The 497,305-nt window shown below is 43.7% G+C and overlaps 7 protein-coding genes across 12 annotated transcripts; 4 read left to right on the plus strand and 3 right to left on the minus strand.

Annotated features, from left to right (window-relative positions):
* Positions 1-99,734: 99,734 nt before the first annotated feature.
* On the minus strand, positions 99,735-207,301 carry SFMBT2 (Scm like with four mbt domains 2). Of its 4 annotated transcripts, none has more exons than XM_038153967.1 (21): positions 207,099-207,301; positions 193,778-193,938; positions 189,040-189,134; positions 186,100-186,340; positions 161,460-161,548; positions 158,056-158,302; positions 154,744-154,841; positions 141,914-142,015; positions 141,108-141,255; positions 135,393-135,475; positions 132,153-132,279; positions 127,880-127,993; positions 126,537-126,579; positions 125,862-125,932; positions 124,102-124,241; positions 119,639-119,748; positions 112,535-112,710; positions 110,930-111,102; positions 108,536-108,784; positions 107,918-108,046; positions 99,735-105,962 (listed from the first exon to the last, which is right to left on the minus strand). In XM_038153967.1, exons 2-21 carry the CDS (start codon positions 193,881-193,883, stop codon positions 105,822-105,824), a joined length of 2,682 nt encoding a protein of 893 aa, XP_038009895.1. In that variant the 5' UTR covers positions 193,884-193,938; positions 207,099-207,301; the 3' UTR covers positions 99,735-105,821. The 4 variants fall into 4 exon arrangements, with proteins under 4 accessions (XP_038009895.1, XP_038009894.1, XP_038009896.1 ...); XM_038153966.1 differs by lacking the exon at positions 207,099-207,301 and adding an exon at positions 206,301-206,470; XM_038153968.1 differs by lacking the exon at positions 207,099-207,301 and adding an exon at positions 196,693-201,313.
* A 23,596-nt stretch (positions 207,302-230,897) lies between these two features.
* Positions 230,898-262,122, plus strand: LOC119708155 (store-operated calcium entry regulator STIMATE-like). The gene is made up of 8 exons (XM_038154208.1): positions 230,898-231,100; positions 242,680-242,728; positions 242,942-243,037; positions 244,857-244,978; positions 252,846-252,958; positions 254,089-254,172; positions 255,159-255,275; positions 261,468-262,122. The coding sequence occupies exons 1-8, from the start codon at positions 230,992-230,994 to the stop codon at positions 261,579-261,581; spliced, it is 804 nt and encodes a 267-aa protein (XP_038010136.1). The 5' UTR covers positions 230,898-230,991; the 3' UTR covers positions 261,582-262,122.
* A 2,159-nt stretch (positions 262,123-264,281) lies between these two features.
* Positions 264,282-311,560, minus strand: ITIH5 (inter-alpha-trypsin inhibitor heavy chain 5). The gene is made up of 14 exons (XM_038154207.1): positions 311,345-311,560; positions 307,957-308,001; positions 302,493-302,656; positions 301,637-301,744; positions 300,726-300,976; positions 293,096-293,265; positions 292,422-292,538; positions 277,431-277,602; positions 274,615-274,924; positions 271,368-271,921; positions 270,947-270,997; positions 269,662-269,778; positions 267,995-268,372; positions 264,282-266,956 (listed from the first exon to the last, which is right to left on the minus strand). Exons 1-14 carry the CDS (start codon positions 311,462-311,464, stop codon positions 266,658-266,660), a joined length of 2,856 nt encoding a protein of 951 aa, XP_038010135.1. The 5' UTR covers positions 311,465-311,560; the 3' UTR covers positions 264,282-266,657.
* Positions 311,561-318,188: 6,628 nt separating this feature from the next.
* ITIH2 (inter-alpha-trypsin inhibitor heavy chain 2) lies at positions 318,189-343,317 on the plus strand. The gene is made up of 21 exons (XM_038154262.1): positions 318,189-318,414; positions 319,961-320,035; positions 325,142-325,177; positions 325,899-326,071; positions 327,525-327,629; positions 327,948-328,110; positions 328,627-328,734; positions 329,467-329,595; positions 330,263-330,379; positions 331,593-331,761; positions 333,399-333,524; positions 334,523-334,704; positions 335,932-336,117; positions 337,103-337,242; positions 337,471-337,643; positions 338,453-338,587; positions 339,768-339,881; positions 340,927-341,125; positions 341,555-341,727; positions 342,602-342,713; positions 342,966-343,317. The coding sequence occupies exons 1-21, from the start codon at positions 318,331-318,333 to the stop codon at positions 343,111-343,113; spliced, it is 2,847 nt and encodes a 948-aa protein (XP_038010190.1). The 5' UTR covers positions 318,189-318,330; the 3' UTR covers positions 343,114-343,317.
* Positions 343,318-343,719: 402 nt separating this feature from the next.
* On the minus strand, positions 343,720-355,135 carry KIN (Kin17 DNA and RNA binding protein). 2 transcript variants are annotated; one of them, XM_038154264.1, is made up of 13 exons: positions 354,974-355,135; positions 354,319-354,413; positions 353,433-353,476; positions 353,170-353,292; positions 351,953-352,134; positions 351,004-351,052; positions 350,640-350,697; positions 348,543-348,663; positions 347,995-348,045; positions 347,549-347,617; positions 346,989-347,088; positions 346,629-346,729; positions 343,720-345,797 (listed from the first exon to the last, which is right to left on the minus strand). In XM_038154264.1, the coding sequence occupies exons 1-13, from the start codon at positions 355,085-355,087 to the stop codon at positions 345,735-345,737; spliced, it is 1,170 nt and encodes a 389-aa protein (XP_038010192.1). In that variant the 5' UTR covers positions 355,088-355,135; the 3' UTR covers positions 343,720-345,734. The 2 variants fall into 2 exon arrangements, with proteins under 2 accessions (XP_038010192.1, XP_038010191.1); XM_038154263.1 differs by having other exon boundaries at positions 348,543-348,666.
* Positions 355,136-355,171: 36 nt separating this feature from the next.
* ATP5F1C (ATP synthase F1 subunit gamma) lies at positions 355,172-363,665 on the plus strand. Of its 2 annotated transcripts, XM_038154265.1 has the most exons (10): positions 355,172-355,297; positions 356,491-356,525; positions 357,438-357,569; positions 357,966-358,170; positions 358,605-358,748; positions 359,121-359,185; positions 359,790-359,945; positions 362,014-362,110; positions 362,927-362,964; positions 363,526-363,665. In XM_038154265.1, exons 1-9 carry the CDS (start codon positions 355,254-355,256, stop codon positions 362,931-362,933), a joined length of 885 nt encoding a protein of 294 aa, XP_038010193.1. In that variant the 5' UTR covers positions 355,172-355,253; the 3' UTR covers positions 362,934-362,964; positions 363,526-363,665. The 2 variants fall into 2 exon arrangements, with proteins under 2 accessions (XP_038010193.1, XP_038010194.1); XM_038154266.1 differs by lacking the exon at positions 362,927-362,964 and having other exon boundaries at positions 363,526-363,661.
* A 2,555-nt stretch (positions 363,666-366,220) lies between these two features.
* TAF3 (TATA-box binding protein associated factor 3) lies at positions 366,221-479,943 on the plus strand. Its single transcript, XM_038153325.1, has 7 exons — positions 366,221-366,499; positions 376,978-377,220; positions 453,433-455,249; positions 460,232-460,314; positions 474,263-474,518; positions 478,453-478,559; positions 479,307-479,943. The coding sequence occupies exons 1-7, from the start codon at positions 366,334-366,336 to the stop codon at positions 479,419-479,421; spliced, it is 2,787 nt and encodes a 928-aa protein (XP_038009253.1). The 5' UTR covers positions 366,221-366,333; the 3' UTR covers positions 479,422-479,943.
* Positions 479,944-497,305: the final 17,362 nt, after the last annotated feature.

Raw genomic sequence — 497,305 nt, forward strand, 5'->3', positions numbered from 1 at the left:
TAGTTAAAAAAAAAGTGTTTCAATCATTTTTTACAGACTCTGCCATTTAAGCTGTTCTAATAAACTAGTTATTTCAACTCCTCTTTAGGCATTTAGTAGCCTGCTATAAATGTCTTAGAAATGTGCCTTTAGATTGAATGTTGTTCTTGATGTCTTTTTTTCCTTTCTGAAAGCAAATTATAGACAACATGCAAATGCAATAATCAGAGAGGGTTTTTAAATAAAAGTGTGTGTACTGAGACAATTAAATTGTAATTGTCTGATAACAGAGGCTCTGGAATGCCAGCTGAATCCCGGGAAGTGCAATGAAGGGAGCAATACTGCCATTAATTATTCTGTGTGCTGGAGAGATGGGCCACAGCTTGCCAAGAGCTGCAGGTTGGTCTGATTAAAGTATGTAAAGGGGGTCAGATCCATGCTCTGTGGTGACATCACAACATCCAGGGGCTTGTTTTTAGGGAAAATAAGGCTAGTTTTGAGGAGGGCTAGTAGGTAGATAGGGTCCTAATTTGAGGAAAGAGTGAGAATGGAAGTAGGAGACAAAAAAAGTAGGAGCACAGCACGTGGTGGAGAGGGCTGATCTAAGAAGAGGTGGAAGTGGGAGTGGGTTTCTATCTCTAGATGAATTAAAGACTTCGGATATAATTTTTATTGGTGTTTTCCCCAGCTAATTTGGGTAAGACTGAGTGTACATGGGTATTTCTGGAGATACCAAACCCTTGCACTCCTGTCTTGCAGTGTGGCCAGCAGAGGTTTTCTGCCATTTGGAACCTGGATGTGCCATTCTTGGCTCAGCTGAGGTGCTGGTTTGACACCAATGCAAAGGATGAAGTGGTGTGTGTTTGCTTGCCACGAGCCAGACACTCAATAGCTCATTTTTCATTCATTCTGTCCCCAGAGCAAAGCAAAGCAAAGCTCTGTGTGTGTCTGCCAGACCTTCTTGCTTGGGTATCACTGATAAACGACACAAATGACAGCTTCAACACAGAAGCAATGAGGTCTTTGGTCATAGACAGAGCTACAGCAATGACACATCTCCCACAAATGTTGTTCTGGAGTCCACTCAAGGCAAAAAGAAAAGGACTCCAGGGTATTTTTGACTCAAGTGTGCAATTTTTTGAGTGTACATGCCCTGCTTATGACTGTGAAAGACCACAGCCCTGGACTGGAGGAGGATTCAACATCTGTGTGCAGATGAAATAAAACTGTAGCTTATCTAAAATCCAGAAAGTGAAGGTGAACTTTTTCACCAATTTCTGTGGCCTGACAATGAAATCTGTGGTTCTTTCTTGAGTTAAATGCCAACCAAAGCAGCCAAACATTCCCCAGTGTTTTCTTGCTGCCGAGTCAACAGCAGGCAGCAGGCACCTGGATGGCTGCAACCACCCAAAATACCCATCCCTTTCTCTTCATCCTGCAAATGGTCAGAGTGACACGGCAAAGAGAGAGGAACTGCATGTTCTGCATGGCCACCTCTACACACATCCTAGCAGAATTTGTCCAAAAAGTGAAGGCAAATGAAACAGCTTGTCTATTCCTTTGTTTACAATTTGGAATGCCAGTTCCTAAAATCTCTGAATTTGCTGAACTGTTACTGAGTGCTGGGCTCTGTGTAGCTGTGTGAGCTCACAGGAAAATCACTAAGGATGTAGTTTTAATCCTTTTGGCTCTGGTGGCTCAACCCTATTATCTCTAGTGGGTTTAGAATTTAACCTTGAGTTCAAAAGCCTGAAAGAGTCCTAACCAGATGGATAATGAAGAGGTAGACAGATAAGTGCCAATATGGATATAAGCTTTTCTTTAACTTCAAATTGGGGCTTTATGAGGAATGTACACCTTAGCAACCCTTTACTCCCAGAAAGGGAAGGGTTTGAATGCTGGCTTTTAATAATTCATGCAGCGATTCTTGCTGGATGCCATGTGGGTATGAATTTGCTTTTCTTCCTTGTAAAGCTTACATTCAATTGGGAGAAAAAGATCTAATATCTACATGTGTGAGGATTAACTGACGATGGTATTTCTGAGGTGAGAAATCTTATTGTTGCCACAGAAAGCATTTATCAAATGGGCTTGAGTTGAGGATTTGAAGCTCCCCACAGCTATGAGAACACTGCATTGCTCAGACAAATGCTTTTCTCTGCGACTGCAAAGTAGCTCTGATTCATATCTGAGTCCATAACTGTGCTTGGAATATGCTCTTTAAATGGGGCTTTCAAGTCCCTCTGCTCACCTTACAGAGATCCACATTTCAGTGTTGCTCTGACCCAGCTGTGGCAGTGACAAATCAGTTTCCACAGTCACTTAAGGGAAACTCTCAGTATTGGGCCACTGGCAGACAGAGTAGCTGTGATGCCTTTAATTCAGAAGTAATGGCTTTTGTCCACTGGAAACTGGATCAATGCACTAAACCCTTTTCACTAAAAATCAGAGGATTTCAGTTACTACCCAGCCAGGCAGGAGCTGCTGACTCTGATTTCACATCACTAAATACAGAGCCCAAAACTCTCCCCATAATTCTGTCTTCTACCCCACACATGAAGTCTGCCTTCAGAAAATGATAAATAAAATCATGAACAGAAAAGGACTTATCATAATAAAAGAACTCTAAAGTTTCCTTTTCATACTAAACAAAACTTTTGTTTTCTTCTCTCTTGATGTGTGAAGAAATATCAACAACTGCTTATATGAAAAGATGTAAAATGCAGAAACATGGACTTCCTCTTACGTGGGTTTTTCATGATTCAGTGTTTTTTTGACAGCTTTGGTAATTGAGGAATGGAAAAGTTTTGCGGAGACGTCCCACCAAAACAGTTAAAAATTGGGAAAACATTTAATTTCAAGACTCAAATTGCTGTTTCTGATAAGGCCTGGCTATATTGTTCTCAGTAAACCAGATCAATTATGTCACTCAGAGGCAAACAGGTTTTCTCCTCTACAAAGTAAAGACATTTGATAGGAAATCCTAAAAGCATTTTGGATATTCAGAGATGTGGCCTGTTTCAGGAACTACTTTGTGCCGTGATTCCTGTAATAATTCCCATTATTTTTCTGCCTGGCCACTCTCTGTTCACCAACACCTTTTTTTTCATGTCTGATCTTGGGTCTACATAAAATTTGGCCATTTAAAAATTATGAGCATGCCTTCCAATGTCTGAAGCTCCACTCAACAAAGACATCCAAGTCTTTGCTGACAAGACAGAAACATCCCTACATGCACTCCATGTTGTTTCTACAGGAGCTGGATGAGGAATATCTCTGTGGATGTGAGACTAAGTGAACTTCCCAGGGCACCCCAGTCAAGAAGGGATTTGAAAATGGCTATCTGGATGTCAAGCCATCATGGTAATCCTTGGATTTGCCTTCCCAGCTGCACCATCCATGGCAGAAATGGAACATCCTCAGTGCACTGGCTGGATTGGACTAACCTGCAAATGAACCCATTTGTACTTAAACCACTGACCTTTGTCTCTGAAAATGGAAGCTTACCTTGAAATTACAACAGTGATGTCTCAAGGTTTAGCTTTTATATTTTTAAGATTCTGTGCTGCTTTAGTGTGTGGGTCTGAGCTTCATATTAAGCATTGGTGAGTTCTCTTCACAGAGCAGGGAGACAAAACAGTTCCTTCTCTAGCCTGGCACCAAGGACAAATGAGCCAAATCTCAGGCCCAAGAGCACAAACAGCGTGGGCTGGAGAGAGACAAACAAGCAGGGTGGGAGTGCCTGGGCTAAAGCTGGAACGGGACAATGAACTGCAAGGTGCAAATGGAGCAGAGCTGAGCCAAGGGAGAGACCCCGGGAGCACTCGTGCATTTTGGGACCATTTTGGTTCCTCTTGACTGCAGCCCTGGCTGGGCTCTTGTGCTGCCCAAGGTGGATCCATGGAGGAGATCCTTGGAATAAATCCCTGCTTTATTCTTTAGTTCTGTCCAGCCTCATTTTGCAGTGGGGACCTTTTGAATCATTTCTCCCCACACATTTGTGAGGACCTTGAAGCATCTCCAGTCATTGGGTCAGATGGACACAATTACATGTGTGTTGTATATAAAGTGGCAGATGGAGCTTCTATGGCAGAGATCTTGTATCTTGTTAATGCATATGAACCCTCCCAGAAATAGCTCTTCCCAGCAAGTCCACCCATGTGGGAATTCTCAAAGCTTGAGCACTGATTTCCTACATGACCTCATGCAGGATCGTGTCTCTTGTCCCTAATCCTCTTGTGCTTTGTTATTTATCTGATGTGCACCTACAGAGCCAACATAAGAGACTGCTGTTAGCTGAGAGGTGTAGGTAATCATGGGACAACCCAAACTTAATTAGGATGTATCTGTGTAATCAATTGCTCATGTTCAGAAGTTTATGTGAGATCAAGGCTTAGTGTTGTACCCACGGCCTCTATATTCACTGCATGGGTAGTAAGAAAAAGACAATACTCTTTGTCCAAGCTGCAAGGTTTCTGCCAATATTTGCCATCTGGGACACATTCCCTATCTTTGCTCTTGCCTTTGTGTCTGAAGTAGCATCATCTAAATGGCACGACACGTTGCAGTCACACATGCTTAGTGTTTGCTGCTTGGCTGATGTTCAGACTCCATGGAGAAACACTCATAAAAGTTGTCCTGATCAAAGGACAACAGCAACAAAACTTTGCTGATGTGTTAAGGACATATCTGGGGCTGGGCAAAGAGTTAAAAGTCATTTGAAGGCAGTGACTTTAATGGATCCATTCTGTGTGGATGCTGGCTGGGATGAATCTGTTCCCATGAACACTTCAAAAGTTCAAATGATTCATTTTCTCTTGCTGGAGCACAGTGGGATTATGTCTATGCAGTTGTGTCAAACCTCTGTGGGGAGGTTCTTAGGTTGAACCTCCCAGTTTCACACTGTTACCTGTCCTGCAGGCCCTGACAATGCTCCTACAGCTTTACAGGGACCAGGAATTTACTCTGAGAACGCATGAAAAATACTGGGGTCTTCTTAGAGGCCAAAATTTATATATTTATTAAAATCAGGTGATTTTTTCCCCTTCCTTTGTTCCTTTCTAGCAAGGTCCTTCCTCTCTTGGAGCAGGAGCAGGTACAAAGGGACACACACCAAATCCCACTGCTCTTCCCAGCACTAAGGATGCATTGCTATGCTCCAAAAGTACCAAGAGAAGCACAAGACTATTGTCAAGAAGAATTAGGTTTATTGTCAAGAAGAATTAGGTTATTCTGGTCCAGGACATCAGCACTGCAGATGCCACTTAAACTTTGCACTGAACTCTCAGCGAAAGGGAGACTCTCAGTGAAAAGGATTGATGTGATTTGCAGACAACCTCTCCTGCATAAGTTTGCCACAGAAAATCACAGCTGGAGTAATATTAAAGTCAAATAATAAGAATTAATTTTTATAGCATTGCAATGTTTCATTCCACCTGCAATTCTTATGAAGTTTATAGCACAATTGTCCTAAAAGTACCTCTTTTAAGGAAATGTTACATAGAAAGTAAAGCAAAAAATCTTTTTGTAAAAGACCTCATTGGCTTCCTTTTCGGTTTAGATCATCCCCTGAAAACTGAAATTCCTCAGAAGCCTGGAGCTCTCTCTAGTTCATGTACATTCTGTTTCTAACAAGGCAAAGCCTCTAAAACCTTCCACCCAGTGAGGTGAAGTGTCCAGGTGGATGGATGGTCCATAGGGGAGCAGCAGTGCCCATGGGGAGTGCTCTGGTTTGGTGTGGCTGTTCCAGCTGGCAGTAAGGGTTACTGAGAGACAGGTCTGCTGTGTCTGCCTTCTAACCCTTCTAACCCCACTTAGCTTATGCTAAACACTCCTCTCCAGTTTCCAGATTCTTTCCTGACTACTGCATATGAATCCTACTGTCAGAAATTAAATGAAAACCACAATAAAGCCCTTAAAAGGCTCATTGCTTGAATTCAGGTGTTATTTTTGTGGGTGTAGAGATTGAGTGTGGGAAGAGCTGCTCCATTTCTATTTCTCCTTTTCTGTGGATATAAAAAAAAAAGACAGAAATAACATCTCCTGCCACCCAGTCCTCACCCATGCTAGATACACTCCATCTTTTCAAAAGCCGTCTCACAGCAACTGATGGTCCTCTTGCTGGCCTTGAGCAGCATTTCAGGATCAATTAAAATGCTTGGGGATGTGTCTGGGGGAGAAGAAATTCCTCTGGCCTCTCTTTAAATGAAGCTGCTATTCATTCACCAACATTTCTAATTACCAGCACAATAATTGAAATACTGGAGGAATCTATTTGAGGGAGGAGAGTGGGGGCCAGAGTGATTTTATTAAAGCAGGGGGTGGAAAACTTGGTGCCAATGACAGCTGAGCAAAGGGTTGGACTCAATGATCTTGAAGGTCTCTTCCAACCCAGGGAATCTGTGATTCTGTGAAAGGTAGCTCAGCTTGGAGGGATGCAGGCAAAGATGAAGAGGAGACAAAGCAATGGTGCAGGCACAGCCAGGAAGTGGATGGAGGTTTGAAACAATTCTCTTTATTCCACAGCAGACATTTGGGGCCATCTTAGCCTGTGAAGCCTCAGGGACGCTGGCTCCTTCACAGGGATATCTGTAACCCAGTTGGGCTTGGTGGAAGATGCCATTTCATCAGAATGAGAGATGGAAGAAGGGGCTCTGGATGCTCTCAGGTCTCATGATCCTGGTGGCAGTGAGGATTCAGGAGCTATGGGGCAGGGATAGCCCCTTCTTTCGTCTCTCCATTGTTCTGTTCCCCCCACCCTTCTTTACAGGCTGGTAACTCTAAGGCCAGTTCCCAAGGCTCTTCTCATGAGAGAAACAACAGCACAGACCATTGGTGGAGGTTTGGGTGTACTCCCTTCCTCCTCCTCCTCCCAGGTTAAGGCTCTTCACAGTCTTCTTCCATGGTCCTGATCATTCCAAGGCCCAGACATCTTGACACAAAACACACAGATGTGTGTTCTGTAGCAAACTGGGAAGAAGGAGATTGCTGGTGGGATGTTGGATGGTGGTTTCCACTTAATTTCTGGGTGTAGGATCCATAAAAAACAGTCAGAAATCACCCCTGCCCTGGAGAGACAGAGCAGAGGACCTGGGAGCAGGCAGCAGACATGACAACTGCATTGCTGTCACCCCAGTATTACCTTTATTCACACACTTTTTGCACTATTTGTCCTTTTTGGGGGTCTCTCTATGACTCCTGTTGAAACTGACATTCCCCATGGCAATTGCTGCCTCTTGCTGCTGCAAAGCCCTTGACTGGGTCAAATGAATGTCCTCCCACAGCAACAGCAATCAAGGATCTGCTGCAGAAGTTCAGGATGAGGTTGAGTTCATGAATTCAGACATCAAGCTTGAGAGGACATGAGTGTGGCAGAGTAAATGGCAGCCTGTGGTGAGTCTGGATGATCAGATGTGCTGAAGAACCAGCAAGATTAGAGTTTTTACCTTACCTGATTGTCTCACCAGTCACCCACTCCCACCAGCAGCACTTACACAAGTTCTCAGCTTTTATTCCCAGCAGGGAAGTCACTGCTGGTCCAGGCAAAAGGTTGTGTCAGTTCCCATGTCTGTATAAACTGGAGGATTCAGGACTTGTCACTCCATGAACAAGGTGCAAGGCACTGCCAATGATATCAAGTACATCTGCAGGGGCAACTTGAGATTTTACTGCCTGCCAAGATAAGGCCCAAATGCATTGCTGCACACAGACACTCTTCCTCTCTGCATATCTTACCTGGGTCTTAGCCTCGAGCAAACGTCAGTGTTCTCCACTCATTGGGGCTGAAACCCATGGCTGGAAAGATCTGAGTTCTGAGAAAGGCTTTGGGTGGGTGTTGCAAAAACAGACTGACATATGTATTCCCTTTCTCTAAAGGCTTAAAATCTTAATGGAAACACAGCAGAACAAGAAGCTACAGACAGAGACAAGAGTGCTGTGGATGTCAGGCCGATTGAAATGTCTCACAGGAATAGGTTTTGACAGCCGATCTTGCTCATCCTTCCCTTGAGATGTGTCAAGCTGGTGAGATGAGAGGTTCTCAGGTGGATAGTAGATGTGGCACAGTGAGACAGGAGTCACTTCACAGCAACATGCCCCGAGGCCATGCCCTGACTGTGCACACTGACAGCAGAGCTTCTCTGAGCAGCCAGAGACATTTTCCACGTCATCAGTAATACCAAGATAACCATTAACTGTGTCCAGGTCCTAACCTTGAGAGCAATCAGTGTGTCTGTGTCTGTTCCCATGGTTGAACTCCAGGCCTGGCATTGATATGGAATATAAGTATTTTGTTCCCCATCACATCTTTGACTGCATTGTTTTCCCCCTTTCCCTGTGTCAAATCAGCTATGCAGTTGTAACCCCTTTTGGGACAATCTCTCCTTTTTTTTTTTTGCAAATTATTAAACTCGTACTTGTGTTCAGCTCTAGAGTTTAATATTGCTTGAATGGTAAATGGCCATGAAAATAGCCAGGCCCCTTCTTTAGATAAGAGCCAGCTGTGAAGTCTGGATGTTGCTCCAAATATCCCCCTAGTTTGGGTCTGTGCCAAACTGGGGATGTGGTATGAGCTAATCACTCACAGAAATTAGAGGCTGCTCTGAAAGGCAAGTGGTTGTTGTGCTGCATGCACAATATTAAGATCTTATCTTGCTTTACAAGCAGACTAAACCCAGAATGAATCAATTATGAGATTAGAATTAATCCAATAATCCTCTGTTCTTCTGTGCCTGGAATCAGATGGTGCATCTGTAAAGATAGTGTTAGTTACGGCAAATGAGATCACCGCTTGTCCCATTTTATTAAAAGCCTTTCCCAGGCGTTAACAGCTCGGGTGAGAGGTTGAAATGAAATTAAATTGCAATCTCTTCTCTTTGACTGATTGCCATTGTGCACACATCCTTGGCCGCAGCTGCCCAGAGGGGATGGCCAGCACAGGAAACTGTGACTGTTGGAATGGGACGCAGAGGGGTTCTGCTGAGGGATTTCTACCCCTGGATGTGGCTGCCAGTGTAGCTGGGCTCATGGCAGGGAGGAAGCCTGAAAGAATTACTGACCTCCTTAATTTCATCCTGCAAACTCCTCTTCCAATGCTGCAGCTCGGGCTCAGGGCAAAAAGCTGAAACGTGCCTCCCTGCCCACCACTCGTGCCTCTCACCAGCCAGGCCTTGCAGGACTTGTCCTCTCTCCCCTTTTCTGCATGGGTTTTACATTCCCACTTGTGCTGGCCTAAATCTGGAGAGTTGCTCTCCTGACTTATGTTTTGCATCAGAGACCAAGCACAATTTTGCCATTTACCTGGTTTTGCTGTTCAACTTTTGTGTTTCAAAGCCAGACTTAAGCTTGAGTATTCCTCACACTTCCCTCTCCTTTATTTTAAGGAACCAAAATAAACCAAAAAGAAAAGGGGAGTCCAAAGTAAACCTGCTGCAGGCAGCTCTAACCATTTCTTATTTGGGCCATCTGGGCTTGAAACAGATTTTTTGATGCTCATATGGTTCTGCCACTGGATCCAAGACATTGGAATTGTTACGAATGACAATAAGGAGTCCCATGAAATGCACAACACTGAATATCATCAGGGGGAGAGATGTGACTTCAATGAGGGAAGAAGAAGATGACTCTTTTATCCATGGTCCTGTTTGTGTGATCTTCGGGAAGATGAGTTTTGTCCAGGCCGTGTGCACTGAAGATGATATTCAAAGTTTGGAGCCTTCTGCTAAGATAAGTGCTCTCCCTCTATCACCTTTCAAATCCAATTTCCAACAGAAGCACTTGGAAAAAATTAATAGCAGTGAATTTTCTTTCCATTCTGCTGAAGGGAATCTTGGTAAATTTGTTTAGACTTTTCAAAATAACTCTGTCTGAAGCAGAGATACCTGGATGATCCCAGCTTTCACAACTAATATTGTCAAATCTAGGTGCAACTGAAAACAGAAGTCGAAGAAAAGCACTTTTCCATGTCTTTAACACTAGGGCTCATTTGCTGGAATGCACAACTGAATAGCAAAAGCCAAATGGGAACAGGAAGGTCAGAATGAATTCTTCAATATAGACAGCTAAGTAAGCAAACTTATACCAACAGAGGATTTGGTCCACTGTAATCAACAGAAATTGAAGTGGAGATTTCCAGCTAGTGTGCATTTTAAGCTGTACCCTTGATCTAAATCCCTTCTCTAACACCCTATCTGGAAAAACAAATTGCAGTCCCCAACAGCAAGGTATAAGCAGCAGCCCCATGAATATGTAAAGATCATTCAGATGGTATTTTAAAACAGCATTCAGTAACCATTATCCACAGTTAACTGACTTCACCAGGCTTAAAAACAGGAGTCTTTAATTACAGTCGTTTATATTTCCAAAGATAGACTATAACATATTTATAAACAATCTGTGCACTTGGTGAGTAAATGACACACGGCATGAATCATTCCCTAACAGTTCTTATATAATATTCAAACTGGGCATGAATGTTTCATGAAGGCACTTCCACTGCTGAACTTCATAGGAAACTGAGCTTTCCTCCTTTCTAGGCTGTCTCTTCTCTTCCTTTTCCTTCTCTGAAAGCCCTGAGAGACTCAATTCCTGTCAGAAACCTTTGGATTTGCCCAACTGTTTCGAGTGCTTGGACCGATGCATTTGGAGCATCTGTGCCAGGAGTGTAGAGAGACACACTTTATCACAAAAACTTGCCTCCAAAATACCAAAACTCTTGTGTCTCATGATGTAGCACCAGTCCCTTACGTGTCCCAAGGAAATACTGACTTAAACATGTGAGATGTTTAACATGGCACTGCAGAGATGAGAAAATCAAAGGATGGGAGATGAATTTACAGCCACTCAAGGGGTCTAAAGGTTTAATAATGATTGGGAAACACTGAGGTTTTTGGTGCACTGAGATTTAGTAGTACCTTGAGTGGTAGAAAGGATCGGACCAGGCTCCATCAATGCTAGACATGGAGAAGCCTCCACATAAACCCCAGATCAGGGTTAACTGTGTGGGACAATTTTTGGGCAGTTCAACACCTCTCCAAAACTTCTGCAAAGAGGTAGCAGGCAGCTGCAACAGCTTTGTCACAGGCCTGAAGCAAAGGGAATTTTTACTCTGTCTGTTCTTGTCCAGCACAAAAGGACCCTGTCTGTAACTAGGGCCCCCAATGTGAGATGATGCTATGATAAATATGTAATAATACTTCTAGAAACTTTCTGCTTTGTCTGTTGCACTTCAAATCCCCATGACTATGGATGCTCACCTTACTGAACTTTCCAGACAGGTTGGATAATGATTCTTTGTGTGGACAGCAGGGAGCATTGGTGTGAACAATCCATTGCCAGGTGAGTGGCTTTATTGATACATGACAGCTTGGACAGCAGGGGTTACTGGAGTCATCCCGTTCTGTTTTTGCCATTTTAATTTCTCTGCAAGCCCCAAGGGCCAAATGAAAGCATGAATGAATAAGTAAGAAGATATCCATTTGCAATATGTCCACAATTGTTTTCCTCCGAGCATTTCCTATCCATAGAAAAGTGTCCCAAAATTATACTAGGCAAATTTCACCGACATCTATTCTTCCTTGACTTTCATTAAAACATGCTGTTCATGGCAGCAATAAAGCGTATGGCTTTTAAATGGACCTAGATTTGTATTTTATATAGGCTGCTCAGTTGTTGTTGTTGTTGTTGTAATAAATGACACGGAGACAATTTCAGATTGTTCTGACAAAAATCAGGACTCCTAAGGGGAGTCTGTCTCATGCACATGAAGTTGTAGCTCTGAGCAACCAGCCAGGAAGATGCAATTAATTTCCCCCTCGTGAGTAAAGCCATTATATAAAATACCACAGTTGCCTTGAGGGCCAAATTGAAGGCACTGAATTATGTATTATCAAAACTGACTTTACAATGATGTCTTCATGGGCACTGTGCTGCTTGTGAATGGAAAGGGAATGGCAGTCAGCTGCCAGGATCTTATTTCCCTCTCGGTTGCTGTAAACAATACTCTGCTCATGTGAGGACCTTGATGAGATACAGTGACATTGCTCTTTCCCTTGAGGGAGTGGCGTGGAAAGGAGAGGAAATCCTGAGAAGTCTGCTTAATTATATTGTGTACATGGTTCAGCCCAAGTCCTCTGGTCTTTGCTCAGGACTCAGAGATGCAGAGGTTTTCCAGCCCATTTTCTCCTGTTGGAGCAATGAGGAGCATTAAAGACCTAAGGTGAGCTGTCACTTCCAATCTACTGGAGCCACTTTTTGTCTGGGATGAAGGTCTGAAGCCTCAATATCTCAATTTTTGCTCAGGGAGTCTTAGAAAGCCCTGGGTTGGAAGAGACCTCAAAGCTCATCCAGTTGCACCCTCTGCCATGGGCAGGGACAACATCCACTATCACAGGCTGCTCAGAGCTCCATCCAACCTGGCCTTGAACACTTCCAAGGATGGGGCAGCCACAACTCCTCTGAGCAACCTTTTCCAGTGTCTCACCACCCTCACAATAAAGAATTTCCTCCTGATACCCAATCTAAACCTGCCCTCTTTCAGTTTAAAGCCATTTCCCCCATCCACACATGCTCCTGTAAATGCAGCATGAACAGAAAACACCTCCATTAAAAACTGTGTGGAATTTCATCTCCCCTTTGCAGCCACCACACTGGCAAGTAATGTGGAAGATTTCCTTGTATCCCATGAGGAAAGGAAGGCAGGAACAGGGGGATTAAGATGGTGCCAATGCATTTGCCAGCCAGAGCAGAGCGTGTGAGATGAGCCAGAGAGCAGGTGTAAAGTCCAGCGGGTCACACCTGATCAACAGGGGGTTATTAAGGAGCATTTTCAACTGGGCATTCACAAGATACATTTCTACACAGAAAAAACATCCTTAGCATTTCACAAAACCAACACCCTGCATGTTATATTTATCCTTAGAAGCAAACAAGGAACAAAAAATTGCAGTGCCTGCAGCGAGATTGGATGGTGGCTCAGTGATAAGGGGGAAGTGGTTTTCATTTTTCATGAGTGTTTTCCCCTCTCCCTGGCTTCTGATCTGAGTCATCACACTGCTGCTGTGAGGCAGGTATCCACATTAAAAGCAATAGCAACTTAATTAAACTTCAGGTACTCTGAACTGTTCCAGCACACATAAAAATGGGAAAACATACATATTTCTTTTGGTAAATGGTTGTCAAACATTCATTTGTGATAGAATACATCAGCAGCACAGTGAGACAGGACACATTTTGCTTATCTTACAAATGATGAAAAGCAAATCAAGATTGCTTCTTTCCCTTCAGTCTCACATTGTGCCAGACTAAAAGCATCCAGGAAAGGGAGTGAATGCCCACTGCAGTAAAGGGAGCATGGAAGCTTCTCTGGTCTGACTCTGAACAAGCATGAGACCTTTCCAAGCTGGAATTTGTCCTGAGATTTTCCCATAGAAAGCCTGTGACTGTTTAAAACATGTACAACTACCCAACAAAGGAAGCAATTATTCATAACAGAGGAAAAAATTATTAAAATATTTTCAACAAATAATTCCTGACTGGGGAGGTAGGGGATACTTAGGATCAACAAAAATCAGTTAATGGAAGCCCATTCCCTTCAACCTTGCCCCTCTTGCAGAGGGAACAGTGTGAATATAGGAAAAACCTGAATATTCAACTCTCTCTGAGGGATTCCCACTTTAGTTTCTAATTCAGATTGTCTGGGCCATTTGCCAACTTCCCTTTGTGCCGCAAAGGCAAAGCCAGAGCTTGCTGCCCTTTCTTCTGGTCCTGAGATGTTCCTGGGAGCTGAGGAAACCCCAGGTGGCAAAGCAACCTCTCAGGTAGAGGGATGAGTGCGTGTGTAGTGCCCTTGTGAGCTGGGGACAGATATGACCCAGTGGCACCTCCACACTGAGAGCAAGATTTTTCCTGTCTGGATTAGAAAGAAATGCTCCTGTTACCACCCCATTAATCAGGCTGGGAAAACATAGGCCCTTCCCAAAAATTTAAATTCACCTGAACAACAGATGAGCAATGCTGATCAACACTTCAAATGGCTTTGTCTGAGCCTTTTGGATATGTAATCTTGGCATTTTCTATCCAGGATCAAACCAATTTATTGGAGCCACAGGTATGGCTTTTCTTTCATATCCAGTAGCCAAAATGCCCTTTTGAACCGTGGGAAATAAGAGCACAATTTATATTAACCCCTAGGTCTCCTTTATGGATCTTGTTCCTAATGCAAGAACATGGTGGTTTGCAACACAGGACTGTCTTCTTCATTTTTTATTTTTTTAAATGAAAATACTGAGTAATTTAAAGCTTGAACAAACTTTTGAGGCATTTCTGTTATCTACACACTAGACAGAAAATTTTCATACCACGCAGGAAGTTTCACTGGGTTCACAGCATTTTTTAGCCCATCCACCTGCAGCAGAGCTTGATACTGCAGGATGTTGGGCATGACTGAGAGGATGGCTGGTACCCCATGGGCTTGGTTTAGTGTAGTAGGCTTGGCTTAGTGGTTTAGGGCAGTAGCTGAGACAGAATTTATGGAAAGATATCATACCCCAAGATTTACAACCCCTTTTTTTGACAAAAGCTTGCGGAAACCTTGCAGTCCTTCAACCCAGCTGTGCTGCTGTGTGAGCCAAAGATCTGGGGAACAAAACTCCCCATGGTTTTGTACTCTAGATGAGAACTTTACCTCATCTGATGCTGACTGCCTGAAAGCTCAGTTCCCACATGGCTCATGACTCCCTTTGTAGTCATCTGTAGGGTGGGACTCGTCTCATAGTAAACATATTTTTAGATAAATTGCATGAATCATGTTTATAGAAGTATTCTCCTGTTTCCACTGGCAATGTGGGTTAGACAACCAGCTCAGATAGGTCCGTCAACATTGTGACTGGAGGTATGGAAGACAAATCCCACTTTTCTGTTCCTTCCTTCAGCTCATGAAAGAGATGAAAGGGGGTCTGCAGGTAGAATTTAAATGATAAAAATAGCTTTGATTGACTTAAATTGAAATGAAATTGACTTTGATTGAAATGTCACCCTCTGAAACTTTACCCTTGCTAATTTGAAAGATGTGGATCAGTCATCTTAAACTGCTGGGCTCACCAAGAACTGGATTCACAGTTGTGATGTAAAAACATCAATAACTAAAGCAGCAGCAAAAATTAGCTTGATTAGCTGTTGAGCTTTCCTGTGTATTAATTATTCTTATTGTATTTCATGTTGGAAATACTCCAAACCACAGGGGGAAAAAAGGGAGCTGAGGATGCAAAAAGGTTGTTGACACATTTCTCACTGGATGACTGTTCATCTCTCTTAAACTTCTTGGATTTGCTTCAGTTCATCTTATCATAATTTCTCTAAAACAAAGTCTGTATTCTAAATTTCTTTTTCATCTTCCAAGCTCCCTTACTCCTCAACCACCCTGTTGGCTTTGGTCAGTTCACCCTAAGAGTGGTGTACTATGGGAAGGGAGGATGGAGGAAAGACTGCTCAGAGTGACTAATTTGGATTTTCAACTCCTTTCCTGAAGCTTCATTTTTATTTTTTCTCTTTATTCCATTATTCATGTCTCAGTCTGTAGCTACTCCAAAGACTGCATTGTAGTCCCTGACACAGAGATGTATTTTTTGAATGCAATGGGGTCCTTTCTGGGGGATGCTGAGCTGCCCTTTGGAGTTCTGCTTTCTTTGATGATTTGCTGAATCCAATCTCCTTTTGTTCTTCTTTTCTTCCAGTGTGTGCTCACTTCACAGCTGAGCATTTTTGGAACGTGGTGCCTTTCCTGCATAAATCTTGCTCCACAGATGTGGTGCCCTGGCATTTTCAGGGGTTGCTGTGGGCACTCAATCTTTTGTTCTGGTTAGAAATTCCTCACAGCTGACAACTTTGTACCACCACCAGCTCCTTAACTGATAACTAGTAGAATTCCTGAGATGTAAAATGAAGATCCTTTTCTCTTTAGCACTGAGGGCACCCTGCCCTCTCCATCCTCCATTTCCACAGTGTTCCCTTTTGAAGCAATGATATATTTATTTATTTACTCCAAACAAGAGGTTTTTTGGGGGTTTTTTTTTGGGGGGGGGTTTGGTGGTTCTTTTTTGTTGTTGCTTGTTTTGGGGGGTTTTTTTTGTTTGTTTGTTTGTTTTGTTTTTTTTGTTTTTTGTAGTGGTCCATGCTATGACCCAATTCTGGATGAAGTTCACCTACTTCCTTCCTGACACATGCCTGTCTACTCTATTTCGAGGAGTGATATGAGGAGTTAGAACAGGAAAAGGGAAAATATTACTTTGAAGGAGATGAAAAAGGATTTAAAAAACCTGCATCAGCCCCAGCCCAGTCCTTCTTTGGTTTGTCGATCAGTCAGTCCCCTCCAGAGTGCATCACTGTGCCTCTGCCTGATAGCAAGGTAGCAGGGTTGGGGTCTCATCACTTTGAACTCCTCTCCATGTCTTTTTCATCTCAGATTTCAAAACCCCTTGAGGCTGCACCACGGACTTTTTTGACAAGTCAGCAACTGTTAATGTCTTCAGAGAACAGCCTGAAAACCTGAAAACAGGCACTCCTGCCTCTGACAGCGGGGTGCAATCACAGCAACACCCTTACCTGAGCCTGCAGCCAAAGCAGGAACCCTCTGAAAGTCAGGAAACATGCAGCTCTCCCTAACTCTTGCCATCCTCTTCCTTCCCTCTGGGCTGGAGGCTCTTCCCTCCTCTATTTGTCTGACACATCTTTTGCACAGGGAGCAGGAGTTAGGGTTTAGTTACAGAACAGAGAAGCAATGATATTTTTAGCATGCCAAAAAAATTCCTGATTGAATAGTCCTCTATGTGGTATCACTTATATGGGACTGAAAGCCCTGAATCCAGGGAAGCTTTTTCCTCTTCCTATTCTTTCACAGTCCAGTGTGAGCAATTCCAAGTCCCAGGGTACGCTGTAAAATTGCACACCTCAGTGCTACGAATTTGGTAAGGTTTCCTGGCTGCACGGGGAGAAAGGATCTGGGTTTGCCAGCCAGGTGGCTTGCTGGAGACACACAGCAGTGGATGTTGTTGTGTGAAATTCTCTGACTTCCTAAAGAAAATCAAGGGGGCTTGCAGCGGTTGAAAGAGGCAGTAGAGTCTGGCAGCTGTTCATTTTTTGGGCCCAGAAGCCTCTGTCACACAGCATGGACATCTGAGCACCAGGGAGTGAGTGTGTTTTGACAAGATGTTAATGGGCTGTGACTCTTCTGTCTCTCTGGATTTGTCAGGTCCTTGTGGAAGGGGTTTAAATGTAAATGAATTCATTTTTACATACAGGATCCAGGGAGGTTTATCTTCACCCTGGGGTGTACATGCAATGTAGGGTACATGAGCAACACTAAATGTTGGTGAAGAAGAACTCAGCCTGTTCTTTAGCCCCAACTCCACCACTTAGACAACATAATAGGTGAATTTTAATGTGAAATAATACGAAAAATTGATGTGTTTTCATTAATCCCACTTTTCAAAATGTGAGAAAGCTTAACAGAGATTCCATGACTAAATGAACAGAGGAATAAATAAAATGCAGGATTTAAAAGAATGGTTTAGAGAAACTTCTGACAAGATGATAAATCTCAATATTTGCTGTTTCTGTTATGGCGAAGGGGTTGTGGATTTGGAAGAACCAATGAGTATAGCTTGGCTTCATAAAAATCCTCCTTTGATTATCACTTGAGGGAACATCCTCTTGACCACAGGAGAAAGTCAGTCTGTGGCTTTCTATCTTCATGTCCAACTCACTAAAACAACCTTCTTAATTTTCCTTTGAGCCTGATTTGATCTTGACCTCCTCGGATGGTCACCATTCTTCAAAAACATTGTATCCCTGAGACTTCCGGGGTTTTTTCCTCCATGTACAGTGTGAACCTCAGAGTGGTCTCAATCCTGGTCATATCTTTAGAGACAATGGCAAGCTTCAGCTGGAATGTTGGGAAATTCCATTAAAAATTGTCTGCAGTGAGCACATAAGCATGGAAATACCATTTTTACTTGTATGCCATCAGCTCTTCACCTTTTTTAAAGGGATTGGAATCATCAGATCACCTTGACAAGAGCTGGGAGAAGGGGCAATATTAGGGATTTAATACTTCTTGGAGGGCTCCTTCTCACATGAAGGATCATCCAAATATCCTTGGGGATATCCTGTCTCTTGTGATATAAAGAAAAGAACAGTGGTACTTTTTTGCTGGGCAAAGCACTCAAAATATTTTAAAAGCTTTCAGGTCTGCTATTGTTTTGTTATTTTATTCATAGAATCTTAACAAGATCAGGCGTCTCCATTTTTCAAAAGTAAGATATATTAACTGCAAAACTTCTGGCAACTTAAGAAAACAGTTTATGGTTTAGCAGATAGAATAACCTGGGAAGATGTCCAGATGCTGTAGAAGTTGTTGGTGCTGCTGCTACTTCTGTGGACAAGGGTCATTGATGAAAATATTTTGTAAAAATTTAATGGGCTGCAGATCATATAGCCTGTTCATAAATGCAGTGTAAATGCCATTGAGGCGTTAATTATATTGTTTTGATTTATCAAAACAGATCTTGCATGGGATGAAAATTTCACATAAACCCCCAGAATATTTGCCCTGGCTTTTCTTCTTTAAGCAGCAGCTTGAAGGAAATGGTATTTTAATGGTACTGAAAGTGGAGAGGACATTCCTGGGGGGATGCCAAGTCCTCCACTCTCCCCATGCTAACAGACCCTTCAGGCAGCTTCATCCACACATCTGACAATTTTAGAGTGTCCAAACAAATGCATCTTTTTGATATGTCAGCCTTGGTTCTCTCATAGAGTCAGGAACATGGAGACTCCTGGCATTTTAAAGCACTGGATTATGAGAGGGAGGATGAGGAATTCTTGCTGCATCTCTCAGAATGTAAACTCTTTGCTTAGGCAGCAGACTGTTATTTTACTTCTGTTTTGGCTATTAGCTTAAAAATTGCATATTTGTGAGACTATCTCTAAAAACAGTGGGCTGGGTCACAAAACAGATAGAGAATAATCACTAATTAATCAGCCGTCAGACTAATAATGGGCCTTCAGTTTTGCCAACAAACCTTGCTAACTAAATCGCACCCTCATTACCAATAACCACCAATTTAGAGTCTGTGTTACTGCACCAGTTTTATTAATGTCACATTCAGGAGGGTACTCTAGCAGTAAACTGGCATAAGGCTGTAAAAAGAGGGTTGTTGTACATATTAATAATGTATTTTACAGTGCACTTTAATATGCTGAATCCAAGCTGCCTGGCTTTATAATCAGAAGAGGAAAAAGGCAAGTCGATCAATCATCCCCACCTGATCTGCAGTGGCCACCTAACTCGTCACGGTGATATATATGGGCATAATATCTTGTTACAAAAATCTCATTATTAAGCAACACTATTAGTTCTGATTTGTTATAATGCCTTATAATAAGCTTAGTAATAAGTTTCTAAATGATTTACGGGGGTGTTTTTTTAAGCAGGAGGTGTCTGCAGTCTCTCTAGGAGATGGGTTTGGTGGGGGACGAGGAGCTGGGAGGGAAGTGGGGGTTTCTGAGGAAGAGAACTCTTTTAATGTGGACTTAGTCTAGGGCACAATCCTTCTTCCAGGTCTTCTCCATGTGGGAAAAATACCTAAAGCTAAAGCTTCAGAGGCCCATGTTGAACATCAGAGCAGCCAGAAAACTATTGCTGCATTTCCCATTTCTGCCATAGAAGACCCTTGCCTTCACCTTGGATGAGAGAGTTGAATTCCAGTTTGAAAATGTAGAAATCTGTGTGACCTAGGGGTTTAGGGAACTCACTGGTTTCAGGTCTTTGTAAACCAGGTATATTTTATAGCATTTCCCTCCAACACCAGAGTGGTAAAGGAAGTTGAATTCACAGTTGTAATATACTCAAATGATGAGAGAGCCCAAATAAACACTTAAAAGGAAGAGTCCTCACCTTTCCTCCATTATTCCATGGCCTTCCCTGCCTCCATACTGACCAGGACTGGTCTGAGCTTAGCTGCTACTAAATAGAGCTGACTTTGTGTCCTCTGGGAAGGAGGAATAAAGAGCTCATGGGAACATTCAATAATGAAGAGACTTGGACAGATGAGATGGCACAACAGCTTGCTCTGATCATCCCTGGAGCAGAACTTCTTGGGAGCTGGGGTAAGGCTGCCATGGAATTAAGCCACATCTCCTGACCCAGCATGGTCAGTCCAACAGCACAATGTAGCAGCAGCATCCCTTTGCTCCAAATTTGACACATTCTCATGGAGGGATCAGGTGGCTGAACCAGTCCTGACTATGCTCTTCACCTTCCAGTCTTCCTGGCTTGGAAAAGGAATCTCTCTGGTTCCACTGCCAGTCACAGCTGCAGCATCTGTTCCAATGTGAAGTGAATTGTAAGTCAGAGTGATCTGTTAGAGGACAACTGACCCAGCAGATGGACCACCCAAACCACCCAAACCACCCAAACAGTGAGGAAGAAAATGATCATCCTTGGGGGATGCACATGGCTCCCCTCACTGCTGTTGCTAAGCTTCAGCTGGGGGTCAGAGACACGAGGGTGGGAGGAGGTGGCACAACCAAGCTCGATGAAGGTAGAGTGTGGTTTTGCACTTAAAACCTTGACACCCAGCCAAGGGTTTCATTTTCCCCATCGTGGTATGACTGTTCCTGTCTGCCGTGGAACCGATGGGCTTTTAACTGTAGCTGCAGCCATTAATTTAACACAAAGAACAGCATTTCTGTTCATTTCCAGTGGAACCTGTCATTTGAGCCTAATGACTCTGATTATGGTCCCCACTAGCTGGTGATGGACAGGGCTCTTCCCCTTCCAGCAAGCTGAGGAGCAAAGCCAGGTGGCTTCCTGACCAAGATGAATAAATAACTCTGTTTTCGTTACTGTTGTGAAGGTTTCTAACCTGGACTAGGTTTACAAGTAAATTGGCTTCTAATTGTAACCTGGACTAGGTCTAATTTGTAACCTGGACTAGATCTTCGAGTAAATTGGTTTCTAATTGGAGAAGGGCAGGAGTAAAAGGTGCCTGGAGTCAAGTCTAGGGATGGAGTCTCACTTGGTGCAAAGTGATGTGGTGTAACTTCCATTTGATAGCATTTAAGGCTCTACCCTGGTTAAGGACTGCAGAATTCCATGTATGACTAAGATAAAGCAAAGCCCAACTAAGACAGGCCTTGCCAAGTTCCTTACTGACTTGGCACACTTAAATGTTTATGGAAAAATTACAGATGTCCCATTAAATAGAGTTAAAATTCTCTGCTTTAGAGTGGAAGTTTACTGTCCTGTTGCAATGGCACTGAGCAGAATCTGGAAGAAAAAACTGCAAAAACATTACCCTGAGGAAAGTACCGGATAATCACCCTGTTAAACATGTGCTTTGTATCACAGTTTAGCTACTTTACACATTAATTTCCCAAGTATTTCTTAACTGCATTGGATAAGTCATGAAAATACCACTCTGAGTGGCTGCAGAGATCGCTTCTGTCGGGTTTAACATAATATATCACCTTGCTGTTGAATAAAAATAACTCCCATTCAATTCACTTGTTTTAACTGAAATTTGTCTTTTCTATGTTCACATTTCACTGTGGCTCAGATTTCAGGAGGGACAATGGTAATGTGCATCAGAGCTGCTGAAGATCTTCTGTGTTTAGGTGTGGACTAATGTAGAAAAGGAATATGAACAGAAAGTCATTGCTTGTATGGAAATATTTCCTCTTACCAATTCTGTACAGGTAACTGTGCAGCTTCCCTGCCCACCTCCCATCACTTGCAGTTTGCTTGGGGCTGGTGACTTTGCAGCTGTGTTTGCTCCATGAGCTGCTAAATCAGGGCAGAGCTGAGTGCTGGGAGGTGTTTTTCCCGTGGGAGATAGGTTTGTTCCCACCGGGACAGATCCTGTCTCCTTCATGCTGCCAGAAGAAAGTGAACCAGGATCAAAATCTAATTTAAAAGGGGAAAAGAAGAAGGCTGTGCTTTTATTGAAGGCAAATCCCTGCAGATCCCTGGGAATATAGCTGTTGTCTAATGGAAACCACTAATAAACCAAAAAGAGCCATGCAAAGGGAAACAATCCATTATTTATATGACAGGTAAACCACATAAAGACTCCTTATCAAGTTAACATTCTGGGCCAGGTACCTGCTTTTGTAATCTTCAAAAAGTGGAATAGGTATCCAGCCAGGGGTGTGTTTTTATTCAGTGTTTTTGTTAGCTGAGTGAGCACCTGCCATTTCCCAAGGAGTTGCGCTCCGCATGATTTACGCTGCTGCTGGATTGTTTGGCAACATTCCTTCTCAAAGAGGCTACCAGCAATAAATTAGCTCTTTTCATGATTTAGACATTTTTAAGTGTTCCTAATCTTCCTCCCCCCACACCTTTTATTGTCAACAAATTCAATATTTGTTGCGCTGTCAGCGATCTGGTGCTTTTCTTTCTCTGTTGCTGTGCCTTCTGTATTTTACAGTTTTGTTTAGTTGCTCTGCATGTGACACGCTAATAATACCTTTTGGCTAGATGTGGCACACCTCTCAGGATCTCAGAATGTTTTGTAAACTTTCATTAACTCCCGAATTCCACGTACTATAATGTCAGTCTAGTCCTTAAGGTGTTTTTTCTAAGTGGTCTTGAGGCATCTGTGCTCAGATTGATAAATCTGTGTGGAAAAAAAAAATCCCCTACCAAGTTAAATGCTTGTGATCTCAGGATTTTGTATGCAAACATAACATAAAATTGAGATTTTTTTCAACTTGTTTTTAAGGGGTTTTCTTGAATTTGATCTATATTGGGGCAAGTTTGTATTTTTGGTTACTCACTCGCGGGGCTTTTACCTTGCAAGTTCCCCCCTTGGATCTCAAGAAGGTCATATCCTTCCCTCCACTGAGCAAAGGAGGACACCAGTGCACAGCACAATGGAAGAGGGTTGCAGGGGACCCCAGAGCAGATCCACAGCAGAAAGAGGGGCTGGAGAAAGTCCCTGTGGGTCACAGGCCCTGTTAGTGACCGATCCTCGTGTCCCCCTGGGATGGTGACAGCCCGTGGCAGTCACTGTGGTGACCCCTGCAGCACGTCTCAGGAGCAGATTATTTCTAATCCACGGCCCAGAAGTGCTGGCTGTCATTTCCTGAGCTGTTCTTGCAATTCTCAGGAGACAGAAGGTTGACTCTGGTGGTGATAGAAGGGTAATTTGGTCTGAGAGCTCAGCTCCCCTGGAGACAGCTGAGCATGTGAGAGACTTGGGCTACTTTTTATAATAGACAAGTTCATAGCTAGAAAGAAGAAGTGAAAGAGCAGGACCATTAGAATCAAAAATAAGAGGGTAAATAAAAACATAATAACACTTAAAATGGAAAAACATAGTAACTTTTAAGCTATTAATATAACTTAGGAGCTCTTAAGTTTTGAATACATTAAGAATAATAAATTCTTTTCTGTGATAGCAAAAATATTTTATCCCTGGCAAATACCCCTGGCTTAAAGTGCAGATTTATTTGTGGAGTGGTTTCATAGTAGGTCTAAACTGAAAGGTTTTTCTCCTTGAGCCTCTAAGCTCTGTGTGATTTAGTGCTGGGGGAAGAGATCACTGTTTAATTAATTTTTTAAACAAGCATATGTTAAATTTGGAGACACAAAAAATTCTTCATTCAAGCTCTTTAAGAATGAGCTGTCGTGTCAACTAAAACACTAAAACCAAAGCAGAGGTATAAGCTGTTTGGAGTTTAGGGGTACAGCTAATTTAATCCCCTGTGTTTAGTTCAGAGAAAAACAGCACTAACAGCCATATTTACATCTAATTCCTCCTGCTGTAATGCAGAAGAATTGCTTCCAACAGGGCAGCACTCAAGAACATGATGCCAACAATTAACCAGTCCACCCCATGCAAAGCACAGGACCTGAAATTGCCTCCAGCAAATGCACAGAACTTCAGGTGCTCTGAACTCTGTGGACCAAATAATTTTCTATTCCTCCTAGAAGCTGCAGGTCTCACCCCCTGATAGTTTCCAGGTCTGTTTTGTATTTTCCTGTGCAGCCAGGCTGGCTGTGCTTGTATTGCACCAGCTCTGCTGTGGTGATGAAAAATAAGAATGGAGACATCAGACTTCCATGCACAAACATGGAATAAAAAGGTCCATTTACAGACATCCAGTCCTCAGGTTGCAAACGTATCTATCACTACACAGAGCCATGTGGTGAAAACACAACATATGGCCATGTAAGCATGGCAGTAAATAAAAGCAATTCTCTGTGTCAGCAGCAGGAGAGGAGCCACCACGCATCATCCATTTTTGTCTCACACCAGAAAGGCCAAAGAAGACAAAGGCAGCTGCAATGGGAACTGATGGACTAAGAGGCTCCAGTGACAGATTTTCTTCTTCCATTTAAGACCCAGAAGAAGAATGGGCAGCCTTTTTTTTATCTTTTCTGTCTCAGACCAGAGTCTTTATGAGGTTGTGGAGAGGCACATCATGACATCTCTGTGGGAGACAAGGAGGATTTTTGGAGACGTGTGATGGAAATTGTCCCAAGTCCCACCACTCCACATGGGGTTGCACAAGAGCCCTTGAGCCCTGAGAAAAAAATATTATGGCACCTCTTCCATCAATCCATGATGCTCCATCCCTTCTTTTCAGAAGCTCCAAAGACCACACCTGGTGTTTCCTCAGTCACAGCACTCATCCTCCAGGCCACAGCCCATGGGATAGAGTTTGGTTTCACCTCAGAAGCACAAGGCTTTTCACCCTACAATTATTCTGCAGCTGAAAACCATTGGCCTCTTTGCTTCCAGCAGGCACAGGCTGGTTTTGTGTCATTTCTAGAAATGGGTGCCTGATACTAAACTCTTTAAACCCACTCTAACTGTACACATGACTGCTGATTTTTGAGAGAGAGAGATTGCTGGTAATTTTCACTGAGACTCTATCAACCTTGATTAATTATGAAGCTTTACAATGGGATTTTAGGAGTTTATATCCAGAAATCCAGTTCTGCTTCCAGGGAATTCCATGGACCATCATTTAAGCAGGACCCTCTTTGTGGTCTAAGTAAAATCCAGTCATGAAGGCCAGTAGATACCCACAGCAAATTGGAGCTGACAGATGTTTTCTCCAGGGCTGAATTTGCTCCAAAGGGTTTAGGTAGAAATTAATCACCTCACCCTAAGAGAAATGAGTTAAGTATGAAAGGATTAAAGTAACTCTGAAAACTCAGAGGAAATGTAAAGATGCTTTTCATAGACCTTCTTTTTTTTTGGAGAGTAAAACCTCTCTACTCATTAGAGAATGGCATAGGAGGGTTGGAACACCCCAAAGAAATTGTGATATTTTCTCTCTCTGTGCAGGGAGCTGAATTTAGGGCAATCTGCACTATTGTATCATCCCCAGCTCCATGGGATGGGATGGGATGGGATGGGATGGGATGGGATGGGATGGGATGGGATGGGATGGGATGGGATGGGATGGGATGGGATGGGATGGGATGGGATGGGATGGAAATTGAGAGGTCTACAACACTCTTCCTACCACAGAGATCCAACTACAGTCAGCATTTCAGGGATCACAAGGCCACATTAACTGGTCTTGCACAATAGTCATGACTACCTTCAAAAAAATGTTGACCAGAGTAGATCAGGGCAGAAGCTGACATCAGGTTACCATCTCAGGTTAACAAACAAGGTTTTAACAGGTTAAAAACTAGCGTTTTCAGGCCATGGTTTTTCAGATAAACTGTATCCTTCAAGACACAGTTCGGCTGGCAGTGAGGCAAGCAGCAGGCAATGGCAGGAAAGGCACAGAGGATAAGAGAAGAAAATAATATCACAGAAGAAGATAACCAGAAGCAGAGGTCCAGGATTGTTGGTGTTTGTGCAGCTCAGCACTGGTTTAGTGCTGGACCTGGCAGCATTAATGGCTGGACTCGATGATCTTAGAGGTCTTTCCCAACCTCAATTATTCTGTAATTCCACGATTCTTTGCCCTGAATCCTGTTCCCCGAGTGTCAACCCTTTTCCCTAGCCGTGCCAGCAAATCCTCATACCTATCTATAGATGGCAGCAACTTTCCAAATCTCCTGCAGATGCTGATGAGCCGAGATGGGCTCTGGCTTCCCACGGCCAGAAGCGTTTCCCTGCATGAAACGGGTAACAAACTGCACGTGGATTTAATGCTGTGCACAAAGGACTCCACTCACTCCTGAGGCGGGGTGGGGGGGAATTTTTATTTTTTTAATGTGCTTCTACAAAGGTTTGGATTGACAGCAGAGACACGCACGGGGGTGGAGGAGGCAGTTGGGAGAAGTGGGTGGATTTCTTTTCGCTGCTATGAACTGCCAGCTCAGAAATAGTAAAAAAAAAAATTTAAAAATTAAAAAAATAAGTACACCCTGACTGTGATTGTTGCTGGCTCTTAACATATGTCGGGCTCTTATCATTTCAGAGCAGCTGGCAAGTTCATGCAGAACCACCAGGCGGCCCAACGTGGCCAGTAATCAGTTAAGTACAGATGTCCAAATAGATGTAACTTCCATTAAACTTTAAATAAAGATAATTTATGCTGAGTAAACAGACGAGTGAGCACATTTGCCCAAATACAGATGGCACTACCTGATAGCAGTGCATTAGAGGGGTCATTAAACAGGGAGGTTCAATAACGTAGTGCTCAAAGATGGTCTTCTGCAAGGAAAAATAGCTGAGATCAGGGGTATAAAGTCTACCTCTGCATTTATTTTTTTTGCCTCTGTTTCTTTTTAAATAGCTTAGCAAGTTTGGAGTCTAAATGGGGCATAAAGAGAAACAAGTTTTCTCCTGGAGGGACATCCTTGCACCTGTCCAAGGGGAAAAAAATTAAAAAGGCTTTGTAATCTGTCTCAGTTGGAAATCAGGATGAGTGTGCTCAGTTGGAGGGAGGAGAAATTTCTGAGGATGAAGGCCTTAATCCAAGGCCTGATGACCTAAGGGAGGGACTTCCCCTGTGAGGGGCTTTGCATTTGCCCTGCATCCCCAGGGCAAGGGAGGCACTTTTGTCATGCCCACAGTGACACATTTTGCCCTGGAACGGGATTAGATGCACACTGAAAACACACAAATGTGCCTCCTTTCCTTTCTTTTCCTTTCCTTTCCTTTCCTTTCCTTTCCTTTCCTTTCCTTTCCTTTCCTTTCCTTTCCTTTCCTTTCCTTTCCTTTCCTTTCCTTTCCTTTCCTTTCCTTTCCTTTCCTTTCCTTTCCTTTCCTTTCCTTTCCTTTCCTTTCCTTTCCTTTCCTTTCCTTTCCTTTCCTTTCCTTTCCTTTCCTTTCCTTTCTCCATCTTAACCATGGAATTCAGCTGAGGACCCAGATGTTGGGGTTCAGGCTCCAGATGTGGGGGTTCTGGCCCTCCTAGGACATTGGGAAGCTTAAGGGAGGAATTAAAAGGTGGGCTCATCTTTAGTATGAGCAGAGCCATTGAAATCACCTTTCTGACTTTCACCTATTCTGTAATAACTCTCCATCTCCTGATCTGTGATCAACAATAATCACATTATTTCAGCTTTGGGCTGATCATGCAATGGAACAATGTCACCCACGACCTCTTCTGATCCCAGCAAGCAAGGATGGGACTTTCCTTGGCTGGTTCCTGCCTGTGAACAAGTGGGTTTCCATGCTAAGCTTGTTATCCAGGCTCCTTCTGCAGCTGGTGGAGCTTCCCAGGGCAATTCATGCTCTGTAAAGAGCTGTGATGGATCACCTCGAGAGCTGCTTCTCTCTACTGACTGTTGAGAGAGTCCAGATGTCTGCACTAAGTCAGATGCCTCATTTTCAGATGGCTAATGTTAGATAAACGAATTCCAGCTCAAAAGGCAGCATCAGCCTGTCTTTATTATTTTTATTTACTATGTTCTTCTCCCTGCTTGAACTTGGTCCTTGTGGAATAAGGATAAAGATACCTTAATGCTAATATGATGTCCTGCTTATCAAATCTCCTCTTATTTGTGCTAAAGGTGCCCCTGGGACACTTTCAGTGGGACAGCTGGGGAATGATCTTTAGTGTTTTCAGATGCATTTTCAGAAATTCAACTTAAAGCACCTGGGTTTAGAGTCTTGCACTTATAACCTTGTCTCGCTTTTATTTGTTGCAAAATAATTTATTTTCAGGTATCTGTAGGGTCAAAAATCCCCTCTCCCCACATTACAAGATATTGTCTTCTCTTTGACTGTCTCAGAGTCCTCCCTCCAGTGACTCTCATTTTAAACCAAGGCCCTTTTCTGAAAACTCTTGATCTGTTTTGATCCCATTCATGATAGTGACCGACACAAAACCTTTCACCTCCCCTCAGCTTTCCTCTCCCATCATTTTAAAACCATCGCTGTTAAAAATCAAATTTACACATCAAATTCTGTAACTCTTTAGGCTGATGGTGAGATTCTCTAGCAAGAACATTCATGCTGCTGCAGGCACTGTTGAAACATTTTTTGCCCTAAATTCTCTCAGTAATATTTAAATTAATGGCAAATGGATGGGAGGAGGCACTGAACAACAGAATCCAATGCTGCATTGAAGATTTCCAGCATCAAGTGTTATTCAAAGTAGTTCCTTCTTCAGTGTGATTACTTCATTTTACATTTCCTGGCCTCATGCTCATGTCACACCCCAGTTCCTGTGGCTGTCAGATTAAACACTGCTTTATCAGAAGAAATGCCACTGAATTATACAATTTCTTTGGCCATTTAACACCTTTATCTCCACCTTGCCTCTGCCAGGATTACTGACACAGATTTGCCCTGTCCTTGCTGTCCTAGAAAACTCCTCAAATATATGTAAGAGGACTTCCTGGGGAATATTTTTAATATTTTTATTCCTTTAGCATGAACACAAAAGCCATGTTTTTGTCAAGGAAAACTGCATGCAAAAATGAGCTTTTAACCTTTGAAATGCCATAATTTTTTTTTTTTAAATGGATAGGGCAAACTTTTTGAATTCTGCTGATTTCTTCCCGGTTAAACACAAGTGGAGTGAGACCCTCAAACCCACCTGAAAGCTGCCCCTTGGAGCTGATGCCTTCTTGCTGGAAGAAGCTCTAAAAGCACTAACCTTGATGGAGATGTCACCTGGGACCAGGTAAAAAGAATCCAAAGTCCATCTGAATGGTGCAGAGCCCTCAGAGCATCTCCCTGCCTCACCCAGGGTGGCTTTTGCTGTTCTCACATATCGAAACAGGACAACCCCTGTGGCAGGGAGAAATGATGAGGAGGACTCCATCTTATCAGAAGGCTAATTAATTACTTTATTAGACTATATTATTCTATATTGTATTACATTATATTACATTACATCTGAAGTGAATCTGCCAAGCACTCAACTCTGCACACAACTGCACTCAACTCGTGACTGCCCCCCGACAGTCCTGACACAAACACACACTTGGCCCTGACAGGCCAAGGAACCAAAACACCATCACTCTGGGTAAGCAATCTCCATGTTGCATTCCACTTTGGCACAAACACAGGCACAGCAAATGGTAAGAATTATTTTTCCTTTCTCTGAGGCTCAGAGAATGTGAAACCCAGAAATATTCTTGGGAAGAAATGTGCCTTGCTTTTCCCTGTGAAGAGAAATGTGGTGACACACACACATGCACAAAGTCACTCTCCGTGGCTGGAGGGACCTCAGCAATGCCATGGGGTCTCAGCACAGGGCCACCACTGCGTGTAGGGTCATTTCAGCCTTGGACAGCCCCTCCTGAGAGGGGTGACAGAAGGTGACAGGCTCTGCTGGGAGCAGGCTGTGCCACATCAGCTGCACAGCTTCTGGCCAGCTGAGAGCATGACCGCAGCAAATGAAATCTGCTTACAGAGCATCGTCCTGAGGCACAGACACTGGAGCAGCAGGGGCTGCCCTGACCTAGGCCTGGCTTTGCTGTTCCACAGCCTTAGGCAACAGCCTTAGCCTCCCCCAGCCATATGAAAAATCATAGAATCATGGCATAGTTTGGGTTGGAAGAGACCTTTCAACATCACTGTCCCGCTTTCAGCTCAGGTAGAGTTAATTTCTTGTCAGCAGCTGTTCCAGTGCCGTGTTTTGGACACAGGATGGGAATGGTGTGGATGACACACTGATGGTTCAGGTTTTTGCTTTTGTGTTTATCCTAAGTCAAGGAATTTTTTCCCCCTGTGTCACACTCTGCCAGGCTCACAAAAGAAATTGGGAGGGAGCATAGCTAGGGCAGGTGACCCGAACTGACCACAGGGGTATTCCACAGCAGTGGATGATGGGATTTCAAACCAGATTTCTTTCTGAGCACTTGTTCAAGCTGTGAATTCTGGATCTGGCTTTAGGCATTCCTCAGATACAGCAATTATTACCCCTGATAGGTACTCTGGTCTTTTTGTCTGTCATCAGCAGCAATTTTTTCCACCATGATGTCTCCTGAGGGCCAGCTTGTGCTAGAAATTGTCAAAATATTTACTTGCTTCTCAAAGAAATAAAAAAAAAAATAGGAGAGAAAATATCATGAGAGAGCTTAGCCAAGATGAGCTGTGTCCCTGTGCTGCAGCCAGCCCTTTCAGTCCCAGCCATTCCCACCAAGTGATCCACCTGCCAAATGGGATTCCTTCTCCTGGCTGCCGTGATCACTCTGCTTCCAAGAACAACTGCTGAACAGACAACTGAGTCACTGAAGGATACCAGGCACAGAGAGACACGTGGGAGAGAAAATCAGGGAGTTGTTCACAATCTGCTCCTCGTGTTTGAAAGCACAGCTAATTGCCCTGACTTGGCACAGCGGCCTCTGCCTCAGCTCCCTGAAGTACAGGAGAGTGACATGTGGAGAAGACCCTCAGGGACACATTAGTGAATTGTTCCATCCATTTGCTGCCTTTTAGATGTGATTGTTGTTCTGACACCTTAAATTTAAGCACCCAGGCCTGGCAATGTGACTGCTACCCTGAGCTCCTCTATGCAAAATGTGAGTCTGAGGTGACACTTTTAAATTACCTCACTTGAACTGGTGCAGGATGCTGATTTTGGTTTCAGTCAGGACATATTTTGTTATTCTTTCTGGTTTATATAAAGCAAGTCGTTTGGGTTCCATTAATTAAAATGGTTCATCCTTGTGGAAGAAAAGGCCAGGATTTGTCAGAAGGAGCCAAGAAGCACAAAGGCAGCTCCATCTCAAGGATGCAAATAAATGCCATGATTTGCTTTTCACTTTATATTATTAATGTCTTATTTGTTTTATTACTTTTTCAGGCCAGAAGCTTAGGAACTAAATAGCCCATGGCAAAGAAAATCCTCCTCTTGTTTTTAATAGGGGCAGAGAATCATAGAACAGTTAGGGTTGGAAGGCACCTTAAAGATCATTTAGCCCCAGTCTTGAGGTAAAACTCTTTAAGTTGTTCTGCCAGGATGAGAATCCTTCAATTCTGAGAGCAAAATATAATTTTGAGTGTGACCAGATGCCTCAAACCATCTGACTGATTTAAAATAGGAGGAACAGCTTTTCCAAGAAAAGTTATTAGGTCAAATCCTCCCCTCTCATCCCACTCTGCAGCACACTGATGTCACTGGTGCTGCTGGTAAGGAAATGCTGACTGACACAGCCTGTCAGGAAAAGAAAGGGTCTAAGAAATGGGTTGAATATTCCAGGCTGTGATTTAGCAACCATCTGAGTTAGCAGCAACTTGTATATTGATGGCAAGGAGCTCTGAGTGCTTGCAGAGCAGAGGGAAGGTGCTGATAGATCAGATGAGCCCAGCCACAAAGCACTCTTAAAAATGCACATATACATGGCAAGGTTATTCAGCTCCTGCCTTTGGGTGGAATAATTGCCGTGTGAAACATTAGTGAATCAGCATGAATGTTTCATAAGTTTGAATTTATAAAATATTTCTGATTTTCCTGTACACATGCCTTCCAAAGATAACTTTCAAGTGCTCGCTGTATTATGCATCTCACTTTTCAAGAGAACAGCATGATTTCCTTGAAGACATATCCGTTTAGAGAGTTGCCATGGCAATTTGTTCCCACCCCCCAAAAATGCTTAAAAACAGATTTTTCCATTGTCTTCTGATTTCTGCAGATTACAACATGCTTTGCTTTTCTCTCTTCCCTAGAGTGGCTCTAGGTGAGTGTACAGAAAAAAAAACAACAAAAAGAAAGTGAAATATATTTTTTTAATTTAAATTACCTTCTGATGGGAGCAGAAAGCTTTTTCTTCTAAAGTTTAGTCAAAACCAAGGCAAAATCATTTTACTATTTGAAACAATCATTTATTAGCATGGTTTGTTATTTTTTTTTTTATCCCAGGAGAATCCTGATAAAAAAATTGCCTGTGCAAACATAAAACCTCTTTTTACATATGCAAGGTAATTATTAATCCAATTAACCATCTGCATACCAGCATATTTAATTAGTTCTCAGAATTACTCTTTCCCTGCTGTAATTGAACTAACCACCTTGTTCAATCTGTAAGTCTGACCCAATAAGGTGTGTTTTGGCAAAAATTAGATTAATTGAAGAATTTTCCTTATTTCATCTTTATTTTTTGCTTTTTTGGGGGGGTTTTTTGGGGGGGTTTTTTGGGTTTTTTTTTTGTTTCTGCCCCCAAAGAAAGGCAATCAGTGATGAGGATTATATTTTCAAATGCTGAAAAATTATGGCTTTATTTCTGGAGGGGAACAAAGGCCATAAGAAATTAATATAGTGATATTTTTATCCCTATTAACTTTTTAATGACAATTACCCTCTTTGATCATTGTTAATTGCCTGGTCCCTGAGCATAATCAGACAGAGTATTTTGATTTTAGAACAGACTGCCTTGCTTGTAAACACTCCTTCTTTCCCTCTTTTATTGAAAAATAAAATGGAAGACTAATAGTGTTTGACAAGTCCATTCTTGGCACTGTTTCATATCAGAGGTTATGCTGTGTTTTTAAAATAATATTGCTCTTTCACAACTCTGCTTTTAATTGCTCTGCTGGGGCAGAAGGGTCAGCACAAAATTCGTGTCCTGATGGTTTTCCTTTGTGCAGGAAACTCTGAATAACTCCAGGAAGCCAAAACACGTGAGTGGGTTTGACCAGGTAGCTCTGAGAGACCTGAGCTTGTTCCACTGCTATGGGGAAAACAAAATGAGGAAGAAAAGGGATTAAAAAATTAAAAAAAGAGGCTCTTCTGATATCATTTGAGATATCTTGGAGGCACTGAAATATCCTGACAGGTCTGGTGTGGGGAGGACCTGTGGGAGACTGTGCTCTCCTGGGAAGCAGGCTGGACAAAACAATAAAGGGCTGTGGCTGGTTGTGTTGAGGAGATTGGGCCAAATTTTTGCCTCCTACAGACTATACTAAGGTTTCACTTCCAGCCCAGGGTCTCCTGGGTAGGGGTGTCATCATCCATTTGTGTCTTAGCAGTGAGCTGCAGATTTATTTCTTTTCCTGCCTCGTCCTGTGATAACTCTGCTCCATTCAAGTCCTGCAAGAAAAGGTATTTTGCCCATTCTGCCTGGCCTTCACACCCTGTCCTGGCTTGTCACAGTCCCTGCAGGAGTGACACAGTAAATATCTGTTCCCTGAAGCCAGTTCGCCAAGCCTTGGGTGTTCTTTCCCAAAAGGAATCCAAGAGATGACCCTGGCTGACCACTGTACACATGGAGGGACCTCTGATTTTAAAAGCAGCCCCAGAAAACTCAATTCAGACACCAGAAAATCAGTATTTGATGAATTTTGGTGCAGAATTTAAGAGCATCTAGACCAGATATTAAGAATTGTGGCTGATTCTCAGGTCCTGCTGACATAGCCAAGACATTACAGTAGCTCAACAAGTGTGGAAAACTCACAGAGAGAAAGATCTGGTGATTTCAGGGACTCTGCAGCCTTTAGGCTGTGACAATTATTTGCTGCTTTCCCTGCTCCTCCTGTTTGAACAACCTAAGCTATTACTGCCTCAGCATTCCCATTTGCCTCTGCTATTATGTGTTCTGGAACAATGAACACAATCACCCATTTCAGAGCAGGATTTTGACTGTGTGTTTGTAAATAGGCTTCCAAGCAGAAAGGCAGAGTGGGGAAATGAAGGAATTGCTATCTGCTTTCCATATCTATATGGAAATATACATAAATTTATATGCACATTTATATATATACATACATTTTTATATATATATAAATACACATAAATAATGAGAGCTTTTTGATGCTTTCCTTCTTCCTAGGATGGGTTACAAAAGGATAAACTGGAGTCAGTGGGATTTTCCCTTTTGCCTCTGAGATATATCTCTGGTTTAATTACTAATAATCTGCCTACAAAGTTGATCCAGCTGAACCAGACACAGTGTTCATTTTTGCAGTGTTCATTTTTGCAATGTGATGTGCATGAAAGTAGAGAGGAGCTCTGAATGCTGATTTCCTCTCTGCCTCATCCCCATTTGGAAAGAAAAAAAAGGCAAAAAAATGTTTGTAATTAAAGATCACCCAGCTGAAGTGAATGAAAAGCTGAGAAGTTGTTGAAATATTAAAGACAACTTTGTGTTGTGCTTAGTCTTGCCCTGAGCTAAATCCTTGCTCTGTCCTTACCTGGTCTCAAAGGGCTCTGAGCTGGGATGTGTCTGCCATGGATATCTCACCCTCACAGCTGCAGGGACTGGAACATGGGTGGGACAAGAGGAATAGGTGATAAGACAAGAAGAAATGGCTTCAAGTTGCACCAGAGGAAGTTTAGGTCGGATATTAAAACAATAACTACTTCACTGAAAGAGTTGTCAAGCATTGGAACAAGCTGCTCAGGGAAGTGGTAGAATCATTGCCTCTGGAAATGTTCCAAAAATGTGAGAATGTGGCACTTCAGGACATGATTTTGTGGACCTGGAAGAGTTGGGTCAATGGTTTGACTCAGTGGTCCTGGGGGTATTTTCCAACCAAACCAATTCCATGTTAACAGCAGATGGCTTTCTGTACACATACAGCACTGGATGAGCACTCAAGGAAGGTATTGGAATCAAAGGGTGCCAGATCCCAAACTTTGCTAGTGACTGTTGCCATGAACTTGGGAGAGTTGCATAAAACCCACAGGAATTCAAAATATCCATCAGTTCTAGAAGAACGAGGAGCTGTCAGCCAGCTTTCATTTGAAACAAAATCATGTTGTATGTCACGAGCTGGCCCATCTTCTTCCTCTGGTTTGTATCATGAGTGCAAGAAATGAGCACCCAGAACGTGGGAACAGCCTCACTCGTCTTCTGTTTGACATGAGGATGTCCCAGGAAAAAACAAAATCCTTCCAATTCTCTCTCTTTGTAACAAGAAACAGCAGCAAAAGCAAACCAGTTTCTACCTGTCTGTGGATCCTGCAGGGGATTTGGCTGAACTTCCCTGGAGCTCCCCAAAGTTGCTGCCACAGACCCTGTAACCCCCGCTGATAGCTCCCAGTCGTGATAACAAACCTCTGTGTGATTTCCTCTTTAAATTAATTTAATTTTCTCTTCTGATCCTTGAATATAACCAAGAGCTTATGCAGAACAGAGCCACCCTTCTAAAAATCAGCCAAATTATTGCAGTGCCAGACACCTTAGGCTGGTATGTGCTGATCCTCCATTCTTGGATTCCTCCAGCATTGTTTTTTGAGAGATGCTGCACCAGCCAAGCTGTCAGAGTAGCACAAAACTAATAACCAGGCTGAGCTACGTCCTGATGATGTGACAATGGTACTGATGGTGCTTATTCTCACAGACTACAAGGCAGCATTTCTTTGATTGCTTATGGGAACACTTTACAGCTGAAGTATAATTTCATTTATTAGAGGCAGACAGCTTATAAAAATGTGTGAAACACAACAGGTACCAAAAGGAAAGCTCGGGAAGACTAATGAGGCACAAGGCTCGTGCCTTTAAAGAAAACAAAGGTTTCTACAGACAAACAGCTGATGCGGTTTGTTTTTTATAGACATAAATCAATCAAAATATTCAAACCATGTTATACTGAAGGGTTACAGCAAATATATTTCATCTAAAATTATTGATGACCTTGCTTTTAAACGGAAGATAGGACCAAAAAGAAAACATGGAGGAAAAAAAATAAAATCTGTCACATTCAAAGAAATATAGCTGGAGTGAAAACCAATCTAGAGGGGAAAATGTGCACAAGTAAAATGTTAATAGTATTGTCACAAAGTGTCTCTTCCTCAGAACAGTCTCCCACCCTGCCTGAGCACTGAATTAAAAAAAATGAGATGCAAACATCTTCAGAACACATCTAGGAGTGAAAAGTGGTTCAAGAGTGACAGAATTGCCCCGAGCAGCTGTAGGAGGGTTTGCAGATTTGTGTCCCAGCTGCAGAGGGATGTCCCTGCTGAATGACAGACACGGAACAAAGATCAAAGGAGGCACCTCCAACCACATCAGGTTGTTCAGAGCCCTGTCCAGCCTGGCCTTCAACACTTCCAGGGATGGGGCGGCCACAGCTTCTCTGAGCAACCTGTGCCAGTGTTTCACCACCATCATTGTAAAAAAACTTCTTCCTTATTCCTACTTTAAATCAACTCTCCTTCAATGTAAAACCATTATCCCTTGTCCTGTCACACCATTCCCTGCTGAAAGGTCTGTCCCCATCTGTCTAAGGCCTCTGTGGGAACTGGAGATGCTCTAGGTCTTCCTGCAACCTTTTCTTCTCCAGCCTGAAGAACCCCAACTCTGTCCTCACAGAGTTCCATCACTCCAATCACCTTTGGGGCCTCCTCTGGCTCCACTCCTACCTACCATTACAAGAAACCTTTGGATTTCAATCCTAATTAAGGCATTAATGAGTAGAGCTTCACTAGTTCCTGTTAAAAAAACAACCGAAGCATGTTCTGTGAGAGATGAGAATCAGGAAGCAAAATGTTTGTTACCCTACCCTGTCTCTACCACCACCTCATTCCTCTGATGACATTCTTTGCAATCCATCACACAGACATTACTTCTCATCCAAATTATTTCACGTTTTGTTGAATTCAGGTAGGGGTCATGGATCCAGTTCAGTTCCCATGCTTTTGGCTGTGTGGCTGTGGATTTTGGCAAAACACAAAAGGAAAGGGTTGGGAGTCTGGCAGAGCCCTGTTTTCTTTCATGTGAAAGCCATTTAGCACTGTCAGGGAGGGGGCCTTCAGGGAGGAGTCAGCACCATGTACCTTGCTTTGAAGCCCTGACATGTTCTGAAGAATAAGAGACCTGTCTGTAATAGAGAATTAAGCTTATGGATGTGAATGGAATGGAATGGAATGGAATGGAATAGAATCATTAAGTTTGGAGAAGCTCTATAAGATCGTTGAGTTCAGCCATTAATAGTGCCAGATCCATCACATCTGTGCAAATTCTGAATACTTCCAGGGATGCTGTCTCCACTGCTTCCCTGGACAGCCTGCTCCAGTGCAGGCGAGTGCCTGAGCTTTACCTCCCACCTCTCTGCCATTGCACCTGGAGCTCCATCTCGTACTGGAATTGAGCACAGCACTTACAGGGATGCTGAGTAAGGGTGACCCTGAGCCATTCCCATGCCCTGACACACCCTGTATTTAATCCCTCTCACTGACTCCCTTATCCCAAACCTGGTGCTTTTCCATGGGATGCCAGACTCTTTCCATGCCCTCAGGATGCGCCGAGTGCCTTACCCCAGCTCTGCCCCGACCACCCACAGTCCTCCACAGTTCAGTTCTTCCTGAAAACAACGTGGTTGCTTTCATCATGAACCACATGAAGGCTGCACTGACAGACAAGTCTGAATCTGCTTTTCCCCTTTGGATACAACTTCTGCCCCAGAGAACAGAGCACATCCTTCGGAGAGCTGCCCCACTGCTCTGCTACATGAACTCCAGGCTCTCTCAGCTGATGCCAGCGGCTATGAAGGCTATGAAGACTGGGAAGGAAACTGCATAATCTCAAACTCTTCTGCAGTGTGAGGACAAGGGAAGGAAATGAGCTGACTTGGCTGCATCCTGGAGCAGGTCACATACAACCTCACACCCCTGTGCTGAGCTGTGCTCACAGGGAATGCTTTGTTACTTGTGCTCAGTGAAGTCATTGCAGCACAATAAAAGCAATGCCAAGATGACCCTGCTTTGCTTCTGCTTCCTTCCCTCCCATGCATGATGAAGAGAAGGTAAAGGGAAGGAAGAATATGCTTTGCTATTTTAGTTTGGCAGAGAGGGCTCACCTGAGCACCTGCCAGCCAGCCATGAAATCTCATCTGAGCTTCCCAGATAAAATCTCCTGTTTCAGGGACTGTGTTTACTCAGTGTGTTTAATGTGACAATGAAAACTCCACACACACCAGTCTTTTAAATTATAATAATAAACCCCTCAACAATGAAAAATCTCACAGGCAGCGTAATAAGTGGAAAGTTAATAAGTGTCAAAACCTGAAGATAAACTTCTAACCAGTGAAGCAGAAAGGGGGCATTCCTATTTCTTACAAATGAAGGAGAACCAAAAAAAAAAAAAATTGTTCTGCTGTTTTGCATCCACCTATAATGTTAAATATTGCCATTCAGGTTCTCCTTGCCCACCTTCCTTTGGGCAGAGTGCCTCCAGAGAGGGAAGCACTGCTCTGTGCATGCAGGATTTGGACCAATTTCAAGACATTTTGTTTCAAGAATGCCTTTGCACTCATGCAGGTGGCTGGCAGCTTTTTTCATTTAAGTGAGAAACTTTTGCTGAAGAGAAGGAGAGAAGGAAAAGAAGAGTAAAATGGGAGAGGGAAACAAAGGGACAGAGCTTGTTTTGGAGGTGTCTTCATGGGGTTTTCCAGGCAGATGGGAACCTGATGAGACATCGCTGAACTGAGCTGATGAGCTCCATGGAGGCTGGGAAAGGTTGCACTTGGTGCAATCATGTCACAGCTGCACAGCCTCAGATTTGGAGCTGAAGAAAAGGCAGAGTTGAGAGAACCTGTAAAAAACCCCAAGAGCTGAATGTGAGGCCCCATTATAAAATCCCAGAGACACAGAGGGGTTTGGACTGGAAGGGACCTTCAAGACCTTCCAGTTCCATCCCCACTGCCACAGACAGGGATGACACCCACTAGACCAGGTTTCTCATCCTGGACTTGAAGATCTCCAGGAATGGGGCATCCACAGCTTCTCTGGGCAACCTGTTCCCTCCCGCTAGAGAGTTTCTCTTCTCCTTAGCAATTCTCAGGATAATCCTTTACCATCAGCTCTGCCTTAAGTGTGGACAAGCCCAGAGACTCACTTTTCCTGCAAAAGCATTAAGAACAGGAATGAATATCCAAATAATTTGTTCAGAAATGCCAGGCTGATGAGGGACAGAGAACTTTGTGACTCCTGGGGTGAGTTATCCAGCAGCAGTCTGAGGAGACAAGGAAGTGACTCTGCTTGCCAGAAAAAATGCAAAATTAGAGTCAAAGTCATACTTTCCATGCACCCTGAATTACTGCTTGCAAGTCACAGTTCATGGTCCCTCTGGGAGTTCCCTATTAAAAGCAAAGCATTTGAGGCTGGCTAACAAACTGATCACAGGCTGCATTATTGATTGTGCTATTAAGGTCTTCGTTTGAACCATTAGCAGGGTTAATGAAATGGTCGAACGCTTCCCCCCAGCACAACCATCACTGTGTTTCCTTCCAGCTCCACTTTCAGCATCCAGGCCAGCTCACATTGAACCTAAGAGGGACCAAGCTGCTGCCTGTTGTAGAAATAGGCTGGCTGCACTGTGAAATGAGCCTATGGATGAGATATTGGCAGGGCATTAGCCATGGAAGAGTATAGGAAGGTTCCCATGTACCAGTTCATTATATAATAATTTACTAATGAGGTCAGGGACTGTAAATGTGTGTTTAATTCCACATCTTCCAGCCAGCTGAAGCAGCTGATTTGGGTTAGGGTTATATATTTTTCTCCCCTGCTACCAGCTTCAACAGATAAGAATACTTAGTCTCAGTTACACCAGGAAATCAAAGCTCACCTGGACCCCCACCCAAACAGCAAGATCAAACAGCAGGAACATCATCACCAGCTTTTTGGCCTTTTTTTTTTTGGTCAGCTTTGCAATAGTTTTAAATCCTTCTCCTTTGTACTGTAGGCAAACTGGATGATGAGGGCAAAATGAGTTGTACTGTCCTGGTCTGGAAGTGGGAATATTCCTCTTTTCCCACCTACTGGTCCTTTCACTGTGCCCACTCCCTGTGCTCAGGTCCCCTCTGTTACCCCACAAGCTGACACAAGTCCCACCAACAGGTAACTGCACCCCTGGGGTGTCACAGGCAGGGCTTTGGGTCCAATTCCAGCAGCCTCCTGAATCCAAGAGCTGGCTCTGACTCTCCTTCTCCATGGATATGACCGTGAGACAACATCAGAGTGAAAAATCAGCACACGCTGGTTTGTGCTTCACTGCCTTTTGATTTCTGGTATTTTTCTGTGAAGATCCTCAAGAACCACAATGTTTTTTACACGTAAGGAAGCTTTTTCCACATTGACTGGCACACCAATGGTTTAAAAGAAAACCTCTGCATCTTCCTCACGCCACCGTTACCTTCAGATTTTAAATGTTCCATCCTGAAGTCATTCTGTATCGTGTGTTTAAAACATCTCAAAAGTAATTGAATTCACAGTGCTTTGTAAAATTTCCACCCATTGCTCATTTATATATATAGCTTAGCCAACTGCAAATGCAATCTCCCAGACAGTCCTTTTCCCATTTGCTTCCTCTGCATCCCAGTAGCTTTTATTCCCCCTGATTTCCACTGCTGCCTGTGCCATCCTCATTCCCTTCTCCACATGTGTTAATTGCCCACAAGCTGACCCATTTCATAAACCATTTTATCTTCTGTGCACTCTGGGTATCTACCTCACTGGAGATTGTGGAAGCTGGGAGCCACCTTTATTAAAGCTAGGTACACATCCCTATTTCAGGAAAAAATGCCTGGTACAAGGGGTTCTGATGCTGGTTGTACATTTCTTGGTGGTTCCTGAGGATTTGGTGCATCATCCTCAAGACAGCCACTCAAGAGAACTGAGAGCCTCCATCACTCAACCAAATCCTACTTCACACAGCTGCCATGGTGAGAAAACTCATCCCTCACACTTTGTATCAGTTTTTTTCCCTTCAGGATTGAAAATCCTGGTGAAAATCCAGTTCCAGGTTTGGATGGCCCCAGTGATGGCCTAGGAGGCGATGGTGAATGGACACTGATGATGAGGGGAAGTTCACTTCTCTGCCACTGCAGTGCAGGGGCACAGACATTGCAAAGGGCCATGAGCAAATGAGAAAGGTGACGTGAGGGAAGCAAAATGTTTTAGAGGGGTTTTTGCCCCTCAGCAGAGTAAATGAAATATCAGGATTCACATGGCTTTGTGTGGAATGGGCATTGGGAAGAGGACATGTTGAATTAAGGGAGGATGGCACTTAGGTCAAGTAACTTTTTTTTTTTTTAAGAGGGAAATTGACACATTATCTTCTTGCTGACCAGTTCCTCATGCCTTCTGCCTTTTATTTCAATCCATTTAAATTGCAAATAGCTTACTCCCAGAGACTTTCTGCTGACAGTTCACCTGTTGGGAATCTGAGCTCCTGGGTTTCTCCAGGGTCTCCTCTCTGCTCTCCTCAGGGAAGGGGAAAGGCAGCTACATCCACTCATATCTCCATAATTTCATTATGCTTTGTAGCTTCTTTGGCTGCCATTCTAACTGCTCCAAGGTCACTTCTGCAGTGAACAGAGAAGCCTGGGGCAGGATCCAGAGTTTCACCTTGGGAGGAGTCAATCCAGTTGTCTGAGCACAGGGTAAAATTGGGGGGGTTCTACCCAGCCCCCAACTTCCAGGAACCCCTGTAGCTCCAAAGTGGCACTTCCCAAGCCTACAGGGGTTTCTCAAGCAGCATTTTGTCTTCAATAAGGCTCCTGTCTGCAGGCAAGTGGCTCAAATCTTTGTTGGATTATTATAATTACAGGAATCAGTGGCTGCTTAAAATAGTCTTTATTTGAGGAGGCCCATGGCAGTGGGTTCACTCAACACTGGACCATCTGGCACAGGATTGTGTCCTCCTGCTGGAACTGATGCAGGTAGATAAATCTGCACCCCTCGAGCTTTTAATCAGTCAATCAGCAGCGTTTCAAGAAACAAAATATTTATTGTCCCTACTCCTAAAACTACTTTTTTTTATTCCAACAGCTTTTCTTGATATATCTTCCCTTAGTCACTCAGAAATCCTGTTCACACAGGGGAGAAAGAATGGAATTTAATAATTTTGCCAGGATTTTTTGGACGTCTAGCAGGAGATTAACCAAAATTACCTCTGCACGTCCCAAAATGCCAAAGATTGATGTTGTCAGGACAGTGGCTGCAGTGCAAGTGACCTGTGTCCTGCAGATTTTGTGCAATGTAACAGATGACCTTGATCACCACTCCTGGAAAATGCAAACCAAGGCCATACAAGTGCATGCATTGTCCTTCTGGTCCAACTTGAGCTGAAAATTCAATTTTATTTTTTTTTTCTGAGAAAGAATTCTTTGAGGGAATAAAAAGGACTGTGAAATAAATTTAAGAGGTTGAATGGTTTCAGTTTTGGTTTTGAGAAGGTCAGAAACTCTTTACTTTAAGCAATCAAATGTTAAACTCAATTTTTTTTATTTATACCTGGGCAGTATCATCCCAGACAGGGATGTCACTGCCACAGATATTTTTTGTCGAGCATAAGATGTTAAAAGACAGGAGCAACTCAAACACTGTAAATCCTTCAAGGTAAAAGGATATGAAAATCAACCTCCTGTCCCAGTTTATTCTTGCACTGGAGCTTACTGGGATGTTTTGGGCCTTACTGGTCTGTACTGGTAGCATCCCTCCCTCCCTTGCAGGTAAAAATCTGAGTTACCTGCTCAGGACCACAATATTTGTGATTTATTAACTCTGTTTGGAAACAGCTCTTTCGCAGAGCACAAATTCTCCTGGATTTATCAGTCAAACCAGAGGCTTTGGAGAGCAATTATTTTCCAGGGAGAATAGGTATGGATGGATGTACAGTGACAAAAGGGGTAGAAGGCTTTGAAAAAGCCAATTTTAAGATGGAGTGTTTCTTTCTGTGGTTCAAAAGAGGAGGTGGATCCTAAAGGAGAAGGGATTATTCCTTAAGTGAGTATCTGAATTTTGCTATTCCAGCAAGATAGGAGTCAGTAGCTTAGCTCCAAGGAATTATATTAGCAGTCCAGCCTGTCTCTTTCTTTCCATCCTTTTCCTGTGTCTCTTTACAAAGTTCTAAGTACTTTTCAGTGAAGAAAGGAGAAACGTGATTTTAAGATGAGTTGGAGTTGAGCCTTGAGGCAGAAACAATGCTCAGAAACGACGTTTTAATGAATACAAAATATTACACCGTGAAAATCAGTGGCTGTTGCTGCTGCTTTTTCTTTGAAGGTATGTTAATTTTTGTTGCTCTTAAATACTCTTGTTGCTGGGAAACCGCCTCACACACTGTAATTGAAATTGGTTCTTCATATCCCTTTTTGTTCCTGGCAGGTTTGAAGTATTCTTAAAAGCTAAAAACTCTGCTGAGGAGAGGCAAGGTGCAGCTGATGGCAGATCCATTGGCATTTCTTTGGGCAAAAACACATCATGAAACACGTTCAGAAAAATTAAAGATTTGGGGCAGGGTACACATTGAAACTGGCAGGGGGCTGTGGTGAATATATTGTGAGTGAGAAGATTGGGAAGGGTGAGAAGAATATTTAATGGACTCTGGGAGTTAGAAGGTTTATTTCACACAAATCCACTTTGGTCTGAATCACTCTGGCACTCAGCATTTCCCCATTCAGGGATAATGACTTTTGCTCCCAAACTTTTCAAGACTCTGGTACACAGACACTCTGCAAAGCTCTGACTGTGTAATTAGTTGCATTCTTCCTTTGCAAATCAATTTGGTCTTACTTATGTTTTAAAAGATATGTCATTTTTCTATCTTTTTTTTTCCCCCAGTGACTTGTTTAGCACCTTCTGTTATCTTGCAGGATTTGTACAAGTAGCTGAGCAATGTGGCTTCAGAGTAAAGATCAGCACACAGCTTAACTCTATTTTAAGATGCTTAATATGCACTCTTGTACCAAATCATTGTGTCTCTGAGATGAAAATATACTCGCTGTTCCTCTGACATAAATCCCTCTTTTATCTGCTTTGTTTGGCTCCTCAACAGGGTGAAACTTGGCCAGATCTGAGAACTGGGTCCACAGGGAGAAAGTTAAACAAGAAACACTTCAATGTTATTAAAGACAAAGCTCTTGACTCTTCACCTCCTTGATTAATGCTGCTTATAACTGTGCCTTGTGTGAGGAAGAACAAGAAGCTCAGAGAAACAAAGGCTCTGCTGAAGTTTATGGACTGAATTGCAGCAACACACATCCCATTCCCTTTTTTATCGAGCTCTGCTCCAGCCTTTCCTCTCCCTCAGCCTGCAAACTCCTCTGTGCACAGCTCTGTTGTGCTCAAGTGCTAGTCACATCTTTCACCCCACATAAATAATAATACATCACAGCAATAAAGCAGCTGTTGTGAGTTAATTCCAACCAAACTACAGTCTACCCCCATGCAACAAGATGTCTGCACAATCACTCTGAGTAATAAGTCCTGGGAAATGCTGCACAATAATCTCAGTGCTTGATTAATTTTTATTTCATAACGAGCTGTTATTAATGGGCCAGATGCTGATAGGTTTGTTCATGGTGAGGACAGCGTGACTGCAAGAGATGTGGCATTAAAGAAAGGGAAGTAAGTGCAACTGAGCTAGCTCAAGGATATTTTAGTGCATCACTGCCTGAATAAAACAGCTAGTGAGTCAAACAAAACAAGATCAGCTTTTAGAAGCAAGTACAATGACTTGCTGCCTCGAAGAGATAATGTTCCTCTTTTAGTTTCTTGTGTCATGCAATAAAAGAACAGTGAAAAGTTCCCAGAATATCTGCGCAGGGAGTTAACATTTCCAGGAAAAAAAAACCCAACAAAAAACACAAAAAAAGCAGCCTTTACAAAAGAGGATTTCTTTCTTACAGGCTCTTCAGAGAAAGACTGTGTAAAAGAAAAGAGTGAGGAAAAAGTCCAGGCGAACCCAGAAGAAAAACATCAATTCTTTTCAGCAGGGAATGAAAGCACAAAGGCAAGTCCGTGGCAAATGTCAATATTTACATGAGTCACAACAGAACCACTGGCCAAGGGGTAGAGCAGGGAAAGGTGTTCAGAGAAGTGACCCTCTGGCCACTGTGCAGCAGCTTTCCTTTGGCACTGCAGGGTGTGGGGTCGGCCATCCCCAGTGAGCGAGACAAGAGCCACGGGCGGAGCGACAATTCTGCAGCACTGAACCAAAACACCCAGCGCTGAAAAGCCCCAGACTCTGGGGGAATTGATTTGCACAGCCAGCACCTCTCCTAAGAGGGCAAAGCAAGATGAATTGGGTGCAGGGTGGGAATACCAGAATGAGGGATAGGTGGGGTTGCAGGGGGATTGCAATTTTCGTCAGAATGAGGGAGCTGGGCAGCCATTGCTGCCTCGTACAAATAGGAATGGGATCCTGGGAGGAGGGAACTCAAACTGCCCATAATAACGAAACAAACCCATCCCACAATTAGCTAGTAAAGTGAAGCTGCCTGGAATTTACCCTGGAAAAGCCCAGGATCAGCTCAGGTCCTGCAGAACTGAGCAGATCCTGCATTGATCAAGACAGATGAAAGAGCCCCTCCTCAGTCATGCTTCACATGTAATCAGCCTGACAAACCCATTCCATAGTTTCTTCTGAAAATCATTAGTCATCATATTAAACCAGATTATGTTAACAAATTGCTTCCATCTTCATACTCTTCAAGCAAACAGGCAAGCAAGGAGCAGCTTTGATGGAGCAAATGGCTTGGCCAGAGCTGATAGCAAATTGTACACACTAATTGAAATTCTAAATTAACACCATGTTGCACAGTTTGGCTTAATTGCTTTAAAAAGAGTTTTCCAGGGTACAATCTTCTTGTTCCCAGTGTTACACTGCCAAAGCTATTCTGACTTGTGAAGGTGGAGGAACAGGTTTAGGGAAGGCTCAGGTGTTGCCTTTGCCCACATGGATTTTCCTCGGTGTTTATGATAATCTCTCTCAGCTGTTGCAGAGCTGCTGTGTGCTGAGTCCCAGGAGGGTGTTCTTCCCTGAACACAGATGCAGATCTAACAGGGCCTGCTAATAACTTCATGCTTTATAGATCCTGCCAGGATCAGGCCCTGAGTGAGAGCTGAGCACATCGGGAATGGCAGTGCTCTAATGAGCCCCACGCAGGCAAGAGGAACAAGTCACAGAAGGAACAGGGGAAAATCCCACTGCCCTTTTTGCAAAAAAAGTACAGCTAAAAAAAGAGCTACTCTTCCAGATAATTGTTGAATCCTAATTTAGCCACAAACCATGGATATGCAGTGACATTTGAAAAGTTTCTGGGAATCAGAGGTGCCCAAGTGAGACTGAGAGATGCAGCTGGGATTTAGGGGAGGTGCTCACCCTCAGAGTGTTGCTAGAGGCCAGGAGGATACCCCAGACCACCAAAACCATCATTAGACCCCATGCTCAGACAACTGGATGCCATCACACATTTGCACAGATTGTCTTGGGAATTTACAATCAGAGCTTGCACAGAAACACATCCATGGAGATTCTGAAATTCAGGTGTGCTACCCTGCAGTGTAAGGCCTCCACTGAAAGCTAAAGGAGACTAATCCCACCTCACTGAAACAAGCTCAACATCTCCAGGAACATGAGCAAGAAACACCATGAGCTGAGCTTGGCTTCAGTCTCCAGAGACTCATCTGCAAGTCTGTGCTGCTTAGAGCAAAAATGACAGGTTCCAGTTTGAACTTCACCTATGGAAGTTTGAGCATTAGATTATGGGAAAATAGAAAAGGTTAAGAACAAAGGGCAAATGATTATGGACATGTTTGTATTTCCACAGCTGAAACGGCTTTAAAACCTCTGCTTCTACCAGCTCTATTTCTGTAGGGGTGGTTCCAGGGATATCTGCTCTGGCCCAAACAACTTTAAAAAAAATCTTTAAATTCCATCTCAAAGAAAACATCCACATGGAAAAAGGGGCTGTTTCAAAGAACCACAGATGCAGATGTACCTGCCTTAGCAGGAAGATTGGATTAGATGATCTACTTCCAGCCCCAACCCTTCAGTGATACTGGGGGGTGACCTGTCTGTCCTTTTGGCTGAGCTATGCCTGCAGAGTTTGTGGGCACTTCTAATCAGCACCTGCACAAATTAAACCAAGTCAGAGTAAATCACAGCTCCAGGATGGCAACTTAACCTGCTGTGGCTCTCCCATGGGCACATCCTCCAGCAGGACACGAGCATCTCAAATAAATCCTGCCTCACACACAAACCAGTTGCTGAACCTGACTGGTTCCACATATGAGCAGACACCACAGGACAGGCAGGAAGCACTGAGGGCACATCCCACTCTGACCCTCTTCTCCATGGGGCTGCTGGGGCTCCTCCTTCTCTGTATAGGGCAGTCATTCTACCATCCAGCACTCTGCATCTTTATTAGCTCCAAAGACAACACCTACATCCCCCCACAGATGTTTTTCCAATTGGACTCCAAGTGCCTGGCTTGGAGATGCTGCAGTAGCATGAATTTACTTGGCACAAGGGCACAGGTGACGCTGTTACATGGAATGTGGTCTATTCTGAACTCAGCATGTTCTTAAGGTATATCATCAGTTTTTCACTATCTCAGAGAAACAGTCAGGATCTGCAAAAACCCCTCAAGAAGGGCTTTAAATGTTTTAAAAGTTACCCTGCATTATGCCAGGCCAGGAGAGGGACAGGAATAGAAGATTTCATTTAGATGACAGTTTCCCTAGAGAACAGGCTGCCTCTGACCATGTTTCTGTATGGTTCCTGACATAATACACTCTCTGAATGCACTTCCACAAAGCTACACACAGAGCAGAGAGTCCCAAGTGAAAGGACAAGAGCCTGACATGCTGTTTTTGGTGCTGTGTTGTGGGGTAGAAATGACCCCAGGAATGCTTTACGGGTCTCAATTACAGAAAACTACATCATGAAGTATTTTCCCAAGTCCACAGAGAGCAATGGACATTTCCCAAGCATGATTCATCTGCACTAGCTCAGAACAATTTCTCCCCAGAAAGCCTTATTTCTCTCTTCTGACTGTAAAGGTAGAAATGGAGAATTTTACCTCTTACGTGTCTATGTTTGGTCACAGCAATCCCATCAACTGTGGCAAAGGCACTGTGTTCAGAATGAAATTAAATTTCCCAGAGACAAAGAAGCCATTTGACATTTTCTTCCAAAACCCGTCACGGTTATTAGAGCAAGGGTGAACGTGTGTACAATGCCCAAGGTTCCCAGAGATGGTGGTGGACATTCTTTATGATTGATGTGAAGGATTGAAGGTGGCTGAAGATCTCCCAGATACTACAGATGGATATTCCATCCAGAAGTCTTATTTCCAACAAGCAGAGGAAGGCAAAAACCTCTGGAAATGAAAGACTTCTAGTTTTAAGTAGAGTGAGGCAGGCATTTGTCCTGCAAGAAGACAAAGCCACTGTGTTCCAACACTGCATCTTCACAGGAGAGTCTTCAAGGTGTCAGCCTGAATAGTCAGGAGAGTGTTAAACTGGGAAAGATGGAAGGCAGAGAGGGAGGAATGAATGAGCATTCATTTAGCTCGAAATTAAGATGTCAAGAACAAAATTAATCAAGGCACCAAGGGACGTGAAGAGAAGAAATTCTTTAATTGCCTATACTCTAATGCTGGGAGCCTGAGTAATAAACAAGAACTGGAATTGGAGGAGCTCATTTATGAGTATACATCAGACTTCGTTGGCATTATTGAAATCTTGGGGGAAGATTTGCATGATTGGAATATTAAAATCACTCATTATAATCTATTTAGGAAGGGTAAAGTGGGCAAATGCAGAAGGGGAGTGGCACTCAACCTCAAATGTGTTTCTGTGGGAATCAGGTGCCTGAGCACTTCTTGTGAAGCTTTTCAAGCATTTCTCTGTGTTTTACATCTGAAGACACAGGAAAGGACGGATGGCTGGGATTTGCAATGTGGGATCTTTTGGAACCTCAGTTGTTGGAAGGTGCTCAATGTTTGTCACTCTTGAAAGACTGTGTCTTCAAAAATCAGACTCCTACAGAACAGAAGAACATTCTGAGTAAATCGTTGCTTTTTTACTCTTCACAAAAACTCAGAGCACTGCTTGAATGGCTCTGAAATTTGCCATAAATAAAACGAGACATAATGAGCTCTGCTTAAATCCTACAGACATTTTGTGTACAAAACCACAGAGACTGAGCTGCTCGGAATGGGCTTTCATACCTAGGTGTGTTTGACCCTTCCTGGCATTACACACAGAAGAAATCTGGTCCTTTATATTTTTCAATGGCGTAAATTATTGCTGTGCTCTTGGAAGATGCAGCATTGGCAGGTCTGCAGAATGAGAGAGGCTCTAATCATCACTTATTCTTCTGCTGCTATTTCCCTGACATCACTTTAGAGTCTCACTCTCACTATACATCCACATGTTTTATTTCCTAGGTAATTTTCATGATTCTCTCTTACACATTTTCAGATGAATGAGCTATTCCCTAAGTACACAAGATTCTCTAAGCCATTATCTTTAAGGCTCACCTTTTCCCTTCCTCCTACCCTACTCAATCCCTATATCCATTCTGACTTTGGCAACAATTTAATTCATCCTAATTGAAAATCCTACGCAGTATCATTGGAGTTCATACTGCCAAGCTAATTTCATGCCCTCATTATTGTGATCTTTATTCTGCTTCACACTGCAGAAACCCCCCTCCACTCTGCACCATGCTATCAGAAAACATCTCAAAACCCAAATGCCAGAACAGCTCCAGTTTTTCTTCCCATATGTCAAGAATTATTTATTTTTACCCAGAAGTTCAGAGCTAAACAGTAATAACTTTGAATATGTCTTGATTACTCTGAAAAGTTCTTCATGAGAACTATGTGTGTGTGTTGGAAGGGGAGTAAAGCCAAGAAAAATCACAGAACCAGACTGTCCTGAGTTGGAAGGGACCTACAAGGATTATCAGTCCAACTCCTGGTTCTGCACAGAACACCCCAACAATCCCACCCTGTGCCTGAGAGCATTGTCCAAACATTCTCTGAACTCTGGCAAGTTTGGTGCTGTGATCACTTCCTCGTTCCAGTGCCCAGCCACCCTCTGGGTGAAAAATCTTTTCCTGATAGCCAACCTAAACCTCCTCTGGCACAGCTTCATGCAGGTGAAAGAGATGAGATGTGCTTGCCTGGAGGAGCAGCTCTGCACAAAGTGGATGGATCACTGTGCTCCCATCCTGGAGCAGTTTCTGGATGGGCTGGGACTCAGGTGTGTAGGTCAGACACAATCCTCTTGGCTGTGTGCAGATTTCTCCAAAAATGTGCTTTTCTGGTGTAAAGGGGAAAAAAAGCATGCTTGTGCTGCCTCTGTTTGAGTCAGTGGCTCATTCTGTCTTTCCACAACAAAGCAAACTGAAGTCACAGCAGAACATAGAAGAGAGATGTGATTCAGCCTTCACTCCTGATTTTATGCTTGAACAATATTCCTGAGTACAAAGTAACATCAGTCAGCCCCTTGCACATGTAATGCTGGGGTGAGTGAAGGCAAAATTGGGATTAACAAGGTCCATGACTTTGCAAAGTTTAATATTTTTTTTCCCTTAAAACTAGAGTCAGTTTATAAGCTGAATCCATCCAATACAATACAGAGTTCTTCAGCCAATTAACTAATTAGTGCATGGTTTCCCAGCTCCATCTGAAGCTCAGTTCATGCTGCAGCAGACACATTTCCCCTCAAGACAGTACGAGATGTCCATGGTTGTTACAGCACGGTGTGTGCCTGGATGAACGGGCATCTATTCGTACTGACACAGCTCCAGAGGCACTTCCCAGCACCTCCTGGGAAATCTTATCTGAAACAAAACTCACTGGAATTCATTCAGGGGGAGGCACTGTTCTGGCTGTGGGGCTGTAAACAAAAGGCAATGTTTGTCACCTAAGACTGGAGCTAAGAGGAGATATCCTGGAGGTGGAGAGCAGCACATCTGCTTTCTGCTCTGTTAATACTAAAGAAAAGAATACTAAACAGGTACTGCTCACAACCAAAGTGAGGAGCAGTGGTGAGGGCAGAGAAGTAACAAGAAGGGAAGGGAGGAGGTCAGGAATATCAGCTGGAAACAAAGGGTGAAAAAAAACAACGTGGGAAGGAAATCTGTGGCCACATCAGTGAGGTTTAACACTGGAAAGGGGCATATGAATGGGATGCATGGTATGCAGGGATATGCATGATATGAAAAGGAGAGGGTCCAAGAGGAGGAGAAATGGCCTGGAAACCAGTAGGGTTGGTGTGAAAAGAAAGACTTGGCAATTCATGTATTATTTTTCTCAGAAAAGGGGAGAATAGAAGAAGTACAAGAAGGGACAACCACAGCTTTACCAAAGGATTTGAACTGCAGGGCCCGAGTTTCACCCCCCAGCCTACAGGGCACTGCAGTTCTCACTCACACCCTCACAAAGGCCTTTTCAGAGTGCCAAGGGAAGAGCTGATAACAAAGCAAAACAGGTCTAAATTTCAGCAAACCTCTTACAGCAACACCAAGACCAAGAGAGAGAAGACATCAGCTGTTCATGGCCGTGGCTTCATTGGGCATGGCTACTTTGGACTCACAGCTGTCCCTCATGGAGTGAAATGTCCCTCCTCATCCCCTCTGGATTTCTGGCCCTGTGCACTGAGCTCTGCTGCTCTTCTGTACAGCACCTTCAGCCTCAGCAGCTGCATTAGTTTGTGAGGGCCACAGAGTGAGGATTTTAAGACTCAACTAGACAAGAGAAGTAGGAGCTGCAGCTGAGGGATAATTCAGTTTTAATGGAGAGATGCAATTACTGATCTCCTGTTTGGGCTTTTTCCCTGGCTTAGCACACCTATGTCATTTATATTAAGCCATTCATCACTGCAGTGGTACGTACCTGCTCTTAACTGATGGTCCTGCTTAACTGTAGTGTTCCATTTAATTTATTTCACAGAAGACAAGCAGTAACATTTGTCCTTTTCTGAACCCTCATGGAAAGCAGAATTCTTTAATATATACCCTTTTAATAAATTATGCACTACATTAGATAAAAAGTACAGTAATGTGTGTGTATATGAATGTACACGTATACTGTAGTTTCTGTTGAAAATAGGGAATATTTTTATGTTTAGGTGGACACATATCAATTGGGAATCCTCTCCTTGGTTTCCCAGCTGTTCCTCTTCAAGGTTTTAAAAAAATATAGACATCACTTAGAGCTATGGTTGTGTGCCAGGAGGCTGCTACTTGGAAGTCCTTCAAATTCAGAGTCATCATGCCCAAATTTGTGTGGGGATCTGAACTAAACTCGTTTTTTATCATTCCCAGGAGTCTGATCTCCATCACACTGACAGTGTGAACATCTGAATCCCAGCTGAACAGCTGAGCAGTGAAATAATAAAATAAAATTAGTGCTTTTTGATGAGGGCAAAGGAGAAGGGTTGTCCCACCAGTGACCATTGTTCCTTGTACATGCTTTCCTTCATGTGGAGAAGGAAATTCATTCAGTTTCCTTCATTCATGGAGAATCTTCCAAGAAGCCCCAGTGTGTGTTTTCAGTTAAGGCTGGAAGAAGCTTTTGTTTCCTGGGAGAAGCAAGCACAGCCTGGCTATTTAAACTCACTGCTGACCACTGCACAATGACATTTCTGCTGCACTCACATCAGAGACCCCTGAAGAGAGCACTTGCTGCAGCAGCTGAGAGGAGAAATAACATCAACATGAATAAACCACACCGTGCTTGTCAGGCTGAGCAGCCACATCTCTTCTTGTCCGGAGTGGACACTGGGAGAAGTGGGCACTAAAACAAGCAGGGTGGTGACAGGGTACCAATACCTGCTCAGAAGCAGACAAGGTTGGACTTGATGGTCTTGGAGGTCTTTTCCAGCCATGATGATTGCAGCAGCCCTGACTTTCTCTGCTTGTTAATCCTCCCTGATTTTACTTTTTATCCTCCTGATTCAAGTTCTGGATGTGCAGTGAGCATTTTGAGGATCCCAGAGTTGCTGCCATGCTCTACACAGGACTTTCATGACTTTATTTGCAAAAGGAATAGATACATTTGAATGGCAATGGAGTAACGTGGTAAAACTCTCCTGACAGGAAAACACAGCTGTGATGCACCTTTTGGCAACTCCCTGTAATTCCATAGGCTTTCCCAAAGCAGCATCTCTCTGGTCTCTGAATACCTCATTGATCTCAGGGGCTGGATACAAAAATCCTTCCTTTTAGGCTGGGAGGGACTCCAGTTTTGGGGCAGAACTCCGGTTTGGGGAAGGAAAAATAAAAAAGGAAATAAAAACTTGTGTATTTTGCATACCCTTGGCAGCAAGGACACGAACCAGTCATGACCAGTTGGCCTGAGGACCTCAGACTGGTCCTTGGCTCTTTTAAACGAGATATCAGCATCATCAAAGGGAACTCAAGAGTGGGTGTGTCCACACAAAGCTGGGTGCAAAGATCCCAAAGAATTTCATGGATTCATAGCTAGAGACAGTGCACCCATGTCAACCAGCACACAGAGTCACCTCAGGGTAAGATGGGGCTCAGCAACAAAGGAGGAGCATCATGGTGAAGTGAGGGCTGTAGGATGGCCCTGAGGTGGAGCCACTGAACCCCCAGTCCAGATCAGGTGCTGCTGGCCCACACAAAACTGCAAAGTGTCTGTCTGTCCTCATCTGCACAGCCCAGAGCTCCTCTCCAGCTGGTACCTGCCATGAGCAGGATATTCCTCTAGTGCCCTCATGAGAGATGGAGAAATCCCCAAGGATACCAGAGAGGAGCTGAAACCAATCCATCACGCAGGAAATAACTGCAGGGAGTGTGGCAAGGCTCCTTGCATTAACTAACCCACTACAAAACATGTTTCAGAAGTGATTTATCTTTTCCTCTTAACACTTTTAAGCCAGTTGCCATTTTAATTAGCTACAAGAGCAGCTCAAAAAACCCAAAAAAAGTTAGGGGGAAAAAAAAAAACAGAAAAAAAATCAAAGAAAAACAAAACCAAAAAACAAAACCAAAACAAAACCAACCCAGAAATTAAAAATGGGGTATCTATTCTTCACAATAGAGCAGCAATTATTTAGATTTAGACTGCTATGATATTACTGCATTCAGGTTCAGGGGTTTTTTTTTATTTTCTTTTTTTTTCCCCTCTTTCCCTTCAGTGTTTGTCTTCCTTTCATGGGAAATTGATTGTTTGAAGGAACCAAGATTGATGCACCTAATGTTTACAAATGGCTCAAACTTCTGGACACTCTATTTTCCAGTGTAAACTAATAAGGAATTGATTTGTTAGTTGCTGGGTCTTTGCCTTGTTCGATGCATTTTAAAATATTTATATATGTATATTAGTACTAATCAGCCTTGAAAATGATGAACTGGATTAGAATTCTAATAAACTGAAATTTTGATCATACAATATCAAGTAGAAATGATCAATCTAAAATTTTTGTGACATTTACACAAATATCTGGGAAATATTTCTTAGTTAAGGACTGCTTTTCTGGAATAAGCAAGAATTTTATCACTTTCTTCTGTGATCATCTGTTGTCAGTTCTGTATCCCTCAGGCTTTTGTGTTACTCTTGTTTTGATTTATCATTTGATCTTTTTCATTTTGTCATCTTTGAACACGACTGAAAACCAGCAATGAGGATCATATGAAAAGAAACACATTTTTGCACACATTAAAAACTGGAAGAATTTAATAAAATGCATTCCTCCCTGTATCTCAGAAGGGAGCATTCACCTGGTTTGTCTAGCTGTTCCTGTGGCCCACTGAAGTCTGGCTCATAACTGAGGCAATGGTGAAGACTGATAGGATTTGTAGTCCCAAAAGTGGAATAAACTTCTGGCAGGATCAGCCTGGGGGAAGATGAAGGGATGGCTACTGGATGGGGCAGCCACAGCTTCTCTGGGAAACCTGTGCCAGGGCTGCACCATCCTCAAAGACAAGAATTTCTTTCTAATATCCAATTTAACCCTGCCCTCTGTCAATTTGAAGCGATTCCCTGTGTCCTGTCCCTCCACCCCTTGTCCCAAGTCCCTCTCCAGCTCTCCTGGAGCCCCTTTAGTCACTGGAATGGCTCTAAATTCTCCCTGGGGCCTTCCCTTCTCCAGGCTGGACAGCCCCAGCTCTCTCACTCTGTCTTCACAGCAGAGATGTTCCCCCTCTGAGCATCTCCATGACCCTCACCTGGACTCACCCCAACAGGGCCATGGATCCAGATTTGGTCTGACAAATGCCAAGTAAAAAGAGATTATTCCCCATGAACCTCTGTCTATTTAAGCCACTGTGAACCAGTATCCCATTCACACTTTAGCCTGCTGAGGGGATCACCTACCCCAGGTTTTTTCAGATTGTCATAGGTTTTTTCCAGCAGAGTTTCTAAGGCTGAACGTGTGAATCCACAGATCCTGGATTATTTTTTTGTCCAGCATAATAAAAATATGACCCACCCTGCAAACACTAAAACCATCTGGAGAGAGCACAGCTTCTACCTAATGTCCCCAGCTCAGGCTGCACCTCCTTGTCCTCAGGACGGGTGGGTTCCTCAAGAAGCCTTGGGCTGCTGGAGTTTCCTGGGCTGGAGACTGCCTTACCTGAATCTGTCACTGCTGCTTTTGTTCCCACCCTGTTTCTGTGATCACAGCACTGCACAGAGCAGCTGCTCTCTCCTCAGCAGACTTCCTGACAGGTGATTACTTTACAATAAAGATTTAGGATAAAACAAATGTTGAGTTGCTGGTGACACCCTCCTTTTCTCCCTCCAGCACTTCAAGTCTGGGTTCATTATCACCTCTTTAATTGGGTAATTATAATAGAGCTGACAATCACTCGGTGCCATCCAACAGCATTTTTGATCTCACTTTTTTTTTTTTTTTTTTAATGTGTATATACAGTTATATATTAAGAGAAGAACCATTAAACTTCTTATCCTTTGTCACACCCTTTCCAGGAATACCAGGGCACCCAAAATCCCTGGATGCATGCAGGGCTAGGAATGACCCAGTCCTCAGCCAATGCTGAGCCCAAGCAGCACCACGGCCACTCAGGCCCAGATCATCAAAGAAAGGAAGATGAGGGGACTCAAGTTGAGCAATATTTAACAAATCAAGTGGAGGATGCTCAGCCCACCACCAAGACCAGCCCAGGATCAGCTACAGCTCCTTCCAGCTTGGCTGTGTTTAAAGGGATGTGGTGGATCACTTCACCAGCCTCACCATGGGAGAAGGAAAAGCAGCAAGATGAGGAAGCTCTTGCTAACAGACTCTTAGTCCCAGGAGTGAGTAATATTAATAGACTGCCTGCAATCTATTAGGAAAAGGAATTAATTAGTATCTTTAGATGAGTTTGTTGTGTGTTTGTTTAATTATGCACACAGGGAGAAAAAAAAATACCATCTGCCCTTCTGAAAAAGAATAAAAATGCAATCACACAGGAGCAGATGCCCAAAGAAGGCAAGTGGAACTGCAGCACACACAAAGCTGATGGCAACAGAATCCTTAAGCATCGCTCCATTTCCTGTAAACACATTTTAAATGGCCAAAACTTTCTTCTGCGTCCCCAGAGAGATAATTTTACTGAAGAGAACTTTTCCATAATGCAGGAAAAATCCATCAATGCTAGAAAAGGGTCTGTTCTGGTAAGAGTGTAGTCCATTTGGGATAAGCTCTGCAACCCTCATACTCACAGAACCATTGAGGCTGGAAAAGGACATCCACTCCAGCTGCCCTGTTCAGAGCAGAGTCAGCTACCACAGGTTTGCCCCACACCAGGTCCAGTAGTTCTTTGAGTACTTCCAAAGATGGATACTCAGCCTCTCTGGATAGCCTGTTTCAGTGTTTAATCACCCTGACAATTGAAAAACCATTTCTTACGTTCAAACAACTTCATGTTTTCCAGTTTGTGCTCCTTGTCTCTGTCCAGTCACTGGGCAACTCTGAGGAAAACTGAGCTCCAACCTCTTCATTCCCTCCTCACAGGTTTATACACACTGATGAGATCCCACTCAGATTTCTCTCCTCCAGGCTTATTTTTTTTGACAGGTGCTGCAAACTCTAATCATCTGCATCTCTTAATCATCTGCCTGGCCCTTCAGTGGCTCTGTGGCTGTTTCCTCCCACACACAGGACTCCACATTCACTTCTGTTGAATTTCACAGCTTGCCCCTGACCATTTTTCCAACCAATCAAGATACTTTGGAAAGCAACACAACCATCTTATGCATCAATCACTCATTGAAGTTTTGCATCACCTGCAAACTTGCTGAAAGAGGTCCCTGTCCTATCAGCCAGGTTATTGATAAGGATGTAACTTTGTTGGTTTCTGTACTGGCCTCTGCTGCTCGCCCCTTGTGCTGGGTTGCAAGATGTAGCTGGGGTGTGTATTCTATCCCATCTGTCAGAGCTAGGGCAGTTCTCTCTGTCCATGGGGCAGGTTTCTTTATCTCTCCCACAGCCAATCCTCCCTCCAGGAGATCTCTGCTGTCCATGGCCACTGAGTGTCCCTGCATGGCTGATCAAATTCCATCACCCATGGGGAGATGCTCTGCCCAGGGCAGGAGCCAAGCATTCCTGCCTGGATCCAATCTGAGCCTGGCAGCAGCACAGCAGCCTTTGCCCCCTGCATTCCCAGAGGAGCAGCTTTCTGCTGCCCTGCATTGCCAGAGGGAGAGCAGGCCCATCTCCAGCAGCCCTGGAGCTGCAGAGGAAAACTCCAGCCTTGTCCAGGATCCCTGCTCCAGCAGAACCACAGCTGGCCCTGCAGGAGGGCTGAGCCACCATGGAATGGCACTGCTGCCACCACCCTGAGCCACAGGGCTCAGCTCCTGCTCTCACTCTGGCAGTGTTGTTTTGTATTACTGCATTTTTTATTTTATTTTTATTTTCTTCCCTAATAAAGAACTGTTACTCCTGCTCCCATATCTTTGCATGAGAGCCCCTTAATTTCAAAATTATAACAATTTGGAGGGAGGGGGCTTACATTTTCCATTTCAGGGGAGGCTCCTGCCTTCCTTAGCAGACACCTGGCTTTTCAAACCAAGACACCCCTTGTGCCTGATCTCCAGCTGATTCTCACTCCATCAACTGAGACCCTCTGAGTCCAGCATTTCACTTAGTTTTCAATCCAACTCACTGTCCACTTGTCTAACCTGTATTTCACCAGCTTGAAAATTAAGATGTTGTGGCTAACAGTGTCAAAAGCCTTGTTAAATTATGGAAATAATCCCTGCTCTTCTCTCACCCATTGGCTAATTATTTCCTTTTAGAAAGCTTTGATCAGACACAGTTTCACCTTCATGAATCCATGCTGACTTCTCTCAAGTGTTTTATTTTCTTTAGACATTTGGAAAAGGCTTCTAGAAGGACTTAAAAGCAGGACATTTTCTCCCAGCCTTTACAGACCTCTCTGGAGAACACAAAGTATTGAAAATTCCCGTGTCAAAAGAAATCCAAGAAAAGAATGAGCTCATGCTTTTCCCCAAACCACTGGTGCTTCAACTGTTTCTTTCCCAGGATGGCTCAGATCTCTGTCCCTCCACGGGCACCTTTATGGTTCATAAACAAAGACTCAAACAGTCGTGTTCAACCTGAGAAGATGTAGGAATGGTGACACCCCAACCCTGGAACTGTTCCAGGCCAGGTTGGATGGGGCTTGGAGCAAGCTGGGTTAGTGGAAGGTGTCCCTGACCATGGAAGGGGTTGGAACTAAATAATCTTTAGGGTCCCTTGCAACCCCAATAATTTCATGTTTCTATGGCACTTGTCTTGTTTGAGTCTACAGCAGAAAACCACTGGGTGCTGAGATCCCCATTTAATGTCACTGCTATTTTAAATGGATTTTAGAATTATGATAAACACCACAGAAATGGTTGCTGTATATATTTAATGTGCATTATTTATAAAGAGACAATTCCTTAAGGCGATATGGAGACATACAGGGGCATGTATCAATATGTATGGGTTTAACAAAAAAAAGAGCTGGAAGGTCTGGACTCAAATAATCCATGCTCCAAAAATGTCTATTTTAAACAATGAAACAACAGTGGCAGCATTTGTCTTTGTTTTAGGATCATGCTGAGTGGCTTAACTGTGCCAGATGGTTTGTTCATGTCTTGAGAGTGAAAAGAAATGTCTGTGAGCTCACCCAAACTTGAATTTCCCTCGCTGAGACACTTCTGACATGAAAATAATGAAGATGCTGAGATGAAAGTAACTTACAGGACATTTATTCAATTTCATACGAGATATACAAAGAATGAACTAGACAGGGTGTCACTGGAGATAGCAGCAAGGAAGAGATAGAAAAGAAGGAATATCTGGAATCCATGCAGCTGCTACAGGAACATACAGGGTGGGAGCAGAGTTACTCACCTCTGCATCATGTGTCCAGAAAGGAATCACAGTCCCCCAGGATCACACTTGCTGCTTTATCCCCTGCTCTGTGCTGCAGAGCTCAGCTCAGTGCCAGTCCTCTGCAGGTATTGGAGAAAGGGATTTTTTATTTCAGCCTAAGCTTTCTTATGAGGAGTGAGTGAAACTGAAAAATGTCCCTTCATGGCAAATCCCCTAGATATTTCTGGTCTGTTTTTTCCCCCCACACCAGGACAAAAGAAATGTGTGGTTTTATTTTTTACAGAATGGACGAGGGAGCGACAAAGAAATTCAATTTGGAAAGGTCAAAACACAACAGATGTCAAATGCTCTTTTTGACATTTTCAGCTGAAGAGAAATGTTTCGACATGCCTGAAATCAAAACCTTTCCATTTGGGTTGCTGAAAGGTTTTGTTTTGAGTCATGTCAACATTCAACTTTGTTTTCTCACAGCAGCACGTGGTCTTGTGGGAACTGTAGTTAAAACAGAAACAGTCACATTTCCCCCACTCTCCTGGAGCAGGCTTCCTGCTCATAATAATTACATGCTAATTACTAGTTAATGTAATGTCCATGACAAACCACATTGCTTGGCTGGTGGGAAGTCAGCACAGCTCCTCAGTGGAACCACAATCCTCTGAGGAGATTATTTTATTGGTGAAAATGAGGCTAAAACTACCCGTCCCATCAGGCTGCTCAGCACCAGGAAAATGCAGTTTAATAATTTGCTAAGGTGTTTCCAAAAGAAGCACATAATGAGCAGCCCAAAAGGAAAATCCAAAATGTTTCCTACATTTCCTTAAAAATGTATGTACATATAGAAAAGTTTTTAGACTGGAAGGGTCTTGTTCATCTGTCATTAGAAATGCTGGGCCCCATCCCGGAGAGCCACAGCCCTCACAACTGAAATGTAGAATAAAGCTCAGGGTCTGCAGGAGAAAGAGTGTTTTAAGAGTGACAGAACACAAATAATAATAAGAAAAAATATAAAATTTTAACGTTGCCACATAATGGAATATATTATTTAACAGCCCTCCTACACAGAAAAACAGTATTACAAAAAAAACCCTAAACCATAAAGCACCACAGCTGATTCCAGACTGAATGACAATGATTATAATGTACATGTGTGAGGGGTCAGTCATCCTCAAAAACTCCCAGGTGCTTCCTGAGCCATAAATAAAGAGATCCTTCACCAGGTGTAGGGGTGAGAGGTAGCAGCCACTCTGCATCAGCAAAGATGCTCACTGGATTTTTTTGGGGATTATTTTATTTGCAAGTACAATTACTACTCTAGCAGCGGGGACACAATTCAGGAATGAAATCCTTTAGTCAGGAATTCTAATCTAGGAATCCACTAAACTAGGAATTATAACTAGGGTCTAGAGTCAGCCTCATCTTTGACACTGACCTACTCTGGAAACATTCTCTGAGCTGCAACAGGACCTCAAATCCCTCAAAATCCTGAGAACACTTAGCCCCATAACAGCACTCACATGCCCACAAATGCCCCCTGATTTCCATATACAACTTGTAGATAGTGGAATGATCCAGAACCTCATTTCTTGCCTTCTCCTAGGACATTAATTCCCTGCCTTAAGGTTTTCAGGGTGGAAGATGATGGATGGATAATAGGAAATACAATTAGCATCAGGATTTTAGGTCCCAAATTTATAAGCAATGGGAACACCACAGTTCTGGCTACTGTTTTGGCCCCAGCATGAGAGAAATGTTCCTTCCAGGAAATTTCAGGAAGGCAAATGAAAAGCTGGCAGTCAAAAGAGATTATGAAATCCCTTTTCCTTTTCCTTTTCCTTTTCCTTTTCCTTTTCCTTTCTCCTTTCCTTTCTCCTTTCCTTTCCTTTTTCCTTTCCTTTCCCCTCTCTTTAGGACACTGCATGAGTTAATGTGAGACACACATAAATAGAAAATAAATAAACAGGAATGTAAAATCACATCCAGAGCACAGCTGCTGCTCACGGAGAAAACAGACATCACTTTGTTTGTGTTGGTGCTCTCCAAAGAACAGATGAATATTTAGGTAGAGCATTGAAAAAGAAGCAGAAAAGGGAAAGAAATGTGTGAGAGTTGGGGGAAACACAAGGCATTGGACACATAAAGAGTTTATTTATGGATTTATTCACAGAATATGTAGAATAAATGGCTACAGGTAACAACAGAGGACAACTGAGTGGGTGAATGTGATGATGTAAGTACACACATCCTTGAAGGTTCACCTACTAATTTACAGTAAAATCCTTACAATGAGTAATTTTCTGCATTATGATTCTACAAATTACTCTTTTCTTGGAAAGAAAAGAACTGGAGTGAGGCAGACAAGAGAAGAAGCCCGCTGAAAAGATAAATACAAATAAATTCCCTTTTCCTGGCAGCTTTTCTTTCACATTGACAAGCAGAGGAACAAGGTGCTGAACAAATATCTGTAATTACATGACTATTACAGAGCATGTTCTGAGCCATGGAGTCTCACAAGCCTCACTAATGCACTTGGTTGTCCAGATCCTGTCATGGTGAGGAAACTCCTCTTGGATGTCTTGACCCTTGGGTGTTAGGGTTTGCTCTTCAAATATGTTGCCAGTGGTGTAAAATAAGGGAATTTTCACTAAACTACAGTAACTATGGTGATTTGCACCAAATTTGGGACAGGCTTATCTAAGCCAATTTTTATCCCCATGCTGTCTGTGGGCTGGAGCAATTCAGTGGCATATTTTCTTTTTAGGTTTTTGTCTGAGGTGATTATAGTGTGGCCTCAAATTCTCATATTCACTCAACACATTATTATAATGTTACTAGCATTAGCTTTGCTTTCAGATAGACTAAATGGGCTAATACACAAAATCCCCAGTATTTAATGTAGGCAAACACAACTTTTCCTCCTGTTCTTTCATTCTGTGGAGTTTTTCGTGCATTCAAATAAACTTGGATTTACTTACAAGAATAATATATCCATTCTAGCAGGGATTACCTGGCCCCAATTTGTCAGTCAGGTCTTTCCAGGTCAGCCATGATTTTCTAGAATCATAGACTAATTTGGGTTGGAAGGAGCCTTAAAAATCATCTCATTACAACCCTGTGCCATGGGCAGGAACACCTTCCACTATCCCAGGTTGCTCCAAGCCCCATCCAGCCTGGCCTTGGACACTTCCAGGGGTGGGGCAGACACAGTTTCTCTGGGCAATCTGTGCCAGGGCCTCATCATCCTCACAGTCAAGAATTTCTTTTGAATATCCAATATAAGCCTAGTCCCATGTCTCCATTTTGATACTCAGACAACTATTAATTATTGATTTGGGGTGCCTTGTCTTTCAGACAGCTTGAATTGTTCATGTGCTCTGAAAAACTGCTTAGAGCGTAAGGGGGTTGAAAATCTATATCTGAGAGCTAGAAACACCAAGGCTGGTGTAGGATAGAGGGAAGGAAAGAGAAATGATCTTATGGAGCACAGAAGCCTTTCTACTGGCTACATACCTCTAATTTTATAATAGACAAAGTCCAGACAAAAACTCATGTGTCCCAGACTGTTGTCCCCTCAGGATTTCCAGCCTTGGTATTTCTTCCCAAACATGGAGATCCCTGAAAAAATCATACCAATTTTTGGTGGAATCAGGTGGCCTTCTTGAATACTGAGCTAAATCAAGGTATTGCTGAAGCCAGGAGAAGATTTTTTCAAGGATTCTGAGAAAGGCTTCTAAATGTGACAAATTTTTCTAAGCAATTTTGTGCAGCAGCGGGAGCTGTCACCTTGTCATGCAGAAGGGTTGCAAGGACAAACCTGTTCAGAACAGCACAAGCATCTGCTGGAATGGTTTATGAGTGCACAGCCTTGAGCAGAGGTGAGGAAAAGTGATTTTATCCTTTCAGAGCTTTGGCTGTAACAATTTCAAGTGGACTCTTGCTTTTGTGAAACAAAAATACCCCTATTCCCTTCCACTGCTTTTTAAGATGATTCAGTCTTTCTTCATTCTATTTATTCTTTTAGGTATGAAAAGATGTAAACTTCCAGCTCTTGTGCTCAGGGTTTTGTTATGTTTTCTTGTTATACAGAAATTAATCTCCCCTTGATGTTTTTGCTTGCTTTCAAAAGCTTATTAAGAATAACAAGGAACAAATTGGGTGGAAAAATGAACAGTTGATGAATCATCCTTTTCTTTGTCAATCTGAGAAGATCGAACCAAACTAACCTTTTTAATTAAACTCGTTCAGGCTTTTGGACAGGATGGGCAGAGAAACTTTGTCTTGACTGCAGCTTGAGGGCATCTCCTTGCAAGGTATGCAGTTTAAACATCTTGAAGACTGGTCCTTTGGCAGGAAGGCATAATGAGTGTTTGGAAAGTTTGTGGACCTCCTAAAGAGAATGCAACTGCAGCTAAATGCAGCTTTACTGAAACCAGAGACACAACCTCAAATGGAAAATAATTCTACTGTTTTGCACACATGGTGATAACGCCTTGAGCTAAATATGATTTTAATGGGGTTCATCAAACCCTAGGCAAGATTATGTAGCCAAGTTATCACCATGACAGAACAAACACATCTCCAAAGGCATAATTAGACTGCTCGCAGATTTGGCCAACAAATGATAGAAAGCAGAGTCAGTAGAAATTCTTAGAAGGGAATACATCTTGAAGGAGATAATATGCCAGGGAGAGCAGTCTCCTTTGCCTCCATGACGTCCTTTCTCCTTTCTAGAAAATCCTACAGTAGATTTCCAACATGGGGTATTTTTTCCTGGACATTTTAAGCACTGAAGAAATTCCCATCAGATTTTTTTTTTCATGTTTTTGTGGATACTCCTCAGGATAATTTCCCAGACTCGCTGCATCCTTGTGCAGCTGAGGTCCAGCATTTTCCAAGTGCTTCATGTTATGTGGCCACTATCAGAGCAATGGAATGGGCTGAACATTTTCAAAACTGTGGAAGGAAACCTCTGCACATATTCAGTAATGAGCTAGAAGTTACTTAACTTCTTAAAGTTAAATAGTAATTTAAATAATTTAAAATAACAATTAACTAATTAGGCACCAAAGCTATGAGGAGGGTTTGACTTGGATTTCAGGGAAAGGCATAATTTGCCCAACAGTCAATTGGCTGTTCCATTATGTTCCTAATTCCAGCTGTTTCCTTTACATCACTATCTTTACATAACTTGCCTTTGTGATTATAAAGGAAATTACTGAGATGTTTGTATAACTTAGAACTCCCCTCAAAATTTAATGTATGCAAACATACCTTTAGGGGCAGGCAATAAAACAACTGAAAAAATTAAACCATCAGTCACACCATCATAGGCTGCAATACCTCTTCTTGCAGAGCCCATTTGTAGTAAGGAGGTAAAATCATGTAACAAGAACATGAAAATCCTAATCCAAACTCCATTGTGGTGGACTTCAAATGAGATTCAAAGGCTTTTTGTGGGACTTAATTATCATGTTCCTAGGAAAAGTTCAAGTCTGAAGTAATTGAAAACTCCAAAGAAAATAAATAGATTTTTTTGTGTTGTGTTTTGCATTTTGTTTTTAATTTATACCCCTACCTGACACTCTAGCCACCAGCTTCACCCAGCCCCCCCATCAATGAATAATTTCTTCCTAATATCTGATCTAAGTCTACCTTCCTTCACCTAAAAGCCATTAATTATGGTCTCAGGCTCTCCCTACTAAAGTCATCAGCCATATTTGGGTCTTCTTCCCCTCCAGCACCTGCCTGAGTAGGAGTAAGCTGGAGTTAACCCCTGGTTCACTAAGAATCAAGCCAGACTTATCTATAAATGACCCATCTCAGAAAAGAAGCGTCACATCCCCAGCCCTGCGCACACTCTGAGTTGTCCACATCATATCAAAATCTTGGCAATAGAACTACTCATCACAGATCCTGTGGGTTTTTGTCTGCTTCTTTTCCTCACAATTAGGCAAGTGTCATAATATGAGAGCACACAAGGAGAACAGAGTAATTTGGGAAGCGTTTGCTTTTTTGGGGCTTTACGCAACGTTCGCAAAACCGCTTCCAACGAGCTCCTGCTCTGCAAGCCTTGTACCCCTCTCCGTGAGCTGGCAGAGTGATGGAGAGCTCCCATTACCAGGTCCAGCATGGGGAGTGGATTGCTTTTCTCCATCCAGGCCCAGGAGCAGCTATTCCTTGTGATATATTTGTGGGAATGCCAACAAATGCAACACAGTCATCCTCCGACGGGGAGGAACGCCGCGCGTGCCGGGGCAAACGAGAATGGATGGGGCGAGTGTGCGTATTCAAACAATAAAATCTGTGTGAGTAAATCATCTCTTATTGCTCCATACATCTTCTCCAGGGCTGCTTCCTGTTTCTAAACCGGCAAAACCTCCCTGGTAATGCTGATTTTCTCTCTGCTGTTCCAGATGTGTTGATGTTATTTTATGCAGCTGGGGCTGAGACAAAAAAATGCAGAATGTTCCCCCCTCCCCATGACACCCCTTCATCTCCTCCCCCTGTTTATTTCTTGAGATACTTTCTCAAACTAAGAATAGGACTATGGGAAGGAGTGAGAAATGGACACTATCCATGAAATGGAAATTAGATAAAATGAATCTCAGCGGTTCCCAGCCAATGGAATTTTTCAGCAGTGGTCATTATTTTTGTTCTGGCGTGATGCTTCACAGTGGTGGAGGCTGTTTCTCTCCATCCATTTGGTCCATGGTGTCTTCCACCATGGGGGAGGTTGCTAGGTTTGGTGTCACACACATTTTGTCTCTCATAGGACTGGGAACATCAGGAAAACATTCTGTCCCCACCATCTACAGTTTGTGGTTTCATGCGCTGCATGGTTACTGCATTATTCATAACAATAATAATAACAAAAGTAATAATAATAACAATAACAATAATAATAATAATAGCTGCTATAGTTATAGCTCCTAGCACCATTCCAGGAGGTTTTGTGATCCTAATTTAATACATGATGAACCTAAATTAGTATATGATCTCTAATTTAATATATGAGATGATAAACCATGATTTCTTGGTTGTACCATGGAAAAGCTAAAATCCAGACCTTTGCAGACCGGTCCAATTTATAATCCACCGACTCCTATTGTGTCTCCTGGGGAAACAGCTCTAACTGGATGGTTTTGGTAGTGCCTTTCTGATATAAACATCCATTCTTTAGGAAAGCTGGTAAAGTTTAGGCCAAGGTATTGATCTATACTGGCTTAGGATATAAAAGACAAGTAAAAATGACCAAAAATGTGAATTTTCCTCTCCCTTGGACATAGTGTCCCATACATACAGGACAGTGTATTGTGGTAAGGCATGTGCACAACCTGCTTTGGAGAGCATCCATGCACTGCTCTTTGTACTGGCTGATCCTGTTCTAATCCATTCATTTGATCATTGCCCTCATCAAACTGGCAAAGAGGGTTGTTTGGAAAATTTCCCATTTAAAATTGTCTCCTTTCAGGTTTTCCAGATTGATTAAGTCTTGCTTGTTGTCAGTTACTCTATCTCACACTCCCCTGACAGCGTGAAACAGGATAATCATGTCCTGACATGCCTTACAGCCATAAGAAGTCTTTCTCTACTTGCAATTTTTTTTCATATTATTTACCTAAATATTAAGGTTCTTTGCCTGGGAGCTGACAGATGAAGAGCCTTATCTGTGTCCCATTTACTAAGGTGCTTACATTTGCTGCTTCAAGTATTTAAAGCTGCTTTAATAAATTCACCACAGTTTGTGATTAATGCAATGTAATCAGCAGAAATTAATAGGAAACTTGAATTTAGTGTCCCCCTTTGTCCAGGTAGCCAGAAATGGACTGAATGGTACCCAGAACCTCCTTTACTTGGAGTGCAGGGTGAAGTCAGAGGCTGCTTCAGGCTTCACTAAGATTTGGGCATGTAAAGCCACAGTATCTCAGACTGAAGCAGCTGTGGTTTGGGGAATCTTGCAGCTTAAAGCTCAGCACAAGCCACAGACTCTGGAGGTGCCTTTATTAATCTGGAAAGGTGTTCTTGAAGCTTTGGCCAACCTCTGTGTTTGCACATTGGTAGGGCAGACAAGAGGGGCTGTGGACTTCAGGGCTTCTGAGGAAAGAGCTCCCTATGACTTTGTTCCCACCCTAACACAGATCCCACTTTGCCTCCCCAGCTGGAGAACTACTTGGAAGTTCAACCACGCCAAAGTGGGATATTGGTGGGAGCAGACAAACATACTTTATTGGGGAGCACTGGGGAATGGACTGGGAGGAGGATGCTGAGGCAGGTGGGGATGAAGAATCAAGGAGCAGACAAGGCTGGAGCCCACAAATGCAATGATTAACAAAGAATTTAGGACATAAATTGATTACAGTGATGAGAAATAAATGCTTATTTCCCAGTCTCATACAGGAAGGAGCAAAGTGTAAAAATGTTCATTTAGGTCTTGCCTGCCAGTTTCTGTTTCAACAAGTAATCCAGCGCTGTCCCTTCCCCAGTTCCCCATTCCCTTTCTTCTCTTTGGACTGATGACCTTTATTTCCAGCCCTGTAAAAGCCACCAGTGCCTAAATTTCTTGCCTTTGGGCAACAAACACACAAGTTTGGCCTCACAACTGCTGAGGCATCTCACTGCAAAGCTGAAATGGGCTCCTGAGGTTGTTCCTCCAGGTGTCTGCCAGAGCTGAGGCCCTTGGGGAGGAAGACAGAGACAAAACTTCAGAGCTTGTTGCTTATGTACTGCTGGTAGAATGGATACAGCCCAGTGGATTTCACAGATTTCAGGAATTTCAGGAATATTGAAGAATGCAGGGCCAGAGAGATCTCTCTGGAATTCCCCTGAAAGTGCACTTGCCTGAAGACAAATTCTTTTTTCTTTCACCTACTGAGATCAGACAGGTGCTTCTCTGCCTCTTTATCATGCCAGCCTGGTTTTACACCCTTCTATCTTCTTATTTAAATATGGTCCTGCCCCTGTTAAGAGCCTTGCAGACTCTGGATTTATTTTATTACAATGATTACAACAATAGCAACCAGGTTTGAAAAAAATATTTTAAAAAGGATTTTTACTGAGTTTGTTGAGATCTATCATCCAGGACCAGCAACATACCTGGACATCGCATCAAAAGTGAAAAAGCTGCAAACCATTTTCTTTTCAACTACCTGCACATCATCTAAGCAGTATTGCAGCATGCAAGAATCATGGGGAAGAAAAATCCCCATGCATGGCAGAGAAGTGGGGGGGGCAATGGGAAGCGTGCCCAATGAAGAGTGTGTAGCGGTGTGGGAGTTCAAGCTGAGCAGAGACTGTGATTTTAACCCTTCTGTGGAAGGTGGAAACCTGGCAAATGCTGATCCTCCGGGAGTCGAAGGAGGAGAGAGACGGATGAGAGGAAATATAAAAGGTGAGAGAGCGGTGCAAGTGAAGAACGACGGAGAGAAGCTGAGGAAATCCTAGGTGGAGGAGATGATAGAGTGGCTTTTGGCTGGACTCTTTCTTGTATAGCCATGAGCAGAATCTTTCCTGTAATACAGAGACTGCATTTTAGGGGGAGGCGGCGCCAAGGAGTGATGGTGAGACCCCTCGGCCCCAGGGGGTGAAATATTGGGGGGGGACTGGTGTCCCGAACAGGAGGAGGCGGCGCCAAGGAGTGATGTGAGCGGAGACGACAGGTGATGAGTAATGGTGAGACCCCTCGGCCCCAGGGGGTGAAATATTGGGGGGGACTGGTGTCCCGAAACGGTGAGAGACTGTCGTTCTCTTCTGGAACTGGGCATTCTTGAAAGGGAAACCCTAAAAGCAGCTCTGGTCCATGTGCAGTGGTGAGAGCACTGAACATGGAAGGAAGAAGTCACGACATGCAGTTGCTGAGTGACGGGGGATTGGCCTGTGGCACAAGGAGGGCTCTTCTCTCCTCAATGAAATGAGAGGTGATTGTCGGAAGGGTGGAGATGGACTGAGTTGATTATCTGAAGGGTGATGGACTGGATTAAGATCTAAGGTTTTGTGTTATTCTGTGAGAATTGAGTGGGGGGAGGAGAAATGTTTGACAGGTTTCCATTCTGCTCTGTGTGTTCATTGTATAAGTGTGTGATAATAAAGTTTTTTTCCTTTTGTTTGCAAGTGGAGGCCTGCTTTGCTCTGTCTCTGATCACATCTCACAGCAGACACCAGGGAAGATGGGTTTTCATGGGGGCACTGGCATTGGGCCAGCGCCAAACCATGACAATGGCACAGATAATTAACAGGGTACAGAAGGAAGCACAAGGAAAGGAGAAAAGGAATAAGGGGAAACAAGGAATAGTGGGGGGAACCAATGCCTCAGGTTTTAGGTTTTGTATTTTTCAGATTCTGTGCTGCTTTAGTGTGTGGGTCTGGGCTTCATATTATGGGATGGTGAGCTCTCTGCACAGAGCAGGGAGACAAAACAATTCCTGCTCCAGCTGGGACCAAGGACAAATGAGCCAAAGCTCAGGCCAGGAGCACAAACAGCGTGGGCTGCAGAGAGAAAAACAAGCAGGGTGGGAGTGCCTGGGCTAAAGCTGGAACGGGACAATGAACTGCAAGGTGCAAATGGAGCAGAGCTGAGCCAAGGGAGAGACCCCGGGAGCGCTCGTGCATTTTGGGACCATTTTGGTTGCTCTTGGCTGCAGCCCTGGCTGGGCTCTTGTGCTGCCCAAGGTGGATCCACAGAGGAGATCCTTTGAATAAATCCTGCTTTATTCTGTAACTCTGTCCAGCTTATGTTCTAGGTCAGCCTCACAAGGCATCAGGAGAATGGGGAGAACAGAAGGGTTGTACAAGTCCTTTCAGTGCTTGAGTATCTCGGGGCCTGTTCACTTTTACACAGGGGGCTCTTGCCCATCTCCCTCTGCCCCTCCTGGATGTCTCACCTGTCAGTCCCACCTTTGTTTTGGCCCAGCCAAACACCTGCCCCACCTCAGCTGCCCCGTTTCATGCATAGCCTCCAGCTTCTCATGAAGGTGAACTTCTCTTGTAGCACTGGGCTGAGAACAAGCATTGCTGGGACAGGAGCATGGGTTTGCTCCAGCTGCCTCTGCTGCAGGAGCAGGACCTGTGCTGGGGAGGGGACAGCAAACACCTGGGAGGAGCTGGTGGAAGAGATATGAGTAGTTTTTAGTTGTTAGAAGTTGTTTATTATATGAATATATCGGTTGAATATATTAGTTAGGTCAATCATATTGTATGTTGATTATTGTATGAATATATTAGTTTTGAAGGTAAAGAGTTTAAGATATTAAAGTTTGTGTTAAAGTATTAAAGTTTGTGTTAAAAGTCTTTTAGTATGGAGTCTTAAGGTTTTGTGTAAGAACAGTAGTAGTAGCAATAGTTGTTTTTAAGTACTACAGGTTTTTTCTTTTTTCCTTTTTTTGTTTTTCTTTTTTCTTTTTATTTATATTTTCTATTTATTTATATTTATATGTTATTTTTATTATAGCTATTGTTCCTTATATTTCATTATAAAGTATTTTATTTATTAAACATTTAATTAGTTAAAAGTACAATTTTAAACCATTTTAAAAAGCTAATTTAAACTTAATTTTCATTTATAAAATAGTGTTTGTTTTTACTTTAAAAACTATGTATATAATATTAATCATTGACATAAATATATTATCTGTTTATTTATTCATTTATTATCTGGCTCTTTGCTCAGCAAATGCCAGTCAAATATCCAAGGTAATCAATGGTGAGAAATGATTAGGCCCCAGTGATACCCACTGCTCTGGACATGCATTTGTATCTCCCCATGACAGGTCAGTGTTTTGTCCTTCCCTTGGCAGCCCAGCACTGGCTCTGCTCTCACAGAGTATTTCTAGGCACAGACTCACCTAAAAGTCACAGAGCTCACAGATGCCTGGGGCTCCTGGGGCTGGTTTTGACACTAAAGGTATTGTCATTGCTTAAATATGTTTGTTACTCCTCTTAGTCACAACTTGTTTATGATTTTTATTACCTATATTGTTATTTTTGCTACTTCATTGGGATTTTCCAGCTCTCTGGAGACAGCCCTTGGTTAAACAGCTCAGAAAGCCTCAGTAGCATCAATTGCTCAATCGGGCTGCAAACATTAATTGTTTCAGTTCCTTACCTCCTTTCAGACTACATGGGCCATACCTGTCAGGAGCCTCATCTGCCCAAGTGGCTCTGTACAGTGAGATATTTGATGGGCAATAATTTCACAGTTACTCAGAACTCATACTGTCACTGCCCAAAGACAAATTTCTCCCATCTCATCATAAAAACAATTCAGTTTAAATCTGACTGGATGGGTTTAGAGTAGATGGATTAGGTCCTGCAGTGAAACTGGACAGGAAGACAACCCAGTTACCAGATTAACTGCCTTTCTCTTCTAAATAGAGCCAAATACACCCATACAAAGTGGGAGAGGCATTATTAGAAATCTTCTATTTTTATGGATAGGAATGAATTTTTATGGAGCTGATAATGCAGATAGAACACACAATTGGTCTAGTCAAAATGAAAGATGAATACAAATTGCAAATCAGCTCCTCTGCTATAAAAATTGGTGTAACCTTCTCAGCAATAACTGATTGTTTAGGAGGCTCAAATAGAGTCACAGTGATGTTTCTTCCAGCCTTATTAAGCATCACAGTTGTCATATTAAACCAATGATGTATGAGTATTTGCTTATTGTAATGAGTTCTGGAGACAGTAGCTGGAGCAGCAATACAAAAAACCTCAGGCTGAAGATTTTGGATATCTTTTTCTCACTCCCTGAGGGAAATATTTCTCTCTTTTATTTCACTAACATCAAAGACTGCCTCAAACCCTGATACAGGCAGAACTCCTCCCAGAGCTAAATCTCTGGGATCTAATGCCCCTTCCCCCTCAATGGACTGTAAATATAACTCCAGATGCATTTGATGTTCTTCTGTTCTGTCCCTGGGAGCAATGGGAAATTAATATTCCTTTGTATATGGTTGGCTAGAGGATCCCAGATTGCTATCCAAGCTTTAGCAAAACTCTCCTGGGAAATAAATTTGGAGGTGTTAGCAGCCATGCTGTTTGGAGGTCAGATTCTTTCAGCAGGGTGAGCTTTGGAGGAATTCAGAGCAGAGTGAAATGGGGCACTCCAGGCTCACCTAAGGGACGTTCAAAGAGAGGGAAAAAACTACATGTGCTGTTGAAGCAAGATTGGAGGAGCCATTAGTGAGGAGAGGCAGCCAGGTGATGTGTGATTATCTGATATTCATGTGTTTTGTCAGCTCTGGAGCAATTCCACTGGCAGGCTAGCAGCACACTAAGGAGATGCTTGATGTCCTCATGGTCAGATTTGTGGCTGTGGCAGGAGCCATCACTTACTATATTCCAGCAGCTCTGTTAAAAGGAATCAGGATGGAAGGCACACTGAGCATCCCCCTGCTTGGTGCCAGAACTAATAGTGGGAGAATCAAAAAGCCTGTTAATTTCTTTATGAAATTTAGGTCCATCATTTCTTGTTCTGCCACTCACGGGCACATGTAAAACTTTATTTTCTCCTTCTTAACAGCCCTGCTAAAGCTTCCCCTTAGGTCTTTCTCCTCTAACTGAACAACTCCAGCTCTTTCTCTTGTTCTTGCAGACCATGAACATCACACTGATGATCTCTGCTGCCCCTGGGAACACTCTCATTGGCCCAGCTATTCTCCTTGAAGGCTGATATCAAAACCAGACATGGGGTGCCACTGGGGACAGACAGGAGAATGACTTCCATTGTCTTGCAGGCTATTGCCCAGCTGACAGAGCCAAGCTGTTGGAAAGAGCACGAGCACATATATGCTATTGTTCAACCTATATGGTGTAAATATTGGCTTGCTCTGCTCTGGAAAGGAAGTTGAAGTCAAATGGAATTATCAGCATTTCCTTGTTTCTCCATTTTTTCTTTTTAGCAGCCAGACACTTTTTGTTCTTCCCTAATCTTCTGGACTCACATCATTACAGGAGTTATTTCAGTCCTATCTCGTGCTCAACACAAATCCCTTTTGCCTCAAAATGCACTCCACCTGCACAGGCGAAGACAAGGGGAGCTAATTCAAGTTGTAGACTCAAACATAATCTGGCCTTCCTTTTCCACTGCTTGTCTTGGCAGCTAAAACCACTTTTACAGAGCTGTCATATGTCATTATTAGAAGAGTTGCAGCCATGAGCTGAATTAAAGCTTTGCAAAGCTGGTACGTTTATTCCATATATTTTGCAGATGGGGTCGTTGTCCTCAGGGAGATAAGTGATTGCCAGGATTATATAGGCTTCATCTATGCAGTGTTTGGGATTTGTCCAAGGAACAGGCCATGGTCCCCAGGCCATGTGGTGGAAGCTGCTTTATGTCTGCACTGTTCAAGTATCAGCAGTCTTTGGAGCTCAAGGTGTGTCATTGCAGGAGAGTTTCAGAGCTCTTCCTGCTGTTTTTCATGCCTAGAGAACATGCAGCTGCTCCCAACCCGCTGGGGAAAACTTGAGGATTGCTGGAACAGTCTCAGAAGACAAAAATGGCCCGAGGAAGCAACATCTTGTGCAACTTGAGTGCATGCTGTATGTAAAATATGGATTTCAGCATGAGATGTTTTCTAGTCTGTGTCATTCATTTCCAACCAGGAAAGGAATAATTTCACACTGGAGTCAAAATTGGGTTGAGCTAACATACACACAGTTATAGTTGTCATGCTAAATGAGGCAGTGTTCATGCTGCATTAAATAGGATAACAAACTTCCTTTGAGTGGAGAAGGGAGAGTGGGACACTCTTCCCTTCTCAAATCCTTCCAACAGGCATTTCAGAGATATCTGGAGTAGTCAACTTGTCACAGTGTAAGTGTCCTGCTGTCAGATAAACACCAACCCAGGCACTGCCAGGATGTCAGGGGGCTGTTAATGAACATCAGAACCCAGTTAAGCACTGGGAGTGTCTTAATTAGTACTAATGAGGGTAGTCCTGAGCAAGGCCAGGAGCTGGACTTGATGATCCTTGTGGGTCCCTTCCAGTTCAGGATATTCTGTGACTCTGTGACCTTCAGGTTGAGGGAGGGGACTCTGTCCCTCTGCCCCTCTGCCCCTCTGCCCCTCTGCCCCGCTCAGGTGAGACCCCACCTGCAGAGCTGCCTCCAGTCCTGGGGCCCAACAGCAGAAGGACCTGGAGCTGCTGGAGCAGATCCAGAGGAGTCCATGGATATACTCCAGAGCCCCTCTGCTCTGGAGCCAGGCTGGGAGAGCTGGGGTTGTCCAGCCTGGAGAAGAGAAGGCTCCAGGGAGAGTTTCAAGCAGTTTCCAGTACCTAAAGGGGCTCCAGGAGAGCTGGAGAGGGACTTGGGACAAAGCAATGTAATTATGGAACAATTGGGAACGGCTTTAAACTGACAGAGGGCAGGGGTAGATAAGATATTGGGAAGAAATTCTTCCCTGTGAGGGTGGTGAGGCCCTGGCACAGGGTGCCCAGAGAAGCTGTGGCTGCCCTGTCCTTGGAAGTGTCCAAGGCCAGGCTGGATGGAGCAGCCTGGGATAGTGGAAAGTGTCCATGGCAGGGGGTTGGAACAAGATGATTTTTAAGATCCCTTCTGACCCAAACCACTCTGGATTCTAAGATTCTGTGAAGGTACACCTTGCCCTGACAGCTGCCATATACTTAAACACACCTGGAGAAAAATGGGATTTGTTTTGTTTATGATCCATTTCAGCTTTGCTCAGTGAAGGCTTTTCAGGTATCATAACAGACCTCATGAGCAGTCACCATGCACTCGGGGGTGAAAATGGGCAGCACGTGGCAGAGCTCTTCATCATGTGTTTTACAAAGCTGGGTTTGTGGTGTTTTACTGATGCAGTGATTGTTCACGGAATGAGAAAGATATGATCCTATTTGCCTACTTCTTGACCACCTAAGAATGCAGTATATTTTCCATGCAACAGGCCATAAACCAGGTTAAAGATAACATGAGCTTGTATTTGAGTTTCAGATCCCTTTCAGATTATCTCAGAGGGAATTTCCATGACTTATAGCACCAAGAACACTCAAAACATAAAAACCTCAGTCAGCTTCCTGAAATAAAATTTGGGCTTAAGAAATGATATGATTTAAAAGTAATGAAACACAAGGTTTTATTTCTGTATATTTGCAGCCAGGTGCTCTAGGTTCCCACTTTTCAGTTTTTTCCAGTAACGAGAAGGAGCACAAGGAAGATGGAAAGAAGCAACTCTCTTATCATTTCAACACTTGGAGATTTACTAAAAAAAAAAAAAAAACCCTCACCAAATTCTGTGGTACTGCAATATACCCCTGGGAGTTGCCAAAATCATGTCAGACAGGCAGAGCAGAGAGCTTTTGCTGTCACCCTCCTTTATCACCCTGGCAAATATTGATTTTAAAAATGAGCTGAACCTTTGTGAGGGCCCAGATACACGCAAGATGGATTATTTGGACAATTAACAGAGTTGCTACATTGAAACTGAGTCACCAGCTGCTCTCCTAGAGTCACCAGAGGACAGGGGACTCTCTGAAGAGCACAATGTAATTCCCTGAAATCCAAATCCAGCCCAAGGGGCCGTGTTTCTCTCTGGTGATTTCACAGCAGGGGTTTCAAGCCCTTCTTCGAGTGCCAGACCCTGTAGATATTTCACACTGGAGATGAAGACCCTGAGGAGCAAATTCCCATCTATTGACTGCAGGCTTGCTTTCCTTAATTATCTTTTTGGGTTCCCTGGGATGGCTTAGAGGTGGCCAGCTCCTCCCTGCCAGGGTGCCCAGGATAATTAGCTGTGCCTCTGTTCATTGTGCAGGGTTACATGGGATGGATCCCCAGCTGATTGCTCCCAAAAGGATGCTCACTCTGGCAACCTCCCAGGGAGACCATACATGGGAAAATTTACACATTTTTGGATGCTCTTCAGTGACAATGCTTCTTTCCAGACTCTACAGAGCCAGGAAGCCTGGAGCCAAGGAGATGTTTCCAGGCTGGATTGTGAATGTTTAAGATGATTTTGAATTTGACTGAGAGGCGTGGATGAGTTATGACAAAGGGGTGCTCATGTGTCAGGAGTGAGAGGAGAGGTCCATCAGCTGCAGCTGTCTTGGAAGTCATCGAGAAGACAAAGTGAGGGTGCAAAAGGGCAAAAGACTTTAGTTGGGGTGGAATAGGCCAGATTATAGATAAAATTTGGAAAATCGCTTTTTTTCCTCATTGTGTCTGGAGGAAATAAACCAGCAGGGCTTTCCTTTTTGTATGGTGACAGAACAGAAAGAGAGAGAGAGAGAGGAAGAGAAGAGAAGAGAAGAGAAGAGAAGAGAAGAGAAGAGAAGAGAAGAGAAGAGAAGAGAAGAGAAGAGAAGAGAAGAGAAGAGAAAAGAGAAGAGAAGCGTTCTATTGATAAACATGGTAAAAATCTTTATACCATTGACCCTTAAGAGTCTGGCCTTGAAAGAGATGGAATTTCTTCAGTGTTGGTGAGATGTTTTCCTGTGCAATGCCTGGGAATTGTCACTTCAGTGGCAGCTGAAGTGCTCCTGCAACACTGGACTGGAGGCCAGGGACAGCATTTCCACCCTCAAAGTTTGATGAGTTTGTCTCCTCTAAATACAGCAGGTTCCTGGAGGGGAAAAAGATCAGGATTTCAGTCATGTGCTTTTTCTATATAAATCAAGGCTAAAAAGATAGTAGGACCTGGTAAGGAAAGAAGTTGTGAGACCTGACAGTTTAATTCTTGCCATAGCTAGACCTCAGCAAAATTTTTAAAACCCTCTGCTTTTGTTATTAAATGCAAATTTTTCATAGGCAATCAGTATAAATTGCTTACAGAGGCTAACAGGCCTTACCCTTGTTTTACTACCTCAGCAAAAAGGTGGAAGAGTGCTCTAAAGTTCTCCAAAATTACTGAAAATCTTACTTTTTCACTCAAAAGGTCACAAACAGTCTTTCACAGTTCCTCTTGAAGAGAGTCTGACCTGTCTGAAATAAAAGCACAGGGATCATGAAAGTTCACCTAAGAAATACTGTTAGCTCCTCTCTGACCTGCCAATAACTCCATTCTGAAGTGATTTAAATGAAAAAAAAAAAAATCAAAGGAGTAAAAAAGCCATAAGGCAACACAGAGAGTAATTTGGGTTTATTTTTCAGGTTGTATCTGCAAACCTTTTTTTTTTTTTTTTTGTATAAACCTTTGGGTAAGAGTCAGATTTCTCTATTGACTTTGCTACTGGCTATTGGGTTGATATTTATATATTGGCTTGGGTGTGTAAGAACAGGTTTATCTTCAGCAATGCCATTTGTTTTGGGTTTTTAGTGGAAGATGCTCTTGGTCAAGATGAAAAAAAAACAGTTAGGTGGACACGAGAAATTTTCTAGACTGGAAAAGTCAATATTTTGACATGCACTCATGCTTTTGAGAAATACACGTCTCTAGCTGGAGCAGCTGTGGCAGCCTCTTGGGATGGCACCACCTCCCAGTTTTCAGTCGGTTCAATTACTCTCAGATTTTAGAGTGTAGAGATTAAATCAGGAGTTTGGGAGAAGTGGCTCTGTAAAGCAAAGCCACTGCAACCATCCCCATTGCTCCTCCTCTGGGGCACACAGGGGAAGGAAAGTAGAGAAAAGCCAACTGACTCTGCAGCCCTGGCAAGGGGGGGAATTAAACTGTTTCACTTTTAGACAGCCAAAGTATTCATTTTTTCCCCCATCTATTTCCCAGAAGCACAAAGCAAGGTAGATGAGAGAAAAAACCACTTTTCTAGCTGGTTTAATCCAAGCGTGACACCTGGAAACTTCTCTGAAGAGCTCATGTTACACCACGTTTCCTACTGAAGGTGGATTCTGAAATCCTTTGCTTTCCATTTTTGTATCCCATCAACAACAGCACAATTTGCTTTTTTATCACCTCCAAGGCTCTGCAGTGTGAGGGTACATTCATCCACGAGATCAGCACAGTCCAGCAGGATTATAAAGTCTGTCCAAACTCTTTTGCAACCACTTGCATTTGAGGAGAGGCGGGTGCAGGTTGTGTTTTGATTTGCAAACTCTTGGATGCAGCAATTGATTTAATAGTTTAATAATTAATCAGGGAGAGAAGACTGAAGGCATTTGTAAAGGGCTGATGGGAAATCAATGGCAAGGAGAGCACGTTGCTGCTCAGAAATCTGGAGTGGATCAGAGTGGGCAGGGAAAAATAATCCTGTGGATATTTAGAGAGACTGGAGATATTCAGTTTCACTTGGAATAGGGCCTTGACTTTTTACCTTTGCAAGCACAAGTGGCTGAAAACACCCCTGGCTTTGTGAGGTGAGAAGAGCAGGACATTTGGCTCTCCAGTGCCCTGCTGCTGGTGATGGAGGGGAGCATGGAAAGGTTGATCCTTTCCTATGATTTTCTCTCCCTCTTTTCTGTGCTTGGTACCCTGACATTGCTCCTTCCCAGGGATCCCATAAAGCAGATTTTGTTAGAAGAGAAAGAAGACATTCTGTACCTTGAGGAAAAGGACTCTGCACTGCCTTTTTGGGTAGAACTCACAATCAAATATCTCTAAGCTAAACTTCTGCTGCCTAACCCATTGTGACTGGAGGAAGAGATTATTAATGAATTTAATTTTAAAAAAAACCCACGCCAAATAAGAAACACAAAGGAAATGGTTTTATAATGTGCTCTGATTTTTCCTCTGCCCAGAGAAAATGTGTTTATCTGACTCATCTGAGCAACTTCAGCTGCCTCTTGGCAACTGAACTTGACTACAGTTAAATAATTTTATTCCTTTATTTTGCATGTTTGCTTCCAGTTGCACTTTTTGGGGTTAAACACCAGCCAATGAATAGAACACGAGAAGCAGTTCCCTGGATTCATTGCCATTTGAATAAGACACCCAGCAGTCCTTACACTAAAAAAAATGCACCAAACTGTTAATTGATTTTTAAAGGAGAATTATGGTGCTTTTAACAAGCCACTTATCTTGCTAAGCATTGCTGGGGTAGTGTATCTTCCCCCGAAATGGCTGTTCCACAATGAGAGTCCCTAATTGCTTATAAAGCACACTGTTTATTGAGTATTAGCTCTGGCATAGTTGTTTATTACAGGAATGCAGTGCTTCATGCTTGTAAAAAGCCATCCAACTTAAATATGCCCTGCCTTGTCTCTTACCCTCCGATGAACACACGCTCTCCATCCCTAAGTTTGCAGTGGGAAGGGAGGGAAAAGTATGAGCAGAGCTGTGGAGAGCTGGAGGAGGTTGCCTGGTAACTGTGAGGAAAGGATCTGACTCGGGAGCGTACCCACTATTTATTATCTGCCTGCAATTAACAGGTCAGTGACCCGGGAAAACATTTCAGATGAAGTCAAATCATCCGCTGGACAAATGTGCCTGAAGTGCTGCTGTGTGCTGGACCCATGCAGGAAGGATGAATCAGTGGCACGCTGGTCCTGCAGCCTCCTGCTCCCGGGCCACGTGCCGTGTTATCACCGTGAGGCAGCAAACCTGCAGCTGGTGTGATCTACAGGGTGTCGGGATCTCCTCTGGTCAGGATGACCCCGAGGTGCATTAAAAGTCTCTTTTTCCCAACCCAGCAGTTGAAGAAGGAGTCACAAGTCTTCGGCTGTAGTTCTCAAGGTTGTTTATTAGTTTCTTATCTCTTACATTCTTTCTGTGGCTTGCCGCAGTCCGCTCAGGAGGTCAGCCAAAGGCACACTGCCCGCCCACGGGGCTGGTGTTGTCTTTTATACTACAAACTACGTGCTAGATATTTACAATTATGTCCCAAAACCTATCACCTCTAAACCAATCTAAGGATGCCAACATCACCCAGACATTGGACATTAGGAAGAAGAAAGAAGAAGAACAGGGCACGCCCAATTCCCTCCATCTCAGGACTTCAAACCTCCATTCTAAAATCCCCAAAGTTCCACTTTTCACCCTGTGACAACTACTACGATGCTACTTAAACTTTTGTGACTTGTAATTCTTCATACAGAGTTGGTAGTTTGTTCTAGGGATCAAAATCAAAGTCCCAGGTGCCTTCAGCTGCATGCCAGGGTCTCGGAGCCCCCTGCCCGGGGCTCGAGCCATCCTGAGCAGTCAGAGGAACATCCTGGGTTCTGACACCAGGGATGCATTTGCCTTCCTGCTCCGTGGGGATTTGGCACTCCTTTTCCTGGGATGGGTGGTGTTTTCAGCTGTAGGGAGGAAAATGCCAGCAGAGAGAGAACACAAGGGCATAGATATACTGGCATCATTTAGTTATAGCTGGTTTTTCAGCCCTGGAATGACTTCTCCGATTTGCTGCTCCTGTGAGGAGTGAGGAGGTGGATTTATCATCCCCTAGTCTCCCCTGTAAAACTGAAGCAGGCAGGTAGGAGGATGGCCGAGTTTGACACTCAGCTTCTGATTTCTTCTTCCCCATAAAGTTAGAAAGACTCTTTTCCTGTCAACAGAACTGCCTGGGCTGTAGGAGTAGCTGAAGAAGTGTTTTCTGGGTTTGACTGAGATTGGTGAGCAGTGGGGTGGGATTTGCTGAGTGAACAACTCTAGTAATCATGTTTTATTGCCCACTTCTGTTGGTTTTCTTGATCTCAGGATTCAACTTGCACTGGTTTTGTGGTGGTTTTATCAGTGGCCGTGTCCCAAGACTCTTCACAAAGGGAGGTAACAAGATGGGTTTGGCCTCTTCTCACTTCTTCTCTTCTCACAGCTAGAGACAGAACATGGGGAAATGGCCTCAAGTTGTGCCAGGGGAGGTTCAGGTTGGATATTAGATAAAATTTCTTTACTGGAAGAATGGTTAAGCATTGGAATGGGTTGCACAGGGAAGTGGTGGAATCACCATCCATGGAAATGTTCAAAAAACAAATGTATGTGGCACTTTGTGGTATGGTTTAGTGGGCCTGGTGGTACTTGATGAAAAGCTGGACTCAATCTTGGAGGACTTTTCAAGCTTTAATGATTCTGTGATTCCCAGAGATCGATCCCTGGCTGTATCCCCAGACAAAGAGGGTCTTGGGGGACTCAGCACTGGAGTATAATTTTGCATCTTAGCATCTGTGTGCTTCTTGCAAACACAATTTTTCCATTCTTCTGCCCAATGAAGCTGTTACATCATTTTGTTGGGAAAAGGAGAATTATATGAGACTGACATGTCAGATTCAGGTTTAAAGGCATCCAAGTGAGGTTTGCACAGAGATTTCTGCTGTTTGAGATCTAGTCAGACCTTTGTTGATGAGCTGGATGAATTCTTAATGTTTCATCTGTCTTGTCAACGTATTCTAATGCAAGATTTCCCCCTGCTTAATCTCTTAGACACTTTATTTCATTAGCAGCAGAACACAGTATAGTGTTCCTCCGCAGTACTCTCAAGGGTCTTATGAATCCTCCAAAAGACCTTTAAAATTAGAAATTACCAGCCATCTTTGTACCACCAAAGCTGTGTAACAGTCAATTTCCTGACTGTTTGAAATTAAATAGTGTTGCCCCACTTAATGCCATGATTTGGATAAGTTGATTTCTAAGGGAGCTCAGGAAGCTGCAGCAACTTTCTTTCAAGTGAAAGTGGCTTTGAAGGAGACCATTTGGGATTTCAAATGGCCTTAAATGGAAAAATCCAAATCCACAGTAAAACTAAACGGGAAGGTCTCTGGAGATGATGTGCTTCAGTGAGCTTCACTCACTAAGCTTATTAAGAAAAATGTCAGCAAATACGACACTGAAAAATCCACAGTGTATTTCTGCTACCATCAGAAATGTTACAGTCTGAGACTATACTGCTCTGTATTTGTATCCACTGGTTAATTAAATTACACAGTGTTAGTTTAACTCACTGGGAAAAGATTTTCCTTTGGTACAAATATCTGAGTTAAATGCTGCGACTGCACCACAGAAAAGGCATGATTACACAATTTATAAATATAGAGAGATACATAGATAGATATTTAATTTCAGCTACATAAAATTTTTACAGTTTTACAGTTGATCTCTTCCAGATCAACAAGCTGTGCTAAACCACATCTCATCTTGCAGACAGATACCAATTCTTGATGTTGGAGGATTGTCAACATCAGTTTAATCACCTTATTAAAGTGAAAAAAACAAGTATTTGACTGTGTACCCTCAAAACACCATAATTGTAATTATTCTAGTATTTATTCACACCTTTATAACATTTTAAAAAAATTAAATGCCTGTTTGTTGATCTGAAAAGGATTGCAAGTTAGATTGAGTATGAAATCAGCCTGGAGTGGTCACACTTGTCTTGATCAAGATGATTCCAGTACCTACAACCAAACTTCTTGTCTAGACTAGTTCTGCAGTCAGTGGGGCACTGCACTTCCAGGAAATCATTCATCTCATTGTAAAATAATTGTCTACAGTCAGTCACATGGATTCTAAAAATGAATATTTGTGTCCATTGGCCCTACTGGGAGCTGGGGGTTAACAGCTCAAATGCTGTGCTGCACCTTGCACAGGTGGAATTAATCCAACACACATGGGCTGCAGATCTGATCAGCTGAATTCTAACCCATGCCATCTGCAGCCACTGGAAAACAAAAGGCTCTTCACAGAAAATCAAGTCACCATCCGCTGATGCAACCATAGCTTGTTGCCTTGGAGGTCTAGGCCTTGAAGAAGAAAAGTAACAGAAGAAAGGTGATGAGTTATCCTTGTGCTTGTCTCCTCTGCACACTCTGGCCCTTGTGCAACTGATTCCTGCACCAGCTCTGACAGAATCATCAAAGACTTTTGAAGCAGAACTCAGAAAACTTCAAGAATCTGGGTGGTTGAAAACATCCAGAATAATTAATCCTCATTGCTTCTTCCATCCACACCTCATCTCTCTCTCTTCTCTCTTGATGCTGTGTTGCTTGGGCCCTGCTGTCATGTTTTCTTCTGAAGATATCAATTGTTCCTGACTAAAATCAACAAGATCATGAGACAGGTGGGGAAGGACCTCTTAGACCAGTTTGGTTGCATTCCAAATTGATTGAATTGATCTATCACCTCCACTTGTGTAAGGGTGGAGTGAGTAGAAGAGGTCAAGAAATACATTCTGTGGGTTATCTTAGGTCACAAGACACTCTGATTAGGCTTGGATAACTTGGATAACATTAGTGCAATTACTCTGATCTGCACAATCACAGTTGGATGAGCAGATAATTGCCAGCAGAAAAATTAATTACATGGATTTATTTGAGCTGTGGTCATAATAAACACTGTGGTCATAATAAACTTATCTATGTGATAAGATATAAAAAAAAAAACTCCCATAACCTCAGCAAGATGAGTTGGGATGGGCTGCAGGTGCCTACAGATGAAATAGGTTGGAATTATTTTCTTCCTAGATGTCACTTGGCAGAATACCTGTGGCTCTACTGAGGAGCTCTTAAAGCCACTCTAAATACCATGAGCCCATGAAGATTTCTGGTAAGCAAAGGAACATCTTTGAGCGCCATGGCAGTACAGGTTAGGTTATGATATATTTGCCTACATCCTACCCTGGGTGATCTTTAAGGTCCCTTCCAACCCAAACCATCCTGTGAAACCTATGATTGTACTTTTACCAGAAGAGCATGGGATTTAAACCACAGGTTTGGGGTTTTGTCTTACCATTTCTCCTCAATGGCCAGTTCCAGCCATTCCTGAAATCCTGCCTGGATTTATTTCCACTGAGAGAACAATACTGGAGGTTTCTTCATCTGGACTGGTCACCTATCCTCTTTTCTGAGTGGAGACAAAGAGATTTTGTGAATACCTCATTTCCTCCTAAGCTGGCCATCCAAAACAGTTCATACCTGAGGAGTGTTTGATTCCTTCCATGGCCTGTAAGAGCGGGTGCCATTTCATCCCTACATTCCTGTTCTATTTCAGTGCATGGCAGCACTGCACTACAACCCTTTTAGTCAAATCCTTTCAGTACAGTCCTTTTCCAGCACAATCAGGTGCACAGAGCACATTTACCAGCTCCAAACAACCTTTTCTCAAACCAGTCCCTCCCTTCTGCAACGCCTTGCTCTTGCTCCAGCCAAGAGTCTCCTTCTTTTGCCTGCTAAGGAGCTGCTAAAATAACTTGTTTAGTGAGTCTGCTGTCAAAATCATGCTTTGATCTGCTTGCACTTTCCTCCACAGTGTTTGCATGGATGTAATCAATTTGTAAGAAGGTAATCATGCTGCTTTGCTTCTTTTCCTAAGCCTGCAGTAGATAAATGTATTAACACTGTGATAAAAATCTTGGAGGCGCTTCTAATCCAGTATTAACTCTCCCACTGACCTGTTAGCTGTATTATTCATCGCTTTCAAAGGAGGATATTGAAGCCCAAATTACCATTACTTTGCTTGAATCTGGACACACATCATTGAGGAAACCATGAGAAGGGGCAGGGGAGTTGGTCACAGGATGAGAAGGAATGGTGGGATGAACACAAAGGAAGAAATCCTCACACACGGGGACAGACAACAACCAACCAAATGAACCCAACCCCAAACTCGCCCAAGAGGTCCATTTTTAAATGGCCTCAGAAGTGGTAGAAAGGAAAAATTGGTAGAGGCATCCTGAAGCCAGCTTACCCCCCCTGAATGTTGTCCCTCTGCATTCATTCAGATGTAAAGCCAGAAAAAAGCCCTTTCTATTTACAAAGAGTAGCTTTTGTAAACAAACTTTTCCAGTGATGGCTATTTTATTGTCTGACTGATGCACTGTGGGGAGCACAATTCTAAGTTTTCCTGTAGGCTACATTTTTTATTTTACAGCCAGATGTCACAATAAAATTGTGTAAGAAGAAACGATACAAATAAGATGCCAAATTGAGAAAAAATAATCAGCTCAGGGAGGAGAAAAACACATTTCAGTCTTCAAAACATCAGCAGAAACTCTTATAGTTCCATTATAAAAATAGATTACATTCTTAATGTAAAGGTCTGATATGTTCTGTAATATTATATTGTCCTGCATAGAGTTGTTTTGTGAAAAAGCTCTATTATAAATTTTCTCTTGCTAAATCTTTTCCACTGTACCTTATAAATACATAAAATCTATTTGCAACTCAGTTTTGGTTACCACTTTGATGCATTTTGAGGAAAAGCACCATAAGGGTTGATCGTTCTCCATCATATTTGAGGGGTGACTTTTATGTGTTCACCACATATTTTGATAAAGGGGGCCCCAGAGGCAGCTGAATTACTGAAATTCTGCTGAAGTCAGAGCATTAAGAAGGTGCAGTGTTTTAGGCTTAGTATGTGATATTTATATAATATTTAAGATATTTAAATCACTTAAGGTGGGTTTTTTTGTAATCCAACTGTGAGGTGGAAGACCAGGATTCAATTTCTTTGACCTGCAGGAATTTGTAATCACATTCATCCTTTTTAATGGAAAATCTGAGGTGTAACACGAGGAGGAGTGTTGCTCTCTCTTCTTGGAGCCATACAATGCATCTTGTAATCAAATCTGTTCAAGGGAAGTAAAAATAAAAATCATGTAGGTTGCTAAGCTGGGGATTTTTTTTTCTGGAGCCCTGGGCCACCATGAAAAGCAGGTCTGATGCTTTTTTATGAAATATTTATATGCCTCTACCTGACTGTAGAAAAACCTGTGAGAGGGAACTACTGGAGAAGGGAGTGTCCCTTGTGCTCAGGAGTCCCTGCCCTCTCTGCCACATCTCCAGCCCCTCTCCAGTGCATGTTTGAACATATTGCACAAAGCAGAAAGAAGCAGACCACAGAATTAAAGAATTGTTTGGGTTGGAAGGGACCTTCAAAGGCCAGCTAGCCCAACCCCACAATGCAGAAGCAGAAGATCACCAATCATTTATGGTGTTGGGTTAATGGTTGGTCTCAAAGTCCTCAGAGGTGTTTTCCAAACCTAATGATTCTATGATTTACATCCTCCCAGGCAGAGAGAGGTAGTGAACAACACCTGAGACTCTGGAGTCTCCAAAACCTGAGCTGTTCCCTTTCCCAGGGGATAAAAATCACCTTAGTCTACTGTCCTATTGTCACAAATTATCAAAATATCAATGAATCACTTTATTGTCACAAATTATCAAAATATCAATGAACCATTTTGAACGAAACCTTTCTGCTAATTCATAGGAATGTTGTGTTAGGTGCCCCCCAACCCCCACTTTTTTTTAATTAATATGAAAAAAAGTTCATTATTTCCATCTTGAGTCAAGTTGGACTGGATGTTTGCATTACCTTTCATTCTGAGGGTGGACAAGGGGTCAGCCCTCAGACAGTTTTTCATTTTGCACAGCCAACAGGATCAGGCACATGGTATAAGTTTATAAACCAGTGTCATAGCAAGTCCTGCATGAAAACCTGTTCTGAGAGAGCAAGAACACATTCCACTCAATAAAAGAATAATAAAGTGTCAGGTAGGAAATAAATATTGAAACGCATTTCCCACCAGGGAAATCTCTTTGCAGTAACTAATTTAGATGAAGAATAAAACAAAAAGGCCCCATATCTCAACCTTGGCAATAACCTGTCACCAAGCAGCCCTCACCTCTTGTCTCTGCTCAGACCTGACGCCTGCATGGGAAGAAGAGGTGACAACTGCTTTGCTGTCTCCCTTTATAAATCAAATCAAATCAAATCATATAAATCATGACTGAAAGGAGTTCTTGCAAAATAATAACAGTGCATTAGGGTCCCTTGGACATTCTTGAGCAGCAAGGACAAGGTTTTTCCTCTCAGTGCTGTCAGTAATTATGTGAGATACCACAGGTGAAGGGATTTCTTTGGAATTCCATCAAGAAATTAAACTGCTTCCATGGAGAAGGCAAAGCCTTTCAGTTGCTGGTGGTGGTTTTCTTGTTTACACTTCTCTGGAGATTAAAACTGAGGCTGGGTGAACAATGCAGAAGGGATGGCAAGGTGTTAACCTGCTGGGTTCCTGTGGTGGCGTGGGCTGGAGACCATGACAAGATGAGTGATGTTCGACTTCCCTGGAAGCAGCAGCGACAAAGTGATGGCCAGGACCCCCACAGACTGTCCCTGCCTGCTGTCCCCTGTGTCCTTGTCCCTCCTGGCTTCACCTTGTGCTCCCTTTCAGAGACCAACTCCCCACTGTGTCCCTGCCTCTTCCCTGTGCCACCTCTCGTGGTGGCTTTGTGGGTCTGGCTGGCACAGGTACATCTGTGGGGTTACACATATCCTGGGGGTGCATTCCCCACCCAAGATGGGCTGGTATTGAAACCTTTCCCTGGAAAACCAGTTCTTGTCCCTCTGTGACCACAGGTAAGGTCACAGCTCTCTTTTTTTTGTCTCCATTCCCCTGGAAGGAAAAGTGGGGTAAGCAGCACAGTGTCTTCACAGCAAATGGAAGGAAAACACTAACAGAAAAAAGAAGAAGTATGAGGAAGAAAAAGCCACCAAGGATCACTGTTCCTGCCTGCAAAAGGCCCATGTCTGAGTTGTCCCCACTCTGGAACATATTTCCTTCATCCCTGACTACCTGGAGTGAAGGTCTTGTCACAGTCCTCTCCTGATGTCACCTGTCAATGTGCAGAATCCAGAAGATTAGAGTGACCCTTTCCTAAAGGCTTAAAAGAGAATTTCTCTTTAAACACCAATATCTACCCTCCCAGATGCTTTGTGCCCTCTGGGTAGGCTCTTCCTCCATCAGGCCTCTTGGATAACCTCTCCCAGCCCCTTCAGTGCCCCTTTCTCTTTGCTGTGCTCCACAACTCAGTCCAGGCACAAGGCTGTTGCTCTCACAGACCTCTAGGATTTGGCTGTGCCCTCCTGGGGTGCCTGAGATGGCACCCATGGGGCTGATGTGGCACAGGACAGAAAGGAGAGGTTCATTTTTGGGGCAGCACTGGTAGTGATTGGCACATGCTTGCACACTTGAGTATTCTGTTTTCTGTATTTTCCTTAAAATATTAATAGAGATGTTAATATACCCATAAATATTAATATATTCCTGCTTAATAAAAATATCAATATGCTTATAAAATAGCTTATTATTGATGATGCAGGCCTGAGCTACCACAGACAGAGAGCAAAGTTCATCCATCCAATATGAGATAACATGTATTTCATACAGCCTGAAAAACAACCTCAAAAATTTAGTGTGCTCTGGAAAGGGAAGAGAATATGAAGGAAAGTAATTTTACTGCACAGGTAACATCCAGAAATGTCCATGACTGTAGGTGGAAACACCTACACTGGAAGCTGTTACAGATATGCTCTTGGCTACCATGGGAAATAGGGAATTGTAAAGGGAGCATTCTTGATCTCACTGATTTTAAACTTCTGAACTAGTGCAGGACAAATCATTCTATTGGAAATGTTACATGTCTCCAGTAACTTTTTTAAAAGTCCAAATATCCCCATCAAGAAAGAAGTGTCCTGTCTATTCCTGAATTTCCAGTGGTAATGCATAGCAAGAACTGCTCTCACCACCCTCACCTGCACCTGCAGTCAGAGATTTCTTCATCTCATGTTCATTTTGCTCTGTCATCTCATCAATATCTTCTTATAAATCCCAGGGATAAGGAAAATTGTCTTCCTGCTACACCTGTAAAGCATGATGTAATTTTATGTGAATGATGCATTAAAATAAATAACTGTGTGTTCCTGTGTCTAAGGGTCTCAAGCCCAGAAAATTAATTGCCCATCTCACTTTACAGCTTTACCATTGGCACCTTGAAGAAGTGGCTCATTAACGAGTGAAGGAGGATGCAGAAGGGGGGGAAATCCAATTTCTAGCTTGCAGTATTTTGCTAAAAACGTTGATAACAATTTCTACTATTAGTCTCTGTCAGAAATGCCAGAGTCATTACTGAGCTGGTGTGGCCAGAGGGCACCCTGCATCACAGCTCACTGTGGAGTCTGAATAAACATTGCAAAGCACTGAAAACACTCTGTGCTTGAAAGTTTTCAAGTCCTTAGAGGAGTACTCCACTCTGTTGGTAGCAGACAGTTGAGCTGGAAGGAAATCTCACCTTGTGCTTTCCATTTCTGAGCTAAATCAACGTGTTTTTGTTGTTGTCCCAGCCTGCCTTGTGCAGGTGGGGCTGACTGAGGCACACCTGAGTGTGTGATCCAAGCAAAAAATTCCATCCACACAGGGTCCCCTCTGAGCACATCCACTTTGGGGTGGGAATTCAACAAGCTTTCTCCATCAGGAGGTCAGGACTTGGATGTCAAGACAGAAGAGTGCTTGGCTGGCATGCACTGAGCTGTCAATCCAGATCAGAAACCTTGCTGCCCCAAAGCACAGGGATTGTGAGTTTTGAGTGTTGCCTGTGCCTCCATCAGGACCACGTACCTCAGAGGAGCAGGATAACATCTTGGAAAGTGCTCCCAGTATTTCAGGCAAATCATAGAATATCCTGAGTTGGAAGGGACCCACAATGATCAAGTCCAGCTCCTGGCCCTGCACAGACACCCCAACAATCCCACCCCGTTCCTTTTTCTGCCTTTTGTGTGGTTTAAAATCCTGGAGCTCCCATTCCCCAGGGATTTCCATTGGGGCTGGTACTGAAAGGTCGTTGTGAATCTGGGTTTATATGTTCCTGAGCTCAAAAGTACCCATCAGCTGCAGCATCCAAGAGGCTTGAGATCTACTGTCTTTACTGCTGACTCTCCTCTGTGTAAGTGAAGCAATGATTCACCTTTTGGACGTACTGCAAGGATTAGTTAATGTTTGGGGAAGCGTTTTAATGATATGAAGTGTGGTAAAAATGCTAAGTATTATTATTGTTCCACTTTGTCTTCCACTTAAATACAAAGAGGGATTGTACAGCTACTTCCCAAGTGTCTCCCAAGGGTGTTTCTAAAGCAATTATGTTGGCTGACACTTTCAAGCCTAGGAAAATGGAAACGATTCACAGGCTGACCAATCAGCCCCTCTACCAGCAGATGAATCTAACGACTTCAAAGCTATTCATTAAGCAGTCCTATGAATTGATTACATAAATTAGCATGCTGCTGACAAGGCAGGGAAGGGAGGAGAAGACAGAGGCAGAGGAGGCCGACATAACACATCCCTCATTTGGCAAAGACAGTGGTTATTAGGAGCCCAGAGCTAATGAAAGAGACAGATCCATTAGGCACGTGTCGCTGGAGGGGATTGATTGCTCCCCCTGAAAAAGGGCTGCTCCTCGTGCTACTGGAGGATTATATTTGTTCTGGCTTGTTGATCCAGGGACAAGCATCACATTTAACAAAAAAACCCCTGTCGTTTGCAAAGAGAGAGAGAAGGGAGATGATAAACTTGCATCAAACTCTCAGAAATCTTCTGAGCCCAGGCACTGCAAGGCAGGTTGGTTTAGTTGTTAAAAGGGAAGATGTGCGAGGAGGATTTCCTGTCTGGAGCACCTGTATTTGGGAGAATTACAGTCAGAACTACTGGAAACAGGAAGTTTTTTAGTGGAAACACTGAATGAGAAAATCTGACTGGTGCAGAACCCTGCCTTCAAAGAAAACTACTCATCCAGGTCTAGCACAATGCAAAGTTCACTGCATGATGCCCTCAGTTCAATAAGTCTGGACCTAAGGTGGGTCAGCCATGAACTGTCAACATCATCTCTCCAGGCAAAGCAAGCATCACTTCACAGAGTGACTGCCTCCCGTGAAAACTGGAGAGGGATTGAACGAAACAGTCTGATTTCCATGCTTAATCCAGTTTCTACATTCTGGACTCACTGGACAGTCCTGCCAGTATCTCCCTGTTTAGTTCAGCCCAGAACATGCCTGTGTAACTCTAACTATAGGCATACCCTTGTATTTTTTGTGAGAAGTAGGTTTTTCATCCATTGGACTCACTTCTGGCTCTGCTTTAGGGGAAGATGAGTTGAGTCATGATTTGAGTAATCTCTAATTAGAAGGGCACAAGTGTGTTGTTCAGCCCTTCAGACCCTCAAGTATATGCTTAAATTAGGCACATGTTGAAGAGCTCTTCTGAATCAGGAGCCTGAGCAAGCTCAGGCTGAATTTTTTGCTGTGTGTGAAAATGGCTGCAATCCATTATTCCAAATGCAGCTCGGGCATTGAAACCAAACAGAAGCTCCTGGAAAAAGAAACTCTGAAGCAAAACTCATGTTCTGCTTGGTGAGTTTGATGCTGCTGTTTGTCTGCAGGAACAAACACCTTGTCATCTGGTGACTGATGTTTGTTCAAATATTTTTTTCTCTTCAAAGAAGAAATTGATCTTCTTTAAGGAAGGAATTACTTGGCAGTTTCATTTACCACAGAGACAGGAATCCTGGATGTGACATCCATTCAGATTTCTTCCAAATTTGCAGGAAAATGTTGTGATTTAAAAAGGAAACCAACTACAAGCTGGAGAGCAATCCTCCCCACAGTTCAGGATGGCTTGCTGGTTTCTGCTGGAGGAAAACCTGGGTTTGATGGATCACCAAGAAAATCCATTATGGCAACTGAATGCTGATGGCAGCTGCACCAATTTAGAACAACTGACTTCTCGTGTTGCAGTAAAGAATTCAGCAAGATCAGGAACTACCAGAGCATCATCAAATCTGGATATTTAATGGAGCAGCTTTGTGCAACAATTGAACTTCAGAGAGGATTTTTCTGTCCTTCACCATTGAAGTAATTTGGCGGATTTGTTATTAACCAAGGGGAAAAAAAAAAACAACAGGGATAGAATATTTTGCTAAGTCAAGCTACCTTGGGGTTACAGAGAGCCTGCTGCATTATGCAGTTGTTCCTTTGCATATTTCACTGGCTCTGGGGAAATATTAAAATTTGTAATTTCCATATTGCCAGATTATCGTACACTCTCCAGTGATTGTTCTCTCTATTTTTTATAATCTGTCAATTTTCACACTATTTAAAAAGACAATTTGACTGCCTTAATGCCAGAAAAATCTCCCAGGGTATTTTCTTTCTTTTTCTTTCCTCAGCCTAGAAAAGGCTATTTTTAGGACTAGAAACCTTTCATTACCATTCAGTGAGCACCTTGCCTTGCCATTGCAGATAAACACTGAGCTTAACAGTTTTTAGCCCTGGAAAAAAAAATTAAAATTTTGAATCTGCTTCCAGGAAGTTTTTTGGTAAATATCATGTCACTGTGGAGTGCCACATTAATAGAGAGTGTGAAATACAAGTGTGAAGTCTACGATATATCTATACCCTGGGCTTTTATATGTCATAATATTTAGTTATCCACAGCTAAGGAACTCACAAGATTCTTGAAGTGCAGTAAGCAACACTTTGCACATTTTACAGACATGGAGATGGGAAAAATACGTGAAATAGATGCAGTGGCTGGCAGGAGGTGAGGCAGCTCCTCAAGTGCAGCTACTGGTATTGGTTTGCCATCTTCCTGTCCCATGAACAGCCCAGTGCCTCCAGATTGCACTAAAATATGAATGAAATAATAAGGCTGGATGAGGTAAAAGGCTTGATAAGGGGAGATGCAAAGCTTGTCAACAGACACTTTTTGCAGAACAATTAGTTGTGGGAAAGAAAGGTGGATTTTTCATCTCCTTTTTGAGTCTCAGTGTCAATATTTTCTCCAGATGAATTGCCCTTAAATTTAGTTGCACAAGACCTGCTGTTGCGAGGCAGAACAGCAGAAGTGGGTGTCCTGAGACCTGTTTTGGTAGGTTCTGCCCCATCCCTGGAAGTCTTCAAGGCCAGGTTGGACAGGGCTTGGAGAAACCTGGGGAAGGGGAAGGTGTCCCTGCCCATGGCAGGGGGGTGGAATGAGGGGATCTTTAAGGTCTCTTCCAACCCAAACCATTCTGTGATTCTATGAAAATATTAGCAAAATACTCATCATATTGTGGAAGAAATTGAATTCTTCCCCTCTGGCATGGCTGAAGATACATGGTAGATTCAGAAGCTCTGAGCAACCTTCTAAACAAAGCTCGGTGGAAAACTCAGCCTGTTCCTGCTATGAACAAAAAAAAGTTCTAGAGCCAGAGAATAATACATCCCGCCAAGCTCTTTCATGGTTTCATTAGTTCCTGATGGAAACTTTGCAGATGGAGTAGGCAGCAATTAACAATTAGCAGCAATTAACAATTACTCCTTCTACTTGCTTCCTGCTGGAAAAGGGAGACAATTGAAGTCTCTTATGCTGTCCTTGTTCTTGTCCCTCTCTTCCTTGGGAATTCCATTATCAAGGAATCATCTTATTTAGCAATGGATCTGTTTTGGCTTATGGTGAATAGTTGCTCCCTTAGGGACAGCTTTTTAGAAGGGCCTGAAGATACAGCTGAGTACTCCCTTTTCGGGTTTTTTGGGAGAGGAGGAGGGATCTCATTTCAAAATAATAAAGATTTTTTTTTTAATGGAGCAAAAATATAGTGAGCAAAGTTTCTATCCACGTGAAAAGTGCGGATGACTGAGCTGTGTAAGACACAATTCTCCTGCTCTGCATGTGGTGTGAAGAAGTGACTGCCCTTGTCCTTAGGACTGTGGCAACTCCTGTTCTGATTCCAGCGTAAATCCGTGTGCAACTGAAAAAAATTATGAAACTGAAAAAGAATCCATGTGAAACTGAAAAAGAAGGAAACTTCTTTCCATTCCAAGTGCTTCTTCCTCCCCACACCCTAACACTGATTGAAAAGCTTGGACATCCAGGTAGATAGACTGGGAAAACGAGCCAGCTGAGAGCTTTTCCATGTGGGTTAATCTTTAACCAGATGAATTTCCCAACTAGAAAAACATTGATGTGAGCATGAGGGAGAAAGGAGGAGGAACACTGGGAGGGGATGGGACCACTCAGTGAAAGAGGAATTGTGCCCTCTAAAGCCACAGAGTAACCTTGGCTTGTGGGTTAAGAGCATTAAATTCCTCCTTGTTTACTTTCAGCCACAAACCTACATTTAGGTAGTTTTGACAAGAAGAAAAAGCACAGAAGTTCATGCTAACTCCTTCTCCTCCTGTCACTTCTTCACACCTCTCTGCCCAGAAGCTACCAATGTGTTTCCATCCAGGACAGGCTGACTGAGGAAAAGATATTGTGGGATAATACTGGGTGACTCACTAATACTGATCTGGGAATGCAAGAGATCCCCTGTAATTAATCATTTAGAAACAGCCCATTAATATTCCAAGGTCTGTAATTTATACAACTTCTGTCAGATTTGTTATCCAGATCAGAGGATAAAAGATAGGGGTTGCAAGGATCTGAGGAGGAAGCAGCCCACAAATCTTCACTGCAAGCTCAGCAGTGAGAAAAGCAGCATTAAACTGCTCATCCATCTTAGAGGAGCTGCCTGCGCCAGGGTGGTTTTCACCCCTCATATCCCTTCAGAGACAGAAACAACAAAGGGAGTGTGGATCTTCCTTCTCCCAGAAAGGAAAATGGAAGCCTCCATGTCTGGAAGTATTTCAGTGTCTATGAATGCACCTGGTACAGCCAGGGAAGCTGCAGAGGCAGAAATCCAGGTGGGGCATGAATGAGTTGACACAAAATATGTGTTTACCACTACCTGAGAGACCTGAAAATGCCACTTCTGCTGCTCTAAGAGGGTGTGACTGTTCCTTGGCTTTGCCATCCCTTTCATGTCTTGGATGCCCTGGGGTAACACAATCTCCCACCTTGGCAGGAGTCAGGTGAGAAACTCTCTGCCCAGGCACCTGAAAATTAAGGAACACTTAAAATTATTGCCCAGCTTTGTAGATTTTCTGAAATGTCACCAAATGTTATCGTTATTCCAAAATTTATCATTTATCATTATTCCAAAATTCCAAACTCTCTCTCTGTCCACTTCTAAAAATTACACAAATATCCACTCATTTATTATCTGAACCAAACCTGTCCTCACATGCCTGTCAATAATACTAATCAAAAATTCATCTAATGCTTTTTTTGCTTCATGTCTCTAATGTCCTATCAGTAAAAAAATTAAAGATAGATTTGTCTGAAATAAGTTATAATTGAGAATGTCTTTTCCTATTCTACATGAAGGAGCTCATCTTCAAAGCAATCTGCACAAATCCCATTAACAGCAATAACAGAATTTGTGCAAGTAACTCCCCAAACACCACTTTGAACATTAAGCCCTTTACTTAATTCAATATCAGATAAAAACCACCATCTAAGGCAATGCAAAGACTTGATATTCTGGTTTGTGTTTCACAATGGACTGGAGACTCTCACACACAGAGACACATCCAGGCACATCGATGCCACAGCTTAACAACTTAAAATGAAAACAGAAAAGCTGCTTCTTATTAAAGGAAGCAAATTGGAAGGAAAAAAAAAAAAAAAGAAAGAAAAAAAAAAGAAAAAAAGAAAAAAAGAAAAAAAGAAAAAGGCCCCCAGCATCAACCTCAAATAGCAACTTCATTCCCAGAAGAGAAATAAGAGAGAGAAAGGAGAGAGAACCTTCTCTGACTGGTTTTCTTTTCCTCCTCCACCTCCTCCACAATCTTTTCCTTCTCCTCCTCATTCTTAACAAATATTTGGGCTTGGACTGGTTCTTTTCTACCCTGCCCTCCCACACACAAATGCATTTTACTCCCATAAAAATTCAGATTTCATTGAGAAATGCCATGACCAAGGTATCACCCAGCCACTCTCTTAGGGACACTGTGTTCTCAAGCACTTGAAGGAGAGGGAAGGTTATACATTGACTTTTTAAGTGTGCTAGAGACCCTGGATCAGGGAGGAGGAGGAAAGAGATTCCCAATTTTTCACTGCAACACAGCACGATGTGCAGGATCATCCTGGCCTGCCTCAGTGGTTGCTGTGACAAGAGAGGACAGCAGGGCTTCACCACTGAAAAAAAGATGTACGAATTTATTCCAATTTCTTGCTTGAAGATATTCTCTTTAATGTATTTATCACTTGTAATAATAGAGGTTAAAAATAAAGCTCCAAGGCACCAGCAGTTGTAGATACTGAGCAAGCACAGAACAAAATGAAGGTTTTTTTTCCCTCAATGAGATAATATTTCAGGGCTTTATTCCAGGCTTAAGTAGATCCTTGGACGCAGAGAAGTCCTCAGATGGTTCAGGTTCCTGTTCTTCTCTCCTTTTGTGCTTCTCTCTATTGTCCTCATGACAGAGCACAAAAACAAGGTGTCAAAGCCTGTCACTCAGGAGCAGGGCACTGGTTTGGGACCCACTGTGCTCAATCCCTCCTTGGCCAGGGAAAGTCCTGCTGTGGAGGCTCTGAACAGAAAACTGCACTGGTAAAATGCAATTAAGGTCAATCATACATCCAGGAGCTCAGCAGAGCTGGCAGTTTTCCTGTGCAAACCTGAAGTTTCACAGGATGGATGAAGTTTGGATGCTGGAGTTCCTTCCAGCTACCAACAGTGAATTTCAGAGGAGTGTTTGCATTTAAATGTGTTGATCTCCCCCAGCACACTCCTCCCTAGAGACAAGTGTGATCTCACCTTAAACCAGTGGGAACACAGTCCCTGATTTCTGCAAGGTCCCCAGGTCTCAGTGACAAGTCCATGAAAGTGATAATAACACCTTCTTCCCCTAAACAGGTCCTTTCCTTTTGCTGGCTGTCATCATGGGAGGCTGCTGATTGCCTTGGCAGGGAATCAACCTTTCCCTTCCCTTCCCTTCCCTTCCCTTCCCTTCCCTTCCCTTCCCTTCCCTTCCCTTCCCTTCCCTTCCCTTCCCTTCCCTTCCCTTCCCTTCCCTTCCCTTCCCTTCCCTTCCCTTCCCTTCCCTTCCCTTCCCTTCCCTTCCCTTCCCTTCCCTTCCCTTCCCTTCCCTTTTTCCTTCCCTTCCCTTTTTCCTTTCCTTTCCTTTCCTTTCCTTTCCTTTCCTTTCCTTTCCTTTCCTTTCCTTTCCTTTCCTTTCCTTTCCTTTCCTTTCCTTTCCTTTCCTTTCCTTTCCTTTCCTTTCCTTTCCTTTTCCCATCTTAACCATGAATCTCCTGCTTTTACTTTTATTAATTGCTACATTAATCAGACTGAGCTTTTCAAAACGAAATGACCACTCCATGGCAACATCAGCTTTGTGGTTTTGCCCGGGAATATCACACTTCATCATCCAAATGCCATCACTTTTTTTTTTTGTTTTACATGCTGTGGAAGTGCTGGGAAAGGCTTGTTGCTGCTGGTCTTACTTTGACACCCATCTGAAGGTCAGGTTAAACAAATGCCAAATAGGAACAAGATTTGTCTAATTGGTGCTGCCTTGCGGAGGGAAACAGTCAACCTGACACCTCAAGGTGTCCTGCAGCACTATTTTTTCCTCTGGTTTTAAGATTTTATGACATATTAGAGAAGACAGCATAATTACAACTTCAGCTGAGATGTAGTTATAAAATCAACTTACTGTAATTGAGTACAGACACTACAGCAAGAGGTGTATCAGTCTTAAGTAAATATTGTAGCAGTAGAGGGACTTGGAGAATCATTAAATTTCACAGAAAGGCATGAATCTTGAAATTAAAAAAGCAATAAAACTGCTATCAACAGCAGCAGTTACAGCAACAACATGGTTATTAAAAACAATAATTATTTGCCTTGAAAGTCTGTCTAGAAATCTTGGGAATGAAATATAACTACCTGCTTGTTTTGTTCATTCTGTATGCAGGAAAGAAAATGGTGTTTCCTCAGAGACCTGAAAACATAACTTTTGTTTTGTAGGTGTTTTTGTTGTAGGGATGGTTGACTACATGTTGGTGTTCATACTTCCACTCACGTGACTGCTTGATTGTGTCTACAAATCAGATCAAGTATCTAGAAATCTTTCACAAATCAACTGCACATAAAAAAAACCACTCAAAATGGACGTGTCTTCAAATTCTTGGTCTGTGATACCAGAAGCAAGACTGGTTGGTAGGTATTTTTCCCCTCAGGAAATTATATATGGCAACCATATTTCATGCATTGGTCATTAATTTTGAGGAACTCGGTTGGAGTATTTTGTCAGGGTTTGACTAAAATCACTTCATATTCTTCAAAAATTTGCTCTTTGCAGAGCTCCAAGTCTTGCCTGAGCTGGGGCAGAAATTTAAAAAAAACTAGTGTCTGACCTTTGCATTACTTTTAAATGACTATGTAATGAGCTATGGGGACATACATCGATTTATTTTCACCTCTGCATCCTGAAGAATATCATAAACCGTTCAAGTTTTTGCTCTTTTGGTTTTGTGTCGCCATCAGATTCACCTCAGGATTATTTCCTCTGATAAATCCCATTCTCTACTTCACCTTTCAGCGAGCTCTTCTGTGGTCCAGCAGGGCATTTGTCAACAGCCAGCAGAAACCGCTGCTCTGATGCTTTATTCCCAAGGCTGTCTGGACAGGTCACTTCACTGACCACCTGCACTTCTGTCCCTCCCAAAGCCTGGGCTTCAGGACAGCATCGTAAGGAGTCAGATCATCCCAAGACTTGTTGACATAGTAAAATAACAATTTTTCAATGTCTTGACTCTTTTTTAAGTCACTCTACCCCCACTTGCTTGCCCATGGTTGTGGTTTTGCCTGATAGACAATAGCCACCCTGATGAAATTGGAGAAACAATGGAACATGGAGGGAGAAATTTTGGTTTTGCTGTATCCACAAGAATCATTTAAATAGGATTGATGGAGCAAAACCAAAAAGAGCAATCCAAACTCTTGTTAGCCAATTCTGTGGACTCTGTGCTCACTTTCTCCCACGCACACATCAATGGAAGCTGTCGGGGTGTGCACCACCCTGCTTTCACTGAGGCAGAGGGGACAGGTGAGGACACCAGTGGCAAATGCTTGGTAGCCAATCCAGCCCAACAAACTGAGATCTTTAGATGGTATCTTCAGGATACCATTGAGAGGCCTGAAAGGTTACAGGGCTTGCAAAGCTGGAATGTAAGCTCAGCACAGCCTGTAAGTGCAGGGAAAACGTCACACGAGGCACGTACCGCACACAAGGTTTTGTCTGGCACAGCAGGTATGTCTGAAGCCCACCCTTTGGAATTCCCCAACAGCTATTTTTCCCCACTGCAGAATGGCTTCCCTCATCTTCAATGGCTGCTGTGCACTTGGGTAAGTTTTATTTTCTGTCTCCCTACTCCATGTGCTGCTGTAACTCTGGTCCTGCCACCATCAGCTCCTCTGTTGCTACACCCTCCTTTGCCTGTTGCTCACTGAGTTATTTCCATTCCTGTTTTTCACCCTGCTCCCATCACTTTCTCAAAATGTCCTTGGATGCTGTTGTGTCTCCTCACCACCCACCACCTTTCTTCTTTCATGTCCTGCTTCTGGGAAGAACTTCAAGATGCATAAACCCAAACTATTCAGCTTGGCATCTACGGAGGGCTGAGCCAGGGAGGCTGTGTTGTACCTCTGGAATTTTGGAGGCTCAGTGAAGGCAAAATTGATCCAGGCAGCTTGGACACACAGATACATCAAAACACAGCCCTGTCAAACAAAAAAAAAACCTAGCCTGGAGAGATATATGACTTATTGTTACTTTATTAACAACGTGGCTTACAACTGTTTCAAGTAAAAAGGGATTTCAATCTGAATAAAAATTAAAATATAACTCTGAATATAGATTTTCACTTATTTACATGGAAACATATATACAGAATAGAATCTTACAGCAAACTGACAACATGCCCTTCGCCCTGGGAACTTTAAAAAGTAAAAACACCAGCATTGATTGATTTATATGTATATATATATACACATACATATACACGCACATATATATACATATATATATACACACATATGTATCAACACACCAAAGGGATTATGTACACAAACTTGGGAGTCAAAACCTTCAGTACAAACTGGAATGCAGAACAATTCAAAGTTTTCCAACATGCACCACCACGAATGGAGGGTAACTGCTGGTTGTGGAGCCAATTCCTGCTGCTCCATGAGGGACAGGAGGGTTTAAGTGCTTGCCTTGTCCTACACAAGGCACATGAAAAGACTCAACTCCCCTCCCAGGCTGCATTTGAGACTTTCACCTCCCTTGGAACACACAGGGCACCCCTGCCTGTGCACGTGAAAGTGTCATGGTACCATTCCCCAGGTGAGTGTTTTCCAGAAAGCAGGTCCCTGAAGGTGAAGGCTGCTGGAATAACTTGGCACATCCTGACCATCTGGTAGAACAGGGATTGGGAAATGGAATGCACACACTTACAATGTATAAATTACAGACATTTATATGTCCATAATCTCCAGTGAGGCTGGAGCAACAAGAAGCAGGTGGGGTGCCCTGGGAATGAGCATTTTCATCCTGTCACATCACAGCACAGAGCAGAGGGTTCTGTATATCCACAACCTGAACTCAGGGCAATGTCACCTTTTCCTGTGGGAGAGAGCTCAAGTTTTAGCCTTGTATTTCCTATGGAGGTCTGGAAGGTGCAAGAGGAGAGTCTTCAGCTCCCAAACTCCAGAAGACACAGTGGAGTTGGGTACAATGAAAAAAGACTGATTTTTCCTCCTATCCAGCCAATGAGCCTGGAGACATCTGAGCCAGATTTCTCTATCTCCACTGGGAAAACAAAATTAGAACCTTTCAGTATTGCAGCTCTGAGTCTATAGCCAGCTTCCTTCCCTCCTCTCACCTGGCCCCTGCTGGGACTCAAAAACCATCTCTGCTGTGAAAAAGAAAAGATTTCAGGGATGATGCTCACAGACCCCAGCTGTGCTGCTGTTCTGAGAGATCCCTCTCCACAAAGACAACTCAAGTCCAGAACTCCAGGCCCTTTCCTCTGGAAGCCCGCTCTCTCCTCTCCCACATCCTTGGCAGTGATCAAGACTTACCTTTTTCACTGCAAAAATTAACACAATAGACTAAAAAAAGAGAAAGGCCACGAGTATTTGTAACTATGACCCAGGTTTGTGCAGCTCATGTGTCTTCTGCAAGAGAATTCCCATCCATGGCACCAAATCACTGCAAAACCACTCTTATTCTGCAGGACAGCTGACATTTAAAGCACTGCTGGGCTATAAAATTCTCATCTCTGATGACTGGCTCATATTCTATATGCAGCCATTAACACCATTTACACTTCTTGCTGGAGTATTGTACCAAAGAATAAATGAGACCATTAAAGGCTTCTGCTCCTTTACAGGGAGTTCATGAGCACCTAAGGACACAAGCCCTCTCTTGTGAAGTCTGACAGACTGCAGCTGCATTTCTGCCTGCTAGGAGAAGGAGGCATTTAAATTTTCTGTTAATTAAGTGCAGACTTTTTGACTTCTATGTGAGAGAAACTGGTGAAAAATTGGTCCCACAGCCCACATGTCTTGAGGGCCCTAACACTAACCTCAGTTATTTCTGGATCAAATCCTGAGTAACAGATTCCTTTAGTTCTGGGTCAGCTGATGTGATAAAGAATATTACTGGAGGAAAAATATACATGCATCCACACTTTGAAGGAATTTTTACATAAATATACTATATAAAACATCTCCTAAACACCCAGTATTGTGGGTTAAGGAGTATTTGTTGAGTGTATCCAAGTTAAAAAGTGTACAGTCACATGAAAAAAAAAAAATCTAATGTTCAAGATGTTGCAGATTACAAAAAATATTTCCTGGAGTAAGGAATCAGCTTTGCAATCCCAAGCAATGGAAAATACAGCGTGACATATCTTAGCACCAACATGGAGCCCTTGGGACTGTATTTATCCATGCATAATAAAGCTGGTTTTAATGGTGTTAAGTTGCAGCATGTTGTTCTCTTTTGGCACTTGAATTTGGAAACAAGAGGAACACTCTGAGTTCATCGTTTTCCACATGCACTGCACCAGAAAAGCACAAAGTATTTGAAGTGCCCTGATTGTACAGAGCTTGTGAAACACTGAGATGGCACAGCAGCTCTGCCAAATTTGATTTTGTACCCTGAAAAGACCAAGGCAGGCTTTAAGGTCACTAAATATTGATGATGGCAGCCCAGCAGAGCCTGGTTTGCCTTCACAAGGCTGAGATGGGGACACCACACAACTGGAACTGCAACAGGCTGAAGGGTAAAGCCATGGAATGGTGGCGTTCCAGTTCAAGGCAAATCAGCTGTTTGCCCAGAGTAAAATAAAGGAGTTTAGGTGTCCCACTGAGAAACTTTTTAAATCCCAGCAGGCATCCAAATACATCTGCTAGGGTGGGTCAGGCCACCTCAGCTAGGACATGCATCTACTGGATACTTCACTAAGGACAGGGTGAGCCTGGATTTTGGTGTTTTCTGAGGGCACACAGCATTTTTAGGAGGTTTCTGCACCCTGCAGGACCAAAGTATCAAGGGTTATGGAATATGGATAACACAAAAGAGCTGGAAACCCTGAAATCCTCCTAAAGCTGAGAAGTCTTCGTGCCTCTGAGAGGCAGGAAAAGCCAGGGTTTGGTCATTCTGGCAGCTGTGTTTGTGAGCTGAAAGAAAAGCCCTGAAATCAAAGATCATTTTTCCTGAAGAGTATCCATGGCAGCAGGAGGAAGGCAGAACAACCAACCAGGAAATCATGGACATTCTTTAAGTTAACAATTTCATCCAATTTCAGAGATGGATGCTTTGGGTCTGAAAAGTGGGAATTGGCTGATTCTGCCAAGGTAAGGGCAGGGAGCAGGGATCTGCCCACGAATCTGTTCAGGCTGAGTGCAAGCTCCAAAGAAGCCAGTGCAGATCAAGATGAGCAGGCACCATACACTCTTCAGACCCCTATTTTTGTTCCAAAAACGCTCATCTTCGGTCCTGTGCCCAAAGAGAGTCCAGCAACACCTGCACAGCCTTCCTGTGGGAGCAAAGTGTCTGTGTCAGTATGCTGCAAGTCAGCATCCAACAGCCCAGAAATAACAGCAGGGCTGCTCCCCAGCCCTTGGCAGTGGCTTGGGATAACCATGAGTTCAGCTCTTCTCAGCAGTGGCCTTTTGCAGCTGGTAACACAACAAACTTCAGGCCTGGATGCCAAATTCACAACAGGGAGGGGAGATGTGGCTTCACCACTGTCATTAGTGCATCTGTGGAACTGCAGCAGCTCTGAATTTAACTTAGAATCAATCAGGTCTGGAACAAAAAATCCCACAACCTTGCAGTGGTTTGTACTGGGTACACTGCAAAGTAAAGTGGCATTTTACTCCAGCAAGATTGGATTCCCATCATCTCCTTTGAAGTACATTACTCCAAAGCTTTACTGATGTTCCAGAACTGAAATGAAGTCCAGGCAAGGGTAATTAGTTCCTTCTGATCTCTGTTCAATCTGAGCATATTGTCCAGTTAAACTCCACAACACTCATTCTCCACTTGTGTAAGAAATGGCCCAAGAAGTTCAGCTCCAGCTTTTCTGGAACACAACCAATGCAACAGACAACAGTACCCCAATCCCGTATCTCTTCCCAACCTGCAGACTAAAGAGAAATAGCAGAGCATTTACCACCCAAGGTAATTTTAGCATAAAGATTTCAGGTTATCAGCTTCTCAGAGAGGACAGAAAGTGATAAATGAGGCAACACTATAGAACAATAAAGTGAAAGACAAATAGTGAGAGAGAAATTTGCAGAAATAAAAGAGCCGGCGCGAGATAAAATTAAAACTTTTTTTTGTTGTTTAATAGTTTGAGTTTTGAATATGATTTAACTTCCCTGAACAGCCAGTAAAGATTCCCATGTTCTTGGCTCAATGCTTCACCCATTCCTTGACTGGCCAGCACTAGAGCTGGTTGCTCTCAGACTCTGTGTGTGTCTGCTCCCCAGTCATACCTCCACGAGGAATTAGCTGCCATAGGAATATCTACAGTTACAAGGCTGATGGAGACAAAAAATGACATTTTTCAGTGTGTCCCAGAAGGCATGAAATGTCTCTGACAAATCCCAGAGGCCAGAAACTCCAAGAACATCAGAGCAGCAGAAGAAGCTGGGTTTGATGAGTAAAGGAGCAGTGCTGGGATGCTGTTTAGCAAACAGCCTTTCTGCTTCTCTTCCTCGGAATGTCCTCATGCACCAGTTCTCCCGACAGAATCCTCCCAGGAGCTGTCTTCTGCTGACAGATGTAACACCAGGACTGGGCTGAAGTGAGGAGGAGCTGGGAGAAGCAGCCTCCCTGATTTTCTCAGCTGTTCTCTCACTTTTCTGGCTGCAATCCTTCTGTCTTCAGAGGTGAAACACTGAGCAACACTTTCAGGGGACCCTGAGAGGGATCCCAAGTAGTTATCAAATCAGTTGCACTGACATATTTCACTGTCAGCAGGAAATCCAGTCTAAAGCCCAGGTTTTTAATATCTGCCCCACTACAGAACCCTGTTTCTGGATTTCTGAAGAACAAAACCCCAGCATTTGATGCAGAGGCAACCAATACTGCATTGAACCAACTAAAACTTGAAGAAGATAATCAGAACAAAGCCACAGCTGAGAACAGATCCAGTCCTGCTCATCTCCCATGTAAGAACATTTCTGATGAAGTCTCAGCATCTGGTCCAGCCTGCAGCAGTTGCACCAATCCCATTCCTCAGCGACAAATCAGGAAACTTGCTGAAAGGCAAGCCAGGAATTCCCAAGTGATGCATGGCAGAGTCAATGCTTCTTGCCTAAAACACCCTCTGGGCAAGATCTGGATGTATTCCAGAGTATTTCTATCTGAAGGTCCTCCCTCTTCTCCAAAGAATTTAAGAAGGAAACCAGTGAAGGAGAATGCAGCAGCTGCAGCCTGGTGTTGGTTCTTCTGAGCACAGGGGTCAGCAGGAGTCCCTATTCCCAGTCTGCCGTCACCTTATGGCTCAAAGACAGGTCTTTAAATTGACTTGGAGTTGAGATTTTGACTATGAAAGCCTTCATGCTCCCACACAAGAATGGAGCACTGTACAGATCCCATCACAGAGATGATGTTCAGCTGATTGTGCAGAGCCAGCGTGGCTCAGGAAGTGCTGCTGCCCCACCAGGTCTTATGTCACCCCTGTCAGTCCACTGCAATTTTGTCTGGTATCCCAGAGACCATGGGTTGAGTCCCCTCTCAAAGTTCAGTCAGGAATAACCATTATATGCCTGGTGTAACACTTTTTCCCTTTGTAAAACCAGAGAGGCAGAAGGAAAAACAAAAGCCCACTGATCACCAAGATCGAACTTGCAGTTAAACCCCAGGTAATGGTACAAATGAAGACTTGCATTTCAATATGAAAGAAGAGTGTCAGAGCTGTCTGAAAGAAATGTTCATGTCCAGAAATTGTCCTAGACAAACCAGGACCACCTGGAAACATCTGACCCTTCTCCTTGGGAATGTGTCTGCCACTGGTAGGTTTGGTTTGGTGACAAATCACCTGATCCATGCTGGCCTTGCACCACTGGGCAATGGGTTGGAGAGGCTCATGAGGAGAGATGCCAGCAGTCTTTCCATGTGCTTTACAAAAACAGCAAAGTTAGTTCCATTTGTAGCTCGTTTCTTTTTGTGTTTATTTCCCCCTACAGATTGCTCCCACTGCTGCCAATTCCACTTGTTCTTGGAAAATAAAAAGGATATGGGGGAAGAAAACCCCTTGAACAAGCTGAAATGGTAAAAAAGACAGGGAACAAGGAGGAGGACAGGAAGGAATGCAGAAGTGCAGTCAGTTGGCATACTGTGCATAGAAAGCAACTTTCACTCTCTCGATCTGGTGGCACAGTTTGATGGCTGGACCCAGCTTCAGCTCCATGCACTCCTGCACCGTGGGCAGTGTCAGCAACAGGAGGGCCTGCCCATCGATGTCCTGGGGAAAGAAATACAGGGAAAATGGTTTTGTTTGTGGACTCTGGAGGGCAGAATGCATAAGCAAGTTTGGAGGAACAAGAAGGGCACTTGCCCTAAAAATTAAGTTCTTTTTTTCTTTTTCCTTTGCTTTTTTTTTCCCCCACTTTGACACTGCCCATCTCCTTTCCCGGAGATACAACATGATTTTTCAGAAGTTGTCTAGTGTCTCTAGGTTCTCACCTTAACCCCCAGCTTGGGAAAAGTCTCCCAGCTGCTGAAATGAGGGATCACCTGAAGAGCCTCTGCAGACCTCACAGAGATCTGACCAGTCCATTTTATGCCTGAGGAACTGAAACATGGGGGAGGCTGCAGAGAGACACCGGGAGACACAGGAGGGAGCTGAATGGAGAAACTGATGCTGGTCCCACTGTCCCTTTCCCCACTTCCTCTGGCCCACAATTTGCTCAGCACAGGTTTTTGTCAGCCTTGCTCCATGCCCTGTACCCAGGTACACCCAGGACCTGCCTTGTTCCACTGCTGAACGACCAAGAGAGGGGCCTGGACCACCCAAAGCCCTTGCAATCTCTAATATCCCACAATCCCAGAATGGTGTAGGCTGCAAAGGACCTCTGCCGGTCATGTCTTTCCCTCAAGCATAACTATGCACCAAACTCCATGAACCAGTACCCCGGATGAGCAATTTCATTGGAACCTCTGTTGGCTTTATGATCCTCTTCTTAATAAGGAGCTCAAGTTCTCTTTATTCTTTAATAGACTGAGATGATCAGGCCACAAAACTGCTTTTGGGGAGGATCAGAGTCTATGCACAACAACTCACAGTCAACATAAACTCCCCAGGACAGCCCTGATTAGGCAGCATTGAACACAAGGATTTAGACACCTGAAGTGCTGCTTTGATCAGACTGTCCACAGCTCAGGTCCATCCCCCACTGAAGGTTGATGGCACAGACCATTGCACCAGGGCTTCACAAAGAAAAGCTCCAGTCATCTGTGTTTGATTCAAGCCACTATAAAACTCTCTGGCAAAGGAGAGACAGGGTTGGCTTCCAAGCCCTGGTGTTGCTCCAGGCTGGTTAACAAATGGTTGGAGCTCACTGTGACACAGCAACTGCAGCATCCTGCTCTGGGGAGTTTCACGTGCTCCAGACTCACCCTCCACCTTCTCCCAGCCACAGCAGCTGGAGTCATCCATGGTGAAGAATCAGAGACAGTTCAATGAGCAGCTGGCCACACCACTGACTAATTAACCATACTTGTTTCTTCCTAACTACAGCTCGTTAGTGCTGCCCTTTACCCTCAGCAATGGCTGCGACTCATCTGCCAATAAATGGCTCTTTCCACATAAATTGTATACACTCACACTGGCTTGAGATGAAGAGCACTGGCTTCTGCTCCTGCAAACCTATCTGCTTAATGGGGAGAAGACTGGCATCTCCTGAATTTAGGTCATCCACGGCCTGACTGGCAGATCTTCAGAGGAATGCAGGAATTAGGTGTCTACACACCTGGGACATCTAGGTGTTAATAGCAAAATTGAGACAGCCACTTTGGGCTTGAAGCAGCACTTTTCTGCTTCCCAGGCCAGTATTTTAGAACAGGATGGAACCCATGTGGCCTGGAGAAAGCCTGGTATGTACCAGGTAACCATGACCTGTTTTTACACTGAGGTTCCTACCTATGGGACATCGTGGACCTTGGCATGAAAGGACTAAACCTCCTGCTTTCCACAAGGTTACTGAATTTCTGGACTCTCTGAGGATCTGGCAAGGCTCTGACTCAAGTTTCTAAGAGTTTTCATGCCTTGCCAAATAGTTGTTTTAACAGGCCTGATGGATCTGAAGTCTGGTCATACTCTCTGTACCAAAGCCCCAGGCCCAGCCAGCAAGGTGGGATGTCCTGTGACATGAACAGACACCACAGACACAAAGAGACAAGTGCCAAAAGGACTTCTACCTGCTCCTGAAATATTTTGGCAAGAGGTGCACAGTCGGTGAGTTTAATAAACCTCACGACATCAGTCACAGTCCACTCCAGTGGGTTACTGTCCAGGACGAGCTTCTCTTCTTCTTCTTGCTTTATTTCCTGTGAGGAAAAAAATAACAAAGAAAGGTTTTCATAATGTGGATGCCAGCCAGTCAGGGAGAGAGAAATGGCAACCGTTTCTCCCAGTGGCTCGTCAGAATTTTTCGGGAGTTGTAGGAATGTGGTAACTTGTTATTATAAACAATCTGCAGGTGGTGTTTTTTCACTTTGTTTTCCTGTTCTTCTCAAGGACGGTGTGTGAGAAAGATGGTTTTTATTAACTAGCCAATCAAGTGGAATTTTGTATCAAGTGGAATGTATCCTATCAGCCTATAAAAACCGAAGACTCCTTTGTAATAAGGCCTTCTTTTCTCCTCTTGCAGTTGGGTCCCTCGTCTGTTCTTGTGTCATTCTTGGCTCAAGGGTGACATCATAAACCTAACTACCTCCTGTGGAGAATAAGAGCAGGGATGCTCTCCTCAGAGCAGCAAAGTTTGGCACTGAAGGTTAACTTAGGAGGAGTTGTGCTGTGACATGGGTCGCACTCACTTCCTTGGGTGGCATGCCCTTGTCTGCCTCGCTGCAGGAGTGGGGCTGGGGTCTGCGGCTGCGGCGGGCTCTCTCGGTGGGAGGGGGCCTGTCCAGCTCGGTGCTGCTGCGCAGGGTGACGGCCCTGCGGGGCCGGGCAGAGGGCACCTCGGCCGAGGACGTGTCCGTCTGGTCGTCGCGCAGCTCCGAGCTCGTCTCCTCGCTCCCCGTCTCGTCCTCCATTGCGTCCGGCTCGTCCTCCTCACTCTCCTGCATGCACAAACAGCATCCAGGAGATGGACACAGCAGAAATCCACAGGCATGGGGGCAGACTGCACTCCCATGGCTGTGCTGGTTCAGGGTAATATTTATTTTAACTGAATTACTTTGTTTTCGTTACAGCACTATGCAGAAGAAGAAAAAAGGTGTGTGGCAGGAAATTCTTTTTCTCCTCCCAGCTAAAGGTCATCAGCAATAACTCATCTGGCATGAAATGTTCCTCTCTTGGGCTGGTATCTCAAAAACTTGTGGCGCTGTATAGGAATGTGCCCCCTGTTCATGGAGTGACAAATCTATCCTTTGTCCCCTTAAAAAGGAAATAAGCCCAGAAGTTTCTCTCTCCTCGATTAGGTGAAAAGACATCTCATAGGACCCAGGGGACTTCACCTCAAACTTAAGGACAGCTAATTGGACAGAAGCCAAAAAGTCCCACCTGAGCAATTCACTAGGAAAAGAAGAGAACAAAGAAACTAACTGCTTTTGTGAGGAGTTTTACCAGGAGCAGGAACCTCTTGCACCTGGCTCAGTTTTTCTCTGTAAAGAGTTTTGTTATTTTGCCTTTTATTAAAACTTTTTGTTTCCAACACTACCACAGAACCCATCCCGCCGGTTTTATGCCTTCTAAGGTAGCTGAGCTATCTTGGGTGTGAAACAGATCTCCAAGAGCTTATGAGACCTGGCTTGAGGAGACCCTTATTTCAGCCCTGCAGATGCACAGGAGGAGAAATGGAAAATACTAAGAGGATAAAATGAAATTCAGGTTGACTGAGATGAAATCAGAAACTTGAATTTAAACTTTCACACTGCTTCAAATTGGTTTGAGTGTTATTGCTCCCAGAAAAAGGGAAATTTTGGTGCCTTTTGAAAATGTCTAGATGTTCAAGACAGCACTCTTTTAGTGACATTTCTGCCAAACTCAGGACAGAGGATTTCACCCACATTTCCCTGCTTTTAGCCCAACACTGAACTGCTGGAGGTGAAGCCCTAAGTTCCATTTGGAGTATTATACCAGATTCTTGTTATTTCTGTCACACAGGGCTTTACAAGCACTCACCAACTGATGGAAACTGTGCATTTTGAACTTTATACATATATAAACTTGCCCAAATAGCTTTGACAGCTTATCCCTGATACAAGTGTGAGCAGGCACCCAAAGCCATATGCTCAGGTCTTGAGTGAAAGAGCAATTTAGACAAAGATAGTTCTTTGGCTGAAAGGTTGAAAAACTTGGCTAATGGTTGATTTAGGCTTACATAAGTTTAAGTTCCTTTGAAGCAGGTATAATCTAAGGAAATGAAGCAGAACCACACCTAAATCAGGACCAAGCCATGAAGATGCAGGCAATCAACTGAAAGCTGAATAAAATAACCTACTCGAGCTGAAGTGGAGGGAATTTAAGTAAACCAATTTTATTTCACATCGCACAAAGCAGCAATCACTGGCACTCAGCTGAGGAAGTGAAAACACACATGAGCTCTGTTATTGCCACCATGGGAAAAGCCCCCAGAAAACAGCCCACACAGAACTAAGTCTATTCCAGGTTTAATTTGGACATGAATCTTAGCTGAGGCTCAGAACCTGTTGTATCACACAGCACAATGGAAAGACTGAGCCCTCAAATTCCATGTATTTGGGACACAAACCATTTGCTTGCACGTTAAGCCTGGATGTTATGAGACAAAAATATTAGGGATAGTTAACAAAATAAATAAAATTCCTTGAAACCACAATGGCTATGAGCTATTATTATTTATTACAATACTTGGAGATCTTAGACATGGATCACAGAGCTCCTTCACTCTGCTAAAAGCTGTGCAGAGCATTCAACAGGCTCATCTGCCAGCTTTTAAGGAAGGAAATAAAATAAAGAGATATTAGAGCATGTCAGCCAGTGAGCATTGGAAAGGTGGGAGCAAAAATTTGCTTGCTACCTCTGAAATGGACAAGGTAAAAATCACCAAAGTGCCCTAATAAAACCAGTCTGATCTCAGAAGAACAGAGCAGCAAGGAAGGATCCAAAATAGAAACTGGAAGTGCTCAGGTGTGCTGAGAAGCCCCCCAAAAGGAAAGTGCAGAATGGGGGACAAGAAGGCGGCACCAAGGGGTTTTTGCTGATTTATCCAGAGTGACACAAACCTCTGCAGAGCCTGCAGCATTTGAATCCACAGCTGATGATCTCCTTTTCTTCTGCACAAAGATGGATTTCCGCCTCTTTCTGCGTCTGGCTGGCTTGACATGGCCACTTTTCATGTTGTTATTTTCCCCAATCGGTGGCTTAATGATTTTTTTCCTCTTCCCATAATAATAAGCTGGAGAAATGAAGCACAATGCCCATTAAAAACTTTAACCACCCCAAGAAGGGAACTTTGGCTTGCTCCTAGCTACAGGCTCAGGACTGTACTCTAAGCGCAATTTAAACTTTAAAATACATTGATTTGGAAAAAAAAATTGTACAGCATAAATAGGTCATGTTGGACTAGCACGGAGTGTCACAGCTCTTATGTATCCAGATTTATTGATGATGAATGAAGACTTCAGAATTTAACAATGTGTTTAGGCAGAGCTGAGCAGTGATTTGGAGGGAAAGAGGCCAACAAGTTCCAGATTTGATCCAATGCAGTTCTATGTGAGGTAAAGTTGCTAAAGTTGCTAAAGCAGAGAGGGGAGAGGGCCAGCTAGCCTCAGTCATGTATAAAGGAATGGGTTTTTATTACTTTAAACTATTTTGTGGTCCAGGTTGAAATTAAGGATGTGAGAGTCCTCTGACCTTACATTAAATGTTTGTATTAAATGCCTTTTGACACACTCTGGGAATGAAAGACACTCTCCTTGACCAGCAAGGGTATCCCAGGACAACTAAAATTGCCCTTGGCACCCACGGCAAAGTTCATAATTGAACTGAGCCTTTTCGCAAATCAATGGAGTTCTGAGGAAAAATTCATCCAGTCACATAAACCATCAACTCTGAGATGGGACAACCTCAACTGGAACTCCTCCAGCTCTCTATGTGCAACCAGTGGGAGCCAGGACTCCAGCTCAGGTGTAGATTTCTACAGAAACCCATCCCCAGGGATTTTAGTATCCCCCTGAGTACGTTCCTCCTTCTACTGGCACCAAACTCCAGAGAATTGCTTTAGATCAATTACACTGTTTTTTGCAACCTTTGCAGAAGAAGGACAACACTCACTTCCACTTCCCTGACCTGTTTAAAAGCCAGTAATACCAGTAATATTGACAACAAAAACACTGAACACTAACAACAGCCTTCCAGAACAGGCAGGATCATGTTTAAACACTCTGAGTAGAGAGTCAGTGTTCAAACCTTCCAGCACCTCAGCACTGTGGTTCTGGCCTGTGCTGGTGTGTTTGTCAGAAACTCTTTACAAGGAGGATTCATCTCACCTAACAGAGCTGTCTCACATGTAGCAAGTTAAAATCTCAGCTTCCCACTGCAGGTTCCTTTTACGTGCTCCTTGTGTTAAGTTTAGATATGAAGAAGATTCAAGATTTCCAAAAAGTGATGGCGTTCAAACAGATGCATTAGGATGGAGTGAGAGGGACAGTTTTCTGGTACAGGATTCTAAGGGAACCTGTGGTGGCCTCAGGATTAAATAACTGCTCTTAGATGAAATGAATCCTCATCAGTATTAACACATCACACAACTCCTGCTCTTCACCACGCACCATCTCCCACTTCTCTGGTTCCCAGCCAGCACCAAGAGGCATTTTTCCAATACTCACTGTACTTGGTTTTGGTGTGGATGGAGCAGTTCTCAGGGCAGACTTCAGCCACCAGCACAGGGCTGAAGAGGTTGGGGCAGCACTCGAGCTTGGCACAGACCCTCCTGCAGAAATCTGCCACCTGGTCCGACGTCCGCACGATCTTCACGGTCGCCCTGTACGTCTTGCCCCTGTACCTAGGGAGGAGGACAGGACCCCACATCACCCATCCAGCAAAATCCTGTGGTGCTGCAGACCAGACTCTCCTCTGCCAGGGAGAGATCCTCCCCAGGGACTTTTGGGAGAGTGTCTCTCTTGAGAATGCAAGCAGAACAGGTCTACTTTTTTCAGTGGCTCCACTTCAGATGGACTCGAGGAAGGAAAGGGTGAAATAAATTGAAGGTGTGGACATGATTTGGGAAGGAATCTATGTGCACACTGGATATATCTGTAAATATGGCAAGAGAAGGAAAAAAATCTCAGTAGGCTTGGTGAGGATACTACACAGGACAGCAAGCCCTTATTGTGAACTGATGCAAAGGTTTTGGGAGAGGGATGCAGTCTCTCTTCATATACTGACTCATGATCAGATGGTTATACACCTTGCAGAGCTTTCTGGTCACCACCCTGTGTCTGGACTGAACTCTCTAAGCCCTCAGTGCACTTTTGGTTTTCTCCATTGCCATCTTTCCTGCTCCCATATCATGTTCCAGCTCCCCAAGACTCATGGTGCCAGCTGTGGCTATCAGGACACACTCATTGTGAAGAAGCATCTGGGTGAAACAACAATCTCTGCCACCTCAGGACCAGATGACTTCACCACTCTGAGACGTGGGCACTACAAAACCTGAGGAACTCATCAATGGTCTCTGGAGTTATTCAACAGGGCTGCAGCAACAGGCCCTAGAAACTGATTCCTACAGGGAACGCTTGCAGCAGAAACCTGCAATGAAAGGTTTGTCTTAAATTTGCTACGCCACTAAAACATTTATTTCGGAGTTTCATATGAAGTGTTTCTGAGTGATAAATGGCTGAGAAAGATACAGTTACATCCCTGCTGTACTACATTGTAGATGTGAACCCTGGAAAACCAATTATCCCCGTAATTTATTAAACAGCAGCAGCAAGCTGTTGTAAACAGTGAGATAAGGTTTTTAAAACATCTCTTACGCATCCTGAGGAATGCAACACGAGAAACAACCGTGCCAGAGCCCAGTGCTGGCACTACAAATGTGCTCAGAGGAGGGAGAAGCAACACACAACGAAAGAAAAAGAGGGAACAAAAGTGGATAAAGATTACTGGATGGAAGGCAAGGAAAAACAAAGGTACAGTCACCAGGAAAAATGAAACAAAAGCATTTGTCAGTGTATTAAGATCTGCAGTTTCCTAGCAGCTGCTGGTAGATATGGGAGAGGAAGAGGAGGTGGTGGTGAAATAAAGATGTGACCAGAGAGTTAAAACATTCAGACAGCTCTTTCTGAAAGGGGTGTGGGAAAAGGGTTTGAAACTGTGGCACATGAAGTGTTATAAAGGGGAAACCCAAAGGAAACTTGGGTCTGAGAACAGCCCACTCCAACATCCTCAGGCTGCAATCCAAATTATCACCTCAGCACAAAACCTGAATGAGCATTCCTGCAAGGTGCCAGGCTCTGATACTCGTTTTGGTGCCAAGACAACCCTGGATTCATTCACCTGAATGCATGAATGACTTCATGAGCCAACTTTTCACACACCCTTAAAGACCTGGACAGATGATGTAAAAGGGCAAAGTGTTCCTTTCAGGTACAGAGCACTGCTATGATCCCAGCTTTCCTATGAAACAGCTGCAAAGGCAGGCTGGCTGAGCAGGGCTTGGCAATACCTGATACCAAAACCACTGAATGCCACAGGCATTTAAATGCATCTACTTATGAAAGTTTTATATTTCTTTTCAATGTGTTTGAAAAGACTCCTGCACTTATTACTTCTCCAGGAGCCATGAAGTTTACCGACAGCCTGGATCGTCTGGTCAGTGAGTCTGCTCTCAGAGATGGGCTGCAGGATTTCACTGTGCTGCTTTCACCTGAGCCCAAATAACTCTGCTTGGACTAAAATAGCACTTCCAGACAAGCACCAGCCTCGAGGGTCTCCCCACTGGAAGAATCAGGGCACAGGAAGCACCTGTACCTATACCTCATTTTATGTCTGGATGCATCTGAATTTAACTCACATTTATTTGTCCTTGTTCTGACTTTCAGCACTAGGATGAAAAGATTGCATCTGGTTTTGTTTCCCTGCAAAAGCACCCTAATCAAATTGCCTCTTGATCTTCTTTCTTATAAGCTAAGAAAGCTGCCTGATGGGTATTATTCAAGGATGGCTGACTTTTTCTAACTGTGTGCTTCCTATTGTGTTTGGCTTCCCAGGAAGGACCCATTGTACTACAGTGCCTGCTGAAAGGAAAAGATGAAACTAGGAAAATGAACAACTGACTGATTTCATCGTCTGCTTTGAATGCAACGCACATTTTAATTAACAGAGAGGATGGCAAAATGGAGATCTCCACGACTGCAGCAATCAGTCTCAATAACCCAAGGTGTTAGCACTGGCCACAGCAGTATTTTTTATATAATTTTGGTCTTGGCAGTACCTCTTTCAACTATAAACCAGGTTCTACTAATATTTTCCATATTCCTCACACACTAAAGATTTTTTTAACACAGGCACCACCAAATGTAATCTGAGCTGTTTCTAGGACGGCCATGTGGTCGGAGCTCCTTTGTCAGAAAACACTTTCCATTAGCATCTCTCAAAAAGTTACCAACTACTGATGCCCCTATTTATGTTTTTATCTCAGGGCCTCTATCTTCTCAATCGCTTGCAAGCAGCAAGTATCTACATGCACAGCATGGCACCACTGCAGACTTGGAAAATTGCTGTGTCAAGGATAATATTTTTGGTTTTCTTAGAAATTGCTATTTAAAAAAAAAAAAAATTCAGTTAAACCCAAAAGAATTTTCTTTCCTCTTCCCCTTTCTCTGCCCTCAGATCCCAAACTCAGAGAAAACCTTAAGGCTGGAACTATTTCCATGAAAAATACACTTGCTGATCCATGAGCAAAAATATTAAATGAACAGCACTTTGCAATAGAATTCTTCTGTTGAAGTAAAATAGATTAGAGGCTCATGAGAACATAGTGCCTTCCAGAAGCTCCAGTTAGGGACTGCTGTGTGATGACACAGAAAGTCTTTTGCTGAAAAACTTCAAAAAGCAAGAACACTGAGAACCTCATTTTCAGAAATCCCATTCTAAGGTGTTCTGACAATTCTTGAGACTAATTTGAACAACTAAAAAGTCACAATTTCCTTTTGGGGGACTGAAAACTCCTTTCTATTCTTTGTAAGAAATTTCTGTTTTGTCTGTCTACCTTAAAGTCTGCCAAACACAAGGAGTTAACTTCCTTCAAAGCTATTTAATCTTCCAGTGGCATTTTGTACTCTTGAACACAGGATTCAGAAAGGGCACTGGAATGCTCGGGTTGTAAGGCCTTGTCTCATTAAGTCTCCTGATTACAGAAATAAAAGGTTTAATTCATTCCACTGATCCTGGCTTGTAAAGCCTTGCTCAAAATGAACACAAATTAATTTCCACTGTTTCTTCCTCAACCCCAAACCAGTTACCTCATCAGATCAGGCACAACTTTGCTTCTTGCCAGTCCCCTTCTGGTCCTGCACGTTCTCAGAAATGGCTTCCAAGAGGATCTGGCCAATAGCCTTTCCAGGAAAATTGAGCTGACAGCCTTGTTACTTGGATCCTCCTTCTTGTCCTTCCTAAGGAGGGGTGTGATAATTGCCTTTTTCCCAAAATTAGGATTCTTCCCTCATCCTCATCAACTTCCAACCACGCCAGTGAGTGGCCTTGCAATGACATTGGCCAGTTCTGCCAGGCAGAGCTGGCTGCATCCCAACTGCTTCCCTGCACTTGTGCACATCCAGTTTGCTTCCAGGGTTTTTAGATTCTTTTCCACCTACTGTGGGGGTAACACTTCACTCCCTCAAACAGGATCAGGGCCCTGGGAAGCCTGAGAGCAAACCCTCACTAGCAAAGGCTGAGGCAAAGAAGATTTCAAACACCTCACCTATCACAGTCTTCTAAAGCAACTGCAGTGAAAAGGCTTTCTTTGAAATGCTGCCTCATAAATAAGCAATGATTTCTGGCATAGGGGTAAATATTCCTAGAGTTCAGCTACTGGATTTGAGCAGCTCTCAGGATTTCATTTAATGAAGGAGTCCAGGAATACTCATCTTTATTATTTTGATCAACTGGGCTTCATACAAGACCCAGGAGACAACTTTGTGCACACTGCTTTTGTTTATGTCCAAAGCCCTGCAAAAATCCAGGGTAAAATCCAAACAGCCCCATTATCAGCCCTTAGAAATGAAAACCCTTGAAAACCCTTAAGCATTTTGTGTAAAATTGGGAAGGCAAATCAAGATATAGACACTGCACTTAAGAGCATCATAACTAAAAGGGCTGAATGCTGACAGCTTCAACTGGCCCTCATGGGAACCCAGGAGGATCAAGCCTGACATTTCTAACTCATCATCACCAATAAATCAGGTTTGACTCTTCTCACACGGAGCCAGCGGTGCTGATGGGAAGCAGCTGCCATCACACACTGCAAACACATCTCTCTGGACAATCTAAATTGTTTTATCTTCTTTGCAAGGTGAGCGTAATTGATTCCACAGTGGTCACTCATGGCAGCAGAGTGAACTAAACACAGGCTGCCCCAGGACTGAGATAATGCAGTCCTGGCAGTGCAAAACCTGGCATTTGGAACAGTGGGAAAAGCAGCTTTCTCTTCAGCAATCCCTTTGCTCTACCCTACATCAGGCACTGCAGACAAACAGCACTGCCAAGATCCAAGGAGGTGCCAGTCCACATCAGAAAGAAGGTGACACGATGTGTCCCATCACAGCTGGCTCTGGAGCTGTCACCCTTAGCAACAGGCACCATCCAGAGCCCATGGAGCTGGAAGTTGCTCATTGCAGGCCTCTGTTGCTCATTACAGGTCTCTCTTTAAGATTCTGGAGCACTGTCACACCTGGTGGAAGGTGTCACGTGCTGTTTGTATGTTCCACAGTATCTGGTTTCACGACTGTGTTTTCTCTTTTGCTCCTGAACAACCAAATGCAATTAAAACTTCAGGATGGAGCAACTCAAGCAAACTAAAAAGGAAAAAAGAAGGAAGTCCCAGGGTAGCCAGACAGTCTTGGGGCATGCCAATCCTCTGTCATGCGCTCTTTAAAGTTCTCAAAGTACCCACAGACAAGCTGGCACCACCACCAAGCACTGCTCTGTGAAGAGATCAGTCCCAGAAGCCAGAGAGCTGCAGGAACCAGGTGCTGTCCAGCCCCATGAGCTTTGTCTCCTCAGGAGCCAGAGGGCAATGCCACACTGCAGGAGAATCCATTGCTGCTCTCAGAAGGCACTTCAGAACTTGCTGTCCTGGCTCTGAGCCTGTGATGATCCATTCTGTGGCTTAATGAAGTTGAAAGATGCTGCCTGACTTCCTGGAGGGCTGAGGTGGATGCCTGCTGGGGCAGCCAGCACACAGGAACACAAACATGGACTGTGACTGGGGGCCAATGTAAAATACTACCATGGATGGTCAGTAAAACATTTCCCGGGTGTCTCCCATTAGAAATATGGATGGCAGCAGCTTTAAGAAATAGGCATTTCTGCTTTTGCACAAGGCAGATGCCCACATTCAAATGGGAAACCCCAACAAAATCCTACTCAGGATTCAGCTAATAGGAAAACTGCCTGTAAGCTCAGTTCCTTGCAGGAGAGGATGTTAAGTAATATAGGGCATTACAACTTGATTCCACAATTGCTAAGTACTTGCAGGAGTGAATTATCTGATATTTGCAGCACAAGATGTGAGATCCTGGAATCAATGAAAACTGGGTCATGGACAAAGACCCGTTTTAAATGAAAATCTGCATGCACAAAGTTGACTTTTAGACTTCCATCCACAACAAACACAAAAGCCTGACACTCTACATGGGTGAAAGCAGCAAATTAAAAATAGGATGTTTCTAGTAGATTTTCATTTCAGTTTGCAATCCTCCTTCAGGAAAGCAGTTTAAGTGTACATAGAGCAGAAGTTTCTCCACTCCCTCCCTCAAGCAGAGAATACATGAACTCTCTGCAATGTCTGCATGGGCAAAGATCAAATACAGTAGCCATCAACAGTGCTGTGTTTGGCAGCTATTCATATCAAATAACCAAGAGAAAATTGCTTTTCTTTGAAAAGGAGTTACAGAGTTCAGCACAAAGGGTGAGATTCACTGCGTTTAACTACAGTACTTAAAAAGTCAAGGTGACCATTAGTCAACAAAGAAAGCTTTCTTCAAAGAAATATTTATTGAGATCCATCTTCAAGTGGGAAGAATTATACTTCAGAAGGACTCTGGAGAGAGCTCAGGTGAGACTCCCCTCTTTCAGAGAGACAACAATTGTTGAAATACATCCTAAGTATAGTCCCCATTACATGAAGAAGACATAAACAGGTAGATTTTAATGCTAGAAGGAGGAATTCAGTATTCTTTGGTGATGTTTAGAAGATAATTGAATATATCCTAGAAAGGCATCAAATCTTGACCTGAATCTCTGATCTGTTACTACTTTGCCCTAATCACACTCCTGCTAAAAAATGTGTCCTTGCTAATTTGTTTGAACTCTTTTTGGTGCCATTCATTCTCACCATTTTTTTCTGCATTACCCTGACAGGCTCTAATTTAAAAGCAGCCATACTCCTCCATCTAGAAAGCCAGGAATTTAGTTCATTCAGTAATAGCCAAGCTTATAAGAACAGCTTATCGTAAAACTCAGGACTTGACTTCATCAAAAACTGGATGGCTGCTTGGAGAAAGACAATAGGAATGAACTGTTCAGGTGAATATTTCATTTCTGAAGTTGCTACGAACAAGTCAAATAATTCAATGAAGCAAAACGATAATTAGAAAAATAAAACTCTCACAATAGGAAAAAACCCTTTTCTTATCTTTTTTTTTTTTTTTCTAGTCAGTTTCCTTTCTGAAACCTCCCAAATAAAGGAACACACATTGAAGACTTACTTTGCTTTAAGTGTTTCCTCCTGGAAATTCCACTGAGGGTCTTCCACAAGCTGCAGTTCTCGTAAAACACTCCCTGGCTTGTAAGCTGCATTGATCACCATGCTGAGAACCTATGGGGAGATGAACCAACAACAATGATGGGTTTAAAAGCAGCCCTTTACCACACAGGTGCTGCACAGGCAGGAGCAGCTTGCAAGTGCTTGTCTCTGTCCTGGTTGCACAGGTTAAGTGCTGGATGCAAGGAGGAGGGGTCTCAGAAAGGATCACTGTTGCCATATTATAGATAACACCTGAGTCTAAAAAGATGAACTGCATTAAATGCTGATGTCTAACCCCAAAAATCTGGTAACGAGTGATTTTTGTCTTTGTGACAGACCCTCTCACCCAAAGCAGATTCCAGAGACTGCACCCATCATGGATCAGTTTAATAAAAAAATGAAAGCAGGAATAGTTCTGAAGGCACAACCAGGTACAGGTCACATGCACCACCACACAGTGAACACTGAAGGGGAAATTCACACATTTGAGGTCAGCAATGTGCTTCAGAGCCTGAGAGTTGTGTGCCTTGACCGTATTAACAGAATAGTAATGAAGTCTCCACAAAAAGAGTTTGCAGGAGGTGCCTGGAAGCCAGTGTGTGTCCACTCTGTACAAGAGAACACATGTGCCAATCCTTTCAATCCAAAGTCACTGAGAATAAAAATGATTCTTGCTATTGGCTCAGGAAATCCAAGCTTTAATAGCCTACACTTGGCATAGGGAGATAAACACAAGGAAAACAAATCTCTCAACAGCACCAGACTGTGTGTTTGAACACTCTGCATTGTATGCACATGAGCGATCCCACAGTGAATCTGGATTGGTTTTCATCTAATTTAGCTCGTTACCTAACGCCTGTTCTTAATTCCTTGGGGGCCTGCAAATGATTTCAGTATGATGAACATGAAGTTTATCCAGCAACCATGAACAGAGTTCATCAGAAATGAAAAAATAACTAGGTCATACTGCAGTGACCAATGTGTTTATGTCTGTTTGGTTGGGTTTTTTTGGGTTGGTTTTTTTCCCCCCTCTAAATCCAGCAACCTGAGGATTTGCTAGCATTTTAAAAACCCTACAGGATTAATCATTTTCAGGCAAGGACTTCACTTAATGCTGCAGAGCACTCTGTAAAATGGCACTGGCTGGAGTTGCTTAGATAGGTTATTTACTAGAAGCAAAATTTAATTTATCACTGGGCCCTTGGAAACATAACTCAAACCACTCTTCAAAAAGTCCAATTAGAGACACCAAACACTGACAGAGGGTAGATTTAGACTGGATATGAGGAAGAAATTCTTCCCTGTGAGGGTGGTGAGGCCCTGGCACAGGGTGCCCAGAGAAACTGTGGCTGCCCCTGAATCCCTAGAAATGTCCAAGGCCAGGCTGGACAGGGCTTGGAGCAGCCTGGGATAGTGGAAGGTGTCCCTGCCCATGGCAGGGGGTGGCACTGGATGATCTTTATGGTCCCATACAACCCAAACCATTTTAAAATGCCATGAAAAGACAGTTTCTGAGCGAGCCCTTCTAGCTGCTCACCCACCCACATCTTCTCTTGCTGGTCTCTCCCCACACAAACTGAGGGGAACTGGCCTGTGGCACCTGATGTCAGGAAGGCAGAAATGGGTTTTCAAAAACATCAAGTGCCTGGGGAGCTGCCACACTCATTCACAGCTCATCAGGTGCCTTGATCAGCAAATCCAGGGAGTTATTTGACCCCTGTACAGGAGTTTGTTGGGAAAGCTCTACTTAAGCACACCTCTACACCCACCCTGCTGGCTGGTGGGACATCTGGGGCAGAAAACATCTTGCTGACCAATTTCCAGCAGCAGTGCTGTCCTGCCCCTCACCAGTGAAATGGTGCTTGTATGAGTTGTCAGAATAGTTGGGAAATGAGCAAGAAAAGAAAACCCAACCCTGCAACACCAGTGTGGCCCTGTCTGGGCGTTCTCCCAGACACCTAATCAACTCCAGCCCTGCACAGGCACCCACAGTGCCAGGACTTTTCTCAAAGCTGGCTTGTCACCAGCAGGACTCTGTAAACTTCTAAACTCAGTTCAGAAAAATGAGTGTTTTGTAAGAACAATTATTTCCTTTTCAGGGAAGGAAAAAAATTAAAACCACTGGCTTTTGCCCTTCTTGTATCTCAAGTGAGTCACTGGGTTTGGCATTTTACCCTACAGTAAAGGTCCATCATCACAGTGAGAGGGGTACCTTCTAGCAACATTATCACTTCATATTGCACTCTATTAAATGCAAACAAACAGAATTTTGGGAAAAAATTAACTGTGATTTAAACAAAACCAGTAAAGAAACCTACACCAGTTTCCAACTTTCTCTGAAGATGGAAAATTACATCAACCATCTCAAACTGGTCAAATTTCCTTTGGCTGGAGGGTGACCAGTCAGAGATTTTGGTGGTTTAATTTCAGCCCTCTGCATGAGGGATGGTTTGGGTGCAGCCACCTGTGCCTTGGAGCACGGGGTGGGGGGTGGATTAGGCAAGCTCAGCCGTTGCTGCTATCCATCAGTACGGTTTTATTTTGAGGCTGCTGACCTTTGGATTTTCAGAGCTGAGTGAGTTGGAGTCACACCAGTGAACATGATCAGGCAACACCATCACAAGCCTCTGCCCCACCTCCAAGCATCTGATATTCATAAAGTTCTCCATGTCATGTATTTTCATGTGCACAGGGGCTCTTTTGAGTGTATCTGGTGTGCCTGATGCCACTGGGCAGTTCAGCACTTTTCTTCCCATCACGGCTCTTTGGTGTTCACACATTTCCCATCTCCATCCCCCTTGAAACAGTCTCAAGTTTTGAGATGGATGAAGTTTCCTTAGGAAAACTCTTAACTTCTTTCCTAACTTTCACTGTCAAGGCACAGCTAACAATATGATCACAACTCTCTTCTCATATTCAAGACCTCAATGATCAGTATTCTTATGAGGAAAAACTCCAGTTCCCTCCTCTATCTTAGATATGATGCCACACTCCTACCTAACAAGAGCTGCTAAATCCCAGGGTGGCCTCAAGCAGGGCACTAAACTTATTTTTTTTAAACTTAGAATACTGATGTGTCTGTGGGACAGAGAGAGGAGAGCAGAAGAGTTATCTGGGATTCTTTCGTTAGGTGATCAAGGATCTAAAAGGCATCTTTTGTCCTAGTCCATTTTCTTTTTAAATAGAGAAAGAGCAAAGTGTCTAAAAATATTAAGAGCAGTAAGCAATGAAGCCAATCAATCTTCACAGCATACTTCTCTAAAATACAGAGGGGGGTTATAGATCATCTGGAGTCTTAAGAAGACACCTTGTTTTATTTTACAATATTGCTGAGGAGCTCTTGGCATATGTGAAGAACTGTTTGTGCTTCTTAAATATACTGACCCCAGAACTAAAACTAAAGCTGACTATGTATTTATTTTAATTTAACTTCAAGTCAGCCTTTATTACATAGAACAGCTACCTTACAGTCACCACTTTTCAGGCCAGGTGCAGTGGCTGGATGGCAGTAGCTGATGTCTCCATTGTATGTGGCTCCAGGTTTCAACTTGTTTTCCAAGAAAATACTTCAGAAATGAGACAAACTTTGCAGCTGATGTCAAACAATAGGCATTGCCACCTCGCTTGCCTCTTCCAGTGAAAGAAACCACAATAAACCAGTGGTCCCAGCAGAAAACTTGTGCTGGCACTGGGAATAACGAACAGCGAGGCTGTAAAAATAATTCTGGTATTAAACTACACAAGAGTTACTTGTAACTCACCCAAGACTTTGGGATTCAAGAGTACACAAACAGGATGATGCTTCACTGCATCAGTGGTGGAGGTAAGGACAAGACCTTGGGTGGAAAAGGCTGTGGAGCATCAGGAACTTCAACTGTGTTGCAATTTTTTACCTCCATCCTGCCCATGGCTCTCTGGGCTGCTGGTACCTCTCTCATCTCAGCAACAGCTACCAGGAATCAGGTACAGCAATACCCTGAATGTTTTCTTTTCACTCTTTCCAGAATTTGAAACTGCTTCCCACGGCCAGGATGAGCTTGAGTTCATGGCCATAATAAGCTTGAATATTTTCTGTAAAGTAATAAGGATCAGTGCTGGGCCACTGCCATTGTTCTGCTCCTTGGGAAGCTGTTTATGTCTCCAAAACGAGATGCCCATGTCTCCATGACACTGCTATTTGCTCCTGTGTTGATGGCAACCCACACTAAAGTTGCTACCAACCAAAAAAACTCCCCAAGTTTCAAAAACATCACCTCTCCCATCAAAACCCACAATGCAAAATCTGCCCCCTCGTCCTGGCTTTTGGTTTTGCCTCACAGAACCCACTCCAGGACAATTTTAGGTGCATTTTTGCAAATTCTGGGTCTGGCAAGCCATGACCCATACCTTCCTCTGAAATCCCCCCAAAAGAGAGTTGGGCCATACCTCCTTGAGGACCAGCACACACTTGCCAGGCCCCACAGACTGAGGTAGCTCTGCAATCCTGCCTTTGTTTAAATATGGACCTGAGAAGCAGCGGTGGTTGATGTAGAGCTGGGGGCAGCAGTATCTCCCATTGATGGTGCCTGCAAGGAGAAAGCAGCAGTGAGGTGCCTGCAGCACTCTTATACCATAAATCAAGGGCACTTCTTTATTATTATCATTGTTTTAATTGAAGGGATGGGACTACAGCTGGGTTAAAAATGATTTATTGTTTAAATAAACATTAGTCTTAGAAGCTGTGAGATTTGGGTTACAATATATAACGTTCTAATCTAATGGATAGCTGCCACAAAGTTTATTTTGTTTTTCTAACTTATCACCTTTACTTACTTCTACTGTAATGTGTATACTTTCATCCAATGGGTTACTATCACATGTACATATGCTTTTATTGTAACTTCTGAACTCTTAGCTTATTCTACACAATTACAAAATTAAACCCTTCATTATCTTATCAATACAGTTTCTCATACTTAAGGCACATTCTTACTTATAACTATAGAAACATTAGTTCATGAATTTTCTGTTTAATGTCTGTGTATTTTATTTTTACATCAATTCAAGCTTCTTCCAAGGCTGCAAATTAAACCCTCCTGTGTGTGTTAAGTTTCTATTTTTCTATTTTCCACACTTCTTCCTCCTAGATGTGGGAGAAAGGGGAGGAGAATAAAGAAGGCACAAAATTCTACCCTGGGATAGAGGGTAGGCAAGCCTCTGCCATTCAACTCTGTCCAGCATGGGAAAATGAAGTGGTTTTGGTAGTGACTGATTTGGCTGCACACCCTGCTGAAAGGAGGACTGGGAAAGGAGTTAATCCATGACATGAGCCAGAGCTCTCCCAGAACTCACAGTGCAGGGAGACACGAGACACTCACTGCAACCTGCCAGGAGGGGCTGTATGAGCTGAGCCTCCAAGACAGGGAGTCAGCACAGGGAGAACATTCTCAGTGAAGAGCCTCAGAAACCCCTCTTCAGCTCCTGTCTAACCCCACAAGTCCTGCAGTGCCATTCCCTGACCCAGCATGGGTCTACAGAGCAGATTTCCTTGTCTGGGCTAATTACTCTGGGCTCCTTTATAGACCATGGAGAGAAATGGGAACTTCTAGATGTGGCTCACATGCCTTCCAAGTGGTTATCCACTTTTTTTTGGTTATCATACCCAAAAGGACCCTGATTCTCCCCATATGACTGTAACGGGGTATTGGCTGCAATGCCAACATGTGTCCCACAGCCTGCTGAAATAAAGTGAGGTAAATCCTGTCCCTGCTGCTGGGTTCACACCATTAATAGGATTAATATGGCACTCAGAGCCTCCTGCCACTGCTAAAGGGGAGAGGAATTTGCCTTCAGCAGAAGCAGCAGCCACATCACACAGTCCTGACATAACAGAGGGGACCCATCAGGTCCTGCTGTACCCAATCTCTTTAGTTTCCATTAACAACCTGCACCCACCTCCACCAGAGAGATTCACTAGCTTTGTCTTAATATCATCATCTGAAATGGGCAAGCTCCAGGGGAACTCTGATAGCCCCAGCAACACATGTGGAGAACCAGACCCTCACCTGCTGTGCATCAGGTGGGTTCACTCCACCTTACACCCCCGAGGATGTGGTTCCATCTCCCCATCCCTATGAGAACTCACTGCCTTTCTGGGGTCCTCCCCTTCCATACAGGACATGGGTCTTTGAAATAAGGATCCTTACCTGTTGTGTCTAGCTGAGGAACTGGGCAGAGGTCATGAGGTATTTTCTCAACAGGCACTGTGGATGGTAACCTGTTAAAAGAGAAATTGGGTGTATTTAATGAGAGTATTTGGTGTATTTAATAGCATCAGACAGGACAAAGGGCCAGAATCAGTCCCCAGGCTGGACCAAAAGCTACACCAGCAACAGCCTGGGATGGGGAACAGAGACACCTCCAACACAATTCCACTTCCACATGGCTGATCACAGACCAGGGTACTGCAGATGAAGGAGCCAGATCCACCCCTTCTCTAAAAATATAATCTGATGTGTCAGCTTTAGACCTCCAGGCTCCACATATCTGCCCTTAAACCCCTTAAATTCAAGTTTCTACAAATTGCAAGAGCTAGACAGGGAAATGCCCTCCTGGTATATGTCCATCTTCCCTAAGCATCCCCTGCTGGCCATCAGACAGGGGCTGCACAGCCCCAGCCAGCAAAAAATTGCTTTTACAGAGACTTTCTAATATGCTAACAAATATTTCAGGCTTAAAAGAATCCTCTTGCTGGCTGTGCTACAGTATCTGAGCAGTAGTTACTGAGCCACACAGCTGCTGTGTATTATCCCCCCTGGAAGACCTGATGCATTCCTGTGAAAACACCACCTTAAATAACAAAAAAACCCCAAACAACTTACTGTTTTTCTGGCTGCACAACTGCAATTCTTCTCTTCCTTCGCACTGCAAAAATGAAGCAAGCAAGAAAAAAAAATTAGTTTTGTACCCTTCTGTCCTGTTAAGTACACCCAGAATGCATAAAAAGCTGTGTAAATGCACTGACTATAAAATGACTTTGAACACAATGAAATGGTACTTAATTACTATCACCATCTTTTCTTGGTATTTTTTAAGTAAGTCACTACATCATTAAAACCTACTTTAAGGATGTAATAATACATTTAATCTTTCCTCTGGAATGCTAATATTGTGTTTTATGGGATCAGCATAAAAGAAAAAAATTAAAATAAAAACACAAATATTTTTCCATATAGAAACACATATGGATAAGATTACATTTTACAAGCATGATTACCTCCAGCATAATTTATCCCCAGCAATAACTTGTGATAAGGCTGCATAATGTTGCCATAGCAGTATTCTCCTAAATTAGGCTCTGGCTGCCTGATTTTTAACTTAAGCATATTTAACTCTTTGAAAGAGATGATACATTTTAAAATTTGCCTTTTGGATGTTAATTAATATAAACAATGAGGCAAATTTTTCACCTGGTGGCTTGAGACTGGATATGTTGGAACAGAACAACACCAAGCCACTGAGTTCTCATTAACTGCCTTCAAATGCAAATAGAAAGGAAAGAAATTTGTCTTAATATGCACTGGAGGCAGGATAAAACACTGTGGGCTTAATTGTGCTGTGGGGGGATTTAAACTGAACACTAGGAAAATCTCTGAGCTGGCAAGGGCACTGAAGTAAGGGACAGATACTCTGGGAAAGGGTAGAAATTCCATCCCAAAATGGCAGCTATTATTTTATTATTTCTCCATTTAGATGAAACAGATCCTGTTTTGGAAAGGAGCACCTGGATGGCCTCTGTATGTTCATTCCACCTGACATTTTATGGTTTTGTTGTTTGTTTTTTTTTCCAATTTGAGGTCTTTGTCCCTAATCCACTCCGCTGCCTGAGTGAACCTGGCTCAGCACAACAAAACCTGGTTTCCCTCTGACAACCCCACTGACCAACAGCCCCTCTGAAAACCCACAACCCCCTCTGCAATGCCAAACCATGGAACAGCCTTCTCCAGCACAGACAACCCCATTTTTGGAGGGGCTGATCACAGAGAAAAACACAAACTGCATAATTCCAGTCTGGTCGCTAATTAGATTTATTAAGATTTATTGCAGTACACTTCCAGTCTGGTTATTGGTCTGCTGGGTAGGTTGATAGTATCAAAAATGGGATTACAGACCTTAGGAAAAATCCCTGATATCATCTGCACTGCTCAGGTCTCCATGTACTTACAAACAGCTTTGTGTGGTGGGGTGAGGTTATAAGCGTTTGCTTCACACCAGCCAACAGGGAAAATGTCCATAGACTCCACATCAACAATGTACTCTGGAGAGGGCATCTGTGAACCTATAAACACAAATTTATAATGGGATTTAGGCACGGGAACACCAAGCTCAGAGCCACCCAAGCATCCATCATGAGCCTGGCGAAGCGAATGATGGAACATGTAAAAATAAATCTGCTTCCCTGCACCCAAATCAGGCATCATTTCATCTTCAGTTCTGCACAGACAGCAAGGATGGGGCTGCTGCATTTACAGTGCAATGTTGTTCAGAGGAAAACCCCACTAAGAGCACTTTGAGGGTGCGCAGTGAAGCAGCCAAGAGCCAGGGAGGTTAAACATACGTAACTTCCCTCATGGCTGACCCCTGGATATTTTGTGAAGTTGCATAACAGAGTCAGAAGGACTTGTTGAATGCTTGCTCTTAATGGTTAGGAGGGTGTATCCAGGCTTTCCCAGGCTGGCAGCTAATGCATGAGAGAGGCTTTTACGTCCCAGTGCTTCCCTGAAGCTTTTTTGTGCAGCTCTGCCCTTGAGTTCCATTTTTTAAGGGTGAGAGGTGGCCAATCTTCTGTCCAGAAGTGCCACGAATTCTCCCAGAGTTCCTCACATGAAACAAGAGCTGATCATCCAACAGGAGAAAAGCAGTATAAAAATCCCAAGTGGGTCATATGGACCAAGGTCTCTGGCACGATGCTGACTCCAAAACTTCACCTGAAGTCTCTATTTAAAGCAATTATCTTCCAATTTGGTTATGACACCTCCTTTAGAAGACAATCTCCTGTCTTCATTGATGTGGATCCCACTCACAGAACCAAAGAATTATTTAGGTTGGAAAAGACCTCCAAGATCATCAAGCCAAAGCATTAACCCATCACTGCCAGGCCCACCACTAACCCATGTCACTCAGCACCACATCTACATGACTTCTGAACACTTCCAGAGACAGTTATTCCACCACTACCCTGGGAAACCTGTCCCAATGCTTGACCACCCCTTCAGTGAAGGAAATTTTTCCTACTTTTTTCCCCTAATTTAGCTGATGTCCACTCAAAATCCAATGAAGATATTCCTGCTGGCTTTGAGTTCAGAAACAACTCCTGTGTCCTGAGTCAAGGCACCATTTAACTACTCCAATTCAAGTTCAAGTTGCTGGGCCAGCAACTTCACCTCCTCCCTCTGCCAATTCCACCCCAGGACAGACAGCTCCAGCAGCAGCATGGGGTGATCTCCTAATAAAAGGGACCAAAGGATCAGCAGCTTCCCCTGCAACAGCCTTGCCTTGGCATCTGTTAAAACATCTTTGCCTCCTGCTAAAGGCAGCAAGTGTTTGACTGTGCACAGCCAGATGACTACAGGGAGCTTCCCACTAATGTGTGTTCATCAAGGGCTTGTGGTGTAATTGAAACAGTAATTGAGCTTTGTGATGGGAACAGCACTGAGGCTGAGGTGAAGCATTTGGATCAGTAATAAACCTGCTGCTCTGAGAGTGCGTGGCTGCACAGAAAAGCCTCCTCCTCGAAGGAGGCAGAGAAGTAGGTGCACACTGATAGAGGAAATAATGAAAAAAAAAATGGAATCATAACATCTGTGTAGATCCATGGATGTCTTCATGGTGTTTCTCTGAGCCCTGCATCATGTTCATGCACTATCCATTGAAAATACACACTGGAATATGAGGAAGAGAATGGGATGAAGGCACAGGGGAAGGACACAACTTGCTGAATACCAGATTTCAGCAGCTGAAATTCCCTGAAAAACCATTTCCCTCCGTGAGATAACACCACCTGGTCGCTGCTCAGTTTGAACTTGATGAAAGCTCCAGAGGGGAGCTCCACTTCCACCTGACACCACAAATCCAGGCAGGGAGCCCAGGTGACAACAGTGAGTCAGTGGAAAGACACGCACACAGTGAGCAAGCCACGGATCAAGCCCTAAACAGAGCAAGAAATCAACACAGACCCCACTGAAATGTCACTAGATCTGGTAAAACCAATTACCTCATTATTGTAATGGTGTTATTCTGACAAAACAGACTCTATTATTTTAGAGGTCCCTTCCAATCTGAATTATTCTACAATTCAAAATAATTATAAAGTGACCACATCAGATGTACCTTCCTGCTTACAAGCAACAATAAATGAGACATGAAGGGTCTTATCCAACCAAAATGGTTCTAGGAACATTCTGCTTCTGAAGTTTACAGCTGCAGCCACCCTGAGCAGCAAGAAAGCAGCACAATGCCTCTTCTCCTGCAAAACCTTGTTCCTCTTGTAAGACACATTCACAGCTACTCTGTCCTCCCTGGCACTGCTTCTGCCTTCTGGCAACTGATAACCCTGCTTTCCACTTCCAACATCTTACTGCTTCCTTTGGCCTCACTCACAGGAGTGGAAAACAGCTTTTCTGAGACTCATTAGTTTCATCTGTTGCGTTTTATGCTGCTCTTTTCTCAGAGCAAGAAATGTCCATGGGAACTGGGAGGTTAAAGGGAAAACAGGGAGACTAGAAACAGGGTGAGGAAAATGTCTGCCATGAATTTTACAGGATGGGTAGAACAGAGCAGCAACTCTAGAAAACTGTAAAAGGGGAAATTACAGGAAACCTCCCTGGAGAAGTGATTAACCAAAGGGTTTTCCTCAAATTCCTGGGCTGTGCAAGGAGCGTGCATTATTACTTGTATAAATTCACACCAGAAAGCTTCAAGCTCTAAAATCTAAAATGAACCAGTAAAAATTAACAATGCAGATGATGAGTAATAAAGTAGCAGAGAGCTCAGAGCATCCCATCAGTCCTGAGCTTCTCCTCCACCATGAGGGAACCGCACTGCTGCTCATTAAACGCTCGCCTTCGACTTCAGGGCTTTGCTACTGTACAAAGTGTGATTTATCACACAGTGTTCCCTCCTGTCTAACTCAACCCTGCTTAACTCCTGTGTTCCTGGTTTATGGCTGCAGCCTGGGCTGTCAAACTGGGAAACTGGGAGGGCAACAATGAAAGCTGCAGTGGCGCCTGTGATAAATGGTGGGACCATACCCTCACTGAGGTCTTCAGTGAGGGGCTCCTGTGGAAGCTGGGGAGCCTTGCTGCTTCCAGAATATAAATAATCAGTTAGAAATAACACTATATTAATGGAGTCAAAAAACCCACGCCACACTTCAAGCCACATTTATTTTATGACTCTGCAAGCAGGGTTTTTTGGTTGTGGTTTTTTTTTTTAATGCCTGCTTTTTGCATAACACTGTGCATACTGTAGTGATGTATTCCTAGAGCAGCAAAGATTTCTTTCTGCTTTCTGCAGCCTTTTGCATCTTTTCTGTTTACGACAGATCATTCAATTCCTGGTATTGAGATATAAACCAAGCTTAAAGCATCTATATATCAGAACTCAAAAGAAAGTAGATGCAGACAAGGTTTTTTTTATGGTAAGTTGTAAAAAAACATCCTTTAAGAAATTAAAAGAGTAAAAAAAGGCAGGAAGAAAGAGATGAGAGAAGGAAGCAAGGTGGGAGTGTGTTGCCCTCTTCCTGCATCTATCCACATCTTTGACATATATAAGTGAAGGCACCCGGTCATTTAAGAAAAGAAGTTGCCAAAATGGGTCAAATTCCTTGATCAGATGGGTGTAAATTCAACAACAGCCTTACTGAGAATGAAATTTCAAACAATTGTTGATTCCAGCAATTAAAAAAAAATATTTTCCCTGTGTCCAGACCAGGCTCCAGATGAGCTTTTGCTACCTTGATCTAGAAGGCAAACAACAGGGAAAAACCAAAAGCTGGCATTGCATACAGCTCTACCAAAAGCAAACATCTGGGAGGAACTATAATCCTTTGGGTTACCTGGCAATGTTTTTACCAACTTTAAGGGCTTTGATTAGAGACCTCTCCTCCTGTACAAACTGTCAGGTTGGGAATTGCTGCAGAATTCTCAGCTGCCTAGAAGTGAGGCAAACTTCTATTCCTAGGATGAAGATGTATGATGATGGCAGGGAGGAGGCTGATATCATGGTGATAAAGACCACATGAATGGAGGGGTGGAGGAACTTGCAGCTCCCCAGAGAAAGAGCAGGTAAATGTAATTCCTTATAAAACATAACTGGTCAATGTGTATAAAACTGAAAAGTTGGAAATAGCAATTTTGTGCAGAGGATGAAGGACAAAACTGAGTGAGTGAGTGAGTGAGTGAGTGAAGCAAACACAAGCAGCCTTTCAGAGCATGTACCTTCCAGGTGCAGCCACATCAACCGTCCTTTCACCGAGGTGATGGAAGCCACACAAATCTCTGCAGGGTTCCTGGGGTTCACTGCCTCCAGCTTCATGTTCTTGGTGAAGCCACGGCTGAAGGATGTCTGAAAGAGGCAGGAGACAATGCTGAAACATGGCTCTGCAGCACTGCACAACTTCAACCAGACTGTCTGCTGGGAAGCACAAATTTATTAGCATGGTTTGCTTTCTGCTGGAAGGGCAGGATACCATGAAGAATGCAAAGGCATCCAGAGCCAAATCAGAGCAGTGCTGGTGCAGCCCAGGGTGGGGCAGCTGTGCCCCTGCAGCACATGGGGGTCTGCAGGGGAGTAGAGACTGCTGCCCCTGGAAGATCCCTGTCAGAGGAGATGGATACCCAGAGGAGACTGTGATCCTGGAGAGAGGAGCCCATGCAGGAGCAGGTTTGCACCGACACCATATGAAAAGTCAATGACGAAATGCATGTCATGTTCTACTCCTATCCCTGACTCCCTGACTGGGAGGAGGTTGCTCCACGTCAGCTCCAAGGAAGTTTGAATGTTTGCCAATTATGCATTTCCTGTTAATGTGATACTACCCAGAGGGTTCCCAGAACTCCTGTGCTTAAGCATCTCCCACCTTGCTAGGAGAAACCTTACAAAGCAAAAACCCATCTTGCCTGAGACCAGAGAAACCTCTTCATGCATTCAGTCACCCAAGTTGACTGAAGCTGAAGATATCTGAGTAACCTTTTCAAGTATGTTTTTCATCATGGAGTATTCATAGATGGACCTCTGAGCAACCCAATCTAGTGGGTGGCAGCAGTGCCCATGGGATGGGGGGACTGGAACTAGACAGTCTTTAATGACCCTTCCAACCCAAACCATCCTGTGGCTCTATCTGAAGCGCAATGAACAAGCCTTTAAGATACATTAGCTGGAGTGTAGATGGATCCAGTCGTGCTCACTGCCACTGTTCCTTCCAATGTCCCCTCCTGTCACTTATTCTTAGTCCCTTCCCAGTATCTCCCCATCACTCTCCCTGAAAACACACTAATGCAATACCTGTGTCCATACCAGGCCTTTCTCTCTTTGGATTTCCCTCCCCTCTGTTCCACCTGCTCTGCATCTCTCTGCACACAGTAGCACAGAAAGGGTTCCCTCTATGAGATGAGATTTTTTGCTAATAATAATTGGGGTGGTTCATAACTGCCACTGACTCAAAATGACACCAAACTCTCATCCTGTGTGAAAAACTGGAAGCCAGACTCAAATTCAACCCTGTTCCTATTGGCACTACACCAAGGACCATGGGCACTTCACCTTGAACAACCATTGAGAGCTCTTTGAGAAACTAAAAACTCATAGCTTTGGTCTCTTTTCCATCCAAGAACATGCTGCTACTCTCAAGCACACCTTGGACTGCCTCAAGCCTTGCTCAGCACACAGATCAGCTTCACCCTGCACAAGCTGCTAATGGCCAGGGCTGCAGGAATGCAGGCTGAGTTTGTTTAAATGCCTTTTATGTTGCCTAACAAGGAAACGCCATTTATCATCACCCCGGCTCCTTTCATTGCAGTTCGGTGCTGGAGGCTCATTTATACAAAATCAATGGCAAAACAGTTAGGTGGAGTTTATTTTACTAAGCATTTGGGCACGTCAATCCATTCCATAACTGCCTCTCCTTGTTAAAAATCCCTCCTGGGGAAAAAGCTACAGCACCTCCACTGCCAGCACCTCATCTGGCTGCACAAGGAGGGAGATGCAAAAAAAGCTTCCATCAAAGAGACCCCTCACAACCACAATTCAAGGGGACCAGCCAGCCAGGAGGCTACACAAGTGACAGCAGAGCAGTTCCCTCTGAAAAGAACTGTGTCATTCAGAGTGGAAGAATAAGAGACACATGTTCATCTGGTGAATGTTTCCATAAAAAAAAAAAAAAAAAAAAAGACAAAAAAATGCCCAGAACTGACTTAATCTTAGAAGATATTATGTAGAGATTTTTCTCAAGGCTGCCACTGCTGAGAGAAGAGATACACTACTTGGCAAAATGAGAAGAGATATAAAGAAAAGGTGGAGATGCTTGCAGAAGAGCAATGTAAAAACAGCCCCACTGTATTGGTGTGATGCAGCACTGTCCAGCTTCCCTCAGGACTGCTGGAAATCTTTGCTTTAAGTCCCTTCAGGAAGAGGGACTTAATGGGGCAAAGAAATCCTTACTCTGGTTTGACTCCCAAGTCAGACTCGGTTCATGGTACAGCTCCTGTGAGTTCATCACTAATTCACCATCAAAGCTTCCAAGCCAGGCTGCCCCTAGGCCACCAGAGATGAGGAAGGCCATGTAAATCCACTGCTGGTACCTGTCTCCATTCTGCTTTCCATAAATACTACATCACTCAGTCCTGTGACTTCTGAACCCAGTGAAAAGCTGTACAATTCCTGCAGAAACCTGACTGTCCATCATTCACCACACTGCTTCATTTTGCAAAGCCTTCTGTGCTCATTTTAGGCGCACCACTAAGATTTAGGTACCATCATCAGGAGTATTTTCAGTTATTGATGGGATCTCAACCTCCATCAGTTGATGGGCACACGAAGGAGAGCACCAGGCTGCTGGAAAAGGCAGAAGGCTACATCTGCCTTTCCCCAAGCAATGAATACCTGTCAGATCAAGCCACACAGGACTTTCATTGCCATAAAACAGCCTGCAAAAGATTATTTCAAAAGCTGTGAATCTTAATGGCATCCATCACTCTCCCATCACTGTTGAAGCATCAAGGAAGGGCATGAACTGTCCCAGGAACCAGAGCATCCATGAGGGTTAATCATCCTCTCCTACATTTCCAACATTTAGCATTGTAATACATGTGGTTTGGTTTCTGTATCCCTGGGATACAGATAAAATATCTAAAATGTAAAAAGGGGCAAATGATACTATGCCATTTCTTTACCTGAATTATTTTTAGTAGCACCTGAATTAATAGCAATAACCAGTTGAGATCCTTTTTGTGCTGTACAAAACCAAAGAGGGGATGAAGAGCAGGATAATTACAGATAAAGACAAGACTAAAATAAGTTTTTTTCTCTTTAAGGGATGGAGACCTGAAAGATTCCCCAAGTTTCCTTCCTAAGGCAGCCTCATGGTGCTTTGGGAGGAACCCCTCGAAGCCTTGCAGCACCTTTTCTGTGCAAGCTGTTTTGTTTCACATGCCTGGGCAGGAGCAAAAGGAAGAACTTACATTTCTAAAGCACATGTGAGGTGCTGCCTCAGCTCCACACTGCTTCTGGTAGTCTGCCCAGTCAAAGTCCTGGCCAGAGTAACCTGCAGGAGGACAAAACAAAAAAAGCCATCAGCCACCACTCCACACCACAGAGAGAAAACAAAACGGGCCCCAAGGAGATGAACATCTGTGTTTCAGCATCTCATCCTGCCCCAGTGACCCCTGCAGTGCCAGCAGGGCTCCTGGTCACACACCATGAGAGCCACTGGCTCCTCCAGCCTCCACTCACACACCTCCTGCATTTCACTGCCAAGTCTCCACTAGAAAGCAGTAAGACTTAATTATTTCCCCTATTTTCCCTTTTCTGTGAGCATCTCCCAACTTTTAACAAACCCACAAATAATGACAAGTGCCACTGTGCCAAATTTCCACATGAGGCTAGTTATAGACTTCTTCCTCCTCCTTTCAGCTGTCTAAAAAGTGGGGTTATGGAGCTGGACATGGGATATTTGCTGCTCCCTCAGGAGTGGACAGGGAGGGGATCAGCACAATCAGAAGCTCATCCATCCTCCCTCACAAAGCAGGAGATAAATTCCCCTCCCTTCATTCATGTACCCTTCCTGACTGGCTCCCCTGCAGCTCAGGGTGTGTGAGCTGAATCCCTTCACAGTAAAAATGTTACAGAAATCTGGAGCAGAGCAGGAAAATGAATGCAGATCTCCCTCAAACAGCCTCAGCAAACAGATCATCCCTTCAGCCTCTGCTTCTAGGTAAAAGAAAGAGATTCCTTTATATGAGCATCTCTCAAGGAGTCCCATCACAGAAAGACAAATCAGACCTCTGCTCATCCATTATTCTTACTTGGCAATTTAGGCAATAAATTCTTGGGACAGAAATGTTGGGTTTTTTTTAAATTTGCTTTTGGGGGCGGTTTTATTTTGGCCTGCCTCTTAAGTCTCTATTTTTGCAGTGCTTGAAACCAGTGAGTGCTAATCCTGTCCAGGGGCCTGAGGATACTCTAATGACATTACTGCAGAACTGCTCTTACTGGAAAGTTTCAGGAGTCACCCAAAGGCCAAATTCTCCCCTCAATCTCCCTAGAAATCTCAACCTGGCCTCATTTCACAGAACATCCCTAAATGCCTTTTGCATTGATAGTCAAAAAGATCAAATGTGAATGAATCATTTATGACAATGAAAATTGTGACTTTTTTTATAGGCAAGGACTGGAATACTGAGTGTAATCCCCTTTCAGTCTGCCAGATCCCAAGAAAAGGAGGTGAAATTTTTGAAAACAACGTGTCAAGCATCCTGCTAAGATCCAAGTATCTTGGATAAGATGATTTCTAGTCCTCATAATTGCATTCATGACAAACAAATTACTGAGATAAAGCCTTGAGCTACGATGCCTGTCTCTGAGGGGCATTAAAGTGCATAATAATTAAAAAACTAAACATGCACAGGGAAGGAAGAAAAAAAGGGCAGTTACTTATAAAGAATGTTCTTTTTTCATACAAAAAATATCCTTGCACTGTTTTTTTAACAATTTCTGCAACAGTATTTTCTTCACACTTTGTGTCTTTTTTTATCTCTAATTTAAACCCCTCATGGATGGGTTTTGCATCTCGATTTTAAGCTACACAGATCTTATCAGAGGGGATGGAAAAGGCCCATTAGAGGTGTTTGAGTGAGGTACAAACACCTGACCATGCTGTCAACACAATTCCCGCTTGGCCCTGCACCACTGGAAGCCCTTTTCCTTCAGGCTTCAGCTGGAATGGAACCCGGGAGGGCAAAAATAACTCACTGCAGCAGCACAGGGAGGACCCCAAGAGGGGAACACCCAGGAATTGATTTCACATAATCCCTGATTTGTCTGTGGCCTTTCCATGGTGAGGCTGCACCTTGAGGGCTGTGTCAGTTCTGGGCCTTCATGGCCACAGAGGCCTGGAGGAGCTGGAGCTATCCAGGGAAGGAATGGAGCTGGGAAGGGTCTGGAGCAGCTGAGGGAGATGGGAAGGAGCTCAGCCTGGAGAAAAGGAGGCTCAGGGGAGACCTTGTGGCTCTGCACAACTCCCTGAGAGGAGGGGACTATTGTTTTTGCAGGGTGCCCGATGAAGGAAGGAATGATGAATCTGACTCCAGGTTCCCAGAAGGCTAATTTATTATTTTATGACACAACAAGGCTGGTGAGGGGCTTGGAACACAAGCCCTATGAAGAACGTTTGAAGGAGCTGGGGTTGTTTAGCCTGGAGAAGAGGAGGTTTAGAGGTGACCTTACTGCTCTCTACAACTTCCTGAAGGGAGGTTGCAGACAGGTGGGGTCGGTCTCTTCCAGCGGGCAGCAGCTGACAGAACAAGAGGACACAGTCCCAAGCTACCTCAGGGAAGGTATAGGTTGGATATTAGGAAAAAAATTTTTACCCAAAGAATAATGAAGTACTGGAATTGTCTTCCCGGGAAGGTGGTAGAACCACCACCTCTGGATGTGTTTAAAAAAAGACTGGACATGGCACTTGGTGCTGTGGTCTAGTTGAGGTGTTGGGGGATGGGTTGGACTCTGTGATCTTGGAGGTCTTTTCCAACCTCATTATTCTGTGATTCTGTGATTAAAGAATACTAAACTAAACTATACCAAAGAATACAGAAAGGATACTTACAGAAGGCTAAGAAGATAATAATGAAAACTTGTGACTCTTTCCAGAGTCCTGACACAGCTTGGCCCTGATTGGCCAAAGAGTGAAAACAACTCCCAGCAGAATCCAATGGAACAATCACCTGTGGGTAAACAATCTCCAAACACATTCCACAGCAGAGGAGAAGCAAATGAGATAAAAAATTTGTTTTCCTTTTTCTCTGAAGCTTCTCAACTTCCCAGGAGAAAATCCTGGGGAAAGGATTTTTCAGAAAATGGGAATGCGACAGGGGAAAGCCAGGGGGGTTGGGCTCTGCTCCCAGGGAACAGGGACAGGAGGAGAGGAAATGGCACTAAGCTGCACTAGGGAAGGGGCAGGGTAGATATTAGGAAGACTTTCTTCACTTAAAAGGGTTGTCAGGCATTGGAATGGGATGCCCAGGGAAGGGGTGGAGTGCCCACCCCTGGAAGTGATAAGAAACAACTGGACACTCAGGGCTGGGGTCTGGGTGACAAGGTGGCCATCAAAGGTTGGACTCAATGACCCAGCTTGCCTGGAGGTCTTTTCCAACCTCACTGATCCCTAATTCTGTGGTCCTGCTCTCAGATTCCATGATCCTGCTCCCAGCTGCCACCCTCAGCACACAGGGAGGTACCAGGTACCCAGTGCCTCCACCAGCACACAGCACTCACACCCTGCCATCCTGGAAGGCTCAGCCCAAGGGACAGCACTCAGAGCTGTGTTTGTTCAACTCCTCAAACAGGCAACACCTTCACCACGTTTGCCACCTCAGCTCTGAGCATGGAAGAGCCCAGCATCAGAAGCTAATTCGAAGCAATATAACAACACAAATGTACTGGAGGTTTTGGAAGTGGCTTTTCCTTAGTAAGCTTTTTACAACTAGGAACATTATCAAAATGTTGGTGGTTTTTTTTTTCCCACTTAATAATAGCTCATAAAACAATGATTGTTACTCTAAAGGGAAGTGGTCTATAAATCCTGCTCTAATAAATATAAACAGAGCTTGTTCAATGTTTATACAGCAGTAGTTAATGGGTATTCATTTTTGGCACTGTTCATGAAAATACTGCTCTCTATTTCAAGTAGCAAATATTTGCACCTCCTGTTCATGACCCATTTACTCTTTGTTTGTCTTCAATAAAGCCCTGATAAGCAAAAAGGAGAGAGAATGGATATCAGACAAATAAAGGACGCCAAACTCCAATATCCCAACCTGGCATATTGTTCTGACAAAAAAAAAAAAAAAACCAAAAAAACAGTTGATTTTTGAGATCAGAAAATCTCCTTGTCAAGCCTAAATTAACCAGGGGTTTGGATGCTTTTCACTTTCCATCTGCTTTCTTTTTTGGTGGTTTTGGGGTTTTTGTTGTGTTTATTTTCAAATAACTCATTCTAATATCTGATTACATTTTTAGTAACTCAAAGAACCTGTCTGCCCATATAAAAGGTTTTAAGGTGCTAAAATTCAGTTTGGACATGCAGCCTGTATATATACAGTATAAAAAATTCAGCAACACACAGAATGCATCTATCTGCCACTGGCTTTATTCCTTTTTAAAAGCTTCCCCCCAGGATTTCTGATCTCAGAGCAGAGAGCCAATCTGATTTTCAGCAGGGGAAAAAGGAGGGACTTTCTGCACCTCCTCGGGTGCCCAGGCGGATCCCAATACCCAGGCACCACACGAGATCACAGAACCACAGAACCACAGAATGGTTTGGGTTGGAAGGGGCCTGGAAGGTGACCGAGTTCCACCCCTCTGCCATGGGGAGGGACACCTCCAAACAGACCTGGCCAAGATGAAAAAATATTCACGTGATGGATGCTTCAGATATACCTTCAAATGTTGGTAACTAAAATAAGAGTTCACACACACTTGACCCAAAAAACACCATTTCAGACAGGCTTTGTGTCAGCATGGATTGGAAATTTTTAAGCCTATGGGCTCCTGCAGTTAATTATCCTGCCTGGGCAAGCTGCATGTGAATTTGGGTGGAAAAACCCCAAAATATTCCATTTACTTTGATTTCTAGCAACTTTTCTGGCCATTATCAGTGAGTGCTTACACAGGCATTATCATTACACCTGGGTTTCAGCAGGAGAGAGAGCTAAAGCCCCAGACAGCAGATTTATTTCAGCAGAAGCAGCAGAGCAATCATGGATGCACCACATGCAGCTGCAGGCACAGGGCTTCAGGACTTTGGTGGGAATTTCAAATTACATGTGCTGAAGAAGCACTCTGGATATACATAAGAGGATTCTGAATCTGGTAGGGAATAAGCCTTCTCTTCCCTGGGTTTGGCAGCATCATGCTTTTCCCAAAATGAAGGCAAAAGTTCATACACAAAACTTAGCTTGATTTTTTTTTTTTTTTTGAGGCATTTCTTACTCCCAAGCAACACTGATTTTTGGCAACAGACCAACAACCCAGGCAGCTTCAGAAACCTTAAATTCCAGGGAACCAACACATTTTGCAAGCAAAGAAATATTGCTGGGGCACCACAGGTGGTTGTCTGAAATCGGTAGTAATTAACTGCAGTGCTACAAAGTTGAGGAACAGCAGGGCTGGAGGCTGTTTCTCCAGGCTCTGACCTGAACACTGCTTGCAGTGTGCCCTGGGATTTGTTGAGACAGCCAAGGAAATCCCTCCACACTCCTGTGCAGGCAGCTGTTTTTAGCTCAGACATTCAGATTTAGAAGCTCTGCTTGGCCTCAGTGTTGTACCGACGTGGATGAAACAGGGTTTGCCTCTGCAGTGATTGGACTTTTAATACTCCTTTTGCTCTCTACACACACAAAGAACTGCTAGGATTCATCCCACAGGAATTCACGAGGATTTCACAAGCCTTAATCAGACTTCAAAGCACAGGGACATCAATCCACCAGCAAAAAACATTTGTCGAGATGTTCATGGACTGGTAGGAGTCAGAACAGCCCAAATCACTTCAGAGAACTAACTCTGGCTTGAGATACTTCAGCTGATGCTCTGCAACAACCACCAACACAATTTTAAAGACAATAGTAACAAGCAAATGTGCTTCAGAGTAAACCCAGAAATCACTGAGAAGGAATACAAACCCTTGGGAGGTGTGAGATTGACTCCGTTTTTAAGGCACCACTGTATTGGCAAGATCCCCAAGGAATCTGCATGGCAAAGCATTGAGATTTTGCTGGGTTCAGGTCTCAGGTCATCAATGGTCACTTGTAAATAATGATTGTTAAAAACCTAAGGGGTGAAAAAGAAGAGACCAACATCAGGGGTTAGATTTGCTGCAACATCAGGTAACATGGAAAGCTGAAAAAACAGCCAAACCTGGGGATCAAACTACTGAAAATAATTTGCTCTCACCTAAACCTTTGCATCAAAGTGTTGCTACCCAAGAGATCAGAGCCTGAGTTGTAGAGACGGGTGAAATGAAGCAATGGAAAGTGCTGAGGTTCAGGGTCCCACAGCTGAGCAGCAACTGGAGATGATCCTGAAGACCCGACTTCCTCTCTCTTGTATTTGAGTGTGTGGATTAAATATCCAGCTACCACCTCTATTCAGCTGTTTTATTTCCAAAGGTTTCTCAGATGTGCAGGGAAAATAAATATGGATGGAGGGGAGACAAAGACAAAAGAGGGATCCTTTTTTTTTTTTTTTTTTTTGCTTGCAAGTGGTAGATGAACATGGTCATCCCCATTGGTTTTAAGTTTATGGAATCAGATGGTGATGCTTGTGGGAAAGAAAGAATTAATTAGGAACATCCATGGATTTTAAACCTAGTCCTTAATGTGTTCTCCAGCCACTTAAGTACCACTTTTGGTTTTTTTCCTAAATGTAGTGGAAATCAGGAAGGGTTTCCCAGTCAGGCTCTTTCCATCCCTCCTTTCTGAGCACTCACCTTGGTCACTGATGCAGGACAGATATGAAATGGCTCCCTCATATTCACTGCCTCCAGCTTCATCCCCACACTGAAGAAGTGGTTTCTCAAATCAGCATGGTCCTGTGGGAAGAGGAACATGTGGTGACACCAAGAAGCAGCCAATACAGCTGAAAATCTATCTGAAAGACATCCATGTGGGTTTTGTCAACTTAGCTGGTCCTATGTTCTTTTCATGCCAGCCCAGCCACAGAAAGACAGGGGACAACCTCAGACCTAGAGCACAATCTACAGCACCAAGCCCATCATACCTAAAGCACAGAGTATGTCCATCTCAGGCATCCAACCAGAATTTGGTCCACAAGGAGATTGTGCTCACCAAAGTGAGGACTTGGCTGAGAAACTGCTGCTTGAAAATCTCCCGTGGGCAGAGCCTCTCCACCTCTGAGAGCAACTGAGAGTCCAGAGGTGCCAAGACTCAAACTGATGCCCTCAAGGGTAATGCACAAGATGGCTGCAAACAGCTCAGCATGGCCCTGATTTACTCTGATGGATGTCCAGCACCTGCAGAACACTAAAACAAGCACAGGGCTGCTCTCCAAGATGGCAAGATGGGAATGTGTTTTTTTCCAGCCAGGAGACTGGAAATGGATTAGAGCTTGGACAGTGAACTCGGACCCAAAATGTGGGCAACCAGAGAACATGGTGATGGGAAAAGTGGCAGCTGCGTTCAAGTACATCCCCAACATAACACTTCCACCTGGAATAAAACCTGGCTGCACCCACAGGCTACACACAGAGGGGCTCCCCACAGCAGCTCTGGGCATGCAGGATGCAATCCTGAAATTCAGAAGCAACCCAGATTCAACTCCCTGGTTTACCACCAGTATAGTTTAACACCTAATTACTCCATCCCTTGTGATCCCTATCTAACAGTCACACAAGCTGCCACCCTAATTCCAGGGTAATGACTGCATTTTGTGTTCATTCAATAAAAATGTCCCACAGTACTTCTAAACCACTGGTGCATTAGCCAATACAAGCATGAAGAGAGATGATGCTGTATTTAGCACACACTCACAGGCTACTCCAAAATACATGCAGAAAGCTTGCCATCTAATAAGTGGTTAGCAACAACAATCCCATCTACATTCATTGCTACAGTGGTATTCTTGCTCTAAAATGATTTTCTATTGATCCAAAGTTGTGTTTCATTGTGCTTTCTTTTCCCAAGAACTGTCTGCACTTGTAAGGGCTTAACAACTTCTATTTTGGGATCTTACATTCCAACTGCTGCTGGAGATAAGGATTTTTACAAGCTCCAACCACAGCTAAATGAATGGCTGTTTGCATCCTACCAACCTGCAGTGTTACGGAGCCCTTTTGGTGAGAACCAAAAAGCAGAAAAAAGCACCAACAGGAAAATAATGAATTTTGTCTCAAAGGAGAAGAAAATACTGATGAGGAAACTGAGGAATGTTTAAGAATAATGGCCCAGAGCCCAAGGAAATAATGGCTGAGAAAGGAGCAGACATCCAGGAATTTGAGCATCCTTTTCATAAGGCCATGCAAGGACAGGATGAGGCAGAATGGTTTTAAGCTGAAAAAAGGCAGATTTAGATCAGATACTGGGAACAAATTCTTTACTGTGAGGGAACTGAGCCACTAGGACAGGTTTCCCTGAGAAGTTGTGGATGTCTATCCCTGGAAGTGTTTAAGGCCAGCAACCTGGGATAGTGGAAGGGGTCCCTGCCCGTGGCAGGGGAGTACAAGAAGATGAACTTTAAGGTCCTATAGAAAACTGCCACCTTTAATACTGAAAAGGCTTCAGAGGGAAAAGATGATGGCTGCAAAACTCCAATTATCATCACCACTGCACTTTAAACCCCTAAAGGAAAAAATGCATTTGGACTGGAGGGCTTTCTCCTGCCTGAGGATCCACCCTCTGATTCTCTTAATCCTTGGGGTGAGGTTGTAAAGAAAAGGCAACTTTGCAAAATGTGCATCTGGAATCAGCATCTCCCCACAAACGTTCCGTGATTCAACTCACGCTCAGATCCAGCCTCAATATGTAATAAGCCAAGATCCACCAAAGTACTTAATCATGTTTATCTTTAAACACACAAGTAGTTTAATCAACTTTTAAAGCGATTTGTTGATTGAGACCAAAATATACTGACACCAAACCACACTGCTTCTCCTTTTTATCTGAACCATTTTCTTTGGTGTTCTCCTTCTATTTGTTTTGGCTTTTTTTTTCAAAGGGGAAAAATAATCAGATGGGGGGGGAAAGCACTAACAATATTTAAAAGTATTTTACTTCAAAAGCACTGTGCACCTTGGGATCAAATCTGCCTTGTCTTTCAGCACAGCAAGTAAATATTTTCCCCATTAAATTAGTAGCAAGAGTGAACTCACAAGGGGAGTTCACAGGATCTCAAATACGTCTCCCTTTTGAGGGTCAAAATCCTCTTTGAAGCAGAAACATGCATTTCTTTGGAGAAATGCTGTGGAAGTAAAAACCCTTTCAGTGTTAAATGTCATTTTTGAGATGGAAAAGCTTTCATGGAGAAAAAGCCTTTGTATTGCACCTCTCTGGAAAATGGTCAGGGTCTAGATATTTGATCTGTCTCGTATACTGCCTGAAGAGAATCATCAGAATTTACCAAAGCAGCTTTATATTTCTGCAGCCACAAAAGGAAAGAAAAAAGCTTCCTGATGCCATTCTCCGGTTCCAGTGCTGGAGCTGTCTCAGCCAGCAGGGAATTACTTAGGATTTGGCATATGCTCCTCTTCAAAACTCCAATTAATTTACATAATTTCTAAGAATAGGTTCCAGAGAAGTGATGGCAAAGCTTTTAATTAGTATTAGACTCAAAGTGATACACTGGATAATGAACTGCTCTCTCTTCCCTTTATTCACATTGACAGGAACGACGCCTGTTTAATAAAAGCAGCTACAAGGAGAGGACTGGAGGGGTGAGACTTTCTCCTGGTCCCCGCCAGGCTCTGCAGCTGAACAAAAGAAATGCCTGACATGATAATGGGTGGCAGAATTCGACCCTTTGTTGCTATCTCACAGCATTCAATGCCACCAGCGAGGATGTCACCAGCCATTATTTTCTAGCAACTTCTCAAAGTGACTCAATTTCCTTTGAAATGGAGATCAACAGGCAGAATAGTTTTGACCAGCTGGAGCATTTTAAAGCCTCATGCATGGTGGGCCTTTACTCCTGCTGGCTGGCAGTGCTCCCCAGGAGCAGGCTCGCTGACCACACCGAAGTTTGCTCTGGATATTAGGAAAAATTTCTGCACTGAATGTGCTGCCAAGCACTGGCACAGGCTGCCCAGGGAAGTGTTGGAGTCACCATCCCTGGAGGGATTTAGGAATTGTGTAGATGTGGCATTTAGGGATATGGTTTAGTGGTGGGCTTGGCAGTGCTGGGTTAATGGCTGGACTTGATCTTGGAGGTGTTTTCCAAACTAAATGAGGCAATGATTCTGTGATTCCATAATTTACACCAGTGGATTGCCTGTCCTGGGGTTCACAAGCCCTGAGAGGGCAATGGAAACACCCTCTGGCTGCTGAGGAGCAGCCAAGTGACCTGGACTGACAATCAACAAGGATGCAGGAGAATCCCTCAGAGCAAAGTGAAAAATCATGCCACAAAACATTCAACAAATTAAAATGGCACGGGCACCACAGCTGCTCACTCCAAGGGTCACAGTCTCTAACATGATGGATTACAGCTCAGGGGTAATGAGTGGAGCACTGCAAAAGCCCTCAATGAACGTCTGTCACTCACAGTCCAAACCCACTGGCAACAGCCAGAGCTGTCACGGCTCCCACTATAATCCCAAAAAAGCAATTAAACTCAGCCCCACGCTCACAGCTTTAGAGCAGGGGGTGCATTTGCAAATGCACAGGCTGTGACCCTCTGGGCCACTTGAAAGACAGCCCTGCTTTGATACACATCTGCACCATGATTTCCATCTTTACATGGCTTGTGTTTCTGTAATTATTCTGCAAAAAATTACTGATGGGCTTTGCAACAGCTCGCTGCATCCAGCATCACACACACAGGGCTGGGAACTGCAACATCTAGAGGTCAACTAACAAGTTAGCCACAGTGCTGGGAGCAGAAACAGGCTCCAAATTCCCAGATTAGGGAATTAATTCCCTTCCCAAATTCCCTTCTTTCTTTAGGGTCTGAGATAGCCACATAATTTTTTCCCTCATAGCTAAGAAGCCATCAGCAGTGTGGACTTCAGAAATGCCAGGTGGTATGACAGCCTAAATGTCATTCCAAAAGATCCACAAACAGATTTAGAAAAGCATTGCAACTCTTAAGAAAGTGAGTAAGCCTTAGGGAAGTACCTGTGTGGGTGACATGCTTAAGTCCTGATAATTAAGTCAGTAAGTTTTAGTTTTAGGTGATGGACTCAGAAATTTCAAAATCATCACTGCCATTTGTCCAACCTTGTGGCTAAATACCAGGTCAACAAATGTAACTTCTTCTAAAAATGCCATATGGCTGTAAATAAACTCAATTTTGTCCATGTCACAAGAGTGGAGCTCAGGTAATTTTACAGTGCACTGGGTAAAGCTGATAAAGCAGGGGGACCTGGCTAAGCTCCTTTTGTCTGTGACACTCAGGGAAGCTGCACTTTGATAGAGCTGGTTGCTCTATCTGTGTCCCCAAACCCAAGGAAGGGAATCACTTTCAGATTGTGAAATGTCCATTTTTAGCCCATTCTGCTCAAGACCACTGGAGTAATATAAATACAGCAGCTTACACAGTGTATAGAAAAGAGCAAAAGGCTTTCATTTGGGTCTGATTTTTGAATTTCAAGCTTATTTTCAAATATTCTTAAAAGTCAGGCCTCTTTTGGTCCAGGACAGTCAGATGCATACAAATTACAAAACTGCAACTTCATGTAAAATTCAGAACCAAGTCTGAGTGCTAAAAAGCTGCAAGATTGAGAGGCTGATTAGAAACACTGACCACTTAATAAATTATTGACCTGAGCCTCCTTTAACTGTAACAGTGTGAACTACTCTTGCCTTCAGTCCCATCTCTCCTGGTTTACCCTAATAAAGGACACAGAGGAGCAGGCCCCATCTGGTGTAACTGGGAACGTATTAGTTGATTTGGTTTTTAATTTTGAAGAAACCACTTCCCCTCCATCTTTTCTCGCTAATTTCTCCAAGAAACTGGCTGTTTCTAATAGCCTAATTTTAATCACAAAGCTCACGTGTGGGAATCAGTCACAAACACAGTAATAGCAGTGGTTAAACTGCCTCCACAGGAATCTGGCATTTGTTTTTTAATTGAGAAAAAAAAAAAGAAAATAAAGAAAGAAACACTACCCAATGAAACCCTCTGCATTATTTGCAGACGAATCAGTCTTGTTTGTGATTCACCAACTTCCTCTATTAAACACAGAGCAATTTCCCCTGAAGGTGCACTCTCTGCAGGGAGACAGAAATCCCTGTAAGACACGACACGTGCGAACTGTCCCCTTGCTCTGACAAGAGCCATCAGAGGAAGACCAAAATGTAGAGATGCGAGGTGGGATGATGAGCAAAGGGCGCTGGGAGGGATGTTTTAGAGACACCACAACCCTGAAGCAACGAGAGCCAGCTACAAACTGCACCTACTGAAGAGCCCCTCGAAAAACTGATGCTTCTGCTGAGGACTGGATTTAGCCCTACGGATTTTAAGCTCCTCTTGTTGAATAAAAAATAGTTACCATAGAAACAGCAACATTGCAGAGTAGCCGGTCGAAATCCAAGCACACCTTCTCCGTATGGCTCGGGCCACCACAGATGGCATTAGGGCAAAGATCCCCTCCCACACAGCGCCTGCTTGGCTCTGCCTGGCCACTGCAAGCATGGGCACAGGTAAAAGAGATGGATATTCATCCACTTGGGGTTTCTTTAGCGTGTTTGGTTGGGTTTTTTAGCTGCTCAGAGCCACAGTGCTTCGCAAGTGCCGGTTGTGCTACACGCCCAGGTCCCATTTCATGGAGGGTAAAGTCACACAGAAAGGGTGGCACAGGTGGGAACAGAGTGCCACAGGTGGGAACAGCTACTTGAGTGCTCAGAGTGAAACCAGCAGTGTCTCTGCTCACACCTCCTCAACACACAGCCCCTCGACTGTGAGGAGGGACTGAGGCTGCCCATGGTAACATCACAGTTACTGAGAAATCAACAGGAATTTGTGAGAGCAGAGAGGACCAGGAGCCCATTCAATGCACATTATGAGCTGCAACCAGCCTGAAAAGCAGCTACGGCCACAGCTGCTTTTGCTTTCTTTGAGGACATTAATTCACCTTTAGATCATACAACAGTAGACTCGTGGAATGGTTTGGGTTGGAAGAGACATTAATGATCATCTTATTTGAAAGCCTCTGCCATGTGCAAGAGGACACCTTCCACTATCCCAGGTTTGCTCCAAGCCCTGTCCAACCTGGCCTTGGACACTTCCAGAGATGGAGCAGCCACAACTTCTGGGCAATCTGTGCCAAGGCTTCACCAACTCCATAGGAAAGAATTTCTTCCTAATATCTGACCTAAACCTTTTCAGTTTTAAGTCCTATCACTACATGCCCTTGCAAAATGCCCTAAAATGGGTGACTTTTAGGTATCACCACCCCGCACATGGCAGCAGATGCTGCTGTAGGTGCACATCAGCCCCTCTCAGTGGAAAACACTGAGATGTGTTCCACTCCCAGGGATGTGGAAGGCAGGAGCTCAGGATGTCACAAACTCCCTCACACCAAGGCTGGATGCAGTGATTCAACTAAACCAGGCTCTTTTGCTGACCTCTCGCCATCCTGAGAGACCCCAGCGTGTAATGAAGAAAGCTACACATGCCAGAGGGATGAGGAGGGCTGAGGGACCTGGTTCTCACTCATCACATCTGCTTGGCTTGAACTGCCTCTAGCATTTCTCTCCCAACCCTAACTTTCATTATGGTGCTGCCAAACAGACCCTGGGGGCACCTCGGGCAGGGCTTGGCTTCACCCACCTCCTTGGATTGCTCTCCCAACCCAAATTCTTGCACAGCCTTGGACAGTCAGGAGGGAGCTGGAGAGGGTTAGAGCTGTTCACTGCTCACAGAAGTACCACCAGGCTGCATCTCACCCTTGGGTATCAGAGACATCCTGACTCCCCCTGTGGTGTCCCCTGGTTCTTAGAAAGATGAATGCTGAGGCAGGAGTAGATCAAAAAGCAGCAGAACAACAGAGGGATTGGGAAGCCATGTTTCCTGGATTGCCAAGCAAATTGTATTCTATTACCATCTGTATGGCAGTTGTCTTCTGTTAAGTGGGCACTTTTCCTTATCTCTTCCACAACCACTCCTTCCTCCAGGGAGACATCTGCTGATAACAGGCTATTGAATGTCACTGCATGACTGGTAAGAATTATAACATCCCATTGTAAGATGCTCTGCCCAGAGGGAGGAGCCAAGCATTCGTACGTGAATATAATCTGGAGATTCTGGAACACCAGCATGGCTTCTCCACTGGATTTTCCAGAGGAACAGCTGCTCTTCCTCTGGATCTTCAGAGGAAGACTACACCTTTCTAGAGGATCCCTGCTCCAACAGAGCCACACCTGACACTCCAGGAGGACTGCAGCCACATTTCCAACTGGACTTCTACAAGATTCCTCCTGCTCCAGCAGAACCACACCTGACACTCCAGGAGGACTGCAGCCACATTTCCAACTGGACTTCTACAGGATCCCTGCTCCAACAGAGCCACACCTGACACTCCAGGAGGACTGCAGCCACATTTCCAACTGGACTTCTACAAGATTCCTCCTGCTCCAGCAGAACCACACCTGACACTCCAGGAGGACTGCAGCCACATTTCCAACTGGACTTCTACAGGATCCCTGCTCCAACAGAGCCACACCTGACACTCCAGGAGGACTGCAGCCACATTTCCAATTGGACTGCCACCAACACCCTGACCACCAGGGTGTCAGGTTGTGTTCTGACTCTGTCAGCATTGTTTTAGTTCACTGCATTGTTTATCTTTTTGTTTTCTCCCCTATTAAAGAACTGTTATTTCCTGCTCCCATATTTTTTCCTGAGAGCCCCCCTTAATTTCAAACTTATAAGAATTTGGAGGGAGGGGGTTTACAGTTTCCATTTCAGGGGAGGCTCCTGCCTTCTTTAGCAGACACCTGTCTTTCCAAACCAAGACTCCATGCACATCTCCCAACCAGCAGCCACGGAAAAGGGCTGGAGAGCCCACAGATGAGGAAGAACAGATGGAGTATAAATAATCTGGCAGCCTGCAGACAACTTGTGGGTTATTAAAGCACGGCATGCCGAGCCAGGGCCAGCCAAGCCAGCAGGGCATGAAGGAGCTCAGGATTGGGGCTTGGCTTCCAAGGGAGACCAAAGGCATGCTCCTTGCAAGCTCCTGCAGCAGCACGTGCCCATCCACTGAGGGGTGAAGACAAAAAAACCCTGTTGGGTTTCAAGGCTACTCATGCAGCCAGGTCAGGATTGTCTGTGAGTTGAAAGGATTCTATGGGTTTCTCTAATTTAAACTCTTGCAGTACAGAAAACACTCTGAAACACCCACAATGTTGACTAAATTCTGAGAGATGCTGTCTTCCCTTTGAAAAAAAAAAAAACAACAATGTATTGGAGAAAGTGTTGCTTTTACTTTCCCTACTAAAATGCATAGTTCATCCAATGGAAAAAACTTTTTTTTTTTTTTTTTTTTTTAGGAACGAGTCCTGTTCAATATTTGTCTTCAGGCTTGTGAGTGTAGAACTAGAAGCACCACTCTGTCCTGAATTTCAGGGGCAGCTCTTGCATGGGTGGTGGATGGTCCCTCCATCTGTCTCTTTAGGAGAGATGTGTCCCAACTGATTCCTTCCAAGTCATTAGTTTTAGTATTAATTAATATTATTAACTGGTAACAGGAGACATCCAGAAGCTCCAGTCAGAAATAGGGTAACACTGGGCTGGGCATAATAAAGAGGGGGTTTTGTAGAAAGATTTACAGCTGGAAAGAACAAACAACAACTTCAGGAAAGGAGGAGGGTAGAGGAATGAGACCAAAAGCTATAAGTCAGGAACTTCCACCTATCTTAGATATCTAACACCTCTCTCTCCTAGGTGCTCTTCAAGCAGTTTATCAGGATTTGGTTTAGGGATGTGGCTGGTAACAGCTCCATCCAAGCCAATCATCAGGATTCACTTCATAGGAATTGGGAACAGGATGCCAATATGGAAAATCCATGGAAAGATGATGAGCACCCCAAATCTTGAGTAGGATTCAGTTGCCTTAACAGAGGTGTCTGAGGTGAGGATCCATGACACCTGCATGGCACCCACAGATCTGGCACAGGAGACTGGAGAAAGCAGAATGGGAGGTCAGAGAGGATATCCAGGATCTCCTGTCTGCCTCTCTCCAGGAAACTAAACCCATTCACCTCACACGAGCTGCTGGGCTGTAACTCTAAATTATGCACTGGTTTGTAGTATTAGGGCTGTGTTTGGAGCATGGCTCCCTCATAGAGAGCACCAGCAATGCCAGCACTGAAGCAAACTACTGAAATTGTTCCACTTAACTTGAAATCAGCCCCTGGCAACATTTTGACCATCTTTATTCACAACAAAGCCATGACCATTTTATCAGGTGTCACCTGAGGCCCAAGCCATCATTTATGACCAGTACCAAACCAAGTGTGGGAGCACCCCAACAGCACCCTGAAAGCAGAGCAGACACAGCAAAGGACACATGTCCTTGGGCTGTGGCCTTTTGGAAGGATTTGTCCTCCCAAGCCATTCAAACATCCTTGAAAACCCTGTCTGTATTTATTTTTCTTCAAGGATCAACATGTTTTCTGAAAGGCAGGGAACGACAAAATAGCAGGTGCATTGCAAAAAGCTTTTGTGAGGAGGAAAATTTATTCCAGGATGTGCAGTTTGCAAAACACTATGTTCAGTAGCTGCATAATAGCAGCATTTTGTGACAGTTAAACATCATGTTCCTTTCTCAAAGGATCCTAAAGCATTTTACAAACACTTCCAACATATGGCCAAGTGTAAAACAGCACCAGGAAAAAAAAATAAAAAAGAAAATCCTGTTTGCAGCTTTCTCTCCTAATTTTTGCAACCAGCTCCTGTGGTCTGGTGTCCTCTCCCTGGATGCCAAGAGGGGATGAGGGCTGTGCTTCTGCAAAGGGTTTTTGGAGTTGCTGCTGAAGACCACCACGTGCCAAGCTCAGCCCTACCACACTTCTGAGCACTGATAATTCAGGCTCAAACCCATAGTTTTTGAGTTCTCAGGCAGAACCCAACCCTGTGACACCAAAACTGAGGAGTGTCACAGCAGCAATGGGCTGGCAGACCCCTGAGAGCTGCTGCTTCTCACCCTGGCTCTGCTCTGCCAGTGCCACCTCCTGGGGACAGCTTGATGGCACCACAGTGACACTTCCCTCAGTCATGCAGAGCTTTAAGGACAACATGGATTTAAGTCATAATCCAGCCCAGGGGATGTGCTCATGAAGAGCAAGCACACACCTACACCCTGCTCAGCCAGGGAATTCTGCAAGGAAATGTGGAAAAACCAGAATGTAACTGCTCAGTGTGCAGTCACCATGCCTGCCAAAGGAGACGTTTTCAGCTTTCCAGAAGATCTCTCAGAGTTGCCAGCTGTCAAACCTTGTGGTTTTTTATCTCATCTAACAAACAACAGCCACAACAGCAAGCATGGTGTAGAGACACTATTTCTGTGCTGGGTTTGTAAATAAAATTTAAAAATTAAAATTAAAAGGAAGTTATAAAAGACACCTTTGGATATGACACTCTTTGCTGGGATCTGGGATTCTACTTGAAGGTGCCACACATAATCCTTGGCTTTCTTTGCAAGATCAGTTGAGTTTACTCTCAGATAGTCTCCTAAAGCCTTAACTCATGTTTAAGTCATTACTAGAGGAAGACTTGCTCACAGGCACAGATGACATCTTGTCTTTTTCTCCTTAATTAAGATGTACAAAATGGGGTTGATTCACCCTAAGTGGGCAGAATAAAGTGATGCCCACACACAGAAAATTTATTCGGTCTCCTGCACCTCCCAGCACCAGAACCAGGGCTCAGACAGCACCAAAATCTGAATTCTGTGCATCTTGTGCTCACCTTCCACATTATGATAAACAGAGAAGTCCTACTGACCTAATCATGGACCTAAACTTTGATATTTTTGCCACAATTGGCCCCAAAGTAACTCTACTCTTGGGCCATTCAAGCATTCCAAGGTATTGCACTGTCTTCTAAGAGGAACATCTTTGCAAGCTCCAAGCACATAGCACAGCAACTGGGATTTGCTGAATTCAAATTTATGACCTGCATGCAATAATTAAAATAAGTGGGTATAAGTCTGGCACACTGGGAAGAGGCAGCAACACAGCTGTTAGTCATAAACTCTTTTTTAAAAAGGATGTTTCATGTGCCTCATCAGAAACATTCTTCACTCTTTCACACAGACAGGAATAAAATTTACACATCAGAAATTCCCTTCTGTGATTTAATCCCTGCCCCACACAAAGCACTTTTGATCTTGAAGCTGCCAATGCAAACTTTTAATAGAGTTGGCAGCTGGAAGCCTTGGATGAGATGAATGGCAGAGACCCAGAACTCTCTGCACACCACTTCCATCCCAACACAGGGCTCCTCAAGCCCACATCCATGCCCAAGGCCAACTCCAACCTTCCCTCTTCTCCCAGCACAGCAGAGCTCCCACACTGCCAGTGAGCCTGGGCTATTAGCAAAGTGTCCCCAAATTAATGTTGCTAATTTGAGTGCATCCCAGCTGGGTGAGGAGCCTGGATTCCTCATGGGAAGCTGCTGGAAGGCCCCTGCAGGGAGGGTGAAGGTGGCACGGGGGTTTTGTGGCAGCCAGAATGGGACGTGGTAAGAGACTTATTCCAGTTACACACCCATAAAATCCTTTCAGTTAGCAAAGCCCTCTAAGATCAAAGTCCAGCCATTAACCCTGCACTGTCAAGGCCAGCACCAAGTGCCACATCCCCACATGAACTGCACCAATTCCAATGATGTTTTGGAGAATCCCAGAGCAGTGCTGCTGAAGGGCTGGGAAGGAACCCAGAGGGTCCCCAGGCTGGTGGTGGGGAAGGCAGCCTGGTCCACCAGGTCCCCAAGCAAGAGGGGACAGCAGAGCCATGGGGCACTGCTGTGCTCCCACACACCTCCCTGAGCATCCCCTCTGCCCATCCCACCCCAGCCAGGATGGAACTGCTGAAACCAGGCAGGCACAGCTGTAAATCAGGATTATCTGGAGCCACCATGGTTAACAGCAGTGAAGATTTACATGGGAAATTAAAGGCAGTGCCTTGGCGCTTAAGCACCAGAGTGAGAATAAAAAAAAATTAAAAAAAAAGATGTAGGAACAAAATCATCCCTCACTTCCACTACAGAACCCTGAAGGAGGTTTCTCTACCTTGTGGCTTGTGATCAGGTGAAAACTTTGGTGCAAGGCTCACAGAAATCTGTCCAGTTTGTGTCAACTTTTACATTCACAGCCTTACTATTTCGGTTATGTATGATGTCTTTGCACAGATTTAACAGAGTATGACACAGGAAAAATAACTGGAGAAATCCCTGCTGGTCACCCCCAGCCCCCAGAAAACACTGACCAAGAAATAAGTCCACACATAAAAAGTGTTTTAAACAAACATCCAACTTGTGACCTTCCATGGTTACATATTACAGCAAAGGTCTTTCCAGAAAAAGTTTAAACAGGGCATGGTATTTATTCATCACAGGTTCCACAAGCAAAGGAAAAGAATCTTTTACCTTGAACACTTCCATTGGAAGAGGAAAATTTGCTGCATCATTAAGGGATTTTTCCAGAGCGCATTTCCACTCAGTTATAGTCTTCAGAGAATAGATATCTAAAGGGAGGACAATAACAAAAAGGAAAAAAGAACAACAAAACCAAGAGGTGACTGTTTGGAGATCAAACATTTTTGGAAGACTAAAGTTCTTAAGTCATATGAATGGACAGAGCAAGTGAAATGAACAGTGTCTATATTCCAAGCTGTGCAGCATGGATAAATTCAACACAAAAGCAGCTGGCAGGGGCACAGAGGAAGATTGTGTTTTATAACCTGGAGTAAAACCCAGAAAAATTCACATCCTTCAAATACTGCTGAAGGAATGAGAATCATATTATCTCATTACTTGAAAACGGTGAAAAAACTCTCCTTTGATTTTCATTTCTCAAAATACCTGATCTTTCCCAGTTTGAGGAGCCTCAGGTCTTCAAGCAATATTAGTCATATTTGAACAAAACAAGAATTATCATTATTAAGACACCTGTTCATCAAAAAGTGTTTGGGTCTTGTTTTTTTTTTTTTTTTAATTGCAAGGTTGGGGTAGGTGTGGGAAGAAACATTTCAGCTAAACCTCTACCCAAACACATTTCTTGGTATCACACTCAAACCAGAGCATCACATCAGAGCAAGGACTCATACACTTATGAATTTTCACCATTATACTTTTAGGCAACATCTCTGTGCAGCTTCACATTGCTTCCAGTGAGTTTCTTCACACAGGTTTAATATTATTAAATCATGATATTAACAAGCCCTTTATGGTTCAGTGCAGTGAGATGCCTATGAATTATCAAAAGGAACAATGTAGGAAACAATGCTGTGATGAGGAACGTTCTATCGGATTTACTCCTGCCCTAGAAAACACATTGTTATCTTGCACGTAACAAGTTATTGCAGAACATTCATATCAAGGCCTCAAAGAGGGAAGATAGGTAGATAGATTGCAACGATTATTAAAATGGAAATGAACATTTGCTCAGTAATAAACTCGAACCTTGATACAGAGTGAAGAGCGTGGAGCTTTTCTTTGGCCAGTCTGGCTCCCCACATTCACATCAAGGCTCAATTTGACCCAATTTGCATTGAAATCCTGTACATCTAATAACCATATATATTTACTAGCTAGCAGAAGATTTACTGCTGTATCTTACAATTCTGAAGGAGGGAATAAAAAATATGTGTAAAAAAAAAAAAGGAACTGACAAGCACTGTTTCCACCTAGCACTGATGGTACAAGAGAATTTTATGCTCTGAACTCAACAGATTTAAGACCTTATCAAAACAGGATTTGCAGAATCACTCACTGAAGTGGATGTATTTATACTTCCACTATATCAAATCTCACTACTTCAGAACAGACATCAAGGATATGCATATGAATTTAAACACACTTGAAGGGGAATGTTAACCTTTCAGGGCAGTATTTTTAATTCCTCAGCTGTCTGGTTATTAATGGGAATATAGATTTCAAGTCTCTGTTTACAATGTGTGCAGCGGGCACAAGTGTTAAGAAGTGCACTCTTTATCTAATTGTTCATTATTTTATACTTTTGTTGCCCCACTTCTCCCCTGCTTGCAGGAATTCTTGCAGGAAATCAGCATGAAGTGCAGGGAGGGGGACGACTCACCTCGTTTCTTTCTTTTTTGGTTTAATTTACAGGGAAATACTTAACACAACATGATTTTGCCCCCATGCTGCAACCAGCCTGTTGTTTCAGGTCTGAGTTCAGGAAAAACTCTGCCTGATGCTTCCCTGCTGGAAACAGACACTCATTTTGTATTGTGATGCCAGTGAAACACTGGAAAGATGAAACTGCCATTTTGGGCAACTCTGGCCAAGTTTTGGGCTACTTTGGCCAAAATCAGTGAAAACAAGCAGCAATTTCTCTGGGCAGAGGCAACAAAATTCAAGATACAGAGGCACCTCCAGTGGTTTCAAGGGCCAGCAAGGAATATCACATGCACATTTAATTAGTGGCATCTCGCTTATGCTGGCAAGTGTATGGACACTAAATTGCACGGTTAAAAGAGCATAAAGCATTTTATTTAAGCGTCAGGGCTGCAGGTAATTGAACAGAGTGTACTGTGTCAATTTGTATTAGGATTCACAAGCAGTGAGCAATTAAAATGACTGGCAATTTGTCTTTAAATAGGAAGTAGCACAAAACGGGATGATCTCGTCCTGCATGAACAGCTGAGCTCAGGCCATCAGTGGCCCTGTGTCAAGCAGCCCGTGCCAATTTGCACTAGCAAGGAGGCTTATTCCAGACTCAGATATACATCTGAAGGGAAAAATAAGCTATAACCCCTTTGCTTCAGTTAAATGGGCTTGTGAGACAGAGTCCATTTGAAGGAGACAGCTGGGATGTTGTTTCATAGAATCACTGAATGGTTTGGGTTGGAAAGGACCTTAGGCATGAGGGGTGGGGAATCCACAGAGAAGGATGCACAACTGGACGAAAGGAGGAAAGGGTAGAAAGCAAATAGAATGAACAAAGAGGAAGCTCCTCTGGGCCATTTCTGTATTCCCCAAACCTATACAGGCCAAAAGGGCTCAAGAGATGGTCAATGAAAAAGTTACTTCTCTGTAACATAAAGACTCTGCAAAATAACAGTGGGAGATATTCATGCCCTCCAGCATTCCCATCTAATTTAGAAGTGATGGGGAACATTGATTGCTACCTACCACTGAAGAAAAACACACAGTTCCAAAAAGCACTCAAGACCCAAGTCCCAGACAAACTTGTGGACATGAGAATTGAACTTGTCGGGGTCAACTCTCCTCATTAGGTGTGAGGGACAGAAGCCACATCAGAAACACCTTCCCAGAGGAGGGGAACTTAATACTGATGGAAAAACTTACACCCACAGCACAAAGAAAATGAGGCACAGACCTGAACACATTGTTAACCTACACAGGAGAAAGTGGATCAATCTGTGATCCCAGACTGGCTTAACTGCAGTCCCAACCCCTTTGCATTCGAGCTGCTTTGAACACTAAACTCAACCCTAAAGAGCTTCATCTCCAAGCTGTAATCTCCTGGTGTTTCATATGGTCTGACAGACTTGCAAAGACTTCAGCTGAATTTATTTAATAAACAATACAGTCCAGATGACCCACTCTGAACCCAAATTAGATGGATCTCACCTCCCATCTGTGCCACAGCCAGAAACTACTGACAAAGCAATGTGAATGCTGGGAAAGGACAAAGCATCTCAAAACATCAGTGAACACCACAAAGGGAGACAATATTTCAAGGAGGTTCTTTACCTGCAGGTGGGTCCATTCTGTATTTATTCTCTTGACACCAACCGACTGGTCGAAGTCTGCAATCCAAGTAAAACAACCACTGGTCATAGGATTCAGTCTCCTCCAATCCCACATAGCGAAGGCGTAATCTTCCTCCAACATTTTCAACCACACTAACTATCCAGTACTGAAAGGGATTCTGGGAATCCTGCAGCTCTATTAAGGAATCAACTGTAATGAGGTCTACAGGGTTTTTTCCTCGCAGAGGCTGTTTGAATAGAAGCAAAACTCCTTATTTTAAACTTTATTTGAAGACTTCTCAAGGAAACAGATGACAGCAGAAGATTATTTTTGTTTTTCACACCATCATCCAAGCGATCAGCAAACAGTCTGTTCTTCTTCTATTTTACCCAATGTCTTCCAAGTGCAAATTCAGAAGTAAAACAGAAAACAACAGTTGTGCTAATTTCTCAACCGACATCATCAACAACAACAAAAAAAGAATAATAAAGGTGGAACAGCTCGTAAGGCATATCCATTTAGGATGCTCCTGAACTACTCAAAGCCCAGTTGTATTGAAGGATTTTAAACAAATTCTCATTGATTGCAGCTGATAAGAACCAACCACAGGACTGGACCCTAATATTTACCTAAAAGGTGACTACTCTGTGCATGACCCAGAAATTTCACTCTGTGTACTGATCTCTTTCACCAAAGATCAGCTTTATCTTATTCCTACTGGCATGGAGAGCAAATTATCCCCCCCAGCCATGGATGCAGGAGTCTGTGGGGGTTATTCCAAAGCTCAAAGCTCACAGCAGGTTTGGAGCAGAGCCCAAGGCACACAGGATTTGCTGGGTCAAGCCACCATGCCCAAGAAATCCCAGTGACTGAGGTTATTTGCTTCCACATGGTTATTTTCTGGGATCCCAGTTTTGCAGCCATTTACACAGGTGTGTAACTTTCCACCTGCAAGCACAGGCATTAAAAAACCATGAGATGCTCTGCAGAACAACCCCTTTGGGGCTCAGTGTTTTTCTGTTTTGTGACTGGGAGCATCTCTGTGTTCTCAAGCTTTAACATAATGGTTAGATTTCTTATTTGTCATTAAATACAAGTTTGAATTCTTATGTCTCAGTTCTGGGGTTTTAAGGGCAGCATTAAAATGACCCCAAGACTTGGAAGCATTGGTCCCCAAAGGAGACGCTAAGCAAAGCCAAAATACATTAAAAAAAAGAATTTCTTTTTCCTGTGTGTTTGTCCCACTTATACTTAATTAAACTATATAAACATCTTACACTACTTTTTAAAATATTAATTCTGTAAATCAAGAAGTCAGTCCAGGATGGTTCTTTCTAATAGTGGCTACAAAACATAACAAGGAGAAAGCCTTATTTTTCAAATAGTTATTTTTCCTACTGAATATTGAAAATATTGAAATTTTGAGATGCAGTCGATTTTCATACATCTCTCTTAATCCAAAAAAGCAGGCAAGAGCATGAGAATATGGTAAAAATGCAATTAAAATTAACAAAAAGCTTATCACATGTACAATTTTAAACAAATTTATGATTAACAGATATTTCTCAGAACAATATATTTGCCATAATAAGCTACTTTTCTACAGTGCAAACTGCAAGCATCTATATAATCTCTTCAAATATTATTTCATGGCAAAATGCAGTGTCAGAATTTAATAATACAACAGAAATCCACTTTAATGTGGATTTTTTCCCCTCTCATACAACTGCTTGCAACAAATATTCTTTAATATGAAACGATGGTGTAATGATTTAACTTATTATAATAAATCCCTGGCTGTATCAAAGTGAATATTGCTTCCCTGATTTGCGTGCTAAATTTTAAGCCAATGGGCTGTCACTTACCCCATGAGAACTGAATGGCTAGGATTAATAATCAGCTTGCATGAAATATTAACATTTACCATCATGCAAGAACCCTTCACATGCGTAGCTGGCACATTAAAAAAAAAAAAGAGATTTAAAAAGTAGCACTACATATTGATTGAACAGTCTAACAACAATCTGCAGCACTCATGAACAGCAAATCTGTCAACAGGGGCCAACATACATTGCATGACACAGACAGCACCGAGCACATAAAACACCAGGAAAGGGTCAGAAACTGCTTCAAGCCAACACGATGCTTCCTCTCTCTGCTTTTCTGCCTGGGGCTGCCTCTCTTCCCTGCCTGCAGAAAGGGGGTTTGGTACACACCAGAGATGGGGGTTGGACACCACCAGATTTCTGCATATGCCACCTGGGAGGAGTCCAGGAATGGGGATGCAGCAGGCCTGAGGATGTGGATTATGTGGGGTCTGCAAGGCTGTTCATCCCTCAGACTGGGGGGACAAACCCTAATGGTACAATATTAATTCTCCCTGCCAGGAACTTTCATACTGCATGGGCACGTGGAAAAAGGATGCAGCTGTGGATGGTGGAAGTGACCAGGGACAAAATGATCAAAAATGGTGCCTGGCTGCTCACTGGCTTCCCACAAGCCAACATGGGCACTTTCACAAATTCCTGTATGCCCCTGCTCTCAGCCTAAACACAGAGAGACAAAGAATGAGGGGCTCCTGCAGGATCATCTGTCTCCTCTCCAAATGTCCCCACAGCACCCCCAGGAGAGCAGGGCAGGCCCTGATGCAAAAGCTGCCCGTGGTTTCAAGGTGAAGCTGTGGGATTTTTGTCCAGCATCTCAAGGGACACTGAGGCAGTCCCAGGTGCAGGCCACCCCGTGGATTTGCTGCACAAATTTGGCTCTTGGCCACAAACGGGAGCATCTAAAAAAATGAACTCTTCTGCTCTTCTGAGGCCACCTCACCCAACAACTTCCCTGCTAAATGTGACTGCTGGATTTAGGTGGAGGGAATGTCCTTGAGGGAGCACTTCCCATATAAAGATAAACCTGATAGTGCTCCCCATCAACCTACTAAACCCCCTCTCCAACCTGTGCCACAGAATGGTTTGGGTTGGAAGGGATATTAAAGATCACCCAGTTCCACCCCCATGCCATGGCAGGGACACCTTCCACTAGACCAGACTGCTCCAAGCCCCATCCAGCCTGGATGTGAACACTTCCAGGGATGGGGCAGAGATGGGACTGGCAGCTCAGGTCACCAGTTTGATGGATCTAACGGGGCACTGAAGGGCTGAGCTCTCCCTTCTGTGGATCCCCTCCACACTCCCTGCCTTTTTTGAGCACCAACTTTCTAAAGAACTAAAAGGCAAAACCAACTCCCCGTGACTGGGTGAGAAGCAGAGCCAGCAGAGTCCAGGCACTGCTGCCATGGATTTTGGGGCAGGGCTGGGTCAGGTCCCAGGGCTGGCACACAGACACTGCAAGCACACAGCGAGGAGGAGGAGGAGGAGGAAGAGGAGGAACTGCAATCTAATACATACACCTTCCAGCAAATTCGCAGGGGCCGTCCTGGCGCCGGTCAGATCCTGGATGAGAAACTCTGTCCAGTCCATGTATTTCTCCTTGATTGCTGGGGAAGGGGAGGGAAGAAAAGAAATGCTTAGCACAGCAGACTGCAGTGACTTGCCATGTGTGTGTCACACAGTGGACCTGGTGTATTTATTCAGAAGAAATTCTTTATTATTAGAGGGATGAGGCAGTGGCACAGCACCCAGAGAAGCTGTGGCTGCCCCATCCTTGGAAGCATCCAAGATCAGGTTGACAGGGCTTGGAGCATCCAGGGGTAGTGGAAGGTGTCCCTACCCATGACAGGGGGTGGAATGAGATGATCTTTCATGCTCCTTCCAACCCAAACCATCCTGTGATTCAATCAGGAACGTCTCCTCGGGATTTAGCAGCTCTAAAGTTTTGGATGCAACTGCAACTCAGACAAGGAGAAAAGCTGGTTTGTTGTCCAGTTCTTTGGGCAACCTGTGCACACAGTTAAATCCCAAAAAAAGGGAAGGTGTTGCTCCACTGTAGTCACTGACAGTGATTTACAACATCGTGGCTTATCATCCCCATCTCTCCATTCAGAATTGGCCATTGCTTGTGTAACCACTCGTTTCCTGCTTATCACCTGGGCTCAGATGTGATTTATAAAGTCTCTCTGTATGTTCACTAATGACCTCTGGGAAAAAAAGAAGCTGTGCAAACTTTCAATTCCTTGACAGGAGACCAGAAACTCCAGGTGCTTTTCCAACAGAGTAGAAAAATCAACCCTGAGAACATCATATATCAGCTGCTGAGTCAATAAACCAGCAAGAAGAAAGACTTGAAGTCTTTCCTTTAGCAGGAACTTCTGTTTCATTTAGGAAAAAAAAAAAAAGAAGAATTTCTGAGGTAAACACTGTGAACCAGCGTTAATTTAGGACATGTATACAGTTTTTTAAGATTTGAACTGAAATATATAAATTTTGCCTCTAGGATTCACATTCCAGGTCAGTTCTAGTTTAAATCAGTGGACACATGAAGGCAATAATTCAGCAAATCTCAGCTTGACAGACAGAGATGCCTCTTCAAATGCACTGTGCAGCTGCAATCAAAAACCCAGAAATTCGACTTTATTCTACCTGCCTGTAAATGAGAATTAAATTACATCTGAAACATTGTTTTCTCTCCAAACTAATCTTACTTCTATGTGAGAGAATCATCAGGAATGCAGTTATGTTGCTAACTTAGAAATACCTATAGAAGGGAGAAATCACAAGCATTTGAAAATTTAAACATTTCCTCCGAGTAAACAACTAGATATGTTGTTTAAAAACCATTACCCCATGGTAATCCACAGGACTGGGCATGGATAAAGACACAAGCCATGCCCAGGGCATCTTACCTCAACCTCATTTCTGAGCTGTGCTCCTTCCCCAAAAGCCAGCTCTCCCAGCTTGAGCTATACATCCCATTTAGATATCTAAATTACTTTAAATGTGCATTTAAATGTACTTAAAATTATCAAACCTTGCACTGCTGGACTTGAGCCTCCATAACATAGTGTTTGAACTTGCCTGGAACCATTCTAAGTCTTTAGCAGCACCAATTTTGCACAATTTCCAGAAGATTTATGACCTTTGCATTATTTAAGCTGAAAGAACAGCCTGAGAAGAAATGGTTTAGATATGACACTTTCTCTCTCAGCACTCCTGCTGTGTACACCTCATCAGTTCCTGTCCACCTACCTCAGGATAAAGAAAACAAGCTGAATTTTGGCACCAGGGAGAGGATGGTAATTGTGGTAGTGAACGAGGCTGGAGTCCCTCTAGCTCAGACTTCTGCCTCCCCCTGAGAACAGCACTGGGTGCAGCACAGAAAGGTGCAAGTTGAACTCGATTTTGGCTCATTCCCACAAAGCTGTCAGCCAAATTTCTGAATGCCAGAGCTTCACTACCAAGGAATGACAAATGTGATAAAAAGCACACACTTTGAACTTTCAAAGCTGGCAGGAGTGGGGGGGGGAGGGAGATGGGGGGAGAATAGGATTTTCAAAGTTGACAACAGATTAACAGATTTCAGGGGCTTCCACTTCCAGATGCCCAACTGGAGATGTCATAACGATGCCTGATTCACAGATCTGGCTGTCTGTCAGTCAGTCTCCCAGTGCCTTTCAGAGAGAAAAAAAAAAATCCCCTGTCCTTTTTGAAAGACTTGCACCTCACAGTTTGACATCTAAATAAGCTGCTCTCCACATTCAGATCTGCATTAGAGGCTTCCCAAGTCCAAAAGTCACAAGGTGACCTCTGTTTTCAGACTAAACAGGCTCAGCTGAAAAACAACCTGAGCTATTCTCACTTTCTAGGTGGTTTCAGAACCATCCTTCCCATACAAATCTAATTTCTAGGGTTTTCCTTTATTATGCTTTTGTGGCATAGATAAAAGGACTCTGAAAACCTCTGAGAGACAGGAAATTGCACTGGAAGTTGTAGAAACAGGGATTTGTACCTTCCTCTGTGCCTATAGAGCACAATCAGCCGTCTCAGTTTTACAGTTCAAGTCACCACAGTGCAAATATTAATTTTTAGTTGTAATGAAGTGAATCTGAACGATCATGATATCTGCAAAAGCCTTTGAGGACCAAGCAAAATGTTAAACAAATATATTCAAACCCAGGAAAATCTGCTGGGTAAATGAGAATAGCTGTCAGTGCCATGCATGGGTGCCCAACCTGAGCAGCCCTCTCCAGAAATGCTGCTGCTCCTCTGGCACATCAGACTCCTTCAGCACCTGGGGACTGAAGCAGTGAACTTTCCATCACTGTTTCCCATTTTCCCTCGTTAGCTACAGGAAAAGGCTCTACTGAACCTCTCCTACTGCTGGACAGGCTGGGAGAACTCTGCTTTATTTTTTGCAGCTGGATGGCCAGCTGGTGGGAAGGGAAGGTGGCCAGGATAAAGAATCCTGCTCCACGGTGACCTAAACTCCACTAGTATTCCTGTTTTCAAAACATTTTCCCTGCCTTAAATTAATTCAATGAGTCACGAGTGGTCCATGGGCCTCAGACATCTGAAAAAGACCCCACATTTTCCTCTTTGATCCCTGAGGAGCAGCTGTAGTGATGCACCAGTTCCCAGACTCAGCGGTGGGCTGGTGAAGGTGAACCATTCCCAACAGACCTCAGTGAAATTATCCACACCTGCAAAAGTAAAAACCAGTAAAAACCTTGCAGCTCACTGGCTCCTTCCATGAAAAAAAATTATTATTTCAGAGATCACCTTCTAGTTTGGCATATATTACAGCAAATTCTCGAATGAGAAAGAAAAAGGACCTTTCCAACACTAAGACTCAGGTTTATAAAACTGAGTGCCCCTTCCACGAAAAAAATGGATCATATCCAATATCCCTCAAATTCTTCCCACTTTTCTCTACTTAATTCACCTTGCCCACATCTCTGACTCCCATTCCTCTCTCCCCTTCTCACCCCCTGCTATTTCCTCACTTTTACTCATTGGTCTCATTTTCCTGAGACTCCAGGCTGCATTTGGACCTGGCACCACCTGAGGAGCAGGGGCTGATGGGCATTTAGTATTTATCATCAGGTTTTCCCCATCAGCTGCTCAAGCCTGGCCCTTTCCCCTTGCTCTGTCCGTGCTGACCATGAAAACCATTCCAAGAGCAGCTGGAAATGCTGGAGCAAGGCACACCCCCATCCCCTCCAATCCCCCTGAACACGTGCCCCAGAGCCAGGGCTGCAGCTTCATTCCCTGCAACCCTGTAAATCTCTGTGCCCTGCCTCAGCCTCACAGCACATAATGGGTTCAGATTTATCTGCCTCTCTAGAGAAATAAGAGATTAAAAGCACATTCACAGTCCCATGACAGCACTGAGGCACAGGCACTCCATTCAATGAATATGAGATACTATTATCACATTAGCAACTCTTGGGATTTTATCTCGTTTTCTAGTAGTTGCTGTTTTGCTGAGAGCCACTCCTCACAGGTTTACATGGAAATTCTCATTTTCCTTTTTTTTTTTGAACAGGACACTGCAAAGTGCAGAAAAAACACTGAAATCTGAAAGACCGACAAGACAATGGGAAGAACGTGGCTGGTTTTTTACTTTTCATGACTGTTTTTTCCCCCCAAGGCACCCACTTGATTGGCAAGAACAAGATTCAGGGATCTGAACTGTTGCATTTGGTAAAATAAAGGAATGGTAGCATAAATAACTTACAGCATACAGAACCTAAAAATAAGCTACTCCTTGGAAACACCTCAGCATGCCCCATGGATACATGTGCCCAACAAGAAGTAATAACAAATTATGCTCATTTTTGTCCACACCTAAAGAAAAACAACAACAAAAAAATAGCAAAACACTCTTCACATTGGGTTTCTTTTTTTTTTTTTTAATAACCCAGGATCACCAGCAATCTGTCGACACCTCTACTGGAAAACCCCCACTGGAACCCATCAACCTCTAAACAGCAGTTTTAATTTTCTCATATGTGAAGAACAGCATCTTAAACAGCTTTATAAAATGGTTTAAGATCTTTCAGATTAATCTGCTAAGTGACAACACTCTCAGTGTGGAAACTATTTTTATCATTAAAAATTTAACTCTTTCCTAGGACTAGAATGCACAAAGATAGTTAAGGGGAATTATATCTGGGCAAGACTCAGGCAATTCTTTTCCCTCCACTGTGAAATAAACTAAAATACCGGGATCTCATTAAAAGATTAATTTTCTAAACAAATAATTCAGGATGTTCAAAATTTAATACAGATATACAAATTAGATCTACATATACATACATACACACACACACACACATATATTATATATATATATACTAGATACAAGAATGAGATATCCATTTAAGATACATTAAAGTAAAGCTGCTGGTACCGGAAAGAAATTCCCAGAGCCTGGAGAGAAGGATCCCAGATCAGCAGGAGAGCCCCTGAAGGGCAACACAAGGGAATTCCAGCCACTCCATCCAGCAGAGATGGATGACAGTATAGTGGAGATCTGCTACAGGTCACCCAGCCAGGAAAACTAAAGCTGGACAGGGCTTGGAGCATCCAAAGTCTAGTGGAAAGTGTCCCTGTCCATGGCAAGGAGGTGGAAAAAGATGATCTTTAAGGTCCCTTCCAACCCAAACCACTCTGTGACAAGATATGCAGGTTTTTAAAAGCTAAACAGCATATTGCAAAACTATAGAAAGCTTACAATATTGACATTTTCTTTTAATTTTAAAATTGTCACACATTCGATGCAATATTTATAAGTTACAAAAATATTAACACATAAATGTTGTAACTATGTTACAAAGGTCTAAATGATGGAGTTGAAATGCGATGTCTTTATATCAAAATAACATAGAATGCTAAAACAATTTGTTTAGACTTCACCCATCAAAACAATTTGTCAAAACTGACATGTTCTCACAAAATATTTCCATTTTGATAAAACAGCATTTTGACAGGAAACGGTTGAATCCCCACATTTTCATTCCTCTTGCTGAACTATTTACATCCTTGTGAACCAGACTGGATGTGAAAACAGGATGAGGGCTGAGTGCTGTCCCCAACAAAGGCTCAGGCTGTTTCTGAACCTTCCCCAAGACCTTCAGGGCTGGGAACACACTCCACTGCATACCCTACAAAGTCAGATCTCCTATTAAGAATTTCCAAAATAAATCAAGCAAAACCTACATTTTAAAAAAGATTTACTCAGTGCTTTAATGACATTTTTTATAGAAATGACTATTTGCTTTGAATTCTTTTGTGGGCTCCCTGAAAAAAAGCCAAATGGGGCTAAAGACATCTTCAAACAATTTCTTACTTAAAACTTCAAACATTCTTCTGTTCTCACAGCAGCAGAGTTCTGTGGTTTGAACTGGATCACAAAATAATGCAAATTCAGTCCAGAAAAGAAAAGGAAGTGCATCAAAAGCTGTTGATCAGATTTCCTTGTGGTGCAGCCACAAATATCACGAGACCCCAACTTCAGAGCTCAGGCATTGCCTTCTATACACCTGTCTTAAATAAAGTGTTCAAGGAAAATATTATACAGAGAGGATTTTCATGGAAACCAGAAGCCATAAGCAACTGTCCATCAAAGAATGCAGGTGCTCCAAAGACACTTCTGGGCCAGCAGTACTCTGTGGTCCCATTCATGGGAATTTACAACAGGCTAAAGAACAGATGCTGGAAGGAAATGGGATGTCTGTAGGAGAATGTGTAACTCTTGCATTCTCTCAGCAGATGATCCTTTAAGCTGCTGATTAATCTGCTTGATCTTAATTATCTCACTTTTTAAAAAATAAAACTGAGTAAGTGCAAACTTCAAATTAATGTTTAGCCCATGTGAGCTGCTTAATTTAATAACAATATTCAGCATGTTTGTTAAATTTTCTTCAAGATATTTGGTACCCTTTGTTTTTTCAGGCTATCCAAACCACCCTGATCTCATTTCTAAGAAAAGATTACACTGTAATTTCTATGGTCCTGACCCAAGAAAGGGCCAGCACACAGACTTTAATCCTTGCATACCCGACTCTGCGTGAAAAAGCAGTCCTTGATTAGAAAAAGTAGAAAGGAAAAAAAAAAAAGCATGGACACATGCTTTAGGTTCTCACCTGAACAACTCCCTGGCAGTTTTTTCTATTAAACTACACTGAATTTCAGTACAGTAAGACTTTTATCCTTCCTGCTGCCATTCAGCGTTTCCAGAAATTACCTGCTTATATCCCGTGGGTCTAAACAAGCAAGTTCACAAGCAAAAAGCTGCCTCAGTGTCCACAGGACACTTTGCTTCCCAACATCCTTTGAGCCCTTCACAGACGTGCATGCACACCATTCCCCTCGGGTTTCTCTAGTCTTTAATTAACTGCTATATCCTTTTAACAATAAAAAAGCAGCAGGTGGTTTGGGAGTTGCTTTTTCATTTCTCGAAATGAAAAAACGCACTGGCTACAAACTCCAACCCAGCTGCAGGAACTAAGGGTGGAAGAGGTGGATGTGGGATGCTGTGGGAGAAAGCCATCAGTGTGTGCAGACAGGGTGAGTGGATGCTATTATACTGGTTTTGTTTTTTTTTTGATTATACAAAGTCTTGTAAAAATCCCCTCCATTAACTCATTGCAGCTCAGGAAGCTGAACAAGACACTTTGTCCTGGCAGAAGGGTCACCACCACCAACTACTGAGGCACTCCCACGCAGTAGGATCAGCTGTCTTCACCCCAAACACAATGTTATGGATACAGACACACTCTTCTGACATCCCACTGCTGTGGCTTTCTGCTTCCAAGTCCAACTGCCCAAGATCAGAAGAGAAATTTGCCTCATGGATCCCAACAGTGCCACAAATCCAGACCAGCCTGCCCTGACTCCCTCAGGTACCCTGAGCCTCAGGTACCCACCCAGCAGGAAATGATCTACTCTTCAGTACTGTGATTAATTACCTCCCTTCAGTCAAAGTCACTTGGCTTGCACTGAAGTATTTAAAACAAATTTTTAGAAAAGGGCTAAAAAAGAGAGGGGTGCTGATAATGGGAAGGGACTCTGATCTCTCTTGGTGCTGTTACTTATCAACTGCAATCAGACTGTGTAGATAAGGAGCAGCAGCAAATCCATCAGCTCCACCTGCACTTGTTTCAAGGCTTCACCCAAGCGCGATCAGCACCAGCCAGCCTGGAATCACCCAGACACAGCACTGCTCTCCCTCAGGATCTGGGGATGGGGGAAGAGGGGAGAGAGATGCAGGTGGGACACGGCAAGAGGAGAGAGGAATTAATCTCTTCCCACCCTTCACCTTGCAGGGATGCAACCAATCCATTCACCTGGTCCTTCAGCAGAACAAAAGAGTCTCTTGTGGCCATCCAGCCTCAACAGGCTAGAATTTGATGAAGCATTCAATTGTTTAAAGCATTTACCACATATTTATAGCCAAGATTAATGGTTGGGCTCAATGATCTTTTCCAACCTGAACAATTCTATGATTATTTATTTATTTTAAGGTGTTTTTACACTGATTTCACCTGGAACACAATTCTGCAATGTCATCACCTAGACTAGGTACCTACCAAAACCCATCCTTATAACACCACCAAAAATTGGGAAGGGAATGCAAAAAATATCTTCTGGACACAACCATTTTTAAGTGGGTGTCCTGATTTAGGGCAAATTTTGGGAGGAAACTTCTGAAGTAATCTTTTCTAGAAAGCAAATTCAAGCAGCTCCCCCCCCCCCAACAAGGTTCAGGCTGTAAACCTCCTTTGAGAGAAGTGGAAAAAAAACCTGTTTATGTAACAAAGTACTCACAAGCATGAAAGAATGAATAATATTAAACAATGGAACTGCCACTGTTCTGAAGTGATGGCAAATTCAGAAGGTCCTTGTCATGGGGTGTGGCTCAGCTCACTCAGTCTCTTTATCAGTCTCTCCTTTGCTGGAAAATGCCACATCCCAGGCTCCAGTGGGTCACAGGTGTGAGCTCCTGGTGTTTTTCTGGGTTTTCAGTCCAGAGCAGGCTGATCAGTTCCAAGAAGAAGAAAAGCCACAGTCTGGGGAACTTCTCTGCCTCACCTCGCTAAAAAACTAACCAAAAGCAAAGGAGAGCTCTCTCCTGCTGTCCATGCTGCAGACAACACAGCCTGTGAGAAGAAAAGCTGCAGCTCTTATCTCTGTGTTTTTGGATACAGCCACCTCAGACATTCCACAGCTTCTCCTTCTCCCCTTGGCTCCCAGATCTGGCTTTAAAAGCACAGAACTCAATATCCAGCATAAGCAGAACAGACAACTGGGGATACAAGCAGCATAAAGACACCCTAGGACAGTGCCTCAGTTATCTGCAGGCATGAATGAAGGTTGATTATTCTGATTTTGTTACAGAATCCAACATGGCAAAAATGGGCTGCTTTTAGTTCTCAGTTACCTCTGTGATAAAATAGGAAAAAATTTGAGGTGTAACTACCAAGTCAGAGTGTTTCACCCAGAGTTAGTCATTTGTGCTTCTCCAAAATGTCTTACCTAAACAGAAACTGCACACTCTTTAAACAACAGCAGTAACACTGCTCTCTGCCCCATTCAATTCCAGGAACAAGGTAAATGAATTTCAACGTTGTCAACAAGTCTTAGAAACCAATCAGGGCTGGCTGACTTAAATGATCTTGGGATGTGTACACCGAGTTCCTGAAAGGCATTTCTGAGAGGCAGGCAGTGCCTGGCTTTTGAAAGCTCTGCACACACCACATAACCATAGGGGTTCTCCCATCATTAGTATCAATGACCATTAGGGTGATGGCTCACTGTGAAAATGAGCATCCAAACTCTGCAGCTCCTGGCACTTAACCCCAAGCCTCCACGCACATTCCCTGATTATTTTTTCCTTCCCTGTGCATTAAGCACCGTGCCCAGGGCTCAGAAGAGATGGATCATGAGCACTGAGAGCTCCAGCTCCCAATCTCCAGACCCAGGAGTCTTAATGAAGGCCTTGTGAAATCAGCAGTTTGGGAGCTTTCAGGGAAAAGAGGGGGGAACCTGGTATTGTGACTGTAATTTCTACATCAGTTTTTAGCCCATAGAGATAAAAGAATAATAGCAATAACAATGTGAGAGTGCTGTTATCCAGGGAAAATCAGCATCTTAACCAACGTGCTCAGCAGCAAAACCAGACCACAGAGCTCAGAGTGACTGCATGAGAAGGTTATGAATTCACCTGTATGAGAAACAAAACATACACCAGATTCCTTGCACTTAGCAGGCATTTGCATAGTTATTTCCTTCCAAACTGTAGCCCCTCTAGGTGAAAACCAAAAAAGCATTTACTCATCTTTGCAGGCAGACATTTACTGTGGCAGGTAGACTGAAACAGAAAAATGGAGCAGAAATTGTAAAACCCCAATTTAAAAGTTTTGAAAGCCATGGGGGAGAGGATGTTTGTGCTGCTTGCCCAGCCATCAACCCTGGTAAAGACTTCCTGTAGCAGCCCACAGCTCCTTGTGCACTAGTTCCACATCAGAAACGCAGAAAGAGGGGAAAAAATGTGTCTACAAAGCAAAATGCTGAATTCCTAGATAAATCCCCATCCAAGTCAGAATTCCTAACCACAGCCAGAACTATCGCAAGCCAGCCACCAGCTTGGTTCAGAGCTGAATCAGTATTTCTGAGCAGCATGGGCATGCACTAGCCCATGCCAACAGTGGGTATGAACTGGGATCTTTCACATGAAATGACATTGCCCCAGCTGTCACGGATGCCACACAGTCAAACAAAGAAAACCTGGAAGTCTCCTGAACACCAAACAGCCTCCCCTTGGCTTGCCTTGGCAATGGACATGAGGCAGCTCCATGCCCTGTGCCTTTGGGATCCCACAGACCAGCCCCAAATAGATTCTGTGGCATAACACCACCTAAAATTTATGGGCCATTCCTTCCAGGGATGTCACTGCAGTATAAATATCCTGCCCAGGGCTCTGACCTCACACGTCCAAACTCCATCCAATTATCCCCCACACTAAGCGCCTCTTCTCACTCCCAAACCCCACAGTCACTTTCTGAAGGATATTCTTTGGAGACAGCTCTGCAAAACCCAACAAATTTACAGCAGCACAATGTTCTTACATAAAGCATAAACCAGTTCACTGCACAATTTTGTTGTTTTTTCCTGGTAGTGCCAACAGTCTACAGCAAATATCCACTACAAATAAAAGCATCAAAACATAGAAGACAAATAGAGGGATGTGATGTGCAAGAAATCCATTCTGATTTGGGGTTGGGATTTGGGGTTTTTCTTCTTTTTCTTTTCTGTATTCTACAGAAAGAGGAGAATGAGTGGGGATGATGCTGGTAGTTTATTGTATGCATTCTACTGTTTAATACACAACAGAAGAAACACCAATCTAAAACTAAAAGGACTGAAATTTTGGTTAATCCTTAAAATTGGGGGAGTATTTTTAGAATCATGGAATGGTTTGGATTGGAAGGGACCTTAAAGATCCTTTTGTTCCAACCCCCTACCTTTCACCACACAAGGTAGCTCAAAGCCCCATCCAGCCAGGTCCTGAACACTTCCACGGATGGGGCAGCCACAACTTCTCTGGGCACTGTGCTCCAAATTTTTTCCAAATTTTTTTTTTTTTTTTGTTTTCACCAGCAGCGATTTCAAAGTGAAAAGCAAGCCATTACTAGTTTCAGCCAAACATCTCCAACACAAAGATGCATCCCAGTGGCAAGAGGCAAAGGGATTCTCTGCTGGAAAACTGTCAGGACTCGAGGGGAGGCTGGTGCCACTGTGCTTGGGTTAGTGAGGAATTTATACTTAAAGAGGCTGACCTGAAACAGAGGCTGGACAGAGCTGAAGTAATAAACTAGGTATTTATTAAAAGGCCTTCAAATAATACACCATGGGCACTACAAGAGCCTGGCTGTGGGCTCCAAGATGGATTTGTAAGGTCTGATTTAAGGATTTGCCTGTGACTCTCTCAAAATCTTACTGCTCACCCCCAGAGCTTGGGACAACAATGGAAACCTAACCATTCCCATGACCCAGCAGACTCCCAAATTATCATGGAAATAGCAAACAAGCCTCATTCACCACGACTCCAACTTCTGACACCCCATGAAGCAGAAACATATGTTTTCAAAAAAAAAACCCCATCAAACTCATTTCACAATTTACAGTGCGTTCTGTAATTAATCACATTTGTATTGCCAGCTCCTAATGACTGAATCCCGTTTAATCACTCTGGAGCCTTTCAGCTGTGTGATGTGAGCACCACAAATCAGAACCTGCAGGGCCTGATGAACATTCATCATGCATCCTTCCCGAAATTAATGGTACAGTCAAAGCACAGCCAGGCCCCATGAGGTGCTCAACATCCTATGCACAAAATGTAAATTCATAACCATCATCACAACACCATCAAAGAAATACTCCATCAAGGCTCATTTTGTGCTTGCAAAACATGTGTTTTCTTCACTTGGAAACAGAAAAGGGGCTTGAACTATAAATCCCAGGATCAAAAACATCCCCCGAAACTTTGAAGAGTTTAAATCTGAATCGGAGATCAACGTGGAACATTATGCAAGGCAACGTGTGAAGTGAGAATAACAATGTGCTACAGGACCTGAAACAGGAGCAGCTTTTCCACAGTGCTCTAAATTTCCTTTGAATTAAAACTTTAGCTTCTCCATCAACCTGGCATATTCTGACTGCAGATGATGATGCTCCGGTGAACCCAAATGTCTTCACTGCTAAATCAAATATTAGTGCAGAGCCATGGTTCATTCAACTGGTTTGTGAGCCCTTAATCTCATCTTCATCATACAAGGCCTCCTCTTAAGTTTTTTTGGCTTTTTCCTAAATAAACTTAGATATTCTACATGAAGAGACCTTCCCAACAGATCTACCTGCTGAAAAGATCAAGCTCAACAGCAGAACTGCTCAAATCAAAGCAGGAATCTATGGAAGAGACCATTTCAGCAGTCAAAACATTCAGGGTGTAGATGCTTCACATGGGCAGGGACTCCTCACTGACCTTGCCAGAGGTGTTTGGCACAGCAGAATCGCAGGATTTCCCCCTCTCTAGGATCTGTACTCATCACGGCAGAGCCTCTTCAGTAAAACTGGTACAACACAAAGCAGGATGATTTCCTGAATCTGGAAAGGTTTCCCCTGGATATAATTAATCCTCTACACCAACTCCAGCACTTTAGGAAGTAGCTACATTTTTTACATCTAAAAACGCTGACTTTCCCCTCGTTTCTTCATTCCCCAGTGACAGCGTAGGGAAAGAAGCTTTTTTTAGCTACAAACACAGGAGGTGGATGCTCTGCCTCTCAACACAAAAAAACCCATCAATCAGGATGGGTTTCAGGATGTCCTTAAGCTCATTCGTGGGTCTGGGTTTTATTCCTTCTGTGACCAAAATCAAACGGAAGCGAGAGCACACACACAAAGACAGAAAGAGATTATTTGGGAATTCAGAGCAAAAGTTCTCCAATGTCATGCAGAAAGGCCAGAACTGACCCAGAATTTGGTATCTGGGTTAGAAGAACTGAGTTTTAGTTGTCATCAGGGAAATGCTTTATAGAAGCATCCCTTAAACCTCTGCTCTGTGTTATGAGCCACCTCCACGGGCTCCAGGAGCATATGGCCTGCTTCAGGAATCCAGCCCCTTCCACGGTGACTGGGAGCCCACATTATCATGCATAATGAAGGAAAAATCAAGTGCAAGTCACAGCTGGCTCGGGATCATGCTGGTGCTTGCATCTGCCACTAGCAGCTTCCCAAATTCACTCCGTGCCTGCTCCTCACAAATCCGAGGTGCACCTGAAGGAAAGCTCTGCTGAAGACATGGCACTGGACATTCTGGTTTGTCCTTGGCCTAAAAGAGCTCAGAAAATCCTCCCTCAGCTCAGCATTAAAAGCCATAATTTAATATTCAAACTGATCAAAAAAGGTCCACTGCAGAAGAGTGTACTTCAATTTTGGCATCCTCTGGATCAAATCCCTTCTGCTACTCACCCTTCCCAGTTCCTATCCAATGCACCGAAAATATCACCTCCTTCTCTGATATAAACACCCAAAACTGTGTCTGACTGAATACCAAAGACACGGGTGTTTTTTTTTTTAAGTCTTCGCAGATGTCTCCAAAAGAGATTAATTAACTTTGACCATGCTTTACCTTTTATATCATTAACTACCTAAGTCTAGTCTTAGAGTTGAAGTGGCATTTCCATTCCAGAACTCCTCTGGGGAAAATTACAGGAGACTAGGGAAGGGAAATTAAATTCAATTATCAAGAATGACGATTTAAAAATCTCTCAAACTAATAATTTTTAAGAGTATTTTATTAAAAATACATTTAGCCAGACATTAATTAAATTGACAATTACAAAAATGAGTGGTCTGCACCCACTGTTATGCTTTCAGAGTCAATCATCCCATTTTTCTGTGGTTTCTGGGCTTTTTAGCTCCACAGCTTGAGAGCAGATGTCCCAGGACGTGGTGTGAGTGTGGAAGAACAACTGTGGATATTCACTGCTGAATATTCAAGGATCTCCAGAGAGTCATGAGCAAGGTGCACATGTCAGTGCTGTTTGCTTTAATAATGACACTGCAGCCTCCTCAGTGACCACACACCAAGCCTACAAATGGGGCTGTAATTCTTCTGTTCAACACTGAACAGATTCTCAATTTTTCTGCATTCGTTTCATATTCACATGGTCTGAACCAAGGAGTTGGATGATGTCCAACACTGGTCAAACTCAGAGCAACAGGGTCAGTAGTTCTCAAACTTTTTTTTTTTAAGGAGCTTCACAGAGGCTGACTATGAAATAATTTTCATCTTGGCAATTAAATGCATTGGGAGGAGGATTTTGCTGTTTCACTCAGTGGATGGAAGAAGTTTTTTGCAAGAATTGTCAAAGGGAGGTTTTTTCTGAAATGGTCTCAAAGGTACCATCCAAAAAGCCACCCTGTTCCACTTGCTGGTAAAGAAGAAGGAAATCTCAGGAAATCTCTACTTGCAGAAAAGCCTGGTGTCTGCTCACAGCCTTTTCCAGCAGTATTTCCTTAGAAACGCAGCTTCTCATTCACAGTCTCTGCACAAGCTGCCTCCCCTGCCCTATCTCTGTTCCTCCAGCACAACCTGCACTAAACATCAGGCTCAAAACCAATGGTTTGGTCACGGTGGAGCCTGCAGACTGTGATCAGAATCACGAGCAACAGAAGGCAAAGCCATGGGGTCTCACTGCTCACCTCAAGTGCTCCAAGCATCCTGAACAGAGCCTGAGCCCCACTGAAATGAGTTTTCCTTGCAGGGGTCAGGAGCTGCCACAGGAATTGGTTCTGCCAACATTTTGGGCTGGATAAATCAGTTGCTGCAGCTCAGCATCACTTGCAAGGAGTTTTGCTGCATCAGTATTTGCTGAAGTTTAATGCTTTTGTTGTGCAATGGGCTTGAGCCTTGATCTACAGAGACAGAATCTCACACGTTGCCTAATAACACTACCAAAAAAATGGAACTCAGATCTGTGTGGGTTTGAACAAGCAAAACTCCCTCAGTTTCGAACACAACCTCTCTTCTAATACAAAGCCCTGCTCATATGTAGCAGAAACCTCATGGGGCCATACTCCATCCAGCCAAGAGGGCTAAATTTCAGTTCCCAAAGATGCCCACTACAAAATCAACTGGTTCCAGAGGAAAAAAAAAAAAACCCACCATGGGAAAAAAAAAAAGAAAAAAAGTACTTTTGCTCCTTCTCATGGCAAAAGCAGCTAAGAAATGCCTCATTCCATGCAACACCAACCTCACCATTCCATGCAAGGTGTGGGGTTGAGAGGATCCCCAGCTCATGCTTTCCCAAAGCTACCTCTCTACCCCTTCAATCACCCTTGCTTTTATCTCCCTACTTGCCTCATTTGCTTTTCTCTTGCTGGTCCAGCTGTGAAAACATCAACTGGCTTCAGTCCTGCTGTTCCCAAGGAGAAATCACATCCCCAAGGATTTTTTTAGAAATTATTGCAAAAAGACATGGAACACAGAGCTAACACATACCCTGATTTCCTCCTGGCCATTTGTCATGACTGCCAACCATAAAGAAACTTCACTAGCACACCCAAGCCCCAGCCCTGCCAAGAGCCTGAGCTTGAAGAGCATTTCCATCTCCCTGCATGAATCTCTGATATGCAGTGCAGAAGTGTCCAAGCCTCACTGGCCATATGGGGACAGACTCCAGAGCACTTTGGGCTTTTTCTAGTCCTTCAACCAGCAGCAAACTGGATGCTGAAGGCTTCCAAAACCCCCAAAAAATCCTACTTGCTTACAATCAGAAATGACCAGCGTGCTCAAGTGATTTTCCTGCTGGATAATGACCTCAGCTGGAGTCCTGAAACACCTCCAGCTGTGAAGGTGGAGGATGGATGGCTCCTCAGGTTTTAGGAAAAGGAGGAAGTCAGGAGTTCTCTGCCTTGAAAACCCAGATGCACCATAAGGGCAGGATGAAATGAATCATTCTCTGGTATTCAAGCATCTCCCATACAGCAGAACAGGTATCAGGAGAAAACAAACAGAACCGAGTACAGTGCTGTGTACAGAAATGAACTAATATCAAGCTTGACTGAAAAAGTTGATTAAATTAGTTTAATTTAAAAGCCCAAACAAACCCTGAAGGAGCTTCTTTGTTTATTGCTTTTTACCAACAGCACACTTTACAGAAGAAGCACCATGTGGGCATGAAATATTCATTCATTAAATCTTTCATAAAGCTCCACACTATTGGTTTCACTCAGGATATATTTATAACTTGTCAAAGTCCCCAAAAATCACTGCTTTTCCTTCTCCCCCCTCCAGACTGTTTATAAAAGGATTAGGCTTTCAGTTTTCATTGCAATATCCCTGATCCTCAGCTCTGCTGTTGCTTGTACACAAGGTGCTGCTTCTTTAATCGTAACAGGACTCATCCTTCAGCCTTCCCTGCACCACCCAAAAAGGACTCTTAAAATGCTGCAAACCATCCAGCTGCTGTGGGGATGGCAGCATCCCTCCTTTATGGGGGAAAGCAGCAGCGTGTGGAGACAAAAGTCAGAGCAGAGAGTCCACCCAAGCGAGGGAAAAGCAGGCAGAGAGTGGATTCATTGCAGCAGGGCCACGTCTGAGCCACTGGCTTTCAAACCTCATCCACTGGAGAACCACTTCTTGAACCCTTCCTTGGCTGCCAGCCAACCTCCAGATTAAACCCCTGCTCCGAGCTGGGTTAATAACACACTAGAGTAAACAGTGCTGCATTATCCTCACTGTTAGCTGTAAAACTAAGTAATATTTTTTTACAAGGTTTGCTGACTACACAGCTCAGTCCAGTACAGGAACAAGGACAGGCTACAGCTATAGATGAAAAGTATTTCCAACCAGAAATCTACAAAAATCCAGGATCTGCATTAAAGGACAACTGCATAGTGAAACTGTCAACTCTCTAAGGACTTGCACTGATATCTAATCTAGGTGTAAACCAAATCTGATTTTTCCAAATTATCCTCAGTAACACTCTGCTCTGTAGAAGGTGTTCCTGCCCATGGCAGGGGCTGGAATGAGATGATCAGTAAGATCCCTTCCAACCCAAACCATCCTTGGGTTCTGTGATAAAAAAGCACCCAAATACAGGTGGTGGACAGGCATTTGAGGTGCACTGCAGGTTCCTGAGCAGCTCTGGTGCCCACAGACCCTGCACACATCCCTGCCTCACTGCACCACAGGCTGCCTGCTCAGGCCTGCTCCTTTTCCCCTTCCTCCATTTGTTTGTGAGCATAAATAAATATAAATACAGTATAAGCAGATGTTGTCGTCCCTGGAAACTAGGCTTGCTGGGCATGTTTCTGCTGAAAGGGCTTCCTACTGGAAAATTAGGTTTTGATAAAAGTGCGTTTCTTTTCTTGCTTTTAATAAACAGAGCCTACTTCATGCACGAGCTCCAGGCTTTCTTTTTCCCACTGGAAAACTAAACAATCTTGCACGGTTTCAGTTCTTCAGATGCCTGATCCTCAGCAAGGGCTGGGCTCCCCATGCACAAGAGCATCTTGTGGGGCATGGAGGAGAAGAATCTCAATGTGAATGCACAAGGAGAGGCCAAAACCTCCTGAGACAAAGTCTAACTCAGGCAAAAGGGCAAGGAGGGACCAGCACCCACTTCTGGGGTGCTGAGTCTGCTGCAACTCAACTGAAGATAGTTTTTTGGGTGTTTAAACCCAAAGACAGCCACCCTGATGTTTTTTAGTGGAAAAACACTGACTTTTTCCCAAAAGAAAAATACTGGTGAGTACAAAGCAGAGGCTTTATGGTTGAATGAAGGGGGAAAAGAACTTTTCTAAGCCTGTTCCACCAGATACTCCAGAGAAGCAAGAAGAGTGACCCCAGCTGATGTGAACTGGCCTCAGGAAAAACTTTCCTCTTAGCAGAGAGCGGAGAGTGCCCCAAGGTCACTACCTGAGCCACAGGGCCCCTGCAGAGCCAAGGCTGGGAGTCTTGTCCACATTCTTAAAGAACACTTCTACTGCACTCCCAAAACACTTTAAACAAAATGACCTGTGTTGAACCAAACATTGCTTTTCCCCCTCGATTTTCTCCATCACTCACAGAGCCACAGCAGTGCACACCTCGCATTTCCCACTCAGGATGTGTTTTTCTGTCTAAGTTTCACAACTGAAATATCAGGGTAATTCATTTACTCCCCACTCCACCTAATAAACCTGCCAGCATCTCATCCCTCTCTGCAGTTACGTCTCTGGATCTGAAAAATTATATTAAAAGGCAAATTAAAATAGAAAACGTTGACCTCAAGCCCAGCAGACCTGGAGATGATCAAAACCCTCTGCACTTGATAAAGTCTACAACTCAAACTTCTTGCAAAGCCTGACCCACTGGCCAGGCTGTGCCACATTTACACAGAAGCTCAACAATTAATTACACTCCCAAAAGACACGTGGGGGGGCTGTTATGCCCAGTTTACCCCAAAAAGGCCTCTCTTGGCAATACTAAGTCTTCTGAAAGTAACTAAAGCCAGTAGCACATGAAAAAGATTTGCAGTTTCACACAACAGGGAAAAGAGCATTTTCCCTACCAAGACAACATTATCCTGATGCCACTCAAGCCACGAGCAGACTCTTCCATTTTCACATCCCAGGCTGAGGGATCTGACTCATGCCAAGGAAAGGAAGGAAAAAACTACTGAGGGTGCTCCAATGAAAATATGTTTTTCTCAGGAGCAAGTCTGCAAGGGGCTATGAGGGGCTGGGAGGAAATGCCAAGCCATGACATGCTCCAACGAATTCCAGCTCCTGGAAACTCCCAAGGCCCACCAGAGTCAACTGACCTGACTCCTACTACAGCAAATTTCAGCCAAACCCAGCATTTTTACCTCCTCTCCTCCCCTTTGCCGTCATCAGGAGAGCTTAGGGAGAAAAAAAAAAATCTATTTTTTTATGTGCTCATTAAGTATGATCTGCTAAATGTTCTATGCCAATGCATAAAGCTGCCTACTATGCTAATAGAATATCTAATTGACATTTATTTGCTGACTAGTTATTTATGCTAACGTCATCCCTGCATAATTAATAGTCTGCTAAAGTCGACTTGAAAAGCACACATAAAACACTGTACTAAGAGTCATTTGCAGCATTTAAAATAAAGAAATCCTGCCATCTATTTACATTAGCTTAGTCTAAACTCAGTTTTGATGCAATAATAGGATAAAGATCGGCCAGAGATTTTAAGAAACAGCCCTGTACACTGCTTTAGAAACATCCACAGGCTTGGAGAGTGCAACCTGCCAGAGAAGATTTCCGAGTTTCATTTTACTTGGCTCGAGGGCCCAGTTCTTAGCTGATGTAAAACAGCATAAGCTCAGTGAATGCCTACTTATTTTCTGCAGCCTCAAGCTCTTAGGAAGTAATATTTCAGGTGAAAGAATTAAACCAGGGCCGGATCTGCTCTCCATACCAGTAAAAAAGCAAAAGGGAAGTCCACCTTGTCCATATGATCCCTCTACCTGCAAGTATAGTTTAATTTTTACATCCTCTGGGATGAGATCACCAGGGGGAAGATAACTTCATTTAAAAAATAAAATAAATTCCCAACTATATCCATGACTGTATTTTCTGGAAGGCAATCTCTGAACACCCTCCTCCATTGTCAGAAACATTACCTGTGATCTCTCTGTCTCTCTTTTGAGAACCCACAGACAAGCTTTGCATTCAGCAAGGCAGCTCCCATAATGATGCTGAAAGCCAAGGGTATGGTCCACATCACCACCACCCTGAGCTGTGACCCCAAAAAAAAAGCCTTCTGTGTGCCTTGGAGTGACATAAATCCACACCTGCAATACAGCAGACCATCTTCTGGCCATCCAGAATCACCCTGCTGTAAATTTCACCAAGTCCAACCAGCTTCACTTCTCCCCTCCTTTACACTGCTGACCTCAAGAGTAGGATTTTGCTCTGTGATAGATTCATGTGATATATAAAACCAACCAAACAAAAAAAGCAGTAAGTTGTCATTTGAAGGCAACTCAATATGCCCCGGCACAAGTTTCATCTCCCTTTTCCACCATATCCTGCCCAGAATCTGACCCAGCACTTGGAATCACAGTGAAATTTCCCTTCTCTGGGCTACATCTGGGATAGGAGTTAATCTCACCTGAGAACCACATGAAAATCTGTCTCAAAGAGTGACCAAATGATGGTGTTTGCCTTCACAGAAAGCCTGGGCAGGCAAAATGCTTTAAGTCTACCCCTCTTAATGGTGTATTTGATGACTAAACTTTATCAAGCTCAGCACCATGAAAGAGAAGGTTATTCCAACCCAGGATCAGACTTCTGAACTTCAATCCTCCTTATACTGATGCAACAGGGAAGTAAAAGCTGCTTTCCTACACAGAATCACAGTGGGATTGATTTTTTTGGTCACCAAGCCCAGGTACAGCCAGTGTTCCGAGGTTTCCCCATTTGCACCAGCCCACCACAAAACCAAAATATAGGCCTGGCTCTCTCCCTGCTGTGTTTCTTTCCATCTCCACAGACTCCAGCTCGCAGATCTGCACACAGAACTGCCCTCTTTGAATTTCCATCTGTCAATAGCATCAAAGCAGAGCCACTGCTGCAATTCCAAGTGTACAAAACAATCCCATCATCCGGTGTCTTTAGCTCATTCCAGGATGCATTACAACAGTGCCAGGAGAGCCTGGGCTCTGTCAGCTCAGCTGGAAATCTGCAATCTGTACAAAAAAAACCCCCGAGTGTCAATCAACAGGACGTCCCTGCTCTTTCACAATGCATAATTTAGCTACTACACTTGTCAGGTTCTCCACGCCGCTCCTGCGCCCGATGGTGGATGTGTCCATGAACTCAACTGTCACCAAGAGAGGAAAACAGCACATGGGAATGAACAGGCTAAAGGACACCTCTTTTCCTTTCACTAGTCAGCAAAGTTTAGTTAGGCTTAAATTTTTGATGCTCAGTGGGTAAAAGGGATGAAGGATGCTCAGCCCAAGGGATGAAGGATGGTGACAAACAACTGCACTTAGAGGAGGGAAGAGAGTTTTTGGGTAAGACATAGGAGGGGATAAATGCTATCCCTGTTTCCATGCAGGCTGATACAATGGGGAAATTTTAACTAACTGATGGAAAACATACCTTACATCCCACCCTCACAGTGCAGGAAACAAAGCCTCCCACACCACCACAGCCCTGCCACTGCAGTGAACTCTGAAGCAGGTTGCTCTTCCTCATATGAATTACAATTGCTGAAGGGCCTTGTCAGGAAGGATAAGAATTTCACACTCAACTACATCAGGCTGTAGTTACCCACTGCTTACACCACAGTTAATATGCAATAAAGAAGAAATCTCTGTCCCAGGACGTGACATTAGAGCTGATCAGTGCCAAAGCTATAGACCATAAGGACAGCTTCACACTTGCCTCAGCTAGTTCATGAATAAACATCCAATTCATTCAAATGAGTTCTATATTAACTAATTTAAATAATTTTCATTTTGCTTTGAATGGTAAACAGATCTATTCTGCCAGGATAGTTGAGTTTGCAATTCAAATTACACACCGATTTGTAATGAGAAAAATATAATTAATGGCAAAGCTTGAAGTAACTACAATTTTACTCCTTTGATTTCCTGTGTAGGAGCGGGTTGGAGCGTGAAGCTCACAGGCACGCGTGCACTCACACCATCCTGCCACAAACCAAGACATTTTATTGCCACCTCAGGTATTCCTGATCTGGTGACTGCATCATCACGTCACAGGAGGACAGAACATGACTTGACATTTTACTCACAGGCCACAGGAACCATGATGCAACTAATGTCACCCCATAAATAACAGAGCAGCAGTCTGCAAATTAATCAACTTCTTTCGATGTGGATCATAAACTACAATTATTTGGCAGCCGCCTCTTAAAAGCTCTGTGTGTGCTGGACTTTAAATCAAGTTCTATTGATCTGCTGAACTGAACCAGCCCATTTTGTTGCATCTCTCTCCCATCTAATGAAATTCTTTGTCCCATCACTCCACCGTTCTTGTCTGGCATCACATTTACGAGATGAGCACACATCAGTCCAACCTGACTCGTGAGCAGAGACAAAGCATTGTCCCAGTGCTGTCATCCTGGCTGTTAAACAAGTCCATTCTGGCAACTCTGCTTTCTACCCAAAGCCTTCAGCTCCTGATTAAAATCACAGCCTAATGACAGACAGCCAGCCCCAGCCATGCTGTTTGATTGCATGGTGTAGCCAACAGATCCAGTCACTGTAATCAAGACGTGCAGAACTGATGCCTTCAGAACTGGGTTCGTGCAATTTAAAGCTGGTTTTTGTTTCTCCCAGAAGTCTGACAACAAAATGAAGTGCAATGCTAGAGGTTTAAAAAAAATCTCCACAGAGTTCATAGAGAACATCAGCTTCTCTTTTACCAACACATATGATTCTTTAAGTCCTGAAGGCTGAGATCCTCTAGGGCATTTTAGATGTGTCATTCCAAAATATGAGCCAAGCTCTTAAATGCTTAAATCTTCTTGTGGAATAACAACCCATGCATTTAATTTCTTCTTTTTGAAAACTATGTTTTGAAAATTATACTGTGACATATTCAACAAAGTTTATTCACTGTAAACAGGAGTGGGAGGGGGAAAATAAATTTAAAAAGCCCCAAACTGACAGGGCAGTTGCCCACATTCAACACCCTGGTGGTCCAGTTACATCACCCACCAGAGAAGAAGGGATGTAGGACATACTGCACACTTGCAGTCACTCTAGCAAGGCAATTCACACAGAGGGGCCATGACCCAAAGGGCAAATTCCAACAGATCTGTGAACAGCAGTTGCCTCGGGTTATAAGGGAATTGTTATTTTCTGTTATGACATTCAGTAAATTCTCTTACCCCCCTGACCCTCACATTTGAGATTTAGTCTGTAGCACTGTACACCTTCCTGGTAGCGCTGATTGTAATCCACATAATAAAACGTAGTTTAAGAGGCCAATAAAATAAAATACCTCACCCCTCTCACATCAGCTTGATTTACTGGTACCAAGCCAAGAGATTTCTCAGCCCTATTTATCTTCAAGATTTCTTTTTTATTTTTTTTTTTTTTTTTTAAGCAATCAATCTTGTGTTTATTCAAAACACACAGACCAGAACAAAAAGACAAGCTTAGCTCACAGCTGGGCAGATGCAAGGCAGGAATGTCAGCTTTGATTCAAAGACTGTGTCTACAGCTCACTTCAGGAGGAAGTCAGGGAACACTTACTCCAGGAGAATTCCCACGTGGCACACAACTGGCACATGCACTGTTTCCAATGCCCACACAGTAGAAAGGGAAATAGTAACTTCAGCAGCAGAGCCCTTAAATGAGACTTTCCTTAAATGTATGCACAAGCTGGAGGCTGAATACTCATCTTCTTCCCTTGATCCAGAATAAATGGGATATATGGCAGGAATACTTAGCAGCAACACTGACAATATGCCTCTGCTTGGAGCAATGTAGTAGCAAGGATACACCACAGCTGCTCTGTTGATGCACATAGCCTATATACGCATAGATATAAATATATTTGTACTCTTATACACTGGGGATCCAATTGTATTATTAACAAACTGCTCCACACGGACCACTCAAGAACCTACAACACTTCCATTCAGCTTTTGTGCACCTAAGAGCTGACAATCAGGACATGCCCTAATGACCAAATTCTGCTATCTTTAATCACATGGATCTACCACTGGAATTAGGAGCTGCCAGAATCTGGTGATGGAAGGTTTTAGACCTTCAGGGCAAAACACTTTTGAGTGCAAAGTCAGCTTCTGATATTGGTTACACCCAAGCTGATCTTGCTTATTTTAGCTTGTTCTCACTCTTGAATTTCACCCCTCCTTTCTACAAGAACAGGACAGTTTTCTCCCTGAAGTGAAAATCACAGCATTACAGTTCAGCAGTAAAAAGACATTTCCCTATGGAAGTGCCTTCTGTTGTCACCAACTAGGGCAAAAACTCCTCTGCTGGAGGCTGACTGGCAAACTGAATCCTGTGGGAACACAACCCTGCCCACATCACCCAACACCAGCCAAGGACCTTCAGTACCCATCCCATGTCACATTCACATTCTCTGAAAAGTCCCTTCACCCAGGATTTTCTCCTGGGAAGCTGAGAAGCTTCAGTGAAAAAGGAAAACAATTCTTATCTCATTTGCTTCTCCTGTGTTGTGCTCATGTGGAATGTGTTTGGAGATTGTTTACCCACAGGTGATTGTTCCATTGGATTCTGCTGTGAGTTGTTTTCACTCTTTGGCCAGTCAGGGCCAAGCTGTGTCGGGACTCTGGAGAGAGTCACGAGTTTTCATTATTATCTTTTTAGCATTGTGTTAGTATCCTTTCTGTATTCTTTAGTATAGTATAGTATTCTTTCATATAATATAGTATCATAAAATAATAAATTAGCCTTCTGAGAGCATGGAGTCAGATCCATCATTCCTTCCTTCATCGGGCCACCCCGCAAATACAATAATCCCAGACCAACCAGAAACCTGGAGGTGAACCCACAGCCCAACCCCAGAGCAGCTCCCCAACAAAGCAGGCAGAACTCACCCTCTGGAGGCATCAGGACCTTGTTGTTCTGCGTGCACCAGCCCACGGGGTGCAGGTCTGCTGTCATCACGTCACACCAGAAGTCTGCCCGGCGGTCGTCGCCGTAGCCGCAGTACCGCAGCAGCAGGAGCTGCCCGCACGTGGTGATGATGGTAGCCACCCAGTACGTGTCTGGGTTGCTCTTGTTGGCCACTTCTAGTTTCATCCCAGGCTGGAAACTGCTCTGAAGGCTGATTTCAACCTTGTAAAATGAGAAAGGAATGGTGTTAACTTTTTCTGCTTGGTAGGGAGACACCCCCCCCCTCCCCTCCCCTGCCCTGGAAATGCTGCCCTTAAAGAGCAGCCCTGGGGCAGGACATGAGCTGGCTGTGCTTCTTAATCCAACCACCTCCTTCTCCATCAGTCAGGGCAGTTCCACTCCTGCTTCACTGGCTCATATCCCACCATGCAAGTCCCACAGGCTCTGAAGTGCTACCTTCAGGTGTACTACATCCAAGAGAGGACTGGCACTCATCTTCAACCCCTAAATGTCACTAATGCCTTGGATACAGTCAGCATAGCTCAAATGAAGTTTCATTTCCCACTGCACAGCTCCACCAGGCAAATCGCAGGACACAGAAAGGCAGGTATGGAGCACCTCTAGGAGTTAAGCCCAACTACAATAATTAATCACATAACACCTCTAGAGGCTTGACCAGCATCAAGAGCTGAATGCTGTACCAGGCAGACCAAGGAGAGAATTTCCACTGCACCCATCCTCAGCGGCTCAAGACTCAACCAATTCCCCCTCCCAGCACCTGGAAAATGAGGTATGACCTTCACTGAAAGAAGTGAATTCTCTGGGTCACTTCCACTTGTCTCAGCAGTGACCAGGCACCCATAACTTGCCTTAGGACACTGGAGATGCCAGTGCATCTCTTTTGGGACACTGCTGGCACTGCTGATGAACACCAGGGCCTGCTGCAGCACCACCTGTGCTCCAAGGACCAGTGGGATGCCTCTAGCTGTTGCTGATAAAGAAGAGGTGGATGCCAGTGCACTGGTCAGGTGCCAGCCTTGTCTTCACAAAACCATCCAAAATGTAACCTGTCACTCCTCAGGAGATATTTCAGGACAGGTTGTCACAGGCTTCTTAGAACCTTATCAGCTACTGAATCCAGAGGGATTATACTCTAGGTAAGCCTGTCTCTGCTTTCCAATTGAAATGGCAGTTTTAAATGACTCTTTTATTTGCAAAGACAAATATAACATGGTCTACTTGCTCAACTGAGGATTTGACAGATGTGGGCACGCCAAGCTGCTGAGAAAACACTCCTCTGGTCCATCAGCAGTAATCCCTCACTCATCCAGCTCCAGTTTCTGACCCAAGGGCTGCCCAGCCAAACCCATTTATCATTTGCACTCCCTGCGCCTTTCCTTGTGTGGGCACTTCCAGCAGAATCAATGCCCAGAGGCACAGCACAACTGAGAAGGACCTTTGGACATGGTCTAACACTGAGGGGGGTCTGTGACATGCACTGCTTTACTCAGTGCTTGCCTAGGATCCCAGCAATGCTCAGAGTCCTCACCAATAATCCAGGCTACAGACTGGCCCATGTCCCAGCACAAATGGGCTCTCCTGGCCTCCTCCCAGGGCAGCTCAAAGCACCTGAGCCTGATGCCTGCAGAGAGTGATTCATTTGCTGGTTTTCTCCCTGTGCTCACCGTAACACCAACAAGGCACTCTGGAAGCCAAGAGACTTGTGACACAAGTCACATCAAGAGGAGAATCAAGAGGAGCATCAATCAGACACACAGGTAATACAATCTCCTCCAACAGCTTTCAGGTTTTTGGCCAGATTTTTGAGGATCAGGTTTCAGACTGTGAAGCAGTCACCAAGGGCTGTTCCCAGCACCAATCTGTCCCACACTGACACTCCCAGGACTGAGGTGCTGTGAGACCCTGCAGTCAGCAGCATCAGCAGGGCACCTCCACACAACTGAAGACATCCTTAAGGGCTTCATGAAGAACTAAGCTTTCTACTTTGAGCCTGGAGCAGAAATCTGGGACAAGATGCTCTCTCCAAGCAGCTGCTGGATCAAGAATAAACTCCACAATAAGCATTGCTCTGCAAATCTCCAGTATAGAGAATTATGGTCCTTCATCCTGCAATACTCTGGGTTAACTGTTGTTAAAATGAAAGCAAAATAGGGAATGGAGGACCGTACTGGTTGTTCAGACTAGATAAAAGAGAGGTTTTTCATCCCTGCAGCTCCTTTAGCCCTACAAAACAAGCCTCAAAATTACCTGGAGACAAAGGTGGCTTGACCAGGTGATCACCAGAGGTGCCCTCAAATGCAGCTTGTGCTAACACAGAGCAGAGCACAGAGCTGTCACTGCCACAGCTGTGTGCATGCTCCATGCTCAGCCAGGAAAAGCTCCACCTGCCCAAGTCCCTGCTCCCCACACTTGTGAGACAGCACCTCCAGGCAGGAGAGATGGTTTCCTCTGAGCCACACTGAACTCTGGTGCTGAGTGATTGCCAGGCAGTAAATCAGGCATTAAAAGGAGCTTTGGGGAACCACAACATTCCTGTGAGATTCATCTCTGCAGGCTGGCATGGACAACAATGAATGCAGAGGGGAAAATAGGTGAAGAGAAAAAAAAAAAAGAGTGCATTAGAAGCAAAAGGAGAGCAACACAATCCCTCAAAAATGGAAAATTTGATGCAAAGGCAGAGGATAAGGGAGTGGCCCAGACACAGAAATCCAATCTGTGACTCCAACACACCAAGGTCACCTAACACTGGCTGGGGGGCTATTCCCACTCAGGCTGTCACGTGTGTGGAGGGACAACTTCTCCCCAAAATGGGAAGACTCCACTACAGTTCTTCAGGGAGCCCTTGAAAACCAGAAGAGGGAACGTGTACAACACCCACAGGGCTCAGAGGGAGCACATACATGCTTGAAGGAGGTGTGGGGAGCAGCACTGGCTCCTGTTTCCTCCAGGAACTCGTCCCAGTTGAAGTCTGCATCCTCAATGCTGGAGCCCTCATCTGTTCAAGAGAAAAAAAAAAAATAAATTAAAAAATGAGAGAAAGAAAAGCAGCCTAAAACACAGCCAAAGAAGGCAAAAGTTGTGTCAAAGAGTTCAGGGTGAGAATAGCAACCAGTATAAACATCAACAGAAGGGAAAACAGAAAGCTTGCCTTAAGGATCTGTGTTTTGACCAGCTCTTACTATGAATTCAGCAGACTCTGGGGTTTTAGCAGCCAACACTGAGACCAGAAATGACTCTACTTCCATGGCAGTGGGAGCACAAAACTGTCACACACTGCGAGAGGCACTTGTGCTCCTTTATTTTGCATTTGATGACTCCCAGGCTGTGAGGGTGGGCTGCCTGCCCACCACCACCAAGGTGTAATGTCCTTGTGCCCTCCAAGTTCTCCCCCAGCACTGGTGGCTACAGCAGTGCCCCAGTGAGAAATTAAAGATGTTTCTGTTGGCTGAGACGTGTGTAGAACAAACACCAACCCTTGGGGTGAGTGACACTCATTTTCACTCCTGCCACCCCTTCTTCTCCCTCCTCAGCATCACTGCACCCATAAATCTCAGATAAACCCCTTTTACAAGCTACAGCTGCTTTCCCCAAACCTCACTGGACCCCTACTGCCTTCTTACTCCCTGCTCCCTTCAGATGTGGGGCTCTGTGCCCACTCTCCCCCATCCTGCCCCACACAATCCCTCCCCACAGCAAGGGCTGGCCATGACCACCCTTTCTTTTCTTCCTTTCTAACCACACTGAGGCAGAGCCAAGGCCCCAAACCATCTCTGAAACGCACCCAGCAATAATTAAAAATAAATCTTCTTTCACTTACAGAAAATCAGCCAAATCTGATTGTTTTCATTTTGTTCCCAAGCAATCTTGCGAGCTCAGTTTCATCCCCAGAGCAAAAATATTTACAGTCTAGCAATGAGCTCTTTGCAATAAGCATTTATCAGGCAAACTCTGCAAGACCCTTTACCTGCCCCAACATTCATCAGCGTGGTCATGATGTAATTAAAGTGACTCATGACAAACTGAATTAAGAACCCTCCCCAGACAGTTTTATGAAGAAAAAGGCTAGGTTAATTTATTGCAATTATTGCTACAGGTCTCCAGTTTCCAGGGCCAGAGAAAATTATGTTGTGCAAGGGGAATCTCTCATTATTAAAAGGGGAAGACACAGTTTTTATTTGCTGCCCGTGGCACCAGACCCATGTAGGTGAGGGGGGAAAAAAGGGGAACAGAAGAGGGTTTTTGAGACAGAGCTGGCAGAGGGTAAAGATCTGTGTGGGAGTTCAAGGCTGAGCTGTCAACACTATTAAACACTTGCATGCTGCTGCATCAAGTCTGACCCCTTGCCTTAAACTCAAATCATCTTCTTAAACATGGAGATGCAAATCAACATTTACTCCAGTGATAAAGAGGCCACCAGATGACTCTTCAACTCAGCAAGAAACAACCCAATTCCATGATTACAATCCAAAAATAGACAAATTCATGGCAGAATAAAGAATGGGCTTTGTTTTGACTTTTGCAATCACTGCAAAAACCTCCAGGCTCAGAAGCTGGCTCTACTTGAGATATCTGACCCAGAATGAGGGGTTTGTTCAACCTTGACTGAATGATAAGCCACAACTTAAGCACAAGGTAGGAGCTTGGTGGAAAAATTCTGTATCATGCAGGCAGGCAATTTAGATGAACAGGGATATTTTTCAGCCTTCATGCCTGCAACCCTGCAGAGTTAATGTTATAGAGAAGAGCTGTGTGCAGAGATTTCAAAAGGCTAAGCCTCCAAAACCAAGCCCATCAGCAGATGGGCAGATATGATTATCCATTCCAGGCTAAAAATTGCTTAAGCAACTTTTTACCCTGAGCACAACCAGTCCCCATCCCACCAAAGGTCAGAAGCACCTGACATGAAAAGCCTGAAGTTCATCATCCCCTGTGCCTCATCCTTCCCTGCTACCTGTGTCTATGGGGTTGGGATGGGCTGTTCCAACAATTACAAGGGCATCTCCACCTCAGGACATGGCCAGGACATTTGGAACAGGCTGCCCAGGGCACTGGTGGAGTCACCATCCCTGAGGGGGATTTAAAAGACACAGAGATGTGGCACTTGGGGACATGGCTTAGGGAGTGCTCTTGGCAGTGCTGGGGGAATGGTTGGACCCAAAGCTCTTAGAGGTCTCTTCCAACCTAAATAATTCTGCGATTCTGTGACTTCCAGGTCAGCCCTGGGCTCTCTTCTCTCCTGGTCAGGCATGTCAGAGCATTTCCCTTTCCCTCAGCCCAGGATGCTCTCTGTGTACTCTCAGTTTTTATTCCTGTCTTTGCGCTCATCTCCTGGGTGAGTCCAGGCAAGTCTCTCCTTCAGCACGTGGCTCCTTTTATCCAGCCTTCCTCAGCAGTCTTACAGAAAAAGATTCATTCCACAGAGGTTTTCAGTCAGTCCAGAGCATCATCCCTAGCTCTTCCAAGGAGCAGTGTCTCCAGGCAGGTCAGAGTCTTCTCCAGAATTTGGAAAAAGCTTTTTAGCAAATATAACTAGATGCTAGTTATGGATGCATCAAGTCCTTCACAACCTTGTTAACCCTGACCTACTCCGCCACAGGCACAGAGACTGGCAGGCTCTTTCACATGCTGCCCAGCAAAACTCACACCACCACCTGTTTAACAAAATACCACCCAGATCTCTCCTTTCTAACCCCAAATTTAGAGGCTTCAACGCCCAGAGGCAAGGCAGAGTGAGAGCTGCAGCCTTCCCTCGCTGTCAGCTCATTCCTCTCTGACACATCACCAGCCTGGCTCCTCTACCATGTTTTATCTGCAGACTTTATCAGGAAATTACTTTTACAAGGTCTGTAAAAATAACGTCAGAGTACTCATTTATCACAGCATCAGTGGTTTATTTTGCTTCATTTCACCACAACGGATTCTGAAGGGACTGTATGTTTTCAAAATGGTTTTTCAATGGACTTTGTTCCCTGCTGGAATTCTGGCTGGGGGGCATCCAGAGCAGGCACAGAGTGGCACAGGGATGGGACCAGCCCAAAGGACCCAACACCACCCACACATGCAACAGGGCTGCTCACAAATCTCCTCATCCATCACTAAAACCCAACTGCTGAGGAGCCCAGGACACCCTGAAAGGTGATAAATCTGCCATTAAACCTATGTTACATACCAGCTCCCTTTCCAATTATTGGTACTTAGGTCCAGAGCTTTTTCTTAATGAAAGAGTCAAGGCTGGCTGGCTTACAATACAGTGATGTATAAACAAGCCCAGGATGACAAATAAAATCAACAAGTCATTATCTGTGAGCCTCTCAATGGCTTTAAAGTGCTCATGCATTGACATTATAAAAATGCAACTGTTCCAGCTGTTAACAGCCCCCTGGAATGTTCAGCTATGGAAAAGAAAAGGGATAAAAGACCCAAACCCTGTCACTCCAGAAACACTGATTTTATTTTATTTTTTTCCCCCCCAGTCTTCACTGGAGGAGAAAGTATTTAAGGCAAATTGCTTGGACATCTTATTTATAGCACCTAGATACACATACATGACTTTCTGAGTGAACAGAGCACTGAAATGCTCCCAACAACAGGTGTGGGGAGAGGGAGACACACAGGCATCTGATCAACCACAAACCTCTGGCACAGCCTTGGGAGAACCATCAAAATCCTCATCCCCCGCCAAAATTTAGGCACTGCAGGCCAGTTCTCCTCATTCCCAAAAAATGTCTATGGTTGGCCAACTAAATCTCACCTTAGAGATTCCTATCTCTCTACCACAGATAAAAACAGATCCAGTGGTGACCAGCCCAGCCCAGATGTGTCCACTCTGGAAATCCAAGGATCTGGTGTCCAAGGAAACAGGAAAATCACTGAGCTGCCACAAGAAGTGAGGAAACTGAAGGCTGAGTGGCCAAATTTCTGACATGCTGAGGGAGGAGCAGGGAAAAGCTTGGCTTCAGAAAGAAAGTAGGTTAGGTCTAGCCATAATGTACTTTTTGATCATATGACACAGTCTCATCCTGCTAAGGCTGGATGTGGGAAGTTAAAGCACCTGATTCCATCAAAAATCACCAGAATGTATCATTTACTTTTCTGCATCTACCACAGAAGACCCAAATTTAGCACAGCAGATCCTCACACCTTCAGGAGCCCATCCCAGAGCATTACAAAGCATCCAGTCATGAGCACAAGGCCAGCATGTGATCAGTTCTCTTCTCCTCAAGGTTTGTGAAACCCCCTCACCTGAAGCACTCCAAAAAATAGAGAAGGAAATGAGGGGGAAGGTCAAAACAAAGGAGAAATGCTGTAAATTTCTCAATGTTTGTTCTGTCTCTCTTAACCACAAAACTTCAACTGAATGAAAAATGGTGGGAAAGCTGGGAGAACACAATGTGATGCCTTGGGAAAGGTTTTCCATGGCTGTCAGTTTAAATTTTGAATAGCTGATACACCCTGCAGATGAGGTCCAGAAGAGGAAAATTACCTATTTCCCATCAATCACAGGACACAGTCCAATCCTTAAGACCCAAAAAAGGGCTTGGAGCTGTACAACCATTCCCAGTTCCTCCCTGGCTCCCAGCTGTTCCTGTGAGGAGCTCCAGCAGTGACAAGGACTCGTGGGGGTGAAGAGGAGCTCACCTGAATCGAACTGCTCCCCATCACCGTTGGCTGGGCTGGGATCCTTCTCTGGGGAGAGCTGCTGGGTCTCTCTCATGCTGGCAATGAAGGATGCCCTCGTCTCCATGGCTCAGAGGAAGAGGCTTGGCCTTCCTAATTCATCCTGCAGCAAGGAGGACAAGCTACAAGGAAAATTTCCAAAAAAAAAAAAAGCAATGAGTGATTTATTGTACACCAACCCATTCCCTCAGCCTTTCCCGATGGTTTTCATGTCACCCCATCTTGATACAGTTGGAATGAAAGATCTCAGAGGTCTTTTACAACCTAAATAATTCTGTGACCCTCTGGTGGTGACCCTTCCATCCTGCCCTTGTCTCCAGCCTGAAGCTGGGGCTGGATGAAAACCACAACAAAGGACCTTAGTGGCAATACTGTCATAGGAGCAACAGCAAAAATAATGACAACAGAGAAGATAATAAGGTAATCAACAGCACCCAGAGGTTTCACATCTGTTTCCTCCAGCTCACCAACAGAGAGAGAAGGATGAGCCCACAAAGCAGCACAACTCATCCTAAAAAAAAAAACAAAAAAAAACCAAAAACATTTCCACCAAACTTCCAGACATTTCAGCCCTTGATTTCCAGCTTTTTGATGACTAACACTGTGAGATACATCTCACTCCATAAATATTCAAACTTCCAAAGGAGGAGATCTGTGATAACGAAAGAGAGGAAGCACTGAAGCAAGAATACTCATGAGAAAGAGACTGGAGTAACTCTAGAAAATAAAACTGAGCACGCAAAATGCAGATACCTTCATGAAATAGTGCTGGCTGCAACTGTTTATGGAATGAGGACTGACCTAAGGTAACTGTACCAGTTTTGACATGCAGGGCAGCAAATACTAGCTGATTTTAAATTGGGTTGTGTTGGCAGAGGAGTTTCTTCTAGCAGGAGTGACCACAGTAAATTCAAAGTGGAGTACAAGCACACAGAAATGAAAAACAGTGTAAGGAAGAGCACGATGCTCAGATCTTGCATCAGACACCACACTAAATGAGAACTGTATTTCCAGCCACACTAAGCCACCAGACAAGCAATACCCCAAGATACACCTTTAGGAGTAGATTAAAAACAACTCCAAAGTGAGCTTTTCAGCAAAACTCTGAGATGCTGATGAATTACGAGGTGTCAAAGGACGACTGAAAAAGAGAAACCAAGAGCTGGGGTTATGGGCACAGAGGGAAGCAGCTATTCACACAAGATATGCTAAAGCAAAGCCAGGCAGCAGGGAAGGTGTGTGTCCAGAATATCTGATGGGGAGGACTGGTCCTGCTTATTAGAGGAGCCTCCAAATCCTGCATGACAGAGAGGACTGTGCCAAATGCTCTGCAAAACGTGTGACTAAAAGTAGGAAAGAAGTTTACTGCCAGAGGCCAGGCAAAGCAGGATGTAATAAGATTGTAAAAATAGATGGGATTTTTTCAACTTTTACTACTCTGGAGGCATATTCTAGAAGACTAGATATGATGGTTATAAAATAGAAAGGAGGAGAGTGTTCAGCTGTGGAATTCTCACTCCCAGTTTTTAAGGGCAGTCCTATGGCAATTTAAAAGAAGAAATGGACGTGTGTGAGCAGCTATATCAGAACTGAAAAAGATGACGAGCATGTCAAGTGTCTGATATCCATTAGCTGGACCGTGGTGGAAATGTCTGCTGGAGCAATCACAGCTGCAATTAAAACCTGCAAAAACCATGGTTTTTTCACAAAAAAAAAAATCACTGGTGAAAGCAAATTACCAAGGCAGGTGATTCAACCTCCACCAAAGGTTGTTCAGGCAAAGTTAGAAATTTGTGTTCCCCACCCCAAAGGAATCTGCTAATGAAAGAAAAAAAAGAGTATTTTAAAAAATTAAGATCATTACCCAGATCAGAGCAATATGGTTGTTGACCTCTTCACAGAGTGCCAGAAAACTTTAGGTACTCCACAAATGTGACCCTTTTCCCACTGCCACTCCAGCACTACATCTTTATTCTTTGTTGACATGAGACTTGCTAATGAATTAAGTGTATTATAGACTCTGAGTATTCTGAGTGCAGCTAACCTCAGAACATACACATCACTCATCCCCAGTGTATATTAAGTTTCAATTAACCATGAAACTAGAAGCAGTCAGTTTACTGAAAGTCAAAAAAAAAAAACAAACCCACTTCTCCTTTGATAGAGACACTTCCGTAAATATCATTAATAATAAATTAGCTAAGTATCAGGACTTTACATCAAGCTTGTTAAACGTGAGAGGAGGGTAGATACCAGCTGAAACTAAACCTTGGGGGGATGTGGCTGTTTTAATTTTTGCCAGGGACCAGACAAGGATGGAAGATAACCTGGGTCTACCAAAAAAATTCAAAGAACAGAGAGAAACAGAGGTATCAATTTAAACACAACAAATCCATCATCTCAAAGAGAGCTCAGGGTTAACAATATAAACACCAAGAAGAAACATAATCCTCTCAGTATTGTAGTTAAATCTTGTGATGCTTCTATGATGCTGATAAAACAGAGTTATGAGCTGACAAAAAGCTGAAGGTGCCCAATCGGACAACAACAGTATTTCCTTTTTTTTTTTTTTTTTTTACACAGCCAAGCCCCAGATCTCAGATCCATGAGAGAGACTCAAACCCCTGGATCATGGAATTTCCCATCAGAAATGGAAAGTGGATGGGCAAATCAGCAGGAACCTGCCCAAGGTGTCAGCAACACAACTGGGACCCATCCTCAGTGGCCCCATCTGAGACTAGGTTTGAGCCCACTTCAATTAAAAAGGGGAAATACAGAGTCTCTGAGGCACATTCAGCAACATCATCAACATTTTGGGGGTTTCAAACTCTATTTTAATGTATTTTTTTGCTTAAGCTATGGACAACTTAACTTACTTTGAAACGTCATGTTGAGAGCATCCACGTCCCAAGGAAACTGGATCTATTAGAGACCATTACCTGGTTTATTTTGGGAATAACAAGTTTACCAGTTATGGTAGGAGAGCACTTGAGTATTTCCCCAACAGCATGTGACAACAAGACCAAACTCTTATGCAAACACCAGCCTCAAAATAGCACTGAGCTTTAGTGTTGATATAACTAACTAGCAAAGAAAGCTGACACAGGGTATTAATTTTTCACTTCTTATTAATTGCTGCTAATTAACACTTCAAACAGAGTCCCCAGCCATACTGTTAACAGTAGCACACTGGCTGGCCTGCAATCATCAACATTACACCAGCAGCACACACCACTGTACTCCAATTCCTCTGCCAGTGTGAAATCCACTGGAAACCAAATCAAGGACCACAAGCCGGCCTGGGAACAAGGTGATGGGAAACAGCACCAAAAGAGGCTCAAGGTGACATTACACCAGGCAGGAGCACAAAGGAAAATCCTATGAAATGCATTTGAAAAGGCGGGGAGGGGGGAAATTCCCTGGTTTCAGATCCCTTGCTCATTGTTTCTGCACAGTGGTGGCTCAGACTGATCCGACTCTTCCCCCCACGCAGCTCCCATTCCCTTGGTATTTAATTCAGATCCAGGCTCTTAACTCACAGGCAGGAAAAGCCAGGCAATATAATAAAGAACCTCTTTTATTTCCTTCTTCCCACGGCTGTCAGTCTCAGCCCTGCCTCTATCTCCACCGTGCTGCCTTGTCATCTGTATCAATATTGGCTCTTTGTACAAGCACAGCATTGGCTTCCTCACACCATTTTACACTTCTCCTGGCAGCTCCATCCTGGTTTTTCTTCCTTTGGAGTGATCCTCTGTAGGGAGAGGTCCCTTACCCACACACAAACCCAGCACCCCTAGGGCTCTTCCTTAAAGCTACTCCTGAAAAACTTACTTTCTCCCTCCAATGCACGCTTGGATAATCAGGATTGACACAAGGAAGACAAAAAAGATCCTGCATCCTTGAAACCTCTAGCCTGAATAGTGAACCAGATGTGCCAATGTAATGCTGAGCCCTGAACGGTGGGGAAATAAATTTCATTGCTTTCCCAGTGATCTGGGATTGATTTTGGCCCCTCCAAAACCCAGCAACAGGCACTGACTGGAGATGGTCCCACCTCTCAGCACAGTGACAACTGAGAGTGGCAGCAGAGCTGCAGGGCCAGAGAATCACAGAATGTCCTGAGCTGGAAAGGACCCACCAGAAGCATCAAAGTCCAGCTCCTGGCCCTACACAAGACAACCCCAACAATCCTACCACGTGCCTGAGTGTTGTCCCAACACTTTACGGTCTCTGCCAGGCTTGGTGCTGTGACCAATTCCCTGGGGAGGTTGTTCTAGTGCCCCAACCACCCTCTGGGAGAAGAACCTTTTCCAAATATCCAGCCTAAACCAAGCCAAGAAAAATCACATCCAGAGGATAACTGCCTTAATTTCAGACACCTGAAATTCAGATGAGATGAACAACCCTCAGGGGGTTCCTGTTCTTGCACAGCACCTGCTAATGTTTTAAATATCCAAATTTCCCAGCAGACAAGCTGCATCAGTCATAGAATGGTGTGGGCTGGAAGAGGCCATAAAGACCACCTGGTTCCAGCCCTGCTGCCATGGGCAGGGACACCTTCCACTAGACCAGTGAAGGGAGATGCTCAGATGCCAGGTGGTCCTGGTGCTGTTCGTGGAGCAGGATGAAGGGGATCTCATCCCTGTGGGACATGATCCAGGATGCACTGCCAGTGCCAGCCTGCCACAAACTCACATCCCTGAGCATCTGCACAATGCAGTGGAAGCCCATTCAAAAGGGACATTGAACACATCAAGTAGCAGTTTCACTCCCAGAAAAATGGACTGTCTCTCCTCTCAGACAAAGTACCAGTTGGAAACCTTTAAAGGACCTTTTCTTCCAAATTCCTGTGAGGGTTTTTTTATTATTTGTTTGAGAGCTTCCCTCGCCAAATGTTTTCACTTATATCTACTGACAATTCCTCTTTCATATTGAAGACCCCACAGGATTTTAATAAGGGAAATTTACTGCTTTGAACAGCTCTGTGTTGCACTCTGGGGTGGAAGAAACAAATCCCATGTACTCTGGAGAACCAGGAATGTTCACAATATTCAAATACATAAAAAACAGCTGAATGGGGAAAGAATATAATCTGTTTTCCATGTTCTTGGTGGATTGAAGAAGGCAGCTTGGTTGAAACTGCAGGGAGGGGACACGATTTGGGCAGGAGAAGAAATCACTTGTAATGAATTTGGTGAAGAAGTGGAAAGGGCACAGAGCTCTGCTTTTTGGAGGAGTTAGGATGCTAATGTGTCCAGAAACTGATCCTGGTAGAATTAACCCTGCCCTGGGGTAAGGGATGGTCAGTCCAAGACCCCTTCCAGTCCCCCTGCTCCAGCCACTCAACAGGACTCATCTTTCTGCTCTTGAAGTCATTTGTGCAGCAACAGAAAATAAATGAGTAAGCCTGGAGGGAAAACATGTAAAAACAGGAAATTAGGGAACCACCGGAGCAGGGATGGTCTGGATTGTCCATCTGAAAGCCAGAGAAGGAAAGGAACCAAACTTCCCTGAAGACACACGGTGGAGAAGGGATTGTGCAAGGTGGTGGCAGCCCCTGTAACTCAGCTGGTCCTTGCTCTCATCTCTTCTTGCACTGGTGCCAAAAGCTTCACACTTTTGATGCCAAGAGAGACAAACCTGTTCCACAAAGCAATTTTCTCATCCTCCCTACCTGGCACACTCCTGAGTCCGGGATACACACAGAGATAAATGGTAGTAAGATAAGATAACAGAAAGTAAAATGAACCTAATTAGAGACTGTTAACTTGTTTACAGCAAAAAGCCCTGCAGTATTAAGAAAAGAAAGAGAGAGAGATGACAGGCAGACACCCAGGCTTGGGTACACATTACCCTCTTAGCTGTCCTGTGGGTGTAAGTAAAACCTAAGGACCTAGAGATAGACTTCAAGCCAAAATCTGCCACAAACTTCTCTGAGGACTAGATCAAACCTCAAAAATTAAAGCACTTGTTCATTCAATTTTCCTTCTCCTTAGTGAGTTGGATATTTTGTAAGCAGGGGCAAGGGGGCATTGCTGGTACTCCTGCCACTGCCCCTGTGAACCCTGGACATCCCCACCTTCAGCACCCCACAAAGCACATTTCCCAAGGACAGGGAGGTCACCACACACCAATCTTTGCTGTTTCCAGCTGTTCTGTCCCCTAAGAGGTGTCTGCACCTCCTTCATGACTCACCAGGCCATTTCCATGATGTTGCCCCCACCTTGGTAAAGCACTTCTACCCATGCTAAGCACCCAACATACACCAACCAACTACTTGGAAATATGGCATATTTAAATCTGGGCATCTTATAAAGCTCTCAGCTCAACCAGGGCCATGAAGAAGATTGGGACAATGTCCCTGATGCCCTTTATAACAGGAAAAAGAACTGCAAGGGAGAAGCACAGCAGCAATGTGCAACACTCTGTCTTCTACCAGCTCTGGGCTTGAAACAGAGCTGAAAACAGGAAGCCTTAGAGATGAGTAACTTGAAGACACAGAGCTGCTTGATCATCCTGAGACACCTCATCTTGTTAGGCAAAATCACAGAACACAGCGGAGTGGGCTGGAAAGGACCTTAAAGATCACGGAGTTCCGACCCCCACCATGTGATGCTCATCACCTCAGAACAGCAGCCACATGGACCAAATTAATCAGTCAGACCCCCTGAGTGGGACCAATCAGCCCAGAGACAGAAGTCACCCAGCAGGAAACACAAAACACTGTTTTCAGACTTCATTTAGAGCCCAATTCAGGAGTCCCTCATCAACCAAACTCCCATTGTCCAGGGCAATCAGTTCTGCCTTCTATGTCTTTGCAGCAGTCAGAGTCACTCTCAAAAAAAGAAAAAAAAAAATACAAGATGCAAACCAGAATCCAGGAAACATCTGCCATCTGATTCCAACACTTTTTAGGAAAAAAAAAAAAAGACATTTTAGATCTTGGCACTGTTTGGTTCATTTAAACAGCACAGCTGATCAGCACTTGGGCTTAGTCCTACACACACTTACATCCCTGTCGGTGCTTCACATCCAGAAGCAGCTTCACTAACTGGCAGGATCTGCCAAAAAAAGAAAAATTTAAAAAAGATCCAGCCCTCACAAGCATCTCCAGCCACCTCACAGCACAGCAGCAGGAAGAGGAGGACCCTTCCCTTGGCCAAGCACATGAGAGGGCAGCCAGCAGAGCCCTGCCAAGGTCTATCCAGAACCAAATTGCACAAGACATTTTAACTCGTAGAGTTCTACAAGTCACTTCTACAGGGCTAATTCCACCCCATTTCTCCAAGGTAAAACAAATTGGATTCCCTTTCATGTGAACATGAGGGCTGCTACAAAACATCCAAGTTTAATGCCTCACCACCATCCCAACAAAGCATCCTGGAGTCTGATCTCACTTGCACTGAGCTCCCACGCCCAAAACACCTTCCAAGTTAATGTTTGCTTTTTCCTGAACTTTCTTTAAAGATATATTTTTGATGCACCTAGGAGAGCTATGGATTTCTACACAAAGGACTTATGACCCTTTAGACTTTAAGGATCCTCAGCCTGGGGCTGTCCTGTCTGATCTCCTACACAGCAGGGGCAGGCAGAAATGTCACCTCCTGGATTTTAGGAGGGAATTCCACTTCCTTGCCAAGCAAATAAATGCAAGACTTTCTAATTAACTTTCATTCAAATTGAGTTTCAGAACGTTACCCAAGAAAATATGGCTCTTTTGCACAAGCCACCCAATGATGCTAAGAGTATTAGTCATGAAAGCAGAACTGGGAGTAAAAATAGCAAGGATTCTACACATACTTTTTTTTAAGCCTCACACCTACTCATAACTGATCCCTAGGTCAGTTGTCAAGAGCTACTTGGTTTTAGGCTTTTCTTTCTTTTTTATTACTATTTTATTTTAGATCAACACTTCTGATTCATAGAAATGGGAGTAACTGTGAACACATTTTCCAAATCAGCCTTCACGAGAATGCTTTGTTGAGGTCTTACAAAAGGCCAATCTCAAAATAAACTTTTTCAGGAGTTTTTTAAATGTCAGTGGATAAGTCTTCGCTCTTATTTCTGTATTTCCTTATTTTGCAACTCCAACATTTTAACCACCGTAGGAGTCACACCCCAAGAAACAGAAAATAAAGGAAAGAGAAATCTTTTGGCAAAAAAACCCCATAGGATGGATTTGACAGGTTTCATTGGGGTCTGTCATGCAAAGATCAACAGTTTCAAATGATGAGTTTTAAATATTGACAAGATACCATCAGCTACTCTAATCAAAAAAAAAACAAACCTGCTCCTAGGGGCCACGTGTTACAATGACAGAACAAACTGATATTTGCAGGTGGCATCACAGCAATTCATTTTCAGCACTGAGGACCCTGCTGCACCAGCTGATAGACCCTGCATCACTATTCATAGTAATAAAATACTTCTGACACCTTCAGGTCATCTACAGCATGGACCCTGTGGTCACCACATCATTGTTTTTGTGAACCCTCATGAACACACACCTCTGGCTCCTCTGCTTCAAGTTTTGGCTATCTGCCACAAGTTCTGGAGTTTGTCACAACTCCTTCACTTTACCACTTGGACACAGGGACAAGCCACCTCCTTCACCCATCACCATCCTTGTAAACCTCCTCAGGTGCTCTCCATGCCTCTGCTTACCCCACACCAAGATGAATTTAGCCAGAGAAATGCCCTTGAAGACTCACAGAAACACAGAATGGTTTGAGCTGGACGGGACCTTAAAGATCATCTCATTCCACCCCCTGCCATGGGCAGGTACACCTTCCACTATCCCAGGTGGCTCAGAGCCCCATCCAACCCAGCCTTGGACACTTCCAGGGATCCAGGGGCAGCCACAGCTCCTCTGGGCACCCTGTGCCAGGGCCTCACCACCCTCACAGCCAAGAATTTCTCCCCAGTATCTGCTGGACAAATAAGGCGGCACCATCTCTACATGTCCTGTTCTTCAGCAAGGTTAACATCACATCCCCTCACTCACCTCAGACACCATCCCATGGCTCTGAAAGGCCAGAAACAGTGACCCAAAATACACCAGCTCAGCACAGCACGAGCCAGGAGTGGGGGAAAAGCATCCCCAGTCTAAAGTGTTGGCAGTTATGGTGTTTACCCTATTTCTAGCAACACTTCCATAAAGTTTTAATAAATGCTTCATTAAAACATCAACTGCCTGTCCAGCCAGTCAATTATCACTCATAATCACAGCTATATAACTGTATACTGTCTTCTGCAGATGTTCTTACATCTGTGCAAAACACACTCTCCACCTCTGCCACATGTAACATCTGTTGAATATTTGCAAACGTTTTCTCAATATAGAACTGAAATTATACTGTCTTGCTTATAATGTATTTACTGTCCCACAACCCTGTGCACCCCTTAAAAATCATTTAAAAAGTATTGCCTTGCTGTGTACAAGGTACCAATCTCTCCACAGCTCTTTGCTGCATTTATTTAAATGGCTTTTAGATTTTCACTTAGTAACAGATTACACCGAGCCTCCATCTTATCACAGGAGTTATTAGGACCTAATCCTTTATAAGCACTGAAGTTATTAGACTTCTGAGGATATTTTCTTCCCTTTCATAAATAATCTGTTGGAGAGAGGAAAAAACAACAAAAAAAAAAAGAAAAAAAAGAAAAAAAAGAGGAGGGAAAAATCCACTTGTATCCCTGTTCACCCAGGCAACAGTCCCAACCCCGGAGAAAGAACCTGCCTCACCTGCTCTTATTTTGCCAGCAGCAAAGGAAATCAAATTTGTTTTCACCTAAAGTCTTCTAGAGAGGGAAAACAAATTGCACTAAATCCTAGCCAGCACCCTTGTCTATGTAAGAAGAAACTCCTTGGGGAAGGTTTGCCCCAGGTTCAGAGGGATCTCCACAGACCTTTCCAAATCCCTTCCATCTCCACATCCCCATCACACAACCAGGTGAAGCTGCTGCTCTGCTCAGACTCAAGGTCACCACTCTGCTATCACACTTTCTTCCCCAGAGCACCAGGGGCACAAACTGATTTTAGAAGCTGTCCTGTCCAAGGGACAACAAAGTTGGGGATGGGGAGATGCACAGGGGACAGAGAGAAGATACCCTCCCCTTCTGCAATGGCTCCATCTCTTCCCACCCCAAAGAAAACCCCACTGCAGCTCTTGCATTCTGCCACCCAAATCCCACCACAGTTTGATAACCAAGCCTCTCTGCTTATAATTAATGCCATTTTCTGCTTTTTTGATAAGAAATCACAATTTCACCCCCATCTTCTCCTCTGTCACCCTCCCCACCACCGCACCCAGAGATGTGAGTTTGCTGGATCCCTGAGCCAGCTTGGTCCTGGCAGGAGCTGGACAAGGAAGAGGGAAATGGGTGGGTTGATGGACCAGAGCCTTTTTGGAATGGGAAATCTCACCCTGCACAAGAAGGTGTGCAAACAGCATCGCCAAATAAAACCACAGCGAGGTTCTGGGCAGCATCTCCAAGAGGCACAGGGAAATAAACGAGCAGCAGAGCCACTCTTCAGCCACTGCTGGATTCTCCCTGGCTCCTCCATCCATACCCAGGCACTGACAGCCCTTCAGCCACTGCTGGATTCTCCCTGGCTCCTCCATCCATACCCAGGCACTGACAGCCCTTCAGCCGCTCCTGGATTCTCCCTGGCTCCTCCATCCACACCCAGGCACTGACAGCCCTTCAGCCGCTCCTGGATTTTCCCTGGCTCCTCCATCCACACCCAGGCACTGGCAGCCCGCGATGCTGGAGCATCCCATCGCCTCCCACTCTTCAGAACACAGATGCTCCGAAGTTATCACCTCACAGCCACGGTGGAACAGCAGCAGCACCGAGATGCTCCCTGCACGACACCGGGGAAGTTTTCCCTGCCTCTGAGGCAGCCTCACTCCTCCGCTCCCCCTGGAAAACACATCTGGAAAAGGCAGCCGGGAAGGGCACAAACTCGCGGAGAACTCCCTGCAAACTCCTTCCCTCGCTTTGCCCAAGCTGCGATTCGCCTCCGTCCCAGGAGGTTTTCAGGATCTCTCTCTGCAAGAGAAGACGCAGCTCGCACCGCCCAACTCGCCCGCCTGCCTCCCGAATTTCCGCGTGGAGCAATTCCAGAGTGGCTTTTTGCTAAACAAAAACATGCAAAAAGCGAAAAAAAAAAAAACAAACCCCAGACATGCCCAGCTGACTGCGCCCGGGAAGGTTCGACAGCTCCAACAGGACACCTCATCCCACGACATGTCTACAGCTGATGCAAAATAAATCAGCGCTCCGTCTCCCGGCCCATTATTTTATTATTTTTTTTTTTCCCCTCTCATGGCACGCCTGCGATTTTGGCATTCAAAGGCAAATCGGCCGCGGTCCCAACTCCACACGTCCCTTCCCAGCACACACAAATGCCCCGGGTACTTTTCCCACCGCCGGGTGCTGCGGGGGGTGGGGGAGAGGAATTCCCGAATTGGGGATCCCATCCTCATCCCTCCGCACCGAATTCACCAGCGCACCTCTGCGAGCAACAAAAGAGAGTTGAAGCAAACGCGTGGCACCCCCGCCTTCCCTCTTTTCCCCCCCTCTCAAAATGTTTATTTGCAGTTTTTGAAGACACCTTAACCCGCCATGTTGAACAAGCTTTATAAATATTCATTTACCGCAGTTCGGGAGCGCTACGGGAAAATATGTCTAGATCAGGGCTGCACATTTTGGCACAGCTGATTGCTTTCTCCTCTTTTCTTTCTTTTTTTTTTTTTTTTTTTTTTGTTTTTTCCTTCCCTCTCGCCTCCTGCAGCAGCTTTCCCCCCCCCTCCTTTTCCCCCGCAGATTCAGAAGAAACCCACCCGCACACCCAAAATAACTCTTTCCGAGAGAGATGTGCATCAGCCTCGTACATCTGAAAGGAGGTCGCACAAGCGTTTGGCAGGAAAGCAGAAAAACGATACGTGTAACTTTAAAAAAAAAAATTCGAAAAAATAAGGAAAAGAAAGATGGGGAAGGGGAATGATAGGAAGAAAAAAAAAATTAAAAAAAGAAGGGGGAAAAGCAAAAAAGGGGGGAAAGGGGGGGGAAAAAAGGAGATGAGAGCATCTAAAATGCGATGTGTCGAGCGAAAGCGAGCCCCGCGCGGCTGCGATGCAGGCGAGGGGCAGCGCGGAGCCTCCCGGCCCGCGGGGCGCAGCCGGGGAGCGGCAGCCGCGCTCCGAGCGCCGGTCCCGGCCGCGGGCTCAGCCCCGGCACGGCGGCACTTCCAGCAACTCCGGCGCGGGCTCACCCTCTGGGAAACGGGGGGGGATGAAACACCCACACCCATCTCGCACGCTTTGTAAAAAAAAAAAAAAAAAAAAATTAAAAAGAATTTTTAATACATCTTGGAAAGGGGAAAGCGACCCTCTCCACCCAAGCGCTGCCAAAGCCGATAAATAAAATCAAGGGAAACGCCAGCCGGGAGGGGTGGCTGCGGGGCGCGGCGCCTTACCTGCGCGAGTTTGGCTTATTTCGGGGCGTTTCTACCGTTTTTCCCCCCGCGGAGCGGTGCGCGGCGCTGCGCGGAGCGGAGCCCAGCCGTGCCTGCGCCCGCACCCGCGGCAGACTCATTCCAATATGGCATCCGCGCAGTGCGCATGCCTGCCGCTCTTTTTAGGGCTTTTTTTTCCCCTTTCTTTTTTCTTTCTTTCTTTTTTTTTTTTTTCCCTCTTTTAATATTTACCAGCCAACTCCTTCGTTGACCTTTTCCAGCAGTTTCAAGAAAAGGGATTAAAAAAAAAAAAAACAAACCACAAACAGTAAAAATAATCACGCGCGCATCCCGACCCGCCCCGGCTGCTCCGCGCCCGCGGTGCCTCCGCGCCTGGAAGCCGCGCCTCCGCCGGGGCTTTGGGCTCCGCGGGCGAGGGCAGGGATGGGATCCACGGATCCACGCGTGGAAGCGATGCCGCGGTTCCGCCGCGCTCCGCGGCGCGGGGCAGCGCGCAGCGGCATCCCGGGCTGGCCGCCCGCGCCTTAAATGCCATCAAATACCATTAAATACCATCAAATACCATCAAATAAATACCATAAATTACCATAAAATACAAGCCTTCAACACCGGAGCGCTGCCTCCCGGCTTGCCCTCCGCACAACCTTTTATTTCGCTTCTCCTCCTCGCTTCGTGTCGCCAAGAAACTTCCAAGGGAGGGAGATGGGGGAAGAAGATGTGGAAAAGAGCGACAGCAAAAAAATGCGGCGCATCCCTCAGCCCGCCCGTTCCCTCCGCTTCGCCGGGCTCCGGCATTACCTGTTTATTCCCTGTTGCAGAAAATGAATGAAATATATCAAGAAAAGCCGGCGAAGGCGCAAGGCGGGATGTAAAATCAACTGGTGGGCACCCGCCGCCCTCCCGGCGCGCAGGGACGCGCACAACTTTCCCTCCTTTGCTCCTCAGGTTATCGGATGGGATTTTTTTTTCTCTCGGGTGATTTGATGGCTTTTCCTTTCTTTGGCGAGTGCGGGGGATTCGCGGCGGAGTCGCGCTGCACGCCGGGGCTGGTGCGGGGGTGTTCGCACGTACAGCCACACTGCGGGATTTTTCACATTGCATGGATGTTCTGTTCTCCCCTCCCCAGAAAAATCAGCCCCGCTGCAGGACTGGAAAATCATGCCAGACACCACTGCCCATGTCCCCTGCCCGGCTGGTCCTGCTCTGGCGGGTGGATGTCAGAAAAATCCCCTGGGGTGGGAGGGATGGGGATAAATCCTCCGGGGTTTTTCGGGATGCTCCGACCGCCCGCAGATCCCAGAGCTTCTCCCACCCCGGTCTGCTCAGCCGCGGGGCTGGGGGTGAATTTTGCAGAGGTTTCACCCCCCTCTCTTGCAGCCCTGCTCAGGGACTGTGTAAAGCATCTTTGATGGGGGTTTTTGGAGCCCCAGCTCCCGTCTCCCTGCAGGCACGATTGGTACGATTGAGGATTCAAGTGGATGCTTTTGGAACATCCTCCGAGGTGGGGGTTGGTGCAGGGCACACACATTCAACAGGTCTGGAGGAGAGCAGAGGGAAGGGACATCCTGGTTTTGAGGCAGCAACCAGTCCTGGACTTGGTCTTTTCCACAAATTCCTTTTGGAATTAACCCCAAACGCTGCTGTGTCCATCCCCACACCTGGGCTGCCACATTTACATCACTCCTCATGCTCAGATGCAAGTGCTGTCTCCATTCGCCTTTCTCTGGTCTTTTCTGAGCCGAGGTTTGAAGTTTGCAGGTTGATTTTGGAATGATGGTGAGCATCCCTTCTTGCAGGAGCAGGGAGGGTGATCTCTGGGGTGACCCCAGCTGTTCTCTGCCCAGTTGCAAACACCAGCACCCTTTTCACTGGTTCTTGCTGGGGATTCATCACTGAACCTCCCAAATCCCTTTCCCTTCCACTCTCTCCAATCTCTTTCTCTGCCACCAGCCTCTCATGGATTTTGTGCGAGAAGACAAGTGAGGAGTGGAATAAAGATGAAGAAATATTTTGATTCTGGAATACATTTGAGAAGATAGTGAGGACTGGTAAAGAAGAGCAAATATTGCAGACAGTGTTTCTTCACACAGTCCATGTTCTTGCCATTCACACTCCCACAGGCCATGGGCATGGGCTCAGCCTCTCCTGTTCCAGCAGATTTCCTGGGAAACATACAAATCAGGCAGCTCCTCCTTTCAGACTTTGGGCTGGATGGGATTTAAAAACAGCAAGGAAACACTCTCAGAACTTCAGAATAAGACCAAACCCCCAACTAGATGCCAGGAGAGCACTGAAGTCCTGTTTATCCCGATGATTGTGGAAGTGGGTGACATTTTCAGCACAGTGACATTTCAGATTTTCAACATACTTTTGAAAGGACGATGCTCTGCAAACACCATATCTGTGCTCTCTCTCCTTTTAATCTGCTCTGCATTGGGTTACACCAAGATTCCTCTGGCTGCAGCCTCTCCTCATCTAAAGCTGGTGGCATCATCCAGTTTAGGGACAGACACAGCCACAGTGGCTCTCACAGCACTTCAGGTGTTCCTCCATCTCCTTTCCTTTAACACCAGATGCCTTTGTGCTCTATTTATTTATATATTTATTATTCATTCAGGCCCAAGAGGTTTTCCCAGAAGTTTTGGTTCCACTGTCTTCTCTGGAGCTTCTTCTTCCCTCTTCACCTTGATTTTCTCTTTTAGTTTCATTTAGAGACTATTTCTGAAGCACTGATGGTTCAATTGGTCCTGTATGGAGAGATGTGGAAGAAAGCCTTCTAAGAGTTTGTGATCTAAATTAGGTCTGTGGATGGTGTCCAAAAAGGTGGAAAGAAAATAATAGTAATCAAAGCTGAGGAACAAAATTCCCTTGGAGCTTTTCTAAGTGGCTGCTACAACAAAGCTCTCAGATATGAATGAAAAGGTGCAGATTTATATCAGGTCTGAGCTGGAGATGACTCCAAGAGCTCCTGTTGGCAGCAAAGACTTTGCATCCTGCTCATCGCTGAGAATACAAATTGGTTTAGTGGACATGAACTGCAGTAATTGCTGAGAGATTTCATTCTAACACTAGCTTTGAGAGCATCACTGGGAAAAAAAGAAAGTGCTTTGAGAAATACTGAATTGTGCCAGTGTAGTATCCCAAGATGTAAGATGGATTTAAGCCCTGGCAGAAACCCACACTGAGATCAGCTCCAGTTTCAGACTCAGTGACACTCAGGGATGAATTTTTCACAGATCTAAAGGAACTTCATTAATTTCACTGCCGTCCATGCTCCTTAGTGCTGCATTTGTTGGCAAGCATGACACCTGATCTTGTATTTCAAGTTGGGAACAGAAGTTTCACCTCTGAATTTTGTTGTTGTTTTTAACTAAAGCACTTTTATGCAAGTAACACTGATAGAAAAGATTTACCTGAGTACCAAGTACCCAAGTTGTAATGAACATCCATCTGCTGTTGCCTCTGATGATCACTCCCAAAGGATGTAACTGTTCACATTCCAAACTTTCCATAGCTGGACACACAAAACCTCTCCAACCCAGTGAAATTCAGACAGTCCCATCACTTTAGATCAGATCTTAGCAGTTCCTGATCTGCAGGATAAGATTACTACTATACACAAAATTTTTCCCATTTTCCAGGCTGTTGCCTTCAGCAGGTTCATGTTTTTAGGGGATAGATGGAGATGTAAAAAGGTCCCCTCCACAAAGAGGCACAAGCACACACACAAACAGTGATGTTATGGCATTAACAGTCCTAATTTTTCTCCTTTCTCCTGGCTTGGGAAGAGAAATGCTCTGAGGGACACTATGGGATTTGTAGGTGGTTGTGTGTTTGGTTATCCATTTCTGGCCCAAATTTAAGCAGGTGCCTGAAGGACCCAGAGCATCCCACAAGCTGAACATGATGCTGAGATGACATTTGTGTTCACGAGTAAATGGCATTAACCTTGCCGACAGAGCAAATGGGGGGACCTGAGCCAACTTTTCTACAGATGAAATGACAAAGTTGAGGCTCTGGAGCTTCATCTGTGAAAAACACTGTGAGACTGGGCAGAAGTTCCTTGGTGGCAGCCAGGTTGCCTTTCAACCCAAAGAATGTGCTTATCTCCACTTCTGGAGGTATTTGCCTGCTTTTGGGATGCCGATTCCTGCTCTGGAAAAGGGGCAGGGCTGTGGAGCTGGCACTGGGGAATCATTTGGGGCTGGTTAACAGTGTCCAGCCTGAGTGAGCTGAAGAGTGGAAAGTGTCTAACAGGAGCTTGGTGTCAGAGAGGGGACACAGGACATCACCTGGGGCCACCTCCACAGTCAAGTGCAGCTCCTGTCAGTTCCTCTGCCATACTCATCTCCTGGGACTGCTCCTGGGCTCACAGCAAAGCTTCTCTGCATTTTCCCTCTCCTCTCAACAAACCGTGGCCTTCAGCTTCCAAGTTTTCACCCCACCTTATCACAATCTTTACAGGAGGCAAAGACACCATAGGCCCTTATTTCATGACAGCCCCTGAGCCAGGCTTTCACTTCTACCTTTGTCTTCTTATTATCCATCAGCCCTAATTCAGAAAGAAGTTGGTCCCTGGGAGGTGGCATTAGGATGCTGAAAGACTTGTTTCACAGTGCCATCTCCTGGAGATCATATTTAGGCTGAATTTCTCTGACACCTTTTTCTTTTCGTGGTGTCTGAGCTTTGAAGGCAGGTGTTTAAGGCATGATCTAAAGGAGAGATTAGCATAAGTGAAGTTAATCCAAAATTTAAACTCCCTCTTTACGCTTCACAGTAAAAGCCCTGCCTCTTGAATGCTGTGAGCAGCAAAGGAATTGCTGGCTTGGGATTCATAAAATATTCATTGGGTTATGGTCTCACAGGCTTTGCACCTCTTGGCAGCAGCAGCCCTGTGTGCAGTGATTGCAGAGGCAGCACATCCCCTGGAGAGGTAAAAGGTGCCTCGGTGTAGCCCTTCTCATGCAGGATCTCAAGGAATACCAGGGAAAAGGGATCATCACCTCTCAAATGGGAGGTCTCAGGGCCAGGCACCTCCACAGCCTCCAGCAGCAGCTGCCCTGCACACCCTGCCCCAGACACAAACCCCATGTGGACACCCACACACCACTTCCCTAGCCCAAAGCACTTTATTTACCCCATTTTATTTATTTTTACTGCCTGTTGATTAGAAATCACTGCGTAGGGGTTGTGGCTATTCAGCAGAGGGGCAATAACTGGCTTTAATATTAACTGGAAAATCTGAGCCAGTACCTCATGCCTGCAGCTCAGGAATGCCCAGAAAGCGTGGTCTCTGTGCTAAACAATGGCTTTCCCACCTTAGCAGTAAATGAAAAGGAAGCACATGTTCTACCCAATAAATCACAGAGCTGAGGTTCAATACTGAGGCTCACAGCTATGAGCCTTATTGATCGTGCCAGCACTACAGGAGAGACCCACTCTCATATCAAAAACTCGCTCATTTCTACCTTTTACTAACAGCTTCTTTATTTATTTCAAGTATTTACAGGCTTTGCCTGAGCAGGAAAACTCATCCTTGTTTTTAGCCTTCACGAGCTGGGGTTGGGAAGGGAGGCTGGGGAAACTGAGGCAGGAGGAGCTGAGCTCTCACACACAGATATGCAGTCCCAGGGAAAGGCTGTGACAATGGAAATTGATACCTCCAATGAAGCAATGTGGTTACAGCTTTCACTTAACAGGGGTGTTTCTGCCAGGTTCTGGTGGTGCCAAACAAGTGAATTCTCCATTTCCCTCCTGTTTCATGCAGGATTACCCACAATGGCAGAACAAGACTGAAATCTCTGACTGACAAGGATGACCAGGAGCTCATGTTTTAATAAAGTGCAAATTATGCACCACATCTGCATTTCTCATTGCTGCACATGGAGTGAATTCTGCATCACAGTCTGCAAAATATTGAGTTGCTCTGGCTCTCTCAGTGCTCTCCTGGCATGGTGGGCTCAAAACCCAGCTCAGGGGTTTTGGCACCTAATAGAATATAGGAGCTGGTCAGCTGTGGGCAGAAATGCCCAGGCACATTCCCACAACAGCCCAAAAGCCCATCCACAACACAATCTGTGCCCAAAATTTCTCTGGCAAACATCTCACCGTGCAACAAAACCCAATTTTGCAATTACCCATTTGATCTTCTCCTCCCTCCTTCCAGCCCCCACTCAGCACCACCCCCAAGTTCACAGCAAAGTATTTAAAGGTCATATCAGTACTTTGAGGGATGTTTTTGACAGTATTTTCACATTTAGAAGTGCCTCTCTGAAGCTGACTATGAAAAGGGCTTGTGGATGGCTTTTGCTCTTTTAATGGCTCCTTCTGTATTAAGGAGGAAGATTAAGAACAAAATGCCACTAATTGCACATAAAAGCCCCAGCTTCCACAACAGAGCAACTGTACATTGTATTCAGCCTAATCTCCATCTGCCCCTAAGAGCATAATTGATTTTTTATTTTAATTTGAAGAGGCTGACACTTCTACTTCTTCATTGCCAGGTTGCTAAGCACATTTAATAAGGATGCCTACGAGTGGAGGAGTCTACAGTATGCCATTAAAGGTAATAGGTAACATATTTAAGGTCATAATGAGCTCAGGACTGAGTATCTCAGTGCAGGGATCAGGAGGGGAGGTGTATAAATACTTTTCTTACCAGAACTCTGCTGAGCAAGACATGGCTGTGGGCTTATAAGTAGGTTTGTTTTTTTTTTCATGAAGTGAATTTTCTGATCTCATTTCAGACCATGCTCCCTTGGTAGTTCATGTCCTGCCTGCAGGTTTTGCCACCATGGTTTTACCCTAGACTGGCTGAGCCCTGGCAAGTGACAGCCTCTGTGCCTCAGTTTCCCCACCCCTAAAATGAAAAGAAGGATAATGCCCTGGTTTTATAGACTGCTTGAAGAATTAACCACTGAAAAATGCCATATTCTGTACCTTATAAGTATCCTGTACTTTGTCTTTAGAAAGGAAGCACTGTACAGCTGGGAGATTGAAATCTAGGCAAAAAAGCCAGGTCCATAAAAATATTTAATAATTTAAATCCCTCTTGGATTTCCTTTTGCAAATAATAGGTTTTAGGAATGGAGGGAGATTTTTAAGGAACTCAAAAAAGCTGCAAGCAGCTTTGGAAATGACTCCAGGATCAAGTCAATTCCTCAAAGTCCTTACTTTTATTATGACACTGATACCCTTTTCTCCACTTTCAGACTCTCAATAAGCCTGCCCAGGACATGTCTGGTTACCTTCAGGCACCCCCAGGCTGGTAGGAGCCTCAGGAAGATTTGGTCCTAGAGCAGCATCTGCTCTGTTTGAAATTCACACCCTCTCTGAAATCCTGCAGAGAGCCTCAGCTCCTGCGTCTGTCACAAACTTGCAGCCAAACCCCCCAAAAAATTCAGGCTTGGAAGAAAAAATTGTAGCTGCTGCCACACGTAGAGTGGGTGAAAATCCTCAGCACCCACCCTGGCTGCTCAGAAATTCCTGTTAAGGGCACGAGATAAAACCTGGGACTCTTCCCTGAGAATCCCATCAGTTAAAATGATGGGATTTTAACCATCGTTTGGTTAATGCTCAAAATAATTTGCTTAAAATCAAATTATTTTAACCGTCATTTGTATCCCACTGGGGGATCCCAGTGGGCACAGTAAAGGCTGTACTCCTTCAGAATTCACAGACAGGAAGGATCATAGGTAAAAAAGAACCTGGATTTTGGCTGTGCGCTGACACCCTCACACAGAGTCACAGTGCCAGGAGAAGAACGTGCCCTCAGGCACCAACTGTGCCATCGGAGTCAACCACTCTGATTTATGTGGTGGAACTGATCTGAAACCCTAAAACACAGCACGGGGCATGCTGACATTTAATGAGACAGAGATTTTGTGCAATTCAACCTAATTGCTGATTCCCTTTTGATTTTATCAGCTGGAACTGCTTCAGGTCAGGATTTACAGTCTGGACAGGAGTCTTTTCCAGAGGGAATCTCCAAACATCTCCTAAATTCTGACATTCATGCCAGCCCTATTTTTCTGTGTGTTCGGTTGTAACATGGAAAAAAAAAGGAAAAAAAAAAAAGCTTTCTCAGCTTGTTCCTGTCACACATTATAAATATTAACCATCTTTCAGGTTTTCTTTTGGCTTGACCCAGGTTGTTCCCTGATGAATCCAGGGTGCATTCAGGGGTCGCTTGAAGGATTTCCCTTTGTCCACAATGTGACTGAGGATGAGTTTACCCTCCTGGCTCCCCAACACTATCCCAGCAAGCCTCAACCTCAAGAACCCTCAGGAGATTCTGCCAGGTGCCAAAGGGAGGCATGTGCCACCTCAGTGCCACCCTCATGGGCTGTATTTTCAGTCTTTTTGTTCTGCAGATTACCTTTTTTCTCGGGGATTGAGAGATGCCTCTTTAATGCCAGAAGAGACCAAGGTGGACACGGCCACCTTGGGAAGAGCCCAGCCATGAGCTGGATGGACAAGGTTTGTCCTGGAGGCTGGAGATCTGCCCTTACAGCAAACAACACTAGCAGGGTAGATTCAGGTAACATTTCACTAGCACTGGACAGGATTTTCAGGATCTTCACTGGGTGTGCTTCCAACAGCTAAAATATTTTAACATGAAAAAAATTCTCCTCCTTCCTTGCTTTTTGATCACTTCTCATTATACATGTGAGGTATAAATGTAAAAGCTTCTTGGCATGGTGTTGGGAAAAGAATAGCTTTTAGTGCTCTGAAAAAAAAAAAAAGTTTTTGTCTAAAGGAACACAACTCTTTACAAAGGAAAAATCCCATTTTTTGTTTGCTCGCCACAAACAACTGCTGCTTTCTTTCTCATACCTACAATTTCACAATGTAAAATGAGAGAATGCTTTACCCTGACAAATCTTAGTCCTCATCTCAATGTCCTTTAAATTGTGTCCTTACAAACAAAAGGATGTTGCACAGTCCTGTCAAGAGGAAATGCTTGCTGACAAGCAGTGGATTTAAAGTACTGTTTAGGTAAACAAATCATGATTGCAGTCAATTAATTGATTATGTTACTGTCTGTGAAATATCCTATTTATCCAAGATCCACAAAGGCAGCTCATTAGCTATTAGCATAAACAAAGAGTGAAGAGTAGGGGCAAAGGCAAAAGGGGACTTTGGAAGTGATGCCAACAAGACAGGGCCAGGGAGAATGATTTCTGTTTGAAAAGCAGTGTCAGGGATGAAAGTTTGTGTGAAAATTCCATCTAAAACTGGCCAGTGCAGTGTTCCTGTCTCATATTTGGAATGTCTCAATAGAGGCACTCAAGACTGCATTCTGAAAGATGGAATTGGGTTTTTTTTCCTGTGGAAATGTCAGTATTTTGGGGATGTTTCCATGCGCTATCCCTGGAAGGGCTCAAGGCCAGGTTGGATAGGGCTCTGAGCAACCTAGTCTAGGGAAAAGCACCCCTGTCCATGGCAGGGGGGTGGAATGAGATGATCTTTGAGGTCCCTTCCAACCCAAACCATTCTGTGACTCTGTAACTTTTATGCTCCTCTATTCCTACACATTAATTTGTGCCTGGCCCAGTGGTAGGATGGGAGCAGTGAGAAATGTCCATGGAGACTGATCCAGATCTGATCAGTGTGACAGCACAGGGCACAGAATTCATGTTCCTCCTCTGCTGACTAACAACAGGCGTCCAGGTAGGAAAGCACTTTGATTTTCCTCATGACAAGTTTTAAAATGCATTTGATTTTCAGCTCAGCTTTTCAAAAACTGGGGCCAGGAGAAGCTTTTTGGACAGGAATGGGAGCACACTTCCCGGCAGAACAGGCTCCAAAGGCTTTTCTCCAGCTCTGCCACAGAAAAAAAGCAGAAAACTCAGCATGCAAAGTCATTCAAAGGCATTTGCACAGCAAAGACAGCACTCTCAAAGGAGACCAAGAAAACCCAGACCCAGCAGGAGAGGGTCAACATTTCCTTTGGACTGCTTGGAAAATCCTCCCTGTGTGTGCTCAGAGAGGTGGCCCTTGTGGGGGCAAACCAGGCAATTACAGAGAAATATCCCAAAAATGATTAGTGCCAGTGCTTGCAGGTTGGAGGCACAGAAAGGTGACTTCCCCACGTGACTGGTCACACTCCAAGGATCCATCATCAGGCAGTTCTGCCTCCCCATTTTTCATCTCACCAGGTAGTTTTCATGTTAATCTGCTTAACTGCCTTTTTATAGCTGGTAGCTGCAGGCTGGTTGAGTTAAGAAACCTTTACAGCTGTACAGTCGTTTACAGGGCTGCTTTAAGACATGGCATATATTATGTATGAAGCTTTATAACAACCATCCATATCAGAGCTGATGGAGAACATGAAAGCAATACAGCACTGCTCCCTCCTACAGCACTTTGTTACAGGTGACAAGAGATAGGAGATCCAAAGGCTCAGTAAAACTGGGAGCAGGAAATTATTTTCCGAAGAGACTTCTAAAGGATTTAATGATAAATAAGACTTTCAGAGCCCCAGTGAAACAAAGAGCTGCTTTAATTAAAAAGAAATCTGATCCCATGAAATGTTGAAGGTTGTATTCATCTGTCTGAGCTAGGAGATATTGAGATAAGTGCAGCTGAAGTATTAATCCCCTTTGTAATTGAGGGGAGAAATCACTGCAGGGACCTGGAAAAGAAATTCATCTCCCTCCAGGGTAAATAGCAAATATTTTATCTATGCTGGAGACTTTCAAACTTCCACATTTGAGTATTACCTACAATCTGTCTCAATAAAGCAAAACTGGTTTCCAGGCGCAAAGCAGCCTGTGAGACACCTTGGTCTGGACCTTTGGGTGAGAAGAGTCCCAAACTCAACCCAAAGCCAAGAAGAACCCTGGTCCCACAGATTCCAGTAGGGAGCAGAGATTCCCCTCAGGATAGCTATTTGTGTGACAAAATTTTGCAGGTACTTGTGAGGTTTGCTCTACTGGAGCTACACTGTTTTGAACTTCTGTGAATTAAACCCTGCATGAGTGTGGAAACTGGGAGGATTTTTCCTTCCAGAGCATGAATCAGGGTCTGCAAAACTGTAATAAATTCAATGTCACTGTGATCCTTCCCAAAGCAGACAGAAGTTTAAATTACCCCCCTGCCCCAAAACAAAGATCTCATCTCCCATCTCCATTTCAAGGCTAATTATAAACAGAAAGTCTTGCCCCTCGTGGAGTTTAATCAGTTTTGCTTTCATGCCAAAGACAAGCACAAAAGTTGAGTTTCATTCTTAGTGATTCTGAGCTTTTTCATTCTGGAGAGCTCAAGAGCCAGCTTCTGTAAATAAAACCACTTTCCAGCACTAAATACTTCTCATTTTCACTCACAGAGCACCTGGGGAAGCTTTTCCAAGAAATCCATTTGGGTTCTCACTCCTCACCATGACAGGGCACACACAGACGTGTATAAAGGCATTATAAGAAGTTCATGAGAAAGACACATGGTGTAATGATACTAAATGAAAATAGATGTAATGAAAGCTTGGAGAAAAAGCATTCACACACTGGTTACGAAGAGCTAATGTCCACTTTAAGTGGTATCAAGAGCTGGAGCAATTGAAAGATAATAAGGAGAAAATGAGTAATGAATCAATTTTATTGTGTGCTGTTGAGCAGTCCTCGCTGGAAGAGACTGTGTTGATACTGCCTGATAAAATGGATGGATGGGAGCTGACAGCAGCAGGGACAAGTACTCCCACACTTTCTGAAGAAATAAATGGTTTCTGGAGTTATTTTTGCCTCAGCCAATAGGATCCCACTGGAAAAAAAAAATGGGATGTTTTCTTGTGGAGATCAGTATGGACACAGCAATTGAACAGCACGATATTTATGGAGAGTGAAAATTCCAGCTCAATTGGAGACACAAACTCACTTTGCATTTTTCTTGAATGTGGCTGTGCTGGCTCCCCCAGGAAAAGGGACACCCTCCCAGATCTCCCTGTGGGACTCATCTCTGCTGGCACATCTCTATTTTTTATGCATTTTATAAAGCCTAAGCCACCACTTTCCACTTCAGCTCTTTGGTTTGGTGTGGGTTCCAAATTCACGTTTGCATCCCCGGACTCACAGAAGGGTTTGGGTTGGAAGGGACCTTAAAGACCATCTGGTTCCAGCCCCCTGCCTTGGGCAGGGATGCTTGCCACTAGGCCAGGTGTGACAGGCTGCTGCAGCAGGTGAGGCTAACTCAGGTTCTTGTTAAGAGGACGAGGGGCAGGTCAGAGTGAAATGACACCACGCACCCAGAAACTCTCTTCCTTCCCTCTGGGGTGCAAACCTGGCACCAGCAAAGCACAAAAGGGCAAATGTTGGAACCATCCACCCTAAACATTTCAGTGTCTCACCCCAGGCTGCTCAGAGCCCTATCCAGCCTGGCCTTGACCCGTGCTGCAGACACACTTATCCAGAAACCACAAAGCTGCTGTAGTACATTCCCTGTTGAAAACAGAGCAAAATGAGTCCACACAGGCATTTCTTCCTGCTACAGCAAGACTGATTCCCATAACCAAGCTGATTTGGGTGTCTTCACTCCAGTCTGAAGGGTGGAAATCTATTTGGCAACTGTTGTCTTACTGATACCTATGTTTCAATTTTTTTCATCCCTGTTTAATTCTTCATCAAAGCACCATTTATGCTCAATCATGGAAATCTGAATCAGTTCTGAATCCCACTGACTAATATTATTTCATCCATGTGTTAACTTGCAAACATCTGTGATGGCAAGCAGATGTCTTCTGGCCTTTGGAAATCCCTGGGCATTCAGGGGTTTGTATTTCAGCTGTAACATCCAGAAGTGAAGAGACGGGGAGGAAAAGAACATATGGCTTACATCAGCATCAAGCTAAGGGGTCACCTGTTAAAACAGCAGCCCTTGATTAGGGCAAGGCTGAAAATAGAAAAAATACAGTAGAAGAAAGTAGAAACACTGTTTAGGTTGAGTTTGAAATAAGTGTTGGGTTAAAAATAATTTATTATTAAATGATACAGGCCTATTCCTCCCAGGCAAGGAGGAAAAATCTCCGATTGAGCAGTGCCAAAAGCTAAGAACTCTGCAGAACTCATGAGAGTCACTAGGCACAAATCTCCTTGAAAAAATTAGCTTTTCAGTCTGTAGAGTTACTATTCTAGTGAAATAAGTAAAATTTAGGCCCGTTAAAAGCCTTTATTCAACTGCTTGTACCAGAGGAAGGTGATTGTAAAACTCCACCCCTTCACTGTCAGAAAAACTTTTAAAGAGCAGATCTGGTGTCAGACACATACAGTGACTGGGGGTTTGTACATCACCCTGTAAAGCAATTTTCTAACACTTTTTCTTTTAAAAAGAACTTGTATATAACTTGTGTTATACTCACAGGATCATAGAATCATTCAGATTGGAAAGGTGTGTCGTGCCTATGAAGCTGCAGAAAGCAAGAGCAGGGCTGCAGGCTGGGATGGATTTGTAGGATCATCTCTAGCAGCTGCTGCCTTGCTCCTTCAAACATTTTTCTCTTCTCCTGCTAAAGATGGAAATGCAGTAAAAATAGGGCTCCTCTGGGATGCAGCTTCTCTGGGATACAGCTGGCAGGCATTTCATACAGCTTTGCATCCACTCAGTGCTGGGCTTCAGAGCCACAGAGAGCTTTGTCTGAGAGCTGTGCTCATGTGAGCACTGGGACTTCTCTGTAAATAACTGTAAGGATCCTTCCAGAAGCTAAATTCAGGCGTGGGGTGAAGAGGCATGATTTGAAGAAGCCTAGAAAGCAAATTTCGGCTGCAGGGCTCCATCTCAAAGACCTCAAAAGCAACAGACCCAACTCCCTGCAGTTCCAGCCTCCCCTCCAGTGCTGAAGGAGGCTCTGAGCTCAAAATGTGTGCAGATCCATGCTGCAATAATCCTGCTTGAAAAGGAGTTGTACATTGTGGCACATGTCCAATGTTTGGGAGCTAAAATGTGAAAACACAGCTCTGGTAAATGGATTCTTTCAACTGAGATTGTTTTCTATCAGGTCTCATCTAAGGGTGAGATTTACACATCTGATCCAAGGCTGTTGTATTTGCGGGGTGCCCCGTGGCAGGGAGGAATGATGGATCTGACTCCGTGTTCTCAGAAGGCTAATTTATTACTTTATGATACTGTATTATATTAAAGAATACTATACTATACTAAAGAATACAGAAAGGATACTTACAGAAGGCTAGAAAGATAATAATGAAAACTTGTGACTCTCTCCAGAGTCCCAACACAGCTTGGCCCCAACTGGCCAGAGAGTGAAAACAACTCACAGCAGAATCCAATGGAACAATCACCTGTGGGTAAACAATCCCCAAACACATTCCACATGAGCACAACACAGGAGAAGCAAATGAGATAAGAATTGTTTTCCTTTTTCTCTGAGGCTGCTCAGGAGAAAAATCCTGGGTGAAGGGATTTTTCAGAGAATGTGAATGCCACATAAAGCCAGCTGGAATCAGGAAAAAGATTCCCCCCGAGTTCATAAAACACAGGGCTGACCAAAGCAACCCCACCACTCACTCTTTGGAAAACCACTGGATATTGTAGTGTAAAACAAAATAATAACAGCAAAGTTATTATTTTAAATTAAATGCATATTTTAGAGCCAAGTGTTTCAGTAAACACCACCATATCTGAGGCTACCCATCACAGGAGAAATGAGCAATCCTCCCCTTGGTGTTATCTTTGTGACTTTTGTTCCTTGCTTAACTAGATGAAGTCACTAAGAAGGGATTAAACCTAAAGTCAAGATTCCAGCAGGTCTTCAGGAAGAACTGGCTTTGCTGAGCAGATCTCTGTGCCTTCTGCAGTGCACACCCAATGTCTGCACGTTGGTTGATGAACTGGGGGGGGGACTCAAAATTACTGATTTCCTAGGCAGGATCCTAAGGATGCTAAGGAAAGTAATATACTGTCGCCACATTTCTCTTTACAGAGGAAAGCAAGGCACAATTCTTCCCAAGAATATTTCTGGGATTCCCATTCTCTGAGCCTCAGAGAATGATCAAAACAATTCTTATCTCATTTGCTTCTCTTACTGCTTCTCTCAGGTTCAGAGAATGGGAGTCCCAGAAATATTCTTGGGAAGAATTGTGCCTTGCTTTCCTCTGTGAAGAGAAATGTGGCAACAATACACAACTCCTTGCTTTAATTCCTCCTCCATTTAATATCCAAGAGGATCATTATGGGCTTGTGTGTGCACGTTTCTCATCAGAGACCCTCCAGGTGAGTAAAAATCCAGTTTTAAGACAGTTGTTGAAGTTTATTTAGCAATCCCTGGGAAGAAACACTGTAGGTATCACAGAGGCAGATTTGACTGAGGTTTCTGGGCTGAAGACAATCTTCTTCCTGAACCTTGTGAAGGTTGGTTTGTTGCAATACTTGTTGCACCATTTCTAATCCAAACACTATTAACACCCCTTTTCTTCCACATCCAAGTGTTTTTTCTCATGGAAATTCACCCATGGGAAATTTAGCCAGGGTTGAGCTGTCTTCTGAAAGCTTTTTTTGTACCTGTAAGGATCCATCAGGCTCCTGACCTGTAGCTCTGCAGCGGAGATTGCACAATTAATGTGAAATGGAGTCCATGAGCAGGTCATGAGCTTTAGGTTAGGTAGCATGTGTTGTTTTGGGGACACCTCAGGAGAGGTAACTGAGATGCCTTCCAGGATGACTCTTTGCAGCCTGCATGGAAATAATATCTGCAGCTGTGAAAAATGCATGAAAGGGAGCAGAAGCGATGTCTCAGCTATAACATTTATAAAACATCAAGGATGGCTTGTGAAGGAGCCTGTGGTTTTCAAGTGCTAATGGAGAAAGGCTTGGGAGCAGGGAATGTTCACCAGGTCTTGGCAAATTAGCATTTATTTCAAGGCTCCCAATGAGCAATAGAGCTCAGGGGAAAATAACCAAGGTCCTCTCTGGTTCGTGCTGCATGAATGTTGTGAATGTTTAACAATTCTCCGGTAGGGTAGGTCTCCATTTCCTCACTGATCTTTTTGCATAAATAGTCACCCGGGCTGTCAGATTCCAACATCCAGACCTGAAAGGATTCATCCAGACCCACAGAGAAAATAGCTTCCTTTTTCCTGAGGCAACCTCAGGTCTGCCAGAGAGACAGAAGAGCTGTAAGGAACAAAACTGTATTTGATTGGATTTTTTTCTCTCTTTACCCTTTTTTTTTTCATCCTGAGGAGGAATCTGGTCCCCCCCCTCTGAACTGGAAGGATGTTGAGAGGAGTAAGATCTCCAAAACCACAGGATTGGGACACTTCTGTGTGTCCAATAAACCACTGCAACACAAGGTCAGGCTGGAGATACAGGCTGGCAAAAGGAAGCAGGGCAGCCAAGAAAATGCAGTTCATGGGGAATTTAGGAGATCAGCTCACCAATTCTCCTACCTCAAGTAGGAATTACCCAGCTCTCCCTGAGAGAAGACTATTGCTTGGACTCAATTAATAGTTGGACTTGATGATCTTAGAGATCTTTTCCAACCTACATGATTCTCTGATTCTAAAAAGATGGATAGTCTTAAAATGCTCCAATGGCAGAATTTCTCCCTCTGCTCCCAACAACTTATTACAGCTCTTAACTAGCCTTAGTCCTGGAAAAGGTGTCCTGATGCCAGCCTAAATCCATTCTGTTGCAGTTCAGACTCAGGGAATTTTGCCCAGGCCTCAATGGCCATAAATTCAAATGTATCTTAAGCTTGAAGGGACTTGCATCTGGCCATTCTTACATAGGAACAACACAAGCTTAATTTTCAAGAAAGAAATTGATTGGAAAAGCAAATGTTGAGTCTTTCTAGCAGTTCTATCCTTTTCCAAACAGTCACAAACCCAAGGATCGTCTTAGAAACATAGAATGGTTTCGTTTGGAAGTGACCTTAAAGGTGATCTAGTCCAATCCTCTCCAAGGGCTCACCTCTGCAGGAATGCAGGTGATTCATGACCACAAGAGAGTCAAAGTTGAAGCAGGGACATCTATTGTATTTGTGGGGTGCCCCGATGAAGGGAGGAATGATGAATCTGACTCCATGCTCTCAGAAGGCTAATTTATTATTTTATGATACTATAATATATTAAAGAATACTATACTAAAGCATACAGAAAGGATACAGATAGAATGCTAAAAAGATAATAATGAAAACTCGTGACTCTCTCCAGAGTCCTGACACAGCTTGGCACTGATTGGCCAAAGAGTGAAAACAACTCACAGCAAAATCCAATGGAACAATCACCTGTGGATAAACAATCTCCAAACACATTCCAAAGCAGCAAAACACAGGAGAAGCAAATGAGATAAGAATTGTTTTCCTTTTTCTCTGAAGCTTCTCAGCTTCCCAGGAGAAAATCCTGGGTGAAGGGATTTTTCAGAGAATGTGAATGCCACAGACATCATCCCAAGGGTTGGTGGGAGCTGTGAGGGTTTCCTTGGTGCTGCTGTAGGAGCTCCCACCCTGTCCTGGGTGAAGGGATGGCCATGAGGCCATCTGAATGAGGGGAGGGGGAAAAGGAAGCTGAAACCTTCCTCTTTCTGCCTTTCACAGCTGGGCACAGACCTGCAGGTGTCCCCTGCCCCTCTGGCTTACACAGCCAGGGTGAGCAAGGCTGGCAGTATTGGAGAGCCTCAGCTGCAAGCCAAGCACAGCCAGGCAGCAATGCCACAGGCCCTGTAAAGTGGGAAATTATTCCCATTCATTCCGAGCAAGACATTGAACATCTCATAATAACACAGCTAAAGCACTTAGTGAAAACAGAAAATAATTACCTTGACAATTACTCCTTGGAGTATCCTGCAATACAAAGCCCTGGCTGATACAAAAATTGGTGTTGGCCTCTTGCTTATGAATAAAAGCTGGAAGTGATTGTTCAGTGTGCTAGGCCTTGTCAAATGGGAAATTCAGCAAGAATAAGGTCCAGCTACTCTTTAATCAGCAGGGATCACTGCTGCTGGCAGCGTGAATAGTCTGTTCCAAGTATCAGCTAAAGGAAGTTTTCCCAAGAGATCTTGTTTGCAGAAGTCATTTCTTCACCACATGATAAATAAAAGCAGATGAACAATTTCCATCAGCATCATCCTGGAGAGGGCAGCTTGGTGTGTCCCCCTCCAATCTACCACAATAACCCTCTGCAGACCTGCCACTGTCTTTTCCTCATCCCCACCATCAAGCTGGGGACCCTGGGGGCACAAAACACCTGAGTGTTTTGGGGGCAAGTGAGTTGAAGAAAACAATGCTGTGTTGCTATAAAAAAATGGACATTGATGCTTTTGTGGCTCTTTTCTGACATGAGGCCATTGCTGGACTGCCTGGAGCTGGACCTGGTCATCTGACCAGGATGGTCCTGAACAGGTTATTCCTGGAATATTCCAGGAATAACCTGTCCTGAAACAGGTTATTCCTCTCCACTGGCTATGAAAGGGGGCAGGAGATGTCTCAAAAAGGGACACCTGAAGGTGGATCCCACCCAAAAGTAACTTGTGCAGAACAGGGGTTGGATTTTTCATCCTGTGACTGTACCAGGACTGCACTAAGGGCATCCAAGGCCATGGCAACATTACAAAAAGGAGTAGACCTAAAAAAAGAGTATCCCTCTGGATCCCAATCCAGCAGCTTTTCACAGTTAAGTGCCCTTGAAGCGAGGAAGCCTTGAAAAGCCTTGTCCTCCTCTCAGGTCTGTTTTGAACCCAGGCCCAGCTGAGTGTGAGCAGGTACCTGTGCTGAGTGTCAGATATGGGCTGCACAATTTTCCCAGTGCTGCAAAACTCTTTTTTTTTTTAATTTATTTTTTGGAAAAACAAAACCAAAACAAAAAAAAAAAAAAACAAAACCCAAAAAACCACAAAAAACCAAACCAAAACAAAAAAAAACCCCAAAAAACCCAAAAAAACCCAAACAAACAAAAAACCCCACCAAAAACAACAAAAAAAAACAACAAAAAAACCAAAAATAAAACAACAACCACAAAAAAAAAAAAAAAGAAAAAAGAAAAAAAAAAACACACAAAAATACTGACTTGTCTTTTTTAGGCAGAAAAATTCCAATAACTTTATTAATTTTTTAGAACTGTACCAGAACAGTTTTGCCACAAAGCCTGTTGCTCCAATGACAGCTACTATTTCTGCAGGTTTTCTTCTGGAGGAGAAAATATCCCATTTCCTTTCTGTTTCTTATTTTCTCAAATGCCTCCCGTTCTTCTGTGCTTTCTCCAGACTCCAGCACACCTTTGTGTGATGGCAAAACTGGGCTGAACCCAGCACTGCCCGATTTTTCTATAAAACTCCCCAGATCACCTCCTAAAACAGGGAGGTGCAACATTCCTCATTGCAACACCTTTTTTTTGTTATCCACTCACATTTTGTTTGCAGGACATTTACATCTCCTGATGCTCTTTCCAGCCACTTTTTGCCTCCTTCCTTCCCTACCACTCACTGTATTTCCTTCTGTTGACTCTGGAACCATCCCTTCAGTTCAACAAAATAATTCCTAATTTTCACTCTAACCTCATGGAGGGTTGCAGACTCTTCTGGTTGGATATCCTTGACCCTCTCCTAAGAGTTTAATTTCCCTCACCCAGCCTCAGATGCCCACCTGGAGCCATCACACTGCTCCTGATGCAGCAGCAAACAGCTTTGGGAGCAGCTGCTGGGGAATTGTCCAGAGGTGGTGCTCCTGCAGAACTCATGGGTTTTTTACTGGGGCAGCAACACAAAGCTTCTCCAAGTCAAGATACACCCAGTCATCCTCTCAGAGCAGAAACAAAACTCCCTTGACACTATTTATTCCAGTCAAATCCACATTGGTTGGTTTTTATTACATTATTTTCTGCTAGGTGCTTTTGAATTGATTATTTGGTGATTTTTGCCAGTGTCCTCCTGGCTACTGGAATAAAGCCTGGTGGGTCTCAGATTCCTCACACCCTCCTTCCCCTCCTCATGGCCAGGCACAGCATTTCCCCTTCTCCTATGATAACACCTGAGGAGCCAAACTTTACCCTGCCCACTTCTCAGCCACTTTTGCTTTGTTTATCCAAGCCCTTGAATCCCTCAGTCTTGATTCCTCTCATCTTTTAACCTGGTTTTGTCTTGTATTATCACTGCTCGTGTTGTTTTAAGTTAATTTTACTTACCAATCCTTTTTTGGAAGGATGGGGAAATTAAGGTCTCTTCTGTGGTTTCCATTATTTGGTTTCCCATTCTATCACAGAGTAGAATACTGTTCTTACAGAAAATTCAGATTTCTTCCAACCTTCATTTTTTTCCTCGTACTTTCATAAATAGCCTGGGTTAGTTTTTACATTCCTTATCACTTGAAATCACTTTGGTGTTTCTGATTTTATGCTTAAGCATATGGCCTAATATTTTAATTAATTTTTCTTTGGTATTTTTTTTTCTTTAATGATTCCTTCACTAAATTCTACTTGCATAAGTGCTTACTGTGCTTACTTGACTTGCTTTTTCTTTTGCTGGGTGTTTTTCAAATGTTAGAAACACGGAATGGTTTGGGTTGGATGGGACCTTGAAGATTATCTCATTCCACCTCCCTGCCATGGCAGGGACATCTTCCACTATCCCAGGCTGCTCCAAGTGCTGTCCATCCTGGCCTTGGACACTTCCACAGATCCAGGGGCAGCCACATCTTCTCTGGGCAACCTGTGCCAGGGCCTGCCCACCCTCACAGAGAAGAATTTCTTCCCAATATCCCATCTAAAGCTGTCCTCTGGCAGTGTGAAGCCATTCCCCCTTGTCCTGTCACTCCATGCCCTTGTCCAAAGTCCCTCTCCAGCTCTCTTGCAGCCCCTTTAGATACTGCAAGGGGCTCTAAAGTCTCCTCAGAGAGACAAAAAAACTCAGTGGGGAAAAAAAAAAAAAGGAGGGAGCCAAAGTGGTGAAGTATCTTAATTGCCAAAATTCTAGGGTTAGAATTTAATAACCAAAGCTCCTGGACTCCACTTGGGGTACAGACAAAACTTCAAGACTTTTTGCGTGGGCTCAGAAAATACAAATATTTTGAAGTGCAAACGGTGCTTTTGATAAAGCCAAGCTGTGTTTTCACAGAGGAGTGCGGAGCACCAAGAGCCACCAGAGGATTTCTGCCTCTTCCTGCAAGGAGGGGGAAATCAAGGTTTCTGTTTATTGCCCTCCTGGAGCTGAGTGTTTTCACACATGGGAGGCACCCTGCTCTCTTGTAAAGCTATCAGCGCCTGGAAATAAGGCCTCGGATAACTTTGTCCTGCTGATAAAGCAGCTGGGAGAAATCACCATTAATTGGGCTTGAAGAAAGGGGAGGAGGCAGCACTGGCTCCGAGGGAGCTTTTGAAAAATTGTTCCCTTGGGCAAAACCCCGATACATCACAGATAATTTGCAGGTTATTCACAGAAACTGAAGTTTTGTTTAAGAAATATTCATCTTGGTTAAATGTCTTTTTTTTTTCCCCTTTGTTTTCTCCAACTGCTGTGCTGTACCTGGGCAAGCAGAGTCCAAGGCATCTCCCAGGGGAAAAATTGCCATCCAGCAATTCTTGAAAACGTTTTTATAGCAAAAACCTAGGAAGTCTGAGAAAATGCAAAAAAAAAATGTTCGAGCCTGAAGAAATCTCTGTAAAGTGTGTGCTTGCTTAATAGATGCTTCCCCATAGCCTGTGTTCAACTGGCTTGTATAAAAGTATCAACTTTAATATTTGATTTGCAATTTAATATAAAGTCAACTGACTGCAAAACACAATCAGATTTACCAGCTCAGGGGAAAGAACCTTTTTATGAAACTAACAATTGCACATACAAAATCAGCTGAAAATGAGTTAGTGAGATGAAACTTCCACCTTCCTGGCTGAAGTTGTGATTAAACCATGATTAAAGTCAGTGAGCTAAGTGAACAGCAATCAACCCAAGATTCAATTCACCCTTGGGGGGGAAAAAAAAAGAAAAGAGGAGGGACTATTTTTGTTATTTCAGTGATGTGCTGACTGAGTTGAGGAGGGACAAGGCTCCAGCCTAAACTGCCTGGCACTAATGACCTCTCCAGAACAGGGGATTCCCAAGCCCAGGAACAACACAACTCCCTCCTGTGTTGTCAACTGGACCTATTTGGGAAGCAGGCCAGCTCCCATGATTTTCTTTTCTCATAACATTTACTGGTGTTTCTAAGGCCATCCCTCAGAGTCATATGACAGGATAAGATTTGCAGCCTCTCTGGTTTTGTAACTAAACACAAGTTCCTACCCCACAAAATCAGGGAGGGAAATTTCACCATGTGACCCCAGTGCTCCCTGAAGATGGCCTCAAGAGTATTGAAAAGAGAGAGAGAAAACGAAACCTGCCCTGTGGGGAGGAGGCTGTAGAGGGGGGTGGCAGCAGTGTTACACAGAGGAACAAAAAAAAAGAGATTTGAGGCAGCAGTTTGAGAACACAACCCCATCAGCAGACCCAGGACTATCCCCAGCGCAGCACCCTAAACTCTGCTGAAACCCCTCAACCTGGCACCCCAGTCTTGACCAGTATCCCTATCAACCCTCCCCAGTCAAGCTTCCCAAACTTTGTGAGGACCCCTCCAGCCAGAGCAACCCAAACCCTGCTGGGACCTCCACATCCTGATACCTGAAACACTTCTGGGACTCCCTCAGTCCAGCATCTCAAACCCTAACAGGACCCCTAACCACTCTCCCCAGCCCAGCACCCCTATCCCACCAGGACTCCCCAGCCCAGCTCTCCCAACCTCAGCACAATTTACCCAATCCAGTACCCCAGATCCCTCCAGGATCCTCATCTCCATCATCATCCCCACCTCTGTCTCTGTCCTCGTCCTCATCCACATCCATAATTCCTGTCCCCATCACTGTCTCTTCCTGTATCTCCATCCTGATTCCCCTCTTCATCTCCATCTCCTTCCCCATCCCCATTCCATCTCCAACCTCATCTACACCCACATTGTCATCTCCATCTCTGTCCCATCCTCATCTCCATCTGTTTCCATCTTCATCCCCATTGCATCCACACCTCCATCTTAATTTCCATCCTCAACTCCATGTCTCTCTCTGTCTGCCTGTTCCCATTGCATCCCCATCTCCAACCTCTTCCCCACCCCGTTCGCATTTACACCCCTATCCCTGTCCCCATCTCCATACCCATTCCCATGGCTGCTTCTGTTTCAATGTCTATGTCCCCTGCATCCCCATCTCCAATCCCTTCCACCTCTTCATCTCTGTCTTTGTCCCCATCTTTGTCCCTGTTCCCATCCCCAACTCAACTCCATTTCCATTCTCGTCCCCATTCCCATCTCCATGTCTCCATCCTCATCTCTGTCCCCTTTGTATCCTCATCTCCAACTTCTTCCACATCCCAATCTCCACCTCTGTTCCCATCCTCGTCCCCTTCCCCATCCATGTCCTGATCCTCATCCCTGTCCCCAACTCCATTCCCATCCCTTCCTCCATCTTCATCCCTCTGTCTCTCCGTCCCTTTTGTATCCTCATCTCCAACTTCTTCCACATTCCCATCTCCGTCCCCATCCATGTCCCTTTTCCTTTTCCCTTTCCCTGTCCCCATCTCTATCTCCATCCCCATCCATGTCCCTTTTCCCTGTCCCCGTCTCCATCCCCATCCATGTCCCTTTTCCCTGTCCCCGTCTCCATCCCCATCCATGTCCCTTTTCCCTCTCCCCATCCTCCCATCCCCGCCTCCATTCTCATCCCTCTGTCTCTCTATCCCTTTTGTATCCTCATCTCCAACTTCTTCCACATTCCCATCTCCCTCCCCATCCATGTCCCTTTTCCCTTTCCCAGTCCCTGTCCCCATCTCTATCTCCCTCCCCATCCATGTCCCTTTTCCTTTTCCCTGTCCCTGTCCCCATCTCTATCTCTGTCCCCATCCATGTCCCTTTTCCCTGTCCCTGTCCCCATCCTCCCATCCCTGCCTTCATCCTCATCCCTCTGTCTCTCCATTCCTTTTGTATCCTCATCTCCAACTTCTTCCACATTCCCATCTCTGTCCCCATCCACGTCCCTTTTCCTTTTCCCTGTCCTTGTCCCCATCTCTGTCCCCATCCATGTCCCTTTTCCCTGTCCCCATTTCCATCCCCATCCATGTCCCTTTTCCCTGTCCCCATCTCCATCCCCATCCATGTCCCTTTTCCCTGTCCCCATCTCCATCTCCATTTCCATCCATGTCCCTTTTCCCTGTCCCCATCTCCATCTCCGTCCCCATCCATGTCCCTTTTCCCTGTCCCCATCCCCGTCTCCATCCCCATCCATGTCCCTTTTCCCCGTCCCTCTCCCATCTCTATCCCCTCCTCCGTCCCCATCCATGTCCCTTTTCCCTATCCCTGTCCCTGTCCCTGTCCCTGTCCCCATCTCCATCCCCATCCATGTCCCTTTTCCCCGTCCCTCTCCCATCTCCATCCCCATCCATGTCCCTTTTCCCCGTCCCTCTCCCATCTCCATCCCCATCCATGTCCCTTTTCCCCGTCCCTCTCCCATCTCCATCCCCATCCATGTGCCTTTTCCCCGTCCCTCTCCCATCTCCATCCCCTCCTCCGCCCCCGTCCCTCCCCTCCCGCCCCGCCCCGGGTGCCGCTGCGGGCGGGGCGGGCCGGGGGGCGGAGGCGGCAGCTCGGGGCCGCCTTTGTGCGGGGCCGGGGCTATCCCATCCCCATTCCCATCCCCATCCCCGCTTCGTCCCGCACCTTCCCGTCCCAGCGCATCCCATGGCCGCTCCCCGGCCGGCGCACGGCTGCGGCAGCGGAGCGCTGCTGGGGCGCTTCGGGGTGCTGCTGCAGGCGCTGCTGGCTCTCTGCGCCTTCAGCACCCTCATGCGTGAGTACCGGGCAGCTCGGGCCGCCCCCTGCCCGCGGGGGGACCGGCGGCACCTCGCTGGGGTGGGTTCTGCTACAAAGCACCGAGTTTTGCGCTGAGCCGCGCTGGGCTCGGGAGGAAGGGACGCGCTGGGGGGATGCTCCCCAGCCGCAGCGCCAGATGCTCCTTCTTCCCAACTCCCTAATCTGATGGTAATGAAGCTCCGCGGAACGCGCGGCTGTAATCTGTGGAAATTGGCTGAGCCATTGCTCGGTCGCTTAGAAAATTTTAATGAAGGGTAAAAAGAGCTGGTGCTGTAACCCCGCGAGTCGCCGGGGAGGAGCTGAGACAAGCGGGGCGGGTGTCCGACACGGCGCTGAGGGGGATTTAATTGCGCTGTGATGTTGTTTTGCTGAATTTTCGCTTCAGCTGCGCGAAGTTTTAGGGTTCGAGCAGCTGCGGAAGGAGTTTAGAGAGAGAACGTGTTTTTCTGGTTGCTGGGAAAGGGTGGTAGTGGGAGAAATCAGCTGAGGAGTGAGAAAAATCACCCGGGGTGTGATTTCCAGGGCGAGGGAGAGCGGCCTTAAGTTACGCTGTAGAAAGTTCAGAGTGGATTTTTGGGAAAGCTTCTTCCCCGGAAGGGGAAGGCATTGGAACGGGCTGCTGATGGCAGTGGTGGAGCCTGCGTCCCGGGAGGGATTTAAAAGACGTGTGGACGTGGTTTAGTGGAGGATTTGGCAGTGCTGGGTTTATGGTTGCACTTGATGATATCAGAATTCTTTTCGAACCTCAGTGATTCTGCCATCCTGTGAAGAGGTGCGGAACGCTGAGGCTGAAAGAGCCGTGAAAATTCGCTGTTGTTCTGTGCTGCAGCTGTGTTTTGCTCAGAGCAATGTGTGCGTTGCTGCTCTTCAGGGTTAAGTGGTTTAGCACAAGTTGAATCAACATGCCAGAACTCGATCTGTTTTCCTTGTTTAAAAGCCTGTGGTGACAGTGAACCGAAACTTCCAAGTTTTCAGGCTAAGTAGCTGCAGATTTTGAGGTTCTCTTGCCCCCTCTGCCTTTTGGAAATCACTTTCAAAGGCTCCAGCGCTGCGGTTAGCGCCAAGCTGCCAGAGAAAATTGCAACAAGTTCTTCCAGGGATAACTGATACCTTCTTCCAGCTGGAGCGGCCCACTTGCAACATGCCACTGCTTGTGTTTCACCAAATATTTTCAGTAAGAACAGTGGTAATTTCTTTTTCTGTTCCTGTTCCCCCTAGTGATGTGTGCATGTGGGTTAATTTTCCCATAAATGCCATGGGGTGTTCCATAAAATCAAGGACTTCGGTAAATCATGTTGGAATACCTCTGTGGATGAGGCTGCATAACCCCTGCCACAAAATCAGCAACTCTGGGCTAACTGCTGGTGCAAGGGCTAATATTTCTGTGAACATTAACAGCCTCCTGGTTAATGAAGAGAAACTGAAAGCTGATCCTGTGTGGTTTTGTTGTGACTCAGCTGAGGAGGAACTGCTCCCTGGGACCCCCGGGGCAGATGTGTTTACAGCCCTGGGATCCCAACCACAGCACCTCCTCTGCCTGCAGCTGGCCTGGTGGTCCCTAATCCACCCCAGCTGGTCCTTACCTGTGCCCCAGTCACACACTTCCAGCTGGAGGCTTCCTTGGATCTGCTGGAGAGGCTGTTTGTGTGCTGACTCCTGGCCCGTGGTGGTTGTGGGCTCACCAACAGTTTTGTGTTGGGCAGCAGCTTGCGGCTTTTGGGCTGTTTCTGTGGCACGTCCAGCTGGTCCGTCTGGGAAGGAGAAGGCTCCAGTGCCTGGGAGGTATGGAAGCCTCTGGAGCTGAGAGAAAAAACTTCCTGGGAACTTTGGTTGCATCTTCTTTTCAGCCAGTCCAGCTGGGTGACTTCATCGTATAGAATTTAGGATGTTGCTGTTGTTGGAGTCTGCCCTTCAATACTTCTCTCCTTCAGCACATTCTTCTTTCCTTCAGTGTTTCTGTTGGTTTTCTTACTGTGGATTTCTTCTTTGCCTGGATGTTGCAGGCCATGGGTTAATAAGTGGAAACAAGGTCCACGAGGGTGGTGAGGCCCTGGAACAGGGTGCCCAGAGAAGTTGTGGATGCCCAATCCCTGGAAGTGTCCAAGGCCAGGTTGGATGGGGCTTGGAGCAGCCTGGGATAGTGGGAGGTGTCCCTGCCCATGGCAGGGGGTGGAACTGGATGATCTTTAAGGTCCCTTCTGACCTAAAACCATGTTACAGAATTCCTGTCCAAACTCAAACCAATGCCTTTGCTATTTCTTCTACTTTAAAGTACCAGCTCAGCTATAGGAACACCTGGATTTGGGCAGATAAAATTTCCAAATTGTGCAGGTACTTGTTCAGAGCTCTTGAAAACATGCAGAGGAACTCAGACCAACAATAATGTGGCATTCTGCAAAGTTTGGCAGGTGTGTATGCATGGGTTGTGCTCAGAGTATCCCCCCAGAATGTGGGTCCCAAGCATGGCTATTGCAGGGAGGATGAAGTTTTTATCAGAGTAATTTGTGTCCTTGAATTTGTGTTTCTTGGGGCTGTGGAAAGATTCTCTCCTGCCAACCTGGTAGGAAAACCTAATGCAGGAGGAAATCAGACTTGAATGATTGAGTGGGGCGAGCGGGGTGGCTGCTCCCCATTGCTGTGGATTCTGTGAAATGGGTCCTTTGAGTGGTGAAAACAGGACCCAGAAGTAAATGATGCCCAGCCTTGGCAGGGAGTCAGGACAGCTGTTCAGTGGGGTTTTATTATTCTGTCAACTCCCATGAGCAATAGTGGTAACAGTTCATTTTAGCCTACAAACACTCTCTTGCTTTTCTAGCAAGGTGTTTGTGGCTGTAGTCAAGCCTAGTCCCAGTATGACCAGAGCTTGCTCTGGCTGCAGCTTTGCCCCATTTGGGAGTCAGATGGTAAAGAGGTTTTACCCTTTTCACCTGCCTGGGGTGGCTGTGGAGGCACTTTGGCTGTAAGGACAGTCCTAGAACTGAACACAAACACTTGGAAGCAGAGGCAGAGGAGCCCAGCAGCTGTGTGTGTGTGGCAATCTGGATTCCTGTGCAAGACCCTCCCCTGGGGAGGTCGTGGCCCTGAGGAGTGGGGATAATTGTGCAATCCCATCTGAAGCACTTTGCAATGCTTTTCCCTGAGCATCACTCAGCTGAGTGGAGAAAGCTCATTGCAGTTATCTCAGCTGCAAGGGCTGGGTGAGCTTTTGAGGGCTGAGCCCCTGCAGTTGCTGCTATTCATTGAAACCTTTTTTTTTTTTTTTTTTTTTTTTTTTTTAAGGAAGGGGTTCTAGACTAGCAAAAGTTGTCCAGGTTTGCACAGGGGACAACAAAACTCTTTGAAATGAGGGAAGATCTTTTGTACAAATTACATCCATAGCCTTCTTCATGAATTAACTGGAGTGCAGGAGAAACGGATCTGGGGAGTTGAAGAAGTTTTGTCTCCATTGTGAATGGAAAAACTTTTCCCTGGAGCTGGTATTAATTTTCTACTCCATCACAAACAGCATTGGGGAAACTCATGAACCTTTGTTTCTCTTCCAGCTTTTTGTGAAACTGTCTTGGCAGCCCTCTGAGCTGCTGAATGAGGTGTAGTAGCACTTGTGATGTTGGTATGAAAATAGATGTTGCTCTTGGAAAACACTCATTCTGCCAGGCAAGGAGAGCTGCACTGGACTGAGCTCCCACAACCCCGTGGGAAATCTGGTTTTCAGCTTTACTTTTGAAAATGTCTTGATCCTGCCTCATGTGACAGCAGTGTCCCTCTCTCCTGTTGCATGTCACTGCTGGACACTCTCTTCCAGCACATCTTGCCTTGAGCTTAGTCTTAAGAAGGCACAGTTGGCAGTAGGGACCCTGGTGCTGACCCCCAGGCAGGACTTGGAGCTGGGGATGCTCTGTTAGCACCTGGGATGGTGTTTTAGACATTGGTCCAAGTAGCTTGTCCTGAGGCAGAGCCACAGAATAGGAATTTACCAGACTTCCTGTAAAAGAAATAGTGTCTCTGTGGTAGAAAACAGTTGTTAAAGAACATCAGAAGTATCCCCTTGATCTGTGGCCTGTGTTTTCTTGGTCCCTGTGGGTTTTCCAGCTGAGCTTTCAATGTTGATTTTCTCCTGGATGGTGAAATGGGAGAGAGCATCCTCGTGTTGAGAAGCGTCTGAACTTTGAGAGGGACTCATGGAAGCTGTTGCACTCATCACCACCAGATAAATCAAACTTAACCCACCTTTTGTGACTTTTTGTTAGGCCCCTGTAGTGATAGGAAAAGAGGCATTGGTTTTAAACTGAAGGAGGATAGATTTAGACTAAATACAAGAGGAATTTTTTTTACAGTGAGTGTGCTGAAACAATGAAACAGGTTGCCCAGTAGAATGATGGATGCCCTATCCCTGGAAACATTCAAGGTCAGGTTGGATGGGTCTCTCACCAGCCTGGTCTAGTGGAAGGTGCCCCTGTCCATGGCAGGGGGTGGAATGAGGACCATCAAAGGACCCTTCCAACCCAAACCATGCTGTGATTCTGCCCCAGTGCTAAGTTCAGGGTGGTTGTTGCATATAGTTTGAAGTGAAATGCTGTTTCTGTGCTTCAAAAGTATCCCGAGTGCTTTCTGGTTTGTGTTTTGACTTTACGCTGAAAATGCCTCATAAGGATGGGTGAAAGTGTGAGTCCCTGCCAAGAAAAAGAAGAAATAAATGCTAGAGCACTCGATCTGTCCAGACTTCCATTCTGCTCTGAAATACATCTGCCCAAGACACAAAACCACTGCAGGCTTCCCGTGCCCAAGACAGGCTCTGCTGCCTTTGCTTGCTGTCACACAAGTGCATAACCGTGTGTGATTGTAATTGTTCACGCACAGGAGCCTGTAAATTCCAACTTCACCCCGTAAATGCTTTTTAAAACAAAGCCACAGGGGTTAACTCTGTCTGGCAGTGTGAAGCTTGGGTCCTTGCTGATTTACATGTAGGTTTGTGGGTTAAGCAACGAGCTGCACATGGCAGGACTCGCAGCACGTTTCTCTTCTGCTTCGGTACATCTGAAAACTGGATGAGCTCGAGAACATGTGCTGCACTTTGTGGGCTGGAAGGTCTGTGCAGCACTCGGTGTGCTTCATTAGGCTGCACACAGCTTTCCACAAAGCTTTAGAATTGCAGCTGTTGATTGCTCTGACCTCTCCTTGGCCGTCGCCCCTCGAGCGGCCGAGCTGAGCGGGGTCTGGGGAGCTCCTGGTTTCTGAGAGAACAAAGGGAAGATGAGAAATGAGCTGGCAGAGCAGAGCTTCATGAGAAGCTACCTGTGATCCACAGGCTGCTGAGCACCTTGCACCTGGCTGAGGTGGTTCTGCCACGTGTGGCGAGCCGTTGATGTTATGTGTGGCTTAATGAGACAAGAATCTCTACAGGGAAATTAGTCTAATTATGAGGTGGAGCATGCAAAGCTTTAAGGAGTCTCTTAAATTTACAGCTTGTTTTTTTTGAACAGCATTTGTGAGAAAACTGTATGGCAGAGAGATTTTAATGATAGGAGTTGGGTTTGGATAAAATGCTGGCTTTATTGCTAAAAGGGAGTAGAAAGTAGATGATGGTTAAGGTCCCTTCCAGCCCAAACCATCTGTGATCCTATGGTAACTGCCTGTGCATCACTTAATTCTTCAGGTGGTATTCTCTTAGTGACTTTGAATTTTATGGTCTTAATTTTATCTTTCCTTGTCTAAACTCCATTTTTCAAGGGACTGGCTTGCATATGGGGAGTCACAACTGCCTCTCCAGGATGCTCTGCACTGAGTTGGAGCCCAGCCTCAGTCCAAATGTCCTGTAGGACCTACTGTGTCAGCAAATAATATGTTCTGTTCTCAATGTGCAAAGCACAACCGATGGTTGTTATCTCACAGCTTTGGTTGGTGACCACCTGGCACTTGGCTGGAATAACAGCTTTAAAAATCTGTGTAAAAATAAGTCACAAAGAGTAGAACTTAAGGCTGAGAACCATGCCAGGGTCCTCTGTGGCCTTCATTGGGGCAGTTGGAGTCTCCAGAAGGATGAATGTTCCAGCTGGAACAACCTGGTCTGGTGGAAGATGTCCCTGCCCATAGGAGGGAATTGGAGCAAGATGTCTTTAAAGACCCTTCCCATCAAACCATTCAGTGATTCCATGAACACAATCTCAATTTCTGTTCCTTCCTCTGCCAGTTTTGCCGGAGGTGCTTTCATCCTCCTAACACAAGGCCCTCTGGGAGGGAATGACAGAATACACCTAGTGCGGCCCCGAGGATGGAAGTCGGCAGCAGTCTGTGCCATCAAACCACTGACAACTGTTTTGAGGAGGAAAACAGGACTTTTGCTGCTCCCTGAAGTGATGGGGGAATAAGTTTCACACTTTTTTGGCTGCTCTCTGCAAACAGTGGCTGCTGCTGCTTCCTCCCATTGTGTCTGGGGTCGAGCTGTCTGAGTGGCTGCATGCTCCGGCTAAGAATAGTGCAGACCCCAGGGTTTTGGCTCTGTATCCTGAATGTTGGCTTCTTTCCTGCCTGGGGCTTGGAAAGAGCCTGGGAAAGGGTGTGTCCTGCAAAATAGGTTGAGATGTGTTATTGGAGACTGTACTGCTGAAAATAACCCAGAGGCTGGGCAGGGGAAGAGCTTTTGTTTCCTCCCTGGTACAGTAGCTCCGAGTCCTCTTTGGCACAGGCCAGAAATAAAGTCGTGACCCTCTTGCTGGTGGGATGTGGCCCTGGAGATGGGGTTTAGGGCAGTCCCCTCTTAAAAGCAGGTAGCAGTATCACCAGTTTGGGACATCTCAGACTTTATTTTTGATGGACCTTTCACAATTTAGGTTTATTAATGCATATAAAAGTGCTTTTATATCAGGTTCAGTTTTCAGTATCCATCCCCCAGGCCTGCTGCTGAGCTCAGTGGGGTCAGGCTTGGATCCCTGTTAATCAAATCCCAAAAGTTCTGTCTGTTGAGTCAATACCTCCCTCCCAAACCTCAGCTTCAGACTCCTGTGGTTGGTTGCAGTAAGATTTCTCAGGGAGGTGGTCTGGCTCTCAGCCAAGCATGTCTAACCATATCCCAGGGAGATAAGTTTCCCCCTATAATTTTGTAGAAACCTGACTTGGTAGCCTGTTTTGCTGATCAGCAGCTGGTTGATGCTGCAGCAAATTCTGCTTAAATTTAGGGGTTTATACCTGTGCTGGTGCACAAATCTGCAGCAGATCTGCCTGAATGCAGTGTGGGGTCAATGGGGGGTGCAGGGAGGATGTTCCAGCATGGGTGAGGAGCAGCACAAGGGAATAGGGCTCCTGTTGCTGCTGTCCTTGTCTTAATCAACTATTGGAATCAGAGAATTTGTTTAAAAGCAGAAGTAGGCTGTGGGACATTGACTGTGACAAGCTGTGGTAACTTCACAGCCCTTGTCTTTGTGTAGGGCAGGCAAAGCTCTCTGTCCCCTTTCTACTGCATCAAGAGAACACCATAAGGAACATTAACCTGTATATTACCCTGGAAAAAGAGTGAGGACAGCTGTCATTGTGCTTTTAGCTTTCTGACTATTTTCAGATCTATATTGAAAGACTCCAGCAATTATTTTTTTTTTCTTTTAACTATTAACAGGTTCTCATTCAGATGCCAGCTTCCACCCAGCCTGGTGTTCTGAGGGGATTTCAAGCATGTATGATCTTTTTTGTCCTTGACTGAAGAGGAAGGGCTGGGAAGTATTTTGTTTCCTGCCCTACCCTCTCTCTGCTGTGGTCAGGGGATCTCTCAGATTGTCACTCATCTTCCTTCCCTTTTGGTTCAGCCTCACAGCTTTCTGTCTGCAGCAGCTGGAGCCAAGCAGGGGCAGGGTGGGAGCTTGTGGGGGCAGACCCTGCAGAAGGCAGGCACCATCCCAGTGCTGCTCTGCTCAGGATAGACCTGGGTCCCCTTCTCCTGGGACCTGGGTCCCCTTCTCCTGGCTCCTACAGAATCTCAGTCACAGAATGGTGAGCACAGTTTGGATCCAATGGTGGATCCAGTTCCACCTCCTGCCATGGGCAGGGACACCTTCCACCATCCCAGGCTGCTCCAAGCCCCATCCAGCCTGGTCCTGGACACTTCCAGGGATCCAGGGGCAGCCACAGCTTCTCTGGGCACCCTGTGCCAGGGCCTCCCCACCCTGACAGGGAAGAATTCTTCCCAAGATGTGCAATAGCATTGCTTCCTTGCACAAGGCAGCTTGCTTTGCACATGGACACAGCTGAGAAGGGAAGCAGCATTAAAATGTTCAATACTGTGGTGGGGAACACTGTTGGGAAGACAAATTCCTGATGCCTTCTGATACAGAGCAGCTGCATTCCAGTCTCATTTTCAGTCTAATTGAATTGGGGTTCTCTTCCATTTTGTGCAACTCTGTGTGCAGTAAACTGAATTTTTAATTTGTTTCAGGTGTTCTTATGGAGTTTGATTTGGTCATAGGTGCTAGAACTCAAATATAACTTTTTTTTTTTTGTCCTTGATGCATGCATAACTTCCTTTAAAGTCAATATTAAGGATGGACTGGTCTGTCTGAGCCAGGGTAGCAAGCCCACCTACAGCTGGTGGAAAACTGACTGGACTGCAGTGATGGGAAACACATTTTGAGAAGAACAGAGGAGATTTTTGCCTTTCTCCAGCTTGATCCAGCTGAGCCTGTGCCGCATGCCATGGCTTGGCTCTCTGTAGCATTTGGAAGAGGGGAGGGAAGCTTTGCAGTTGCTGCTCATTGTCCAGAGCCCTGCTGTGCTCACTGAGCACAAAGTGCTGCTTCATGGAGGGCTCCATCATCTCCTGGAGTCTTCAGAGATGTGGTGCTGCTCCTGTGGATTTAACATCCCCCCCTAACCCCGGGTCACAGCTACCAAACAACTCTGCTCCCTGTTTAAGCTCTGGTAATCTTGGCTGGATTTCTGGTTTAATTTGGAGACAGCCTGCTGCAGCTCTGCACAGTAAATGCCCTATTAAGCAGTTAATTATTTCTCTATAATACTAGCTTTTATCTTTAATACAACAGTTTTACTGTCTCTGATAATTACACAGTCTCAGATAACTCTCTTAAATCTAATGAGGCATGACAAGCTGTGTTCAACAAGGCACCACACCATTAACTTCTTACCTCTTACTTGTCATCTTATCACACTGAATTACTGTATTTCTAGCCTGAGTGGCTGTGGATACATAACATGTCACTTCCCATTAAGAAAATAATGAAAATCACCCCTGGTGCTCCTGTGGTTGGGCTAGTGGTCAGCTGGCTGGCCTGGTGGCCTGAAGACCCCTCCAACAGCTTCTCTGCAGCATTGTGCTCCTTGCCCCCGTGAGCTGAGGGTTGCTTTAAACCCTTCTGGCCCCTTGGTTGGTCCATGGCTCTGATGCTTGTGGGTAGGTGAAATGAAAACTGGCTTTTGAAGGGTATCAGTGGTGATAGATCTTGTCTGAGCTGATGGAAGTCATTGCTGCAGGAATATCTCATGGTGGGATTCAGCTGGGTGAGGGAAACTGGTGGTTTTTTTTCTGGACAGGGGCAGGACAAGCTGCTGCAGCAGTGTCTGGTGAGACTTGGCTGGTGCCTTGTTGCTCATCACTGGCAAAAATTGATCAGGTTGTAGCAGGGCTGGTTTTCTGTGGGTTTGAGACTGGCACCAAATCCCTGCATGTGCCTGACTAAATCCTGGGATTAGGGGAGATCACAGGATTGGAGAATGGTGTGGGTTGGAAGGGACCTTACAAACTATCTTGTTCCACCCCCTGCTGTGGGCAGGGACACCTTCCACTGTCCCAGGTGGCTCACAAGCCCTGTCCCACCTGGCCTTGGACACTTCCAAGGATGGAGCATCCACAGCTTCCCTGGGCACCCTGTGCCAGTGCCTCCCCATCCTCGCAGTAAAGAATTTCTCCCCAGTCTCCCACCTAAATATCTCTTCTTTTAGTTGTAAGAAGTTCCTCATAGTCCTTTCACCCTTCTCTTTTCATCTGTTGCCCTGTCACCTTGCCAGTAAAAGCAGTGCAAAGCTGCACTTCTGAAATGTCAAGGCTCCTGTCAGGAAGTCCCTGCATCCTTCCATGTTGGATCAGGAAGGCATTTCCCAGGGGAAGGAGCCCAGGCTTCCCTTTGGGAGCAGCCTGAGGGCTCAGATACAGCTGGAGAGAACAGAGCAGTTGCCTGACCTTGTGTGTTTTCAAGGAAGGAAGAGTTCCTTCATGGTCACTGTGATTTCAAGTTGTCTGGAAGGATTATTAGGGCTGGCAGGTAGTGATGACCCCTCCCTCAGCATTCCCCAGGTGCCACCATCATATTTTCTGAAAAATCCTCTTTGCCCAGGACTCTTCTCCTGGGAAGCTGAGAAGCCTCAGGGAAAAAGGAAAACAAAATTATCTCATTTGCTTCTCCTGTGTTTTGCTGCTTTGGAATGTGGTTTCGACATTGTTTATCCAACAGGTGGTTGTTTGATTGGTTTCATGTGAATTGTTTTGACTTAATGACCAATCACAGTCAGGCTGTGATGGGACTCTGGAAGGAGTCACAAGTTTTCATTGTCATTCTTTGTAGCCTTCTGGCTGTATCCTTTCTGTATTGTTTAGTATAGTTTTAGTATAGCATTCTTTCTATAATATAATGTCATAAAATAACAAATTAGCCCTCTAAGAACATGGAGTCAGATTCTCAATTCCTCCTCCACCTGGGGAACTCAGCAAATACCCCACCTAGGTCCCATGGCATGGGAATGCTGTTGCTGAGGGATGCCAGGAGCACACAGCTCTCCCCAGACACCTCTGCTGTCCATCCTGCTGAGCCCTGGGTGCAGGCATTGCCTCTGGTTGGTTTGCTCCAGGCCAGAGAACAGAATCATGGAATCATTATGGCTGGAAAAGCCATCCAGGATCATCAAGTCCAACCATTAACCCAGCACTGCTGAGCCCACCCCTGTGGTTGTGATAGTTTGTGAAAATCCCTTTGCTAGGATTTTCTTCTCCTGAGAAGCTGAGAAGGCCTCAGCATCAAGTGTAAACAATTTGTGATCTGCTGCTGTGGAATGCAGCAGGTGCTTTCTCGATTGGTCAATGTGAGATGTTTCTACTTGGTGGCCAATCGAGGAGGCAGCAGCTCTGGGACTCTCTAGGAGTCACAGAATGTTATTATTCATTCCTTTTCTATTCCTGTCTAGCCTTCTGATGAATCTTTCTCTCTGTTCTTTGTAGTATAGCTATAGTGTGGTCTTTTTTAATATAATACATATCATAATATAATAAACCAGCCTTCTGAAATGGAGTCAAGATCTCTCCTTCCCTTCACCAAGTCCTGACTGCCCTGAAGACCACCTCAATGCACCCCTACCCTGTGTCCTAAACACAACATCTGTGTCTTCTGGACACTTCCAGGGACAGCAATTCCACCACTGCCCTGGGGAGGTCCTTTGGCTTTGCTCAGCTTTAAATGCTGAGGCTCCTGCAGGATTTTTGGACTGCTTTTGCAGTGCAGGTGGGTGCAGGATGCACACATGGAGGGGTTCATGTGGGTAATGGAACCTCTCTAATTCTCTTTGCAGTGAAACGATTTAAGGAGCCAAAGGCAGAGAGGCGTCCCTGGAGGATATGGTGAGATTTTTTCATTTGAACCTTGAAAACTGTGTTTATAATATTTTTTTCTCTTATACTAACAATCTTCTAGGCCCCCTGTGTGACATTTAATTGTTAAATGAAATGTGCTGCTGCTTCCCAAGGAAACCTCCATAGGTGGTAGTAGCTGGTGTTCCCTGGAAATAAAATTCCCTGCTTAACTCCTTCAGAAAATCTTGGTTTTTCCTCCAGGTTTTATGACACCTCCAAGCAAGCAATAGGTGCCCTCTTCATCCACTTTGCCAATGTTTTTCTGTCTGATCTCACTGAGGAGGACCCTTGCTCTCTGTAAGTACACAGGGGACTTGCATTCATGCCCTACATCTGTCAAAGGGAGAGTTGTGTTGGGAAGGGTCCTGAACAGTGGAAATGGATCCATCTGGAGCACTGCATGGGGATAAACCCTGCTGAGCTTGTTTTTGTGGTCTCTGCTCAGTCTTCTTTGCTGGTCCTGTTTGGGGGATTTCTAAACCAAACTTCAGGCTAAATGTAGAAGTGCCACCTTTACTTCAGACACTTTGTGGATAAAAAATTAGTTTCAGCATTAACTTCATCCCATTTTGAGAAACTCCTTTAGGCTTCAAAATGCTCCTTAAAACCTTCTGGCCTGTCTCCTTTTTTTTATATTAAAGTACAGCACCTTGATATGTTTCTTTAAGCAGACACAAGTTTGGCTGGGGCTGCACATAACCTCTCAAATGATGTATTGTTGTTTTTTCTTAAGCAGACAGTGTTTTAAAATAAACCCTTTCATGCTTATGCTGTGCCCTTTGGGTGTGTTGTTTATTTTTCATGTGTGTTTTATGTTTCCCTGCACTGCCTGACTTGTCATCCTGAAGCAGGCAGCTTAAAACCCTCCAGCCCTGTCCCTGGGCTTTGTGGCTCACACTCCGTGTCCTGCCCAGAATAAACCACCAGAGCTCCATGTTTGTGTGGAATGCTCTCATTTTCAGCAGCTGGAAACTGTAAAAAGCCACTCTGAATTTTTGGATGTAGAAAAACTTAATGTTATGCTTTCAAAGTGGATATCAGAAGCAGATTGTTGTTTTCAGTTTCTTGGTTCAGAGGCAGAGTTCTGGAAAAGGAAATGCTCACTGCTGTAGCCTCGTGCTTGGCATTTTCTTCATCCTGTAGAAATCTGGCAGAAAATATTGCAATAATGGAAAACTGCATAAAAAACCACATTACTCTGTGTTGTTTTTGGTGGGTTTTTTGGGGTTTTTTTGTGTGTTGTTTTTTTTTTTTTTTTTTTTTTTTGTTTTGTTTTTTTTTTTTTTTTTTTTTTTCTCTTTTTGGAGTTCATTAAAATTCCAAGGCCTGGATTAGAGCTTGGACCCTGCAATCCCCAGAAGGTCCCTGCAGGTCTCCTGCCCCTGGCACTCTGCCCAGTGCCACTTCAGCATCCAGAGCTGCAGAACTCAAATCCATTGAGCCAAAATCTCCTGGCAGGGATGGGTTCAGCTCCTGGATCTGCAGTGGGACCTGACCTTGTGGTTTTTGGGACCTCAGGGCTCTTGCTGCTGAGCCAGTGCCCATCACCTCTCCCAAAACCTGCCTCTCAGAGTCTGTCTCTCTGTTTTTGGGTGCCTCTTGCAGCTGCTCAGAAAAATGGACTTTTTACCTCTTCTGCTGCCCAGATTATAGAGCAGCTGTGGTGCCCAAAAAGCTGCCATTTTCTTGTGTGAAATTCTGGGAAGAAGTTTGGTTCTGGGAACAGTTCAGTTCTGCTTCCTCTGAAACTTGAGATTTCTTTCTTTTTTTTTTTTTTTTTTTTTTTTTAAATTATAAAAGAAAGTGGAATGTCTCCTTTTTTTTTTTTTGGGGGGGGGGAAACTTTTAAGAGGTATTTATTGCTATATGAATAAATGAGCAGTGCCAGAGAGTTGGTGGAGCCTGTCCTTTCTCTCCTGAGCAAGCTTTTAAACTAAGAAATCGCTGTTAAGGCTTAGGAAAATGCAATCAAAGAGAAGGGAAGTGAGTTTGGATTGTTAAGCAGGCTTATTTAAAATCTTGGGGTTTTTAAAATTCATTTCCATTATGAAATTAAAGATTTTGAATAATACTTAAGAACACAGAAGCTGAAACCTGAATTTTCCTCTGCTCTTAGCTACCTTATTAATTTCATCCTGGATGCCACGCTGGGGATGCTGCTGATCTGGCTGGGTGTGAAAGTTGTCTCCTGGATTGTTCAGCACAAGAAATACACATACCTGGTCTTTGGGGAGTATGGTAGGTGTCATCTGCTCTGCCCAGAGGGGCTTGGTGTGCTCCCAGCTGGGAATGGGGACAAAAAAATGGCAGGAGCTGCAGTCTGGGACTGAAATGGGAGCAGCTGTTATCTTATCCCTTCTTCAAGGAGCTCATGAGGGTGAGTTAAATGCTGGAACCACGGGAATGCAGCAGGGTGGTGAGGAAAAGCTGAACACTTCCTTGGATGTAGAATATACCCCAGGACATCTGTGTGGTAAATTAAGGTGTGTAGGGTTCTTTTTTGGAGTTCTTCTGTGGTTTTTACTTATCATCTCCACTCAGAATATGGAGTTGTTCTTGCATTTGCCTTGAGCTGTGGTATGGATCAGTCAGGCACAGTGCGACCCCAAAACTTGAGTTTTCAGGTGTTGCCTCTTTCTCTTTAAATTCCTGCCTTGAGATGGAGAAAACGTATCCAAAAAGCTGCTCTCAGCCAGCCCCACTAGAGGGTAGCAGTTCCCTTCCAAAAGAGCAGAGCCAGCTTGCTGGAGAAGCTGCAGGAAAGGGAAAAATTAATGCTTTGCCTATTTTGCATTGCATCTAACGTACAGATGAATTCAGTCCTGTTTCAGAAAACACATCTTATTCATAAAAATTGCAGTCTTGCCATTAGGATGGTGCTCATGAAATCTGTTCTGAAGTTAATCTGGGTTTTTTTGTGGTTTTAGTAGCTGGTCTGCCATCTGAGCTGGTGAAACTTGGACCCAAGTGGGATTAGTTTGGAGACCCCAGGGCCTTGTGGATTTACTCAGGCTGTGCAGATGGGTCATGGCAGAGGGTGAAGGGCCTGGCTGGGTTTGTGGGGCAGCAGAAGCAGCTACAGACTGGGAATGAGATGATGTGGGCAGGGCTGGCTCTCCTCAAGCCTGAGAGTGGCTTTCAAGGCTGATCTCCTGAGCAGTTTCAGCATCCTGACAGCAGGCATTTGGTGGGGGCAATACCTTCTGTATTTTTCCTCATAGCTCCTCCTTTATAATAGGTCCCTAGACTTAGATGAGACAGCAGAAGAATCCAGATATTCTTAGTTCAGGAACTAAGTTCAGGAGTTTTTCCCCTTTGGAGCAACAGGGACTGGAAGCCCAACCACCTCAGGACACAGCTTCGGCTTCGTGTGCCACGTCTGCAGCTGAGCAGAAGCAAAAACATGAAAAGTGTATTGGCAGAGCAGGGATGAACTTCTGTTGAGCTGTAGCTGGCCCCTCATGAGGACTGGCTTAGACCACAGAAACGGCTCGCTTCTTTGAGAAAATCTTGCTTTCATTAGTGAAAAACAAGTTTGTGCTGTTGCTTGAATTTGGTTCTTGGATTGGGGGTTCAATATCTCATCCATCAAGTACAGTTTTTGGTGCAGGTCTCTGGCCAGAGTGACCCCAGTGGAAAATTCAGGTGGGAGCCAAGTGACATGTCCAAGGCAATCCTGTGGTAGGGCTGGGGAAGGAAAACACTCCCATCCTCATCTCTGGCGTTAAGTAACTTCCAAAACAGTTGGGAAGACGCTTGTAAACTTTGTACAGTTTGATGCAGGCTCCAGGAATATGATTCATTTTCTGAGCTAATTGCTGTACCAGACTTCTGCTCCTCAGGAGAATTGAGGGAAGCAACATAAGTCCTGCAGAGGATGAAACCAGGGCAGCACAAAATCCATGTTGCAAACAGCAGCCAGTGCCATTGCTGCAGCCATCAGAACAGGAGGGTTGTGGTTTTGTCCAGTAGAGCCAGTGCCCATCTTCCTGTGTCAACCTGGAGGGGAAAAAAATAAATCTGTCACAGCTGTGTCTTTCCAGCATCCCTGCAGCTGATGCAAAGCACTGCATTTGTCCTTTGGTGTGGGCTGCAGCAGTTCCTCCTGCTCTCTGGTTGCTTCTCCTGCCTCCACAGCCCTGGCTGGCTCCCCCTGTGCAGCTGCAAGAGCTGCATTAAGGGGGAAGTAAAGTAAAGGGGAGGGAAAGCACTTAAATCTGTGCTGCTATTTTAGGCATCCAGCTGTCCAGAATTGTTTAGAAAAATCAATTATTTCCATATTTCCAAAAACCCAGGAACAGGTATTCTGAGATCAGCCTCTCTTGTGCCTGAGCTTGTGGCCAAACACTGCTGCAGCCAGGAATGACCTGTTCTACAGCTAGTGAGGAATCAAAGGCTCCTGTTTGCTTATGTTCCTCCATCTTTTGCCCAAAAGCTCTTGATTACTCTCTGAACTGCCTGTAGGCACAGGAAACTGCATTTTGGAAAGTGCTGTCTCTTCTCAGGATGCCTGGCTCCTGAGATCAAGGACTGGGGCAGTGTGTTCTTGGCACAGGTGGGCTTTGGGGCATGAGGGCTGCCTTACACCTACTCAGAGCTAACTGAAACTCTACCCCTGGAGGTGTTGCAAGGCCAGGTTGGATGGGACCCTGAGAAACTCCCATGGCAGGGGGTTTAGATCTAGGTGCTATTTTTAATGTCCATTCCAACCCAAACCATTCTGTGGTGATTCTGTGAAATTCCACAAGTGCACCGTTGCTGTAGCAGGTCACAGGGACTGTCCCTGTAGGGAACCATCACAGGGAGGAGAACAAAGCAGAGTTAAAGCTTCAAAAGATGTGGGAGATGGATACCCAAGTTCTTGGAGATGCTGTTGGGCTGGGACAGACTGAGCAGGGGATGTGCAGATGAAGCCTGACTGAACTTTGTGCCTCATCTCCAAACTGGTCCAGCTCTCTTCTCCCTCCCCATGGCAATGAGCAGCTCCCTAGAGAACACCTTTATATGGCTGCAGTGCCCTGACATTTTAATTGTGTTCAGTAATTCTCCAGGATTACTTTAGCAATACCCCAGTATTTCTTTTAAGTAAGCAACTGCCATGAATTTGCATTGAGAGAGAGAGATTTCCTGCAATGTGCAAGTAAATTTTTCTAGAAGAGCATTCAGAAATGAGGGGGAGGAAAAGTGTTCTCAGTGGAAAATGTCCCTCTGGATGCCCATCTGGGTTTTGACTTGTAGCTGTGGTCGCTGGTTATCTAAGCCTGATGCTTTGTGCTCTTTCAGTGTCTGGAAATGGAAAGGCATCTTGCTTGGAGGCCTTCAGAGTCTGTTTAGTGGCCTGTTGAACTCAGCTGGTCAAATTTAGTTCTAAGAGAATATGCTCTGTGCCAGCTGCTGAGTTTAACTGAGGACCTGTGTAGGCTGCTTTTGGCCCCGTGGTGATGTTGTACAAAATTTCCATAACAAATATTCCCACATCCTGGAGCAGTCAAGGGAGCTGGCTGCTAATGCTTGAGGAAATACTGCTGGAAATAGCTCTAACCTGAGGGGCTCTCCTGTCCTCAGCCTGCTGGGCTCTTCCACCCCTGGGGCCAGGGGTGAAAAGTGAGGAGAGGGCTGAGGGTCCTGCTCAAGGACTGAGTGTGTGGTTGGGTCCCTTGCTCTGAGCAGGGGGGCAACTGATGTGGTGATCTTCAGGGCAGTCAGGACTTGGTGAAGGGAAGAAGAGATCTTGACTCCATTTCAGAAGGCTGGTTTATTATATTATGACATATATTACATTAAAAAGACCACACTATAACTATACTATAAAGAGTAGAGAGAAAGATTTATTAGAAGGCGAGACAGGAATAGAAAGGAATAAATAACAAAGTTCTGTGACTCCCAGAGAGTCCAAGAACTGCTGTTTTCTTGATTGGTCAGCAAGGTGAAACATCTCACATTGACCAATCAAGAAAGCACCTGCTGCATCCCACAGTAGCAGATAACAAATTGTTTACACTTGAAGCTGAGGCCTCCTCAGCTTCTCAGGAGAAGAAAATCCTAGCAAAGGGATTTCATAAAATATCATAACTACAGGCAACCTCTGCATTTGGATGACAGCAACACTGTCCCTGCAGTTTGAATATCCACAGGGACCAAAGATCCAGAGCAGTGGTGTGACACTGCACACTGGGGACAGATTCCAACTGTGCACTCACTTTTCTCTGCTTCAGCAGTGTGACAGGTTTTCCAGGTGAGCTGGGAATGCCCCATCCCTGGAAGTGTTCAAGGCCAGGTTTGGATGGGTTTTGGACAACCTGGTCTAGTGGGAGGTGTCCCTGCTCATGGGGTCCCTTCCAACCCACACCATTCTGCGATTCAATTGTTTTAGTTCAGGTGCAGAAAATGCCAGAGAGGGTCTGGGGTGTCCCCTGGACCCATCTGGCTGCTCTGATGCATCACATTCCTATCTCTAAAAACCTGAGTTTGCCCTCCAGTTGAGCATTTCACACAATTCAGGGTTTACTGCTATTTCCTACTCTCTGTACTTGGCGCTGTTAATTAGATCCCTTGGTTTTAGAGGTACCATTTGTGTGTCTCCTAAGAAGTTTTTATTTACTTTTTCTACCCCCACCTTGTCATTCAGTACAACTTCCAGTGCTTTCAAATGCTTGCCTTTCCTCAAACCCCCTGAACCCTCCACTTTGGCTGTGATTGAGCTTTTTTTCCTACCTGCTCTGTGCACGGCAGTCCCCAGAAGACTGTAAATAAAGCTGTCTGGCAGTAACATGTGGGCTGTGCTGACAGCTGGGTGCATTAGGCAGCCTGGATTAAAACTAATCCTGTTGTGTGGTAACAGCTCCAATACCTCAGGCACTGCTGCTCTGGCTCCCCAGCAGTTGGGCTCCCACGCACCACTGGAGTGTGAGACACGTTTGTGTGAGCTTGCCACGGCCTCCAGTGGGTCTTGGGATGCTCCAAGGAAGTTTTGCTGGTGGAGGGGAGCACTAGGAATGCTGCTGGAGGAGAGCAGTCATAATTCAGTGGGCGCATCCTTCGGGGTGAAGAAGGATGTTAATTTCCATGAGGATGGGAGATGGCTGCAGGAAGGTTTTAGCAGAGGCTGTTCTCTAAGCTAAAGGGAGAGGTTTGTGATAGACTCCATGTGTAGAGCTGAGATGTCCTGTGTTAACCTCCCAGCTAGAACCAGGGACAAGAAACTGGAAGGGTTCAGAGGGAGTGTGATACATAAAATCACCCAGCAGGTGTGATGTGGAGGCTGCAAAGGTCATTCAGACCAATTCCCCACCCTGCTGTGTTCAGAGTTTTCCTTTCCTTGTAGGAAAGAGGAGGACATCTGTTTTACTCTAATTTTTTTTTAGCCTCCAGGTAGCAGATTACTTTTTGCTAGTGTGGCTGAAAGTCTTGTGAGCTCTCCTCAAGATTTATGTACAGAAACACTTCCTGTGAGAAGAATCCTTTCCCACCCACAGATCAGGGCACCTCTGGGCACTCTTGATCCACCAAAGACATCAGGCTCAATCTGAGGATGCCTCTGAGCAGCTTTCTGGAGGAAAGCAGCACTTACATGAGCTCAGCTCCAGTCTTCCAGCCTTTCCCTACTGTGGAAGGAGATGGGGCAAATCTGTCAGATGGGCTTGTCTAGGGAGCACACCAGAAGCTGCTCTGATGAGGTTCCAGAAAATGTTGACTTGAACGTTCCTGGTGCTGGCCAGAGTTGGGTGAATCAGCGGGGGTAGGTGGTGGATTAGTGGGTGATGGACACTGGGGTGGGTCAGTGGTCCTCGGATGACCCCACACCTGCTGAGGTGAGAAGCAGACAGCTGCATTCCTTGGTAAAGTGGAAATGAGCTGCTGTCTCTTAAGTCACCATTGTAGCCCTTAAGGCCATGCTGCTGTTTTTTTTTCACCTTTATCTTGAATCATTTTGGTACAGAGCAGCCTCCTGTCCTTGGGAGGTCAGGATGCAGGGAAAAATAACAGTGGAAACACCCTCTGATTTCCCTGTTGGGCATGGAAGCTCTGAATACCCAGGCAAGTCCATGCCTAGGGTGGGTTAAGAAGCAGGTTGTCTTTCCTAGGGTCTGTGTGTGGTTGCCACGGGCTCCAGTGGTTCTTGGGCTGTTCCAAGGAAGTTTGCTGGTGGTGGGGAGCACTAGGAATGCTGCTGGAAGAGAGCTGTCAGGGTGGGTGCATCCCTCGGGGTGAAGGAGAATATTAATTTCTTCTTTCTCTTCTTTGGCCTGGTGAGCCAAAACCTGCCCCGAGCTGTGCAGGGCACAGAATGAAGAGCAAAGAGCCCTGGTTGTGGTGAGGAATGGTAGTGACCTGTCCCTGCAAGGGGGCAGGTATTTGGGAGACATCTCAAACCTGCTGCTGCTTTTTGGGCAAGCTGAGATGACAGAGGGGAGTGCTGTCACAGAGAGCCAACTCACAAAGGGTGCTGTGGCTTTGGTCCTGTCCCTCCACGGGGGACAGAGCACAGCTGACAACACAGAGCAGAAGGGAAAGAGTTCAAATGCAGGAAGGATACAACGGATGTGTTTGTTTTCCTGTTTTGTTTGTACTCAGAGCTCTGATGGGTGGTGATAATGTGGGGTTTTCTGGAAGAATCGGTTTGTTTTGGGGTATGGGGCAAAAAGGTTCACTAGACCCAGCGTGTGTGCCAAAGGCAGACAGGCATCCTAATCTATTGGGAGAGGCTTTTAGGAGGATCAAAGCCTCTCTGACACCAGCCTGTGGCTGCCAGCTGCCTCCAACACTGCTCCCATCTCCTCACAGACCACCCATTAAGCTGTTGCCTGCCAGGGAGCAGAGATTCCTCTCTCTGAAATCTCCACAGGCTCTGCTGGGTGTGCTTCCACATAACCTTCCTGGCTCCCTCTTCCTGCCTTCCCTCCATGCAGTTCCTGCTGGTTTGGCTCTCTCTGCTTGCTCTCCTCATCCCTGCACCCTTGGCTTCCCTCCTTCCCTCTCCTCTTCATTGCTTCCTTCTCAGTCATGGCTTGAGCAATTAAGAATTTGGGGCACGAGGGGATCCTACCTTGGACACTACCAGGATGCCTCAGCTTTTTAGCTGTGGCTTTGCAACGAGGCAGGTGTTCTGGTATGTTGCTAACAAATGACAGAATAAGGAGAAATCTACCTAAAAACCTATTTTGCACTTGCTGGGAAGCTGATCCCACGGAGCTGGGGCTGGGTTGGACACCAGCTCTCCCCAAATCCCAGCATGTGCTGCTGGTTTTTGTGGCCAGAGGTTTTTACTGGTGTGGATAAATGTGTCTTTGCAGACTGCTGGTGTTGTCTCCCCCTGTCACATCCTGACAGAATTGTGCTGAAAAGTGGACAGAAGTGAAGCAGGGCTCCCAGGCTGCTGCCATCCCTCAGTGCCAACTGCACAGGCTCCCTTGCACGGATGGAATTAGCAATTCTGGGCAGATTATGCTGGGAACAAGTGTTGCCAGGGGTTATCTTTGTCTTTAAGTGGTAAGAGGAAATGCTGCAGCTTTCCTGAGCCAGATACAGTAGCTCAGTTTTGCAGACCTGAGATATTCTGGTGAGCCAGGGGAGGTGATAACCAGCTGGCAGGGTGCTCACAGAGGGCTGAGGCAAGCACATGTAATAGATACAGAACCATTATTGTTGTTAACAATACAAATATGCTTTTCCTTATTTCTTGGTGAGTACCCCATTGGAAACATTCATATTTAATTAGCATTGATTCTTTTTGAGTGAATCGCTTTAAAACCTGGGGTGATGGAGCCCCTGTCTCTTGCTCAGACAGTATCACATAACCAGCCCTTCACTTCATCAGCACAATGAACTAATTCTGTTCAGGCCTGAGAAGTTATGCTGCTTGTAGTAAAAATGGTGACTGGAAATTTTCAAACTGTTTCTGGTAACTGTGTTGGTAAGGCTTGGCAGGGAGCACATTGCAGGTTATATTTTTAATTATTTATTTGCATTTACTTTATTTTATAGAAGAGCGTGCAGGTACTGACTGGTCCTTGTAAAGAAGAGGGTCAGTATCAAGCATGAGGCAACTTTTCTGCAAGGCTCTCCTCCTGCCCTCTGTGCCAGATTTAACATTCTGTTTTTCCAGGTGACCCTCCACAAGCTGCTGCCTGGATTGGCCAGTGTATCCTCTACTTGCTGATAATGGTTTTTGAGAAGACTGTGATTAGCCTTGTCCTGCTTATCCCTGGTTGGACAAAGGTAAGCAGTGTTTTTCTAGCTGTAGCTGTTGTGTTTTTTTGGTTTTTTTTGCTTTGCCTGATTCATGGTTCCCATTATTGAAGGCTTTTAATCCTCACACTTATTGACATCACTCTGTAATCATTAGCTATTACTTAAATTTTGGGAAACATGACTTTCACAATGGTTTGGCTTCTGGTGCACTCTCTTGCTAGTCAAAAGCTAATGGAATAAGATGATGCTTTAATTTTCTTTCCCATTCTTGGAAGGCTAAAATGGGCTGGGCTGGCAGCTGAGCTCCTTCAGTTCTGCCAGAGGATTTCTATGTTATTCTGTCAAGTCAGTCCATGTTGGTGTTTTGTGATCCCATGCTTAAACTGGGGGATTAGAGATTAATTTGGAAAGTTCCATGTGAGTAGTGTGTTGTCTTTTCCTGCTCAGCTGCTTCTGTATGCCAGCAGTGTTAACTGTGTTGATCAGAAGTTCATCTTTAAAAAAATAACAATAATAGCCTGTGGGGCTTTTAGCCACTTACCTGTTGGCAGGTAGGTGTGATGGGTGTGAAAACCTCATTCTGAGAGTCAGGGTAACTCCAGCTTGGAGTCCTCTTTCAGCAGGCTCTGAGGTACCAGGCACTGTGTGTGACTGAAGAGTTATCTCCAGCAGGCTCTGAGGTACCAGGCACTGTGTGTGACTGAAGAGTTATCTCCAGCAGTCTGGGAGCACTTATCTCTTCAAGGACTGTCCTTCAAACCCAGTAGCCCACCGTGCTCACACTTGGATGTGAACTTCTCCAGCAGCACCAATCCAGATCCAGAGATGCTGCTGGATTCCTCTCCATTACTGTTCGTGGCTGCTGTCCTTGTTCTGCAGATGAGCTCCAGGGAGCCAGGGGAAGTCCCACCAGTTGTTGTCATGGATAGTTACACTGAAAGACTTGTTTTTGCACAAAATCATGTGTTTGGCAGCTGGGCTAAGGGAATATCCTGTGTAATCTTTAAAGAGCTGGGTTAAAGCACAGGCTGCAGAGCTCTGGCTGCTCATGTAAGAAGACAAGCAGTTTTCATCAAAGGTCTTGCAACAGAGCTGTTCAAATAATGCTAAAGTTTTCTAAATAATGTTAAGTGTTCTAAATGTTTTCTCCTCTGCAGCTTCAGCAGATCCTCCTGGGTTACATCCCAAACCCTCAGCTGGAGCTCGTCCTGGTGATGTTTGTTGTGCCTTTCATAGTCAATGTGAGTGGTGCCTCTGCAAGTGCTGGGGGGGCTGGTTTGGAGATTGCAGTGCACCCTCATGGGAGTGCCCCGGGACTGGCTGGGGGCAGCCTTGAAGTGCCTGGGACAGGGTGGAGGGTGTGTAAAGAAATCTGTCGGTCACAAATCTGTCACTGCCACAGTCTCTGTCCTCAATTCCTGTCCCTTTCTCTGAGCTGCTGTGGGCCTGACCCTTCACCCCTTGGAATGAAGCTGGGTCTTGTTAAGTGAGAGCTCATCTCAACAGCATGGGGATGCCCAAAACCCTTAAATGTCCTATAGGATGGCTTGCGACCCTGACAATCCAGTCATTTGGCTGGATGTCAGATTGTATTACAGCAAGACAAGGTGCTCAGGGTAACCCAGAACTGTTGTTCTTATGAAAACCAGTTTGAGAAAACCTCTTGAAAGCTCAGTTTTTTCCTGGTTCCCCTGATTCTGGGTCATCCTTGAGCTGCTGCTCAGTTCCTGCTAAGGTGGGAAGTGGGAACAAGGTGTTAACACTCAGATGCTCCCTGGGCAAGCAGGGAGTTGAACTCGCTTTCTGCTCATCCCACGCACATTGCAATCGATGCAGCACTGGCAAAGTTGGATTGATCTGCCTCTCTCCACCATCCCAGGCTGCATTTCCACGTTGGAAAGCAGATTCTGGTCCTCAGAGAACTGACCAGGGACTGGTTCAGGCAGATGAGCTTTGGATGGAGCTTGGTTCAGTGGTTATGTTCTGGTGGAAACTCAGTCTGTTGTGGTCTTATTTAATTTGGAAACAATAGGACTTGTGTAAGAAGGGACTTAAGGAATTGGACTCATCCAATCACCACGGACACAATTGATGCAGGGCTGATTTAGATGTGAGGTTGATCAAGGCTGGATGTCTGGAGAACCCAAGAGGAGAAGAAATATCTGTGATTGATTGACTCTGCGTTTTGGTCTCTGCAATCTGTTGATGTAACTTCTTTCTCCCCAAGGCCATTATGTTCTGGGTTGTGGACAGCTTGATCATGAGAAAATACAAGCAGAAGGATACCCTAGACATCAATGGATCCACAGAAACTCCTCGGGCCAGGAGGACTGAGGAATCTCAGGTAAGACCAGGGATGCAAACTTGTGTTTCAGACCAAGATGCAGATTTGTGGGATGGTCTGTGTGTTTTACTACAGCCTTGTAACAGAGCATCACATTGCCTGGACTTGGGGTGGTGCTTCATGGGTGATCACCCTGCAAAGTCAAACTCTCTCTAACCATGAGCAGTGCCACAGCCCAGGAAGTGTTGCTGAAATACTGCCCTGGATGATGACAATGTCTTAGGGGGATGAGCTGGCTTCTGCACTGATCTGTGTGTGCAGGCTAAAACTGTCCCTCTGAGCTTTTCTATGTTTAATTGTAATTAATTTTGGCTGGGAAGAGCTTACTTTCCTCTCTGTAATTGTTAGCGTTCCTTTTAGAGGACAAGGCTTAGCTGGGAATCCTATTTTTGTCAGCATTTGGTATTTTTTCAACCAGATTATTGTCCCTTAGCTGGAGGAGGCTGTGTTTTGTGTAGTCTGAGCCCAACACTTGAAAGTTATGATGGGGGAGGAAATGCTGCAGTTCCAGCAGACTTTGTTCTTCTTCATCATGTGGGGTTTGTTGGGTAGGTGGTGTCTACTTCTCACTGACCTTTGGGCAGAGTCCACAATCTTGGTCCCTGGGAGGAATTCCCTTCCTTCTCCTGGCACCCAGGCCTGGTTTCAGTGTGCTCTGTGTACAGCTGCTGATATCCTGCAGCTCACTGGTGAGTCTTACCAAGATAAGATAATTTCTGGCAATCGCAGCCCGGCTCCTGGAGGAGCTCCTGCTGAGGAATTTAGGATGGACAGAAATAGCTCCTGCTCTCTGAGAGTTCTTTCATAAGGAGTAACTCATCTCCTGTGCTGATAGATGGGATGGCCCATCACTGGTGACACTGCAGCACACACAGAGGTGGCAGTGGTTTAACAGTGTGGGCACAGCAGCCAAGGCTTCTGTGACCCAGGGGTGCAAAGGGAAAGTGGCCGCTGCTGGTGCAGTGTCAGAGGAGTCCTGGCTCTAGCAGGGAGGGCAGGCAGATGGGAGCAGCTCTTGGGACAAGAGGGTCACTGCTGCTGGCCCTGCCTCTGGATGAACAGCTCCTGGTGGTCAAGCCCTGCCCTGCTCACTGGATGTGTTCCTGAAGGCCCAAGCTCTGTCAGAATGACACCAGCTCAGAAGCAGAGCTGAGGAGGTGACATCTCTGTGTTTGAGACAAGGACCTCCTTCACAGCTTTTGGAACCACACCTGGCAGCATCCAGGCTCACAGGGGGTGGCTGCTGTGCAGGTGTCACAGGAACTGCTGCTCCATGGAGGTGGAGCTGCACCTCTGCCTTGTTCCACTGGAACACTGCAAGTGTTTGGGGAGCTCTCTGGGACAGCATGAAGGGCTGTGAGGATCAAGCCTGAACATATTCCCCCTCGTGAGAGAGGGAAGTCTTGTGATGCCCACTTCAGAGCTGAAAAAAACAAAATTTACAGTCCATGACCTGCCTTTGCTCTTGGGGCAGCAGGAGCACAAACTCTTTTCCTGTTCTACTGTATTTCAAGTCTGTGGTTAAACTCTCATTTCAATGTGGGAGTAGAACCCTAGGGTCTGTTCTTGCCTCCTACCAAGTGCATAGAGACCAAAGAACATCAATGGCCTTGAATGTTCCACTGAAATTACTTATTCCCAACTCACTGTTACCTGGTGAGTGGCTCTTTCAGTCATCTGGTAACGTGAGCCTGTCCAGCAGCATAAAACACACACACAGCCTCAGCTTCAAAGCTTGCTTTATCTTTGCCAAATGAAAGCTTCACTGCAGTGTTCACTGTAAAATATTTATTGGGAAATGGATAACTGGAAGGAACAATACCTGCTAATTTCCAGATGCTAAGAAAGCCTCTTCTGGCAGGTCAACAGGCTGGAGATTTCAAGTAGTGGAAACAATTCCCACAATCTGCCACTTTCTGTCAAAGGTTTCTCTCACCTTCCAAGTACCTGACTGCTTTTCTCTGAAGACTTCAGCAGAAATTCAACAATGTGCAGGTCATCTGTTCATCCTGAAACCCTCTGATCCATCACTGCAGTACCAAGAGGACTGGTTTCTCCTCACAGCAGTCTGCAGGGATCGCCTCCTTCATGCTCAGACATGTTCCTGTGCCTCTGGCCAACAAATATTTTGGGTAGAGAAGGAAGTTTATGAGGAAATACAGAAGTGGGTGACCTGTTTTCCAACTCTTTCTTGGCACTGGGCCTTGAGGAATAGCCTTAAGCTCCTGCTTCAGGTGTCAGCTTCTTAAGCTGTGAACTAAAGATCATGTTGACTGGCTGAGCCCTACAGCTGGATTGACTGGAATTTAGGCTCAAAAGCAGAAAATGAGCATTTTCTGGGCTTGTTGCTGCTAATCACCTGTTCAAGTGGGGGAATTTCATGTTTCCCTGCTGCCCAGTGGAGGAGGAAGGGGGGCTGAGGAGTGCAGGGCAGAGCTAGTGTGTCCCACAGGTTTATCAGGGTTCATCAGGGCTGTCTCGCTGCAGGCGCCACCAGCTCCCCAGCTCACTGCTGACTTGAATTTCAGCCCTCTGCCTATCTCACCAATGGAGTGGCATTATTTTCACATGAACCAGCAGTTTGTGTTTGGAAAAGGAGGGGCAGAGATAGGAAGGAGAATGGAGAGAGTGGGCTGGAGTTAACCTGTTGCAAGCCCACCCTCTGTGCTTTCTCCAGGCGCAGCAGGAAACCTCATCTCTGTCCTTGGCTTGGTAGAGCAGCTGGGCAGCAAGAAGAAACCCAGCAGCAGCAATCCTGCTGGATCTGTGCCTGCAGCCAAGGAAGTGGCAGCCTCTTGAGGGCTTTAAAGCTCCTTTGGTGAACCAGAGGATGAGCTCTTACTGCTTCTTTTACACTGAATCCCTGTAAGGGACAAACTCCCTCTTATGGTTGGAAGAATCTCATCCTTCTTTCCTTCCATGTCAGTCTTAAGCTTTGTGTTGTTTCAGTCCCCTGCCCTGCCTTGTAAATGTTCATGGAGTAATTTTTTTCTCCCCTCTTGTGGGATAGAAAAGGATCTCTTGAATGCCAGTTTGCATCCAGTGCTGTTCAGCCTGGGGAAACTAATTCATCTGCAAGGCCCTTATTTTTGCTTTGTATGTGTCCTGCCCTTGACCTGAGGCTTTTTTTCCCTTGCCCTTGTAACTCCCATGAACTTTAGATCTTATCAGTGATTTCTTTGTTTCCTCCACTCAGGGAAAACAAGTCAGTTTTAATAATGTTTTATTTGATCTTTTTTCAGTTGTTTTTTCTTTCCCCAGGGAGGTGGATGAGTTTCTGTTCCTTTCCTGAAGGCTTACATTTTTAGAGACAACCCTTAAAGCAAAAGTCCAGTAACAGTGGTACTTGTGAGAAAAATTAAGGTGAAATTAGAGGCTACTGTGAGGCTGGAAGGACAGTTAATAAATATACTGCATGAAGGCCTGCCTCTGGTCAGGATGGAGTTCAGCACCTGCCCTAATTCCCTTCATAAGGAACTCTGTATTTTGGCACTCATTAGATGAAGATGCTGATAGACACCAATTCAATGGTGCTTACTTATACTGAAACATTTAGTCCAAGAGCAAGTTGGATTTTGCCAAGAAACAATTTTTTTTTTTTTTTTAAATTAGCTCAAACCTGTGGTGAGCTGAGGTACCAGGTCCTTACAGGGAAGATAAATTAAGGTGGACACAGAGGTGCTTCTGGAAGGAAACTGTCCCACCTCACAGCCCTCCTGACTCGTGGCAAATCACTCTGTGGAATGTGAGGTGTTTGAGGGCTGCTGAGTGAGACAGCAGCACATTGTCCCAGCACTGGGAAACCATGTGTGTCCCACCACACTGTGACCCTGACCTGGATGCATCAGCAGGGAAAGAGCCCATGTCCAAGTTGTTCTGAAAACTCCCAAATTGGAGTTGGGCTTGCAAATGATACCTGAGGGTGTGACCTGTGGCTGTCAGGGCAATGAGGTGCTCTCTCATGGTGCTGCTTCCTGGGCAATTGTGGAAAGGTTACTGGGGCACTGTTGCTCATGTAGCTTCTTAGAAGTGAGGTGTTGGGGCATGGGTTGGACTTGATGATCTTGAAGGTCTCTACCAACCCAGTCATTCTGTGAATTCTGTGAAGTGTGTGGTGGGCAGGTGGCAGCCTGGATGGGTCTGGGTGCACAACACCCTGCTTGGTGGGTGTCACCATCCCTGCTTGGCTGCAAGGGGATTTGAGTTTTCAGCTGAAAGCCACCCAAATCACCAGTTCAACAAACCCCACAACCAGCCTGGCAGAGCTTAGTGAGTTCACAATGCTGCCTGTGAGTAATTACACACACGTTTCTTCAGATCCAGCAGCATCACAATAGTAATGTGATAAACAGAGGAAATCTTCATGTGAGAGAGATGGAAACCTTTCAGTGTGTGTCCTGTATTCCTTGAGACCAATGAGGGGGACAAGAAGAGAGTTTAATCTGCTCTGCTGCTGTCCTTTGGGTGTCTGACTGTGAGGAGACCAGCCCTGGATGGAGGGGCTGGGGTGTGTGTGAGGGTGGGGAGCAGGAAATCTTCCCCTGCGGCTCTTCTGCTGCTTTGAAGTCACTGACTCACTGGAGTTGTGTTTTTCCTGTTTAGTGGTTTTGTTGCTGTGGTGACTGGCCCTGTGGTGCTGCCTGAGTGCTGACAAGTGGAGGGCATGTTAATTCACAGCTGTGTGTGGAGATAGAGACAGGAGTAATTCCCCTGCTCCTGGTTTTGCCCAAGGGATCCTGAGCTCTGGGAATGTGTGTGAGCACTGGGCTGAAAGTCCATGAAAGTCCATCCCTTGACTTGGGTCTTGGAGCTGGAAGGCTGCTGAGTCAGGCACAGGGGGACTTCATGGTGACAAGTGCAGCTTCTCCTGCCCAGATGTGGGTGTTTGAGGGGATGGGGGTGGGATAGGGTTGAGCAAACAGCCTGGTCTGGAGCACAGCTCTGAAGAGGAGCAGCTGAGGGAAATGGAGATGCAGGAGAAAAGGAGGCTCAGGGGTGACCTTATTCCTCCCTACAGCTCCCTGAAAGGAGGTTCTATCCAGGTGGGGATCAGTCTCTTCTCCCAGGTAACAAGAAGAGGAGAAGAGGGAATGGCCCCAAGTTGCACCAGAGGAGGGTTAGATTGGATATTATGGAAAATTTTTTTTACTGAAAGGGTGGTCAGGCACTGGCACAGGCTGCCCAGAGAAATGGTGGAATCACCATCCCTAGAAGTGTTGAAAAAACATGTAGATGTGGTGCTCAGAGACATTTAGGTTTACTGGTGAGCCTGGCAGTGCTGAGTTAATGCTTGGACTCAGCCTAGGAGGTCTTTTCCAGCCTCGAGGATTCAATGATTCTAACCTGTCCAGCCATTAATATTATCCATGCACACTGCGGGCTGGCTGGCACTGGGTTTCAGCTCTTCTGCAGCCATCCCCTGGATAAAATCCAGCCTTTTTCCTCTTCCAGAGGATGTGGCTGAAAAATGCCCACACGTGGCTCCATCTGCATCTTGCAAATGCTCCAGGCTGGTGGCAGCCAGCTGAGTGCAGCCCATGGTAGCCTCAGGTGTGGAGTTAACTGCTGAGGGTGTAGGGGTTCCTTTGGGTCCTCCAGCAAGAAAAAAAAAAGTGCTTTTTTTACCTCAAACACCAGTGAGAGGTGTCAGTGCTCTGCTTTGGCTCCCACAACTCTGACTGAGACAGGAGCTGCTGTGCCAGGCAGAAATGAGGTGCTGCCAGGCTAGGACACCCCTCCTGAGCTGGCTCCATGGCTGAAGCTGAGCCTGTAGCCCTGCTTGCCCTTCTGGCTGAGCTGTGGAGGTGACAAGCAGCTGGGGGCCTGGGAAAAGGTCTACATGTGGTACAGCTGTTCCCAAAATGTGTGGCCTTGATTTTGTACATCTCCACTGAGGCTTCAGCCAGGCCTGGACGTCCACGTGTGAGTTCTGTCCCATGGGGATCAGAGCCTTCAGCTGCCCATTCTGCTCTCAAGGAAAGGGACACCAGATTGTCGTGGTACCTGTGCCCAAATCTGTTTGGCTGTTGTTGGAGAGATGGTCTAGATGACCTTGAGGCCTTACCCATGGGCCAGGGAGGATTGGATCTGGCAACAGACCCCTCTGTAGGAATGCTTGACTCATTCAGCAAGCAGTACTGAGAAGCTCTGAGACCTTTGACTCCATCAGCATCTGTCTGTTCTCATTTCTAGGTATTGCTGTCTCCAGACATGGATTTTGATCAGTCTGAAAGCGACCAGGATATTTCAGGACTCTGGGGAACCAACCAGAAGATGAAGCAGCCCAGCTATCAAGTGGTGATCTGACAACAGCGGGACAAGGGAGGTGGAGGAAGGAGCAACACTGTGATCCTTGAGCTGGCCAAGGAAGGGCAGGGTGGGGAAAACTGAGTGACCCTTGTGGATCTACAGAGATCCTTTTGCCTGCCTCATCTTAGAGCTGTCCTGCAGTTGTCCTGTGGGTGCTGTCTGTGCATCCTGTACAGGCTTGAGCAGTATCTGCTTTACCTGCCTGCCCCACATGCAGGCACGTTGAGGTTGGGGATACAGGGATGGATTTTCCCTGGCTGGACAACTGGGTGTGACTTTTTTTTTTTCTTCTGTCACGGCTAGAGACTGAAATGAAAATATTGTCTGTTTTTTTAATAGAAAAAGAAAAAAAAAAGAGGCTCTATTCTGTAGTACCTGAACTGTGACACTTTTATATGCACAATGCTCAAGAGAATTGGTTTGCAATATGTATTTAAATGTCTTGAATTGGGAAGCTTGTCCCAGTGGATCTGATTCTTTTTACTGTTTTATAAGGAATCCAATAAATATTTGACCTAAAATTGCTTCATAGATTAAATGCCTTCATGTGCTTATTGTTCTGCACAACCCCAATGCTGTGAAAAGGAGGAAGGGGAGCTGTTGAAATCTTTCTTGACCAGGTAACATTGTGTTTCTGCAGCAGGGCTGGTCTGGTAAACCTAAAGATGAAGAGCTTGAGCCACAGATTTTGATATCTGTGGTTGAGTTGCAGGAGCTGCTTCAGTGCAAAGCCCTGATGCTGCAGCCTCAGCCTGTGCTGGGCTCCAGACAGACTCAGAGATGGATCCCAGTCAGCACCTTACAAAGGAGTGTTTACTGGAAGCTGACAACTCGCCTTTTACTCAGTTTAAAATAAACAAATGAAATGTCTGCAGGATCTGATTCAAACTGTGTCTGAAGCCCCATTAGCTAGCCGCGTTTTGGGGGTAAGGAAGGAGCAGGGGTAGTACAGCTGCTGGAAAAGACCCTGGGTCACCCCAGGACTGGCACTTTCTGCTCCAAGTGTGAAGTGCAGGGCTTTGCCCTGTTTGCCTTCCTCTTAGCAAGCTGTATTTGTCTATAAACACAAAAATGCAAAACACTTTGCAGCTGTCCTGGGGAGACACAGAGCAGCTGCACCACCCCACTCCCAGGCTGGATGCAGAGACACAGCTGTGGAGAGACCCAGCCAGAGTCCAAATGGGGGGATAGTCCTTGGAGCAGGGATCCAGGATCCACTGGGCTGCTATCCCTAATGGAGCCTTAGCCAGGCTTTGCTTCTTGCAAGACAACTCCCCTTAAGTGATGGATGGGAATGTTCTTTTATTTTTCCTTTTCCCCTTGTATTTTTCCCAAGAAAACTGTGCTTATTAAGGAGTAAAAATTAAAAGGATTTGGATTTTCTAACTTGGATGGATTTAGATGCAAAGGCTGAGCTCAGAGCATGAGAAGGTATTTGGTGGGGGTTTTTTTGGGGTTTGGTTTGTTGTTTTTCTCCTGACTTCAAAGTGGTTTGAAGCCTTAGATGCAAATCAAAGTCTCGGATGCCCCTCAGTGAACTAGACACGCTTGGCTACACTTGCAGCTGTGCAGCTTTAAACTGTTTTTCTGGAAATTAAGTCCTCATTTTTGTTTTTCTTCCTTAATGAAGGGTCAAAATCCTACTTCTGCTGGCACATCAAAAGGCTTTTGGAACACATGGCACACAGCTCTCTGAATGGATTATTTATATTGCTCAGTGCAGTTGGTTTCACAACACAACTTCTGCTTGTCTGGGGGGTTCTGCACTGGTAAGGATTGGAATAAGTCCTGTGCTGTGCAAGGTTTTGGCTGGAAATAGATTAAAACAGCTTCCCTCTTAGAAACTTGCTCCCTGTTTTGAGGAATACTGGTGTTTTGCTCTTGCTATGGGGCTGCACAGTGCAATCCTGCAGTGGGTGAAGAGTGCAGATTTGGCCAAAGCAATGTCCTTGTTCTAAACTGGACTGTGAGTGACATAACCTTCATTTTGGCTCTTAGTTGAGGCTGTCTGAGAAGGTTCACAATTGGCAGTAGCAGGGAGAAGTAAGATGTGGGGGAAGGTTCTCCCTCTCAATCCTTGTGTAGCCAGTGCTGTTCCAGCAGCCCTGCTCCCTTCCCATCTCTGAAATGGTGCCATGCAATTGTTTCCACTGCACTCCAGAGTGAGTGCTCAGCCTCATTCCTGAGCTGTCTGAGCAATGTGCAATCACTGGACACATCTCTGTGAATCCAAGTGTTCTGTCACACTCTTGGAGATGAGGACAAATGCAACTTTGCTGCAATAACTGCAGAGAGGTCTGGGAACTCTCTGGGATAGCATCAAGGGCTGTGAGGACCAAGCCTGAGCATATTCCCCCTCGTGAGAGCGGGAAGTGTTGTGATGCCCACTTCAGAGCTGAAAAAAACCAAAATTTACAGTCCATGACCTGCCTTTGCTCTTGGGGCAGCAGGAGCACAAACTCTTTTCCTGTTCTACTGTATTTCAAGTCTGTGGTTAAACTCTCATTTCAATGTGGGAGTAGAACCCTAGGGTCTGTTCTTGCCTCCTACCAAGCGCATAGAGACCAAAGAACATCAATGGCCTTTAATGTTCCACTGAAATTACTTATTCCCAACTCACTGTTACCTGGTGAGTGGCTCTTTCAGTCATCTGGTAACGTGAGCCTGTCCAGCAGCATAAAAAACCCACACAGCCTCAGCTTCAAAGCTTGTTTTATCCTTGCCAAATGAAAGCTTCACTGCAGTGTTCACTGTAAAATATTTATTGTGAAATGGATAACTGGAGCCTTCAGGAGACCTTGAGTATATTTCTCCAGGTGCTTCATTGGACTTGATCCTTGTTATCTTCAGGCTCTGAAAGAAATGTGTTTCCTTGGCTGGAGGAGGAGGAAGAGGAGCAATGATGAATTATTAGCAATAGGTGTGTGTTTATATATATTATATACATATCTATATACAGAGGAGGTGAGGGGAGAGCCTGAGCCAGTCCCTCCCCTTAGCAATACACGTGGACAGCACAACGTGGGAGGAGAGGGGAGGTTTCAGTAAGGACAGTATGGAGACACCTGCCAAACCCTGGGGTGTCCAGAAATCCTCTGCTACTTTCCTGTTTGCTCTGTGCCAGTGAAAGGGGAGGGAGTTTGGGTGTGGGCTGTGGGTGATCTTCCTACTCTCTTCTTGGGCAGAGACGTCAACTTCACAGCTGTTCTTCCTCATCTCTTCCTGGCCCACAAGCAAATTGCAGAGCATTAAACCTCTGTTTTATTCCACACTCAGGACTGTGCTGAAGGTCTTGCCTTCAGCTCTCCCTCACAGGAGGGCTATTTCTCCAGATAGCAGGCCCCAAAGCAGTAGTTTCTTCTTTATGTTCTGTTCCAAAGTACGAGCCTTGGCATGAGTTTTGTGCTAACTGAGCTCTCTGTAAGGATCTTCCAGAGTGCAGTTAAATCTTGCTGGTTGCTTTTGGCTGTTTCCAGGCAGCACATGGTGTGAGTAAAGAAACCATGCTTGCCACCTGCTCTGCTGCCACGGTGCTTGCAGCACTAACGAGCTGATCAAGCAACTGGAAAATCACCACCCCACCTCCAGCAGCTGGAGCTCCAACAGCAACAATATGATTTAATTGTTAAATATGAAAAAAAAAATCAGTCAAGATTGAACCTATTTCTGTAGGTCCCTGGCAACTGTTTTTTCCTAACACATGGATATCATTTAATTCCTGGAGATGCTTCCACACCCAGCCTCCCTCCTTTCCAATTCTGGAAAGGCAGAGTATTCATGAGCTCAGTTTGGCCTTGCCTTGCCATGTAAATGTCTTTGTGGTTGTCAAGTCCCCTTTGGACAAGTTCTTTGCTAAAACTCCCCTGTGGCTGATCTATAGCATTGCTCAGTGATGCCTCACTTTAAAACACACCACAGCCTTGCAGTTTTGGGTTTGGAGCACCACCTGCAGTGGGGGTGGCTGGCAGACCCTTCTGTAACCTCCTGCTGCCAAATTCCTGCTGCGCACAAATTCCTGCAGTGTAAGGAAGGAGAAGAAGCCAGGGGAAATCGGGATGAAAATTTTTTGACAATTTGGAATAAATAAAGACTTCCTCCCTGATTACAAAAGCAGCTAGAGTCATCTAGTTGAAATTGAAGTGGCTGCTTTGTAGGCTCACAAGCTGTTGTGGGTTCTGGGTTGTCATCCCTTAGGAAATATTAATCTTTGCTGAGCAGAAGGGGTGTGATGCTCAAGGACATGGCAGGTCTGCTGGAAGCTCACGGTGGAACTTTGTTTCTTCCTGAGGGAGTCAAGACTCAAGAAATCACTAGCCCTGCAATGTTATTTAAATTGAATTATGTTGAATTAACTGATCCATGGAATGGGAGCCTGCACCACTCCTGTTGCTGCTAAGGACCAGAGGTGCTTTTTAAGCACACAGCCTGTGCACCAAGACAGCAATAAACCCCATCAAGCTTTTTACCACTGTTTCAAGGGTTTGTAGTGATTGAGGGAACATCATGTTTAGTGGCAAATCCAGACCTCATCACACTAACCAGGAAGGCAACACCCTCCTGTGGCCTGTTGATTTAAGGTTTTGATTTTGTTTGATGCTAATAGGTCACTGCAGATGAATATCCACTCACCTCTCCTCTCTCTTTTTGTCTTTCTCTCCTTTTCCCATGGACCAAGGTTGGAGCAGGTGCTCCAAGTCACTTCTTTGCAAAGCCTATAACCTCAACAGGCACTGTTCTGTTTGATCTGCCTTTTGTGGGGTATTGCACAGATCCCTGCATGGGTTTATTTTAAGGTCAGCAGCCTCTGTACTGTTCACTGGCTTATTTCTCCCTCCCCACTGAGAGAGCATCAATCATGCCTTTAACCACATCCTTTTCCCCCAGCCTTCTTTTTCTTCAGGAATTTGATGAACATTTCATTTAGCATGAAAGAGAGACAGCTGACTTCCAAGGACAAAATCCTTGGTTTCTTTGGCACCAAAAGGTAAGGAAATACTCAAAAGTTGCCTAGAAAAGGCTTCGGAAGGGACCTGCTGTCCCACGTGCTGCTGCAGTGCATTGCTGTGACTGGTCCTAAAGGCTGTTGATTGTCCCAAAGCTGGTCCCTGTGTCGAAGGGATGAGAAGCCAGATAGTCCTTATAGCTCCCATCGATCAGTTTGTCTGCATTGTTTTTAGCAAACCAGCAGTTGATTTCCTGCTGGCCATTGTAGATCCTCCTCTGCTTCCACACCACGGGAACCAGCCTCCCCTTCACCTTCAGGGTGTTTGTAGGGTTTGCCTTCAACGCCCCCGTTTGGTTCTGCCCGATCTCCTGATGACTTGTGTTCAGGGATTCCTGAAGAAGCTTAACTTCATGGCTCAAGAACTGACCTGCAAGGCAAGATAAAATAAGAGTCCATGACTGGCTGATTTCTGCCTGTTCATAAATTGCTGTGGTTTGGTGGTTTGGGTTTTTTTTTGTTGTTGTTTTTGGTTTTTCTGTTGGGTTTTTTTTTTTTTTTTGTAGAATGCATTTGAGGATTCTCAGCCTACAGAGCTTCTCTGCATGAACAGGATGAATCTTGTTCCTATGATTCATTTCTAAATCCCACAAACAAAGAGGTTAGAATAAAACCCTATTTTTTTTCTCCATGGGTCACTAAAGAGCTGAAGAGGTTTTTTAGCTGCCAGTAGTAAGTTCCCTTCTGTGGGATATGCTTACTAGAGGCTAATAACACACACAATGTCCATCAGCAAGCAAAAAGCCCTAGGCCTGAAGATTCAAGTTCTGTTCCCTTGCCCTCTTGGGAGAAAGTTCTTCTAGGCCAAACCCAAGTGTGGATTTAGAGGTTTGTCCATGAGAGTGGCCTGAGTCCAAAACCCCACTCCTAAGGGATCATATCTCCTCCTTCACCTGAGGCTCAGTGGCACACAAAATATGGCAGAAGTTTTAGAGTTCTGTACATGACCACAAACATCAGTACTTCTCATTGGCTGAAAGAACACAACCATCTAGGTATTAGCTGAGCCTACCTAAAGCCTAGTTCCTTATGAAAGGTAGGGGTGGCTCTTCTTTCATTTCACATTTGAAAAAAAGGGGCCACAAAAAGTTCTTGGGGAAGATTTGGTTTTTGTCTCTACGTGGGAGCATCAAGCATGTGTATTCTAATAGTAACTCTATTGAACGATCATTAAAAGAGTGGAAATGAGAAAACCAGGCACAGCTGGGATAGGGAAAGATAGCTCCTACAGGAAAGGACAGGAGAGGAGTTGGAGGTATTAGAAAGAGGGAAGTTGTTTGAGAAAGGATGTGAAAGTCTCACCTGGGAGCTTAATCCCCACCTGCCTTGCTCCTTCCCTCCTGTCTCTGCCCAGAAACACCATTTTTTTCCTGATTTACAGCTCTGAACCTGAGAACCTGCCACCTACCCAGTAGCCCGTGGGAGTCAGAAGAGAGGCCTTTACTGTTAGAGATGTAGAACCCCAGGTGATTCCTCTGGTATGGGGCTGGCTTCTTGTAGTGGTGGATGAGGATGACGAAGCTGATGGAGTCCCGGATGGTCACGGTGATGTTGGAGTAGGCAGAGATGGACACCTCCAGGCTCTGGCTCCTCACGACAGCACTTCGGCCACAGGACAGGACAAGCCTTTCCCCGTCATCCAGGATGACCCTCTTGGGTGTGATCTCCAGGTAAGACCTCTCTGGCTTATTGCTGAGGATGGTGATGGTGCTGAAGTAAGTCCGATGCTTCTTGTGGCCGTTGGGTGGTGCGGGAGCTCCAATTAATTGTCCGTTCACGGTTACACCTTGCAGGAAAACAATCAGTAAACGAAAAATCCTGGAACCCAGGATCCCAGAGCCACAGAACAGACTGAGCTGGAAGGGGCCCAGCAGGAACAGGTCTATTGTCTCAATGACACAAGCCTTGTGACTGAGGACATGCAGGCTCGCCACCTCGTGCTCAATTATTTCACTTACCAGCGTTCAAACGAGTATAATCAGTCTGTTATGGAATTGTGACCTCATACAGAGCACATAAATTTACCCAAGCTCAGAAATACTGGCCTTCTCTGCAGGCAGGTGCCCCCAGTCCCATTAATCCCAGTGTACACAGTGCCACAAAAAGAACCACTTTTGAGTATTCTGAGGTGCAGATCCCAATGCGTCAATTAAAGCCTAAAAGTCCACAGTAATTTTCCCAGTCATTTTAATATTTGTTGTGACCTATTGTCCATAAGACAGTGACTCACTTCCCACAAGCCTCTGAAGACTGACAATTAAGGAGGAGGCTTGTTGCTAACCCAAGCCATTAACACTGAGATTAAATGTCTCCATATCCCATTATTCTTGATGGGATCTCTCATTTCTGTCTTCAAAGATTCAAGGTTCTAGTGCTACAGAGTCTGTTTACCTCAAGCTCATTCTGCATTTGAGCCACAAAATCATTCAAGCAGTAGCACAAACAGTCTGTGAAAGAAGTTGAAGGGAAACATTGCCTGGAGCTGTATTTTGTATTTTTAAGGCAGACATAAACACATAAATAAGGGGGCTAGACCACTGCCACACAGAACAGAATCCTTACAAATTTATTGTGGGGTTTTGTAAAACAAGCCTGTGAATTGTCTCTGGTTTTGACACCCCTTTCTCCCACTGTTGCCCTGAGCAGGACATAATCTGCTCATTAGCTGCCCTGCTTAGAATTCCAGATGGGATCAGACCACGTTTTGGCTCAGATTGGCTTGGGTAAAGCAGATCCTGAATCATGTGGGTTTTCTCAAGACTGTCACGACTCTCTAGCCAGTTTGGTGGTTTCTTTACTAAAAGAGCCATGGTGCTTGGGTACGTTGCTCTGTCCTAAACCAAACAGTACTGTGGGTAAAGAGAGAAATTCCCACAGCAGAGCAATTTTGTTGAGTCCAAACCTTTTATCTGCAAGCTGTGACTTTGTAACCGGGTGAAGCTGAACCATAGAAGAAACTTTTTCTAATTTCCTATCATTTTCTTGCCTGAGGCACCTTGGTGCTTGGTCTGCTGCAAGGCTTGGCCTTACACTTTGATTTTCCTCCACAAGAAACTGCTTGACTCGGCTGCTCACCAGATTCCTTGTGATCAGAGACCAGCCTGAGAATGTCCCCTGGTTCTCCATCAATATTGAAGCAGACAGAGAACTTGCTGGAGGGAAAATCAATGACGAAGTGAGGGTCCCCATCCGCTGAGAAGACATGGAAAAAGAGAAAAATGTGAGAGGCTCACACAAAACTGCAGTGCCCAAGATTGCAACAAAACTGGTGTTTAAAGTGTGTTTGTCCCTGTTTTTTCTAAGAGATTGCAACAAAACTGCTGTTTAAAGTGTGTTTGTCCCTGTTTTTTTGAAATCCTCCTGGTTTGTTGTTTTTAGAGGGTCAGATGGAGTTTGCCAGGAAATGCCAAGTTTTGCTTTGTTTTTCGCAAAGATTGTTTTGCTTTTCTCACAGAAGAGGTTGGGTTTTCAATGACAACTCCAAACCCAAAACAGTCTAGATGAAAATCAGGATATTTTCTTCCCGGAATATAATTTTGGTGATTTATGGGAATTATCATGTAGGTGTTTTGAACTCCTCTTCTCCATTCTTTTTTGGCAAGCTACATCCCCACAGCACACAGAAATGTAATTTCTCACCAAGGGTTGCTGCATGGCTCCACCTCACACTGACCCCTCCTGGCCCTCAGTATACTGGAGCAGTCAACAGCAGCTGTTGATCCCACAATCTTAATTTTTCAACAATCCTTGACCTACCATAAACTATCAGACAGCTGCCATTAATAAGCAAGCCCAAAATGCTAGTTTCTAAGGTAAAATTGACCCTATCAAGAGAAATTCAAGTCAGAATTCTTGATCTGGACTTATTCTTCAGTTTTTAATGTATGAAAAGTTAAGTACAGGTACAGGACAAACAGGAAAATTGTAAAATACTGCAGAAAGTTCTCTTTTTTCCATCTTCAACAACTTTTTTATATTTCAGCATTATTATTTTAAAAATATTTTCCACTAAAAATAATTTTTCAGCATTATTATTTTAAAAATAATATTTTTCACTAAAAATAATGTTTTCACTATTTCTAGTACAGAGAGAATGTGTTTCTGTTCTACCCTAACCTGCAGAAGTCTCAAGCATGAGGATCAAGGGTTATGGATCATGTGCCTTGATCACACTCCTTCTCATTACTGATCCTCTCTGTATTTTGGTTTTGTTTTCACTTTCCACCCTACTCTGTAGGTCTGACAAACAGAATTTTGGCTGGTCACTTGGATGGTTATACCACAGTGATATGCATCTGAGGTTTCCATAAATCAGTCACTATTATTTTGCATTATGAAAAGCATGAAAGCAGGCACTGACCTGAAGTTTTGGAGATTTTAATTCGCTGTTTATCTTGCCCTCTGCGTATACCTAGAAATGGGGAAGGAAGGCTGTTACAATTACTTACTGAGCAGCAGAAAGATACATATTATAAAAATGTTCCCCAAATATTATTCAGAGAGATTATGGGATGCATATTCCTGCAGCCACTTTAAGTTTCATGTAGAACACCAATTTTTCTCCAACAGTTTCTACTGAGCAGTAAGTGCTTCAAGGGGGTGAGTGAGGGACCTAACAGGTTTGCTAAAGGTTACCCAGCCCACAATTAGCAAAATTAGTATGAAAATCTCAGCTTTACCCCTCAATTCACTGTCTAGATCACCCCTGTGCCAAAGTCAGCCATGAGACATTGCCCAGAAAGAAGATTTTTTACCAGAACAAGGTTATTCTCCTCTCATACCTGGTGGGGCCTTGTGTCCCTGCAGGCTCTGCACCTTCTCCCCGATGCCATCAGTGGAAGGGCTGATAAACTCCTCCTGAGGCGCCTCCGAGTGGAGTCCAGCCTCTTTCATCTTCAGAACAGTGAAGGGGGTAACAAAGTTGTAAGCCAGGGCCATCGACTTGGCTTTCTCCATCAGTTTGTCCTTTTCCTGAATGTCATCACTCTTCAGCCGAGAGTTGAGCAATTCCTTGATGGTGAGGTAACTCCACGCCCTCTCAATGTAGTTATTGTCACCTTTGCCATCCTCCAGGCCGGGGACACCTCTGATGTCATTTCTGCTCGGCAGGTCAATAGCCACATCTGTTTTGAGGAGGATGTACTTCTTGGAATTGCTGGCAGTCACCTCCACGTGGAGTTTATCCGAGGTGCGGTTGATGAGCTTGCCGGCGATGATGATTTCAGAGCCATTGAAGTAGTTGGGGAAGAAGTTCTGGGTGACCTGCTCCACATCGTCTTCAGGGTAATCCACACGGATGTCAGAGAGAAGGGGTGTCCCTATTTCATCATAGAACCTTAAAGCAAGACACGTTTTTCACTGTTAGCACTGTGTGAACACACTCTTGCACTTGTACACCGGCAAGGACACAGTCAGGTTATGTAAAAATGTCTCCCAAGTCATTCAGGGGCAGCCTGAGCCATCAGAAACCAAATTTAACTAACACATCCACTCTAACTTCACCTAGAAAAACAGGGTCTCTGCCCTTAGGGCTTTTCAAAACCTGAGTGGACAAAGCCCTGAGAGCCCTCACCTAGACTTGAAGTTAGCTCTTCTCAGAACAGGAGGTTGAATTACAGGATCTCCAGATTTCCCTGTCAACCAAAGTTATTCTCTGCCTCATTTAGATTTTAGATGTTTAGATGCCTGTTTCTTAGGCATCTAAACAGTCTCTTAAGTATGTTCAGAACCATCCCAGCATGGCCTGGGAGTCACTTCCACTACGGTTCCAGATCTCTGCAAGGAGATATTTGTGACCACTTAAAAGTAAATTATTGGCTTCCAAGATTCACAGAAAGCACCCCAGTTATTAAAAAATGTACTTAGATGAGATGATGCTACCCACAGGTTTCTTGTGGTGTTACATATGGTATCCCAGAGCCAGAAACTGTAAGGTCAAAATGTTAGGTCCACCAAAGATAAAGAGATTCCAAACCAAAGCTTCTGAATCTCTGAAAGACGTCTAGATTGGGTTGGTCAGTGTAGGACAGGCAGAAATACAGTTTTCTGAGGGCCAACAGAGAAAGAAAATCAAGAAGGAATCTCACCATGCCCCCCATAAATGAGAACATTTCTTAGGAGTGGAGGAATTCTAGCTGCTATGTACAGGCACCCTGGCACAAGAGAACTCACTTCCTTGTGGCTGATTTTCTGTTGGAGCAAGGCATGGCTTTCCTGGAACCAGGGAGGTTAACCCTTGAATGCCTTGTTAACGTGACCAACCACACTTGTGAGAACACCTCGCACTGGACAGCCAAGAAAACCTTCCCAAGGCTCATAGCCCAAGTTTATAGTACTGTGTTTTCCCTACAGCAATGTGCTTTTGAAGGTTCCTCCCAAGCTGCTCCAAGAATACCACATTTCCCATTCAAATGCCAAACTGCTCATCTCTTGGCAAGTCATTTGAGTTTAATTTAGTCAATAAACAAAGAATTGGCCTCAGCCCTTTTTCTAGTTCAAGCTGCATTTATTTGACACATCTGGTTAAACAGACTGTCTGGAAGCTAAAATCACACTTTCTGCTTTATTCTCTCTCCAAGGGAACCCAAAGCCTGAATTGGTTGATTTTCTTTTAAAGTCTCTCTGAGCACTCATTGTCTTTCATGCAGAGACCTCACCAGATTTAAAAACATAACTAAATTAAACTTGAGGACTCTCTGTAAATTAACTTCTGAGTTATAACAAATGGTGGAGATACACAACCTGTCTTAGAGTACAATTCAAGGAAGCATCTGTATAAAAATACAACCCGCTGAGCATAAAAAAAAAAATAAATTACATTGGCACCTATTTAGGTTTTCCCTCCAACCGAGGTTTGAATTGGCCTCCAGCAGTGATTGTGCTTTTCTGTATAAATTTGGCACCAGGTGCCAAATGGGTTTGCCATGACTGAGCTTGATAAACAGGGAGCTGTTCATCAGAGAGGTGTTTGAACAAGTACTTGCAGCACTGGGCTTCCACAGCCCAATCAATCAGAACATCCTCTGTCTGCCAGGGAATGCCACTTGCTATCCAAACTACATGTCCTGAGGAGGAAAGGACGTGCGTGGAGTGACAGATGGATCTACAGAATTTAGTTTTGAAGGAATTCTTGTCCATGCATTACTGCCACAGAAGGCAAAGCTCTGGTGGAAAGTGCTTGGATTTATCGCTCCAGAGGACTTAGGCATGAGCCAGGAGAGAGGTAACTCAATAACTGTCTCTTTTTGGTTTCTGTGGTTAAAACACTAACATTTTGGGAGCAAAAGCCAAACATTTTTATTTGGAAACATTGACACATTGCTAAATATTTTGGTCAGAGATGTGGTCACACATCTTTCTGCTGTTCCTTACCAGGAACTGGTACTTACCCTTGGACTACAGATCCCTTATCACCGAAGAGGAACATAATCTCTGGTCCTACTGAAGCATGAGGATTTCAGGAAATTTATGAGGAGTTTGGCTCACAAAGAATAATGGAAATTAATGGTCACAAAGAGTGAGGAAATTAATGACTATATGGTTATCCCAGGAATGATCTTAGTGTGTTTTTCCAAGTCAAATATTTCAGATCTTGGGCAAAAATGTTATTTCCAAAAAATAGAGGAATAATTTTTTTTTCTCCAGATTGGAATTTTCATTCCTGATCCCCTCCATGCTGTTTATGTTTTTGATTTGATGTATGAAATGCATCCTCTCCTCCTACCATCTCCCTGTGAGGACTAGGGACCTGTGACCCCCAGCTCTCTTTACATGTCCAAAACAATGATCTGAATTAGGTAAACAAATTCCTTGTTCTGAGGGGCTGGGAAGCTCCAGTACATCTCAAGGGGTCTGCTAAGAAAAAGGAAAGTTTTGGGTAGCCATTCAGAGTATCCAGTCAAACTCTGCCTCTCCCAACCAGAGCTGAGCCTCAGGGAAACTCCAATTTCTCGCCATATCTCATTAAAGGATTTTCCATCCCAAAATGCTTTCCCAGAGAACCCAAAGAACAGAAAAAGCAGAACAAACCCCTTGAGGTGGCTGGCTGCATCCTCATCCTCCTGGAAAAGTCTCGTCATGCCACAGTTCTCCAGCGCCATCCTCTCCAGCAGCTTGTGGTCCACGTCGTTGCCAATGCCGATGGTGAAGAGGCAGAATTTATCCTGGATGGCCTCCTTGGTGTTGCTGAGGATTTTGGAGGACTGTGTTTCCCCAACAGTCGGCCTCCCATCCGTGAGGAAGATGATCAGGGACACGCTCCGGGCGTCAATGTCGTTCTGAGCAATGTAATCATTCAGCAGCTTTGCCCCGGTCTGCAGAGCCCCATTGATATTAGTTCCTAAGAAGGTACCAGAATGATTAGAGATCATTTCTCCTTCTAAGAGTGAATAATTTCCCTGAGCTCCGTTCAGTGAGGTGACAGCTTCTCTGGACATCAGGATGTCCCTTTTCTCCACATAAAGTTGCTTTAGTCCTTGAATTCAGTTCAGCTCTGTTACTTAGCACAAATTTGGCACAGCTGTTCATGGTCTTATGAATTGAATTATGAATTTCAGTTTGTCACGTGAAATTGCTGTTGAATGTCTCAATGTACAACAATCAGCCTGGTAAACAGTCATACTATGTCTGGCTGGTACAAACAAAAATTGTTAAACTTAATTACGGGACTCTCCCTGATGATATCTGAACTAGGAAATGTTCTGCTCATTTTTTTTTCTGAAGGGCACAACACTTGGAGTCAGGAAAAAGCCTTCAAATGGGAAAACAAGTGGATGGGTTCCTTCTTCATACCCCAGGGAATACAAAGTTTAAAGGGAAGAGCTTGGTTAGCTGAGGAGTGTGTTTGCACAAAACTGGCTAGTGAATAATAAAACTGCCTGAAGTGGGGTGGGAGGGAGAAAACAAAGTAAATAAGGGAACAGATGTACATTAGAATAGGCACGAAAAGGACCCAAGCCCCCTGTGTGTTAAAAAAAAAAAAAAAGGAAAACAGGAAAATGAGTACAAGTATTCCCTTTCTCCATGTATTTCTAGTCAAAGCACAGAGGGATTGGCTGTGGGACCTTTGCAAAATCAGCCCATCGGGGATAAAAACAGCTCTTAGAAAACAAAGCAGATGAAATGGATTAAGAGCCATACACAGCTGACTCTGGGGGTCTGGAAAGGGAGATCTAGGAAGGTTATCAACAGGATGTGATAGAAAGTCAGCCCATACAGCACAAACCTAGAAACTCAGCGTGCACAGCTCCAGTGACTGCAGCAAGACAAGGAACAGGAAAGCAGCAAAGACTTCTGAAAAGTCCTCAAAATCCTGATTCTGTCTTCTGCAAAATGGTTCTCAACCAAAAAACCTGCACCCAAAAATTCTACTCTCTCAGTCTCGAGGCAGATCCAAAATTTCAGAAAAAATGTTTTCCCCAAAATCAGAAGAAAACCATGCCATGTAGCAGAGTGTGTAATTTTATACTCAGTTGTATCATAGGACTACCAAGCACTGAAAACTGCCTTTTGCCATGTGTTCAGGTATTTAGCGAAAGGATTTTTCTCCTGTTTCTTTGGTGTGTAAGTACAACACAGAGGTGTAACCATACCATGTTCTTTGTGTGTTCATGTTCAGTGGAAGCTACTCAAGGAATAGCACCTTTATAGGGAAAACACACAGTTAGCCAAACCTGAAAAAAATCTGAAGTACCTGTGGGGGAGAATCACTGTGGGGAACCACAGTCAGTAATTTCCTTTTACTTTTGTTCTCTGGCAGGTTCATGGGCAAACCCAGCTGGTTCCTGCACAGCTCTCTTGGCACTTCAGGAGTAAAAGGCCTTGTTCTCTGAGTTTAGTCCCACTATTGGTAATTGTTTAACTGGGCAGGACCCTTCACCACTTCCTAAGCAATTCCTCTCACAGCACAAACAGCACAGCCAACCATCCTGTTTGCTGTGTTTTTCCATCAGAGGGTTTCCTCTGCTAGGAGTGGTCACTGCTCAGGGGCAGCCATGGGAAGGCCCTCCCTGACCTTCAACCAGCTGTGACTACTTCCATGGGGAAGGGTTTGAATAGGTCATTTTGCAGCTCTCTGGGCACAGCTGCTGGAATATGTTTGATTACAAACCTCACTGTAGTTGGAGATTTTTTATACTACTGTCCATCGCCTCACAGGAGACTTATGAATCAAATCAAAACTCACACCTGCACTCTGCCACTGTTCTGGGGTTTCCTCTGCCTGCTTTGCTCCAGGCAACAAGGCACAAGCAAGAAAGGCTGAGAAATTCTTAAATATAATTCTGGCTGCTCCTTAGTAGAGATAAGAGGACAGTACTGGGTGAGAAACCAAGTCCTAAGAATCCAATCCCACACCCCACAGTGTGTGCTCCATCCCTGGGGTTTCCAGCCCAGACAAAATCATGAGCCTGCTTTCGCAGAGCCTTTCAGAAACTACACAATACTGGCACTGTGTGTCCTTTGCCAGGGTATGTTTTCATCTGTGTCCTCAAGAAATAACCTTGGAAGCTTTCCCATTCCGAGGGTGTCACCAGATAAGCAAGAGAATGGAATCAAATTTGGTTTAATAAGTATATGGAATCACAGACTAATTTTGGTTGGAAGGAACATTTAAAGGCCATCTTGTCCAAACCCCCTGCAATGGGCAGGGCCTGAGGAAACCTTCCCACCATGTATGTTAATAAAGAACACATAACCCTGAGTGGAGATGAAGGGACCCCCATGTCCAATGACCTAAATCCCAATGCCTTTTTATTCCATACCCTCCAGGACCACATTCACCACTCCCTGTCCTGTTGTAGTTAATTGGATAGCACAGTTAATGCCATCTGTATCTCTGATCATACCTCCAGTGGGTGACATGTTATGGATGTACTTTTTGGCATCCCTGATGTTATTTGGAGTAACTGGCACCAGCCGGTCCTGCTGCCAGACCTTGATTCGGTTGGAAAAGCCAATGATATTGAAGTGGTCTTCAGGCCTTAGGTCCTGGAGAATGGTGAAGAGAGCTTCTTTGGTCTAGAAAGAGAAAAGAGAGCAGATGTTGGTTTCTCTGGGTCTGGATTGAAGGCACTTGAGATAGTAGTTCATGTTCAGACTCAAGTGTTTATTATTTCTTATCAGTAAAACAGTCTCACTACTGTGAGCTTGGCAGCTTTTCATTAGAAGGCACAAAATGGCTAACAAGCTCTTCTTACAAGGTCTTTTAAGACTCAACTATCCAATTAAGAACTGACACCTGAATTATTTCCCCTTTTAACCCAGTAACTGGTCCCAAAGAGCCCACAATGGGGACTGTTCTGCCCAATTACAAAATGCCACCCAAACCCAAGAAGGAGGAAGAAGCATGAAGAAGAAACCCAGGATGACACCCTGTGCCCTCCATCTTGCTTCCATCCACAACATACTAAAAATCCCAAAACCTTAATTTCTCACCAAGCAATACACCTACACTACTTTCTACAATCTATTTCACACTTTTGTGGATTCCAGTCTACCCTGAAGTCTAGGAAACTTTCTCCATGAATGAGGGTCAGAGTCAGTGCTGCCCTGGGGGTCAGGGCATCCCAGAGCAGATAGAGAAATATTCCTGGTGCCCTGGGTTTCCACAAGCAGCAGACACAGCTGTCAGTGGTTCAGTGGGCAAGAATTTAGTTTTAAGATGTTTACTGATCTTTTAGATATTTCTACACGGCAGGTTTGGCTGATGAAGAAAATTGGGATGTCCTTCCCTATCTCAAAGCCTGATCTCTGTGGTGCTGGGGCAGGGCAAATATGAGATGAAAAACAGGTCCTGCCCAAAAGGTCTTGTGAGGCACATCAAGACCTAACTAAGCTTAAAAATCAGGCACCACAATTAGGATAAAAGCTCCCAGTGACTGGGAGAACCATGTTTTGAATTAATGGATAGTGAATAATAATGACTAATAACAAAAACCTCCTAGAGTTTGTTCAAAGCCCTCTAGACTTACAGTAAGATACAATATATTATATATATATAATATATTTGCATATATGCATATATTTAAAATAGGTGACTTTAAAAAAAGTAAACATGTCAAAGGGTGCACATTCTCTGTTCATAATTAGGGTACTATTTGCTACATGTATACTCTAATGAATAGTTTCAGCAATTAATAAATGTTTAGGTTAATATATTCAATTAACTAGATATAAAAAGAAGTCCTGACTAGTCATTGCAGATTCTACCTGCCAGTCAGTTTTGTCCCAAGCATATTATTTTTCATCAATATGCCAACTGTTCATCATCCCATGTAAACACAGGCAAGAGAGCAAGGAAAGCTGGTCACAAGATGAGTTCTTAGCAAAGATTAAGGATCCTGGGTTCTGGGAAAGCCAGACCACTGAGGAAAAGGCAAGAGGAAGACTGCAGAGGTGTCCAGCTCCCCTCAGTGAGACCAGCTTGGATTTAGCAGCCATGCAGCTGTGTTCACATGGAGACAGACTTCAGCTGAGTAAGACTCAGAGAAGTTGCCCAAAAGCAGCCTCTGTCCATGCAAACATATCCTATATTTGGATGCAAAACACATGGGAGGAATATGAGGCAACACCTAGGCAGAGGAATCAGCAGATTCTCTGCTCAGCCCCTTCTTGGCCACCCTTAAGCTTTCAAATTCCTAGGAAAGCTATGCAAGAAATAATATTGTGGGCTCACCAGCATTTCCTCTCATGCCTGTCAGGAAAATACGTGAAGGGCTTGTCCAGAAGAAATGTAGAAGTAATCATCCGTGCTGGTAACCACATAAGCCTAGGCCTGATGTTGCTATGTAAAGACAGTTTGGAAAAGAGCTCAAAGGACTGATCAAGCTGTGTCATCAATATCCCCCTGGATTCTGCATGGCAGATGATGATGCAATGAGGCAAACAAATCTAATCCTCACAGCTGGTGCCTTGGCTCCCAGTCCACCTGAAATTAAGGGGAATATTTCCCATAGCTTCAAACATTCTGGAGCCAGGTCTGGAGACTCTCCCTGCCTGTTTCTGTCCTCTGCACAAATCATTTTGCTCTGCAGTGATCTCAGGCTTAATCCCTCCACTAGCTTAGCTGGAACATTCCTCCACGTCCCACCACCGTTTCACAGACAAGAATTTTAAAGCAAATGCTGGTGGAACAGATTCTTTCATAGAGAAGAGGAGACTCCCATCAGGTTCACATCATGATGTGCACCAACAAACCTTCACAAAGGTGAATTCCTGCCCCAAACATGGAGGCTGCCTCCAGTCTAACAGTCCACAGAAAATGGAAAAGTTGGGTGAAATAATCAGCTATTTGAAAAAGAAGGGAAGGTTTTATTCTCTGTCATCTGCTCTTTTACAACACCCTTTGTATTGTAAAAATGCTTCAGATAATGCATGGCATCACCCTTCAGAGAGACCCTCCATCAACATCCCATTTTACAGAGAGGAAAACCAGACTACTTTTGTAATTATGTCAAGGTCAGAAAGTGAGAGGTTCCCAAAACTTGGGGTTCAGTCAGCCAAACCATCCCACACCTGCACCGGCAGCAATCACACAGCAGAGAAAAGGATTCTCAGATTAATTCCACAACAACAAGGTTGGCCCGAGTATTTGTCCCTCAAAAAATGGGTCAGAGTAAGCAGAAAGTGAAAATGGAGAACCTTCTATCCTGTGTGTGAGCAGGCCTCCGTGCCAAGCTCTACTGTAGGAAATTTGGGCAGGGTGTTAAAGCAAGGAGACCACAACAACTCCCTACATACACATCCCCCCTCCACCTCCAGAAAGGAGAGGAACAGAGGTTCCTAGAGGCAATGATTTCAATAAAAACTCCCCAGATCTCATTATATTACAGCTCTGATTATAATTAACACTTCTTGACCTCTCCCATTACAAAACCCCTCTTTTCAGTTTTTTTTCCAGTTCTGTGAAACTGCACTTTTCTCAGAGGGATTTATTGGGCCCAAATAAGCTCTGCTGTTTCTGAGAACAAGGCAAGAGAAGAAATAATCTTGCTTTGGCCTACTTGCAGAGAGGCTGCATTTCACTTCCCTTGTGCTCACAAATTCCTTTTGACATTCTTGCATGTGTTCAGCCAAAAGAAAAGGAAAGGAAAAAGTAAAACAAGACAGAGCAGAAGCAGCTTGGTGTACACAGCATCCAAACTAGAATTGCAGAGCATCAGGAGGGAACTAAAAACACACATTCCCAGGAAACCCAGCACTTCCCCACACCTTCATACAGGGGCCAAATGTGGGGCTGGGATCATCTCTCTCTCCCCTTCTTCAATTTCCTCTTTGCTTTTTGTCTCATTTTTGTCACTCCATGGAGTTTGAGTCAATTTTTCCCAGGAAAAAACTTCTGCCATATTTTAATGGATATGCATTGACAGCCTGGATTCTGGCATCTGTATCCTGTGCTTGCCTCTGCAATTTAAATTAAAACCCTTTGAATTTATGTGACATGCACACAAACATATGTACAAGTGTGCCTGTGTGCACATGGTTTTGCTCCAAAGCAAACAGAGTGAGGGAGGCCATATGGTTAATTCTCCTGCAGCTTTTACTCCATCCTCAGCAAAAAAATAAAGGGTGGGATTCAGCTTTGCCAACTCAGTCATCATAAAGCTGGGCATCACATCTAATCCTGCTCAAGGCAGGGGAAGCCACCTCCAGGGAATAATCCATCCCATCTGTTTCGGACAGGTTTTAGGGTGGGCTGAGTCACTGTCTGGAAGTGCCTGTCTCCAGGCATTGCCTTCAAGCAGAGAAGGTGGGACTCACCTCAAGAACTAATCCTGCCCTGAGCATTCTGATTCTGCTGCAGCCAAAAGGAGCTGAACTGTCTTTCCATCTCTCCTAGAGTGCTCTGAATCCTCTGTCTCTTCCTATTTCCATCTCTCTTCCCAGCTCCTAAGGACTCCCAGGTCTGTCCTAAAGACCACACTCCTGATGAGGTGGAACAACACGCTTCGAAACCTACCAGCCTTTCTCACCCTCTAATGGTTCATGAGAGAGATGTGACTTCCCTCAGAGTGTTGGATATGATTCAGTAGCTGGCAGACAAAAACAGCTTTTAATAAGGAGAATATCTTGGTAAAAGTGCACTGCTTGAAATCCTGAAGGACTCAGCCATGGCCAAGTGCAGCTGGTGCCCAGCCCTCTCCTCTCATCTCCACCAGAGCCCAGGCAAGGCTTTGCAAAGCTCTCCTGGCTGCAGCTTCAGCTAGGACACAGCAGCAGGTTTCTGCTTCTGTCCTTGCAAGGCCACAGCTGGAACTTCTCCTGGCTCCAAGGAGTCAGGGGCTGTGGCTGCCATGGGATTCCCAAACTGCTCTGCTGCCAATGGGGTCCTTGCAGTTCCACTCCCAGCTGGCCCCACTGAGTCATTCCACTGAAACTCCTGCCAAAGAGGCAGAAAATTAACCATTTCTACCCTGCTGAGGGCCAGGTCGTTCCTCCATGGCTGTGCACATGACTCTGGTTCATTTTGGAGATAAGCTGGACCCACTCACACTGAGGAAAAAGAGTTTAGGGGTCCAGTGCCTCCGTGCCAGGTGCTGCAAGGTGAAATACTTTTCCCAGCATGTTTGCCTGGGGAGATGCGTTTGGAGCAAGGGTTAAAGCAGAGGATGGCAGGAAGTAACAATACAGAACAGCTAAATAAAAATTGTTTTTTACCATTTAGGAATGGTTTGGACATGTCAGAGTCAGGTTTTAAAATGAGTGTTTAAAAGAGTTTAACTTGGTGGGGGGACATTCCTCCATTTCCCTGAAATTAGCATGGATAAAATTGAGGTGAGAGGTGGAGACTGAATTGCCACTGCATTTGAGATGAGGAATTGTGCTGGTGAATGAGCTGCCAACACAGCTGCAACCTTGGGACTGAACCAGCCACCTCCAGGGCTATGAAATGTCACCCCCAAACCTGGAGCAGCACAACCCTGGTCTACAGCTGGGACAGGTGATGTGACCATGACTGCCAGGGAGTGACCAAAGTTCATGTCTTTGCTTCATGAATGATGAGAGAGGAGAGGAGCTCACACTGTCTAAATAATTGATGTGCAAACAGTGTCTGCTCAGGTCTACAAGGACAGAGCCAAGCCAGCTCCCAGCCACCACCCTGACCTTCCTTGTCACCTCTGCACTGACACCTGGACATGCAATATTGTATTTGCAGGGTGCCCCGATGAAGGAAGGAACGATGAATCTGACTCCATGTTCTCAGAAGGCTAATTTATTATTTTATGATACTATATTATATTTAATACTAAACTAAACTATACTAAAGAATACAAAAAGGATACAGACAGAATGCTAAAAAGATAATAATGAAAACTCATGACTCTCTCCAGAGTCCTGACACAGCTTGGCACTGATTGGCCAAAGAGTGAAAACAACTCCCAGCAGAATGCAATGAAACAATCACCTGTGGGTAAACAATCTCCAACCACATTCCAAAGCAGCAAAACACAGGAGAAGCAAATGAGATAAGAATTGTTTTCCTTTTTCCCTGAGGCTTCTCAGCTTCCCAGGAGAAAAATCCTGGGCAAAGGGATTTTTCAGAGAATGTGAATGCCACATTGCAACACAGCTGCTGCCTGTCTGGTTCTTGCTTGCTGCAGGCAAGGTGATTCAGAACTGTACCAGCCCCAGCAGGAAGAGCAGAACTCCCTCAGCTACACTGTGGCTGTGATTTGTCACCCTTGTACCCAAGCCCTTGGAGTTAGCTCTGACAGACCTCATCTTGCTTAAATACTGGTGGAGCAAAGCATGGGAAGATACACACTCTTATAAGAAAGCTGTGAGCCTTCAGCCTTTTTTTGGGTCAAAGATCTGCCCCAGAGACATCTGGGATGATGTCAGACCATCTGGGCACCTTTGAGGAGGAATCTGACATTTCTTTCACAGTCCCTTGTTTGTCTGGGGAGCAGGGTGAGGGTGAGGCCTGGCTACCCTGAGAGCTGTGCAGCTCACAGGGACACAATATGTGGTTGTTAGGAGCTGTGGCACTGCCAGACATTGGCCCTGCTGGGCAGCAAGGGGAGAATTCAAGCACCTCATTAATATGCATATCCCAAGCCCACATATTCACACTTTCCACTGCCTTAGGAGCACTTCTAAGTGTTTCATCCAGCCACCCTCGCAACAGCTGGGCAGCAGGACTTCATCGCCAGTGACACAGCCTCTCCCAGCTCAGCCAGCACCAGGGAACTGCTTGGGCTCAGGATCAGCCAGTCCAAGAGCACTGCTAGCAGAGAGGAAAGCATTCCCAACCACAGCCTTTGGGAAACAGGACTCACTGATTGGAGGAGATGCACAAGAACACCCTGCAGAGAGCAGACCTGGGGCCATCTGCATCCATTTGCTAAAAGATCCTACAACTAAAGACAAAATTTAAACATCCTTTGTCCTTCCAGATTCCTTGTGAGAAAGCAAATTTGACAAGAAAGGAGCTAAGGCACAAGATGTAAGCTCAGAGGGAATTAGGAAGCCATAGCTCTGTCCAGGAATGAGTCTGAGAGTGCAGCAGCACAGGGCAGGGCTCAGAAATGAGATATCCTACAGCAAAAAGGAGAAAAGTACAAGTGAATATATTGTTTGGCAAAAGATTGCAAGGAAAAACCAAAAGAGCTCCTTCTTCCCCTTCAATATCCTCTGTGCTCTGGCTCTTCTCTTTCCCTTTCCAAACATGCAGAGGCAGCTGATAAAAAGGTCTGGAGCTGTGGTTTTCAAACAGCAACACCCAAAGATCATCAATGTCCCCATGGTCTGTCAGAAGGATTAATTAGTACTGTGACTGAAAGAAAGGCTGGCATCAAAGTCCCACCTGAAATGGTGCAAACATGGTCAGAGAAGGTGCTGCCCTGGGTTTGGGTCCAGAGCCAAGGGGAATGCAGTGGGAGCACCACTGCCACATTACAGGGAGCAGCTGAGGCACAGGGACAGCAAAGGTTTGGGCAGTGTTGTTCCTGCTGAGGTTGGAAGCCACATCATGTGACTTTTGCTTTCCTCTGTGTCCCAGTGTCCTTTCTGCCCACATAATGCTGGTCACACGTCACTTGCCAGCAACAGGGAATTCTGTACCAAAACCAGGGGTTAACCCCCAAGTGTATCCTTGGATTGTTTCACCTTCCTGCATCCCACTCTCAGAGAGGACAATTGGCCCTTTCTGCCTCCCCAGGGAATGTCCTGCAGCTGAGGAACTGCAACTGCCCCTCTCCCTGTCAATGTAGCTTTGTGCTCTCTCCCTGGCAGAGAACAGCGTAACCAGGGAAAACTCCTGCGCAATTCCAGACAAGAAGCATTTTGTTCAGTATTGACACAGGCCTGTGATGGGAGGCAGTTTGAAGATGGAGTTCAGGACAATAAAGGTCTGTCTTCAGTCCATGGTCCAGTCTCCTCCTCCTGAGCATCCCAGATCCTTTGCTGGTCGCTTGAACATTGCTGACTCCCCATATGGCCTTAAAAAAAAGTTGTTTTGTTGTTTCCCAGGCTGAAAAACAATCATCCTTTAGAACAAATGTTTGTTCCTATTGCCTTTTCTGAAAAAGGTTTTCCACTTAACATTGAGTAAAACACTTAGCTCCACATCCATCCAGGACACTTAAGCACTGAATTTTTGCTCAGTAGATGATGAAACTGTCTTCAAGGATGTGATCAGTTGGGGTAACTCACTTGTCTAGTCAGCATGGTGAGGATAAATACATGAAAAACTAATCTGATGATCAAAAGCTGATCTGATTTCTCAGGAACTGGATTTCCAGGGGTCCAGGTGCTCAGTCTTTACAAACTCACTGCAGCACTGAGGATGTGAATAAATGCCAGTGTGAAGATTTAAGGAGGCAAGTTCTAATCAGCACCAAGCATCCTTACTTGAAGCCCTTATCCCAGTGCAGAATGGATTACAGTTGGAGCAGTGAACAATTCTGTACCGTAAATAAGGCAAAGGGAAAAGCTTAAGGGCTGTCTCACAGTGCTACACTGAAATAACCCCACTGGAAACAACAGGACTGCATGGGCACACAGCCAGACTGACACAGCAATGGCTGGAGGCCACATTCTTCTCTTGTGCTTAGCTCATTTTAAGTTCAATCAGATCATAACATGCCCATCAGACAGTCAAACCCCCACCCTGTCAGCATGACAAAACATTTCCATGGAGATAGCAGCAAAAAGGTCAGCACCAAGGAAAAAATGCCCCATGCCCTCCATGCAGAACTTGACATCTCTCCCTCTGCCCATCCTCAGAAGATGGAGTTCATCCCAGGGCACAGAAACTGTTCCAATAATTGGGTACTGTCATTCTGTCACAAAGATCAGCCCCAACACAATGCTGGGAAGAGCTGACATGCCCAAAAGCTGCCCACAACACATCCCCTCAATTTCAGCAATCATCAACTGCTGTGTTACAGGGCAGGAATTGAGCTGAGACACTCATCGTGCTCTTCATACTGATTACAACCATCCTCCATCATGCAGCCACTCTCACAGAGTGGGTGTCCCAGAAGCCTGACAGGTTTGGAGCTTTGTAGCTCCTACTCAGAACATACCATCCATGGGTGTGAGCTGCTGGGAGAGATGTGCTGCTCCTCTCTTGGAACTTGCCCATTTTCATTTCTTTTCACAGGACGTGCAGTAGGGACCTTACAAGACGATGCTACTGATAGGACAAGAGGGAGTGGCTTTAAACTAAAAGAGGAGAGATTTAGATTGGATATGGGGAAGAAATTCTCTGTGAGGGTGGTGAGGCCCTGGCACAGGGTGCCCAGAGAAGCTGTGGCTGCCCCTGGACCCCTGGAAGTGTCTAAGGCCAGGTTGGACAGGGCTTGGAGCACCCTGATCTAGTGGAAGATGTTCCTGCCCATGGCAGGGGGTTGGAACTGGATGATCTTTAAGGTCCTTTCCAATCCACACCATTCTGGGATTCTCTGATCTCCAGTGAGTGAGGGATGGTGACAATGGTTTGTTGGTTTAAGCAAAGACCCAGCAATTTTGCTCAGGGTTAGCATTAAGCAATGCAAGAGCACTAAATAGTTCCTTTAAAAAGCAAATGTTCCAGTTTTCCACCTAAGAGTGTGCGACCCTCACAGGCCTCCAACACCTGCCCCAATCCAGTTTTCACCATTTTCAAACCCCCTCAGCATCTCCAGCTGCAGGATCCCCACTCCCTCCTGCACATCTCTGCCTCCAGCCCTTCCCCTGCCCATTTCCATCCTAAGCCACTGCCTCAGGCACAAGAAGAAGCCAATTCTTCATCCAAAATTCTGAAGAGAAGAGAGCAGAAGTTTTGGAGAAGATTATGTCACTGCATCAGGGGTAACTATCCAAGCAAAAGCTCTCTCCTCATGACACAGCATCATATCATATCCCTCATTCTTAAGGGACCTCAAATTACATCATGTGGACCTCAGAGCTGCCTGTGAGCACTGTTTGATGACAGTAACACAGCCTGGAAGAGCTCACTCCAGCAGGATTCCATGAGAGGTGCCACAAGCACTTCTGAGCTTCAGCTGCTCTCCACAGCCAGAAACAAAGGGTCCCAGTTGAGCAATGTGTGGGACACACCCTGATTTAGGGTGAAGGGGTTTTTGCTTGGAAACAGCAGTGTTGCTGCAAACAGTGCTAATCTAGTAACTGCAGTCTTGACAAAGGTCTCGTGTCTTTTAGGCTTGGGGGATCTTTGTACAGCCATAATCCAGACGTGGCTTTGCCAGCTAAAGAGACAAGACTCTGCAAAGAGACAAGCACAGGCAAGGAAAATAACCCACCTAAATTCACATAACAGATCCATGATGAAAACACTTGTAGAAGCCAGGTCTGGCTTCCAGGTGTTGCTCCAGCAGCTGGAAAAAACCCCTTTAATTCCAGCTTGGAAAGGACTACTAAAGAAAGATCTTTCACTTCACTGACTTTTATGCATTTGCCAGAGCCTTGAGGATACCAAGAGGCTTTAATGGCTCTGCCCAGCCCTAGCTGGGGCCTCCACCCACTCTCCTGCCCATTTAAGCACCAGCCTGGGCCCTCATCCCAGTCTCAGACCAAGAGCTGTGCTGTCTGTAGCTCTGCTACATAAACCTCAATGACCTCAATCCATGGAAAGACTTCCCAGCTTCGTTTAGCCACTTCCATTTCACTTCAGCTTTGTCTGGGGGTCACTGGGCTGTGTCTGGCACATCAGCAGCACCTCTTTCCAGTTCATCCTTTGATGAACTCAGTGATGGTCCAATAGAAACCTTTGGGAGAGCTCTCAGCATCTTCATGAGTTTTCAGTTCAAGCCTCAGCAGCATTCCCATGCAAACTCTGCCCTCACCTTTGCCTCCCATTTACTCCAAACTCAATTAAAGGACTTGCGCGTTATAGGTGGTCTGGGATCTTTCTGGGAAAATTTGTCTCTGCTTCTACTGCCTCAGCATGAAGCAAAATTGGCTGTTAGTCCTAAGACCAGAAGCAGATATTCTCTGTCCTGGATATTTGGAGAGCATGTTGCTCTGAAGGCTGTTTCTCTGTACGACCCCATCACTATTTAGTACTTTTAGGGTTAGGCAGACTATTTTGCTTTGTGACAAGTACTTGCATTTCTCCTGGAGGAGAAATTTTATTTTCTTTGAGCAAATAAAATCTACATAAATCCGATGTCTTATCTACTGTAGTATACCTTATATCCCAAATTCACACCTCCAGACAGGACTGAGATGACACTGCTGTGGTGGATTCCTGAGCAGGAGGCAGCTGCATGGGGCTGTTGGTGCTGCAGACAGCTCTTCTGTGTTCTCCGGGGTTGTTTCTTTCCAGCAGAAATGGAAAACCTGACAAAACTTTCCCTGTCACAGTAGTTTTGAATGCTCTGAAGGCTGTAATTAGAATTAGCATTTTTTCCAAAGTTCCCTCGCGATTTAAGGTTGTTCTCCTGGGCAGCAGCTGTTACTTGGACTAACAGACAACAGGCTCACAGCCAGTTCTGCAGCCACCAGCAGAATTCAGAGGAGTTTGTAAGGAGAACATTGAGTGCTCAGGTGCTTGTGTGCTCCTTCACCACCCTGAAACTCCTCGAGGTATCTGTGCTGAGGCACAGAGGGAGAGAGTTGGGCACACAGAGCCCTCAGATGGGCTCCAGCAGTGTGGGTGACTCAAGGGTCCCGACAGCGTCCCTTGGACAGGCACAGGCAAATGAACTGGAGCCCTTGCAAATCCCCAGCAGGTCCCAGTTTCAGCTGGGTTTCTCGTGGAGCAATTAACCTCAGAGAAAATTACAGTCTGGCACGCCACCATTGACAGGTTGCCAGGCTTGTGGTGAAGCCAACTGCTTAACTGAGTGTGTGGCATTTATTGCCTGTGGGAAAGGTAAGGTGAAACTAATCTGTGGTTGAAACAACTCTATTTTACATCTGCAAAATACCTGCAAACTCATCCTCCTGTGGACATATTCACAGCTGGGAAGGTTCTTGTTCTGTAACAAGGGTCTTTTCTCACCATGTTCCGTGAAGCTGGGTGCAATGATGGTAATCACAAGGTGCTGAACTTATAACTGGCCCCTTTTTCTCCAGGTTACACCAACGTAAAGCTGCTATATCCCCTTCAACCTAGCCAAAGGTACCACAAAATCAGCAGGGCAGACTGCTCAAAGGGCAAATCATTTTGCTTCCCAGTAAACCCTGCAGATATAACCTCTTCCCCAGGCTCTTCTGGCTGTTAAAAGCAACTATTCCACACAGAACTTGCTGTCTCTTTGCAAAGGAAGGAACAAAGTTCCTGGGGATTTTCCTTGCCAGTGGGACAGCAGTAATGATGTGCAAAGCCTTGAGCACATTAATATTTTTTCCTCATCATGCTCAAGAATTTTCTATTCATGAACTCAATCTCCCTGCCAGTGCTAAGAGGAGACTGCAAGTAAAAGTTCAGATTCTCAGAGGAGTTTGACTGCTGCAACACATCTGAGTCTGCTGGACATCACCAGAGCTCAAAGGATGTGAAAACTGAGGAGAAATATCTTCCCCTCAAAGCTAATACATCTCTTAGTGATGCGAGGGGAATGTTTCAAGGGTCCTGATCACAGAACCAAAGAGCTGTTAAAGCTGGAAAAGACTTCTAAGGTCATCAAGCCTAATTATTAACACAGCACCACTGTGTTCACCACTAAGCCATGTCTCCAAGTGCCACATCCACATGCTTTCAGAACACAAACCATGTTTCCAAGTGCCACATCCACACGCTTTTAGAACACAAACCATGTCTCCAAGTGCCACATCCACACGCTTTTAGAACACCTCCTATGATTTGATCCAAGCTGAACAACCAGTCTCACTCTGTGTGCTTGCAACTGGACATTTGTTGCTTCAAAGACCAAGATATCCTAGGAAAAAAGGGATCGCACAAACAGATAAAATTCATGTTGGAAAAGGAAAACCTTGGGAGAGGAAAAGATAAATGATTCGCAGTTGGGTTGTGGGAACTGCAGGATGCATGAAATCCTGATCCCATTTGAGTCACTTTGCCATTTACTTTGTGATGGCTGATGACTCAAGAGTCCAAAATCTCCTCCAGTTGCTACAGAAAAAAGTGCACAGCTGATGTTTCCCATCCTTGCTTATACAATCCTAAAAACTGTCCTTTGCCATAGTCACTGCAGCTGACCCACAGGAGCACTCTTTACAATTGCAGACTGTATTTTTAGCTGACCTTGCATGTGACTCAGTAGAGAGAAATGAGGAAAAACAGTCCCATGGGATTCCCAAGCCCTCTACACACTACCACAGATCACCACAGCTGTGAGAGTCCAAGAGAAAAGACAAAAAGGAGACATTTCCTCTTCTCAGATGTATCCTGCCATCAGGGAATCTGTTTGTAATTTAATAAACATCTTAATGACATCAACAACTGGTAAAAAGGACACTGAGCAGTCATGGCTGTAACAGATCACACTTTCCTAGAGAACCAAGAGAGGTTTTTTTTCAGGCAGTCCTAGATTTTGGCCTTTTCTTGATTAATCTGTATGTGGGGTTAATGATTTTGATCCTAACTCCATAAAGTTCTATTTTTTGGAGCAGCTAGAATCAAAGGAAGATAAGTGCTTCTACCCCATGGCACTCCTCCATAATGTACCACTGGTTCTCCATAAAAAGAATATACTGAGATAACAGACAGAAAACTGGGTGTGGATTTTTTGTTTGTATTTTTTATTTTTGTTGAGGTTGGGATGGAAGGTACTTGAGATAGTATTTCATGTTCAGATTAAGGTGTTTATTATTTTTTATTAGTGTAATAGCTTCACAACTATGAGTTTTGTAGTCTTTTATTAGTAAGGCACAAAATGGCTATCTCTTGTTACAAGGTCTTTTAAGACTAAACTATCTAACTAAGAAATGATACTTAGATTTTTTTTAATTTAATAACTGATTCTTTGAAGCTTGTAATGTGGACTTTTCTGTTTAATTACAAAATACTACTTAAACTCATGAAGAAGAAGATGAAGAAGAATAATTTGCCTCTGCTCTAAAACTTTCATCTTGCTTTATATTTATTACTATATTCTAAAACTCCAAACTTTAAGTTTTCTGCCCTGTGATATTATACATGTCTAACTAACTATATACTCATACATTTAGGGCTATTAATGAATTTTGGAAGTCTTCTCTACAGCCTCAGGTTAAATGTAGTGCTCTCTTGTGAGTCTGTGCCTTTCAGCACAGAAAGTTTAAAATTCTCAGCACCTAGGATTCCAACAGTTGGGCACAGCCTCAACAAAGGTTCTGGATAGACACTTCTCTCACTTCAGGCTCAAGAGGAACCTCTCTGTAGCTAATTTGCCTGAGATCCATGTTTAGCAGCACCAACTGCCCAGGCTATGAATTAAACCTTTAGGAGTTAATGGCTGTGTTGTCTTTAGTCGGTGTAATGAAAAGAAACTCTGATAATCAGGAGGAGAATAAAAGCTTTCATAGTGCAAGGTTAATCTGCTGACTACTTGTGCAGCTCACAAAAGTACCAAAGCCCTTTGGAGTTTTAATCTCCCTGGTGCAGCACTTGGTCACTGGCTGGCTGCTTCCAGCCTGCAGGACTGGGGGCATTTGTGCCAGAATTATTTATTCTGGGAGGCAGGGTGGTCATTTCTCAGCAGGAGGATAACAGAAAGCCGAGCACCAGGCTCTGTCCACAGGGCTTTTTACAGATTCAGAGGCATCTTGATTTGAGACCTCATTCAGGACAGGACTAGGATTGCTTCTTAACAACTCTCTTGATGAGTCATCTTCTTCCCCAGTCACTGGGGAAGATAATTTGGATCCACAGAATCCATATTCCATTTATATTTGATGTCCCCTTCAGCTTGGTATGGTGGCTCACATTAAGGTATGTGTCCTGGAAAAACAAATCTCCTGTCTGAGATTTGTTCTGAAAGACTCAGATTCCCAAAAAGGACAAAATTACTTTTCTTTCAGCAGAACCTCTGGAGTTGCACTTCACTGAGTGTTTTGCCAAGCTAATTTAAAGGCAGCAGTGTCTTCTCTGTGCTGTTAGACTGGATACAAGAGTCTGCTGAATGCACTTTGCTGGGAATTCTGCCTGATCTGCCTCTCCTCAAACCACTCAGAACAGAACCACCCTGGACAATCCTGTGCTCAATTTTGTCAGCACTGACCTTTCACAGAGTGATGAATCCTTCTACATTCCTTGTTCCCATCCCATTCCCACTGACACGATCATTTCTCATTGCAGGTAGATCACCTCACCCTGAGGTGTCTTCAGAGCCACCTCTCACCTCAGACACAGCAGACATTTTGCAGGAGAGAAAGGGTGAGACAAATCTGAACCAAGCTTTGCCACCCCAGGGCTGAGCAGCCCAGATGAGACACGAGGAGCTCACCTGCTTCAGCTTCGTGCCCACCATGGAAGCGCTGCTGTCCAGCACGAACACCACGTTCTTTGGCAAGGGAGGAAGGTCTGTGGGGGCGAAGTAGTGCACAAAATATCCATTGAGGATCTGAGGAAGAGCAAGGGAGTCAGGAATCAAAGGCAGATCGTGGTGCAATGTTCTACACACGTCATTATGGGATGTTTGGATGCTTCCGGTGGCTCTGTCTACACCGGAGGGCATGAATGCTCCTTGGAATCCCTCTTAATTCTGTTCCCAGATACCCTTGGGATTCCCCCTTAATTCAGTTTATCCAGACTGGATGAGCTAACTGAAGCTCTCCACATCTCCTTCCATGGCTGACATTGGGATTTCCTTCCAAATGCTGCAAGGATGTAACATATGTGCCCACAGACCAGAGCCACAACATTCCCTTGAGGAACTGGCCTTGTATCCAGATATGAACAGCCAGTATACTGAGAAACTGAAAAGCAGACACAGAAAAGAAGATCAGTGAAGTTGGGGTTTAAGTCCCAATTTACTGGTTTTATTTTGGATAGCTCTTACAAGATGGAGGAGTAGCCTTCACTTGGGAAGCATTTTCTAAGAATTTGGAGCAGGCAAAACAATTGAACTATCTCAAATACAGTTAATAAAGCAGAAAAGATGAATCATGTGTACAGTACCTGAACATCCCCAACACTCAGCTCCCTGTTGACATCATATCTAATTATGAAGTCTCCCAAAATTCCATTTCGGGCAATCCTGGTTTGTTCAACAACACTGGGGTTGAAAGTAACCTTAGCTAAGGTTTTGGTGTGCCCAATGACAGTAGAGGGAGGAGGAGACACATCACCTGTTGAGATAAAACCACAATATTACAGGTTTTTCCCATTGCCTTACAGATGTCAAAGCACAGCACAGGTGGTGTTGCCATGGAGCCAAGTGAGTGCAGCCAGCAGAGTGACTTACTCTGATTGTAGATTCAGCTCTTCAGTGATAAAAAAGAGAGATAAAAAAAAATTAACCCATCTCCTCAAACTTTAAACTGAAACCCATCTTGCAATGCTCTCACGGATATAAATGTTTGTAGAAAATTCCTGTATTCAGTCCTGTTTGGCTAAACACACAACCTCAGACATGCAGATGATGTTCATTCCAGCCAGATCTAGACATCCAGGACACAGATCCTGATGATCCTGATCCTGACAGTCAATGCAGGTATGATTCATTTGACCTGTTTGAGCATTTCTTCCAGGATTAGATGAATCACACTGTAGATTTTTCCTTATTGATTATAAGGAATTCTTGAGGTGGCATGTTCAGACATGCTGCAGGCACGTGGGGTGGGATTGATCTGAGTGACTGATCCTTTGGTCTGACAAGTGTCTTATGTGTAATGTCCACCTTTTAACAAGTCCCCTTAGCTGTCTTTATGTCCAGCAAAAGTTATCATTATAGTCACTGCAATTTCAGTCTAATTCAGACAAAATCCAGCACTGCCAGTGCAGTCACACAAATTGCATCCCTAAGATGTAACTCATCCTAAACTCTGAAAATCCTTCCTGAATCAATAAAGAGGGATGTGCCTGGCAGAAGGCACCTCAGATAAAGACAATTATTTAGGTCTGAGTCACCCTGCAGGAAACTCTCCTTGTATTGTTATCGGTGCTCATTCTCTAAAAGCTGAGGGATGTGGAAGCTCACCATTGCCTCTCTATATAAACAAAATCCCACCTTACCCTCTTTTGGTTTGCCAGCTGTTTCCCTCTCAACTCCATTGGGACCCTTACATGAGATGGATTTGGAACCTCAACTTCTCCAGGTTTTGAGGGCTTTCACCCTTTTCCTAACTGGCTTTTGAAAACACAAAATATATATTGTCAGCTGAAGTTGTTCTTGGGTGCTTTTAGCTCTCACAGGGCTTATTCCAACAATCCTCTGAGACACGGAAGTTCTATTATGTCTGCTCCTGGGCTGGTCAGAATTGGTAGGAATCAGCTGCTTAATTATACTGTGAGGAGAAAACTCAAATCTTTTCCAAAAATGCCAAAAAAAATCTGTGGTGTGACAGGGAAGTTAGGGATGGGAGAGGTTCAGTTTCAGTTTAGGTGTACACAATGAAAATAACTACATGTAAGTTTATTTGCTAGATTCCACTATGCAAGTGGAGATCAAATCAAGAGTGTCAGAGAATAGGGTACGATACATCTGTCCAGACAAACATCTGCTTTAGGGTAATTTTAATTAACAATAAATCAACTCTAGTGATCCAAATGACAAGGTGCAGGCAGTCTGGGAAAGCTCCATTGCAGAAGGTCCCAAAACTCTGTTTGTGTAATGAGCAGTGGCACTTCACCTTTGTGAAGGGCTTTGAGCAGCATTAGGGAAAGGCAATGTGACGTCTGTGAGCAATAATGAACACAACCTCACATCCAGACCCCACAGTGATTTACACAACCAGAAATATGTGATTATGTTCATTTAACAAGTAGGAAAATGGAGGCATGGGGTGATTACCTAACTTATCTGACTTCCCACAGGTGGAAGTCCATAGAAATGTCAGGATTAGGGTCCTTGTGGGTTTATGAAATGATTAGCCAAATCTGTAACTTTTACTCTGAAGTGCCATGTACAATCTGGGTTCCTCTAGGCAAAGGAATGAGAGTAAGACCTCTCAAGAGCACTAAATATAAATCAATAGCACTCTAGGATGTTACTGCCAGGATGATTTTGCTTTATTTTCACAGCTGTCCTGTGAGTGCATTTGAAAAGATGAGGCACAAGACTGTTCTACTGAGACAGGGAAGTTTTATCACAGGCCAAATTTTACACAAGCAAATTATAGCTAGAGCACCTGGACTGTGAAACAATCTCCTCAGCAAAAGCCTTGCTGAATGATAGAGATCACACAATTTCAGTAAAATCAAAAACTGACTCTGCATCACAGCCTCTCTATGAGAGCTCCTATCCATTCATCCTGATGGGAACAGAGAGAGGTCCAGTACACTGAAATCACATAAGGACACTAGTTTTGTATCTTGGGGGGGCTTATAAAATGATTACCCAGAGCTTTGACTTTTTTTCTAAAATCCATGTACAGTTCAGATTTCTCCTGGCAAAGAAAAGTTATAAATCAACATCGCTGTAAGATTTTACCTCAGTCTTGATCTGGTTTTATTTTTATAGCTGCCCTTTGATCTGATGAATCAACAGATACAATATGTTTTTAATATAAAATGCATCAGATTTGCTTGTATCTGCCTTCTTGAATTTTCCATCTGTCTTCTATTGCTTCCAGAAATCCCATTTAACTGCCAGTGTGGGAAAATTCTAAAATACACAGAAATTCTAAAATACATAGAAATGGCTTTAAAGTCCATTTATAATTTCTGATCTGGGAGCTTCACATTACTTCTCCTCAACTGCTGAAAGGAAAGCCTGCTGTGGGTTAGGCTGCCTGGACATATCACACCAGGGTCAGTGAGAATCAGTCAGAAGCACCCTCCTTATTCCTCCTGCACATCCATGTCCGTGGCCTTTGGGCAGCACTTCCATGTCTCTCTGCCACAAATACAGTGATGGGTGAGGCCAAGGAGCTGTGCCACAACAGCACAAGCTCCAGTCTTAACATTTCTCTCTTAACATTGGAAATCAGCTGATTTAGACAGCAACTCCCTGCCTCAGTTTCCCCACCTGTTAAATGAGCATAATTACACATAACCCATTTTTAAAAGCAATGTGGAATCTAGGTGGAGCAGGTGGATCACATTGCCTCCCTCTACTGCTCCTCAGAACACTCTCTGGAGGTGATAAATGTCATCCTTTCTAACACAGACAGTGCTTTAGGGATCTCTGGAGAGGAAGTTTCAAAGGCTGTCTCACACAGCCATTTTAAGTGACAAGAATTGCTGAGGAATCTCTCCCATCCTCTTCACAGCCATTCATCTCCATCCCTGGGACAGAAGTTAAAAACCAAAAAATGGTCTGACAGAAAGGGTCCAAGGAAACTTTTTTTTTTCTGGAATAACAAAGATCAGGTCTGGAAGGTAACTTATCTAATTCATTCAGTTCCCAGACCAAATCCCTTCCTACTTAGTTTTTTGATACAATCAAGAAATACTCCAGACCTCCAGTAATGGAAACTCAGTGCCTGCACTTGCCAGTCCTTTCCAGAGCTTCACTTTTTTCACTGTTGAATGTTTTCAATGTCCAATTTACATTTTTCCTTGTGGATTATAAACCCATGACTTCTTGTTTTTTCAGTTATTGACACAGAAGCCACAGTGTCCTTTTCCTTCTTGCAGCAGCTTTTTATATTCTTGAACACAGTTCCTATGTCTTCCCCAGGTTTCTTTTTTAGGCAGCACTTGATATCTGGACCACAATTTGTCTCCTCTGTTTATTGGCCTTGTTCCTTTTAAACAACTGGCAGAGAGAGAAATCTATGAGATATTTCAGAGTCCAGAGCATGGATGAGCTCCAAATGCTTGGGCTGGTTTGTGCTCACACTGAGGGAGTTAGTAGAACCTTCAGACAAACTTTCCACTAAATTCAGCTGAAGAAGTAAACAGAGCAGGAAAAAGCATTTTCCAGATGAAACTGTCGTCCTCACAAGAGGAACAGTTAAACCTAAATTATTTTGGAGTCTAGCAGATTCAGGATTAGAGCTCAAGTGCAAAGTTCATCCTCCACTAACATGTGGAAACTTCCAGACAGCTGTTATAAGAAATAAAAAGCTTTCTGAGACCTTTGACTTCAGAAAGAAACAGTCATCCTCAAGCAGCCTAGAGTTCCTGCCCAAGCCCATGGCTAGTTCTCACACAGCCACACTGCAGGAACAAGATTAGGGCAACATCCAGGACATCATTCAGAAAGTGGCTCCATTCTGAGGTCACCAGAGAAGGTCAGGATCACTGGCCTCAATGCCTCCTGTTTTGGGGTTTGTGTGTGACAGAAGACAACACCTGCACATGCCAAAAGATCACTTTCCAAAACTCACATGCCTAATGCCTTCCTTTGGGAAAAACACAATTCCCAGATGGAGCCACTTGTGCAGGAGCTACTGCACCAGGAAATATCCTAGAAAGATCTGTCATCACATTGCCTCTGCTCCCCATTCAGAGAGGATGGATGATGGATACAGGACTTTCTGAGGGACAAGAAAAGGACATTTCCACAGGTCAGACTGGAAGAGACGCTGGGACGCTGGTGGCTCAAACACTCAGGGGGAGCTGCCATGGGCAAAGCACCCACCCAGGTGCCAGGGGCAAGCTCAGCCCAGCTCAGGCTGCAGCTGGTGTTGGAGCAGATAAGGAAAGAGCCAACCCTGGGTGGTGGGAATGTTGTCCTCATCAAGTGAGCTCAGCTGTGATAACTCTCCTGCTCAGGGCAGTGCTGGGACATTCACACAGAGCCCCTGAAGGTGCTCACCCTGCTGATGGGCCACGATGGGACCTAACTGAAAACAGGCTAATTTATCAGGCAGCTGTATCTTGTGAGAAGGTGTAAAAGACTCCCCAAGTGTCCCGTGATCCACAACATTCCATCATTCAGGTGTTCTTGATCCACAGCATTCCAACAACCATTACAAGCTCCCCACCCCTGGGCACGTACCTGGGCATTCCCCCACCTGAACTTGAGTGAATATAAACCCAAAGGACTGTGCATTCTGTAGGTTTCTCTAGGATTTTCCTCACCACATGATGGATCTAGCCTGTGATCACCACTTTGACCAATGGACACTGAAATTGCACAACCAAGTCTCATCACAAGTCTTTCAGGGGGTGAGATCTTTCTACTCTTATACATTTTCTCAACTGATATGTTTATGGGTTTATATTGTCATATTCCTGCAGATAATAAGAACCAAAATATATCTGTTTTCCTGTGCAACCAGGTTGTTGTAAAAAAAAACCTAAATAAGTGTATTTACAAACACTGATGAATCAGTGTCATTTCAAGAACTTGGGTTACCCCCCACCTTTTGGGGTGGGTTGTAACAGCTTGATGGCACAATACATTTTTCTTCCACTACTCTCAAGGTAATTTATTAATACTTATCAAAATCTCATATCTTATCATTAACTGTGAGATAGTTTAGACACAAGAAATAGAGGAAGAGAGCTTTCATGACATATTCAACCTCAAACCAGTCAGGCAGTACCATTTTCCAATGTTCCAATGTCCAACCAAATGGTACTGAAGAGTTTTAAGCCATGGGAATCCAAGAGAGAGCAGACACTTTTTTCTGCTTTACTCCCAGTATACAGACTGTCTGCCAAGCAGCCCCTCTTTAAATGTGAGATTCACAATTCACCTGTCTTTCACCTAAAAACTCACAGCCTTCCCAGGAGGTCTCACTGGATGTGCAAATCCCACACTTTTTGGGTGTCATATGAGCAAAGAAGGCTTCACAGGGAGCAACTAATGGCTCTGATGGTTTGTTTTTGGATCCATCTTGAGAGGGGACAGTCAGCTGGAATATAGTGTACAACCACAAGGGATGATTCCAGACAGAAAAGGGTGTGACATTGAATTCTGAACACAGATAAAGCACAAGGAATCTGAGCTTCAGATTCATTTACCCATCCTGCAATCCCTCCTATTTTATATACATTTTACTGGCTGGGGAGGATTATAGAATCCAACAGCTCAGGCCCATTTTTATATGAGCTCTTTGAAATCTGAAGCATGGTGCCAAGAATGTCAGTGCTCCCAGATTGCCATTTGGATAGTGACTTACATGAGTTTTCCCTGCGTGTCATTCACATATAGGAATTTCCATCCTGTGCTGGACCAACAGTGTGTCTGCTCTGCTTAGCCTGTCTCTACCCTTGATCAATGCCAGATGTCTTGCAGGAAACCACATGCCAACAATTCCCTGATAGGTGAAAAAGGCTTCCTGCCTCTCCTGATGAGGAGCAGAGCACATTTATCACTTGGCACGTGGATGTACGACACAGAGACTAATGAGGCTTGACCTGAAGATAGCCCAAGTCACTGAGAGCCTTGATTTCATGTGATTTGGATTAAATCAGTAGGATCCCACTGAGCAACCAGTTTAACTCCAGTTCACATGCGTTAGGATCTTTCAGTGGCAGATATGTGCAGCTCCACTGATTTTGCTGGCACTGTGTCACTTGGAGTGACTGAGGGTCAAGTCCCAAGAGACTCTGCATTCTCCTTCCATCCTTCTTTTTTTGGTGTTTTTTAACAACATGCAGCAACCCCAGTATCCTGAGCTGTTGGTTTAGACCAGAAAGAGTTATATTTACACTGTCTGAACAGTGAGCAAGGATGGTTAGGGCTAAGAGCTGATGCTCGGATTTCACTTAGCTCTTTGGCAAAATATGGATTTTCCTCTTGGAATTTCCCATGTTCTGAAGTGCAGGATTTCCTATCTTCCTTGGCATGGATGGATGGAAAAAACAATTCATTTAAAATAAACAGTTCCCAGGAGATGCAGAGGCCAGGGAAGAGCCTGCTTCAGTGCTGAGCACAAGGCCTGAAGGCCCAGTTCAAAGCTCTTCAAGACAATAGCAAAGGAAAAAAACCCTATTGAGATGAATGGGATCAGCCCTGTATTCATTAAGCTTCAAAGTCCTCACAGGCTGAGGCACAGATACCACACAGACACAGTCATCCAGAGAAAACAGATCCAACACTGCCAGGCCCCACAAATAACCATGAGAACCACGGGTCCTAGAATCTCTCCTTACCTGTCGGGGTCCCAGTTGTTGGTTCCTCTGGGTCTGGATTGAAGGCACTTGAGATGGCAGTTCATGTTCAGACTCAAGTGTTTATTATTTCTTATCAGTGAAACAGTCTCACTGCTGTGAGCCCTGCAGCTTTTCATTAGAAGGCACAAAATGGCTAACAAGCTCTTCTTACAAGGTCTTTTAAGACTCAACTATCCAATTAAGAACTGACACCTGGATTATTTCCCCTTTTAACCCAATAACTGGTCCCACAGAGCCCACAGTGGGGACTGTTCTGCCCAGTTACAAAATGCCACCCAAACCCAAGAAGAAGGAGGAAGAAGCAGCATGAAGAAAAAACCCACGATGACACCCTGTGCCCTTCATCTTGCTTCCATCCACAACATACTAAAAATCCCAAAACCTCAATTTCTCACCAAGTGATACACCTACACTACTCTCTATAATCTACTTCACACTTTTGTGGATTCCAGTCTACCTTGAAGTCTAGGAAACTTTCTCCATGAATGAGGGTCAAAGTCAGTGCTCCTCTGGGGTCAGGGCACCCCAGAGCAGATAGAGAAATATTCCTGATGCCCTGGGCTTTCACACTTACCTTCAGCTTTCCCATTGCCTTTGTGCCTGCTGTTCCTTAGGGGAGGCACCTCCAGGGACACTATTCCTGAGTTCTCCAGGATGTTCACCTCCACCCGCAGCCGCCCCACCAGCTGCTGGGGCCGGATGCTGACGGTGTACTCGTATTTCCCCAGCCTCCTCTGCAGAAGCTCTTCGTAGTGCAGTATGAACCTGGCCTGCATCTTGCGAGGAATGAAGACAGAGGCCTTGAATGTCTCATAGCCGTTCTCCCTGGAAGGAAAATCCAAAGACAGCCTCACATCCCATACACATCACACATTACCTCCCTCACTTCACCGCAATAGTTTTGCCTGACCCTGTTTCCTACAAATAATCAATTGAATCTTGTTGAACACCTGTTGCATTTACCATTGAATTTTGTTGATTTACTGCTTTATATAAATAAAATATATTCTTGCTTCCCTCTTGAGTAAAGTGGATAGTTTTCCCTGACCCTGTTCCCTGCAAATAATCAACTGAATCTTCCCATCAAATCTTGTTGAACACCTGTTGCATTTTACCATTGAACTTTGTTGATTTACTGCTTTATATAAATAAAGTATATTCTTGCTTCCCTCTTGAGTGAAGTGGATGACCCTGTTCATGACAGGACACTAAGTTTCCTTTCTGTTATTCAGGAAGTAACAAGAATTCTTTCCCCCAGTGGAACATCCTGGAGCATCTTGGAATTTAAAAATTGATAGGGTTAGAAAAGGCCACACACAATTTTTAATGGCTTGGAGTATAGGAATGACACCAGGCAGTGCAGATAACATTCAGTTTAGTTGCTCCTTCCTACAAATCCATGGATGGGCATGCCAAGGCAGCCAAGATAAAGATGACAGGAGAGGGCATCACCTCCCAGAACATAGCCAAATGCACAACACTCACCTTCCTTCTGCGGGGCCTGGAGGTTTCTTGTGCCTTTCTTTGTCATTGGTGCCATTTTTCTTTTCTTTCCCCGTGACCTCTCCATAATAAGTCTTGTTTCCAATGCTCCTGGAGAGATCAGAGGTGTCAGCATGGTCACCCTGCACTCAAGTACAGTGACAGGTGTACATTTGCTGCAGGTGCATTCACAGACTTTGATGTGAGAAGAATCTCAGAGTGCTGCTGGTGTCACTCTCCTGAGTCCACCCAAGTCTTTGGGACAGAAGCCAACTCAGAAGTTCCCTGGCTGGAAATACCAGCCCAGTACAAAAGCAAAAGTCTCTTATTCTTCCTAGTCACTCTAAATGGAAGTATTTCTTAAAGACTGGGTCCCCTATCCCCTTTGGTCAAGTCTGAAGCTGTGGTCCCAATATCTATCAGTAGAAGGGATCTGAGCATGATCAAACCAAATATGTTTGAGATCAAGAGTTTAATTTATTGGTCATTTCACTATGAGGTTTCTCTCTATTTGGTTTATCATTCACAGCTCCAGCAGCTACTGAACCCATCTGCTGGTTGGTGTTGCCTTTACTCCAATGTGGAGAACATGAAAAAACAAGAAGATTCTTAGGCATTAAAGTCAGTCAGGTAAGATAAATATATCTACCAGTATTGATGAAACTTTCTCTGGAATGGTTTTTAAGGTCTTGAAGATAATTTTCTCATTCAAATCAGAGAGATGAGGAGAAGGAAGTGGTTAAGAGACACTCAGAGGGGAAACAGAATAGTTTAGAATATTTTCCCTCCCTGTTTACACTGAGGGTTTGAATTTAGTATCATGGCATCCATAGACCTGGTCTGTGCATTACTTACTTACATGGTAAAGTTGGAGATGAAGGCTGCAGCTGGGATCTGCATCTCGAACACGGCCTCTCGTGCCTCGGAGCCGCTGTTGACCATGGTGCAGGACACGGTGGTGAAGGCGTACCGGGAGATGATCGTGGACCTCACGTGGAACTCAGACATCCTGGGCCTGGTTTCCTGTGGGAATCAAAAAGGTCACCCCTAAACAGGCAGCTGGATAACTCCCCCCTTCAGTGTTTCAATGGGTTTAAGATTTAATATGGACTAGGAGCTCTCACGCAATGGGTATTAGACCTCCTGACAATGACTGGGAAGGTGGGCTTGTCCTCAAAATTTCAGGTGAGCTGCAAACAGTAAATCAGGAATGTGGTACTCCCTTTGTTCATGCACAGAGGCCACAGACATTGTCCAGTGCTTGGGAAAGGTCTGAGAGCTGTGCTTATGCCAGCCTTTAAGTTGTGAAACACCCTGACAAAATCCATCTGTGTCCTGAACTGAAGCCTTCAACTCTGACTGTGTGAGAGGATCATGATAATTCCCTTGTGGCCTGGGAAGAGAAGGCCAAAATATGTCCCCATGGGGTCCAGAACTGTGTCACAGACCCTGTTCTGTGCACAAGAGCAGATGGAAGACTTCTTGAAAGACTGACATCACCATTTATGAAGAAGCACCTTCAAATTCATCCAGTCAGATCCCTGAGTTATATCCACAGAGAAAATGCTGTCAATGGAGTCAACTGAGTCCTCCTCTGCTGAGAATCCATCCTGGAACTCTGCGCCAATGGATGAAGAGACTTGATAAAAAACATTGACACTGTGACATCTCAAGCAAAATATTTTAAGCTTTTTAGCCCACACTGGACTCCTTCCAGCAGAGAAGCAGCAGAGACAGCAGTGAATGACACATGATGTAACAATGGAAGCTGAAAGCCAATTTCTGCTTCTTGGGAATGTGTTTTCGTGCACAAGTCCTGAGTTGGAGCATTTCTCCAGACTAATGTGTTTTTTGACAGCAACATCTCCATGGAGCTCAAATGTTTTCTTCCTGGAATACTTCAGCATACTTAACTATAAGCAGCCCTTGAAAAAGAAAAATCTGTGCATTGACTTACCCAATCAAAGAGCAAACCCTCAAAAGCAGAAGGGAGATAAAGGGTAAAATACACTGTAAATACAGAATAACCCCACTAAGCCAAATACAGTGAGACTCTTCCTACTGAGGTTGGTAAAAGCTCACAGTCACGTAAGAGTTGTGAGGACAAGAACAGGCTCTTCAGCTGCATGTCCAGGCTTTCTTTCAGAACAAAAATAATTTTGGCAAACAGCTTAAGAAAGGGAGCAAGTGTTTGTCTGAGTATGAAAGAAGAACATTTCTGCAGTAGCTGATGGCATCAGAAGTAACTGAGCATCCAACAAACCAAGCTGCTGGGCTTGTGAATTCCAGGCAAATGGAAGAATGAGGATCCACTGGAAACACAGATCTACCAACAGACTTGGCATAAAGCCCTGCCTGCCTACACTTGCAAGGCTTGGAAAGACTGATAATGTGTGTCAGATGAACCTGGTCATGATAGATATCTTTAACTGGGGAATGTGCTCTGTGTCCAGGATCCTGCTCAGCTCACATGGAGCACAATGGCAAGAGATTAGAACTTCCAGAGCAGGATTCACCTCACTGATTTTAGGCAGATCCGTGCAATGGATCTAGGCTAGAGCAGCTCTGCACAGATCTAATGTCCCACCCTTAGACCACTACTTAATTTACTGCTGTTAATTAGAACTAGATCCTGCTGTTCTCAGGGCCTTCCCTGATACATAGGCATGGCTTCTCAGGCTCATTATCCTGAAGGTGGAGAAGAAGGGGAGTTTTGATTGAAACAGGGTTGTAGGAATATATGTTTTCAGTTATAATGAGCCGATGCTTCATTCAGTCTTCCATGCCACTAATTGCCTGTGGCATAGCAAGGTACACAGAGGATTTAATAGCAGAAGTTATAGAAATAATTGGAAACTACAGCAAATTCTTTGGTGTCAGACCTTCTGCATTCACCCCCACGTGCTGCAGCTCATAAAAAAGCTGTGGGTTTATATGTAGCTGACAGATGATCAGCAAAAGAGGATCAAGCCCTTTGCCTTTCACTTGAGATACAAGTGGCTCTGCAGTGACCTGTCTGACACTGCGAATGCTCTGATGGATTCACAGGAGCTCAGGAAGTCTTTCAAACGTGACAGAGAGCATGAACTTGCCACTGTTATGACAACAACAGGAGAATGGTTGTGTTGGGTGAGAAAAAAACAGATCTAACCCTGTAGCCTGTCACTGGCAGAAACCACCAGCGCATGCTTAGAGGAGAGTGTAAAATCACTCCAACCTGCACTGGTACTACCCTGAAATGTTCTCTCAGTTTTCAGTAATTTGTGGCTGAAGGAACTCCAGGGTCAAGGGTGGTATTTTGTGGTATATTTGTATTCTGTGGATTTCTTTTCTATTACTTTACACAACTGCTTTTTGAATTCATGTAAACTTTTAGCATCTGCAACATCCTGCTGCAAGTTCCACAGCTTAATGGTATTTTATATACAAAAAAAAGTCACTTAGGGTTTTTTTTTTTTGCTAAATCCACTCTTTGCTGGCTTCAGCTGATCTCTGTTATAGAATCACAGAATGGATTGGGCTGGAAGGAACCTTTAAGTCCATCCAGTTCTAACGCCTGCCATGGGCAGGAACACCTTCCACTAGACCAGGTTGCTCGAAGCCTTGTCCAACCTGGCTTTGGACACTTCCAGGGATGGGGAAAATATCTCTATCCCAGTGAACAAGCTCCAGTTCTGATATCCTTACAATCTGAGGAATGGCAAAAAACCACAAGAGAAAAAGACATTCAACATCCCTCCCTCTTCCTGGTGGATGAGAGTTGCTGTTGGGAAAATCAAACACTGAATAAGGGTATCATATAGAGCTGAGGTTGAAAGAATTGGTTCACCTTCCCATCTCTAGAAGGGATCTGTTACTCCCTGTATATAGAAAATGTAAATGGTGGGGGCACAGGCCATTTCCAAACAGGTTGCTTGGTCAGGCTGGGCAGGCAGCCCGAGTTCCACTCTGTGATTCCTGTGCTGCATTCCCTGGTGCTCTTGCACAATCCATCAGTGTCTGGTGCTCTGACTTACAGCTGCACAAATTCCTGTTTGTTTTCTGCACTTTTTATTGAGGCCTTGTCTTCGGTTGCAAATGGGGGTGTGTATTCTGTTCCCATCTGTCAGAGCTGGGGCAGTTCTCTGTTGTCCATGGGGCAGTTTTCTTTATCTCTCCCACAGCCAATCCTCCCTCCAGGAGATCTCTGCTGTCCATGGCCACTGAGTGTCCCTGCATGGCTGATCCAATTCCATCATCCCATGGGGAGATGCTCTGCCCAGGGCAGGAGCCAAGCATTCCTGCCTGGATCCAATCTGAGCCTGGCAGCAGCACAGCAGCCTTTGCCCCCTGCATTCCCAGAGGAGCAGCTTTCTGCTGCCCTGCATTGCCAGAGGGAGAGCAGGCCCATCTCCAGCAGCCCTGGAGCTGCAGAGGAAAACTCCAGCCTTGTGCAGGATCCCTGCTCCAGCAGAAGCACAGCTGGCACTGCAGGAGGGCTGAGCCACCATGGAATGGCACTGCTGCCACCACCCTGAGCCACAGGGCTCAGCTCCTGCTCTCACTCTGGCAGTGGTTTGGTTTCTTTTTTGCACTATTGCATTTGTATTTTTAATTTTCCTAGTAAAGAACTGTTATTCCCACATCTTTGCCTGAGAGCCCCCTAATTTCATAATTATAATAATTCAGAGGGAGGGGGGTTTACATTTTCCATTTCAAGGAAGGCTCCTGCCTTCCTTTAGCAGACACCTGGCTGTTCAAACCAAGACAGCCTTCAGAAGATAAGAGGCAGCTCAAAGGAGAAAAAAAAAAGCAAAACAAACTATTTGTTTAATGTTACTATTACCATGACTTATCATCCCTATTAAAAATTAAGTGAGGGAATGCCAAGGCAGCAGATCAGCACACTGCCATGAGGCATGTTGGCTGGATGTTTTGTGGAGGTGTCCTGGTCATGATGATGAACTGGCAGCTGAGATTTTCTCACCAAACAAATTATTTTATGCTCATTTACATGAAATATTTGGAAGAACAGAAAAAAAAGCTGAATATATTAAATCCATTCAGTATTTTTGCCTTTATCAGTTACTTTCATCAAAACAAATTGACTGTCTCTCAGATTAGAAGTAATAAACCCGTAATAAGCCTGAGAGTTTCTCTCTAGGCTGCTGATTACAATTTTTCAAAGATGAAGGGGACCAGAAGCTGTTACGGTGATGGCCACTCAGTGTGTGAAATGAGTTTCACCAGTTCTCAACTGGGAACTCCTCCAGAAAAGCCAGAAAAGTAACTGGCCATGAACAGCAATTCTACTGATTGCCTCTCTACATCTAAATTTTAGATTTCTGTGGTGGTACAAGGATATTGGCCTCCTTGTTTTCTTCCTCTCTCCAGGAGATTTTGTCAGAGAACGACAGAGATCTTCAAATTCCAGAGCAAACTCCCTTTCTCTTCAAACTCAATGAGATTTCATCAGGCTCATGTTCACTGTGTTGTTAAGGTTGGTAACATTAGATGTTCTTCCTACAAATCTGGGCTTGAGAAGAGGGATTGGGAAATATCAGAAAAACCTATACTGCATTGATCAAAATGAAGATTTCTTTTTTTTTTCCTTACCCAGAATCCCACTCTACCATAAAATAGTTCATCCCTGGGTACAGGGATGTGTGGAAACCCAGGGCACGGGGAATATTTCTCTATCTGCTCTGGGGTGCCCTGACCCCCAGGGCAGCACTGACTCTGACCCTCATTCATGGAGAAAGTTTCCTAGACTTCAAGGTAGACTGGAATCCACAAAAGTGTGAAGTAGATTATAGAGAGTAGTGTAGGTGTATCGTTTGGTGAGAAATTGAGATTTTGGGATTTTTAGTAGGTTGTGGATGGAAGCAAGATGAAGGGCACAGGGTGTCATCCTGGGTTTCTTCTTCATGCTTCTTCTTCCTCCTTCTTCTTGGGTTTGGGTGGCATTTTGTTATTGGGCAGAACAGTCCCCATTGTGGGCTCTGTGGGACCAGTTATTGGGTTAAAAGGGGAAATAATCCAGGTGTCAGTTCTTAATTGGATAGTTGAGTCTTAAAAGACCTTGTAAGAAGAGCTTGTTAGCCATTTTGTGCCTTCTAATGAAAAGCTGCCAAGCTCACAGTAGTGAGACTGTTTCACTGATAAGAAATAATAAACACCTGAGTCTGAACATGAACTGCCATCTCAAGTGCCTTCAATGCAGACCCAGAGAAACCAACAACTGGGACCCCGGCAGGGATGCACGCACACACAGACACACAGACACACGCCCAGGGAAAGTGTAGCTCCCATGAGGTAAAACAAAGGCAGGGTGTGATACATACCAGCCTCTGCAGGAATTTGGCCTGTCTTGGGACACGGCGAGCAACCTGCAAAGAGTTCAGGGAGTGAGTGGGTTCTGTTCGGCTCACAGCAGACATGTCCCTTGTTTAATCCCAGACACAGGCCTGTGTGACTGATCACCCATGGCCAGGTTCAAATGTTCCTCTGGTTAAAATTAAAACCCGAGTCTCTTCTATATTAACAGGCCCACTGATCAAAGCTCAGCAGTGGAATGTGGCTGTCTCAGGCAAGGAGGCGCTGGGTGTTTGGCAAATGGTGCTTGGCAAGGGACCCTCTGTATGATGGCAGGAAAGTCAGCCTTTAGCCCTGGCCCTGGATGCTAAGAACATCCCTGGCAGTAATGAAGGCCAGGCTGGATGGGATTTTGAGCAGCCTGGTCCAGTGGAATATGTCCCTGCTCATGGCAAGGGTTGGGGACTGGATGCTCTTTAAGGTCCCCTCCAACCCAAATCATTCTGTGGTTCTATAACTTGTTTAAATTAATGCTACAGCTGTAAGAGTATTAACTCAAGAGCAGATCTGTTGCCTAAATACTCTCCACAGCTACTGTGTATTTACTGTGCAGTGACAGAAAAGCACTGGTTATGTGCAAAACAGGAATAAAGATATTGAAATTCAGCCACAGACCTTATTATGAAACAAAGTGCTTCACCTATGACAGTGCAATTGTACTCATTGTCTCACCCTTGTCATCAACTCTTCTGACTTCTTCTCACATGGTTGCTCAACAACATCTCCAAATCCAAGTCCCTCCCCAAAGCAAGTCTTTTGTCAATGAGGGAAGCCAAATGCCATCTTAAAATGTCCCCAGGGACATTTTAAGTGGAACCCCAGGGAGCAGAAGAATGCAACAATATGTTTTTACCTGATTTGCCCTTTCGGTTTATTTACTCTGAAATAGCAGCAGCCCTTGCCAAAGAGATGATTTTATGTCTGTTTATATTGTGCATTGAAAAGCTCAGGAATGCCCAGCGGGGAAATTAAAGTTTCATCCATGAGAATCTTTACTATTTCCTTCTGCATCATTTTAGCCAACATCTTGTGAAATTAGAACCAAGGGAAAAGAGCTCCCTTGGGAGAGGAGAGGAGAGGAGAGGAGAGGAGAGGAGAGGAGAGGAGAGGAGAGGAGAGGAGAGGAGAGGAGAGGAGAGGAGAGGAGAGGAGAGGAGAGGAGAGGAGAGGAGAGGAATTGTTTGCATCTTAAGATCTGGAAAAAACTTTCTGTCTGGGTCTGTTATCTCAGGCAAATAAAGCCCCTCAGGAGCCTGCTATGAGAGGCTGCAGAGTCTCCATCACTGCAGGTTCTTCAAAACAAGACAGATAAATGTCTGTGAAGTTTGCCCTGCTTGGAGCAGAGGCAGGGATGAGAGATCAATAGCCCTCAGTATTTTTTTTCTGAAGGTTTACCTTTTGGAACAAATCCACCTGCTGTTCTGGTCACAGGGGTTTTTAAAGACTAATCTGGAAACTAAGCTGGAAACTTGGTTCCTATTTTGATCTTTCCCCACCAAAACTCATTTTGTTTTCTTGCTGAATTGCATAGGAATGCTCTGTGTGATTCAAGAACCACCTTCTAAAGTCTTGGGGATACCCAGTGGACATCAGTGAAGAGCTAAGGATCACTAGATAGCAGTATCTTGTTTTCTAGGACTTCATGACTACTGCCAAAACACTGCTGCAGGGTTTGTTATCAGTCCATTGGACTGTTCCAATCAGGCAGCTTCACTGGCATCATCTAATAGAACAATTTCCAAATTACCATCAACTTTTAGCTCTAAAGCTTTCCAACACCCTCGTTAAACCTGATAATTGCCAGTAGTGACCCCATAACTTACTGCCATCTGTTAGTCCCAGCATGGTGTACAGGATATAAGCTGTGCAGTGGATTTGTTTCTAGTGCAGTGTCTCAGTCTAGGGCAGCACCTGCTTGTTCTCAGCTTGGCTCAGGTGTTCAGTGAGGACACACAGATGTCTCCTTCTTGATCTGGCTGTTCCAGGACACCAGGTCACCACAGCTATTTACACATCACTGCTTTTCTGGTGGAAGTGACTGCTGCCACTGACCTGGCAGCAGCACAGCTCCTGTGAAAACACCCTCAGGTGCCTCAAGCAACATCTACTCCAGCACTGTGAGCCAGTTCTTCGAGCTTTGCAACTGATTTTCCCCCTAAAGCAGGTGAGTGATTCCAGATATCACTCCACTGGCAATGGTGGAGATACAAATCCACTTGTCCAAGTGGGAGAGAGTAGAACAGTGTTGGTTTGTGGCTGAATTCCCCAAAAGGAATATGCATCCATAGCAATCAGGATTGAAATGAGCTTTTGGTGTCCCCATAGGGGAAGATGTGGATGCTTCTGGAGAGAGATTCTTTCTATTCTAGGAGGGATAGATACAGATATATGTGAAGAGTCTCACTCTTCCCACCTGCTGCATTGCAGAAGATGGCAAATACAGACAAATACTGACATTTTAGCCAAACTGGATTATCCCACCTGACCTCCAGCAAGGCACAAGTATTCCATAGTTCCTGCATTGTATCTCAGGCCCACATGGATGCCTCAGGTGCTACAGAGCCTCTCAGATCTGATCAGATTTAGGTCACTGATGCCCTAAATGACCCAAAGTCACACATGGAAACTTATGGACCAGACAGGTATGAGCACAGACCTGAAGATCTCTTTTATAGAATCCAAGTGGTTTGGATCAGAAGGAACCTTAAAGACCATCTAGTTCCAGCCCTTCTGCCACAGGCAGGGACACTTTCCACTTGAAATAGATCACAGCCTCCCAAACCACCATCCAAACTCTTGCAAAAAGTTCATTGCTCTTTCAATCCCATTTCCTCAGAAAATCTAAGCCACACAACAACACAACATAATAGCCCTCACTTGCAGATTTTTTTTTTCTTTCACTGTCAAGAAGCCTTTTGGAAGCTGAAATTCATGCGCTTTGTTTCATCCAGCACGAGTTAAAAAATCAAGTACAGTCAGACCATAAAGCTATCCCCCGAGCTTGAAATAATCGGAATTACTCAGGCTGGAGCGTGGCCAGGACACGGCGTTAGCTCCCCTGCGCCTGTGAAAAGCCTCGTTAGCACAGCCTGGGGATGGATGGATGCATGGATGGATAGCTGGCTGTGGGACCGAACCGTGCCGGGACAGCAGCACCAGCACCAGAGGGTGCCCTCCTGGCTGAGCACCTCCAGCACAACCCCATGCTGGCTGTGGCACCTCCCACGGAGCTCAGCAGCACGGACAGGTGGAATAAACGCATTTTTATTTTATTGACCCCGCTCGTCAACACTGAAGAGGTGACAAGCCAGCCGCGGCCACCTGATGCTCCCGAGCGACCTCCCCTTACAAACCTACCTGCTGCGCGATGCTGTAATCCGCCAGCAGCTGCTCCTCCAGGTACCGGGCCATCAGCTCCGAGTCGGGCTGTCCCGCCGAGGGCGAGAAGCCCCAGCAGAGGCACAGCCACAGGATCATGGTGCCGCCGAGCGCCGGGGCCTGCCCCGCCGAGAGCGCACAGCCGGCCCGGCCGCGGGAGCCTGACAGGAGACAGCGACCCACCCTCCCCTCCTCTCCTCCTCCTCCTCTTCCTCCTCCTCCTCCCCAGCTCGGGACCGGCCCCTTTTCCTCGCAGGGCGGCCTCCTGTGCTGCGGGGGATCCCTGCAGGGCTCGCGTCCCTCAGGAGCGGGCGCCGTGCCCGCCGCGCTCCGCGCTCCTCCTCAGCCCCTTCTTGCCCCCTGCGGGACAGGGGGGGCCCGAGGTGCTGGCACTTGTCATTTCGGCACCTACAGCCCTTCTCAGCGAGGGGAATGCTGAGGGGACAGCTCCTACAGCTGGCTGGGTGCTGACGGAGGCTGCCCCAGTGTCTCCTACCCACGCCCTTAGGGACCAGAAGCCCTGGAGATGCTTCAAGGCTGGGGCTTTCCGAAGGAGTGGTAAAACCTCCTGGTTCCACCCTCTGGGAAGGGAAAGCTTCTCTTCCTCGCCATCCGGGGAGCCCTGGTTTAGGAAAGCTGCCCCAGGGCAGGGCAGGGCTCCCTCCGCACCCTCACCTTGGCAGCCACCCCCTGCCAAGACACGTAATTCCACCTCCCTCTTGCCATCCAGACTGTGTTCTCAGCCGGACAAAGCTGGGGTGACCTCCTGCCCTTCCCTCCGTTCCCCAAAGGTAGAGCCCTCTCCTGCCAGACCAGCCCCGGGTGAGGGTGGACTCTGGTGGGACAGGCTGGATTCTGCCTGGCAGCTGCCAGGGACGTTCCTGGGGCATGGCTCTGCCAGCTGGCACCGACCCGGCAGCTCTCACCTCCGGGCGTTCCGGAGCTGCTATCTGCAGCGCTCACCTCAATACCCCAAATCAGGCATGTTTGCTACTTTGTTTTTCTATGACAGCAGTAACTTCTCAAATCTAGCAGACACAAACTTCCTCTTTTTGCTTTGTTTTGATTTTTTGGGATCTTCTCTCTTCTCTTCTCTTCTCTTCTCTTCTCTTCTCTTCTCTTCTCTTCTCTTCTCTTCTCTTCTCTTCTCTTCTCTTCTCTTCTCTTCTCTTCTCTTCTCTTCTCTTCTCTTTTTTTTTTTTTCCTCTTCCTCCCTTCTCTTCTCTCCGTCAATGCTCAATGTCTCTCTGGCCTTTCTGAAGCTTTGTGTCCTCCAAATCTCACAAGTGTTTTTGAGATGCTCTCCTTTCAGAAGGGAAGAGGGCAGCTGGAGATGGAGCAAAGGGAAGGTCATGGTCAGCATCTTTGAAACTGCTTATTAGCAAATGGATGGTGTCACTGAGGCTGAGGTGACACCATGTTCGCACACGAGGCCCTGCTGGCATTGCCAGGAGGAGGGAAGGATCAAAAACCTGTCCAGTCCTTTTCCCACTGGGACCACTGCCAGCTACAAAGGCTTCTGTAGTGGCCACACCCTCAATGGGTGCAGAACTGGGCAGCACTGCAGGGAATGATGGAAGGCTGATGTGGATGGGGAAGAGAAGATGTTGGCAGAAAGCTGGAGGGAGGCTGAGACAGGATGCTTCAGGCCCCCAGAGACAGCCCAAGTGGTTCCTCTACTGATTTGATCCCTGCCAGAAGAAACTGCGGCATTTTCTTCAGCTCCTCACCATTTCAAAGTGTGGTGGAAGAGGTCTCTACCATCCATTTGGGAATCAGTGAAGACACTGTGATGGTTCAGGCTCAGACCTGGCTTAAGAACACACCAACAGGATGGTTTTAAGTATTTTTTGTGTTTCCAGTTAGTTTCAGCTCCCACATGTCTTGCCTAGCTCAGACATGGGAGCAGCATGGGAAATAGGACTGCAACCTCCTGTGCCCTCCCTACTGACATTAGGATGGTCTCAACCTGCTCTGTGTTTCACTACCCTGGGGACACAGATGTCTAAAAGTCCTACAGTGTATGTTTAGAAATGCTGAAAACAGGCATCCAAATCAGTAAAAAGAGCATGATTTTCCTCCTGTTCTGGAAAACGTAAAGGGAATCAAGACACCTGTGTAAAAGCAAGCCAAAAGCAGTCTGCTAACTCTAGGGATAACCAGTAGTTTCTGGTCAGGAAGGGGAGATGTTTGCCCATTTGAAATGACCATTGCACAGTCAGGAGGCATTTAGAATACCATCCAAATCTCACTAGCTGCAGCATTTGGCCACTCTGCATCTCCCACTGCCCAGGTGGGATCTGAGGGCCAGGTGTGTCAGAACAGTGAGACTCTGCAAAGATGCTGAAATAAAGCTGAGCCTAGGCACACCTGGTGAAAAGAGGGTGCTCAAGCCAGAACAGGATCCTCCAGCAGGTACAGGATAACCAACAGGCATGAGAAAGTGGGCTGGGAAAAGCACTGCTCTTCCTAAAGGGATTAGGAACAGCCAGTTGTGCTTATGCTCCCCTCTGCAAGGGCATGTAAGGACACAGCACGTGGGTAAGACCAAGGTGTGTTTTAATGTGGTACAGATGCAGTTAGGCTTGCTGAGTGAACATTGAGCCTGGGGTCTTGATTGTTCACATTATCCCCTCTTCCTCCTCCTAGGAATCCATTCTCCTGGTTTGGGGTGTGAAGGTGGCAGGCACTGTTCCAGGGATGCTGCTGGAGTCCAGGACAAGCAGTTAATCAGGTGTGCTCACATCAGACATGTTCAGTGCTGACTTTTGCAGACTTAGCAAGATGAGCAGCTGTTCTTTGGATGGGGGCTCAGCAAATTAAATTTCCTGATGTGCCTGCAGCCAGCATGAGCAGAAACAGCAGAGAGAGGGGCATGATCCAACAGCTGAGCTTTCACACACATTTCACCTCGAACAGATCATTTTATATCAAGGAAGTTTGTCTGTGTTGACACACAAACACGAGCACCTTGGTGACCTCATGCAGGGTTAAATGCCCAACCAGAAGTGTCTGAATCAGCAACTAAATGTACCCAAAGCACCAACAAACTGTACCATTTAATGGCAGTCAAAGCCAGCAAATGGATCAAGAAATTGGCAAGAGTCCCAAAGGGTTACACAGGTGTAGTCATAGAGGAATGTCCAGAGGTAAAATTAATTACCATGAAGTTCAGGGAATTGCATCCCATGTTTTCCTTCAGGTCTTAATCTAAGCAATCTCCTCTGAAGCATCTGGATGTGACCTGCTGGTCTCCAATTCTGGCACTATTGAGAGGTGCCTGTGTTCCTGAAAGAATCACAGAATGGTTTGGGTTGGAGGGGAGCATAAAGATCATCTAGTTCCAACCCCCTGCCATAAGCAGGAATGCCACCAGCTTGCTCCAGCCTGGACTTGCACACTTCCAGTGATGGGGCATCCACATCTTCTCTGGGCAGCCTGTTTCAGTGCCTCTCCATCGTCTGCAAAAAGAATGTCTTTGTAATATCTAACCTAAACATCTCCTCTTTTACTTTAAAACTGTTACCCCTTGTCCTGTCACTAAATGTACAGGTAAAAAGTCAGTCTCCCTGTTTTTTATAAGCTCCCTTTAGGTACTGAAAGGCTGCAATAACATGTCTCCAGAGCCTTTTCTTCTCCAGGCTGAACACCTCCAGCTCTCCCAGCCTGTCTCCATAGCAGAGGTTCTCCAGCCCCCAGAGCATCTTTGTGGCCTCCTCTGGACTTGCTCCAACACATTTTTGTCATGCTGAAAGCTCCAAACCTGGATGAAGCCCTCCAGGCAGGGTTCCATGAGGACAGAGAAGAGTAGAAAGGTATTTTCTGGAGTCCCAGTGTCTGCTGGTCTCCCTGCTGCCATTAGCTGCGTGAAGCATGGCCCAGCAGAGCATTTCAAAGCTTCCAAATCTGGTGTTATTCTGATGAAAACCACACAAAATCTCTGCCAAAAGGCCTTGATTCTGGGGGTGTCTGACTGTGTCTGGGGCACTGCTGTACACCCATTTCTGTAATTTCCCAGAATGGCTGGAGTGTGATGGGATTAATGTCAGGGCAGTCACACCAAGTCTGTTCCTTGCAGGTACACCCTGCTCTTACCTGGATCACTGGAAATTTCCAGATATGAAATGCAATATGAGAAGAGGATGCTGGCTATCTCATCAGACACAGAAGTTGTGACATTTCTCCCCAGGTGCAAGCCAAACTAGCAAAATTCAATTATTCTGAGGGGCAGGCTCTGCACAGCATTAATTCAGGCGGTTCAGGGCAGACGGTGCATTCAAACTTCCTTCCAGAGGAATCCCAGCCACGAGAGGACAACTCATGAAACAGCCCAATGGACACATAGCACAAAACATCCTACTGAGATCCTGTCCTCCTCAGGAGGTTCACCTAAACTGGTGGTAGGTCTCTGAGCATCCTCAGCACTTGTTCCTCCCGTGTATTGGCTGAGAGGTTTCAGCTTTTTGGGCTCTTTTGGGCAGTATATTTGAGCAGTTTGTGCCATCTAGTGGTCCAACTAATTTCCCACTCGGTAGTTTTACCAAAAAAAAAAAAAAATAAATAAATTAAACCACATTTAGTGGTTGAGAGATGACTGAAATAAGGGGTTGCAAACTTGTTTTTTAAAGTAAACTTTATTCTAAAGGGATTTTAAATCTCTTCTGAGCAGCAGTGATTTGCTTCCTGGTCCAAAGGCCCAGATGACTCCAGAACAGCTTTAAGTTTCTGATGAGACAGGACTGGTCACCCTAAACTAGGGGCACATGAATAAAAAATGTGAATTAAAAAACAGAAATAAAGAATTTAAAAAAAAAATCAGTTTATATACAAAATTCAAGCTAAGCTAGGTGCCATCAACACAGCAAAGACTGGCTGCCCTGTCCTGCTGCTCTTGCAGCTCTGGAGAAGCCCTGTCAGGTACAGCTACAATTGCACTCATTGAGGATTTTCCTAAGCTAGTTTTGAGGTAGGTAAGTTAAATACTGCCAGATTGTACCACAAATAGTGGCGTCAGCAGGACAGGGCAGTGACCATCCCCCTGAATTTGTCAGTGGTGAGGCCACAAGTTGAATCCTGGCTTCAGTTTTGGGCTCCTCACTACAAGAAGGAAATTGAAGCACAGGAGTGTGTCCAGAGAAGGGAACTGAGCTGGGGAAGGGTCTGGAGCACCATAAGGGAGCTGGAGGAGCTCAGCATGGAGAAAAGGAGGCTCGGAGGGAAGTTCTCACTCTTTACAGCTCCCTGACAGGAGGATGCAGCCAGGTGAGGGCTGATTTCTTCTCCTGGGTAACCAGAGATGAGACGAAATGGCCTCAAGTTGCACCAGGGGATATCCAGGTTGTACATTAGGGAAAATTTCTTCACAAAAGTGGTGTCAAGCACTGAGCAGGCTGCTCAGGGCGGTGGTGAAATCACACTCCCTGGAAATCTTCAAAAAACACTTGGATGTGGAAGTTGGGGATCGCTGTGGTGGACATGGCAGTGCTGGGGTGAGGGATGGACCAGATGGTCTTGAGGGTGTGTTCCAACCTAAATGATTCTGTGATTATTGGAAAACCCTGCTCCCACCCCCTCTGTTCCCCTCCTGTGCACTCCTCTCTTCCAAACACATCACTCCTCCCCCCTCTCTCACCTGGCAGAGAGCTGAAGGGCTCTGCTGGTGTTCCTTGTGAGCTTCTGGAGGTGAGCTCAGGGCTCAGACTGAGACACAGAGAGTGGAAAAGAAGGGATGAGTAGCAGCAGGCTTGTGCCACAGAAATTTTTTACTGAAACATCAAAGTGTAACGTAACATAAGGGAAGATAACACAAAATTATTAGTATTATATGGTGAATATCATATAACACAATATAGTATACAAGATAATGTAATGTACTGTCATTAATATATAATAATAATTGTATTATTATATAATTATATAATTATGACAATTATATAATTTTATATATTTATAGATTAATTATTATTTAATTATTCTCTTATATAATATGTAGTAATATAGTATATTGTTATATAATATAATAATATATTATGTATAATATAATATAATATAATATAATATAATATAATAAATATAATATAATATAATATAATATAATATAATATAATATAATATAATATAATATAATATAATATAATATATTTGATTGCTGTTTTGTCCCAGAGTTGACACAGTAATTCTGTCATTTGCATTGAAGCTGCTCAAGTGTCTCCAACAATCCTTTCTTTGTGGAAGGGATACCCCAACAACTTTTTCCAAAAGGCATCTTCCTCCCTTCTTTCCCCCTTTTTCTTTGCTCTCTTTATCTCATCCCTTTAAGCACCCAAAGAACCAGGGAGGCAAAAAAACCTGTTTCAAAATCACCCAGGAGCAATGTGCACCTGAAAATATCATCAGTTGCTCTCATGTGACTGATTTTGGAAAATTGGAACTATCACACCATCAGCTATGATTTTCTTTTTCCCAGAAGAATGGAAAAAAGGGGGTATTTGTGTGGGTTAGGATGCAGTCCCAAGGTCTCAGGCTGGGTGGGAGGGTTTTGGAGGAGCCCAACCCTGCTGCCTGCATCACACTGAGAACCAAACCTCGCCTCGCTGGCTACAAACAGACAAGCTGGAGCTCTTGCTGAGACCTTTTGAAGTTTTTGGATACTGCAAGCTCTGTGCCTAGCAGGAAATTAGTCAAACATCATGGGAAGCTGCAAAAGCAAGGAGTGAGCCTATCCAAGCCAGGGCTGTTATCGAGTGAAGACACTATTTGGATAACCCTTGCTCAGGCACCACAGCTCAGGCTTGCGTTGCAAGGCTAATATTTACCCACGGCCTAAACAAAGTCAGCATTTCAGAACTTTGCTCAAAATGCTGCACAAACCTGGGCTGTTTCCTTGAACTTGTCTCAGAGAAGGGAAGAACTTCTGTGTCCGTAGCTGTGTGAGCTGCTCTCAGGAGGAAACAAGCGGGAAGAAAATGAAGTATCTGAGCAGCTTCCTGGTTTTGTTCCTCATTTCTGGAGTCGGGGGCTTTGATCTGGTGATTGGTGACATCCCAGATGTGAGTATTTGGAGGCAGGGCCCAGGTCTCCCTTCCTTGCTGAACTCTGGATGGAAGCAGCAGTGGGAGCAGAACTGGGTCACTGCTTCACGATTCTCTTCTACTTTTAGCTGTAAATACTTCTGATAATTGGTCTTCACTTGTCATTTATAATGTTGTTTTATTTTTAAAATATTATTAAAGCTTATTATTATTACTATTTAATATTATTAAAGGGAGAGTTTGAGCATAAGTCCAAATTTCATTCCAAGCAGGTTTCATGTTCTTGCTTCAATGTTGCCTTTTCTGGTGTGGTTTTAACCTTTAAACATTTAAGTGGGCTTCTGTACTCAGATCTTCAGCATATTTTATACCTGTTTCCCTGGAATAAGCAGAAACAGGGCACCTAGACATCTTTGTGAGTGGAACCTCTGTGAACTTCAGCAAAGCTTTGTATGGAATTGGGTTTTTGTTAACAGGAATTCAAATATAGACTGAATATCCTATTGACTTTACATTCCTCAGCAGAGGGATGAGAGAATTTGTAAAAGAGACCATCATTTCTTGGGATAATACAATGATGAAAAGAAGTATAGTTATAGCTTTGACTCTAAAACTGAGTCTAAATTTAAACCCCCAGGTTCAGGTGAACTTAGATTTGGTGTCTACACCCATTTCCACATTGTAGTTTTGAAATACTTCTGTGAAGTCAGCAGGGATGATATGAGGCTTTCTTTTCCTTTGCAGGATCAATAAAAATCTTCAGTGAGCTGGGATATCCTATTTTTCTTTATTTTTACAGCCATTTTCTTGACTCAATGAGATTTTAAAACTGGGTTTGTAATTCCCAGGAAAAATATTGCAGACCTGTGTTTCTTTCTACTTGTAGATGCCTTATCAATTTAACATCAACATGCTTAAACAATTTAAATTATTTTGTGCAAAACCTATGTAGCTGTGCTATCACATAAGTTGGAAAATAACTCATGCACTTAAACTTCTTTATTGCCATAATTTAAACTCATAATAAAATTTAATTAAGAGTGTTGCTGTGGTGTGACCCACACTTCTAAATGAATCAGTGCAACTTTGCACTGGAAAAGACCTGATGCTCTTCTGCTGTCATTGGGGGAAATTTAGTTCTCAGGTATATTGGTGTAAAATCTAAAATTTCTACTGGTTTGAGGAGAAATTCTCTGTACTTGCTTTGATTGAGATCAGTGTCTGAAATGCTGTAATTTCCATGGCTAGACCCATCCTGATGATAATCATCTGCCTCTTGTTCTTTGTGGACATTTTATGTTATATATTCCTCCCTGTTTCAGAAGGAAAGGCTATAAAATGATGGTAAATGTCATGATTTTACAGGAATTTATAGAGCTGGTTGGCCACTGAGGGAAACTGACTGTGTGAGGATTTTGGTCTGAGATGGTTTGTGCTCCCCATTAGCATCCAGGGGAGGTAAATTCCCTTTGGAACTCTCCTGTAAAATGCTAATCAATAACAAATCAAGTGATATATCAAACAGTAAGGCAGCAGCAACTCTTTCTTCTTCTCCCTCCTCTAGGAAGTGGAAAACCTGATTGATCTGGAAATGGATGGATTTCCCTCAAGCTCCAAGGCCAGAAATGGCAGGTACCAGGTACAGTACCCAGAAACGCTTCAAAGAGGAGGGAAGCCAGAATGCCTGGGAGCTCTCTCCAGGCGTCTTTTTCCATCTCCAGGGTTGTGAGTGTACAGTCATGTGGGACCCGCTGGTTTTTATAGGCATTTGTCTGGCTTTTTGACTTCCATATCTCTGGCTGGGACAAGAACTGCTGCACAGCAAGGCTTTGTTCTGTGTCTGTGCTCCTGAGGTGATAAACAATGGAGACTTGTCTAACTTGTCTACCTTCGTGTCTGGGGAAAATCCCATTGAAGCAATTGAGGTTCTTCCATGAGAAAATGGAAAAGGACTTCAGACACTGGCAAGTGCAGACTGTAAACATTCAGTCCATGCATTCATATTTAATTCTGGTCAGAGAGTGACACTCAGTGATGAGCTGGTGGCATCTGAGACCTGGGAAGAATATTTGTTTCCAGCACATTGGTGGGTTGCAGATTATTTTAGTCTGTTGGCTTGGGAGACAGAAACATTTAAAGAAGAATTTCAAGAGTTTATCTGTGTTTTACACAGTAGCAATTAATGATAATACTCATGAAATCAGTTGTTTGAATGTATTAAATTTTTCATTACACTACATGAAAGAAATGATGATCAGAGTGGACCTTGTCCTCCACCAGGCTCTGGTGCTACTTTTCTTGAGTTTGTTCAATGTAGTGAAAAAGAAAGATCCTCTTGAGTAGTGTTGGATTTCCCAGAGTCTTTGAAATTACACAGGCAAACCTGATTTTCCTTTATCCTGAGGCTTTGGATGGAACTTATTGATACCTAAAACCTGCATAACAGTGGAAGAAAATGGCAGATTTTAGCATGAGTATGAATCAACACTCACACTTGCCAGTCCAGTATTTAAATAATTGAATCATGATCCAAACAGAAATCCCTCCTAGCTGCACTTCTTCAGGGCATCATTTCTTTCCAGTGTGTCTGTATCAGTGCCATATGTATTATGTTGCCTGTTCCCAAAATTTCAGGGTACATAGAGGCACAGACATATGCATGGAGTAATTTGCAATTCTACCACTGGTTTCATTATACCAGTTATTGCTTTTATTCCCATACATTATTTCCCATCTTTTACCTATCAAATAAATCCTTGCAAACCAGTGAAACGAAGATCTCAGATACTCTTATATTAGTTGAGTCACGATAAAATATAATAAATTAGATTAAACTGAACTGTGCAAGTCATCTTGAGACAGCAGCCCTTGGCCAGCAACAGGCACACAGTTATTTCCTGTTCATCACTACAGGAAGGCTGTCTCCCAAATTATTATTTCAGCACTATGTTTTTCTGCAAAGAGCTCACCAGTCCATTGGCAACAAGGCAACAGAGCTCCCTGCAGACCCTGTTGATTGGCTCTAAACACAGAGGATGGCTTTCTAGGTACAGATAAGGTATTCTGCTACTTTGCTCCTGAGTAATTCCCAAAATGCTGTGCCTCAGGTGTGTGCATGGTCCTCGTGACCACAGCAGCAGAGTGTTCCACAGGCTGGAATGCAGCCGACCTTGTGAACCTCTCTATGGTGGTGCACAGCTGTTATCTCTGTTTGGGAGATAGATAAGGTGTCTAGACCTGTGAGGCACCCTGTGAGGTGGGATGTTCTGCAACACATTGCCCAGATCTGGGTCCTGATCTCCGGCTGTCCAGAGGTGGGTGAGATCTCACCTTTTTCCTTTTCTGCCTGACTGGATTCCCCTCCAAGAGAAGCAGCACAGGGAGGATTTATGGAAAGAGATAGGATGGAATGATAGAATCATGGCATGATTTGGGTTGGAAGGGATTTTAAAACTCATCTCATTCCAACCTTCCTGCCACGGGCAGGAACATCTCCGACACCTTCCACTGGACCAGGATGCTCCAATCCCCATCCTACATGGAACACTTCCAGGGATGGGGCAGCCACAACTTCTCTGGACATCCTCTGCCAGGACCTCACCACCCTCACACTGAAGAATTTCTCCCTAAATCAGCTGGCTGGGGACTCCCCCAGATGCCAGGGTGTAAATGTAATTAAACAGACAAGGATCCATCTGCAGCACTGTGAAGACAAACTGTCTTAGGTGTGAAATTTCTCTTCTTGTTATCTCACAGTGAGGATCCCTTGAAAGGAGTGTGAAGAGGCTGCAATGGACTTGAAGTGTGTTTAAAACTGCTTAGGAAATTACAGGGAAATAGGTAAATTATGAGGGATCAGCACCTCAAAGAACTGGAAGAGCATTCCAGGTGGATCATAGAACCAGAGAAACACAGAATTGTTTGGGTTGGAAGGGACCTAAAGGATCATCCAATTCCAAACCCCTGCCGTGGCTGACACCTTCCAGTCGACCAGGTTGCTCCAAGCCCTGTTCTACCCGGCCTTGAACACTTGCATATCACTTCTTCTTTCTGGTTTCTCCTGTGGGGCATCTGCTTCTCATTTCTCATGCCCCAGTAGAAAAGCAATTTCTGTCAAATGCAGAACATCTGTGATTGTGCTCTCCTTATTTTACTAAATAATTGCAATGTCCATCCATGCACAGTGATTTGAACAAAGATCACTGTGAAGGGTTAAATATCCATGTCCTGCACAGGTTTCAGGAGAAGATGCATCTCAGTATCTGAAGACAGAGCCCAGCATCTGTCCTTCAAACAGTTCCTGAGGCACATGTTGTCTTCATTCTGATTAGCCATTTGGCATGCATGAGATATGTCAAGATCCTGTTTTTGTGCAGTGATAAACAGGTCTGGATGTGGTTTAAAAGCCAGGATCAGCCATGAATCCTCATGCCGGAAATAGCCTCAGGTACCACAGAAGTCCCTGTGCTCAATAATCACATCAGCACTCAGACCTGAAGTAAGATCTTCAAGGCCAGGTTGGGTGGGGCTTGGAGTAACCTGATCTAGTGGAAAGTGCCCCTGCCCGTGGCAAGGGAGGTGGAGCTGGAAGATCTTTAGGGTTCCTTCCGACCCAAACCATTCTGTGATTCCGTGTTTCCATGATTCTGGGCTTCAGGTACCTGAAGATAAAGCTGCAGCTTTGTCCCCTGACCTGTTGGAGTGGCTGCCCTCTGCAACCTCTGAGTTCCCAGGGGTATGGCTGGCCCAGCCCAAGTCTAATCTCTAACAACAGCCATGGCAGTCACTACATGCGCAGTGAGAAGCTCCCTCTCCTTCAGCTACCCCCTCTTCTCCACCAAGAACTATCAGGAGGGAAATCTGGGCATCCTGAAAGCTTTAACCACCATTCCTAAAGTGGGTCAGGAGCCCTAAGCTGAGAACCAGAGAAGTACCCTCAATAAAACAAAACCCCTGTGTTTTAAGGTCTTGGTCTTCATCTTTCCAAAATTAAATTTGTTTCAGTTAATGTTGGTTTAATCTTAATTTGTATTTAAGCTGGTGATGTTTCCTGTGCCAAGGGTATGTGTGGGGCCAAAAAATCCCTCTTCATGGTCTGGTCCTTTATCAGGTGTGAAAATCCAATTCACTGTACAGTGAATTTTTGTGTGGAGCGCGACAGGATCAGTCTGCAGAGGGTCTCAAGAGTGCCATAAACTTCCATATCCTGAAATCCCAGTCTGAATGGTTCAGGTAGAGCCTTTAGAGCTAGAAAATGAAAACCTGAATTTGTTCTGAAGCAAAGAAATCCTCTCCGTCTGCCTTTAAAGGATCCTTAAAATCATGTCTTTAACACGAACTTGCTATGACATCATCATCTCTCATGGACAAGATTTCCCTAGAACAGATTATTAATTAGCTTCAAATGAATTTATCAATTGCAGAGCAATCTTGCAGTGCACCACAGGATTAAAGCTGTTTTCATGAGCATCTTCTGTGGTTTTGAGTCCTCTTGACCCTGGAGAGCTGAGCTGGCCTAGGTGTGATGATAACACAAAAGTAGATCTCTGCATTAAAATGTTACATCTAGGTGAGCCAGATTCCCTTTCAGGGGATTAATAGAAACATTCCTTATGTGGGAGAGATTTTTTGGGAATTAGAGAGAATAATTTGAATGGCCACAAGATGTCAGCACCTTGCCATAGAAATTTCCAAATGGAGCAATTCACTGGGCAGGGGGAAAACCACGACCATTAATGAGCAATTTCATCTAAGTAATCCATGCATAACTAATTTCCATTTCCTTTCCATAGGCACAAGCATGTAAATGTAATACTGATTACACAATGAGTTCTTAAATTTATACATATTGACTATAATAAATAAATAAATATTTTCTAATGTAAAAGCCCACAAAGTGAGCTAAAGAAGTCTGGTGTTTGAGGTTTTTTCACTTTTCATAGAAAAACAAAGAGAACTTTTCTGTTAAAAACAAGGGTGTCTGAGGATGACTTTCTGCCAGCGTGATTTGCTTTCAGGAAGAATGTTTTTCTAAAAGAGAATGTTTTCTTTAAAAATAAAATAAAAGACAGAGGCAGAAAGCTGTCCTGTTTATGATAGGTTCTGAGGCACAGCTGGGAAATCACATGCTCTACAATCCCACGTAGAAATACATTAAATAAGACAAAAGGAATATTCACACTTTGAGAGCTCAAACTAATTCTCATTCATGTCCAGAGAAGGGCAATGGAGCTGGGAAAGGGTCTGGAGCACAAGTCTGAGGAGGAGCAGCTGAGGGAGCTGGAAAGGGGCTCAGCCTGGAGTAAAGGATGCTCAGGGGGGCCTTGTGGCTCTGCACAACACCCTGCCAGGAGGGGACAGCCAGGTGGGGGTCAGGCTCTGACCTCAGGGAACAGGGACAGAACAAGAAGAAATGGCCTCAAGCTGTGCCAGGAGAGGTTTAGATTGGATGTTAGGGAACAATTCTTCAATGAAAGGGTTGTCAAGAATTGAAGCAGGCTTCCCATGGAAGTGTTGGAGTCACTATTGCTGGAAGCATTCAAAAAAGCTCATAAATGTTTAGTGACCCTGACAGTGTTGGACTTGATCTTAGATGTCTCTTCCAAACTCGATGGTTCTGTGATTCCCTATGATTCTATGATTCATAATCTTGGAAAACTGTTTCTAGACACAGATCACTGCTTGAAACAGCCAGTCAGTGCTCTTAGCTTTGCTGAAATATCCCCTCCATATTTTTCTTTTCCAGAGGAGCACATCTGATTGGGGGTACGATGGAGATCTGGTGAGTATTTTTCTTCCTCTGTGATAAATGTTACTGAACAAAGTGGTTTTTTTTTTTTTTTGGAAATCAATCCCTCTGTTTGTTCAGTTCCTTGTTTTTACTGCTGGTTGGGTATTAACCTATTTTCTTTAAACAGGGTGCTGTTTGCACAACACTATTGATGCATCTGTTCTTGGAGAGAGAAGGGTATGGTAAAAATGAATAAATAAGCATCAAAACAGATTAGAAAAAGACAGTGTCTTAATAAAACACTTAAATACTGTTATGCCCCTGCTGTGGATCAACAATTTACAATGCTAGGTTAGTAACCAGCGCTTCAAGCCTCCTCTATTTAGGACTTCTGTGGAAAATGTGAGCTCTCTCCTCCTCATCATATGATGTTCAGGATTACTGTGCAGCTTTCCGTGCTGGATTGCACTCATAGAGTCATTCCAAGGACTGGCTGCAAGGTGAAAAGCAAGGGAAAACCTTCCAGCTTGAAAAATACCTTCTTTCAGCTGAAATGTTATAGTGAACTATATTCATGTGACTATCCTGCCACAATTTCCAGGTAAGACATGGAGATGTCCTGAACTTGGGCTCATGTCCCTTCTAGCTGCCATATTGTAAGGAGCAGCAATTAAAAAAGAAGCACTGAGACTACAAAAATGGCTGATATTGTCCTCTAGGGCATTTTTTCCAGCAGTGCCCTAAATTTACAGAGCAATTTTGTCACATGCAGGTGGAGGATGATGACAAGGTAGGACTTTACAGCTACAAGGTGCAATCCACCATCACATCCCGGCTGGCCAACACAATGATCCAAGCCAGGATGGTGAACAACGCCAGGCGGCCCCAGCCCATCGTGTTCGACGTGCAAGTCCCCAAAGGAGCTTTCATTGACAACTTTACCATGTAAGTAGGGGTCAGGTGGTGTTAGAGTACAAGCCCCTCTGAGTTCCTCAGAGAGAGAGAGATGAATACAAGAGTTAAATTAAAGCCTTAAAAAAAAATTAAGATATATTAAACCACATAAATATAAAGTTAAATTTTAAATTGTAAGTAAATAGACGTATAAGTTATAATTTTAAATAAATAGGAATACATTTTAAGTACCTTTAAAAATTGTGTTAACTAGTAAAGGCCCGAAGGCTAAGTTTAAAACTCAATAACTTAACTCAAACATAACAAAAACATAACAGTACTTTACTTATATCTCTAAAATAGATAGAACTATATGCATAAATAAATAGAACTATTCACATAAATAAACTTATGTATGTAAATTTTAAGTAAGAAAAATAATATAAATAAAGAATAATATATACATAGTTTTTAAGTAAAAACTAACACTACTTTCACACATTAAAATTAAGTTTAGATTAGTTTAGAAATAATAGTTTAGAATCGTGCTTTTAGCTTATTAGTTGTTTTATGTATAAAAATCTCCCTGTATTAGAAAAAAAGAACAACAAGAAGAAAAAGAGAAGAAAGAAAAAGAAAAAACTATAGTTCCTACTCAAAACATCAGACTCCATACCAGAGAACAACTACAACTACTACCACTGTTCCTACACATAACCTTAGAACTCTATATCAGAAAGTTTTTAACACAGACTTTAATGCCCTAAACTCTTTACCTTCTAAACTAATATGTTCATGCAATAAACAACTTTGTAACAATTAATAACTATTCGTGTCTCTTTGAAGACCCAAGGCCCAACTAAAATTAAAGGTATTATCCTCATCTTCTGGAAGCATTCAATGTGCTGGGAAGGAAGTATTTGTACAAAAAAGCTCTCCTTATTTTCCAGGTTCAGTGTAATTTTTGCAGACTTTCTCAGGAGGTTCATGTCATCAGTCTGTCTGTCTGTCCAGGTCTTCCTCCCCAGTAATTATTGAGCCATTGGTCTCAATGTCCAAAAATGGACAAAAGTCTCAAAGAGACTAAGCCTTGCCAGATCAGAGACCCAAAGCAGAGCCCTCACTGAACAGAAACTGGCCTGGTTCAGTTTCCATTCAGAGAGGCAGCAGCCAGGTTGCTGGTCAGGAGATGTCCTGATCCATGTTCCAAACCGGCCATGACATCAGGAACTGCCTTCCCTGCCCAAAGCATGGGGAAGGTGTGAAGGAGCTGGAGGAGAGCGGATCCTCCTCAGAGCACAGTGGTGCTGGCCACTGGAAATAAAAATCAGGTAGGGAAAAAGATAGAGCTCTAGTGAAAATCAGAATTCATTACTTTGGGGTTAAACAAGAACCTTGTTATTTCACTTCCCACCAGCTTAGATTTCACTGATGTAAACTGAAGAAACAGTCCTCAATTGTAAAGTTGTTTCTTTTGCAAGCTGACTGCGTTTCTCTCTCCTAGGGATATCAATGGTATCACATTTACCAGCCATATTCGGGAAAAATCTGAAGCCAGAAAAATGTATGCTCAAGCAAAAGCCAAAGGCAAAGCTGCTGGAATAGTCAGGTATAAACACTCTGGCATATGGGTTTTGTACTGAACTTACTCACAGGAGAACTGAGATGACCCTTCCCAGGAGGGGATAGATGAGGGGGAATCCTGCAAAGGAGAATGCTTACTTACAGCAGCTCTGCTATTTATTGGTCATGGACTTAAACTGTGTTTCAGCTTTCAGCTTGCTAAAACACCCTGTGCTAGCAAACAACTGCAGCTCCCTGATAGAGACCACAGTTAGAATCAAAAGCCTCAATCTAAACCAAAGTACAATGAAGCTTTTCCTTCTCCTTATGTTTTCTCAAAATAACCCCACAGCTGATTTTTCAGGAGCAATGCCTTGGACATGGAAAACTTCCAAACCGAAGTGAATGTGCCCCCAGGAATGAGGATCCAGTTCCAGCTTCACTACCACGAAATGATCCGAAGGAGGCTGAGCTCCTATGAGCACATCATCTCTGTGAAGCCAGGACGCCTGGCCAAGCACTTGGAGGTAAAGCAGAGCTGGGGTGTGTAGGAAGAACCCCACAGGTGAATCCCTGCTGAGAAAGCCATTGTTCTCAGGGAGATGTCCCTGCCCATGGCAGGGAGCTTGGACCTGGATGAACCTTAGGATCCCTTCCATCCCAAACCATTCTGTGATTCTGTGATTTTAAGAAAAATCATGGCTCTGGAGGGACAACCAGAGATCATCAGCTCTCATAGGACACTACCTCACGAAACTGGGGTTTTTGTGAAAAGCACGGGTCCAAATAAATAGCAAGTACTGTTTGTTTTCCTTCAGTCAAGTTTACACAAGAGTATAAAAATGTCAAAGCTTGTTTGGCCAAGTGGTCCTGACGTGAGCCAGTCACGATTCAGGAGATTCTCAGCTGTGTTTACGAGTGAGGACAGGACTCATTTGTTCCTCACTAGACCAGGTTGCTCCAAAACCTGTCCAGCCTGGCCTTGAGCACTTCCAGGGATGGAACAGCTCTCCACAATAAATGCCCTCCCTTCCTGCCTTTAGGTGGATGTCCGCATCATTGAGCCGCAGGGACTGCGCTACGTGCACGTTCCTAATTCACTCGGAGATCACTTCAATGGAATCACCACCATCTCCAAGGGAGAGAAAAAGGTAACCAGGCACAGACTGGAAAAAAACACAAGAACTTCAGTTTTCATGCTTACTCTGCGCAGTCCTGGCAATTTTTTGTACCTGCTGGAAGCATGCAAAAATGTGGCAAAATCTGTCCTTAATTCTACAGTTATATGCCAGGCAATATTGTTTCCTGATATTCTAATTCACCCCCATTTCTAGTTTGGCAAATTATTTCAGAGGTACTATGTGTCTATATTAAGTCTTATCTTCTCAGGCAATTTCAAGTTATCCAGTTAAAACAGAAAAAAATTCCATAAAGCCTGCATAAGCAATCACATGACTAATGAAGGTGTTTCCTACTACTCAATTCACAGACAAATGGCAATCCTCTTTGTTTGGGGGGGAAAAAAGTCAATTAGAAACCAATTTAAAATATTGATAAAATTATGGATAGTTTCAACTAGGAAAATGTTAATGAAACCAAATGTGTTGCTTAATAGAAATGGTTTGCACAGCTCTAGTTGAAATATTTGGTGCTGTAGATGGGTCATGTTATTTGTGTCACAGTTGCTACTACTGAATCAACATATCCAGGCAAACCTTAGTGCTGTTTTTCTTCTGAAGTGACAAAGTCCATTTTCCACAAACAATGACAGCAGGAAAGTGTTCAGTGAAATCGGACATTTCACGAAGATGTGGAGCCTCTTTGTGTCGATCACCCCCTCTCACACAACACCTGGCTGACTGATGGCCTCTCCTCATTTCTAGGCTCACGTTTCTTTCAAGCCAACAATGGCTCAACAGCGAAAATGCCCCAAGTGCTCTTCCACGGCCGTGGATGGAAATTTTGTGGTGCAGTATGATGTGAACAGAGAAACCACGGGGGGAGAGCTGGAAGTAAGTGTGGCTGCTTAGCTGGGACCAGAGAGCTGTGTGTGAATAAAGGAATTGCTGTCCTTCAGCAAACTGTGCTAAACTTCATCCTTCAGGGAAATAAGCATGAGGACAAGCTCTGTATCCAATTGAAAGAACAGAGGGATTTTAAGTGGGCAGAATGGATTTATTTAATTTATGACTAAGACATGGGCTTACATATAGCAGGAGAAGATTCCTGTCATGTCCAAAAGCCAATGTCTTTATACCTGGCAGCATTCTGGTGATTTAATGTAGAATCAGAGGATGGAGTCATTGGATGTTGTACCAATACATCACAAGGAGACAACCAGAACATCACTATTTTTATGTTAACATGAAGCTGAGTTATGAGGTTGAATTATTACAGGCAGAACAGTCTTTTTCAAAGCATTTTTCATTCCTCCCTATGCTAGGGCATAGAAGTTGCCTGAGAACCAGGCTCTGCTTTCATTGAGTAAAAATTGTGTAAGGCTACAGAGACATGCAGAGATGAAAGTTAAAACTGGCTAATAAAGAAGAGAAAAAGACAAAAGGGAAAAATAATTAGCTCATTAAGGAAATAAGAATTTTCTGCTCTGTTGCTGTCTTGAGTTTTCTGAAATCTTTGCTATAGCTCATTTCACCGGGATTTTTAAATTTTATTTTACAGATTTTTAATGGCTATTTTATTCACTTCTTTGCTCCGGAAAATCTTGATCCACTGCCCAAAAACATTTTATTTGTTATAGACGTCAGTGGCTCGATGTGGGGACTAAAAATGAAACAAGTAAGTGTTTGAGTTCTGTTTTTAAATGAATGTCCTGCCAACTTTCCCCATGAGCTTTACCGTGCAGTTCTGTAGCACAGTGGCATGTAAAATTAGCAGCTTGATTTGGACACTATTTGGAACCAAAGACTTCGTGATTTTACCCCATTATTTATAATGCTTCTTCCATGTTTTAAAGAAGAGGTGATGCCCGATTTTAACTCTAAATTTAAATTTTAATGGACAGATCACAAAATATTTTGCAAAGGCTCCGACCCCCTTTTTCTCTAATGCTCCATACTGAATCCTGGGAGTCTCAATGGGGACACTACATCCCTGCTTTCCAAACATGGATGAACTGGTGACAGCCCTATGAAGACCACTAAGGATTGTTTAGACAACATAACCCATAAAGGGGGAAAAAATGTTAAAATAAGATATTTTAGTCTGCAAGAGAAAATGCTTCAAGAAAGATAAACAGCCTCCAAATATGCAAACAATTTTTCTGAAAGGGACACTCATCAACTGAATTTCATGCCCAGACAGGGCAGAATAAGATGGAATCAGATGGATTTGCAGCAGGAGAGGTTTATCTTATATATTAGGGAAAACCCTGTAGGTCTGAGTGGGGAGTTTGGAGATTGTATATCGTGTGTCACTGAAGGCTTTTAAGAACTGACTGGACAAACATTAGCTGGGGATCATCCAGGTGTATTTGAATTTCCTTCAGAGCACAAGAGTAAGGCTTGGCAGATTGCTTCCTTGGGGAAATGAGTGCTGCAAAACCTGGATACAGATTAATTGTCACTTGTTTTAATCACACATCTTCAAAGAGATGTTACCTAGCCTTAAATGACTGCCTTGCAAACAGGGCTAAGTCTCCTGAGCTGATCCGAGCAGTTGCTCTCTCCTGAACCACAAATGTTTCTCCCTTTCACTTCACCCTGTGTTAGCAGGAGTTAAGCAAGTTGAGCCACGAATTTATCCTTCCTAATTGCAAGTTGAGCCACGAATTTATCCTTCCTAATTGCAATTATTCTGGTGTTTCTTTGGTGAAAATTTTGACATTATGCAAGAAGTAAAAAAAAAGAGAGAGATTTGGATAGCAGATTCTAAACTGGATTTCAGTGCTCATGTGCTTATTCCTCAGAGGCTAATTTCTGTGGTCACAAGTTAAGAAGAGGCTTTCATAAGCAGGAAGCATAAACCTGTCTTCTCTTAAACTTCTCCTCAGACCATCGAGGCCATGAAGGCAATATTGAGTGAGCTCCGTGCTGCTGACCAGTTCTCCCTGATCGACTTCAACCACAACGTGCGGTGCTGGAGGGATAATCTGGTCTCAGCCACCCCATCGCAGGTGGAAGATGCTAAGAAGTACATCCAGACCATCCATCCCAACGGGGGTATGAGGTTTTGATTGCAGGGTGCTCACAGAAGTTGCATCTCACAGGAATGGGTGCCTCAGACAGCCTTCAGACTGTCAGAGTATTCCTAAAAAAAGAGTCTGATTCCCAAAATAGAAAAAGCATGCCTAAAAGAAGAGCAAGAATTGCAGTTTATTGTATTAGGGGATGGGATAGCATTTCCTTCTATGGCAGACAGAGCACAGACCACAGAACAGCTGCCTTTAATCCATCTTACCTCCCACCTCAGAGATCCCAAATGCCACTGAAAGATGAAGTCCATCTCATAGGCAGGGATGAACAGGCAGATAAAGTATTCCCTAGGCAGGGAATCACAGTCATTTGCCCTGGGCTGGCAGCCAGCTGAACATGAGCAGTGTGCCCAGGTGGCCAGGAAAGCCAATGGTGTCCTGGCTTGGATCAGCACTTGTGTGGCCAGCAGGACCAGGCCAGTGACCCTCCCCTGTGCTGGGCACTGGTGAGGCCACACCTCCAGTCCCGTGTTCAGTTTTGGGCCCCTCTCAGCAGGAAGGACATTGAGGGGTTGGAGCATGTCCAGAGAAGGGCAATGGAGCTGGGGAAGGGGCTGGAGCACAACTCCTACAAGAAACAGCTGCAGGAATTTAAGGACATGGTTTAATGGTGGACTGGGGTTAATGGTTGGACTCAATCTTAGAGGTTGTTTCCAAACTTAAAGGTTCAATGATTCTATGAGCTAGTAAATGCCATGTGGGCAAACTGTTCATCCTTTTTGTGCCTTCATTCCCTGTCTGATAAACAAGGATAGATACCTTTTTCAGGTGCACAGGTCTTTGGAATGAGCTTACAATGATTTTAATCTGCCACTCCCTGAAGTGCAGTCCTGGATTTGTTAATCAGTGATTTGTGCATCAATAGTGTGGAGACACTCTCCCTAACATCAGAGCTTTCGGGTGCTGTGGCACCTTCATCTCCAGAAGTTTTCACTACACTGAACATGAAGGTATAGACCTGTCCAAAATCATCAGTGTGTTGGAAATAGGAAACCAAGCTGGATATATGAGTGACTGACTTTGTTACCCCAAAAGAATTGACAGATAAGCTTAGAGATCAGCTCCCATCCAGCAAAGCCAGTTTAAATGCAGCATTTTATTATCTTGTCTCTGGAGCTGCTGATTTTTTTCTTTCTTGACAAAAAAATACCTATTTTCTGACTGCTCACCCCTCAGGTTTCTGTTCCCCTCATCCTGATTTCTTACTCTGCTCCTTCTGTGTCACAAATCAAACCTTAGATAAGCTCAGCAAACATACACTCTTCTTGTCCAAGGAATGGGCTGATGGCCAGAACAGGAAGTTTTTCCTTGCTCTCATTCAATCACCTGCCTGCAAACCCAGTAATTCTTCCCACACCAAGTAGTTCCCAACACCACAAATGGTCACACTGGAATTAGTCAGGGGGAGTGGAGGAGCCTCATGAAGACGTCAGCCTGGGATGAAAAAGGGAACCAGAGTGCAGAAAGGTGTACCTAAACATCAGAGAGGAGGGGTTTTGCTGCCTTGATCTCAGCTCTTGTCCCTCTTAACTCCACTAGAATCTTAGAACTGATCTGGATTCAACAAGAATAAAAAACTTGTTTTCTTCATTGTGTCTTTGGCAGGCACAAATATCAATGAAGCTCTTCTCCGGGCCACTTTCATCCTGAACGAAGCCAAAAGTTTAGGCATGTTGGACCCAAACTCAGTTTCCATGATTGTGTTGGTATCTGATGGAGACCCGACAGTAGGTAAGGATCCTGCTTTGGGTGAGAAGAAAGGCTGGTGGGGTAAGCCTGAGAAAAGCAATGAGTAGACAATTTGGCAGTAAGTTAAAAAAATTCCATTCATCTTTCTTCCAATGCCTTCTGCTGCCCTTTTGCCAAGTGCTAGAAGTGCCACAGGACTTTGCACAGAAGCTTTCAAAAGATGAGCAGCTTGTTATGCAGGTTGATTTTTGGGCAATTTACAGAAGTGTACAAGTCCTGTAGGACAGGTAATCAAAACAACCTTAAAGAAATTGGGCTTTTGAACAACCTGGTCTAGTGGAAAGTGTCCCTGCCCATAGCAAGGGGGTTGGAACTGGATGATCTTTGAAGTTCCTTTCAACACAAACCATACTATGGTCCTATGATTGTACAAAAATTTCCTCTTCCTATGAGCTTAGCCCACACAGATCTATGGAGCCACAAGCATAACATCAAAAGCAGGAAAAGAGAGTGGAAAGCAAATTAATTTGGATTGAATTTGGTACAGGTCAAAGCAATTGCTGACTTGAAGATGTCAGGTCCAAAATTCTGCCATTAAAAATAATCCTGAAAAAAAACCCAAAACACAGTCCCAGTGATGACCCAGAGAACGTCTTAAGTATGAGAAACAAAATAAAGTCTTTGTGGAGATGTCTTAATTTGCAGAGAGTTTGAATCACTAATTCTGGGAGAACTCTAGATGTGCTAGAATTTCAAATTCCCCTAGGAAGTTACTAAGAACCCTGAATATACAAAGAAAACAGATCAGATATCTAAAAAAGTGTCCAAAAGGATCGTCTTCAGTGCAAACACTTTGTTAATCTCTATCCAGGAGAAGCTCAAACGTTGCTGTAGGCAATGGAAATCTGGCATTGAGCTTGCTGTCTGGATTTCCCCAATATCCAGAGAGAACCAGAGACACAGGGAGAGCAGGAATGTGCTCACCTTGATGGAGCCTTTCCTGTTGCTGAGGTGAATGTCACCCTTTCTGTGTCTCCAAGGTGAGCTGAAGCTGACAACAATCCAGAAGAACGTGAAGCAGAGCATAAAGGATGAATTCTCTCTGTTCTGCCTCGGGATTGGGTTTGATGTAGATTACGATTTCCTGCAGAGGATCGCAACCGACAACCGTGGCATGGCCCAGAGGATTTTTGGAAACCAGGAGACTTCTCTCCAAATGAAGGTGAGTTTCTGCCTCATTGCCTCTGAAACTCTCCTGTTCTGTTCACAGCTGTAGCTCCACTAGCAAGAAGTTCTCAAAACCCATCATTTCTTCTAGAGAGTCCTACAAGATATCAATCATATTTCAGCTCAAGCTGTCCTAGAGTTTTAATAATATCTATAACACATATTTTACTTCCCTGAGTAAGATTAATATTCTATAAAACAGCCTTGATTATAAAAAAATATTTTCTGAATTAAAATTAAGGCCTGGATGTTACTTTAGGCCATTCCATCACTAACAAAAACCCTAGATATAAATGCTAAATGATAATCCAGACTTAGCCAAAGCAAGAAAAAGTTCTGAGTTTGGAGCTCTGGCTCCAAATCAGTGAGCAGGAATTGCTGCTGATCAAACTCTGACAGCCTTATACTGTTACTGTTCCCTGGTTTCACCATCCATACAAGAATTAGGTGGGGAGTAGCTGTGTGTATTACACAGTAGCCCAGAGCTGTGTGTGGGCTTCAGGCCCACACACATCTGTGCTTAAGACTTCTAGGTCTGTGAACAACATAGCCCATGGACTTCTGACCATCCTTTGACTTTTACAAGACTTGGACCAGATATGCTGGCTGTACCCCCTTAAAAGTGTGCCAAGCATGAAGAAGTCTGCATTCAATGAGATGAGGAAATTTGTGTTATTTGCTGGGTCCCCAGGATGAAAGAGGAAATGATGAATCTGACTCCATGTTCTTAGAAGGCTAATTTATTATTATATCATATCATATCATATCATATCATATCATATCATATCATATTATATTATGCTATACTAAAACTATACTAAAGAATAGAGAAAGGCTACAGACAGAAGGCTACAAAGAATGATAATCAAAACTCGTGGCTCTCTCTTCCAGAGTCCTGACACAGCCTGACTGTGATTGGTCATTAAGTCAAAACAATTCACATGTTGGATAAACAATCTCCAAACCATATTCCAAAGCAGAAAAACACAGGAGAAGCAAATCAGATAATATTGTTTTCCTTTTTCTCTGAGGCTTCTCAGCTTCCCAGGAGAAGAATCCTGGGCAAAGAGGATTTTTCAGAAAAGATGATGGTGACAGAAATTCCCTCTTGCTCATTAGGGCTCCAGGTTTTGTCACCTGCTGTCCTTTCAGTAAGAGTGGCCTGTGCAAGAGAGTCCCTTCACTCACAACAAACTCACTTCTCTGCCTCCTTCCCTCTCAGAACTTCTACAACCAGGTCTCCACCCCGCTCCTGAAGAAGATTCAGTTCAACTACCCCCAGGAGTCAGTGTCAGACGTCACCCAGAGCAGCTTCCACAACTACTTTGGTGGCTCAGAGATAGTAGTGGCCGGGAAGGTGGACACAGAAAACCTGCAGCACTTGGAGAGCGTCGTCACAGCGACTGCAGTGAGTGAAGGTGTCCCTGGGACACCTGCCCCGGGGATTTGGGCTGGTCCATTCCCTCCTGTGTAGTCTCTCTGCTGAAGGTTAATGCCAGTGGAGGGTTTTGTCCTCTTGGGTTCTGGGTGGGAACGTGGGGATACTCACAGGGAGATTTTTCCAATAGTTTCTCAATAGCTTCAAGTACAGCCAGGAATAGTCACTCCCTGCACCCTGCAGCCTGCCAGAGGAACTTCCTGCTAATAAATGTACCAAAAAGATTAAATCCAGACAAAAGTATGGATTTTCCCTCATGCTTTGTGGAGATGCAGGAGTGATCCCCTAAGGTAGCTCCTTTCGTGACTGAACTTCCCACCATCAGGGAGTTCAAGCTGGTGGATCTACAGCATATCAAGTCCTAGCACTGCCCTTTTATGTATGGTGAGCCTTTCTCTATGTTTTCAGAGCTGCTTTTCCAGGTGGAGTGGGGTGGGATGGGAATATTACATCCAGACCCTTATTTCTGAGGAGGAACAGAATTATCTGCACCCTTACAGGGCTTAGGAGTTATCATTTGTCAGTTGTTGGAAAAAAACCCAAACATCTTCAGCATTTTTCCTGCCAAAACACAGTGCAGTCTGAGGGCCTGTGTGAGAAAGTAGAATTTGGTTGGTGTTCTTCAGTGGAATTGGATGTGAAAAAGCCTGAGGAGAGGATTACAGAGCTCTGTCAAGAGCCTTCTCTTTTGGCATGAGGTAGCACCTCATGGGCTACTGCTAACAGCTCCTTGAACTACTTTAATCCACTGCCACAGAAGTGTCTTTAACAGAAGGACCTCCTGCTACATCTTCCCTCTCCATTGCAGTCAGGCCAACAGTGCTGGGGCTTTCTGATCTAGAAGTGAGCAAGGGCAGAGCCAGAGTGGGTCCTCAACACCAGCCAAGACGGGAATTCAAGGCACCCCATTCTCCTGGCTCCCATCCCTCATTTTTCTCTCTCTCTGACTGCACAGGCAAACGCAGAGCTCGTCATGGAAACCCTGAGAGATGTTGAAGAGCTGGATGGATTTATGAAGAAGGACAAATACGCAGATCCTGAATTCACCAGGAAGCTGTGGGCCTATCTGACTGTCAACCAGATGATGGCAGAGAGGTGAGGAGAAATGTGCTCAAACAGGCCTGGCTGTGGGGCTGAGGGAATGAAATTATGGAGATTTACCTCATGGAGCCTGAGTGAGACCCACGGAACAGCTCAGGATTAATCCCCTCAGCCTTTCCTCCTGCAACACCACCTGGCTCTGTGACCCCTCCATGACAGAATTGCCATGGTAGCTGCCCTGTAGAGCTGCTAACCAGGAGTTCCGCTTCTGTTTCCACCCAGAAACGCAGCCCCCACCGCAGCTTTGAAGAGGAACATCACCAAATCCATCCTGCAGATGTCTCTGGACCATCACATTGTCACCCCCTTCACAGCCATGCTGATAGAAAACGCTGAGAAGGATGAGATCATGCTGGCAGACCAGCCCAAAGACCCCAGGAAGGGCTGCTGCCCAGGTCAGTGTCTCGCTCTGCCAATTACTGTGTCTCTCATGTTGTGTGAAACCAGCCTCTGGTCTGAATTAGGGACACAAGGATGAAGATGCTGACAGAGATGTGACCTGTGCAATATTCAACACTGCTGTTCTCCCCCAGCTCCTCCTTCCCCTTACTCCTCTTCAGAGCAGGGCCAGCAGATGTGAATGTCAGCCCAGCACATTCAGCAAACCAAGTTTCATGGATTGTTTAAGATCATGTTGCTTTATGAACTGAATGGGAGAGAGACAGGAGAATTTACTGTCTCCATCACAGCAAAGGCAGAGAGAGCTCTAGTCCAGAGGAACCTGATCACAGATATTAAACTATTGCACTTCTCTGAAACCTTTATTCACATGGGTCATCCCAGAGCATGCAGGAAAAGTCCTGCCTTTTCTCAGGCACCTCAAACTCAGGACCCAAGTCAGCAAAGCTTTTACCATTTGCTGAATTTTTAAAACTCAGCTTTTTTCTTGGCAAAACACTTCAGCCTTACATTGGAGGCTTTGCCAAAATGGGAGCTGCTCTCATGAATGAGACAAAAAGCCAGGCTCCATTTTTTCACTGATAATTTATGGTGGGCTATCTACCCTCATAAGTCATATTTCATTGGTGAAGACACTGGAGCAAATCCAACCTTATGACATTACACAGATCTATTGTAAATGGTGTTGCACCTGCTTTATATTGGTACAACAACATCAGGCTTTGATCTACTGCAGTGCTCTAAAAATTACACTATTAAATATGTCAGCACTTACAGAACCCTAATTGTGACTGTCATCTAACAGGAACCCTGGGATTAACTCCAAATGCACCCAATAACAACAAAGGGATCCCAGCCTGGGCCAATGTCACAGCTGTGCCAGTCAGCTTCATGCCTGAGCAAAGGAGCCCACCTGTGTCCTCTCTGAGCATCAACAGAGGTAAAACCTGCAGCATTTCCCTGCCAAGAACACCAGACACATCAACACTCATCACCTAACCACTCACCACCATCCCTGGAAGTGTTTCAGGCCAGGCTGGATGGGCATTTGAGCAGCCTGGTCTGGTGGAAGTGTCCCTGCCCCTGGCAGGGGGCTTGGAAGAAGATGCTCTTTAAGGTCCCTTCCAACCCATGGTTTTTCTTTATAAATCATGGAGTAATTTTGGTTTAGAATAGATAAACCTGTAAAAATATGCTGTAAGCTACAAGGATGAAACTGTTTTGGATCCTAATAGGATCTAAAGTATCTAAGTGACTTCCTCATAAGCTCCTGTGTGCTTCCCTGAGGCTGGGGCTGTTTGCTGAGCTTAACTTTAGCTTCTCTGCAGTAGCAAAGTTACCTCCATTGTAAATGACAGATGAAAGCTATTGTGGAGTTACTGCTGTTGTAAATGGCAGATAAATGTTCCGTGGTAGATAAAAATCTCTGAGTGCACTGGTGACTGATGGATCCTGTTAATTCTTGGGCCTTTGCCACAGTTTAGTGGCAGTTTATTTGAGCAAGCCAGCTGTGAGAACCGCTGCCCATAAACACGGTGTTACTGCAATAACTCTCTGTGAGATGTGTGTATTTATGTAGTGATTACACAAAGAGCTCTCAAACTCCTTCTCAGCACAGGGAAATGCCAGACACCACCAGCCCAGCAGGGGCTGGGCAGAGCTCTGCACTGCAAGGCAAGGCTGGAAGCAGCTGCCTTCAGTGATGGGAGCAGTTCTTTGTCTCATCTGAGGCAAATTTTAAAGGGCATATGAATTTCTGACGGGCCCAATTCTGTGGGGTTGTTAAAGATACTGTGAGAACAAATCCTGGATTGTATTCCTCAGTGGGATTAGTAGGCAGGATGTGTTTTTACCTGGCATCACTGCATTTGGCAGCTCTCAAACCAGGAATGTCACTTCCTTCCCTTAAGCCAGGGAAGTGTTTGAGGAGGAAGTGTCTGAGAGCATTTTATGAGGAGCATCTGGGAACTTTTTTAGCTACCTTAAGGTGGAAAGGGCCCTCATTCTACTATGAGGAGTCCCAAAAAGTGCTTCAAAATCCTTTTGAAAAGCTTTTGTGTCTCTCCCCTCTAGGGCAGGTGCTGACCTGCTTCTCACACTTGTTTGTTTCTGTGTTTCAGTGGACAATGACCCACATTTCATCATACACCTGCCCAAGAGCCAAAGGAACATCTGCTTCAACATCAACTCGGAGCCTGGGAAGATCCTAAACTTGGTTTCTGATCCTGGCACTGGTAAGGGAGTAAAACATGGCTTATTTTACAGCACAAATTTTTCCTCTTGGATCTGAAAGGTGTTTGGAAGGACCAGGGGAATTACCTACAGGGGGGACTGTGTGCTAGTTGGCATGTGAGCAGCAAGCTGAGGAAAATGATTATTTCCCTCCACATCTGGAGTATCGTGTCCATTTTGGGCCTTGCCAGTACAAGAGGAATGTTGGCAAACAGGACTGAATTCAGTGGGGGCCATCAAGATGATTTTGGGGCTGGAGCAGAGGGCAGAGAGGGAGAGGCTGAGACAACTGGGTTTGGTCAATCTTAAGAAAAGACATGGTGGATCCATGCTGGGTCTTGTTGGTGTTCTCAACCATGTGTTCAGAACGTGAAGGTGAAGCCTTGCACATCTCCAAGGTGCACAGCTAAGGGGCAAGAGGCTGCAGAAACAGGGTGCTACAGGTGAAACTCAGAGTAGAAGTGAGCTACTGGGGAAAACCCTTTCACTGTGAGGATGGCCAAACTCAGGGAAAGGAGCCAGGATTATGGAATAATGGGACAGCTGAAGCTGGCATAAAGATTATCAAGTCCAAATTTTAACCCAACACTGCCAACCCCACCATGAATCCATGTCCCCAAGTGTCACACCCACAGGATTTTTGAACATTTTCAGGGATGGTGACTCCACCATTTCCCTGGGCAGCCTGTTCCAATGACCACCCTTTCAGTGAAGAAACTTTCCCTAATATCCAGTCTAAACCTCCCATGGCACAACCTGAGGCCACTTCCTTTTGTCTTATGCATCCCTTACACTACACCTGAAGGGGTTTTTCTCCTACTCTAACAGCAATCCCCACCAGATTATTGTGCTGAGGGGTGAACAGTGACGTCAGGAGGCAATTTAATAAATTATTCTTTTCTCTTGGCTGGAAAAATGAGAAAAGCAGTGGGTCAGAAGGATTCCTGTTTCTGTTGATCCCATGGTGCTCCCTGTTGAGATCAGCACTCCAAGTCTCCAGGCAGTGCTCCAAGACTGAGGCAACCTTTCCCTCTCTGCTCTTCACAGGAGTTGCGGTCAATGGGCAGCTCGTCGGGGCCAAGAAAGCAGAGAATAAGAAACTCAACACATACTTTGGCAAAATTGGGTTTTATTTCAAAAAGAAGGGCCTGAAAGTGGAGATAACCACGGAAAAGATCACACTGAAAGATGGCTCATATGCCATCACACTGACCTGGGCTGACACAGGGCACATCATTCGCAAACAGTGAGTTGAGCATTTTTCACCTGCTCCCACCTAATTCTGTTTGAGATACCCTCGGGGTTCCTGCCATGCCATGACTCACACCATCCAGGAGAGCTTCCCCTGCAGATTAACAGCTGTCAGCCATGCTGGACACCCTACAGCACTGTTTAGGCAATAGGACCACATCCAAAGTCTGTATTCACTGTAGAAAGAGCTAAATTTTGTAGGGGAAATTAGGTGGCCTCAACATGGGGGTGAAGTGTCTGTTTATTAGACACTGTCCTGCCAGAATGCTGGGTACCACTCCCAAGGCTCAGGGCTTTTAATGGATCCTCTGACATACCTGCCATCCCTGTGGGATTGCTCTGGATGCCTGAGTGAATCTCAAGGTGCTGGGAGCTGTTGTGTGGGCAGATGAACTGACCCTGTCTTTTGGTCCCTTTCTGCTAGGCTTCTCATATCTGTGAGGAAAGAAAGCAACGTTACCATCACTGTGGGGGAGGAGATGTCCTTCATGGTTTTGTTGCACCGTGTGTGGAAGAAACACCCAGTGAATGTTGACTTCCTGGGAATCTACATTCCCCCAGAAAACCAGTTCTCTCCTGCAGCCCATGGGCTGATAGGTAAGGTCTGGGGGCCAGGCAGTGGGAAGGGTGGGACACTAGGAAGAGGTTTTGCTAGATCTTGGAGGGAATTTTACAGAATCATAGACATAAAATATCCTGAGTTGGAAGGGACTCATGAGGAGTCCAACTCTTGCACAGAACATTCCCAAGAATCCCACCACGTGCCCGACAGCATTTTCCAAATGCTCCTTTACTCTGGTTTGGTGCAGTGACCACTTCCTGGGGAGCCCCTTCCGGTGTCCAACCACCCCCTGAGTGAAGAACCTTTTCCCAATATCCAGCCTAAACATCTCCTGGCACATCTTCATGCTGTTAATTTGTTGGTGACTGTGTCCTGATGGAAAAGCTGTGGAAATTATTCAAAATATCCTGTAATGTCCTGGAAGCCCCAAGGACATAGTGGAACATCAGGGACCAGGAGATTATTCCTTATTCCAGCTGGGGAGGGTGTTTTCAAAACAGACCTGACTAATCTTGGTGACACTGAGGGAGGACTTTCAGTGCCTGGCTAAACTGCAGCATGTTGAAAATAAAACACCGAAACAAACCCCTCAAAACTTTCTGAGGAGATTTCTGTGCAGACATCTGTTATCAGCTCTTCCCTAAACGACAGCCCTTTCTTGCAGTGGTATAAAACAAAACAAAGCCTCAGTTTATAAGGAAATCTACCTTCTGAGCCCTGGACCCATGCAGAACTCCTTTTGTGGAGCAGAGGTTGTTTTCCTGATTAGGTGCAGACAGTGCCCCATGGTCCATGCAGGATTGGTTTGCCTGCTGGAGCTAGTTTGATTTTCCAAAAGTGCCTGGCAGCAGCTGACATGGAGCTTCAAAGGTCAGGGCACACAAACAGCTTTAAACTCTCCCTGACCAGGTCAGTTTGCGTCTGAACCAGAAGTGTCAATCCACCACCAAACACCTGGGCAAGCTCCAGAGAAACCACAAGCCATCATGGAAGTGAAGGGCAACAAGTTCACTGTTACCAGGTAGGAATCATGTGCTTTATTGCTCTCTTTCTAAATCACTTCTGTCCTTGGAGCTGCCCAGCCTGGAACCCACCAGAACAGGCCCGTGAGGTCACGGAACTGTAAAATTAATTGCGTTTTGTGGTTATTGCCACTTCCTGCTGGTGGAAGACACATCTCCCCACTTTGGCAGAGCAGCACCAATATTGAGCAGGATGTCTCCATGTCTATTTGCCATGTTGTGACCCTCCTCTGGCTGTCCTCTCGCTGCAGGGGCGTGCAGAAGGACTACAGGACAGACCGCGTGCTGGGGACTGACGTGCCGTGCTGGTTTGTGCACAACAGTGGCAAAGGCTTCATCGATGGCCACTACAGGGATTACCTGGTCCCCCACCTCTACAGCTTCATGAAGAAACCCTGAATGCTCCAGTTTAGTACAAAAAGTTCCCATCTGCTCCTTCATGCCCAAAAAACTCCTCTGAGCAGCAGCTGTCACACCAGAGTGACTGGAGGTGACCCCACAACTGTTTGTTTTGTTTTATTGGTGTTTCAAAGACATGTAAACTCCCTTTTCTGCTGAGAAATTAAATCTGTAATAAAGTGACATGCTGGGTTGGAGGAGGTGTCTTGCTCTTGCAGTGTCTGATTTAATGGGCTGTAAACGCCATCAAAAATTTCTACTATTTCCTAATATCCATTTCATAGTAGAGGTGTAACAGTGTTGTGGCTCCTGCAGTGTGGGTAACACACACAACCAGGTTTCATATGTGTTAATATAATATTTAATATGTATTAAATACTTACACCTTTATGTTTCCAGACTGCTGGGAAAATATAAGTTCATACAATGTTGGACTGGGCAAAAAAAAGGATGTGCATTAAGTAAAGAAAATTTAACAGAAAAGGAACACGAGTCTGGAATGGATGTCATGAACAGTCTCCAGTATTTAAAGATGGATTAACCAGTGGTGAGGAGGGTCCTTGAAATAATTGTTGCTGCTATATTAGCAAGAAATTAATTAGATGAGTCTCAGACAGCCTCCAGCCCTTTTGTGAAAATTCAACATCAGAATGGGGCTTCACACAGATACAAATCCTTGAAAGCAGAAAACATTCACACTAAATAGAAATAATCATAAGTATTAAAAGTTTCCCTTCCAGGAGGCTTAGCTCCCAAAAGATCACTTACTTTTCAGGAGCATTCAGCAATGAATGAGATCAGTAGTGAAACAAATACACTTATGTGTGTACCAAAAGCTGGATTTAAAACTCTTTTTGTACACCTTGTTAAAACCCATTGGCCTTATCCTTTTCAGCAGCCCTAATTTAGGAAAGGAACTCAAGTAGTCTCCTTGCCCTTCCCAACTTTGGTTTCCTTCACTTAGGCACTAAAAGCTGGTACAGGATCTTTCTTGCAGCTGTGTCAGGATAAATGTGGTTTTGAAATGTCTTTTCAAAGTTCCTCTTGGAAGTGTCAGCAACTTCCTACAAATCATTTATTGCTTCTTTCAACTCACCCATCGGTTCTGGCCTCCACACCATCCTGCAGCAGCCACTTCAGTGAGATACCATGCTCTGGTCTTCTCTACACAACTTACAACTTGTCTACTGTATTTACTCTAATTCATCAGGCTGCAGAATGTCAAGTGTAATTATTTTCAGTGATACAGAAGCTGCTCTGCTCTGTCACTTGCCCTCATTACCCTCCCACAAACTTCCTCTCCCTCACTACCTGTTCTTTGGGAGAGGGCAGTGCTGTTTACACAGCCCAGGCTGCACAAAGAGCCTGAATTTACAAACAAGTGTTCTGTGCCTCCAGTTCTCATAAATCTACACTCTTTATGCTTGAAAGGACAGCTGATGTCCTGTGGGAGGCTGTTCCAGGCTACCTCGGACAGCAGCTGTTCCATTAAACCTCTGCTGACTTCCAGGTTTGTGCAGGCTTCCCCTGGAAACAACAAATCAACCTTCTGAGGCAAGGAAAGGGAAAAGGTTCCAGAGACACACAACCTTCAGGTGATGGGTTTTAGTTTGCCCAGGACCACCCACATGGTTTTTTGACCCAAATAATGTGGTGCACCAACCCACACTTCACTGTGCTCTTTGGTGAACTTAAACCAACAGCATTGGAAAGGCTGGTAAGAAACACACTGGCCTAAGAAAGGTTTTTGTTTATTCCTGAAGTGCCTTAGAAATTAAAACATTGTACAAAATGTGACACTTTTAAAAAAATAAAATGAGTAATGCTGTATCATTTAGCACGAGTAACATTACTCATGTAGCAGAGCAACAATGGAAGAAAGGAAAAGGCTTTGGAAAACCAAAGGAGCAACCCCCAATTCATATCTGCACGAGCTTCAGCTAGCACCCCGAGCCACTCCACAAGTACCATCCATGGAGCAGCTCCATACAGAGTCCATATGAAGATAAATCCCATATCAGTGTTATCAGGAGCCCTGACAAACCTGCTGGAGGAGTAATGACTCGCATTCTACTATCACTGCTGTGCTGATCAAAAATAAACTGGTGACTGCACATAATAAACCAGAGCATTCTTACAGCATCCAGGAAATAACCCCTTGCAGCACTGGAATCTTCCTGCTATTCCCTAGATCCCATGCCTTGTTCATGCACTCAGAAGTCCATTTTGGCTCTGGATTGCAAAGTGTGTTGTTTAAACTCCACTGGCTCCGACACACACTGCCTCCCTGTAGGTAATTGTTTTCAGAACCTGCCCACATACTCCACTTTGCAGATCTCTGCTACAATTTACAAAAGGAAATAGAAGCAAATATTATAACTTTGATATAAAATCAGATGAAAAATTTCCACTGATAGTATTTCCATAAACATTTTATGTAACAAAAAAATCAATAGCTATCTTTAAATAAATCAAGTTTGCTGTTGTTAATGTCTATATACATTATAAATACATATACACACAATTAAAACCCTGACATGGTAGAGTCTTGTGTCTGCTTGAAAGATGTCAGAAAGAAGGTTTTGAGAACCAAAATCTTCTCTGATGAACGATTTAGCACCTCAGGCAAGTTTGGAAACATCTTCATACTGGATATCTTCGACTCTGCGCCCTTTTAAAGGTCCCTGAAGAATGACAGAAAAAAAAAAATCATCACAACAAAAAATTGTTTGTTCCTTGAATTTCCAACAGGGAGATTATAGTAGGAGAGGTAAAGGAGATTTGTTCATGATATTATGTTCCTTGAGTCATAATTTTCAGCTTGACCAGAGAATGTGACAGGGCCTCAACAGCATCCCAGAAATCCTTTCACTTTCAGTTTGCTTTTAGTACCAAAGTTCCTCCTCTCATCATGGCCTTTGCACAGTCTCTTCCCAAATCCTCTAGAATCCAACCTGGGCTGAGTTTGTGCAACCCTTCTTTGAATTGCAAGCTGTGTTTAAGAAGTTTGACTTTGAGCCAGTATCATCTGTGCTTTATCAATCAGTTTAAAGATTGGTTTTGCAGAGCAGAGCAAAGAAAGAGCCACACAGACATGGTGGCATGGACTGATTGTTAACCATAAGCAAGACAACAAATGAGCACATGAAGCCCCACATTCAGTCTGGGAAAGGCAGGAGTAAATTCACATCCTTGCATATTTTGCATTTTTTACCTTCCCACAAAACAGTACCACAACAGCCATGTTTAAAATAAACACACAAGATATTTTCCAAATCTCTTTCAAGTTCAAAACTTGCTAAATTCAGCACCTAGCACCTTTTTGAAGATTCTCTGCAAACAGCAAAGAATAAGCCTGTGATAGGGGGGAATATGTGGCTGTTGATAGGTGGGGGTGTCCACAGAACTTTGCACACCACAAATCCCAACTGTAAGGCAGGATAAAGGATAACATGTTTCTTTCTGAAAGCTCTCCACGTACAGATAGAAAGCTCTCTGCAGTGTTTGGTACTTACTGAGTCAATTGTTATTGTCACTGAAAACCTCTTCTCATTGATGGACTCCAAAATACCTTCATTTCCCCTGTACCCACCATTTAATACCATCACTTTCTTGCCTGAAATAAAAATAGGAGAATAGTTACACAACAAGGTTTCAAAACTCTGCTGAAAAGTCTGTCCCCATCTTTCTTATAAACCCCCTTTTAAGTATTTGAAGGTGCTCTAAGGTCTACACAGGCTGAACAACCCAAACTCTCTCAGCCTGTCTTCTAAGAAGAGGTTATGGTACTTTCAAGTGGATGAATTATAGTTTAGAAGAACTGAAATATAAGTTCTGTAATGGCAGAAGCTGAAAACTGAAGGAAACAGCTGTACCTGGTGCTGGTATTACAGTCTCCAGATGTGTCTGATCAAGCTTCAGTTTGTCCCCAGAGTCAATCACCTTCACAACTGCTGTGTATTTGTCAATCACTTCCTGTTTTGAAAGGCAGAGGCCAATCAGAAATACCAAACATTGCTCTCTAAATTTACATTTCAAAGTTAAGAAACTTTGGCATTGTGACTCTGCAATTCTGCATTTTCAAAACCAGCAAAATGCAAGGGCTCCAGCCTGGAGATTTTGTGTGCAAATGAGATCCTGCAGCTTAAAATATCAGTGCAGAACTGACTAGTCTTGGGTTAAAATCCAACTGCACTGCTGTTGTCACATCCCATGGATATGGGGATTATTCTCCAAGGTGGATGTGTTAATAGGGACAAACTACACTGGACAAAACTGTGCTTAAGAAAAGATCACTGAATAGATGCCCTTAAACCAGTTCAGAGGCTCACTGCCTGTCCAGAGTAAGTCCCAACACAGGTGAGGTGACATTTCAGTCCTCAACAGTTTGTCTTAAGGCTGAACAACCTGCACAATGAGACAAATCTTACCTTACCTTAACAACTGCCTTCTTCTTGTGGTACTTCTCGCCAAGCTTTTTTGTTACAATTTTTACAATAATTTCCTGGGAAATTTGAAAGGAGAGAAAAAATAAAATGAAGTGCCAAAACATGCAAACAACTCTACAATCTAAATTAATAGTATAGCACAGTGCAGGAAGAAACAATAGTAAAGATGTGCCTTTCAGGAATTTGTGTATATTGTCAAATTACTGGCTCAAAGTAGCATCCCTCAAGACTTCTTTGGGTTTCTTTGACAATTACAGTTACTTGAATTCATGATCTAATGTGACAATGTCCACAATGGGTCAAGAGCAGGAAAGGAAAAATGAGTGTGAATTTAGTTTGCAATCTGCTTTTGGATCTTTGCACTCATCAAGAATGGCTTCAGAAATGCAGAATTGGCTGTATTTGGTATAATACTAATTTTTAAGTCACTTACAGGCTGTAACCAGTAGTCTCTTCGAGATGTTCTTTTCTTCTCCTCTTCAAGCTAAAGAACAACAAATAATCACCATTTACTTCCTCCTTCCACTGCAGCTTTCCCACACCTTTGAACAGCTTTGAACCAATTCTCCAGCCCCATGTCACATGGGGAACAAAAACAATCCCCAAACCCTAAAGCAGGGTAAGTCAGTATGGTCTTGTCTCATAAATGCATTTGATGAATCCAGGAACTCATGATAAAATGATGGTTGATTTGTACTTTTTTTTTTTTTTTTGGCAAGTGTTTCTAGGTATTTTCTTCTCTTGCAAAATCTGTATTCCTTTACTTCCCAACACCTCAGTCATCTGGGGAATAGGCAGAGTCGAGCAGCCAGTTTTATGAAGAAATGAAACCAGTTTTATGGGGAAATGAAATTATTTTGCCTGGTAAGATGTGAAAGTTGGAATTCCATGTGAACTGAAGGTCTGAGGTCACTTCAAAGGTGAAGTGGACATTGTCACAGGCACAGGGGCACACAGAAACAGAACCTGCATGATTATTACCTCCATGATCTCATCCAGTGCAGATTTCTTCTTTTTCTCTTTGGACTGACCAGAGCTATGAGCTACTTCTTTTCTTTTAACTGCCCCCTCCACCATCTTCAGTGCATTCTGTCCAAGGACACTGCTGGAAAAGTAAGATGGTGTTTTTACAGCAGATTTTACATTTTTTTCCTCTTCCAAGATGCATTTGAAGAACTGGTTGTGCTGGTCTGCTTGTTTTCAGTTGTCCCAGTCCCCCTGCACACCCTACACAGCTCCTCCTCCAGAACTGGTCTCCTTGGGCTGCAAACTCCACGTCCACTGAGGGTCACTGCTGGCAGCCCAGCAGAATGGACACAGCCCCATGACCAGCTCACCACTGCCCAAGCAAAAAGCTGATCAAGGACCTGAGTTCAATAAAGAAGACAAAAACTGGTCTGCAAATAAGGTTTTCAAATTTGAAAGCACAAACTTTAGAGAAGCCACCTGGACAGAGGCAGATATCTAGAATTCCTTCCAGACAGAGATATTGAGCTTATCTGGCAATGGGAGAAAACACTCTGGAATCTATAGAAAAAAAGCTCCACACTCAGCAAACAAATCTCACCTTCACAACCATATCCAAAAGAGGCAAACAGCCTAAGAATTGTGGACAATAAAGAGCAATCACCAGAAAAAAGTTACATCTCAGGGATGAGGGAACATCTAGGAAAAGTAAGAACTGCCCACGGGCAGCTTCAGTTCAGCCACTTTTATAACAGACATCTGAACACAGTAAAAGAATTTAGGTATTGTTTCAACCCAAAAGATGAAGGCAGCTGCTCTGAGGTGAACAGTGATGCAATAATTAATGTGGCCTTAGGACAAATTGCATGTTCTGCCTGTGGTGAGGATGTTGGACATACTCCCACAGGGAAGATACCTCACAGGAATGAAGAGACAAGAATTGCAGTAGAGGCAACTTTAAGAGAAAAACTGTGTTTCAGAGGAAGTCTGAATAATCACAGAGTTTGAGAAAAAAAATTGCACATTAAATCACAAATCAAATAGCAAGTACTTTAAAAAAATCTCATAAAGGGCAACATATAATTAAAACATAACAACTGCAGTGTCCATATTTAAGGAGATAAACACATCCAGCTGTGAACTTATTGCACTACCATTTCAAAGTTAACAAATAAGTATTTCGTATATGCTGTGAAGAAATTAGACTATTTGATATATGATTTCACATCTGGCCAAATTTCATCAAAGACCTGAAGCATTCCTCACTGAAACTATTCAAGTGAAAGTCTGAATTAAGTTCCAGAATCATCTTAAGCACAACTCAATGCTTAGGGATAATTTACAAGTTTTCCTTAAAGCCTGCAATCTGTCTCTATTATTGCAAAGAATTGCTTTACTGTCTCATTTTCTGCCTGGCATATATCCCATCAGATACCTTATCTAAGAGCTGAGTGAGATGAGGGAAAAGCTTTCTTTCTTTTTACCTGGAATACATTTAATTACAATATTGCCTTACATGAGAAGATGTACTGTTCATCAAACAGTTCCCAAGACTGCTGTAAGTCAGTATTATTTGCATTATTGATCCCCTTTGTCCTGCATTGCTTGTGGTTACATGATGACAATTAAATTCCAGAGCTCTGGGAAGATTTATTTCAGGCAGATTTAGCTGCTTAAACGATGACCAAAGAAAGTATTGTCTCCAATTAGACAAGGCAATCAAACCTTTTAGGAACCAAAATTAACAAGTCAGGGATATCCATTCACAGAAGGCAGCTGGGACTAGATGGCATCACTGCAAATGCTTTGGCTGGATCCCCTTCCCACCCTCCATGGAGGAACCTGTAACTAACTGTTACTTGATGGGCATCTGCCATGAAGCACAGAGAATTCAACAAGGCTCCTCACAGCTCACATTTAAGATGTGAGCTCATCCATTTTAAACACAAAACCAACCATGAAGTCACCTAGTCACTCTTCTGAATACCAAGTGGGGATGAGAGATTAGACTCCAAATATTTCAGGACAAGACAAACCTTCCTGTTCATACAAATACCACTGTCATAGAAGTGCTTTGTAACAGTAACAGTTGGCCTTAAATTCTTTTCTCACCTTGTTTTAGAAGATGCTGCGACTGAAGTACTTGCTCCTTTGTTTAAATTAAATGTAACTAAAAAATAAAGAGACGTTACTCTATTTCTATCTTTAAAAAATAACTGCATTGAAGGATGTTAACAATTTTTTAAAACTGTAAATAGAAAAGAATCACAAATTTGAAAATATTTACTAATCTATATTTTGGTTTAGCTTTTAAAGTAAATGCAGAATACTCTGCATTTCCACATTACAGTGCTCTTTAGAACTGATCTCAAAGCCCTTTATGAAGCACCAAGCAGGCTTCAATGCTCATTTCATTTGAATTACAAAATCAGCTCCGGTAGATTCTAGAAAATTACATCCATCAAAATCTAGTTACCTTTTTCTTCTTCATTTTCTCTATTTAGTTCAGTATAGACTGGCATTTCCTGCCAAAAAACACAAAGCACATTTAAAGAATCAAACAGAAAACTGAGTCAAGGTATCATAATCATTGATTAGCTCAGTTTTACAGACAGTAACTGTAATATTCAACCTGGCTTGATTAGTGAAAGATTAAAATTAAAAACATAATTTCATTACAGGCTCCTGTGCAAAACTTTCCAGTTAACAGAGATGCTGCCTACTCTTGCTCAATTCCAGCATAAAAGGCAAGTGGCCTTGCTGCTGCAGTTGTCTCACCTGAACCAGCATGATCTGACTGGTTTCTGGACAGACTGATAACTCAAAGAAGGAAATTCTGGTATCTTTCCAATTTTTCAGCACCGAAGGCTCAGACCATTTAAATTTCAATTAGTTTTAAATTAAGAAGCAGGTAATTATTTATAACAGCATTTAAATATACCCATCAATACCCAGGATCAAATGGAAGATTTTAGCCCCAGGCAACATGTATGGGGGTCATGGCATGATGCCAAGTAAAGAGATCCCAAATAACCACACCAGCACCACCAAAATAGAACTTTTCACTATGTGAACTTGATTATGCCAGATCCCCCTGGTTATTTATCTCAGCCTCCTCAGTGCATCCAGTCCTTGTTATCTGCAGCCCTATTAGCTGTGAAAGACCATAAATGAAGACATCATGCAGCTTAAATGGATTGCTTGCTCCCCCTCCCTAAATTCAAGAGTGATTTTTAAATCACTAATCACTGGAAGAGCAGTAATTATCACTTCCTTAGTACTACTGCAAGCTGGGTACAACACAACTCCAAGTTAGGAAGCAAAGGAAATACCAGTAGAAGGATTCCAGCAACATCAAATTCCCCATTGCCTTAACAACAAGGAGCTTTGAGCTGAAGGCTCACACACAGTGCAATTTTTCTCACCAGTTCTTTCCCCTCCAAACCTCTTCTAACTTGCTGCTCAATGAATTTGGCAGTTTTTTCCTCATCATCAAGGTCCTGTTTCTTTTTCCTCTCTTGTTCCTGCTGCCTGCGAATGGTCTCTGGGTCCCTGTCGATGTACTGAATGTACCAGCCTTTAGGGGTCTCATCAACCTTGCAAAGACCTAAAAAGTCAAGGCAAAACAAAGTTAGATTAGTGTTAACAATATTAAGATTATTTTTAGTCCATGTTTGGGGGAATCCTTAAAATCAGAGGGTTTTGGGAAAGCTGCAAAAGGCAGGCCTTAGGAACAGCAGAACTGCAATTAGAGCTAAGTGGCAGCCATAAGATTTGTCTGCAGAAAAGTTATATCAGAGGTAGAAAGTAAGGACAAATAAAACTGTGTATTAATTTGTTCACTGTAGCAGTGTAGATGCTTCACCCGAGACAACACATCCCTTACTGGGCTACTAAAACTGACTTTGAATTATCTGTACCATGTGTTTCTGCCCTCAGCTGCCCAGATCTGTTTGGACACAGGCCAGTGTACGTCACAGAGTGCATGAAGTGTTTTACAACCCTTTCCTTATTGAAGAAAATGTTTCCTTCCCACTGTTTTAACAAGGAAGAAGACAGAAATCTAACGAGAATAAATGATACACACTCACAGTATGGTACTAAAGGAAATATTGCAGCACTGTGCTATTGTTACTGACTCTGGCTAGAGTGACTTTCCAAACCCTCTGTAACTGCTGGATGCATCCAGAGCCAAAGAAAACTTTCTGTCACACCACAGTGCCATTTAATCTCTCCTCCTTCCACTAAACACAGAACTGCAGATCTCCAGCCTTAACTCTTCCACTAGGCCAGGAATGGAAATGACTGCTTGCTTCTTATCAGATGTGGAAAGAATCTCTAACTTTTAAATGGCAACTGTTAGAAATTGATTTAGAATTTAGCAATGTATCCAGTAAATACAGACCAGCAGATGGAACAAGGAAAGGCTCACAGCTGATGTACTCATCCCAGACTTCTGACATTTTCCACAAGCAAACTCCTAATGGTTAGCACAGAAATATGTTTGGAAATATTTTCATGTATATACAGGAGAGGAGGGGAAGAAAGAAAAAGAACTAACATAAATATTTACTGATCAATTATCAGGAATTCAATTACCCAATAATTTTAAGACTTCCCAGCCCTGAGCAGGTACACTCACCTTCTCTCCCCAGCCATTTTGTAAAATCAGTCAGTGTCTCCCATTGTGTGGCATTCATGTGGATGTGTTCTCGATGGCTGATGTATTCATTGTACACAATATTATTGTGCACTCTCTTTGTTCCTAAAATACAAATTATTATTATTATTATTATTATTATTATTATTATTATTATTATTATTATTACTATTACTATTATGTGGCTTGCACTGAACCAACAAAATACACTAAAACAAACAAACAAACAAACAGCAAATATTTACCAAATCTCCTCCGGAGCAATTCTAGGAAATCATTTCGGAATTCCCTTAGGAAATAAAAAAAAGTATTTTTAGTAAAACTTTAACAACCAGGAAGCAATTTTATGTTGTCATTAACATTTAAACATCTGCAGTATAAACCTGATTATTCTTTTGAGCTGAGCATGATGATATTCAGACAAATTTCCTTTTTTCAGTAGACCAGGAATAAATACAGGATGAAACACAATATGATACATGCACCCACCTTAAACCTCCAAGAAAGTAACAGCCTCTCAAAGGGATAAAATGGAGCAAAGGAATCTCAACACTTCCCACTAATTGCTGGCATTTGGTTACCAGGTGTCTTCCCAGGCTGACACAGAGCACAGGGCAGGACAAAGGGCAGAGGAGTGGATGGAGCAGATGGATCACTCATCTCCCTGCTAATTCCAGGGCTGCAGCATAAAGCCTCACTTCAAACCCGTGCTGAGAACAGCTCCAGTCATCCCAGCTGTCATGTAGGTCAGCTGGACAAAGGCCTGGGAGAAGCTGGGGGATGTCAGTCCCTCCCCTGGCTTGTTCTCTCTCTGTTATGGCTCTTTTAGCTCGTGTGTGTGTGTGGCCGTCACTAAACAGGGACAGAAAGGTAATGTATTTGTAACAGAGAGCAACTTTAAACAGAAACACGAGACAAAACAGTCAAATTTTACTAAAATCATGGCTTCTTGAAATCTCCTACCTAAAGCTTAAAGGTGGCATTGTCTACATTTTCAATTACAAGAAGAGCTGACACTAACACATATCACAATAAAGTGTCTTCAATGGGACATTAATGGGCCTCAGGGGTGTGGCTGTGCAGACCTGAAACAGGGATGAAGATCTGGGTTGGAATACACAGAAAACTTACTCAGAGAAGTAATCCATGAATTGCTGAGGATTTTCAGAAGCCAGCAGCAACTGCCTCTGGTGGGACTCAGACATGCAGTGACACTTGAAGCCATTCTATAAAGCAGAAATAAATACTTGGCTTGTCTTTGTCTCCATTTGCAGCACTCACAGATGAAGAGAGTACTAAAATCCTACAAATAAACTCCTACAGGTGTGATCGCAGCTCCCACAATGTTTCCCTCGACAACACTGGGGACATTCCCAAGGGAGATTGACAGGACAAGGGACGATGACTTTAAACTGATAGAGGGCACGGTTAGATAAGATATTGGGAAGAAATCATTCCCTGTGAGGGTGGGGAGGCCCTGAGGCTTCTCAGGTTGCCCAGAGCAGCTGTAGCTTCCCCATCCTGGAAGTGTCCAAGGCCAGGCTGGACAGGGCTTGGAGCATCCTGGGATAGTGGAAGGTGTCCCTGCCCATGGTAGAGGGTTGGAAGCGAATGATCTATAAAGCCCTCCCAACCCAAACCATCCTGTGATCCCATGAGCTCGGAGCTCTCACAAGAGCCGACTCCATCCAAGGGGACCTGACCCAGGAGAACCGGGACTGGGGACCCTTAGGCGGAGATGGGAGCGGCCCGAAGGACCGGGGCCCCCCCTCGCGCCCGCAGTTACCTCATCGCGGCACTGCTTCTGGCACATCTGGCAGTACCAGCGCAGCTTCTGCAGCCCTTTGGACTTGATGCGGTTGGCGATGGCCTTGGGGCTGAGGAAATCCGACTTGCCCATGCTGCCGCTCCGGTCCCGGTGCCGCTCGCGTCCCGGCGCCGCTGCCGCTGCCGCTCCCGCCCCCTCCGGAAATGGCGGCGGCGCCCTGGAAGCGGATCCCGGCGGGGCGGCGCAGGCGCGGTGCGGGCGCGCTGACCTTCAGCGGGGCTGTGGTGGAGGCGCCGCCATGTTCGCCCGGGGCGCCGCGGTCGCGCTGGTGCAGCCGCAATGGTACCGGCACGGGCTGGGGCGGGCGCTGTGGGCACGGGGGAACGCGTCCCGATGGCCGGGGCGGCTCTGCGGGGCCAGGGGGGGATGGCTTCCCTCGGCCGTGCGGCGCCTGGGGGCGGCGGGGTCGCGGCCGCGGGCGGCCCGTGAGGGACTGTGGGCTCGGAGGGGCTGTGGGCTCTGAGGGGTGGTGGCGGAGCGGCTGCCGGGAGATTAGGGCAGCGGGGACCCGCAGGGATGGAGGGTCTGTCCTCGGTGGGTGGGAGCGCTCTCTCGGGCTGGGTCAATGGGACAGGCAGGGGTTAAAGGACAGGTTTGTACGTGGCAGGAGACCCTGCTCTGGCCAGGAAACGGTGCGGTCTCCTCTGCTTCGTTTCAATAGTGTTTAGAAACTAATTGCACTGCATGAAGCCTTGTTTAAAATTTTTTTTTTTTTAATTTCTGATTTGTCCTTCTAACGCCCTCGTTTGCACCGTGCCATTAGCCAAGGCGGTGGGTAACGCGTTAAACCTTTCTCTGTGCTCGGCACTGCTGAGGCGCTGCCTCGAGTCCTGGGCCGCTTCTGGCCCCTGGGCTCGGGGAGGACATTGAGGGGCTGCAGCGAGCCCGGAGAAGGGCAGTGGCACTGGGAAGGGGGCTGGAGCCCAGGTCCTCTGAGAGAGCAGCTGGGGGAGCTCAGCCTGGAGAAAAGGAGGCTCGGGGTGACCTTATCACTCTGCAACTCCCTGACAGCACAGTGCAGTCAGGTGGGAGCTGGCCTCTTCTGCCACCAGGCAGCGGCAGGACATGATTAACACAAGTTTAGGTTGAACATTAGGAGGGATTTCTTCACAGAAAGTGTAATTAGGCAGTGGAATGGGCTGCCCAGGGAGGTTGAGGAGTCACCGTCCCTGGAGGTGTCTGAAGAAAGACTGGATGTGGCACTCAGTGGTTTAGTTGATAAGGTGGTGTTCGGTCATAGGTTGGACTTGATGATCGCAGAGGTCTTTTCCACCCTAATTGATTCTGTGAAATTATATAGGTGAAGGAAGGATGAAGGTGTGCATACAAGCCACAGATCAGAGTAGCTTGTTTCTGCCACATGTCTTTTAAGAAATAGCAAATCTTCATCGCTCTGAAAGGGACTTGCCCTTGGCAGGTGTTGGTTTGCTGGAGAGCTACTGAATTATCCTAATTTCTCCTTCATTCCTTTTCAGGGGCCAAGTCAGGAATATGGCAACACTAAAAGACAGTAAGTAAAGGTTTTGTCTGCTCTTGGGAGAGGAAAAATGTTGCAGGAAAACTATATGTTAAAATATAATTCTGTTTAGCCTCTGTTGGATAAAATGATTGTGATACATAACAATGATATATAGGCCTGCAGAGTTAATTACATGAAACAAGTGTCCTTCAGAAGTGGTTTTGGCAGTAATTTAGATGTCTTTTTATAGTTGTACTCAAATAGATTTAAAAAATATTTTTATCATATGTGCTAAACCAGATTTCTGCTTACCTGTAAGATTTAACTTAGTTTCTCTTATGTTTATTTCTTTGTGTTTTATGCAGCATTTGGGGGGAAAAAGGATTGACTGAATGATTTTTGTGTGATAATCCTTCTGATAATGCTTCCTTAAGCCATTCCTCATAGTTCTTATACAGGGATAATGCCTTGGAGTTGTGCTTGCCAGTGGGATGCCTGTTTTAGTTTCTTTTTCCATTAGTGTTTTTACAGATGACATTTTACCACAGTCTAGATAGAGGAGGAAATTTAGTCTGTTTTGACTTTTTTGTTTGTTTATTTTCTCTGCTTGTCATCTGTGAAAGATGACATTATACCTTAAATAATATATTTGTGAAACAGGTAGATGTGGAAGCAAAGAGAATAGTAAATAGACTTCATGTTGGGATAAATATTAAAGGAATGTTATGTCTGAAAGAAATAACATCTCTGTTGTAAAGATGAATTTGTGTTATCTAGGTTCTTACTCTAACCGCAAATACTGAGGTATTTTATGAGGTCTTTGTGTGGTGTTTGTTTATTTATTTCTTCTTCTTTGAGGAACACGGCTAAATATTTTTGGATGGCTCTTGCTGGCATTTTGTTGTTTAGGTTTGAATCATTATGCCCAGTACAGCCCGTGACCTTGAGCTCTTAACTTTGCAGTCACCAGGCGTTTGAAGTCCATCAAGAACATCCAGAAGATCACCAAGTCCATGAAGATGGTTTCTGCAGCCAAATACGCAAGAGCTGAGAGGGAGCTGAAGCCTGCGAGGGTCTATGGAACAGGAGCTCTGTGTGAGAGAAAGATCTTGCACTTAGTCATGGGGGAGCAGAAGAGGAGGTTTTCATACTGCTGATAAAATGTCAAGGCTTTTTAACCTTCTGGTAGTCTGTTTCCAAAAGAATTTGCACAGTGAACTTCACTGATCTGATCAGAGCTCTGACTGGCTTTGAATGGATTTTTGCTCTCTGATCTGATCAGAGCTCTGACTGGCTTTGAATTGTTTCTTGCTCTCATGTGGTCTGACCATGTGCAAGCTTGGAACAATTGCAGAGGAAATAAAATTAATCTGGCTGAGATCTGGAGCCCCTTTGGTATTGGTTTCAGTTAGAATGATTCAGAGCATTTTTTATTACTTACTTGCTTTTTTGGCACCCTTGAAAAATGTAATGATCTTTTTTTTTTTTCAGCTCTCTATGAGAAAGCAGAAATAAAGGCACCTGAGGACAAGAAGAAGCACCTCCTTATTGGTGTGTCCTCCGACCGAGGCCTGTGTGGTGCTATCCATACATCTATTGCTAAAACCCTGAAGAACGAGATTACCAACCTCTCAAACGCAGGCAAAGAGGTTATGGTGGTTGGAGTAGGTGACAAGATCAGAGGCCTTCTTCAAAGGTAAAAAGGATGGTGCCCAAAAGTTTAGTTTGGAGTTTTGTTTTCTGTGGTAGAAATTTGAAGAACCATTGTGTGCCATTGGCAGGAAATTGCATTTAAGGGAACTATGTTAAATTCAAGTTCCTGTAAAAAAAAAAAAATCTGCAAATACCCTAAAAGTGGTTTTGATAATCTCACAATTTGGGAAACTGCTGCTTAGCACTATTATAGTCTTGAAATAAAAGTCTGAAAGCTGGTAACTGGTGCTGGTACATGTGTGTATTGTGAAGCTGTGGTAATTTAACTAAAGGCAGAGTTTCTTTCAGACCCTAATTCAGTAAAATGTTTCATTTTGAACACTCCTAATTTACAGTCAGTTACTTGTAGTAAGTCTTGCTGCTTGTTGTACTGTAGAGCATCCCCTTGGTTCTAACACAGGTTTGTTGTTGCTGCAGGACACATGGCAACTATTTCCTGCTGACATTCAAAGAGGTGGGACGGAGACCTCCAAGCTTTGGAGATGCCTCAGCCATTGCTTTAGAGCTGTTAAACTCTGGGTATGAATTTGATGAAGGCTCTGTCATCTACAATCGGTTCAGGTAAGGTTGAACTGAAACTGCACTGGTAAAATACTGGGCAGAATGCTTCAAAGAGCATATTAGGCCAATGAAGTTGTATGAAAACTGACTGTGATATGGCATATTCACTTCTTGATTTTGTTGTGTGTCAAGAACTGGGCTGTTTTTTCTAGTAGCTGTGGTTGGAACTCCCTTTTAACTTGTGCATAGCTGTTATATTTACAGTCAACACATCATTATATCCACATAGTATCCAAGATCTTTTCATCAGGGTTATCACAAAACTTTGTGGCATTGGAAAGGCAGAAGTTGTCTATTCTAATTTGATTTGAACCATTCAGTTTAGAGTCAGTTCAGTTGAACCGAAGAGCCTGTTTTGCTCTTTTTATGCAGGTCTGTCATCTCTTACAAGACTGATGAAAAACCAATCTTCTCCTTTGAAACTGTGGCTGGCTCTGGTAAGTAGAGAGCTAGAAATCACCAGTTACATGCAGTGATAAATCACAAGTACTCTGAAAGGGAATATGGTCTTAAAACATCTTACCATGGTGCTTGTATCGTAGTTTAATAGATGGTTTTATCTTGGACAAGATCAGTCCAAGGCTGGCTCACAAAGGTGCTCTGGGGCAAGGAGGTTAAAAGGAAACGTGATGCTAATTCTGTTTTGAGAGTCTGTCTCCAAGATTTGTGCATATGTAAACTCTTGTCAGTTCCAAAATTTTCAGCACTGACTAAATAGTGAGTGACTTTTCACTGCTCACTAAAAATACCCCCAAATGTTTCTGCAGCATTGTATGAGGAGGTTAAACATAATATGGCAATAGTGTATTTTGCTTTGGTCTGACTTTCCTAATATTAAATTGAATTAAAACACATAAAACAGTTAACAGAATTATGACTAGCACAGAGATTTTGAAAGTACACATAACATGTTCAGGAAATCCCTCTGTGCTGCCTTAAGTATTGAAACAGCCCAGCCAAGTAATCTTCTCCATGTCATTGTATTTTGCTGGAAGTAGTAAATCTTGGATATGTCTAAGCCTGCTCCCCCATGTTTTGCAGAAAGCCTAAGTATCTATGATGATATTGATGCTGACGTGCTGAGAAACTACCAGGAGTTCACGCTAGCAAACATTCTGTACTACTCCCTGAAAGAATCCACCACCAGCGAGCAGAGCGCCAGGATGACTGCCATGGACAACGCTAGCAAGAATGCTTGTAAGCCACTCCCTGGGTTCTCCAGGACTTCAGTTCTTCAGCAGGAAAGTGCTGATGTCCCTTTGTGTAGTTCTTTGCTGTCGGAACCCAGGACATCCCTCTGGCTGCCCTGGATGGCTTGAGCCCCTGGCAGGGGGCTTAGAGACCTTGGCACAGAGCCCAAGAGCCCTGTGCCTTTGATTTTAACCCATGGAGAAAATTACGAACCCTATATGAAGAATTACAAGCCATGAAAGTTTAAGTAGAATGATAATTAGTTTGTCACAAGGTGGAAAGTAGAATTTTGGGGTTTTTAGAATGGGGGTTTGGGAGCCAAGATGGAGGAATTTGGGCATGCCTTGTCTTTCTTCCTCCTTTTCCTTAGCCTCCATCTTTCGGGTGATGCTGGCACTTATGGATTGGTTTAGAGTAGAGATGGACTGTCTAACATAGGTGATAGGTAGTGGAAAATAATTGTAAATAAAGTGCAGGTAGTTGTTAGTATAAAGAGACAGCACTGCCTCAGGGCAGTGCAGTGTGCCACAGACTGAGCTGCTGAATGGGCCTCGGCAGGTCAGGGAAAGAATGTAAGAGAAAACAAACAGCTGAAGAATCTACTAAACTACAGCTGAAGAATCCTGACTCTTTGCTTCAAAAATCAGCTGTTTCCTATCTTAATTCCACTTTGAGTCATTTTTTGGGCTAGTTCAACTGAGATTCTGTTTCAGACATGAACTGTGTTTAGTCCCTGGAAAGAGGGATTGCTGCCAAGAAACAGGCCTAGGACTGGAAGTGAAATAACAGATTATTTAAAAGGCATATGAAATACTAAACTAATCTTGTAATGGCTAAATATTCTCTATGCTTCTTTCATGTGGCTGCTCTGAGGATTTCCTGGATTTTTATAAATCTGTACTAACTTGTTCACAATATATAAATGCAGTGCAATTTAAAGGTGGGGAAATTTAAACAATATTTAAATACCACCTGTCATGGAGCAAACAGAGAATGTGTAAGTATGCTTTGGAAGGATACTGGTAATTTTGTGAAACTGATGTGATGTGCAGTTGGGCTGCCTGCAATGGTAGGCATGGCTCTGATGACCAGCTTGAGAGAAAGAGGTGATATCTGCTGTGAAATAATTTAAAAATATAAATAATTGAGAAAAAAATTGAGAAAAAAATTAATTGAGAAAAACCAGTCTCCTTTTGCCACAACTTGAAGGAAATAACAATGCAGTTAATTGACAGTGAAATCTAATTTCAAAGCAAATGATGCCTGCTTGTGTTATGTTACAATAAGCTATGTCATGCCTGGTATTTACAAGTCTGCCAGCTGTTCTCCAGATGTTTAACTGACAAGCTGAATTCTCAGGTTTCTAGATGGTTTACTGGTAATATTACCTGAAGGGGAAAAATGTCAGGTGCACAAAGCCTCTTGGTATTTGCAGTGGTTTACAAGACACTTGGATATTGTGCCCATACAGCTTCTCTGTATCTGCATTTAGACACATTTATACATATATGTACATTTATACATATATATCTCTGTATCTGCATTTAGACACATTTATACATATATGTACATTTATACATACATATATCTGTATCTGCATTTATACACATTTATACATATATATGCACTTATATATATATCTGTATCTGCATTTATACACATTTATACATATATATATGCACTTATACATATATGTATACATATATGTGCACTTATACATATATGTACATTTATACATATATATATCTGTATCTGCATTTAGACACATTTATACCTATATATACATTTATACATATATATCTCTGTATCTGCATTTAGACACATTTATATGTATATATACATTTATACATATATATCTCTGTATCTGCATTTAGACACATTTATACGTATATATACATTTATATATATATCTGTGTCTGCATTTAGACACATTTATACATATATCTCTGTATCTGCATTTAGACACATTTATACATAGATATACATTTATACATCTATATCTCTCTGTGTCTGCATTTATACACATTTATTTAAACTCATTTTGTGTTTAAACTCCAACCTTGCCTCGTTCCAGCTGAGATGATTGACAAGCTGACCTTGACCTTCAACCGCACCCGTCAAGCCGTCATCACCAAGGAGCTCATTGAGATCATCTCTGGTGCTGCTGCTCTGTGAGTATTTGGATGGAGGTGCAGGCAGAGCTCTTGCAGTCCTGTGCTGCTTGCGTGCCAGGGTAACGGGCAGACTTTGGGATTGTAGGCCCTAAAACCAGAGGGAAGGCAGTCCCTGGCATGGCTCCCAAGCTTTTCAGCTTGCGCAGTTCTACTAACCAGAGCAAAGTTTGGCAGTTTTTTCTGATCAAATACAGTTTAAAAGCTGGTAAAATAGATCTTCAGCCTCACCATGCATCCTTGCCTGGAGAGGTGAGGGTTTTCCTCCTGGCCTTTGGTGGATTTCCCCCTCCTCCCTTTTACCTGGACATCTCCTACTTTGCCTGGTCAAATAGCCCAGTAGTGGTGAGTGGGGGAAAGCAAATGGCATGACTGAAATGCTTTTGTACAAATCAGGTGTTCAGAAGCTGAGAGTTTGGGGCTGGGTTTGCAAGGAGGGAATTTCCAGAATATTTTCATATGGAATATGTATTTTACTTGAAGTTCAGCATTTTGCTTGTTTGCCTGAGGATGAGGTTTTGTGCAGGTGTGTGCTGCAGGATACAAATGTGTGGGCTTAGACCACAATTTGTAACTGCATGTAGCTCATATGTATTACTGTAACAGTTAAAAATTTGTGTTCTGTATGGAAATACATGTGTTCATATCCTGTGTATTTACAGAATGCCTGGAATATCTACTTTATATGATTTTGGTGCTGTATTGTGCTCCTCACAATACATTTGTGGTCATAAATTCGTGCAGAGTTTTGCCTGAATTTGCATGAGTTGCTTCCTAACCTGCTTGTTTTGTTTTTTCTCGTAATACCATAACCAGGGATTAATCGGAAAAAGCGGTTCAGCCAAATCCAAGAGGTAAAGTTGTGTCACAGAAACTGGATTGTGTTTTAAAATGAATTAACACGGAAAATACAAAGTCAGATGAGGAAGTCAGAATTGAGTGGTCTATGTCAGACAGAAAGTTTCTTCCTAAACAGCTGTGAAATTGGACAGTTCTAGTTTGAATTTGTCCAGACAAAGAGTTCTTAATTTTCAGTAATATAAGGAAAATATGTCCATGGGAGCATAATCCCATATAATTTTCTGTGGGTTTTTTTTGTTGTTGTTGTCTATTATTGGATTAATTTGCAATTACTGTTTGAATTTTTGCATAGTGGCCTAACTTAATGCAATTGCTTAAAAATGTCTGTATATAAGACATACCTAAAGAGGTTTCTGTACTAACATGAACATATTCAAAATCTAAAATGTAAGGAAAATTTCGAAATTTAAAATGTAAGAAAAAAATAGATTTGATGACTAGTTTGGGGGGTGGTAAGGAATATTAGTGAAGTGTTCAAATTGGGGAAGGTATCAGTTTAAAATAAATACATAAATAAATGAAAGGGTTTTAATTTGTTTCAATCTTCCTTACAGGTGAAGAGGAGCTCTTCTGAGCATATGTGGTTTAGCCTGCCTGTGTCTGTGTTAACAAGACTGCTCTGTTATCTTGTGAAGAAGTGGAAAAGCCCCAGAAATCTGTAAATTCTTAAAATAAACCACCTCCATGAAAGAGATCCTTCTGCTTGTCTGTGGAGCAAATGCTCTTGGAGTCTGAATATCTGGGTTGGGCTTGGGTGTGCTTTGAAACTTTATTTTTTAAAAGTCTGTGCTCTACACTTTTAATTTATTTGCCACGTGAAACATGTAAGTGGATGTTTCTTTTGAAGAGTGGAAGAGATTTTCTGATTTCACCCTGTCTTTGAAAATGAAGTGACCTGCTTTGAGAGGTACATTATATTGTGGGCTGAAGGAGGAGAGTGGAATAACCTCTGCATCACACAGCTGGAACACTGATCTCTCTGATTTGAATTTGTGTTGCTGCTGTTTGCAGGTGTTGAATTTTTTTAATTACCTGATGTGATTAGGTGAGTCACTACAGAGGTTGTTTAGAATGCACAGTTTATAGCATGGTCAGTGTGTGTCTAGAAATGTAAATGTCAGAGGGCTGGGGCACCTCTGCTTGGAAACACCCTGAGAGTTTTGCTCAGCCTGGAGAAGGTCCCAGGGAGACCTTGCAGCATCTGAAGGGGCTCCAGGGGAGCTGGGAAGGGACTTTGGGTAAGGGCATGGAACAACAAGACAAGGGACAATGGCTTTAAACTGATGGAGGGCAGGGATTGGATATTGGGAAGAAATTCCTGACTGTGAGGGGGGTGAGGCCCTGGCACAGGGTGCCCAGAGAAGCTCATACTGGTCCCAGTGTGGGGCCCTGAGGGGCACCACCCTCAGGACCTTGAGCTGTTAACCAAACCAGGAGCTGCAGCACTTTGTTCTGGGTTCTTGTCCTGCTCTTCAGGCTGCAGATGTGAGATGTGAATGTGACTGATACAACAGGCAACTCATAAAGCAAAGTGCTAATTTATGAACTAATTAGGTTTTCATACTAGAGCTCTGTTATTTACAGTCCTGTCCTCCGTGCTCTGAGTAGTTGCATGCAACTTCTTCGTTTAGCTCTTGTGTATTTTCACAGCCACCACTGTAAGAGCTGTGCTGCTCCTTCCTGCACCTCTTGCACCACTCAGTTACTGTAAACTTTCTTTCTGGATCCTTTTTGCCACTCGAGTTCCATCCTTTTCCTACTTGTTTTTTTTCCCAACTCACCCAGAAACACTTTTTCCTCATTGCTGCCAATTTGGTGTTCCATCCAGCGGGAAAGAAAAAAAAAGAGGAAAATAACCTTCCTGGGCAGCCTGTTCCAGTGCCCTGCCACCCTCTGTGTAAGGAAGTTCTTCCTCTTGATGAGGTGAAGCTCCTTGTGGTGTGGTTTTGTTTATGGCCGATGCTCCTCATCCAGTCACTGGACATCACTTAGAATTCTGAGTCTGGCACCATCCTCTTGACAGCTGTCTCTGAGATATACTGAGATATTTATTTAGAGATACTGAGATTATTTACAGAGATCTTAGAATCACAGGCTGGTTTGGGTTAGAGGGGACCTTAAAGATCATCTTGTTGCATTGCACCCGCTGCCATGGGCAGGAACAAATTTTCACTATCCCAGGTACTCAGAGCCCCGTCCAACCTGACTTTGAATACCACCACGACTGGGACATCCACCCTGGGCACCCTGTGGCAGCGTTTCATCACCCCCGCAGTGCAGAATTTCTTCCCCCTATCCCACCTAAAACATCTCTCAGCTTGAAGGCATTCCGCCTCGTCCTGTCACTACCTGCCCTTGTACAGAGCCTCGCTGCATCCTTCCTGAGATCCCTTCGGGCACTGGGGGACACTTAGCGGTGCTGAGGTACCGATATAATTTATACATTTACCTTCTCCAGACCCCAGCGAGGTACCAATATTTATACATTTCCCTTTTCCGGACCCCAGCGAGATACCGATATTTATACATTTACCGTCTCCTGACCCCCGCTAGATACCGATATTTATACATTTCCCTTCTCCGGACCCCACGAGGTACCGATATCGGTATGTTTCCCTTCTCCGGACCCCAGCGAGGTACCGATATCGGTATGTTTCCCTTCTCGGGACCCCACGAGGTACCGATATCGGTATATTTCCCTTCTCCTGACCCCACGAGGTACCGATATCGGTATGTTTCCCTTCTCAGGACCCCACGAGGTACCGATATCGGTATGTTTCCCTTCTCCGGACCCCAGCGAGATACCGATATTTATACATTTACCCTCTCCTGACCCCCGCTAGATACCGATATTTATACATTTCCCTTCTCCGGACCCCACGAGGTACCGATATCGGTATGCTTCCCTTCTCGGGACCCCACAAGGTACCGATATCGGTATGTTTCCCTTCTCCGGACCCACGAGGTACCGATATCGGTATATTTCCCTTCTCAGGACCCCACGAGGTACCGATACCGGTATGCTTCCCTTCTCGGGACCCCACAAGGTACCGATATCGGTATGCTTCCCTTCTCGGGACCCCACAAGGTACCGATATCGGTATGTTTCCCTTCTCGGGACCCCACAAGGTACCGATATCGGTATGTTTCCCTTCTCGGGACCCCGCGTGTCCCCCCGCCTGCGGTCGCGGCCTCCGGGCTCTCCGGGCGGCGATCCCGCGCTCCGCGCTCCGCCCCGCTCGATGCGCTCGGCGCTGGAGCGGCGCTGCCTGGCGGGGGCGGGGCGGCGCCAAGATGGCGGCGGCGCTGGCGGCGGCGGCGGGCGGTGCGTGAGAGCTCCCGCGGCCCCCGGCCCCGGCGGGATGTGCGAGACCTACTCCCGCTGGCTGCTGCGGGTGTCGGTGGCGCAGATCTGCCAGGCCCTCGGCTGGGACTCCGTGCAGGTCTCGGCCTGCGACCTGCTCACCGACGTGCTGCAGCGGTACCTGCAGGGGCTGGGCCGGGGCTGCCACCGCTACTGCGAGCTCTGTGAGTGCGGGCCGGGGCCGGGGCCGGGGCTGGGCCGCGGGGATGCGGCTGGACACGGTGCTCGGAGGGCACTGTGAGTGGCCCTGCTTGAGCAGGGGCCGGGCTGAGTGAGCTCCGTGAGCCCTGCCGGTCTCGGCCATCCCGCCAAGGAAACAGCGCTGGGGACTGCTGGGGCAGGAGCACGGGAGGTGGGATTTGGGCAGGGCAGGAGGGCACAGGGAGGTGGGTTTGGGCAGGGCAGGAGGGCACAGGGAGGTGGGTTTGGGCAGGGGTCTGAGGGACAGGGCAGGAGGGCACATGGGGGTGGGTTTGGGCAGGGCAGGAGGGCACAGGGAGGTGAGTTTGGGGAACAGGGCAGGAGGGCACAGGGAGGTGGGTTTGGGCAGGGAAGGGGTCTGAGGATCAGGGCAGGAGGGCACAGGGAGGTGAGTTTGGGGCACTGCTGGGGTCTGGGGGACAGAGCAGGAGAGTATGGGGAGGTGTGATTTGGGGAGAGCAGGGCTCTGGAGCACAGGGCAGGAGGGCACAGGGAGGTGGGTTTGGGCAAGGCAGGGGTCTGGGGGACAGAGCAGGCGGGCACAGGGGGAAGGGTTTGGGGGACAGGGCAGGGGTCCGGGACACAGGGGGGTGGGTTTGGGTAGTGGTCTGGGGGACAGGGCAGGAGGGTACAGGGAGGTGGGTTTGGCTAGCACTGGGGGCCCTGGGTGTGGGGAAGGCTGTGGGGTAGCATTATGGAGGTGTGGGCAGCACAGCTGGAAGCTGCTGCTTGTCAAGCAGTGCCAGGAGCTGGGGATGCTTGGCAGGGGAGGGTCATGGAGGTGTGGTCATTTGGGCAGGGCAGGAGGGTGTCGGGAGGTGGGATTTGGGCAGTGCTGGGGTCTTTGGGTCGGTGAGTGTCAGCTGTGGGTTTGGGGAAGATCAGCCCATGGGCTGGGGTTTGTGGGGAAAGGGAGCTGGGCCATGGGGCAGTGCACAGGACTGGGAGAATGGGAGGGAAGCTGTGGGGCAGTGCTGGGGCAAGGGGGTCCTGGAGTCAGGGAGAACTGTGAGGCAGTGGGTCTGGAGTGTGGGGACATGGGGGTGCTGTCCCACTCTCTGGCTACAGTGTGTGGGGTACTGAGGAGCGGGAGACAAGAGTACAGGAGGGGGAGAGGGGACTGTTGGCCCCATTGCTGGGATGCTCTGAATCTGGGAGGAGCATGAACTGGAGGGAGAAGGGGCAGCCGGCCTCTTTTCCTGGTGGGATGTGTACGTGGGAGGATGTGGTGCTGTGTTCTCGTGGCTCATCTTTGGGTCATCTTTTGTGCCCCCGGGGCCAGTGCTGAGGGGGCTGTGGGGACCCACTGCAGGTGGGGATGTGTGTGGGGCTCACTGCTCTGGCACAAGGGGAAGTGCTGAGGATGGAGGGTGCAAGGCTTGGACTCCCTCCTGCGTGGGGAGGGAGTGGTGTGCCTAGAAGTCCTGTTGTTGGGGTGCTCTGGGAATGTTTGTGTGTGGGGGGAGGCAGTGGACTGGGAACATGTGTATGGGGAATGTGGGAAGGCAGGGATGCACTGACATGTGTTTTGGGGGAAGTGGAGCTGTAGTGCACAGGATGTGGGAGTGTGGCAGGGCTGCACATGGGAATTGGGGAGTGCAGGAGGGGTGGGTTGGGGCTGGGGATAATTTAGTGCACATGGCATGAGGTGTGGGTGTCCTCATGTGGATGCAGAGGAGGAGGTTTGGCTGGATATGTGGGGGACTGGAGTTAGCCAATGCTGCCACTGAGGTGGGACAGAGGGAGCTGGAAGTGATGGTGGGGGGCAGTGGAAGTGATGCCCATGGCCTCAGTGGATTTGGGGTGAGGTGGGATCATGGAAGGGCTGAGTTTACAGCAAGTGGGAGAAGAGAAAGAAGAGAGGCCTGGGAATCAGTGCCAAGGACTTTTGGCTGGGTCAGCCAGCAGTGTGGAATGTGGGTGTTGATGGGATTGGGAAGGGAGCACCACTGCTGGCTCTGGGTGTGCAGTAGAGGATGCAGTTGTGTGTCCCTTGGGATTGAGAGTGTCCCTGCAGAGCCTGCAGTGGAGCTACTGAGGGGATGGATGTCCTGCTGGTACCTGCAGAACATGGGGGGTTGGAGGTGGGATGTCCAGTTGCTTGCTTGGTCAGTAGTGCTGCCAATGCTATGCTGGGGCTGAGAGGCTGCTGGGGGTGTGCTGGGTCTGGGAATGTCAGGAAAAGATGCTGATGGGTCAGGAAGGGGTGGGGAGGTGACAATCTGCAGGGAGACAGAGGCTGTCGGGGTCACTGTCAGCTCTAAATGCAGGAAATGTGGGGAATGAGGAGCAAGGCTCAGGCTGTGGTTAGAGGGTCATGGGTCTGTGTGTGTGGAGCCTTTGCTGCCCTATGTGTGGGGCAGGGAGGGTGTCATGTGGCAGAGATTTGTGTGCAGAGATGGGGCTGCCAGTGCTCCCGCTGCATCTGTGAGTAACAGGAAGGAAATGAAGGGGGGTCTCCATAGTGGAGGGACTGGAGGAGCAAGGGTACCCTGGAGAGGTGGATGTAGGCTGTGTGCCTGTGAAAACAGGGCTGCTTGTGCCTCCTGTGCCAGGAGGGACATGTTCCCCCTTCCTTTGGCATGCTGGAGAGCTGTGGCATTGTGGGCAGCTGCTGCTCCATGTGTCCTGCAGTTGTGGAGGGGAAAGTCTTGGAGAGCCCCTGGGGCAGAGGTCAGAGCAGTTGGGTCTGGCAGGGCTTGGAGCTGGGGTGGATAATTGATTGCCTGAAGTGCTGGGCAGGGAGAAGGTGACTCACTGGTGGTGGATTTGGGAGCTACTGTGGCCACCACCAGTTCAGAGATTGTGCGGGGACCTGCAGGAGGTTTCTGGAGAGGTAACAGGGATGGGAGCCCTGAAATGCACCACTGGGAATGTTTGCCAGTACCTCTGTCCGAGCTGTGGGAATGTGCTAATGAGCTGTCAGCCACAGGTGAGAGGAGCATCAGAGGCATGTCAGCTTGGATGCAGCATCCAGATCCAGGGAACTGAGAGGGCTGGGTGTGTTGGATTCCTCTGCAGGGTGAATTTGGAGAGTGTGCAGAGCTGGGAAGTGCAGTGTGAGTGGCTTGGTCAGGAGAGGAGCAACCCCAGCCTGGAAATGCTGCTACTGGAGGTTGTGTCCCTTGTCTGAAGAAGGGAAGAGAAGTTCTCACTGCTGCAGGGATCCCCCGTGAAGCAAAGTGGTGAGCTGAGTGTACCTGGTCCTGGCTCTGCTTCATCCTTTCAGCAATAATTGAGATCAAGTCTGACAGTGCCAATGTAACCAAGCTTAGGAACAACTGTGTGCTGCAAACTGGATTTCTCAGGTTGAATAGGTTTACTTGTACAACTTTTCCCCAAATTTGAGAGCAAGTTAGTCTAGAAATGGGTCTGTGCAATATTAACCCATATAGCCCAGCAGCACAAGTGCAGCTCTGAAGTTTGTATCCTAGTCCACACTGAAATGATCTTTAAAGCAATTAAAGGAGACAACAGAGAGGGTTTTAGAGGATGGAGTTATGAGGTGTAAAAGAAGCTCACCTAGGTTTGGCCAGAACTGCCTTTCATAGGGTTGTTACAAATTCTGGTGAAGATGCTTGTGCTGCAGTGTTTCTAAGACTGGGAGGAAAAGACATAGAGATGATGCAAATAAATTTTTTGGTGCTGAGGATTGGAGTTTGTAGAGCTCAGGTATACATCTCTTCCTTTGGGCTTGCTTACTGAAAGTGGGGAAAGGCATTTTTGCCCTCTATGAATGGGGAAGGAAGTACCACAAGTATCACAGTCTTTTTGTTTGGTGGTTTTTTGTTATGTTTTTCTTTGAGGAGAAGGGGAATATGCTGTGTTTGTGCCAGTGATGTGCTGTTTTTTGTACAACGTCTCTTAAAACGATCCCTGTATTTCTTTCTTTAAAAAGGTTTGTAAAAGGACATCTTAATACTGAGCTGACATCTCCCTGCAATTTCAGAATTGTTTCCTTTTGCTCCTGAAATAAGTTACTGTACAAACCCAGCTCTGGATGAATGAGCTTAATTCTGCCATGGTTTTGCATAAGTAGAATTAATTAAATTCCAATTGTAGCATCTTCATTGTCAGGGCGTTATCTCGGAGTCAGACCAGTGGGGTTTGAGTTAGCAGGGCTGTCAGCTGAGGGACATAATCTTTGTGTTCCAAACTGAATGGATTTACTCTGACGTGGTTGAGACCCCGTGGTATGGCTGTGAAAAGCCTGTCATCGCTGCTCACGTGTTGCCTCGCTTGCAGAAGGAAATGATGGCTCTCCCAGCTGGGTTAGATCTTTGTTCCAGCTGTTACATCCCATTAGGAGAGCTACATTCAAGGTTTTCATTACTTTTCTGCTGTTGTTTCTTTGCATTTGCAGTAGCTGTAGTTGACGGGAGATTCTGTGGCTGCAAAGAGAAGGCAAAAGGATTTGCAAAGCGGGTTTGAGATGTGTTTGATGCCGTGAAATGCTTCTGAATGCTGTGTTGGGGGCTGGAGGAGAGGCTGAACTTACAGGGAGAAAATCAGGGTTTTCCTCTTAAAGTACACCGTATTATGCTGCTCAAATTTGTGGAAAGCTTGTCAAAGGAACACCATTCAATATGCTGCGAGCTGTTTTATCCTAAAATTTAAATTAAATATTTGAAAACCAGTGTTGGAGTATGTAATTAAAGTATCAGGGCTACAAAACAAACTGATGTAGAGTGGTTTCTGAGAGCAGAGTTCTGCGTTGTTGGTGATTTTAAGCAGAGGTGAAAAGGGAAAAGCTCCCTGTTAGATGCCACTTTGTTTTGCACTCCTGTTCCACGTGGTTTGATAGAAGGGTGGGTGGCAGAGCTGGTGCTTTGAGTTTTCTGCTCTGGATTGTATAGGTTGGGTTTTTTTGTTCTGGGGAGCTGTCCATGAGGAAGGTCAGAATCTGCTTTGTTTGCCATGAATTTAGCTAATGTAGCTTGGCTACATGCAGAATATGTCATGTTTTACCTCTTAACTTAACACATCCAGTGAGGGAGTTCAGTTTCCAGTCTGTTTATGTGAGTGGTGCAGTTCATGGGAGGGATGAGGAGGGGAGCTGTTGTTCACACCCCCTAAAGTCTCTTTTTTCTGGTACATTGCTCTGCAAACCAGTCAGATAGAAGCTACTTAACTTCTGTCACTGAGGGCACCTGGGCATATTTCAACAGAACAAATTCAGATTATCTGCTGCTACAACTTGAAGTGTAATAAGTTGGATAATTAACTTTTTGAATTCAGAGATGGATTTTCCTCTGCTTTCCTTTAGTTTTCAGTGTTGAGCTTATGCTTGGATGTACTGTGATTTTATGTTTTTTCCTCCTGATATTTGCCAACAGTTGGGAAATAAAGTTTAAAAGTTGGTCTTTATTTTCATATTGTTTAATACTTTTTTGAAGATTATTTTTATGCAGACATAGAATTGTAGAATACCTCAAATTGGAAGGGACCCATATGGATCGTTGAGTTGAAGTTCCTGTTCCTTGCACGACTACATACTAATTATATATGCATATAAAAATATTAACGACTATATTGAAATTGGTATTATTAATGCAACTGCATTTTTGTTGAAAGGCAGGTTTGATCTGGTGAGAGCAGTATTTTAACTGGAAGCAAAAATTGCCAATATTGCAGAATGTTTTCACAGAATCACAGAATTTCTAGGTTGGAAGAGACCTTTAAGATCATCGAGTCCAACCCATGTTCTAACACCTCAGCTGGATCATGGCACCAAGTGCCACATCCAGTCTTTTTTTAAACACATCCAGGGATGGTGACTCCACCACCTCCATTTTTCCAAGGCAGAACTCCCTTCAAAACTGCTCCAATGACTGCCCAGTCTCTCCTGTAAACTTATTAGAGCAAAGGGAGAATGCAAACAGCAGACCAGTATTTTCATTGGTAATTACCACAGAGGAGAGAATTCACCTGGCATCAGCCAGTTTTTTATTTCTTTATAATGTCGAATTTACCTCATATGTTTTCTTTGGTTTTGTTTATTTTTTTAGTTGCTTCATTCTTACCACTATTCAGTAATAATCTCTATCAAAGGATTAGATTATTGGGGATCAGTTTAAATGAGCTGATTCTCTCTGCTGGTCCTTGAATGACATTGTAACAAGGATCTGTCCTGGGACTCTACCATTCATTATAAGTGTGCATTTTATGTCCTGATAACCTTCAATATTGATGCTTTTAAGTTAATTAACTTCTTACTGGCTACTAATATAAAGAAGGACAATGTGGGTTTTTTTGCTTGATGTTTCTGAAGTTACTGGGAAAAGGAACAGACTCTGAGCGCCAATAGCAATAAGATGCTTTTGCCCTGATTCGTAACTACATTAATAGAACCCTTTTTTCCCCACTTAAGTGCATTTAAGTAAGGCATCTAAACTTATTTAATAACCTATTGTGCATGCTTATGACTTAGCTGAATAAAGCTGTGTTGTCTCCATGAAACAGTTATCCTGGAGTAACTTGGTGTGACATGTTGGAGCACAAGGAATCTGTGATAGAGCCTGTAATTAAAATACCAAGGAGCTATACCTAATAATTTGCTGGTTAAAATAAAATCTAAAAAAAAATGTCTTTTACAGGAGCCGTGAGGGGGAATGCTGAGCTATTTATAACACGTGTACTGTTGCATGGGTGGTGACTCATTAATTTTTCTCAGTATATTTATTACAGAACTGTAGTTGCTTCCTTTGAGAAACCTGGCATGAAACAAAAAGCTCTTCTGTTCTGTACTTACTTGCCTGTTAAATTTTCACTCATTCATACAAACTTTGGGCCAGGGAGGAGGAGGTGGAGGGAGTGAGTTTGGCAAAAGGAAATCAGCTATTCCTGAGACTGACTTCAAGGCAAGTAAGACAGTTCCCTAACTCCCACAGAGCCCCTCACAGTGCCTTTGGATGACATGAGCACTGGCCAGCTTGTTTTCTGGAGGAATTCTTATGACTTTTGCAAAAATAACTCGGCTTTAGGAGCTTCTAAAAATTCCTTTTCCGCACAACCCAAACCCTTGTTTGTAGGGGAGTTTAGTGCTCCATCCTTGTTCTGTTTAATTTGGTTTTCCTTGTGGATGGGTTGGTCCATCTGCAGGTGATGTTGAGCAGTGGGGCTGAGGGCTGGATAACTTTCCACACAAATGCTCTGCTCTGCCTGGATTCTCTTTGCCCATCACTTCTGTCCAGTACTTTTTTGGGATGCAATTCCTTGTGCAGATTCCTCCTCACCTGGTGCTCGTTCTCATGCCCACAGAAGCTGAGAGTATCTCAGCTGCACACAAATTTCCACACAAATGCTCTGCTCTGCCTGGATTCTCTTTGCCCATCACTTCTGTCCAGTACTTTTTTGGGATGCAATTCCTTGTGCAGATTCCTCCTCACCTGGTGCTCGTTCTCATGCCCACAGAAGCTGAGAGTATCTCAGCTGCACAGCAGTTCCCACGGGTTTTTGGTGAGCTGTTTTCAGACCAAATTGTCTTAATTTAGCTCTGCTGCTGCCACAGCTTTACCACTTTTGGAGCACAGTTCCCATTCAGGGAGATAGTGTAGCTAAAATCTTGTGAGAAAGGTATTTTCCTAGTTCACTGTTCATGGGGCATAAGGAGGAGAGTTGTAACTTGCTGAATAAACTATTCCCACCTCCTTCCATCTCATTCCCTGAACAATGATAGTATTTAAAGTATTGTGGTATAAAGAGCAGCAAGAGTCTGGAAACCAAAGCTCTGAAGTGTCTGTGATCTGGCACTGACTTGCTGTGTGACATTAGATTAATTATTTCACTGGGAGGCTTCAGCATCTGAATTTTTAAACTGAGGATAGCACAGATATGTGAAGAATATTGAGATAAGTTCAGTATGCGCAGATTAAACTTCTTTTCTTGGCATTATTTGCTCACAGAAAAAAAAGCCTAAGATTAAATGAAACACCAGGAGAGTGTGTGTTACATGTGTCATCATTCCCTTTCATGTGTCTGGCTTCTCCTTTTTTACTGGTTCATTTTGTTGGTTTTCTTTTAATTAAGCCAGAGAATGAAGAGAAATGCTAAACTGCTGAAATAAAAGTGTAAAGTCTTTATTTGATGAATAACCTGGAAATACATTTAATGCATTTTTGGGCTGTGATAATTTCCAGATGATAACTGGTTTGATTTTAAATATAGATATAAATACAGACCTGAAACTTTTTTCAAACTCTTTTATCACTGAGGACACTCTCTTGAAAATAAGGGTTAACTGCTCCATCCTTTCCTCCCTCTGACAGTTGCAGGTTTAAACATTATTTTTAGCTTTCAATCAAACTTTAAACTTGGCATTGTCTCTTTGGAGGCAAATGTCAAAGCTGTGAGAAAATTGAATCTTCTTTGGGGGTTTTTTGGTCACCTTTTGAATCCACTTTCTAATACACATAATTGTTTTGTGATACAGTTGTTAAATATTTCCAAGCTTCAGTTATACTTAGTAGCTGCTTCTCTGCCACGTGTTCTTAAAAAGCACTTATAGAAAGAATTCCTTTTTAGCATTTATTGCTTGCTAATCATGTCAGCACACTTTTCTGGTGGTTAAAAAGATCATGTGCAGATCTGGGAAAAGACCTTTGAGAAGTTTTTTCACAAGTTTTTCTTTTCAGCTGTCTGTCAAACTTGTACCTGTTAAGTCTTGACACCTTAGAAAATGCTTTAGTGAGTTCACAGGTACCTTCATGGCCTGCAGAGCAACTGAAAGAGACAACACAAAATTTCTTAGTGGTGTCAATTACCTAAATTTAATTTTTTAAGCATAAAGCACCCTTTTTCCCCCCCCTAATTAGTATAAGGATCTCATAACTACTCTGGAGTGGTGATATCCTCGTGTAATTATGTGCATGCAAGCCTGGTGTTTGCAGAGCAGACTGGGATTGCACTTGTACAGACACACAGGTATTACACAAACACAGACTGCGAGGTGCTTCTCACCCTGCAGAGTTCACATTCCAAACACAGGAGGGTAAAACTGGCAGTAACTTGGTCTGCTCTCCCTTTTAGCTGTGGAAAGAATTAAAACACAAGGAAGACTTGCCTGGAGTCGCACAAGAGGCCAGTGTTGGAGAGCTGAGAATCAACCCCATAATCTGAGTATTATCCTTATCTCTACCACGAGACTTAAGAAGGGAAATTCTAGAACAAAATTCTCATTTTCTGAACGTACCTGCAGGCGTGAGTGCTGGGGGTGGAATTCATGCAGAGATGTGAGAACCAGCCCGCTCAGCTGCCTTGGCTTCAAGATAAACCAAGAAGAGATTAGGTTAAAGGACAAACAAAAGAGCATCCCTCCATTCTCTGGAGCCAGGGCTCCACAATAGCCATTGTGTTCCTTCAATAAGCACGGGCTGCTTTTCCATAATTACTTTTTAAAGTAAATCACAGCTTATCATCATATAGGGATATAATATCTTCATAAGCCAATTCTACAGAATTGTAATAATTCAGTATATCATTTTATTGAATTAAAAATCATGTTTACAGCATTGTTTTTGGGTTATTGTTGTTATGAAAAGTCAGGAATAGACTCCAAGTGGTGCTTTGACTGCCAAAGCCAGGTGCCCAGTTCTCCCTCCGGAGGCCTTTGGAGGGATTTTCCTCTGTCAAGTCAGGGAAACTGAGGTACTTGGACTTCTGCAAGTGTAATTTAAGCTTTGAGCCAAATAAATTGTATAGCACAAGCTGCATCTTCTGTTGGACTGTTTTCTTGGAAATCATATTAAATAAATATCCTGACTGCTTGGCCAGTGAGGTTTCACTGTGCTTTTTATGGAGAAAGTAAGATTTTTGCTGTGGAATCAAACTTAAGTTGCCCCCCCAGGAAATCAACCCCTGAAGTATAGTATAAAATATTCTCTCCTCATCAGACCACTGCTTAATATTCCTCTCTTTTATCCAGGAGGTGTAGCTAACCAGTAGGTGAAATGGCTCATAGTTTATGAAACCTGTGGATTTCATCTGGTGGAAGGATACTTTGTGAAGGTTTTTTAATATCAAGAGACTCTTTTTTTTCTTTTCTCTCTGCAAACTACAGTCAGTTCAAAAAAATGAAATTGTTCCTTTTCTAGATTGAGAAATAATATTTGATCTGTTCCAACTGGTAAAGTGCAGTTTCTGCGTTTGGGGTCATGTGGTGTTAATTGACTGTTGCCAGGTAAAGCTGCCTGTTGTTGCTGCCTTGTTTGGGCTTGATTTGCTTCCTGGAGTGCAGTTCTTCAATGGTATGATTTGAAACAAAGTGATGGCTCCAAACAAAACCCTTCTGAAAGCAAAACTGGTAGAACTGTGGGGCAGTAAATCCATTTCTCTTCCTGGTGGTGAGCTGGGGGACTGCAATCTCAAAGTATCTTCAGGTTGAATTTTTTAACCTGGATTTATGTGAAAATATTGTTCTGTTGTTTTGTTGTTTTTTTTCCAGATGGCCGCACAGATCCAATTTTGGATGACGTAGGCGATGCCTTCAAGCTTATGGGGGTTAACCTGCATGAGCTGGAAGATTACATACACAATATTGAACCTGTCACTTTTGCACATCAAATCCCTTCGTTCCCTGTCAGCAAGAACAATGTCCTCCAGTTCCCCCAGCTGGGAAGTAAGGATGCAGAAGAGAGGAAGGAGTACATCCCTGATTACCTGCCACCTATTGTCTCCTCTCAAGAAGGTGCGAAATCAATCCTTTGCTTTCACTTTTGGTGTGTTTGGGTGTTTGTGGGCATCCCCCAGCAGCTCCAGCTGTGCTGCCCTGTGGCAGTGGCTCGGGAAGGGACCGTGGGGTTTTACCAAAGCAGGGTTGCCAAACAGGTAGCAGTGCTGTGACAGGTTTGTTCACTGTTTTTACTTTCCTTCTAGATTAACTTGTGCCAAAAATTCACTATGTTACCTCATGTTTCAATAATGCATTCTAAATTTTAGTGTTCAGATGACAGTAGGAATAAATGCTTAGCATTACTTTTTATATGTCACCCTCCCCTTTATGCATCCTACAAGAGCTTCTGTAATTTGGTAAAGGTAGAAGAAGGAAGGCTAGTGAGACTGGCACAGCATTTCCTGCTCCTGATAGCTGTTTCTCCTTAATTGTAACAAATTTCACCAAAAAAACCCAACCTAGCCAAACAGAAAAACCTAATTTTCCAATTAAAATGAATTCAGCTTTAAAATATGGAAGTAAGAGTATTTTGAAGGCATTATACTGGCTTGGAAATCTCTTTGCTAATGTTGATTAGGGTTTCATCATCACTGTTCCAGCTGCTCCCTTCCTTTTTTGTCCCTCAGAGGCAAAGGTTGAGGAAACAGTGAAACCAGCTACACAAGTGCTATGAGATGCAGTTGACCTGAAAATTTCAACTGTGGCAGTGGAAGAAGCATACTTGTTTTCTCTATTTTTCAGCTACATGAGACTTGATTGCTAATAAGATAAACCTTTAAGAAACATGACCTAGTCTGACTTGCCCTTTGAATAGTGAACAGCACACAATGTACTTTGTGTGGAAATAAGTATATGTAAGGTTGTGGGTATAAAAATTCCAGACAGAAGAACTTAATTTTCCAAAAGAATGTAATGAACAGGAGCAACCTGTGCAAGATATTTAATTTAGAATTTTGTGGGGACAGAAGGGATATCATGCTCTGTTGTGCATATTGCTATTTTTTTAAGAACTAAGGGCTCAAAGTCTGCGTGGTGAAATAGGTGTAAAAACTCTGCCCATGTGAGGATGAACATAAGCAACATCACCTTTTTGGGCAAAGAAATCCATTGCTGTGCTGCTACAAGTGTGGCATGGGGCAGTATTCCAGTGATTTGGCAAGCTTTAGGAAGTGTGTGTTCAGGCTTTCTTACATCATGTTCAGCTAAAGATGCAGTTGCTGTGTACTGCAGTTAGAGCAAGTGAAATTGTGGTCAGGAGCAGGTATCTGAGGAGCAGGTACTGGGTTTGGTGTGTTCTGAACAAATATGCTCATTCCAGCAACAAGGTGAGGACTTATTCATCCTGGTGAGTATTTCTGAGGCTCTGTAGACTTTAATTTTCTGTTTCCTTTAGGTGTGTTTTATGTATCAATAGTATTTCACTGTTTCTTGCTTTCCTACAAGCCAGGAAATGAAACTGCTGTTCAAAACAGAAATGCTTGCTTCAATTGGTAAGGAGATCCTAAAGTCTCACCCTTGTGCAGTTTGTTAAAAGGGTTGCTTTAAAAAACAAGCAGTGCACTCTCTCAAACCAGGAAGAGGCAAACAAAATGTAAATATCATATGTGTAGACAGCATATATAAAAGAAGACTATTGAGAAAGCAGACTTTGAGAAGTGAATGAGGATTTTAGCTCCCCTATTCTGGCTGCTTGCTTTAGCCTGATTCTTCACGAGGTAAACAAACACCATTCTGTCAGAGAAATCTAGCATCTTTGAAGTGTAATAAGTTGCCCAGCAGTGTTGCAGTTGTTTTGGGTTTTTTTCCCCTGGGAAAATCATACGTTAAAATATGCAAGGAAAGTCAAATCCAGCGAGGCTCAAAGCAGCTGCAGACAAGTATCTGAGCCTGGGGAGGGAGAGAGGAGAGTTACAGACTCAGCCTGACAATACATGGCATACAAAGAGAGGCTAAAAACTGAAATGGGGACAGTTGTGCTTTTTCTTTTTTTTCTTTATGTAACTTTTTATACTCTTTCTCTTGCAAGTTAGATCCAGGAGTTAGATTTTAGCAGTCCTTATAAATAATGTATGAATCCTTTTAACACCTGAAGCAAGAAGATATTATTTCCAAAGTTGGATGAGAACCAGGAAAACTTCTGATGCCTAAGGGGTAGTGTATCAGAGGACCTATAGACACTCACAACTTGAAAAAATGAATAAAATATTTTTTTAAATGGAAATTTAAAGGAAGCATTAAATACAGTTGCTGAATGCAGATTTGTTATAGTTGATTTAAAATATTTACAGTTGAGAACATTTTAATTTTGAATTAAGTGTTTTCTGAAAATGATGTTTGTACTCTGTGGTTTATTTTTGTAAGGGATGAGGTGGATCATAAAATTTCTGCATATATTTTGCTCTATATTCTTTCAAGTAAAATTTGGAAGAAAAACTTACTTTTGGAGAGTAAAGGAATGCATGGTAAAAATACAGAAGAATTGCAGAAGCCATTTAAATACTTTGCAATATTTTATAGTGTAGAAAAAAGAAATGAGGCTGCTCAGATTGTTCAGTCCAAAATATTTGAGTTGCTTTGAGTAGGTAATAAATAGAAATCGAGGAAGGCTTTGTGCACATTAGGGTGTGTGATGTAAATCTTACAGTGACTTCAAGGAATCATCAGCAGGACTTCTTATGTTCTGTTTTATATTAAAGCCTAGAGCTCAGCTCAGTTATGGATATTTATTTATTGCTAGGGGTCAGAAATTATGAGTGCTGATATATTTTAGCTATAATGTAGCCATGACTTTTAGTAAGAAAACCTCTTTTTTTTCAGTACTGTTAATTTAAAAACCAAACCAAAGCAGTGTTCAGTCTGCGCCACGACCAGTAGGTGTTGCTGCCCTCCTTCCCAAAAGTCCTTTAGTTCTGCACATGTGACCAACTTCTTATTTCCACTTACTCCAGAAGTGGTGGTGGCTCAGGCTGTGCAGAGGCTGCCCAGCAGCTCGAGAGATGTCTTAGTTATCATTGCCAGAGAATCCCTAGGAGCAGAAAGCCCTTCCAGCCTGAGAGGAGCCTCTTTCATTGTGCTCAGCAGTAAGAAATTCTGAAAGAACTCTCAGTGATTCCTGAAGTTATGGGGGAAAGGGAGGAAGGCAAATAAGTTTTCAAGATCCACATTTGTGTCAGTCAGAAGTTCAGTTCAGTGATACAAATTTTGTTCCAAGACAGCAGAAGATGTTTTCTTGCCTTAAATATGGAGTGCAAGCTCTAACCAAATGCTTGAGCTGTGAGGATCTGCATATATAATTCTATATATTATAAAACAATCTGACTCAGTACTGCCATGGAAAATGTTGGGTTTTTAGCAGTATTTTTACAAAGGACACTGAAGGGATAATTTTATGCCAATGTATCATGATGTTCGCTGTCTGCCTATTTTTAATTAGTCTCCTTTTTGTTTTTGAGTTAGTTTAGCACTGTTGTCACTAAAATGTCATGGTAAACTTGTAAGACAGATTAAAAAAGGAGAAAAAAATAAATTAGTTACAAAACATGATGGTCATGCTTTATTTCTTTTGCTTTAATGCAAGAGAACATACATTTTGCAATAATAAATCAACTTCATAGAATTTGTTGATTGCATTTGAAGCAAAACAGTATGTGCTGAAACTAGGCCAGCTGAGAAAGCCCAGATACTTCTCCACAGCTAATAATAATCACTGTTACATTTGGTGATAATGTTGAGAGGCCCGAGTCCTGGTGTTGTAAGAACATGTACCATTCTCCATGATTAAAACAAAGAAAAGTGAGGTGTGAATCCTGCGTGTACCACGGGATCCTTATTTTTAAGCTTCCTGGAATTAATCTCTACCTACACTTGCTGCCTCTTGTTGTCACTTCATTTAAAAAATAATAATAATTTTTATTTTATTTTTCTTAAATAACCACTTTATGTCAACGGCTTTTTTTTTTTTTTTTTTTGTGACTTTTTGAAGTCACAGGCAGTCCATCCCTGCTTCTCTGTCTGGAGACCTGAAGAAAACACATTTTCTTCAGTTTTGTGGGTTTTTTTCCCTTCAGTTTTGTTTTTTTCTTCAGTTTTTGTGTGTGCAGTTCTGTTCATAGTCTGTGGTATTTGCATTGGACCCTTGTTCCTCTCTTAAACTCCAGTTGTGTGCTGGTGCAGGTAAGCATGACAGGAGGGAGAAGACAGAAGAGTCTCTTCCACTAATTTAGATATTTTGTGGGGAGAAGGGTGGTTTTCAGAGAGTCAGACTTTCTCTGCAGTTCCAGCTGCATTTTTTTCTGTCCTCCACTTCATACCACTTCACTCCCACTCCTCAAGGTTCAGCTCCTTTCCCTTGAAAACGATCTGGGAACAAACGTAATTTTTACCAGGCATTAAATTTTGTTGTCTTTCATTCCTGGTAATGTGTGCTCAAGAGTGGCATTGTATTTCTGATCACTGAGTCAGGACAAGTTCTTGGCACAGTTTACAAATTCAGATTTATTTGTAGCCTTTTCTGTCAGAGCATTTTATTTCCCTGTCAGATCAAAGCCTAAAATTGCTGATCTTCTTACAGTCCTGCCTTTTCCCCTCTTTGCTGCTGATGTGATGTTAGGACCTGTTACCTACCAGAACCTGATGCTTCCAGCCACCTGGAAGCATGGAAACCCAGCTGTCAAATTGCAGCTCATCTCAGCACATCTCTAGTTTTGGTTTGTTTTTTTTTTTTTCATGCTGTGGTAGCTGCTGCAAATCTCATTAGAATTGATGAGAATTGGGGATGCTGGTGAAGCAAGGTGCTAATCAAAAGAGCACATTTTTGTATTTAGGTTCTACCAGTGCTAGAATTGTATATTGCATTAAGCATCAGGGTGACAGAAAGCATTAGTGTCGAGCTCCAGTGGGAAATAGATCAGAACTTAAAAATTGTCACTGTCCCTTCAGGCTGGCAGTGCTTTCTGTGGCCATGGTCCAGAAGGGAATGTAACAAGCCGTGGATCTCACACCAGGGTGATTTCAGTCTCTGGTTTCTCCAAGGGTTAGACAAAGCCAATCCCTCTTTGTGAATCAGAAGGTGATGGGCTTTTAAAGGGATCCTGGGGTATGCACTTTGCCATTTTGGTAGCACAGGTCTCGCTGTTGTCATTTTTTGACCTTTCTGCCTTTCCCCAGCTCTAGTTTAACCCCACAGACTAACCCTCCTCATTCTAGCAGCTGCACCCATGATTTTAAAGCAATGATCTTTTCAACAGAGCTTTTCCAGTATAGTTGGTTAGAAAACCACCTCTCCTCAACAAAATTTAACTCTTCAAGCAGTCTGAAGAGTTAAAGCCGTGCCAGAGTGTGAAGATTCTGCTCCTGGCTGCTCCCTGTGCCTGGTTGCTGATACTCACAAGCATCCTTTACCTGTGTGTGCAGTGCCCTGAGAGTCTGATTGCTTTAGTGAGGAGGGATCCTCACGTCTGCAGCAGCCCAGCAAGGAAGGAGCAACAGGAGAAAAAGACAAAATGAGAAAAGCAGCCGAGCTTGAGATGCAGCCAGAAGAAAAGCATTGGGAAGGAGCCAATAGGAGAGGCAGGTTTCAAAGGAAAAAAGGAAAATACGAGACAGGAACAAAAAAAAGTGCAGAAAATGTGCCTGGCTTAAATCTTGCCATTAGACAGAAAAATAATTTTTCTGCAAGGCATGCTGATAAAGCTGTAGTGGGGAGGACAACTGTATCTCTGCCTTTTCTTAAGAGGTTGTATCGCAATCGAAAGCAGAATTTCCAGTGAAATCCTGCAAAAAAGGATTTAATGAAGTTTGTTTTTTTTTAAGTGTGGAGTTAAATAGATTTTTTACAGGAGAGCTTCTTTAATTTGCAGCACTTGGAGGAAAAAAAAAAAACCTCAATGTAATAACTACCATAGTAAAACTTTTTCTGTGGCAGGAGCTAACTCACATAGCTGGGATCCGTGGACTGTGGAGATAGACACATGCACTATTTTGTATTGTCTAGGACACTAGTACCTAACTTCTAATAGTTCATGTCTTTGGAAAAAAGGCCCAAAACTCTTGCTATTTTTTAAGAAACTTAATGGCAGCTGGAAATGGGGAATGGAGGACATGGATTAAAAATGTTTTTTTTTAATTGTAGGAGAGGCTTGTGATGAATTTTCATGTTTTTGTTTGTTGGAGGTCTTTTAAGTGTTTTATCCTTCTAAATAAATAAACCAGGTGGAACCTAGCTATACATGAAGAAGCAAATCAGAAAATAAATTTTATAAAGATGCTGCCTCCATTTTTTTACAAGTAATAGTAAGGAGTTAGTAAAACTAACTACAAAAATTCAGCATTGTGAAAATTTATTTGTTCAGTGTCCTAAGCTATCTAGTTTTGTTTGCTGCATATAGCAATTGAAATGAAGCTAATGTGACTTCAAGGGAATATCATCCTTTTAAAACCTTCTCACAAAGATTTTTCTGTTTTTCAGACCTGTTTAGATAACTTACAAGTTAGTGATTCTTAAGGATTCAGAAATAAAAACTGCAAAACACAGAAGTTGCCTGATAAAAGCCAGCCTTTTGCAGTAAATTATTTACATGGAATGGGAATGAAAGTCATGGATCCTTTCACTGTATTGTGATGTGCAAATTGCAATTTTGGTTCGAATAAAACTGGAGGAGAAAATGGGACTTTGTGATAAAAGGATTCTATTGTCTTGTGTATTTTGAACAGAAATGCTGTCATGATTTTAATTTCCTACTGATCCTTTTTCAGCAAAACTTTTGTCACTTGTCTTGACTCGTCACGTCAGATCAGTTTTTTCCCTTTTCTGACAATGTGTGACTTTGTTTAGTGCCTGTGTTGCTTCCTGCACTGTCTACTGCAGCTATGCTCGAGGATTTTATTTCAGCTGGATCATCAGACACCTTTGTGCCTTTGGAAGCATAAGTTTCAAATTAGGTTATTCTCTGATAGCTGGGTGTTACTGTTCTTGGGCCTTTCAGACTTCCCGTAACTGCTCTGAGTGTTTTTGGGGACTTGAGGGAAGAGTGGGAAATGGAAAGTCTGCCTGATTCTTTAAGCAGGATAAAAGAGAAACACAACTGGCCTATTTTAAGGGCTGACCATGTAACTTTTATTATTTTTTCAGTGTTTTCACTTCATGCAGGAATGTTTCCTATTTTTCTTTTATCAAATGCTTTTCTTTCTTTCTCTGTCTTCTGCCACCAAGGATGCTTTACCTTAATGAGCATGTTAGTGATTGCTAACAATTCCTGGCACTTAAAAAACAAATAAAAATCATTTTAGCAACTGGGAGCAAAGCCACAAATTTACCTCTCTGCATGGGAATTTGTGCCAAACATCTGGAGAATCTTCTCAGTCCAAGCAAGCCTTAGTTTTGTATGAGGATGTAGAAGTAGAATATGCTGGTTGGGACCTCCTACATGAGTCTGATTTTGAGACATGTGGCCTTGAAGAATGCCAGCATCCTCCTGCTGCTTTAGCCATGGTGGCATTTACATGGACACACCTGGAATTCAGGAGCTGGCCCTCCAGGTAGTTGTTCTGAATAACACAACTGCCCAGAGAACTGTTGCTTGCAGAGTAACTTTTCTCAGTTGAACACCGCTGAGGTGTCTGAAATGTTTCTTACCTCCTGTGAAAAATATCCATGCTTGGAGCTGTTTGGGAGCAGATACTGCTTGGTGTTTTGTGCACATTTTCGAGCATAGCTGAGCCTAACCTTGATCTCAGCATCAGAAAAAAACATTGTCTAGACAAAGATCACGAGTGGATTACAGGACCCCATATCTCTCTTGCATTAATCAGGGGAATGACTCATTATAAGCTTCTGCATGTGGTACAGTCCAGGTTAAGTCTAAGGAATTCTGCCTTCTAATTTTTAAAATTATGACTAAGAAAGCTCATTTGAATTATTTGTCTTTTGCCACACACAGATAAGCACTTTAACTTTACCATACAGCTCTTGAGTTCAGTGTCTTCTTAGAATTAGGGTTGGAAGGGACCTTAGAGATCATCTTCTTCCAGTCTTCACCTTTGGTACATGCTCCTGTTTTCTCCAGCTCTCAGCTAAAGAGAATGCTAGTGACTGGGTAAGTCATTAGGAAGGGATAACTCATTTTTGTGTGTAGGCAATTCCAGTTAATTCTGGAACACTTGGAGAAATGCAAAGTTGGATGGATAACAGGAGAGTTCAAATGCGAAGGCATTTGGAGACATGACCTTGGTTCATGCAGCCAGGTGCTTGGATGATTAAAGTTCATCTTTAGCTGTGTTTTTTCAGAATCTTTCATTTTCGTAATTGCACTCATTAGAAACATTAATGGTTTTCTGATGACTTGACAAGACAGTATTTTTCTGTATTTCTCTAGTTTGGATTCTGTTTCTTTGAACAGCGTGACTGGGTAAAATGTAACCCCATGTGCATGTTGTGTATAAATGTGCATTGTTTGGGTCGGTTAAGCAAAGCCTACCATAGCATACCTGTGTTTTTGAGGAGCAGTGTTAAACTTGAGCAGGGCTGGATCTGGCTTGTACTTAGCCCAAGGCTGGAAAACAGTGGGTCTTCAGGTGGTAACACAGTAAGTCACAAATTTTTCTGACTTGGTTTGAGATTAATTTTTCGGTGATGGTTATGAGCGATGACGCCACGCTGCCAGGGGTGGTATTTTATATGGAGAGATAAACTGAAGTTCAGCTCTGCGTGTGTGTGTGTGTTTGAAAGAGGTCGATAACAACTTAAATGGCCTTTCTTCTGGCCACTTTTCAATCTGCAACATTCTGCTTAATTTATTTTCTTTGGTGAACTTGTTTGCCCTCTGCATTCTCACTGTTGATGTCTGCTGCTTTCCCATTCCAAAGCGTTGTGTTAAAGGAAGACTCTGTGTTTCATGTGTATTCCTACAGTTGGGATGGAGCATACTTTTCTTCAAACGTTATGAGCTCTTTTCCCTGAGGGGAGGAGGATGGTACAGATTCTGGGTGTCTGAGCAGTGCAGCTTAACAGATTGGCCAAATAATCCATCCTGAACTGGAGAGTGAATAATTTTAATACCCCTTATCTTGCATAGATTTTTATGGATATTCATCTCAGCAAATGAACTTTGCATTTCTAAATATTTAGAGCAGCATGTTCGTTCAGGCACAGCATATTTGAATCTTAATATTCTCAGAGTTTCTCCACGTTTCTCTGGGTTTCTGTGCATGTGGGACTTGGGTTCCAGGCTTTTTTAAACACACATTTTGCGCTGGTGTGTGGACAACGCTAATTACGTCTGACAGTCACAACTGGGAATAGCAAGGAGGAAATAATAGTTCTTGACCAATCGCTAAAACACAGGAAGTCCTGGTGCCATAGGAAGGGAGAGAAACTCACTTCTCATTTCCTTTGGAGTCCAGTGTGTTCAGATTAACTTTAAAGGGAGCTGAGGTGCAGCTCTGAGGATTTGGGCTTCAATCGTGTGCTCCCTTCGTGTGGAGCCCGTCTCAGCAGGCAGCAGGGCACCAGCCAGGAGAGCTCTCGGAGCTCAGCTGCTGGGGATCCTATTGCAAATTAAATATGAAACAAGGATGCATTGGGTTTTGCATGGGAAACTTTTTAGCACAGTCACTCACGAGGCTTTCTTTCTGCTCTGAGTAATTTAAATCACAGTACTGCTGGAGCTGATAGCTCATTTGTAATCTTTCAGAAATAACTTGTTTCTTTTGCTGTCTTAAAGAAAACCAATGATTTTTTTACCTCAGAGTTTTACTTTTCTGTATTACAGGCTTTACCATGTTCAGAAAAGCAAAGTTTACATTCAGTTACTTTTTATTGGGGTGTGTATAAAATATTCTACAAATATTTTTGATGTGATCAAAACATGTACATATGTTCTTCGGGGTCTTTTAATATAAAAGGCACAGTTAAATTGAATATCCTTGGACAGGGGTCTTGGGTTGGGATATCTTGGGGGGATTTTAAGAAGCTTTAGAATTACAAGTGAAAATCTTTTTGGATTTTTGTGAGATTTAGCCATTTGTTTATCCTCCTGTAGCATCAGACCATAACTTTTCTTTCCAAAGTCCTTAAAACCATGATATTAAATCAAACTGGTTGCGACGAGCTGAAAAAACAAGGTGGAATTTTATTATCGTGGTGTTGCTGTATAGTTCAGTTACACTTATAAACTCCAGCATGTGAAGGGTTTGTCACAATATTGCATGTATTGACACAATTCAGTATTTTTTTAGGGCTCTTGGGAAAGTAACCTTTGCGTGAATTAAAAAGTGATAAGTATCTTAATGCTGATATTGCAAACAACAAACTTCCCTCAGATGAGCTGATTTTCACGCAGTACAGCTTATGCTTAGTATCTGTTTAAAATTTCCAGTGATTCAGGCTGAAACACTGAATTTCCTCAAAACCTCAGTTTTAGAAGGAGCACATCTATTTAGGGAGCTTTTCCGTCACACAGATGTTTCTTTCCGACATGAGCTCACCAAACTGAGCTCCTTGCATGTATGTTTGGACATCTCTGTTGAGAGGAGCTCCCATTGCATCTCCTAGATCTCCTGGTGGAATGTCACATGGATGGGATGCCTGGGTACAGCTGTGGTACTAAAATCTAGCCCTGCTGCCTGGCCAAAGGCAATGTGTTCCTACTGGTGTGGAAAGTGAAGAATGTGAGATGAAATTGGAGGTTGAATTTTGCAGTATCGATGATCCATATGCCCTGTGTGTGGTTGTCTCCTGTGCCCTGCTGTTGGGGGCTAAGATTTTCCTAGGTCACAGGCTAAGCCAAGCAGGGCTGCTGCAGGACTCCTAACAGGAGACATCCAAGGCAATGCAGAGAAGCAGGAAGCTGTTGATTAATAGATGGCAGTCTATAAGAGGCTCGGTCGAGCCTGGCATATTTCAAATGAGATGAAAAATTAAGTCCTTGCCACTTGTGGTGATTAAAGCCTTGGTGGCTCACTTTTCAAGAGCAGCATGTGAACCCTGCTGGCGTGGTTCCAGTTGGGTTATAGAGTTCTGCCAACCTAAATGCCCCAAGCAGTTTCAAATTCGTGGAGGAGAAACAGCTCAGTGCTGTTCTGTACCGCCAAGTAGCCGCCACATCCTCCCACCACAATTCCTGTGTTTCAGCAGCAATTGAAGGGATGCTGTGCTAAAGGCATCCCGTTCACTGAAAGCATCCAGCAAGCCTCTATTTATTTTTTTTCAGGGTAAATCCAGCACTGCATATATGTTTTCTAACTTGTGTTAGACCTGTGTGTGTGAATGAAGATAAATAAGTGCAGGGTTGTTATGTTCTTTAACAACAGGGAGTAGAGCCCATCCTGGTGTCAAATGTGTGTTTACAGAGGACAGAACCATGTTTGATCCAAAGGTGCTGTCATGACAGTGAAGAAACTGAGGCAAATAGAAATGTTTATTTTTTTAATCTCAATAATTTTCTTTCTTTCTCATATATATAAGGGCTGATTCTGTGCATAATACAGAGAGTAATGTCCATGTGGTATTTTTAGCAGACAGTGTATAGGAAATGTGTGGACTCAACGGTTAAATGCAAAGAGCCAAGTAGAGGGACAGGACAACTGGTTACAATCTGCTGTGAAAGAAAGGTGTGGGACGTGGGAAGGTGACGCTGAGTGCCACCAGAAGAATACATGTTGGGGTTAAATAACTTCCAGTAGGATTTGTATAAAATGGAATTGTTCTTATCAGCCCCTGGTGGAGCGGCCAGCGCTTGTTGTGTGTCTGCTCTCAGACTCCAGTGTTACACATGTGCTTGTGCTGTGCAGTAGCTTTGGCCTTATCTAAATGGAAAACCCTTTCCAGCTTGAGAACAACTTAGCAACTTTTTAATATCAAAAAGAGCACATTATGCACAACACATGTACAAGACTCAAAGGAACATGTATGCTGCCCAAAGTTTTTGGAGCTGGCGTGTGTGTGTGCTAATCTCCTGAGAGTTCATTGCTCCAAGCTTTTATCAGGAGCAAAGGGAGGCAGAGCTGAAGACTTCTGTGCACTGCCACTCCATCTGAAAGAACCAGCTCCTTTTTCCTTAGTTCAAGGCAAAGAAGTGTGTGTACATCGTTCCTATCAATGCAGTCACAGGACTCTGACTTCCTTTTAAAGTGGAAATAAATGAAAGTATTCTCACTCTCTATTGTTAAGTGGCAGAGGAGCTTTCTGCTACAGTCTCATTGTCTTAGATCTGTTTCTCAGTGCAGCACATCTTTGCATTAAGCTGTTACTACCTTTTCATGTCATTTGGAAGAGATGAAATATACTGGTAGTGTCTCAAGGGGAAGACTCTAGATACTGGTTTTCTGAGGAAAAGCTTAGATGTGGATTAAAAACTTGCTTGCTTTTTTGCTTGTCTCAAGCTGACTGCAGCTCAGACTCCTCGGAGTTACTGCAGCCTCTCCATGTCCAGTTTTGCAGTTTCTTTGCTGCCTTAATTGGTGTAAGTTTGGCTTTCCCAGATAATCTTTTCTGAAAGGACAGGCAAGCTCCAGAGGGAGAGATCTCAGCAATAAGTTGTGTCCACTTGGTATCAGTTTAACAGGGGGAGAACAGGACAGTGATCAGGTAACACCTAAACACTATTCTCTAGAATTAGATGACTTTGTTTCCTTCCCTGCATTTGTTGTCCCAGCATGCTGCAGAGGTCAGGGTTGCTTTTGGAACAGCTGCATTGGTGCCATTCTCTCTGTGAAGGGTAGGTCATTCCTTTCTGTGGCATTAGGAAGGAGCTGTAACCTTGTCATTTTAATGAGCCAAAGCTTTGTTAAACCTAGAACCTTTCCTGGTCAGAGGTACACGAACATATCTAAGGCAGTTCAGTCTCTGTAAGAAAGTCTGTGAGGAGACTTGCTTCCTCATGCAAAGAGACAGATTCCTAATTACCAGGAGCTGACAAAGAATGACATTTGGCAAAAATCCAGAGCAATATTCAGCCTCATTGCCTCCTGCTGCAGAGTGAGGCACCTGAGCTGTCCTGTCATCACACCTTCTGATGTCATGTAAGGAAAGTTAGAGATATAGGTGGAGATTTTCAAGATTTTTTTCCCTCACACTTCTATTGGAGAGCATATTATTGCTGTACTTACCAAGAATTTATATTTCTTTAATGTCAGCTCTCTGTATTGAGCCACCTACCTACCTTCATTGTGCTGTATTAAAGCTGCAACTTTCATTCTGCAGGACCCAATTCCTCTCCAGTTTTTATTTTGCCTTTTATGTTCATGTCTCATTTACAACAAAATATGTGTTCTTTGAATAACAACAGCATAATCTGGTTACATATGGCAAAGGAAATAATACAGATGAAAAATCTAGGCTTTCCCTAGTCTGAGTCCATGTGGCATCTTATATTGCTATGTGTTATGTGGCTGTAAATTGCACTGCACAAGTGGAATACTTTAAATTATTATATATAAGCAATTAATAAATTATTAGCCTTTTTTTTTAAATTTAAAAGCACTAAAAGATTAGTAATGTTTAATTCATTTTAATTAAAACTAATTAAATGTGTTCATTTCTAAGTTTACTTGAAATTGCTTACTAGCACTCAAAAAGAAGACAGAGGAGCATATATCCAGAGGGAGGTATTACTTGCTCTCAGAATGGAAACTTCAGGAGGGAAGCCGAGAGGAGCCAGATGAGCACATGCAAGGAAAATTAAATGTTTCAGGACAGTCTGAGCAGTGGAGATCAGGTAACTACACTCGTGGTGTATCTTCTTGGAGGTGCTATTAGTAGTTCCTCTGTAGTGATCTCTACTGAAGAACAAGAGCTTGGTGTCTGATATGTGTGGCACAGTTTGGAGCACGAGGTCCAGGGGTTTCCTCTTGGCAGTCCTTGGGAGACAAAAAAGAGAGAGACACAAAGTGGCTGTAGCAGGTGCTAGAGTTTGGGGAAAAGGAAAATAGCTGAAGCACTAATCCACACTGTGGAGTTGAACCAGAGCCATCAGGGCAGTGTCACTGCCCTTCCTGTTGCAGCTCTGGGAAGGGCACAGCACCACAGTCTGTCTCCAGTTGCACCCTAATCAATTTGAGGTGCCAAGGATGCAGTGATGCTGGGTGACAGGAGATGAGAGAGCCTTGGAGAGAGCCAGGCTCTTCCCACAAACATGTTACAGCAGTGCATGTAAGGATGGCTGCTTGGACCTTGTTATTCAGAGGCTACATCCACATTTATTGCTCAGTTTTCCTTTTTGGATCACCTAAGGAAGAGCAGGAATCTCTGCTGAGAAGCAGAATACATCAGTCCAGGTGGAGTGCCGTGCTAAAGGGCTGCTAGCTGAGCAAGACTTTGGGCTACAGGGGCACCACTCAGTTTAAATGGGTTTGCAGATGTCCTTTCTCCCTGCAAAACAAGGGATTTGGTCAGTGTTACAGTCTGTTAATGAGCCATTTGCACAGAAAATCTCTGTTCCACTTTTTTCTTGTCATCGATCTTTTAGATATCCTGGAAAATTAGATGTTTTCCCCTTCCCTCTTAAAACTCAGTCAGATGAGATTAGGTGTTTTCCAAAAACACAGCTGTGGTTTTTTTCACCCTAGCTGTTATATCTGATTTGCTGCTTAATGCAAATTCAGTGATCATATTCATTCATTCTTATAGCCTGAGTTTTAACATCAATGTTTTAACAGTAATATTTTACAAATCACTGCAGAAAGGTGTAAGGTTACACTCTATTTTCAGAGGAATTTCCAACTTGAAAGTGTGGTGAGCTTTTTATGAGCTAGAAAATCCCAAGGTGTAAAAGCCCAAAAGGTCTCTATCAGTCTTCTCCCTTCAGATACCACACGTGCAAAAATTTTACAGCATCATTCCAAGCCTCAAGTTGAGAGAAGTTAATGTCTTAAGGCTATTGGACATGGAATTTTCAGACAGCTGCAAGTTCTGCTATTTTTAAACCCTTCTTCATATGCAACAAAAGGTCTGGTTGTTATGCTCAATGACATATTCAATAAACTTTGATTTAAAACATATTTTATATTTTAGCTGCATTCTGGTAATTTAAAAAAATGTGGAGGAAATAGTTTGTGAGCTCAAAGAGCTTAAGTTTTGTGGTAACTTTCTCCCAGAAATTCAGCTTCTAAGTGGATTCCAGGCATAAGATTTTGTATTTCTAATAGATACAGTTGTGTTTGGGTTTTTTCCTCTGAGGAGTACAAATGTTTGAGATATGATTTAAAGTGGAAATAGCATTGAAGCCTTCACTGTTGTGTCACTGTGTAATTTGGTAGAGTTAAACCATTCAGGGAGATGAAATAGATTCAGTGGAGCTATCAGGATCTCATAGTCTTTCTGTTTAAATGTGCTTTACTCCTAATGCAAAGAGAGCACTATATATGTGCCTGTGATATTAATGAAATGGACTAAAGAGACTAAAAACTGTTGGTTCTCATTAGTTTTGGTTTCTCTATTAACCTGTGTTTTTGCAAACCTCATGTGTTCTTTCCTCCATCTCATGGATTACTTTGTGCACAACTGGCATGTTTAGGGTTTGTTGTTTTTTTTTTTATTTTTTCCTCCCTTAAAGTTCAGTCTTTCCATCATTCTGGAATTTTTAATTTCCCTAAGCTCCTTCCAGTTGGTGTGCCATTTTCCCAGCTGGAAGTGCAACCTGGTTTTGACAAACAGTTCTATGCTGTTTCCATGCTCTGTTGTGGATCTTCTAATACCAATATTGGCCTAAATGCTATGGTCAAATGTGCTCTGCCTTTTCTCTGCCAGAGCCTTGTACCAGTACTTCTCACTCCTAAGTATTCCATGATTCTATTCCTAATAAACAAGTTTCTTAAAATACACTAAATATCTTTTTCCTGCATGCCAAGATCAGCTTCCATTGTTCCAAGCATGGTAGTTTATTTATATGTCTGTTTCTCAGAGCTGTCGTTTTCTGTGAACATTTATGCCACGTTTGCAGCGTGACACTTTCTGACAAGTTCCATTCAGTGGGATCACCCTTGTTTTTGGAACATGCCACAATAAAACCATGCCTAAATGATATTCCTTCAGTTCCTTCCTAGCTCTCCCCACTTGTTCATTACCACTTGGCTGCTTTCTTTCAGCGTGTTTAATTTTTTGTCCAAGACTTTTCAAATAAGATTTTGTGATACTGTCAGATGTCGAACTTTAAAGCTTCTATTATGGTTTCCAGTTATCTATTATTTTTGTAGTTCTTTCAGAACAATCTGAAAATTGATCAAGTTATCTTTCTTTTTTTTTTTTTTTTTGTCTAATCTTGTCGTGGGTTTCTTTTCCTTAATACATCCTAATCTGTTGTGGGTAGAAGTGGTAGTTGTTAGGGTCATTCTTTTGAAGTGTGACTGTATGCTGGACTTACTGATAGTAGTAATTAGATACGTGTAATAACAAGTAGCTTTAGTAATTAGTGAACTCCTGGTAGAGACAGCACAATAGTTTGAGACATTAGCTGTCTCAAACAGAAAGACAAAATGATCCAGATGCTCTTTGTTTCAGTATTAAAGGGATGTTTCAGGCTATGTGCATATTCCTGGGGTTTGGGATACACACATGTGATACCAGCTGGCTGTTCATAATTCTGAAATTGGGTAGCGATGGTTAAAATCTGCAGCTACTGAGAGTGAATAAAAGGTGAAAAAAAATAAAATATGTTGGTTTTATACCACTGAAAAGGCTTTTCTTCTCTACAAGTTTTATTACAGACCTGTAAAGGTATTAATAAGGGAGCAGAAGCAGTTTTCTCCCAAAAAGGGAAACTGTTCAAGAAGTTCTGAAAAGTCAGCATAAGGTGCAGAGAAAGAAGGAGGCTTCAAGTTTTTGCAGTTTGTATTTCCATCCCTGTTTGCTGTTGGGAAGGCTTACCCTGGGTTTGTACTTGGGACCAGCTGTGTGTGGCTGTAACCCATGCTGCCCTTACCTGGAAATATTTTTCTCTAAAGTTCTTGCTAAAGAATAAAAAGAAAATAATTTTCAGTATATTTTCATTAGAATTTCATTTTGTTTCCCTAGTTTGTGTTTGTCTGTAATGGTAAAAGGGTTTTCTTTGCAGAGCTGGATAGTGCAGGAGTTTTTGGCTGTTAACTTTTCTCTCTGGTTTTATACCCAAACTCGATGTCTGCTGTGCCCCAGGTCTGAGAAGTTTGAATGTTTATGTTTCCTTAACATGAAAAAAGTTTTGACATGGATATTGACACTGTTGCATCAGTGCTAACTGCATTTTTAAAAAACCAAACAACAGATTTACTATTATATCCTATTATTTTCCCCTATTAAATGTGCTTATCGTGGCTTGCATACCCCTTACCCTTTCAGTAAGATCCATCAGTTTCCTTAGTAAAGGATGATGTGAGATGTTGAGGATACAAGGAACAAAATTAACAAGGAAAAATGGCTGAAAATGCTGAAATGTCATTTTTACTGGAACTAAAATGTTACAGCAGCAGATGGTTTTGTTGTTTTCTTGTTGTCTTGGTTTTGGTTGGGCTTTTTTAAATGAACATCTGGCTTAATTTTTATAAACAACTTTTGTGCAGATGGGTAGAAGGGAAGAAAAATGTGACAACTTTGCCGGTGGAGCAGCCTATTTAATCACCTTGATCAGGTCCTAGATGAGTTTTCTGAGGCTTGGATAGTAAGAATGCAAAAAGCTGGATGTGTCCTGCAAAGATTGATTTCACTCCTGGTGCTCATGATCTTCCCTGAGCATCTTTTCTTGCTGTTCTCACTGCATCTGCAGTGCTGAGAGGGGTTTGCTCTGATGAACAGACTGTTGTTAACAGCATTTGCTCCTGCTGTGTGTAAATCTGTAAGGACAGAAATAATATTAAGGTACCAAAAAGGCAAAATGTTTATAGTAAGTGCCTCTTAAAGTTCTCACAGTCACAATTAATTTTCCCTCTTCCAGTTACTTTTTTATATTTGTGATGATTCTTCTCTGTTTTCTCAACTTTTGGATTTTTTTCTGAATCTTGTAGAAATCTTTCACAGAAGAATGATGCAGTTTGGATCTGTTTGATAGCCATCACTATTTGGCAAGAGTCTTCTACCTATATATGCAAGTTATTTATAGTCTGAAATGAGCATTTTTGGAGTTATATTATTTCCTCAGTTAGGCTAATTATTTAATTTGAAAATAATAAGCTGTTCTAGTTCATTTTTATTAGGTATCCTGTTTTAGGCTGAGTTTTTCTGGAGGGATGAGAGGTGAAATTTCTGTGCATTTCAATAATTTTTAAATCACCCAACTTAGAGCATCTTTTTGGGCAAAAATTACACAGAGAAAACTCTGTTTCCCTTACTGACCAAGGTTTAAATGTGCTGACTCCATTACCTTTTGCAGGAGCAGTCTGTGGGTAAAAAGTTCTCCTTTTAGTGCTTGCTAGTGATCCACTGTTTTGGGAGAAGTTTCTTATATTCTTATACTGAATGTGCAAAATTGTTTCTTGAAGATCAACTCTAATATTGATTTTCATGTTGTAGAAAATGCAACTAAAAATTAGTTTGAGGCAATGCATGAATTTCTGGTAAAAACTTAAATTTACTCATGGAAAAAAAAAACCCTGCTTTTCATTTTTAAGCCTGAATTTTTCATCCCAGTAAATATTAATCACAAAAGCTATCATGTACTTCCCAGCTGTCGGCAGCTAGTTGTTTATCATGATAACTTACACACAGAAATTAAGGCATTCTCTCATTTTCATTGATCAGAGAGCTAAATATACCTGATTAAATGCTAAAAACCCACTTTTAGGGCAGAAGCCATGATTTTTGAGACAGGGAGAAAACTACTTTGCAAAGTGCCTTTTGTGTGCTGTGAGATCGGTGCCCTAGGTGTAGCAGAGTGTGTGGGGCAATCAGGGGAAGGTGGATTTGTACTCCCCGATTTCAGCTGGCTTTGACATCTGTACATCCTCTCTGCCTTTTCTTAGGAATATGTGGACAGATTACTTCTGAGTAAAATATGGTTTCATTTTTTTTCCCCCTTGATTTAAAAAAAAAAAAAAGAAGTTATGTTCGTTGGGGGCAAAAGAAAAAAAATGTTCCTGAAATGGGCTCCCTTGTTCTAGGAATGACTTGAATTTGCAGATAGCTTCAGGTTTGTTTGGGTAGCACTGATCATTTGGGGGATGCCAGCCACTGCTTCCTCATTTTCCTTCCCCTTTCCCCCTCTCTGCTGCCTCCAGAATTCTTTTTCTCCTTATTGCATTGAGGAAGGGAGAGACCCTGGTGTCTCCCAACATGGATCTCAGAGTTCAGGGAATGCCCTTCTGTGTCATCTGAATTGAAAATTCCTGAAAATCTGGATTTTCTGATTAGTGAACGGATAGATATGTAGTAAATTGATTATTTGTTTGGTGTTTTGATTACACTAACCTACTTAAACTCTCTGTGTGGACAAAAGGTGGACATGTCTTCCCACTTTTAGCTACCATGTTGCTTAAAAAATTCCTAATTTAACTCCCAGTGGAGGAAAATGGTTTTTGCATTTATTGCCTGCTGCATCTGTGTATTTTGCACCCTGAACTGTCTTCATTATTGTGATTATTCAGAAGATTATGCAGTCTTCTCTGAAGATTTGTTGACAAGGAGATGAGTTTATGCCAGAGAACTTCTGTGAATCAGAATGTGTTGGGTTTTCTTAGAAATACATACTGAATTTAAAAGTCTCCCTTTGGGGAATGAAAAGGAATAACTTAATGCAGTTAATCACTCCTGGCATTACCTGTCTAAAACAACTGGCAGGCAGCGGATTGAGATTTTAGATTGTACAACTGTCCTGCAAAATTAACATTCCTTTTAGAAAGCCAAAACCAAGCCACCTACAAGCAGGATATTGCTTTAAGGCTACAGATTTAAACAGGCAGAAAATGGACCTTTAGGATCCAACAGCAGCAGTAAATCTGCCATCATTTGCATTGTATTTTGAGTAAGCAAGTTGTTAAATGTTTTTGTCTAGCTTGAACTTAGGGTGATGTTACATATCCTTGATATTGCTTTATTAATATGTGTTTTTTTATTGTTGTTACTGCACTGATGTGGCTTGAAGTAATTTTATCACCTCCATGTAACCTTTGGTGTGTATTACGCTTAAGTATATATACTGATATATGTGAGTGCGTATATATATATATATTTAAAAATATATATTCCCATATATACTTAAATATATGAAGTGAGTGAAGGCTCACCTGCAACATCTGTGCAGTCATCTCTCTTGAGGGGGTAGAGAGATTTATAAAAATTAGGCTCACAACACAGATTTGAAATTGAAGTGGTGTTTGAGAAGAGGTGCCAGACTCCTGAAAAAGACTCACTTTTGATCTCAGCCTTTTCTATACTACTGTGTTTAAACAGCTAATTTTTCAACCCAGTTAAACAAAATATTTCAGCTTTGCTGACATAAAACAGAGGCCAAAGAGAGGCAGAGCTGGATGGAGGAAGCCCCGGGGTTTGTCACAGTGTGTAGTAAATAAAAAGGCGGTTGGGATTGCTAAGAACTCACATATTTCTTTGAAACTATCAGCACCTTTAGGTACTCTCAGCCCTGGATGCTCACACCCAGTTTTAGCAGCCTGATTTCGAGCCACTGTGCTCGATAAATTTTGGGGAAATTGGTGTCTGTGTCAACAGCTGAGCGAGTATCCCGCTCCCGTTCTCCAGCATCACCAGCTGGATGAGGCTCTGATAATTTGCCACTTCCCAGGGGACTTTCCAGGTGGTGGAAAAAGTTGCTGCGATCTGCAGGATGTGCTAAAAAACCTCACCTTCGGACTGCCAGACTGCATTTGGATTTTACCCCGAATGCTCTCTGTTACTTTAAACAGTGTAAATTTAAGATTCGTCAAGAATAGGGGAGTTTTTTAATTTCTGTTTTTAAAATTAAAGGAAGATTACCCCCCAGATTTCTAAAAGGTATCAGTGAGGTAGAAAGATACGAGTTTTAACTGAGTCTCTTTGCCTCTTGCTTCTCTGAGTACCCGGAGAGCGCAGAGTCTGCTCTCAGAGGAGCCGAGTTTCAGGGAGCTGCTGGTATGAAACAGCTTCATACAATTCATGGCTATTTTGGCATCTTCTTCCTGCAGCCGTAAAATTATCTAAATTCTATGGCTACAATCTGATCTGAAATATCTAGGTGCTTGTGGCTGCAGTTTTGTTCAGGTGATAAACTATTTGCCAGTTAATCATTAGAGTTACAGAATAACTTGTGAATTTGGGGAAAAAGCAAGGCTCAGACTTTCAAAAACATAGTTCATTTGTATTAGTGGAAATTTTTAAAATACGGTCAAAGAAAAAGAAAACATAATAAAGTGGAAAGAAGCAACTCTTTGCTATTTTTATTCTCCCAGGTTAAGGTAGGAAAGCTAAGGGGTGACTTAAGAAAAAAACAATTGTGTTTTCTTTAGAAAAAAGGAAGGGTGAGGGAGCTGTCAGGAATTTCTATGCTACACTTTTCAGTTGTGCTAAGATCCTTTGCCTCCTGTTTTCTTTCCCCTTTCCCTTTTTCTCTTGGCCACCTGAAACTGGAGTTTTGAAACACATCTTCCAGTCTTTCCTCGGTGCTTAGGATGGCGTTCAGTTCACTGCTTTGTTTGCAGGAGCCAGACAGCAATATTTTGGGATATAGTTACCATCTGAAAAAAAATCATACTAAGATGTATTGAGTAATGAAACAGATTTTTTGTTATTTGCTTTGGATTATTTCAGAGCCAGTTTGCTTTCAGAGGTGTTTCTGGTATCACCCAGTCGTATCTGTCACGATGCAGAAAAAAATAAAATTGGATCTTAAGAATAGCAGTGCTTTAGTACCAAATCCTAAACAGATTCATCTTTGGGAATATCCTCATTAGATGAATCTTGTGAGTGAGACTGAAGCGATTCAGACCTCAGATGTTGCTTTTTGGATGTACTACAGCAGTCTTTGAAATTATTCATTGCCATCTCACTGCAGAATGCACGCTGGCGGCAGTGCTGCGCTGCATATGTGACATGTTCATCCTGCAGGAAGTTGGCTGAATTGGGTTTGTGAAGTGCTGAATTTTAGGCAGAAACAGTCCCAAACCAGCGATGCCTGGTTGTGTGCCGTGTTTGGTGCCGGAGCATGAATCCAGCACTATTTGGGAGCCTCGGCAGAGGGCACTGTTGGAGCATTAAAGGCACTTGAAAGGCTCATCTCCAGCTTTTCTTGATTTTTTTTTTTCCTGTTTGGAAAGTGTTTAATGTTCTCCATGTAATTAAATTCAGTTCCCTGTATAATTAGCAATGGAGCCTTATTCTTTGTGCCACTGCTGTGGATAGTATTATTTTTGTCTCTATTTGCCCTCAGTCGATGCAAAATACTGTTGCCTATCAAAAGGTAGAAAGTTTTATTGCTGTCTCCCAAAGCTAAGCAATATTTAAAGGTAGAAATAGAAAACTGTGTAGCTACTTTCATTTAGTTGCTCAGAGTAAACAGGAAACCTTTAAAATTCCCACTCATGTCCCAGGAAGGAGCAGAGTTAATGCACCACAATAATTTTACATTTGTATCTGAATGTGTATTATAGTATTTTTAAATTGTCACTACTTTCAGTTTGTCAAAAATATATATGAAACATGTAACATTTAACTCAGTGTGAAACCTATTGATTTTATTTGGCAGATTTTATTTTCTTCTTTAGTTTGTTTTCCTCTGGATCTTTGCAAGAACTTGTATTGGTGCTGTGTAGCATATTGAAATATTAATTAGAGTGATCAGACATAATTATTTTTCATTAATTGCAAATGCAAAGTAATTGCTGTGACCTAGAAATAGTTCTCTTGTCCAAATTCCTGTAAACATCCTAATTTTTTTTTTAATTTATGAGGACCAGCTACAAAACATTATGCCAGAAAGAAATAATTTTCTGAGGTACTGAAGTACTTAACACTGACATAACATTAGACTTCTCTTACTACTTGTAAAGGAGAGATATTTGGAAGATGGAAGTCTGATGTGTTTGGCTCTTGAATTGGCAGATACATAGAGCATTAATTGCAAAAACCACCTTGTAGGTTTCTTTCAGAAAGTGTCTCTTTGTCCGTAACTGGTGGAGTTACACGAACAACCTGGAGAAGTTCGCGTTAAAGATCGAGGGATACGCTCTGCTGCCGACTGGCAGGACACTCTTGCATTAATTTCAAAATCAACCACAGAAGACGTCTCCAGAAATCTCTGTTGCCTTAGAAATAGTAGGGAATATTTTTTTTTTTCCCCCTACTTGAAAATGGTAATTAAGTTATCGGCAGCTGAAGGCAGCCAGATTGCAAGGGAAGGAGCACCAAGGAGTTTGAAATGAAAGCGTTCGGTGTGGGTCCGTATGGCTCTGGGCTTCCAGGGGAAATCCCGGTGCTGCAGCGTGATCCTGCTGCTGATCCTGATCCTGCTGCTGATCCTGATCCCGATCCTGCTGCGGGCTCTGTGCCTTGCTAGTGTTGTAGGATCCGTAGGGATGGCAGTGCAGGGTCTGTCCCTGCCTGCAGCGGATTTCATGTCTTAAGGCCAATGCTGCTGTCTGCAGTCACCGCTGGGATTGCAGCTGGAAACAGCAACTTTAAATAACAAAGGCAAAAGTTGGTTGGGTTCACAAGACAACTGGTTTGGACTTTCAAAAACAGTGGTGATTGCCTCCAAAAAGAAAAAAGCACACTCAGTAATATTGCCATGCAGCAGGTTGTAACCATCTCTGTCGTGTATTTTCTAAGGGGACTAATACAGTGCCCAAGAAGGCTCTAATTAAATGTACATATTTGTTTTTACAGCCCTCTTTCATATCGTTTCCTATTAGTGTCTCCTTACATGAGCTTGGTAGGGTAATATTCAGGCAAATTTCTGTTTTGTCTGAAACATTAATACTGATGTTCTGCTCCTGTATCATCCCTGTAGCTGTTATCTGCTGTGTGTTTTCCCCACGAGAGGCTATCGCAGGTTTTTAGTCCAGACTGTTTGTATTCGACAAGGTCAAGATAAGTTTTATCTCTGTAGATAAGTCAAGTGCATTAGGATCGATACAGTTACAGTAAAATACATTGGCAATATTTATTGCCAAGATCCTAATGAATTTTTAAAGCTTATAAGACTCTGTCGGTGGAGTGAGGATGCCCTAAATGGTTGTTTATAACAGGGCCTATATAATTATACAGTTAAATACTTTTTGAAAATAAAAAATTGTACAACTTCATGGTTTTTGACAAGGTAAAGCTTTATGCTCCTCCTCACCCAAAATCCTAACAGATTCTTGGGACACCATGAAAATAAGTATTTATTTTCCATTCACTTGGGTGTCTGTGTAGGGATTTATGAGGCTTGTCCCCTACTTACTTGATATGATTATAAAATTGCTCTATTTTTAGCACACTAATAGGGTTTTTTTTTTTAATTTTACCTTCAATTTTTTATTGACAAGATAATTGTCTTTGTTTTGGCTTTGACAAAATGGCTTTGGCCAGTTTCATTTGTGATATAAATTTCCCTAGGCACATATTTATGCAGTTAAATCAATAAGTATTTCATAATCTCTCTAAATACTTATGTAACTTAATAATTCCAGCCATTATGATGCATCTGCTTAAATATGTATTTTATGTAGGGGCATTTAAAAATGCAAATTATAGGGATTATTTTCCTTCAGGCTTTGTATTTTTCTGTTGCATCAGATAGAGAGTAAGAAAATTAACCCACAAAAAATCCTGCTAAAGTAATAATGAAGATCTGCCTTCTATCTGGTAAAGATAATTTGTTGATAAGACTTCATGGCTTGCTTGAACTCATTTTGCTTTCTCTGCTTTCTGTAGTTGATCTTTTAAGCCACACGACACAGCCATGGTAAGGGCTGAGTTAAGGAGAAAGTTTCCACCTTTATAACAGCCACCTACTTTTGGGTCTTTTATTAATCTGTCATCTTTCATAGGTCTGTTTTCTACCCCTCCTGTCTCCAGAGCACCAGAGACTGCTTATTTTTATTGTTAATGCTTTGAGATTCAAAATCAGGATTGATAATACCGTGTTGGGAAGCTGCTGTGGAGCTTCTCTTCGTCTTTACCGCGGAGGTTTGATACCTGACACTTTTAATTTAATTTAATTAGGGAGGCAGAACCCCATCTTGGTGTTCATTAAGGGGATTATTCATCAAAGTTATTGCTTCCTTGATGGAGAATAACAATATCACTCGCAATGGCTGCTGTTGCTCTCATAACTGTATTACTTTCTACTATTTTTCTCTCCAGGGCTTTGTATTTAGTCTCTTTATTTGAAAATTTTAAATTGAGGAAAGCATAAACTTCTGGTATAGCAAATTCACCAGGGTCACATTTATTTTGGTCTAGTAGCTTTATGTCATGTAAATGCTTCGCAGAATATATTTTTTTCTTCTTTTTATTGGTTCTCTGCACTGTCTTTAAATATTTGTATTTCTTTCAAGCTTAGCTGCACTTCAGCTCAGGGCCTGAGGTTTCTGGCTGCCTGTTTGCTGATGTAGCTGAACTCTGCCATGCCGAAATCCTGCAGAGATCGCTGCAGGAAGGAAACCTCTACGGAGCAGGGAGTCACCACGGGCTTTGCTGGAAAAGAGTGGAACTCTAATGTAAAATTAATAAGGGGGGGGTTGGGGGAGAGCAGACTGTTTGCAAAAGTTATCTTTTGTAACGCAGCCCTAATCAAATATTCAGAAAATGACAGCTTTAAAAATAGAACAATTGTCCTTTTAAAACATGACTAGTTTGGTTAATTTACCCCCAAGTATCCGGTGTCTGTGACTCTGAAAAACCCTTATCTACTAAGGGGGGAAAAAAGAGCACTGCAGAAAAGGTGACAAGTTTTCACCTCTTTCCTCAGAGAACATTTTAATTCCACTTTAATCAGCCTGCCAATAAAAGAGTACTTGGCTTTCAAGGGGAAACAAATCAAAATATGCATTTATCAGTCACGAGGCAGAATTCAATCGCTCGCAACTGATGAACTCCAAAAGGAATGAAACTAGTACTATCACGCTGCCTTGGTGGTTTGCTTTGTACTATCAAAGAACTGGTACTATCTTTTCCTGCCACATCCACTGTTTGTCTGTCATCCCTAATTATGGCCTTTCAAAAGCAACGCTTCATAATTGCTGTTAATGATTAAAATAAAAAAAAAAATTCGCATCTAGATAACTAAACTAGTGTTCTGCAGTGTGCAGATTTGTGTGTTCTGCAGCCGCAAAAATAACTGAAATTAAAAAAATTAGCCAGAGATGAGGCAGAGGAAAGAGAAGGAGGTTGCCAAGTCGGATTGTCAGCGTTACCATACAGTGCTCCTACAAGGACACGTCACAGACCTGTCTTATTAAAATAAAACTTTATTTTCCACTAGGAGAGGTGACTGAGGTTCACGTTGCGCTGCACAGGTGGGCTCTCATTTCAGACTGCTCTCTGCCTCTCTGCTCTGGTTAAGAAAGAAGAGCCTGAAGTGGAAAGAAGGGTTTTTTTGTATCAAAGCAAAGTTGGATGCTGTTTCACGTGTAGGTGTTTCTAGGTTGTGGGAATTGGTTGCTCTGGGTTTTCAGCTCGTTTAGCGTGAGGCAAACACATTGCTCACTTTATTGATATTAAACAGAGTTGTCCTGATGGTTACAGTAGTTAGACTACAGCATTATACACAAAGCTGAATCTTTCTGGTGAGAGAAGCTGCATTCTTTGGGCTTATCTTGCTCCCTGCGCTGGAATTTACATGCGTAACTACCAGTGCATCAAGATGAGTTTTTTGCCTTTGTGTGGTTTGCATCTCAATGAGAGTGGAGAGGTGCAGTCTATTTAGCTTTCCTTCTCCCTGCCCTGAAAAATGGTTAAAATTCACCTCCTACTTTATTTATGCTTTGTTCCATTTGACTTCTCCTCTGCAACTAAGGATTTATGAGGCCAGAAAGCAAGAGCCACACTGCTCTTGTGTTTCATTTTCTCCCTTCTCGTCCTGGTTTGATTCTTGTAGATTTTTTTGCGCCCTGGCTGTGGACCCCTTTAGGGGCAGGCTCGGGCAGCCCCCGAGATACTCAGCTCCCCTAACACAGCCCCGTGCCTTGTTCAAATCCCAGCCTCGAATCCGGTGTCCTGGGATTGCAGCCTGACACTGGTAGCACAAAATACCAGCCTTGGCTGAGTTTGATGTGCAAAACCACCAGGATCTGACCTCTAGTCTCTCCTTTTCCCCTTCCTGTGGTTCCACAGAATCTCACTTGTGTTGCCTGGGTCTGGGGAGCTTTCTGCTCTCCTCTGTCCCACTGAGCTCCATCCTCTCTTCAGAACTCACCTCCTGACCTCCTTTTTTTTCCCCGGGAGTCGATTAGACAAAGGAGGTACGTTGTCATGTGGATGGGATATACAAATAAATTGCATTGTATTTTTTTCTCTTTTACGGTTGTTTTTAATCCTGTGTTTCAAAAGCGTGCTGGTAGCAGTTTCGGGTGAAAGAAATATAAAGTCGAATTGTTCAAGTGCCTGTTTGGGTCACAAATTTGTGGAAATGAATGTGTTGGTATTGCTTGAATAGAGAGGACAACTTGTGATACTCTTAAAATTAAAAAGCGGGGAGAAACAGGGTAGAAATGTGATGGGGTGAGAAACTTTCTTCTTCATCCAGCAGTGGTTAATCAGTCATAGTGTGGTAGGAGTAAAGGGCTTTCTGTGCTCAGCTATTCATTTCAGGACTGCTTATATTTAATTGACATGACAGTAAGTGTGCTTGATGTAAAAGGTGTGTTGCAAAGCTTTGGAAAATGAAGTTTAAGAAAACCAAGTAGGACTGTAAATAATAATAAGTTTATAAAAATACTCTAATGGCTGCAGATAAATGATTTATAACTTGCTGTTGCTTAAATAAACAATTGATCATACAAACAACAGATAGTACAAAAACCCAAAGTTTTCAAAATAGTTTTTATTTTTAAGTGCGAGCAAAGGATGATTGTGAAGCTTTGCATAGAGCTTCTCACATTTCACATATGCTTATGCTTTCATGGTTTTGTCAGACAGACCTTCACATTCTTCACACTCTCATACATGTTGCTTGAATTCTTGCCCCTGTTGTCCAATTTCCCAATAATGCACTGCACTCAGGAAATATTTATGCATTCACTCTGGGAAAACATGGGAGCATTATTTGCCTGTTAGGTTATTTTGCTCTAGGAATAATCTGCTGAAGGTGGTACTGTGTTATGACCCAAACCACTTGAAATATTATACACACAGGCTGCTAAATGAAAATGTTCATACTGCTGTGTATGGTTATAGTTAGTTCTGTGCTTTCCGGAGAGCTGATCAGAGAAATGATAAATCATTAGGCAGAACTAGAGAAGGTGTGTTGCATGAAGGTTGGAGGAGGAGTAGGATGTGAAGGATGAGTCAGAAGCCAACAAGTTCTTCAGAATTTGGTAATTAACATAAGTGAAAATAGGAGTCATCAGGGGATGGAATGACAGAAATCTATAACTGCTTTTAAGAATGCAGAAATCCAAATGTTGTAATGTTGGGTCTGTATCCTCGTAGAGGATTTGGTGTGTTACCCTCTGTGTGATGGGTAAATTCCAGGTATATCACAGAACAGTATGAAACGTCCTTTGAAAGGCGACTGTAAAGTATCCTACCCCACAAAATACTAGTGTTTTCCTCTGTAAGGCTTGCTGAATCTAAGGACCTAGAATTTTTTTTTTATAAGAGCTTTGGCTGATCTTACTAAATATCTGAAATTATGTTCAAGTTTTTAATGAACCTTAGAGGTTTTGGCAATACATTTCTTGCATTTAGTAGTATGCTTTTGGGATGGGGAAATTAAAGATGCATTTTTATATTTTTGTCTTTGGGAATTAAATGCCTAATTTTGCTTTATCTTCTCTTTACTTCTACCTATACAGCTATTCTTTTGTTTTTGTTTTTTTTTTCCTAAAGTAAGCATGTAACAGAACCTATTTGATTTCCCTGTTTTCTACTGTCATGTAACAGTCACCTGGGTTTTTTTCCTCACCCTCCTATAAAGAGAAACCATAATAATTGAAGTGGCCTCTGATTCTGCAGCCCTTTCCCTAGATGTGTTAGATATGTTACTTTAGTATTTTTTGAGTAATTTTGATGACATTTCTCATGGTCAAATCTTGTTTTCTGTAAGATCAGTAGGAAATGTCCCCCTTATTTCTTCGGGGGCAGATCTTGCTACTGTGCATTTATAACTTCAAAGACAACAATAAACCTCTCGTCCCCATCGTTGGAGCAAAACCCACTTGGGGTGAAAGGTCAGAAAGAGGTGGAAGTGCTAAGAAATGTCTCTGAATGTCAGAATCAATTAAAATATTACTTTATTTAAATTACTGATTTCATGGCATTATTCTAATTCACAGAGCCTTTAAAGCCATGAATTCTCATTGGAAATATTAGCACTAGAAAGCATTGGGTGCCTGAAAGCTGTGGGTTTAGGGTGTTTTATTACTGTTTTTTTTAGGAGATGACTCTGTCTAGTTATGAAAGCAAAGATGTAAGCCATGAAAGACAGATTCAAGATCCTTTCCTTACTGCTTTTTAATCTGCTGCACTTACTGTACATTCTTAACCCTGTAAGTAAAAACAAGTTGGAAACTTAGCTGTCCCCTAAAAAGGAAAACAAAACCAAACCAACAACTTTGATGCCTTGGGTTTCAGCGAGAGACGCCCCCGGCATCACCTGCAGTGTGGTGGTAACCTGGGGGGTCAGGCAAACTTGAACTGCAGCATTAGGGCTGTTGTGAAGCCCATCAAGCTTTTCCTGTGAGCTGGTGCTCCCCAAGCTGCTGCCTGGGGCTCCTGTGCTGCTGCTGCTGAGTTTTCCAAGCAGTTCCTTCCTTTAGCATTTGGCACAGAAGAGAAGAGGGGAACTCATCACCTGCTAGATTTGCCTTCTCTGGGCAGAAGGAGCTTTTACCTTCTTGTTTCACACTGCTGACAACTTTTCCTGAGCTGTTGTGATGGAAGTAATGCCATTTAAAGAGATGTTTAGGCATGGCAGGTTTATCTTCCCATAGGGGTTGCTAATGTCTAACGTTTTAGCCTGGTTTTGTCACAGACTGAAAAACTAGATGCAACATTTCACATTTTATTTGATCTAGTAAACACATTTTTGGTGCTCACTTAGTGTTCAAATCAGCTTTCTCTAAGTGACTGTCTGCTCTTAGCCTCATTCTTCTGATTGTGGTGCTTCATTCTGCTTTAAAATGCAGTCTAGTCTTTGTAGGAATTGCTCTTTTACAGCATCCATTTACTAAACACACCCTTGATTCAAAAAGGTACGTGAAAAACTTGGGTGGTAGCTGGCCTGGAGGAGAGACAAATTGTCTTTTTAAGAATTTCCCCCAGTTTTAGGTTTACTTAAAACTTAAATTAGACAACAAGACCAATAAAAAAATAAAACTTTTGTGAAGTATGAGCTTTGGTTGTTGAACATTACAAACCCAAGGAGGCGTTTACACTTTGTATTTTACAGTTATGATAATGCACAGGGTGATTCAATCAGACTGAACCTGCAATTGGTATCATGGGGTTGTTTTTTTAAGCCAGAGGAATCATTATGACATTTATTTCAACCTTCAGTGTAACAGACTGTAGTTTTCTCATAAGCTTGCTTTGTATGGAGTTCAGGATGTTTGGAATTTTAAATCTTATTTTCCCCTCTAGTATTGCCTGTGTGAAGCTCTTGCAGCAGGCAAATGCTCTCCCTGGCAGGGCAGGCTGAGGAGCACTTACTGATGAGGAAAGTGACAGTGAACTTCAAAAGAAACCAAACATCAACCCCTAAAACACACAATGTTTGGAAGCCTGACCTCTGCTAACCTGACCCTCTGTTTCAGGGCATTTTGTTTGTTTTAGATGCCAGGGGGTGGCTGTAGGTCTGCAGCAACACTGAGTGAACACCAAACCCCATAACTAAAAACTTCTCAGGGATTAAGTCTCGATTATTGGGGAATATCTTGATTATTTTGTTTGTCTTCCTTTTTGAAATTCTGGATGTGCTTAAAGCACATTACATTGATAACTGTGAGAACTGGGAAGTGCACTGACAGCCAGCATCACTCATTCAGTGTCACAGACCTGCACAGAAAGTCTAGAGAGAAATGCAAAATACCGCTTTTTAGGGGAAAAAAAAACTGGGAAAATGTAGAAAATGCCTTCTATGCTTTTTATTCTTTCCATCTGTTATTTCCCTTAACTTCTGAAATTAGGAAATTTGGTTGGGACAACTATATATGACTTGTATTTGTAATATTCTAACAGACCATTTACAGAATCAGAGAATGAATTAGGTTGGGAAAGACCTCTGAGACCATTAAGTCCAACATATGATCAATCAAACTGACCCTGGTACTGACTGCCACGTCCAGTCTTTCCTTAAACACCTCCAGGGACGGTGACTCCACCAGCATTCATGCCTTTCCAGGGACTTCTCAGGAATAATCACCCTCCTGGGTGGACAACCCACCTGTGCTGGGTGGACAAAGCATTTAGTTATTTTTGGAGAAATTTCTCCTTTCCAACCATTGGAGCAGGAACAAAACACAGATCCTCTGCTTCTTGCTGCCTTTTTGCTCAGCAGGGTAGGGAAGGACCAAGAAGGAGAGGGAGAGGAAGCAGCTCAGGTGTTGGGAGCAGGGGATGGAGGAAATACTCAGTGTGGTTCCAGGGAGAGTTTGGATCTGAGCTGCAAATGTTCAACAGCAGCACTGGTCTGGTTACATCTGCTGCCTCCCTTGTGTGAGGGTGTTTTATGCAACAGTTTGTTTAAATGAAAATAGGAGCAGCATTTGGTGAAGCTGGAGAAGGGGGTAATGCTGTGTACAGCAGGACATCAGACTAGAAATTTCTAAGTGTAGTAGGTAAAGGAAGTGCTGGGGGTGCAGGTCGCCTAATCTGCCAGAGATCTCAGAGCAGTGCCAGTGGTGTTTGGGTTTGTGTTTGTGTGTTTATTCCCTGCATGGTCAGATGCCTCTGCTGCTGTAGGAGTGGGGCTGCTGCAGGAGCTTCAGAGAGGTATGAAAAACATTCCTTCTAAAAATACTGGGAAGCTCCCTCCACCCCCATTGTTTATTGGAAACTTTTCCCCCGTCTTAAGATATTTGATTATGGTGTAATGCAGCTAATTTAAGCATCTGTTTATCACTGCCTGGCTAGACTGAATGTGAAATTTCAATTGAATTACCTCCCAAGAGAGCTTTGAGCTCTGAGGGTAAAACAAATCATTTTCTCTCCATTCCCCTGGGATTGTCAATAAAAAGAATTCATCTAAATAGTTTACATGCGTTTTGAAATGTTGCATCTACCAGACTTGGGTTTGTTGTTAGTGGAAAATTGCCAGTGTGAGTGGAATATTGGCTTTAACTCGACTATGGCACTGTTGTAGCATGGTGGTACATGATCTGGGAAGGCTACAGCTGTGAAATCATTTGCATTTAATTAATATTTGATCAATAAATGCGTGTGCTTTATTTTAGAGCAGAAGAAAGCATATAAACCTAGCTTATTATAACCTCAGGCAGAAGACATCACCAGCCCACTAGCTTAAAATCATAGAATATCCTGAGCTGGGAGGGATCATGGAGTCCATGGATCATTGAGTCCAATTCCTGGCCTTGCACAGGACAGCCCCTGGAATCCCACCCTGTGTCTGAGAGCATTGTCCAAAAGCCTCTTGTGCTCTGTCAGGCTTGGTGCTCTGACCACTTCCCTGGGGAGCCTCTTCGAGTGCCCAACCACCCTCAAGGGAAAGAATCTTTTTTGTAATATCCAATCTGAATCTCCCCTGACATCTCCATGCCATTCTCTCAGGTACTAAGAGCTTCTCCAGCCTTTCCAGTTGATCTGTTACAGTGAAGTGAATTATTGCTGTGGGCTGCTGCTGGGACATGGGAAGCCCCTCATCATCACCGCAGCTTTGTCTGCTCCTAAATATTTGTGTGTGCACACGCTGTTAAACATATTTTCACTTACACAAGAAACAGTAGGTTTTCTTTTTTATTTGTCATCATGTCAACAAAGATCTGGGACAGTGCAGAGTACAGGTTTTTCTTGCTCTGCAAAAAGAGCACTCACTTTACATCTTCTCTGTCGTTTTGGTTGTGTGAAGAGAGGAGATCCTCCTTCTCATTTGCATTACTTGGGTTGGAAAGAGAAATCTGCTGCCATCCATCTGCAGGAGACCTGCAGGTCTGATCTGTAGGTGCTCTTACCCTGGACTAGGCTTCTCTGCTTAGGGGCAGGTGCTGCCTTTGCTGCAGCTGGGGTGTGTGGGATGTCCATGAGCTGCAGACAGCAATCCATGTGCTGGTGATACCCCAGTGCCTCCCCACTGCTCCCTTGAGGACAAGTTCCCCTCAGCTGAGTTTGCTGATTGGGCAGGAGCCCTCAACTCTCAACACATAAAACTGTGGGCTACATTTCCAGATGCAAAGGAGGACACAAAGATAAGTTTTCCTTATTGGAATATCCACACCAGCCTTTGTGCCCTGAGTCTCACCAGTGGAGCTTACTTGGAGCAGTGTCCAGGCTGAGGGTGATTAGATACAAGGAAGAAATTTTTTACTGTGACAGTGGCAAGGCCCTGGCACAGGTTGCCCAAAGATGCTGTGGCTGCCCCATCCCTGGGAGTGTCCAAGGCCAGGTTGGATGGGGTTCTGAACAACCTGGTCTAGTGGAAGGTGTTCATACCCATGGAACAGGGTTTGAAGTGGATTCTCTTTAAGGTCCCTTCCAATCCAAATTTTTCTGTGATTCTCTGAGTTTCATTTGAGCAGGAAAACTGCAATCCAGGAGACAAATAGAAATGGAGTGACAAGTGTTGAGTGTTTGTACCCCACACCAGCACATGGGTAACCTGCTCAGTGAGCAGACTGAAGGGAGGTGGATGGCAGAATTTGTCTTCCTGGCACTCTGCTGTTGCCAACAATTCAGATAAGATTCAAAGAAGGTCCAGCTGGCGTTAGAAAGATGCTTCTAAGATAACCTTTACACCAGGTTATCTTTTATGATGCAGATAATTTAAAATTTGCTCTTATACAGATATTTAGGCAGTGAAAAAAACTTCTTTAAGGATCTCATAGTAGTAATAGTGGAACTTGGAGGTGGCTGTGCAGAGTGAATGCCTGTTGATTCCTCTGGAGTGGAAACGTGCTCAGACCTGCAGGAGCCAGCCAGGTGAGCAGCTAAACCATGCAATCGCTCTGTCACTCTCAGACTCCTGTCCTAGTTCTGTTTCTATTGGTGATAAAAAACATCTCTTTATGTTAACTCAGATAATTTTAGATGATGCAGCAGTTGGAATGAAGTCAAAAATCACAGTCCAAAAACCATACAAACAGATGAAAACTCTAAGAAATTTTAGAGTTCACTTGTTCAGGAGTTTGGTGTTTCTGTGGTCATTCTTATAGTTGGTCATGTTTAATGGCAAGGCCCAAGGAACTTAAATGCCACATATGTAGGCAGTACATTGTCTGACAGCTATAATCAGCAGTAGTTCCTGCAGTCATCCCAGGGAGGGTTTGAAGAGAGAGGCACAATATTGCTTGTTTACTTGTCAGTATTTTCTTTAGTGTAGGGGGCTGACTGTTTAAAGACCTTGTTTGCAGAAGCAGTAAGTTACTCACAGATGGCAGCAGCATGGGAATGATTAAAGTTTTAACTTACAGCAACATTCATTGTAAAGGGCAAAAGCATAATTGTGGTAAAGATAATTCTGGATTTTTATTCCAAAACAGTGGTAGATCAGAAGTCTATAGGTAGGTTGAAGCTTTGGCCTGTGTTGTGAGATGCTAATAGTCCATATTTCCTTTCTGGCTCTAAATATGGAACTGTTTTGACAGTTTAAGTATACTGTAAAGCGATTAATCCTGACAGGGTTGATAGTAACTTAAGAAAAACATTTTTAAACCCCAAAACTGCAGTTTATCTTAATGAGTAGCTCACACTGTCAACAGCAAAGCCCTGTTACTGTGTGTAATAGGGCTTAGAGACTATCATGATGAGAAAGGACAGGTCTTGTAATTTGAAAATGCATGGCTAGAAGGAGAGATAGTCCCTTCCACTGAGCCTCCAGCCTGAGGTGCTTCACCTGTGCCTCTCTCACCTTGCTTCTAAACAATGTTAAGAACAAATTTATTTTTGAGGTCCTGGAATTAAAATTATCATCTCTTAGGAGAGGTGTGCAAAGATACCAGTTGCTTAAGATAAAATAGATGCAAGAGTTTGTGTAATGTTAAAAGTGAACACCTACAGGAGAACAATCTTGGAGCATTTCCAATTACAAATAAGTCCTGTGCCACAAAAAGTCAGAAGTCTCCCTTGAATGAAGATCATTACCCTCAGGGTGCATGTTGGTCACTCTTTAAAATTCTTATAAAAACAAAGAAATTAATTATCCAGTATAAAAATGGGACATACGTCTCCTGGCAAACATTCAATTAACTTTTTAGTGCTTGCTACTTAATGTTGTGTTTGACCACTCGAGCATTGAGAACGACTTTCCTTTGAGAGGGAGCTGGGGTGGAACGTGGCATTGGGCTGGGGCTCTGCTCCGCTGGCCAGTCGGGGCTGCTCATCAACATTTTTCCCATGATCATTGAGTGTGGAGCTAGTTATATTTTACTTATGCATATGAGATGTAATTTGCTTTGGGACAGGGTTGGTTTTGGTTTGGATTTTGGGGTTTTTGTTTTGGTTTGGTTTTTTTTTGCAGGCTGGATGATGTTTTATTGAGAATATAATTTAGCTAGTTTTGCAATCATAGACAGGTTCACAGTGGTTGAGCATGAGCTACCAATTAAAAGCAACTGTATAATACTTGTAATTCCCATGACTAATGGGCTGAAAATATGGAGCTCTTTGACCTGGATCCAGTCCAAGCCAAAGATGAATTATGCCACATAGATCACATTTTCTACTGCTAAAATATCCAACAGTGCAAGTGTAAACCCCAAACTTTAGGAAATGTTGACTTCTGAAGGAAGAGCTGACATGATGACGAATATATTTTTAGAATAACGCATGAGAAGAACTTGAATAACTGTGTTTTTGTAGAACTTTTACCTATTTCTGTGTACATTGATATAATTTATAATCCCCTTTCATCATTAATCTCCTGCTGCTTTACTAGCAAGTGATTATGTACTGAAACAATGGGAAGGAAAAGATTGTCTAGGATTTTTATTGTGTGCATGATGTTCTTTAGATTGGCAGTAAAAATCACACTGCTACAAGGTAAATATACATTTTTTTTCCAAGTGCATCTGGTGTGTAAAGATTCTCAAATTGATCTTTGATTGTTGTACATGAATTTTTTTTTTCTCAAAAGGATCACTAACGTTGTGAAATTTGGCATTAAACTAAATAGCTGAGTTTTGTTGTTCTTGTAGCAGAAGACAATTAAATATCTGTGGGTTAAACTTAGTTGGTTGAGCTGCTAAATGATGTATAAATATGCAGGGTCCAAAGCTGATGTGAAGGAAAGTGCTCTGCTCGTCAAACGAGGGAGTGATTGTGTGGCAGGGCAGTAGGAGTTCTCTTGGAAACAGGGGAAATTATCAGAGTACCAGGACAGAATGCAAAGGTCGATCTGCTGAATACAAATAAAGTATTGAGCACCAGGTTCTGCCTCATGGAGCTGGCGCTTTTGGAACCGCTGTGATAAATGCACTGATAAATTCAAGGGAATGAGTGCTATTGCAAAAGCCTGATGAAGGCTAGAAAGTGTCCAGCTAGTAGGAATTGCACTGCTTGGTCAGGCACAATGAAATTAAATAGAATTTGCTTTAGTGAAATTGCATCAAGGATGATTAAAGGTGCTGCTGGGAGAAGGTGGCGATCACCTTCCACTGAAGCCACTTCAGTGACTCCGTCGTTTACTCCTTATGCGTTTTGGCTTTTTCTCATTTTTTGCTCATTTCCTCTGGCTTCAAGGCTCCTCTCCCCCTCCTGGTCCTTTCCACCTTTGTGTTGTGTCCCTGCTCTGAGCCTGAAAGCGACACCAGGCTGCTTCAGAGAGCAGGGAGCTCGTCAGCACCATGCCTTGGGTGCGTGAGTTTGCTCAAATACACCAAGTCCTGCACCCCCCCCTTACCCACGCGCAGCATTCTTCATTCTCCTGCTCTTTGATAATTATGTTTTGGGTCAAGATTTGGCCTTTTAGCTCCAAAAAGCTGATCCATGTAGTGCAGCACCGTGTTCCCTCCTCAGCTGGGTGAAATGGAGCTGGCGCAGGTGGGAGCTGCTCCCTGCTCTGCCACAGCTCTGCTGTTTGGATCTCTGGTCAGGATTCCGCTCTGTATCTCATTTTCCTGCTAAGTTTCCAAGCAGTCTCTGCTCCTGAGCTGCTAAACCCACCCTGGTGTGGTGTCCCAGGAGTCTCACCTCAAGGACTAAACTGCTCATTGGATGCTTCCTTGATGTAAAAGTTTTCAGAAGAGTCTGAGTCAAACTCCCCTTGGTTTTGCTTTGATATATTTTGCATTTTTCATTAGTGTTTGAGGCCTTTGGCCTCATGTGTGTTTAAAAATGAATTGTAAGAGAATTAACAACTTTCCAGTTGTTTTACTTTCCTAAAAAACAACAGCAGAGCAGTGCCCAGGGCCGCAGGCAGCACCGAGACCTCGCTGTGCCCTGCTGTGTTTGCAGGGGAGCTGAGATACCAAATGTGAAGTTTGAGTGACTTGAACTGGATCTTTCCCCAGATGGGCTGAGAGTGTAGCCAGTCTTTTATGGTAAAATAAAACATGTAGTCACAGAAATACACAGACATAAATATATAACCACGTGTAACATCCCTATGTTACCAAGATGAGACCCTCTCATGACTGTTTTGTTTCCATTTGACGTTTAAATGATCCTGTGGCAGGGGGACCAGAGTTCCATACTCCAAAAAAAAAAAAAAGAAACATCATCAAATTCATATAAGAACACCTCAGCACTGTAAGTGAAGCTTATTTCCTTGGTGTATATATTTTCTTGAAGTATTTGTCATTTTACCCCTTCTGCTGCTGGTTAATGCTGCACTAAGGAGTGTGAGGAATGCTTTCCATGATTGCAGTTGTTGGAGCAGTGCATGTGCAGAGCTGTGTTTGGTCATTTATTCCCTCTTCATTTTTGTAGCAATTGTAGCATGAACTAATTATTTTCTCAGCTTGAGATGTGTTGGAGTTGCATTTGATGACTGTTTCTTTTACAGAAAAAGCTTTTTGAAGGAGTGACCTAAGCATGGACATGGGGTCCTCTGCTCTGCTCCCTTCAAAGGCACAGGGAAGATTTGCCAGGGGGAGAAAAGCTTGGACAGTAAATTGAGGCACCTCCTTTATCCATGTTTGAAGATCCAGGTGTAAAGTTAATGCTGCCTCTAATGAAATCATATTTCTCTCCATGTTGGCATGTCCCTTGAAATGTCCCACCCCATGCCCAGACAACAGCAGTGGTAGCCAAATGTGTCTCAGAGGAGGTGTGAGAAGAGAGAAGCAAAGGTGTTTCAGCAAACAAATCAGCATTCCATTGAGTTTGAACCATTTCTCTTTGCTTATCCTGGGAATCTAAGCCACCAAAATGCCACCTTCTCTTTGCCATTGACTCCTTTACAAAGGATTTGCTGTTGATCTGTATGAAGGGACCTTGAATACACCACAGAGCTCGAAACTTGCACCAAAATGAAGCAATAACAGTAATAATAACAACAACAATAATAATAATAATAACAGTAATAATAATGATGATGATGGAGTTCCAGTTTTCTGCAGATTGAAATTGGCCCAGTTAACTTGACACCACATTTGGCTTCTGAGGTGATAATGCATCAGATTACACTGTGGGGGTATTTTTGGTGGCATAAAAATAGTGTCAGTAAAATAGAAACTAATTTTTTCCTGTCAGTAAAATAGAAACTAATATTCTGTATTGGCCTTTCTGAAGGTGTTTCTTCAGAGGGTGAAGCTTTCAGTGAGGATTTGAAGACTCTTACTGTAAATGTGACCATTCTGTGTATTTTTTATTACAGGCAGCTGACTTCTGTTATAGACAAAATGTTAACAGTTTAATATTTTGGTTTAGAGTTAGAGGTGGTAGAGTTTTAGAACATAAATAGATGTTTTGTAGGCAAAAAAAAAATTAGAATAGCACTTGAAAGAATTTATTATCTCCATATTTCCATAACTTCATTAGTTCTCTAACTTAATGCTCCAGCAGTGTTTGCTGGGTGCTTTGTGCACATAAAGGGGCAGTTTTTGCCCTGAAAGCCTCAGTCCTGGGGTATCAGATGTTGGATTTGATAATGCAGGAAGCAGTAAACAATGGCCAATTCTGAACAGTTTTAAGAGTAACAGCTGGTTAAAAAGTTTGAGTGTGTTCTTGAACAGAAAATTAAGTTCTCGTTTGCACTAATAGTTTCCTTGAAACAGCTTTTCCTTTCTGTAGAAAACTGCCTTTTTGTGGTAGACCAGAAAACTTTTTTTTCCTCCTTATAGGGAAGAGGTTTTGCATAAAACCATTTTCTGACCTTTTCTGGGCTTTAAAATGCAGAGATAGCAAGGACCACTTAGAGTTTTTTTCTCATCACTCCTAAGGAAACGAAATGCTAAACTATCACCATTATTTGAGGTTTATTGAAAGCTTGCAAAGGTCCTTGCTGTTTTATCCTCTCTCCATACCCCAGAAGAGGAAGAAAATTAAATAAAATATATATACCAGGGTATTTTTGCCTCCAGGCTTGCTAGTGAGAGCTTTAGCTGCTTCAGTGCTTTCTTGCCTCCTCTCTGAAGCTGTGCTTGTTGGTCCCACTTGCAGCAGCAACCTAAAACGTTTAAAAACATGTGGGGTGAGAGGAGGGGAAGTAGGAGGAAATTATATCGGCTTTTTCCAGGAAATTGTGAGTTTTGCCAAACTGATACAGCAAAAACTTTTCACAGGAGAAACCAGTTTCCATTTGGAAATGCTGCTGTGATATTGCTGGGTCGACTCCTGTGCCTTCTCTTCCCCACTTGGGTTCTCTGCATGGAATTCATTCCTTTCCTCTCACCTGACCTTGAAGAGCACAATAATTGGTGTTTTCTTAGGGGCTTTAATTTTAAAAAAATAAAATTTTGTATTTTTTTCATTTTGGCAGTCATTTGGTCAGAGCCTCTAGCCCAAACAAGCAAAATCCAAGTTAAAATAGATGAATCAGCTTTGTTGATGTTCTGTGATATTGGCAGCTGCTGTAGCAATGGGCTGCCACAGATTTCCCTCCAGTGGCTCTGGTGTGTGCCTACTCTCCACATCCACATCAGCCAGCTTGGAGCTGCATCCTGCCTGGGAATGGAGATGGGAAAAACACCTTAGCTACACATCCACCATAAAATTGGCTTTTCATGGTACTTTGAATGGTGAGGGGTAAATGTGTGTTTGAGGGTTTTTTTTCAGTAGCAGTACGAAACATCCATCAATTCCCAGAAGTTTGGAGTTGAGGACGACTCCAAGTGAGGTATTTTTTGTTACATTATCTCTGTGCTTGTCTGACTTGTGCCAAAGCAATGTAGCTCTGTCGATGTAGTAGAGGAACCCTGTTTTACAATGTATTTCTAAGACAGCAAGACTTTATTTGAAGGGCAGAAGGAGAGCTTGGAATCCACTTCCTTATTATTAACCTCAAAGTGTCCTCTCCGTGAGCATTTTGATGGCATGGGGTGATTTATTCTTTCTGGCTCTAAAAAGTGGCTTTTCCAAATTTTTAGCCAGTTTTTCACTAATTCTCAACTGTGTATATACAAGCTGCTCATCATGCCTATTTTCCTCCTCAAGCAATACCTTTTCATGTGGCCTTCCAGATCTTCTCCTCCAGTGTGAAGGGAGCGTGGTTTTGGAGCGCTCAGCAGACCAAAATTTTCCCCATCCATGTTTATTTCAGTGTGTGAGGACATTCAGACAGAGCCTGTGCCTCCTTTCCAATTTCATGTTGCCCATTCTAATAAATTGTCACAAGAGCTGATCAGGAGGAGGTCAGTCCCTTCCTTAGACAGGAGGAAATCCAATGGGAAAATTGATTATTGACATGGTGCAGTAGAAATACAGAGACAGAAAAGGCAGGAAATCAGGCTTGGGTTTTTGGTAGCTCTTATAATTTGGCTCCATGGTTGATAAAATGTCCACAAGTTATATTGTATGCATTGGTTGTAGCATGAATATGGATTTTGGTACACCAAACTCTGGAAATCTGGTTTTGGTTGTGGAAGAGCCATGCACAGAGCACAAAACATTGGGAAGGAAGAGATGGGGATGTGCTGCCAGTGCAGGAGAGTTCACATTGCAATTGCACTTAAAAACTAACCCAGAACAAAGTAATTTCTGCTGCAAAGTGTATTTTCAGGCCTTGGTGTGGTTTCTTGGCTATAATCTCATTAATTTTTGAAATGAAACATGGAGGTAGGCTTAAGCTCTGACTTTTATGTCTAAATATTAAAAAAATTGAATCAAAATGGAGGGGTTTGGTTCAGGACCCACTTTTAGCATGTATGGGAATATTTACGCTGACTAACAGATACTGAAGTTGTTTGGCAAGTCATTACAATAGGAATCAGAGATCCCTGTAAATCCATTGAACAGACAGGAAGACACCTTAAGGAAGACGATTCAAAATGCTGGATATCTAAACTGGATGCCTAAAGAAATTTATATAAATACCTTTTGGTTCTCCCCTTTTTTCTTCTCTACCCTCCTCTTTCAACAGACATTTATACTAATCCATTAGTTTAAAAAAAAAGGGGGGCTTTTTCCTACTTAGTTTTGCAGATGGTTTTGGCCTTAAACACTGCACAATCTACAGAAATGCAATTATTTAAGTCTTCGTTTTTAATGTGGCTCATCATTGCTAAATTGAAGAACCCAGGATTAAAAAAAGCACGTAATGTGAATTAAATGGTGCTGGTGGCCAGCGAGTGTTTGTGTTACAGCAATAGTATCACAGGTTCATTTCCTTTGTATATCTTACTTCGGTTTTGCAAACTAGGATGGGGTTTTTCCAGCTTTTTCTGTATACTTTTTCAGGGCCTTTTGTTTCCAGAGATGTAAATTGAAAGAGATGCCATTTCCACAGAAAGAGATGAAATGTTTATTTTAAGAACACACAAGGATTCTGTTATGATATAACTTGTTGAATCCTTGATGCCAGACTGGCTTTCCTTGGAAGATGAATAGGAATTTGAAAAGGACCCTGTCAAAGAAATTGGGCTTTACAGTTACTCCTTTTAGCCAAAGCTTTGCTTCATGCTCCTCTGTTTTGTCTTTTAAGCATGAAGGAGCAACATATAAGAAAACAAGAAGTTTAGCAGCCTTAGTGCATGTGTTGGGATATTTTTGTGGTTTATGTGCCATTATCAAGCCTTTCCCTGTGCCCCCTCCCCAAAACAAGGGAACAAAACCCTCCATACAAGCAGAGAGGGAAGCAAAATGAGCAAAATTGGGATGAGTTTTCATTAAAGATTTTTTTGGCCTGTGACAATATTGTATCTAATTTCCAGCTGCAGCAGCCTGCAGGGAATTGTGCTGAGCTCCCTGTGGGCTCATGCATGGGGATGGGGATGGGGATGGGATGCTGGGACTCACGGGATCGGGCTGCAGGTCCCTGGCTGGGCTTTCGGTCCCCAGGCACAGCAGAAATCAGCTCAGTTGTGCTCTCAGCTTGTGTAGAAGAGGGAACTAGTTGTTTAAAAGAGGCTGCCATGATTTTCATTATTTTCATTTCATGCTGTGCCTTCGTTCTCTGCCGAAGTTTTCCAGAAGCAGGGAGTGAGAATATCCTCCTGCCACCTTTCCGAGAGCATTTCTAAAGCTGCACGTCAGCGTAAATCGGAAGAGCAATAAAACAAGGGGAAGGAGCAGTGCAAGGTTCAGCTGAGCTACAGCAGCAACTTCTGAGGGTGCTCAACCTTGCATATTTTATTTTCTTTTGGTCTGACTGGTGTATCGGTAGCTGCAGACAGTGTGCTCTTAATAAAATTAAAAGTGGGAATTAAATATGGTAGTACCAGGTGATAGGGCAAAGCTGAGAGTTTCTCATGCAACTTTGCTTCCCTCTGATCTTTTATTCAGCCTTTAGAGATGGCAGATCTGCCTTTCCCTGGCGTATTTTTTTTAATACCAGTATGCTTCTTGCACTCCACTTCCCCGTTTGGATTTCTATACTGCCGAAATGTTATGTGGACAGGCAAGGGTTCATAAATATATATATGTTCCCCGACGGTTTCAGTTCCTGCATGTGTTAATGAATATATATCCCTCGATGGAGTTTCAGTTCTGCGGCAGACGCGATGGATTTCTCCCTCTTTATCAGTGGCACCATTAGTAGAGATAGAAATGGAAACTTTTTCAACTAAAACCAGCTGGGATATCATTGATCGAGATACAGTCTAACCCAGGAAAGTGGGGTGTAAGTAGTAATTGGAGCTGTAATGCAGTTGAAATGATGTTTTTCTTGCTGTTTGTTTTTAGGATATTTCATGACCTATTCATTCATTCATTCTCTGTCTCTGTTTTCCCTTAAAAATATGAATTTCTCAAAGCTGACGATAAAAAAGGGTTTTAGTGCTGCTGAAACAACAGATAGAAATATCAGAAATATAATTTTGTTCTTTTAAAAATATTTAAAAATATGTTACAGGTGTGTAAAAGAGGTAATATGACACTCTAAGGAATTTTCAAATCCATGACATCTTTTCCCTTTAACGTGTTATATTTATCGTTGCTGTTTAAAAGCATGGAACAAGACTTCATAGGTTTGTGTTTAAAAAAAAAAACAACAAAAAAAGAAACAAACCGAACCAAAAAACCCCAACCTTCCCAAGACACAGGATTTACATTTAAAAAAGAAAACAGGTTACAAAGACCCTGCCTTTAACTGTGCAGAAATGAGCATTTGATGATGGGTTTCAAAGGAAGCAGATTAAGTGATTCACAAGTGCTCTGGCGTTTGGCACATGAGGGGATTCGAGCAGTAAGTCAGAAAGGCACAGATGAAATACTGTCAGGGACCGGGCTTTGTTGCAACTGTTTTCATGATGAAGATCTAATTTTGAATTATTTTGACAAACTAGAAATGCAGCAAATATTTTTTCCATCAAATTTAGAGTCTCAGGCAGACAAATTGACTTGCCTTGACTGTCTCCTTTTCAATACTTACTCTCCACAAATAAGTTCTGGAGTCAGATCTGAAGACTGATTGACTTTGCTTTCAAAAACGCATTTTAAAGACAAAACCTAAACTGTATTAAATATTTACATGTCATCGGTCACTGTAATTACCACAGTGGTTACATTCTGTCTGGGAGAGGGGAGGGAGGTGGTCATGCAACAAACATCAAGAGGCAGCTGATATTTAGGGGACAATTTCTATCATAAGCGTGATCACCGTGGGAATATGACTCTGAAGCAAGGAAATTCTTTTTCCAGTCAGATGCGTTTTATTAGAAGATTCAGTCCTCGATCCTGCCTTGCAGTTCTCCTTTCTCACTTGGCTGCTTTGGTGTTACTGGTTTTCACCACAGGTTAGCACAGATACGGCCCAGATTTTCCCAGTTTCTATCCTCTGTGATTCTTTCCATTCCCTCCTTCATCCCAAGTAATTCTTCCCTGGATACACCCGTCATTTTTGTACTGTGTGTAGGAAGGTGATATTAAAACAATATTATAGCAGCCCCTAGGAAATGTACAGTCTGTGTGTATTGGTTACATGGGATTAGTGATTGCAGATATGCAGACACATAAAAGCAGTTGTTGTACATCTCTGGCCACTTGACCTCGCTGCTGATCAGCCTCCCATTGGATTTGTAGTATTTAAAAGTTCTGTAGCAAATTCAGAAAGTTGAGTTTTAATTACTCATTATTTGGGAAACAGGAAAATTTCTTACCTCTCTCACTTGATTTTTAGAAGATCTTCTGCAGTTCCACCTCTCTCATGCAAGAAAATCATGTTCATTCCTAGAGCAGTGTTTAGGCTTTGTGTGTGTTCTGACAGGACGTTATTTGGAAGGGGTATGAAGCATCAAATTTGAGCTTGTGTGGTTCATGATGTATCAAACACTAATATACAAAAAACCCGTTTTCCTTTAAATGAAAATGTAGAATAATTAATTGTAGCAATGCAAAAAGTGTTTCTGTCTGTTACAACAACAGTGGCGTTTGTCTGTGAACAGCTAGGAGAGATTTGAAATGGTCTGAATCTATTTGTTAAAGCTAAAGTATAATCTTTATTTCTAAACACACTCACAGCATCTTAGTTGTGCTTCACCTTTTAATTTCACCCCAAAAAAAATGCATTCATCTCACATTAGGCCAGGAGAACTGTTACACAGGTGGTTTTTATGTGTGCATTTGCAGACATAAGTCATGCACGCAGTGTTTTGTTTTATACTGAGGGAAAGTCACATCTGAGGAGCTTGCATGTAGAAACAGCAGAGCTACCCTTAGAAAAGGCAAGTAGATGATTCCCAGCTCTTTGCTAAACTGTCCTCCTGCATGATGGCACGAAGAACTTTATCTTGTACACCTTAGTGCTGTGAAAATGGCAAAATTTTGAGCAGAATAGGAAAACTTGTTTATTTATGCCTTCTTTGCAGTTCCTTCACTCCTGCATAGATGCATCAAGCCCTAGGGCAGTTATCTTGAGGGTGAAAAGCAGGTTGGAAATCCCATTAGGATTCCACACGAGGGTCTCTGAGCACTCCCCAGCAGCAAAAAAAAAAATCAAACATTTCAGCCCAACCCTTGGGATTGCAGAGGCAGCGCTGCTCCTTGAGAGAGACGCTGGGACCCTGAGTGGCTGTTCCACCTACTCTGAAGTGAAGTAGTAAGAGATATTTTTTGCCATAGGAAACGCAGAACCATGAGACCAGATAATTGGCATTTGAAAGTATTGCCACGATCGTGTAAAATAGTGCTTTATTTTCTCATCGTTCAGTAGAGTTTTTTTTTTTTTTTTTTTTTTTTTTTTTTTTTTTTTTTTTGTGGTAACAGTTACAATAAATGTGCCAGTGTTACAGAAAGCATAATAATATATTGTTTTTATGGGGAAACAAAGCTCCGGAGGAAATTATGGTTTGATTTTGTGCATATTTTCTGCAGTAAACATTTTTGGCATTCCCTTTTTTTTTTTTTTGTCTTTTTTTTAATACTTTATTTTTCCTGCTTCATTTAATGCAGCATAACCTCCTCTAAATTTAGTGGGAAGTGTAAATGTATGTAATGCTTTTTCTGTGGTTAGAAAATACATGTAGCATTAAGTTATTAAAGCTTGACTTTATGTCTTGGGCTAATGATTTTACAGTATAATTGCTTTAGTTAATTTGAAGGCAGGTATACATACAGCTTATTCCATTTTGGCACTATAAAGTTTGCCATTGGTATTATACCTCATTTTTTATATGATTTACATAATTTGTGAAACAGATTTAATACTTTGTGTGTGAGCTAATTAGTTTCTGGTTTAGAGCCTTATTGTATGTTCATTGGGTTCTGAACACCTTTTACAGTTGCACAGAAGGTCATTGTTGGATCTAAATTCTTTGTAGAGCAATCAATCCCCTTTTAATAAAATAAGTTGCATAATTTTTAATGTAATTAAATTGGGTTCTGTGGAATTGTTTTCAGCTGTAAATTTGCTGAATTGGAAGAAATACGTGGTGATGTGTTAATTACTGAGTTGTGCTCTTTCCCTTGTTATGGCTTAGTTTGAGATTACTGGACTTTACATGAGTGTTTTTACATTTTTATATTGACATTTTTATATTAATTTTACATTTTTATATTTACCTCTGAGGAGCTCGTAAGGGGTATCTAGCGTTTTCTGGTAGAAGAGGAAAAAAAGAAAAGGAACATTTCTCTTAGAATTTCAAAAACTTCCTGCCTAACTTTCAGAATATTCCATGTTGATACATCCCTAACATTTATTGCCAATTGCCAGATGACAGCAATGCCAGCACTTGCCAAGCACTGAGCTCTTCGGCAGGTGACGGTGACCAGGTTGGGTGGGTGAACTAAATGTCCCTTTTCCAGGGAAATGGAGCCCCTTCGTGCACAATAAGCATCTTAAAGTCACGTCACACACCAGCCCAAAGAAGTTCTTTTCCTCTGGAATGTGATTTTTACATGAGGGCACATGCTGGCTGTTTTCCTCTCCAAGGAATTGTTTTCTTGGCTGCCGCCATCCCGTGTTGAACAGGGCTGTGCAGCTTTAACGGCTCCAGCCTTATTAGGAGTCTAAACAGTCTCCTGTATCCTTTGTGTCAAAATGAGTGAAGGCTTTGGAAATCATTTTGGGATTCACTGAGCAGGAAAAGGAGTTGCTTGAAAGAGGCAGACCCTGCAGGAAGGCTGGCTTCCCAAGTTAAAAATGGACAGCAGCAATTCCCTTCTGAAAGTTTTCTGCATCCATTCCCAGTGCTAACTCAGACTTTTAACTTAATCAAATAATTTCTGTAACCAGTTCTTTCTAATTTGGGTTTTACTTGTCTGTTTCTACCTCACTTTTTCCCTGTGTGGCTCTCACATGCATGTTTGTGCTATTTAACTTGGTGAAGTAGTTGCTTTTAGTACAGAGATAAATTAAAGTTAATGAGACAGAACCGGAACACGGCACAGGTATTTACCTTCCCTGTGTTTGTGTGCTGTTAGGAACTGGTTTTGGGATTTTTGTACTCTGTGTATAACTCTGATCTGCTAAACATGTTTTGTGGGAGAAGCAAATGTCACCAGTGCCTTCGTGCTCTTGGCCGAGGCGCAGCTGATTTCATTTAACAGTGCACTCAAAGTCTCTTATGCAGAACCACCATCGGGGGGTTTTGATTATTTATAAGAACCTCTAACCAAGGCAGTGGTTTTTTTGATGTGTTTACATGTATACATAGCTATAAAAAATAAAGAACAGGAAAAACTGACTTTTTATTGTTGTATTTGCAGCCATTCTCGCTCAGCGTAGAGCTGTTACACCTTTGCAGTACGATTACACCAGTGGAAACCTTTAAGGCATTTATTTCTGAGTGGGAATACTGTTTCTCCTACTTTAAACAATTAGATTAAGTGTAATCTCACTTTCTTCCTGTGGAATGCCACACTTTTATTGCTATCATTTATCAGTAGCAAGATGCAAATAAGACGTAAGCTTAGGAGCCTGGCTCAAATAAAACCAGATTGTATTGATTCTTGTGTGGTACAGAATGAAATGGAAAATCATCTGACAGCCAATCAGTGCTCATCGAAGCAATATTTAAAGAATAAAAGCTGAATACGTACAATATAAATTCCTTATCTTGTTTATGTGATGTACATGTGCAGTTTGAGAGTCAGAAACCTGATAAAAATTGTGCCTAATTGCGTGAGATAGTACCGGTTATTTTCATTAGGGGTCTAAAATGTGAGGTGTGGCTTGGGCTAAAAGCAGCTTCAGAGCACACAGAAACTTTGGAAATCATAGAATCATAGTCCTGACTTGGAAGGGACCCACAAGAAACATAAGAGTTCAACTCCTGGCCCTGCACGGGACAGCCCCAACAATCACACCATGTGTTGGCTGTTTATTGATGGACACCTAAAGATGGAGGGGAAAAAAACCAAACAAAACCCCAAAACTTTCACATCACTGACAGCAAATGAAAGAGACTGAAAAACTGAGGTTTTGTCCATGTAGCAAGTTAATGATTTTCTTTTTTTAAAAAAAAAAGTTTCCCCATCCCCCTGCACTGCTCAGGAGACAAGACGGCTGCTGATTTCTTAAAGCCTTAAAGTTAGCTGACCTCCTCGCTGAACCCGACTTTAATGTAAACATTTTCTTGAGATGGTTCGTAGCAGGGCCAGCAAATCTGGAGAATATTAGTGGCGCTGTGTTTGCGGGAAGCAGGAATCCCTTGGTAATTCTCAGGAGCTCTTTTCCAGGCCAAGGCAGCCTGAGACACAGTTGTGTTTTCAGTTTTGCAGGGTTCGTTGGTAATGCCCTGTGTATCTTTCTAAAATGTAATTAGTAAAACACATAATTAGTTTTTGCTTTGAAGTCCAGTTTTTCTTCCTTGCTTTCACTCCGTTAAAACTCTTTATCTCCCCCCACCAAAGGTAAATAATTTGATAGCCCAATATTGGCGTTGATTTAGTTTCGGCGTTTTGGCGTTGGTTTATGAATCTAAATAGAAGAAAGAAATTAGAGCAGGGCTTCCTCTTTGCAGGAATATTAAGTTCCTTTAAATGCTCCATGCTGAAGTGAAACACACAGCTTCTGTCTCAGCCCTGATATTTTGAAGGAAAGTTTTATTCTTGCTTGCATTCCTTCTGTACAGTAAGAGCTGGTTACAACGTGTGTCACCATGTGGAGTATTTTGCAGGTAGAAATACTGCAGCTGAACTTCTACATTTTCCTTACCTGTGTGCCTTTTTTTTTTTAGAGATACACTGCATTTATCATAAGCTTGATCAGCTGCTGAAATAAGATATAATACTTAGCAGTTCTTGCTTTTCAGCATCAAAGCACTTTTCACGCATTAACTGATCTCCCCCGTGTCCCAGTCTGCCCAGTACTCACTGCTGTACAGCGTGCCCAGAGTGGGTGCACAGGTGGGCAGCAGCCTGATGGACATTAGTCAGCAGTGCTTATTATTCCCTAGCACACGTTACATTTCACTGACTATAAAAATCTTATTTTTACCTGCAGAAAAAACCATGTTTGCCCATAAGAAACCTGTGCCTGATGTGGGCAGTCCTTGCTGTCACCGCATGTTGTGTGTTAATCTGCTAATTGGGCTCAGTCTGTTTTCCCAACAGGTAAAAAACTTGAGAGAGTAGACAGACTGATGAAAGGAAGCCCTGTGTGTAGTTGGTTTTGGGGGTTTTTCGTTCAAAAAAAATACTTCAAAGTTGCCTTTTCATTTTGGAAGGAAACTTTACAGTTCTGCTATTAAAGCGTCTGAAATCCAGCTTTCACTTTCAGCACAGGGCACAGAGATGCAAAACTCCCTTTAGATCTCTCATTTAAATTATTGAGAAAACTTGCAGAAAGGAAATGGGAAGAGGGAGAAAGTAAAAAGCTGGTGTTTTCTGCTTTTACATTTTAGTTTAGAGAAGTATGTAAAAATTCCCATGAGGAGCACAGAACTGGTGCTTTTGCAGAGGTAGAGTAGGACCCTGCCAAAATGTTGCCAATATTGGCTGATTTTCCAAGATGAGCTGCATCAGTTAATTGTTCTTCCACCCTTCTACCCTCACTTTCTGTAGTCATGGACTGAGTCCCACATTTTCTGGAGCAAGGGTTCTCTTCATTTATCTTTTTTGGAGGTTGTTGGGTACATTGAGCACACTGGACCCTGGTTGGAGCATGTGTGACTTCCTGAAATAGAATTAATAGTAAAGGCTTAATATTATTACATCATAATTTGGTTGGCATTTCTCTACATTTGTTTTTTCCAGGTTTTGATCGCAGATATGTTTAATTGGTGTTAAAATTGGCTGTTGTGTGTGTTGGTTGTCGTGGCTTGTTTAATACCTCCTGTTTGCAGTTGTCCTGGTTTTACCATCTTGAAAGATGGTTTCTATTTAGTTCCCTTAATGTTTGCCACAGTTTGTTTTAAAACCCACAAATTTAGCTGAAGTGTTTGGTTTTTTACTTAAGAATGTTAACTTTAGAAATAAAAGATTTCCTGTTTATCAGCAAAAGTGTTTCTTCCCACTTGCTGGCATGATTTCGAAGACAGATTTTTTATTTCCTTCTCTCACACCGCATTTCTTTCTTGTGCTAAACATAATAAACCCTGAGCTATGATAAAGCTTATTTAACCCAAGTATACCTGCCTCACCTCAAATAAATACAAAATAAATTGGGCAAAAGAAAGAGATAATATTTTTGAATCAGGACACAAACATCACTCTCTGTAAGATATTCATTGTACTGCAGTAAATGGGGAAAATATATTGAATTTATGCACACATGATTGACTTTTCATACAGTGAACCCAGGTTAAACATCTTGAATATGGAATATGAATAGAGCTAACATTTTCATATGAAGCAATAATGAAAATTAACAGAGCTCCATTTCGACTGATAGCAAAGAACATTTGATACTCCAAGGCATAAAAAGTGTTCAGTACTTGGGTTTTGTTAAGCTTGACAGAAGCCAGGAAACAGGACAGTACAACTGCAGCATAAAGGCTGCTTCTGTACCCGATGACAGGCTCGAGGATGGAGTTGGGGGAAAACAATAACACCACCCACCCACCCCTCATTCCTTACAGTAAGAGGAGAAGGCATTCATGGCTGTGTGTCGTCAATGGGATCGTCTCTGACAGCACCCGTCCTTGGGACCTGGGTTTTGTTCCCTGGCGCCAGGCTGCAGGCACAGGAGGGGAAAAAAACCTCCTCCTCGTGGATTTTAGAGGAACAATGCATCTGCTTTTTGTATTTTTTACCTTGTTTTGTTCTGTAACAGCCCTGGATGAAATGGGGTTTATTCCAGGTAACAGGAAGGATATCCTGGTGCTTTCCTGGTTTTGGGAAGTGCGGGGCTTGCAGAGCAGCTGCAGCTGAAGTGGAGGTTGAGGCATTACCTGCTGTGGGCTCCTAACCCTGGTGGTCTGTCCTTCTCCCTCATCATCAGCATCTTCTAGTCAAGCTGCTCTGACACAGGATAACAAACCTGCCCTTTGAGGACTTTTCTTTCTGCAGAGATTTCAGTCCCTTTTGAGAGTTACTTGTTGAGTCTGTATGTGTGACCGTTTGATAGGCAGAAAAATCAGAAGTCAAAATACTCAGGTCAGGCAAAAACTGCCAGAAACTTTCTTTATGTTCCCTTCCCTCCCACCCCTTTCACCTCCAGCAGAAGCTCAAGTTGCTTTTCTCTTGCAGCCTTATAAATGCACTTGTTTCCTTAGTTGTAACCCTATAAATGCTCTTGTTTAACATGGGCCTTGTTTGAAGAGTTGACCTTTTATTTGGTTTTAGTGCTTTAAATTAGAAGTTTAAAGGTACCTAAAATCATCTTAAAGGAAAACGTGGCCCAGAGGCTTGACATCTGAGCCTCTCCAGCTCCTGTGTACACACAAGGAAACTTTCCTGAAGAGTCACACAAGGGAGAAATTCCTCTGGTCAGTGAATACAAGGCCCATAGCCCTGGAGGAAAGCTTGACTTCCACTCAGTTAAAATAGTTTCTTAATTGGTCCTGTGCTAACCCAAAATGGGAGCTTTCTGCTTTCTTTCTGGGACAAAAATTGAAACAAAATTAAGTGAACAAGGACACCTGTGAGCTTCCAGGCTCTGGATGTTTTCTGACCATATGCTGAAAGGGTTTTGTGATGCTTATGGTTTAACCATCCATAATAATGATTTACACTAGCAGCTTAAATCCCACTGAAACCATAACTAAACTTCTATCTAAATTCCTAGGACTGACGTAGAGTATCTTGCAATCGTGTATTTTAAATACAAATGTTGTATTTAAAACATTAAAAAGCTCTACTCAGCATCCAGGAGAGTTTAGAGCCACTGCAGGGGCAGCTGCTTCTGCACTAGCCTAGAAATTATCTGTTTTGCTGTTCTTCATCAGCTTCAGCCAGTGTAAGTTGAAGGTCTTGGAACAGTTAGCTTTGCAGTGACTGTTTTCTGTTGTGTGGAACCTGTTAAATGAATTTTAATCAGGTTTCTCTGCACATCTTACAAGCTTATTATTGTGAATAAAATGTTACTTCAAGAGCTCCTTGAATTTGTGTCAAGCCTTCAGCTGATCCAGCAAACAGGCTTCTTGTATCATTTAATCTCAGTTTGTTCACCTGTGAAATAGGTATTTTAACAGCCTATGTGATGTAATACTTTAAAAATGTACTTAGCACTCCACTATATCCTGCAAATTAATAGAATATTATGTAGAGAGAATTAACTACTGGGTGGTAGGACAATGGTATATGTTGAATTTTTTGAACACGGTATAGAAGGGACAATAAAGTTGTGTTAAGTATTGTGTGAGAATAAACCTTTTTATTCCACTATGAAGGACAATGTACCTCATTTAAAATGTCCTTTGAGGTCCTGCACAGACTGTTGGAGCTGTGCTTTCCTTGCTGTGCCAACTCCTCACCTCAGGAGGAAGGCAAAGAACAGTTTGCAGTTAATGGACTGAGATTCGGGACATGGGGTCACACTTGCTTTGTGACCTTAGCTAGGTCAGTTCCTCCATAAATCAGTATTATTACAGTAATATTTCCTGTCCTTCAGCTTAGGTATGTCTTCCGTATTTGATTTGTAAACTGTTCTGACTGAGGGCTTTTCAGGTTAAGTCTGGACAGCATCTACCACAACGGAGTTCTGTTGTTAGCTGGGGTTTCCAAGATGCCTCTTTAATAAAAGCCATCATAAATTCAGTCATACTACTATGTTACATCCATCTTCTAAACATTGACACATACGAGGTTGCACTTGTTGAACTCAAAAATGTTCAGGTGAGGCTGGACATAGAATCCTCACATGTCATTGCATGACGGTGTTACCATCACAATTTATTTTTTCTAGTGCACCATATCATTAATATTTGACTTATCCTAACTCTGCAAACAGGAAATGATGGTGCATGAAGTTCTGCGCTCAGAGCAGTGATTTGCTGGAGCTTGCTTTGGCAAATCTGGATCTACAAAACTACAGTGTATTAGTTTTGCTTGGTGTTTACATCCTAATATCTACCTTAGTCCTTGGCCTAGTTTTGTGGGTACTGTGCATAAATGAGATTTTTGTCCCCTTGAATTTTACTCACTTCTAATATTATACCTTACATGTACATTTACATTATACTTTACAGTCCAGAGGAGCATTTTAGAAGAACAGTAAACATTTATTCAGTGTATGTCATGTGAAGGAACTGTGATTGGTTTTTCTGATCTGGCAGGACCTAAGAACCAGGAGATCAGCAGTTGAGCCCATACACTGTCAAAGCTCCTCCAGTCTTTCAAGAGTTAGCAGACATCCCTGTCACTATCTTGGGATGGTTTAGCTCTAAACTTGTTGAATGTTTAAAACAGAACATATATAGAGAGAATTCATTTTAGCTGCGCGCCAGCAGCTTGTCTCTTCTGTACATGGTCAGAGTTGTGCCTTGCATCAAAGCTTGCATGGGTAAGGAAGGGGTTTAATACTACTGCAGCAAAGTCCATCAGTAGGAATTTGAGGTCCAGAAAATGCTGCCCCAGATGATTTCTGCAGAGTCCAGTTATGTTCACTTGTGCTTGATAAGGAGCAAGGCACAGATCCCAAAGCCTTGATTTTTTGAAGCGGGAAACCTTGTTTGTTTATGGAAGTGGAGCCAATTAATTTACACCTATACCTGGTACAGCACAGCTTCAGCCAAGGCCAGGCTGGATGGGGCTCTGAGCAGCCTGGTCCAGTGGAAGGTGTCCCTGCCCATGGCAGGGGGTGGAATGAGATGATCTTTCATGTCCCTTCCAGCCCAAACCTTTCTAGGATTCTTGGACAATGGTGCCTCTCTGTTTCACGTTGCTTTGACAGTCATGTAAATTCTCACATTATTTTATACTTAATCAAATAACATGAGTGAATTCAGTGACACCATACATAATTTTCACCAAAAATCTCCAAATCACCAATAAGAGAGGGTGCTCAAGTGTTTTTATCTCTGCTTCATCACCAGTGGGGCAGCAAAACTGAGTTACTTCCACTTTAGTTCTGCTCTCCCATGATTTGAGCAGGAGTGAGCAATGTGGCCTAAAGATTTTTGGGTTTTTTTTTTTCCTAAAGGCTATGACAGGCCAGGCCTGATAAATTTTAGCATGATAGAGAGAGAAAGCTATAACCTGCTGACACTGGGGGATATAATTAAAATGTGTAGGCACCCTGAGTTACAGCTGTTGCAAGTGTTCCAGCTATCTTAATAATTGAAGACCTTTTAATAATTTTATATGTTCTTTACTAGCTTGGCCTTGAGCTTAGGCAGGACTTCAGTTTCAAGATAATTTTCTTGTCCTCAAAAGTTAAATTGCTTTCTTTAATATAAAGCATACAATAAGGAGTGCAATTGAAGAGCTGCATGCCTACTGAACCTGCTCTTTCAGCATGAGACTCCACTTGTTCGAAGCAGATCTGGAGGAACAAACACTCTTTTATTATTAGATGATAAATCCCTGATGCCGTATCACTGTTTTGGCTTTCAACCTTATTGAACTTTCAAGAGAAATGCCTCTGTTTATAACATGAACTGCCCAGTAGCATCCAAGTATCTGTCACTGCACTGTGGACTTGAATTTTTATTTGGTGAACTGTACTGTGCTGTGTTGTTCACAGTGTGTCTGGTGCTATACAGCTGAAGTCTGGCTCGTACCCTGATGAAAAGCTGCAGAATGAGATGTGGGGGTTACTATTTTTGTTACAGAATTCTGATTGCAAATTAGAGCTTTTAATCATTTTTAATTAAAGGAGTTGACAAATTAAGGTTTTTTCTCAGTAAAAACTAAAAAATAGTATTTCTGCTGAAAATTGTTGGGATAGTTAGTCTTAATTTACTGATGTTTGTTGGGCTTTTTTCTAAAATATCACAAAATGTACATAAAGGGGGCTTACAAGAAGGTTGATAGGGGGCTTTTCACAGGAGCATGGAATGATAGGACATGGGGAATGGCTGTAAGCTGCAGGAGGGTAGATTTAGATTGGATATGAGGAAGAAATTCTTTACTGTGAGGGTGATCAGGCCCTGGCACAGGTTGCCCAGGGAGGTTGTCGATCTCATCATCCCTGGAAGTGTTCAAGGCCAGGCTGGATGGGGCTTTGAGCAGTCTGATCTGGTGGAAAGTGTCTCTGGCCATGGCAGGAGGATTGCAACTGGATGATCTTTAGGGTCACTTTAAAGATCCTATGAAGTGCCGCTGAAAGTATGAGTTCAAAAAAATCTGTGCTGAAGGCAAAAGTTCCCTGTGCTTTACAAAGTATTATTTATTACCACATAGAAACATCTCAGTAAAAAGTGACATCTCTAGCACCTGACTTTGAATGGAAAAGCAATTTGCATTTCTGCATGCGTATTTGGCAAATTATGTTTCTGTGTTTGACTTTGAATTGACCATTCTCAAGTAGCTTCTCCAGCCTCTAAAAGTTGGGAAACTGAGGCATCTGAATTTATTTTGCAGATGACTTAGTTTAGAGGTGGCTGTAATGAAGCAAAGATAAGAACTGAAATTCACTGTCTCCTGGATCAGTGTCTCAGGCAGGGTTCCTGAGTTTTTTGCTTCCATAATTTCCTTTGGGATACCCAACCTGTTGCTTTGGCAGGAATCTGCTTTTGACACAGTGGTGGAGTATTCTGCCAAGAAACATTGTTTGAATATTGATATCTTAGCCCACAGCACTGCATTTGTTTAATATTTGGTAAAGTCTCAGCTGCAACAATTAACTAACAAAAATTTTCTTCTCATGGGAGCTTCCTAGTGAGTTCTTGGACATGGTCAAGATCTGATGTTTTGTAATGCCAAGATGTGTAGCTAAAAGGCTTTATAAACCACCAGGCTCTAAGTGGTGCTTTCTCCTGCAGAGTATCAAATTGATAGTCAAACATAATTTGGTTTTTAAGTTTGTCTGTTGAATGAGTCCCAATTTGTATAGATAATATATTGTGTGTTCAAGTGAGTGCTCTGCTTTTGTACATTCCCTTCCATTAAGAAGATGAGACCTTGGATAACTCAGAGTTTCAGATAATGTGGAATCAAATACGTTAGCAAGCCGTACTGTAACAAATCAGCACAATGACTATTTTATGTTTGAAGTGAAGATCGTGTTTGGAGTGCCTGTAAATGCCTTGTTGGAAAAATCAATTCTGAGCATCTCCTTTCTCCACATTTTGATTCATTTTACCTCAAATGTATTTTGACACTGAAGTTTCAGTCTGCCCACATGCAAGGTTTAACTCTCCTGGCTTTTTTTGAGCTTACTCCAGGGTTATACCACAGTGGCTGAAAACAACATATGCTTTTGAAGGGCACATTCATAGTGCTTAATTACTTTATAGAATCATATAGTTGCTAAGGTTGGAAAAAAAACATTAAGATCATCACATCCCCCTGTCATTAGACTGGTAAAACAGCCTAAAAAGCATGCACAGGAGGCAGCTGAAGAAGAAACAAAGCAACAAATCACACTTCTTGCTCTCTCGAGTCATCTCACTAGACCTCAGACTCCATATTTTGGGAGACTTACGCCATGTAGAGTAGTGCTGGTAGGATTGACAGAGCTGGTCTTATTTGGAGCGGGCAAATTAATAAATAAGGCTTCTTGGTACCCTCAGAGAGCTGAAGGCACTTGGAGAAAATATCAATAATCCCCATTTGATAGAGGATGGGAGTCAGGCATGGAGCTGTGTCTTGTCAAGCACTGCCAAGCTGGTCACTGGCAGAGCAGGGCCTTCAAATCTGCTTGAAATAGGAAAGCTGATGAGACAGAGAGATATGGGAGGGCTTCTCCAACCCTCCGAGTCAAGGAGAGGGTTTATGGAGAGATGTAACGCGTTCTTTAGTTTGATTTGTTTTTCTTTGCTGAGGAGAGTTTGCAGTACACAACATTAGATAGTCTTTGCCCTGGGTGCACCAAGCTTTTGCATTTTCTGAAGGGATATATTGGTAGTATTGTGAAAATGTGACTGTGACCTATTTAGACGGGTTAGAGTGGGGTACAAATCTCTGCACTAGGAAGAAGTATCATTTTCCAGCTGGGCAGAAAATCGCATTTATTCTGTAATAGAACACAAGAGCTCATTGAACACTGGAGTGGAGTGGCTGAGCCCTCAGCGCTCCACCGGGGGAATGAAGTCTCTGCTTAAATATTCCATCAGATAGCAGAAATCCTGGGAGTCTGGAGAACAGAATTACTGGCTTTGCTAGATGACCAAAAAGTTCTTTCTCTCAGAAGAGGCTGTTCAGCTGCAGTAGAGGCTTGTTTTTAGAGGAGCTGCAAGACACTTTCTGTATGTGTTCTCCTTGCTAGTTGTCAAGGGCTGAAAATAAAAAGGAAATTATTATACATAGGCATAACCCCGGACTGACGAGGAGGTGACGTGCAGAGATCCATGCATGTTTAAAAGAATCTCTCTAAGAAACAGGAGCTTTTGAATCAAAGGCTTCACTTTCTCAGAAAATCAGTAATTTGACCTAAAAGCTCAGAAGTTGTAGGGGACTACCCAAAATTATCAGGGCTGGAACAGTCCAATATTTGTGTTGTTAATACTGCAGCCAGGATCAGACAGTTTGTAAGAGAAGGTAGGATCTCCTCTTACACAAATTATTCTGGTCAGGTAAAAAGCAGCAGTGCATGAGCCTCTGTCCTGGCAAATAGTTTGTGCATCCAAAACTATGTTTTTTCCATGCCTCCTTTCGAGTCTAAGAGGAAATTGCTTCCCCTTATAAACCTAGAATTTGCTGCCTTTCTTCAAGAAATACTTAAATACTACAATCTAAAATTTCTTTAAAGAAGCTTCACAAATTCACACTGTAATAAAAATATTAACATGCAAGACAGTGAGTTTGGGCAGTGTCACTTTGTTAGGTTTGTGCAGGTGCTCTGAAGTGCTTCCCAGTTATTAAATTCCACAATGCGAGATGGGCACATCTTATCTCTGCCTCATGCCGGCGTCACAGCAGCAAACTTGTTGAATTCCCCTAAGTTATGGAAATACCTGGTGTAGAACCTAAATTGTGTATTGCAAGTTTTGACACAACTCCTTTGCAACCAATGGGGAACACATATTATTTTCTGTCCTTCAAAGCTGCTTTTCTGTAGAGATAACATTGGCAAGGATAGCTCCGGAGATAGGCGCTCACTCAGCAGAGGAACATTGCTGTATTACTCACAAAGATAAGGAGGTATTAAGAACTTCCTTGGAGTTCTTACCAAAAATCAATTCTATCTTTTATAGTTCTCCAGAGATAATTCATCCCTCTCCCCATCCTAATCCGCACTGAGCGGGGATGGAGGCGAGGAGAAGCATGTGGTGCAAAAACCAAAGGTTAAAATCTCACAGTCCTTTTGTGATTTATTTTGAAATTAAAAATTATACCTGTTCTGGATGGGCATCAGCCATAAAGTGATGGTCATTCCCAAATCAGCCTTAAGTGCATTACAAGGAATTAAACTACTCTTTCTGCCAAGAGAAACCAACAGTTTCAGTGGCAGGAGGAGCATCCCTCTCCTAAGGAGAGATGCAGAATCATCATGCAGATGAGCAAGGTGTCTCCCCTAATCCAGACAGCAAGAGACATGGATTCTTTCCTTTTCTGACTGTATGGAAAATATCTGATTAGCCAGATTACACCTTTTCTAAAGTAAAAAAAATGGTAGGTTCAGAATTTGATTTCCAAACATCCTAGACTTTGAATTTTCATCCTTGCCATCAGTATTTTGTGTGACAATGACCATGCATCAATAGCTTATAATTTCTGAGCCCTGCTTGTTTTTTCCTCTGTAGATGAGACATGTGGTGCAGTGGAAGGTGTCCCTGCCGTGGCAGAGGGATTTGAACAAGATAATCTTCAAGGTCCCTTCCAACCCAAACCAATCTGTGATTCTATGATTTTTGGTTGTCTGTGCAAATTCTTTCCCATCTATGGATGAAGAGCCTGTTAAATACGTGGCCATGCCCTGAGCAAGTTGTCCTAAAATATCTGCTCTCAGTAATGGAAAATTCCCCAGACAGTGATTTGACAAACATTTTACTCCTGAGTAAGAATGAATTTAAACTTTTATTCTGAATTGGATATCTTGTGCCCCTAAATACCTGCTATTCTTGAGCAGTCAGAGAGCTTGTTAATCATATTGCGTATGATAAATGATATTTTTGGCCACTCTGTCATTCAGCATGTCTGGTGTATGTCAAAGGTGATATTCTCTTGTGATGCTGTAGCATATTGAAAATGGAAATAATATCTTTACAGTTTCTCAGGTATCCTGAAAATTGTAACTTGTCTTTTCTCCTCCCAGTTCCTTATGCATTTGACCATCACTGACTTTTTTTTTTCCATTTTAATTTGCAGAAGGCACAGATGCAAGTCCTGACAGCACACCCTTCTTACTTAGAGGATTAAGACAGTGTCCTTGTTTATGCTTGTTATGGTTATATTTCTTTCTCCCTGTAAGGCATCTAGGTTTTTTAAACAGCTTTCTGTGCAGATAAGTAAAATCTTAGATTTAAGTAGGAAATCTTAGTAAATCTGACATTTTTGTAGGAAACCTTTATTAGCCAGAATACAAGATATTTATCCTGTAGTAGCAGATTGTGGAAAAAGGAAACAAGTTGTTACCATGTTAAAATTCCTCCTGCTTCATTTCTCTTGTTACTTCATCCCAGGGTTCTGGAGGTCATTTTAGTTGAATTTAATGAGTTCCTGGGTGTACCTAGACCAACCTTTTGGGTACGTTTCTGTAGCCCAGAAATGGTGGAGAAGAAGGAGGAGCTCCAGAATACAACAAGAATCTGATGTGTGCCAGAGTCTTATTTAGAGCTTGAAACAAATTCAGATCTGTTTCTGGATTTGAAATTCCTTATAAAAGGCTCTCTAGCTCCCTGCAGAAGAAGATGTGGCAGGTCTTATTTTGTACATTTCAGTGATATTTCATATTTGAGAGAGATTTCTTGGCATTATCTGAAGCTCTGCTGTCTTTCTTGCCTCTGGGAGCAGTGACAGTTCGTGGTGGGGGAGAGAGAGGAAAGGGTTTGCCATTTCCCACTTTATTAGGGAATAATATGGTGCAAAAACAGTCAGTGTGTCATAGAATATTCTGAGTTTGAAGGACCCATAATGATCATCAAAGTCCAACTCCTGAAGAGAAGAAAAAAAATTTAGAAAGTCAACTGAGGAGTGATCTCTGCTGAGTCAGAGATGCCATGTAAGAGAAATAAATGTATATCCTACTCCAGCTAGAAGAAGAATCCTCTGCCGTACTGCAAAGTCAGAGATCTGAATAAGTCTTCTACTTCTTAATAATTGCTGACTATGTCACTTCTGAGCAGCCTTTTGTCTAGGGGTATCCTCAGGCATTTTTTAAATTTTTCTGGATGTGCCCAAGAAATGAAGCCCCAGTAACTGCAGTGACAGGTGTGAGCTGGAAGAACTCAGGAGTGAAGAGACCCTGCCTGAACAGGACCCTGAGGACCAAAATGTGCAGCATTTAGCATCATGTGATGGAAAAAAGCAAACCAGCAAACAATTGCTTCCCATTTACATTCTGGCTTGTCCCACAGCCACTTTCAGCATGTGTCCACAACGTACCTACCTGCTTGTCCCATCTTCCTTATTTTGGTCTGGAAATGTTTATTTAGTGCAACTCCTCTCTACCTCCTCTTCCTCTTCTTACTGCTTATAGTTCCATATTCCATGGGCTTTTTGAGTGTTTTGTCCTTTACCTTTTGCTTCAGTCTGGCCTTTGGCCATCAGTCTCCTCCATGAAAATATCCTGAGTGACATGAAAAGCAAATGTGTTCTTTCCTCTTCTAGTTTTTATCTTCCTGCTAAATGCTAGACAGAGAGAAAGCTCAGGAAAGCTCAGAGGGAGAGGAAAAAGCAGAAAAATTCTATAATACAAAAAACCTGTGGTTTTCTGGGTTTTGGAAGGAGCAGTTAATGAATTGTAAAATCACAGAATCCTGGAATGGTTTGGAAGGGATTTTCAAGATTATCTAGTTCCAACCCCCTGCCACAGGCAGGGACACCTGCAATGAAGAGGTGGAAAAGAGAAAAATACTACAACGAAAGAAAAAAGAAAACATAACAAAAAGAAAAAAAAAAAGTGAAAGAAAATCTTCAGTGTTTTTCTGTTCCAAATTTATCCAGGCAGCAGCGTGGGTGAAGTCCCTGCTTTACAAATCTAATTCAGGTCCCTGTCCCATGAACTTACAGCTTGAATTGGGAAGTGGGAGAAATTAATGGGGAAAACCTCCCTCATGTCAATTTATTTCTGTGTAATGCATCCCAGAGCATATTCAATTTTGGGGAGAGGAGGGAACAACAGATTGTTGTTGCTAATAGGATTTGGGTCAAACTGCTGCTCACTGTTTGGCACATAACTAAATTAAGAGGAGGGTGTTCTCAAAAATGACATGGCACAGCAGGATGATAATCCCCTCCCCACCCAATTCCGAGTCCCCTTCATCAGCAGAGATGTTTGGCTGAGCGTATTCTGCAACAATTTATCCATTAAAACTTGAGCTTCCCCACCACTGCCTTTAATCCTGCCTTGGAAGGAGCTCCATTGCCACGGCTGAGCGCGCTTCGTTCTGCCTCAATCCCAAGAATACCAACAGTTTGTGCTCACTCCTGAAGATAAATCTCCCCTCCACCCTCCAGAACTCACGAAGACAGGGGTGGTAAAGGCTTGAGTTTATGGAGCAGGGGGTTAGAAAGAGTGGCAACCAGCAGCAGAGCAAATAAAGTTACGGATGAACTGCGTCAGCTGCAAATGCTTCTGCAAGGTTTCACGAGTCAGGGAAGTTTTGTAGCTCGAGATGAAGAAGTTGTCTTCAGTCTCTGCCTTCTTTGGGGTCTTTGTGGACCATCAGCTGGTGTCCCTGGGAATTGCAGTTCCCTCTCAGCAGGGAGTCACCTGGTAGTGAACCAGCCCGAGGTCCATGAAACGGGAAGGTTACAGGGGAATCCGACAGCTCTGAAATGAAGGGGTGTTGCATTTTTTTATGTCTGAGTGGAAAGTTAATGTTACGTAGAACTGCCTACTGAAGCCAATTCCTTCACTAAATTTGTTTTTGTTGGATTTTTTTCATTCCTTCCATGTGTCCAAGAAAAATATTACTTAGCTAAAAGGCATTAATTCAGTTTAAATCAGAGTATCAAGCCTTCTGACTCTAGTACTGATGTGTGCACAAGTTCCTTGTTTAAATTAAGCCTGCTGGTTACTGGCTTGTTTGTTTCTCCACTATCCCTGCTTTCCCTATATTCAGGTGCTTATCTCATAAACTACAAAAATAATGGCCATGTACCATTTTTTAAATAATTCAGATGGAAAAGCAATATCCCACAGAATTTCTGTAATCAAGTATGTACCCAATCCAGCTCGTGTGGAAACTTGGTCAAAATAGATTCTTAACTCCTAGTTAAGCCTAATTAGGATACAGAGTTCAATACAAAGCCACTTCTCATTTTCCTTTGCAATCAGCACATCATTTTTGTTTTGTTAAAGGACACAAGTTGCATCCCTTAGATAAACAGCTTGGGCAAGCTCTGCAAAACAATTAGTGCATCTTTCACATGGTCTAAACTTGATTGAATAATTACTCAAATAATGGTCAGTAATGGAATACATAGGGTTATCTTCTGGCTAATCCTCAGGTAATGGAGTTGGTGTATCTCTGATTTTTCTCTTAGCTGTTCCCAGTAAACAGGAGACTGAGACAAAAGTGATTATGGGAAGTGGAGGGAGTCACTGGAGGCCAGCAAGGAAAAGGAGGCCTTATCTTAAGCAATTAATCAAGAAAACTCCTATTGTGGGACAATTATTCAAAGCTAATTCTAAAATAGCTTCAGAGCCTGAGGTCCTGAAGGTTTTTTAGTGTGTTTTTTTTCTGTTTTGTTTTTGTTTTGTTTTTAAGAGTTTTGCCAAGGTCATTGGGAGCATAGGGGCTGCCCTTGCATCCAAATGAAGGCTGCAGCATAAAGAGGGAGTTGAATCTAAAGTGCAACATCACACAGTGTGGGCCTTGAGGTCCTTGTCAGAGCTGTGAGTTTTTATTTTAAAAATGGGTTGGAATGTTTCTAAACGGAGGCAATATTCTAAAACTTGCTTAATGCTTCCAAAAAAGTCATAGACTCAGAGAATTATTTGTGTTTGAAGGGATCCTGAAGCTGGTCTTGTGCCACTCCCCTGTCATGGACAGGGACATCTTCCACTATCTCAGGTTACTCCAAGACCCATCCAACCTGGCCTTGGACACTTCCAGGGATGGGGCAGCCACAGCTTCTCTGGGCACCCTGTGCCAGAGCCACCCCACCCTCACAGTAAACATTTTCTACCCAATATCCAATCCAAACCTCCTCTCTGTCAGTTTGAAGTCTTTTCCCCTTGTTCCATCACTACATACTCTTGTAAAAGGGTATCCTCTCTTACTGTGTGTCCTTTGCAGGTGACACCACGAGAAGTGTATCACAATCATTTCACATCCATGCCCAGCTCTACTTCTGCAAATTCAGAGCTCTGATGTCTCTGAATCTCCCTTTTATTTTTTGCTCTGATGTTTTTCACTGGTTTTTCTTAGCTTAATTGTCCTACAAAATCTTGCAGCAACCTCAGAAGCGCAGGATTGTTTTGTGGCTGTGGCCTTGTAAAAGCCCATGAGGTCTCTCCAGTTGCCTCCCCAAAAAGCTCTTGTATAGTGAGAGCATCTAACTGACTCCTGTGCTGTGTTTTCAGCCTCTGAGCTCCCTCGAAAGTGAGATTTATTTGAAGATGTTGCTGTGATCCATGGGGTCCTAGGGAAAGAAGCAATAGATTTTAGCAGCTGTCCCTGAAAAATTATAAGGTCACCGGAAAAAAAAGCAGAGGTTTTAAATTGGATGTGGTTTAAATTTTCCTACAGCCTCCTGAATCGGGCTCCTTGCCGGAGTGGGAAGCTGCCCACAGAATTATTGCTCAGCACAGTCACCCCATGCTCTCAGAGCACTTTTTCCCCAGCAGTGCTGACAGCAGCATTTTGAACCCTCCGTGGCGTCGGGCTGCCCGGTCCGGTTTCAGATGGCTGTGGAGTGTCGCCGGGGAAGTGCTGCTGGCTGGCTGATCACACTGCCCTGATTAGTTTTCTCTCTGCCTATGGGCACCTTTTACAGGGCAGGCTAACAGGGAGAGCCTGGACACACATGTGCTCCCGTACAGAATAAAGCAGAGAGGCTGGAAGACAAAGAGAGTCACTAATTGGATTTGTAGCTGTAAGAAAAAAAACTCTTAAAGTAAACATTTTCCTCTCTTTAAGTCTCCATGGCTTCTTTCGTGAAGACCGCTTGAAAGTATCTGTTTCGGGGGTGAACCCTTCCCAGCAAATTTAATTTTGAGGCTTGTCAAGCTTTATTAAAACCTTATCATCAGTGATTTCCTTCTCTGCTAGATCAAGAAGATTGTATTTGTTATGGGATTCGTATTGTGGCTCAGAATTCATCCCAGCAAAGGAGTGGGGGGTTCACAGATGTACCAGGACACACCAGTGCCAGTTCAGAGCACTGAGGTCTTGGGATAAGTGTGGTCAGTGCATCTTCTGAAGGCTTTGGATGCTGTTTAGGCAGAGTTGGAAGCTGTAACTGCACTTGTGTTTCTGAGTTAGCAATTGTGGATATAAACTCATTCCTCTGCATGGGAAAAGCATTCATGATTGCTGCTGGTATTGTTAAAGAAATGGGATCCCAACATCTGAAATATTCCCAAACCATTCCCAACAGCTGGAAGATTTGGTGAACACTTTGGGGCATGGTGTGTATACATTTATTAAGGGAGAGGGTGAACATGAGCCTTTTTTTTTTTTTTACTCTTAAGTAATTCTGTTTACATTAGTGAGAGTTTTCCAGTCAATTGCAGAGCTTTTTTATTTATTTTTAATTAAATTTCTGTGACTCCTCTTAATTTGTGCCACAATGGATCAATACCACAGATCAGGATCTAACAGGATAGACAGAGCTTTTCCAATTTATTCTAGACCACTGGCCCTAGTTAGCTTTATCTATACCTCTCAATTCATCTATTGAAAATAAACTTCTCCCTATACCAGTCTTTCTCTTTTTTAGAGAATATTTTTGAATTGTTGAGAAGACACTGAATTTCTCTTTCTTACCTAATAAAGACAAAAAGATGGATGGAAGAGTCTCTTAAATACGTGCTCTGTTTGTGTTTCTTATAGTGCCAGAAGTAACCAAAGCACTTTGGAAAACACAGATACAGTTCTTGCCCTGAGCAGCTTATCATTGGGATTCAAACATGCCCTTGCAATTGCAAGTGATGCACAAGAGGAGGAGGAGAGGCAAGGCAATTAATGGCCAAATGAGTTGTTGAACTAAAAAGTTACTTGAAGGTGATTTAAACACTCAGAGCCTTTTTTTACAACAGCAAAATTGCATTTGCCTTGCATAGCCAGAGTGATGATAGTCTTTAAGCTGAGTTGAGCCAGGACTTCCTTCTGGGAATTCATTTTTGCAGAAGCTCCCTCATGTGAATAAGAGTATAAGAGATTAAGACCCAGAATAGCCCAGGTCTACTTTTGAGGGAGTAAAGGAGGCGGAAGGCAGACACAGGTAATTGTAGCTGATCACACACCTTGTCTGCCAGAGGAATTCTCTCTCTCCATGTGGGTTTTGTGCCCCACCTGGCAATGTCTGTGTTTATCCTGTGAATTTGGAGAAGAGCTTATGATTTAATAGGAGACCACTGTCTTCATGTTGCCATTTCTTCCATGCCAGACATCTTCCCTGTGCTGATCAGAATTGCTGTGATCTCCCCTCCCATCTCCTCTACCTTGGCCACAAAACCAGTAACGGGTTGGGTCACTCTGGGCTGAAGGACACCTTCAGCTATTTTTAGCAGCCATATAAGCACAAATATGCTTGTTAGTACAATCTAAAATAGCCAGCCCATCGTGTCTGTCTCTTACTTGCTGTCACTGGAAGTCCTGAGGATGAGGAATGTGACTCTTCAATTCTAAGGGCTTTAAACCACATCTCTGCTCCACAGATGCATTACACAAAAAAAACCCCAAACTTTTTGGTGTTAAATTTTGAACTTCTGGGGAGAAAGAGTGAGATCTGAAGTAATACAGTGAAAAAATATGTGATGTCTATGAGACAGTTATGCCTTCTTTTTTTCTGGAGTTCTTTAGCTCAGTTGCAAGATAAGACATTAAATAATCACAGTATTTTCTCACTGCTGAATCCAAGTACCCAAATATACATGTAGGTTGCAAATCCGTGATGGACTAAAATTCTGCAATGCCAGGTAAAAATTATTAATATGGAAGAAGTACAAGTACCCCAGTGCAATAAATACCTAGTCTGTTCCTTTCCCAGGAGGTACAAATAGTTGCTTCCTAAAATATTTGTAAAAGCCTAGGGATTTTCAACCTTGGATTTTATTGAAGGTAGAGCAGTATGTTTCCTTATACAAGACCATAGTATAGAAAAGGAAAAGCACTGTAAAAATCCTTCCAGATGTTTATATAGGTTCAGTGTTTTTGTTTTTAGTAAGATTTGTGATACTTGAAAAACTGGTTTGGAAAGCTCAGCCAGGAAGATTAGATACAGAGGTGCAAAGTGAAAAGACTGATGGTCTGCTTTCCTTTTCTCAAGAAAAAATACATATAAACCCCTCTTATTATATCTGAGAATTATTAGATACAGATAATACAATGTGGATTTTGAGTCTTTAGATGGTAAATTTGATCTTTGCAAGAGGAGTGGTGCTGAATCTCAGTTGTAACAGAAATTCTCATCCAGGAATACTCCTGGGAAGATTATTAAAATACTACAGGTACTGACATCGGCTACAAAGATCTACTTGTGCATATTTCTTTAAAGGGGGGGAAAAAACACCTTAATACACAGCATTACCATAGCTAGGCCCTATTATACCATTGTAATCATAGCTGAGGCAAGCACGGTGATTAACGATGGCAATTTATTGTATCTGACGAGGGGAGAAAATAGGAGATGTTGTCGTTATCATAAATCATATCATAAATAACCAAAGAGAAGCACTCAGAAAGCTTGTGTGGTGTCAGCAGCAAGCCCTTTCAGGCACGTTAGCCCAGGATGTAGCCATAGAAACCCCAAAGTCATATTGTTATCTTAGTCTTGCTGCAGTTATGTGATACAACAGTATTAACATATAGATTAGGCCATTTATAATACTAGGTGTCATTTCAGGTTGGCTTGCTTATATAGCATTTTAGTTTTTTTATTGTGCCGAATGTTAGGGAAACGCTGCATTTTTACAGGTCAGTATAGAGCCATTTATAATGTATCAGCTTCACACCTCTGTCAGTCTTGCTAATGTACTCTGTTATTGATTGGTTGTACTCTATGAATTGTCATTGCCTAATTACCTTGTCTTTGCTAATAATTTTATTTTTTAGAAGTCAAAATGTTCCTCTAAAGAGAAAACCTCAGTGCCTGCACGCATACTTTGGGACAAGTTCTCAGTTCTGTTAGGGATCAGACATCCCAGAGGGAGTAAAAAGTGAAATAAAAAGCATGGAGACAAGGCCAGATTTTGTTGTAGAGGTTTTCTGTCCCTGGCTCTATGTTTTGCTCTAACTGCAGTGGTTTTCACATTACACTCTGCAGAGTTCAGGGGAGAGACTCAATCCCAAGTAATTCTGAGCAACACCGAAGTGACTGAGCCAAGGCTGCCCTGCTGACAGGGAGCTGGCTGGATCTCACACACTTCTCATTCCAACACTTCCTAAAGATGCTTCTGGGGTTGTTTCTGCTCTCCAGACCCATTAGCCCAGCACTGCTGTGTGTTCATGTATTTGTGCATGAGCTACAAAAAATGTTGAGCTGCTGCTTAAAAGTCAAAGCAAAACTAAAGTCTCCCTTGTTGTATTTAGACAGAAACATGTTTTTGCTTGCTGTAGCAGCACAAATTCTGGACTAATATTTTGTCAGGTCAGACAGAGATTGCGGGTGTAGCAGATAACAATCTGCCAACTCTGTTTTTCTGGCTTCAGCAGGGAACTAGCTGTGTCATTTTAAGAATCCTGTGTAATTTGGCTTCAAAAAATTCCATATTTTTAAAAAATATTAGAATTAGGGCAGCCACTAGTAACTACTTAGAAGTGTTACTCTCATTGCATCTGGTATCCTAAAGCAGCATTGTAAGCCAAAATCTCACATTATATCCTAAGCCAAGATCTAATGCCCAGAGTGATGCTCCTTACAAGTCCCCCCTTTTTTTCCACTCCCTTATGCCTGTGTGATCCTGAGGTGGGTTTTTTACTTTGCCAGCTGGACATAAGAATACTTAATCTTTATTTTTTTTCCTTCCACCCTCAGATATATTTCCATCTGAGTTATCCCATTAGGTCACTTCTAGTCCAAACCAGCAGATGATCTTCCTTATTTTAGCCTCGTTTAGTTCCTCATTCTCCTGCACAAATGCCTGAACCAGGACAAAAGAAAGGATGGGACAGTTTAATGTGGAACTACATTTAAATGTGGTTCCATTTAAATCTGGAACTACAGGTTTGGGAGTTATGGTTTGTTTCTGGAAAAATATCAATACTCTCTTGTCATACTGGTGCTCAATAGTTCATCTGCAATGATTTCACACCAAGATGGGGAGGATGGAGAGGTAACTGAATCAATCTGGAAACTTTTGAGTCCAGAACCTGATTATTGCTATCATTCCAGATGGTTGGATGCATTATGTCATTAGGGATGGAGGGGTGTTTTGTTGACCTCTTGTAGCTTCTTGGGCAGGTAAATAAGGGCTTCTGGAGTGATTGATAAATGTATACACCAAGTCTCAGTCCTGCTGAACACCTCAAAGGTCAGTGCTGGCTACTAGTAAGGGCTGAAGGCACCTCCCAGCCATTTGGGACAGCATTTTCCAGTGTGATTAACAAATTGAGATGTTTAACTTCAAGCACCTTTCACTTCTTCCTTCCAGTGTTTGTGCAAAATCAAATCACTTGCTAACCTGAAAGCTCTTTTTATTTTTTTTTTCTTTTTTCTTTTTTTTTTTCTCCTTATGTATTGGTGGTTTTTGCATTTGATAACATACTAAGAAGGCACTGCAATGAACTTGGTGACAATGTCAGTGGAAAAATCTGAGACATGGAAGATGAGCTCCTTGGTGGTGCTCTCTTTCCAGCTTTCTTCTCATAGAAAGTATCAACTGGAAAATGTCAGGGTTTGGTAATAGGTTGGTTGATCTTTATAAAGTAAAGGAGAAACTGTTGTTTTATTACCTGTTTGGTAAACAGGTCACATCAGTGGTCAGTTGTGTTCATACAACAGAGAAATAATATATACAATTATAAATATACATATATGTAACATATACACAAGTATCTATATAAAATCCAGTATTCTAAGCCCCACATGTGTCACAGGTATCTCAGTGTGTTCATTTTGCATTAAGGTATCAGGATATTGGCCTGTAGGATATCAGGATTGAATTTTGTCCCTCTTCCATTAATTTCCTTTATGGACTACAAGCACACTTTCTGTTTGTTTTGGGAAAAGGCCATTGTTATTACAAGTTAAAGAGATAAAACATATCATGGCACAAGAAAAAGACTTCAATTTTAACAGAAATCAAAAGCTCCTGCTTATTAGGATATGATAGGGATGTAAGCTCTTGACTTAATGACTTAAAATTTCCAAAAACTTATCTTTGGCTTCATCTCATGCTTTAACTAGACAATAGGAAAATTATTCTGGAAGTCTGCAGGAAGTTTTTTTGTTTTTTTTTTTTGTCACTAAAATGTTTCATATGTTGGGTGGGAACAATCCCTTCCTTCCTCACATTTGAGAGTCTGAGCTGGCTGTGTATAAAACCATCAGCCTTGATATCCCTGTGGTCCTAAGGAGGATATGCTTGGAAATGAAGATGGATTGAAGATTTCAGTGCAGGCACTGCCAGATCAGTTCCTTTCCCAAATCTTAATTTTCCTTAAAAACCCCGATGCTTCCAACTCCTGCTCTCAGGTACTTGGTACCATGCAGTGCAAAGGAGCAGAGAGGCTGATCTGAGCAGAACTACGTATAAAAGAATTCTGTGATCTCATGACAGATCTTATTTGGTCATTTTGCATTCTCTTAGAAAAGAAAACGTTCAAGTTCTGTTTAAAAAGAAAAGGATTATGGAAGAAATTTAATAGTTGAAAATAGGCAATGTATGAGTTGGATGGAAACATCTGCTTTTTGAGAATTTTATCCTTAATGAGTCTGCTCTGATAGCTGATCCTGTTTATCTGCCATACTGCAGTTAATATCAAATGCCAAATGCCTAAATCTTACATTATTATAATAACAAGAGTTGGCTTCCACAGGAGCTGTTACCTCCCAGAGCTTGGTGCAATTAACACATTAGATGTAGCATTGGAGGTAAGAGCTGCTGTTCCTAAAATCAAGTTACTCTTTCTTCAGCAAGTGGTGTCCAGCTTTAGGCCAGCGTGTCTGACTCTGCTTCATCTTGTACATAAGAAATACTTGTTTATTCTTAAATCTGCATGTCTTACCCAGATGGTTTTATCCTGTCACCACCCTGTGACAGAGTGAAATGTTAATCCAGTTTTCAGAAGAGAGACTGGAACTTTACTTAAATTAAATGCCAGCCAGCAGACAGGGTAAGTTTTTGGCAGGGTCAGAAGCTGAGCAGAGATTTTGTCTGTTCCAATCTGTGCCATGTTCTCCAGGACACCCATCTAGCTGTCAATGCTTGTGTTTTTTCACTGAAGCTATCAAGTAAAAAGTCTGGTGACAACCAAGATCATGACTATTTTAATTTTATAGCTATAGTTATGTATGATAGGTTTTCTTGCTTGAAGAATGCCCCTACATAGGTGCATTTCTACTCAATTGGATGAGTTTTGCATCTGTTTTTCCTGCCTTCACTTTTATCTGACCTGTTGTGCTGCATCCTCTCTCAAGGCAGCCAGGTGAGCATGATAATGTGGTACATGCAATTGCACTTCTTTTTCTGCAGAATTTCTATTCCTTTGTGCCCTCGTGTCAGTTTCAGGGACAAATAGTCCTTCAGTTTTCATAAACCTGGAAATTCATTACTGAAGTGTTGGGTGTTGCTGTCCTGAAACTAAGCTGTGGCTAAATTAAGAAGGTATATATTCAGTAAACCATTGGTCTGGGGTCCCTGCTGTGCTACAGGGACACGATGTACCAAGAAATAGAGTTTGAGCTTCTTTAGTGCTTTTTCCTTAGAAAGGGTACAGAAATTTCAGTTTCTTGACTGAACTGTTCAGCTTAAGAAATTCTCCAGCATTTGAAGTGGTGACAGATCCCCACTGTTTGCATGTGGGATTCTGATGCTTTCTGTCCAGATGCTGCATATTTATCATAAAGTTCAGCTTTTACAGCTCCTCTGTGAGATGGAATTATGATCATTTGTCAGGTGGCAAGGCGGCAGGATGTGTAGGGACCTGCCCCAAATCACCCTGCAGACCTGTGTCAAGAGAGGAGTGGATTCCTTCCTCCCCTAACTTCAAAACCATCCTTTCATGAAAGTGAATTTGCCTTCTGACATAGAGCCAGGTGATGTTGTTACCCATTGAATCATTTAGGTTGGAGAAGCCCTCTGAGATCATCAAGTCCATTTACCCAACTCTGCCAAGTCACCACTAAATCCATGTCCCCAAGTGACGTATCCGTGTGTTTTTTGAGCAATTCCAGGGACGGTGATTCCACCACTTCCCTGGCACAGCCTAATATTCTCAAGTAAGAAATGCTGCCTTTCTAACCAGATTTATCATAGGCAGCATGCTGACAGCTCTCAGCTTGTTTTATTTCAGTGATGGACAAATTCAGTGTTGTGATGGCAGAACTCATCCCTCCTGTAACCCAGGCTCTGCACAGGGGGCCCACTGACATAATAAACAATTGCTCTCTATAGCTTTAGTAATGTGAGCATTAATATTGATCCAGCACTGACTTCTCTAACGACCAAAAAAAAATGTATCTGTTATCTTGAGAAACCTCCCAAACAGCTCCAGTCTCCTTTCATTACAGGGGAGAGTTATGAGGGCAGATGGTTGAGGTGATATCCATTTGACCTATAGATGCTAACTCGGGCTGGATCATTAATAAGGTGGCTGGAGATGGGGAGAAATGGCATTAAATAGAGTTTTAAAGCAATCCTGTGCACAAAGGATGGTGCATCCAGAAGTGCCAGGTGGCAAAAAAGATGGACAGAGGTGAGGAAGCGGCCACGTGGTTGTAAATGCTCATCACCAAGTCAGGCAGCAAACACTTAAAAGCTGATGTTTTTCCATATTTAGTTCCTGCTCTGGTGTGAATCCTTTGGGAGGAAAAAGAGCCATAGGTTTTGAACTCAAGATAGAAATTTCACTTTCTCTAATTAACTGAACCCCCCCACCACCAAAAAAAAAAAAAAAAAAAAGCTTCATTGTTTTCTGCCACAGCTGTGGTGGCTCAGGTTTGAAAGCTGCTGCCTGGCAGAAAACCAGTCCTTGCTAAGGATCAGACTGTGGCCTTGTTCCAAGAGAAATTTGGATTTCATTTGACCACGATAGGATTCCAGATTGTCATCTGAGCATGTCTGAAAAGTGGTGAATGTGTGTCAGTAGTTAAGTGCTCATGAACTTCCTTAGTCCCTGGATTGTTCAGGACTGACCCAGGCAATTTTTTCCAGATGTTTTGGGGAATCCAAGTCCATATAAAAGGGATGGTAATGCCTCTGCTTCCTTACTAAGTTGTCTTTGTGGCTTGCAGGAATGTGCATGAAAGCTGGAGCCAAGACACCCCGATTTCTTGTCTCACCTCTACAAACTGCACTTTAACCTTTCTGCCCTTCCCTGGCACCTCCACACAAGATCACAGAAACTTCGTGGGCCCGCTGCAAACTTTACTTGGCCTTATTAAAAAAAAAATAAGCATTGCTCTTTCTTTATTGTACAGAACTCCAGTCCCTGTTCTCCAAAGCTCCTCTGAAATTGTTTTTTTGCCTTTGATCCAGCAGCTGCTGGTATTCTGCAATCCTGAGTAGGTAAAACATGAGAAGCACCTTGGGATGGGAAGGAGTTATAAAAATATGAAATATTGCAGTGCCCTTCTGTGAGATACAGTGTAAGAGAAGAGCTGTTTAAATGGACACTAGGCAGAAATCTTTAGCAAATTAATGTTCTGATTTTTCTAGTAAATGTAAATTTTTACTGTTGCAGTAGTTTATTTTCCACTTTATTGGCTTTTTTTATCCCCTGTTTCTTGTATTAAAATGGTTAATATTCCTATCTCTATTCTAAAATTCCTATTCTTTTCTAAAGTCTATATCATCAAACCCTATCTTTCCTAATATTTTAATTTGGCTATACTTTTCATCTTGTGGCTGAGGTAGAAGATTTCTCTAAATCCCAATTTTAAAGTATGATGTTTGTTTTAAATTTTATCTCCTACTTTTAAACAAAAACAAACTCTCAGTTCTGAAGTAGGTGGAATGGGGTTTGGAGGAAATTGCTCAGTAGCAACCAGTGCTGTGTGACATCTGATGAATGCTGATTCTTCATCCCCAAAACCTTCTGAGCTGGTGAAGGCAGCTGATTTCTGCAGCAGCTTAAACAGAGATTGAAATTACTTCCATGATGGGGAAGCAGATTTTTTTCCCCCATAGCAGGTGCAGGCTCAGTCCACAGTGATTTCTCAGTTATACTCTAACTTTGCAGTTTAAAAAATTCAATGTCAGTGCCCAGCCAGGCAAAACCTAACTCCCTAACATTTCTGTTTTTCACGGAAGGCTAAGACTTTATCCTCAGGCAAAGTCTTCTCTCTGGGCTGGCTGCTGTAAATCCTCTGGGCCCTGGCAAAAGCCAGACTTGCTAGCTCATTTTACTTAATTTGTGATGCTGGCAAGATTTGTGCTGCAGCCCAGGGCTCTTGACTCAACTCTCCTAAATCAGAGCATTGACACATTACAGTAGAGAAACACCAGCACAGAAAACCTGAAAATAAACTCCTTGGAAAGAGATATTTCAGAAAGATGCTGTCTTGCTGAGTTTTAAATAGTGTTTAGTGGAATGTTTCAAGTTTCTTGGTGCTTTTTTCATTAAAGCCACCTGCTCATTAGGAAGTTGGGTTTTGGCTACTGTCCTTGTAAATGTTTTTTACAACATATTTCATGTGAGAATCTTGGGGCACTGGATATCTTTCCTCAGAAACCCTGATAGACAAAATGTCTTGAGTTTTTGCAGGTGGGTAAACAGAAACTTGGGGTAAAGTGAAATGAGGTTGTCTGTGTAGGAATGTTAACCAGCAGAGGTGTAATGATGTAATTACTCCAAACACAAATGTGTCAGGTTAATGCCTGTGTAGACATTCTTATTCAGGACTAAGAATCCTTTTTCCTGCTCGGATAATTCCATTTTGAAAGTGAGGAAGTGTATCGAAGAGGATAAAGTGCTTGGCTGTGGTTGTGGAGATCAGAGGTTCTCTTTTTAAATCTACTGTGGATTTGTTGGGAGATCTCAAGTGGATTTTCTCCTTTCTCTGCACCATAATGTCACGTGTGGCTCTGAAGATGGTGTTGTATGTAGGGGGAAAAATTTGTTATTAAACAAAAAACCAGAGCAATCACACAGGTGGTAGCCACACTGGTTTGGAATAGTTGATGTCTGATGTCTACACTGTGTAGATTTCAGGTTTATCTTGTTTTCCCAAGCTGGTATTTGGTCTCACAACTCGAATGCCCACTTGCTCTGAAGTGTGCTAGGTGAATTCCTCCTTCATTTTGGTTTCACTGCTGCAGGAAGCTGGCATATGCACTTCCAGGATTGTCCCACCATGCCAACAAAACAACAGTAAGGGAAATGATGGGAAAATGCATTTCAAAGGCATGTTCCTGATCTGAACCAACACACACTCATGATGCTGGGGCGTTCCCATAAAGTCATAACAGATAATGTCCACCTGCAGCAGCTCTTAAGATAGTATCAGAGACAGAACCTGGCAGGTGGATGGGGCTTAGTCCTCTGCTTTAACCTTCAGCAAGTGCTGCTTCAGGAAGAATAAACTAGGTTTAGGAAGATGTTTTCCTAGTAGTTAGTCTGCAGTCAAATTTGTATGATATATGGGCAAGAAAGACAGTTCTGGTTAATTTTACTTTGACCCTTTGCTTTGACACTGTGTTACAGCAAAAATTGCTTCAACCTCTTGCCTTTCATTTAAAAATGAATGAAGAAGTTATTCGTGTGGTTTTGGGTAGAACTGACACTTTGGGCCTGCTCTGCAAGCTCTGCCATTGGTGAGCTCTACCCTCCTCTTCTTTGCTCATGGGTTCAGTGTTACACTGCAGTGAGGGCACCTGCCAGTTCCAGTGGTGGCTGATGTGACACAGGAGGTGCCACATGTTCCTCCAAGCAGACCAGTAAGAAGCCCTTAGGTGGCCAGTTGTCTGTTCTGGGCTGAGCTGCACATGAATATTTGTTGTGGTGCTTGTTTGTTTCTGTAAAACGCATTTCAATTATCCTAATGCTTTTTCTAAACGCTCTTTGTTGCAGAAGAGGAAGAGGAGCAGGTTCCTACCGATGGAGGTACATCTGCAGAGGCCATGCAGGTCCCACTGGAAGAAGAAGGAGATATGGAAGAGGATGAGGCAATTAATGATGAGAACTACTTGAGCAAGAGACCATTAGAAAGTCCTGATCCTGAGGAATTCCCACCTGTGAAAAGGCCAAAACTGTCTGTTTCCAAAGGGGACGCCTTGGATGGAACTGTGGAACCACGTGAGCCTCTTAGCTCAATAAATACACAAAAAGTACCACCAATGCTTTCTCCAGTTCACGTTCAGGACAGTACAGACTTAGCCCCCCCTTCGCCAGAACCACCAATGTTGGCTCCCATTGCAAAATCCCAAGTGCCGACCCCCAAAACTGTAGAGGCAAAGCCGTTTGTACCCAAAACAAAGTCCAAAACAAGTTCTCCCGGACAAAAGACAAAATCACCCAAAACTACACCCTCACCAGTGGTAGCTGGCAGTCCCATTCGTTCACCAAAACCTGGATCCAAAGAAAAAAAGTCACCAGGTCGTGCCAAGAGCCCAAAAAGTCCCAAAAGTCCAAAGGTTCCTGTTCACGTTCCACAACCACCCGTGAAGCCTGAAACACCAAGTAGAACCCCTCCGGCTGCATTGAGTGAGAAGATAGGAAAGGAAAATATCCAAGTGAAACAGGGACAGACACCACCTGAGCCTGCCCCCAAGCCAAATATGGACAACCAGGTGAAGAAAGTCCCGGTCATGGACAAGACCATTGATGATTCAATCGATGCTGTGATTGCTCGTGCGTGTGCAGAACGAGAGCCGGATCCCTTCGAGTTTTCCTCTGGGTCCGAATCTGAAGGGGAAATTTTTACCAGTCCTAAAAGACTTTCTATTTCAGAGTCTACTACTCCTAAACCTTCTGTTCCTGCCAATAGTGCAAATAAGGCAGGAGCAACTCCAATACCTGCCTCAGGTGGGACTTCAAGTTCAGACATTTCATGGACAATGGATGACTCAATTGATGAGGTCATTCGGAAGGCAAACATGGGGACACCTTCTAATCCACCTACCAACTTCACTTATTTCTCCTCTCCTTCTGCTTCACCTCCAACTCCAGAGCCTCTTGTCAAAGTCTATGAGGAGAAAACCAAGTTGGCTTCATCGACAGAAGTGAAAAAGAAATTGAAAAAAGAGCTGAAAACTAAAATGAAGAAGAAAGAAAAACAAAAAGAAAAAGATAAAGAGAAGAACAAGGAGAAAAATAAGGAGAAGGAAAAGAACAAGGAGAAAGATAAAGACAAGGAAGGAAACAAGGAAGCAAAGTTTCAGTGGAAGGAACTACTCAAAGAGGAGGATCCTGATCTGTATAAATTCAAACTAAAGGACTTTGAGGATGCTGACACAAAGGTAAAGTTGAAGGATGGCAATACCAAAAAAGAGAGAGAAAAACATAAAGATAAAAAGAAAGAGAAAGAGAAAGGCAAAAAGGACAAGGATAAAAAAGACAAAGAGAAACTCAAAGATAAGGGTAAGGAAGATAAGATAAAGGTGCCATCAGCACCTCTTGTGTTACCTCCCAAAGAAATGTCTATGCCCTTGTTCAGCACACCATCTGCCATGAGGCTTCCCAGCATGTTACCTTCCTTGTCTCCCATGCTACCCGAAAAACTATTTGAGGACAAAGAGAAACCTAAAGAGAAGAAGAAGGACAAAAAAGAGAAGAAGAAAAAGAAAGAAAGGGAGAAGGACAAAGAAAAGGAAAAGAAGGAGAAGGAAAAGGAGAGGAAAGAAAGAGAAAAGAAAGAGAAAGAAAAGGAGAAACACAAACATGAAAAGGTAAGCTGGTTGGATGAGTTGAGATGTCACACTTGCTTGAAGAATCCACATGGATTCCTGTGTTTGCTGCTGAGCATTGTCTAAGAGCTTTGAGGAGAAGTGTGGTTACAGGTTTGGTGTTTCTTAATAATAACAGCTTCAAGAAGGTGTCCACCAAGAGTTTCAGAGATGGTCCCACATCTTTGGAAAACAAAACAGTGGAATTCTAGTTACATGAATTTGAAATGTGAGATTGTCCTGGCTTTTCTCAACCTTCTTTTCACTTGGAAAAGCTGAGGCTCAGATGCAACAACAACACACACAGCAAAGGGATGCAGTTTTGTGATGCAGAAGGTTTGTTCTGTAGGTTTCCACTAGAAGGGCAGCAGCCCTACACCTTTCATATAAACTTTAAATTTTGTTTCTAGAAATCCACTGTTTCGAAGTTTGTAGAAGCCTGAAAATTCCCAGGTGGACAGAAATGAGAAGCAGTCTGCCTTCAAATAAATGTTATCTTACATGCTCAAAAGAGTTGCTGAGTCTTCTCTTAGCAAATCTGCCCCCTTGTTGCTCCAATTTGTTTGAAGTAAGAAAATTATTTTCAAATTATGGTCTAAGTGTTCAAGTGTCACCTTTCTTTGGAGTCTTATTCTTGAGAGACAGAAGGGGAGAGCTAATTTTCAAGGGGTTTGAGCTCCTTCCATTCTTGTAACTCTTACTGATTTACATCAGCCAAAGATAATTTCTTCTTTCCAATATCACCTAATCTTGAGAATATATTTAATATTTAAGAAATGAAACCAGCATATTTGCATGTTATCAGATTTGAAATCCCATTAGAAGCAGCTCCCCTAATTCAGGATTTGCTCTAATTTTTTGTCACTTCACCTTATAATACGCATTAAATTGTTAATATTGAAAAGAAAGAAGAAAAGAAAGAAGAAAAGAAAGAAGAAAAGAAAGAAGATTGTCTTCCTGTGTGATAACCTTGGATACAAGAGTTCCTAAATCTCTATCCTTAGCCTTAGGAAGCACTGTGTGAGTTCCAGTTTTACCAAGATGCTCTTTACATCCTGCTTTGAGTATAATACTCGGTTTGTACAAGCTCAGGTTTGGGACATTCCTCACTCTCCTTTTGTTGCCAGTCTTATCTTACCTGCTGGACTTGCAACAAAGTGCTGATTTCAAAACTTGATACATTTTTTAAGTTTACAAATTGTTTTTCCCTGCAGAATATGGGTGGTGTGGAGAACTTTGTCTGCTGTGGATGAGTTTGTGATCAACAGGGTGGTGGCCCAGTTGTCCATGATAATGTTATGTCTGTCTTAGACTGCAGCAATACTTTCACAGATTCCCCATTTTATCTGCCTGCCCCTCATGCCTGAGCAGTTTTAGCAGTATTTTGTTGAGAATTTCTGCTGAGATTTCTTTTTTAAGTTAAATATGGGTGCATGTAAAATAGAGGCCATGAGTTGCTTGTTTTCCACATTTTCAGTTTTGCATTTCTTCTGCAGTTGTCTGTGTCAAGTTTGCTTTTAGAGTGATAAACAGACACACAAGCAAATACAAAGTGGTAAAGCTTCAGTATAGACTCACTATATATATATGTATATATATTAGGAAAAGGAGTTCAACACTAATAAAAACTTGGACAAATTAAATTGACAAAGCTGCCCATTACCTTGGCAGAAAGTCCCTGTCAAAAGATAAACTTTAAAGCTAGAATGCATGAAAGAGTCCCCAGATAGAATTAAAATTTAAACTGATTCTTGAGAGATAAGCTTTTTTTTAAATCCACCTCTTTGCTGCAAGTCAGGATTTTAAAAATAAATTTCCCCTTTAAATCTCTTGAGCGATTTTCATTTTTTGCAAGGCCGCACTGCTGGTGTCCTGGAAAAATGGAGAGTTAGAGCTTTATCAGTTGGTGCCCTGAGGTATGTGGCAAAGAAGCTAAATCCTTGAAGATTAGCAAAAAAAATGCAGCACATGGCAATAAGGGGCTTATATGACTACTAGTATTAGTTCAGGTGAAAGAAGTATTGCTTATACATAAAACTGGACAAATCCACTGACAATGTATTTTTAGTTAGCTACAAAGGAGTCTTATATTGCTGGACTTTACCTCTTTGGTGATTTGGGAAGCTTAGTAATCCACTGTAAATGCTCTTCTGCTGGCCCCAATTCCCAGTATTACTCCAGAATGCTGCTCTTTCGTTTTAACCCCTAAAAGTACATGTTTCCTTAATTTAGCTTTTAGATCACACAATGACTTATTTAGCCAGCAGTTGTGCTGCAAGAGCAAATGATCAGGTTACAGCTTGGACATTTAATCTGCCGCGGCGCGTCTGCCTCGAGGTGTAAGCACAACCTGGGAGATGAGTTTGTGGGCTCGCTGCAGTTTCAGCTCCTGGTGACCAGGAGGAAATATCAGAGTCCCATTTCTAACATTGCTGCAGTTAAACAAAAACTGACTCAGCTGTAATATTCCCATTTCTGAGCCTAGTTGTAGTTATTACCTTTGTGCGCATCCCATCCTGTTGGGTGATTGAGGCTTTTTATCAAGTTTTTCCTGGAATTTTGCCCCAGGCTGCTGAAAAGTACAGAGCAGCAAACAGAACACTGCATAAATGGCAGAAAACAGAAGCTGGAGGCTTCATGCTGGGCATGTTTGATGATGGCACCAAAGAGGAGAAGCTTTGTCTCAGGGCTTGCCTGCAGCTCCATGCCCTGCAGTGGTGTTGGGTGCTGCCCGTAGAGCCAGAAAAGGAGATGTGGGGCACTGCCTTGTGAGCTCCACCAGATGAAAAGCAAACACTTGGAGCAGTTACACCCCATTCGTACTCCAGAGATTACCAGGCATGCTGTAGGAGTGACTGAGCAGCTCAGGGAGCAGCTCCTGACCCAGTTTCAGCTAACGTTAATAAGCTGAGCTGGAAACTAAAGTAGTTGAGGAACTGCTTCATGATAAATGGAGCCATCCTTGCATCAGGGCAGGGCTTGCCAGAGCTGCCCCAAAGTAAGCTGCCCTTGCTTCTGTGTCAAAATCCTGTCATCAGTGTAGAGGAAGACCCAGCTCTGCAGGATGTAACTGTGAATGCTCCTTAGTTTTCTCCCTGGTCTAGTGATGTAAACCTTACACACAAAACCCACTTTGTAGAAAGATGCTTCCTGTCCTCTTGCATCAAAGGATAAGATTTAGCCTTCTGGTGGAGCCTTGTTTTCCTCTCCTAGCAGACTGTGATGTTGATATCTGAGCATAAAGAAGTGGTTTATGTGCTTTTCTCCTGCCCTGTGTGCCCACACCACCATTGTTTAGAATGGACCAAGGACCTTCATAAATGGCGTGGGCATCTCTGTGCTGTGTGCTGGAAGCTGCAGCAGCAATGCCTGTCCTGAGATGTTTTGTATTCAAAACAGGCACTAAAGAAGGAGGAGAAACCTGTGCAGGAATAGAGGCAAGATAGGCAGTGCAAAGCCATAGTCCTGAGCCTGCAGTAGCCAGGGTTCAGTTTCAGTCTCTAAGCAGTGGTGATGTTACAGGTTAAGATGCTGGAAAAACAGAGAAAAGACTCACCTATCACCTATGGAAGATGCAGTGAAATTGTTGCAGGCATTTGAAGCTTCGGAGGAAAAAGCTCTTGCACCACTCCAGGGGAATGACATAACAAAAAATGGTTCTACAAAAACAAAGAGTGCAGAGAGGCCTGTGAAATCAGCTAATCCACATCCATGGAGAGCTGTATTGCACAGCACAGTTCACTGTGTCAGAGCAGGAACACCACTCAGGCTGCTCTCTTTCTCTCTCTGGCCTAGACATCTCCTGGAGAGCAGCTCCAATTCTTTTGTCAAAGTGCATGGCACGAGATTTTGTTCTTACCTTTCTCAAAATTAAGTCCCACTTGAGCCCTCCCACTCTGGCCTGCTCTCTCCCACACTGCATTATATGCTTTGCATTAATTGTTTGCCTTCCCTTTTTCTGTGAAAGCCTTATGAAACTGGAAATTTTACCAGGTTTCCATTTAGTTGTATGCATATTGGTTTTGTCCAAGTTCCTGGACAGGATTCAGCCAAGTGGTTGTTTTATTAAATATGGTGACACACATGTCAAAATGAGATCAGTCTCCCATCTCTGTTATTATATGTATCTCTCTCTATATATAATGTATATACTCTTGTCATATATGGATGTAAGTTGAGTAATGAATGCCTGGAGAACCTTTACAGTGTCAGCTGTAGCATCTGTGGTCATTTTGGACAGGTTTTGCAAACCAGTAGCTCAATGGGAGTTGGTAATTTTGGCATATACTGGTTCCATAAGTTCAAGGACATATTCTAAACATGGTCTAAATTCCACCAGATACCAAGATTGGAATCCCAGGCCACTTGAAAAATAGTCATTAAAAACCTCAGCCTAATTGCAGTAAAATGTAGTGGCTGTTATGCCTGTGTGGATAAGAACTTTCATAAAGTATTCGGTGTTGGTGAATTCAGCTTGGAGTTTATTTGCTTCCTTTGTCTCTCCTTTTGATTCAAGAGAGTCATGGTACATTTATGTGATGAACCTGGGAAATAATTGAATTTAAATCTTAGGAAAACATGCAAGCACCAATGGATGCCTGACAAGTTTGAGTACTAAGATCAAAGCATTTCATGTCATTACTTAGAAACAAACTGGGAAGTTTCATGTCTCTAGAAAAATACTTAATCAGGAAGATTTGCTAACAAATTGTATCAGGAGGTACAAATGCAGCAAATTTTCAAGTTGGTTTTTTTTTAGCTTAGAGTTTGTATTTGTGAATTGCTACAGCTGGGACTCCATCCACGCCAGACTGAGACCCATCCACGCCATGGGACAAAGTGTGAGAGAGCAGTGATTAGTCTGTCATAGTTTTGTTTCATTAAGTTGATATGCTCTGGTTAACTCCATCAGTGCTTTCATGTAATTAATATATTTTGGGAGTCTGCTTGCAGTCTTTGATTGATGATTGTGTTCCCCTGTACAGATAAAGGTGGAACCAGTTGTTCCAGCTCCATCACCGGTTATTCCTCGGCTGACTTTAAGAGTGGGCGCAGGCCAAGACAAGATGTAAGTACAAATAAATCCATCTGTGAGTTGTGTGCTCACCACAGTCCATCCTCTGGCACTTGTGGGAGTTTTTCTTTTCAGTGGGAAAAGCTTAAAAGTTAGGGGCAAATTATATCTATACAGCAAAGTGTATTCTCCAAGTGAAGCCCATCACCTTCCATCCATCCTACTGTGCGTCCCATTCCATGTCTTTCTAGGGCATGGATCACAGGACTCCATCTGGGCTGGCATGGTGCCTCCAGTGACATTTAGTGAGGTTTCTGTAATGGATGCTTATCCTGAGTGTAACCTGCAGCTAAGTTTCACAACACTCCCCAGCTAACAGTTGTTTTATGCTTTAAAACATAACAGTTGGAATTCCTTTATACACATCTGTTTTATTATAACTGTTGATGATTATTCATGAGTGTGCCTAACGCATTTCAAGTGCTGCTTCATTAGCTCCCTAATTATTGGGTGCTGTTGTACAAATAATAGTTACTTTGTACTGGATGAGCATAAATAGGGTGATCCCTATCCTGAGATCATCCAGCATAAACAGGAGGCTGGAGAGGCTGGGGAAGGCATGTGTCACCAGGCTTCTTAGGCTGCTCCTGTGTTGTATGTGAAGGGTTTCTTTTAATCAGGTTTTTCATGTTGATTTCATGGCACAAAGCACACTTTCATGTCCAATGGTAAACATGAACACTCACAGATCTTTCATTTCCATTCCTCACATTAAATACTGCTAATGCAGTTGTTTCTCTTATAGACCCATTATGAACTAAACACCCTGATCACTCATTTTTCTGCTCTAGAAGTTAAATAGGATTTTGATGATTATTTTCTTTTTCTCTGCTGTCCTCCTTCTCCCCAGTAGGTAACCATGGCTTTTACTGGTTTGAAGCTGCTAAGGGACTTCAGTCATTCCTTAGTTTCTAAGGGACACCCACATCCCTATCATTAACCATTTTTGCTTCCTTCTTTTCACAGTATTTGAGTGTGATCTAAAATTTCTATGCCTCAGGTTGCTGTACAAAGTTCCAGCTCTCTCAGAATACTTGTCTGTCCTGCTGAGCATGATTTGAATGTGCATGGCTGGACATGCTGTCCCTTGAAAGCTCACAAATCCATTTTCCTCCTTGAGGAGACATGGATACTTTTAAATTCTGCTTTTCCAAGGACTGTAGAGTGTTTATATGGGGGAAATTAACTCATATTTTCAAGGCAGAACTTCTGAATTAAAGTTCTGAAGCCATATTTTAGCACCAGTTGTCTTCCAACCTGATCTCACCACAGTGTTTCTCATACCCACACACATTTTGAGAGGGGACTTCAGGCTCCATCTGTTTGCTACAAATCATGCAGGTGCATCATTGTCATCCCTGCCAGCTCTTAGGTCTGAGATACTGACATCTCATTTCATGGGCTTTTGGGAAACTCACTTTATTCCAGATTCATTTTTACATCTTTAGTGGCACCTTGGCCCCCATCTGAGGGCCTCATAACAGGCAGAAAAAAATGCTTTTTGATGTGTTATAGTAAGGGAAAATTAAACTTAATGTTTCATCTGTGTTGGTAATGAGGTTCTAAATATCTGGCAATTATCATATAAAAATGTTGTGTTTCAATTAGCCTGTCTCTGGAGTTAACTGGCATGGGATTGGTTGAGGATACCATGAATCTCCATGGAATGGTGCAAGGAAAATTTTTAGGGATTCCTAGAATTTGATATCAGTAGAAACTAGATGGAGAAATTGGTTATTTCAAATTCTCTGTTAGTGAGAAAAGCTGTTTGGAGGCTTTTGGACATACTCAAGTACCTGTTCAATTGGAATTTAATTTGTTTGGGGGAACTTCCTATAGAACATCTTCAATAGAAGCACTTACAGATCTTCATGAGGCACAGGGCTTTCAGGATTCTGAAGAAGAAGTGTCAGATTGATGGTGCATGGAATGGAGATTCACATGACACCATAAACTCAGCACAGCCCCAGCACAAGCTGGCTGAGTAACACAGCAGTAGTGAGCAAAATGCCCTGGAGAAGTGAAGGCTGTGGAGAGACCTTAGAGCCCCTTCCAGTTCCTAAAGGGCTCCAAAAAAACTGCAGAGAAACTTTCTACAAAGGCATGGAGTGCCAGGATAGGGGGGAATGGCTTCAAACTGACAGAAGGCAGGGTTAGATGGGATATGAGGAAGAAATTCTTCCCTGTGAGGGTGGGTAGGCCCTGGCACAGGGTGCCCAGAGAAGCTGTGGCTGCCCCTGGATCCCTGGAAGTGTCCAAAGCCAGGTTGGACAGGGCTTGGAGCAGCCTGAGATAGTGGAAGATGTCCCTGCCCAGGGCAGGGGGTTGGAACTGGATGATCTTAAGGTCCCTTCCAACCCAAATCATTCTATGATTTTATAATTTTACTTCTTGACTCCTCTGCTTGGACCAGTGTACAAAGCAGTGATGGCAGCAGGAGGAAGATCTTTTCTCTTGTGTTTGTGAATAAAAGTACATATTTCTCCCAGATTCAAAGCAATACCTGCATTCAGGCTTGTCTGGAGTGCAAATGTTCTTACAACATGCATCATCTCAAAAGAAGTGGCTATTAACAACATTGGGTTAATTGACATGAAAATGTATTATTGCTGAAGGATGGACAAACCAATATTGGAAAAGCTGTCCTACTTAAGAGTTTTTTTGCAAGTGTTTTAACTGCACAGTAAAACAAGAATAAAGTAGATTATTATCAAAGCATTTCCATCTTAGTTGTAAACAATTACAGCAATACTTGCATGGATGCCACATTAGAAGAAATTTACTGGATTCCATTCTAATGCAATTAGAGCTGATTTTGTTCTTTAAATGAATAAAAGGTCAGCTAGTAAATCTAGTTTATCTCAAGTCCAGGCTTCAATAAATTGTTTTATTTAATTTGTTGTAAAAGATCTTATCCTTAATGGGCCTTGCTCTTATTGGTTTGCTTGGGTTCTAAAATATTTATGACCACTTTTTTAGATATGATTTGAATGATATGTTGGAAGGGTTTTTCTTTTTTTTTTTTTCCATTCCAGTGTTATCAAGGTAGATTGCTAACTGAGTTAGTATAGGAAGGAACTAGTGATGCTATCTTTTTCAAAACAAAACAACCAAAACAAAAAACACAAACTTTTAAATTTTAAATGAGCTGCAAATGATGAGTAGGGTTTAATACTTTTATTCAATTACATCATGGCTTCTTTTTGTCTTATTATTTTTTCCTAAGCACTGTCATTTTTCATACACATAAGTTTTTTAAAATCATATCTATTGATAAGGTGTTGACATTCCAGCTACTACTACAGCTGACATAAACTTCAGCAAAAGTACATGCTGTAATGTTTGATACTTCTGATAAATTTATGCTACATTTAAATACAGCTTTTAAGAAAAAACACATGGCTGCTGACACTAATGCCAGACCACAAAGCACAGAACTACTCACTGGGTGCTGTTCCAGTGTTTCTGTGCCCTGGAAGCAGGATATTTGTTTTTTGTGAAATCAGGTCTCCAAATTTACCTTAAAATTTCAGACTTTTGCTCCAGACTCGTATCATAACTCTGCCATCAGCAGGGAACCTGGAAAGCAGACAGGAAGAAGGGGAAAGACAGGCATTTTAACAATGTTTAACTGGTAAACCTGACCTGCTGCTCTAATGAAATTGCCCCTTGTCTTCCATGTTTTTAAGTGAGTAGATACGTGACTTTCTCCAAAAACAAATGACACACATGCACAGATATGTGTGTGTGTGTGCCTGTAAAAATGTATATTGAATAACCTGTGGATTGTGAGATAAAATCCTAAAAGGATTAAGGGATGAAAAATATTTTGTTACCCAGATACTTAATTGGCCCCACTAAAAATCTTTATTACATGGTAGGATATTATCAGTCCAAGGCCAACTTATTTTTGTGTGGAGGCTCATTCAGCTGCATGGTACCCCCATGACAAAAGCCATGAGCAGAACCAGCTGACATCCTGTGTAGAGGATCTCAAAACCAAGGGTTAAGATAGAGAAATTATCCTGTGGTCATAGAAGCGACCTCTCTGTGCACCATCAGTGACCCAGAAGAATATTTTTGGGACTAGGAGGACAGGAGAACCTAGTTTATTACACCAAGTTAATTACACCAAGTTTCTTGATTATCCATCTAAGAACTTCTACGACCCCCACAAGGAAGAATTTTTTTCCCAATATCCAATCTAACCCTGCCCTCTTTCAGTTCTATTTGCTCAATAATTTCTTCTTTTAAGTGCAACACAAAATTTTAGTAAATCAGTTCTTCACTCATACTTTTTGAAATCCCACAGAGCTATACAATCTCACCTGTAGCATGCAGAGTCCCACCAAGTGTATGCTCACCAAAAAAGAGATGCCCTAATAAGGGATCTTCTATCTAAAACAAGCTTAATTTACAAAAGAGTTGAGTTGCAAACTATCCAGAGATTGAATTTTCTTGAGAAAATTGCACACACACATACACAATCAGACTTTAAAAGGTCATGGCACCAAGAAAGGAAAGACGATTTTAACAAATGCATCCATATGCTTCTTATTGACCTGGTTGGAGAAAGAAATTAGGCAAGGACTATGTTGGTGCTCCCCAAAGCTCACTGAGGACCTGAGTTGCTGCTGTAACATGAATATGTGTTCTTTTAAAACCGTTCAAGCTCTGTGTGAGTTGTGGAAAAAAAAGCTGGATATCCAAGACTTTGCTGCTAGTTTGAGTTAAACTAGAATCCTGCCCTCTGCAGTTTGCAGGAATGTACCTCATTGTTACAGAATCATCTTTGGTGTATATTCAGGAGCTTCAGTTTTTAATAGGGTTGTTCTCATGCAGATAAATCAGAGGGTGTGAAGAAACTTTTGAACTTTGGGTGCTATTTAGTGGTGTGCTAGTCAGACTTTGATAATTTACATTATTGTCTTCATAATGTTTGCCCACAAAAGCTGAATAATGGGGTTCATTAAGCTCCCTGTACAGGCATATCCAAATTGTTTGCCTCCAGCCTTGGCTCCCTACGTGTGGCTGAGGAGGGAAGGATTGGCTTTTTATTGACTTGTCAAGCCTTAGGTTTGCATTACCAGCCAAGTAGCTCATGACCCATTCCATTTATTGCACTGTTTTGTGGTGGGGAAACAGGTAAAGGAATCCTGCTGGAAGCCCCTCCCTGTGCACGTTTTGATGAATAAGGGCAGTGTTTGGAGCAGTTAAGGCACCGTGACCAAAGCCTTGGACAGACGGAGTGGCAGCAGCGTGGGGCCATTGTGGGACACAGCTGTGGGCGGTGTTGGTTACCCTGTGAGACCTTGCTTATCCAAGGGAAAGCTCCAGAGGAGAATTCATTGAGGAATTAAAGAGGGGGGGGGGGGGGGAAAGAAGTGATACTTCAGGGAGTGTTGTATTTTTTGAGACCTCCATCATTGGAAGGAATGATGAATCTGACTCCATGTTCTTAGAAGGCTAATTTATTATTTTATAATCTATATTATATTAAAGAATACTAAACTAAACTATACTAAAGAATACAGAATGGATACGGACAGAAGGCTAAGAAGATACTAATGAATCTTGTGACTCTCTCTCCAGAGTTCAACACAGCTTGGCCCCCACTGGCCAATAAGTCAAAAACAATTCCCATGAAAACGGTGAAACAATCACCTGTTGGATAAACAATCTCCAACCACATTCCAAGCAGCAAAACACAGGAGAAGCAAATGAGATCATACTGTTTTCCTTTTTCTCTGAGGCTTCTCAGCTTCCCAGGAGAAGAGTCCTGGGCAAGGAGATTTTTCCAGAAAATATGACAGTGACGAGGGAGAAAAATGGAGAAGGGCTAACTACTGTTTGGGAAAATTAAACAATAGAGCACAAGCAGTAAAAGTCTGTCTATTGCTGTGCTAATGGGCATCCCAGTTATTTTAGCAGGGAAGGGCCGTGTTGACTGTGTGTTGACAGAACTGCTGCTCTGGGTGTCAATCCAACTTGTGCTGTAAAAGAGCATGTAATGGTGAAATCATTTTTGATATGATCAATAGACCACCTAAGTGAGGAGGCAGAGTAATGAAAAATGATCTTGCTCCTCTCCAAGGTGTGCTGAAGGAATTCCAGTGATCTTTACAGCTTTCATCAATCTTTGTGAGTGTATTTACTGACATACCCACATTTCTCTGTTCTGTGGTCTTTTAAATTATAAGAGCTGGAGGACTGATTTTTGGTGCCTTTTGAAATGCTGAATGTATTTTAATGAATATACTGTTTCAGCTATGATTCATATCCCTTTCCCAATTGTTCTTTTTTAGTGTAACACATTGGCCCAAATCCTGCTGTAAAATCCCCATGTGTGGTCCTGTATCTATCCAAAAGGCTCTTTTACTTTGGTGGAGGCTCCCCAGCCTCTCCCTTGCTGCAGGATTGCAGTTTTTACACACACACACACACACACACACACACACAAAAAAAAAAAAAAAAAAAAAAAAAAAAAAAAAAGAAGAAGTGAAGAATACCATATCCCTTGTACCAAACCAAGTAAATGATCATTTTTGTTTATATTTCTAGAGGTGATTTAGCACAGCTTTTTCTTCCTTGAGCATGAATTAAATTTACAACTTCAGATGTAGTCCTTAGGTTTTTTCTTCCTTCTATTTTATTTAATTACTGAAGCCACCCCAACTAATTATTCATCCTGTTTATGGTAGGCAGTAGTCTGTGGCAAATTATTTTCATTTTGCTGCTGGCCACATTGAGTGATGACTCCAAAAGTGAATCCATAAAAAGGCTTGAGTCATTAGAAAACAAAACAACTTACTGTGAGATTCTTTGATTTTGCTGCTTATTGCTCAAGAGTAAAAAACAAAAAACAAAACAAAACAAAAAAAACAACTTGTATACTGTATACCACAATTAAAAAAAATACTTCAGGCAGGTTTAGACACATGAGGGAATTGCTTGTGTAAATGGCCATGAGCAGCTGCCCTTATGAAGCACAACAGAAACTGATCAAATATGTGTGAAAGATTAGAAAAGCAGATGGGTATTTGTTTCAAAAATAAACTTTCCATTGAGGATGACTGCAAAAGAAAGGTACTGATTTGTTCTTGACTTTGACAGGGTTGCTTCTTTTTATTAATTCTTTTACTGTGGTTTTTAAACAAAAGTGAGGAAACTCCACAGACCCAAGTATATGTGGGATGGTTCCTGAGAGCTGGATGTGAACAAGAAGATCACAGAGAAATAGCCACAAAAGAACAGATGGTCCTACCTGAATTTAGTGAAGTTGTCCTGTTAGCAGTTGATCTTTAGCTGTACAGAGTCTCCAAGTCCAGCACCATCTGTCTTACTTGTTTCTTTCAAAAACAAACTTGGTAACAAGCTGAAAATTACAGCTTTAAAGATTTTCTAAACACACACTGGTAGAACTTTCTGGTAGTTAGTACAATTCATGTTCTATACCAGTTCCCACCAAAAAGGGTGGATATAGGACTGGCTTATGGGCCAACTCCTAGATCATGCATCCCATAACATTTCCCAAAACAAATGACAATAAAGGCAGTTTGCTGGGAACACAGAAGAGAAAGTTTGCAAAGAGCTCATTGACATAAACATGTTTTACCAGGTTCTGGTTTTGCTCTTGAGAACTCAGCAGAAGGGGTTGGTGCCAGGTGGTTTTAACATTGAAGATGTTTGTTATTGATGATAAGGGAAAAAAATAAGATGAAAGATACCAAGACGCCACGCTACCAGCTCAGTTTTGTTTTGTCAGACTGGCAATGAACCATCCAGAGGTGTAAGTCAGAATGGTGAGAAGATGGGAGGGAGATTTAGGAGTCATCAACTGAAAGGTGCTTGTGGTTGTTGGGAGAAATACTCTGGGTGTAACAGATACAGAGGCTGAAGGCCAAGGGCAGAAATCTGTTTCGCTTAAAGTAATGGGAAAATAAACAGGAGAAAAACCTGTAATTCAATTTCAACAGTGCATCTGTCCATAAAGCAAAGGAGTTAGCTGGAAATGTCAGCTGGACTCAATGTCCAGATGTTTTTGGGGCTTTGCCATAATGTTAGAATAGTAGAATCATAGAATAATTTAGGTTGTAAAAGATGTCTTAGATCATCAAGTCCAACCATTAACCCAGCGTTGCAAAGTCCATCACTGAACTGTGTGCACAAGTGCCACATCTACATGTCTTTTAAATCTCTCCAGGGATGGGTGACTCCACCACTGCCATGGGCAGCCTGTTCCAGTACTTCACAACCCTTTTCATAAAATCATTTTCCTTAATATCCAGTCTGGACCTCCTCTGGCTCAACTAGAGGCCATTTCCTCTTGTCCTTTGACTTGTTACTTGGCAGAAAAGACCAATCTCCACCTGGCCATACTTCCTGGTGGGGAGTTCTAGGAAGTGATGAAGTCCTCCCTGAGCCTCCTTTTCTTCAGGATGAGCACCCCCAGCTCCCTCAGCTGCTCCTGGTGCTCCAAATCCTTCCCCAGCTCTGTTGAAATGTAGAATGAGCTGTTGATCTCCATGTGCACCACTGAAGGTCAACACACTTTACCTGGGAGAAGCAGGCACCCAAAAAAGTGGATGATATCTTGGAATAAGTGCTCAAAGTTCATTTTCCTTGATAGAGAAGAATACCACATGGCAGGTGATGTTAAAGTGCTGAGGTCTTTTCACTTGCAAAATTGCTTGGGGCTTCGTTGGAGGTTTGGTGCATTCTGGCACTCCACAAACTCACAAGTTGGTCGCATCGTGTGCTTGTGGAGCTTCTGTTTGCCAATATGACTTGTTTGCACAAAATAAAATATTCAGCAGGGCATGAAACAGCAAATAAATTTCCCTTTCTAAAAGTAATATGGGAATTAGCCTACATTACAGAGCTTAAAACACAGTGATTCTCCTCCAGGGCTGGAATAAAATTTTCAGAATCACCTCTTATCTTCGAAGAATCTAAACCATATGGAAATTTCCTGATTTCCTTAGGTGTTTTTGACACTCTTACCCACAGGTCTTAGAGTGTTTAGGTTTTTTCTGGTGCAACAATCTCAGTTCCAGGTGTGAGATTTTTTCAGTAACAAAATAGTTACATCACTTTCTAACATCAAGGAATTTGTATCAATAAGGGAATATCGAAGCTGATAGATGATATGATGATTGATAATCCAAGTGAATTGCACCAGTTTCAGTTTTGTCAGTGTAGTTGATTGTGTCATATTCCTAGACACAGAGACCCATTTAGCTCCTTCTCCTTGCTTAAAAATGGTTCATGGGTTCAGAAAAGAATTAGGACTTTTCAAATGTTACTTTTTTTTCTCTGGGCAGAGAAACAGCTTCTTGGGAGCTCTGCCTCTGAGAAACGAAGATTACTGTGATTTTTTTACTAGACCTTTGGAAGTACTGATGCAGCATTTTTTTTGAGCTCATTGCCCATAGCAATCATTCTGCCCTGTGGCCCATATCCTGTTTTTGAAAAGCCATTTCCTTTTGGTGCACGTCCTTCCCCTGTGTTTAGGTGAAGCAGTCAATGGGGCTTTCAGCCATAAGGATCAGAATGAAATCAAATAAATTACTTCCAAAGATAGGAAACCATTTCACACCTCGGAGCTTCATTTTGCTCCAGATGTAGCATGTTACAGCTCCTGCCACTGAGAGCTGATTAGAAACCAATTGACCTGTTGAAACACTTCAAATCTTGGTAGAATTTGCCCTTTGCCTACAAGGTGACACTTGGTGTTCATCCTCTTTGGGTTTGGAACTGTAACTGTGAACAGGGTGATTGCCCTGGAGTGATGATTAAAAAGGGTTTTTATTCACTCTACCCTCCTGAGAAACAGAAAAACTTTCCTGAAGTTTTCCTTTCTTCCTTCCCCTTGGAGCAGTGTTGGACACAGTTTTAAACCAGTAGATAAGCATTGAATCTTTACTGTAAGGGTGGTGAGACACTGGCACAGGTTGCCCAGGGAGGTGGTGGACTCCCTATCCCTGGAAACTTTCAAGATCAGGTTAGATGGGGCTCTGAAAAACCTGGTCTAGAGGAAGATATCCCTGCCCATGGCAGAGGGGTTGGGCCTGGAAGATCTTTAAGGTCCCTTCCAAGCTAATCCATCCTTTGATTCCATGAGATCTGGCTCCTCAGCTGAGATTCAGATATTACACGCTATTGTCTTGGCCCCAACACAGCCTTGATGTAGCTGAGCAGAAATGGCAATGGAAGATCTCACTAAGTTCTCATATTGGGTTGAAATGCTGTTTGCACTGGAATGGATTGGGAGTGAGAAAGAAAAATAACTTTAAAATGCCTTTGTCAGGAACCTTTATGCTGTGCTCTTCAGCAAAGGGGTTATAAAAAACAACATGGAAAAATAAATGGTAATTTTGGTATTTGAGGGTTTCTCTGTCCTTCTGTCCTTCCACTTTAAAATTCACATCCCTTAAGTATTTCCCCTTTTTATTACGTTTAGATGTTTTCTTGGTTACTACCAGGCACTCTGTGACAAATCAGTGCACGTGTTCAGTGATAAATACACTGAGGTTCTGTGAGCAGGACAGCTCCTGCGGGCATTTAAAAAGAAATCCAAAGTGAATTTAGGTTGGACACAACCAAATAGACAGTGTGTACATTAATTCTGGGATTTTGTTCGAAGGAAGTGGTAACCTGTAGTCATGATTTATGGAGGCTCTTATTACCACATCTCTTCCAAAGGTTTTCTCACGCCCCTTTATTCTGGAGAAACTGTTTTGATACCAAAACAACTTTTAATTGACCTTTTATCTTTCAGTGTACGATCTGTTTGTGGTACGTTGCCAGGCAAGCAGCCTGCAGAGAAATTCAGTTCTTGTCTTACAACTCTGGTTGTGGTGGTGGTGGTTGATGTTCATTTGTGTTTGATTTCTGAAAAAAATACTCCTTCGGCCTCAGTTTTAGAGTTCTTGGATTGATGTGGAGAAGGAGGAAAGTTTGTTTTATGTAGTATTGTACTTGCAGACTAAGTGATGATTTTGGACACATGAAAACACATTTGGGAAAGAAGGTAACAATATGTGTGTGGTGATGTTCCAGGGAAGAGTTTAAATCCCAGCAGGACTCAGGTACCAGGAGCATCGAGGCTCTGCTGCAGTGAGAGCCGCCTACTTGCAGTGAGCTCTGTGCCTCAATTTTCCTGTCTATAAAACAGAGCTCATAAATCTTGCCATCATTTACATAGTGTTTTGATATCAGGTTTCTCTCCAAGTCTGAAGTAACAGTAATTATTAGTCGTGGGACTGCTGTTTCCCTTTGATTTCTCCCACCTCCGTATTCCGTGTGTGCAGCCCCTTCTTCGGGACAGGCTAAACCACCCTCGCTGAGATTACTCCATCACCTCTAATGGTGCAGCACAAAACCATTCATTTCTCCACTCTGGAGTCTAAAGTCTCTGAACTCCATTAGCCCAAGGGAGTGGTAGGCCCAAGCGTGCTCCGAAATGCCGATCTCCTGTTTTGATAACTGAGCTCTAAAATCAAGATAAACAAGCTGCCCTATATACTGAACATGTCCTAATTGCACACTTGAGGCACGCCAGCCAATCGATGAGCGTGTGTCACTCGCTAATGAATATTTGTAGTTTTGGAAGATTTCACATGTGGTGTTCCTTGCTGCTTCTGCAGTTATTAGCAGAGTGGCTTCGAAGACCCTGTGCAGGAGGAGAACCTGGCTTTAGACCAAGAAACTCTGTAATTTAATTTCATGTGTTAGCTGGGCATGGTCACTCTTATTCAAATTGTATTAGCTAATACTTCTTTCAAACTGTTTACACTGTGTGCAAAGTTGTGTTTAAAGCCCTATTAGCTAATACATCTCCTAGTCTAGACTTGGGGAGGGTTGACTCCCTGAAGAACTAGCAGGGCTTTGTTTACTTGCAGGAGGTAAGAGAGGGAGGCATGGAAAGAAGGGGCAATGATGTTTGAAACCATCCATATGATTTCTGCTGTGCCAATATTTTGCTGTCAGTCCCTATCCTCGCTTTTATTATAGCCAGGAGTTTGTTTTTTGAGAGATGGCTCTCCAGTCACGAGAATAACTTTGCATACCAGGGGAGTATCAGCACCAACCAAGGCCCTTGGCATTCAGCATTGGGAGCCAGGGCTGTCTGTGGAATGGGGAAGACACAGAAGAAGCATCTGGATTGGGTATGGCAAGTCTGGCAGGAGCCCCAGGAGCCACACACTGAGACTTTCACTGAACCAGAAACACATCATGAGCCAAAGAGAAAACTTCCCTGGTGAGAGATAACAGTGGGGGTTTGGATGTGCCCCACTAACAGGAGAAGGAGGCTGGTTTTGATGCGTAGGTTGCTCCCAGGATGGCCTGATAGTAGAACTTCCTTCCTTCTCTGCAAGTCACAGACAACATAAATTAAGACTCCTGTACTTTGACTCACAGTCTAGCACTTTACTGGCACATATACACAGCCTGAGCCCCACATTAGGTACCTGAAGCAATCACTGGGACATATGTAGTGCGAATGTCTTCAGTGTTGCTGATGGAAGAACCATCTATCACCCATTAGATACCACTCTTTGATTTTCTTCTCCTGTTCATTCATAGAAGGTGTGATGCTGCAGCTGGGGGTTAGGCAGGACTACCAAACCCAGTGCTCTTGTTTCCTTTTACCAAGTGTGTTTTTACTGTAACTCACCATAGTTCTGATTTTGTAGTGCAAGTGGCATATCTTGTGAGAAAAAACACTATTATCTCAGCCAGGCATTATGTCCTGTATTATTCCAAGCCTTTCTCAAATGATGGCTTGGAATTTTATTGACTTGAAATTCAGACAATGTCTCCAATCATAGTGATACTGCCTTTGGAGTTGCAATAAACTCTAAAGTTGAACTTAGAATTCACACTGACAGTGGAGCCAGACATTCCTGGTTCTCGGGAGTCATTGCAATTTGATTTTTGTCATGGTTTCTCTACTGATGTCTCAATTTTTTACTTTCTTAAATGATCCTTGTCCCTGGAATGTCTAACCTTTCTTTAAATCACCCTCTTCTTACAGTCCTGTCACAAATCAATCACACTCCCACAGTTACCATTCAAATACAAATAAATCAGTTAAATGTTTTACCAAAATGTGGTAAAACAAATCAACCTATCCTGTGTTTTGTTTGAGGTTTCGGTTGTTTCTTGGGGTTTTTTTGTCCTGTTTTTTTAAAACATCCTTTTCCTTCTCCTTATGTTTCTAACCTAGAGCCTTGTAGTAAGGGCTTTTTCTGGCTTGTCTGTAAAATTGCATGCACATCAATAACACTGTGTATCAACAGTCATTAATAAAGGCTGGGTCCTCCATGTATCCCCCTTCCTGGGCAAGATTGTTCTATACAGTGTATTTACTAGAGCTACATCCTGTCTACTTCAGCTACTCGAGCAAGTAGCAATATTTTAACTGCTGAGTGTATAGTGTGCGTCATTTATTTGTCCTGACTCGATCCACTGCTGATTTCATAAACATTTGGGCAAAGAAATACCAAACTAGCAAATATTTGCAGAACCCCCTAATGTAGGATCTTAACAGGATGATATGGTCTCTCAGTTTGAAGATTAAAATCAGTGCTGTTCACAGCTGATTAACTTCCCTTTCTAATATTTCCCACAAATTGAGCTAATGCAATAAAACTTAACGAAACAAGGTTTAGTAAAGCCACAGAGAATATTTATAAGACAGTGAGGTACAGACTGGCTCCGAGTGTCCTGGCATTCACTTTGTAATGGCTCTGTGCTTTATCCTGTAAAGGGATGGGTGCAGCAATGACAGCAGTCCTTGTGTAGGGTTGAAACAGCCTCTTTGGTGACTCCAGGGTGACGTGAATTAGCTGCTCTATATTTTCTTTCTGTCTAATGGGTGATCAATCATTGCTTTCTCTCCCATCAGCTCTAACAGTTCTCAATGTTGCTCCTGCAGAGTCATCAGCAAAGTGGTGTCAGCTCCAGAGGCCAAACCTTCCACTCCTGCGGCGCGGCCCAAAACGCCTCCGCCTGTGCCGTCACCGGTGCCGGCTCCCGTTCATGTCACCCCTCCTCCAGCTCCAGCTCCTCCTCCTCCACAGGCCACCATCTCACCTGTCCTCCTCCCACCACCTTCCCCAGCTGTGTCAGCAGCTGGAGGCTCCAAAGCTCCCGTTCGGAGCGTGGTGACCGAGACCGTCAGTACTTACGTGGTAGGTAACACATGCCATGCTCTGTCCCAGTGCCAGGGGCATTCCTCTCTGGAAGGGGTGAGCTCCTGGGTGGCTCATCATCTCAAACTGATGGTTCCTGGATTCCTGACTCTGTTAAACTGCTGTTTATCCAGCCCTTGTTTCCACACACATGTTTTGAGGGGTTAATCATTTAATTGAAACGCTAGAACTTGGACTGAATTTTTCATTGGTTCCCAGTTCCAAATTTAAGTTCCTTTTAACAAGTCCAACTATATCCCATATGATATTTTCTGCTAACTGAGCTAGAGCACTTTTTTTTGGGAGGTGGATGTTTTTTATAGGTGCTTTCAAAAGTGCTGAATTGAAACCTCAAATGTCAGACTCACCATAGATTTTGCTGTCAGTCAGGCAGAGTACAAAACCCTCATACAACATCAAGAACTTGACTTAGCCCTCATTTGAAATGTGTAGAGTCCACTAATCTCTTTCCTGGTTTCCTCCACATACAGAAATTGCAGATGTTTGTGCATCTCAGAAGTCTGTAGATTGTTCATTAGTGTACACTTCATTTGCGTGTTTGACACGTGCTCTGAGCTTGGCCTGTGTCTGGCAGAATTCTTCATTCTTTTAGAAAAGTCTCTTGAGTAACATGGTGTAGGAACTGCATTCCCTAAAAGAATGTGGATATATGTCTGGGTAGGACAAGGCTTGCTGTGCTGCTGAGAATTTCTGCTTTAAATGCTGTGTGAAATGAAGTCCTGGGCATTCCTCATGCTTGAAAAGCAACACAAGGGTAGCAGTGTTGTTATCCTCCCTGCCCTGGCTCAATTCCAGCTTGATTGGTGACACCTTGCTTAGCTGCAGTTTAAAAATCTCACCACTTAAAACACCTAAAGCTTACTTTTATTACAGAGTTTGCTGTGCTTGAAGTGCAATATATGCATAATTTTTTTTTTTAATTTTTATGAATCTTGTTTTAGTATTGATTTCTAATATAAATCCACCCTGCATTTCTAATGGAAAGGTGCTTCCCTGCTGGACTTAAACTGCTGTATCATGTTGCTGGTCTCTATTTAAACAGCTGCTACATTTCACTCCTGAGTTAGTTACAGCAGTGGACAACGTCACACAGGCTCTGCATATCCTTAGGGTGCAGGACACAGCCTCACCTCTGGTATCACAGGTGTAAACCCACAGTCACTCTTATTATTACAGTCACTAGTATTGTTGTCATTGTTGTTATTACAGTAGTGCCCAAAGGTTTCAAAATTTACTTTAAGGGAGGAACATTTCCTAAATGCTCTACTACATCCTATTTTCTTACATAATTATGAAAAGAAATAATTTAGAGATTATGTTCGTTTTAAAAAGAAAAACCTAGCACTTTGCCTAGATACTTCCAGTGGTAACACACTTAGCGCGTTTATGGAGAATTCAGAGGATATGGAGGCTCCAAGTCATTTTTGCTCTTCACAGAACCATAGATTATCACAGAATAGTTTGAGTTGGAAGGAACCTTAAAGACCATCTTGATCCAACCCCTCTGCCACAGGCACCTTCCACTCAACCAGGTTATTCAGAGCCCCATCCAACCTGGCCTTGAACAGTTCCAGGGACAGAAAGTCCACCACCTCTCTGGATGACCTGTACAGTGCCTCACCACCCTTATTGTAAATATTTTTTTCCTAATACACAATCTAAACCTACCTCCCTTCAACTTGAGGCCATTCCCTCTTGTCCTATCACTCCAGGCCCCTTTCAACATTATAGTTGAGAACAAGGCTTTACTGCATTAGGACCCAACTCTGCACATGCAGGGAGACACCTGATGTGACAGATTTATAAGTCAAAATGCTCAGAGAGTGGTTGGGGAAGAAGAAAATTATGAATAACTATTAGCCTCTTGTATGAAGGAAATCCAGGAGACAAAATCATTTTCCTCAGATCACATGGGAAAGCTGTTCTAGAGATAAGAGTGGAGCCAGTGTGACAGAGGTTCCCAACTCCCTTCTGCAGGGGAGGGGAGGATTTTCTAGTTCAAAACAGAAAGGATACACATCTCCCTGTTGGATAGCATCTCAGTCCATGTGCTCTGCTCATTAGCTCTCAGTGGTTTGTACTAACACAGCAATCAGCAATCCCACTCTGTGCCTCGTTGCATGACCTTTGGCTCATTAAGGAATGAGAAGTTATGCAATATTTTTAATATCCTTATTCAGCTGCCCAAGTTCTTGTTTAACAAACAGGCAGAGGTTTCTGTGATTATAGACCACCCTGCCCCTCTCCAGCCCCTGAGAGCCTGAGGCAGGCATTCTGCAGGGGGAAAAATAGGAAAAACTAAGTTTGGAAAAGTTGGGGTGTCTATTTCTGATGGGGCAACATCTGGCAGTGCTTCCTACACCTGGCAGGACCAGTGCCCCAGAAGAGGCAGCACCAGAAATGAGGTGCCTGTGCTGGGGGATGATGGGGGTGCAGCCAGGTGTTCAGGCAGCTTTTGTAGCCCTCAGCCCAACATCCCAGAGCATCCCTTCTCTGCAGCACTGTGGCACAGCATCCCCTCTCTCCCCAGCAGGGTTATCCCACCAAAATGCCTCTGCACTTCTTCACTCTGAGCCCAGACACTTCAGCTGGGGAGCAGATGCTTCTCCAGCAACTTAAAATGACTTTGCAGATGTGAGATTAGATGGTAGATAGGAATGATTATTGCAATCAATCAGCTTGGAAATTGAGTTAATTTTATGATGGTGCCTACTCGGTATCTCTGTTGGGAAGGGGATTGTTCCCTGGTTAGTATTCCTGGGACTTTTATTTTTGAGTTTTAAACCACAAAAACATTCAAGGCTTTAAGAAGAATCAGGGAAGAGTGATGTGTTGGTTGCAGCTCTGGTGCATTCCTATTGATTTTTCAGGAAGTGGTGTAAGATGTACAGACCACCGTGTAGTGGCTTTTTTTTTCTTTTTTTTTTCCTAAGAACATTTGGGACTTTTCATCTGCTACTTTTTAATATTGTGTTTGTAAGCTGTACAGATAGCAAAAAGTTATTGCCTGAGATATGTGTAAATGCACAAAAGCTGAGAACAAAACAGTTTGTGCTTTTGAGATTCAGCGATTATGTGCAAATCTTCATAAAGGAGAGATGGAGTCAGGGTAATGCCCCAGACATTTTGTACTTTGTGCTGTTAATTGCACTCCTTTGGGTGGATTCTGTGACATTTTGCGTGTATGTTTTTAGCAAAGAGCTGTTCAAGAACCACTGGAAATCTAAAAATACAAACAATGGGTCAGGCAGGATATAAACATTAAAAAAATGCATATGATGAACCCGGTGAGCAGCTGCCCAGTACTGTAAATGATCTGCCTTTCTTGTTTCATTTACCCTTTAGTAAATTGTACTGCAACATAAATGTCATAAGGGGAATGGAAAGTTACTCAGTAACAACTTTTTTTATATCCTGATCTTATCAGCTCGTTGGAGTTGAAGACTTTGGCTAATAAGTAATGCAGCAATATATACACATGGCACTGTATATTTTACATGCACATAAGAACTGTTATCTTACACAGGAGGCTGCCGTGGCTCCTGCTTGCCATTAACAGGGTCGAATTTTAAAAGTATAGACAGAGAGGGAATTGTGTCCTTAAGCCCTGGCTCTGTGTGTGAATGCCTGTGCTTAGGTTGGCTGGTGTAACTGGCTTTACTGGTTTACAGGACAATGCAGGAAAATACATGATTTTGTCGTCATGAGGAGTGTAGGAAAATCAATTAAGACGTAACACTGAGCTCTCATGATCAGAGAATTCACACATAACAACAGGGGCTACTGAATGGCTTAGCCAGATAAGCAAGAAACCTTTTTTTTGTTGTTTGGTTTTTTTTGGTTTTTTTTTAATGTCAATTTTTCTGCCTGCTTAGCCCTGAAAACCAGCTAACTTTGCTTTTCTTTGCGCCAGATCCGAGACGAGTGGGGTAACCAGATCTGGATCTGTCCTGGCTGTAACAAGCCAGATGATGGCAGTCCAATGATAGGTTGTGATGACTGCGATGATTGGTATCACTGGTAAGTTCCTCTCATCCATCCTGCTCTGCCAGTGCCTGGCAGATTTGGGCTATATTATTAAAAAACCTTTTTTTTTTCTAATAGTTCATGACGTTGGGAATATTTAAAAAGCTTTACTGTGTCCAATTTAATAATCTGGAAGATATTTTTATCTCTGTTGCTCTGAAATTTGAAAAGGCAGATTTTAAGCTGTGAGGGAGAGTTACTTTTTAATTAATGGGCATTGGTGATAACGGTTGTTTTTGAAACTGCTGGGAAATATTGCTGATTCTGGTAATTTTGTGAGAACTACAGGATTATGAGCACAGTGTATACAGATAGACAGTTCAAATTATGAAGCATTGTATGAACAGTAATATAAATGTCAGCTCTTATAAAAAGGTTAGGGGAAATTAATCACTTTTTAGGCATTTTTTTTAAAGCTACATAAAATCATAAGGGTTTTTGCAGATGCGTTAAAGAAGCATTCAAAATTATTAAATTATTTTAAATCTAGTCTATTACACCTGAAAGTGCACTCGTGTTTTCTACTAAAACAACACTTTTTATCTGAGTATCCTTTTGATTCTTCTCTTTTGTTTCAAAGCGAGAGTTCTTAGGTTTTAATCATTATATTCGTTAAGATAATTGCTGTATTAATTCGAAGGCCAGATCCAGTCCCCTGCTGGCAAGTTGCATTTTTTGGAGTAAGAAACAAAAGCAATGCTGCTCCACTGAGATGATGTGATATTTTCCTGTCCTTCACAGGCCTTGCGTTGGGCTTACGGCTGCACCCCCAGAAGAGATGCAGTGGTTCTGCTCCAAGTGTGCCAACAAAAGGAAGGATAAAAAACACAAGAAGAGGAAGCACAGGGCACACTGAAGGCTTGGCAGGGACTGAAACCGTGCGGTCACCGCGGCACCTCCTGCCCCGACCCGGCTGCAGGAGGGATCCCCGCAGCTGCCAGGGGCGTTTGTGTCCCTGCAGTGAATCAGGGGCGAGGAGATGCCCTTGCTCAGGGGCTCTTGGGTTTCACAGACCGTCCGAGCCCGGGGCATTGGATTTTGGTACATTCTGATGCTGTTTCTTGCCCCTGGTCCGGGGAGTTTGCACAGAGCGCCGTGAAGGCTTCGGTGGTTCCTGGGACCGCTCCCGCTCCTGTGGCTCGGCAGCAACACGGATGAATGTTGTAAATACAGATATCTGTCCTATTCTTTCTCGATTTGTTATTAATCCCTCTTGAACCTTTGCAGTAAGGTGCTGAGAGGAGGAGAAAATGTAAATTGCAGTAAGTTGTAAACTGAGACAACCTTCTGGAATGATTTCTGTAGTCTGGAAACAGTTCAGCCTCGACTCTTGCTGAGCCAGATAATCATAATGTGGAAATAAAAAGTGGCTGGTAAATATTTTTGTGATGAGAATATATGAAGCTTTTTTCCTTGATTTTTAGTACTAACATAAAATAAACATGTTCAAGCTTTTGTGATATATCTTCTATTTTTTAAAAAAAAAGTTTCTATTGTGTCAATTTTTTTCTTCCGTGTGAATTTCTTTCGGTGGACCTGTAATATATTTTATACTTTGATTTTTTGGTTTGTTTTTTTTTTTTTTTTAAGTCTTTGTCAACGTACCTTTTCATTGCTTGTACATTTCATCAGTGTGTAAAAACACTTCCCATTAAAAGATTTTCACACGTGTAAATAGCTGATATTTATAAAGTAATTTTTTTTTTAATTATTTTTTAGGGCTTGAGGATTTTTGTTGTCATTTGCCCGAGAATACAAACCTAGAAGCTACTAAAAGCCTGTGTGACAAACGCCTGTCTTCATGGCTGTGAGGGATTGGTGAGCTCTGCCCCAGCTGTGCGTGCACGAGGAGGTGGCCAGCACCATAATTAGGCCTTGATTCAGATACTTAAACATGTGGTAACTTCTTAAGAAGTGAGTAATCCTATTGCCTTCAAGGAGCCTGTTCCCACACTTGGTTATACATGTGCTTAAATGCCTTCTGAATTGGGAGCTTAGGCCAGGGGGGCTCTGCACTTCTGGTGGCAGCTACAGCATGTTAATCTGTAGCTGGAACAGACTTTTTTTTCCCCTTTTTCTCCTTTTTTTTTTTTTTTTTTAACAAGTGGTTAGTGAGTTTGCCAAAAGCGTCGTATTTAGGTAGAGGAGATGCAGGTGTGTTCCTCTGCTTTGTGTATCCCCTTGGAAAGACCAGTAAACTGGATCCCAGACACATTCCCCCTTGAAAGTGTGAGGGGAAGGTGCAGAGAAACTGAAATAAAAGTCAGTGTTAGGTATTGTAGTGCAATGGGTCTCAGAGCTGAGTAATAATAAATCTTGAAAACAATTTATGCCTTTTGTTTTCTAATCAATTTTAGATTGCATTGGTTAATTTGGGGATATTTGTATTTTAAACCAATGCAGTGAGAACGTCTGATGTTGGAGAAATATGACCCTTTAGCCTGTTGTGCAGATATTAAGAGTTATTTTTTAAATGCATCCAAATTGATATTAATGAGAGCGAATTAGTCATGTTTTTAAAAGTACCAGTCTAGTTAGGGAAATGAGGCTTTGCTGATAGAACTGTTAAATTGCAAATCAGTGGTGATATGGATGAAATTGGTTTATTAAAAGTGCACTGTTACCTGCTTTGTTCAATGCCATCTCGTTTATATTCCGTCCCTGTTAATTACCAGTCAAGAAAGTTCTTGGGTTTGATTTTTTTATTCTATTTTATTTTGAATTGTTGGATGTTGCAATGCTGATTTTTGGTTTTTTCCACATGTAATGTGTAGACATACAAAATACGCCGTCTTTGGTAATTTCTGGTTGCAATAATAAAGAAATTAGCTTTTGGTAAGTTGTTTATGCATTTCCTCCTCTCTCCATGAATCAGAACTCCTCACATTTAATCAGCTGAATTACTCAGGATGCCATGGGAGGGCTGAACTTGCCCCGCTGGATGGCTGTTCAGCTCTTTCTCTGCATGCTTGGCCTTGCTGCTGCTGGGTTGGTTTCTTAACCTAGCTTTTATGATTTTATAAATGACCCCTGTGGCAATAAAACCAAAGCATCATTTTCAGGAGACTTGTGTGGCTGAGGGGATTAGTAACGGGAGAAGGGGCCCTTCACCTCCGGGTCATCAGTTTGAAGCCACGCTTGGTGCTGAGCCTGCCTCCCTTTCACTTATGCTGCTGTGGATCAGGAATCAGTGGCATAAATGAATAATCATTCCAGAAATGGTTATCCCTGAGCAGCCATGTGGCTTGGACCTTCTTTACAGCCCCTGGCCCCACCCAGCACTGAGCAAGCCCAGCTCCTTCCCCAGACCTTTGTATTTGCTGCTGGAAACTTCACAGGTTGGGTGTCTTCTCCATAAACTTTGTGTATGGAAAGTGAGGGAGCAGTTGGGGCTGCTCCCTGGAGTCACTGCTTGATTTTGGGGCTGGGATGTGAGTCTTTTTATGATCTGAGTTTTGGACACCACCATCCATGAGAAGGGGGCACGGTGGGTGGGCTGCAGGTTGGTTTGCTCACTGCCTGTCATGGGAGAGCATCCAAGTCTCTGAATGGTTTTCCTGCCTTGAAATGCAGCTTCATCAAGGGAAGCATCAGTGGGTGGTTGGAGTAGAACTGGTGTGGAGTTTAGCAAGTAAAGAATTAAAGAGTTTCCAGTGAGGAGACAAGCTGCTGCTCTATAAAGAGTAGACAGGTACAATTTTGCCCCTTTATGGATGCACCGTGTGTTGTGGATTGAAGCAGGACAGTGAGGATGGGTTGTAAATATTCAAGAAAAGAGCACAAATACTATTCCGTGAGAAAAGCTTGTTGAATCCTGCCGTTACTCTGGGGCCAGATTTTTATCTGGAGTCAGTTGGGAGTCAGTTGGAGCTGTGTCAGTTTACAGCAGCCCAGGAGCTGCCCACTTGCACAGCCGGTGTTGGGGCTGGGGAGCAGCTCTGTTTGGAGAATTTTTCATCCTTTTTATCCTTTTCATCTTTTTTATCCAGGGCAGGTCATTAAGCAAAATTGCAGCTTGTTAATGAGTTTTGCATCCAGAAAAAAACATGGAGTTGATATCGAGACAGTAAGCACAAAGTTCAGAAATGGAAGAAACTATCTTGACTACTGATTTTTATTGGAAGACATAGATATAAAAGCAGAGCATCCATCCCTGCAGTAATGGGAATGCCCTTTTCCCAAGATAATCTTCCTTTGGGGCTGTATGTTGTGCTCAGAGCATCATTTCTCTGCTTGACAAGGTGTTTCTCTTCTGAAGGTGTCCACAGCTAAGTACAGTGAGGATCTTTATGCTCTGCAACTGATTTGTGATTCCAAATGTCCTGGAAGAGAAAAGGAATAAAAAAAAAAAAGCCCAAATCGGAGGGTATCAGAGCCTGCTGACTTTGTCTGGGCTTTAGAGAGATAAAATATAGTGTATTACTTCACTGTATCACCTAAACCTTCTTTGTTCTCCTTTCAATAGGACGATTAAACAAAGACCTACTAACCAAATTAAAGTATAAAATGAACGCTGAGATATGGAAACCTTGCCAGGAAGAATGTTAATGAATGAAGTTCACTAAAGGCATGCTGGCTAAGTTTTCAATACAAATAGTTTTATGGCCAATCTCTTTAGATCATAGCAGTTTTCTTTAGAAGTTTTAAGTCTCAAAAGTAGATGAGTTTCCTTCACTGGGGAATGAATTAGATAATGCTCTGAATAAACTCCCTCTTCGCCGTCTTGTCAGTCATGCTGCTTAGGAAACTCACCCTTTCTTCTGGGGACTTTTGGATCAGCTGTAACCTCAAAAGTAGAAAGCTGCTATTAATCCATGTGTGCTGGATGGCAGAGGAGGCTGTAACGGGAGATTTACAGCCAGCAAACAGCTCTTGTACCTGGCTCTTGTGAGCAGAAACCATTAACTGTGAGCTGGGGCAGCCGAGCCAAGGGTGCTTTCCCTCCAAGGTGCTGCTTCAGCCTCTTCCAGGTTTGCAGTGGGTGAAGGAGGGGGTCAGAGTTTTTATTTAACAGGGTCTGGGGTGATAGGACAAAACAAAATGAGTGTTAATTCAGAGTAAGTGTAAGGAAAAGGGTTTTTATGGTGACAGTGGTGAAACACTATAACAGGTTACCCGGAGGGGTGGTGGATGCCCAATCCCTGGGAACTTTCCACGACAAAGTTGGGCAAGGCTTGGAGCAGCCTGGTCTAGTGGAAGGTGTCCCTGCCCATGGCAGAGGGGTTGGAATGAGATGATCTTTAAGGTCCCTTCCAGCCTCAGCCACCCTAGGGTTCCATGATTCTAAGATGCTTATGGAGTGACCTTTTGCACCAGAACTTTAAATCCTATGGTAGTCCTCATGGGAAAGAGGAAAGCTGAGGACTTCCAGACCATCTGTTCCCCCTTGGTAGTCACCCCTTAAGTTTTCCTTTTAGTCCTTGTCTGCTCCAGAGTCCTGGCCCCTTAACTCAGGTGTCAGGTGCCAAAGGCAGCACAGCTCAGCAGCTGCTGGGTGCCTTGAGCAAGTGGGGACTCCATTCCAGGATGGTGACACTAAACGAGCTCGCAGTTGAGGTTTGGTGCAATATTGGTTGGAAATAGATAATCTTTAAACAAATGATCCCTTCCAACCCAAACCTTTCTATTATTCAGTGATTGCTGCCTCAAGCTTTGATCAAGAAGGCAAATTTTCTTCGGAAAACAAAATGTGAGGTAAACCTGGGATAGATGGAAGATTTTCCGTGCAATTTGTAAAACACAATGAGAAAATCATTTCATGTGAACACAACTCCCTGTTTCATTTTCAATATGAATGCTCCCATAATGACTACAAAACAGCTTTACAAAACCAAACAGAAAATAATTTGATTATTTTATTGCCTAAACGAGGGGATAACAGAGAAGTAGACTTGGAACATATTTACAAAAATTTAGGTTTCATCACCTATCATGAGCAGGAATTTGGTTTACAAATTCCAGAATCTTTCCTGTCAATTCTTCCCTGAGCCAGCATCTCGCTGTGCCTGTCATTTGCTTGCTGTGGGACTAATGACAAGTGTGATGGCATGTCACCAGCCCTGGTGTCACCTGGGGCCTCCAATGCCACTGCTGCTTAACTGTGCTCAGGTGACCTTCATCCTTCTTCCTTCAAGGTGATCCCTCCCCATGTGTGGGACTGGGCACTGTTTGCAATGGATTTTTTTTAATTTGGCATCCAGATTTGAAAAAAAAATAGAATTTTTATTTTCCTCTTGCATTAATTAATCAGGAAATAGGGACAGGAGATAGTGTGCAATGGTTTATTTTTAATTGAGTTGTCATTTACAGCACTTTTTGATAAATGCTGTAAGAATTGTCTTTCTAGGGATACACATCTAGGGATACACAACCCCTTGTGGTTTTTCTTGTCCACATGGTCACCACTGCATGGATTCAAAGGGAGAAACTTGGTCTTGCTACCGAGAAAGCTGGGCACAGTTCTCAGCTCTGCCATGGTGTGTTTAGGCACAGGATCAGAGCGTGTCCCAGTTTCCATCCGCAGGAGGAGATAATATTTCCTGCTCTGTGAAGCCCAGACCTTCCCATGGGTTAAATAACAATAGCACCCTTCACAAGGGCTGGATAAAACTACAGAGCCATTGGGAGCTTCCCCAGTGACAGAACTGTCCTGAACCTGCTCCTCAGCTGAAAATGTGTTTTCATTGAAGTTGGGAACTGGAAACCATCTACAACCTTCCAGAAACAGAGATCCTTTGGCTTTGCAGGCTTTACTTGACCCTCTTCCAATAACTTTTCCAACATGAAACCAACTCTCTTTTCCTCCGCTGATTTGGAGCTTTTCTATGAAAGGAGCCGAGCTGAGCTCACATTAAGACCTTATTTTCCTACTAGCTCTTCTTTGCTTCCAGGGATATCTGGTGGAGTTTATCTGAGAAGCAGCTTCTTGCTTAAAATTACTTTGGGGATGTCAAAAAATGCCTCTCATAATTCGTACAATAGCTGCCTTCTCTGGGCCTTGTGGGCTGTGAAATGTCTGCGTTGGTGCTTGGAGCTGGCATGTATTAAGATGCTGTGGATGAAGTGATGCTGTTGTTCTCTATATTTTCTGCAAAGACAGATGCTCAGTCAAGCCCAAAATCCAGGACTATGCCTTGATATCTAATAACCCGACCCAACCATTGGCTCTCAGTGCCACCTACTCTCTAAAAGGCTGGATTTGCAGTGCCACAGCTCAGGAGGAACCACATCCCTCCAGCCCTCACAATCTTGTCTGGCTAAATGCTGCATTTTTTTTGTTTTCAGGATTGAAAAAAAAAAAAAAACAAAACAACTTTCCCAAAGCAAAGATGTTCATCGGTTTCATGCTGAGGACTCCACTGAAGGAGTCGTAGCTCTAATACATGAGATGATGTTTAGGGAATAGAACCATGACCTGTGCAATGTCTTGAGCTGAGCCAGTGAGAGAGTCAGATGAAAATGCTTGAATTTGGGGAAGCTTGCAATGGAGAAATGTCTTCCAAATTCACTGAACGTAAACTTTATATGCCACAAGCCCATCCTGTCTGGGGTGATTTTTAAGTCTACCTGGAGGTTCCACAGCAAACATGGCAAAGATCAAGCAGACATTGCTGTGCACCCACTTAACCTTTATTAGGACTTAATTTACTTGTGTTAATCAGTTCACAAGGATCTATTTTGCAATACCCTTGTATCCCTTATAATTGGGGAAAACGTCTGCCTACCAACCTCTTTAGAAGCAGATCCTGCTCCATTTGATTCTCTGTGTCTGTGGTTTCTCTCATCTGCAAATTTTGGCTACATAAACAATTCTGTGGGGGCCATAAGGATGGAGTCACAGTGATTCCAATTCAGATGTGTTTAAAACAACTATTTAGCTATTTGGAAGATCACACAATCATAGAATGGTTTGGGATGGAAGGGGCCTTAAAAATCATCTCGTTCCAACCCCCTGCCATGGGCAGGGACACCTTCCACTATCCCAGGGTGCTCCAAACCCATCCAGCCTGGTCTTGGACACTTCCAGGGGGCAGCCACAGCTTTTCTGGGCAACCTGTGCCAGGGCCTCAGCATGCTCACAATCAAAAATTTTCTTCCTAATAACTAATCTAAGTCTCTCCTCTCTTAGTTTAAAGCCATATCCAATCACTATCTGTGTGTACATTTGTCTCTATTTAATCTAATCAACATGAGATATTTTCATTCTTTTGAAGAGCTTGTATGGGAATAGGATGAAGGGGAGAGCAGAGGGTGAAATGTTTTAAGCTACTGAGAAAACAGAGTAGATGTATTTGTCCAGCTTGATTCCACCTTCAGCCCTCTTCACCTCCATTTCAGGCTCTGGTGTTTGTCATCTGCCAAGTGCAGGGCCAGACCTTCCTGCCCAGCATCTTTGGAAAACTTAATTCTTTGGAGTAAAAGCAGGAGCAGTTTGCAACTTCCTGCAAGCACCTCCCAGGGCAGATCCGCTGCTGCCAATGCCGGCAAGGCCCGAGGTGAGCTTTTGGCTGGTATCAAATCCTCCTCTGAAGCCAAGAAGTTCCCACTACTAGAGAGCAACACTATGGTCTACTTAAGTTTTGTAAGCCCTTAATGAGTCACTCGATATCAGCCGGATCAGTTCGCTTACATGGAAAGGGCTCCTGTTTCTCCTGGTGGCGTTGGCTCCGGCGCGCGGAGCCGCCGAGCGCGGAGCTCCAGTGACTGATCCTTCCTACACCCACTTGCACAAGGATACGGAGCAGCGATGGACTCATCTCGGATTCCTGCAGGAGGTGGTGACAGAGCTCCACCTTAATGAGTTCATTGCCCTGCCAGCATTCTTCCCACACCCAGGTGCCCGTGTTGGCACAGCTGTGCTGTGCCAGCTCGCTGGAAAGCATTCCCTGGGATTTTAACAGGGCACAGATCTTGGGATACCCGCCTGGCTCCTCGTTTTCAGTTGCTCTTGGTTGGTGGTCTGGTGGTGTTTACGAGCAGAACCAAGCGTGCTGGTTTGGTGTCAGGGAGGGAGGGCGGTGCAGAGACACAGGGGGGGACCAGATTAATTTCCAGAGCTCCGACTAGGCCAAGTTCTGTACAAGTCACTGAGTGTGCAGGTGGGTGGAGGGAGGAGCCAGTGTCTTAGCCCGTGCCTGAGGCTCTGGTGAGTGTTAAACCCGCTCTGTTTACCAAAGCCATGCTTAAATGGCTGCAGAGCTGCATCACATTTTGTTTTTCTTCTGGCTTCTGGATGGCATGCACTGGTCATGGAGTTAACACTCGCCAAATCACATTGCTCAGGCCTCTGATAAGAATCCAGCCTCAGATGCACATGTTGCAAAACAGTTTAAGAGCTGAACACGCTCTTGGCATTGCCTCCCCCAAGGTACTCTGATTTTCTGCAAAAACGTAGTAATTTAGCTGTTTACGTACATTTTGGGTTATCCTTTTCACAATCAGAAGTGTCCTGCTGCTTGCAATAGGTCCCTCACTTTCACCTGTCTGACACCACGTTTCCCCTCTGTGCAGGACAAGTGCCTGTTATAATTTTCTGGAGGTGGATCTTCCAAATTTTCTATCCTGAACAAGGGTAGATTTAAGTTGGATATTAGGGTATTATCCTTGACTGTGAGGTTGATGAGGCACTGGAACAGGTTGCCCAGAGTAGCAGTTGATGACCCATCCCTGGAAGTGTCCAAGGCCAGGTTGGATGGGGCTTGGAGCAACCTGGGACAGTGGAAGGTGTCCCTGCCCATGGCAGGGGTTTAGAACAGGATGATCTTCAAAGTCTCTTCCAACCCAAACCATTTTATGCTTCTGTTACCTGAGACATCCAGCCAAATTTCCCATCCTGGTGCAGCACATCCCACCTTGCCCTTCCCATACCTGTGTTTGGGCAAGGCAGCTGGGTGTCCCGGTGATTGCTGGGAGAGGGTAATAAAACCAGGTAACTATTCAGCGTTGGTATTTGTTTAATGGCTTAGGGACTCAAAAGCTGTGGCAGTTCCCATCAGATGTGCCTGGAGAAATCCTGGGGCCGGGCGAGCATCACTCACTTTCGGTGAACAAGGACTGATTTGTTTTCTGCTGGCGTTGCGAGCAGCGAAACCAAAGCAGGGCGGTGACGTGATTTGTGCCAGGTCACAGAGCACGTCGGGGGCACAGCCAGGATGGGAGCAGGCACCCCTGAGCTCCCATCGACGCCAAGCTGGCGACTGGTGCCAGAGCTGTCTGAGGCCAAGGGGGTCAGTGTCTGCACAGGGGTCACCTGATGGCACAAGAAGGGAAATTTTCTTCTGCTTTCTAAGCCTGAGGTCCCCTCTAGCAGCTAATCCTTGCTTAGTAGTGAATTTTGTTGCAAATATAACTTTGAGGCTCTTTCATCCTTGGGTACCTGTCCAGGTACTTTTCCAGGCACCTTCATATGAACGTGTCACTGGTGGCACAAGTTTGCATTGAGTTTTCATCCCAAAAATAGGGTTCAGCAGCCAAGATCTCCCTGTAACAGACATGCAAAAGTGTGGATCCCTCTGCAAGGTCCTTCCAAACCAAAGGCACGGGGAGATGTCTGTGCATGGGCTCCCCCCGAGGCTGCCTGACGCACCTCTAACCACAGCCGGGGTGTGCTGCGAGCAGAGCTCAGCAAAGCCCTGGCAAGAATTGGGCAGGAAGTGGTGATCTGGGGTAAAATCAGATTTATTTCCTCCTGAACCAAAAGATGCACCTCTGCAGAGACCCCAGTTGCTTTGTCGCGAGTGTTTGCACAGACAGGACTGTGGTCTGGTGGGCCAGACTCTCTCACCTGGAAGTGAGAGTCTCCCAAATCGTTGCAATAAACTTTATCAGTCAACACATATCTGAGAAAGGCATTTCCATTTCTGTGGTCCTGGGTGAGGATAATGTGTTTCTAAATCCACATTTGCTTTTTCTTTAGGTTGCTGTAAACCATCTCTGAGTTGAAGTGGTTTAGCTGCCTTCACTGGGTAATTTTCCATACCTAGAGCCTTTGGATTTCTTTTCTTAAGTCTCACCTTAACTCCAAATTTACTCAGCTTTGTTTTTGTTCATATGATAATCATAACATTCTTTTGATACATTTTTTTGTCAGCCTTGATTTACTGAGATTTGCTTGCAACCTTCATTCCAGTTTACCATTTTTTGTGCGTGGGGATATTTTAAATGAATATAATTATATTTAATAACATATGCAGGTACTAAAGCATCTTTTGATTTGAGTCCTAACTTTTCGTTATTACCCCCCACACACATACACACCTTTTTAGATATTCCCAGTTTAACCTATGCCTAGAGATTAATTAAAGTGTCATTAAAATGCCTTTAGTACGTTTTGTGTCCTACATGCCTGGAAATACTTTTTTCCCACAGTCAGAATTGTTGTGCTTGTACCAGCAATAACTGGCATGTGGCTTGTTTTGTAGATCACCACGAGATATAACGAGCACTCCTAATTAGAAGAAAACACATTCATTTTTTTGGATGCCTGTTCAAAGTTGTCTCAGGAAGATCCACTAGATTTTCGTTCGCATCTCTCCATCGCTCTGGGCTGGCTCTGAAGCCCAGCACTCGCTCGGAAGCACAGAGTGAGTCCCACATTGCATGTTGTTGTGAAATGCAAATTTAGGATCTTCCCCGTGAGTTATGGGGCAGAGTTTCCACCCCGTCCCTCAATTTCCAAGCTTTGAGTGTTTAAGTGTGTATAGTCCAGCCTTGAGTGCGAAGTTTCCATCCTCTTCCAGTGTTTCTGCTTAGGGAGAACTGTAGATTTTTCTGGATTTGGAGTGGGTTTGGCATAGCCCTGGTTCTGAAGCAGGAGTAGAAATTAGCAGCTCTTGGTCTCTCCATGGGCAAGGAGCAGGGCTGGTCCAGGTATTTTTTAAAATAATTTGGGACACCACACAAATGCAGTTTAGTGCTTTCTTCTCCAGCCCTTCCCATCTCCTTAGAAGTCTTTAAAACCCTCGACAAATAAATACCCATGTGAGCACCTGGGATAGAAAAACAAAAGCCAAACTGTACAGCCTCCTCGCGGACACATCTCTTTCTTAAGTGAAAAGCAGGACACTGAGCTCCTCATTCCCAGTTCCTAGGGAGCCAAAACATGGCACCCAGCTGAGCATCAGAGTTCTTGTGCAAAACCAGCACCAGCTTGGGGGTGCCATGGCTGCTTTTTGGTTTCACCTCATGCAGAACAGGAGCTGAGAATCACAGCATCCCAGAGGTTTTCATCCATGGAGTCAAGCTTGAAGCCTTCCTCCTCCCCTTCCTCAGCAGGCTGCACCAGGAAGGCACCAACCCGAGGGTCGTGGGTGCTCTTAGCACCAGCCCAGAGCAGCTCCTGCAGCCTCCTCTCCTAAAAGTCACAAGGAGGAAACAAGACATGAGACAAGCAGAAGAAAACAAACAAAAGAGGAGCAAATTACTGACTTCTCAGGGGAGATGGTGCTGAAGATACTGTAATTATAATCCTTTTCAACAGCTGAGAGGAGTTGGAGTGTTTCATGGCCAGGCTTCCAAACCTGGACGGGTTTTGCAGCTGTAGGCTTTGGAAGCCTGGCTGAGCAGCTCTCCCCCTGCTGGGGATCTGTCACTGGCCTTGGCAGGTTGGAGCATCCGTGGGGACACCTTTGGGACACCACTGGGGAGCATCGTGGGCAGACCCCGTGGCTCCTCCAGTGACTCAGGGCCCCCCATCACCTCTCAATAACAATTCTGTCTTTTGTAAGAGGGCTGGCAGTGACCCACCTTGCAATTAGCAGGTGGTTTGGGGAGAAGTGCTAATAAGCACCCTGGGCAGGCGAGCCTGGGAGGGAGGTGGGTGCTGCCTTGACTCAGCATCCTCCTGGGGTGGGAGGAGAAGGATGGAATTTTGCGACACAGCCTTGCTCTCCCTCCATTTCCAAAGATTCTTGGGGCATCCTGTGCTAGATGAGCAGGTGAAGAGCCTCAGAGGACAGGTCACCACTGGTCTTAGACTGGTGCCATCCCGTGCCACACTCTCCTTGTAAATTTTTGTATTCTCTCTGCCCTTCTGCTTCCATAAATCCCTTATTCCCAACATCTTTTTCATTCCCCGCTTTTGTGGTGGGTACCACTTTGCTGGGATGTTGCAGAAGCCATAGCAGGCCACTGTCAGCTCAGAAAAAAAGGATTGCCCCCCAAAAAAATCCCAGGTTTTCACTCCTGTAGCCTTTAACCCCTCCATCCCCCCTCACAGGTCAGTGCCATGGGTTGGAATTTGTGCTACAGTAGCTCCAATCAGGACCTGGGGTATTATTTATCGCACTTAGTACCTGCCATCAGTCATGAAAACTTAACAAAGACCCTATTTGGTTTATCTATAGGCAGCTAAACAAACGTATCTTGCTCTCCTGTTATCTTCTTGTTAACAAAACACTATCAGGATGTTCTAAACATCAGCATTTACTGTGCAAGAGGCCTTTATCTGGCATGATATATAGAGAGCCCATCAATTAGTGCAGGGGGCTCGGAAATACCTGCCACGCTTCGCTCAAAAGTCCCAGCACCATCCCAGGGCTGCATCACAAGTAAATATCCTTGTGCAGTTCCTGGCCTCAAGCATCCCTGAAGGAGAATGGAAAGCTCATTAGGAGCAGAAATCATGATAAATATTTTTTCACTCCTTTTTTTTTAATATCAAGGCACAGATGCAGGAGACTTTCCATGAAAGGAGTGATGCAACAGCAGCCAAGGTGCTGGATAGTGCAGGGGTTGGGGAGAAGGGTCTCACAGATAACAGGCGTTCATTCAGAATGCCTGGATATGGTTTGGAAATTCAGTGAAAAGTGCCATGAGACAGTGCATCCTCCTGAGAGCAGGACCTTCTCTGCAGGATCAATCCCTCTCGGATCCCCACTTGCGGAGCAATTCTCCCTCTGGCTCCACATCAGCTCACAAAGGTGGAAGTGACAGGCCTTGGACACCCACACCTGTGGATCCAGGGCAGCTGCTTTCTTCAGACATCCGTGTTAAATCAGCCTCTTGGCAGAGGAGCCACTTCCCACCATAAGCAGCCTCCCACCACAACCAGCCTCCCGTGTTGCTGCTGGACCAGCGGCGTTTCACCCCCTCTGCAGTGGTTGCACCTCAGTGGGAAAGTGATTCTCCAGATAAATGGCAGATCGGGAGGTTTAACCCCAGCTCCTGTTTGTCTCTGACTGCTTGAGTGTCTTGCAAAACGGACGCTTTGTAATCAAGCACAGGGGCTGGTTTGGAAACCATGTGGCTGCCTCCAAGTGATGGTTACTCACAGAAGGTGTTCTCCTTTAGATGCATCTCCAAGCATTTGCAGAGGCTGGGCTCTTGTGGGCTTCCCAGTCATTTAAGCATCTCCATGTATCCAGGAAAGTTAACTGAATGCTTAAAGGCTGTCAATTTATATTTTTTTTTTTAATTTTCAAATTGAAAATAAAGGGAGGAGCAGTGGAATGGCCAGGGCTGGGCTTTGAAGAGGCGGCACGGAGCATTTAAATGAAATAGGTGCTAAAACCAGTGAAGCCAGTGATGGGAGTCAGAGAGGGCAGATGGGATCAGGGCTTTGGGGCAGGTCAGTGCAATTAGGAGTGTGTTTGCACCAAGCTGAGCGGGACTCTGTAGGAGGGAGGCCAGAGAGGTGCAGCAATACAGAGAGATAAGAGCCCAGAGCAGAGCTGGAGCTGTCTGGACAGGGAAGAGTAGGAGGCAGCATCGAAATTTCCTGGGAGCTTATCACCGTGGGCCATCTTCTCCTCCTCTTTCACATCCGCAGCAGCCCTGGTGCCGCAGGACTGTCCGAGCAGCCCTCGCCCGCTGCCGTCAGGCTGCACCCCACCAGGGCAGGGGGTGGGGCTGGGGAAACACAGGCTCCAGGCATCTGTAACATTGCTGAGGTTGACTCCAATGCTAAATCCATGCATCCACCGAGAGGCATTTGTGCCTCCATCCGTGGCGTTCCCGCTGGGAAAGGGCTGCTGGCTAAAAGCCGTCCCCGAGCGTCGCGTCGCGTTCGGTCTCCAGAGGAGAAGGATGGGGCTGAAATAAAATCCAGCAGCATGGCCCCAGATGGGCAAAGCCTCACTGGTGGGGAGGGACACCTCAGGTTAGCAGGGGGCCTTTCCAGCAGCACTTGAACTCTGTTCTCATAGAGCCAGAGCTGGCTTTTAGTACCCCGGGATCAGCTCCACAAGGCAGATCCCCTTCAGCTCATGCCCAGAGCCAGGAAGCCCAGGTAAGAAGCCAGGTAGAAATTAAATTAAAAGAGATGGTCGTTGCTGGTGGTTATTCGGCTTTGGGAGGTGCTTGGTTGTGCAGGGCAAAGCTCAGTGTGGGTTTTACATTCAAATATTCACCTCACACCACTCTCGTATCATTGCTGTCGGCTGTTTTTTCCTCCAACTGCTATTAAAGTTGCTATTTGATGGGAGAATAAAAGACAAATAGGAATCATTGGTTCAAAACCTCACCATCTAAGCGTGATCTTTCTAGACCAGGAACTCTAAGCCCCTGATCTGTGTGATATAGACTTTGGGTACAATAATATCTGCTGCAGTTATTATTACCTATATTACAAAGATCTCAAAAAAAAAAAAAAGTGAGAGATATTGTACATATGCTGGCTAGTTTCTCTGTTAGGGGGAGGGAAAAAAAAAAAAGAATAAAAGTTTAATAAACGTGTGCTGTGTTGTGGATGACTTTGTGGCGACCTTTGTTGCAAATGGCCTATGCATGCGGAATAATGGTCTCCGTGCAGAGAGGGAAATGGCTTAGTGCTATCATCGTTGCCTCGGTAACCATCAGAGTCTCCATCTAGCAGAGAGAAATGAGTTATGAAAAGGCTTGAGTGAAGAAGGGATTAACACATGATCCCAGGGACAGCATGTCAATCAAAATCAGCGGAGAAATTACACTGCTCTATTTGAGAATGTCTCCGGAAACGCAGCCTCGGTGGGTGTATGTGTGTGGATGTGTGCAGGCGTGGTGGAGGGACCTATGGCTCTCAGCCTCCTATGGAATTCATATATATGTATATAAAACACAATATACCTGGGATCACTGGTGTGCACGTGCACAACCTCCCCCTGCACACACATTTGTGTCCAAACACACACACACGAGGCACCTCTCTGTTGGGACACACTTTTGTGATGCCTTGTTGGGCTTCACACTGCCCCAAGCAGCCAAGTCAATGAAACCCACAACAAATATATTTTTCTTTTTTTTTTTTTTAATAATCCAAAATGCATATTTGATCCTGACATTTTCTCATCCTCTCTCCTGTCCTTACCAGGCTTCATTGATGTCCATCATAGCATCCCTTGTTTTTGTAGGGGATTGAACCCCCTGAAGTGTCTCTTCTACCTCCAAAAGGGAGAGCTGAAGGAAAAGAGTTTCCCTTATAATGCATTCAAAATGCAAAATCCAGGGCAATATAAAGACTCCAGCTTTATCCTGGGAGTCCCAGTGGCTTCGCCTGAATTTCTTCCTCCACTGCCACTCTCCTGAGCTCTGTAACTTGTCAGTTAAGGGCATGGGAACCAAACCCTCTTGGTTTCAGCTAAACTCTGTGCTGGTTCCAAGGGCTGGTGCTGCTCAGCCCTGTGTGGCTGTGCACACATTTCCTGTGGTGATTGTTTGCCTTGATTCAGCTGATGAGACTTTACATTACCTGGGACCAAAGTGAGTTTGCTGCTCATGTTGGGAGCAAAATGGGATTGCTGGGAAGGGAGGACTTGTGTGGCCTCAGAGCTGAGGAGTGTGGCTGGCAAAGGCCTTGAGTATTTGTACTGTTCATTGGCTACTTCAGTAATATAAAGGTTTTTCTTCCAGGAAATTCTCTCTATTTTTTTTTTTTAATTTTGAGTAGATGATTATTGCAGGCAAAGTAGAATTTTGCTTTGGTTTCTTCACTGCTTGTTGTGCCCTCAAGAGCACTCAGGGAAGGGATTTGCCTCCTGAAAACATTGCTGGTATAGCCAGCTCTTGAGAGCCCCGGGTTTTCCCTGTGCCCATCACCCAGCATGTCCCTCTCACACCTGGCCCCTCACATTGATCCTGCATCCTGCACAGCTCATCCCACACTCCCACAGCTCATACTACACTCCCACAGCTCATCCCACACCCCACAGCTCATCCCACACTCCACAGCTCATCCCACACTCCACAGCTACAGCCACAGCCACTTTACAGCCATCCCTCTATCTTCCATCCGTGCATGGACTCTCCTCCTGCCTCATCCTGCCATTCCATCACCACAGGAAAACACTTCTGTACATCCCTCTTTTTCCTAACACCCTGCTGGTGTTGTCCTACCTGGGCATTGTCCTACCTGCCCACAGAGCCCTCAGGCCCAGCATCACCCCCAGGACCACAAACCCCACCCGGGCTCAGCCCTTCCCTCCCTCGCCCTTTGCACATCTTCTCAGCTGCACCTGTGGGGTTTTCCCCCAGCACAAACTCAGTGTGACCCCCCCTCAGCTACAAAACCCCCCATGTTTCCCACCCCCTGTGGCTGCACCCACTCATCTGGGGTGCACCCACCCACACCCTGCAGCTTCCCACAGCAACCACCCAGGGTCCAGCCTGCACAAACGTGGATGCCATCAGCGCTCATCCATCACCCAAATGCTCCCAAACATTCCCAAGCACACACACACTCCCTTCTGATGGACAGGGATACCCCACAGTAGCCAGGGCCACCACTAACCCCTCTACCCAAGGTTTCCACAGCCCTCCACCACGGCGAAACCCCTGACCCTGGCTTTTTGGGGGGCTCTCTAAGCCGCCACCCTCTTCCTTCCCCCTCCTCGCTTTCACTTCTCTCGGGTTTATTTCCCCTCCGCTCCCGCTCCTTCCCCCCATCCCTTCCCTCCCCCCTGCCACGTCCCCAGCCTCCCACACAAGTTTAAAGCCATCAGCCCAGCCAACGGTTAACCAAATCGCCTTGACCTCTCTGCTATTTGATATTCGCCTCCTTGACACTCATTTAGGAGCGCGCAGCGGTAAAGCAGACATTGGACAAGTCCAGCCTGAAACCAAAGCCCTATGAAAGGAGGAGAGAGATCAGAAGAACCTGATAGCTAGGAACTTGTTCTCTCCAAAGGCTTTCTGGACATTTTAGCCTGGATCAGGGGTCCGTGGAGCGCCAGTTCGTCGCCAAGCAGGGTGTAAACGTTAAATGTTAGCTATTTGTTCCAGAGATTGGCATGAAGATCGAGCCTTTCTGCCTCCTCTCCCCACGACCCCCCTCCCGCAGTCTCTCCAGCCCGTCCAGAGTCTCACAGACACTCATTCATTAGCGGTTTAATAACCCTCCCGACGTGATAACATCCTTTACTCCCGGCTCTGCGAGCGGAGGTGACCCTGAGGGTGGGCTGCTCACTCAAGGTGCTCCGGGGGGCGGGGGTCGGGGGGTGCCGGCTACTCCCGACACAGTTGTTGGGTGAGGAAAAGCATCTTCCCCACACCACCCCCACCCCGCCACGCCAAAAAAAAAAAAAAAAAAAAAAAAAGAGCTCAACTTTGGTGCTCGCGTCCCCAAAAGTCGGCAGGGCGCCACCCCCGGGGTCCCCAAGCCTGGAGGGGGACACGCAGACGCTGCCACCCCCACGCCGGCACCCCGTGTCCCCAGCCCGGCTCCGCCGCCGGAGCCCCCGGCGCCTTTCTCGGGTGATGCGGAGATGCCGGAGATGCTGGCGGTACCTCACCTGATGGAGCCCTGTGTTATTTTAAATGGCTCTAATTTC

This window comes from Motacilla alba, chromosome 1A (assembly GCF_015832195.1).
Source record: "Motacilla alba alba isolate MOTALB_02 chromosome 1A, Motacilla_alba_V1.0_pri, whole genome shotgun sequence".
Classification (NCBI taxonomy): domain Eukaryota; kingdom Metazoa; phylum Chordata; class Aves; order Passeriformes; family Motacillidae; genus Motacilla; species Motacilla alba.

Bases quoted from the DNA above. Each gene is read 5' to 3' on its own strand.
- SFMBT2 (XM_038153967.1), bottom strand. From the start codon at position 193,883: ATGGAGACGAGGGCATCCTTCATTGCCAGCATGAGAGAGACCCAGCAG. The intron at 124,242-125,861 runs GTAAGGATCCTT...TTCTCCTTGCAG, and splicing joins TCCTCAGCTAGACACAACAG to GCACCATCAATGGGAGATAC. The intron at 108,047-108,535 runs GTGAGTGCGACC...TTTTCCTCACAG, and splicing joins AGGGCATGCCACCCAAGGAA to GAAATAAAGCAAGAAGAAGA.
- LOC119708155 (XM_038154208.1), top strand. From the start codon at position 230,992: ATGGCCGCTCCCCGGCCGGCGCACGGCTGCGGCAGCGGAGCGCTGCTG. The intron at 243,038-244,856 runs GTAAGTACACAG...CTCTGCTCTTAG, and splicing joins GAGGAGGACCCTTGCTCTCT to CTACCTTATTAATTTCATCC. The intron at 254,173-255,158 runs GTGAGTGGTGCC...TTTCTCCCCAAG, and splicing joins TTGTGCCTTTCATAGTCAAT to GCCATTATGTTCTGGGTTGT.
- ITIH5 (XM_038154207.1), bottom strand. From the start codon at position 311,464: ATGATCCTGTGGCTGTGCCTCTGCTGGGGCTTCTCGCCCTCGGCGGGA. The intron at 308,002-311,344 runs GTAGGTTTGTAA...AACTCTTTGCAG, and splicing joins ATTACAGCATCGCGCAGCAG to GTTGCTCGCCGTGTCCCAAG. The intron at 269,779-270,946 runs GTCAGTGCCTGC...ATGTCTTCTCAG, and splicing joins TAAAATCTCCAAAACTTCAG to CGGATGGGGACCCTCACTTC.
- ITIH2 (XM_038154262.1), top strand. From the start codon at position 318,331: ATGAAGTATCTGAGCAGCTTCCTGGTTTTGTTCCTCATTTCTGGAGTC. The intron at 339,882-340,926 runs GTAAGGGAGTAA...TGCTCTTCACAG, and splicing joins GGTTTCTGATCCTGGCACTG to GAGTTGCGGTCAATGGGCAG. The intron at 341,126-341,554 runs GTGAGTTGAGCA...CCTTTCTGCTAG, and splicing joins GGGCACATCATTCGCAAACA to GCTTCTCATATCTGTGAGGA.
- KIN (XM_038154263.1), bottom strand. From the start codon at position 355,087: ATGGGCAAGTCGGATTTCCTCAGCCCCAAGGCCATCGCCAACCGCATC. The intron at 352,135-353,169 runs GTGAGTGTACCT...TTGACTTTTTAG, and splicing joins AAAATGGCTGGGGAGAGAAG to GTCTTTGCAAGGTTGATGAG. The intron at 351,053-351,952 runs GTGAGAAAAATT...GTTTTTTGGCAG, and splicing joins GTTTGGAGGGGAAAGAACTG to GAAATGCCAGTCTATACTGA.
- ATP5F1C (XM_038154265.1), top strand. From the start codon at position 355,254: ATGTTCGCCCGGGGCGCCGCGGTCGCGCTGGTGCAGCCGCAATG. The intron at 355,298-356,490 runs GTACCGGCACGG...ATTCCTTTTCAG, and splicing joins GCGCTGGTGCAGCCGCAATG to GGGCCAAGTCAGGAATATGG. The intron at 359,946-362,013 runs GTAAGCCACTCC...GCCTCGTTCCAG, and splicing joins CAACGCTAGCAAGAATGCTT to CTGAGATGATTGACAAGCTG.
- TAF3 (XM_038153325.1), top strand. From the start codon at position 366,334: ATGTGCGAGACCTACTCCCGCTGGCTGCTGCGGGTGTCGGTGGCGCAG. The intron at 460,315-474,262 runs GTAAGTACAAAT...TTGCTCCTGCAG, and splicing joins GGCGCAGGCCAAGACAAGAT to AGTCATCAGCAAAGTGGTGT. The intron at 474,519-478,452 runs GTAGGTAACACA...TCTTTGCGCCAG, and splicing joins AGACCGTCAGTACTTACGTG to ATCCGAGACGAGTGGGGTAA.